The 576716-nt window shown below is 44.6% G+C and overlaps 6 protein-coding genes, 1 long non-coding RNA gene, 1 other non-coding gene and 3 pseudogenes across 25 annotated transcripts; 5 read left to right on the top strand and 6 right to left on the bottom strand.

Moving 5' to 3' along the window:
* Positions 1-15415: 15415 nt before the first annotated feature.
* On the bottom strand, positions 15416-33376 carry WSB1 (WD repeat and SOCS box containing 1). 2 transcript variants are annotated; one of them, XM_045773272.2, is made up of 9 exons: positions 33037-33376; positions 26901-27069; positions 24384-24652; positions 23096-23227; positions 21788-21888; positions 19366-19538; positions 18741-18854; positions 17069-17176; positions 15416-16622 (listed from the first exon to the last, which is right to left on the bottom strand). In XM_045773272.2, exons 1-9 carry the CDS (start codon positions 33074-33076, stop codon positions 16463-16465), a joined length of 1266 nt encoding a protein of 421 aa, XP_045629228.2. In that variant the 5' UTR covers positions 33077-33376; the 3' UTR covers positions 15416-16462. The 2 variants fall into 2 exon arrangements, with proteins under 2 accessions (XP_045629228.2, XP_087710756.1); XM_087854630.1 differs by lacking the exon at positions 33037-33376 and adding an exon at positions 27450-28141.
* A 90095-nt stretch (positions 33377-123471) lies between these two features.
* Positions 123472-125836, bottom strand: LOC123777138 (large ribosomal subunit protein uL11-like; annotated as a pseudogene).
* A 22898-nt stretch (positions 125837-148734) lies between these two features.
* Positions 148735-407827, top strand: NF1 (neurofibromin 1). Of its 5 annotated transcripts, none has more exons than XM_045773184.2 (58): positions 148735-149173; positions 203914-204057; positions 205712-205795; positions 209579-209769; positions 216741-216847; positions 223059-223126; positions 223376-223451; positions 224374-224531; positions 230040-230213; positions 230693-230815; positions 231059-231133; positions 236205-236336; positions 242736-242870; positions 246590-246703; positions 251540-251619; positions 253139-253262; positions 254584-254745; positions 256529-256778; positions 257303-257376; positions 257602-257685; positions 264107-264547; positions 264935-265074; positions 265335-265457; positions 265926-266009; positions 266688-266804; positions 267385-267566; positions 267685-267896; positions 271126-271287; positions 271428-271531; positions 276236-276371; positions 286630-286692; positions 291273-291431; positions 291954-292051; positions 293114-293260; positions 295271-295417; positions 299290-299400; positions 364516-364948; positions 365549-365889; positions 368210-368412; positions 372020-372213; positions 373264-373404; positions 373570-373849; positions 374545-374759; positions 375001-375062; positions 375207-375321; positions 375845-375946; positions 377724-377864; positions 380564-380690; positions 382846-382977; positions 383959-384094; positions 385772-385929; positions 388229-388351; positions 388743-388873; positions 389066-389166; positions 390699-390841; positions 391209-391255; positions 392510-392726; positions 404168-407827. In XM_045773184.2, the coding sequence occupies exons 1-58, from the start codon at positions 149114-149116 to the stop codon at positions 404308-404310; spliced, it is 8526 nt and encodes a 2841-aa protein (XP_045629140.1). In that variant the 5' UTR covers positions 148735-149113; the 3' UTR covers positions 404311-407827. The 5 variants fall into 5 exon arrangements, with proteins under 5 accessions (XP_045629140.1, XP_045629134.1, XP_045629135.1 ...); XM_045773178.2 differs by having other exon boundaries at positions 148740-149173; positions 254587-254745; XM_045773182.2 differs by lacking the exon at positions 148735-149173 and adding an exon at positions 149359-154914.
* LOC123776865 (large ribosomal subunit protein eL32 pseudogene) lies at positions 199178-199581 on the bottom strand (annotated as a pseudogene).
* Positions 257692-264098, top strand: LOC148107992 (small ribosomal subunit protein uS8 pseudogene; annotated as a pseudogene).
* On the bottom strand, positions 336014-354825 carry OMG (oligodendrocyte myelin glycoprotein). 2 transcript variants are annotated; one of them, XM_045773186.2, is made up of 2 exons: positions 338592-338986; positions 336014-337759 (listed from the first exon to the last, which is right to left on the bottom strand). In XM_045773186.2, the coding sequence occupies exons 1-2, from the start codon at positions 338592-338594 to the stop codon at positions 336431-336433; spliced, it is 1332 nt and encodes a 443-aa protein (XP_045629142.1). In that variant the 5' UTR covers positions 338595-338986; the 3' UTR covers positions 336014-336430. The 2 variants fall into 2 exon arrangements, with proteins under 2 accessions (XP_045629142.1, XP_045629143.1); XM_045773187.2 differs by lacking the exon at positions 338592-338986 and adding an exon at positions 354712-354825 and having other exon boundaries at positions 336074-337759.
* EVI2B (ecotropic viral integration site 2B) lies at positions 341204-354825 on the bottom strand. The gene is made up of 2 exons (XM_045773185.2): positions 354712-354825; positions 341204-347615 (listed from the first exon to the last, which is right to left on the bottom strand). Exon 2 carries the CDS (start codon positions 347598-347600, stop codon positions 346236-346238), a length of 1365 nt encoding a protein of 454 aa, XP_045629141.1. The 5' UTR covers positions 347601-347615; positions 354712-354825; the 3' UTR covers positions 341204-346235.
* EVI2A (ecotropic viral integration site 2A) lies at positions 357530-361555 on the bottom strand. Its single transcript, XM_045773189.2, has 2 exons — positions 361334-361555; positions 357530-358898 (listed from the first exon to the last, which is right to left on the bottom strand). Exon 2 carries the CDS (start codon positions 358875-358877, stop codon positions 358179-358181), a length of 699 nt encoding a protein of 232 aa, XP_045629145.2. The 5' UTR covers positions 358878-358898; positions 361334-361555; the 3' UTR covers positions 357530-358178.
* Positions 407828-418421: 10594 nt separating the features above from the next.
* Positions 418422-529094, top strand: RAB11FIP4 (RAB11 family interacting protein 4). 5 transcript variants are annotated; one of them, XM_087854629.1, is made up of 15 exons: positions 418422-418440; positions 455804-455891; positions 457216-457304; positions 517317-517537; positions 519132-519326; positions 519878-520012; positions 520351-520386; positions 521625-521724; positions 522009-522112; positions 523221-523361; positions 524846-524927; positions 525453-525590; positions 525671-525829; positions 526938-527081; positions 528188-529094. In XM_087854629.1, the coding sequence occupies exons 2-15, from the start codon at positions 455885-455887 to the stop codon at positions 528302-528304; spliced, it is 1668 nt and encodes a 555-aa protein (XP_087710755.1). In that variant the 5' UTR covers positions 418422-418440; positions 455804-455884; the 3' UTR covers positions 528305-529094. The 5 variants fall into 5 exon arrangements, with proteins under 5 accessions (XP_087710755.1, XP_045629657.1, XP_045629660.1 ...); XM_045773701.2 differs by lacking the exon at positions 418422-418440 and adding an exon at positions 419001-419177; XM_045773704.2 differs by lacking the exons at positions 418422-418440; positions 455804-455891; positions 457216-457304 and adding an exon at positions 477057-477251.
* Positions 529095-544047: 14953 nt separating this feature from the next.
* LOC123776960 (uncharacterized) lies at positions 544048-569553 on the top strand. 8 transcript variants are annotated; one of them, XR_015721358.1, is made up of 4 exons: positions 544048-544129; positions 565654-565825; positions 566935-567217; positions 568438-569553. It is a non-coding gene; the product is annotated as an uncharacterized LOC123776960 (long non-coding RNA). The 8 variants fall into 8 exon arrangements; XR_015721355.1 differs by lacking the exon at positions 565654-565825 and adding an exon at positions 565871-566086 and having other exon boundaries at positions 544069-544129; XR_015721354.1 differs by lacking the exons at positions 544048-544129; positions 565654-565825 and adding exons at positions 552357-552770; positions 565871-566086.
* Positions 544113-544184, top strand: TRNAT-CGU (transfer RNA threonine (anticodon CGU)). Its single transcript has one exon. It is a non-coding gene; the product is annotated as a tRNA-Thr (tRNA).
* Positions 569554-576716: the final 7163 nt, after the last annotated feature.

Below are 576716 nucleotides of genomic sequence, written 5' to 3'. Positions count from 1 at the left end.
ACCTTCCTAAGGTACTCTCAGCATTGACTCCAGGTGGCCCAGGGGACACAGGCACGGCAGCAGCCACTACCTGGAATTAGGCCCAACATACGAGGCTCGACAAATGCTCATTTTCTTCCTTACTCGCTACCAGTACTTTTTTTGTTGTGTGTGTTGCTGTTGTTTTACCCAGACATCCCTGGAAATTAAAAACATTGGTTTCATCAAGTGTCTATCAACATGGGATGTGCTTTTGCAACATCATGAAATTTCCATACTAAAAAAATTCACAGGTTAGAAAACTTGCTTTATCAGATCACTACCCAGTCATTCCTTCACAGGAATCAGAGTCTCTGTGACCGTTCATAGCCGCACTACTCATGAGAGCCAAAAGGTGGAAGCAACCCCAGTGTCCGTCAATGGATGAATGGGGTAAACATTGTGGTATATCCATACAGTGGAATATTAGCCAGTCATAAAAAAGGATTGAAGTGTTGCTACAGGCTGCAGCATGGATGAACCTCAAAACATTATGCTATTCTTTCTCTCATTTATTTATTTATTTGAGACAGAGAGAGAGTGATTGAGAGAGAAAGAGAGAGAGCACCAGTGGGGGCGGGGGCAGGCGCAGAGGAGAAGCAGATTCCACGAGCAGGTGAGCCCGATGCAGGACCCGATCCCAGGACCCTGGGATCATGACCTGTGCCAAAGGCAGACCCTTAACCTACTGAGCCACCCAGGCACCCCTAGGCTATTCTTTCAAAGCCAGACACAAAAGGCCACATAATATATGATGCCATTTCTATGCAATGCCCTGAACAGGTAAATCACAGAAAGCAGATCCGTGGTTGCCAGGCTCTGGGGAGAAAGGAATGGAGAGTGATTGCTTCGTGGGTATGGGGTCTCCTTTGGAGGTGATGAAAATGCTTTGAAACCAGACAGGTGATGGTAGCACCACATGGGAAGATCCTAAATACCAATAAATTTTTCACTTTAAATGGTTAATTGTATGTTATGTGAATTTCACTCGAATTGAAAAAAGATCTCATGGTCACATTGTCCATAAGGAGTAGAGAGAAGTGAAAGGCAGGTGTCAGGTGAGCTGCACAGGAAGCAGGAAAGTGACCTCCCCTGCCCAGGAAGTCCTGCCAAAGGGATCCCCAGGGTCAACCGCAAACTAAGAGAGAACAATGAAGTGGTATTTTTTGTCTTTCAAACTGGGACATGTTTTCACAAATAGTACTCCAATTTGGCATGAGTATAGTGAAAAGGGCATTCTCATACACTTGTGGTGGGATAAAAATTAGCCTAGCCATTCTGGACGTAGATTTGCCATTTTGTATTATAAGAGTTTAAATTGTTCAGGTCTTTTTAATTTTTTAAAGATTCTTTATTTATTTGACACAAAGAGCACACAAGCAGGGGGAGCAGCAGAGGGAGAGAAGCAGGCTCTCTGCTGAGCAGGGAATCCAATGTGGGGCTCGATCCCAGGACCCTGGGATCATGACCTGAGCCGAAGGCAGACCCTTAACCGACTGAGCCACCCAGGTACCTGCGAAGTCAGACGCTTAACTGACAGCCACTCAGGTGCCCCAAGTGTCTGACTCTTTTTTTTTTTTTTTAAGACTTTATGTATTTATTTGTCAGAGAGAGAGAGCACAAGCAGGGGGAGCAGCAGGCAGAGGGAGAGGCAGGCTCCCTGCTGAGCAAGGAGCCCCTTCAGAACTTAATCCCAGGACCCCTGCGCTGAAGGCAGATGCCTAAGGAACGGAGCCACACAGTGGTTTTTTTTTTTTTTTTTTTTTAAGAAAAGGTCTATATCCTTTGACTTCGTGTATAATGTCAGGGTCCTGGTCAGAAACAGGCCCAAGCATTTAGTCTATGATGGAGGTGGTATTTCAAATCAGTAAGGGAATATTCTCATAAAAAAGAAAGGCCAAATAATGGCATTTGGGCAGTTGGCTAACTATTTGGAAAAAAATAAGTTTAGATCTTTATCTCGTACCTTTTTTTTTTTTTTTTTTAGATTTTATTTATTTATTTCGGAGAGAGAGAGAGCACAAGTGGGTGAGAGGAGCAGAGGGACCAGCAGACTCCCCACCCGGGCGAGAAGCCAGACCAGGGGCTCCATACAAGGACCCTGGGATCATGACCTGGAGGCAGACCGCTTAATGGACTGAGCCAGCCAGGTACCCGTACCTCATACCTTACATCAAAATAAATACCATAGGGGATTAAAACAAGAAGATGTGGAGGACGGAGGAGGAGGGGGAGGAAGAAGAAGTGGGGGTGGAAGAAAATGAGGGAAATCTCTGTCTGGTACTCAGATGGGAACAGTCCTACAAGCAAAAAGCAAAGGGGAAAAGAATACAAGAAAACATCAAAAGGTCGGACCACATAAAAATATAAAGCATATGTGTTAAAAATCACCAAAACAGAACCAAGAGTAACTTCTAAGCTTGGAATAATACTTGCAACACATATGAGAGACTTGACATTTTGAAGTGCTTCTAAAAATCAACAAGAGGAAAAATAAATAAAAATAGGAAAATGGACAAAAGATAGGAATGGGGAACTCACAAAAGGGGAAAGGTAGATGTTTGCATCTATTTTTAAGATGCGGCAGCCCAGGCTTTGGGCAGAGAAGGCACTCTCTTTCCAGCCGGGTGGGGGAGCCGCCCTGGCCCGCTGGCCCCCCATCTGGGCCAGGCCTGGGGGAGCGGGCATCTGGGGTGCCCGAGCTCGTCCTTCCCCGGGGCGAGAGAAACAATTCCCTCCTTTGTGGAAGCTTCCCCCCGGGGCGAGGTGGTGAGTCCTCGCCCCGCTTTCCCGGAGGCGCACGGGCCGGGCCGCCCGCCAGCACTCGGGGGTCGGGCGCGGGCCCCCACCGCCGCCTCCCGCGCCCTCCACCGCGCTCCCGGCCGCCGGGGGGCAGTGCTGCCCCGGACACGGCGCGGCCCGCGCGGGGAGCCCACAAAGGCCCCGTTCTCCTCTGCGGGGAGATGAGTCACGGCCCAGGCAAATGTCAGAAGCGGCCTCGGATCCGGTGCGACGGCAGATCCCGGGCGCGGGCCGGCGGCGGGGGCGCCTTGGTCACGCTGCTCCCCGGGCTCGGCGCGCGGCGCCGCGAAACTGGGTCAGGCCCGTGGCCGAGTTTGAGTTTAGCAACAGCGGCCCCTGGCAGGACGTGAGTGGGCAGGGCATCTCCGTTTCCTCCCCGGCTCATGCATGGGACAGATAGCTGAAGAGTCCCTACTAAGTGCCAGGCGGGTCAGGAGCCGCTCCGACGGCCAGTTGCTGGTGAACTTCTGAGGCCGGGCCGTGTGAGTTCACGGCGTGTCCCTGCAGGACCCTGCAGGCTGGGCTTGCCTGGGCAGCTCCCCAGATCCCGGGGCTCCCTGTCACATAGCAAGTTCAGCTGCTCAAATTGGAATGTCACACCCTGGCATTGGATTCCCCTGGGACCTAACCGGGCCACCTCTCTGACCGGCTCCACCGGTCATCCACAGATGTCCTCACTCGTGTCCGAACTCGTCCCCCCACCCCTGCCCCCTGCTCTTTTGGGCCTGGGGCCTGTGCTTGTATTGCAGCCCTAGGTGGCCTTGGGCCTCCCAAGCCTACCGGAGCCCACCTCTGCTTCCGATCCTGCCCTGGGACTTCCCAGCACTGCATTTCTTTTTGTCTTGTTAAAAAACAAAATTCAGGGGCGCCTGGGTGGCTCAGGCAGTTAAACGCCTGCCTTCTGCTGAGGTCATGATCCCAGGGTTCTTGAGATCAGCCCGGCTTGAGGCTCCCTGCTCGGGGAGGAGTTGGGTTTGCCCTCTGCCCCTCCCCCCGCTCATGCTCCCTCTCTCTCAAATAAATAAAATCTTTAAGAAAGAAAAAGAAAGAAAGAAAGAAAGAAAGAAAGAAAGAAAGAAAGAAAGAAAGAAAGAAAGAAAGAAAGAAAGAAGAAAGAAAGTTATTAGCAAAAAAAAACAAAAAATTGTTCCAGGCAAGGTTTCCTTCCCTTAGGGGGAAGCGCAGGGGGTCTTATCACCAGCTGACCGCATCCTCCTTTAGAGGCTGGGGCCCCCCTGTGGCAGACTCCTTGGCTGGTAGGAAAATTCCTGACTGACTGGTTAGAACTGCATTTCTCAGGGAATTTGACACCACAATTAGATTCCATACTAAGCCCGTTTGGGGACTCAGCCCAAGTGACACCATTTTGGGCCTCTGGTTTTTTTGTATTTTTAACACTCTTCCAAAGAGGACACTTTTGTCACCTGGTCCTAAAATGCGAGCTGCTGGACTTCAATGAAGCTAGAAGCAACAGACCGGGTCTGTTCCGCCGGAGGCTGGGGGCGGGGGCGGGGGGAGGGGTGCCCCCGGAGATGGCTGGGGAGACCCAGAAAGGAAGGGCCTCTCTGGAGGAGGAGGAAGCGTCGGGGAAGGAAGAAGCCGAGGGCTGGAGAAGCACAAAGGCCTTCTGTGCCAGGAGGGAGGTCAGCAAGAGTCAAATGGAGGAGGGGCCGAGCCCAGAAGAAACTAGCTGTTCCTCTCCTTCTCTTTTTCCTTCCTCTTTCCTCCAGCCCCCAGCCCCCCACTTGAGGTCGGGTCTGACCCTGCTGCGGCTGGATCTCTCTGCTGACTGTGCCAGCTCAGCCCCCACCCGGCTTCCCGGCAGCTCCCCAGCACCCGAGACGGCTCTGCCTGCATCGTGGGTGGACACACTGGGGCTCAGAAGGGCTAAATGACTTGCCAGGAAACACTGCAGAGGGGCGGGGGGCGGGGGGGGGAGGACGGTTGCCTCCAGGCCCCCAGCTCCCCACTCCAGCCCGGCACAAGCGGGAAGTCGCTGCACTGTGCCTTTGCGGGATGACGTGGACATAGGTTGGAAGGGGTCCATTTGTCTCTAGCTTTTTAAAATTATTTTCTTAATGTTTGCTGTAGAATCTCCCAGCAATACAGAAGTGTCTAAAAATAGAATCCCAAGGAAAGTCTAGTTCTCCCCCAATACACATCTCACTGTGCCCATCTTGGTGTATAAATCCTTCCAAGCTTTTCCAACAATGAACAAACAGACAAAGAAATATAATTGAGCCTAGCAGTCGAGAACTTGCTCTGTTCTCTTCCTGTAGCTTTCTCTCTTATAAAGGCTCCTAATACCCGCCCTGGGGTTAAGCTGGCCCTCTCCGATGGACAGTTAGGTAGTTTCCTGGTTGTATCTTTACAGGCACATATCCTTGGTGCGCTGTGGGAACAGCTCTGGGGAATAACTTTCTAAAAGTGGACTTGCAGGACAAAGAACATTCATGTGTCTGTTAGTATCTTTAAAAGCTCGTGGTTGCAAGGGGCTGACAGGTGCGGGGCGGGCTGTGTGGAGCCGAGCAGTTCCAGATGTCAGCCTGCAGGGATCCCTCCCTTGCCACCTGCTTCCTGGCTCTCTGCAGGAAGCCGCTCAGTCTAAAGCTTCTGTCTTTGTGCACCAGTCCCTGGGGTCCTTCTGCCACGCCTGACCCCCACCCCACCGTTCAACCTCCTTATCTGCCATCAAACCCTAGGGCTGTCAGCACCCGCAACCGTCCCACCAGGGGTGCCAGCCATTCAGCCGCGGACCCCCAAAGCCGTCCCTTCGCAGCCTAGCAGCTCTGCCAGCTACCTTTGGTAACAAACCCCCTTCCCCTCCTTTTAAGGCAGTGACAAAGACAGTGAAACTGTTTGTCTCCAAAAGGAAATCAGGCCATCTCCACTGCCATGGAGCGGGGCCTACACCTGCTCGTAGTGTGTCTGCTTACTGTCTTGAGACCGGGTCTGGGGTCCACTCCGGGGGTGTTGGGTGAGTGGTGTGGGCCAGTCGAGCAGGAGCGTTTCTTGGAACGGTCTATACGCTCAGCATCCAGCCAGGCACTGGGGGTGCCCAGCCGACCTCCTTTCCTTCAAGGAAACATTTTTGTATTGGGCAGCAGAAAGACAGGAACCTTCACATTTACAGTGTAAAGGTAAAAAGCCCAGGACCCTGGCCTGCCTCACAGGCCTGCACAAGTCCTCTGTCCTGTCCATACCCTAATATGTCATCCAGCTTTCATGAGCTTTTCCTTCATTCCTGGACTAGGCTGAGGCTGCGAACCCTCAGAGAAGCAGCAGCTGTCTGTTTTACAAGCTGGGCGCCGAACTTCTTTGGTAAGATAATACCCGGTGCTGGTGAGGCTGTGGGGAAATCGTTACACCCGCCCGTGCTGCTGCCTGTGGTTTAGACGGCACTCAGGAAAGCAATCTGGCAGAGTGCACATACAAGCTGTAACTTTTGACCCACTAGCCCATCTTTGGCATTACAAAAGCTTCCTTCTTCAGGGAGCTATTTTTATTTATTTATTTAGGGTTTTTTAAAAGATTTTATTTACTTATTTGAGAGAGAGCGAGCCCGAGTGGGGGAAACGGCAGGCAGAGGGAGAGGGAGAAGCAGACTCCCCATGGAGCAGGAAGCCCAATGCAGGGCTCAATCCCGGGACCGTGGGATTATGCCCTGAGCCGAAGGCAGACACTTAACTCACTGAGGCACGCAGGCGCCCCTGGGGAGCTATTTTTAATAGGAGAAAAGTGGGAACAACCTTCAATGTCTAACCAGAGGCAGCTTGTAGATGGAAAGCTCCTTGGATCTGGGGCCTTTTTCCCGTGCGTGCGGGCTGCCAGAGGCTGGGGCAGCCAGGGCCGGCTGTCCGTCAATGATCACGAGGCAGGGCGCGCAGAGCTGCAGTGTGCTGTGGGGGTCAGAGGGGCAGCTCCGAGAGCCAGCCTGCCTGATTCGAGTCCCACCTCTGCCACTCAGTAGCTGTGCAGCCTAATAAGTTCTGTGCCCTCTCTGTGCCTCAGTTTCTTCTTCCATAGAACCAGGATGGTGATTAGAGCAGGCCCGATCTCATGGGATTACGCAGAAGTATATAAAAATATGAGCTCATCGTTATCACTGAACAAAGCAAAACATTCTGAACTATCATGTGGTGATTATAAATGGTAACTAGGAAAAAATAAAAATAAATAAATGGTAACTAGGGGCGCCTGGCTGGCTCAGTCAGAAGAGTGTGCGGCTCCTAATCTCTGAGGCCTTGCTCTGCCCAAGGGCAGGCACCACTGCTAGTTAAGGAATGAGCCTGGGGAGGCATGAGCTGCAGGGGGCGGGGGCATAAGTATGCTCTGAAAGGGCCCAGGCAGCCAGGTAGGGCGGCCACCGGAAGTGCCCCCAGGGTTCTCCCTGGTTTCTGGTGCTCTCGCCCACGGCCCCTCCCTTTGAAGGTCCCCTTGCTGTGGCGACTGGGGGCCACTGGTTCCAACAAGAAGAGTGAAAGGCAACAGCACCTCAGTTCCCCAGTCTGGGCTCTGCTGTGAATTTCACCTTGTCTGGAAATCCAGTTGACTTGACTTCAGGAAAATGAAGGAGTTTGAACCAGATCGGTGGTTTTCAACCTACTTCTGTGTGGCCTGGGTTGTGGTTCAGACTCAGAATCTCCAGGGACAGGGCCTGGCAGGTATGTTTTCAGAAATTCCACAGGTAACTCTTATGGTCAACACTGGCCTTAACTTACCCGTTCTCTGGTGAGGGCCATGGGGCACACTCACTGGGAGCTCTGGTGGGCTCGGGATAGAACCCCAGTGCTAGCTATCCCAAGAACTGGCAGCTTCATAAAGAAAAACTTAATCACCGATATTGTGCTGTAGGCCAGGCCCTACTCCAGTCTTCTAACTAGCAAGTCCTTTAACCCCGATAACAACCCTGTGAGGGTGGAACTATTATTACCCCCATTTTACAGCCAGGCAAACAGAGGCACAGAGAAGCTCCGTTCCTGCCTGATGTGCCACAGCTAGTTCGAACAGAGCCGGGTGCCCACCTGGCGGTTTGGCTGCGGACTCTGCCGTCGACCCGCTTTCTTGGCTGCTCCTGTGATAAGCCCAGCCAAAGGGGGGGTGAAGAGTGATCCTGCACAGAGCCCATAATAGAGACTAGGAGAGTGGCTTTCCCTTAGCTTTCCCATCTGCTTCCTAGACTGGGCTTCTCTGAGGGCAGGAACTGTGTCCTAGTGTCCCTGGCACCGGGTCTGGTCTGGTGAGAGGCAAGGGCTCAGATGCTGCTGAGTGGACGAATTGTAACAACACAAGGGGCTCCCTGCATGGGGTTCATTCAACTGGACACAACCCAAGAAGTGTTGAAAGCCAAGACTTTTTATTACTTGCTACGAGGAAGGAGACAGGGAGAGCTCACAGAGCGCTGGCTCCCCGTAGGGTTAGCGCGGGAAGCTTCGAGGCCGTGTATTAGGGGGCGGGGCAGGGAGCTTGCATATACATTAAGAGACTTACACATTCTCTATTACTTAGGCACTGTGGTGCCATTGCGCATGCCCAGCGTGTCAACAGGCCGGTGCATTCGCGGTATGTTCAAAAAATGGCAGCAAACCCATCCATGGGAGGTGATCTTAGTATTCACATGAGCTTAAGGTAACTTCAGGACAGCTCTGCGCAGGCCCTTAGCTCCAAACCGCCTGAAACTGGCTCCCATAAGGGGCTAAAAGGTGAACCGTCAACACAACCCCTCGCTGGGTGTTGTCTCGTTGGTGGGGGCTGCTGGTCCTGCCCTGGTGTGTCCCTTCCTCCTCCTCCCTTTTACTGACAGCTTTCAGCCCTCTGATGGGAGTAGCTGCCCCTTGCCTCCTGGCTAATAGGATGAATGCACAAAGGCAGGCAGGAATGAATGAATGACTGGGTGAGTGCATGAGTGACGGACAAGTGCTGGAATAGAGGGAGGGCCGGGATGCCAAGGAAGCCAGGGGACAGTCACTGCCTGGGCAGAGGCGGGGCAGGCCTGAGAGGGTGGTTGTGTGTCTGGATGGGTGTAGCTGAAGTGTCCCCCAACAGGCAGTCTGCACACAGCCCAGCTCAGGGAAGTGGCCCCGTACTGGTCCCAGCAGAAACGTCTGCCCGCCCCAGCTACAGCCTCCCCAGCACCCTGCAGGCTGTCTGCCTTCCCCTCCAGCAGCGGAAGGAGGCTCCTCCCTGGGCCGCAGGACTTGTGTCTTAGGGGCAGGAAGCTGTGCTCCATTCCACCCAGTTCTCCTCCTCCCCGTCCATCCCTCCCCATCATCTGCCTGCTCACGGGAGGCCCCCATTGGGGTGCGGCTGTTTCTAAGGCCTTTGGCATTTATTTCCGAAACAACAAAACAAAACACTTCAACAATGGCTGATATGCTTAAAAAAAAAGTCTCTGGTTTGCCTCAACTTTGTCTGGGGAAGGGGATAAGGATAAACACCCAAGGCCCCTGTTGCTCTGGAGATGTGCTCCCTTAGGCATCATCATAACGGGGCGGCTACTTTGGGCTAGGCGCTATGCTAAGTGCTTGTGGGGCTTGACCTCCTTTCTTCCTGATAACCTGGGGTTTAGGTGCTAGGATGATGTCTAATTTCACAGGTGAGGGAGAGACCGTTCTGGAAGTGAAGGGACTTGTTCAAGGTCACACAGCTACAATGTAGAGCAGAGATTTTAAACCAAGTGTTTCTTGACTCTGAAGCCAACGGAATTGTAAGTATATAACCAGACTGCCTTGGCCTCGTTGGCAGATGTCTTGATGGCCTCCCAGTATTTATGTAGTGCTGAGAAAACAGGCTGCAGTGACCCACTTTCCCCAGAAAAGGTCCAGCTAGGCACTCTACCTCTCTCTCCCATTCTCTTCCCCTCACCCCCCTTCCTCCCTCTCATTTGCGGAGGAAGATGCCAGAGATCCCCTACGTTGCTTCTGGGAAGAGGAACAGTACGCAGTTTTTTGTACTTCTCCATGTAGCTTGACTTTAAAAAGTCATCAGCATTTACCTTTAAAAACAATAAAATCATGAAGACAGTTACTTTAAACATCCATGTGGAGATTTGCATTTACTGAGCACATCTTTACGTTCCGATCCTACTTTGCTCTGCCTGCCAGGAAGCTCCAGGTGGAACTCTGTGCGCACGGCAGATCACACAACTGTTCTGTCTTCCTGGCTCCTCCCTCCACCCCTTGCTATGGGGGGCTCGGCTTTTTGGCAGGTTAGTTAAGGCTCTCGGCCTGTTTCCTCATGTATAAAATGGGGAACACAATACCTGCCTCATGGGGTTGCCGTGAGATTATATAGGGAAACGCTTAGGGCAGTGGTTCCATCACTGTGTTAGCCATTTTTCAGTTTTAATAGATTTTCATTGTCCAACCGTTTTTCAGGAAGGGCTCACAGATGTTCTCCCCTTTCACCTTCACTGCCTTACCTCACCCTTCATGCATCGTCTGTCCCCCATCTGTCCCCGGTGTCCTCTACTTTTGATGTTATCTATAACATCCCATTGACCTTTTAATTCTGTATAAATTCCACTTTGTCATTCATCAAATCCTAGATGCCACTGATTATAATCTGTACCATGAGGGTGTACCACTTAGAAAGAATAGGGATACCTGGGTGACTCAGTCAATTGAGCATCTGCCTTCAGCTCGGGTCACGATCCCAGGGTCCTGGGATCGAGTCCTGCATCGGGCTCCTTGCTCGGCGGGGAGCCTGCTTCTCCCTCTCCTTCTGCCTGTCATTCCCCCTGCTTGTGCTCGTTCTCTGACAAATAAAATCTGAAAGAGAAAAAAAGAAAAGAAAAGGAAAAAAAGAAGAGAAGGAAGGAAAGAAAGGAAGGAAGGAACTTAAAGACACCATCATTTCTAAAATGTATCCCAATTTGAGTTGTTCAAATGCGGAGGGATAAAAGTGTAGCTTTTAATCCATGAATGTGTTCAGGACGTTCTGATCCTTTATTTCAGACTTGGGCCTTTCCTGGCTGTGAACTGCCCCACTCCTTTGATGGCATCTGCAGCACTGACCAGGATAACCTCCCACCTGGCGCAGCGCCTTGCTAGTGGCTGGTGTTCCCGTTGGGTCAGCTCCAGGCCAGGGAGTCTAACCTCGCCGGCACAGCTGGCGCAAGGGGCTCGGGTTTCCCCTGGACCTGGCAGCTTGTCACCAGCCCTGGTGTAGATCTCTCAAGCCAGTGGCTGGGCGGCCAGCTGACTTTCTCATCTCTAGTGACTGCTCTGCTGCTTCCTGTTTCGGCCTGTGTTTGATTGTTCACATGGGTAATAAAAACGATTTGTTTGAGGTAAGTTCTTTTTCTTTTTTTCAAGATTTTATTTATTTGACAGAGAGAGAGACAGTGAGAGAGGGAACACAAGCAGGGGGAGTGGGAGAGGAAGAAGCAGGCTTCCCGCCAAGCAGAGAGCCTGATGTATGGCTCGATCCCAGAACCCTGGGAACATGACCTAAGCCGAAGGCAGATGCTTAACGACTGAGCCACCCAGGTGCCCCGAGATAAACTCCTGAGGGGAACAAGAAACTGACAGACATCCAGTGCGGTTTCCCCCAGACGGTGGGCAAAGGACAGAGCTCAACAGTCATTTTCTCGTCTGCGTGGGTTTCCATCTCCAAATTAAATTTGGAGTCGCTCCTTCTATGCTCATTTTTTCCGTGATTCAGGGAAAAGCAGGGTGTGTTGGGGAAAGGTTGAGCCTGACAGCATGCTGACCCCAAAGGGGTTGGCAGACACAGGCAGGGACACGCTTAGGCATCTGTGTTGACTGAATGCCTTACCTGAAGTATCGTGCCCATCCGTGGCCGTCATGGAGGGAAACGGGGCCCTGCAGACAGGAATTCAAATCCTGGATGTCATTGCTCAGTTGTATGACCTTGACGAGTAAGCTGGTCTCTCTGACCCGCCACAGCTACAAACGGGACTACTACTACTTGGGTTGTCAGAAAGCACCAGGCAGGAATGGCGATGAGCACTTGGCCAATGCTCAACAAACGGGAGTACCAACGTTGAATGCCCACCGCGTCCCTGACGTCGTGCAGACACAAAGGCTAACCGCTACTCATGTAGGGAGGCATTATTACAGCACTTCTGTATCTGGCTAGCTATCTCGAAGCTCCCAAGTTCCAAGCTGTGAAGCAGCCAAGGCTGCACCAACCTTGGGACGGCAGCCTCGGCCAGCACTTGGGCGAGGTCCTCTGGGCAGCACGCCCTGGGGTTGAGGAACTGGGCCAGCCTGCTGTATGAACACCCTCCTGAGGCCAAATGGGGCCCAGCCGAGAAGACTGCGTCTTTGCCAGGGGCTGAGCAGCAGGACCCAGACGTTGTGAGCCAGCTGCTCTCTCCACCTCGCACCAGCTGGGTGGGCTGGCTCGGGGCCTCTCATCCAAATTCCCCAACACAGGGTTACTTCCATGCCTGCTAAGCAGGCCTAGGCTTTCTCATCTTTCCGTGGCTCCAACAGTCAGTCACTGGGACCCAAAGGCCAGCCACGGGCCGAGCCCTTAGGAGGCTAGAGGTCCTGAGGGATGAGGCATTTACCTTCTCACTGAGGCACCAACACCTAAGGAGCAGTAACAAGTAACAGGGCAAATCTGAAAAGGCCAGGAAGTGGTGTAGAAATCAGGGCTGATGGATTCAAAGAAAAGGGCAAGAGCGCTTTGGGCCAGGGCGGCACTTCCGCCACCACCAAAAAGAGGGCATCTACGTAATGGGTCCAAACTCCAGTATCTGCAAGAACTGGAATGCCGTGAAATTCAGGAGAACGAGCTCATGTCACAGAACAGGGGATGGTGGACGCAACCCGACCTGGGGCTCCAGACCTGTCCCACAGGCCCATGGGAATGCTTGCGGCTTCTCTCCTAAACCCAACTGGTATCATTCAAGCTTGAAACCTGTCATTCCTGCCAGATGATCTCAGGCGCCTCAGAGGTGGGGAGACAGCCGGGGAATAGAGAGGGACACCTGTGCGCTCTAGCACAGCTGCCACCCGTGCAAGGGCTACGGAGGTGTTCCCGCCGGTCCCACAGAATGCTGGAATTGTGCCCTCCTCAACAGTTAAGGATCCAATGATGCAGGAGACAGACCAGTGAATCATGTGACTTACGGGCGGAGCTTCCCATTTTGCCTTAGGGCTGATTAGGCCGAGTGTAAACTTGGGTCCTTATGGTTTTTGTTTTTAAGATTTTATTCATTTATTTGGAGAGAGAGAGAGAGAGCGCAGAGGGGAGGGGCAGAAGCAGAGGGAGAAGCACTTCCCGATAAACAAGGAGCCCTATGAGGAACTTGATCCTGGGACCCGGGGATCATGACCTGAGCCGAAGGCAGACGCTTCACAGAATGAGCCACCCAGGCGCCCTGCTTTCCGTTTTCTATCAGCCTCATCCCAGGCTGTTTTATTTCTATTCTCACTAACCTTCTCGGCTTGCTTTTAGTATTCATCATCCTTATTTTCCTGCAAGAACATTTCGCTATTAAACAGCGACTGGGAAACATACACAAAGCCACTTATTTGTCACCACTTCATCTGTCTTCATTACAAGTCATTTTAACGCTATTTCCTGACCTATACTAGAGGTGCATTTCTATGGTTCACACTTTATTTTTGGAACAGATTATTTAAAGAGTCATTAGTTTTTCAGCCTCATTTAAAACAAAACAAATGATCACCGTCATCACTGTATTACACGTTTTCCTAAACAAAGTCAAAGTTAGGGTTTATTTTCAGACCAGAAGAGTGACTCCCTGCGGTATTACAGGTAGAGAAATTTCCTACATGTCTATCACCTCTGAAAGAGAAACCACAAGGGTAATCGTTGCTGTTGTCTCCAACAGGGAAATGCCAGTTAATAAAAACTGAATGAAATTGCTCTTCCTTTCCCGATCGGAGCCTCAATCTTTTTACCTGACTCAACTGTTAAATGTATATAGAATGCCAAATCACAGTCACACAAAGCTACCCAACTACCCGTACTATAAACAAATCAATTTACACCTTATTCAAACCAGGTATTTTGCTTTTGGCTAAAAGCAAGCTTTATGGAGCAAAGGGCAAGATGACATTGTCTACTAATCTTTATTCCTCCCAAACATCTCACCAAAAAGGTTATGATGACTATTTCTCCAGATTGCACTTTACTGCTCACGAACACCTTACTTCCAAGGGGATTTAAAAACAAAAAACCAGTATACTCCAAACTGATGCTTTGCCAGATTTTGAAAATGACCTACAATGACATGGTATTTAACTCTACTGTAGAAATTACTTGTGTTTTTATCATCTATAGTTTCTATAGTTAAAGTGCATTCTTAGGCCCAAACCTGGTCAGATTACTCAGAAAATGTCACTGGATTCACTTGACAGGTTGGATTCACTCGCTGGTTTCTGTCTTGTGAGGCGATCGATGTTGGCTTCTCATACTTGGGACTTTCTCAGTCAGCCACTGCCCCAACCCACAAGCACGCTATGAGCAGTCCAGGCTTTTCTGCCTTGACGGCAGTGCAAACCGGCTGAATCCAACTTGACTCTGTCACAAGTAGGCAAGGGACTTCAAGGATCATAAAGCTAAGTAAGATTTGCCAACCGAAGATCAAGTTACAGGTCTTAAAGTCATGTGATGTCATTAACATCACCTGAAATTGTGAAGGAAAGCTTGGCTGCGGCGTGTGAGGCACCCCGCACGGCACTAAAATGGGAAATCGGATCGGAACATAAATATCTCTTGCCAGTTCTCCAAATGGCATGCTTCTGGCAAATCGGAGAAGGCAGTATCGTTTTGATAAATCCTATAGCTAGAATCCGACCCAACCATATCTCTCCTACCTTCCCTTGGCCACTCAACTCTAGAGTATATCAGCCTGTTATCATCTCCTCCACAGACAACTGGGAAATTTAAGCCTGTTTCTCCTTGACTTATTCTGCAATCGTCCTTTCCCCTCGGCACTAGGATTTTCACATGAAACGGCAGCAAGCAATCCGGACTTCTCAGAGAATGCTTCTTCCAAAAATGCAATTTTTACCTGATCAGATATGTTGGTTGGAGAGTAATTTCATGGTGTGAAGAGTAAGTAATAGTACCTTATCATTTTCAAATTATAAAGTAAAATGGGATTCTCAAGAAATGGGCACATTTTCTACTGGCTTTCAAATTTATACCTTATACCCTTCACAGAGCCGAGTCTAAGAACTGCCAGATGATTTCAGTGGTAACAACCAAATCTTTAAGAGCACACGTGACTAATAAAGTTTTGCTTCTTTTGCCTCCTCAAAAGGCCCACATCACCACACTTTCCTCTGGCTACTCTAACCAGATAGACCTACTCTAAGCCTAAAAGATTATGTTTTTCTTTTGCTCAATAGTTATTTTCCCTTGTTCCAGAGCTTTTCTGTGCTTTTAAAGTAAGCATTAATTACGCCAACAGTTCTCCCAGAACAAATCGACGTAAAGGTGGCCGCATCCATGAGGCATTAACTCTAAAGTAGTGGTGCTTGTGCTATCCATTACCCTTCTGCCTTAATCAGCTGTGGTCCTGCATCGTCTTACGCTGCAGACACACAAAAGCACGAAACTTTCCAACACACTTAAACATTCACGATAGTGGTTTTTTACAAGTCTTTAATTAAAAAATTCAAAAATATATAATCAAGCATTTTACATAATGCATACATTCTTAATATCTGCAGGTAAGATAAATAACAGAAGGCAAAAGCAGATATACTGTATTGCTTCTCTTTGGCAAATCACCAATATTTACCCCCTGCAGAAACACAGGATACATGTAAAAAAAAAAAAAAAAAAAGGCATAAAAAAACAAGCAAAATCATGGTCTTAATAAACTGTCCCTTAGTACAAATAACAAAATATTTAGCAGTAATACAGTAGATTGATTTTTCAAATTGACTACAATTGGTAATACTTTATACCACGGGGTTAAAGTAGCGAGCTGCTTTCCAAAATTAAGGCCCGCAGCGGTAGTTATATAGTTATGGGGGGGGGGGGCGGGTGACAACACGGGACACACACACACACACCCTCACCTTAGTTATACCCTGGCTCCGTTTTTATTTAATAATGTCACATTCAAATTCTACCTCCTGGACGCCATTCCTAAAGAAAACAAACGCCTTCCCCCATGGGTTTTACTTGCAGGTCAGATGCCTGATCCCCCACCCCAACCAAAATTGCATTTTTTTAATCCAGAAACTCTGCTTTCTTCAGCCAGTACTCACCACCTCTCATTGGCCCAGAATAAAAAAAAAAAAAAAAAAAAAAAATCCTTCCATTTTACAGCAAAGCTAGATATTGCGGCTCTCCTGAAGCAATATATACACGCTGGGACTAAAAGTTAAAAAAGCAAAAGGGTCCATTCAACACATAGCAGCTTGTATCTAAATATATACATGTATGCATATGGTTTCACAGTTAAATTTTAGGAAAAATTTACATTTGATATGTCCGGAAATATTTCTTCTACAGTCTATAAATAATATCTTAATATGCTCGAATGCTCAAAATGCACTACAAGAATGTATCAAATTAAATAAATCTTCTAAACCTTGAAAAACAGGTACTTGAAGTCAGTCAAGCTTGAGGTCTGCGTCAAGTGTGCTCCGTTGGACCCTAGGACGGGGGAATACCAAGACCTCTAGATACGATAGGAGAGAAACTCCAAAACTTTGGAAGGAATCGGCAGCCCCTGGACCTCCTGGGTGGGCATCACTCTCCGAATTGACATCCGACACAAATGCTGAAGGCTAGGGACGTGCCTCGGAGTGGCCCAGAAATACACACTTCCATCATGTGTCCTAAACAGAAACAAAAAGAAAATCACAAGCTCAGTCACCTATGTACATGTATTTCAACATCCTCCCGCTCACACAACTAACACCCAAGGCTGTGTACAAGAGCCACAAACTACACATGAAAACCCAGTTAAGGAGGCCTAACCAATGATCTCCTCTATGACAAAGTAACAGTATTATAAAGAGCCCTTCTGGACGATTTAGTGACAATAAAATACTGGCTGCTTTGACTAAAAGCCACTTTAGGGCGCCTGGGTGGCTCAGTCAGTTAAGCATCTGCCTTCGGCTCAGGTCATGATCCCAGGGTCCTGGGACTGAGTCCCCCATCGAGCTCTCTTCTTTTCCCTCTGCCTGCCACTCCCCCTGCTTGTGCTCTCCCCCCCAACCCGTCAAATAAAAGCCACCTTAAATTAAACTGCCTCTTAAAGAAAATAGAAAAATCACTCTACCCAGCAGCTAAAACACTGCCATCAGTAGAAAAGGCACAGCAAAGACCATTGCTCAAAGGTGCAACTTGAACTGGATAATCCTCATCAATTCTCCAGAACCTCACCATCCTAGAAAGGAAATAAATTGTCCAGTGAGTATCTAACAGGATATTTAAGGTAAAAGCAACATCTATACTTCAGATAAAAAAATGCCACTCTGAGTCACAAAATACACACCACACATAGACACACACGTCACTACAGCAAGCAATTACTCTAACTTCATTTATATTTTCTAGCCTATCCGTATCAGTAATTTGGATCAACTCACACATAAGACACTATAATGCATGACTGCCTTCCCTTCCCAGTGTTCAAATCCACAATGGTCACAACCAGAATCTTTCTCCTTACACTCAATTAATATCTGACCTGAGAATCTTCATAGCCAAATGAAATTTCTTTCGCAAACAACAAGGATGTTAAACCACATTACAAAATGAAAAGACTGGGGTGGGGCGCCTGGGTGGCACAGCGGTTAAGCGTCTGCCTTCGGCTCAGGGCGTGATCCCGGCGTTGTGGGATCGAGCCCCATATCAGGCTCCTCCGCTATGAGCCTGCTTCTTCCTCTCCCACTCCCCCTGCTCCCCCTGCTTGTGTTCCCTCTCTCGCTGGCTGTCTCTATCTCTGTCAAATAAATAAATAAAATCTTAAAAAAAAAAAAGAAAAAGAAAAGAAAAGACTGGGGCGCCTGGGTGGCTCAGTCGTTGGGCGTCTGCCTTTGGCTCAGGGCGTGATCCCAGCATTCTGGGATTGAGCCCCGCATCGGGCTCCTCCACTGGGAGCCTGCTTCTTCCTCTCCCACTCCCCCTGCTTGTGTTCCCTCTCTCGCTGGCTGTCTAATAAATAAAATCTTAAAAAAAAAAATGAAAAGACTAATTTATGAAAATACTACAATTAACAAAGCTGTGAATTAAGATTTGCCAATCTTATTTTTCCCAAAAGACAAAAAGGTTTTACCCTCTTTTCAACACATTTAAAAAGCCCTTTCACACAGGGAGAATGTGTCTAGAAACAGCACAGACCTGATATTCAAAATCTGCACAAACAGAAAAACAGTGATTGCTGGCAAACAAAACAACCTTCTCTGTTCTGGAAAGACGACAGTGAATCACTTTCTGAATTAATGTGACCAAACTACTTAATACCGTATACCATGTGCATCATATGACAAAAGCATGAGCAAAAGGAATGGCGATGCCTAGGTTCCGCTTCGCACCAGTAAGCAGTACATCTCACTCGTGTGACAGTTCGTCTCGTAGCCTCAAATGCAGTGGACGCAAGTGACTCTGCTTTTACCATTTATTTCACTTTGGAAATGTCCTTCCAGTTCAGCCTTTACAAGAAATTACTGAAAAATAAATCTGTGAGCTAAAAGCTAATTAAAAATCTACCCCGTCTGCTACCCTAGTTAACACTCAAAAAACACGGGGAAAGGCGCAGATTATCTTTAGTGTACGTGGATATTCTTCTTCAGGCCAGTATTAAGACACACAACATCTCCCAAAGTCTTGATTAAAACCCACACTGCAGAAAGGCTTTTTTTTTAAGCCTTAAAAATGTTTCCAGTAAGTTGACAGCTGAAAGGAAATCTTTAAAAGACAATAGGTCCAACTATAATTCACACACTTACTTATCATCAGCAAGGCTTGCAACATGCAGTCCATCATGACTAAAAGACACAGACCGTACCCATCGGTCATTTGCTCCTCCAGCAAATATTGGAGTAGGCGGGGGAAACAGGTGCCTGAGGTCAAATACATGTTTTCAGTGAAAATGAGAGTCACTTCAAGAAGCAAAACTACCTAGTTACAAAGTACATATGTCTTTGAATAATGTTTAAAGCGGCCTTAATGACCACAACTCAGGAGACTGATAGAGCTGATCCAAATTAAATGAAAGGAACCTTAAGAGAATTACTATCTCCTTTTTACAATGTGGTTGAAGACACTAAGATTAACTCCAACGTCAGTTTCAACTGTTTTTCAAAACCTTGACATGAAACTAAATGAAATGACCACTTCTACAGAGTCGTACACAGTAACATGATCTGAACAAGAGAGCCAAATCTGTTTTTAGAATTTTTATCTGAAGCCCTGCATTATTCAAGGACTTAAATAATACTGAAATTTAAAACTATGATAGACCAATTTTAAGTCTCACATGTTAGTGATTCCAATCATTCATGTAGTTTCTTAAAAGCTATACTAATAGCCAGAGATGAACCACAAACTACAATTCATTCATGCTGTACCCACCCAAATTCCATCAGAATGTTTCCAGTATGTGGATCCCAGATATATACTCGAGTATCATAAGATGCAGTAGCCAGTAATGCTCCATCAGGAGAAAAGTCACAAGCTACAACATCATGGTGATGTCCTTCTAGTTTCCGTATCATGGTATATTTATCCATATCCCAAAGGAAAACCTGTAATAAAAAGGCAAATGTTATAGCTTCATTCAGACACACAGAGGACAAAATGGCACAACTTAATCTAAAACTGCTAAATTTAATTAACATTATATTAAACATTATAAATTATGAAGAATTAAATAAAAGAATATGTATGCTCAGTGTCATAGTCAGATTAAAATCAGTCTTTAAGTTAATTAAAGTAGACATGCAAATTCTATTTCAAATGTTTCTGTTAAATGTTAATTTAAAAATAAGCCTAAACATAAAAAAGGCAATGCAATTTAACCACAAAGTTATACTGAAATCCATTTATTCCAAAAACTAATTAACTAAAAATATATACAGAAATAAATAGGGTTAAGTACTACAAACCCCCTTCTCTTTTTTTCCAGAAACTACCAAATTTTTAAAAAATATACAGACAGAAAATGTAATGTTAACAAATTGTTACTCCATTGGCATCTCCCTTTGAGATAATCACTTGTTTACAATAGGCTTGGGTCACCAACGTGAGCCTAGGAAGAGAAACAGATACTGCAAGCAAAGAGAATTTTCACAGCCAAATGAAATTTCTTTGGCAAACAACAAGGACGTTAAACCACATTACAAAATGAAAAGACTAATTTATGAAAATATTACAGTTAACAACATGTCTGTGAATCAAGATTTGCCAATCTTATTTTTCCCAAACCAACCACAACCATTAGTCATTTTAAGTATAAAACATTTAAATTACTTTAGTACAAGTTTACACATAGTTTTCGATTCTATAAGATCAGTACTTAAGACTGTGCAGAATAGTTCTGAATAGGATTCAAATGTTTACTTCAGTCTAGTTATATTAAGTACAAGCTTAGAGGTTCATAACAATCCTAATAAGACAATCTCTCCTCTTGGAGTAAAGCAATCCTTTTTGCTACTTTTTCTTCTGCACAGACACAATATTATTACTTCCAAAGAAAAATAAATATGAATTTTAAGTTGGATCAAAGTCTTAAGGTATCTCCAACATCTCAAAGAATTCCAAAAAAATAGCACAGAGAAACCATTCGAAAGCCAATTACATTACATTAAATTGGTTTCACATGTCAGACTCCCAACTCCATGAGACTGGGAGAGAAATTACTTGGAGGAGTCAGTGGGTTCCACTGCGGGGGGAAATTATTTTAAAAAAGAAAAAAAGAAAGAAAGAAAAGCAGAAAGTGGACATCGACCAGCACCTGTGTACGTACAGTACACCTTGCAGCCGAATGCAAGGTTACTTCATCCTATGGTAAAGGTCGCCCCCAGCCCGGTAGCCAGAGATGCCACTCTTTCTGCCCAGCTAACACCATTGTGCGCCTGTGTGCGAGTGGTGCCAGCATAACCTCAATCACACCAATATTGCTGCCACCACCTGTGACAGGGAAAGCAAGAAGCATATGGAAAACACACAGCCTAAAATAGCAATGTCAATATCTAGCTTTGTTCTTCTTATGATTTTTAAAGAACTGAATACTTTTTTTCTAAACTTCCAACATTTGCAACTATCATTTTAACATACTTCTTGACTAAATAAAATGCATTTAAAACCAGCCTCCCACCCCCAGTAATTCAGAGTGTATTCTGAATATCCCATGTATTTGGACTTCAACATTTTTCATAAACATATGAAGCTACTAAGATCTCTTTAACTATACTAAGAGCTAGTAGACAACTAAAAGAGGTTCATGAATAAGCATAACCCTCCCAAGAGTCACTTTACACTTCATCTGTCCACAGGTATGCTATGCAAGACAGACCATGTCGATTTCATCTATCATTCACTCTAGACATACATGAGTGCTATTTTTATTATTAGATTTTTAAGTTACTTTTTTTCAGTTAAATGTCCAGGACCAGCTGGGAATCAAAACTTTTTAAACAGCAAACTGGACAAAAAAAATAGAACAACAGAGAAGAGAATAATTAGCGGAATGTCTTAACATTTGGACTAGATCTCTTCTACAGCACATAAACTTTCCTAGACCTTAGAAAAAGTATATTTGACATACCTCTTACTTTATACATTATCTCTGACTAAAAGCAATCCAGTTTCTCACTCCACAATCAATAACTATATTTAATTTCCCTCATGCAAATTCTCCCCCATCGTGAAATAAAATATTTAAGATATTCATGACACCGAGCACAGACTTAATAGGTTACATAGATTTAAAATGATTATGCACACGTTATTATAATCCAGTTCACAATGAATGTACAAGAACTTTGATACATACTGCTTTACTGGCTCCCACTGAACACAGCATAGAAGAGTCAGGAGAGAATGCACAGCTATACACCCAGTTCTGATGGCCCCTCAATACTTTCATCATGTTTCCTGAACAAAAAGAAATACCTGTATGAGCCCTGGAGGTCACTTCAAAAGAGCAGCATTTCAAAAATGTCAGAGAATGCTAAGATGCGGAGGAGGTCCATCATGGTTTGGGAGGACAAGAATATTATTTTCCAAGGCAATGGTTATTGCCCATCAACTAGAACAAGTCTCCAAACCTCAGAGTTTTGTTTCCTACTACATTCAGTTTAAGTCACAGTAATTCTAAGCAAGCCATCAACCTCGAGCCTGAGCCTGTTAGAGCACCAGTGGATCTTATTTAAATATAAGGTGTTAGCCAAACTGTAAACCTTCTCATTAGCGACTAAGAAGCGGAAAGAGATGCTCATCTCTGGTCCTCTCAAACGAGGGAGACTCTCCAAACTTTATATGCACTACAATTAACAAAATTTCAGAAAAACCTGAGTACTTAACACTAATATACCTTTTCTTTATTTATTTAAGATTTTTATTTATTTGTCAGAGAGAGTGCAAGGCAGAGGTAGCAGCAGGCAGAGGAAGAAGCAGGCTCCCTGCTGAGCAGGGAGCCTAATATGGGACTCGATCCCAGGACCCTGAGATTATGACCTGAGCAGTCGCCTAACCGACTGAGCCACCCAGGCATCCCTAAGGTATCTTTTATTATATTGGACAGCAAGTCTTTTGGTAATTTCTTACTTAACCTATCCAACTTATTATGATGCTTATCAGCATTTAGGAGTTATAAATCCTGGTATGTAAATGTTTTAATCTAAATTTTATTAGATTACTAAATTATGTAACTTCAAGATCTACTTAAATTTTTGCTAAGCAAATGAAGTTAACCTTCCTGAAGATCAAGGAAATAAACTAACACAGACCAGTTCATTTATAAAACCCTAAAACGGGGGGGGGGGGACACCTAAAACTGGGGCACCTGAGCGGCTCAGTCGCTAAGCATCTGCTTTTGGCTCAGGTCATGATCCCAGCGTTCTGGGATCGAGCAGGGAGCCTGCTTCTCCCTCTCCCACTCCCCCTGCCTGTGTTCCCTCTCTTGCTGCCTATCAAATAAATAGATAAAATCTTAAAAACAAAAAAACCCCTAAAATTGACAGATTTTGTCCTCATATAGTTGATACAGATCTGTATCCCCAGATGATCGACACTTCTTGACATCTCTCAGTAGTAATGTTAAGAAACTCATTCTGTTTCACAGCCTGGAAAAAAGACATACCATCATCTTTCAGGTCCCACACTCTCAGAGTTTTGTCTCTTGAAGCTGACACTAGGATCAAGCTCCCATCTGGAGCAAAAGTTAAATCTCTGACCACCTCAGTATGATCTACCAAGTTAAGGAGGAGTTTTCCTAAATGCGACAGAAGAGGGAAAAAAGACAATGTTAATTTTTTTCGGCTTCTTTCTTTAAAATAGGGTTCTTTACATAAAACATATATATATATACACACACATATATGTGTATGTAAAAGTACTTGTCAACCTCATTTCCCAAGTGCAAAGTGACTGAATAGTGCTTTTCTATCACCTTTAAAGATTCTCTATTTACACAGCTGTAAAATGGATTAGTTCCAGGATAGCAAAGCCTAAATTTATCAGATCAGCTTAAAGAGAATTTCTGAAGTGTAAACAAATTAATTTATCATCAGGAAAACCTACATTATCATTTTTTAATTTTTGTATAGTATGATTTTAAAAATAAAATCAAATTTTCCCTTTTCTTTTCCTTGGCCTTGGATTACTAACAGACTGTCAAACTCCCCAAAAGATTCATGTTATCTCACAACAACCTAAATTTTAAAAAATTATCAGTGAATAAGCATACTTTATTCATCTAATGTTGTGAGTTTTGTTTTCTATGAAAATCTATGTGCTTTCCTTAAATTTTTTTCAAGAATCCAAATTTACTGACTCATTAGCCTCATTCAATATTAGTATCACCTGCTGTGTTCTACTGTACATAGTTTTAATGCTCATTTAAAAAAACGCGTTCAAATTTTTGAGTATATACTATCAGCCAGAAACTGTTTTAGTCAGTGAAGAACACGTTCCCTTTTAATTGCCCAAAGAATTTCACTTCTCAACCTATCTAGGTAAACTTTAGATACAATGTTACTAAAACCTTCCAAAGGTTAGACAATGATTCTTGAAAACCAGTTTGCCTTGAAAGCCTCAAGCTATCACTGAAAAAGTATATAAGAAAACACCTTGCTTATTTGAGCCATAAACTAAATCACTAATTTATAAATGATAATTAACTACATTCCTTAGACATGTCCTTCTTGCTAAAATATTCTCTGAAGAATGACCAAGCAGTGAGAACCCTATTTTCTTAAAATAAAACCATGAGCTGAAGATGCTATGCAGGCCAATCATGAAGACACACCCACAGCCGCAATTCTTGCTTTCCGTTAGTTCAAATCCTCAAACGACATCTTCTAGTGCCTATGAGAGAGGCCCTGCATCATAAAATAATCAGGTCTGCTTTGAAAACGGTGGCTCCATACCTGTATAGACATCCCATATTTTGATACGCCCATTGTTTAAACCTGTGGCAAGGAGCAGCTGATCTTGTCCAAATCTGAATCGATGCCATTCTATATTGACACAGCGACTCTGTTTTTCTGGAACTGAAGATCCAAAAGCAAGACTCCAGACTATGTCGCCACAGTCTATAATATGTTCACGGGGCTTATTTTTCTGACCACCATCACTGTTTTGTCTTGACAATCTCAAACTGCTTGAATTGGTGATATTCTTGGTGCCATGCAAGAGACTGAAGGGAAAAAAGGTCAGATTGACATCTAGTTATTATTTACTCTGGACTCCTGCAGATACTAAATAATGATAAATGTTTATTAAAATAACCTCAGTATTATTATAGTGATACTGAATAACAACAGAATTCTATGGATGGGAAGGTGAAAATTTGCTATTAGCCATGAGGATATGACCAAATAAATTCAAATCAAAAGACATTTTTCAGCTGCTAAGAGATTAAGTTCAACAATAAAGCAATGTATAATTTCTTTGTGTCAAAAATTTCCTCAACAGCTACATGCAAAAGAATGAAACTTGACCAATCTCTCACACCATACACAAAAATAAACTCCAAATGGATGAAAGACCTCGATGTGAGACAGGAATCCATCAAAATTCTAGAGGAGAACATAGGCAGCAACCTCTACGACATCAGCCAAAGCAACCTTTTTCATGACACATCTCCAAAGGCAAGAGAAACAAAAGATAAAATGAACTTATGGGACTTCATCAAGATAAAAAGCTTCTCCACAGCCAAGGAAACAGTCAAAAAAACTAAGAGGCAGCCCACGGAATGGGAGAAGATATTTGCAAATTACACTACAGATAAAAGACTGGTATCCAAGATCTACAAAGAACTTCTCAAACTCAATACACGAGAAACAAATAAACAAATCATAAAATGGGCAGAAGATATGAACAGACACTTTTCCAATGAAGACATACAAATGGCTAACAGACACATAAAAAAATGTTCAACATCATTAACCATCAGGGAAATTCAAATCAATACCACACTGAGATACCACCTTACGCCAGTTAGGATGGCAAAAATAGACAAGGCAAGAAACGACGATTGTTGGAGAGGATGTGGAGAAAGGGGATCCCTCCTACATTGTTGGTGGGAATGCAAGTTGGTACAGCCACTCTGGAAAACAGTGTGGAGGTCCCTTAAAAAGTTGAAAATTGAGCTACCCTATGACCCAGCCATTGCACTACTGGGTATTTACCCCGAAGATACAGACGTAGTGAAGAGAAGGACCATATGCACCCCAATGTTCATAGCAGCATTGTCCACAATAGCTAAATCGTGGAAGGAGCCGAGATGCCCTTCAACAGATGACTGGATTAAGAAGTTGTGGTCCATATATACAATGGAATATTACTCAGCTATCAGAAAGAACGACTTCTCAACATTTGCTGCAACATGGACGGCACTGGAGGAGATAATGCTAAGTGAAATAAGTCAAGCAGAGAAAGACAACTATCATATGATTTCTCTCATCTATGGAACATAAGAACTAGGATGATCGGTAGGGGAAGAAAGGGATAAAGAAAGGGGGGGTAATCAGAAGGGGGAATGAAACATGAGAGACTATGGACTATGAGAAACAAACTGAGGGCCTCAGAGGGGAGGGGGTGGGGGAATGGGATAGACCGGTGATGGGTAGTAAGGAGGGCACGTATTGCATGGTGCACTGGGTGTTATACGCAACTAATGAATCATCGAACTTTACAGAGGAAATTGGGGATGTACTGTATGGTGACTAACATAATATAAGAAAAAATCATTAAAAAAAAATTTCCTCAAAACCACTATAATCATAATAATAATCACAATAAACTTTAGCTAACCTAAAGTAAGCATAAACAAGCAAAAAACAAAACAAAAAACCTGATAACTTAAGATATTAAAGTTGACACTAGAAATTACCTTAAAAATAACCCATAATAATCCGTAGTTTCCCATACTTTCTAGACCTAAGATAATATGTAATAAAGATATTAACTAAATAACCACGAAGGTCGACTGGACACACAAACGAGGGAGAGATTAAATTCAGTGTATGATATATTTTAGAAAAACTTTCAGCAAATAAACCCAAGCAGAGGAATTTTAAGTATATAAAAAATAAATACACGATCACCATTACCACTGTTATCTAATAAAATGTTGTGAAATCCAAAAAGTGTCACGTAACAAAGGTCACCTGCCCTGGCACAACGTAATATACACTACCAAGGAACCAGTAATCTGCTTTTTAATACAAAGACACAAAAGCATCGGAGAAAGTATTCTATAATGTACAAGGCCAAACGATTCTTCCCGCAAATTTTCCAATAAACATATTCAGCTTATGATTAAAATACATTTACAATGGCCTAAAAAGGAAAAACTTAAATATCAAAAATTTTATTACTCCACTGAGAAAACAGTAAATTCTACAAAGAGATACAAAATACAAAAAAGAAGAGAGTCTTACAAATTCTTAAGGCACTGGGACCACGGAACAAGCTTTACTGTACGATGTCCTTGTGACCAAGCAAAGTACGAACCATCTGGAGCAAAAGCAACAGTCCAATTTTCACGACCACATTTCTTGTCAAAAGGAGCGGCTGGAGCTAAAAGTTCACCTATAGTACGTGATCTCACTGAAAGAAAAAAATAAATACAGGCTGTCACATATAACCAATCAATGAACTTGACACTGCCTCCATATTAATTTGGGACTCTCAACTCCATTGAGCTTCCATGAAGACAAGGTATAAGGAGTTCTGATCTCTACCCTCTGAAGGCAGGTATATGGTGTGAAGACCCTTTAATGATAATAACTACTTTCGAGTTTTCATAAAGTGATTTGCCAACACCCCCCCACCTATGAGCTTGTTTAGAAAGCTTCAGTAAAAAAACTGATCAAGTGATAATAGCGTAATGATATATTACAGTTAGTAATCTGATGAAAACATAAGGCAATGCAAAAGTCAGGACTTCAGTAATTGCTAACATTTAAACTGCAACAGGCTAAACTTACTTTGTAAGAAAAGTATCTTCCAATAAGTTTATAGTTTTCAAAAACCACAAGCCACTATAAAATACAATATGATATCGTTATTCAAAGGAAAGCACTATTAAATGGTCTATTTAAACATGAATAGTCTTTTTTTTTAAAAAGATTTTATTTTTTAAGTTATCTCCACACCCAATTTCAGCCTTGAACTCATCACAACCCCGAGATCAAGAATCCCATGCTCCACTCACTGAGCCAGCTAGGCGCCCCAACATGAATATTTTTTCAGGCCCAGGTCACAAAAATCACAAAGCCCCCAGAACTAGGAGGGACTTAAAGGTTACTGAGTACAATCTCCCCAGCAGTGCTTTACAATGCATTACATTGTGATCCTCAATCATCTTAATAGTGGGCCGTAAACTGGCGCCCAAATGGAAGTAGTTCTTTTGGTTTTTAAGGACAGAGAATAAACAATCTCATACATTTCTAATTTAGTTAAAAGTACTTATATTTAGGGGCATCTGGGTGGTTCAGTTAAGCGGCTGCCTTCGGCTCAGGTTAGGATCTCAGAGTCCTGAGATCGGAGCCCCACATTGGGCTCCCTGCTCAGCGGGAAGTCTGTTTCTCCCTCTCCCTCTGCTGCTCCCTGTTTGTGCTCTCTCAAATAAACAAAATGTTGGGGAAAATGTACTTAAATTTATCATTCATAACAAAAACTGGCATATTACCGGAGTATACAGAGACTTTTAGTTCTGCAGTTCACAAGCAGCACGATCCACAAGCTCCTTCTGTACGTGGTGTTCCCACAACGCGGCCAGAGCTTCCTCAACATGGGGAAAGAACCTTTGTCAGTGTATCGCCACTGCTTTCTTGGGTTGGTCTTGATTTCAAATTTTGCTACTCTTCCTTTTTAGGTATAAAATAGTATCAATTTAGTTTCCCTGTTATCTATTTTGTGATTAGTTGTCTGGTCAACTCTTACAGTGTATTTTTAGGTTTTTGGCTTGAACTTCCCAACAACTATCCTGTATGTATTGCAGTTCAAGTAAGAACCACTTATACTCTTATTGCTACAGCAGGTATAGACATACACCCCCAGCCCCCCACCCCCGCACTCGTTCAGGTGACACTACAAGTCTCAACGTGTGCTCTGTCAACAGCCAGCGGAGCACCTGGCATATGATGCGTGATCAGTAAATATGAATTGAATGAATATAAAAGCACATATATAAGCTCCCATTCTTAAATGATTTCAACATTTCCTTGTCCAAGTTTTTGATACATTAACAAATGAGCTATGGTTTAAAAAGTAAAACGGGCGGCTGGCCGGCTCAGTCGGTAGAACAGACGACTGGTGATCTTGGGGTTGTAGGTTTGAACCCCGCATCAGGTGTAGAGATTAAAAATAAAATCTAAAAAAAAATTTTTTTAAATAAAAAGTAAAATAAAACTGAGACCCATTTTTCTATGATATTCATAAATAAGAATACCTAATAAGGCTTATTCACTTTTGTGCAGCTGACAGTATCAAAAATCTTCCTCCGTGCCACTCCACCCACCCAGTCAAATCTGACCTAAGAGAATAAGCATAATCCTGCTCTCACGTGATAGTCATACATTGAAGACAGCCGTGACATCAGCAACTGAATCTTTTCATCAGCCTAAACTCCACAGGCCTTTCAGTCATTCCTTAGGTTACATGGTTTCAAGTCCATTCCCACCTTCACTCCATCACTTTCCTGGAAAAGCTCCAGCTGGTAATGGTCTTCATAAAAGTGGCACCCAGAACTAAACACAATACCTCAAGCGTGGTTTGATCAAAGCAGCAGAACCCCCACCTACTCCCACCCAAACTTTTACCAGCCGTTACATGACTTTAATATCAAATCCACAAACCAGTGACCTTCATATGCCTGCAGAATTATTTTTTCTTTTTTCTTTTGAAATATACAAGTGATTTTTTTTTTTTTTTAAAGGGCTTGGGGCTCCTTACACTGCGTTTCCTTATATTCCTCCAAGGCCAGTCATACAGTCATCTCACCATCGGAGTTCATGTGCCTGGCCCCTGAATTTGCAACCTCTGCCTAATCTTTTTTTTTTTTATTAATAACTTGGGTTTCTGTTTAATCATATCTATCTTTTAAAAATCACAAATTTTGGGGCACCTGGGTGGCGCAGTCGTTAAGCGTCTGCCTTTGGCTCAGGGCGTGATCCTAGCGTTCTGGGATCGAGCCCCACATCAGGCTCCTCCACTGGGAGCCTGCTTCTTCCTCTCCCACTCCCCCTGCTTGTGTTCCCTCTCTCGCTGGCTGTCCCTATCTCTGTCAAATAAATAAAGTTTAAAAAAAAAATCATAAATTTTAGGAGAAAAAAAATGGAACTTCACACGTCAGGGAAATAAGTTTTTAAATCCAACTCGGAAAAAAAATTTTCAACCAAAAAATTCAAGCATTATCTTAAAGAGAAAGCCCCTAACTAAACTTGATGAGTATATTCATGTAACCTTTATTTCAAAAAACAAGGGCTGGCCCTTGCATTCGACTTCAAAAACATTGGTTAATTAGACGAACACACCACTCCTTTAGCAAGCAAGACTAACTTTCCCACAAAAGACAATTTTTAGTCCGTATTTTAGGATCACTGTATATTTTTCTTTTACTTTGCCCACAATCACAAAACTCCTCTGGTATAAACAGTGTAAATTAACAACCAAAAAACTGTTTCAAATAACAAAGACCATGAAATAATAAGCTAATCTATCCTTAAATATATAGAAAGTCAAGAAATGGGGTCATTATTTTAAAACTACCAAACAGATGCTATATTGTCACAAGTATTCATAATTAGCTTGGTGTTTCCTTGCTTGTCAACAGGCATATCAAATGATTTTTCTTTTCCAAATGATCTCCGCATCAAATGATTCAAGCACCCATTCAGATATTTACTGTACAATATTATCAATAGGGTAAGGTAATGAAGCGTTTTGAAAAAAAATTTTTTTAAGTTAAACCTTTATTACCTGCAGCTGTTTAATGTTAGTATCCTAAGAAATATAAGACTTGGGGTGCCTGGGTGGCTCAATCCATTAAGTGTCTGCCTTCAGCTCAGGTCATGATCCTGGAGCCTTGGGACCGAGCCACACTGGGCTCCCTGCTCCACAGAAAGTCTGCTTCTCCCTCTGCCCCTCCTCCCACTCAGTCTCTCAATCTCTATTAATAAATAAATAAATAAATAAATAAATAAACCCATATATATATGACTTAACAACCTTGCAGAGGGGAAAAGCTGCCTGCCAGGGGAACTCAATAAATACAATACTACATTATCTGTACAGTAGGAACACACGATCTTGAGTTACTGCTGAACCAAGAGAACCAGATTTAGCTCCTTCTCCACATTCCTCTCCGCAATTTCATAACCAGAAAGGGAGGATCTGTGGTAGCGCCTTGTGAAAGAGGGCAGTCGCTCCAGGCAGTACTCCCTGTCACACAGGACTCTCAGCAGTCAAGGAATCTTACCTCTCTTCTCTCAGTATTTGAGAAACCAAAGAGCTATAATTAATACCCAAGAAAAAAGGGGAAAAGTTAAGTCCTTACTGAAAGATACAAAACTACATAGAGATATTACTGTTTAACTCTGTATCCAAATGGTACTTTCAAAGAAACAAACAAAAACTGGGTTTGGGGGTTTTTTTTCTCCTTAAGCTTAGAAAAGGCCAAAGTTCTTTTAGATATTTGGGACTTGGCTAATAATTTTACACTATGGCCAGGAAATAACACTGAGACCTAACTAAACATGAAAAATTTTAACTGAGGGGAGCCTGGGTGGCTCAGTCGTTAAGCGTCTGCCTTCGGCTCAGGGCGTGATCCCAGAGTCCTGGGATCGATTCCAGAGTCCTGGGATCGAGCCCCGCTTCGGGCTCTTCCACTGGGAGCCTGCTTCTTCCTCTCACACTCCCTCTGCTTGTGTTCCCTCTCTCGCTGTCTCTCTCTCTCTCTCTCATAAATAAATAAACAAATAAACAAACAAACAAATAAATAAATCTTAAAAAAAATAAAGAAAAATTTTAACTGAAAAGGCTACTCAGGGGATGTACCTTATGCAGGTATGCTCAGAAGCTCTAGCCAGCCCTTAGAAGACAGGACTGGTTAAGTTTTCAAAAATAGTTCATCGAGATGAAGTAAAACAGATAAATGAAAAGCCCATCACTTACCTGTGATACTATTGTGTAGCAGAGGAGAAAAAAAGCCCACTGGACTAAGAATAAGAACTTTTGGGTTCCACGTTCCACTTTAAGACTTACTTAATTGTCTTAAAACACAGTTAAAATAAAAAATTAACCATGAATTTTGTTTTCTCTGTATATTTAAATTCGTTATTAGAACCAGGGTTAAAGTCCCCTCCCAACCTGCCATTCAACCTTACCCTTAAGAGAACAAAAGCCCAGAATTCTAAGAGAGCTGTCTCTAGATATAAAAACTGAACCCACATACAGGATAGAGGGCCTTTTGGCTACCTCGGCTTCTCCCTCCCTCTAGAAATACCTCCTCCATATATTTGAAGGCACACATAAAGAACGGGGAAATGCAAAGGGTCTTTGCTCAGTGGCCACCTCCAATTTTCATTTAATTAACACAGTAAGTTTAGTGTTGTTTTTTTTTGGGGGGGATGCTAAACTATTTTATTTTTTAAATGAAAACTGTACCTATTTAAGATAACACGACTTGGTAAGCTCAAGGTTTACTAAGCCTATCATCAACGCACAGCACCAACTTCCCCCAAAACTGTCTATTTTCCCGTAAGAGGGAATTTAAGTGTGAGGTGCAGTCAACGGAGCCACTGAGGCGGTCTTGACGCACAACCTCCAGGATCCACTGCCCTGACTTCGGTGTGGCAGGGCTAGCCTCCAGACCAGTTTGTAGACAGCCTTTTCAGCGTGCTCTTCCATACAACAGCTTTTCTTCTGTCACTCCACCCAACCATTCTGCTCCTCCCCGCTCCTATGCGCAGAAAAGATAATTGAGTCTCCTCCCCTGAACCGCTGCCTTCTTTAACGCCATGCCGTTTTTAAAAATACTTTTTCCAGGCTGATGGCACCTCTTCGATCACATTTCTCCTTTAAGAGTGGCTGATATACATGAGGACCCCTCCCCTTTCATTACACTCAGAACACACAAGTTTACTTTTCCCGTCGTAAAATTACGTCCCCGAGACCTGCCCAGCACTAGCCACAAGACGCCCCAGAGAATCCCAGGAGGATGGCCGTGCGCGGACCTCTTTAGAGGAAACTAGGGTCCCCCGGGGGTGGGTGTCCGCCCCCGACCACACGGTCAGGAGGGCCCTGGGCGCCCAGGTTCCCCCAGACCCGAAGATCCGCCCACTGCCTCCGCCGAGCCTGGCGCACAGTAGGCGCTGCATCAATGTTGACCCCCATCTACCCCTCGGCGACACGCACCGGCTGGGCCGCTTCCTTCCTCTTCGCTCCAGGGCTTGGCCCTGGCTCACCCTTCTCCGCTTAGACTCAGAGACGCTTCCTCCTCCGGGGACTCCCTGCCTCTCCGCAGCCCCGGCGCGCTCACCAGCACCCCTCACCCACCGTCCCATTCCTCACCGATCTCTTTCTCGTTGACCCTCGGGGGAAAGCTGGCCATCTATGGGGCACCGTCTGATTCCGGGGCCGCGATGCGGACGCAACGACAGAGAAGGGATCGGCGAGCGCTGAGGGGCGTGACGCGGGCTCGGTCCCTCCCGGACCGGGGGACCGAGGGGGAGGGGCGGGGGCGGTGGCGGCAGCCTCTGCCGACTGCCCCGGGAAAGTTCCGGAAGGCCTCGGACCAAACTACGGAGTCAAACACAGACAATAGACCCCGTTCCCTGCCACAAGCCTAGAGACCAAGACACTTCCTCCAACGCCGCCGACAGCAAACCAGACACTAGAGACAAAATGGCGGGCGGCGCGGGAGATAGCAGGGCGGTGCGGGCGGGGTCTCGTGACGCCACCGCCCGCGGCCCCGCCCCCCGACGCTCGGGACGTGACGGCCTGGGCTCGGCACCCCGCCCCCCACCGGGGCGCGCGGGCGTTTCTGCCAGGACTGGACCCGCTGCGGCAGGAAGAGCGCGGAGGCGGAGGCGGACCCGAGCTGCCTCCCCAGCTCAGCCGAGGCCGGAACGCTGAGTACGACCTGTGTTCCTAGTTCGGTCTTCCCCCCCCCCTTCCCCAGCCCCCGGGGCCGGAGCTGTATCCCTAAGCTGAGGTGCCTTCGAAAAGGCAAATGGAGAATTGTTTAATGCATATTAGCCCAGCGCTTAAAGATGGCGTGGAATTTAAACTGGCTGAACCAAAACGAACGAAAAAGACGTTTCAGATTTTACCCCTATTTGGCCACCTCCCCGGCCCTCACGTGCTTGATGCAAAAAATGAGATGAGACTGAACACCGATCGCTATGCCCCAGCCGGGCGGCGGTCATCCTGACCTGGGCGGCTGGTGTTTGCAAGGGTCGAGGAGACCAGGAGCGCGGGCGGCCCACCCCGCCGGGGGACCTCCCTGCGCTGCCTTTGTGCTGGCTGCTCCTGCACCCGGGCGGCCTCGCGAGGCGAGTGGTCGGCGCTGCCCCGGTCTCCGCCCAGGCAGACCCCGCGGTATCAGCTCAGACCGAGGCAGCTAGCTATTCACCAGGGCTGATGAAAGTGCCTGTCTTCCAGAACCACGTTGGTTCCCGATCACAGATGACATACTTGCATTTTAAGGGGCCCTTCTGTGGACTCTAATCCGTGTTCCAATGGAGGACATCTAAGGCTGGGAATTTCAAGTATGTGGCAGATACTGCTGGGAGAGGAGTTGCATTAGTCAAACTCTTCTGAGTTCTCAAATGACAACACGTAGAGCATGTTTGCTTTGCTTTGCATGTTAATTATTCCAATAGTGTAACGTTTAATAGCAGGTAAAAGAAATCAACCCCTGTTTATTTTCAGTCAACATATTTATTGACGGCTTACTCTGTGCAAGGCACAGGGGCTAATTGTTGAGTATTTAGAATAGAACAAAACAATTTTAATGCGGTCTTGTAGCTCAAATATCAGCATTTCTATCAGTCTATTTTCATTGTTTTAACCAATTGCTATTACTTCTGTTTACTTATACTATACCCTACAAATTCATGGAAAATACCAGTTCTTGAGTGCCTGAATTCCTTTGGTGGCTTTTGCACAATCGTTGAATTCCACTGTAGTTATTCCTGCTCTCCAACAAACTTCCTGACCATTTTCTCAACCGGAGTACAACAGTGGAATGAAAAACAATTTTATGATTTGTGTGCTCAGTGATAATATCTAATATTTATTGGAGCCGTGCTACATGCTAGGCAACTGTGCCTTAGAAGTGTTTTTGTGGATTAACTCATTTAATACCCACAACAGTATGAGTAGCATATTAAGCATTCACATTTTACATGTAGTAACTTGACAACAGTCACGGAGCTACTTAGAGGCCAAGAGCTACATTTGAACCGGGACTTGTCTGCGCTGCCCTACTTCCCCGCTACCTCATGAATGAAATCTAGCTTGAAAAGCAAATCTATATCTGGCATTTCATTGGTGTTTGTTATTTTAATGTCAAATCAAATGGTCCTTTTGTCCCCTACATGTCCTGCATAGTTGAAGGTTCTTAGAGTCCTGTCCTTGGCCCACAGCCTTTTTTTCCTCTTCCACACTCTCCCTGGGTTATGGCAACCTCTCTTTCGGGTTTAACTAGCAACTAAGTCCAGACCTACCTGACCTCTCTCTTGAGCTTAAAATGTGCATATTCAGATACTTACAATAAAGCTCAACATGTCAAAACTGAGCACATCATCTCCTCTCCCAGAGTTGCTCCGTCTTCTATATTCCCTATCCTAGTAAACGTGTTCGCGCAGTCACCCGACCGGTGGCGGAGGTATTCTTAGACTCCTTCACCTCTTCCTCAACCCCACCGGACTCAATCCACAAATTCTGCCCATATTTTCGCAAACTGATCTGGAATCTGTCCTCCCCGTTCCACCGCAGCTGTCTCTGTCTTAGCTCAAGATTTTATCTTGTCATTTCATCTCTCTTAACAATCCTTTATAAAACTATCCCCTGAGAAACCACCATCATCACCTTGCTGTATTTTCTTCTAGTCCTTTAAAAAATTTTACTAGCTCTGTGTCCTTGGGCAAATTTTATAGCTTTCCTATGCCTTAGTCTTCTCATCTATAAAATGGGGATAATAATAATACCCACTTCACAGTTTTGAGGATGAAGTGAATTTATCTGACACAGTGTCAGATGCTAAGTGTGAGATATGTGTTAGATACTGGTTTTGTATATCGTAATCCCAGCTAACTTCAAAATTGAAAGATCAAAATCTCATAAAAAATAAGGGATTGGCAAAGAGCCATTAAAATGGCATTAAATATATGCATAATCAAAAATGGAAGTTCTGGAAAGGATTCATTTCCAAAACAAAGCTGACCCAACCATTAAAAACCCATTCTCCTGAATCTCATTCTTGAGTTATTTAGAAAGCATTGCTGCTATGTGGTTATCTACTAAGGCTGATTGACTTGTAATTTTTGCTATGTGCATATTATTTCTTTTTGAAATTTTTGAACCAGCATTTAGTATCTTGACAGATAATAAAAAAAATTTTTTTTGTAGCCTCCCTTGTTCATTTTCTCACATCTCAGCAAAAAGTTGTATTAACAGTCTGGTATTTTCATGTAGTTATACATCTTTAAGGGTGTGTTTTTTCTCTACCACCTTCTTATAATGACAGGCAGATACATGAGTAGAGAGATGGGGAGCAATAATTATTATATTCTTTTGTTCAAAGAGAATAAATATGTATTTATTTTTTATGTGAATTTGTAAATAATTAGAATTGGGGAGTAGATCACAATATAAAATTTTGCCTTGCCTTTTTTCTTTCCTATTGTAAGATATTTTCCTGCATTAATAAAAAAACTTTTCCCCGGGGGCGCCTGTCTGGTTCATTCCATGGAGTGTGTGACTCTTGATCTCAGGGCTGTGAATTCGAATGCCACGTTTAGGTTTAGAGATTACTTAAAAATAAAATCTTTACAAAACAAAACAAAACTTTTCACACGTCATTGTAGGTAAACTTAACTTCACTGGGAGGTGAACTTTTTCCCTTCCTCTGCCAGAATATGTAACAGCACAGAAAGGTGGCCTTCTTCTGTAATTAACTTTTCTTTTCTTTTTTTTTAAAGATTTTATTTATTTATTTGACAGAGAGAGAGAGACAGCCAGTGAGAGAGGGAACACAAGCAAGGAAAGTGGGAAAGGAAGAAGCAGGCTCCCAGTGGAGGAGCCTGACGTGGGACTCGATCCCATAACGCCGGGATCACGCCCTGAGCCCAAGGCAGATGCTTAACTACTGCACCACCCAGGCGCCCCTGTAATTAACTTTTCATGACTCCTATAGATGTTGTAGGTGTATTTCCCTTGATGTCATGAATGTGTCCAGCTCACAATTGTGAAGTGCTTTTGGAGAACACATAGTCTTCCTGAGTTAGAGTAATTCAAATGCGTTGCTGTTAGGCAGCTACCCAGATCTCTGAAGTCACAGGCAAACCTCTTAAACAAATAAATAATAAACCTCTTAAATTGGGAGGGATTCCTGCAGGATCTTATTCCAGAACCTGTATCTTGGTGAGAGTAGAAGGTAAGTGCCCCCTTCCTATAACTAAAAGGAAGCAATATTTACTTAAAGCAGCAACCAAACATAAGATGTTAAAAAAAAAAAAAAAAAAGAACTAATAAATTGTATAACAGGGGCTTGAAGCTTACCATCTCCACGAGGAAAAAAATAAAATAAAACATCAAAATGCCAGATACTTATTGTTCCCTAGTGTGGTTAAATCTCAAAGATGAAAAAGATGACCATAGTTTTTTGACTCTGTAATGATCAAGACCAAACAAAAAAAGTTAATAGCAGTTTGGAAAGCCGGCATTGTTTAAGTAATAGGCGAGTTGCTCATTTGCTTGTTTTTCCTTTTTGGCCCTCTCTGCTGTTATGGTTAACTCTCCCAGGCTAAGCCTAAAAATTCATCCAGTTTACACAGTGCTTGGGTGCTAGGTTGGGGGTTTCAAATCACGGGATTTGTGCAGTTCAATCTGGGATTCTAGATTGCGTATGGACTTTGCTCCGGATTTAGCTAGACAAGCATACTTTATACACATAAATATGTACATTAACAAACAGTAATAGATACCTCTGTAACTGTAGAACATGCTGGAAAAATAATAGGATCCAGAGGAAAGTCCTGGAGGCAATTCCTTTTGGCTGTGGTCGTCTTGCTGGGGATGAAATGTCTCTTGGTGATCCCAGTTCTACCCTGCTCTCTTATTTTTCACTTTTCTTCCTGATGTCACTTTTTTTTGTGTGGGCTGTTTGACAGTGTGGTATGAGCAGAATATTAGCATCAGGTTTTCGAAGATGAATAATTTGATCTTAGTTTACAGCTCTACCCAGAATTGCTTAAAGGTGTGGAAAATGTACAGCCATCTCGATGTTTCTCCATGTGTGTCTGAGCCAGAATGTTCCCGGCAGCTTCTAGGAAATGACTGTATTATATGTAAGAGAACAGGCGGGAGGCCTCTGGCTCCAGTGTTCGGTAGGACTCCCTGCTCTTGCTGCTGAGCCAAGCCAGCTCCAGCCACTTCTGTCTCTCATCTCCAAACTCCCGGAGCTTACACGAGGCTGTGTCCTTTTAGCTCAGTCCCTGACCTTCAGGAGACATCTGTATAAAATGGAATATTCCATCCTAGGATGGAGATTTTCCCCATATTGGTCATTTTTCTCTTCCTCTGATAGAGCTTTGCGTTTTCGTTTTTCTGAATGTTTCTGCCGGTGACCATCCTATAAAGATTACGAGGGGGAAGAAAATTATCCTTCACCAACTGCACGAAATGCAAGGATTTCTCTTGCTTGTCCTCCTCCCTGTTCTTTTGTTTCTTATTTGGGAAATTCTTCCTGAGTCTTCCTATCTCCAGCGGCCTGGCTTTGGGGGCAGCCTAATTTTTAGTCAGCTGTTTCTCCCGGCATCGGCTGGAATGTATGCGTCTTTTTCCATGGACCCCAGAGAGTCCTGGGGACAGCTCACAGGCTATCTCCACTGGAGCTTTGGGCCCCTGCCTGCCAGTCTGGCCCTTGTGTGATGGACTTGAGTGACCTTCCTACTGAGGCCCTGACTTGCTGGTTAATAGGTCAGAGCGTTTTTTTACGCGGGAGAACTTCTGACTGATTTCCAACACACTGCCACATTGCTGCTTTTTTATCTGCCACATTGTTTTACTTTCTGAAGTTGTTTTTTCCTTTCTATGAAATGAATACTCTTGATATAATGGAAATGTTTCATTTTCTCTCCTCGCTTGTAGGTTCCTTTGGCATGACCTCTCTGTATCTCAGAATCGTTTTTAGGACTTGGCACAATAGTTGATATTCAATAAATGTTTGTCGAATGAGATCGAGCTGTATCTTCCATCTACCTTCCTCATAGATTATTTGAGATTGATTAATTAATTTTTAAAAATATTTCATTTCGGTGCACCCAAGCATCTGCCTTCGGCTCAGGTCATGATCCCAGGGTTCTGGGATCAAGCCCCGCATCGGGCTCCCTGCGCAGTGCGGTGTCTGCTTCTCCCTCTCCCACTCCCCCTGCTTGTGCACTCTCTCTCGCTGTCTCTCTCTGTCAAATAAATAAATAAAATCTTTTAAAATATATATATATATATTTTTTAAATTTATTCTTTGAATAATCTCCACACCCAAAGTGGGGTCCCAGGCCCACAACCCTGAGATCAAGATTCACATGTGCCACAGACTGAGCCAGCCAGGCTCCCCCTATTTGAGATTAATTTGGAAAGCAAATGTTCCTATTAGTGCCTTTACAAAAATAAAGAGAAATCAAATTAGAAAGTTTGCCAGTAGGCGAGTTGAAAGGTTGAAGCAGTTGTAGATGCAAACCAGTAAAAACCCTATTGTGTGACTTTGCTTATTAGTTTTACATGGAAAAACAAGTGTATTGAAGAGATCATCTCCACTATATAGTTAGGGGTCTTCAAGACTAAGCATTTAAACTAATTTTTCAGGGGAACCTGGCTGGCTCAGTCAGAAGAGCATGTGACTCTTGATCTCCGGGTTGTGAGTTTGAGCCCCATGCTGGGTATAGAGATCACTTAAATAAATAAAACTTAAAAAACAAACAAACAAACTGGGGCACCTGAGTGGCTCAATCCGTTGAACATCTGACTCTTGGTTTCGGCTCAGGTCGTGATCTCAGGGTTGTGAGATCGAGCCTGCTGTCAGGCTCCCCACTCAGCCCTGAATCGGCTTGTCTCTCTCCATTTGCCCCTCCCCTTGCTTGAGCGTTCGCGCTCCCTCCCTCGCTCTCTCCCTCTCTCTCAAATAAATAAGTCTTAAAAAAAAAAACAAACCTAAGTTTTCAGAGGCATAGAATAATTTTCAGGCTCTTAGCTGTCGGGGACCTTAGAGATCATATGGTGTAACTTTATTGTACTGGTGATGAGACTGATGTCCAATTGACTTTCTCACATTCAGACAACTAGGTAGTGGAAAAATGAGGATGAGACAGAGTTCTTCTGCCCATAGGAACCCAGCACTTTCTCTATTGCACATTAGCTCTTTTAGCAGAATGTAGTTATTTGTATAGATGCTATCCCCCCCTAAAAGGGTCCTAAGTTAATAGAAGACAGAGGTCATATCTTTTTCATCTTGCTCTTTATGGAAGATAAAAGGTATAATGCCTGGCAAATGTGGCTACCAAATGGTAGGTCCTCAGTTAACTCCCTTTGTTGTTGTTGTTTTTTAAGATTTTACTTATTTGAGAGAGAGGGAGAGCACAAGCAGCAGGGAGGGGCAGAGGGAAAGGGGGGAGCAGGCTCCCAGCTGAGCAAGGATCCCCATGCGGGGCTTGGGGCTCGATGCGGGGCTCGATCCCAGGACCCTGGGATCATGACCTGAGCTGAAGGTAGATGCTTAACTGCTTAACCAACTGAGCCACCCAGGTGCCCCTCAATTAACTTCCTTTGAATTAAATTCTTACGTGATGAAATGTGATTCTTCTTGGCCTCCTGTTCATGGAACACCACTCTCTATTTGTTCATTAAATATTTGTAGATTGCCTGCTATGTACCAAACACCATGCTAGTATCAAAATGAGAGTGAAAATGAAGATCTCCATTTAGCTTTGAGTCGCTATTAAAATATTACTGTGCGGTGTTAAATATCTCAGAAAGGAAAGGAAGTGAATTCTCAGCTGATCTGTTTCCTTTTTTTTTTCTTTTTTTAAAGATTTTATTTATTTATTTATTTGACAGAGAGAGACGGCCAGCGAGAGAGGGAACACAAGCAGGGGGAGTGGGAGAGGAAGAAGCAGGCTCATGGCGGAGGAGCCTGATGTGGGGCTCGATCCCAGAACGCCGGGATCATGCCCTGAGCCGAAGGCAGACGCTTAACGACTGTGCCACCCAGGCGCCCCTGATCTGTTTCCTTTTTATAGGCTCATTTGCATTCCATAGAATTTTAGTGCTAAAGAGAACTTAAGGTTACCTAAGATCACATTGTCAGGAAATGGCAAAGCAAGGACCAGAATGAATGTCATCTCCCTCAAAATCCAGTATTTTTTCTATTACAAAGAATTCCTTTCCTTCTTTTGCATTTGTAGAATAACACATGCATTAGTTAAATTTAACGTTAATCAAACGGAGATCCACATTCCTTCTGGATTAGATATCAAAATGCCTGAAAGGGGAATATGGAGTGCAAATAGGAGGAAGACGGAGCAATTGATTCTTAGCCAAAAGAACAGAAAATGCCCTAATTGTGTGCTTCAAATTATAGGCTATTAGAGCCACAAGGATCCTAAAAGCCCCCCTAAGCAAGCCCAGTTAGTTTCCAGATGAAGATGCCGAGGCTCAGAGAGGTTAAGGTGACTTCACCGAGGTCACACAGTAAATTGCTACGAGAGGTGGGATTAGAATCCCCGTATCCTAAGTCCCAACCCACGAGGCCAGTGTTTCCTACATTTCAGTCACTTCCAAACCACATTTTCAATTTGTTTGAATCCACATACCATCTGTATTAGTACTTAATATTTTTGTCAGTTCTTTTTAATTAAGAAATTTCTAATGTGTAATATATTTTCAAACCCCAATTTATTTTAAAAAGATATTTTCTTTGCCATTACCATAAATGGGAAATCAGTATGGTTTGCTATGGTTAGAAGATAAACATAAACATAGAAACTTCAGAAATATTTCTAAACTCCTCTTAATTACCCCTCTTGCAGAAGGCATGGAGCCTCAGCTTGATTCTCTCTCTTTTTTTAAATTCTTTTTCGAGAGGAATAAACAAGTGTTAAAGACCCAAAATGAGAATTACTTCTTGATGTAGTCGTGACAATTGGAAAGGGAATGAGTTTTTCTCTATTTTGTCATTTTGTGCTGCAGCTGACTCTCCCCTGAAATCATTGTGGGCCACCAGCATTTCACACCCCCCTTTGAGGAAACACCGCCTTATTCAATAGTAGCATTTACTGAAAAACGTGTTTTGATTCTGCACTTTCATCCCTGGGTAACACTGTATTTTACAAATGTTAACTGGCTCTTATCTAATCGGTGTCTTTAGGGCATAGATTGTTATTTCTTCATCCCACAGAAGAACATTCCGAGTTCCAAAGAGGTTTCGAGAATTGTCGCAGCACTGTGATAAGTATGACTGAGCCAGGGGCAAATAAATTAGGAGCTTAAATTCCTGATAGGATTTGGCCACCTTCCTCCGGGTGAAGTGATCTGGGAATCTAAGGGTTGTGAAACCCAGGTTTGCTCCAGCTGTCAAGCAAAGGGCTAAGAGAGTGGGGAGAAGGCTAACTTCATCAAACTTGGACCAGGGTAGCTCATTTAATCCTCCAGCGAATATATCCCTATGTCACAGATCCAGAAACAGTTTCGAAGACGCTAAATAGCCTTGGCAAATTCACAGGCTTATAGTAAAAGTCAGAGCCAGGATTCGAACTACTCTTCCTGTTTTGCTTGTTTTTAAGATTTTATTCATTTATTTTAAAGAGAGCGAGTGCGGGGAGGGGCAGAGGGAAAGGGAGAGAGAGAGGATCTCAAGCAGGATCTGCGCTGATCACCCGGGCTTGATCTCACGCCCCTGAGATCAGAACCTGAGCCAAATAAAGAGTCAGTCACTGGTCGCTCAACGGCTGAGCCACCCAGGCCCCCTCCTCTTCCTGATTTCTTAAGCTCTTATGCTTCATTGAGATCATGAGATTGTAAACTTCGAGACCTGGATTCTAGGCTGATCTTGCCACCAAATTAAAACATAATACCGAACGAAAGATCAAAGGATCCTGAGACATTATCATCACTACATCTTTTCGCCCAGTCACGGGCTTGCGTAATTCTCTTGTCCCCTCACACAGGGGCACGAGTGGACTCACGTAGTAAGCCTCTCCATCGCTCTTCCCTGCACAAGTGCCTGTGTAAGTACCATTTGGCCCTTATTTTATACTGTATCCTACGGTTACATTCTTTGAATAATGGCAAAATTTGAGAAATTGGTTTAAAAATTGAAATTCCAAAATTAATGCTGTTAAGAATCAGCCTAAACAAGACTGATTTTTTCATCTGTCGACATTATCCACGCAGAGAGAGAATTTATAAATCATGACACGTGACTATCTCTTGAATCCCATTAGGAAGGCTTTTGGCGAGCAGGTGAGGGGCTGCTGAGCAGGGAATGCTTGGAGGGAGGTCATTAAAAGGGAAACTAAGGGGCGCCTGGGTGGCACAGCGGTTAAGCATCTGCCTTCGGCTCAGGGCGTGATCCCGGCGTTATAGGATCGAGCCCCACGTCAGGCTCCTCCGCTAGGAGCCTGCTTCTTCCTCTCCCACTCCCCCTGCTTGTGTTCCCTCTCTCGCTAGCTGTCTCTATCTCTGTCAAATAAATAAATAAAATCTTTTAAAAAAATAAATAAATAAATAAATAAAAGGGAAACTAAAAGAGCCTAACCAAGGGGGCGGGGCTTTAATAACCAGGAATTCAGAGGGACTTGGGGATGAGGAGCAAAGAATGGAGAGAGTTATGGGGCGCCTGGGTGGCTCAGTTGTTAAGCTCTGCCTACAGCTCAGGGCGTGATCCGGGAGTTCTGGGATCGAGCCCCGCATCAGGCTCCTCTGCTGGGAGCCTGCTTCTTCCTCTCCCACTCCCCCTGCTTGTGTTCCCTCTCTCACTGGCTGTCTTTCTGTCAAATAAATAAATAAAAATCTTAAAAAAAAAAATAGAGAGAGTTAGGGATGGTGGAGAGGAGGGAGACAGGAGATGACAAAGGATGAAGGCAGAGACAGTTTTCTCCTTTCTTCAGCTCCTTAGCCTGGCTCTGCCCACAGCGGCCCTTGCATATTTCTTAGAGCCTTTTCACGTTTCTTGGGCTGCTCATGCCCTCAGCCAGGTAGAAGATACAGCCTCATTGCTCCTTTATGCTCCCCTGGGGCAGTAGCTCCTTCAGCAGCCTGATACCTTGGAGGACATCCTCATCTTCAATGCCCATTTCAGCCCATCATCCATAGAGTCTGCCTCATTCAACCTCCGTGGTTGCCCCCGCCCCGCGGTTCTCACACCGTCTCCATGGCCCACTGCGTTATGCTTTTTAATGCGTGTTTGGCAGAGCATCTGGAGAGTTCTTTATTTCTTTCTTTCTTTCTTTCTTTCTTTCTTTCTTTCTTTCTTTCTTTCTTTCTTTCTTTCGATTTTATTTATTTATTTGGCAGAGAGAGACAGACAGCCAGCAAGAGAGGGAACACAAGCAGGGGGAGTGGGAGAGGAAGAAGCAGGCTCCCAGCAGAGCATGGAGCCTGACATGGGGCTCGATTCCAGGACCCTGGGATCACGCCCTGAGCCGAAGGCAGACGCTTAACGACTGAGCCACCCAGGCGCTCCTGGGGAATACTTTCTAATGGGAAAAAAAAAGGTTCTGCCTTTCAATTTTATTTACTGAAATATAGTTAAAAGTTAATGGACCCATATCACATGAGGAGCCAGCAAGTGACATATCCCTTGTATTTCTCAATGGCTGTCTGATGCAATCATTGATTTTGGATAATTCGTCTACCATTCATTTCACCCCCAACATGACCTATTACACACACACACTCACACAGAATTCTAATCATTTTCTTTCTTTTTTCTTTCCTTTCCTTTCTTTTTCTTGGTCAATCAACATAAGGACTGTGGTAATAAATGCCATTTAAGAAGCTGGGGCTCCCTCATATCTATGTCTTATAATATTTTTAATCTGGTAATTTGTCTGCCCATGGGAGAGATTCTGGTTTTATTGACATGCAATTTGAAAGCACAAAAATTATTTTCAGAGTCACAGAGCAAGGAATAGTGGAAGTCCTTGAGTCAGCAACAAAGACAACAGCCAAAATAACTTGTTGCTGGCCAAGCTCTTGACTTGCTCTCTTGGAAAAAGTGATTTCAAACCAAGAGAGATTTCAAACAAGCATCTGTAAAAGGGACTTAAAGCTCAAGATACTCGGCTATAAAAAAAAGAATGAGATCTTGCCATTTGCAACACAGAAAGACCTAGAGAATATAATGCTAAATGAAATAAGTCAGAGAAAGACAAATACCATATGATTTCACTTCTATGTGGAATCTAAAAAGCAAAATAAATATATAAACAAACAAAGAGCAGAGACAGACCCATAAACAAAGAGAACAAAATGATGATTGCCAGAAGGGAAGGGGGCGGGAGGGACGGACACAACGGGTAAAGGGGAGTGAGAGATACAGACTTCCACTTACGAATGAAAAAGTCACAGGGAAGAAAGGTACAGCAGAGGGAATATAGTCAGTGATATTGTGATAGTAGTATTGTATGGGGACAGATGACAGCTACACTTGTGGTGAGCACAGCCTAACACATAGCTTTCGTGAATCAGTATATTGTACGCCCGAAGCTAATGTAACATTGTACATCAACTATAATTTTTTTATGTTTTTTTATTATATCATGTTAGTCACCATACAGTACATCCCTGGTTTCCGATGTAAAGTTCGATGATTCATTAGTTGCGTATAACACCCAGTGCACCATGCAATATGTGCCCTCCTTACTACCCATCACCGGTCTATCCCATTCCCCCACCCCCCTCCCCTCTGAGGCCCTCAGTTTGTTTCTCATAGTCCATAGTCTCTCATGTTTCATTCCCCCTTCTGATTACCCCCCCTTTCTTTATCCCTTTCTTCCCCTACCGATCATCCTAGTTCTTATGTTCCATAGATGAGAGAAATCATATGATAATTGTCTTTCTCTGCTTGACTTATTTCACTTAGCATTATCTCCTCCAGTGCCGTCCATGTTGCAGCAAATGTTGAGAAGTCGTTCTTTCTGATAGCTGAGTAATATTCCATTGTATATATGGACCACAACTTCTTAATCCAGTCATCTGCTGAAGGGCATCTTGACTCCTTCCACGATTTAGCTATTGTGGACAATGATGCTATGAACATTGGGGTGCATATGGCCCTTCTCTTCACTACGTCTGTATCTTTGGGGTAAACACCCAGTAGTGCAATGGCTGGGTCATAGGGTAGCTCAATTTTTAACTTTTTAAGGGACCTCCACACTGTTTTCCAGAGTGGCTGTACCAACTGGCATTCCCACCAACAATGTAGGAGGGATCCCCTTTCTCCACATCCTCTCCAGCAATTGTTGTTTCTTGCCTTGTCAATTTTTGCCATTCTAACTGGTGTAAGGTGGTATCTCAGTGTGGTTTTGATTTGAATTTCCCTGATGGCTAATTATTTTGAACATTATTTCATGTGTCTGTTAGCCATTTGTATGTCTTCATTGGAAAAGTGTCTGTTCATATCTTCTGCCCATTTTATGATTTGTTTATTTGTTTCTTGCATATTGAGTTTGAGAAGTTCCTTGTAGATCTTGGATACCAGTCCTTTATCTGTAGTGTCATTTGCAAATATCTTCTCCCATTCCGTGGGCTGCCTCTTAGTTTTTTTGACTGTTTCCTTGGCTGTGCAGAAGCTTTTTATCTTGATGAAGTCCCATAAGTTCATTTTATCTTTTGTTTCTCTTGCCTTTGGAGATGTGTCATGAAAAAGTTTGCTTTGGCCGATGTCGTAGAGGTTGCTGCCTATGTTCTCCTCCAGGATTTTGATGGATTCCTGTCTCACATCGAGGTCTTTCATCCATTTGGAGTTTATCTTTGTGTGTGGTGTGAGAGAGTGGTCAAGTTTCATTCTTTTGCATGTAGCTGTCTGATTTTCCCAGCACCATTTATTGAAGAGACTGTCTTTTTTTCCACCGGATGTTTTTTCCTGCTTTATCAAAGATTAGTTGCCCAAAGAGCCGAGGGTCCAGTTCTGGGTTCTCTATTCTGTTCCATTGGTCTATGTGTCTGTTTTTGTGCCAGTACCATGCTGTCTTTGTGATCACAGCTTTGTAGTACAGCTCAAAATCCGGCATTGTGATGCCCTCAGCTTTGTTTTTCCTTTTCAACAGTTCCTTGGCGATTCGGGGCCTTTTCTGGTTCCATACAAATTTAAGGGCTGTTTGTTCCAGTTCTTTGAAAAATGTCATCGGTATTTTGATCGGGATAGCATTGAAAGTGTAGATTGCTCTGGGTAGCATGGACATTTTAACTATGTTAATTCTTCTGATCCATGAGCATGGAATATTTTTCCATCTTTTTGTGTCTTCCTCAATGTCTTTCAAGAGTGATTTGTAGTTTATAGAATATAGGTCCTTTACGTCTCTGGTTAAGTTAATTCCAAGGTAACGTATGGTTTTTGGTGCTATTATAAATGGGATGGATTCCCTAATTTCTCCTTCTTCAGTTTCATTATTCATGTATAGAAATGCAACTGATTTCTGAGCATTGATTTTGTATCCCGCCACATTATTGAATTGCTCTATAACTTCTAATAGTTTGGGAGTGGATTCTTTTGGGTTTTCCATATAGAGTATCATGTCATCTGCGAAAAGAGACATTTTGACTACTTCTTTGCCGATTTGGATACCTTTTATCCCTTTTTGTTGTCTGATTGCTGTTGCAAGGACTTCTAGTACTGTGTTGAATAATAGTGGTGAGAGTGGGCATCCTTGTCGAGTTCCTCATCTTAAGGGAAAGGCTTCCAGCTTTTCCCCATTGAGAATGATATTTGCTGTAGGCTTTTCATAGATGGTTTTTATGAGAGTGAGGAGTGTACCCTCTATCCCTATACTCTGAAGGGTTTTAATCAGGAAAGGATGCTGTATTTTGTCAAATGCTTTTTCTGCATCTGTTGAGAGAATCATATGATTTTTGAATTTTTCTTTCTGGATAAAATCTAAGACACTGATAGATTTGCGAATGTTGAACCACCCTTGCATCCCAGGGATGAATCCCACTTGGTCATGATGGATAATCCTTTTAATGTACTGTTGGATTCTATTAGCCAGGATCTTGTTGAGGATTTTGGCATCCATGTTCATTAGGGAAATCGGTCTGTAATTCTCCTTTTTGATGGGGTCTTTGCCTGATTTGGGGGTCAAGGTAATATTGGCCTCATAGAATGAGTTTGGTTGCTTTCCTTCTGTTTCTATTTTTTGAAATAGCTTTAGGAGAATAGGTATTATTTCTTCTTTGAATGTTTGGTAGAATTCCCCAGGAAAACCATCCAGGCCTGGAGTTTTGTTATTTGGAAGGTTGTTTATCACTGACTCAATCTCTTCATAATTAATTGGCCTGTTTAAAAAATCAATTTCTTCCTGTTTCAGTCTTGGTAGTTTATAGGTTTCCAGGAAGGCCTCCATCTCTTCCGGATTGCTTAATTTATTGGCATAAAGCTGTTGATAAAAGTTTCTAATAATCCTTCCAATTTCATTGGTGTTGGTTGTGACCTCTCCTTTTTCATTCATAATTTTATTAATTTGGGTCCTTTCTCTATTCTTTTGGATAAGTCTTGCCAGTGGTCTGTCAATTTTATTGATTCTCTCAAAGAACCAGCTTCTAGTTCTGTTGATCTGCTCTACTGTACTCCTGGTTTCTAATTCATTGATTTCTGCTCTAATCTTGGTCAACTGCTTCCTTGTGCGTGTATTAGGCCTCTCCCTCTGTTGCTGTTCCAGCTTCTTGAGGTGAGAATATAAAAACTGCATTTTAGATTTTTCTATTCTTTTGAATGAGGCTTGGATGGCTATGTATTTCCCCCTTAGGACTGCCTTTGCAGTGTCCCATAGGTTTTGGACCGTTGTGTTTTCATTCTCGTTGGTCTCCATAAATTGTTTAATTTGATTTTTGATTTCCTGGTTTATCGAGTCATTCCTGAGCAGGATGGTTCTTAGTCTCCAAGTGTTTGAGTTTCTTCCAAATTTTTCCTTGTGGTTGAGTTCCAATTTCAAAGCGTTGTGGTCTGAGAATATGCAGGGAATAATTTCAGTCTTTTGGTATCAGTTGAGACCTGTTTTGTGTCCCAGAACATGGTCTATTCTTGAGAATGTTCCATGGGCATTAGAATAGAATGAGTGTTCTTTGGTTCTGGGGTGTAGTGTTCTATATATATCTATGAGGTCCAACTCGTCGAGTATGGCATTCAAAGCCCTTGTTTCTTTGTCGATTTTTTGCATGGGTGTTCTGTCTATTTCTGATAGTGGAGTGTTGAGGTCCCCTACTATTAGCGTATTTTTATCTATATGTCTCTTTATTCTGGTTAGGAGTTGGCTTGTGTATCTTGCTGCTCCCCTGTTAGGGGCATATATATTTATAATTGTCATATCCACTTGTTGGATACATCCTTTAAGAATAATATAGTGCCCTTCTGTGTCTCTAACTATAGTCTTTAGTATAAAATCCAATCTGTCTGATATGAGAATTGCTACCCCAGCTTTCTTCTGAGGTCCATTGGCATGAAAGATGGTACTCCATCCCTTTACTTTCAGTCTGAATGTATCTTTAGGTTCAAAATGAGTCTCTTGTAGACAGCAAATGGATGGGTCATGTCTTTTTTTTTTTTTTAAGATTTTTTTTTATTTAGTTGACAGACAAAGCCAGCGAGAGAGGGAACACAAGCAGGGGAGTGGGAGAGGAAGACGCAGGCTCATAGCAGAGGAGCCCGATGTGGGGCTCGATCCCATAACGCCGGGATCACGCCCTGAGCCAAAGGCAGACGCTTAACGACTGCGCCACCCAGGCTCCCCAGACGGGTCATGTCTTTTTATCCAATCTGCAACCCTGTGGTGTTTTATGGGAGCATTTAGGCCATTTACATTGAGACTGATTATTGAGAGATATGATTTTAATGATGCCATGTTGCCAGTAAAGTCTTTGTTTCTATAGATTGTGACTTTCTGTTTTGTATCACTCTTGGGGCATTTTTACCTTTATAGAACCCCTCTTAATATCTCCTGTAGGGCTGGTTTTGTGGTTATGAAATTGGTCAATGACTGGCAATTCTGGAAGGTCTTTATTTCTCCATCAATTCTGAATGACAGCCTTGCTGGATAAAGGATCCTTGGCTGCATGTTTTTCTCTGAAAGAGCTTTAAAAATGCCCCTCCCCCCCAACCCTTTCTCTCATTCCAGGTCTGTGTAGACAGGTCTGACGTAATTCTGATACCTTTGCCTTGGTACGTGAGAAATTTCTTTGCCCTGGCCGCTTTCAATACTGTATCCTTGGATCTAATATTTGTGAAATGCACTATGACGTGACGTGGCATAGGTTTGTCATGGTTGAGCCTGGGAGGGGTCCTCTCTGCCTCTTGGACATGGATGTTTGTTTCCCTTGCTAGATTAGGGAAGTTTTCAGCTACAATTTGTTCAAATATCTCTTCTAGACCTCTCTCTTTCTCCACCCCCTCGTGGATGCCGATGATTCTGACATTGGAACATTTCATTGAGTCAGTAATCTCCCGTAACCTACATTCATGTGTGTGGATTTTTTTAAGTCCAGAGTTTATTTTAACTTTTTCTTCTACTAACCCATCCTCCAATTCGCTGATACATTCTTCTGCTTCACTCACCTTGGCCATCAGATCCTCTAGTTTTGACTGCATTTGGCTCATAGAATTTTTAATTTCTGCCAGATTCACGCTCATTTCCGCCCTTAGAGATTCTATATTCTCATTAACATTTTCATTAATACTTTTTTCAAGTCTACACATCATCTTGACCATTGTTACTCTGAATTCCATTTCTGATAATTTGGTTATATCCATATCCATTAGTTCTGTGGCAGAGGCCACAGACTCATTGTCTTTTCTTTGCTGGGGGGTATTTCTCCTTCTCGTCATTCTGATGAGGAGAGGTGGCGGGATTGTCCAGAGCCCAAATTATTGACCGGGACCCAGGCCGTGCGCCCTTGTTGTATAGGGATCTTAGGGATGTGGGCTTCTTGATTTTTCAGGCTGCCTTCTGGGGGAGGGGCCTGCTGCACCGAAACTCAGGCAACCCTGTTTGGGTAGAGTCTCCGTGTCCCCTGCGAGGGGGGATGGGAATGGGCCCACTGTGAGTCGGTGTTTCCAGGCTTTTCTTCTCTAGCGGCTTTCCCTGGCGGTTTGCTGTGCCTCTTCTGAGTCAGAGCAGCAGTGGCCGAATCTCAGCCTCTGTCTCAGAACAGAGGGATCGCAGGCCGTTCTCCACTGATGTTCTGGCCACTTTAACTCTGTTACTGTTGGAGCTGCTCAACCCTGCAGCGTCCCGGGATGTGCGCCCCACACCCGGGGTCCCAGCCGTCACTTTCAGGGCCAGCGTGTCTCTGTGCTTTGTGTTTCTAACACCGCCAGCCACCAGCCACCAGCCGCCCCACGCGCTCCGGAGCTCCCGGTCTCAGTCTGGTTCCAGTGAGCACACTGGAGCTCCGTTTCAGTCTGGTGGCCCGCGTTCCCGGCTCATGGTCTCAGTCAGCTCTCTCACAGGTGCCAGTCCGCGAGTCCGCCCGCTCCCCCGTGCAGGTGGCTACCGCTTCCCGGCGCCCGAACGCGGCAGCTCCCTTCCCTTTCCGTTTATCTTCCGATATCTGTGCGCAGTTTCACGGCTCCCCGCTTCGTACCTCAATACTCAGGGCTGGAGATGTTCATTTGTAGAGATCCAGATGTATCTTCCTGTGTCTCAGGCTGATTCCGTGGATGTTCAGGCTGGTCTGGTACCTATCCAGCTCGACTCAGGGGATCGGCTGAAAAAGGGGTCCCCTACTCCTCTGCCATCTTAACTCTTACCTATACTTAATTTTTTTAAAAAAAAGACCAAGGTAAGTGAGAAGGAATTAAGAGAGCATGTAGTCCCATGATAAGCTTGTCTTCAGGCCCAGACAATTTCCGGCCCAGGTTTCTCAAAGAACCTACGAATGTGATCATAAAGCCAGAGTAGACATTCCTTGATGAGATGTCAAGAATAGCAGGTGTTAAGTGAAGTTGCTATTGGTTGAGAAATTGTACCCAAAGGGATGGTTAAATGGAATAAAACCAACCTAGAGAAAAGCCTCTCTGAGAGATCCCCAGGGGAATTAGAAATCAGGAAGACCAACAGTCATCAGTCAGAAGGGATTACAGTCTGGAAAGTACATCATTAGGTCTAGGGAATGGCAGAGTAAAACATCAGAACTTGGAATTATGGAATCTGTCTCTCTTCTTGACGATCTACACAGCTTAGGGTACACAGCCTTCTGTTTCAGTCTTAGAAATGCTTTGTGAAGGGTGCCTGGGTGGCTCAGTCAGTTAAATGTCTGCCTTCAGCTCAGGTCATGATCTCAGGGTCCTGGGATGGAGCCTCGCATGGGGCTCCCTGCTCAGCGGGGAGCCTGCTTCTCCCTCTCCCTCTGCTGCTCCCCCTGCTTGTGCCCCCCCTCTCTCTTTCTCTCTCTGTGTCAAATAAATAAGTAAAATCTTTAAAAATTTTTTAAATAAAAAAAAATGCTTTGTGAATAAAAGAGAAAGTATCTGTGAAATGCTTTATGTCTCTAGAAGGAGAAACTGTGTATGAAGGTAGGGTATTAAACTTTTCATTTAGCTCTCAGGCTTCATTGGATTCATTAGAAATTCGTGTACCTGGAATTACCAAATGATGTGAGGAATAAACTACAAATCATGGAGGAAGAGGCAGCTCTAAAATGGATTTAAGTGAACTAGTGAGATCACACCTATTTTATTGCTTTGAAATAGGACTAGCAACACTGCTGAATATACAATTTGTTTTTCCTCTGCCAAAGTAAAACCACTTCCCCAAAACTTTTCCTTGGGCCTTTCTTGTTGTTTTCCTCCAAACCTTGTCTTTTTTCTCTTTTTTGAAACCTCTCATCCATCTACTTCTTTGGGGCGGGGCATTGTTTAAGGACTAACTTACTCACCTCTTCTCACCATTGCCTTGACTTAAATTAGCAAAATGTTCTCACATCATGTTTCTGTGAAACAGAGCTCTGACGGGCGCTGTTTCGACGTGTTCTCTGGTTTCGTTACACTCTTGGGTTTGGAGTCACTTAGCACACTAACATAAAGATAAGAGAAGGCAGAGACAGGAGGAGGAGGGAGAAGTCGAAGAATGTGTTGCCAAGATTTTCTTTTTATTGCAAATGACTCTTCAAAAAGGAAGAGCTCATTCTCTTCTCCCTTTAAATCTTACTGTTTCATATTCCTCCCTCAATTTGACCTTCCTTTCAACTTGTATTGGAATCTCTCCAGAACTGAATTCTATTGTCTAACTCAAATGATAACCTTTCCTATCTCCTTTCTTCTTGTCTGCCCTATTACAAATAGGTGGCATGGATTTTGCTTTCTATTAAAACTTTCTTGTAACCAATATTTATTTTTATCAACACATTCCACGCAACTGGGTTAGGGAGACAAATAATGCTTAAAAAAAAAAAGGCTTATGCCAAAAGCAACAGACTGACTTCTGACATTTACGTCCATATTTCTAAGAAGTACGTGAATATTATCTCATTTCATTTGTCACATACCCAGCAATTTTTATAAGTTAGGCAATTATGGACAGCTTGGAGATGTGAACAAGCTGTTCATCTAATCAAGTTTATTATTCTTCAAAATTCAGGTATTGAGTTTGTTAGCCTTCAAAGTACGAAATTTACATAACTACGCTATAATATATCATCCTGAATCATAAAGTTTTTGGAAGAGCAAACCCAAAGAAGATAACGCATTTATCCAAGTATAAAATCGATGTAATACAGTCGGGATTCAGTCACAGAAGCAGAATCCACTAGGAGCTGTGTGTGTGTGCATGTATCCTACCCTATATGTCATATCTAATCTCACACAGTTGTGGGAACTGTTTAAACAGTCTCTGTAAAGCCATTGTCTTCATACCTAATCCTGGAGCTTAGAGACTTCAGAGAAGGCAGCCTGGAAGGGAAGCTATGTGTAAAGTAGGGAAAAGCAAATGTAAACTGGAACCTACAGGTGTGAGCTAGAACCCAGGAGGACAGACCGAAACCTTGTCACTTCTCACTGCCTCTGACCTTGATGGTATAGATCAACAGGGGAAGCTGTCCCCCTTCATCATGTATCGAGCTCAGGAGTTGGAAAAGCTGGAGAAGGATTCAGGGGACGGTGGAGCCGTTGTAGGTTTCTTGCCTTGCCAGTTGGCTGTCCCTTGTCAGTGAAGTAAGCCAGTTGATAAGCAATAATGATGTGATTTTGGAATATAGGTGAGGTTCAGTGGGGTAAGGTCCAGAGCCGACGACCAAGAAAGAATTCTTGAGAAGTCTTTGGCGCAAAATGGTGGTTTTATTAAAGCACAGGGACAGGACCTATGGGCAGAAAGAGCTGCCACACCGGGGGTCTTGAAGTGGTGATTATATACTCAGGAGTTGGGGGAAAGTGAGGAAAAGGGAGGTTTCAAAAGAACTTTCATATGCTAAAGAGAACCGAGCTACGAGATACCTACAAGATACCAGAGTCCTGGCCGTTGTCCAGTTAAGGCTGTTTTCCCCTCTAGCAAGCCATTAACATTAAGATACTTGGGAGATTCCTGGAAGAATGTCACACATGTTCCAGCCAGGAGTGGGGGCTGGCGGGAGGTTGCAGGGTGTCAGCTTATGCTTTGTCTTTAGCTAGCCTTCTGCTCCCTCGTCAATAACATGAGCTACAAAATGGCTGCTGCTTCACTGCAAGCCCCAGACCTGTGTAAGATTGTCTCTTGTGGTCCATCTTAGCCAGAAACACATAGGGAGGGAATTCTGGGAAATGTAGTTCCGTGTAGCTGAGTTGACACACACATTACAGAGTAACCACAGTCTGCTCCTCAATTCAGCATATGTATACATACATATATATTTTTTAACGGTTTTATTTATTTATTTGAGAGAGAGAGAGAGAACATGAGCTGGGGGAGGGGCAGAGGAAGAGAGGGAGGGAGCAGCAGACTCCCCACTGAGCACAGAGCCCCATGCAGGGCTTGATCTCAGGATCCTGAGATCATGACCTGAGCCGAAATCAGACGCTTAACCGACCGAGCCACCCAGACGCCCCAATATATATGTATTATTATTCTTCTTCAAATAAATAGTTAAGGATTCAAGTTGTCTATTCTGCCCCCTTACCAAGAGAACAATGGAAAAGTCACCTAACATTTCTGGGGCCATGTGTACTTTGGGAAGAATTATTTGTAAGAGAAAAAAGAGTAATGATGTTTAATCCCTGGAAATTACCTAGAAGTCCATCGCCAGGGATATTTGGCCAGCTCCTTTTGCTACTGCCCAAATATAACTGCTGGATAATCTAATCTTTCTGAAATTGTATTCCCTAGACCATAAAGCAATAGAATATAGCAGAGCTAGGCTTGTAATTCGGAGCCTTCTCATTTCTAATCAATATCTGATTTAAAAGAAAACACAGAAGGCTTCCCATGAATCATCTCTGTAGTCTACTTTATTTTCTTGCCTCTTGGCACTTACTTGAATTTTGTTTTTTCCCTTCTTTTTTTTTTTAAGCAGTTGACAGCAGTTGAAGCAGCAAGAGGATATTACTTTCCAACGTTGTCTGTGTGAGACGAGTGGGAAGAGAGTATCGGGGGATCTCTCGGTAGTTATTTCCGAATGAGGAAATCATTCTTTTTCTTCTTGTTTATTTCACGGCCCTAGTGAATCCTCAAGGGGCAGCCGCAAGGGTTAAAGGCAGATAGGGCTGAAAGGAGTGCTTCTTAAAGCTGTCCTCCAGGACGTTGTCCCAGCTAAGTCGCATTTTGGGGGGACACTTCCCCATGATCTCAATTAGAGTATCAGGAATCTCTTAGTCCAGTGGGATCTCATCTGGGTGTTCGATTGGCTCTTCCTCCACTTTGTGGTGTTAGTTTCAGCAGAATTCAAAATGTTGGGAAAACGAACAAACAAACTAAAAACCAAAAAGGCGGGGTGCCTGGGAGGTGCAGTCAGTTAAACTTCTGACTCCTGGTTTCAGCTCAGGTCACGATCTCAGGGTCTCGAGATCAAGCCCAACATCGGGCTTCCTGCTTAGCGGGGGAAGGGGGGGTCTTCTTGTCTCCCTCTCTCTCTGCCCCTCCCCTCTCACTCTTCTCTCTCTCTCAAATAAATAAGTCTTAAAAAAAAAAAAAAGAATTCAAAAGGGCTAATGGTAAAAGAGAGGAAGCCTCTAGAAGGGCCAACACAAAGGTGGATTCCTGTGGCAGAAAGTCGGCTAGTAGTTTCCAGTCTGTTATGCTCATGGGCATCTGAAACTCCCTAACGCCCAGCCCTGGATGTGTGGAAACAGGTGCTGCCAAGCCAGCCAGGAGTCGCTCAGCACAGAGACTTTGGAAGGGGCCAGAAACACATATCAAAGCACTTAGACCACAAAAATGTGCTGTACGTGGAGACTCAGGACTCTCATTCAGGCCACAGTTGCCAACGGTGGTGTCGCTTGACACAAATCTCTAACTAGGAAGAAGAACAACAGGAAACCTGTCCGAACTGTACTTAGATTTCTTGTTACCTCGTGGTCAAGATGGTTACTTTACTCCCATGTCTGGTGCCTGGGCTGGGACGGCTGGAACAGCTAGGGGCTGGGCAGTATCGCCATCTCTCTTTGCGGGCCTAGCTCGGGCTTCCTCACTGCATGGCTGTCTCAGGGGAGTTCAGTTACTTACAAGGTGGCTGCCTTTCCCCAGACGGAGCAAGCAGAAGACCTGTCCTTGCAAGTTTTCAGAATTTCACTTCTGCCAAATTCTATTGTTCCAGAAGTCTCTCGAAGGCCAGACCAGAATTAAGGGCAGGGGAATTTGACAACACCTCTTAAAGGGGGAGGGGCATGGTCACATTGTAGAAGGGTGTGGAAGGGGGGAGATATTGTGTGGCCATCTTTGAAAAACCCAATCTGCCATACCTCAGGAATCAAAATTTTGAACAACTTTCTAGTACTGGTATTTCCATAGGAAAAAAACCCTAATTTTTGTTCTTGGTAGTTTTATTTGGGAAGTTGGAAATGTATGAAGCTTTCCAACCAACAAAATTTCTGCATTTGAATTTTAACCATATTTCATGTTACTATGATTTCAAAGAAGCTATTGATTCCCAAGTAGTAGGCTTCAATTGAGTTGACTTTTATTTTTATTTTATTATTTATTTATTTATTTTTAAGATTTTATTTATTTATCTGACAGAGAGAGAGACAGCCAGTGAGAGGGGGAACACAAGCAGGGGGAGTGGGAGAGGAAGAAGCAGGCTCCTAGCAGAGAAGCCCGATGTGGGGCTCGATCCCAGAACACTGGGATCACGCCCTGAGCCGAAGGCAGACGCTTAACCGCTGTGCCACCCAGGCGCCCCCAATTGACTTGACTTTTAAAACAAAACAAACACTGTTTGGATTTTCAATGTGATATAGACTTTAGAGTCATAAATCATTGGTTTTCTTCTGATCGTTTCTGTTCTGGAGAATAAATTCAATGAATGTAATAGTCGAAATTTTACAAGAGATGAGGATAGGGTAAGTACAGATAAAGCAACACCCAGAAAATCCTCCTTTTCTCCCCGCCCCCCCCCCCAGTAAATCTTCTACGACTAATTAGAGACAACTTCAAGAGATTCAGTGAGACTTGATGAGTTCAACCTGCATTGTTGAACTTGGAGAAATAAGCCCAGAAGACGCGTAAGTCGTTATAGCCAGTCTCCTTCACACAATCTTTGGGGTTCCAGTCAGCAGAATGAGACTTGCTTCTCTAAATAAACCCAGTCACCAGCATAGAACAAAGTCCATGAATAGGGGTGAATGGGGTTGGGGAAGCGGGGGGAAGCTCTGTATATGAGCACCGATAAAGAAGGTTTAGTCTGGAGACAGTCAACGCAAAACAATAGGACCGTGGGATAGGCCATAACAGGGTAGACATTAAGGAGTCCCCAGATAGTGGGGACACCGTGAAGTCCCAAGATTCAGGGGCAGTGATCAGATTCCCAAGACAGACTACACCTGCAAAAACAAAGGAGGTGTAGTTATTTGAAACAAAATAAGGCTAATAGCAGCTAAATACCAGTTATGTTCTCTTGTGTCGAAGGCTATGGCTAGTCCTGGGGACAGAGGTGGAGCTGAGGTGGAGATCAGCTGATTAGATGTGGGGGTCCTGGGAGGGCAGGAGCTAAGCATATTTGGCCAGAAACAACAACACAATGTCTCTCCAAGATGAGTGCGTCCCAGAATCAACTAATTGGGTTGTTTAAAAGTCATATTCTGGGGGCACCTGCATGGCTCAGTCGTTAAGCGTCTGCCTTCGGCTCAGGGAGTGATCCCAGTGTCATGGGATCGAGCCTCGCATCAGGCTCCATGCTCTGCTGGGAGCCTGCTTCTTGCCTGCTTCTTCCTCTCCCACTCCCCCTGCTTGTGTTCCCTCTCTCGCTGGCTGTCTCTCTCTCTGTCAAGTAAATAAATAAAATCTTAAAAAAAAAAAAGTCATATTCTGGACTCCACCCCTAGAGACTCTGGGTCAGTATATCTGGGATGCAGTTCAGGACTCTGCATTTTTACAACCATCCCAAGTGATTCTGTTGGCCCACATTTTGAGAAGGACAGGCTGCCAAGTCCTTTCCACTTGGTTGGAGGCTCAAGGATGTCGAGGACAACTGGGTTAAGGTTTGAGCCCACAAATGGAACTGTTAGAATTTGACAGGTCTTAAGAGGGCCTCAGCATAACAGGGCTTAGTGAATAATTGGTCAGAAACGATCCTATCTCCCAAGTTTTGCTTTTATGCATCTGCAGCCGGCTCTAACTGCCACGTCAGAGGATTGAAATGTAACTGGGAACGTTTTCGCATCATGTAAAAATGTGGAGCATTCGAGAAGTTGCCCAGCCTGATTTTAAAAGCTGCACACTTGAAAATAAAAATACTTTTTTCCCCCCTTAAACTAACTCTTGTGGATGGTAGAAAACTAAAAATTTAGATAAGCAAAAATAATATTTTTAAACATCCGTAATCCCATTACCCAGAGATAACCACAATTAATCCCTTGGTGTGTATCTTTCCAGCCTTTGCCTAGCCAAATATACTCATATATGGACTTGTTTTTCTTCCCTTTGTTTTGATAAATGGGATGGTACTGTACATGCCTGGGTGGTGGTGGTTTTTAAAGATTTTGTTTTGGGACCAGGCTCTGATGTCACTCTCTGTGCCTGTTAGACCCTGTGGGCTTCCCAATGCCCTCACCATCTTGCCTTTGTCCTTTTGTATCTATTGACCGGCTCTTACTTTGTGACCAACACTGGGTGTTTTATGAATTATTGATAGATGCAACAACATGCATAAATCTTACTGGCATTGTGGCAACTGATAGAAGGAACACATGCAGGGTGCCTGGGTGGCTCTGTTGGTTAAGCGTCTGTCTTTGCCTCAGGTCCTGATCTCAGGATCCTGGGATTGAGCCCCATGTCCAGCTCCCCGTTCATCAGGGAATCTGCTTCAGTGCTCTCTCTCTCTCTTTTTAATATTTTTTAAATATTTTATTTATTTATTTGAGAGAGAGAGAGCACAAGCAGGGAGAAAGGGTAGAGGGAGAGAGAGAAGCAGATTCTCCACTAAGCAGGGAGCCCGATGTGGGACTCGATACCCTGGGATCAGGACCTGAGCCAAAGTCAGCTGCTTAACCGACTGAGCCACCCAGGTGCCCCCCCCCCCCCCGCCTTTCTCTCTCAAATAAATAAATAGGGGCGCCTGGGTGGCACGGCGGTTAGACGTCTGCCTTCAGCTCAGGGCGTGATCCCGGCGTTACGGGATCGAGCCCCACGTCAGGGTCCTCCGTTGTGAGCCTGCTTCTTCCTCTCCCACTCCCCCTGCTTGTGTTCCTTCTCTCGCTGGCTGTCTCTATCTCTGTCGAATAAATAAATAAAATCTTTAAAATAAATAAATAAATAAATAAATAAAATCTTAAAAAAAAAAGAAGGAATACATGCTGTATGATTCCACTTGTACAAAATTCTAGAAAAGGCCCAACTGCTCTATGGTGGCAGAAAATAGATGACTAGTTGCCTGAGTATGGGGTGAAGGAGTTGACTGCAAAGGGGCCTGAGACAACTTTTGGGGGTAATTAAAATACGTTGTATCTTGAATATGGTGGTAATTTCATGGGTGCACACATTTGTTAAAACTCATTGAACTAAGATGGGTGCATCTGGCACCCACTCGAAGTCCTAGCAGGCAAGGCTGGAGGGCCACTGTAAAAGAGAAGTTGGAGTAGATTCCCAGCTGACCACAAGCCTCTCTTCTTCAGAAACAGCCTTGACAGGGCACCTGGGTGGCTCAGTCGTTAAGCATCTGCCTTCAGCTCACGTCATGATCCCAGGGTCCTGTGATCGAGCCCCGCATCGGGCTCCCTGCTCAGCGGAAGCCTGCTTCTCCCTCTCCCACTCCGCCTGATTGTGTTTGTTCCCTCTCTCGCTGCCTCTCTCTCTGTCAAATAAATCAATAAAATCTTCTTTAAAAAAAAAGGAAGGAAGGAAGAAAGAAGAAAGAAAGAAAGAAAGAAAGAAAGAAAGAAAGAAAGAAAGAAAGAAAAGAAAGCCTTGAGCTTCAGGAGTGGACCCCAGGGATCGTGCCTGTGCTATGGGACTTAGCCCTCCTGCCGGAGCTAACATGTGACACCAGCCAGGGGAGTCCTCCCCTAGGAGGTTTCAAATGGGAACTTAGGAGAGGGTATCAGCATCTCTGTGGCGGCGGCCTCTGTGGACATGAGGCCCAGGTGCTGCCAGTAAGCAGGTCCGCCATCTTGGAAGACAGAGTCAATGCCCAGAGAGGAACAAGACAGAGCCAAGTGCTGGTAGAAAGGATTTCTCTGCAGAGTCAAGTGGGTGTGGGATAGGAAGCAATAATTTCAATCACCAAAAGTCTAAATGCACAGAATCAACCATCCATGAGCTTTCCTCTTGAGGGGTTAGAGAACATTCCAGGGATGGAATTCATCTGAGCAGTGAATCAGAATGGCCAGAAGCAAGTGTAAGTGAGGAGGGGACCTTCCACAGCCAGAGGGGCAAATGCAGGCAGTCTCAGCAGCCAGGGGGAAGTCAGACGTAAGAGGGAGCTCACGTATTCGTGCTTTCAATGCACACTTATTGAGCGCCTCCTGTGTCTCCGAAACTTGCTCTAGGTACGGGCAGTACGGCAGCAAAGGAGGCAGAGGAGGTCTGTGCTGTCATGAAGTTTTCATTGTACTGGACAGAAATAGGCAATAAACAAGTAAGAAACAGACACCTGGAAATTTTAGTGAGACATTCGGTGAGAAAATAAAACAGTGATGTGACAGAAAGTGGCTTCAGTACAGAGCAGGTCACTTCAGGCAGGTCACAAGGGGCTTAACAATAGAAAGTAGGATTGGAGTTGACAAAGGAAGAGCCCACGCAGCCAGACCAGCTTCCACAAAGGCTGTGAAGCAGGAGGGAGCTCAGGGTATTTGAGAGAGAGAAGGAAAGTCCCCGTGGATGGAGGGAAACCCTCAAGGAGAGCGAAGCAGGTGATATCAGAGAGCTCCGCAGGGGCCAGACCACCTGGGGCTCAGAAACCTGGGTGAGGGCTATGGTTCCCGCTAAGGACGACAGGAAGACACTGGAATATGAAGGAGAGGTTTTTTTCTTCTTCTTCTTTTTTAAGCAGACTCCTTGCTGGGCTTGAACTCACCACCCTGAGATCAAGACCCTGTATTGAGATCAAGAGTCAGGGGCTTAACCGACTGAGCCACCCAGTGCCTTAGAGATTTCAATTTTGAAAAGTTCCTGCGGGTTATTGTTCTGAAGACAGACAGTGTAGGAGGGCAGGAATGGCAGCAGGGGGGCGGATAAGAGATCATGGCAAGACACGGTGGGAGTCAAGTAGAGAAGTCACGCTTTGGGATATGTGTGACATCAGGAGTTGAAAAAAATAAAAAACAGGGGCACCTGAGTGACTCAGTCAGTTAAGCGTCTGCCTTCGGCTCAGGTCATGATCCCAGGGTCCTGGGATGGAGTCCCACATCGGGCTCCCTGCTCAGCAGAGAACCTGCTTCTCCCTCTCCCTCTGCTGCTCCCCTTGCTTGTTCTCCTTCTCTCTCTCTCTGTGTCAAATAAATAAATAAAATATTAAAAAAAAAAAAACCCACGTTGGACCAGAGTTGAGATGTGTAGACTGTGAACAAAGCAATGTCACGTGACACAGAGGCAGGTGAACCAGCTTAAAACAAAACCTGGACAGCCCACGAGCCCCCCTTGGGGCGCCCGAAGGATGCTGTTGCCCTCGGTGCCCAGAGGCCCACGTGGGGCTCTGCTGCTATAGCCTGGGGGGGGAACCCCTCCACCATTTGGGGGTCACAGTTCTCTGTCACCTGGGCATCCGAACAATGGGCCTATGCCCTGATGTTTCAGACTTCTTAGGGACAACAGCTCTTGGAGTATCTTTTGGAAGTCCCCCTCTCCCTAGCGCCTCAGATCAACACCGCCCTTCCCACACCCTGTCCTCTGGTGGGGGCAGATGTTTGGGCCTTCTCTGCAGCAACCGTCATGCTAATGGAGTCGCAGCAGCAGTCCCCTTGGGGGCATCCTAATAGCCCAGGGCTGGACGCAGGTTCAGGTCAAGATGGCCTCAGCAGGGTGATTGTAAACCTCCCTAATTAATCTTCTCTAACTTGTTAAAATATTAAGATCCTATTAGCAAAATTGATTTGGAAAATCTAAACGTGAAATAAGTCCGGGGCCAGCAATACCTCTAATCGGAGCTTTCTGGATTTTGAATGTTTTCCTCCAATTAAAAAACCAAAAAAAAAAAAACAAAAACAAAACAGGGAGGCAAACCAATGAATGAGGACTAAGACGCACGATGGTAATTCTAGACCAAATGCGAGTACTAAACCAAGTGCCCAGGTGGCAGATGTCAGTCCTCAGAGATGTATTCTCTCTTCCCCCCAGAATTCTCTCTTCCCAATTTCTGAGCCAATACGAACAGAAGATAGAAGAGTTATACATCATTAGTCTCGGATTATTCAGGAGTAGATGATGGGGCATTAACGTACGTGGTCTTCTAGTCAAGGGTCCACGGGTTGCCAGAATCAAAGGCTTATCCCTGGAGAAAGACTGAGCATTGGTTTGAGGAAGAACAGAGACGGAGGCTGCTCCCTCTCAGCCTTTTCTCTTCCTCAGCCCCACCCCCACCCGCCTTCCCGGGTGTGTGTGTGTGTGTGTGTGTGTGTGTGTGCCCGCGCACGCGCTTGCCCGTGTGTCTACTCCATCCCTCTCCTACTCTCTTTCCCCCAGCCCAGCTGGCTTCCTTTGCTTACTCATTGTCTTTATTCCCTCATCCCTCAGGCATGACCAGGGCCCCTTGGGGGCCTCCCAACCTTAACCCTTTAGAACTTGCCAGAGCCACACCTCCACCCGCCTTAACCATCCTCCATTCTTCGAAGAGCAATCTGACAGCCCAGCTCATATCTTCAAGCTGTATTTTCTTTTTTTTTTTTTTAAGATTTTATTTATTTATTGGACAGAGAGAGAGAGACAGCCAGTGAGAGAGGGAACACAGTCAGGGGGAGTGGGAGAGGAAGAAGCAGGCTCCCAGCAGAGGAGCCTGATGTGGGGCTCGACCCCAGGACTCTGGGATCACGCCCTGAGCCCAAGGCAGACGCTTAATGACTGAGCCACCCAGGCGCCCCCAAGCTGTATTTTCAAGCCACAAGTCACAGGTCACTGGCTGGGCCAGGAATTAGTCACCTTTGGGCCTGAGATCTATCTCTGACTCTGTGGGTCATGGTCAGGGGGCTCCGGGTCATGCGGTACACCCCGATTCCTCAGGAGCTGCTGCATCTAGGGACAGGAGTCCCCCAGAAGAGGGAGCAGGTGGGCTGACAGGCTAGAATATCTTTTAGCACATCCTCCCCATTCTGGGACCCAGGGGCGGCTCACAACTGCTAGGTTAATGTGTTGCTACCCAAGTCTCCTTGCTAGCAATAAAACCTGGGTCCCAGTGCTTCTGTGGGCATCCCTCCCGGACATCGAGCTGACCCCAAGTCACCACTGTCCCCCTCGGGGTCGGCACCTTTACTCCTCTAACTGCCTCAGTCCCGAGTTATAGAAGTGCTCCTCACGCTTTAACAGGCACACCTGGCACATGGAGGTTCTGTTAAAATGCATATTCGGGGGGCGCCTGGGTGGCTCAGTCGGTTGGGTGTCTGCCTTTGGCTCCCGTCATGATTCCGGGATTCTGGGATCAAGCTCAGAGGGGAGTCTGCTTCTCCCTCTGCCCTCTACCCCCGGCTCATGCTCTCTCTCTCTCTCTTAAAAATCAATCAATCAATCAATCAATCTTAAAAAAAAATGCATCTTCTTATTTAGTAGGCCCGGGCTGAGCCCTGAGCTTTTATATTCCTAACAAGCTCCCAGGCAGCCCCAGCGCTACTGCTCCAAGGACCTCACCTGGAGCAGCGCGACTTCGTAGGACTTGCCCTGTTTCCAGCTCTTCACTTCTACCTGGGTTTTGCTCTTAAGCGGTGGGTTGTTTCTAAGGCCCTAGTCCTGGCACACGAGGAGAGCAGCCAGCTGGAACCCGATGCCAAGAGACTTGAGATCAACTGTCCTTTACACGGAAGGAGCGGAGGGATGTGTATTTCTTTGCATTCCAGAAGAGCTCCTCCCAGGAGAGCAGCCATCAGTGCAGAAGACAGAACCACATCCCCCAGGGAGCTCCCTCCAGGGCCCCCCCAACAGTGGCAGGCCCCCCGACTCAAGGCTATCGGAGGCCCACAGACCGAGTGCCTAAACGTTTGAAAATCATAAACCAGGTACTAAATAAAATGTGCTCCACCCTCCTACCTGGCCAAGTATATCTTCAAAATGACAATACTTAAAAATACATGTAAAGTTTTGGTTTATCAGTAAATTATCAAAGATTGCTCACGTCTTGGTGCTCAGGTGACGGATCAAGGACCTCTGGAAGAGTAATAAAATAAAGCGAGCATCATTTGAATTTGTAAGTTATTACATATTTATTTCATTAAATATGTTTTGCATATCTTCTCGCTATTCATACCTCCATCTCAACAAAATTGCTAAACACTCTTAACAATCAATGTTTTTCATGTAATTGTGTTCTGTTAACAGTAATGGATCTAAAGGATTAAAAATATGGTTTGGTTATAGTCGGAGTGTAAAACCTTGAATAGAGTTTGTGTTTGTGTGGGGTTTTTTTTTAAGATTTTATTTTTAAATAATCTCTACCCTCAATGTGGGCCTCGAACTCCCAGTCCTGAGATTAAGAGTCACATGCCCCACCAACTAGTTGAGCCTGCCAGGTGCCCCCTGAATAGAGTTTATCAAAAAATGTAAATGTAAAATCAAAACAATTACTTTTCATATGTTTTCATATGTTTCATAGTTTTACTTCTAAAATACTTAACACTACCTATTACAGTTAAAGGGCAATACGATTTTTTTTAAGACTTTAAAGTAATCTCCACACCCAACGTGGGGCTTGAACTCACGACGCTGAGATCAAGAGTCGCACGTTCCACCGACTGAGCCCGCCAGGCGCCCAGACAGTGCATATCTAATAAATAAATATCAAAATTTTACATGGAAATTACTTAAGTAAAGCCAAAGTGTTCTTTCTGGAAATTTAACTAAATTTTGTTACCTATTTTTATTTTTTTAAAAAATCTATGCATTCTAGAATAATGCATGTAGTGCCTTCGTGAAGAAGCGATATCACACTTCACACATATCCTGTTCATAGGTGGAACTCAAGAGTGAATTGTTTCCTGTCGCAAAATGCTTCCCAGTCAGCAGGTACACCTGTTTCGAGTGCTGTGCTCTTTTGTTAATTCGTGGGTACCTCCAGGACCACAAGTTAGAAGACAAAGAAGCCGCAAGAAAATGGGGCTCAGCACTCCTGAGAAATACTAGCTCATGAGGCAGGACACTGCAGCGCTCACGCCATCTGGGAGGGAGGGCTCAACGAATGAATGAACGAGCTTGGCGTCTGTCTTACCTAAATCTACTCCCGCACTCCCGCACTCCCGCACTCTCGGAGGCGTCGGTCTTTCCCGCAGGCTCCTGCCCAGCTCACGCACTTCAAGGCATTGTTCTCAGTCACCTTCTGCATTGAGAACAAAGGACGAAAAGCCCAAGGGCTTAACCAGCATCGGTGGGTGTTGAGGATGCCAGATTGCTTCCCGCCACGCTGAGCGCCAGATCCTGGGTGATAGAGGCGCCAATTACGTTCTGCAGGTGACTCACATCGTCAGGGAAGTCTGGGGGAAACGATAAGAAAGGGCAACAATATTTAAGGGAGTTCTTACAACCCAGTTGCTCAACCAACTGGAATTTGCAAACCATTAATGGTTTTGCTGAAGAAATCATGATGAGGACCGTCGTCGCTTAATTTTTGTACGGACAGAATTGAATTCAGTTGTATTTTCAAGTTTCAGTTTTAGCTTTATGTTTTAGAAATATGCTTATTTACAAACAGGTTGGTATTATCAAACACGATGCTATTTAATGATTAATGTTCTAAAGTGTGGCAAAACAAAATATTCTTTTTTTTTTTAAATATTTTATTTATTTATGTGACAGAGAGACAGCCAGCGAGAGAGGGAACACAGCAGGGGAGTGGGAGAGGAAGAAACAGGCTCCCAGCAGAGAGGCCTGATGCGAGGCTCGATCCCATAACGCCGCCGGGATCACGCCCTGAGCCAAAGGCAGACGCCTAACGACTGCGCCACCCAGGCGCCCCAAAACAAAATATTCTTGTTTATGCATTGGGTTGGGGGAAACGTTACACTGGACCCATTTAGACTTTACTTTGGACCCATTTAGACCAGTTATGCCACATATCCCAGAGTGACACATTTCTCTTCTGATGGTTTTTTTGCAAGAGGTAGCTTGGATTTTTGTTATCTGATACACACACACACACACTCCCTCTCTCCCTCCCTCCCTCTACCCTGTTTTCCAAATTGTGCGATAACAGGAAGCAGAAATGACCAGAACCCACACTTCCAGCTTTTGCTTAGCAAATTTACAGACGGAAGCAAGAAAACAGGTGGGCCCAGTCCAGGAAAAGGTTAAGTGACAGTGCTAGAAAGGACCATCAAGGGAGAAACGGAGAAAGCTTCTTTCGATGAACCCCCAAACCACTCCGATGTCTGTGGCAGTGCAGAATTCTGGAACCCTTCTTGCGACTCACCCCATAGGCGCGGCCTCGGGAGCCCTCACGGACTCTGCCTGCTGTGGTACTCGGCTTACCAAACGAAGCCTCATCTTATCTCTATCTTTCGACCAATGCCCCCTAATTCAACTTTCCTGAGAGCAGTTTCTCCCCCGCCCCCCGGATTTTGGTTACTAAACATGGCACTTTTCAAGTCTCCAAACAGCAGCTCGGTGCAGAGCTGACCCGAGGTCAGCGTTCTGGTCACAGAGCGTCCTATCCACAAGGTGCCTGCTCTCTCTCCCCTTCCTTACACTATTTTGCTAATTAGAGTCTGGTGTTCCCAGGGGCACCGAGGGCTAGTGAGAACGAAATCAAACAAGATGCCCTTAAAAACATTCCCTGTTCTTTTGACCTTCGAGGGACCCACGAGGAAATGGAAAGCCTCGCTCTGCTTCCTGAGAAAACTGTAGCAAAAGGAATTTTCAGCCGGGTATTATTTTTGGGAAGCGTTCAGATTTCTCTGAGCTGATTTTTTTCCCCCTAACAGAACAGGAGTAAAGAAATCCCAAAGATTATCTTTTTTTTTTTCTTTTTTTTGAGAGAGAGAGAGGGAGCAAGCAAGCGTTCATGTAAGCAGGGGTGAGGGAGGCAGGGGCAGGGCGAGAGGGAGAGAGAGAATTTTGAGCCGACTTCAAGCCCGGCCTGGAGGCTCTATCTCATGACCCCGCAATCGCGACCTGAGCCGAAATCAAGACTTGGACGGCCACCCAACGGGGCCACCCAGGGGCCCCATGAAATCCTAAGATTATCTTAATGCAAACGCAGGCAATGCTACCGTCTCTCTGGGTGCCAAAGCAGTTGGGTTATGGGCGTATATTTGTGAGTAGGCCCTTCCCCCTGACACGTTGGAAACTCAGAATGTTATGAATATCTTTAGTGCTATGATTTAAACCTAAATAACTTTTCTATAAATTAGAAAAGAAAAAGAAGTAAGATATTATTAGTACTTTTGGATAAGATGGTGACTTTGCATGCTAACATCTAATGCCCCCCCCCGCACCCCCAGTTCCTGAAAGAAAGGAATAAAACACAATAAAAGAGCATCAGGGCTACATTTCAGAAACGGTGAGGAATTTCTACCGGATGACAGCAGGTAGTCCGCGTTGAGGAAAGAGCTCTAGGACATCCAGACCCTCTTTCCCCAGGAAGCAGAAGTGTTGAAGAATTAATGGAGACCCTGGATCCCGCTAACATCTCCTAATTTAGGAAGACCAGAAATGAAAGGTAAAAATAGGCCTGGGTAATCCCTCCACTTGCAATCTCTTTTACCTTTAAAAAACAGTCGTGTGAGGGGCACCTGGGTGGCTCAGGTCATGATCCCTGGGGTCCTGGCGGAGAAAGAAGGCCCCGAGCAGAGAAGAGAACAGCATGACCCAGAAGAAGCCAAGGAGCTCTAGAAGAGCTGGAACAGGAAACTGTAGCGAGCGAGCGGGGACCGCCAGGAACCCGTGAAAGTCTCCCGGGTAGCACCGGACCACCCACAGGCCCTCGGGAGCAAGCGTGACCCGAGTCTGCGTCTCCAGGGACGGGTGGATCTCGGCTGACCTCAGAGTTATAGTGGAAACCTGGTAAAGGGCAGGCGATACATGGCACCACGATCCCAACGAAATTGAAACATGGACTCCGGAGCTGAAACATGTTGGGCTGATGTGAAGAGATGACTAGGTGAGGGGCAGAGGCCAATACAATTCCTCCAAAGGGGGAATTGGACAAGACGGGCAAATAATAGAAATACACCACAACAATACAAATGGAATGAAAATACAGGAGAAGCGGTAAAGCGCTAGGCTCAACGAGATCGAAAACTGGATCTGTTAGAGGGAGGCCAGAAGTCCTCCGAAAATGCAGAGGAAGAGAAGGAAATTCCAAAGAAGGAGAGGAAGGATGGCAAATGTAGAAAACAGAAGGAAGATAATAATTAAGAATTAGAGATGTCGCTGAGGGACGCCTGGGCGGCTCAGTCGTTAAGCGTCCGCCTTCGGCTCAGGTCATGATACCGGGGTCCTGGGATCGAGCCCCGCATCGGGCTCCCTGCTCCGCGGGGACCCTGCCTCCCCCTCTCCCACTCCCTCTGCCTGTGTTCCCTCTCTCTCTCTGTCTCTCTGTCTCTCTTTCTCTCTCGTCAAATAAATAAAATCTTAAAAAAAAAGCTGTCGCCGAGGACAAAACAAGACCATTAAAACAGACCTAATGAGTGAGGATGTAATTAAAGAAATTCTTCTGAATTGCAAAGGCAGAGGAGGAGAGGAAGAGGAAGAGGAAGAAGGCCAACATGTATACATTTACAGGGCATTCCAGGCAAACTCAGTAGAATGATCTCAATATTTAAACACATCCTGACAGCTACTCCTTATTTTATTTTATTTTATTTTATTTTATTTTATTTTATTTTATTTTAGTAATCTCTACACCCAGCATGGGGCTCACACTTAACAACCCAGAGATCAAGAGTTGGACGCTCTACTGACTGAGCCAGCCAGGCACCCCAGCCATTCCTGGTTTTATTTATTTATTTATTTATTTATTTATTTATTTATTTATTTAGAGAGGGAGAGGAGGGAGGGGGAGAGGAAGAGAGAATCCTAAGTAGCCTCCATGCTCAGCGGGGACCCCGAGGCAGGGCTCCATCTCATGAGATCATGACCTGATCTGAAATCCCAAGTTGGATGTTAACCAACTGAGCCATCCAGGATCCCTGCCATTCCTGATTTAAAAAAAAACAAACGGGGGGGCCTTCTGGGGGGTGCAGTTGGAGCGTCTGCCTTTGGTTCAGGTCATGATCCCAGGATCCCAGGATCGAGTCCTGCTCAGTGGTCTCCATCTGTCCCTCTGCCCATCTCCCCCCCAACTTGTGCTCTCTCTCAAATAATGAAAATATAATCTTTAAAAAAAAAACTATCATATTAAGAATTAGAAGGCTCCTTTTTTTTTTTTTTAACTATCCCAAACTAATATCTTCCTTAATGGTTCATGCTTGGAGTATTCCCACTAATATTAGGTCAAAACCATTATCACTACTGATTAACGTTGGTCCCCAAATTCCAGTCATTGCAGAGCAAGAAAAAGAAGTAAACAAAGACTATTAGAAAGGTGTTGAATTTATTGTCATTTGCACATCACATGATCATTTACATTGTAAAACCAAGTAAAGGGGAGCCTGGCTGGCTCAGTCTGAAGAGCATGTGACTCTTGAATTTTGGGTTGTAAGTTCAAGCCCCACATCGGGTGTAGAGATTACATACATACCTACATACATGAAAAAACCTAAAAAAAAAACAAAAAAAAAAAAACTAAAGCAAAAAACAAGTAAAGAGGCCAGTTATAAGAATATAAAAATCAGGGGCGCCTGGGTGGCACAGCGGTTAAGCGTCTGCCTTCGGCTCAGGGCGTGATCCCGGCGTTCTGGGATCGAGCCCCACATCAGGCTCCTCCGCTATGAGCCTGCTTCTTCCTCTCCCACTCCCCCTGCCTGTGTTCCCTCTCTCGCTGGCTGTCTCTATCTCTGTCAAATAAATAAATAAAATCTTTAAAAAAAAAAAAAGAATATAAAAATCAATACCTTCAAGGCGCCTGAGTGGCGCAGTCGGTTAAGCGTCTGCTTTTGGCTCAAGTCACATCCAGCTTTCCGCTCAATGGGGAGCCTGCTTCTCCCTCTTCCTCTGCTGCTCCCCCCGTTTGTGCTCTCTCTCTCTGTGTCAAATAAATAAATAAAATCTTTTTAAAAAAATCAATAGCTTCAAAATGTTAGTAAAAAGACTCAGATTATAAAAAATGTGTATAATATATATATATAATATGTATTATATTAATAATAGCAACACAAATCTAAATAGAAAACCTCAAACTTTTAATGAAGGACATGAAAGAAAACGTATATGCAAAGATAAACCATGTTCCTTGAAGAGGGGACTGGATATTGTCAAGATGCTGTTCTCCTTAAATACATTTATAAATTTAATATAATTCCAATCAGAGTGACAGGATTTTTATTTTCGGAACATGACAAGATATCTGGAAAAATAACCAAACAAAAAAATGACAATCATCAAGAGCAGGACCTGCACAGCAGATTTTTTTTTTTTAAGATTTTTATTCATTTATTTGAAAGAGAGCGCACAAGCAGGGGGAGCGGCAGGCAGAGGGAGAAGTTGACTCCCCGCTGAGCAGGGACCCCCCCCCCAAGGCGGAACTCGATCCCAGGACTCTGGGATCATGACTTGAGCTGAAGGCAGATGTTTACTCAACTGAGCCACCCGGGCACCCCCAGAAATAGTTTTTAATGCAATATAAAACAGGATGCCATTTTTACCTATCTAACTGGAAAATAGGAAAGACTGTTGGTGAGGATTCAGGGAGATGAGCCTTCCCGGACACTGCTGGCGGAAGTGACAGTGCCCGCCTGGCATCCCTGCCCTCTTCTCTTGTTGATGGTACTCTCGTTTCTCCATAAGGGACCACCACTCCTCTCGTAGTCTGTGTGCCTCAAGTGAGGCTGATCTCACTCCCCCTACCTCCACCCCAGGGATAATAAGCCAAAGACTCCGGTCTGTACAAGGGCAGAACTTTTGCTTTAACCATTGGGAAGGAAAGTTCCCCTTCCATTGTGGTGACTAACGGGGTGGACTGTGGTCCGAGCTTACCTGGAGACAGCATAGCTCAGAGCCAGAGCAAGATGGTGTTCAGAGAGTGTTGTTTGAGCCCCTGGATCCAGCCACTCCTGAAACAGGATGTGCCTTGCTCTCCTCCCCCCTGCTCCAGCTCCCCAGGTCCTGGTTATGTGGGACGGTACATTCCTTTTGCTCTTGCTGCTGCTCCATCACTTTCCACTTAGCTTTCCTCACTTGCAACATTCTGACTAATACAACTATTGGTCCTGCACGACCCTTTCTGGGAAATGGGCTGAAGCAAATCATCAGATTTGTGCTCAGTGTCTGAAGGTGTTTATCATGGAGTTATTTATAAAAGTGAAAAATTGGAAACAAGGACATTGGTCAAATAAATGATAGTACATCCACAGGTGAAAGATGTAATAATTAAAAATAATGATTTAGAAAATGAATTGAGGAAAGTACTTTTATGATATTACAGCCAATAATTCTTTTCTTTGTCCTTATATGTTTATCTCAATTTTTTCATAACGAGTAAGTATTTCTATAATTAGAGGGGGAAAACAAAAGTATGTGTGTTTTTTAAAATCCATCGTTAGGGGTACCTGGGTGGCTCAGTGGGTTAGGCATCTGCCTTCGGCTCAGTCATGATCCCGGGGTTCTGGGATCGAGCCCCGCATCATGCTCCCTGCTCAGCAGTGAGTCGGCTTCTCCCTCTGCCCCTCAGCCCATCCTCCCCACTCCTGCTCTCTCTCTCTTAAGAAATAAATAAAACCCATCATTAGAGAAAATTATACATACCATTGGTTTATCCTTTTTTTTCCCCCATCATGATATCTTTTACCTCTTCAATCTCCCTTGTGATTTTTTTAGACCCACCTTACCATATAATACAGTTCTGAAGGATGGGGACTGGGATTTCTATGTTCAATGCAGTTACTAACCCACTGTGGACGTTCAACAAAAGGAGATGTAATGGGACCTGGCGAGGACTCCCTTTAATAATTTCGTTGTGATATTAGGGCCAAAGTGGCAAAGTGAAGCACATTTAGGACATCCAAGAAAGCTCAGACTCTCCGTCTCCCTCACCTCTGCTACTGAACCCCCCCCCCCCCGCCACCAAGGTGTTTATCTCAACCCGACCCTTGATTTTGCTTGTGTATATTCAGCCCCAGAGGAAGGGTGGACATGGGGTGATAATGGACGCAAAGCGTCCTCTATTCTTTTCATTTTATTTATTTTCATTTTTATGAAAATCTGAAGCTATACGATGCTGGTTTTTAGCAGCAACAATCCCAGTTGTGTCCAGAGGCTGCAATCACGGGCATCCATGCCCCGTGGAGCCCGGACATCCGTCTTAGCCAACGGACACTCTAAACTAGTCTCCCACAACCGTGCTGTGCAATATGATAGCCACCAGCCACACGTGGTATTTAAATTTAAATCAGGGCACCTCGGTGGCTCAATGGGTTAGGCATCTGCCTTTGGCAGAAATAAAATAAAAAATGGAAAATAAAAATAAAAATAAATTAAATTAAAAATAAAAAATGAAAAATAAAAAAATAAAAATGAAAATAATAAAAAAAAATTAAGTAAAAATTTCAACGCTTCCGTGACGCTAGCCAAGGGCTCCATCGCCACACCTGGCTAGGTGGTTCCACAGGAGATGGCTTAGACACAAACATTTTCAGCACCCCAGGAAAAGCCAGCCCTGGTGAGCTCTGGTCTAGAAAACCCCTCAGGCTCTTCCACCTAATGGAATTTAAGACAAAGAAAACTAGTTCTTTTTTCTTTTTTTTTTTTTTAAATAGGCTCCATGCCCAGGTGGGGCTTGAACTCACAACTTCATGATCAAGCCGCACGCTCTATCCACGGAGCCAACCAGCTACCCTGAAATGAGCTCTTGGGACAACTGTGTTAGCCATGAGCAGAGACTGTAAACATTCCTCTTTCCGGTAGGATAACAGGGAAGGTCCTTTGTGTTAAACTTTCTGTATTCGGTTGACTCTGGAGGCCTAGGGGTCTTTATCAGAATTTGCTTTAAGAAGGAAAACAAGAACTTGGGGAAGAAAAAAAAAAGAAAAAACCTTTCAAGTCAGAAAGGATTCTTTGCCAAGATTCTTTGCTATTTTCAATTTTAATCCAGCCTATTTGCAGATCCCAAAAGTTGATTTGATGGGTTTGTTTTCCAGGTCAGCAGGGGTCACAGTATTTTCTCAGGCCATCTGACTACTAGTTACTTCTCCAGAGCGTCAACAAACTTTTTTCTTGTTTATTTGATACTGTTTTTAACCCAACAGATCAACCAAGAGCAAAAATTTAATAGGACACTTTGTCCCTTATGTGTTCATGATGGAAGTATAGACTGTTACAACCTCTATGGAGAGCAGTATAGTCCTCTGTATCAAGATTGCAAAAGCACACGCCCTTTGATCCAGCAATTCTCCTCCTTGAATTTATCCTATGGATATACTCATGCAGCAAAAAATGGCATACGTGCCAGCTTATTCATTGCCGCACTGTTCAGAAGCTTGGGAACAACCTAAATGTCCACAAATAAGGGTCTGCTGGGGGGGCTTGGGTGGGTCAGTTGGTTAAGTGTCTGCCTTCAGCTCCGGCTGTGATCACAGGGTCAGGTGATGGAGAGCCTGCCTCTCCCTCTGTCCCTCCCCCTGCTTGTGCGCGTGCACGCGCGCGCGCTGGCGCGCTCTCTCTCTCTGTCTCTCATAAATAAATAAATAAATAAATAAATAAATAAATAAATAAATAAATAAATAAATTGAAATAAAATCTTTTTTAAAAATGTAAAATACCACCCAACCTAAAATAAAATTAAAAAAATAAAATAAAATAAAATAAAATAAAATACCACCCTTGCCTCCAGCAGTCTACGAAGAAAGTAGCCTGTTTTAAATCTTGGCACTGAGAACAGAGGGAACGCCTTCCCTACCTCCTCCCCCAAGAAATCTTAAACCCAGTATGGTTCTCAGGCAGGCTGCAGCCTGAACTTAAGAACCTCAAGTTGAGGCAGAGTGGTCCCTGGCAGAGAGTGTTCTCCAGTGCCTGATAGAAACAAGCACAGACCCTTTCTGGAAGAGCCCATTTTTATTTCTGGACTCAAAGAATTTCTGCGGAGAAGTTAGAAGAAAAATGAGAAAAACGCCACACATCAGAAAATGAGGCATCATTTCCAAACAGGAGCCCAAAGAACAAAAATGCAAAATCATCCGAGATTGAAAATACCAGAGCTGGAACATTCGAGAAATAAGAGAGACTTAAAACTCTGAGTAAATAGCAAAGTTGTTTTTTTTTTTAAAGAACCAAAGAGAACCCATAAAAGTAAAATATATTTATGTGTATATGAATTCCAATGGCAGAGTTTGTTCCCAGCCTATGAAGCACGCGAAACGCCCACCAGAGATGTGTGTGGCAAACACTGTAAGTTGCCTACTCAATAGAACCAAGCTTTAACTGGGCATCAGGTGGTCAGAGCCTCAGGAGAGGGGGGCCTCCTCACCAGCCCCAGGGACTGAATCCTGATTGGTCAAACTCTAAACCAATCATGGCAAGTGAATATGATTGATAGGCAAGCGTAGGTGAAACCATTATAGGCGTTAAGATGTGAGGGAGAACCTGCTGGGGGCTTTGGAAAAGACTTTTTTGCCTCTGGAAAGAGGTAAATGGAAGAAAACTGCACTTTTCTAACTCTAGTCCTCGCTGTCTGCAGTGCGAAGCACGGAGCGGCAGCAGCCATCTTGGGACCATGAAGAGAGCTGGCCTAGGAGGACAAGCCAGTACACTGAAGATGAGACAGCAAGACCTTGAGTCCTTAGTGACCCAAATGTGCGGGTAAGTTAACAAACTGGAATCGCATGACCTCCAGAATTCTTGCTATATGAGATGATACCTTTCGTTGTTATGTAAGCCATTTTGAGTCGGGCTCCGCATCAGGAGTCTTCTTGAGAGAGAGACCACACTGTCACGCTGCAACACACCCCCGGGCGCAGGTCAAACCCAAACAAGAGGAAGAGGGACTAAATTCACAGCCAGCTGGCAGCTTCCCTGGAGCTTCTAGGAAAACCGTGGTTGGCCTCCCCCCAGCTTCCAGAGGACAAGGGTCCAGGGGCAATGGGATGTGTTCTGGCACTTGGCAACTGAAGATTATCTGTTTTACACCAAGAGTTCAGCTTTAGACGTCATTCGTTTAGTTACTCATTACAAGTCTGCAGACACTGGGTAAGATGTGAGGACAAACACTGGTGTAGAACAGAGCGCATCTTCTGGGTCCCCTCCCTTCCACTCTCACCAATCCCTTTTTTGGTGCCATCCCCACCCCTCTCCACGGATACCGGTCCCTCCTGCTGCCTCTTTGACAGGAGGTGGAATTATGTACCATCGGAGAGTTCGTGTATGGGCTGGATCAGGCCCAGTGTGGACCTTGAGAATGAATAAATCAGACTGAACTCACACACAGCACCCTTCTGCTTTGGGGTGAACTCTATGCCCCAGCCTATTTCACACCCACTCGAAACCTAAAGATGGTCCTGAATGAGCCTGCCCTACAGAAATCCATTGATTCCCTCAGAAGCCATTTATAATAAAGTCACAGGGGGAGCTCAAAATGCCCTGTTTAAACCTCTATGATTTTTTAAAAAGTTTTTATTTAAATTCCAGTGAGTTAACATATAGTGTTATATTAGTTTCAGGTATAAAATACAGTGATTCATGGGGCACCTGGATGGCTCAGTCATTAAGCGTCTGCCTTCGGCTCAGGTCATGATCCCAGGGTCCTGGAATCAAGCCCCGCATCGGGCTCCCTGCTCAGCCAGAAGCCTGCTTCTCCCTCTTCCACTCCCCCTGCTTGTGTTCCCTCTCTCACTGTGTCTCTCTCTCTGTCAAATAAATAAAATCTTAAAAAAAAAAATACAGTGATTCAACAATTCCATACATGGCTCAGTGCTTATTACAAAACGTGCCCTCCTAAATCCCCATCACCTGTTTCCCCCATCCCCCCACCCACCTCCCCTCAGGTAACCATCAGTTTGTTCTCTAGAGTTAAGAGTCTGTTTCTTGGTTTCTCTCTCTCTCTCTCTCTATCCCTTTTTTGCCCCTTTGCTCATTTTAAACCTCCATGATTTTGGACATGCCATTTACTCTCCTTGTTCATCTGCCAAGCTCTTACTCAGTCTTCAAGGCCAGCTACCATCTCCTCCATAAAGCCACCATCAGTCCCAATCTCCCTTCACGCCATTACCCCTTCTTGACAAAAGATTGCCTCTTTCTCCACAACCCCAACATGCTTTGGACACATCTCTGTTCGCTTGGTATTGGAAATCATTCACTTGTGTGTCTGTTTGTCCCTCTATGACTTACACATTTGTCTTTGCACCTCTGTATATGACATATAAGAAATCCTCATTTAATGTTTATTGAAATGAAATGAGAAAAAATGAAATAATGAAACCCTTTCTGAGGTCCTGGTGTCCACTGCACCATGGAATGTTCTCTAGCCTCTACTCTGCTGTTGCCTACAGATTTACTTTTCCCAGGGGTGTGGACTTGAGGTAGACTAGTTCTGTTTCCTTCCATTTAAGAAAAGCACAGAAAAAAGTCAATGAGATATCTTTACTGAGCTTAAAATGATTTTTTTTTTAAGTTGCTAGTTGGATCTTCTGGATTCCAGGGGTCTCTTGGGTCCCCAATGTTGTATCAACTTTGCAAACATTTTTACCTCCTGATAAACCCATCTATTGTATTCTTCGGATTCAAACACATTGCTACTCTAATATGAGTATACATGTGACCGATAACAACAATAATTTCGAAAAGATTGAAACAAGCCCTTGCTGGAATATAAACTCTTACAATCAATAATAAAAATAACAGGGGCACCGGGTGGCTCAGTCGTTAAGCGTCTGCCTTCGGCTCGGGTCATGGTCAAGCTGATTGAGTCACGATCGACTCAGGGTCCTGGGATCGAGCCCCGCATTGGGATCCCTGCTTGGTGGGAAGCCTGCTTCTCCCTCTCCCACTCCCCCTGCTTGTGTTCCCTCTCTCACTGTCTCTTTCTCTCTGTCAAATAAATCAATAAAATCTTAAAAAAAAAACAACAATAAAAATAACAAATACCCAATGAAAAAGGTGCAAAGGACCTAAATAGGCATTTCTCCCAAAGAGATATACACATGGCCAATAGCACATGAAAAGATGCTCAAAGCATTAGTCATCAGCAAAACCGTAATGAGCTACCACTTCATAGTAGGATGGCTATGATGGAAAAGACTGACAATAACAGGTGTTGGTGAAGAGGCGGAGGAACTGGAACCCTCATAAGCTGCCAGTGGGATGTATAACGGTGCAGCCACTTGGAAAACAGTCCGGCATTCCTCCAAAGGTTAAACACACAGTTTCCACATGAACCAGCAATTCCGCTCCCGGTACATACCCAATTTAAGGAAATCATATGTTTACACAAAAACTTGCACGTGACTGTTCATAGCATCATTGCTCACAATAACCAAAACAGCCCCCATTTGTCTATCAGCTGATGAACGGATAAACAAAATGTAGTGTATACAATGGAATAGTATTTGGCAATCAAAAGGAATGAGGTGCTGATTCACGCTGCGCCGCGGATGAACCTTGAAAACATTACGCTTAAGTGAAAGTAGCGCATCCCGTGGACCCACCTATTATAGGATTCCATCTATATGAAATGTCCAGGAGAGGCAAAGTACATTAGCAGTTGCCTAGGACCGAAGAGATGGGGGTGGGAACAGGAGAGTGACTGCTAATGGGCATGGTCTTTCTATTTCGGGTGACGACATTGTTCTAAAACTGATTGTAACGATGATTGCACAACTCTTGAATACAGTAAAAAGCACTGGACTGTATACTAGAAATGGGTACATGGGCATATTTGCATGGTATATGAATTATAGATCCATAAAGCTGTTTATGTATTAAATAAATCAGTTAAAACCAAAGCAAAATGAAAAACCTCCAAACAGAGCCAGCATCCAGCCTTCTTCCTGTTTCCATGGCAGGGATTTCTCGCCTGTTTGCCTTTCATCCGTTCATCTTCCTATGGACCAGGATCCACCCAGCCAGCGAGCTCCTCTGTGTGCGGCGGTCACATCCCAAGGATGCCCCAGTCCCGGAGCCTGACATCGCTCCTCCGCGGAGCTTGCCAACTAGGTCCTGCAGCTATTTCAGAATATGACAACACAAGGGTGTGAGAGGCAGTCAGAGAGAGCCTCTCCACGGGCTCCCGGGGACAGGACGCAGGACGCCTTTCTTCGGGTGGAAACCTCCCACGGATGAGTCAGCAGGTGAAACTGGATGCCAGCGCGTGGGCCTGGAAATAGGAAAGCAGTTCCCGAGGGCAGGGACGGGCTCTGGGGAGTTGTTACAGCGAGAGGAAGGGCACCAACCTATCAAGCTCTGCCCCCTGAAGAATACTTGTTGGTTTACACACAGGTCACGTTGAATCTTCCCAATGACCCTGTGAAGGGTAAGGGAAGGACTCTCATTATTCATACCGTGGGAAGGTATGCAAATGCTAAAAAGAATTAGGCGTGCATTAAATACTGACATGGGACGGTCACCAAGATGTATTGTTAAGAGAAAAAAAAACAAGGTGCGTGCGGAAGGGTGGGTACAGCACGCTACCATTTGTCAAAAACAGGGAGGCCAAGAGTATGTATATTTGTGATTGCCTATGTCTGAATAAAATGTCTCTGAGAAGGACACGTAAAGAGACGAGTGGCATTGCTTGCTTCTGGGGTGGGTATGGCTGGCAGGCTCTAAGACATCCAGGAGTCTAGCCTCCTGTCGTCGCACCTGTGCGAGCCGCACTGGGCTGACCTGCCGGTTACACCAGGAGGGTATCCCCGACGTGAAGGTGTGTGACTGCCAAGGCCAGGGCGTTAAGGCAGCGTGGGCTATGCTTTTGGATCATTTACTGACATGTCGTGAGGGTGCGCAAGCAGCCCTACGGAGAGGTCTGGGGGGCAAGAGGCAGGCCTCCCACCAACAGCCCTGTGAGGGAGCCATCTTGGAAGTGGACCGTCCAGTCCCAGGTCAGGCTTGCAGATGACTGTAGCCCCGGCTGACGTGTCACTGCGGCTTTGTGACAGACCCGAAGACAGAAGCACAGAGTTAGGGCATGCCCAGGTTCCCCACCCTCTGGGAGTAAGGGAGCTAATAAATATTTTTTGTTTTCTTAAGCTGCTGAGTCTTGGGCTAATTTGTTGTGCAGCCATTGATGACTAATATAGATTTTGGGGGGGTACTACTGTTCACAGACATCTATTTTTCTTTTTAAGATTTTATGTATTTATTTAACAGAGAGAACGAGCACAAGCAGGGGGAGCAGCAGAGGGAGAGAGGGAGAAGCAGACTCCCCGCTGAGCAGGGAGCCCAATGAGGAACTTGATTCCAGGACCCCGGGATCATGACCCAAGCTGAAGGCAGACGCTTTACCGACTGAGCCCCCCAAGAGCCCCTGTTCACAAATATGTAAACACATGGGGGTGGCTTTGGGACACGGCAGTGGAAGCTGGAAAGGCTCTGAATGTTCATGAAAGCCTAAGGTGGCTTGAACAGAGTATTTGTATAAGCCTGATGGCATTTGGAAGGACTCTGGACTTATGGGAAAAAACGTTACTAGAAACTGTGGAGGGGCACCTGGGTGGCTCAGTTATTAAGAGTCTGCCTTCCGCTCAGGTCATGATCCCATGGTCCTGGGGTCCAGCTCTGTATCAGGCTCCTACCTCAGTGGGGAGCCTGCTTCTCTCTCTGGCTCTTCTGCTCACGCTCTCTCTCCCTCTCTATCAAATAAATAAATTAAATCTTAAAAAAAAAAGGATCAAGTGTTAACAGGATCGCTGGAGACTATGTACAGGGACAGGTCTTTCACTGAAAGTGTCTGCTTGGCCTGATGGGGAAGGAGCTGATTTTTCTTTTCAAGCTTCCGGCATCCACATATAAAGGGCATTTCTCTGGGGTTTTTTGGTTTCACAGACAAAAGCCCCTAACATACTACCTGGGATGTAATGACGTGGCTTTGGGCCTCGGGGGAGCAGACAGGAATGGGGACCACCTGATTCTCACCGGTGCCCCCCTTTGCAAGCACTTTAGTTCCTACCCTCTCCCGTCCTGCTAGATAGGTTATCACACCTCTGCCCTCCCCAAAACACCTTGAAATCTCTCATCTGACTGTCTTCTCCCCTGTTCTCTTTGTCCTAAGTTTTGTTTGTTTGTTTTCCTGTTAACATTTTAGTTGTGTCTCTGTAGTACGATAAGAAAATCTCTTGTAATCAATCTGCTCTGTTCGGCTGGAAACAGCTCCTATTTTCTTCAAACAGCACGGCCTCAACGGAGCACGCCCGTGGGCAAGAATCAGGCCATAGATCATCAGTTTAAACCGAGGGGCTGACGGTGTGGGCTCCCATAAGTTGGTCAAAGCTGGCCGCCAACCAGAAGGAGAGCATGCCTGGAGACGGGAGGCAGATCCCAGGGATTTGGGGAAACCTGAGGCGAACCAGTAACACCCTAAAAGGATCAACGATTGAACATTAAATTCAAATAAATTTATATGGCAACTGTAATCTTGTTAGGATTATCTGATATCTAGGACTGACCCGACTGTCTAGGTTTTTGTTAGTTTTTAATTTATTTATTTGAGAGAGAAAGAGAGCAGAGAGAGAGAGACAGAGCACACAAGAGAGGGGGAAGGCAGAGGGAGAAGTAGGCTCCCCGCTGAGCAGGGAGCCTGATGTGGGGCTGGATCCCAGGACCCTGGGACCATGACCTGAGCCGAAGGCAGACGCTTAACCAGCTGAACCACCCAGGTGCTCCTAGTTTGTTCGTTTGTTTGTTTAGCCTCTTGTCTAATTAGACAATTATTTGGGCATGCAAATGCCCTTTGTTTTATCATTAAGAATATTTCTTGGGGGGGGGGGCGCCTGGGTGGCTCAGTCATTTAAGCGTCTGCCTTCAGCTCAGGTCATGATCCCAGGGTCCTGGGATCGAGCCCCACATCAGACTCTCTGCTCAGCAGGGAACTTGCTTCTCCCTCTCCCTCTGCCTGCTGCTCACCCTGCTTGTGCTCTCTGTCAAATAAATAAATGAAATCTTAAAAAAAAAAAAAAAAAGAATATTTCTTGGGGCACCTGGCTGGCTCATTCAGAGGAGTGTGTGACTCTTGATCTCAGGGTCATGAGTTCGAGCCTCATGTTGGGTACAGAGATTACTAAAATAAATAAAACTAAAAAAAAAAAAAAAGACTTTTCTTGATTGAGAAGATATCTGGTAAACATAGTAATAAAATTTCCTTTAAATTAAGTACAAGTGGGTGGGAATGCCCAAGCATAGCACAGCATTCCCAAGGCATGGGTTTGGATGTTAGTTGAATTTACCTAGTCTCCAGGAAAGGCACAAAAAAGAGTTTTCAATGAAATGAATGATGTGGGGACCCACACATGGGACACTGAGTGCTCGAAATCATTCAAAGATGAGCTTTTTATGTTTCCTCTAGTTTCTGTAGAATTGTTCCCCCCAAAAGGTAACCATTTCTAAACGAAAATTTTAATAAAAGCAACAAAGTATATACATTGTCAACTGAAATGTGCAAGTATTTCCTGTAATTACTTTGCACAACACTGTCCCCTCTTGGGTGCTGTCCCCCTGGGAACCCACAGTCCAGTGACACAAAAGTGTCACCTACAGGGCTCTGAATGGGCCTGAGGAGCAGACGGAGGGAAGTGGTGAGTCAGGGCATATTCGGGGAGATTCCCCCCGGAGGAAGGGGTGAAATCAGGAACAGGGCTCAGAACTAAGAGATGGAGCCTCCCAGAGGGAGGCAGAGAAATAGTCCGCGGGTCACTGGCGGTGTAATCAGGAATCTTCCCACTACTTAGGAACAGGGGACGTCCTGGACGATGGAAAAGTCCTGTGCAACCAAGATACCCATACCAGGGGCTCTGAGGATGTGAGAGAGACCTAAGCCACTTCCATTTTTTCACAGTCCTACTACATTCAAAAATAAAGAAGGGCTGGGGGCACTTGGCTGGCTTAGCTGCGAGGAGCAAGTGACTCTTGGTCTCAGGGTCATAAGTTCGAGCCACATGTTGGGTGTAGAGATGACTTAAGTAAATAAATATTTAAAAAAATTTTTTAAATAAAGAAATGCCAAAATAGAGAGCATTGGGCAGAAATACTTGAGGCTGCAGATACCTTAAAACGTGACTTATCGATAAAGAAATGAATTTGTTTTCCCGGCATAACAAGAGATCTAGAGATAAGCAGATGCTGGTGTTGGTTCAACCTCTCGGCCAGGCCACCAAAACCCCAGACGGTTTCTATCTTTCTCCTTCATCATCTTTGACAAGATTTGGGACCTATGTACAGCCTTCCGCCTCCAAGACAGACTCCACGGCTGTAAGTATCGTGGCCACTTGCAGGGCAGGAAAGTAGGGTGAATGGGGGCAGTACCAGCAGCTTTTGTTCCTTTACCATGGAAGCTCCCAGAATTCTTCAGCTTCTGCTTCATCGGCCAAAACCGGGCCACCTGACAATCTTTGCTGCAAGAAAGTTTGGGAAAGTGAGTATCCCCCGCCCCTCCAAGATTCTATGGTGGAGAAGCCAAGAAGAAGGGAGCTGGGAACTGACGTTCGAGCTTACAGAAATTGTGGCAGATTTTTGATGTCCCCATTTACCAAATTATTGTCATGCTACTTATTGATACAGATACACCTAAAATGAGCTATAATTGTGCTGCTTGGAATGTAATTGAAAACTTACGGTTTAAAACATGAATTTGAGGGGCGCCTGGGTGGCAGAGCGGTTAAGCGTCTGCCTTTGGCTCAGGGTGTGATCCCGGTGTTATGGGATCGAGCCCCACATCAGGCTCCTCTGCTGAGAGCCTGCTTCTTCTTCTCCCATTCCCCCTGCTTGTGTTCCCTCTCTCGCTGGCTGTTTCTATCTCTGTCAAATAAATAAATAAAATCTTAAAAAAAAAAAACATGAATTTGAAGTGTCTGCTGCCAGTGCAGTCCTGTAATGAGAAACAAATTTAGGGGCGCCTGGGTGGCTCAGTCATTAAGCGTCTGCCTTCGGCTCAGGTCATGATCCCAGGGTCCTGGGATTGAGCCCCGCATTGGGGCTCCCTGCTCGGCGGGAAGCCTGCTTCTCCCTCTCCCACTCCCCCTGCTTGTGTTCCCTCTCTCGCGGTGTCTCTCTGTCAAATAAATAAAATCTTTAAAAAAAAAAAGGTCTTTCAATACTATCAGTGAGTCTCTGTGACTCTCTGTACAATTTCAATTCCATAAAACCAAGAAAACCTAAAATTGAGGTCTCTTTTGTTTGACTTTTTTTTTTTTTAAGATTTTATTTGTCAGAGCTAGAGAGAGCACAAGCGGGGGGAGCGGCACACCCCACTGACAAAGCCAGCCAGGCATCCCTGTGTCCCCTTTCTCTTGCTCAGAGTGAAGACTGATGAGAAAGTCGGGCTTAGAAAGCCAGGTCAGGGACTCGGTGACTGTGTAACTGTCATAGTTCCTTACTATACGCCATGGAAACGGAGTGACTGAATGAAGAGGAAATGTCTCCGAAAGTTAATGGGCAGCTCACAGAACCAACGGGAGACCCAAGAACTAGGTTCAGCGCTGCCAGGGACACAGCCCCAAATGGATCCTTTCTGTGTGCGCTTCAGGGAGCTCCCCCTGCCCCTGTTGCTCCAGGAATCCAGATCTGCTGTGCTCTTCAACCCCAAGAGTGGGCATGCTCTGGGTCCCTGCTGACCCAGCTAACGGCAGCTACCCACCAAAGTCTGGCGTAGGCCCCTCTGCTTGGCGACCCTAGACCACATGCCCTGGGCTTTGACGGGAGCATGAGAAAGGTAAATCCAGCATGTTCGATTTCTGCAGGGAGAGGTGGCCGCCTCCTTCTGATAAAACCATAACATCAAGAGCCCTTGAAACATAAGAAAGGGGTTCAAGTGCTGGGTGGCAGGAAAAAAAAAAAGAAAGGAGAGACATGTCCTCCACCTAGTGGAACTGGGGCCCCAGGAAGGCGGGATGGATCCCAGAGCTGGCTTAGGGCGAGAAGAGCTCTCGCCAGAGACGGGGGGCAGGTGAGTCCAGCCAATACATGCGATGTGACTTTGTGGAACACTGTCCCCACTGCCACGGGGTGAGAGCTGCCAAATGCAAGTCACATGCTTGGGGAAATTGCGAACACAGGAAGGGAAATTGAGCAATCTCAAGGAGACGTGAAGTCTAAATATGTTCCGGGAGGAAAGGGAAGGCTCATTTCTCCCTACCTTGGTTGCGAGATCATCTATGCGGGGAGGAGGAGGAAGGGAGGCGAATTCGTACTAAGTACCTACTATCTTTGAGGGCCAGGCAGGTACTGGACTGTTCCCTTTAGTATGACATGATCCCCTTCGGTATGGAGAAAGGAACCAACCTGGAGCAAGAAAGGGAAACAGACATTATCTCCAGAAGGGGGGGGGGGCGGGGAAAGACTCCGTTCCACTTGCCATGCTCCCTAGACCTCTCTCTCCCTCTTGAAAGCCTCTCTTGGGGGGAGCAGGTGGACGCGCGGGCAGAGGGTGCCTGGTTGGCTAGCTGGAGAGGACAGCCTAAGCCTAGCTCTGCCTCCCCTGCTCCCCTCAAGGTGGGCTCTCTGGCCCTGCAGCAAGGCCCAGGGCGGCACTGTTTATGACCAGCGAGGTGGGTCTAATTCTGGGTAGGGCATTAGGAAATGGGCTGTTGCCTCGTGCACCTAAATCCCAGCCCTGGATCCTGGCCTTCATCAGCAGTGAAGGGGTCGTTGCAATCCACACCTGCTTTACTCCTCTATGTCTCAGGAGTTGAGAACTCAGATGGAGAAAAGGGGTGCTCCTTATTACACACCCCCCAATCCCACCAGTAATTTCCGATAATACGAACACTGAATTTCTCAAATATTAAAGGATTCACTTTCGAATCATCCTAGGAAGCAGAGCTCTTTTTCACTTGAGGCCCAGGGTTGGACTGCGGAGCACCCATTGTTCATTTATTCATAGAGACAAAAGTGACAGTCCCTGCCTTTGCGGAGCTCATATTTTAGTGGGGGAAAGACCAAGGATACACAAATATACGTCAAGACAGAAGAGACCTCTGGATGCTTGGGTGGCTCAGTCAGTTAAGCGTCTGCCTTTGGCTCAGATCATGATCCCAGGGCCCTGGGATCAAGTCCTGCATAGGGCTCCTTGCTCAGTGGGGAGCCTGCTTCTTCCTCTGCCTGCCATTTCCCCTGCTTGTGCACTCTCTCTCTGACAAATAAATAAAGTCTTTATTTTTTAAAAAGATTTTATTTATTTATCCGATAGAGAGACAGCCAGCGAGAGAGGGAACACAAGCAGGGGGAGTGGGAGAGGAAGAAGCAGGCTCATAGCGGAGGAGCCTGATGTGGGGCTCGATCCCATAACACCGGGATCACGCCCTGAGCGAAGGCAGACGCTTAATGACTGCGCCACCCAGGAGCCCCATAGATAAAGTCTTAAAAAAAAAAAACGAAAAGAGAAACAGGAGAGATCAATTTTAGGTTTTGTTGGTTTTATGGAATTGAAATTGTACAAAGAGTCACAGAGACTCACTGATAGTATTGACAGACATCATTAAATTTTTCTTTTTTTAAAAGAATTTTTGTATGTATGTACGTATTTGAGAGAGAGCAAGCCGAGAGCGCAGGCAGGGGCAGCGGCGGGCAGCGGGAGCAGCTCACACTGGCCTCTCGCAGCTCCCCACCAGCTTTGTGTCGGGCAGGGCCGTGTCGTGGAAAGTACACTCGACTCAGAGCATAAACCGTGTGCTTTAGACTTCATTGTGTCAAAGCCGTCCCAGTGACCGAAGGTGAGTCACCTCACCTCTCTGGGGTTTTTTTATGTGCACGTGATGTGGTTTTGGAATGCACGTGAGGTTTGGTGGGGTGGGGTCCGGAGCCGACTGCCAGGAAAGAATTCCTGAGATGTCTTTGGTGCAAAACGACCGTTTAGGAAAGCACGGGGACAGGACCCGAGGGCAGAAAGAGCTTCGTCGACATTTGCTGCAACGTGGGCGGCACTGGAGGAGATTATGCTGAGTGAAATAAGTCAAGCAGAGAAAGACAATTATCATATGATTTCTCTCATCTATGGAACATAAGAACTAGGATGATCGGTAGGGGAAGAAAGGGATAAAGAAAGGGGGGTAATCAGAAGAGGGAATGAAGCATGAGAGACTATGGACTATGAGAAACAAACTGAGGGCTTCAGAGGGGAGGGGGGTGGGGGAATGGGATAGACCGGTGATGGGTAGTAAGGAGGGCACGTATTGCATGGTGCACTGGGTGTTATACGCAACTAATGAATCATCGAGCCTTACATCGGAAACCGGGGATGTACTGTATGGTGACTAACATAATATAATAAAAAATCATTATAAAAAAAAAAAAGAGCGAGCTGCGTCGGGTTTGCGAGGAGCAATTCATTCTATACTATGGGGTTGGGGGACTTTAGGATAAAGGGAGGTTTTTCGAAAGAACTTTCATATGCTAAAGAGGACCTACAGGGTACCCGAGGCCTTGCCATTGTCAGGTAAAGGTTGTTTTCCCCTCTAGCAAGGCATTAACATTAAGACAGCTGGGGGCTTCCTGGAAGAATATCACACGTATCCCTTCGAGGGGGGGGGTTCGGGGAGGAGTTGGAGGGTGTCAGCTTGTGCCTTATCCTTAGCTAGCCTTCTGCGTCCCCATCACACGAGTGGGGGGCTTTAATTCCCTTGGCCTTTCGCTCTAAGCGCCAAGACGGCAGTTCGAGCCTTTGCAGCCCTGTAGGAAGAAGAAAGGCGGCAGCCCCAGGGTGGAGAAAGCTCAGGCTCTCCAGAAATCCTTGTGGGCTGGGGCTTATCATTGGCCAGAACTATGCCCGTAACCCCAGCCGCGAGGGAGGTGAGAAGGCATGTTTTCGACAGAGGAGGGAACCAAGCGAAGACAAGGTTGGGAGGCTATTTGGTCCAACCTACGGTGTCTGCACAGATTCCGAGTGGGAAACACGCAGAGCTCTGTGCGAGCAGAGGAGGGCACGCCTAACTCCTTCTGGGCTGCTGGGGCCGGTGGGGCCGGTGGGCAAGGGCTTCCCAGGCCGAAGGCCCAGCTCGGCAGCGTGTCAGGCAGAGCCAACCACAGGAAGCGCAGGGCACGTGTCGGGAAATCCGGCCCCAGGGGCAGAAGGGGCCTGGTGCTCAGGAGCCGGTTTTCATCAGCTGTTTGGTGGATGATCTGGGGTGCTTTGGACATAGATTTCAGGGTGTCCCCAGATCTACCTAACTGAAACCTCCAGGGGATGCCTGCAAGTTTGGGACAGTTAGCTCCAGTCTGCACAGCAGGGGAAGGGATCCACGAAGTGCCCTAAGGGGCCCCACCCGCCCGCAGAAGCAGAATGCAAGGCCAGCCAGTAGGGCGCTGCCTGCTGAGGGGATGCTCCCCGGGGCACTGCTCACCCGTCAGCGTCCTCGGGTGAGGAATGAAGGAGGACCAGTTCTGTGTGGTAAAAAACAAACCTGGAGAAAGAGCCACAGAGGTTTCTAGATTCTTTCTGGGTGTGACAGAGGCTGCACTTTCTTAGACTTTTGGCCCTTCTTGAAGCCAGCCCAGCGAGGCCCCTGTCCTTCCCAGGGGGCCAGAGGGAACTGGAGGAAAGATGACTCATCAGAGGAAGTTCACCCTCTGGGGTCTGGGCTCCCCGAGGGGCTCACCCACCTGCTGCTCAGCCCGTCCCTCCGCAAACCCTAACTCCCCCCTCCCCCACCACCGAGTTAGTCTAGAAGGACAGGTGCAGCAACAAGCCCCTGGGTTTGAGCGAGGAGGGAGGGCGTGGATCCCTTGGTGCTGGAATCTCTCCTGGGCGCTGGTTCGGAACGACTGCGGGGCTGCCCAGCTACCAGCCCCACTGGGTACGCGGGGCAAGGCCGCATTTGTCCTGAGCCAGATGTATGTCCTACATAAAATGTAGTGACCTCTAGGACCCCGGGCTGGCCCTGGCATTGGAGAAGACACAGAAAGCACATAGTACTAATTTGTTCTCTGCAGCACGGGCCCTCAAAGTGTGAACTCGGTCACATTTGCCTTGGGTTGTTTTCCCACCTCCCCTTTCATTTTTTTTTTAAAGATTTTATTTATTTATTTGAGAGAGAGAGGGTGCACAAGCAGGGGGAGGGGCAGAGGTAGAGGGAGAAGCAGACTCCCCGCAGAGCAGGAACCCCAATGCAGGACATCATGACCCTGGAATCATGACCAGAGCCCAAAGAGACACTTCACCAGCTGAGCCACCCAGGAGCCCCACCCCTTTCTTTTTGTCAACAATAGTTTTTGAGGTTTATTTAAGGACCTGCCCTCTGCCAGAGGCTGTGCTAGCTGTCCCCCTTCTTCCCCTCCCCCCCCCAACGGAAACTTCCAGTCTGGAATAAAGGGAGCCAATGAAGATGTGATGAGCCTGGACAGGGCAGTGACTGTCTTGGGGCCCGCAAGCTGGGGCCCTGGACCTAGAATAGGGTGGCCGCGGGGGTGGGGGCGTAGGCAAGCTGGTTTGAGCTATATTTTGAAAAGCTCGAGCTGATTGGCAAAAGAAAGTTTATTCTTGCTAGAATAAACGAGTCAGAGGGGAGAGACCACAGTGGGATTTCAGGGGTCAAACAGGGAGTGTTTGTAGACATCCCCCCAACTGCACCCCAGATTCTTACACTTGCAGGCAACCTGTCCTGCTCGCACTCCCATCCCCACTTAGACTCGCCCTTAGTACCAGTGATCCTGACAACAGGCAGGAAAGGTCCAAAGGGGAGTGCTTAGGGGTGGAGGCTTGGGGGAGGAGTGAGCCAATCTTCTGATAAGGAGTGGAATGGGGAAGAGGGAGGGAAGGAGGGTGGTGTCATTCCTGGCTACTGAACCCTGCTTCTAGAACTGGGCCCAGCTGTAAGTTAAATCAGTGGTAAGGAGAATGAGGGCTTCCCTCGAATCTTGGCATCTAGACCACCGCTGCTCTGCCCATCGGTCATACTATCCCAGTAGCCATTCATTCATGGGAAAACAAGGACCTCTGACCTCAGGGAACTTCTGTCCTAGCGGGGGAGACAGACAAAGAACAGTCAGGGATGGAGAGGAATGAGGAAGAGGAAGCATACGGCTTCATTTTGGGGGGAAGGCCTTAATAATAAGGTGACAGATAGGCAGAGATCTGATGGAAGTGACCGAGGGGGACATCATGTAGACATCTGGGGGAATCACGTTCCAGGTGGAGAGAGCAGCACATGCAAAGGTCCTGAGGCAGGACTGCCGGAAGAACCTCAAGGCTGTCAGTGCCTCTGGAATAGGGTGAGCAAAGCAGGGAATTCTTTGTAAGAAAAGAGACTGAGGAGGAATTTAAGAGTACCAGCTTTGCAGTCTTCCAGGCCTGGGACCAACTAGCTCTCTGTATTTAGGCAACTTGCTTCATCTCACTACAGCTCATTCGCCTTGTCTATAAAGGGGGAAGGACGGTGTTATTGCACTTACGGTGCTCTATAGACTTTCTAAAGTAAGTGGCGACTATCCCTGGGGTTATTATAAATGCATGAATACCCGTTCAATATTTAGTATTACCCCTTTCCCGGAGAGGTTTTCCAACAACAGATGCTAGATTGTGTTCCTTTTTTCCATTTTTTTTTATTGTGCAAAAATATACATAACATACAATTTACCATCTTAACTGTGCTGAAGTGTACAGGTCAGTGGTATTAAGTACTTCGCACACTCTCCTGCACCCCACAGCTTCTTTCATCTAGTAAAACTGAAACTCTGTACCCATTACCACTCCACGGTTCTCCTTTCTGTCTCTATGCATTTGACTCTGAGAGTACCTCCCATTAATGGAAGCTTACATTATTTGCCTTTCTTTACTGAGCACGAGGTCCTCCAGTGCGTTCTCGTGGCGTGTGACAGACCGAATCCGATGCCATCGCAGGTGTCCAGGGCACGGTGTTTATCCATTTAACCGAAGAGGGACACCGGGATTGCTTCTACCTTTGGCCTCTTACGAACGGTGCTGCTCTGAACACCAGCGAACAAGTATCTCTTCGAGTTTCTGCTTTCTATTCTTTCAGGGACATACCCGGGTACAAGTGGCATTGCTGGATCACGGGGCAGTTCTATGTTTAATTTTGGGGGGACCTCCATACTCTTTTGCACCGTGGCTGCACCATTTTGCATTCCCGCCCACGGCCCGCGAAGGCTACAATTTCTCCACTTCCTCGCCCACACTTGCTACTTCCCTTCTTTTCTTTTCCTTCCTTCTTTTTCTTTCTCTTACTTTCCTCTTTCCTCCTCCTCCTCCTCCTTCTTCTTCTTCATTTTCTTTCTTTCTTTCTTTTTTTTTTTTGTGTGTGTGTGGTTGTAGCTGTCCTACCGGGCGTGAGGGATCTTTTTTTTGGTTGCATAAAAACATCTTAGGGGCACCTGGGTGGCTCAGTGGGTTAAGCATCTGCCTTCAGCTCAGGTCACGATCCCAGGGTCCTGGGTTCAAGCCCCGTGTCAACAGGCTCCCTGCTCAGCGGCGAGTCCGCTTCTCCTTCTACCCTTCCCCCTGCTTGTGATCTCTCTCTCAAATAAATTTTAAAAATTAAAAAAATAAATGAACACATCTCATATTACGTTGACGGCATCCAGTCTCCTGTGCTGTCTAGAGTATGTGTGCGGCAGATACCAGGAATCGCAAGTTATACTCACTGCTCCCCGCACCTCAAGGCGGGGGCTTGCCGCATTACTGCAGAGCTCCACGACAGGCGCCAGAGCCCAGGGCAGAGCCGCAAAGAGCTTGGCCGGGTGCAGGCAAGACCCTCGCCAGAGTCAGAATTAGAATCTAGTCCTTCTCAGACGGAAGCAGAAAGTTTCTCTTTGAATCAACACTTCCTTCCACTTTCTTTCCATTTGAGTAAGCAGAAACCCTAAGAGTTTAAACCCTTTCCGGGGAGTTCTGAGCTTTGGTCAGAGGGCAGGAATTAAGGAAACACAATCTAGCTTTCAATTTGTGTGTGTTTTTATGAGTTTATTTATTTACATGAGAGAGGGAGCATGAGCAGGGGGAGGGGCAGAGGGAGAAGCAGGCTCCCCACTGAGCAGGGAGCCTGATGCGGGGCTTGATCCCAGGACCCAGAGATCATGACCCGAGCTGAAGGCAGACGCTTAACCGACTGAGCCACCCAGGCACCCCTCAATTTTTGGTTTTGAACATGGGTCATTGGGAGGCCCCTCAGCGACTGGCCTGGGTCCGTGGAATGGTCTCTGGAATGTGGGCAGATGGTAGCAGGGTCCCACCCCTGCTCCACCTCCGTCCCTGTCCCTAGTGCAGGCGACATCCAATCTGGAGTGTTCTGTTCAATCGCGCCCCTCACAGCGCCCCCTCTGGCCTTCTGAGGAGCCCCAGCCCCTGGTCGGCCCCGCTTGCTGGTCGGCCCACACACTTACCATACAAGCAGAGTACGACACAGCTTTCTCCTGCAGGACAGACACAGGTCTCCCCTGGTCCTCATGGCCTTGGCTCTCCTCATAACACAGCCCATCCTCCCTGGCTGGGTGGTGGGTCTACCATCGGGAGACAGGGCCCCAGGCCTTTCCTAGAGGAGTTGATCAAAGTAGGGGAAAAAACAGTAATGATAATCAGCTAAAAGAGTGCTGTATAGAAGAAAAGTTAAGTGCTCTATTAGAGAAAAAACAAAGACCCAGAGGCCATGAGTGGGCCGCTGGGAGGGAGAGTTCGTCCCAGCCTTGCCTCTGAGAGTGAGGCTTGGGAGCGGGAGAAGGTCCTGCCCTCTAGAAGGCAAGGTCTCCAGCAGCGGCTGCCGGGTGGCAGGGCTGTAAAGGGCGTTGGGCATCCAGCGGCCTTGGCCGCACCTGTGAGGTGCCCACCGTGGGGACGGTGGTGCCTGTCACCCAGCCGGGCGCCAAGTCGGGGCCTCTCTGCTGTGACGGCTGAAGCAGGGAAGAGGGCCGTGGAACCTGGTCTGGGAGAGTCAAGAGGAAGGCGTTGGTGATTTTCATCTGGGTAAACACGGACTCCTCCCAAATGACTAGGACGACGGTTGCTCTCACCTACTGATCCTTTGTTACGTGGCTGGCGCTTGGCTACATGCTTCACGCGTATTATCTCATTTAATCCTCACGACATTCTTCTGTGGCTTTATCACTATCTTCATTTTATAGATAAAGGAAAGGAAGAGTTTATCTCTGGGGAGGTTAAGGAACGATAGCAAGGTCCGAATATAGGTCTGTCTTACCGAGAGCTCAAACCTTTAACCAGCAGCCTCTGTCTGTGTTACATTCTCTTTCAACGGCTGGGTTGGGTCTGACCTGGCTGCAGGCCTTTCTTTAATTCCCAGTTCCTTGACTCAATGTATACGTAAACCAGCCGTCTGGTTTCTGCCTAAAAAAACAATGCTTATCATATTTAAATACTTATTAGAGGCCTCTATCTCTGTGATGGTGTATTTCCCAAATAATTCTTCTGATGAAACCAGGAGAGAGAGAGAGAGAGAGAAATATTGGTTAAACCCCATGGTGACAAAAACTTCCCAGATTTTAACTCCGTGAGGTGATAGACGCGTTAACTAACCTCGTTGTGACAACCGTGTCCCATATACGTGTTCAGTAACTTATGTGTCGTCAACATTCACAGTGTTACATGTCGTCATATCTCAGTAAGGGGGTTAAAAACCAAAACCAGAAAAAAGAATTTTGCTGAGGTAAATATGTTTCAAAATAAATAGGTCATTAGATAGGATTCAGGAATCTTTTGTTATAAAGAAAGAGTTTTGATGACATGAAATTTTCTATTTTTTGTTGTAAAAGATTTTATTTATTTATTCGAGCGAAAGAGCATGAGCTGCGGAAGAGGCGGATGGAGAGAGAGAAGCAGACTGCCCGCCGAGCAGGGAGCCTGACCACACTGTGACCAGAGCCAAAGGCAGGCGCTCAACCCACTTAGCCACCCAGGTGCCCCTGACACGGAATTTTCTGTAGCAAGTTTACTGTTCACACTTACTCGAAGTATAAAACTGCCCCTAGTCCTTCATGTCACCTTCTGTCGGACAAGTTACCTTCACGCACCAGGCATTAACCAGCAGGGAAATGGTTTACATTTGACAAGGAAGCCTGAAGCAGACAATGCATCTCTACTTTACTCTTTCAGGAAAAACGCCTGCTTTTATGTCTGGCCTAACTGTAAAAATCAGGTACCTAAAATGGAAAATAGGGGCTACCATGAAACTATTTAAAAAAAAAAAAGGAAGAAAGAAAAAAAGAAAGAAAGAAGAAAGAAAGAAAGAAAGAAAGAGAAAGAAAGAAAAAGAAAGAGAGAAAGAAAAAAGAAAAATGAAATTTACAATGCTAAACCGGATTATTGACGACCTCAGAGCTTTTGGTGACATCTTCTGACCTCTGCTGGGCACACATGGGATTGCATGGCCCTAAAGTCCTTCAAAGCAACCAGCAAAATTAGAATTTTAGAGCTGAAGTTTACTGAGTGTCTCATCTAAATCCCTCACTTCACAGAAGGAGAACCTAAGGACCAATGGGTTTATGTAACTCACCCAAGGCCACTCAGTTACGTAGTGGCATATTCAGGACCAGCACCTAGAAATGCATTATCTCCTGATAAAACACGGATGTGCACACATGGATGAACTCCTTTGGGGCAAATACCCTTTGGATTACCTGTAGAGAACCATCATCATTAGAAATGGTAACAGCTGACACAGACAGCATGGTCCATAACCAAGTACAGAAATTAGGATTATTTGTGCCAGGTCATCATTATCTTCCTGTCTCATATCCCCTAATCCCATAATTATCTTCAGAGAATTCGTTTTCTCAAAAGGTCTTTCTTCGTTGCAAATTCCTCTTCCTGGCTACTGTTTTTAAAATCAGTTTGCTTTGGGGCGCCTGGGTGTCTCAGTCTGTTGAGCATCTGACTCTCGATTTCAGCTCAGGTCCTGATCTCAGTGTCGTGGGATCGAGTCCTGAGTCCGGACTCTGTGCTCAGCGGGGAGTCTGCTTGAGATTCTCTCTCTCCCTCTGCCTCTCTCTCTGTCTCTAAAATAAACAAGTAAGTAAGTAAGAAGCAAAATCTTTTAAAAAAATTAGTTTGCATTCCCAGAGGGAATTTCCGCAGACTATAGAAGAGAAGACTGCCCACTGCTAACAGGATTGCCCCTTTAAAGAACCACCTCTGCTAGAGTCCCAGCAAAGGCACTTGGGGGCCAGGAGAGGTGTCCAGAGGTCTCTGGTGCTTCTTCAGCCAGGAGTTATAGGTCTTCCCTTTGGGGTGTCCCTAGATCAGAAAGTCGAATGACCACCGAACTATATGGTCAACTTACTCCACATTTAAAAGATCCCCGTGCATGGGGTTACTTAAACAATAGAGTCATATGTGAAAGAACATAAGCTTTGGAGCCAGGCAGTCAGTGGCGATGTACTAGCTGTGTGAGCTCAGGTAAGTTGCTTAACCTCTCTGAGCCTCGTTGACCTCAGCTATAAAGCAGGAATCATAAAGAATACCCTTCCAGAGAGTCATTTGGAAATATCTGAGATAGCACAGTACTTGGACAAGGGGAGGGATAGTGTTTGCATACCTCACATGCTATTAAATACATCAGATCTTAATGGTGGAAGTTCTACTAGTTCTGTTTTACCACAAAACGTACTAAGGTATGTATTTATCGTGAAGGAAGTCCCAATTCTATCCCTCAAAGACCTAATAAAATAATCTAAAGTGCACGAGACATACATGCACAAATGCTTTAAAGAGAGCAGAAAAACATCCTCACTCTCATACTTTTTTGTTGTTTGCTTTTTGTGGTTTTCTTTCGCCCTCTCCACACTAAAAAGTGCTCTGAAACAAAACAAAGGAACAAAGGAAAAAAAGAGATAAACCAAAACACAGACTCTTAACTCTAGAGAGCAGACTGATGGTGACCAGAGGGGAGGTGGGTGGGGGGATGGGGAAGCAGGGGACGGGGATTAAGGAGGGCACGCGTTGTGAGGAGCACCAAGCAGAGAATTGTGCGGAATCACTATATTGCACACCTGAAATTAGTATAACACTGTATGTTAACTACACTGGAATTAAAATAAAGATTTTAAAATTTTTTCAGTGCTCTGAAAACGTGGCAGTCGCATTGATTCCGTGTGTGCGTGTGTGTGTGTGTGTGTGTGTGTTTAAACATTTCACAGACATTTGCTTAGCACGTTTCTTCAAGAAGAAACGAGTCTTTGTTAATGAGAAACTGCCGACCTGATGCCTCCCTGAGTTCGTGAAGTGGACCCAGGCTATCTTCTGCTGCGATGGGAGAGGGGAAGTGGAATCCTTTCCCATTACGTATCAGAGCAGAAGTCAGTGCTGCTACTATTGAGAAAGAGCTAAGACGACAGGATTCTGGAGCTTTGAAACCCTTTGGCCAGAGCAGTGCCGATCAGCTCTCGGATCAATTTGCTCCTATATGGAAGATTTTGTTTTTGCAAAGTTTTTTGTGGCTGAAGAAGATTTGCAGAACTCAAGTCTAGTCTCACTCCCTAATTTTACATAGGGGGACACTGAGGCTCTTGGAAGAACAACGACTTATCACGCAGTTAGAAGCTGAGTCAAAAACAGAACCTAGGGGGCGCCTGGGTGGCACAGCGGTTAGGCGTCTGCCTTCAGCTCAGGGCGTGATCCCGGCGTTCTGGAATCGAGCCCCACATCAGGCTCCTCTGCTATGAGCCTGCTTCTTCCTCTCCCACTCCCCCTGCTTGTGTTCCCTCTCTCGCTGGCTGTCTCTATCTCTGTCGAATAAATAAATAAAATCTTAAAAAAAAAAACCCAAAAACAAAAAACCCAGAACCTAGGCAGCTGTGATCGGTCAGGGGTCTGGGTCGCCAGTTACAGAAGTCAATTCTGGATAACTTGAGCAAAGGCTCACAGGGGCTGTCAGCATGGACGGGAACCCAGGAGTCAGACTTGAAAATAGCAGGAGTCAAGGGTGTCTGGAAGGCCAAGAAGCTCAGTGAGTTCACAGGAAGTCCAGAAATGGTCTCATAATGGGAGAAATCTGTTCGAAATACCAATCAATTCCTCTTCCACCTCATTTGCAACCGATAGGATCAACCTTCCCCTCTTCGTCTTACGTCACTTGTGCAAGATTCCAAGCCCCAGGACAGAGCACCTGGTTGGCTGAGCGGAGATCACACCCTGGCTGAACCGGAATCCGGAGAGTCAGGTCTGGCTCCTGGAGCTCCCACATGGGAACATCACAAGTACCCACCTCCGGTGGGGAAGGGATAATGCCCCAAGAGAAGAATGGGATACTGTTTGGGGGGAATGATATGGACAGCCCATGGGGTAACCACAGGGAGCTTGAAGGGAAATAGAGCAGATCCTGACCACGTGGATAAATTGCCCCAAACAGAAAAACACAGAGCAGGGAGAAAAGGATCCTTGTTGATGTTTGACGCCTGCCTTTGTTCTTAACGGGGCAACCCAGTTTTTGTTGTTACATTCTCAGTACGGTGGGGAAAATCCCTGACACAATTCTCTGTACACTCCACTAACTCATCCCTAACTTGAAACTAGTTATTTAATCATCCTATACTCGCTGTTTAACAATGGCTCTTTTAGAATAGTATTTCTGGGGCGCCTGGGTGGCTCAGTCGTTAAGCGTCTGCCTTCGGCTCAGGGCGTGGTCCCAGAGTCCTGGGATTGAGCCCCACATCAGGCTCCTCCGCTGGAAGCCTGCTTCTTCCTCTCCTGCTCCCCCTGCTTGTGTTCCCTCTCTCGCTGGCTGTCTCTCCTTCTGTCAAATAAATAAATAAAAATCTTAAAAAAAAAAAAGGAATACTATTCTTTTTTTTTTAAGATTTTTATTTATTTATTATTTAAGATAGAGAGAGAGGGAGAGATTGAAAGGATGAGTGGGAGGAGGGGCAGAGCGAGAAGCAGGCTCTCTGATGAGCAGGGAGCCGGACACAGGACTTGATCCCAGGGTCCTGGGATCACAACCTAAGTGAAGACAGACGCGTAACTGACTGAGCCACCCAGGTGGCTACAATAGTATCTCTTAAAGTGAAGCTCTGGGTCCCGAGTTAGGATAAAGAGTAGGCTGGATCTTTATTTATTTATTTATTTTTTAAGATTGTATTTTATCTTTTGACAGAGAGAGAGACAGCCAGCGAGAGAGGGAACACAGGCAGGGGGAGTGGGAGAGGAAGAAGCAGGCTCCCAGCGGAGGAGCCTGACGTGGGGCTCAATCCCATAACGCCGGGATCACACCCTGAGCGAAGGCAGACGCTTAATGACTGCGCCACCCAGGCACCCCTAAGCTGGATCTTTAGAGAACTTATCAATTAGGGTTCTCCAGAGAAATGGAAACAATAGGGTGTGCCTAGGCAGAGGGATTTATTATAAGGAATTGGCTCAATTGTGATTGTGGAGGTCGGTGAGTTCAAAATCTGCAGGGTAGGTGGCAGGCTGGAGACCCAGGGATGGGAGCTTCAACCCAACATGATGCCAAATTCTGATGGCAGAATTTCCTCTTCTCCTGGGGAAGTCAGTCATTTTTCTACTAAGACCTTCAACTGATTGGATGAGGCCCACCCACACCACAGAGGGTAATCTGACATACTCAAAGTCTAATAATTTAAATGTGAATCTCATTTAAAAAATACCTTCACAGAAACATCTAGAATAACGTTTGACCAAATATCTGGTACCATGACCTAGCCAAGTTGACATATGAAATTAACAGATGGGTCTCAGAAAAAGAACTGGGAAGGTTTAAATGACCTTGCAGCCCACTATGGCCACAGTGTGACCGTGGGCAGCTGCTTTCCTCTCTGAGCCTCAGTTTCCTTATCTGTAACGGCTTGAGTTGGGTGGGCTTTCAGAGTTTGGGGGTAAAAATAGCATGGTGATTATAAGCCTCGAATTTATACCCTCCCAGATTCTCATGAGAAGTTTCCAACAGAGTTTTTTGTGTTTTTTTTTTAATAAAGATTTATTTATTTATTTGATGGATAGAGCCAGAGAGCACAAGCAGAGGGAACAGCAGGGGAGAGGAAGACACAGGCTCCTCACTGAGGAGGGAGTCCAATGTGGGGCTCAATCCCAGGACGCTGGGATCATGACCTGAGCTGAAGGCAGATGCTTAACCTACTGAGCCACCCAGGTGCCCCTCCAACAGAGTTTAAAATGGTGAGGACTTTTATCAGGCTTGGAAACCAGGTATAGTGCTCTTCGTGGGTTTCCTACCCTGTACCTACTTCCTCCTTCCCAGCAGCACCCCAGCTTTCCCTCAGGTTCCCATCTTCCCTTACACAGCCCATGTGCTTCAGGAAGAACTGACTTCATGCACCCCCACCCCCACCCCACCCGGGTGTTGGCCTGCTGGGTCTAAGGGGATTTTTGTCCTCCCTGCTATTGGTTGGTTCAGGAATCCAGGGAATTAACACATATTTCCCTGACACAGAAATGGATTTACAAAAGTGTTAGTAACTAAGGGGAGCCAATACGATGTAAGGAGACGTTTGCTGGAAGCTTCTGGAAAAGTTACATCCTTCTGCTGCAGAGATACCTGCCAGAAGAGACCATCTGCCTTCCTCTGGATGTTCTCAGGTGAGGGTTAGAACTGTGTGGCCAACTGGCTACCAGTAGAAGATGAATCCCACTCAAGGGAAAGGGCAGCCCAGGGAATGCCAAGAACCAAAGCCGGAAGCCTGGCCCTGACCATCTCCCAGTGACGGACTTTTCTAGTTACAGGATCCAATAAATCCTCTTGATCTCTTAAGGCAGTGGAGTGGGGATGCGACTATTCATAACAAACAGAAACCTGACAGATGCTCTGTAAAAGCTGCCATTGAGATGCTTCTGGAATTGGTGCTAGGCAGACCCTGACCGAACCCTTCCCCTGCCCTATTGTGCAGCAAGCAGGAAGCTGCACAGCGGGGCTTTCTGAGCAGACAGCTGCACCGGGCGCGGCCGGCCAGCGGGCTTTCTCCCAAATGAGCAAACGCGGACACATCGCTGTGTCTATCAGAAGATGCTGCCAGTCGAAAGAGGAGGCCCGCCCTGGAGAATCGGGGGGATTCTCCATCGTGCAGTGCGTGTGGGCAACATTTTAGAAAATGTATGCCGTGGATATAATTGTTTGATCTGCTCAGCATCCCTCCCTCACATCCTTTGCTAACTGGCCTCATCCATGGACACAGTCTGGGAAGGACACCCAGGCTCCCCCAGTGAGTCCATCCCTGTAAAGATTCCCTGACGCCAGAAGAGAGACCTTCTATTGCCTCTTCGGTTATGGAGCTGAAAGGATATGGACTTGGTGTTGCTGGTGTTCATGTTTTTAACCAGAGGGCAAAAATCCAACTGCATTAGGAGAAAATGAAGCCAGTGAGGTTAAACAGGGAGAGAGAGAGAGAGAGAGAATGACGTGGCCGTATGAAACCCTGGTTCTCGTCTCTCTCGGAGGTCCCTGGAGACATCCTCACTCCCGAGACGTCCTTCAGCCTGTCAGCTTCCCCACGGTTCCTTTGCAAAGCCTCCTCTTCGCTCAGGCTGCTTCCAGCTGCATTTCTGTTTGTCGCATGTGCACAACGCTGGGGGTCTCGTCCAGCCCCACGGAAGGACACGTACGGAGCAAGAAGTCACAAGGGAGGATCCCTCGAGATCAGAGACTATTTTCCTGGAGAAGCAAAGTACACATGCCAAACGAAACACTACACGGAGGCAGAGCTGCCGGACACTCAGGGAAGAGGACAAACCTCGGAGGTTCCTCTAGAACTCAGAGGATCAATCTGAAAACTACGGAAGCACGAATGGTGGGGCGGGGGACTTGTTCAGGGATCTGAGGTAGACACGCAGGCCAACAGCCCCTTCCTCGAAAGGCTGGTGCTTTTAGGATGAGCTTTAGGATTTAGCGTGCGGGGCGTTCTAGCGACCATGTGGTGTATGAACTGGTAAGACATCCCCCCCCCCCCCAAGTGGGGTCTGTGTCAGCGCTTTCTGATCAAAAATACTATGTTTCTTCTGCAACACAGCCAGGGAACTAAAGAAAGACGATAAATAGTTTCACATCATGTTGGGTCAGGGTTTACTGCCAAGTAAGTGTTGTTTTTCAAAGATCTTAGGATTTTGGAATTGTGACTCAAGGGACCTGTAATAGGAATCCCGGAAGGGGAACACAGAACCCATAAAATAGGAGAAATCAGCAAAGAATCAAGGGAAGCGGGAAATATTCAAGAGCTAAAGATAGATTTTGAAGCTCAAATGTCATAGAGTGTCAGGTGAAATTACATCTTTTTAAAAGATTTTTTTTATTCATTTGACAGAGAGCGAGAGAGAGAGAGAGAGAGAGAGAGAGCACAAGCAGGGGGAGCGGCAGGCAGAGGGAGAAGTAGGCTCCCCTCTGAGTAAAGAGCCCAATGCGCGACTCAATACTAGGACCCTGGGACCATGACCTGAGACGAAGGCAGATGCTTAACTGACTGAGCCACCCACCCACCCCTGGGCAAAATGAATTTAAACAAGACCTAAATGCAGTCTAGTCACATTTTTAATTTGGAAGAAAAAGAAAAATGTCTGTAAGAATACAGAAAATTCTTTTTTTTTTTAAAGATTTTATTTTTTTATTTGACAGAGATAGAGACAGCCAGCGAGAGAGGGAACACAAGCAGGGGGAGCGGGAGAGGAAGAAGCAGGCTCATAGCGGAGGAGCCTGACGTGGGGCTCGATCCCATAACGCTGGGATCACGCCCTGAGCCGAAGGCAGACGATTAACGACTGCACCACCCAGGTGCCCCCAAGAATACAGAAAATTCTAATAAATAATTCACTACGCTGATGTCATAAGCCTTCTTACCAAACTTTTCTGTGCTACACCCAATAAACGTAATTTTCTTCAAACGTATATGTTATATTTATACACACCCATCACACACGAGGGCACAAAGAAAAGCTCAATTATTTCTGAAAGATCATCGGACCAAGGTCACCCCACCGGAAGGTCATGGAGTGGGGGGGAATTCAAGCCGGAGCTGCATCTCTTTACTTCTCCCAATATCTTAATAATGCTCTGAGGACAACAAGTGGATAGTAATTCACTTCCAAGTACTGATCACAGATGAGTATTGCGATCTGGTGACAAAGACTACAACTGGCTAAATGCCTAGAACAGTGTAAATATTCGATAAATATTAGTTCCATGAATAAAGGAGCTAATGAAAACATGAAGCAAGGCTCACTGAGGAATGTTGTACTGTACACGAGATATACTCAGAAGCCCTACGCTTTCTAGAGCACGGCTGAGACGCGGTTGGGGAAGGCAGCTGTTTTATTATAGTGCAAGGGATGTAGCCAAGCTGCCATTAGGTACCATTAGAGGAACATTAAGACCAGGATGTATGTGGGACCGAACTGCAGTAAGACTTCCCCAGGGTGACAGGGATCAATGGGAGACGGGGCCTAGAGAGCTTTAATGGTCTTCACTTACTCTTCCTCCAAACTTCTTAAGCTTCCCTCATGGTGACCAACCCCAGAGTAATGCACATTTAATTCAACTTCTAATGCAGGGAAATCAATAGCGTTGTACCACAGACGGTTTATTACACGTAATCTGAAGTTTAACACATAAATAAGTAATACACACAAACCATGGCACTGAAGAGTACTATTTGGGGGCTCCTCTTTTCCCACAAATCAAAATACTTCTTACATCTTTTTAAATATTTTACATTAAAAAATAATCATATAGGGGCGCCTGGGTGGCACAGCGGTTAAGCGTCTGCCTTCGGCTCAGGGCGTGATCCCGGCGTTATGGGATCAAGTCCCATATCAGGCTCCTCCGCTAGGAGCCTGCTTCTTCCTCTCCCACTCCCCCTGCTTGTGTTCCCTCTCTCACTGGCTGTCTCTATCTCTGTCAAATAAATAAATAAAATCTTAAAAAAAAAAATCATATAACTTAAAGATTTTTAAAAAATCTAGCTGGAATCACTCGGAAATTTTTCCTTTAAAATAATAGTTATGATGGTCTTATTATTTTTTTAAAGATTTTCTTTTTTTCTTTTATTTTTATTTTTTTTTATTTTTTGTTTTTTTTAAAGATTTTATTTATTTATTTGACAGATAGAGACAGCCAGCGAGAGAGGGAATACAAGCAGGGGGAGTGGGAGAGGAAGAAGCAGGCTCATAGTGGAGGAGCCTGATGTGGGGCTCGATCCCAGAACACCGGGATCACGCCCTGAGCCGAAGGCAGACGCTTAACCGCTGTGCCACCCAGGCGCCCCTCTTTTCTTTTTAAAGATTTTATTTATTTGAGAGAAAGAGAGAGAGAGCACAGTAGGGGTAGTGGCAGAGGCAGAGGGACAAGCAGACTCCCCACTGAGCAGGGAGCCCGATGTGGGGCTCAATCCCAGGACCCTGAGATCACGACCCGAGCTGAAGTCAGATGCTCAACCGACTGAGCCCCTCAGGCGCCCCAAGATTTTATTTTTTTTAAGGTAGTCTCTACACTCAGTGCGGGGCTGGAGCTCACAACCTCGAGATCAAGATTCGCTGGCTCCCCTGACTGAGCCCGCCAGGTGCCCCTTGACGGCTTTAATTTTAATAATCCTTTGTAAGTTGTTTTAACATACCTTACTCCGTTTTGACATTCCTCCTCAAATCCTCGTGAGTTCGATAGGACAAGTCAACCCTTTAGCGGATGAGCAACCCGGGTCACGAGAAGAGCCCTGCCATAAGAAATGGGAGTCCAACACCCAGCTGAGGGTATTTTTAGTCCCCAAAGGGACTTGGTTCTATTTGGAGCTGGGGCGGGGGGAGGGAGATGGAAATAGTTTGACCCTGGAATTGGGTCTACCACTGGAATTCAGACATGTCTAGACCTGGTAAGCTAGATTCACCGGAAGTCTTTATGTTTCCTGTTGGTGTGTTTTGTAGGTGTTTGGAGACTTCAGGTGGAACGAGGAAGTTAATCTTACCCCTTAATTCACGGCACATCAAAATCGCCATCAAGGAGCTACTCTTATTTCTTCGGTTATATGTTTTCCTTTTATACCCTATCCCTACTCCGTATACATAAAATTTGAAACAGACAAAGCTATTCTTTAGTTAGCAGGGTGACGGGGGGGACGAGCAGTGTTTCTGAGGTACTGGTAATGCTTTGATCTTTTATCGGCATCATGGTTATATAGAATTACTCACTTTGCAAAAACTCATTGTGTTAGATATTTATGATTGGTATGGTTTTCTGTATGAATGTTACACTTCAATACAATTTTACTTTTAAAAAATCCTGCTGGCAGTTGTAATGGAATTGCCTATTTTATAGATGAATTTGGGAGAGGACTGCCATTTTGGAATTGCCAAGTCATCTTATCTATGAACATTTTGCTAAAATTTTGTTAAGAGGGATATTTGTCACGAGGGATGTAGGTCTGTAGTTGTTGCTGTTGTTGTTTTCCTTGCATATGTCTGGATTTAGCGTCAGGGTAACGCTGGCCTCATGGAATGGGGTGGAGAGTACTCCTTTTCAATTTTCTGGAAGAGTTTGTACAGAATTGGTGTTAGATCTTCCTTAAGCACGGGAGAATTCACCAGTGAAGCTACCTTGGCCTGGAAGTTTTCTCTGTGGGACAATTTTTAACTTCAGGTTGTATTTCTTTGGTAGACGTAGAGGCATTCAGCTTGTCTATTGCTTCTTAAGAGAACTGGGCAGTTTGCGTCTTCCAAGAAATTTGTCCATTTCATCTAAGTTATCAAATTTATTGGGATAAAGTTGTTCAAATAACTCCCTTACGATCCCCTTAGTATCTGTAGAATCTGTAGGGATGTCAACTCTCACCCCCGATACTGCTAATTTCCATCTCTTTTTTGTCGATCGGTGCCGCTGGATCTTCTCAAAGAACCAGATTTTGGTTTCATTGATTTTTTTCTATTAGCTGTCTTTCTTTCTTTCTTTCTTTCTTTCTTTCTTTCTTTCTTTCTTTCTTTCTTTCTTTCTTTCTTTCTTTCTTTCTTCCTTCCTTCCTTCCTTCCTTCCTTCCTTCCTTCCTTCCTTCCTTCCTTCTTTCTTTCTTTCTTTCTTTCTTTCTTTCTTTCTTTCTTTCAAGATTTTATTTATTTATTCGACAGAGATAGAGACAGCCAGCGAGAGAGGGAACACAAGCAGGGGGAGTGGGAGAGGAAGAAGCAGGCTCATAGCAGAGGAGCCTGATGTGGGGCTTGATCCCATAACGCCGGGATCACGCCCTGAGCCAAAGGCAGACGCTTAACCGCTGTGCCACCCAGGCGCCCCGGTGAACTCTCTTAATAGTAAATTTTTCTCTTCCTTGACAATCCTTATACCTCTGATTCATTTTTCTTGCCTTGCTATGATGGCAAAGACCTCCTATACTATGATTAAACGTATCTTTGACAGTGGGCATCCTTGGTTTTTTTCCCCATCTTAAAGCAAATGAGTCTGAAATTTCCCTACTAAATATGCTGTCTTTCTGTAGGTTTTCAGTAGATGCCAAGTTAAGGATATTCTACTCCTAATTTTCTGACAGGTTTTTTTTTTTTTTTAAGTCATAAATAGTTGTTGAACTTTACCAAATACTTTTTCTGCGTCTACTAATTGTATGTTTTTCTTTATATTGATTAATTTTCTGATGTCAAACTGTCCTAATTACTTTAATAGAACTTACTTTTTGTCCTCTTTTGTATTTCTTTACAAATGTTCTGTTTGAATTTTCCCATCTTTGTTCATAAGTAAAATGAGCCTATAATTTTATTTTATTTTATTAACAGTAAAATTCTAGAATTAAGTTTTTATCCATTTCACAAAATGATTAGGATAACTTTCTATTTCTATTTTCTGGAACAACTTGCATAAGACAGGGTTTATATTCCTTGAGAGTCTGGTAAAACTTTCTGTGGAATTATCAAGGCCAGAGAATTTGAGGGGTGGACAAGGATATCTTGATTACCAATTTATTTTCTTTCATTTTATTGGTATGTTCAACTTTTCTGTTGATTCTTATGCCAACTTTGTCATTTTAAACTAGAAATTTGTCATTACCTAGATTTTAAGGTTTACTGGGATATAGACGCTTAACTGCTGTGCCACCCAGGCGCCCCTCCACCTTGCTCCTTTAGGCTTAACCTATTATTTCACTTTGTTTTGTTTCTAAATTTTCAGCTAAACACAGCTCATTGAATAAACCATTCCAGGTTTTTGTTTTGTTTTTAAGATTTAATTAATTAATAAATTAATTAATTTTAAAGATTTTATTTATTTATTTGACAGAGAGAGAGAGAGAGACAGCCAGCGAGAGAGGGAACACAAGCAGGGGGAGTGGGAGAGGAAGAAGCAGGCTCCCGGCAGAGCAGGGAGCCCGATGCGGGGCTCGATCCCAGGACTCCGGGATCACGCCCTGAGCCGAAGACAGATGCTTAACGACTGAGCCACCCAGGCGCCTCTAAGATTTTATTTTTAAGTAATCTCTACACTCAACGTGGGGCTCATACCCACATCCCCAAGAATCACACGCTCTACCAACTGAGCCCGTCGGGCCTCTCATCCGGTTTTCTTATTAATATATTTATATCTGTAAATTCCCCTCTAATTATAGCCTTAGATACCGCTAAGATTTTTGTGTTTTTATTTTTAAGTAATCTCTACACCCCATGTGGAACATGAGCTCACAGCCCTGAGATCAAGAATCACACGCTCTACCAACCGAGCCGGCTGGACGCCCCTAGCTGTAGACACCTTCAGACACAAACGGAGTTCCCTTAGTTTTAAGTACTTAAGAATTCCCCGTATGACTTTTCTTTTTATCTGAAGAGTTATTCAGACACGTTATAGTGTACAATCCTATGGGACTTTTTACACTACCTTTTGGAATTGATTTTTAATTTTTTTACATGGTAGTCAGAGCAAGTCTGCAGGATTGTAGTTCTTGGAACGTCAAGGTTTCCTTTGTCATCTAGTTCAGGGCCAATTCTGGCAACTGTTTTACGTGCACTTTAAAAAATATATGTAGATTCTGATACGGGAGCAGTTCTATCTCTATTTATCAGATCAGGCTTATTATTCATATCATCTTTATTTTTCCTTAGTTTTTTTGCTTGTTTGGGATATAGTTTCTGAAAGGCGTGTTTTAATGCTTAGAAACGTTCGTGTATCTTTTTCTTCCTGTAATTCTGTCAGCTGTTCATTTTTCTAGTGTGCCACTGTATTTGGGTGCACGGTCATGTTCCTGTGACATTCATGTTTATTCTCCCTTTCCTGCTTCTTTTCATCTCTTGGGATGCTTTCTTCTCTTTTGTTAGCTACCAGACTTGCTTCCTTGGCTTCCTCTTGGTCCCTGCTTGTCTACTCTACTTTTCTCATCTCTATTTCAATTTTTAAGATCCTTTTGCTCTAAATATCTCTCTTACAGTAAGCTTAGTGTGAGATTCTTTTTCATTAATTAATTAAGAGAGCAAGCGTGTGTGGGGGAGGGGCAAAGGGAGAGGGAGAGTTTTTTTCTTTGTCTTTTTTTTTTTTTAAAGATTTTATTTATCTACATGACAAAGAGAAACAGCAAGAGAGGGAACACGGGCAGGGGGAGCTGAAGAGGGAGAAGCAGTTTCCCCGCTGAGCCAGGAAGCCTGATGCCGGGCTCGATCCCATGATGCTGGGATCATGACCCGAGCCGAAGGCAGACGCCCAACAACTAAGCCACCCAGGCGCCCCAGAGGGAGAGTCTTTTTTTTTTTTAAGATTTTATTTATTTATTTGACAGAGAGAGACAGCCAGCGAGAGAGGGAACACAAGCAGGGGGAGTGGAAGAGGAAGAAGCAGGCTCCTAGCAGAGGAGCCTGACGTGGGGCTTGATCCCAGAACGCCAGGATCACGCCCTGAGCCGAAGGCAGACGCTTAACGACTGTGCCACCCAGGCGCCCCAGAGGGAGAGTCTTAAGCAGACTCCCCGCTGAACATGGAGCTCAACACAGGGCTTGATCTCAAGACCCCGAGATCATGACCTGAGCAGAAACCAAGAGTCAGACGATCAACTGACTGAGCCACCCAGGTGCCCCTAATTTCATATTTTCTATTTCATACTTTCATCTTGTTTTGTTTTTTACTTTTCCACTTTTCGTTGGCTAGAATAGATTTCCTTCTGCTGTTTGGAAAAGACATACATTCTATTTTTGGTTTTTTTCTGGGGTTTATTCCTCATACATATTATGTATACTCATCTCCATTTAACTTCTTAGAGTTATCAATATCTATTTTTCTCCTAAAGAGATACATCCCAGATATGTTTCACTAGCTCTGGTCTTTTCATTTCTGCTATTGGTAGTACCTAGAATTTGGGTTGTGGCTTTTTATGTTCTTTTTCTTTTTTTGTCATCCTTTCTTTACATAGCAAAGCTCTTGGCTAACTTATTTCCACGCCATATATCTCAAATCATTCTCTGGCTTTATTTTTCTCCTTGCTGGAGAACTTCCTCCAACACTGTCTTCAAACCAGCTCTTTGTGTGGGAAATCTTCTGAGGGCCTCCTACTGTACCTGACATTATCTTCAGTTCCCTCCCTCAATTAAAAGATAGCTTAGCTGGATATAAAATTCCAGGGTCAAAATTGTTCCTTTCAACACCTGGAGAACATCTCTCCAGGGTTTCCTTGAGGAGCCTCTTGAGGCTTCTGCCATCAGCCGTGTCCCCTGAGAGAGGCTCCGCTTTGCCCTCTGGAAAGCTCCATGAAAAGAGGCTCTTTGCTTGGTTCACGGCTTCACCTTTAATGTCCCGATCAGTGCCCACCCCAGCCCTCGGTCAGCATTTTCTGATGAATGAACCTCATACCGTTCTGCCTCCAGGATTCGTGCTAATAGCAGCTGTGTGCTTGCACTGCGAGCAGGGTAAGCAAGCGCAGTGTGACTTCACAGAAAAGCCACAGACGAGCCTCAACCAGTCTTCCTATGCTTAGAATGACCCATTGACAGCATGGCCCCATGGTTCAATTTAAGGGCAATGTCATGTTCAAGAAGCAGGGGACAACAAGCAAGAATTAATTTAACAGGAACTCTCTCTCTCCCTCCCTCCTCCACAGGGAGACCTCTAGTTCCAGCAAATCTTTGGCCTGGGGCGCTTTCCTGCTTATTCTTTGTATCTGCGTCAAGAAACGTGTCTCTGACCGAAGTGGACAGTGAGTAGGGGCTGGGAATGTGGACGAGGGAGGGGGGGAAACAGTCCGGCAGTTAGAGAAGCTGAGAGAGGACCTCCATAAAGAGCCTCTTGTTAATAATTTATATTCCTGAAATTCTATCCTGGCATTAAGCGTCTCCTGAGTCTTTTCTTCTAGCTGGGCTACACCTCTCTTCCCAGCCTATTCAACGTCTCCTTGCCTTTCAGGATAAGCTCACACCTCCACAGGGCCCAAGATAACAATCGGGAACTCATGTACATATTATATTTTGAGTCCCCAATTGCGTGGTAATGGGAGTATGTTCCATTGAGCCCAGGTGATAATGTAATATTTGGAAGGGAGGCATGATCTGACTCCCAACCAGTGCTGGCAGTGTTTCAACCCTGCATAACAGAAGCAAACTCCAGACCAATTAGATCAGATTCCCCGGAGTTTGGGCTCAGGCTTCAGGAATCTGTGAAAGCTTCCCCGCTGAGGTTTACGTGCAGCCAGGGTTGAGCGTGACTGCTCCAGCCTCCCGGGCCATTGGAGACCCGAGAGGCAGCACATGCAGTGGAATCTGGCACAAAAAGTAATGACTGGGTTTTGAGGTTTAAACCAAACTCAGAGACTTTCCAGGTAGGTGACCATGGTCAAGTTCATTAACGTCTATGTGCTTTGGTTTCCTTATCTAAATAATGGGAATCTGAGCCTACACCATCAGCTCTAACTGCAGAGGACAGTGAGGGGTACATGACATTCAGGTTTCCAACAAATAAACCCTAAAATGCTTAGGAAATTGCTTATACGATTTACAATCCATACGCTAATACATGTATTGTTTCTGCAATGAAAATTAATGTTTTCTTTCCTTTCTTTTTTTCTCTTTTCTTTTCTTTTCTTTTCTTTTCTTTTCTTTTCTTTTCTTTTCTTAAGTAACCTCCATGCCCAATGTGGGGCTCAAACTCTGGACCCAGAGATCAAAAGTCACATGCTCTACTGACTGAGCCAGGCACCTTTTCAGTGATAAAAATTAAAGTAATTTGAAAACCAAAATAAATACCTAAAATAAGATGGAGATAATAAAATGCCACCCTTCCGTGGTGGCAGTGCTGGTTTCAGGAGAGAGCCGCCCTGGACAGCCAGCAGGGTGCCTGGTACTTGGCTACAGCTCGGTGCTCTAGGCCACGCGTGAGGGGACCACAGTGATTCTCACCACCTACTATCTGTGCCTGTGTGTAGTCTTTTCCCCCATAGTTTTTCGTTTTTTTTTTTTTTTTTAAGAATTTATTTTTAGGGGGGGGCGCCTGGGTGGTGCAGTCATTAAGCGTCTGCCTTCGGCTCAGGGCGTGATCCTGGCATTCTGGGATCGAGCCCCATGTCAGGCTTCTCCACTGGGAGCCTGCTTCTTCCTCTCCCACTCCCCCTGCTTGTGTTCCCTCTCTCGCTGGCTGTCTCTCTCTGTCAAATAAATAAATAAAATCTTTAAAAAAAAAAGAATTTATTTTTAAGTAATCTCTACACCCATCATGGGGCTCGAACTCACAACCCTGGGATCAAGAGTCACACACCCCACTGACCGAGCCAGCCCAGCACCCTCCACGCAGAATATTACAGAACTGACAGACTGTGGCTTCCGAGGTTGGTTCATAAAAGATGTTGCAGCCTCCTCTGTGTTCTCTTTCTCAGGTCACTTACTCTGGCGGAAGCCAGCTACCATGTTGTGAGGTCATTCAAATATTCTACATATTTGAAATCCCACGTTGGGGAACCGAGGCCTCCCGCCAGCAGCCATGTGAGTGCGCCATCTTGAAGCAGATCCTCCAGCCCCAGTTAAGCCTTCAGATGACTGCAGCCCCAGCTGGGATCTAGGCCACCAGTGCATGAGAGACCCCCAGCCAGAACCACTCTTCTAAGCCACTCTTGAATTCCTGACCCACACCAGCTCCATGAGATAATAATGTTTCTTCTTGTTTCAGGCTGCTAAGCTTTGGAGTAACTTGCTATACAGCAACACGGAACTAAAAGGCTCAGCAAAGCTCTCGTCATCGTTTTTTATAAAGTACTTCCTAATTTTGAGGTGAAATCCGCCTGCTTGTCGTTCTCCGCCCTCTTTTCCAGTTCCGTCTTTTCGAGCCACACAGAAAGACGACAATCTCTCTTCCTCGTGGTCAGAATGTTCGGTGACAGTTTTCACGCCAACGGTTTCATCAATCGGACGTTAGCTGAAGGACAGTCACTTTGCCAAGCACTAGGGTGGCAAAGAGAAATAGAACGGGGACGCTGCTTAATGAATGTCATTCCTTGCGAGTGGTGCCGGAATAAAAGGACCTGACCCCTGGATGCAGAGGAAGGGGGTCTCCGTGGAGGAATGGTTGGTTCTACTTAGAGAGGTGAGGGAAGGCGTCGAGGAAGAGGTGACAGCTGAGGCCTAAGCGATGAATAGGAGTTCATGAGGCAGGCAGGAAGAGTAGGCCTTCCAGGCCGAAGTTACAGGCAGCCCACCTCCCTCCTCACCCTCCACCTAAGCCCTTTCCTCCCCACTCACCTCTTCCTCTTGTCCAGCTTCAGACACGGCTCTGAGTCCCTCCACGGCCCCAACCCCACCCCCAAGCTTAGTCACTGCACTCAGGACACACCCTTTCCCCTCACAACGGGGCATCCAGACAGAGCCAAGCCTCCTCCGGGGTGGTCTGACCAGCGTGGAGCAGAGTTAGCCATCCCCTTTCTTTTTCTGGAAGCTCCCCGGGGTCCAGGCCTGCCTGAGGTTTTGCGGCACCCACATCCTTCGGCTGACTCATGCGGAGCCTGCAGGCGTCCGGGCCGCTGCACCATGTGTCACACGTGCTCCTGTGAAACCGCATGTCCCCCAGCTTCGTCCGGCCGCTGCTGCTCGGTTTTGACCATTTCTCACGGGTGTTTTGAAGTTCAACAATTCGATCGACACAAGCTGCTCGTCTCAGCTCCCGGTTGGCAGGGGCCACGTGGAAACAAAGTGTGCCACACACAAAACCCACTTTAGAACACACCCTGGAAACAGAAAGCCTCTGTCATTCTCAGGCCGCTGTGGTTAGGGGTGATTCAGGCTCGCGGCAGCCCGGCCAGCCTTCACAGATCTCCGCGCCCGGCTTCCCAGCCGCCCTCTATGAAGGAAAGGCCCTGGGGGAGCTGCGCTCGGACGGAAGGAAACTGGAAGGGGATGTTTGTCTGGTTCCCCACGGTTCCCACCATCCCCGGTCAGGGAGAATCGGGCCATTGTCTCCGTGGAGCCCTTGGCTTGTTTATCTTCTTGGGCCCCGCTTGGTACAAGGTTTCACTTAGGGTTTCTTCCACCCAAAAAATGACCACAGGAAGGAGCTGACCTGCTGTTGGCAGGTGTCCCGTCCCTGCTCTCCTTCCCCATTTCTCTGCCTCTTTCTCCTATCACGGCCTTCCACCAGAAAATAAGAAGAGCACCCTTTGCCCTTGGGCCTCGCGCAAGGCAGGATTGAGGCATTCATTTCTTCAACTAGCATTCAGTGAGTGCCGACTGTGTGCCAGGCGTTGTTCTAGGTGCCGGCAATCCTAATGTGAAAGGCAGTCCCCGACATGAAAGGCAGTCCTGGGAGGCAGCTCCGCGGTATGAGAGGCAGCACAGGGGGAGACGGGAGCACAGAGGAGGGGTATGTGACCCATCTTGGGGGGGACTTAGAAAAGTCCTCAGGAGAGGAGACACAGAAGCTGATCTTAAAGGTATACTAAGAACTAGCCATGGAGAATAATAAATATTACTAAAGCTTTTATTAGGCATGTTCTTGGGGCGCCTGGGTGGCTCGGTTGGTTAAGCATCGCCCTTTGGCTCAGGTCATGATCCCAGGGTACTGGGATCGAGCCCCGTGTGGTCGGGTTCCCTGCTGAGAGAGGAGTCTGCTTCTTCTCTGCCCCTCCCCCCCAAGGAACTCATGCTCATGCTCTCTCTCTCTCTCTCTCTCTAATAAATAAATAAAATCTTTTTAAAAAGCATGTACTATGTGCCAGGCATTGTGTCAAAATCTTTACATATATTTTATTTTATTTTAATCCTCATAACACCTCCAAGAGGTAGCCACTGTCTGTAATCAATCCAACTTCATAAATGAGGAAAGTGAGATTTAGAAAGGTCAATTTACTCATGGTTTTACTGAGACTAAATGGCAGAAATGAAATTTAGACTCAGATTTCTCTGACTCTTGGAACCCTTTTTTTTTAACCTAGGGCTGCTGTGTACGGTTGTGCAGGTTGTACACTGCACAACTCCAGTGATGTCCCTCCTCTGAGTGCTGCCTTATGCATGCGAAGGATATCTAGGGAGAATAAGCCTCCTTTACAGAAATATGAGAAAACAACTTATATTCGGAGAACTGGCTCTATAATGCAGCTGTGTTAGGGGCTAAGGAATTCCCTGAAGATGGGGAGCTCCATTGCACCTCCTGTGATCACTGATGGAACTGTCTGCTAGTGTCTCTGGAGAGCTCCAGGGTTTTGTATTTGGTGTAGAGACCCAGTTCTTCCTTCTCATCGAGCTGCGGAACTCTCAGGGGGATGTGACGTGAATATGCTTAGTTCTCTTTGAGCTGTTGGCCACACAAACATTCAAGCACTTAAGATGCAAGTGGTCCCAGGTCTCCAAACTGCTCAGTGTCCTACAAATAGTCAACCAGCTTCTGAGGCTTGGGCACCAAATGTAACCCGATAAATAAATCAGCTCCAAAGCCAAGCCACCTCAGCTCCTTTGTCAAAGTAATTCCAGTAGCAACAAGCTGTCCAAGGAACCGGGTAATCCAAGGTGGATGTCCACAGTGTGCTGGGCCCTCTGAAAGCTTGATTCCCCCAAGGCTCACAAATTTGTGAAGCGGAATGGTCATCGCCCTCCACTTTGCTGATAAGGAACCTTGCGCTCAGAGATGCTGAGTGATTTAGCTGAGGTTTTATGTAGAGGAAGCCCCCACAGGTCTCACCAAATCTCACGGGCGCCACAGCCCATAGGCACCCATCCTAATGTTAGCCCACGACAGGTATCCCGAAAGGGCAGGAAACACCTTGGTTCCAAAAGCACCTGAGGGCATTTATTTGGTGGGGTCTCTCTCTCTTTTTTTTCCCCACATATTTTTCTAGAACTGGGGGCATCCCTCTCAAAGCTTAGGAACCTCTTTCAGGTGGAGAGGCTCTTTTTCAGACATGATTACACCAGGGCCTTTTTTAAAAAAAAATTATGCAAAAAAATTTTTAATTTGAGTATAGTGGACACACAAGGGCCTTTTCTTTCTATGCAACAGGCTGGTGCCGAGGGAGAGTAGAAGGGTTTTTTTTTCCTGGGGTTGACATGTCCCCCAGAGTCTTTAAGTTAAAATAATTTGCTGTATCAAATAGGGTTCTCTGTTGTCCTTCACTACTAAGGGGCAGGGAGGGAAGCGGAACTCAAAGGAAAGATGTGAGGCCAATAAGAGACTATAAAAGATGCTATGGTAACGGGGACAAGAACCAGAGCGGCTCTGGGGAAGGAAGTGGCAAGAGCTAAAGATTAGTACGTCAGGACATGGCTACCAGCAGAAGTCAGCTCCTGCTCCTTTCTGCCCTTGTTCCTGTGCCCAAAGGAGAGAGGATGGCAGGCCCAGCGCGAGTTACCTGCTACCCCTGGGTACAGGGAGAGAAAGTCATCATGCCTGACCATCCCACCAAGCCTCCAGGCAAAGACCCAGATCGAGGTGATGCTACCTGGAAAAGGGATAGAAACTGGTCAGGCGGACGCCTGAGTGGCTTAGTCAGTTAAGCGTGATCCCAGCATCCTGGGATCGAGTCCCGAGTGGAGGTTTGGGCTCCCTGTTCAGTGGGGAGCCTGCTTCTCCCTCCCCTACTGCCCCTCCCTCTGCTTGTGCTTGCTCTCTCTCTTTCTCTCTGACAAAGAAAGAAAGAAAGAAAGAAAGAAAGAAAGAAAGAAAGAAAGCAAGCAAAGGAAAGAGAAATGTATTACCTACTAGGAATCCCGCAGTCGGGTCCTGCCCTCATCGGAGTCTCTAGTTCCCTCTGCATCAGTTAGTTCTGCAGTCAATAGAACGGTCCCTCTCTGAATCCAGTCTGCATATTAACTCAGAATCCAGGAATTAGAGATCCCTAAACACGGAGCAGTCAGGCATCACGTGCCTCCTGAGATGTGCCCATATGCGTACCTCGCTCACATTGGACGCCCTCTGGCCCAGAATGGGTAGCCCGAATCTAGGGAAGCTTTCATGTCCCATTTGGGGGGAGTGCAGGAGATAGGGGAACAAGTGCTTCGACACCGTGAGGAAGGACCAATCCAGAGAACCGAAGGCACCCCAGAGACACAGGTGTGGTCTCTTGGAAAGGCCCAAGTCGTATTCTTTTGAGAATTTGACTGTGAAGGGGAGCAGAAAAAGGAGGAAGTAGGTGCTAAAAGGAGTCACACAAGGGCTTTTTTTCGGATCCTAATTTCCAGGAAGGTCCTCAGCTGGCTGTGGGTGAGGGAGATGTCCTCCGCCTTTCCCTGTCCTGGTTCTGGGTCATGTCGTTGCTTCTTCTGTATAACACATTGTCACGTTCAATATCAGAATGCTTCTTCCTTCTGTCAGGGGTTTTAATTTTATCTGCAGAGAGTTTTGTCTGGCTGGCTAGCTGTGTGTTCCATAAATGTTCAATGAAAGAATAAAAAGAGTCAAAGTCAGGAGGAAGAAGTAAGGGAGGGCTGTCCTGGGCTACACCGAGAGTTAAGAGCAGAGCCAGGATCAGGGTGGGGTGAGTGAGGCACTCGCCTTGACTGCCAAATTGAAGAGGGTGCCAAAAGTCTCTGTAATCAAGGAAATATTTGCAGGCAATATTTTTTAAAAATCAAAATTAATGTAAAAAAATTCCAGGAGGAACAAAATCTCAAAAGTTTAAATGAAGGTCCTGCATTGACACAGCCCTACAGTGCATGCCCTAATCCCAGCCTGAGAAAACTTCTTTTATAAAAGCAGGCAGTGGGCCTGTGGGCTATAGCTTGCCACCTTGATTTTTTTTTTTTTTAATATTGCATTAAGACAGTATGTCGCTTGAATACTGAGTTTTCCGGTGTTTCTTTAACTCACCTGATCCCAGCCCCAGCCCTGCTTAGGAGCATATGGCCCTTGATTGGATCCTGGTTCAGAAAAACCAGCATCTGTAAGTGACTTTTTGAGGATTAAGCTGAAAAAAATCGCATAAAATGGTACTGGGGAACAGTGGTGATGGCACTGTGTTCATTGGCATCACAGAACATGTCCTTATTTTTTGGAGGCAGCTCCAGCGAAGAATGTATCATAGATATGAAACGAGTGGAATGTGAACAATGGTTGAATTCTGGTGGTGGGTGTATGGGTGTTCGTTGTCCCATTTTTGCAACTTCATGCTTGAAAATGTTCACAGTAAGGAGTTTTTTTTTAAAAAAATTCCTATACAAGCCAAACTTTTGTTACAACAGAATAGATTGAAGACCATCTAGAAGAAGCTGACTGCCATAAAGAGAGGAGGGGGCGACGGAGCACCTCCCGTGCCCTGAAACTAACCCTACCCCGCTTGGAGGAGCCGCTCTGACGGCCGGTGGATCCAGGGTGCTGGGGTCAAGTCTGTGGTGTCTTCTGACCTTGAGTGTCTTTGTCAGCTTGGTTACATGTGTCACGGTGACCCGGCATAGCTGTAATGCAGGTGTCTTATTTCAGCCGTTTTCGAGTTTTTCCGAGGCCTCGGAAGATTTTGTATTTTAGGGGCGCCTGGGTGGCTCAGTGGGTTAAGCAGCTGCCTTCGGCTCAGGTCATGATCCCAGGGTCCTGGGATCGAGCCCCGTGTTGGGCTCTCTGATCAGCGGGGAGCCTGCTTCTCCCTCTGCCCCTCCCCCCCCTGCTCACGCTCTCTCACTCACTCTCTCTGCCTCAAGTAAATAAAATCTTTCTTTAAAAAAGAGAGGTTTTATATTTTAAAAAAAGGAAGAAACAACGAAGAGTCCAGTGGGGATGTTGGAAGCAGGCGTTGAGGGTGGGCTGCTGTACTTTTCATCAAATGCGGCTGCTAGTTGGCCCCCATTTCTACTTCTAGATCTTCACAGGGAGGCCCCCAGTGGCCAAAGGGTTCCCTCTCTCTCCCCACCACCCCTGATCACTACAGCTTCAATTCGGACTCAAAACATGGAGCTCCTGCTGCCCCCAGTCACAGCCGGCCCCACCGCACTCACATGGCCCCTTCTGGCTTTCACACAAAGGTAATCACAGACCTGGAAGGTGAGCGTCAGAAAAGCCAGGTGTGCTGAAATTCCACAGAGGCAGGAAGTGGCCATGCAGCTATGCTACAATGATAGTTTACCTACCAACAATCAAAAGGCAACCCTTGGGACGCCGGGGGGGGGGGGGCTCAGTCAGTTAAGCATCCGACTCTTGATTTAGGCTCAGGTCGTGATCTCAGGGTTGTGAGATTGAGCCCCCCCATCAGGAGTCTGCTTGAGGTTCTCTCTCCCTCTCCCCCTGCCCTTCCCACCCCTGCTCTCTCTCTAAAATAAACAAATAAATCTTTTTTTTTTTTTTTAAGATTTTATTTATTTATTTGACAGAGAGAGAGACAGCCAGTGAGAGAGGGAACACAAGCAGGGGGAGTGGGAGAGGAAGAAGCAGGCTTCCGGTGGAGCATGGAGCCCGATACGGGGCTCGATCCCAGGGACCTGGGATCACGCCCTGAGCCGAAGGCAGACACTTAACGACTGAGCCACCCAGGCGCCCCTAAACAAATAAACTTAAAAAAAAAAAAAAAAAAAAGATTCTCTCCCTCTCCGTCTGCCCTTCCCCCACTCCTCGCAAATGTGCACTCTCTCCAAAAGGGGGGTAAAAAAAGGCAACTCTTTCCAACTGGATCTGGACCCTTCTCTCAGGGGGAGAGTTCTCTGCAACTTGGAGCTGGAGTGGTTACATGGACGGGGTCCTTTAATTAGGGGCATGAGGCTGCAGGCATGTCAGAAAATGTCACCTAAAACCAACGTGAAATTGGATCATGTGTAGAAACTCTGCTAAATGTAACTTGTTCCTGGGGTTTCTCTGATAGCAGCAAGGGGACTAAAATATAACATCAATTGTGATTCAGTCCTTGTAACAGGCCTGCACTACTCCCACCCACGGTACAGAGGACAAGCAATGTTTGTGACTGCCTAGCATCCAAAGCTCTAGTTAGGGGAACTTCCCACCGTGTGAGTCAAAGCCAGTCTCCCCTCCCTCTAGGGAGATAGAAAGGTCTAGAGAAAAACCTCTTCCCAAATACACCATTAGTTAGGACACGGGCAAATGACTTCGGCTGGTCAATCAAGACACTCTCATCCTGTATTTTAAGTTGTGAATAAATGAGGTAAGGATGAATGAAAAGTCAGGATCCAGGTGCGTTGGAAGGATTTGGCTGAGGCAACTTGGTTGGATTTTTCCTGCTAAAAAAATGATCATCTGGTATTCTGCTCCTCAGACCCCTCTCCCCATCTTGATTTTTTTTTTAAGATTTTATTTATTTTAGGCGGGGAGGGGCAGAGCAAGAGGGAGAAGGAGTCCTAAGCAGACTCCATGCTGAACGTGGAGCCAGACTCAGGGCTCCATCTCACAGCCCTGAGACCACGACCTGAGCCAAAATCAAGAGTTGGATTGTTAACCAACTGAGCCACCCAGGCAACCCATCTTAATTTTCGTCTGGTTCTCCAGCTTCTTACAAGTGTTTGGTAGCATTGTTAATCTCTTTCCTGTTTAAAATAACTGGAGTTTTCTGCTGCTCATGACCAAGAATGGACTATGCACACATGTTTGAGGGCACCTGGGTGGCTCAGTCGGTTAAGCGGTTGACTCTTGATTTCAGCTCAGGTCATGGTCTCAGGGTCCTCCCCCGGCTCGTGCATGCTTTCCCTCTCAAATAAATAAATCTTAAAAAAAAAAAAAAGGTAATCATGTACAAGGGCTCTAGAAAATAAGCAGCCAAAGCGTAAGTACATTTGTCGGTCATTTACCCCACAAGATTCACAGAAATTTATTCAGGTGTCTGTTGAGCTCCTTTTCTGTTTCATGATTTTCACTAAGCATGGCTTTGATGGGATCTAATGGAAGAAAAAAAGCTCTAGCTGGAAAAAAAAAAAAAAAAAAAACGCAGACGAACGAACAAACAGAAAAACCCCACCCATTAAGACAGTAAGATCTAGCAAGGAGACTAGAAGAAATCCATTCCTCTCAAAACCATCCTCTTTCTTTCTTCCTCAGATGGGTTTCTGAATACTAACTAGTTTACTTTTCCAGGGGCTTTAAGGCCAGGAAGTAGATACCCTGTAAATGTGGTTATTCTGAATCATTTCCCAGACTCTGGGCTTCCATGAAAAATTAAGTTTCTAAACTTGCAAAGATGAAGACCAGACTCAACCTTTGATATTTGACCCCACTAAGAAGCAGACAGCCTGTGAGACCCGCCATGTGCAAACACATGGACAAGCCAAATATTTTTTGAGCGTATCCTGTGTGCCAGGCGCTAGGCTAGGGAGAGGGAACGCAACCATGAACCAGATAGGATGGTGCTTGCTCTCTGGTGGGAAGAGAGACATTCACCATAAATGACATAAATAGTCATGCAATGACAAATTGTGATAAGTACCCTGTAGGAAAAATTTCAGCATCTAGGAGATCATGTGATGCAGGCACTGACTGAGTCGAGGGAGTCAGGGAAGGTTTGTGTGAGTAAGACCACACTTGAGTTGTGATCTTAAGGATGAGTAGCGGTTGACTGTGTGAAGAAGGGAGGAAGGAGCGGGTCAGGCAGAGAGAAGAATGTAGATAAAGGCCCCGAGGAGGGAGAGTGCGAGGTCTGGGTCCCTGCCTCCTAAGACGTTGTGAGAAATATATGAGCTAATACCCGTAATATTCAGTAACTATTAGCTGATTGGCTAAGTAATCAAAACTAGCATTTAGTAAGCCCTTATTATGTCCTAGGAAGTTTTAAAATGTGTTAATAAGGTTAACAAACACTAGCAGCTATAACACAACACAGATTAATTTCTCCCTCACCTCTCAGTAGGTTGGGCAGCTGTCCCGGGCGGTCTCCTCCAAGCGGTGACTCAGGGATCCAGGCTCCTTCTAGCTTGTGGCTCCATAACTCCCGCACGGCCTCCTCAAAATTCTCCCTTAGATCTTTTCTATACAAGTGCCCAACGAGGGGGGTGCCTGGGTGGCTCAGCCAGTTAAGGGTCTGCCTTCAGCTCAGGTCATGATCTTGGGGTCCTGGGATCCAGCCCTGCATTGGGCTCTGTGCTCAGCAGGGAATCTCCTTTTCCTTCTGCCCCTCCCCCTGCTCATGCTCTCTCCCTCTCAAATAAATAAATAAATAAATAAATAAATAAATAAATAAAATCTTTAAAAAAAAAAAAGCCAAGTGCCCAACAAGGAAGGAAAGAGAGTGTGAATGTTTGTGTAAAGCATTTTGGGGCTTGTAAGGGCTGTACACCACATCCACCCTCACTCACCTGGCCAGATTCCTGTCCGGGTTGTTCCGTTTATGTTGAAATGTTGAATAAACTATGGGTGGGCGGTGGAAGGAGATACTTGGATTATTCAAAGGGAGTTAAAAGAAGGTTGAGAAACTGCATAAGGGTACAGAGCAATTTACAAGGACCTGAATTTACAAGGGAAAAAAAGATAAAGGAACAGGCACGATCCCTTCCCCACCTTCTTCCCCCAAGCTGACCACATACCGTGTTTTCTAAACGTGATGGAAATTTCCTCTCCAGTCTAGACTTTGGCCTAGATGGGGAACGAGAAGACCACGAATGAGGAATTGGAGGCAAAGAGAGGGTGCTCTCAAATAATAGAAAGTTGCTTTGAATATAGGGGAGAAATCCTCAAAAGCCAAACAGAGTGCTTCCAGCAATGCCCAGACTTTTTTCTTTTTTTTTTTTTTTTAGATTTTATTTATTTATTTGACAGAGAGTGACACAGCCAGCAAGAGAGGGAACACAAGCAGGGGGAGTGGGAGAGGAAGAAGCAGGCTCCCAGCGGAGCATGGAGCCTGATGCGAGGCTCGATCCCAGAACCCCAGGATCACGCCCTGAGCCAAAGGCAGACGCTTAATGACTGAGCCACCCAGGCGCCCCAGCAATGCCCAGACTTATGTTCAGATGTTAGACAGTGTTACTGGGAGGTTGGAGAGCCCAAATCAGCACCTGCAAGATTCCAGAACTGAGTTTCAACGTAGGGAGAGACAGCTGGGTGGTTTGAGGAGTGGGACATGACCTGGGACACGGCTTGGAAGTTCCCAGTGGCGCGAGTGGATAATGAATAATGAAAGTTGACGGGGTTATTAAGAGCTCACACAGACTGCATACACATTTTGCCTGCTTTTAATCATCACAGGATTGCTATGGAACACGCACCTCTGTTGGTCCCATCTGCCAAAGGTCACACTGATTGTAAGTGGCCAGGCTGTGATTTGAATGGTCCTTCTGGCCCCAGAATCCAAGCTGGAGTCCGTGCGCCTAAGCTCCATGAAGGCTTAATTAAACGCTGGTGTTTATGCAGTGGAAACGTACACACAGCATAATTACTTCTCTTCACAGTCTGGTCATTAAGTACTTTTTCCTTTACCTCTGCTGGGCTCCCACTCGGAGAGAGAACCTTGACGTCTTTAAGGACAATCTGCTTGTCTCACTTGGACAGCTTGGCGAGGAGGGTGCTAAGTCCTGGAAAGCTCCTCCTTACAGCCCAGGTGAGCCAAGTGAAAAGCTGGTTCCGTTTCCCCCCCGAGAGTGACAGTTCGTTTAATTCCAGCAGTAAACCAGCTTCCAGGGAGAAAGGACTGTTTAAAGGTCCGTGTCAATTACACAGTGATTATGAAATTCATGATATGACTAATCCAGTGGCTGAACCTATCATTATCTGACATAATCCAAGAACATACAGTTTAACAGGCTCTTCACCTCCCATTAAAGAAAAGTCGGTTTGTGTCTGTGCACACTGCAGACGACTTCTCTCATTTCTTAGATCTCCTCTCTCTATGAAAGGGAGTAAACATTTATCAGACATGAATGAATTAAACTCAGTGTCCTGGAAGCTACATGGTCTATTTTTCACGGCTGGCTCGAGGCTTGGCAATTCCAGTGTGTTGCTTGATACAATTTGAAGTGTCACAAAGGCCTTTGACCTTGAAGACTTCCCTTCAGTGATTTGCATATCCTTTCCTGTACTTAGTGTCTATGATTAGATTACAGGCCATCACAACAAGCCCGTAACTTCCTGAAGCGTTCCTCCTTTATTTATTTTTGGACGTTTTATCATTTCTTTTCCCTTAAGAGTGCTCTGTAAGTGGTAACTAAAACCTATTGGTCACAAGCACCTATGAACATACCAGTTTTTAAAATCAGAAAGCAAAAAATCATTTCCCCAGTTCTGCCGCTGACCTTGTTTTTGGAGAGAAGTCTGAAAAATCTCTGAGAGCTCTCAGCCCTTTTCAGAGAAAAAGGTTTGTGGTTCCAAAGCATTGTGAGCCATGTTTGGGGTCCTCATCCGTGCTTCCCCCCCAAAGCTGATTGGACTGTCACCCACTTCGAAAGCTGCCCTCGACAGGTTAGACAGCCGCCAATTAAACGTCCCGCTACAACAGCTTGCCAGAAAAGGAGTGTCTTCTGCAGGGTGGCACCTGGCGGACTCAGTTTTCCCGCTAGAGATACTAAGGTAATCAGAAAAAAGAAGTAGAGGCAGTGATGATAAAGGTAGAAACCTAGAGTCTGGAGCAAAGGCACCTGCTGTTGAGAGGCCAGCGAGATAACCAGGCGTCTGCCTTGTATCCCAAATGCCGGTAGGTTTTCTCGATTTCCTAGTCTCCCTTCTTCATGGAACCTGGTTGTAAGCCCGCATGCTCTGAGGAAGCTCACCACAGCTCAGCCTCACCATCTGTGGTAGGCTGAATAGGCTCCCCCCAACCCTGCCCGAATATGTCCACATCCAAGTCCCCAAAACTGTGAATGCTCCTTTATATGGCAAAAGGGACTGTGAAGAGGTGATGAAAGATTGGAGATGGAGAAACGATCCTGGATTAGCCAGGTGGGCGCCATGTAATCCCGAGTCCTTCTAAGAAGCAGGAGGAACAGAGGCAGGAGTTAGGAAGTGTGGCCGTGGAAACCATAGGTCGAAGCGGTGAGGAGAAGGGGCCAGGAGGCAAGGAATGCAGGCAGCCTGGAACAGCCGACAAGCCAAGGAAATGGATTCTCCCCGGAAGCCTCCAGAAGGAACCAGCCCCTCTAACGCTTGGCTATATACCAATGAACTACAAGATAATAAATTAGTGCTGTTTTAAGTCACTAGATTTGTGGCAATTTGTTACAGCGGTAATAAAAGACTTAGACACCACTTGACTGACCAGGCCAGGGGTCCAGCGTTTGTGTGCTCTATTCTTCTTTTTTGGGGGGGGGGTTTCAAATGATCCCATATTGAAATATTTTCCTTTGTAGTTCTTAATTAGTGGGGCATCGCACAGTGCCACTATTGACGTCGTCTGTGATGTCAGGAGGGCGGGGGCATCAACGTTGCGGCCCACAGACTGGGCAGTCCTCCGGGTCTCTTCAATGGTTCCAGAGAGTTCTCTGGCTAAAGATTGATGCCACATCTGTCGGCCAATATTGACAATCTCGTCAAAAGTGATTTTTCCACTGGGCTTCATGTTTTTCTGCTTCTTTCTGTCTCTTGGCGGTTCCCTGAGGGCTTCGATAATCAGGGCGGAGGCAGAAGGTCCTACTTCAGTCCGGGCCTGTCTGTTCTTTTTTTTTTTTTTTTTATAAAGATTTTATTTATTTATTCGACAGAGAGAGACAGCCAGCGAGAGAGGGAACATGAGCAGGGGGAGTGGGAGAGGAAGAAGCAGGCTCACAGCGGAAGAGCCTGACGTGGGGCTCGATCCCATAACGCCGGGATCACGCCCTGAGCCGAAGGCAGACGCTTAACCGCTGTGCCACCCAGGCGCCCCCGGGCCTGTCTGTTCTTGATGGCCAGTTTCACTGTCATCCTCAGACCCTTCCAGTCACCGGTTGCCTTGGCCAGGTCATCGCCAGCCTTTTTTGGAGACAGCCCTAGGGGACCGATCTTCGGGACCAGGGTAGAGGTGGCACCAATTTCGCCGCCAGTGCACCTTGGGTACGCGACTTTGATCTCGTTGGGGTCAAACTTAGGCAGCCTGGTGGAGGCGGCTGGTGTCGGATGAACCTGGATTAGGGACCACCGAAGACAGTCTGTGTGCTCTATTCTTGAGCACGACTGGAAGTAAGTTACACACTTGACGGTTGCCTGTTAGCTGAGTATTGAGGCAAGTTCCCCGAGCTGTTCCGAAGAGGTCAGTTCATTTTGCCAGGAGAACAGAAGAGGAAATAGAAAAATTTAGGTAATTAAATAAAAATGGTAAGAAAATTGGCATTGGGGCCACGGTCACCCAGAGAACATACCATGAGAGCAGTATGTGTAGGGAGAAAGAATTTGACGTTATGATGAAAAACCAACAAGAACAAAGACGGATGAGAACCAGGTACCACGGAAGCCCAGCTTCAGCCGGGCCGCACCTTCACACAGTCATTTCTCATTTTTTTTTAAAGATTTTTTTTTTTTAAAGATTTTATTTATTTATGTGACAGAGAGACAGCCAGCGAGAGAGGGAACACAGCAGGGGGAGTGGGAGAGGAAGAAGCAGGCTCACAGCGGAGGAGCCCGATGTGGGACTCGATCCCGGCAGGCCAGGATAACGCCCTGAGCCGAAGGCAGATGCTTTAATGACTGCGCTACCCAGGCGCCCCTTTTTTAAAGATTTTATTTATTTATTCGACAGAGATAGAGACAGCCAGCGAGAGAGGGAACACAAGCAGGGGGAGTGGGAGAGGAAGAAGCAGGCTCATAGCAGAGGAGCCTGACGTGGGGCTCGATCCCATAACGCCGGGATCACGCCCTGAGCCGAAGGCAGACGCTTAACCGCTGTGCCACCCAGGCGCCCCCACACAGTCATTTCTCATTAATTCCAAATCCATCCGGAGCTAGATCTCGATGCTCGTGTTAATTACTTCTTTCAAGGTGTGTTCATCATTGTAATTGAGCACACCCCCGGGTGCCATCCCAGAAGCGAGTGTGTTAATGACCACATACAGCACACTGAGCCGAGCGCTTACCTACACTAACCGGCTTTCCCAAACACCTTTAATTTAGAGAGACCACTGCCAGGTAGGCTCACCTGTCATCCTTCATAAAGACCCAAAGGAGAATTCTCTTCTGTGAAACTTCACGTTTGATCAGCTCCTTCTGTCTGTTTCTCGCAAAAGTCCTTTTGCCGCCAAAAAAGAAAATTAAGCCTTTAGGGGAAAAACAGAACACAACCCCCCCCCAAACAAAACAAAACCAAACCAGGTTTCCATTCATGTGGTATCTTTTAGGATGATTGCATTTTGAAGGCAAGGACAAGGTTTTCATACATGCTGTTCTTTTTCCCTTCGTGGCCTGATGATACTTAAGAAAGAACCTCTTTGACTGAGGTGTTTAGGATCATTCTGATGGTGCCTGTATTGATCATTTTAATAATTACTGTGTTCTCAGTTGCAGATAACAGGATCCACTCCGGCCGGTTCTCCCAGAACAGGCTTAAAGTGGAGTCTTAGGTAGTTTAGAGGATTTCTGGCAGCGCCAGGGAAGCAGGCTCCGATACCGTGCAGCTGGAAGAGTCCCAGGAAAAATACCTGATCAGAAGCAGGCGGGCTCCCATGGAAACCCCATTGCTGCTACTCACCGCTCAACACCTACGATGCTAGAGGCAGGACAGTGGAACTTCTCCCAAAGCTTCTTGACCATCATACTTGCAAAACGAAGGACCCGCCCACAGGCAGCCGCCACTCCATTTGAATCCCTTTCACACGGTTGGGGCACGTGGGCATCGGTTTGCCAGGAGCTGGGTCCTATGCACAGCTCTCGCTCCAAGACTCCGGGCAGTGGAGTGGGTGTTGTGTGGGCGCATCTGTGGAAGACATCGCAGTGACCGTATCTACTTCGGGTAATTTGTGTGACAGAATGGTGGTCATCAGGAGGGTCACAGTGAGAGTAACAGCTAGCATTTTTGGAGTGCTTTCTGTGTCCAGCACCGTGCTAAATATTTTACGTGCTTTGATATGCATAATCCTCAAAGCAACTCTATGGAGGACGTACTATTTATATTCTCGCATGGTGGTAATTGAAGGCTCTGAAGCACAGAGAGTTCATTAACTTGCCCCGAGTCTCAGGGTAAGTTGAGTCAGGATTCAAACTCAGGTCTGTCTACAATCAAAGTCTGCATTTTCAGTTAGTGTGTCGATGATACTTAATTTATTATGATCTTTTTAGTCCGTCTGTGAAGGCCAGCTTGACAAGCGAATCTGCATTTCCCAAGTTTCTAGAAGGCTTTTGCAAACACTGGGATGCTGGTACTGGTGTCACTGGAAAAGGAAATTGAAATTCTGAATGTGGAATGCAAACGGAGGGGGAACATCTGACCTGTCCTGGGTTCTATTACCTTTGTGTCAGATGTAAGGTAAGCAGACAATGATAGGAGATGCCCCAAATGGAAAAAGTCAGCTAAAAGAATTTACCTCCGAAGAGAATGGAAAAAGCATTAAATTCCTTGATCAGGTACAGCCTATGCAGGTTACTTTTTCCGAAGCAGGGAGGTGGGAGGGGAGCTTAAAAAGACTAATCTTAACTCTAGGCAAAACTTACATGATTTTCTTCTCTTCCTTATTTTCTAATCCAGGCAGACAGGACAGGACACGTAGTTGCACAAAGATCCTGCTGCGTTGGGAGCCTTGAGGCCCGGGAGCAAGTGCAATTAACATGCCAAGGTGTGAATTACTTCCCCGCCACGTGAGCCCCGCAGCATCGGACCATGATTACAGAGGCTGAGCTACGGCTTCCTTAATGTAAGGTGTACACCTTAGATACGGAAGACTTTTTTAAAGTTACGAATCCAAACATGGTGTGGTGCGTGGAACCACGGAATTGTAGAACGGGGGATAGTTTCCAGAGCACGGAATTCAGAGTGTTCCTCCTGTTCCTAAGTTAAAACACCCCCCCCTTAAAACTAAGACTCAAGCCAACTCCACTGTAGTCATACTTTAATCTCGCTTTACTCATGTGTCATCCTATTGAATTGAGGCCCACAGGGAATTGGGCCCCCCAAATCCCTGGGCCTTCTTGTATCTGGGGTATCCCCAGTTGCTGCCCTGAGCTGGCCTCCTTCAAGCGAAGGTATTTTCCCTTTTGCACACAGAACAGTGTTTTCCATAGTGTAGAATGGAAGTCACTAGTGGGAGGGGTGGGCATAAATGGACTTTGAATGGCGTATGAACACATTGCTTTTCATTTTTATACTTGTGAGTTTAAGTATGTACTAAGAAAAATGTGGACTATCACATGTGAGATTCCTGGATACTGCTTATAACAAGGCTTGTGTCAGAGGAGGGAACCACTGCAAGGAACTGTACTAACCAGGTAGTAAATAATAAATAAACCTAATGGTGCTCTGGTTGGCAAAACTGCAGATGGTTCAGGCTGTCCTACAGTGAGGGCACGCGGGAAACTGGCAAAGGGGACAATGGCCAGATTCAGGTCCCTACTCTGTTACTGCAGACCTTGAACAAGTCGCTTCTCTTCGGCGAACTTCACACTATAAATAAGAGCAGATATTAGGGGGGATGTTGGACAGTGGGGAGTATCCTTATTCCAGGAGCCAGGGCTCCCCATGGTGTATCAGGGGCTGGCTCAGGAAGGAGGCTGAGGCCAGCAGTCCAGGCTCCTAGCCTCCCCGGCCCCTTACCCCAGCTTCAGCCTGAGCAGCTTTCATTGGTTTTCTGTATTAGACTTTTCATAGAGAAATAGAAGGCACTGAGGAAAAAATCAAGGCAGATTATAAAACTTCTTTGGGCAGCTTTTTAAACACAACTGGCCTGTTCAACCATCCTAAAGTTTTTCTAAAGTCTAAGGGGGAGGGCGCCTGGGCGGCTCAGTCGGTTAAGCGTCTGCCTTCAGCTCAGGTCATCATCTCGGGGGCCTGAGATGGAGCCCCAAGTTGGGCTCCCTGCTCAGCAGGGAGTCGGCCTCTCCCTCTGCCCCTCCCCCTGCTCGTGCTCCCTCTCCCTCTCCCCCCACTCAAATAAATAAATAAAATCTTAAAAAGAAAATCTAAGGGGGAATACAACATTACTTTTAGTTACCTATTTCTTGTAGGCTTTATATTAACATCAGGTCACATTTATAATAAGGTTTTGAATAGAGCTATATTTACTACTACACGGTGGGCACATTTTTAAATGCTTTGAAGCCCCTTGACCGTATATTGGTGTTGCGGAGCATAACGTTACATTTTACAACTATTTTAAAAGGTAGAGAAGTTTATAGTTGCTGTGTCCGTTTATCTGATGCATTGCTGATCACGTCAAAAATGTATTGGCTTCCTAGTCCTAGTCAAGAACATGATTTCCAATTACTGCATTATTTATGTGAGAAAATATTATCTTTCTTTATGACGTTTTGGCACAATAGTTAAATGCACAGGCTTTATGATCAGAGAGCTTGGGTTCAAATCTTGGTTCTCACTACTGTGACCCTTTCTCTCGCTAAGTCTCACTCTCCGAACCTATAAGATAGAGGAAATAATAATTAACTGACAGGGTTGTTGCCATGCTGCCTGTAAACTATTCAGCACGGGGCCCGGCGGCACATACTAAACGGGATGATATTGACAGGGATGAAAATATCTTGCTTCCTATTAACCCCTCTCTTTTTTAACTCTCCTTCATGTGACTCACACCTTTCCTCCTTTCACTCTGATCATCTATTTCAATACTCACCTTTTAAGAATTTTTAAAAATATATATTTTTGAAGATTTTATTTATTTGTCCAATAGAGAGAGAGAGCACACACACAGAGGGAGCTGCAGGCAGAGGGAGAAGCAGGCTCCCTGTTGATCAGGGAGCCCGATGTGGGGCTCGATCCCAGGACCCCGAGGTCATGACCTGAGCTGAACACAGACGCTTAACTAACTGAGCCACCCAGGTGTCCCTTAAGAATATTTTTATATTATGCTATGAGACTTTGAATCTTATTTATTTATTTATTTATGGGGGGGAGCACTAGTGTGTGAGCGGAGGGGGTGGGGGCAGGTAGGGCAGAGGGAGAGGGAGAAAAAGAATCTTAAGCAGACCCCCACCGAACGGGGAGCCCAAAATGGGGCTCGATCTCACAACCTTGAGATCATGACCTGAGCCGAAATGAAGAGTAGGACGCTTAACTGACTGAACTACCCAGCTGCCTCACTGGTTTAGAATTTGATCATAAGGGGCGCCTGGGTGGCACAGTTGTTAAGCGTCTGCCTTTGGCTCAGGGCGTGATCCCGGCATTCTGGGATCGAGCCCCACATCAGGCTTCTCTGCTAGGAGCCTGCTTCTTTCTCTCCCACTCCCCCTGCTTGTGTTCCCTCTCTCGCTGGCTGTCTCTCTCTGTCAAATAAATAAATAAAATCTTTAAAAAAAAAAGAATTTGATCATAATCACTTTATGGAATGATGGGGTGTTTGAGAATTTAGATAACTAGCTAATGATACAAAGTTTCGTGTCCTCTGGACTTCGACAGCACATGTGAGTGCGACAGACAAGTAGAATGAGAGGAGTATAATAAATACTGAGACTGTCCTAAGAAATTCACCTCAGTCCAATGGTTGAAGCCCTCCTGTGTGTCTAGTGCTGTGCTGGAGAATCACACGTCCTGAATTTAATAAGCTACCACAACTTTAAATGAGTCCCACTTTTTAGTTCTAAAACACAGTTACCATACCTATGGGTACTTTGCTTTGCTTAGAAATACATGGGAATCATGAACTTGTTCTTACCACTTGGGACTCGACGGCATAGCCGTGAAGCCTTGCTCTATGGGGACCAAAGATAAGCCATTTACCTCGGAATGGGTACCTCGGCGTTTAGCAAAGTGTGTTATTAGTGTTTCATGATGAAGGGTTTTGTTCCTTAATGCCCTTTTAGAGCAATATTGTCACACTGGTTCTTTTTCTTCTTTTTGGTGTTGGGTGGTTGTAACACTTCCCAGAGCCTCCGATAAGCTTGATGCACTGTGATTTCCTAAAAGGAAGATACAGTCATGTTTGCCAAACTTGTTTGATCCTAGCACCCTTTCCTGAGAGCATCTCCCGAATGAGAGTAGAGTGGAACATACTCTGGGAAATGCTGACCTGCTTTTATCCTCGGACCAGTCTGCAGGCAGGGATCTGGTCTGTTTGGTTATGTGGGCACTAGCATTTTCCAGAAGAGTCACTTAGTACTGTCAAGATGGTTTTTAAAAACCTAAAGGTTCTCGTCACAAGGAAAAACAGTTTTTTTGGGTAACTGTGTAAGAGATGAATGGTAACTAAGCTTATTGTGCTCGTTATTTTGCAATATATATATATGTCAAGTCATGATGCAGTGTATCTGAAACTTACACAGAGCTGTATGTCAATTATATCTCAATAAAACTGGAGGAAAGGTGACTTGAAAAAAATTTTGGGGGGCACCTGCGTGGCTCAGTCGTTAAGCGTCTGCCTTCGGCTCAGGGCGTGATCCCAGAGTCCTGGGATCGAGCCCCACATCAGGCTCCTCCGCTGGGAGCCTGCTTCTTCCTCTCCTTCTACCCCTGCTTGTGTTTCCTCTCTCACGTCTCTCTCTCTGTCAAATAAATAAATAAAATCTTAAAAAAAAAAAAAAGAAAGAAAGAAATTTTGGTAGAAGCCCAGAGAATCCCTGTCAGAAGACTTAAGCATCGGGGCGCCTGGGTAGCGCAGTCGTTAAGCGTCTGCCTTCGGCTCAGGGCGTGATCCCGGCGTTCCGGGATCGAGTCCCACATCGGACTCCTCCGCTGGGAGCCTGCTTCTTCCTCTCCCACTCCCCTGCTGTGTTCCCTCTCTCGCTGGCTGTCTCTCTGTCACATAAATAAATAAAATCTTAAAAAAAAAAAAAAAAGAAGAAGACTTAAGCATCAAAGCGACAAACTTACATGTGGTGAGGATTACAGGGAGAAGTAACTCTTCTTGGGAGGTATTACTTCTCTCCTAGCCCATGAGGACCAAGAAGCAATAATGAGGATTCTTCACTTCCCAGGCACTGTGCTACGCACCTTCCCTAAGTTAACTCAATTACTTCTCACAGCATTGCTATGTGTAGGTATCGTCGCTCCCACTTGTAAAAAAAACAACAGAGGGTTAGAGAAAGTTAAGTAACTCATTTGAGGTGAGTTCTGGATTCAAACTGAAATCTCCAGGACCAAATTCCATGGCTTTAGACAATAAAAAGAGGGGGAAACACAAGTATATAAAAATGAACATTTGGATACTCATCTAGCCTCGGGTGGCTCCAGCTGCCAGGAATTTAAGTCAGGTCAGAGCCCCCCAAGGTGTGTGGCCCAAAGTGACTGTATTAATTTCTCATAGCTTAGGACACGTCGCTCAGTGATAATAGCTGATACTTAGGGAGTATTTCCTGGGTGCCAGACACTGGTAAGATCTTCATAAGCATTATCTCACTTAAATTTCGAAGTCCAAAGCTATGAGGCATGTACTATAATGACCCCATTTTACAGATGAACATAGGCTCAGAGGGGCTAATGCTTGCCCATGGCCACACAGCTAGGAAACGGCAGACTTGGTCTTCAAACCCAGGTTTAGTCTGAGTTCAAGACATGTCCTTGACCCACTTTCCTATACTGCCCCTCAAAGTACTATATATGACAAATGGAATCGTCTCAGTGACATGTCCTTTAAAATCTACCATGTCTCTGAATTAAAACGGGAAGCCCATAGAAAAATTAGTCCTCTTTTCAGATATTCCTAAGCTATGAACATCTGCTTTGTTTTTCTCCCATGCAGCACCTCAATCTCATTCCTATGTAGTAGAAATTCCACTTTTGGAAGATCTTGATAGGAACCCCCCAGCCTGTGGAAGCTAAAAAGGGCGAGACTTTTTCTTTCCTGACTCCTGGCTCTGCCACTGGGATGTTCCATCTGGGAGCGGTGATCACGGAGGGAGTGATGATATAAAGACATGAAACCTTTAGGGAGCGCTCACCACAGTGCCTGTGGAGCGGACCGGCCAGTGGCCGTGGCCGTGAGTAATGTTCCTGTGTCATGTCTTTGGCTGGGTTTCCTGCTGACTCACATCCATTGGTTCTTTCCTGTTTTCTGGGGCCAGTCACCCAGTTTACCCTCCTATGCTGTGACCCACCAATATCCTGCTAGTGCACTTCCTTTCCGTGTAGGTGAAGTGTCTGCGGCTCTAGTTGTGTGCAGCCAAGAGCCTGACATGCACAGCATTATGCACGCATCTGGAATGGCACAGATGGAGCCCAAGATGAACTTTTGTCTCAGACTTCCACAGCCGATAAAAAAGTGTCTTCTTTTCTGAGAACCTAGGTTAAGGACATAACTGTGGCTTTGTACGTGGGTAACAACACCTTTTGTACTTTGGGGCTATGAGCAAAGTCTCAGCCAGGCCTCTAGGGCTTTGACCAGAATGGCCCCATGCATGGCTCTATTTTCTACGACTCTCCTAGACTAGACCATACTCCAGCCAACTTGGCCTTCTGGCTGCTCTGTAGCCTTGTTTTGCATTTCCTGACCCAAATAGTCACCTGCTTTCCAGGGGTCAGCCCTTTTTAACCTGTAGGGATAAATGGAAAGCTTAGAAATCTGCATCTTGAGTTGCCCACGTATGAGCATTTCTTACGGTCACAAACTTGTTTCCCACCTTGGCCATGAGCTCCGCTGAGGACCACAGTTTGCTTCGTGGTCTGCTAACTCCAATTCCTGATTTAGTCCCCTTGGTAGAAGATTCTAGTCCTTTCTTTACAGGCCTCACTGGGGAGCCGGGGAGGGGGCATGTCTCTTTCTTTTTTACCACAACCACTGCAGACTGTACGGATAGAAAGTTTGCTTTCCTGAAGTTTTGGGACAACTGGAAAAGGAATTGAAAATTTTTTTTAAAGATTTTATTTATTTATTTGACAGAGAGAGAAGGGAGAGAGAGCACAAGCAGGAAGAACAGCAGAGGGAGAGGGAGAAGCAGGCTCCCGCCGAGCAGGGATCCCAGGATCCTGGGATCATGACCTGAGCTAAAGGCAGACATTTAACCATCTGAGCCACCCAGGCACCCCGAAAATTTTTCCTTCTTTCTTTTTTTTTTTTCCCGAAAGAGAGAGAGCGCGTGCGCGCGCGCGCACACACACACACACACACACACACACACACACACACGGCCAGGTGGGGGGTGGGGAGGGGCAGAGGGAGAGGGAGAGAGAGAACTGACTTAGCCTCCCAGGCACCCCATGAATTGGAATTCCTTAGAGAAAAGGTTAAAGCTCTGGGGGGATTTGATTCTCCCAGAATCATGAGGCAAAGTAGCATAGGGTTAGGATTTCAAAGGGTGAGGTGGAAGGTTCTCCCGAGCTCTGTCCCTGAGGACCCCACTCTCTCAGGCATCTTCTGTAAGACTCTTGGTTACTTCACTGGAAACCACTGGGAAGGATCTCCTCCATCCCCTTTCTCTCTCCAGACAATTCCTCAGTCCCACCGGGGAACTCCACAGGACTCTCAGCCTTGTATGGACAACTACATCTTACAGACCTGGCAGAGGCAGGAGAAGATGGGGGTGGGGCTGGGGGAGGTGGCTCTGTTTCACCAGAGCCCGCTGCTGAGGACGGGTGTGGGTCATCTGAGGCACAACACGTTTTTGCTATTCCCTTCGAAGTGAGCTGCAGCAGACGTGGCTGTGTGTCAGGAACTCTGGAACTTGTTAGATCAGATGTAAGAACGTCCCCAAGGTAATCCTAATAATTAAGGAGAAACTTCCTTCATTATCAAAATGCTTCCCTTTTCCCTGGAAGTCCCTAAATCCCATTATAATGTACAGTAAGGTCTATCCCTTTCTCATTTTGCCTATCAGAACAATGGAGAGTTACTTAGGAAAAAACAGTTTTTTTTTAAAATGAAGTATAATTAACATAGTGTTATATTAGTTTCAGGTGTGCAATATAGTGATTCAACCATTCTATACATTTCTCAGGGTCCATCAAGATAAGTGTACTCTTGGGGCACCTGGGTGGCTCGGTCGGTTGGGCGTCTGCCTTCAGCTTAGGTCATGATCCCACTGTCCTGGGTTCAAGCCCTACGCCGGGCTCTCCGCTCAGCCTGGAGCCTGTTTCTCCCTCTCCCTCTGCCTGCCGCTCCCCCTGCTTGTGCTCTCTCTCTCTCTTTCTCTGTCAAATAAATCAATAAAGTCTTTTTTTAAAATGTTAAAAAAAAAAAAGATAAGTGTACTCTTAATCCCCTTCATCTATTTCCCCCATCCCCTCACCCACCTCCCCCTCTGGCTACCACCAGTTTGTTCTCTGTATTTAAGAGTCTGGGTTTTTGTTTGTTTCTTTTTTTCTTTGTTTGTTCATCTGTTTCTGAAATTCTACATATGAATGAAATCATATGGTGTTTGTCTTTCTCTGACTTATTTCACTTAGCATTACACCCTCCATCTCCCTCCAGGATGTTGCAAATGGCAAGACTTCATTCTCTTTTATGGCTGAATAATATTCCATTGTATATACACACCACATCTTCTTTATCCATTCATCTGTCAATGGATAGTTTGGCTATTGTAAATAATGCTGCAATAAACACAGGGGCACATATACCTTTTTGAATCGGTGTTTTTGTATTCTTTGGGTAAATACCTGGTAGTGGGATTACTGGATCATATGGTAATTCTATTTTTAATTTTTTTGAGGGACCTCCATATGGTTTTCCACAGCGACTACGCTAGTTTGCGTTCCCACCAACAGTGCGTGAGGGTTCTTTTTCTCCACATCCTCACCAACACTTGTTATTTCTTGTCTTTTGTATTTTAGCCATTCTGCCAGGTGTCAAGTGATAGCCCGTGGTGGGTTTGATGCGCATGTCCCTGATGATGAGTGATGGTGGGCATCTTTCCATGTGTCTGTTGGCCATCTGGATGGCTTCTTTGGGGAAATGTCTAATCCGGCCCTCTGCCCATTTTCTAATTGGATTCTTTGGTTTTTTGTTGTCATGTATGTTCTTTATATATTTTGGATACTGACCCCTTATAGGATATATCATTTGCAAATATTTTCTCCCATTCAGTAGGTTGCCTTTTTGTTTAGTTGAAGATTTCCTTCACTGTGCAGAAGTTTTTATTGTGGCATAGTCCCAATAATCTAATTTTACTTTTGCTTCCATTGCCTGAAGAGACATATCTAGAAAAATGTTTGTACGGCTGATGTCAGAGAAATTACAGCCTATGTTTTCTTGTAGGAGTTTTATGGCTTCAGGTCTCACATTTAGGTCTTTGATCCATTTGGAGTTTATTTTTGCATATAAGAAAGTGGTCCAGTTTTCCCAACACCATTGGTTGAATAAACTCTCTTTTCCCCATTGTATATTCTTGCCTCCTTTGTAGACAATTGACAATATAAGTGTGGATTTCTAGACTCTCTATTTTGTTCTATTGGTCTATGTGTCTGTTTTTGTGTCAGTACAGCTTTGTAGTATATCTTGAAATTTGGGATTGTGATTATCTCCTGCTTTGTTCTTCTTTTTTCAAGATTTGCTTTGGCTATCCAGGGTCTTTCGTCTTTAGGATTACTTGTTCTAGTTCTGTGAAAAATGTTGTTGGTATTTTGACAGGGATTGCATTAAATCTGTAGATTACTTCAGTTAGTATGGCCATTTTAACAATATTGGTCTTCCAATCCATGAGCATGGAATATCTTTCCATGTGCGTCATCTTCAATTTTTTTTTTTTAAAGATTTTATTTATTTGACAGAGATAGAGACAGCCAGTGAGAGAGGGAACACAAGCAGGGGGAGTGGGAGAGGAAGAAGCAGGCTCATAGCAGAAGAGCCTGATGTGGGGCTCGATCCCAGATCGCTGGGATCACGCCCTGAGCCGAAGGCAGACGCTTAACCGCTGTGCCACCCAGGCGCCCCATCTTCAATTTCTTTCATTAGTGTTTTATAGTGTTTGGAGTACAGGTCTTTTACTTCCTTGGTTAAGTTTATTCCTAGGTATTTTATTCTTTCCGGGGCAATTATAAATGGGATTGTTTTCTCTTTCTACTACTTCAATATTAGTGTAAGGAAATACAACAGATTTATATATATTAATTTTATATCCGGTGACTTTACTGAACTTATTTATCAGTTCTGGAGGTTTTTTTTGGCAGAGCCTTTAGGGTGTTCTATATATTATTACAAAATAACAGTTTTATTGAAATATAATTTATGTATGATATAATTCGCCCATACAAAGTATCTAATTCAATGGTTTTGAGTATATTTAGAACTGTTACAGTACCTTTTAGAACACTTTCATTCCCTCAGAATGGAACCCCACACCCATTAGCAGTCATTCTTCATTTCTCCCAACCCCCACTCCCCCAGCCCTAAGCAACGACCAATTTACCTCATATCTCTATGGATCTGCCATTTATGGACATTTGATAGATAAGTGGAATCACAATATGTGGTATTTTGTGACTGACTTCTTTTGCTTAGCAACATGTTTCCAAGGTTCAGCCATGTTGTGACAGGTATCAGAGCTTCATTCCTTTTTATGGCTGAATAATATTTTGTTGGGTAGCTACACCACATCTTGTCTATCCGTTCATCAATTTATGGATCTTTGAGTTATGCATAATGTTGCTGTAAGTGTTCGTGTATAAATCTTGTGTGCACAATTTTTTCAATTTCTCTTGGGTATATACCTAGGTGTGGAATGGCTGGGTCATATGATATCTCTCTGTTTAATCTTTTGAAAAACTGCCAAAATGTTTCCCACAGTGGCTGCACTATTTTATATTCCCACCAGCAGTGTAGAAGAGTTTCCGTTTCTCTACATCCTTGCCGACGTTTTTATTGTATTGTACAAAAGTGTCTTTTGTATTACACCTTTCCCAATAGGTATGAAGTAATACTTCATTGTGGGTTTGATTTGCATTTCTTTGATGGCTTAAAAGATGGGGAACAGCTTTTCTAGTGCCTGCTAGACATTTGTGTATCTTCTTTGAGAAATGTCTATTCAGATTCTTTGCCCATTTTTTAAAAAATTTTTTGCTCATTTATTTATAAGTAAGTAATTTCTGCACCCAATGCGGGACTTGAACGCATGACCTCAAGATCAAGAGTTGCATGCTTTTCCAACTGAGCCAGCCAGGTGTCTTTGCCCATTTTTAAGTTAGGTAGTTTTGGGGTGCCTGGGTGGCTCAGTCATTAAGCGTCTGCCTTTGGCTCAGGGTGTGATCCCAGGGTCCTGGGATTGAGCCCCACATCAGGCTCCCAGCTCCACCGGGAGCCTGCTTCTTCCTCTCCCACTCCCCCTGCTTGTGTTCCCTCTCTCGCTGGCCGTCTCTGTGTGTGTCAAATAAATAAATAAAATCTTTTTAAAAAAATAAATAAATGAAAAACAAATTAGGTAGTTTCTTTTGTTGTTGTTGAGTTGTAAGAGTTCTTTGTATATTCTAGATACAAATCCCTTATCAGATATGTGATTTGCAGATATTTTCTCCCATTCTGTAAGTGTCTTTTCACTTTTTTGCTGGAATTCTCTCTCTCTCTTTTTTTTAAAGATTTTATTTTATTTTTTATTTTTTTATTTTTTTTTTTAAGATTTTATTTATTTGACAGAGATAGAGACAGCCAGCGAGAGAGGGAACACAAGTAGTGGGAGTGGGAGAGGAAGAAGCAGGCTCCTAGCGGAGGAGCCTGATGTGGGGCTCGATCCCATAATGCCGGGATCACGCCCTGAGCCGAAGGCAGGCGCTTAACTGCTGTGCCACCCAGGCGCCCCTAAAGATTTTATTTTTAAGTAATCTCTACATCCGATGTGGGCTCTAACTCACAACCCTGAGATCAAGAGTCACACACTCCACCGACTGAGCCAGCCATGTGCCCCTTGATAGAATCCTTTGAAGTACAAAAGTTTTTTGTTTTCTTTTTGATGAAGTCCAATTTATCTATTTTTTTCCCTTACATTTCTTTGCTTTAGTGTCATATCTAAGAAACCACGGCCTAGTCCAAGTTCACAGAAATTTACTCCTTTGTTCTATTTTAGGACTTTCAGAGTTTTAGCTCTTACATTTAGCTCTTTTATCCATTTTGAGTTAATTTTTGTATATGGTGTGAGGTAGGCATCCAACTCCGCTCATTTACATGTGGCTATCCAGTTGTCCCAGCACCATTTGTTGAAAGGAATGTTCTTTATCCATTGAACTGTCTTGGTGTCCCTGTTAACAATCAAATTGACTGACTGTATTTGTGATGGTTTATTTTTTGGACTCTCAGTTCTATTGCATTGCTCTTATGTCTGTCCTTATGCCAGTACCATGAGTTACCTTTCAACCATGGCTGCTGTCTTTCTTATATCAAGAGTAGCTCCTGGTTGATGGTTCTCTTGTTAACAGCTCAGTCTCAGAGGGAGGATGTGGTCAGTGAAAGAAGAGGAGGTAGCCAATTCTCTGTTATGTCTGTCTTCTTGCGCTGCTCTCACTCTCCAAGAGTGGAGCCCATAGCATGGAGGTATTGTCCGCGACACCCTTGTTGATTTATCCACTTTCAGTGCATTGTGAATGTACTTGTGCCTAATTAAGTGGACCTATGGATTATATTATCTAGATTCAAATAAAATAAACATGCCAAACATGACATCAGAGGCTGTCAACAGTATTCTAAATATTAAAAAAACAAATGCACACACACACACACACACAAACAAGATAAAGGTGTTATCTGACAATGATTGAGGGAGTGACGAACTCCTTTTGTAGAGAAACTTGCTATGGAAAGGGCATTTTGAAAAAAAAAAAGATCTTTAAATATTTCGTGGTTATGTGGTTTGTTGCTAAAAAACATAAGGGTTCACCTATTAAAAACTCTCCTCACTGCACTTAAAAAACTTAGAAATAAAAACTTCGAACCCATTAAAGTTACAAGGAAATGTTTCAGTGGACTTTGAACCCATATGTTAGTTTGAAAGAAACAACTGATTGACCTCAGGGAAATTAGAAATACACTTATTGCATTATAAGAGCAGCAGTGGCCTTGCAGAATTATTGAAAGGACTGAAAAACTAATAGTGTTACATAGTAAGCACAGCCAATAACAACTTCATCCATTTGTGTGCATTTATGAGTATATATATATATATATGTATGTTTTAGAGGGAACTTTTCAGTTTTGGTAGCCATTAGAGAAGAACAAAATAAACTCAACTTTAGAACCAGAATTTTAGAAAGATCAATAAGTCAAGATGCTGGAAAAAAATAAAACAAATTCAATCACAATGCACTTAGTAAAAATATTATTATAAACAATATTAATATTTTATGTTTTTTGGAATAAATATCATTAATAATATTGCAAAGATGAGACATTTTAGCAAGAACAAAAGTAATATATTATTAAAGAAAATTAAGAATAGCTTAGAATATGCCTAGAATTTTGAAGTAAATAAATAAACCTGTACCGGGCATGGGTGCTTAAAGTTTTTTACTGAAAGAAATGTTTCTCCAAAAAGGTTTGGGTACCACTGGTCTGAACTATTGCATTATAATGCAAAATCACACTGTGGCTTGCCAATAAGGAGCTACCGTGCACAGCATTTCGCAAACTCATCTGGGTATGAAACATTCGGAGAGATGAGTGTCCCAGGAAACCTTCTTTGGACAATGCTCGATGCTGGTTAAGAGGGTGGGGTGGACCACAGACAGACCTGAATTTAACTATCAGCCTCAGCACATACTAGCTGGGTGACCTGAACATATTACTAAATCTTTTTGAGCCTCTGTTCTATGTAATCTGTATTATGGGGCTAGTAATATCTACCTCCTATGTTTGCATGAACTTTAAAAATGATATTACGTCTAAGTGCATAGCATAGTGTCTGACAGCTTGCAAGAAATTCTTGAAAAGAAGCTTTCATTGTTTTGTCACCTATGATAGTTATTTAGAGACCCGTTTTATCTTTCATAACTACACTTCTTCAGCGCAAAGACTGAATCTTCTTTTACAAGTCCTGTGTAACACTTAGCTGCAAGAGACATTCATGAATGAATGAAGAATAATAGAAGCAGAATCCTCCGAAACCAAAGCTTGGGCGACTACCTGTATCACCGAAGACTGAAGGAAAAACACTTCTTTCTCAGCTGCTTATAACTCACCTTTTAATGACTAAACCAGAACACTCATGTAGGGTAAGTCCTCATTGTAAGTAGCGTTTGTTACCTTGGGAGTTGATAACAATTAGCCAGTAATTAATTGTTTCCAGCTGCTCCCCTTTGATTAATCATGCAAACAAATTTATTACAGTTCCCCAGTGGCTTGGTATTGCTAGGAGCTAGAAGCCTAGCACACCTGAGATGAAGACAAGATGACCATGAGTGCTTTTTAAAAAAAAGTTGATTTATTTTTTTAGTAATCTTTGCACCCAATGTAGGGCTCGAACTCATGACCCCGAGATCAAGAGTTGCATGTTCTTCCGAATGAGCCAGCCAGGTGCCCCACCATGAATGCTGACCTTTCAAAGGTCAGGGGCACAAGGACTGGTGTGGCCAGGGCAAGATCAGCCATGGGAGGATAGGGTAGGCTTCCTCCACCCCAACTTTATTCAGGTATAATTGACAAACGAAACGGTAATATATTTTAAGTATACAGTGTGACGATTTGATAGACATATATATTGTGGAATGATTACTGCCTTCAAGGTGATTAACACATCCATCGCCTTACGGTTCCTTTTTTTTTTTTTTCTGGAGAGAATGCTTAAGAGCTACTCTACCAGCAAATTGCGAGTACACGATACAGTATTATTAACTACAGTTACCGCGCTGTACATTAGAACCCCAGAACTCATTCATCCTAAAACTGAGAGTTTATACCCTTTGACCAACATCTCCCCGCATGCTCCATCCCTCAACCTCTGGCAATCACCATCTATTCTCTATTTCTGAGTTTGAGTTTTTTGGGTTTGGGTTTTTTGTTTGTTTGTTCATTTGTTTTCTTTTTTTTTTTTTTTAAGATTTTATTTATTTATTCGACAGAGATAGAGACAGCCAGCGAGAGAGGGAACACAAGCAGGGGGAGTGGGAGAGGAAGAAGCAGGCTCATAGCGGAGGAGCCTGATGTGGGGCTCGATCCCGGAACGCCGGGATCACGCCCTGAGCCGAAGGCAGATGCTTAACTGCTGTGCCACCCAGGCACCCCTGTTTGTTTGTTTTCATATATAAGTGATACCATCCATTATTTGTCTTTTTCTATCTGGCTAAATGTGGGCTTTAAAGGATAGACAAACTATTACAGATAAAAAGAGTGAGGGCATTCTCCTCCCCCCACCTATTACATGTGTTCCTATTTCAGTATCTCATTATAATAGTTCTAATGATACTACTACCTAAATGACAGACATTTTTTAAAAGATTTTATTTATTTGAGAGAGAGAGAAAGAGAGCACAAGCAGGGGGACCGGCAGAGGGAGAGGCAGGCTCTCTGCTGAGCAGAAAGCCTGATTGGGGGCTCCATCCCAGGACCCCGGGATCATGACCTGAGCCAAAGGCAGATGCTTAACCCACTGAGCCACCCAGGTGCCCCTCACTGATTTTTTTTAAAGTGGTCACATTGTTCCCTCAGAACAAAACTAGGGGAGAAAGGAAAGAAAGATGGTGGCTTATGCAGTATCTCTGTCCACCAAAAGTGCTCCCTGAACCTTCTCAAACTGCCCTCGCTTTCCATTGCTGTTCTTTTTTTTCCTTTCAGGAGTCACATTGAATCTTTTCTATTTCAGTTTTTTGGCTGTTCCTCTCCCCAGCTGGGAAACACCTACCGGCTGCCAGGTACTTCTCCAAGACCCTTGCAAGCATTATTTTGTTCAAGCCTCGTGACAGCTGGGTATTTCCATTATCATCCCACTTAATAGATGTGGAAAGTGAGGCTTACAGTGGGGAATTAACTTGCTAAGGTCAATAGCTAGGAAGAGGTGGTGCTGTCATTTGAACCCGGATGTCCTAGGTGAAAACTGACTCCGAGATGGAGAGTTGTGCCCACGGAGTTTATTGTGAAGTGCTTTCAGGATTGACCCCTGGGGCAGGGAACAAGAACTCAGGTTCGACTAGAGGGTTCAACAAAAGGCTTCAGACAATCCCACAAAGAGCTTCAGAGCTGGAAAGGCCCTTCAGAGCAGTCCCTTCTTGAGGCAAAATGGCCAAGCCTTTAGAGACCTACAGAAGGGGGGGGGTCTCCTAGGCTAGAAGTGGGCTATCTTGGGGAGCAGGTATGACTTTGGATGAGGTGGGTCCCTTCAAACTGATGGCAATTTCTACAGAGGGTCTCAGACCGCCTCAGCTATTAACGCTTCCAGCAGCAGGGGGAGGATGGGAAATGAGGACTTGAGTCCCGAAGTGGACTCCATGGTGGCCACTATTGTCCTGCTGTTGGACTGCTCAGATCCACTTTCTTCCTACAAGAAGTTCTGGGAACTGTTCTTATAAGATTCTGGTTGTCCCTTAATCTGGGGAGATGTACACTAGTAAGATTAGTAGGATTATAGCCCTCCGTGGGTCATCTTCCTTCTCTATCCTTTGTAGTGTCCCCTGACCCTAAGTTGGCATCTCTGCTACTCTCAGCGGCTATTGTATAGGGTGACCCACACCTACATCCCCGAGAGGGTCTGAGCCCCTCATCACCATGCCCTTTCGATGTGGCTGTTGCACTTGTCCATCCCAAACATACTCTTCTCTGCTTCCCATTGCATAATAGCTCTTCCTCTTCCTAATGATCTGGGTCAATTATCCCTGATGAAATGGTGACCCCTTTGCTTGCCAGCTGGTGTCTTAGTATGAGTAGCCCAAAGTGACTGGGAGGCAGCCATATTTTAAAGTTTAGTGGGATTATTGCTCTGTCCCCTGTTGGTAGTGTTCCCCCTTTGGGAACCAGGACCTCTAGACCTGCAGAGCCCAGAGTTGCGGGGATGGGAAGCACAAATTCCCCTAGGGGGTCATTGGGGATAATGTTAACCAGGGCCACTCCTTCCAACTCTCCACTCCCAGATCCATGAGTTCTACCTATTGGCGATACAGGTACCAAATAATTGTTACTGATTAGGGTGCATTCTTGGTCCTGGAGGATGGTTATCCATCCTCTCTAAGCTGGGCCTCGGTTGTGCTTTCAAATGGCCATTCCATCAGCCTAGTGGGCCAGCAGTTCCTGGCTAGCGTGGTGTATTATAGGACCAATAGATTTCATGGTCATGTGCCCGATGCTCACTTTAAGAAGCTTTCTTTGGTCCAATGCTATGTTACATAGGATCCTGTGTCAGTAGGTCAAACATTCTGTAGGTCCTTAGGCAGTGGTGCTGGCTAAAGACACCAAAATTCTGTGGGCAGGAAGAGCAAACCCATATCCAGAATGTGTCTATTCCAGTCCAGACAAATTACTGTTCTTTCTAGGGTAGAAGAAGTCATTTTGGCATCAAGAGACTGGTTGGTTTCCTGAGGGATGGTGTCCTATTAGGGACTCAGTTTTGGTCTCTGTTGCTGGCAGGTTGGGCACTTGGTGGCATCAGTGGCTGGATCAGCCTTGCTAAGTAGGGGCGCACGCCGTTAGGCTCACGCATAATCTCCACCCTTGCCACTGTGGCACTCTGGACATGCTCTCTTATCTCTGCATTCTCCTACGGTTACAAATTTTGAAAAATTTAGGCTTGGCTAGGTTGGGGGGGCAGTTTCAGAAGGTTTCACTTGGCCTTCTGCACTATGACAGCGCTTATCCCACAGGCCAAGGGACAAATGTGAGGCTTTTGCCAACTACCAAGTACGTCTTTTCTAATTATACATTCAGGGAGGACCAGAGGTCTCATTTTTCTATATTCTTGCTGGGAACACAGTCTTCTTTAGTCATCAGGTTCTGGGTCTGAAAACTGGCTAAGGTCCAGAAACCAGGCAAGGGACTGTGGCTTTTCATTGGGGCAGGTTCCCTCAGCCTCCTCTTCACCCATCTTTGAGTTTTAAAAGGTGTACACATTGAACCCTGCTGGCCGCCCATGTCCCTTTCCTCTTGGTACGCGGTGTTCTATTGACTATCTCCGTAGCTCTCTGCGGGTCACGTCCCCTAGGCTGCCACTGTAATCGTGCCACTCACGACAATGCTGCTTGATCTTGCTTCTGTTGGTTAAGCGTTGCCACCTGGGCTCTATTTCTTCAAGATCCTATCAAGCCTGCTATCATGGAGCCTAGCTCTGTAACAGTATCGCCTGCCATCAGCCCTGGTCTGGAGGGGAGCCGCCACGGAGCTTCTCAGTGATGCTCATGTCTCTTCCACTAGCACACTCCTTATTGCTTGTGCTAAAGGGCACAACGTGATCATCTGGTGGGGTGTGCATGGTATGTCCACTCTAGCGTGCCTACTTCTCTGAGTCTTTCGCTCCCTTCTTCTAGCCCCTGCTCTGATGGCTCTGGCCTTTCTGTTTTACCTAGTGTGGGCCGTTGCTTTCTTTAAGCTTCCTGGAAACCTCCTGGAGACTCGTTAGCATTAGCTCCCGGGGCCTGCTAGGATGTGCATACTGTAGTACAGGTGCATGCTCATACCAATAAACTCCGCTTTCTCCAGCATCATGTTCTCACCCTCCATCCTCCCTCCCCATTTAGTACCCGGGGACCCAAGCCCATACCTAGGCTCCTGGCTTCTGCAGGCAGATACATGTTGGCTCGCTCTTTTTGCTCCTTCAGGATAGTCCCTCTACTTTAGCAGGTCCTCTGCACGGTGAAGTTATATTGTGACGTGATTTTGGTTATTGGTCTGCTGGACAGGAGGAAAGGGCTGGGTAGATCCTATGGAGGATGTATGTTGCCTCGTAAGGTAGATACTTTTACATTTTCAAGCAGGGGGGAGTGGGGCACTTCTACAAACCCAGAGTGTTCAGGGTGATGTGGGGTTTTAAGGTTTTTCAGTGTACCAACCAGATGCCCCAAAGTGTCAGGATCCCACTTCTTTCTAACCATGGCACTGACCTTGACATGGAAGACTTGCCTGGGCTGAGATTTCAACCTATTTGGAGTTTTACTATTCTTTTTTTTTTTTTTTAGATTATTTATTTATTTATTTGACAGAGAGAGAGGCAGCCAGCGAGAGAGGGAACACAAGCAGGGGGAGTGGGAGAGGAAGAAGCAGGCTCCCAGCAGAGAAGCCTGATGCGGGGCTCGATCCCAGAACGCCGGGATCACGCTCTGCCCTCCGCCCATTTATATATTCCCGGGAGGCCCTCTAGCCTTAGCCTTTCACTGATTAACCACCCTCCACTTTTCATTGTCTTACTCCATCTACAGCTGTCCAAATCTTATAGTTCGTAAATTTCTGTTTTTCCCACATATAAAAAAGTGCCTGATAGATTGCATCGACCCGTGCATTCTTGCACTGGTATTATATCCCGCCCATCCCATCCCATTCCCGCCCCACTGCTGACAGTTTTCGCAGTTGTATAGGTACAGCGTGCCAGGGCCTAGCAAGGGCTTCACCTGGGGCCTTACTGCCAGCTGGCCAGTGGATGATTCAGCTCCCCTGGATCAGACCACACTCATGGGACTAATTGGCTTAGTTCAGATTCTCTGGAAAACCAACTCAGAAATGGAGATGTGCAAGCAGGAAATTTATTAGGTAATACCCTTGGGATCAACACTGTGAAGAACTAAGGGGGTAGGACAGAACAGAAAGAGAAGTTGAACTAAATGCAGTCGCAGCAAACCCTCTTCCTGACCCCCTGGGAGCTCCCTTTTGAGGGCTCTGGAGTGCTTCAGGATGGTCCCACCCTGAGGCCTGCATCTTCCAGCCACCTGTGCAGTCTCTCTTGAGGCTGGTGTGACCGGCATGAGGTAGCTCTCTTGCTCAGGGCAATTTCTGGAAAGGGACTCAGAGGAGAGCTGTTGGCCACTAATGCTCTCGCGGCAGCTTCCCCAGTTCTGAGGTGCCTGGCCCTCCTTGGGATCCTGGAGGTGTGGGGCGTGGGTAGAGTGGAGGGAATACTCCTGGAACAAGACACTTGGAGACGAAATTGGCAGAGACTGCTGGGTGACCGAGAAACAGAGGACAACTGAGAGCGATGCACTTATTTTATTTTAATTAATTTTACTATTTTTTATTTAATATACTTGACAAGCGCAATACATTTAAAACTATAGCGAACACTAGTAATTCCCTTGAACGCTCTTGTGTTGGACAGTGCAGAACTGGGAAGTTAGGACACGATCTAATTCTGTTCTACTCTGAAGCCATATCTTTCCACTGGACGAGAGCTAGTCAAACTGGTGCTTCGTGGGCTGAATTCAGATAGCAAACGTATTTTGTTTGGCTGCGCAAGGTTTTAAAAAATGTGAATTGGCTGCCACTATGTAAAAATTGGAAGAGTTTATATGTAAGTTCAGATTTCCAGCTTCTATTGAGTAACCGGAAGATCTAGCAACACTGTGTCAATATTCCGGCATGGCCGTAATTGACTCAAGCTGAGTGACAGCTGCCCCTTTAACTGGGTGGGGCAAGGGGGATGTGCTCCTTAGTTCACCAGTCTCTATGCATTACCCTCTTTGGCATTTTTGTTTAGAATTCCTGCTGTACTATGCACTGTCTGACACAGTGTGTGGTATATATAATAGGTGCTTGGGTGCTCAATATTAGTTCAGCAGAATCCAATGAATTTAATTGGAGAGGAAGTTGGAGTGAAGTCTAATGTTAACACTCCAAGTGTTACGGAGGCTTGGCAGTCAGTGGGGGCAACAGGACAGGAAGTGTAGATTAGGATGAATTAGTGAATTAATGCTGGCTGGAGCCTGAGTAAAGCAAGAAGAGCAGAGGGCCAAGGCTTGAAGTTTGAGTGTTCTTACCCTCGAGTTAGAGATGAATGGGGAGTGGGGAACCAGAGGAGAGGAAAGAAAAGCACAAAAGGACCTCAGGAATGGAATGCCCCTGGAGCCAAGGGAGCTGAGGGTTTAGACATTTGCATCCAGGCTAACTAAGAGGAGGGGAATAGACAAAGAGCCATGGCAACAAGAAAGTAATTAGGAACTTTCAAAGGAAGCAAGAGAAAAGGAAAGGAAGACTGTAGGTCTGGAGGTTTAGCAGTGAAGTAGAGGCATTGGGATACTCTCTGGAGGTATGAGTGAGAGCTTTTTCAGGGGTCTTAGTTGGGAAAGGCATAGGGGGACGTTCATTCAATATTTATCCTTTTCTTCAACACTGTCACCAAAATTTCTGACCTCATCTAAAAGAAATTAGTTGGTATTCATGTTACATCCTTGGACTACAGAACGACCTAGACCCTATCCTCTTGTTCTAGTGGAATGAAATATTAATTTAATATGTATTTTGGACAATCACCAGCCAGCAAAGATCGGAAACTTCTCTCATGGATATCTCTCTCTGTGCATGGGATACTGGCTTAGAGGATTTTTTTGTGGTGAGTGTAAAATACTAGTTTTGCTCTGCCTTGTCACCCAATTAGTATCATTCCATGTGGCCTAACTGGCTAATTAGTGTGTGCTCAGAATGTGTTAACTCATTTTAAGATTATCCTAAGTAAAGTGTATTTGAGGAAGATAAACTTAAAAATAGCTCGTTCCAAAGTTCATGTCCAATATAGATAGATCATTGTTTTGGATGTAATCCTCTTCCTGGAAACCCAATGTCGTGACCTATTTCACTTGAAATCATTTCAACTGTGGTTTTAGGGGCATAGGGAACGCCTTTGTTTCTGGAGAGCCACAGCCTATCTCTATTGTCTTTAGAGTCAAACCACCTGGGTTTGCATCCTGACTACCTACCAACTCTGCGGCTTCAGGCAAATCTCAGAACCTCGAGTGACCCAGCCTCATCAGTTAGATGAGGGTAATACATTGGAAAGGCACAAAGATTTAAATGAGATGATGAATGTTGAATCAAAGATGTATGGGAAGCCCTTAGGGGATTATTGAGGATGGTGCAAATTGAATCTCTTATCAACTGTGCAAAAGTTTTATTAACTTGGGTGCCTATCAGTTCAGAAGAGGAAGTCCGGATGCATTCGGGAGTCTGAGCACTTCGACTGCCATAGGGTCTAGCACTTGGATTTAAGAGCCTGTTTAAAAAAAACCAAACAAACCATTGAATCTCTCTTGGCCTTACTTTTTCCCTTTCCCCGTTTCTCCCCAGTCTTTACTAGCTACGAAGGACCTGGAAACCTGAGGTTGTGTGCTTTATTTTTTGTGAGAGCTTAAGGCAGAGAGAGACTGTGCACAGCCTTACCAGATCAGCGGCAGAGATCTGCGCGCTGGGAGAAATGCTAGCCCTAGGGCGCCCTAACTTCCAACCGGGGGAGCAATCCAAACCCGGAGGCCGGCGGGGGAGGGGAAGCCTTTTGTGGCGGTGGGGATGCGAGCGGATGCTCCCGGGTCAGCTCGGACTCTCGCCGGCTGAACCCAGAACCAGAGTGTAGGTGAGCCCGCGGCGAAGAGGGACGCACGCCTCCGGGCCCGGAGGAGTTAGGTGACGTCACCTCCAGGAGGACTCGCTTTTTCATTAATGAAACCGGCCGGCGCGGGCGCATGCGCGGCAGGCCCCCTTCCCTCTCGCTTCCCCCTCCCCTTTCCCAGCCGCGCTCTCAATCTCTAGCTCGCTCGCTCTCCCTCTCCCCGGGCCGTGGAAAGGATCCCACTTCCGGTGGGGTGTCATGGCGGCGTCTCGGACTGTGATGGCTGTGGGGAGACGGCGCTAGTGGGGAGAGCGACCAAGAGGCCCCCTCCCCTCCCCGGGTCCCCCTCCCCCGCCCCCCCTTCCCCCTGTCTCCTCGCCAACGCCCCCTTCCCCTGTCCCCCTCCCGGCTCGGCGCAGGCCCCCCATCCCCACCCCCGTGGGAACGTTCGGAGCCTGCACTCCTCAGACCCTCTCCTCGCCTCTGCCCTCACCTCGGCCCCCGCTCCCCGCCCTCTTCCCGGCCCTGGGCGCCGGCCGGGCTGTCCCTCCGCCGCCCCCCGGCCGCGGGGAGGACATGGCCGCGCACAGGCCGGTGGAATGGGTCCAGGCCGTGGTCAGCCGTTTCGACGAGCAGGTAACGGGGCCCGTGCCGGGCGGGAGGTGGGAGCGAAGTGGGGGTGGGGGCGGAGTGGGTGAGGGGAGGAAGGAGCAGCCGCCTCCCCCGCGGCTGCCTCGGGCTCTGGAGGAAAGGAAGGGGGGAACCAGAGGGGGTGGCCTAGGGGGGAGGTGCGGGGAAGGAGGGGACGGCTGGTAGCTCGGGCTCCCCTTCCCTCCTAAGTCGGGGGGTGGGGCCTTTTCCCTGACCACCCCTCGGACCCTCCATCCCCTTTATCCCAGCCCTTCCGCTTGCTAATGAGGATGAGTGACCTGGGGGCGCTTTCAGGGGCTCTCCATCTGGATTTAATCATCCCTCTCTACTTTTTTTTTTGAACAGAGGTGGGTAACGTTTAGGGGTTTCCCCTTACCTCAGTGGACCTCCGAACTGGAGGTAACTGGAGGAACCCCCAGGCTTGTCTTGTGTACCCCCAATAGGAGAACGATAACATCCCGCCCCTCCCCCAGTTTCTTTAGCTTCCTCTCTTGGACGGGGAGAGTAGAAGAAAGCAGGGAAACACAGGTTTTCTTACTTTCTGCTGCCTTGTCTCTGCCTGCCCCGAGAGCTCAAAGTGCACACACACTGCACATCTTTTTGGTACCCCACATGGGCGTCCCCCCATATCCTGATGAGACAAGACTGGCATTTACAACGCCGTTGTAGTGGAAACCATGGTTCTTGTTCCTTCTGCTTCTGAAATATCCCTTTTTTCTTCCTTGGTAATTGCAGTTTCGCCCTTTATTTTGCCGGCAGTCTGAGAATGTGAATTTGGCTTTCTTGAGTGGGAATCTTGGGGAGTTAGGGGAGAAGGGTGAAAGGAAAAGTGGGAAACTGCATCTGAGTCCCTGACAACAGAGAGCAAGGACAGCTGGGATGTGGTCTTGGAGCCCATAATTCTGCTAGTGTTTTGTTGTTGTTTTTAACTCTCACCTCTTGGTTGACAAGAGAACTTTCATTGAGAATATTTGGGGTGGAAAAAAAAAGTTTCATAGCTTGGGGAGGTGCCTTTTTATTCCCTGAGCTTCACACACTGAATCCTGGGGCTGATCAGAATGAATGCACACGAAGCCTTTTGTCAGTGGGAATTAGTTTAACTTTGTGTTGCTGTAGGTAGTTGGGGATGGTTTAAAGGGATGCTTTTTGCAGCTGTAGTTCTACCCTGGGCTTCCTGTGATGAGGGAACTGTTTAAGATTGAATCGATCTATTTTGTTTACTGGATACAATCATAAAAGTGATCATGGGAGCTGAATGGAGCCGGGAGGAGGGCTCCACTTTTATTGGATCCACAGACATCTCCTTACAGGACTCATGGCGTTTTTGACCTGCCTGAAAGATATTTGGGAATAGGGAGCAGGATTGAGAAGAAATTGGAGAAGAAACTACAGAGATAAAATAGAATTACAAAGCTGTCAGGGGCTTGCAGGAGTTGTCTCACCCATCCTTCTCCTTCCAGACCAAAAAGCATCTAAACCAAGTGTACTACTCACCTATGTGAGGAAGTAAAATGTTACTGCATATATTGGGTTGTGTTATTGATAGAGCATTAGATTAAAAACTTGAGAGAAAAGACTTTCTCTGTGTAATCTTGAAGAAGGATTTTAAAAACACGTGGAAGAACCCCAAAGCTGAACCTTGTGAACAGCATAATCTGGATGCAGGAATTTGAAGGATTCACGCCATCCTTGTTGTTCTCCAATTTTTTTATTAAATAATTTTTTCCCAATTTTTAAACTTTATTCTTACCTGTTGATCTCCAGGCTTATCTGCCACATACAAAAAAGATAGTTTTCTAAATTTTAAAAGAAGAATGATTTTGATTATATGCCCAGTAACACAAGTAAATATTTCCTTCTTTTTGTGTCCAGTGTTAAAGGACTTTAGGCTTTGTTGTTTGCCTTGTTATGAGTATTGTGGGATCAAACTCACCACCATCTGTTAAAAATTAAGCATGTAAGAGTTTTAAACGGAAGCATTTTTTAAAAATATATTCCTTATGTTGTAATTAAGAAAAAGATACATAGGGTAAATTATTCCTCACGTTTTTCTCTAACAAGGATAAAGCCCACTGACTGCGATAACAAAGTATAAGGGTTCTCAGTGTTTAATGTAAGGTACTTCTTTGTATACCTTAGCTTACTATAGAAGTAATAAATGTTTAATTCAGATTAGAGTTTACCTTGAGGTTAGAAAGTGAGAAAACTGAGGCACAGATATAGTAAATGACTTTCCAAGGTCACATAGCAGACCTAATAACAAGAGCCTCAGTATGAAAAGTATCGAATGCTGCACAATCAGGAGTACTTTTTCTGAAAAGTATCTCATAGGATTTGTTTTAATAACCCGTTAAGTATAGTTAAGAGAGAAGAGTTTACATTTTTATTGAGGGAAAAGAAAATTCTACATGTAGTGAGAGGTATTTGTGTAAGAGTCTTAAATGTTTCAGCTATTTCTAAAAGTTTTAAGTTTTAGATATATTGTCTGTATTTTGTTTCACTGGGTCCAGAGGGATTCTGGCTAAGACATGTGTATGTTGAGCCAGAGAGCATGTGCAAGTCTAAAGGTAACAACTCTATTTATGATTGAATTGATGTTTTGGTTGGCCTTCTAATATTTATGGTGATTATGTATTGCTAGCCACTGCTGATAACGTTTTGTACTCTGATGGCTATTGCTTGGCAACCTGATTTGGTAGACCTAGTTAAAAGAAGTGGTAGTGTTCCATCTTGACGTTTTGAGCTTAGATCCTTGTTTCCAAGGGGGTAAAATGAAATTGCGGTAACCTGTTAGTATTGCACCTAAACGTAGTATTTATGGCCTAACTTGAATGATTCTTACCAATTTTAAATGTAATGACCTCCTTGATTAGGAAAATGGCAGTTACAAGGGTGGAAGGCCAGGAAGTTGAATGAATGTATCAGTTATATCTTCTGTTTCTCCCTGACCTGCCTTTATGGTGCTGAATAGTAAGTTTCTAAATGGAAATTGGCAAATTTTAGGTGTGTAGCTCTAAATTGTGGCTTATTAGTCTTAGTCAGGTTACTTAACAAATTAGAGAAAACCTTGTTACATGCCCCACCTAGCTCAGTGTGCCCCACCGGTTCTGTAGGACTTTGTTTCTCTCTCTCTCTCTTTTTTTTTTCCTTAAGATTTATTTATTTTTTGAGAGAGGAAGCGAGAGCCGGGGGAGGGGCAGAGAGAGGGGGAGAGAATCTCAAGCAGACTGCCTGCTGAGTGTGGAGCCTGATGCAGGGCTTGATCTTATGACCCTGAGATCATGACCTGAGCCAAAATCAAGAGTCAGATGCTCAACCAATGAGCCACCCAGGCACCCCAGTAGGACTTTGTTTCTGAAAGGGCGTATAAGAAAACTGTGGTTATTTGAAGATTTTTTTTCTTTTTTTAAGAAATTGGAAAAAAGGTATCCCCACATGATTTGTTTTAAATATATTCATTTAAGCACTTATATTTTCCATATCTGGTCAGGTAAAACAGTATATAACACCCCCTCCCATTTTTAAGAGCTTGTTAGAGAATAAACTCTGATTTTTTATTTGAAATAATAGCATATTAGTTATTATAAATTAAATGCTAATTGGAATGCCCTTTGAATATGTGGTATAAAACGCACATAGTATAAAATGATTGGCAAGGGTTGCCTGGGCGGCTTAGTTGGTTAAGCTCTGACTCTTGATTTTGGCTTAGGTCATGATCTCAGGGTCCTGGGATCGAGCCCACGTCCGTCCAGCTCCACACTCAGTGGGGAGTCTGCTTGAGGATTGTCTCTCTCCCTCTGCCCCTCCCCCTGCCCCACTCATGTGCATGTACACACACTCTCTCTCTCTCACATAAATAAATAGATCTTAAAAAAAAAAGATTGGCAAGTGTCTTTGAGGTTATAAACCACATGTTAATTGGCCAAATAGATTTGTAAAACTTTGAAGCTGTTTTAGATTAAAAAAAAAATCTCGTAGCCTAGCCTTGTTCTTAAAGCCTTGCCTGTCATTTTTATAAGACCTTAAAAATAGTTGAAAATGAATACTCTTTTGGTGAGGGGTATTTTATGGTGAGGGAAAAAATGCTTGTTCTTTATTCTGGAACTCATTTTTAGTTTTTGTTGTTGTTGTTGTTGTTTTAGATTTTATTTGAGAGCAAGCGAGAGAGCATGAGCAGTCGGGGGATGGGCAGAGAGAGAGGGAGAAGCAGGCTCCCTGCTGACCAGGACCCCAGGATCATGACCTGAGCCAAAGGCAGATGCTTAACCAACTGAGCCACCCAGGCACCCCTGGAACTCATATTTAAAAAAAAATTTCTTCCCACTGGTCCTCAGTTCTCTATGCTCCCCTCACTGCCCTCACCTTATCTAGCATCTAATTTAACTTTTCTTTATGTGAGTGCCTTCCTTTTCACCTTCAAACTTACGAAGATTTCTTTTCTCAAACATTTACTTGGTCTTGTAGCTTTCTCTCAGTGGAGCATTTTTTTCTTCTTCTTTTTGTTACCAGATACCTGCTGCCTCTACTGTTTATCCACCCGTTTCCTTATAGCGGAAAACTAGCTTCTGCCTTTGCTTTCCTTCTGGATTGCTGCTTTCTTGAAAGTGATTCCTTCTGGCAAAACACAGTGGTTTTTCTCAACGATAGTGCTGCTGTGGTATTCTGTTACCTCTGGAAACCAGTCTACTGGAATTCCTAAGACAGGACTGTCTTGTATGTATGCTTGCAGATCCTTATATATTGATGTGCTCATCAGTCCTTGGATAGATTTGCTTTCTCTGTCGTACCGTGCTGCCTGTCACTGAACTGCGGTTCCTAAACGGGGTCTGAGTTTTGTTCTGCTGTTTACTACCTCTGTCCTTATCCTAGCCATTAAATCTCTGTGGATCCTTGATTTTCCTCATCTGTCAGAAAAGAATCAACTAGAAAATCTCCAAGGTTCTCTAGTTTAAATATTTGATGATTTTAATATTTTAACAGCATCTTCCCGTGCCATAACAGTCCATTGGGAGCTGACTCCACTTAATTTACCAAACTATTTCTCATTATGCCTCAGCATGCACCTATGTCCCAGACAGGTTGGCTCAGTCTCTTCTGTATATATCATGCTTATTCTGCCCCTCTGCCTTTGTTGATGCCAGCCCCTGCCTGAATGCTCTCGTTCCTCCTTCGTGCTTTTAAAATTCCTATCCATCCTTCAATGTGCAGCTCAAGCTTCATTTTCCCCATGAAGTCTTTTCAGATTAAACTCACTGCAGTCTCACTTCTTGGTGTGCTTGTCACCTGGCGTTTCTCCCCTCAGGAGGGTTGGTTGAACACAGCTTAGTATTTGCTCTTCTCGTTTTGTCAAATAGAGTGTAAACTTTCTAAAAAGCAAGAAGCCTCTGTTAGTATTCTCATATAGTCACCCCAGGGCCCTGCATAGTTATGAGCATATAGTGTGTCATTGATGGAATGTTTTGTATATGATTCCTGGTTCAGAGGTTGATTGGCTAAAAGGAGTGGTGATTTGGCTTTTAAATGGAAATAACTGAATTTTAATGTAGTGTTTGTAATAGGCTAGGTCTTATAAGTTAAATGATATTTTAACCACAAATTGTTTGTTTGTTTGTTTTAAAGAGATAGCTTTGAGGAACTTGCACATATTTATATTTCTTCCCACAGAGCTAAGTTTCATATCTGATTAACTACCTTTGTGGTCTTGGATTTGTCACTTACTTTTAGTGGTAAGTCTCTCCATAAGGAATTTTTTTGCGGTAGTGTGATAGGATAATGAATGCAAAGTGCTTTAAAAAATCTGAAAGTATTTAAATATAAGATTTACACATTTTCTTTACAGCTTATTGACTGTTGGTGTTTTCAGTAGAGGAGGGAGATTGACTGGTCTCTGGATATTCCCCTGAAATGTACCCTGGCTGGTATACATGCCTTACTGTAGCATTCATTGACAAATACTTAGGGTATGGAGTGCATCCTTATGTAAGATATCGCGGATGTCTGTAATTGATTTTTCTTGTTTTATCATCTAATTTATAGGAAATGTATTATGTGGCTCCTCAAGTTTGGGACGTTTAATATAAAAGTGTCATAAGGTATTGTGTGAATTCGGCCAGCAATATTGTTACATTTTATTTTATTTTTTTTAAGAGTTTTTTTTTTTTTTTTTTTTTTAAGATTTGAGAGAGGGAGCATGCACATGAGCACGAGTGGGGGCAGAGACAGAGGGAGAGGGAGAGGCAGAAGGAGAGAGAGAGCAAGAAACAGACTTCCAGGACCTTGGGGTCATGAGCTGAGCTGAAGGCAGACGCTTAACCAGCTGAGCCACCCAGGCACCCCGGATTTTAACTATTCCATATGTGACATTTTGAGCAATAGGAAATTAGGTTCTTAAATCTGCTTCCTCTTCTTCTTTTATTTTATTATTATTATTTTTTTGATGTGTTTAGCGTAGAGAATTTTGTGCTTAAAGGAAAGGTTAGTGATCTATCACAATATGGTAGTGTCTTATTTTTACATCTTTTTTCTTTGGGTTACTCAGACTGCTATGGGGCATTTTGTTTTAGTCTTCAAATTTGGTGTTTTGAGGCTCTCTCTATATGGACTCCGTGTTGTTGCATTTTAACAACATGCTTTTAAGGGTGAGCAGTGTAAGAATTAAGAACATGTATTTTGCAGATGTGTTCCTTCCGTTTCAGTCTCTTCTTCGTTGGGAGTTATGTGTGTGTATCCGACAAGGGACAGGAGGTATAAGAAGGCTCGTTTATTTTATTTTTTTATTTTTATTTTTTTTTTTTAAAGGAAGTTTAAGGAGGAGAATATTCCATAGACGTAGAGGAGGAGGTTTGTGGGGAGGTTAGCTCAAACCGTTAAAAGGCTTAGAATCAATACTGAAGTAGAATTTGGGCATCTTAAGCTCTTTCTTTGCGGAGGATTGACGTGTATTTATAAAAGCATTGGCTTATTTTATCAGAGATCTTTTAGAATATCCCATTTTCTTGTGGGTAGAGAGGGAAAGATGAGACAAAGTTTGTTTTGACCTTGACGAATAAAAAGGTTAAGGTGTTTTACATTGTCGTGACTGTAAATTTAAAGTTTCAGTAATTTGTAAAATTCTGTATCATACTAGGTGCCAGAGCCTTCAGTAAACAGAGCACTCTGAGAGGTTGTGCTGAAGAAAATTTTAACAGTGTAGAATATGAATAACTGGAATTGGTAGTGCCCTCATTAAAGTCTCTTAAGGTGTGTGCAGTAAGTAGGCTGCCTGTCTGACCACCTCGTTCACTTACATTCTTTAGTTCTCTGGGAGTGGCTTTAGAGCCATTGACTTTATCATCAAAAGAGCTTCTGTGGAGACAAGAAAGCCCCAAGCTGATATGGAATCCCATCCTATTATGATGAAGAATTGGAATTATTCTCTAAACCTTTACATACATACGTATATATGTGTGTGTGTGTGTGTATATGTGTGTGTATATATATATATATATATATACACACATACATTTTTTTTTTTTTTACTGTAACTGGCACTAATTACTTTGCAGTAGCAATAACTTGGGGTGCAAACTTCCAGATTGCATATTTTCTTTAAACCACAGGTTGGCTCTCTTTTGGTTTGGCTTAAGGTGGCCTCTACAGTCTACAAGCTGTTGCCTGTCCCTATTCATATTTTGTAGCTTTGAGTATCTTATCCTATTCAGTTTCAGAGAACTTAACTTTTCCTGGTGAAATCCTTTGCCCCTTCACTTCACATCCCCCAGGCAGGGTGGTATATCTAGTGTAAGAGGCATGAAGTTAATTGAGTAAATAGCCCAACTTTTAGGAATATGAAAATATATATATATATATATATATATATATATATATATATATATATATATATATGATTTTATTTATTTATTTAACACAGATAGAGACAGCCAGCGAGAGAGGGAACACAAGCAGGGGGAGTGGGAGAGGAAGAAGCAGGCTCCTAGCAGAGGAGCCTGATGTGGGGCTCGATCCCGTAACGCTGGGATCACGCCCTGAGCCGAAGGCAGATGCTTAACCGCTGTGCCACCCAGGCGCCCCTTTAGGAATATATTTTAAAGGTTTTTTACCTAACTTGTGTTATTTTTTTTTTAAGATTTTATTTATTTATTTGACAGACAGCCAGCGAGAGAGGGAACACAGCAGGGGAGTGGGAGAGGAAGAAGCAGGCTCCCAGCGGAGGAGCCCGATGTGGGACTCATCCCAGAACGCGGAGATCACGCCCTGAGCCAAAGGCAGACGCTTAACGACTGTGCTACCCAGGCGCCCGCCTAACTTATTTTAAATCATAGTTTTATACTATGTATAAAGGTAGTGACCTTGTGGGTAATATACCAGTCATAACAATTGCAAGTGACCCTTTTCACTTTCATTTTTGACAGCTTTTCTTGGGTAGTCTTCATAGTAATTTGGACATGAGAAAACAACCACCTCAAATTTGTGATGATAGTAAACTAGGTAGTTAAAAAAAAAAAAATTTTATTTTATAGCTTTCGGGGTAGCCTTGGACCAGTCACTTCTCTGAACTTCCGTTTTTTATGTTTTCATCTGTAAAATGGGGATAATACCTGCCTACTCATATCATGGGCTTGTTTAGTGTCTTAGGTATGAATCTTTTACATGAAAGGAAGCTGTAAATAGTCATAAAAATGTATTATTGTGATTATCATCCTGTGCAGTATTTTTTTCTATCCCTTCTTTATAGTTTGATTATTATTTTATAGTTTGGTGTTATTATTACTTTGCATGAGGAAAAATAAAACTAGAGATGGAGAGCAACTTGTCCACAATCATATGACATGTAATTAATTGAGTTTAAACTAGAGTGTGGGTGTTAATTCTTAGAGCAGTAACTTTTCTTTTATTTTCTTAAATTTATTTTTTAAAGATTTTGTTTATTTGTCAGAGAGAGTAGGCAAGTGTGCACGCTGCGCAGGGAGCCCACTGTGGGACTCGATCCCAGGACCCTGGGATCATGACCTGAGCTGAAGGCAGACGCTTAACTGACTGAGCCACCTAGGCATCCCAGAGCAGTAACTTTTCAATAAACTTTACAAAAAAGGTCAAAATTTTTTGAAAATAGCACAAATATGTAAAGTGAGGAATGTATTATTGCTTCTTCACTCTAAGATGAGTTGTTAACATTTTACCTTTTATATTCTTATGAGAGTATCTGGAAATCTTTTAACACATCTGGTCATGTGTTAGAAATAGACATAAGTAGACATACATTTTAAACATATCTTTGATTGCAGTATTTATCATTCTTTTCACCTAATCAGAGCTTCTTTGGCTGTTAGGAGAAGTTGTAAAATTGTCCCCCCCCTCCTTTTTTTAGATTTTATTTATTTGCTAGAGAGAGAGGGAGAGGGAGGGAAAGGGAGGGAGAGGGAGGGAGAGGGAGGGAGGGAGGAAGGGAGGAATAGCGTGCATGAGTGCACAAGAGATCATGGGGGGAGGAGGAGCAGAGGGAGAGGGGCAAGCTGACTGTGCCCTGAGTGCTGGGCCTGGCTGATTGGGGCTCCATCTCACAACCCTGAGATCATGACCTGTGCTAAGATCCAGAGTCAAATACTTAACCAACTGAGTCACTCAGGCACCCCAAAACTGTTCCCCTTTTATTTAATTTTATAACATTGCATTATACTCACTGCAGATTTTTAGGTGAGGAGAGTTGAATTCTGAAGGTGAGAGAATAGAATTTGTTAGAATACCAACAGGAATGTACAATTATAAATATGAGACTGTATTTATTTTATTTTTTGTCTTGGCATTTTACTGTCCAGTTTTATAAAATTGGTTTTCATACTCTAAGAACATTCCGGTTAGGATTTGATTCAATTTGAGGCAACTCTTTAAACTTTGGTAATAGTATTTGAGTGCTTTATCCTATTGGATTCTTGGGTATTTCTGGGTTTTTTGTTTTTTTTTTTTAGTTGTTATATATATGTTTTCAGCCCCCACCCCACCCTTCTCAAACCATTCATCCTGACTTTTGGAATATCTTTTCAACCTCTGTCTCAGCTCAGGGCTAGGAAAATGTTTTCCTTTTATACTCCAGGCAGGTCTTCCTTTTGGGTAATGGACTGAAGTGGGGGGGGGGGAGCATTGTATTTCCTGTTATGTTTCAATTTTTGGCCTCTGATAACTGAATTTGCAAGTAGAGAATGGAAGAAGTAGGAGGTTTTGTTTTGGTCAAATGTGGCAACAAAGGTCAAAGAAGACCCTGCTTAGGTTTCTGCCCTGACTCAACTGCCTTGTGATATGTAAATTTAAATTCTGAGTTGTCTTGCTATCTGTGAAACAGGAGAAATAGGATCTGACAGTCTAAAACTTTTATAATTCTTAAAATGGATCTTTGTTTTATTTTTTTAGAGCCAGTCCTCTGAAAAAAATCATTCCGGTCACTAATTGATTAGTCACAGATCCTTAGTTAGAAGGAATCTGAGATTATTTAAATCCACTTCTGCATTAGCCTTGGCAGATGATTGTCCAATCTCTATTTGGACATTTATTTAAAAAAAATACAGTAGTTTCATGTTCATTGTAGAAATTCAGTAAATCACACACAGGCAAAATGAATAAAAGTCATTTATAATACCACGCTGCAGAGAGAATCATAATTAAAATTTTGGTATATAATGAAGTGTGCTGATTCTGAAATCAGACTGTCTGGGTTTGAATTCATGGGCTCTGCTTTGCCACTGCTTCCTAGCCCTTGGCCAATTTACTTAACTTTTTCAAGCTTCAGTTTCTTCACTTATAAAATAGAGTCAATAAAAGTATCGAATTCTCAGAGATGGTTGTGAGGTTTAAATTAGGAAATATGTGTAAAGCATGTGGCACAGTTTCTTGCACATGGAAGGAGCTCAATAAACGTTAGCTACTGTTGTTAGGTTGTTGGATTTGAATGAGCTACATTGTTTTATCATCTCTCTCTTTTTTTTTTAAGACTTTATTTGTTCGAGAGAGAGAGTGAGAGAGAGATCACGAGCAGGGATGGGGTGGGGTGTAGAGAGAGAAGCAGACGCCCCACTAAGCAGGGAGCTGATGTGGGACTTGATCCCAGGACCGTGGGATCATGACCTGAGCTGAAGGCAGATGCTTCACTGACTGAGCCACCCAGGTGCTCTATAATCTGCTTTTTTTAACATACCAACATAATGTGAACATTTGACCATTTGATTAGTCTTTTACAGTATTTAAAAATTTTAAGTAATTTAAATTTTTTCTTAATATTTTAGAAATTTTGAATTTTCTACATGAAACATGTTTATAATCAGAAAAACAACCAGTAACGAAGTAAATATTACTTTATATAATATGACTAGACTATATTAGCGTACAAAATTATAATCTCAATTTCCAGCAGTGTAAGGTTAACATAAAAGTAGGATCTGAATGAGATGAATATAATATTAAAGGACAGGGGCTTGTTACAGTGTCTTCAGCTGTCTAGGTAAAAGGGGACCATGACCTGCCTACAAGCACAGTCTTCTTGGTGGGTCTATTGATTTTAGAGTTTTCAAGGATGGTTATGTGGTTGTACTAAACAAAGTTTAATCAGTGCTATTAAATATATCAGGTTAAATCCTTTATCTTTTCTTTTTTTTTTAAAGATTTTATTTATTTATTTGACAGAGAGACAGCCAGCGAAAGAGGGAACACAAGCAGGGGGAGTGGGAGAGGAAGAAGCAGGTTCCCAGCGGAGCAGGGAGCCCGATGTGGGGGTCGATTCCATGACCCTGGGATCAGGACCTGAGCTGAAGGGAGACGCTTAACAACTGAGCCACCCAGGCGCCCCAAAATCCTTTATCTTTTCTTACCTGTTATAAATAATACTATGATATGCAATCTTATTTTGCCCTTACATCTCAAGGTAATCCATTACATAAGTTAAAATTGTAATTGTTAGAAACTCAAATTGAGCCTCATCTGTCGTATTTGATCAGTAAACATTTAAGTGTCTGTGATACATGCTGAGCATTGTGATAAATGCTGGGGTAGTAGAGACAAGATATGGCTCTTGGTCTCAAGGTACCTAAAGTCTGATAAGGAAGAAAGACAATAAGAAAATTATGGTAAATATTATGATATATGCATAGAGTACAATGGGTACATGTAAGAAGAGCACTTAATTTTACTATTTATTTAGTTAGTTATTTGGTTAGTTAGTAGGTTCCATGCCCCAATGTGGGGCCTGAATGCACAACCCTGAGATCAAGAGATGTCCACAATGGCCAAACTATGGAAAGAGCCCAGATGTCCATTGACAGATGAATGGATAAGAAAGATGTGGTTTATATATACACAATGGAATATTATGCAGCCATCAAAAAATGAAATCTTGCCATTTGCAGAGATGTGGATGGAACTAGAGGGTATTATGCTAAGCGAAATGAGTCAATCAGAAAAACAATTATGATCTCACTGATATGTGGGATTTGAGAAACAAGGCAGAGGATCATAGGGGAAGAGAGGAAAAAATGAAACAAGACAAAACCAGAGAGGGAGACAAACCATAAGAGACTCTTAATGTCAGGAAACAAACTGAGGGTTGCTGGAGTGGAGGGGGTGGGTGATGGATGTTGGGGAGGGTATGTGTCATAGGGAGCACTGTGTATTGTGTAAGATGGATGAATCACAGACCTGTACCCCTGAAACAAATAATACATTTTATGTTAATTTAAAAAAAAAAAAAAAGTTCAGATGTTCTACCCACTGAGCCAGCCAGGCACCCCTGAGGAGCAAATTTAGTCTGGGCAGTCAGGGAGAGCTTGTCAGGGAAAGTGAAGCCTGGACTGGATTATGAATCTTGTAGGGTCTTGTATGCCATACAAAAATGTTTAAACTCTCTTTTGAAAGCTTTGAGCAAATGTTTCATCTAAAGGATTATCCTTAGAGAGGTTGAAGAATATGCTAAAGGGAAATGATGGTATGAGGTACCATAGGAGGTAGAAGAAAATAGGGATCTTACATTTAGGTAGTGGAATTAGAGACTGAGATGGTAGAGAAAGAAAGAATGGGTTTGTTGGAGTAAATGAGAATGGGTGCAGTTTTAGGACACTGAGCCATTCAGGACAATATTAAGGACTCATCTGAATTTGGAGACCATATCTTTGTTATGGTTATAGTCACTAGAATTAAGATCAAGGAAGGTTGAAGACCAGATGTTGGATAGATAGTCCACCTTGATATTGAAGTCACCTAGATTAGAGTTGCCAGATTTAGCAAATAGGATGTCCAGTTAAATGTGAATTTCAGGGACGCCTGGGTGGCTCAGTCAGTTAAGTGTCTAACTTTGGTTTTGGCTCAGGTCATGATCTCAGGGTGGTGAGATCCCGCCCCATGTTTGCTTCATGCTCAGCGCGGAGCCTGCTTAAGAATCTCTGCCTCGCTCTCTCCCTCTGCCCCTCCCCCTGCTCCCATTTGCACACACACTCTGTCTTTCTTTTTAGAAAGAGAGGGAGAAGGAGAGGGAGAGAGAGAATCCCAAGCAGGCTCCACACTCGGTGCAGAGCCTGATGTGGGGCTCGATCTCACAACCCTGAGATCATGACCTGAGCTGAAATCAAGAGTCGGTTGCTTAACCAACTGAGCCACCCAGGTGCCCCCGCCCCCTGCTCCCCCCCGCCCCTCTCTAAAATAAATAAATAAATAAATAAATAAATAAATAAATCTTTTTAAAAAGAAATGTGAATTTCAAATAAATAATGGATGTTTAGTATAAGTATTTCCCAAATATTGATTGGATATACTTATACTAAAAAGAATTACTCATGTTTATTTGAAATTCAAATTTAATTAGAAGTCCTATGTTTTATCAGATAACACTAATCTAGATGATACTGGATGGTGATAGATTTGAGGTAGAGGAGTAATTGAGCCGGGAGCCAAATTGTTTTGATGATGGAGGAAAATATCTAGAAAGTTGGTAGGTGACTGTGACAAGGTTATTTTTTTAATTGAAGTGTAGTTGACATACAATATTGTATTAGTTTTAGACGTATAACGTTTATTTGACATTTACGTACATTATGAAATACTCATAAGTCTTGTTATCATCTGTCATCATACATAGTTATTACAGTATTATTGACTATATTCTCTATGCTGTACTTTATATCCCCGTGACTTATTTATTTTGTAACTGGAAGTATGTACCTCTCAATTACCTGCACCTATTTTGTCCATCCCCCTACTCTGCTCCCCTCTGACAATCACCAGTTTGTTTTCTGTTTGTGTTTTGTTTGTTAATTTGTTTTGTTTTTTAGATTCCACATATTAGTGGAATCATACAGTCTTTCTCAGTCTGACATATTTCACTTTCGCTTAATACCCTTTTAGGTCCATCCATGTTGTCACTAATGGTGCAATGGTCGTCAGTACTCAGGCATACTGTTTTTCATCCTTTTTTTCAGTATTCTTGTATATGAGGGTGTTTTGTGAGATTTAAACAAATAATAAATGGCTTAAAAAGGGCTGAGCATCAGGCACACTGTATTTTTGGTATTCATTTGATTACCAGTATAGTAAACCCATCAGAGAATATTAATTGGCATATGTGTGCATGTGTGCTTTATTTTATTTTTTTAAGATTTTGTTTATTTGAGAGAGAGAGGGTGCACATGCATGAGGAGTGGGAAGGGGGCAGAGGGAGAGGGAGAAGCAGACTCCCCGCTGAGCCCAATGCCTGACTTGATCCCAGGACCCTGGGATCATGACCTGAGCTAAAGGCAGACGGTTAACTGACTGAGCCACCCAGGCGCCCATTTGTGGTTTTTTTTTTTTTTTTTTAAGTTTTATTATGAAAAGTTTCAAACATACACAACAGTGGAGAGGTGATTGTAAATGAGTCCCATGTACCCATTTCCCAGCTTCTATTCAGTTTTTTTTCCGTACTCCTACTCATTTCTTGCTCAGCACCTCTCCATTTTCAAGCAATCCTAGTTATTATTTCAGCCTGACTTATTCTTATGCTGACTTTAAGAGCTTGTGATATAAAAACAGTACTTAATTAGGAATCAGAAGACTTGAATTTGAGTTCTGACTTTCTGAGAAATGAGTTAAGCTGGCTAAGTCAAGCTGTCTGAACCCTAGATTTTTAATATTCTGAAGGGAGCCTGGATTGTGGAGGGGTCATAAGACTATTTCCCCTATTTCACAGGGCTCTGTGTGAATCAAAAGTATGAGATAAGATAATATATGTGAAGGTACTTTGTAAATTTACTTAATACAAGTAAAATTTGATTCTTGTTAGTAAATGATGTTTCTTTCTATAAGTCTTAAGAGTCATCTGCATAATAATCAGTTTTAGAATTACCTGGTTGTTGACATAACATTCAGTCCATAGTCCCGAAATCACATTTTCACCTTTACCCACCTCTGTGTTTTGACAATTGAGGCAGCATTTTCTCATTCCCAGTCTGGCACCTTTCTATTTATCATGAGTTCTCAGAGTTCACTGACAGTGTTTCCCTTATCACGTTTCTAAATTTTCATGTGTACTCTTGGATTAGTTGAGGTAGACTTGAATTCAGATAAAACAGGTGGGTGGGGTCTTTATGTTTTAAGAGTTCTGATGGCTCTTAACAATGCTCTTTTTCAAATGTGGAGATCATTTTGTTTTCTGGTAGAACAATTAGAAGTAAAATTGAATCGAATAGTTGTGCTTTTATTTATCTCCTCTTATTATTATACTGTGTATTCTAACCAGTGGTTCTTGTCCTTCCTTCTCTTAATTTTAATATATTTTCAAAAGCTGTTAAGTGTTTTAACATTTTTTTCTTTAAAATAGTTACTCTGCTTTTAACTGTTTTTATACTCCTCTGTCAATTTGTCTATTAGATATAGTATATGTTCATTCTTTAATGTCCTTATCAATATTGAACTCTAGGAGTGGGGAGAGGAGGGACAGCTGGTGTAGGCACACTAATTTATGTAGAAATGCCAGCTTTATCAGATGACCTAAGACTCATGTTAAAAGTATAGATTTCCTGGCCCCACTGAACATCTGTGTGCTAGAGGTATGGACAATGGATTGCAGTTTAAAAAAATCTCCTTTGGTCATTTTGATGTAAAGCTGGGTTTATGAATCCCTGCAGTATGATATGCAGCTTATGGGCAGTACTTAGGAGGTCGTAGTATAGTCATCTGTGGCATCACAACAAGTAGAAAGAAACTGGGTGAACGTTGAAAATCATATTATAAAAAATATTGGAGGGGTGTAAAAATAATGAGGACTAGTTGATTAAAATTCCAGAGGTGGAAGAGCCCTTTGTAGGTGAGAAGATGATTGCTGACATTTGCTGATTCTAGACACAGACTGGAGAAAAAGGATGAACCAGAGGTGAACTGAGTCTTACTAAAATTGCAACCTAGCATTGACAGTTCAATTCCTGAATGGATTAAGATGATCAGCCTCTCTCATCCCTTTTGGCTAATAGAGTAAATGGTGAACTCCCCCTGGGAAGATATGTTGTAGAGTTTCTGAGATTCTTTCATTTACAATATACAGCATACAGTGAACAATTTCTAAAAAATTCAAAAGGTGGAAAACTGTGATTCATAGTCAAGAAGAAAAATGTAGAAGTAGACCCATGGCAATTCAAATGAGCAGACAAGGACTTTAAAATAACTATAATATGCTAAAGAAAATGTAGGAAAAGAGGGACAAATGGATGAAAAGTTGGAGAATATTTATAGAGAATTGGAATCCTAGAAAGGAATTAAATGGATATTCTAGGAATCAAAAACATAACATTGGTTGCTTAAGGTCTTTCATTTATATGTTAATTAGAAAACTTTGGTGCAGGACTCTAGGACCTTGCTCCACCCCTTGCCCTACTCTTCATTTTTCTAAAAAAAAATGGGGAAACAGGCCAATTTAATACATATTACTTATGTTTGTGAGTAGACTATGTCTTATTCACTGCTGTATTCCTAGGGCTTAGACAGTGTCTGATACATTAAAAACAAAGCAAAACCCCACAAAAACAAAAGCCCACATATGTAAACTTAAGTTATTCACTGGATAGATTTAATAGGCTGTATGTAACCAAAGACGAAATTAAAGACCTTTTAGACATGTCAATAGAAAATTCCCAGTTTGAAGCACAGGACGGAAGAATGGAAAAAGTAGAACAGAACCCAAGAGATATGTGGAACACTAGTAAAAAGTTGGATAATGTGTAACTGGAGACCCAAACTAGAGAGAAGAGATTAGTTGGGACCAGATATTGGAAGAGATAATGGTAAGACATTTTCCAAAATTGATGAAAAGACATAACCCATAGATTCAAGTAGTTTAGCAAACCTCAAGCAGGATAAATACAAAGAAGTACCCTTAAGTGTATCTTAACAGAAGTGTATCTTAATGGAACAATTGAATAGTAGAGACAAAGAGAAATTCTTAAAAGCAACCAGGAAGGAAAAAAAGACCCACTACTTTCGAAGGAATGATAATATAAGTGATAGCTGACTTTGAACACAACTGTGGAAACTGGGAAATAATGGAAAGACATTTTTAGTGTCAAAAGAAAAAACTGCCAAGTTAGAATTCTGTTCCCAGCAGAGATATCCCTCAGAAATGAAGGTGAAATAAATATGTTTTTAGATAAACAGAAGCTGAGAGAATTAATCACCAGCAAATCTGCTCTGTAGGAATTACTAAAGGAAGTTCTTTAGGCAGAAGAGAAATGGCTCAAGTGGAAGGGTAAAACTGTAGGAAATAATGAAGAATACCTAATTGGGTGTTAGTATGAGTTAAATATACAACCAGTATGAATAAATATCATATTTCCTCTTTTTCCCCACCCCTTAGAAACTTTATTAGAACTTTTTAGGAATTATATTTTGTATTATTCTAGAATAATAGTATTTTTACAGCTTAATTATGGTAAGTTGTCACATAATAAATGAACTGCACGTATTTAAAGTGTACCATTTGATGAGCTTTGGTATACTTATACGTCTGTGACATCATCACCACAGTCAAGATAATGTACATCTATATAGCCTACAACGGTTTCTCCACCCCCCATAGTCCATTCATATATCCCACCCCTAGGCAACCACTGAGCTGTTTTGCCCAATGGATATATCACAAATTGTTTATTCATCCATCTCTTGATAGATATTTGGGTTGCTCCAGTTTTTAGCTGTTACAGGTAAAGCTGTCTTGAAGGTTCATGTGCACAACTTTATGTGGATGTATTACTTTCATTTCTCTTGAGTAAATGTGAAGGAATAGAATGATTGGATCATATGGTGGGTGTGTGTTTAACTTCTTTAGAAGCTGCCAATCTTTATTTTCCAAAGTGCTTATACCATTTTACAGCGATATAGGAGAATTCCAGTTGCTCCATATCCTTGCCAACACTTATTTTCCTTAAAAAATTTTTTAATTATAGCTATCCCAGTAGGTGTGAAATGGTATATCATTATGGTTTTGATTTGCATTTCCCTAATGACTAATGATAGTGAGCATCTTTTCTTACGCTTATTTACTGTCTGAATATTTTCTTTGATGAAGTGTATATTCAAATCTTTTGCCCATTTTTAAAAAAAATTGGGGTTTTTATTACTGAGTTTTGAGACCTTATAGTATATGCTGAATACAAGTCCTTTATGAGCTGTGTGATTTGCAGATATTTTCTCCTGGTTTCTGGCTTTTTTGTTTTCAAAGTCTTTTGAGAACAGATATCCTTATTTTGCTGAAGTCCAAATTAATCAATTTTTCTAAAAAAGAAAAGTATCATGTTTTTGATGGTATATCCAAGAAACTTTTGTCTAACTCAAGGTCACAAAGAGTTTTCTCTAATGTTGGCTTCTAGAAATTTTATTATTTTAGGTTTTACACTTAGGTCTATGACTCACTTTTAGTTAATTTTTATACTTGGTGTGATTCTGTATGGCTGTTGTTTTGTCAGTCCACATGGTGTTGATTAATGAATCCTTATAGTAAAATTTGAAATCAGGCATTGTAAATCCTTCAGCTTTGTTTTGGTTTCTCAAGAATGTTTTAGCTAGGCTGTCTGAGTGGCTCAGTCATTAAGCACCTGCCTTCGGCTCAGGTCATGATCCCAGGATCCTGAGATCGAGCCCTGCATCGGGCTCCCTGCTCAGCCAGGAGCCTGCATCTCCCTCTCTCTCTGCCTGCTGCTCCCCCTATTTGTGCTTGCTGTCAAATAAATAATTAAAATCTTAAAAAAAAAAAGTGTTAGCTAGTGTAGATCCTTTGCATATCCATGTACAATTTAGGATCAGTTTGTCAATTTCTATTTTAAAAAGCCTATTTTGATAAGGCTGTGGTGAATCTGTATATCAGTTTTGGGAAGATTGCCATTTTAACAGGTATTAGTTTTGATTTCAATTTCTGATTATTGCCAGTATATAGAAATACACTGATTCTTGTTTGTTGATCTTTGTTTTTAGTGAGGTTATAGCTTTTTTTATTTTTTTAAGGCCACTTTTGATTGTACCTCACAAAAGCCAACGTATTTGATACTCTAGTTCTCTGTTTGACCTGTAGAAACTGTGATAAATGTAAGGGTTCTTTCTGTTGTTAGATTGCAAAGAAGAATGCAGCTGGGGTGATGCTGACAGGAGCAAGAAGCAAACAGGAAGAATAAAGTCCTTTGTCCTCCTCCAGTCGTACAGTATCTCTTTAGTGTCCCCTTGGCAGAGCCTTAATGAGGAGCCAGCTGGCAAAGGAGAAATGTAGTTTGCATAGTAACCCCACCATCAGAAAACACAGCACAGAGGAGTAGATGTGAAGATGAGAGACAGCCCTTCAGCAGTGGGCACAGTCCACCCCTTTGGCTATGCAGTAGCCATACCTGCCTTCATTGGATATTTGTAGACGACACTCTATGCTTTTGACTAAGAAGGTGAAGTTTTCTTTGTAAAAAACAAATACATCCTTACCCTTTTCCCAATATAAGGAACAAAGTCCATATATATGTGTGTGTGTGTATATATATATATATATATATATATTTAAAATTTTATTTATTTACTTGACAGAGTGCGCGCACAAGCAGGCAGAACAGCAGCCTGAGGGAGAGGGAGAGAAGCAGGCTCCCCACTGAGCAGGGAGCCCAACGTGGAGCTTGATCCCAGGACCCTGGGATCATGACCTGAGCTGAAGGCAGATGCTTAACTGACTGAGCCACCCACGCGCCCCACAAAGCCCCAATATTTACTGTATCCATTCCTGTGTGACATTCACACTACCCATTTTTAGGCTGTTTTTAATTATTTCTCAAATTCATAGTCCGATCTGAATGTCCTGCTCCTAAAGACTAAATTGTAAAGTTACCCTTGCTAATAAAATTTGTGTAACATTGAGAAGAGAGAAGAAACTCATTTATACACTCATGCACAATCCTGTATAGTGAGCAGAGAAGAACATACGTATAAATGCTGTAGACCTTGCTTTTGTGAACTAGTTGAGAGATTGTTGTTCATCTTTGTAATTACTTTGTTCTACTGCCCGTCCATGTTTCCTTTGCCCTCATTCAGGACCTCAGCTGGTGGGGAAACCCAAACCTTCATTAGGGAAGAATGTAAGTCCTCAGTACTTCCGCTTTGTGTCTATTTCCATTAACTTTTACTATTACACATGTATTAAGATCTATTTCAGAGAATCCTGTGAGTTCCAGACAGCCTTCCCTGTCTCCCTTATGTAGCTGGAGTTCGCTATCTCTGAAGTAATCCAGATGAATTACAGCACCTAGTAGAATGACCCCTTTCTTTGCCTGTTGATTTAGTGCAGTGGTTCTCAGCTGAGGGCAGTTTTGCCTCCCAGGGAACATTGGGAATGTCTAGAGATATTTCAGTTCACATGACTTAGGAGAGTGATGTTACTCGCATCTGGTTGGTAGAGGTCAGGGGTGCTGCCAGGCATCCTCCAATGCACAGAATAGCCCCCAACAGCAAAGAATTATGTAGTCCAAAATGTCAATAGTGCTGAGATTGAGAAATCTTGATTTAATGGCCCAGAAGAGCCTGTGTGATCATGAAGCAGTTTCAACTTCCAACTTTGTTGGAACCTAGTGGGATCATTCTTTCCTTGGGAACCCAGGCCTCGAAACCAGCAGACATCAAAGTTGTAGGCACTGGAAGCAAAAATTCTGTTAATGGGGTTTTTAGGGAAAATAGGGAGAGAAACCACTTCTACTTACACCTCTAGACTATTAGACACATGTATTCTGACCATGGGAAAACAGTGATGTATATTGGCTATTAATTCAAAGCATATGCTTGAGGATTTTTTTTTTTTAATTATCCATTTGAGAGTGAGTAAGCACGAGTGGGGGGGGGCAGAGGGAGAGGGATAAGCAGACACCCTGCTGACGTGGGGCTCAATCTCAGGACCCTGAGATCAGAGCCGAGGCCAAAGTCAGACGCTTAACCAGCTAAAGCCACCCATGTCCCCGAGGATTTGGTCTTAAACCAGCACTGTAACTGAGTATTCAGCAGGCCATTTTATTAGTCTGTTAGATCAGCTGTGTCCAAGTGATAGGGTATGTGGTAAGACCAATGAATTCCAAGGTTCACAAGTCCATTCCTGTACTATTTTTGCTGTGAAATGAGTTCCTTGTTTTATTTTGCTTGAAGAGGAACTGTTGGCTAAAGTATCTAATTTCAGTCTTGTGCTCCTAAATTGTTGTCTCTTTATGGACCAAAAGAGCATTCCCACCTCTATAAATTCACTTGCATTTTGGTTTTTAGTTAAATTGAAGATTAGTGTATTATGTAAAGTAAATGTTTTGTAATATCAATGGATTTTTTTTTTCTCTGACCATAATGAAATCATTTTGGCATGGGGAGGAAATGGTTAAAAGTAGACTAGTGGGTCATTTCCATGTGAAGTCAATAGGACTTAAGCCTGGAAGGTAAATTTCTATTGGCTTTTTCCTCTTCATGATGATTCCAAGTTTATTTTGATCTGTATATTTTTTTATGAATGAAATTTTCTTTCATTCAGCCTGATAGTAAAAGGCCATTGGTACATGACTAATTAGCTTAGGCTTCTGTCTTGAACTAAGCTGTAAACTAAGCACAGTGGCAGGTGCTTGAACTCTGTTACTTGAAAAGCCTCTTCCTTCCCTGGGATGAGTTTAGGATTGTTTTAAATGTCATGTTACAACTAGCACATAGAATCTTTGCCATTCAGAAATTGTTTTCTCCTGGTGCCTGGGTGGCTTAGTCAGTTAAGCGTATGCCTTTGGCTCAGGTCATGATCCCAGGGTCCTGGGATCGAGCCCCACATCGGGCTCCCTGCTTCTCCTTCTCTGCCTGCCACTTCCCTGCTTGTGCTCCCTCTCTCTCTCCTAAATAAATAAATAAAATCTTTTAAAAAATAAGAAATTGTTTTCTCAGCTTCAGGAAGGAGGTGAAGCCTGGATTGGAATTTTCACTGACTGCTGACTTTTCTTCTGTAATTTTTAATGATTAAAATTTACGATTTGTGCATTGTGCTAGATTATTTTGTTAATATGTTTCTTAAAAGTTGAATACCAGAGGTGAACATTATATACATTTGGCTGTGCCTCTTTGGATTTTACTATTTGGATGTCCATTTTCATTTTTATTTTTTATTATTTTATTTTATTTTTTTCCAAAGACTTTATCCATCCGTTTGACAGAGAGAGACAGCCAGCGAAAGAGGGAACACAAGCAGGGGGAGTGGGAGAGGAAGAAGCAGGTTTCCAGCGGAGGAGCCTGATGTGGGGCTCGATCCCAGAACGCCGGGATCACGCCCTGAGCTGAAGGCAGACGCCCAACGACTGAGCCACCCAGGCGCCCCCATTTTCATTTTTAACATCAATTGCCTTATTTCCTCACATAATTATAAAAGGGATGATTCAGAAATATGGTTGATAAGAATTGTATTGGAAAATAATTTTTATAGTTGAATATAATTTAAATATTAGCTAAAATGATGACCTGGAGGCAGACTATTTTGGTAGGCAAACACCAAAATATGTTTTATTATTCCTTTTCTCTTTTTTCTCTCTCTCTTTTTAAGATTTTATTTATTTATTTGACAGAGAGCACAAGCGGGGGAGGAGGGTGGGCAGCAGGCAGAGGGAGAGGGAGAAGGAGGCTTCCTGTTGAGCCCGACTTGATCCTACAACCCCGGGATCATGACCAGAATCGAAGGTAGATGCTTAACCAACCGAGCCACCCTTCTTTCCCTTTTTGTGCCCGTGTGTGGCACATGTGTGTGTAAAGGCATTTAACAATAAGTTAGTTGTAGGCATTGTGTTCTTTTATTCTTGAATACTTCAGTGTGTCTCAAGAATGAAGAAGGGCTTCTTTCAACTACAGTACAGTTATAGATGTCAGGAAATTTAACATTGATAATAGTACTGTTCTCTTTAATATATGGTCCATATTCAAAGTTTGTCAGTAGCAATTTCCCAAATAATTTACATACTTTGAAAATCTATTTTGTTTTTACCAACTTCCTGTGTTTTGTTTTAATAGTGATTTTTGATTTTTTTCTTCTTTTTCCTTTGGGTTTCAAACATGGGAATTAATATTTATATGGTAAATTCTACATAAACTGCATGCCATGTTTCTCATGCTTAGGCAGGTGTCACCTGAGTCTGAGTTCGTGTGCTAGGCACCAGCACTTAAGCATACTTTGGGCAGTCTTTTGGAACATTTTACTTAAATTGTTTTTGGGAAGGGATTTTATTTTATTTTGTTTTAAGGTTTTTAAATTTATTTGAGAGACAGAGGGAGAGTGAGAAAGAGAGTGAGCAGGGGGCGGGGGTGGGGGGGGGGGCGGGCAGAGGGAGAAGCAGGCTCCCTGCTCAGCAGGGAGCCTGATGAGGGTCTTGATCCCAGGACTCTGAGATCATGACCTGAGCAGAAGGCAGACGCTTAACTGACTGAACCACCCAGGTGCCCTGGAAAAGGATTTTAAAATTTATTTAGTTATTTAGAAGATTATTTATTTATTATATATTTATATGTATCATGAGAGGGAGGAGGGGTGGAAGGAGAAGGAGAGAGTATCTCCAGCAGACTGTGCACTGAGTGCAGAGCCCAGTGCAGGGCTGGATCTCACAATCCCGACATCATGACCTGAGCTGAAACCAAGAGTTGGATGCTTAACCAACTGAGCCACCCAGGCGCCCCAAAGATTTTAAAATTTAAACAATACGGCTATATTATGGAACAGAATACAAAATTTGCATTTCCTTTTAAGATAGAGCATGAGACTTCAAAGGAGTCATTTACCTCCTGGTAATTGAGGGTCAGAATCAGGCCAAATTGGCCTGAGGTAGGGGAAGTATCCCCCCTTCAAGATTAGGTTGGTGAAGCCTAGGCATTTGGCTTTTTAAGAAATATTTAATATTTGAAGTCCTTGGATCAGTAGTTTCAGTGAAACTCATCACAATTTTAAAATAAAGATAGTCATTATATTAGAGGAATGGTACTGTATGTAATATTTTATCAAAGTATCTCTGTCCAGCTCAGTAATAGATACTTTGATTAGTGTAGATCAACCGCTGTAGCCAGTTTTTTTTCTTTTGTTCCATTAAATTGGAAAATTATAATTTGTGATTATTGGTTGTAATAGCAAGCGTGTGACTATTTAATAGCTCTAGATATTTGTATTGAATATGAACTGAAAAATTATGAAGAGATTTTTCACTGACAGCCGCTTTTAATTCTTTGTCAGATGCTAAGTTGATGTACATTGTTAAGCAAGAGCTGGAAGATTGAATGTTCCATCCTAGGAGATAGGGGCAAGTAGCTTCCTATTTTACTGTTGGGTTGTGCTTGTTCCAGAAAGTATTTTTGTTTTATTTTGTGAGGTGTGTGTGTGTGTGTGTGGGGGGGGGTGAGATAGAGAGAGAAGGAGAAATACTATTAGGAATACTATTTTCATATTTTTCTTTTGGGGGATATATATATATATATTTTTAATTATAAATCTTCCTAATTGCAAAAGATTACAAATAAAGTTGAAGCTCTCCTCCCTGATCCAGTTCTCCCCTCTCTAGTGTTTACTACTATTCTGAAGTTGATTTATACTCTTTCTGTATATGTGTATGTACTCTTTCTCTAATATTTGCGTGTGTCTGTATAACCGCATGCATAATATTTCATTGTATGAAGGTCAGTTTATCTGTTTCTGCCACAGAAGAACACTTTGTTCCCAAATTTTGTTTGTTCTGTTACAAACTGCTTCGAGAAGCATGTTTTTGCATGAGTTCTCTAGTTTTTATCTCTGACTTAAAATATATTGTGAAACATATATGCAAGAATATATGAAACATGTTTGTAAAGTTTATAGTTTAAAAAGTAATACTATGACCATTTGTCAATCTAAGTTCGGATTAAAGAAGTACAACATTACCGGGGCACCTGGAAGGCGTCTTGGTTGAGCAGTTGGTTGAGCAGCTGGCTCTTGGTTTCCACGCAGGTCGTGATCTCAGGGTGGCGAGATCGAGCCCCAGGTCTGGCTCCGTGCTCAGCAGGGCATCTGCTTGAAGGATTCTCTCTCTCCCTCTTCTTCTGTCCCACCCCGCTCTTGTGTGCTCTCTCTCTAAAATAAACAAATCTTTTTTTTTTTTTTTTAAAGTATGATATTACCAATACCTTGGAAACCCCTGTATGGTCCAAATCAAACTCCTTTTCTTACCATTCCTTTCCCACTCTCCTGAATTATGTGAAAAATTATCCTTTGCTTTTCTTTATGTCTCCTTACAATGTCATTTTGTTTGCCTGTTTTTGATCTTTATATAATAGTGGAAAAATACTGCAAGTATTTTTCTGATTTCTTTTGTAAGCATGTTTTTTTTTTCATGTTTTTTATCCGTGGTGTTGTATGCAGTTCATTCACTTTTACTGCTATAAGGTATTTTATTATTTGAATATACCACAGTTTATCCATGCTGTCAGTGACAACATTTGGGTTGTTTCTGTTTTTTTGCTGTTACTAACAGTGCGCCTTCTGACCATTCATGTATATGTCTCTTGTACATGTGCAGGACTTTAGAGTATATATCTGAGAGAAGAATGAGGATATGGGCTCCTTGTTTTACTAGATAATGCCAAGTTAGTTTTTAAAGTGATCAAACCTGGGGTGCCTGGGTGGCTCAGTTGTTAAGCATCTGCCTTAGGCTTGGGTCATGGTCTCAGGGTCCTGTGCTCTAGCCCCTGCATCAAGCTCCCTGCTAGGCGGAGAGCCTGCTTCTCCCTCTCCAATTCCCCTGTGCTTGTGTTCCCTCTCTCACTATCTCTCTTTGTTGAATAAATAAATAAAATCTTAAAAAAAAAAAAAGAATCTTATGGTCTTTTCTGAAAGAAAGAAAGAAAGAAAGAAAGAAAGAAAGAAAGAAAGAAAGAAAGATCCAACCAGTTGATGCTCCTACCAGACCAACAGTGTGTAGTGCGCCTACTGCTCTGCGTCCCTGCCATTGCTTGGTATTGTCTGTCTTTTTAATTTTTATCTCTCTGGTGGGTAGGAAATGGCATGGTATTATAATTTGAGTCTGTATTTCCTTGTTACCAGTGAGGTTCAGCTTCTTTTCACGTATCCATGGACTGTTTCTTATTCTGTGAGATATGTTTGTATATATTTTTGCTCTTTTTTCTTTTTGGGTTGTTTGACTTTTCCTGATGGATTCAAGTAATTTTTATATGGTTTATATGTAATTCTTTATATTTACATGTTGTAAATGTCTTTTCCAATTTATGATTGGATTTTTTATCCTCTTCGTGTGTCTTTTAATGATTGATGTTCTTAATTTTAATATTGCTGAATTTATCAGTCTTTTATGATTGTAGTTTATTTTTGGTGTATATCATTCCTTGCCTTTCCTGGTGTCATTAAGATAGTCCCCTATATTATTTTGTAAAAGTTGTTGGTGTGTGTGCGTGTGTGTGTGTGTGTGTGTGTGTGTGTGTTTTGGGGGGATTGTTTTAGTTTTCACTTTCACACTGAAGTCCACATGGATTTACTTTTGTGTAAGGATCCACTTTAATTTTTTCCGTATGATAACGAATAACTGATTGTTCCAGCTTATTTATTGAATAGTTGATTCTTTCATCTGTGATCTGCAGTGCTTGCTTAGATGAAAAATAAGTTTCCTTATATGCCTGAGCTTAGTTTCTGGGCTTAATTTCTTTGTTCTGCTATCTGTCCTGCTCTCAGTAAATCCATTTGGTTATTTATCCCAATTACTATAGCTTTTAGTAAGTCTTTAAAAATTAGAATGGTAAAACCCCCAGACTTTTTCTTTAAGAAAAGTTGTGGCAGCCCTTTCTCATATTGCTTTTAGAATCAGCTTACTGATTTTCATAAAAAATGGTAGTGGGCTTTTGAATGGTATTCCATTGAGTCTTTGGATCAAGTTGGGGAGAATTGACTGACATCATGATATTGAGGCTTCCTTTTAAAAATATATATCTTTCTATTTTACCTTTTAAAAATTTCATTTACATTTTATAGTTTTATCTTTATAGAAGGTACTTGTGGAGGGGCACCTGGGTGGCTCAGTTGTTAAGCGTCTGCCTTCGGCTCAGGGCGTGATCCTGGCGTTCTGGGATCGAGCCCCACATCAGGCTCCTCCTCTGGGAGCCTGCTTCTTCCTCTCCCACTCCCCCTGCCTGTGTTCCCTCTCTCGCTGGCTGTCTCTCTCTGTCAAATAAATAAATAAAATCTTAAAAAAAAAAAAAAAAGAAGGTACTTGTGCATCAAATGTCAGATTTTCCCTAGAATTTTTTTGTTGCTCTTTGTATATGGCGTTTTTTAAAAATAGCATTTTCTGATTGTGTATAGAAACGTAACTAACTTTGTGTTCTGGTTTAGTATCCAGTAACTCTTCGCTTTTGTTGATTTATCTCTAGATTGTTTTTTCTGATTTTTTTTTTAAGATTATGAATCATCTGTAAATAGTTGCAATTTTATTTCTTCCATTTCAATCTTTATGACTTTGTTCTTTTTCTCTGTGAACCCATTGAGGTTTTTCAGTGTTGAATGGGAGTGGTGGTAGTGGGCATCTGTGTCTTGTTTTTGATTTTTTTTATTTTTAAAAAGATTTTATTTATTTGTTTATTTGAGAGAGAGAGAGAGAGAGCATGCACACAGTGGGGGAGGAGCAGAGGGAGAGGGACAAGCAGACTTTGTGCTGAGCACAGAGCCTGACGTGGGGCCAGTCCCATGATCCTGAGATCATGACCTGAGCAGAAATCAAGAGTCAGACACTTAACTGACTGAGCCACCCAGGTGCCCCTTGGTTTTGATCTTAAAAAGAAAACTTTTATTATTTCACTGTTAAATATGATATTTGTAACATTTTTAAAAAAAATACTCCTGGGGCACCTGGGTGGCAAAGTCGTTGAGCATCAGACTCAGTTTCAGCTCAGGTCATGACTGAGCTCTGCACTGGGTTCTGGGCTCCGCTGGAGTCTACTTGGGATTTTCTCCCTCTCCCTTTGCCCCTTCCCCCAACTCATCTGTGTGCGTTCTTGCTGTCTCGCTTGCTTTATAGAATAAAGAAAATAAAATCTTAAAAAAATAAATGCTTTTATTAAATTATAATGAAGTTCTAGATTGCTAAGTAAAAAAATTCTTGAATAGATATTGAGTATTATCAAATGCTTGTTCAGTCTTCATTGAAGTAATTGTATAACTTTTCTTTAGTCTGTTTATACTGTTTATCATTATTTTATCATTTTCTGATTTCTAATCATCACATTAACCGTGGGTTCCTGGGGCAGTTCTTTTTTTTTTTTTTTTTTTTTTAAAGATTTTATTTATTTATTTGACAGAGAGAGTCAGCCAGCGAGAGAGGGAACACAAGCAGGGGGAGTGGGAGAGGAAGAAGCAGGCTCCTAGCGGAGAAGCCTCATGTGGGACTTGATCCCAGAACGCTGGGATCACGCCCTGAGCGGAAGGCAGACACTTAACGACTGCGCCACTCAGGCACCCCTCCTGGGGCAGTTCTTGGTGGAAATGTATAATTTTTTAAAAAATTGCTCAATTAAATTTGCCGATATTTTGTTTAGGATGTTTGCATCTATATTTATGAATGAGTTATAGTTTTCCTTTCTTGTATAATCCTTGTCTGGTTTCCATATCAAGGTTATTCTAGTTGTATAAAATCAATTGGGAAACTTACCTTTTTATGTTCTTTGCATGTTTATATAGTATTGGAATTCTGTGTTAGTTCACAGTTTGGCAGAATTCCCTAATAAAACCATCTGGACTTAGTACTTTCTTTGAGGGAAAATTTTAAACCACCGATTTCAGTTCTTGAATTGTTGTCTCTTCTGATTCTTTTTTCTTAAATTCGTTTTGATAAATTGTATTTTCTAAGAATGTCCATTTCAATTCAGAAGCTGTTCATGATACCTCTTTATTATCTGTTTAATCTGTGGGAACCGCAATTATATTGTTTTTTGCTCCTAATGTTTATTTGTTCCTTTATTTTATCTTGATTGATTTTTTTTTCTGTTTTTGTATTTCATTTGTATTTTCAAAGACACCGTTCTTAGCTTTGTTAGTTTTATTGCTTGTTTTCTGCTTTGTTAATTTTGCTCATCCTTTTTTCTTCCTTAGGTTTGTTCTGCTGTTCTTTTTTCCTGACTTTTAAGTTTTAATTGTGGTAAGATATACATAATATAAGATTTACCATCTTACCTATTTTTAAGTGAATAGTTCAGTAGTGTTAAGTACATTCACATTGTGCATCCAGTCTCCAGAACTCTTTTCATCTTGCAAAAGTCAAACTTTATACCCACCAAATGACTTTTTCCTTATTTCTTCCCCACCCTAGCCATTGGCAATCAACATTTTACTTTCTGTGTTTCTAAATTTGGTTATTCTGGGTACCTCATGTAAGTGGAGTCATACAGTGTTTGTCTTTATTGACTTATTTCACTTAGCATGATGTCTTCAAGGTTCATCCATGTTGTAACGTGTGCGAATTTCCTGTTTTAAGGCTGAATAATATTCCATTGAATGCATATCCCACATTTTGCTTATCCATTCATCTGTTGATGGACACTTGGGTTGCTTTCACCTTTTGGCTATTGTGAATAATGCTACTGTGAACATGGGTGTACAGATATCTTTTTGAGACCCTGCTTTCAGTTCTTTTGGGTGTGTATCCATAGGTGGGATTGCTGGGTCACATGTAATTCTATTTTGTTGTTGTTGATCACCGTTGTCAATTTTATTTTTAAGATGAGATTTAAAAGGAAATAACACTGCATTGACCTCTGCTCATGGTAATTATATTTTTAATTTTTTGAGGAATCACCATACGGTTTTCCATAGCAGCTGTACCATTTTACATTCCCATGAATAGTGCTCAAGAGTTTCAGTTTCTCCACAGTCTCCACATCCACAACATGTTTTCTGTTTGTGTGGGTTTTTGTTGTTGTTGTTTTGATAATTGCTATACTAATGGTTGTAAGGTGGTTTTCTGACTTTCTAAGTTGTATATAAGCTCATTAATTTTGAATATTTCTTTATGGATGTAAGCATACAAAACCATAAATTTATTAAATGCTGCTTTAGTTATATCCATAAGTTTTTGTAATTAGCTTTTCAATATTTCTTAATTCTAGATATTTTCTGCTTTCCATTATTCTTTCAGCCAGAGTTTCTTGATTTTCAGAAGTTTTCCTAGTTTTCTTTTGGTTATTAATTTCTATCTTTATTGTGGCCAGTGAATATCGGTTTTATAATGTTAGTACTTTCAAATTTAAAGTTAGTTTTACGGGCTAAAGTTGACATGTTACAATGATAACATTGTATTATTGCTACTCTGTTTATTGCTATGTAACAAATTCCCCCAAATGTAGTAGTTTTGGACAACAAACATTATCTCATAAAATGTCTGAGTGTCAGAAATCCAGTAGCAGTTTAGTTAGGTGTTTCTGGCTCAGAGGCTTTCATGAGGTTCCAGTCAAGCTCTTGGCTGGGGCTGCAGTAATCTGAAAGCTTGACAGAGGTTGGAAGATTGCTTCCAAGCTAATCATTTACACAGATGTTGCAGGAGGCCTCAGTTCTTTGCTAGCTGTTTGTAAAAAGGTCTCTGTTCCTTTCTATATGGGCCTCTCCCATAGGGCTGCTTGTGACATGGCAGCTAGCATCCCCCAGACTTAGTGATCTGAGAGAAGCAGAAGCCACAGTCTTTTTATGACCCTTGGAAGTGACATACCTTCACTTTTGCCATATTCATCATGCAGAATAACCCTCTTACACAGGATGGGAGAGGATTACACAGGGCATGGACAGCAGAAATCAGGGATCATTAGGGATCACTTTGGAGTCTGACTATCCAAGCATATATCCCTATTTTTATAGAGATTCCATGTGTTCTTGAAGGTAGTGTGTAGTCACTAGGTCTTGGGTATGATTTTTGCATATGCCATTTGATCAAGTTTATTAATTAAGCAGTTCAACTCTTCTGAATTCTGATTGATTTTTCTTTTGTCTGCTAGATCATATTACTGAGAGATTTATATTAAAAAATCTTTAACTGTAAACTTGTAACTTTTTCTTGTAGATGTGTCAGTTTTGGTGTGTGTGTGTTATTAGGTGCACAGAGGTTTAAAATAATATCTTCCAGGTGATTTGAATTTTATATCCTTTTGTAGTGCTTTTATTTCTAATGCTTTTTTGTAAGTTTGTTTCATTTTCTTTTATATTTGCTTGTTAGATCATTTTTTAATTCTTTGATCATCAATCTTTCTGTGCTTTTATGTTACTATTATAAACAGTACGTACATAACCAAAGTTGTTTTCTTTCTAAGCAAAGGGTTTAGCCCATTTATATTCATTGTGATTGCTGATAGATTTGAATTCACTTCTGCCATTTTATTATGTGCCCTTTACATGTCCAACTTTTTTAAGATTTTCCCGTTGAATCTCAGACTTTCTGGGTTCATTTCTATTGTGGCTTGAAGCACATTTTTAAGAATTCCCTTTGATGAAGTTCTGTTGTGGTAATTGCTCTTACTTTCCTTTCTTTGAAAGTGTCTTTATTTTGCCTTTATTCTTGAATGACAGTTTTGCTGGATTTTATAGAATTCTAGGCATTGTTTTTCTTTTGGTATGTTAACTGTTGTTGTTGTTGTTAACTATCTTTTTGAGCTCTACCATTGTTGAGAATTTAGTTGCCATTAATTGTCATTACTTTAGAGATGATATTTCTTCTATTATTTCTTTGGTAATTTCTTCCTTTCATCTTCATTTCTTTATTTTTCCCCATTTGTTTTTCACATGTTTGAGTTGACTGATCATGTAATTTTTTTAAAGATTTATTTATTTATTCATTCCAGGGAGAGAGAGAGAGAGTGCGAGAGCACATGAGTGGGAGGGGTGGAGAAGAGGGAGAGAGAATCTTAAGCAGACTCTGCACTGAGCACGGAGCCTGATGTGGGGCTCTGTCTCACAACCCTGAGATCATGACCTGAGCTGAAACGAAGAGTGGGATCATGAAACCAAGAGTTGGACACTTGGGGGCGCCTGGGTGGCACAGCGGTTAAGCGTCTGCCTTCTGCTCAAGGCGTGATCCCGGCGTTGTGGGATCGAGCCCCACATCAGGCTCCTCCACTATGAGCCTGCTTCTTCCTCTCCCACTCCCCCTGCTGTGTTCCCTCTCTCGCTGGCTGTCTCTATCTCTGTTAAATAAATAAATAAAATCTTAAAAAAAAAAAAAAAGAGTTGGACACTTGAACCAACTGTGCCACCCAGGCGCCCTGATCATGTAATTTTTTTTTAAAAGATTTTATTTATTTATTTGACAGAGCGAGAGACAGCCAGCGAGAGAGGGAACACAAGCAGGGGGAGTGGGAGAGGAAGAAGCAGGCTCCCAGCGGAGGAGCCTGATGTGGGGCTCGATCCCAGAACGCCGGGATCACGCCCTGAGCCAAAGGCAGACGCTTAATGACTGAGCCAGCCAGGCGCCCCTGATCATGTAATTTTTAAAGCATTTTTCCTCTCATAGTGTTTTCATTTGTTCTTTTTCTTGGAGAGGGTCTAAACTCTATCTTCCAACTCTTTAATGTTTTATCAGTCTGTGCAGGGTTAACGTAGCAGGCCTGAGAATGTTATCCTTAAAAAGGTTTACTAGCAAGGGTGACCTTTGGCTGGTGTCTAGAAACATGGAGTTTGGAAGAGTTCCCACCATTTCTTGATTAGAATGGCTCCTTGTGCTATTCTGTGTGCCTAAACTATGCAGAGGTGATTTATGCTGAATATCTGCTTTCCATCTGGGTGTCTGGAACGTTGGTTTATGTTAGGCAGGCGTGCCCCCAATATAAGGCTTGATCATCGAGTTTCTAGTGAACTTACCTGGTAGACAGTATTTCACATTTGCTGTTACACGTCATTGCTGGAGGAATTTAGTATGGCCTGTCTGACACCATTGGGAGAGGATTCTTGAAAGCTGGTGTCTGGTTTTCTCTGACCTTGTGCCTTTTCCTTTCACTGATTTTGCTTTTTATCCTTTTACTCTAATAAGTCATAGCTGTGAATGTGGCTATATGTTGAGCCCCATGGGTATCTCTAGCAAACCATTGAACTTGGGGGTAGTGTTGGGGACTTGTGATTCAGTCAGCTTTGTAAATGTTCTTTATTCGCACTTGTTGTCTATTCCTTTCTAAAATAGCATCCTTTAAAATCTTTCCTAATGTCTTTTAAGATGTTAATAATTAACTTGTGAGTGTGTGTGTGTGTGTGTGTGTGTGTGTGTGACGTTTCTTCTCATTCCTGCATTGTCTTTTTTCTCAAAATTAATTTGTGTATGTTTACTTGTTTCCTTTTATGTCAGCAGGCCTTCTGTCTGGTGAATCTAGGCTGTTTTCATTTTAAACATTTACTCTTAAATGTGAGAAAGTTGAAAGCTCATGAGCATGGGCTTTACTGTAAGGGTGAGCTGGTGTTGAGTTAGCTTTATTGCTGGAAACCCTCCAAATGCAGGTCCTTTCTTGGAGCATTCAGTTTCTCCAGGAAATACTGCCCAGTTGCTTACATGGAATGATGTATGTCTGGTTGCAGGTTTCTGAGAGCTAGAGGGAGGGAAGAGACTGGTGATTTATAGTATGGAGATTTTCACTCATTTCATTTAGGAAGTAATAGAATTATTGTGGAAGTAGTATTTTATGGTTCAAGTTTGTAAAATATAGATAAAGGAAATTTTTCTCCCTTCTGAACATCACCAAACTATAGCAAGGACCACCTGTTGTTCTTGGGCCATAGTTTGAGGCACACTGCCATTAGATAATAAAGAGGTTGCTGTTAAGGGAAATGGGAGAGTCAGTGTGACACACTAGTTCACTCTTTTATTTAGCAAGCTTTTATTTTATTTTATTTTTTTAAAGATTTTATTTATTTATTTGACAGTGAGACAGCGCGCGCGAGAGAGGGAACACAAGCAAGGGGAGTGGGAGAGGGAGAAGCAGGCTTCCCGCCAAGCAGGGAGCCCTATGCGGGGCTCAATCCCAGGACCTAGAATCATGACCTGAGCCGAAGGCGGACGCTTAACGGCTGAGCCACCCAGGTGCCCCAGCAAGCATTTATTAATTGCCTTTAAAACTCCTAACCCTGAGGGATAAAACAGCTTACAAGAAAGATTCCTTCTCTACTCCCATTGAACTTGCATTCTTGCATGAGGGTGGATATTAAGGTCGTCTGGTTATTTAATTACAGTTGCTTTAAGAACCATATAGGAGAGGTCAAGGAGGCTCACAGAGCATGTATGGGAGACCTGCTCTGGGGTTCAGGGATGGCATCTCTGAAAGTATAAATGAGGAAAGGGGTAGGAGAATGAGAAGAGAGTGGCAGAAAATAAGACTAAGAGATTAATCAGAATACCAGTAACTGCGAGATTAAATGAGGTGTATAGAGTGTGCTTGGTGCCTGGTATTCGTGCTCAGTAAGTGTTTACTATTTTTTTATAGGAATATTATTGTATTGGATGATCAAATAGAAGATCTCTAGCATTTAATTTATAAAGATAAAAGTTTTGTGTCAACAGTATAGTAAAACAACATATCCATAGAATCATTTATTACTAAAAAAAATTCTCATAAAACAGAAATTTTGGTGTTTGAAAAGTATTGCTGGGCCAGAGATCATCTTACCTTCCTCAGTTATATCTCTAGCACGCCACATAGTGCTTGACACATAGAAAGTACTCAGTCTCTTTCAAAGAATATCTGAAATGTGTTCTAGAAATTCTGGGTAGCCTAGAGGCTGGGAAGGATATATGATTTCAGGTACAAGAAACATTCTCCTTTTTTTCCTTACTAAGGAGTTTGTTTGGTGGAATTATAAGTGGCCTTTTGATTAGAATGTAAATATTATCCTTGTCATATGCCTTTTATGTAGCCAGCAAGGATCTGTTAGGATGAAGTCTTATTTGTTCTTCTCTTGGGGGGGGAGGGGTCTGTGATTGGTTCTCTCTAGCCCTCCAGCACTTAGACCCACAGTGCATTAGTTATCTATTGCTGTGAAACAAATTACCTCAAAACTTAGCAGCTTCAAACCACAGATATTTATTATCACACAGTTCTGTGGGTCCGGAATGGGAGAGTGGCTTAGCTGTGTGCTTCTGGTTCGTGGTCTCTCTTGAGGTTGCAGTCAGGCTGTTGCCTGGGGTTGCAAGCAACCAAAAGCTTGACTGGGGGGAGGATGTACTTCAAAAGAGTTCACTTGCTTGCCTGTTGGCTAGAGGCCTTAATTCCTTGCACGAGGGCCTCTCCATAGGTGGCCTGAGTGTCCTCACAACATTCTCTCCTGGCTTCCTCTAGGGCAAGTGGTGTGTGTGTGTATGTGTGTGAGAGAGAAAGAGAGAAAGACTGAGACAGAGAGACAGAGAGAATGAGAACACAAACAAGTCCAAGATGAAATCCTTTGTCTTTGATAACCTAATTTCGGAAGAGCCACATTATTATTTCTGCCATGTTCTAGTAGTTAGGATGACCAGTCCTTGTACAGTGTGGGGAGCCGTGAATATCAGGAGGTACGGCTCAGTGGGAGCCATCTAGGAGACTGAGTGCTCCACACTTCATCAGTAGCATCAACTTCTTCCAGTTTAAAATAGTACTTGATTAATATTTATGTGTTGTTTCTGTTGGAAATTCAGTTATCCCGCATTTCTGATCTTGTTCGTTTGGCATTTTGGTACTCTGTTCTCCCTGCCTTATCTACTTTCCCTTCCTTGTCCTTCTTCTATTTCCCAGATTTATTCAGAAAATAATAGCTCAGTGTTTTCATGAGATAGTGCTTTCAACCTAACAGAAAGTAGGGTTAGATACTTACATATTGTAGGTCCTGTTAGATTATAAATCTCAGTCTTTTATAATATGTTATATTGTTATATTGTTGATACCACCATGGTTTTAAGTCTTCAAGGAAAAGTGAATAAAGTAAATAGAAGTGTTACTTGTAGGTATATTTGATTTTACTTGTATGTGGTTGTCATTAGTTATATGTTGTATTAAAGAATAAATGATTGCTCGTTTTTAGCATTTAAGGGTAGAGAACATAGACCTCCATAAACTAAAAACCGGGAGATTTTTGTTCGAATTTAGGAACAAAATTATTTTGTAGTTTTTGGAGATGCTTTTCCTTCCTGAACCCTGAGTTTGAGCATCACATTTTGGAAAGCTGAATTATCACTAAAGGTAGTACAACCCCCAACCTCTGAATGGGTTATATGCTGATACCTACCTCACTTTGTAAATTTGTGTAGAACTTAGGTAATTTTTCCTTATAGAAATGCTGTTGTAAATAGTACTAGGTTTTCCTCCTGCCTTCTAAACTCATATCTGTACAAAACCTGTTTAACAAATGTTGATTGAATTAGAACTCAACCAAAATTTTTGAATCTTTTAAAAAAAATCTTGAAGCAATCATAAATTTTCAGAAAAGCTGCAGTAAAGCACGAAGAATGTTTTTCCTGATCCGTTTGAATGTAAGTTCCTGATGTGAGGCCTCGTCACCCCTGAATACTTCACTGTCTTTCCTACCAATTAAAATGTGTTTTACATTACCTACAATACACCTATCAAAATCAGGAAATTAACATCGATGTGTTACTACTACCGTCTCATTTTCAGGCCCCATTCAAGTTTTACAAGTTGTCCCAGGTGTATCCTTTGTATCAAAAGGATCCAGTCCAGAATCACATTATGTTTGTCATGTCTCTTGTTGCTTTTATTATGGAACAGTATGTATTTCCTTGACTTTAATAACCCGGGCACTTAATTTTTTTTTTTTTTTTTTTTTTAAGTAATCTCCGTGCTCAACGTGGGGCTCAAACTCAAAATCCCAAGGTCAAGAGTTGTATACTCAGTCAGGAGAATGAGCCAGCCAGGTGCCCCAGTAACCCTAACACTTTTGAAGGCTGTATCATCCGTTTTGTAGACTTGTAGATTATTCCTCAGTTTGGGTTTGCTTAACTTTTCCTCCTGGTTACATTTATGTTATGTATATTTGATAGGAATATTTCAGATGCAATGCTGTGTTCTTATTATACCCTATAAGATGGCACAATTTAGATTGTTTCATTACCAATGATGCTAATTTTAATCCTTGATTAAGATGATGAACCAAGCTTCTCCATTGTTAGGTTACTCTTTTCCCCTCATAAACACACGCGTTGTATGGGGGTGCTTAGAGACTGTGTAAGTATCCCATTCTGCATCAAGCTTTCAGTTTATTCAAGTATTCCTTTGAGTACAGACTAGTTGTTTCTCTGATTCAATGGATGATAATCTGCTTTATCATTATTTGTTTTCGTGCTCAAGTTGTTCCGTATTTGGCCAGCGAGAACTTCAGTCTAGCCTCTATGTCCATTTGGACATAGCTTCATTATTCTTTGAGCATTTCCTTTCTTTCTGGCATAACAGAATGTTCCAGGCTTCTCAGAACTTTCCTTGTGTTTCAAGACTAGAATCAGCTGTTTCTCTGAGGAGCCCTGGTTCCTTTTAAAGGAGAGTGGTGTTTAGAAACCAAGATCTGAGGGCTGGGTGCATTCATTACTACTGAGTTGTCGTTTCTAAGTTTTCTTAATGAAGTGAACTGGGGAAGGGAATAAATGTGTTTATCTCCATCTCTCTTTATGTGTACATATTTGATTAATATTTATTTCTGTATCTCTGTATTGAAAATTGTGTTCACACAACCTCCAGTTTTTGTTTAATACCAGAGGGTTGTTTATACTTTTCTCCCTTTCTTTATTTGTAACTTCTTTGACAGAAAGAAACCTGGCTCTCATTATTCTTAATATGTTTACTTATTTGATCAGTCCCCTTTTACGTAATTGATCTTGCATCACTGTCATTTGCCGTTACCACTTGCTCCTAAGCACAACAGGTGCCCTCCTCATTCTGCTTGAGCTCTGACACCCTTTGTTATCCCTGAAATACCACTCCCACCCACCTGTTTGGATGCCCTTCTTACCTTGCACAGGCTCATATTCTCTACCCTCTGCTGCTTCCTGGTGTGGACATCCTCCTCACCCTGCCCAGACTCTGTGCTAGAACATCCCCCCTTCCCATCATGCAGAAGCCCAATATAGCCCAACACCCCTTACTGGGCCCCACTCTCTTGTCTCTTTATTTCACTCTGGCTTTGACATCCAATTCTGGACTATTCTCATTATGGACACCCTCTTTATCCCATTTCGACTCTGACATCCTATGTGGCTTGTGCTCCTGTATACCCTTCTCACCATGCTTGGATTCTAATATCCTGTGCCTGGATACCTTCTCCATGGGAGTCTTTCTTTACCTTATTCTGGCTCTGACACCCTTAGCTAGGCTGCTTTTCACATCTGTACAGCCTTTTCACCCTGCTCATGCTACACTTCCTCCACACGAGTGCCTTACTCACCCTTCTCTGACTCCTATGTCCCCTTCTGCCCCAACACACACAGATGCCTACCTTGCTCTGCTCCTTCTGATGCCTTTCCACTAAGTTGTTATACTGAAGGGAAGAGAAGAGGAGAAAGCAAAGACCCAACGTTTTTTATGGTAACAATGTGAACCAAGTTTATGTTTGACAGAAACAAATCTTCCCTTGATGTGGTAGTAGATATCTGGAGAATCTGGAAGGGGCCTTTGAGAATCTTTTGAAGCTTCATGAGTGGTTGGGACTATTGGTATAAATAAATATTTGTGAATCAGGGACTTCTGTGTATGGAAAAACTTGGGTAATCTGTAAGTTCAGAATAGTAGGAAGGGAAGAAATGAAAAGAAGTGTTTAGGGGAGGATGGTGTTGGAATTTACTTCTTGGGAAAACTGGTTTGGCTCCATGCTAATCTCCTTGCCTCCAAGTCTTTATAGCATCCATATTAAAAACAATTGCAACGGTTGATTATTTATTCATCTGCTTCATGAGCTTGGTTTTACGTGTCAGAATGTTATCACAGTATTTCCCTAGCTTTAATGCTCATGTACTGTCATTGTAGCCACATACAGTATCATTTACCTTGCTTCACAACTTCAAGTTGGCTTACCTTTGTCACTTAGCCTTGTCAAAGGTATAATATCTTTGTAATCATAAGTTTGATGTGATAATTATATTTTTAAATCGTGTGTTAAAATGAATGTAAAACTTAACATTCTTAAAGTTCATTAGGTGCCATATGAAGTCCTATTACATACTGATGGTGTGCCGTCTACTTCAGGAAATATGGAAATATGTCAGTATAACCAGTATTTATACTGGTTTCTTGATTTATGTTTGTTACTTGGTATCTAGAGCTTATGGATCTTTTTTCCCTAACATAATTTTTTCTTGCTCCTTCTTTGCACAGTGTGATTTTTTCCTTTGTTTTTTTCTCTCATTTAGATGAAAACTTACATTAAGTGAATTTTAACATCATCCCTACCCCATCATCGTGTGCGGGGCCTTTTAGAAACTGGTTTAAATGTACACAGAGGCAAAAATTCCAGCCTGTGACCTTTTGAAGAATTTTCTGAGTGCAGCTAGAAACAAATTATCCATTGTTCGAAGTGCTTTGCTTAATGTTATGCCTTTTCTTGCTAAATCCTCTTACTTGTTGAAATCTTGTATCTTAAGTTACTAACAGTTTGTTAATACGGATCATTATTAAAAGGTGATTATTTTTCATGTAGTTTAGACCCTTTACGTTTCTGTCATAATATCCAAAGATTTATTTAAGGTAGCATAAAATGTTTAAAAAATAGTTTTACTTTTTCCCAATTGGGAAAGTAATACATTCCAATTGAAAATAAGAGAAACGAATAAATTGAAAAAAAAAAAGGAAAAAAATCATCTCATTCTTACCTCTCAAGTATAATTACTTTATCTCTTTTTTAAATTACTGTGTTCAAATTTTTATTTGTTTTTGTTTTTATTTAAATACACACCCCAGGCATAGTCATTTTCTTATTATGTGTTCTAATAGTACTTGACTTTATTTTGGAAAAATGTAGAGAGTCACCAAAATGGTCTAATTTTATTTTACACTTTTAAAATTATTAGTGAAAATAACATATTTTCATATATGTATTGACCACTCATCTTCTGTAAATGACTTCATATTTCTTCAACAGTTTCTCCATTGAATAGTCTTACTAGTATATTAACCTTATATGTTAGTTATGTGAATCTTTTGGGCCCTAATTATTGCACATTCTTTTACTTTCTGTTTGTTACTTGTGTTTTTCTTTGTCCTTAGTGTCTTCTTTTTAATGCAGAATTTAAACATTTTTATGTAGGCAAATATATTAGTACTTTTTCTTTATGGCTTTTGGATTTTGTCTTGCTTAGAAAAATTTACCCTACCCCAGTATTATGCAATTATTCTTCAGTATTTTTTGTAATAGTTTTATGGCTTTATTTTCTTTACCATAGGTTCTTAATCATATGTGTACATACACACACTTCTATTTTATTTATTAATTTAATTTATTTATTTAAAAGATTGATTTATTTGAGAGAGAGAGAGAGCAAGAGAGAGCACGAGCAGGGAGAGGGGCAGAGTGGAGAGAGAATCTTAAGCAGGCTCCCCACCTAGCACAAAGCCCAATGCTGGGCTCGATCCCAGGACCCTGGGATCATGACCTGAGCCAAAGGCAGACATTTAAACGACTGAGCCACCCAGGCGCCCCTAAGCTCGCCATTTTAAATAAGCACCCCATCTTCCAAATCTATTCTAACATCATCTCACTATTTCTCCTCTACCTTACTAGCCTAATTTAAACTACCATCTTCTCTTGCCTAGACGGTCTTCTAACATACAGCATAAGAAGGCTCTTTTTAAAAAAACATAAATCTGATCATGTTACTCCCTTGTTTACATCCTTTCAGTATCTTCTTCCCCTCTCTTTTTGTTACCTATTGCTGCATAACAAGCTACTCCAAAGCTTTGTCACTTAAAACAGTCTGTTTATTTTGCTCACAATTTGCTAGTCGGGAATTCATGACAGGTTCAGCTCTGTTCCACATGGTGTTGGCTGGGGTGGCTGGAGCTGGAGCCTCCCTTCCAATATGACCTCTTCAGTCACATGGCTGGCACCCCAGTGCTTCTTGGCTTCTCTCTCCACATGGCATCTCATTCTTCAGAATCTCTCCATGTGGCCTGTGTTTCTCACAGCATGGTGGTCTCAGAGTAATTACTTTTTACATGGCAGCTGCCTTCCAGGAGGAGGGAAAGAAATATTGTCAGACCAATTAAGGGCTGTGCCTGGAGCTGGCACAGTGTCCTTTCTGCCATATTTTATTGGTCAGAATAGTTATAAGACCTGCCTAGATGCAAGGAAATGGAAAAATAGACTCAACTTCTTGATGTGGGAGTGGCAAAGTCTTATTGCATTTGGGATGAGAGATACTGTGACCATATTTGGAAAATGTCATATGCCACATTATCAAACTCAAATTCAAAGCTCTTGAAATGGCCCATAAGGCTTTCCATGATCTTAACCACTCCTGCTTCTCTCTCTGATCTCATCCCCTACATTTTCACCTTTTATTTTCTTTGGTTTATCCACAATGGACTCTTCGCTAGACTTTGAACTTGACATGTTTATTCCAATTATCAGATCCTGCCACTACTGCTTTGAATGCTCTTCTTCAGATCTTTGCATGGGTCTTCCTGTTCTTCCTTTATTTAGGGCTCTTCTTAGATTGTTACATCTCCAGAGAGCTTTCCCTGAGCACTTTATCTGCTAAAATCTTGGTCCTTTATTTCCCCCTAATCTTGCTTTTCCTTCTACATAGATTTTAGTGCGGTTTTTGGGAGGTTGGGGGCCTGAATATACTTTCTGGCTGCCTGCCTTGCTTCTGAGCACATTGAGAAATAAAAGCGTAAAGATGGAGGCCGAAATATATATGAAATATATAAATACTAAAATATGTAAATAGAAATATTCATAAATAAATTTATAATATAGAAGTATATATTGACAGAATGACGCGTAAACATTATACATATGTATATATGTATACACACACACATTTATTTATTTATTTTTATTTTTATTATTTTGTTTTTTCCCTGATCACTGTGAAGTTGGAGATCCAAATGGGCTTAGTAACTAAATCTAAATCTCAGATTGGGTACCTACCCACCCAGTCCAAGGTAGTATTGGCTACTCCCTTCTGCAGGGCTAGGTTCCTGATCAACTCTTGGCATGTTGACTGACAGAAGAAAACTCTATACTCTGTGGCATGCCTGTTCCCATGTAAAGAAGAGTAGAGCTGAGTTGTGCATGCCCAGTTATTTTCATTTTTATCAATCTGACTAAAGGGGGATGAAAGGAAGAGAATAAAGGAAGTGTCAGAGATGACTGTCAGATCTCAGATAGGAGAAACTGGGTGTATTGTGGTGCTGTTAAGATAGGAAACATGATAGGAAGATTATAAATTAAATTTTAGAAACAGAGTTTGAAGTGCCTACAAGATACCTGTGTGGAGATACCAAATAGGCATGTGGATAACACATTTGAAGATACAGATTTCATTTGAAGATACAGATTTGGTAATTGTATTAGTCTTCTATTTTCTGTAACAGACTACCACAAGCATAGTGGCTTAAAACAACACCAGGTTATTATCTCACAGTTTCTGTGGGTCAGGAATCTGGGCATTGGTTAGCTGAGTTCTCTGCTCACTTCTCACCAAGCTGAAATGAAGATGTTGGTCAGGGGTGCAATCTCATGTGAGGCTTGGGGTCCTCTTCCAAGCTCACTGGTTGTTGGTAGAATTTAGATCCTTATAGTTGGGGGACCTGAGGCCCTCAGCTGCTAGAGGCTGCTTGCTATTCCTTGCCACTTGGCCATTCCCACACATCATGATAGTTTGCTTCTTCAAAGACAACAGAAAACATTTTTGCTGCTTCAGATCTCTTTTATGCTCACCTGGTTAGCACCAGCTCATCCAAGATAATCTGCCTTTTGATTACCTCGGAGTCAACTGATTAGGAATCCTAATCGCATATGCAAAGTCCCTTTTGCCATAAAATGTAACAATCATGAAAGGGACATCGCATTATATTTGAAAGTCCTTCTCTGTCAAAGGAGAGGATTCTACAGGGTGCATATAGTCTGGGGCTATTTTAGCCATTAGCACTCATCATAGTAGTCATCACCAGGATAGTCAGTGAATATATGACACTGCCCGAAGAAGAGCTAACTTTATTCAGGGAGAAGAGAAGAGAGATTGGAGGAGATTTTCAGAATTAGTAATACCTGGAATGTACATTTATTCATCTTTATGTTCACAGCACGTACATTGCTATCTGGCACATGGTCAATATTCAGTAAGTGTTCTGGTAGAATCCTCTGATCTCAGATTTTAAGATATTAATGTATAATGTATACGGTAATATTCATCCTTTTAAGAGTACAGTTTTTTTTTATTGTGGTAAAATACACATAACATAAAATTTATCATCTTAACTATTTAAAATTTTTTAAGATTTTTGTTTGAGAGAGAGGTAGCAAGTGAGCTCACGAGCAGGGGCAGAGGGAGAAGCAGGCTCTGCTGAGCAAGGAGCCCAATGTGGGGCTCGATCCCAGGACCCTGGGATCATGACCTGAGCCGAAGGCAACGCTTAACCGACTGAGCCATCCAGGCACCCTTATTGCGTTAACCATTTTTAAGCATATAGTTCAGTGGTATTAAATGCGTTAACATTGCTGTGTAACCATTATTCCATCCATCCCCATAACTCTTCATCTTGTAAAACTGATACTCTATACATATTAAAAAAGAATTCCCCATTCTCCCCCTTTTCTAGCTCTGGCAAGCACCATTATACTTTCTTTTGATTTTGAGTACTCTAATTCATGTAAGTGGCATCATACAGTATTTGTCTTTTTGTAACTGGCTTATTTAACTCAGCATAATGTCCTCAGGGTATATCTATGTTGTGGCCTCTTGCAGAATAATCCCCCCCTCCACCTTAAGGCTGAATAATATTCCATCCTAGGTATATACCACATTTTACTTATTCATTTATCTGTCGATGGACACTGGGTTGCTTCTGTGTTTTAGTTATGAATAATGCTGCTATGAACGTGGTTATACAAATATCCCTTTGAACCTTGCTTTCAGTTTTTTTGGATATATACCTAGAAGTGAAATTGCTGGATCATGTGGTAATTGTATTTTAAATGTTTTAGAGGTACTTTCATACTGCTGGCTGTCCCATTTTTACATTCTTTTAAAAAAATTAATTAATTTGTGGGAGAGAGAAAAAAAGAGCACACACATGTATGAGCAGGGGGAGGGGCAGAGGGAGAAGCAGACTCCCCACTGAGCAGGGAGCCTGATGCATGGCTTGATTGCAGGACCCTGGGATCATGACCTGAGTCGAAGGCAGCCACTTAACCGACTGAGCCACCCAGCACCCCATTTTTATATTCTTACCAGAAGTGCACAAGGGTTCCATTTCTCTACATCCTCACCAAGACTTCTTGGTTTTCTGTTTTTTTGATAATAGCCATACAAATGGATGTGAGTTGGTGGTATCTCATTGTAGTTTTGATTTGCATTTCCCTAATGTTTAGTGATGTTGAACATCTTTTCATGTGCTTCTTAGCCATTAATATATCTTCTTTGGAGAAATGTCTATTCAAATTCTATGCCCATTTTTGAAATGGGTTTTTTGTTTGTTTGTTTGTTTGTTTTAGTTTTAGGAGTTCTCTGTATATTCTAGATGTTAATCTCTTACCAGATGTATGATTTGCAAATATTTTTTCCCATTCTGTGGGTTGCCTTTTTACTCTGTGGATAGTGTCTTTTGATGCACAGAATTTTTAAATTTTCTTATAGTCCAGTTTGTTTATTTTTTTTTGTTATCTGTACCTTTGGTGTCATATCCAATAAATCATTGGCAAATGCAATGTGATGAAACTTTTGCCCTGTGTTCTCTTTGAAGGATTTTTTTTTTTTAAAAGTACGCTCTACACCCAGTGTGGTGCCCAATGCAGGGCCTGAACGTACGACCCTGGGATCTAGACCTGAGCTGAGATCAAGAGTTGGATGTTCAATTGAGTGAGCCATCCAGGTGCTCCCCTTTGAAGGGTTTCATTTTTTTTTTTAGGCCTTACATGTAGTCCTTGATCCATTTTGAGTTAGTTTTTGTATATGGTGTTAGGTCAGGGTCCAACTTCATTCCTTTGCATTTGGATACCCAGTTTTCTCAGTGCCATTTGTTGAAAAGACTGTCCTTTCCACATTGAATGGTCTTGGCACCCTTGTCAAAAATTATTTGACTATGTATGTGAGGGCATTAAGACAGAGCAATGGAGTAGAATAGACCAATTCCATTGGTCTGTATGCCTGTCTTTTTTTTTTTTTTTAAAGATTTTATTTATTTATTCGACAGAGATAGAGACAGCCAGCGAGAGAGGGAACACAAGCAGGGGGAGTGGGAGAGGAAGAAGCAGGCTCATAGCGGAGGAGCCTGATGTGGGGCTCGATCCCATAACGCCGGGATAATGCCCTGAGCCGAAGGCAGACACTTAACCGCTGTGCCACCCAGGCGCCCCTGTATGCCTGTCTTAATGCCAATACCACCCTGTTTTGTTACTGTAACTTTGTAGTAACTTTTGAAATCAGGAAGTGTGAGTCTTCCAACTTTGTTTGTCTTTTTCAGGATTCTTTTGGCTAGTCACAGTCCTTTGAGATTCCATATGAATTTTAGTGTGGGTTCTTTTATTTCTCCAAATATGTCATTGGGATTTGGATAGGGACTGTGTTGAATCCGTAGATCACTTTGGGGTAGTATTGACATTTTAAGAATATTAAGTCTTCTAATCCATGAACATAGGATGTATTTCCATTTATTTATATTGTCTTTAGTTTCTTTGAGCAGTGTTTTGTAGTTTTCAATATACAAGTTTCATGTCCTTGGTTAAATTAATTTCTAAGTGTTTTATTCTTTCTGATGTTATCATAAGTGGAATTGTTTTCCTACTTTCCTTTTTAGATTGTTTGTTCATTGCTAGTGTCTAAAATACAACTGATTTTTTGTGTGTTGACTTTTTTTATCCTGCTACTATGATGATTTCCTTTATCAGTTCTCACAGCTTTTTTTTTTTTTTTTTTGTAGAATCTTTAGAGTTCTCTACATGTCATTTGAGAACAGATAATTTTACTTTACAGTTTGGATGCCTTTATTTCTTTTTTTGCCTGTTGCGCTGGCTAGAACTTCCAGTACTAAGTTGAATACAAGTGGTGAAAATGGGCATCCTGCCTTGTTCCTGTTCTTAGGGAAAAAAGCTTTCAGTCTTTCCCCATTGAGCATGACGTTTGCTCTGGGTTTTTCATATATGGATTTTACTATGCTGAGGTAGTTTCCTTCTATTCCTTTTCTTTGTTGAGTGTTTTTGTCATGAGATGGTTTTTTTTCATTTTGTCACATGCTTTTTCTGCATCAGTTGAGATGAACCTGTGTTTTTTTCCCTTCATTTTGTTGATGTAGCATATTACATTGATTTTCATATGTTGAACCATTCTTGCATTTTAAGAATAAGTACTATTTAGTCTTGGTGTGTGATTCTTTTAATATGCTGCAGAATTTTGTTATATTTTGTTGAGGATTTTTGCATCAATATTTATAAGGGATATCAGTTTGTAATATTCTTGTGTCTTTGGCTTTGGTGTCAGGGCTATGCTGGCCTCATAAAATAAGTTAGGAAGTATTTTCTTCTCTTCAGTTTTTTGGAAAAGTTTAAGAAGGATTAGTATCAGTTCTTCATTAACTGGTAGAATTCACTAGTGAAATGATCAGGTTCAGGGCTTTGTCAAGAAATTTTTGATTACTGGTTCAGTTTTCCTCCAAGTCTACTCAGATTTTCTATTTCTTTGTGATTTAGCCTTGGTAGGTTTTGTATTTCTAGGAATTTATCTATTTCATTTAGGTTTATTCAGTTTTTTTTTTGGCATACAGTTGTTCATAGCATTCTTTTTAAAATCGTTTTTTTGTTCTATAGAACTAATAATGTACCCACTTTTCCTTCTGATTTTAGTAATTTGAGGTTTTTTAAAAGATTTATTCATTTTTAGAGAGTGAGCGAGAGCACAAGCAGAGAGAGGGGCAGAGGGAGAGAAGCAGACTCCCCACTGTGTGCAGAGCCCAACACGGGGCTCATTCTCACAACCTTGAGATCATGACCTGAGCCGAAATCAAGAGTTAGGTGCTCAACCAACTGAGCCACCCAGGTGCCCCTGACATGAGTCTTCTTCCTTTTTTTTTTAGTCCATTTAGCCAAAGATTTGTCAATTTTGTTGACGTTTTTGAAAGACCAACTTTTGGTTTCACTGATTTTTCCCTATTTTTCTATTCTTATTTTGCTTATCTCTGCTCTCATATTTATTATTACCTTTCTTCCAGATTTGGACTTCACTTGTTCTTTTTCTAGTTCCTTATGTTAAGTTAGGTTGTTGATCTGGAATCTTACTAGTTTTTTAATGTAAGAGTTTATAGCTATAAATTTTCCCCTTAGCATTGTTTTCACTGCATCCCATGAGTTTTGGCATGTTGTGTTTACTTTCATTTGTTGGTATTTTCTGATTTCTCTTGTGATTTCTTCTTGAAACATTGGTTGTTTAAAGGTATACTGTTTAAAATAATCAAATTAAAAATGGGCAGAAGACACGAACAGACATTTCTCTAAAGAAGACATATAGATGGCCTACAGACACATGAAAAGATGCTCAATGTTACTCACCATCAGGGAAATGCAAATTAAAGCCACAATGAGATATCACCTCACACCTGTCAAAATGGCTAAAATCAACAACACAAGAAACAATAAGTGTTGGTGAGGATGTGAAGAAAAAGGAACTCTGGTGCACTGTTGGTGGGAGTACAAACTGGTGCAGTCACTGTGGAAAACAGTATGGCGGTTTCTCAAAAAGTTGAAAATAGAATTTCCACGTGATCCAGTAATTCCACTCCTTGATATTTACACAAAGAAAACAAAAACACTAATTCGGAAAGATATATGCACCCTATGTTTATTGCAGCGTTACTTACAATAGTCAAGATACGGAAACAACCCAAGTGTTCATTGATAGATGAATGGATAAAGAAGTGCCATACACACACACACACACACACACACACACACACACACACACACTGGAATATACTCATCCATGAAAAAGAATGAAATCTTGCCATCTGCAACAACATGGTGGGTGTAGCTGGAGGGTATAATTATTGAGTGAAATAAGTTGGTCAGAGAAAGACAAATACCATATGATTTCACTCATGTGGAATTTAAGAAACAAAATAAATGAGCAAAGAAAAAAAGAGACAAACCAGAAAACAGACTTTATACAGAGAACAAACCAGAGGGGAGGTGGGGGGGATGGGTGAAATAGGTGAAGGTTAAGAGTACACTTATCATGATGAGCACTGAATAATGTATAGAATTGTTAAATCACTATATGGTACACCTTAAACTAATATAACACTGTATGTTAATTATACTGGAATTAAAAAAAAAGTATATTGTTTAATTTCCACAATTTTGTGAATTTTCCAGTTTTAGTTTTGTTATTAATTTCCAACTTCATTGTGGTCAGAGAAGATATGTTGTATGATATCTATCTTTTAAAATCTATTTGTATGTAATTTTTTGGTCTATTTGTGGTCATCCTGGAAAATGTTCCATGTGTACTTGAGAAGAATGTGTACCCTAGTCTGCCAACTAGACCCAACATACATCACAGAACATTCTAAAGTTGACATGTTACAATGATAACATTGTATTATTGCTACTCTGTTTATTGCTATGTAACAAATTCCCCCAAATGTAGTAGTTTTGGACAACAAACATTATCTCATAAAATGTCTGAGTGTCAGAAATCCAGTAGCAGTTTAGTTAGGTGTTTCTGGCTCAGAGGCTTTCATGAGGTTCCAGTCAAGCTCTTGGCTTTGTAGAATGTTCTGTGATGTATGTTGGGTCTAGTTGGCTTATTGTATTGTTTAAGTCGTCTATTTTTTCCTTTTTTTTAAAAAAAGATTCTGTTTATTTGAGAGACAGAAAGAGCACAAGCAGTGGGGAGGGGTAGAGGGAGAGAGAGAAGCAGACTCCCTTCTGAGCAGGGAGCCTGGCATGGGACATGATCCCAGGACCCTGGGACCATGACCTGAGCCAAAGGCAGACGCCCAACTGACTGAGCCACCCAGGCACCCCTAAGTCATCTGTTTTCTTATCTTCTGTCTGTTTTCTCCATTATTTTGAGTGGGGTATTAAAGTCTTCAACTATTATTGTAGAAGTAATTTACCCTTTAATTCTGTTAGTTTTTGCTGCTTATATTTTGATGGTCTGTCATTAGGTGTATAAATGTTTATAAATACTATATCTCCTTGCTGTACTGAACCTTTTATTAATATATAATGTCCTTCTTTGTCTCATAACTTTTTTTTGGTAGCTTTATGGTTTTATTAGTAAATACTGCATACACATACGTTGTCTATTCATTTTCTGGGCTGTGCAGCCTGGCATTGGGATTGGTGACTCTGATGGCCAGCTTGGGTGCTTTTTCCACCATGGCCCTGCAGTTCTTGGAGGAGACATTGTGAGCAGTCTCTGCATAGTAAAATCTGTTGCATATCAGCAGCACTTCAGGCTCTTGGACATTGTGAACTAGGAAACTCCAAAGCTATTGGGCAGCATGTGTTTTGTTTTCTTATTGCTCCCATAACCAATGTTGGGCATCAAGATCTGGCCCTTGAATCTTCTGTGCACCCTATTGTCAATGCCTGGTTTCAGCCAGTTGTGCTTAATTTTGACATATCGGTCTGATGGCTGCTGGATGAACTTCTTGGTACTCTTTTTAATGATCTTGGGCTTCACCAGTGGTCCGAGGGCAGCCATGATGCCTAGAAGGAGACAGCTGCCACCTCTGCAGGCAGTGTAGAGGAAGAGAGGGAAAGGTACTCATAACTTGTTTTGACTTAGAGTCTGTTTTATCTGATAATTTGTATAGCTACCCATAGCTATAGGTCTCTTTGGTTACCATTTGCATGGAATATCTTTTCCACCCTTTCACCTTCAACCTGTTTGTGTCTTTAGATCTCAAGTGGGTCTCTTATAGGCAGTGTATAGTTGGGTCATGTATTTTTATTTATTCTGCCAATCTCTGTCTTCTGATTGGAGAGTTTAATCCATTTACATTTAAAGTAATAACTAATAAGAAGGGATTTACTACTGTCATTGTGTTATTCGTTCCCCTATGCCCTGTAGCTTTGTCTCTCATTTTCTGCATTACTGTCTTCATTTGTGTTTATTTTTTGCAATGTTTAAATTCCTTTCTCATGTCCTTTTTGTGTATTCTACAGCTATTTTGTTTGTGGTTACCATGGGGATTACATTTAACATCCTAATGTTACAACACTCTCATTTGAATTTATACCAGCTTAATTCTGAGTTTTGACATTTAAATGACATATATTCACATAACCATCAACATGGTCAAGATATAAGAAGTTTCAACACTCAGAAAATTCTCTCATACCCCTTTAGCCAGCAGAGGAGGTGGTGGCAAATCCTGAGGGGAACATCTATTGTCTTGCAAGGGAGAAGCCTTTGAATTGTCTTCAAACAAGTTTGGGAGGAGTGCCTCCTCTTAGTAAGCAGTGATAGGCCATACTGTAGACTGAGAGGATTCAGGGGAACGTTGGAAATAGGAGATTTTTGGGCCCACACTCCACTTGTTTCCAATACGTATGTCAGAGTCTTATTCTTTCCCCTCAGGGCTCTGGTCTTGGCATAGCAGAACTGCCTTGTAGGGAATTTAACCTTTGAAGCCCAGCAACTCTAATAGTTGTTGGTTCTGGTCCTTAGGTTTCTCTGTCCTCCTGTTGTAAGAGAGGAGACCATCTTTATATGCTTCCAGAGAGACCTTTTGGCTTTCATACTTAGCTTCTGATTTTCAGTGTTATCTTTTTTCCCAGAGAGCAAAGATTTTAGTAATACTCTTTCAGTTTCATTGCTTTTGTAGTTACTATTTTTCCTCCGTTGCCAGCTTTAAAATTCTGTCTTAGCATCTGCAGCCAACTGCCCTGGAAGCCTAGTGCAGGATGTTCATTAAGGTGTTCCTTTGGGATCAGCACTGGGAGGTGGGAGGACTGGGCAGATGCAGAATTCATGGTGCAACGTAGGTCCAGTGTTAGCTTTGGCCAGCCCCTTTTGGGAGCTCAGGTGCTAGAATTGGCCCCTTTGAGTTGCCCAGAATTGGGCTTAGGTGCTTAGGCCTTTATATTGCCATATCAGTTGGTCATTGGATGTGGGTTGCCCAGGAAGGGTTTGACGTTGAATAGGGTCATTCTTTGCAGGTGAGGCAATCCTTGAAGGACTGGCTGAGCACTTCTGCAGTTAAGGCAACAAGTCCTTCCCTGAGGAGGAGCTGGGCAGTGCCTCCATGTGTACTACAATTCCTCTGTATCCACTAAGAGTGATTATCTTTATTAGTACCTTGCTTCTCCTAGATTTGGGTTTAATTTGTTCCAAAATTCATTTTATTTTTTATTTTTATTTTTATTTTTTTTTAAGGATTTTATTTTTATTTGACAGAGAGACAGCCAGCAAGAGAGGAAACACAAGCAGGGGGAGTGGGAGAGGAAGAAGCAGGCTCCCAGCAGAGCAGGGAGCCCGATGTGGGGCTCAATCCCAGGACGCTGGGATCACGCCCTGAGCTGAAGGCAGACACTTAACGACTGAGCCACCCTGAACTCTAATCTTTTGTCTTTCTGAGGCTGTGAGACTTTGAAATTCTGCTTTGCTTTTCAGAAGTTTGTGGCTTAGTTATTAAACCTTTTCCACCAGTTATGCATTTGAGGCCCCCTCATGTCTTCAGTTTTGTTACTTCAGCCCTCAGTGTCAACCCATATCTGATGGTTTCTCTTTCCCTTAGCAGAGGTGCCTTGCTTGAAACATGACTTTTGGGCCCACTCTGATTTTCTGTTGCAATGTTATTCTGTCTCTCTCTCTCTTTTTTTTTTTCCTCATAGTAACTTCACATATGATTTGACCACATTCTTTGCTGTTCATTTTTTTTAGTGGGGAGAGGGGCAGAGGGAAAGGGAGAGAGAATCTTAAGCAGGCTTCAAGCCCAGCGTGGAGCCCAATGTGTCAGGCTCAATCCCACAGCCCTGAGATCATGACCTTAGCTGAAATCAAGAGTCAGAGACTTAATTGACTGACCCACCAAGGTGCCCCTGCTGCTGCTCATTTTTATGTGAAATTAGTTTTCCTGAATTGGTGGAAGGGAAATGTGAGCCAGGATAGCTTTTTATCTTTATGGCTCTAGAGCTCTTCTGTTTCGTGAAATTAAACAAATACATCATCTCATCCTTTTTGAACTCCTTTAACTCTCTTCCTCTTTACCACCTTTATCTGGACCTTTTTCCTTTGCCCCTGTTGTCCCTGTTGTCAATTTGGAGTGAATCTCATCAATTTCTTCTCAGTGTGGACTTCATCCTAAAAGGGGGTCCTTTTTCAGCTGGTTAGTTTAGAACTGTGCTGCCCAGTGGTGTCCAATAGCTACTTAAAGTTAAATTTCAGTGAGTTAAATAGAAGTTAACGTTTGATTCCTCATCTGCATTAGCATGTAACAGGTTCTTAATAGCCATATGTGGCTATGGCTACTGTATTGGGCACTGTCAGGATAGTATAATATCACTGCAGAAAGAAAGTTCTGTTAGACAGTGGTGGGTTGAAGTGTGCTTTCTTCCCTTCAGGCATTATTGTAGACCTTTTGTACTCATGTGCAAATTGCAATATACAACCGCCCCCCTCCCGTGTTTCAGCTAATGTTCTTTATTTCTTTGGTCAGCTAATGTTCTTAAGATGGCCTGTTGTACTTTTCATTGAGAATGGAATAGAATTTTGGGATTTTCCTCTTGTCAGATCTATCAAACATTCTGCTTCCCTCTGCTTTCTTTTGCAGAGATGCTCCTACCACACCAGTTTTGTAGCTGGAAGTGGTGTGTTCCTATTTGCTTGTATTTTGGGCTTTGTGGGGTGCCTTGTCCCCTTTTTTACTGAATCCACCTATTCAAATGCTAATTGCATCTGGAAGCACCCCCAGAAACACACCCAGAAATAATGTTTAGCCCAATATCTGTACATCCTATGATCCAGTCAAGTTAACATATGAAGTTCACCAGTATAGAGGGAGCTGGGGAGATTTTCCAGCTACAGTGCAGCCGCTGCCTTCTTCTAAAATTCTCCTTTCTTAGGTCTCTCAGATTTTCCCCCCTCTATAATCTTTAAAATTAACATTAGGTAATTCTGGAACTCCTGTTAAACCCTAAAAATGCTTCCCCTCTTTTCTTTAGTATTTATTATCAAATCAGTCACCTATTATTAACTGACTAGGCAAACTTGGGCATTCTACTTGATCTCTTTTCTCTTTTAGTTGCACCATTTAAAAAATGAAAACGCTGGACTTTGTTTTTTCACAGAGGAACTCACAAGTCTTCTCTTACCATTAGCAGGATCTAATATTTAAACAATAGATATATTCATGATGCGTTCAATACAAAATGCTACTTTTGAACAGAGTAGAGATGAACTTCTTGGCAGTTTGACGTAACTCATTCTCAGATAAGTGTAAATCTGGTCCCCTTAAAAGATTTTTTTTTTCCCCATGAAACTTCCCTGTCTTGTTCTGTTACTCCCTCAAATGTGTACCTGAGGGTGGTCATCTTACCTGAGTTAGTCTTACTGTGTTTATTCCAGGTTATACAGCTTATTCTCATTTCTGAAAAATCTACAGTTATTTGCCATTATTTTGATTGGAGGTTTGGGGCATTGATGGTCTTGGTCTGTTCTTTTAGTGCTGGGGTTCAGTGTATGAGGGAGAGGATTGTATACATTTTATTGCAGGCATTCTCTGAAATAATTTTTAGCTACAAGGAAATAGCTCTATTTCTGTGAGTCATCATCTCTCTTATGTAATACTGGGTTAAGTTTTAATTTTGTAGGTAGAGGTTTACGACTTCCAGAAAGAAAGCTGCAAAAATTGAAATTTTAAGAGTTTCAGACTTGCTGTAAATGCTGATCTGTATTGAAAGTTGGAGCTTGAGATAGAAACATAGGTCATTGTGGCTGATAAAAATTTTCCCCAAATCTCATGAGTTTCAATGAGAAATAGTTCTTTTTAGTCATTTTCATGTATAAGCTAACATTTTCTTTTTCCCTTAGCTTCCAATAAAAACAGGACAGCAGAACACGCATACCAAAGTCAGTACCGAACACAACAAGGAATGTCTTATTAATATTTCCAAATACAAGTTTTCTTTGGTTATCAGCGGCCTCACCACTATCTTAAAGAATGTTAACAATATGGTGAGTATCTGGGTCATTGTTTTGTGGGGGAATATGCTTTGGTTTGTTTCTGATTTAAAGACTACAGCAGCATATTTTGAGTATGGAAAGTCCTTTTCTGTGGACTCTGGATATAAACACTCATCATATTTTGTGGATGAGCACAGGTAACCTTGAACTTTCATTTTAGTTTTTGATTTTTTCTCTTAGATACTTCTTTTATTTGTGACCCAATCTTTTTATTTTTTTGGAATTAGGATTTCATACAGACTTTAGGTCATATGTAAATTGATTACAAAGTAATCTGTTAAAGTCTTTTCCTTATAGATTGTCCTAGTCCTAAGTAGACAGTAAATAAAATACGCCCTTGTAGTGTGAAAACGTGAAATTGCTTTTACGAAGGTATTGTTTTATTTTCTTCCTCCTGTAACCTGTGACAGATTCTGTAGTAGAGATCCCATTGTTGAAGTGATTTTCCTCAAATAGCAATTTCAACAAGTAATTACACTGTTAAAAGCTCGCAGTTGCCTTTTTCCTGTTTTATAAAACCTATTTACACTCCCTAGACTTCAGGTTACTCCAACTGTTCTGTCTCTGTACTTTTGAACATATCGTTTGTCCTGACTCAGGTGATTCCTCCCTCTGCCAATTCCTATCTAAAATCTCCTTTATATTCACTTCAAAACAACTGATCTGGATATTTCTTGATTAATTCCGAACTGCTTTTTCTGTCTTCAGCCCTTCTAACCACAATTTATATTGTTTGTATTGAGCTATGAGACTGACTTCTGGTTGTAGATTGTGAGATTGTGTGCCATTTTTATAGTCACATCTTTGGTGTGTTTTCTTTTTAAAAACTAGGTTAGACAATGCCCCAAACTTAGAAAATTGATAAACTGGAGGTGTGGGCAATCATTTGCCAGACAAAGAAATTTTTTCTTTATAGAAAAAAAACAAAGATTTTTCTGAAGAAAGCAGGACCTCTTATGAATATGTAAAATGCTTTACAGAAATACAGTTAAGATTTTGTGGTGCTCTTCTGTTGCCCAGTATGTGGGGCAGGGTGATAGGATTTTGCTTATATAAATATGTGGCTGTGTTCCCAGTTAGATGAAAATATTTTAATAATGGATCCTTTTCAAAACAAAAACAAAAGCGGTATTGTGATATTGGCATTCATTTAGTGCTTATTGAGTAAACTTAATTGTGGAAACCATAGTTCCTTGGTAAATAGCGTAGTATTAAATTTAAGGATAGCAAATGCCTTAAATTCATTGTAATTGATGTTATAGTATTTTGTTGCTGTAAGAATTGAGACTTTGAGTAATTTGTGGCATTGAAGTGTGGTTAAATGTTCAATTCAAGATTCTGGTGAAGATCTATATGTATATCCAAATCCTATATATTTTTAAAGTATAAACCAAAGTTATTTTCTTTTACTTTATAAGGCTATGGTAGACTATAATAAATGCCAGCATTTTCGTTTGGGAATTTATTTCATGTGAGGATTAAGATAAAATCATAAATAATAGATGTAAATATAGTATCTGGGAGATAAGTGGAAGACTTGATTTTTTTTTTTTCTTAATCCTTAGCCCTCACTTTTCAGATGTGGGCTGATTTGTAGTAGAGAGTAATAGCCAACTTTTAGTGTTCTGAATATCTTTTCTTTTAGAGAATATTTGGAGAAGCTGCTGAAAAAAATTTATATCTCTCTCAGTTGATTATATTGGATACACTGGAAAAATGTCTTGCTGGGGTAAGTAAATCTAAAAGAGGCAGATTTTGTGAATTCAGTTTTGAGAATGATCTGATGTACCAAAGTATAGATGGAGACAAGAAAAGTCCTATGGATTTTTTGGGTCTAAAACATATGAATGTAAATTTTGTTAATAGAGCTAACAGTGTAGACAAGTTTTCACAAGAAAATTATTTTCTCATCTTTTATAAATTAAATAAATACTAAGTTTACTTAGAAAGTGTTAAACTTGAGCCACGTATCTCTGTCTCAGATTGTTTGGAAAAGGTTTTCTGAAAAAGACCACTATTTGATTTAATTTCTCCAGATATTGTTAGGCCTGTGGCATTGCTTAGCTGTGAAAAAATGTGATGCGAAAAAAATGTGACTGGGAGTAATCTTGTTCCCCCGCACTGCCCCATTTCAGTATTTTACCGATTTTAATATTTTACTTTTCACATCTATATAAAAGGGGGCTTTAAAAAATTACAAATATTACTGAGAGATCCTACCTTAAGAACACATGTTATGCATAAATTATTAATATACAAAATAGTTATGTGGAGGGGTAGTTGAGTACAAAACAGTTTTTTCTTAGGTTTCCTCTAAATAGTTATCTCAGTATGTTTCAAATATGACTTAATGAGAATTTTTTCAAGAATTTGTTGTATAAAGCAAGGTGTTTCTGTACTTCGATAGCCTTAACTCTTACTGGAATGTGGTAGTTGTTTATGTAAATATATTTTTATACCTTCATTTTAAAGATCTGTCTATTAGAGTTATTATATTCTGTCTTCCTTTGGCACATCTTTTGCTTTTATTCAGAATTGCTTCTGTCATCAACATGTTATGGTTGTTTTCTATAGTAAACCTAGATGGGTGGGACTTGGATGTGAGGACTGTTTGTGTGGTTGAGAAGAGAGGGAATGGTCGGTAGTGTTTGAGGAAGGGGAAAAATAATTACATTCACTCAATTAGGTATCCTGGGGGAAGAGACACGTTTAAGACTATAGGCCACAAAACCTAAGCATAATGTTTTAAACTCTTGTATTGACCCTTGACCATATTCCAAAATTGTTAGTGTTTATAAGTTTTCTACTTAAATTGAGGGTGAGCTAGTTCTGTTTTTAGCTTGGTGCTTTCTATTAATTTGTGATATGCTGTTGTTCATTTGTAAAATGGAGAGGAAGAGCAAAAGTGCTCTTAAATAAGATGACGTAATTGTGAAGGTGGACAGTTTTTAAACATCCTGAATGCGTTCTCTGTAGTGGTCTTGTTGCTTTGATTGTAAATACCAGTATATCAGCCATATCCATGTTTGAATGGGGGTAGGGTGGTTTATTGCTTCTGTCAGTCCTGTAGCTTTTCTCTATTAACATTTCTAATTGAGAGGTAATGGTAAATGTATTTTGGAGAATGATTACTGGTACTATTGGCCCCTGTTTAATTGATACTCGTTGGAGATAGCCTAATTAAAACTCTAATAAGTGGGCATGGCATAACTTACATAATGCATAAAGTACATGTTATCTGGCCCTGTTCTATTTAAAATGTATGATTTTCTTTCATTGAATTTACAATGAAAAATAATGCTATTCATATTATCAAATAATTGTGTTTTCTTAGATCACTTTCAATGATATTATGGTTGTCTGTTGATTTTCATTTTTAGATTGAAATAAGATGAGGTAGTTTAAGAAGAGGTGAGTGTTTGTCATATAAGTAATTGAAATAGCTAAATGAAAACGATAAAATATTTACCAATATCATATTATGAGTAAAATTTTGTAGAATTTGAGCAATCTTTGTTCCTGCATATATGACCATTATTCAAAAGATTGAATACTTCCGTAATTTTTACTTGGTTATTAATTGGAGTTTCAGCATTTCTGTTGTTTGATTGGCCTGTAAGATTATAGGCATTGCCACTTGAATTTTGGAGGTTTTCGTGATACCTGTTTATTTGCTGTCTGTGTGTTTCAGTGTATTTACATCTGAAAGCACTTGGATTGCAATTACAGAATCAAGCATAGCACATAATTATACAAAATTTTATTCTTTGGTATTCCTTGGTATTACCAAAATCGTCATTCATACATGAATATTATTAGCTGTTAGGTGACATATTGATGTGGAACAGTGAATCTGCAGGATAGCTTATCCATTTGTTATTTTGTTAATTGTAGGGAAAAGATTTACTTTACAAAGTGGAGATCTTAATGTGAACAGCACGGTTGTCAAGCTTGGTGTGTCAACAACATTGGGATCACCTGGCATTATGTATTCCTGATGTGATATGAAATGAATTTTACTGAATTACCTGAAGTGTTTAACCTGAATTTAATCAGACCATTAGATTTAGGATCCAGCTACAGAAAATACAGTAACTACAAGAACACACTAGTTAGAAATAAGTCACACTACTTAGTTAAGTCACGCTACTAAGAAATAATCGAATCAACAACACGGAACATTTTGTAAGGCCCATTTTCTTCAAGTCAATAGTATAGAAAATAAAAATGATGTCTATGGGGTGTTGAGGGGTGGTCATTTTAGAATAAAGAGACTAAAGGAATCATGTTGCAATTATCTGAACCTTTTTTGAATCTTGATTGAATTAAAGGGAAGTTATGAGGGTGCCAGGGTGGCTAGTTGATTAAGCATCTGCCTTCGGCTCAGGTCATGGTCCCAGAGTCCTGGGATTGAGCCCCATGTTGTGGGGCTCCCTGTTCAGCAGGGAGCCTGCTTCTCCCTCTCCTCCCTGCTCATGCTCTCTGTGATTAGCTCTGTCTCTCTCTCTCAAATAAATAAATAAAATCTTAAAAAAAAAAGTTATGAAAGACATTTTGGGGGCAGTTGGGGAAATTTGAATATATATTGGGTATTAGCTGATGTAAGGGGAATTGCTTTTTGTGTTGTTCTTTGATGTGATTGTATCGAAGTTATATTGGAGAATGCTCTTGTTTTTATTTTCTAAAGATTTTATTTATTTTAAAGACACAGTATATGCACTCTAGAGAGGAGAGGAAGGACAGAGGGGGAGGGAGAGGGAGAAGCAGACTATGTGCTGAGCACAGAGCCTTTGGGCTCCATCTCATGACGCTGAGATCGTGACCTGAGCCGAAATCAAGAGTCAGTGGCCAGCCATCCAGGCGCCGCAAGAATGTCCTTATTTATTTATTTATTTATTTATTTATTTATTTATTGAATGTCCTTATTTTTAAGAGATGCTAAAGTACCTTTGGATGAAGTATTGTGATGTTTGTAACTTACTTTGAAGTGGCTCAACCAAAACAAAATTATTCATAATAAGTAAATATCTGTTTTTGGTCAGTCTGCCCAAAGGCAGGTGTGATTGTGCACCCAGGAATTTATTTGGATTTGAGACAGATGACACAGTGCACTCACAAATGAATATGGGTAATGTTTATTTGGAACTCACAACAAACTTGGGACTCTTAGGAGTGGAAAGACTTCTGTAGGGATTTGATGAACAGGGAAGAAGCAGGAGTGGTGGTGATGGTAGTGGTGGGGGATGCGAGAGAGGACGGATGGGGGGCTGGACTTTCATTGTGAAAAAAAGGTGAAAGAGGTGAAAGATGGAACCATCCTGTCTATTAGACTGACTATAGATAGAAACAGCAAACACAGTGAAATATTAACAGTTGTTGAGTGTAGGTGATGAATATATGGGTGTTCATTATTCTATTTCAATTCTTATGTCTGTTTGAAAATTTTCATACAGCAGATCTTTACATGTAAATTTAACAAAGTTTTAGAATTATGTGATTATTTCTATTGTAGCAACCAAAGGACACAATGAGATTAGATGAAACAATGCTGGTCAAACAGTTGCTGCCCGAAATCTGCCATTTTCTTCATACCTGTCGTGAAGGAAACCAACATGCCGCTGAGCTTCGGAATTCCGCATCTGGGGTTTTATTTTCTCTCAGCTGCAACAACTTCAATGCAGTGTTTAGTCGCATTTCTACCAGGTTAGTGTGTTAATCTGTGTAGAATTGTTGTTAAGTAACATAATTTTAAAAGTCTTTCTTTTGTCTGAATAAAAATAAAAAGTTGACAGAAATGAATTTGACTTGGGCTTTTGTATAAATTTTATACATTGATTTGACATTTTTATTACACAATATTGTGATATTGGTGTATATAATTAAATGTGAGTACTGTTATGAAGTTGAAAATCCAAATTTTAGGAAAATGTATCACTCATGATCAGGTTTTTTTTTTTTTTTTTTTAAAGATTTTATTTATTTATTCGACAGAGATAGAGACAGCCAGCGAGAGAGGGAACACAAGCAGGGGGAGGGGGAGAGGAAGAAGCAGGCTCCTAGCGGAGGAGCCTGATGTGGGGCTCGATCCCATGACGCCGGGATCACGCCCTGAGCCGAAGGCAGACGCTTAACCGCTGTGCCACCCAGGCGCCCCAGGTTTTTGTTTTTAACACTAGTTATGAGTTTTGGGTTGGGCTTTTTAGTATTATTCCTTTAAATGGAATTAGCTAATCAGAATAATTGAGAAGAGTAGTCGGATTCCTAATGATCTCACAGCTCTGTTCTTTATCGCAAGATCCTAAGTAACCAAGCAAAAACAAAACCTAACAATATGGTAGCACAAGGAAGTGAGTAATTGCAAAGTAGACGTCTCCAGAAATTAGTCTGTGTTTTAAGTGTATGAATTCCAAAAGCTCCCATTTTTTGAGTATTTACAGTATATGTTGTGCTGTTTTATACTCATAGTGTCTTTGAAATGTAGGTGATACTTCCCCCAGTTCACAGGTAAGCAAACTAATACCCAAAGAATTTATTAAGGCCCTTTGCCAAATAATGGAGGATCTCAAATTTTAAAGTCAGACTGGTTTCAGTATTAAGTTCATTATATCAGGCTCCTACTCTATACTTCCATTTTAACCGTATTTTTATGAAATCTTTTTAATGATATTTTTACTGTTGTACTTCAAGATTATACGATAAATATGATTTAAGCTTTTATTGATGATTAAAAATCATCATGTGATCGTCAGTTGTGATATACTACAAATGGGAAGAAATTGGTATATAGATGGTGCTATGAAATAGGATAGAGTATGACCTATATAAATATAGAAATATTAATATATAATATATAAATCTATTAATAAATATATAATTTCTATATAGATAGAATTATGACCGATGGTAGCAAATGACTCTGGAACTTGCCTTCATGCAAATGATTTGCTTATCTTGTGCAAGTAGAGTCAAATGGGTCCTTAATTATGACCAAATAGGAAGTATAACATGAATCACTTAGCAATTTAGTGAATCTAAGACTAACATAGAATACGGAAAAACAGCCCTCTTGGTTTATTGATACAGCCTTCCTATTTTGACTTGTCTGTGTTGTGTGATCAGTGGACTTCAATTAGTCAGCTTTGTTCATTCTTCTGTTGTTTTCCAACAGGTGTGAATAGAATATGCATCATAACTTGAGAGTTTATTTTATAGTGTTTTGGGGAACTTGGCTAACTTCAAAATCCTGCCGTCTTTTTAGTAAAAAAAAATGGCATTTCTGTAATCATGCTAGGCAACCGTATTCTTCAATCCCTCATTAGAACTGGTGCAAAGAAAATTAAATTTTGTTTAATGGTATAATATGATTGATATTGTTAGGTAATATTTATACAATAGAACAATGTTTTCATGAAATCTTTTGAGTGATAACATTTTATATTCTGAGTAATATTAAACCAGTTGAAGTAGCAAGGTAACCGACACCTAGGGAGTAGGAGGTGTGAAAATTATAAAAGAAAAAAAACCCCTTTGTTTAAGGGACTACTATACCAGCTTACTATTTGAAATAATCTTACATTGAAGGTGAAAATTATCAAAATAATAAAATGTTTTTTAGTCTATCCAAACATAAGTTGCTTTATAAAATACAGCAAATGTGCCACCTTTTAAAAACTCTAGAAATTTTCCAGTCACCAAAGGTTTCATTTTATAGGATCTTGCAGCATCAACGCGTGTAAATATAGACAACTTTTGTGTATTTCCTGAACCTTACTGCTTCTAGAAGAGAAGTTAAATGTCTCCAGAATAAGCTAGTTTCTGTAGCTTGCAGGGGACAGACTGCTCAGAAATGGGATCTCTGCAATACATGTTTTAGACAACTGCATATTATGTAGCTTGTGCCAGAAATAGGAGCTGATCCTGTTAGAGGACCACTCACCTAAAAGACCATTATGATGGTTTAATTTAGATGTAGATATCTTATTGACATTGCTGTCATAGCATTAGGTGATTTAAAATATGCAAGTGGCTAGAATGGAGTTCTATCTTTTTTTATATTAAAGATTTTATTTTAGAGCGAGAGTGTGAGAGAGTAATTGGGCACGAGTGGGGGAGGGGGAAGGGGCAGAAGCATGAGTGGGGTGGCGGGGGGCAAGGGGCAAAGGCAGAGGGAGAGGGAGAAGCAGAATCCCTGCTCAGGAGGGAACCTGACCCAGGGCTGGATCCCAGGACCCTGGGATCATGATCTGAGCCAAAGGCAGTCGCTTAACTGACTGAGCCACCCAGGTACCCCCTAGAATGGCAGTTCTTTCTGAAGATTGATTTTGTATCTCATATATAATAGATGAATCAGTATCGTGAAAATTTACTCTGTTTGACGATTCTACTTGTCCACAGATGTTTCTCTTTTAGGATTAACTTTAGCTTTTGATATTCCTGGCCTTTGATTTTTTTTAAGGGAATATGGGCTACAGATCTTAAATATACTTCTGAAGTATACCGTGTTCTCCGGCTCACAGTACTCTTTTACGTAGAAGATGAGCGGCTGTCTCCACAGAATTACTGTACGGTTGCACTAGATCTGATTGTTTTGTAGTGGGAGGGCCCTGCAAAATATCTGATTTGATATAATACCGGAAGCAGAAGACTCAGTGATTTTAAAAGTTCTATTTGATTCTTTTTTTTTTTTTTAAACCTTTTTGAAGAAGTGGGGGCAGAGGGAGAGAGAATCTTAAGCAGGCTCCATTCCCAGCGTGGAGCCTGATGCGGGGCTTGATTTCAGAACCCTGAGATCATGACCTGAGCCGAAATCAAGAGTCAGATGTTTAGCTGACTGGGCCATCCAGGTGCCCCAAAAGTTCTATTTGGTTCTTTTATAGATCTGCTGGTTTTGTTTCTTTTTTAATGGTTTCTTATTTTTCTTAATATGTTAAATTTTTTATATGGCTGTAATCATTTAAAACATATTTTATATTCCCTTCAGATTGTTAAATCTCATATACCTGTATGTGCCAATTCTCATTCATAGTGAATGGTTTTCTGTCTTTTCTGTAAACTTGGATTGCACATTCATCTTTAGTGCATATGCCTGTATTTTCTTTAGGAATCTCTTGTAGTTGTGGGAGTGTCCCAGTGATGGTTTTTGCATTTGCTTTTGCTAAGTGCCCAGCTCTGGACTTTTTTTTTTCTTTTTTTTTTTCCTTTTTGGTTAATTTCTCATTCCCAGACTGTATGGATAGTATAATGTGGACCTCAGACCCTTATAAGGTAACAGCTCTGGGTGATTTTTTCCCCTACTCAAAACAGCCAGAGCAGACAGACATCTTATGTTGGTAGATTTTTTATCTCCTTCCACTCTTCCTTCATTCCATCTCTCTCTGTGGACTCTCGTTTAAGGAATTGCATAATTCTTGCTAGTCATGTTTTCTGCAGGGCCCCAGTTCTACTCCGTACATTATTAGAGTGTAAAGCTTTGTATCCAGGCCCATGTAGATGTTAGCCACAAACCCCTAGGTTAAGAAGAGGAAAAAAACCTAGCTCCTGTGCTTCCTTTGTTGCAAGGTCAGACCATGTCTTCAAAACCATCTCTGGTTTTCAGGTTCCTCTTCATTTCTGCACCCAGATGGATGGGTGGTGTTTGTCTTATTTTCTTTCTTTTTCTTTCCTTTCCTTTTCCTTTTTTTGAGAGAGGGAGAGAGTGAGAAAGGTGGGGAGGAGCAGAGGGAGAGGGAGAGAAAGAATCTCAAGGAGATTCCTCTCTGAGTACAGGACCCAGTGTGGGGCTCGAGCTCACAACTCTGAGATTATGACCTAAGCTGAAATCAAGAGTCGGACGCTTAACCAACTGAGCCACCTACACGCCTTTATTTTATTTCTATACTTTTAAATATCTTTTTGTTGTTCAGTTTACCTGGTCTTTCTAGATGTTTTAGTAAGTTTTCCACTTTACTTCTTTTGCTCCAACTACCCTTTGATTTCTGTCCTTCAGAAATGATGTTTAAGCCTCCCAAAATACCCCTTCCCTGTGGAAATACTGGGCTGTAAAAAGTATTAAACTTTTCTTCCATTTTTCACAAATAACCAGAAGACTCAGCTTTTCAGAAGTTGGTGTTGCTGATTTATTAAGTTGTGTTTCCTAAGGAATCATATTCCCTATTTCCTAGGCTTTTTGCAGCAGCTCTGGAATTTTTAGCATTGTAAATCAGTATTGAGGACCTTGTCATTCCCAGTGTGAACTGCTAAGCTTTTCTCACCCTGATGATATGAAGAGCTTTAGTGTAAGTGCTTAGAATAATTTTAATGTTAGCTATACATCTGTAGGCTAAAGTTAGTGAAAAAGGAATTTGAGAAGGAAGAAATCGGATTGATATCACTTTTAACATCTGAAGGTTTAGTATGATGATTAATGTCAGTTTTAGACTCCATTAAATGGCTACAATTTGAGTTAATATTATGAGTAAGATTTTGTAGTATTTGTGCTTTTTCACTGTATCTGTCTCTCTCTGCATTTATGAACATTAGTAATTCCATTCATCTGCTTACATATTTGATATCTTAATTGAAATAATGAGTATGCCTCATTAGGAAGCACAGTTCAATAGATTAACAGTGTCAACTTTTGAAAAGCTGACTTCTCCCAGCAAAGGAAACAGATGACAAAACCAAAAGACAACTGACAGAATCTGGGAGAAGATATTTGTAAATGACATATCAGATAAAGGGCTAGTATCCAAAATCTGTAAAGAACTTATCAAACTCAACACCTAAAGAACAAATAATCCAATCAAGAAATGGACAGAAGACATGAGCAGACATTTCTCCAAAGAAGACATACAAATGGCCAACAGACACATGAAAGATGCTCAACACTTGGCATCAGGGAAATGCAGATCGAAACCACAAGGAGATACCACCTCACACCTGCCAGAATGGCTAGAATTAACAAGTCAGGAAATGACAGATGTTGGTGAGGATGCGAAGAAAGGGGCACCCTCTTACACTGTTGGTGGGAATGCAAGCTGGTACAGCTACTCTGGAAAACAGTATGGAGGTTCCTCAAAAAGTTGAAAATAGAGCTACCCTGCCACACAGCAATTATAGTACTGGGTATTTACCCCACAGATAACAATGTAGTGATCTGAAGGGGCACCTGCACCCCAATGTTTATAGTAGTCAGACTATGGGGAGAGCCCAAATGTCCATCGACAGATGAATGGATAAAGAAGATGTGGTGTACACACACACACACACACACACACACACACACACACACACTGGGGTATTATTCTGCCATCAAAAAAGGTGATACCTTGCCATTTGCAATGATGTTGGTTGGAACCAAAGGTTATTATGCTAAGCAAAATAAGTCAGTCAGAGAAAGACAGTTATCATATGATCTCACTGATATGTGGAATTTAAGAAACAGGAGAGGATCATAGGGGAAGAGAGGAAAAAATAGAACAAGTTGAAACCAGAGAGGGAGACAAACCATAAGAGACTTTTTTTTTTTTTTAAGATTTTATTTATTTATTTGTCAGAGGGAGAGAGAGAGCGCGTGTGTGCAAAAGCAGGGGGAGCAGCAGGCAGAGAGAGAAGCAGGCTCCCTGCTGAGCAAGGAGACCGATGTGGGACTCATTCCCAGGACTCTGGGATCATGACCTGAGCCGAAGGTTGGCACTTAATGGACTGAGCCACCCAGGTGTCCCCTATAAGAGACTTTTAACCATAGGAAACAAGCTCAGGGTTGCTGGATTGGGGGGAGGTGGGGGGATGGGGTAACTCAGTGACGGACATTAAGGAGGGCATGTGATGTAACGAGCACTGGGTGTTCTATAACACTGATGAATCACTGACCTCTACCTCTGAAACCAATACTGCATGAAATGTTAATTGAATTGACTATAAATAAATAAATATATAAATAAATAAAGGAAATAAGTAAAAATAAAATAAAAGCTGACTTCTGTGGTTGTTAGTGAAAAATGGAGGAAAAATTTTATTCAGACTTAAATGAATTTTTTTTATCAGTTAAAAAATCTATTTTTGTTAAGTGTTAAATTTTTCTACATTTGTAATAACTTCATATTTAATAAAAGGGAAATTTGGGGTTTGGAAAGATTCTTGTCTTTACAAGAATAAGGTTTGGTGAGGGAGGGAAATTAATCAATCACATCAGTACACGTACAGATTGTGAAAAGTACAAGGAATAAATGCTTACTCATTTTTTTCAATACAAAGTAAATGTCTCCTATAAATGTAGATAAAATACCATTTATGTTTCTGAAGTCTAGTTGATGTAATCAGAAGTTAATAAGTATTTTTATTACAGAAAAATTTCAAAAATACACATGGCACAGAGACTAGGATTTCAAATACTTATGCATGTCTGTGCTTCAGCAGTTCTCTGCATGCTGTGATTTTTTTGTTTGGATAAAAATTGTATAAATCTGAGGTGTACAACATTATGATTTATGTATACCAGTCAAGTCCACTGGATTATCTTGGTTTCTTTTATCATATCCCCTGAATTAGTTATGTATCTTTACATTTTATAAGAAATATTTACTGTCTTTTATGTGTATTTTTTCTTATAAACTCATCATTGGGGTGAGAAGAATCTGTTCAGTTCAGAATTTTGAACTTAAGATAATAAATTATTTTTGGTTTTTACTTTTCAGATTACAGGAATTGACTGTTTGCTCAGAAGACAATGTTGATGTTCATGATATAGAATTGTTACAGTATATCAATGTGGATTGTGCAAAATTAAAACGACTCCTAAAGGGTAAGTTTAAATGTATGATATATCTGAACTAATCACCGTGAGTGAAAAACCAGTGTTTGAATGTATGAATGGTCCTAATTGTGTGGAACTAGAGCATCAAAGTGGATTTTATAATGTAAATGTGAAATGGACAATAATGCTTAATGGTTCAATAATTTTTAAGCCTTTGAAAACCAAAAAAAAATGAGTATCTTAAATCTTGGCAAGGGAAAGTTCAACTACAAGTTTTGCTTTAACAAAGGGAACATACAGGTGCTATTACTTAATTTTTCTAGAATTTCATTTCTTACGGATAGCTATAGGTTGTAGAAGTTATCTGTTTAGCTGTTGTAGTGCTAAAAGCAGATAGTTTAGAAGGATATCAAAGTTCCATTGCAGAATGGAAGTAGAAGATTGTGATTTCATGACAAGAGGAGGAATTGAGATGGGCATCTTCTGATATTTGTGTTTTCAGGTCTGTTACTGACTTTCTGACTGTGCAGAATTACAAAGCCTCTTACCTTTTCAGTGCTTTTTGCTTCCTTGTAGAACATTTCAGTTATAATCCCATCTGGTGACATTATAATGCTTAATATGTGATTTTATTTCTAAAAAAATTTTTAAAGATTTATTTCAGAGAGCGAGACAGTGGGCGGGGGAGGGGCAAAGGGAGAGGGAGAGAAACCCAAGCAGACTCTGCGCTGAGCACGGAACCCGAAGTGGGCTTGCTCCCATGACCCGAGATCACGGCCCCAGCCAAAACCAAGAGTCGGACACCTAACTGACTGTGCCACCCAGGAGCCCCTTAATATTTGATTTTAAAGCTTTGGAAAATGCTTTCCGTGATTATGTTGATTAAAATAAACAGTCACAAGGAATTGAGAGAATTTCTGTGGTAAGCATGAAAGAGTTAATATACATCAAATATCAGTGAACGTTATTAATAAACTGACTATAAGTACCTAATTTCATTTCACAAAAATCCTTTTTTAGTTTTGTGTAGTATTGGATCCTGGCTAATTTATGTGAACCCTTATAGTGTATGATTCACACTTTATAATTTTACTTTGTATATTGATTAAGGAATTATGAAAAATGTTTTTAGTGTTTAACCTAAAAGAAGATTTAGTTATATTAACTTTGAAAACTTCAACAGTTCTGCAGTGTAATTGTCAAAATACCTTATTTATTGTTTTCTTAACATTTGCTTTAAACTCACTGTTAAAGGGTTTCACCAGAGATGTAAAAAGGCTAGCTATATCTAGGGGCGCCTGGGTGGCTCAGTCAGTTAAGCATCTGCCTTCAGCTCGGGTTATGATCTCAGGGCCCTGGGATTGAGCCCCATGTCGGGCTCCCTGCTCAGCTGGGAATCTGCTTCTCCCTCTGCCCCCCCCCCGGGGCTCATGCTTGGGTGCTCTGTCTCTCAAAAAGGCTATATCTATGTAGATCAATACTATAAAGCAGTGTTCTATCTCTATTACCAATTTTAGGTCATTACCATTATAAGACCAAGCAACAATTAAATCACTTTTAGTAATCTTAATAAAGAAATAAAATGGATCATTTTAGCTATTATGTTAAGTGGACAGCAATTGTTTTAAACTATAATAAACCACAACTCAGTTCACAGTTGAAATTTTAAGATCCTAGTATCTATCGTTAAATATTAAGGATGATAATATTTAGAGATTTTCTCTGTGTATAAAATTTAAGAAGTATAAGTGGGGTTTTGTGATGTTTTATAACTGTTTAGTGACGTTTCAGAAGTAAATCTAGTCTTGGTTGCCCATGAGTAGGTACATGTTTAAAACATCAGTTTTCAGGGCGCCTGGGTGGTGCAGTCGTTAAGCGTCTGCCTTCGGTTCAGGGCGTGATCCTGGCGTTCTGGGATCGAGCCCCACATCAGGCTCCTCCACTGGGAGCCTGCTTCTTCCTCTCCCACTCCCCCTGATTGTGTTCCCTCTCTCACTGGCTGTCTCTTTCTCTGTCAAATAAATAAATAAAATCCTAAATAAAAATTAAAAAATAAAACAGTTTTCTTAGAAATGTTTACTGGGTGTTCTACACAACTAATGAATCGTTGAACACTACAACAAAAGCTAATGATGTACTATATGTTGGCTAAACGAACATAATAAAAAAAATAAAATGCACAGCATTTGTTAAGAAACTGTGTTCAAGAAACCATGCTAAGTGCTAGGATTACAAAGATTAATAAAGTATTGAATCTTTCTCTATGGAGCTCATGGCCTGGTTTATGAGACACATTTATTACTACCAAAGTATTTGCAAAGTAATGTGGCAAACTCATTGGTAGGGTTAGCATATAGTGAGGGAGGAGGTATGTATTTGTTTGGGGGTACGAGTAGTGAAGAGGAAAAGAGCAAGATCTGGAGGTACAAGAGCAGGCCGGATTGTGGTAATAAAAGCAGAGTGACGTTTGTTGGGTTTTCAGCCCGTGCCACACATTCTCCTGTGCAGTTCCATGCCTTTTCTCACCCATCCTCCCAGGAACCCTGTGAAGCAGATAGTAGTAATATCATCCCCTATGTAGATGAGGGAATTGAGGTGTAAGTGACATTTCCAAGGTCAGACAGTGAGATTCAAATCACATCTGCCCATCTCTAGTGCCAAATGTTACACACTGTGCTTATAGGTTATATAATTTTTAAAAAATGGCCATGGGAAGTGATGGAAAGGCTTTAAGGTGGGGTCAGTATTTTATTTTAGACATACCACTTTGCTTGAAATTTGCAGGATGGCAAAAGGTTACATGAAGTTCTGGGACTTGGTTGTATAGTAACGTGAGTGAAAAATGAGGGTAGAGCAGGTCTGGATGGAATTGGGGTAGGGTAGAGACCAATTTGGTAATGGTATTTAGGAAGTAGAGTACACAAAATACATAAAATACATCACCTAACATTTGGTGATTAATTTAGATACGTGAGGTTAAAGAGAAGTATCACCAAGTATTACAGAGCAAGCAGATTAAGCAGGAAAGGAAAGGAAGGGTTGATAGCAGTAAAGAGCATAGCCAAGAAAATGATAAATTTAGTTTTACATCTATTGCCTTTAAGGTATGGGTTGGCTGTCCAGTCAGAAACTTACAGAACTGGAGTAATAAGAGGCATATACATTGGAATTGAGAATAGACTACTGTGTATAACATATTTAAGGTATCATAAAGGTAAGTTAAAGAACGTGGGAAGGCAAAAAGGCTCAAGAGTGCTTCGAAGTATAATGTCATTACTTGGAAATCAAAGGAGAGCAAGAGCTAGGAAAGTTGGAGGGATACATTTTATTTTATTTTATTTTATTTTTTTTTAAGATTTTATTTATTTATTTGACAGAGATAGACAGCCAGCGAGAGAGGGAACACAAGTAGGGGGAGTGGGAGAGGAAGAAGCAGGCTCATAGCAGAGGAGCCTGATGTGGGGCTCGATCCCATAACGCCGAGATCACGCCCTGAGCCGAAGGCAGACGCTTAACCGCTGTGCCACCCAGGCGCCCCTGGAGGGATACATTTTAAAACGGACTTAGCAAATAACTTATTTCCAAGTCCAGAAAAAAGTGACATTTAAGTTGTTTAGACAGTTTTATTACTCGACTCAAATCTATCTAAGAAAGATATTTATATAAATATAATAAGTACCTGATTCCCTTCATTAAAAGTCCGTAGGGGTCAATAAAAACAAAAATAAACGAGTGGGACTATACCAGATTAAAAGGTTCTGCACAGCAAAGGGAGCGTCAACAAAATGAGAAGGCAGCTTAATGAACGGGAGGAAATATTTGCAAATCATGTATCTGCTATGAGGTTAATACACAAAATATGTGAAGAACTCATTCAACTCAATAGCAAAAAAACCCTTCACATTGTGATTAAAAAATGGGCAGAGGATGTGAATAGATATGTCTTCTTCCAAAGAAGACATCCAGGTGGCCAACGGGAACATGAAAAGATGTTCAACGTTAGTCATCATCAAGAGAGTGCAAATCAGAACCACGATGAGCTATCTCCTCACATTTCTTAGAATGGCTATTATCAAAGCAACAAGAAATATAAGTGTTGGTGAGAATGTGCACTGTTGGTGGGAATGTAAATTGGCACAGCTGCTAAGCAAAGCAGTATGGAGGTTGCTCAAAAAATTAAAGGTAGAACTACTGTATGATCCAGCAGTTCCACTTCTGGGTACTTATCCAAAGAAAATGAAAACATTAACTTGAGAAGATCATATACCTGCTGTTCATTGCAGCATTATTTTACAATAGCCAAGGCATGGAAGCAGCTTCAATATCCATTGACATATGAATGGATAGAGAAGATGTGAGATATATATGTATTTAAAGTGTACATATATGTTTATACATATGTTTAAAATATAAACATATATGTTATATAAATATATAACATATATGTTATATATAAAATATATAAAATGGAATATATGTATTCTATATTAAAATGGAATATTATTCCACCATAAAAAGGAAGGAAATCTTACAATTTGTGACAACACGGATGGACTTTGAGGGAATTATGCTAAGTGAAATATGTCAGACAGAAAAAATACTGTATGTCTCACTTACATGTGGAATCTTTTTTTAAAAAAGGAAGGCAACCAAGCTCATAGATATGGAGAACAGAGTGGTGTTTGCCAGACGTGGGGCAAGGGACGGGAGAGTGAGCAAAATGGGGGAAGGGAGTCAAAAGGTACAAACTCCAGTTGTAAAAAGTCATGGGGATGTAGTGTACAGCATGGCAACTATAGTTAATAGTACTGGATTGCGTATTTGAAAGTTGCTAAGAGAGTAGATCTTAAAAGTTCTCATCACAAGAAAAAAATTTGTAACTACATATGGTGATGGATGTTAACTAAACTTACTGTGATTATTCCACAATATATACAAATACTGAATCATTATGTTGTATATCTGAAACTAATATAATTTTGTATGTCAGTTATACCTCAGTTAAAACAAGTGAAGTCCATAGGTGGAGTTTTCTTCCAAGGGACTGTTACCAGTAAAATAGTTTATAAAAGGATCATCTTTTCCAGGTATAAGTCTTTGTAGATGGGGACAACACATTGACGGAAGAGGAAATGAAAATATCTAATATATTCATATGGAGAAATGTTTAGTCTTGTTTTTAAAATGCAGTCCACTATTTTGAACAATCAAATTAGCAAAAGGAAAACATGTTTAATGATGACAAGAATGTGGTAAGGCTACTTTCATATGCCGCTTGGTGTGAGTGGCATTTGGCCCAACCCTTCCGAAGATCAGCTTGGCAATATTTATCAAGAGCCTTAAAAAATATTCATCTCTTTGACTAGATAATTCTACGTCTGGATCTTATCCTAAAGAAATGAACAGTAATATGGAAAATATTTGGATATAAAAGTGTGTATTAGTGTTATTTATAATAATGGTATATTAGAAATATCTTAAACATACAATTGGAAAATGTTTAAATAACCAGTGACTTAATATTGACTTAAATATTCTGAAAGACCCCAGAGTGTGGCTTTGAAACCCAATTCAGTAGTTTGTTAGATCTGTAACCTCGGAAACACAATTTGCTCATTTGTAGTATCTGAAAATATTAAGATTTTGAAAGAAATATATTAGATTGAAAATACCTGGCTTGTTCTAACTGTTAAGTTAGTTACTGTCATATTCAGAGTCATCAAATAAATGAGGAATTTTTAATGATATGGAAAAAATTTAGGATACTGTGTAAAATGAAAAGAACAGGTTTGATTTAGCATTTATGATCTCAGTTGTGGTAAATATATTTGTCTTATACTGGCATATGAAAAGGGATGGAAGAAAGTTCATCAGACTGCTACCTGTGATTCTGAATGATAGAATCGTGGATGATGTTTTAAATTCCCCTTAGATTGTTGTGTATTTTTTTAATTTTCTACAACGACCATGTGTTTTATACTTTAACAATAAATTATTATTAAAAACTAAAGAATAAAACTAGAACCTTTGAGATTCAAGGCATATTTGCTTTTCACTGAATTTTGTCGTTAGTGGACATAACCAGTGAGTTTTTGGTTTATATTAATTGTCTTTACCTTCACATTGCTTACAAATAACCTAGGACAAAAGTTTGTATGTAAAAGGAAAGTTTTGTTGGTTTGTTTGTTTTTACAAGTAGCTCTGAATTTGTGTTAACTAAGTAATTTTAGAGTTATTAAAAAAATTTTTTTTTTTCCAGAAACTGCATTTAAATTTAAAGCCCTAAAGAAGGTTGCACAGTTAGCGGTTATAAATAGCCTGGAAAAAGTAAGTTATAACCTCTTTGATATCAAAATTTTGTTAAATTTTGCTTTTAAATGTTGCTGTCTTTACTATTTTGAATCAAAAGTCATGACTGGGTGATAATTTCACATTAATATTTAGGAGAAATAAATTGTAATACTCTTATGAAGGAAATTAGAAGTTTGTAATATAATTGGGGTTGTGTGACATTTTATTTACTATATTATGAAAATATCCCTGCTTTCGTATAAAAACATGTTTTGTTATTTGTAGGCATTTTGGAACTGGGTAGAAAATTATCCAGATGAATTTACAAAGCTATACCAGATTCCACAGACTGATATGGCTGGTAAGAATAAGATTATTCATCTTTTAAACTCTTACTTATGAGGTAAAAGCCTATCACCTTCCAGATTATTTATGTTATTAAGGTGCTTTTCATCTTGTCAGCTAATGTCAAGTAGGAAATATTATTTTTCTCTTGTATTTCAAAATTTCCTTCAATCCTTTTCCTTTCCTTTGAGCAAATAGTAAAAGAAGTTTGGAATGAAGCTCTAATCTTTAATTAGAGTTGTGGATTGGATATTTGATGGCTCTTCTTTGTAGAGAGGTACTCTTTTGTGCTCTGAGGCTTCATTTTGTATTTAGGGAGATGTGTATAAAGTGGTAATATCCTTTCCTAGAATTCTTGAGACACCACTGTGATGCAGAGAAAACAGACTCCTGCAGAGCTCTGATGATCCCCTTTGGGAAGCCGTCCAGTCTGTTTCTCATGTACATCACACTTTGCATAAGGCCCTGCACATTGAGACTAAACATAAGTTTGTTCTGAAATGTGACCTTTCCTAGGATGGATCAAGATAGCTCCTTTGTTCTTTTTATTTATTTTTGAAAGATTTATTTATTTATTTGAGAGAGAATGAGAGTGAGAGAGAGTGCGGGGGAAGAGGGAGACAATATCCAAGCAGACTCCCGCTGAGCGTAGAGCCTGATGTGGGGCTCAGTCTCATAACCCATGAGATCATGACCTGGGCCGAAACCAAGAGTCGGATGCTTAACTGAGCCACCCAGGTGCCCCAAAATAGCTCTTTTAATACATAGACAATATAGTACTGCTTGTCTGCTTACCTGAAATTTAATTGTTTAATGAACTTCCCAGTTGATCTTTTAAAAATGTGACCTTTGGGTTTTTGGATAGTGACAACTTTTAGTTTAATGCCAGAGATATTCTTCTCATTTAGTAATATAATTTAATTGTATTTTTCACATAGAGTGTGCAGAAAAACTGTTTGACTTGGTGGATGGTTTTGCTGAAAGCACCAAACGTAAAGCAGCAGTTTGGCCATTACAAATCATTCTCCTTATCTTGTGTCCAGAAATAATCCAGGATATATCCAAGGATGTGGTTGATGAAAACAACATGAATAAGGTGAGGAGGGCAGAATTATTAGAATCCATCACTTTTGTGTTGTGTTATTTGCGTGTAGTTAGGGGTGATTCTGCTCTGTGCTAATGAAATTGTCTAGTAAGTCATTTTAGATATTTTAGAACAGTTTTCATAGCATTTTATTAGGAAGGTAGGATACCATATATGCTGTCTGTAGTGAAATTGGTACTATAACAACTGCTAATTCTAAGGGACTCTTAAAATTTTTAAAAGATAGAGCAGGGTAGGGTTAATCTTATTGTTTTATTTGAATTTCTGTATTCAGTTTGTTTTGGTAATGCATTCTTTATTTATTTACTAATTTGTGCCACTTTGGGAGAAATGCTCTTAGCTGAGTGAACAGGAAGTGGGCTCCTGCATGACTTGCCTGTGGATGGGGATGTTCAGAATCAGCAGAATGATTCAGTACTTTGCAGAAATATTGGACAGGGAGTTTATGCACTGAATGGCTAACTAAGTGAACGTAGGTAATCCTTTAGAGTCTGTGATGCTGTGGTCCTCCACTTAGGTCTGTACCATTGTGAGGACACCGTTTTTCATGTTAGATTGCTTTTGGAGCCTGTCAAAAGAGTAATTTTTGGGAGGGTTTCTGTTTCTTGGGAAAATAAACAGAGGTAAAAAGCTATTATAAATTCAGTACTACTCTTAAGTGAACTTCTATTTGAATAATCACAGCTACATCTTCCTAAATGTTTATTGATCATTTGTATGTCTTACATGAATTTCCCATTTCCCATTGAATTGGGTTTTTTTTTTTTTAATATTTTATTTATTTGAGAGAGAGAGCACAAGCGGGCGGAGGGGCAGAGGGAGAGGGAGAAGCAGGCTCCCCATTGAGCAGGGAGGCTGACGCGGGGCTCGATCCCAGGACCCTGGGATCATGACCTGAGCTGAAGGCAGATGCTTAATCACTGAGCCCTCCAGGCGCTCAAATTGTCTGTTCTTTATTGATTTGTAGGGTATGCGTTGTGTGTACACTTTTTACCTAGTTTCTCTTTTTAAACTTTATGGATTTTTTTGTTTTGGTTTTTGCTGTTTAGATATTTAAAATTTGTAGTAGTCTACTTTTTCTTTTTGTCTCTTTTTTGGTCATACTGCTCCTACCCATGACTTTATGTATTCATTTTATTGAGATACAATTCATATACCATAAAATTCACTCTTTTAAAGTGTACAATTCAGTGGTTTTTAGCATATACAAAAAGTTGTGCCATCATCACCATTATCTAATTCAAGAACATTTTTGTCCCTGAAACAGAAACCTCGTACCTGTTAGCAGTCACTCCTTACTCCTTTCTCACTCTAGACTCTGGCAACTACCAATCTGCTTTCTGTCTCTGTGGATTTGCCTATTCTGGATATTTCATATAAATGGAATCATAATAGTATCATTTGATACACAAAGGTTTTTCATTTTGATGTAGTCCAGTTTATCCATTTTTTTTGTTGCTAGTGCCTTTTTGGTATTATATCCAAAAAAATCATTGCCACATCCAATGTTGAAAGATTTTCTTTTATGTTCTCTTCTAGGAGTTTTATAGTTTTAGCTGTTTAGATCTTTGAGCTATTTTGAGTTAATTTTTGTGTATAAGGTAAGGGGAAAGGGTCTAGCTTCATTCTTTTGCATATGGATATCCAGTTTTCCCAGCACCTTTTGTTCAAAAAACTGCCCTTTCTCCATTGAATGGTGTTAGCACACTTGTTGAAAATAATTTGATCATTTATGCAAGGATTTCTTTCTGGACTTCCTATTCTGTTTCATTGGTGTATAGGTCTGTTCTGATGGCAGTACCACATTGTTTTGATTACTGTAGCTTTGTAGTAAGTTTTGAAATCAGGAAGTATAAGTCTTCCAACTTTGTTCTTTCTCAAGATTGTTTTGGCAATTTCTCTTTACTTGATACCATATGAATTTCTGGATGGGTTTTTCTATTTCTACAAAAAGTGCTGTTGGGGTTTTGATAGGGATTGCATTGAATCTGCAGATTGTTTTGGGTACTATGGACATTTTAACAATGTCTTAAGTCTTCCAGTCAATGAACATGGGTTGTGTTTCCATTTATTTATGTCTTTAATTTCTTCTAACAGAGTTTTCATTGCATAAGCTTTCACCACCTTTGTTAATTCCCAACTATTCTATTCTTTTTAATGCTATCATAAGTAGAATTGTTTTCCTACTTTCCTTTTTAGATGGTTCATTGCTAGTGTCTAGAAATGCAACTGATTTTTATATGTTGATTTTGTATCCTAGAACTTTGCTGAATTTTTTAGCTCTAACAGGTGTGTGTGTGTGTGTGTGTGTTTAAGGTGTTTGGAAATAAGATTGTATCATCGGAGAACAGAGGCCATTTTATTTCTCCCTTTTCAATTTGAATGACTTTTAATTTTTTAAATTTTCTTTTTCTCTTCCTTAATGTTCTGCCTAGAACTTCCCCTAATAATGTTGAAAAGAAGTGGCAAAACTAAGCATCCTTATCTTGTTCCTATTAGGAGAAAAGCTTTCAGTCTTTCACTGTTGTGAGCGTGATGTTAGCTATCGTTTTTTATATATAGCTGTTATTGTGTTGAGGAAATTTTCTTCTATTCCTAGCTTATCCAGTGCTGTTATCATGAGAGGGTGTTGAATTTTGTCAAATGTTTTTTCTGCATCAATTGTAAGGATAATGTGAGTTTTTTTCCTTCATTCTACTAACTTGGTATATTGATTAATTTTTGTTGTTGAACCTTTTTTGCGCTCTACAAATAAAACCCATTTGGTTATGCCACACTGAGATACCACCTTACGCCAGTTAGAATGGCAAAAATAGACAAGGCAAGAAACAACAATTGTTGAAGAGGATGTGGAGAAAGGGGATCCCTCCTACATTGCTGGTGGGAATGCAAGTTGGTACAGCCACTCTGGAAAACAGTGTGGAGGTCCCTTAAAAAGTTAAAAATTGAGCTACCCTATGATCCAGCCATTGCACTACTGGGTGTTTACCCCAAAGATACAGACGTAGTAAAGAGAAGGGCCATATGCACCCCAATGTTCATAGCAGCAATGTCCACAATAGCTAAATCGTGGAAGGAGCCGAGATGCCCTTCAACAGATGACTGGATTAAGAAGATGTGGTCCATATATACAATGGAATATTACTCAGCTATCAGAAAGAACGACTTCTCAACATTTGCTCCAACATGGACGGCACTGGAGGAGATAATGCTAAGTGAAATAAGTCAAGCAGAGAAAGACAACTATCATATGATTTCTCTCATCTATGGAACATAAGAACTAGGATGATCGGTAGGGGAAGAAAGGGATAAAGAAAGGGGGTGTAATCAGAAGGGGGAATGAAACATGAGAGACTATGGACTCTGAGAAACAAACCGAGGGCTTCAGAGGGGAGGAGGGTGGGGGAATGGGATAGACCGGTGATGGGTAGTAAGGAGGGCACGTATTGCATGGTGCACTGGGTGTTATACACAACTAATGAATCATCGAGCCTTACATCGGAAACCGGGGATGTACTGTATGGTGACTAACATAATATAATAAAAAATCATTAAAAAAAAAAACCCATTTGGTTATGGTGTATAATCCTTTTAATAAACTGCTGAATTTGGTTTGCTAGTTCTTCTTGAGGATTTTTTCGTCAGTATTTTTAGGGATATTGGTCTCTAGTTTCCTTGTCATGTTTTTGTTTGGCCTTAGCATTAAGGTAATGCTGGCCTAGTGAGATGAGTTAGGAAGTGTTCCCTCTCCTTTAAATTTTTCGAAGTGTTTGAGAAAGATTGGCGGTATTATTCTTATTTAAATGTGTGGTAAAATTCACCAGTGAAAACACCTGTCCTGGGCTTTTCTTCGTTGGGAGGTTTTTTGATTACTGATTTAATCTCCCTATTAGTTCTAGGTCAATTCAGCTTTTCTCTTTCTTAATGAATCAGTTTTGGTAGATTGTATATTTCTTGGAATGTGCCCATTTTGTCTAAATTATCCAATGTTGGCATATAATTTTTCATAGTGCTATTTTATAATCTTTTATTTCTTTAGAAATAGTAATGTTCTCACTTTCAGCTCTGATTTATGGTAATGTGGGTCTTCTGTCTGTCTTTCTTAATCTAGCAAAAGGTCTCACATTTCTTGGCCCATTCAAAGAACCAGCTTTTGATTTTGATTTTTTCCTGTTGTTTTTCTCTTCTCTGTCTTTGCTCTAATCTTTATTATTTCCTTCCTTCTGCTAGCTTTGGATTTAGTTTGTTCTTCTTTTTCTAGTTCCTTAAGGTACACAGTTAGGTTATTGAATTGAGAGCTTTCTTTTTAATGTGAGTGTTTCCAGCTACAAATTCTCCTCTTAGCATTGCTTCCACTGCATGCCATTTTTGTTGTTGTGTTTTCACTTTGATTTATTTTGATATCTTTTCTAACTTTCTTTATGATTTTTTTCTTTGATCATTGGTGTTCATGTGTCTGTGAACTTTCCAGTTTTCTTTCTGCTGTTGATTTCTAGTTTCATTGTGATCAAGAGAAATATTTCTCCTTTCTTTCTTTCTTTCTTTCTTTCTTTCTTTCTTTCTTTCTTTCTTTCTTTCTTTCTTTCTTTCTTTTTTAAGATTTTATTTATTTATTTGACAGAAAGAGAGAGAGAGAGAGCGAGCACAAGCAGGGGTAGCTACAGAAGGAGAGGGAGAAGCAGGTTCCCTACTGAGTAGGGAGGTAGATGCGGGGCTCGATCCCAGCACCCTGGGATCATGACCTGAGCTGAAGGCCAACTCTTAATCAACTGAGCCACCCAGGTGCCCCAGGAAAAATATTTCGTATGATTTCAGTCTCTTTAAATTTATTAAGATGTGTTTTATAGCCTAACATATTGTCTGTCCTCGATATTGTTCTTGTGTACTGGAGAAGAATATATATTCTGCTGTTGTTCGATCAGTTTAGCTTTTGACACATTATATTTGAGAATACATATAAATGGAGATGTGAGATTTTCATTTAGGAGAAAAGCAGAAGGAGAAATTTGTTACTGTGCTGCAAAGAGGGCTTGAGATCACAGGAATGGATAACTTTTTGTGAGGAACAGAATTTATTTAGAGCAGTAGAACAGCCTTGGGTATGTCCTTAATTGGAAGGCTAAAGGTTGAATATAGCCTGGAGTTTTAGAAAAGGATCAATGGTTTGATATAGACCACAACCAAGACAGTGTAATATTTAGAAATATTTAGGAAGAGAATATAATCAGCTGAATTCAGGGTTGAGAAGTCAGCTACCTTGTTTGGGAAGCACTGTGTCTTAAGTTCCTTTAATAATTCAACACAGAAAGTGAAGAACGGATTCTAGCTTTTTGGATTTGAGAAACATGTAAATTGTGCAATTAAAAATCAGAAATATCAATTATGTAGTTTGAGAATATAATTTTTAGAGGCTGATCATCTGCTATTTTGTTAGATCTGAAGTGTTAGAAATTGCTCATTTATTAACTAGAAACTCCTTTCCATATTTGAATTCTGTAGAAGTTGTTTCTGGACAGTCTACGAAAAGCACTTGCTGGCCACGGAGGAAGCAGGCAGCTGACGGAAAGTGCTGCAATTGCTTGTGTCAAACTGTGTAAAGCAAGTACTTACATCAATTGGGAAGATAACTCTGTCATTTTCCTACTAGTTCAGTCCATGGTGGTTGATCTTAAGGTAATATGCTTGTTATTTCTTTACTACAAACTTCAAGAAAACTTAAAGGAAAAATAAACTCCTAGTCAAGTATTACAATGCTTAGATCATTGTCAGAGATCATTGCTAACCCTAAAGTTCTGAATTGTCTTGGATGGTAAGTTCATAAGACCTGCTTTTGTTGTTTCTGTGTTACTCAGACTAAATTGGCTTAGAATATGATGAAAACACAGAATTAACTGGTTTACTTAAGTGATCATAAATATTCAGGCTTGGTTTTAAAATGATGTAGTAGAATTTAGGGCCTGAAAGGAACCATATCTGGTATAGTAAGAATTTTGTCAGACTGATGAACCACAGCGTTAGTGCTTTGTGCTGCTTCTCGCAACAGAATGTTATTTCCCTGTATGTGGATGCTGTGTTGATATTATTAAATACTAGTTTAAAAAAATACTGCATGATTGTTTAAAGGCTTTTGTTTTCTTTTGGGATTTTCACAGAACCTGCTTTTTAATCCAAGTAAACCATTCTCAAGAGGCAGTCAGCCTGCAGACGTGGATCTAATGATTGACTGCCTCGTTTCTTGCTTTCGTATAAGCCCTCACAACAACCAACATTTTAAGGTGAGAGCATTGGTGTTTATCCAGTTAATGTTTACTGATGCTGTTGATCCTTTCTTTATGAATGTGAAAGGACTAGAAAGATGACTTGGTATTTCTCAATATTATATATTAATGTTAATTTTAAGACCTGAAGAATTTTTTCTGTTTTTTAAAAACTTTTTTTTTCTGTTTCTTTTTATTCTCGTTTGTGTTGAATATTTTTCTCACAGAAATAATACCCAATTTTTTCCTTTTCCCTTGTAGATCTGCCTGGCTCAGAATTCCCCTTCTACATTTCACTATGTGCTGGTAAATTCACTCCATCGAATCATCACCAATGTAAGTCCAAAAGGTATTGCTAAATTACTTAAAATTTTTTTCTTCCTTTCTTTACTTTTTAATTTCTTTTTAAGAAAGACATTTTTGGTTTTTAAAAGGTTTTGAACTTAGATGTATGGTATAGGGAGATTTCTCACAGGTGATTATATCTAGTAACTGATATACAATTGTATTTTTCATTTTCAATTTGACCTGAGGGACTTTATTGAGAAAAGTGGAGTTAAGAGGATCCTTTGGAAAGATTAAACCTAAAATATTTTATTTGCATCAAAAGCCCTTATGAACAGTGCCACTGAGGATATGATTGAATATTTTCATCCAGACTCTTTAAACATAATTTAATACTCCTAGCCTTTTCCCAGCATTTGATACATTCTGACTTGCCACTTTACCATTTAAGTTAAAAGTAGTAACTGTTTATGTTGTAGGCCAGTATGGTACATTTTAAAAATGGTGAGATTTGATTGTACTTTTTAGTCTTCCTTAAATAAATATTAACACACTTAAATAGAGGTATTGACATGATACAAAAGCATATCAGATAAAAATACGCGAGCTCATTAAAAGGTACTTGTGAAACCTTCGACTCTGATGTGAATACATTGGTAGAATGATAATGAAACCTTATCAGATTTGGACCATGAAGTTTTATGACCATTACAGAGTCTCACTGAAGACAGTTTTGGAAATACTTTGTCTTGAAATCACATGAAGTTTTTCTTAGATATTTGGACTCCTGATCTTAAAAATTCTGCCAAATTCTGTTCTTCTGGTTACGAACAATAATATTTTAAAGGTTCTCGAGCTCTACTTTTATCTATTTATGTAAAAATTGGTCAGCCTTTTCTTTTTCTCCCTTCAAAAGGGCTTTATTTATTAATTTATTGGTGGGCAGCAAAGCAAAGTTTATTGAGTGATAGTACAAAGCTCCCAAAGAGGGAGGAGGCCTGAGACGGTTGCCTTAGAAAGGGCCTTAATCATGGCTTACTTAGGTATTCTTTGTCCTCTTTATAGTCAAATTCCAGTTTTAAGAGTGTATCTCTAATGAGTTAAAAATTCCTCCGCACACTCATTTGCCTTGGATGTGTAAAATTCTGCCTTTTTTCTTCTCCTCTTCTTTTCTTTACTTTTTTAGAGAGGGAGGGGCAGAGGCAGAGGGAAAGAGAGAATCTTAAACAGGCTGTGTACCCAGCACAAAGCCTAACACGGGGCTCCATCTCATGACCCTGAGATCATGACCCTAGCCGAGATCAAGAGTCGGGCGCCGAACCGACTGAGCCACCCAGCCACCCCTATTTTCTCTTCTTTTATCCATTCCTGCAGGGGAAGAGTAACTCTAAATCTGTTTAGTGACACATTTAGCTTTTCTCAGTGGGGTGCTAGTAGCATTTGGGGGAGGGCAGTTCTTTGTTGTGCAGGACTACCTTGTATATCGAGAGACGCCTAGCGTATCCCTGACCCTCATTTCATTAAATGCCGTTTGGGCCACTTCCCTCCTCCCACCCCCAGACATTATGAACAATTAAAATGCCTTGAGGGAATGATATGTTGTTCAGTTGAGTATCCATGGGTTAAATTTTAGGTTAAATGTTATTTATCCCAAAAGGGAAAGCTTAATGAATCCGATTGCAGATAAGGTATGTTTGTATTAAAAACTTACTTTACTTTTGTCAGGGTAGTGAGCCAAGACATTGTGTCCTCAATGTTTACTTTCAAGGCCATTTTAAGAAAAAAAAAAAAAAAGAGAGATGATTTCCCCCCTCAGGTTTATGTGTAATTCAGAATTGAAATATTATTTTTGTCCTTTGACTTATAACACTAAAAGCATTCCATTTAGTAGAGTGGATGGTTTTACATAAATGCTTAAAACTTGTATTTAATAAACCCAAGTATATACTTTTTTGATACTTTGTGGCTAGTTACTTTAATTGTGAAATATTTTTGTCTACAATTGAATATATAGAGCACTTTCAAGCATGGACTTGGCACTGCTGTAAGTGGCTGAGCTGCTCCTTTGTGGGTTTAAAGCATGCCTGGAGTGGTACTTCATGCATGCCTCAGTGTATATGGTGAAGTGGTCGTGCATCCTTCTGTACTCCGATGAGTACTGCATGTGTGAAGGTGGAGTGTGTCTGTATCAGAGGTCACGTCAATATGGAGTCTATTTTTTATAAAAAAAAACTTATATTGGCTAAGTTTTAAAATACTCAGCATCAGTAACCTTTAATGAATAGCTTGACAAAAAGCATACATTTGAGTCTATAACATATCTTTTAAAGGTATACTTTAGATGATGATACTTTATCATATTATAGAATGTTTGAGAAGTTGTTTCTTGTTAGGGTTGGTTTTTTTCTTTCCTATGGTTTGAGGCTAATAGAGATTGAATCTGAAGTACTTTCTGACTGAAAAGGACCATTCATAAAATAACTGTGCAGATTTATGGAATTGACCATTACAGAGTCTCACTGAAGACAGTTACGGAAATACTTTGTCTTGAAATCCCATGAAGTTTTTCTTAGATATTTGGACTCCTAAACTTAAATTTATTCTTAGTGTAAGATTTCCTTTTCATTGATTCTTGGTTCAATACACCTCATAAGTTCTTTTCTTCCGTGGTTCTTCAGCCAAATTCACAGATTTTGTTTCTTACTGTCACATTGTCAAATAAGATAAAAGTTTTACTGATATGTTTTTGAGGGGTTATGTAGAATTGATAGTGGTTTGCAGTTTTGTTTTCTTTCTGGGAAACATACTCTGTTCATAAGTATGCTGTTTAGATCTAAAATATTCTGTTTCTTCCTAAGAAATCTGAAAATCTGTTCACTCTTTGAATTTTATTATACTATAGACTTTTGTCAGCTTTGAAAGTGGTATTCATGGTACTGTCACTTTTTTTATTACGGCATGCTCTAAGAGATGAATTATAATTATAAGATCTGTGTTATGTTCTTAATCTTCATTGGCTTCCTTTATGTTAAATTAGGTATGTTGTTATAATTGGGAAATTAAAGAAATAGTAATACACATAGGTGACCCAGAAAAATTAGTGATCAGCGGAACATGCTGTAGCTGTTCAGTACTTAGTGTTCTGGTTTTTTCCTTATGCCGTTTGTTGTGGTTTTCTTATAGATAGCTCACATACTGAGAATGACATCTCTTCCTACTGAGAGGTTGGTTAAGTTCTCGCCAAGGCACTTGAAAATTTATTTAAGTAATCTCTTGAAGAATTGCCATAGTTTGCTCATACTATGTACTTGTAAAAGTATTGCCATTTGTTTGGCAATAAACTTCAAGGAGAAAAAAAAGGGAACGTCTACTTTAGTTGACTAGTTTCAGAAGGGACACATTTAGTAACTGCTTAAAACACTATAATTTTTGCCAACTACATGATGCCTAGTTTTTAGTGCATATTTTATTTGAAAGTGTATCTTTAACTTTTACATTAAAATGAATAAATTTTTATATTTTGAAAAATGGCAGTTATGAAAATCACTAAATCTTAAGTTAAAATCATGTTATTTTATAGGATGCATCTGGTACCATGATATGATTCCAGTAACTATTGATGTAGCATAATAGTTTGGATAGGTGTTATTTGAAATGCATCTTTCTTTAGTTATTAGTTTGTGACAAGATATGGGGTCAGGAGAATGAGTTGGACCCTTATCTCAGTGCATTTTGTGATCATTCAGCCTTTGTTTCTTTAGGCTGATTAATACAAGCTGTATAAATTAGTAAATGTATGGAAATCAAGCTGTGTTGATTGCTTGGGCAAATCAGATGACTAAATTGACCAAAGTTTAAAGAGTCCATTATGTAACCAAACTAAGATTTGTTAATTTGTTAGGAATTAGCTTAAATAAAGTAAGAGTTGGGGGAATAGCAGAAACAACCATACTGTCAAAAGAGAATTATTTCTTCCCTCACAGCTTTGCGGTCCCTTCCTATAAATAGAGTTTACTATTCAAATTGTGTATTATAGGTTGATTGCATAATTTACTATCTGGTAATTTGAGTTTGTAATCTAATTTTAGATTAAGGTAACTTGATGCTACCTAGAATATTCTGAGAATTATGAGTGAAGAAATTAGAGGTTGAGAACTTAGCTTCATTTTGGAGAGAAGGAACCTGGGAATAGGGTGTGATGCTCTTAAGTCCTCTTCTTGTGCTAGTTCAGTCATTCTTTCAGGTGCTTCCTGTGGAGCGGAGTGTCTAAGCTGGAAGCCTACGTCTGGAGTTGTCCCATACCTTGTATGCTCTCCATATGGAGTGAAAATGCATCCGTTTTTGTGTTAACCGATAGACAGACTTTATAGCTTTAGTGATTTTCATAACATAGTAATTAAAGTTAAATTAGGCACCATTCAAATAAAATAGGCACTAGAAACTAGAACCAAAGCTTAAACAGGTGAAACTGAAATAGATAAATATTTACATAAAATTATTACCTTTAAATCTATTTAGTTATGATCAGTTTGTCTTTGTGGTGATCATTAGTCCTTTCGTGTATTGTACCATCATTGCATATCAATTTAAGATTATAGGTTTACTAATAGCTTTATCTCATTTACTAATTTTGTGTTGTACTTACCATTGTTGTTTGTAGGCATATAAGTGATGGTTTGCCACATATTCCTTCAACATTGTGTTGAACCACTAATCTTTTTTAAAGCTTTGATAGTAGCATTCTTACATGGGAAAATATATACTATCTATATATGCCTATGTTTCTGAAATGTATAAAATGTTAGACTTAAAAAAAAAGATTGGCTACAGAATTAGCTCTCTAAAGACTGTTTTTCAGATTCATTAGCTTATCAGTTAGCTTATGCTCATACACATGAAGTGGCAATTTGTCTCATGTTCATTATTATATTTTAAAATAAGTGTATGGGTTAGTATTTGAATTAAAGAGATTATTTGAAGACTTTGGAAATCATGGTGTGTGTTTGCATGGTCTTAGAAGTTTTTCACAGAAGGATAAAATATAAGGCAACAGTGTTAACCAGAGTGTATAACTCCTGCAAATTTGTACTTTTCCTCTCTTATGGTCCCTGTTTTTCTCCAGTCTGCGTTGGACTGGTGGCCCAAGATTGATGCTGTATATTGTCACTCAGTTGAGCTTCGAAACATGTTTGGCGAAACCCTTCATAAAGCCGTGCAGGGTTGTGGAGCACACCCAGCCATACGAATGGCACCGGTAAGATTCGTCACGAATTTGCATCCCACCTTCTTCCTACTGCTTTCCAGTGTCCTTATCCTATTCCTGCTTTTTTATCTTAGAAAATCAAATGAGTCCCTCCTTTCTGTAAGTGTGGTATGTTGTGTACTGCAGTGTTGTTGCAATGCTAGTTAATGGTATTTGTTTTTCACTATGTCAGTGGGTTGAACTTATTTTTCTCAGAGAAATTTTCTCACAAAATGCTGTTAAAATCTTTAATTTCTCTCTCTCTTTCTCTCTCTCTTTCTTTCTTGTCTTTTTTACTTTCTTTTTCCTGTAACTTTTCCTAATGAATCAAAATATTTTGGTTTGTTCCTCATCGTTGGGGATGAGTAAGGGAAGCCTAAATCCTGGGTTAGAGTGAATGTTTCTACTAATGCACGGTTTTTGCCCATTGGATCCTGAACATTGCACATAGGAAATTAGAAATAAAATTAAACATTTTTATTTAAAATAAAAATATTTCATGTTTCAGCAAATATGCTTTTTGTGTTTAAAAATGATAGACACTTTGATATTGAAGTTTGTTTAAACTTAGTAAAAGGAGTGTTTTTAAATGAGGTATTCTAACATAAATATTCTTAAATGGAATTTTAAAACTCATACGGAACCAGTTTAAACAGACAGAGATCGTAGAAGTCATTTCTGGGTATTTATGTATAGCAAGAGTATTACACATGGCAGCTCTTGACATTGACTGGTGGTGCTTTGTCTTCTGCTTCTTATTTTCTGTTCTTATTGGCTGCTGTCGCTCACATGGTCAGATGCCAACCAGTCACTGTTTTGCATGGCAGTGGGCTTCTGTGGCTGTAAGTATGACCCATTGTAACTACCTCAGAAAAGTCCTTGGTTTCTTTGACTTTTCTGTGTATAGTTACTGTAATAGTCACATCCTGTCATTTCAGATGAAAATGTAGCATGTTTTTACCTATTGGTTTTATCTAGTAAATGAGCCACTCCACACTTAGAATTTAAATAGCTTCCTCCCTAGCATGCTTCTCTTTTCCCAAGTTCCCTTAGTCAATAAAATATTTCGGTTTAATACAGGTGTAGTTCACTCTTATCCAGTCATCAGTAATTGTTCCTGAGGATTATTTCTCTCAGATGTTCAAATAGAGAAGTTTGCTATGCCATATATTTTGGGATTACTTAGTCTAAAAAGTTAGAGCCAAAGAGCATGGCAATTATGTTTTCTTAAGTAAAATAAATAAAATGCGGAGTTATTTTTAGTTGACTTTTTGTGATACCAAGTACTTAATTTTTTAGAAAATTGAAAATTTCAATCTAAGTTAATTGGAGGTAAACATAAGTAATAGTTACTTAAATGTCATTTAACTAGACATTTCAAAAGTTGTTTTGGAAAATGACAAAATAGATTGTTTAAAAATTATTCATTTTAAATATCTTCTAGGGAATTAGAACTTTATTTGACTTTTTAAGTTTTCTACTTCTTCTGGTAGAAAATGAATGGCCTCCAATAATAAAAATTGGTAGGAAGTCAATATTTACTTTAATTTCAATATCCAGTTTACCAGCCGTCTGCAATTTAATTTTCTGTGCATGAGAACCGAAAGAAAATAAAACTAAATTATTCTTTTGAATAGAGACAAATTTGATTGGTAGTCTGAAAATGTTCCCTACATTTAGAAGTTATTGTACTTCTTAGCTCTACGTATTAACCACTTCTAGAAGCAACATATTGTATTACTGAAAGTTATTTCATAAAAGCCATAACTAGACTTCTTTTGGTCCAAGGACACCCATGATAAGAATTTAGTTTTTATTTGCTATTATTCTCTGAAAGCCTCAGTATATATTTGATTTGCAAAATCATTCTTAAGCTGTTTATATTTATGTATGTATATATGTGTGAAATTTTGTATGTATATGTATACATATATATACGCACACATACACACACATATGTATATAATTGTACATAGTGGCTGAAGGAGAGCTTTCTGGCTGATCTTCTTACCAGAAAAATTAATTAACAGATTTAATATGAAATAATTTTTTAGAATAATAAAATGTTATCCGTCCATCCAGTTAGATGGTCCTTAAGGTGAATCTTACCCCTCTTAAACCTGGTGAGTGAACAGTCAGACAACAAATGTGGAAATATTGAGCTCTCCCACAAGCTGCCAGGCGTAATGTTAACACCAGGGAAGCATGACGAACTAAGCAGACAGGAACTTTCTCACAAAGATGTCAGTCTTGCAGCTTTTGCTTGAAAACTTCTAATAAAGAGGTCACTACAGGTGGCCGTCAAGTCTGGAAACACAGAAATTCATAATACATGGTTTAAATATGTGACATCAGGGTTTCTCAACCTTGGCACTATTGATATTTTGGAATGTTATAGGGGACTGTTGTAGGGGACTATCTTATATGTTGTAGGATGCTTTACAGCATTTCTAGCCTCTACCCACTACATGCCAGTAGTACCAGTCCTGCCAGTCCAGAAACGTCTCCAGGTGTTTCCACTTTGCCCTGGGAGCCAACTGCCCCCAATTGAGAACCACTGTATTACATGACATGTTCAGCGGGTTGTCCTCATTTGCATTGACTCAAATGGTTCGTGTCTCTGATAAACTGGAGCCTTTGTCTTACTGCAGAAGTAGCGGTCACGGAGTTCAATCTGTAAGAAGGCTTTATAATATGGGGTGGATGTATTTCTTGTAGGAAAGCAATTTGAAGGTTTTTCTTTAACCAAGATGGACTCATCTCCCTATCACTCCCATTCATCATTGATCCTCTCTTTTTCTTAAGCTCCGTAGAACACTTCTGATTCTTCCATTAAGACAGCACTGCAGATATTTCAATGAAGTTACCCTGTAGTCCTGAGGTTTCTTTTTATTTTTATATGATTTTAGCCTTGGGAGGGATTTTATTATTTCAGCTTCTTTAAAAGCTTGTGGGGTATGTGTGTGTACTGTTTGATCTGCACAAATAATGCTTAATGAGTGACAAATAGTCACATGATTAGTGAATAGTTGACATTCATTTCAGTGTCTGTCCAGTTCTTCAGCTGTCTTCCCTCACTAGTGCATTAGCTTGATCAAAGCAGGAGCTCTGTCTGGCTTGTCACCCACGGGGTTCCTGGCCCCTAAAATAGTATCTGGCGCGTAGTAGGCATTTAGTACATATTTGTTGAATGAGTGAATCAATTTTTTTCTTGATTTGCTTTTAAAACCCTCCTCTGATTTGCTTCTCTTTTGGAAAGAATTCAACCTAACACTTTTTATTTTTCAATTAAAATGACGTATTAGGATCTGATTTTAGTGTTCCAGATGTGGTGTAACTGAAAAACGCCATTAACCTGCTGTGCCTGCATACGTGTTTCTACTAATAGAGTTTAAGATTACGTTATTATCTTGGATTGAGCTCTTTGGCATTTAAACATTTTAGTCTTTCCATATGAACATTGAGCCATAGCTTCTCCATTTTGTACTTTTGCAGTATTTTTAAAAATTTGAAATACTTTTTTAGCACCTTTACTGTTTTAAAACTAAGGTAGCTGATTAATAATAGAGGTATGCATTTTCACAAATACGTGTAATTTTTGCTTCTTAAGGAGATCCTGGCTCAGCAAATGCTCTTACATGCCTGTAATTCAGTCTTAGTCTTAAACAAGTTAACAAATGGTTTAGGCCCTTAATAGGCAGCTTAAATATTCTGATTAATGAATTTATTCCTGGGCATGACGCTTCTCTTCTTTGGCCAAAGAGCATATACCAGCTTGGATTCTTACTAATATCTGTAGTATGGAAGGCCAATCAGTAAATTAATGAATGGATTACTTTTCTTGCATTTCTAGTTAAGAAATATATTTCTTCTTTAGTGTGTTGTTCCTGATTTTATATAACCCCCTAATGGTCATTAATTAAAAGATATTTGAAATGAAAACTTTATTTAACCTTTCAAGTCCTTACTCTGTATTAGGCAGCAGTGCTGGAATAAAATTTATATGCTGATACCTGAGATTAAGAGATGACATAATTGAACTATTAACTTTTTGGAAATGCTTACTGAGTAAGAGATAACCGTTGTGTCTGTTGGTTGTCCTCTAACCTGTGTTCCTGTGCAGTGGTTGCATCAGGGAGGAGCAGTCACACTAAGCTACGACTTAGTAAATAGATTTGTTTAGTGAGAGTTGATCACTTTGATCTAAGGTGTTACCATGATCGGGAATGAAAAAAGTACAGAATTTAATGGGAGCAAACAGTAAAAGCAGAATTTATTACATACATTTGGTAAGATATTTGCAACGGGATTATAAATATAAAAGCAAACAGTATTTGTAAGTTTTGTGTTTCTTTTCTGTAGTTCCGTTCTTGAGCATTAACGCGTATGTTAGATAGCTGTTTTCCCCTTTGAGGACCAAAACCCTTCATCGTTCTTGGGCATACTAACATACGCACTTACTACTCTTAAACATTGAGGATGTGGCTGTGTGTTACAGATAGGCATCTCCACTTTTTACCTTTGAAGGAGCCCATTTACTTGGACATTTTTGTTATGGGTACATAGATGCTGGAGAGCCTTTATCTGTATATATACAATTTCTCCAAGGAAGCCGTGCAGATACCCAACAGGCACATGCTCGACATCACTAAACATCAAGGAAGTACAAACAAAACCATAGTGATAGATCACCTCACACTAATTGGAATGATTAGAACAAAAACAAGAAATAACAGGTGTTGGCAGATGTGGAGAAAAGGGAACCCTCGTGCATTGTTGGTCAGAATGTAAATTGGTGCAGACACTACAGAAAACAGTATGGAGGTTTTTCAAAAAATTAAAAATAGAGATACTATCCAGTCCAGCAACTCCACTCCTAGATATTTATCTGAAGAAAACAACACTAATTTGAAAAGACAAGCACCCCTATGTTCATTGCAACATTATTTACAATAGCAAGATATGGAAGCAATCTAAGTGTCCATCAGACGAAAGAACAAGAAGTTGTGGTTTATATACATACTGGAATATTACTTAGCCATAAAAAAGAATGGAATCTGGCCATTTGCAACAACATGGATGGACCTCAGGGTTATTATGCTAAGTGAAATAAGTCAGGCAGAGAAAGACAAATACCATATGATTTCACTTATGTGGAATCTAAAAAACAAAACAGAAACAGACTGATAGATACAGAGAACAAACTGATGGTTGCCAGAAGGGAAGGCAGTCGGGGGTTGGGAGATCAATGAAACAGGTGAAGGGGATTAAGAGGTGCTACTTTCTTCCAGTTATACAATAAGACTTTGGGATGTAATGCATAGCATAGGAAATATAATCAATAATGTTATAACCACTTTGTGTGGTGATAAATGGTAACTAGACTTATGGTGGTGACCATTTTGGAATGTATATAAATATTAAATCACTATGTTGTACACCTAAAACTGAAAACATTAATAAAGGCATATGTGTCAGAACTTGATAATTTTATGCCCTTTTAAAGGGAGGGGGAAAATGATTTATAACAATAGAAAGAGGTGGTTTTGTGTCCAGAAGGTAATTATTGCATTTTTGGTTGAATAACATTCGTAATTATGGTATCAGCACAGCATCTACCATAGCATCTCTGTAACTGAAGCACATTTTTCATGACTGGTCTTTGTCGAAGAGTTCTTTCTCCGTTTTACTAATGTGCTTCAGGCAAAATACATGCATTCTATAACTTGAGAGAGGTGGAATGCCATTGAAGGAAAAAGCAAAACTTACAATTAAATTATTGAATTACAGAGATTGCCATTATAACATATTTCATCAAGTCTAAGAAACACTTTTTAGTTTTTAACATCTCTGAAATTGGGACTGCATCTTATTTGCCTCGTGTCTTAAGAGTTGATGGTGGTTTTTCATTTCTTGTGGTACATTAACAATGCATCTTATTAAAATTAATGTAGATCCTATGACATATTTGTGTATATTTGTGTGGGATAAATGTTTGTTAAATGAGTAGTTTAGTGTATGTATTGTGAGAGCTACAGACTAAATATTTTATCCCTAATGGTTTCCACGTTTGGAAAATTGTTCTTTTACTTTGGAGTCAACTTGATATTAAAGTGTTTCGTACTTTTAATAGATTGTCACTTAAACTTTATTAGATACATTATATATAAGAATAATATAAATGTTGCAAAAATAGTTTGTGTTTGTTTTTTAAGCTTAGTAATATTAACCTTATACTTACCTTTGGATGCTTCTACTCATACCACACATATGGTGGTATAAAATATCTTGTTTTTTCAAAGCTTTTTTGTAATGGATTCATTTTTAAAAGTTAGATAGCTATTGTCTTGAATTTGATGTTTGATTTTTTACAAGGTGATGACATGTTTTTGTTTTTGTTTTTATTTTTAGAGTCTTACATTTAAAGAAAAAGTAACAAGCCTTAAATTTAAAGAAAAACCTACAGACCTGGAGACAAGGAGCTATAAGTATCTTCTCTTGTCCATGGTGAAACTAATTCATGCAGATCCAAAGCTCTTGCTTTGTGTAAGTATTTTTTATAAAAGGCCTTGAAATTACTGCACTAACTTAATTTGGTTTAAGTGAAATGCCAAGATCTTGGAGATGATTATTAGCTAAAGAACACTCCTGATCCTTTCTGATGGTGCTTGAAACCTAAGACATCTTTAAGAAAACTAACTTACAGAGAAGTTGCATTTCTCTAATACTACTATAATTAGATTTCTTACCTTTCTTCTAAACTTTCCCTATCATAAACTAACATATTTTTGTAAGATCGTCTTTCTTTGCTTTGTTACCAGGTTGATATTATTTAGACATTATCCTGGGGTGGGGGTGGAGGTAATGAAGCAAACGTAAATCCAAGTCCTTTCTCATGTTCACAGTTGGTTTTTAAATCTCCGGTTGCACTTGCCAGACCATTTGGCTTTTTTATTTCCCTTTCTTCTGTCATCACCCTATTATCACTGACTTTGCCTGCAGATACTGTATTGGAAGGAGAAGGGGGTGCAGATGGGTGTGGTTAGCACTTATTGTCATACCTCGGCCTTTGTAGCTTCAGAGAGTATTTGATTCCCGAGAGTAACACTGTGGCACACAAAGTAGTTAGGGACTACCCGATGTAAATGAGTGCTGGTTATACGGAGTGATTAAAAGCATGGGCTCTGGAGACAGATCAGCGATATGATTTGGGTGACTTAACCTCTCTGTGTCTTCCTTTTCTCTTAGTGATGAGAGGAGTACCTGTCTCAGAGAGATTGCTAAAAAGCTTGAGATAGTACACATTCGTGCTTTTAGGAACAATGTTTAATAAACGCATAATAAGCACCAAATAAATGTTAACTGTTCTTACTATTAATAAGAGACAGTTGACATTAATTTATTATGTCATTAATACCCCATTGTAATGTTATTAACACCCTAAATATGACAGTTTTGTGTTGTGAAGGTCATAGGGTTGTTTAACCTTTGTTGAAATTTCTTCAGTCCCTGGAGAGCAGCGTCCAAAAAAATTTCTTACCGCTTTGTTTAGCAATAGGTTTTGTAAGTGCTGATAATGTGCTTTCAGATTACTATATATAGGGGTTCATAACTTGATGTCCATGTTTTCAAGAGTTCTGTGAACCCCTTGAATTTTAAAAAACGTGTACATGAGTATTTTTTCTGTAAGAGAGGAGAGAGAGGACACACACAAGTCCTATAGGGATTAGTAATGCCAAAGGAAGGCCTGTGATATTGTGAATTCTTTAAAGAAGCCCATCCAAATGTGGGAGTTTCATACAATAAGTCGTTCGAATCTGGCACGGAAGATTCCATAAAGTCTTCTCAGTGAGACTATGAAAGTAACCAAATCCCCTTTCTCCTCACGTCTTTGTTTGTAGCACAAGTTATTTTCAGTGGGATTTCATCATGCATTTCATGTAATATATTCACAGCGCTCTGCAGGGCTATACGTCAGGGTAAAGAATGCGCCAGAGCCACTGGTGCCTTCAGTGTTAAGGATTTCATTAGTCAAAGAACAAGAATTTAAACAAAACTTGCTATTTTCCAAGGTTGAAATTTAGCCAGAAGTCATTTAATATTGAAATTATTTTCTTTGCTGCCATCTAGTGGTGAAGCAACTTTTCTCAGCATAGCCAAAGGTAAGTTAGAATAGTGATTCACTGTAAATAATTATTTCCTATTTACGTGAAGAATTGTAAATCGTAGTAAGTAGGAGAAATGTAGGAATAGCTATGAAATGATGTCAGTCATGGTATTTTTAAGGTCATGTGGTTTTATTGTCTACCATCCCTACCATCTCTGCCCTAATGCGTACTCCTCTCATTCCGTCAGGCCTCCCCACGGCCCAGCTTGTACCCTCTTCTACCTCCCTGTAAACACTTCTTTACACTGAAGCTAAAGTTATGGTGATGTCTTTAAAAAGCAAATCTTATCATGCCTCTTGCCCAGCTTAGAATCTTTTAGTTGAAATTGCTCTTGGAATAAAGACCTAACTCCAAATAGACCTACAGGGGCATGTGAAGTCTGACTCCCACCTCCCACTTCTGCCACATCTAGCATCCTATTTTTCTCTCTCTTTTTTACTGTAGTCATGATGATCTGTCTTCATTCCATCTTACTTCTCCCATTCCTTCATACCTTCTCTTGCAGTTCCTTTGGCTTATGATATGCTTCCCTTTCCTCTTTCTGTACATAATTCTGGCTCATTTGGAGCTGCTCTCACTACCCTGAGGGAGCCTCCCTGACTTTGCCACATTTCTCTAATGAGGGGCTCCTAGGAGCACCTACCTTTGCAATTCTGCTCTCATTTGCAGTTTTACAGTTGTTGGTCTGGTGATTTTATTGATGTCTGTGTTTCCCACCAGACTACATGTTCCAAGAGGGTAGGAAACACACTTTTTTTTTTTTTTTTTAAGATTTTATTTATTTATTTGACAGAGAGAGAGACAGCCAGAGAGAGAGGGAACACAAGCAGGGGGAGTGGGAGAGGAAGAAACAGGCTTCCAGCGGAGGAGCCTGATGTGGGGCTCGAACCCAGAACGCCGGGATCACGCCCTGAGCCAAAGGCAGACTCTTAACGACTGAGCCACTCAGGCGCCCCTAGGAAACACACTTTTTAACTTGCCATGTCTTTGGTATCCAGTAAATATTATTGAGTTATTTGTGAATGAATCTAAATTTTATGAAGTAGACTAATAGTTTGGAATTATGGATATCTTGGGATGAGGGTTTACCTTAATCATTGTAATGGAAAAGAATCCACAGCAAAATAAAATAGGGGCACAAGTTGCATTGGGCTCACTTAAGTGAACCATATAGGGGTGCCTGGGTGTCTTAGTTGGTTGAGTGTCTGACTCTTGATTTTGGCTCAGGTCGTGATCTTGGGGTCGTGAGATCGAACCCTGGCCCGCATCAGGCTCTGCGCTCAGCAGCAGGGAGTCTGCTTGAGATTCTCTCTCTCCCTGCCCCTTTGCCGCCCCCCCCCCAATAAATAAATAAATCTTAAAAAAAAAAAAACCGTACACATATTCTTGAAATGTAAATAGATGCTTCCAAGCTACAGGAAGCATTTTAGTCTCTTTAGGTGACATTTGCATTTATATACGCCGCTGATTCGCTTTGCTTAGTACACAGAGTTTTTCCACAATGAAAAAGACTGAAGTACAGGCATGTGGCAGTGTGGATTCCAGCCTGGGATGGCTTGGGGCAGGTGCTTCGTGCTAGACGAGAGGGCTGCACAGGGTGATTGTGCAGTGCATGGTCTTTGCCTTTGATCAGTTCCAAACCAGAGGTGTATTATTTAGCCAGCATAGTGTTAGTGGGAAAAAAATTACCTACTCCTTATATTGATATAATTTTCTAATTAAGAAATTAATCCCTAGCTTTTGTTTAATTTTCACTAGGATTTCTTCTGGACATCATTCACATGAAGGAACACTATAGATGTAGATTCTTTAACAAAAGCAGTTTTGACTTTTAAAAACATTCCACAATTATTGTATTTTATTGAGTTATGATTTACATACCATACCATTCACTGTTCTAAAGTGTACTATGCACTGGTCTTCAGTATATTCACAAGATTGTGCAGTGTCACCATTATCTAATTCTAGAATATTTTCATCACCCTAAAAAGAAGCCTAATGTGCCCATCAGCAGGCATTCTCCATTCTCTTTTCTCTCTAGCTCCTGTCAGGTGATAGATACAGTTTTTTAAATTGAACTTGCTTTTTTCTTTGCAGAATCCAAGAAAACAGGGGCCTGAAACCCAAGGCAGTACAGCGGAGTTAATAACAGGGCTCGTCCAGCTGGTCCCTCAGTCACACATGCCAGAGATTGCTCAGGAAGCAATGGAGGTGAGGGGAGATGAATTCTAGGCTCTGGAAGGAAAGGTTGTAACTATGTACATTCTTCATGCTTCTTTTGTGTGTGCTTTCTATGAGTGATAGATGTCATTTCTGGACATCTGTCAGAGGTGGCATTTCTAGAAATGGTATGTTTGTGTCTGTATGCTGTTTTATGAACTCAATGGAGAAAGAAGGGGTTTACTTGCTTTATATCTCATGTAGCAGAAAAACATTGTGCAAATTTTTATATTTAATACAAAACCTCAAAATTTTCTGATTGCAGTTGACTTTTTGGAGTTTTAAAAATATATGTTGAATTTTAAATGGGGATCTAATTCACCTACCATGAAGTTTACTCTTTTAAACGCACAGTTCAGGGTTTTTTCAGTATATTCACAAGGTCGTGCAGCCTCATCACTGTCTAACCCTGAGACATTTTGTCACCCCAGAATGAGACCCTGCCATTCTGCATTCCCGGTCACCCCAGCCACTGGCGACCACTGATCTGTTTTCTGTCTTTATAGACGGGCTTATTCTAGCCATTTCACAGAAATAGAATCATAAAATATGTGGCTTTTTGTTTCTGGCTTCTTTCATTTAACATAATGTTTTCAAAGTTCATCCGTATTGTAGCACATAACAATACTTCATTGTTTTTTATTGCCGAATAATATTCTAGTGCATGCATATATGACATTTTGTTTATTCATCTGTTGATGGACATTTAGTATTGTTTCTATTTTTTGCCTATTATGAATAATACTGCTATGAAAATTTGTATAAATTTTTTGTGTGAATCTGAATTGGTGGGTCTTACGGTAACTGTTTAACTTTTTGAATGACCAAACTATTTTCCAAAGTGACTGTATCCTTTTTTTTTCCCGCCAGCAGCGTATACGGGTTCTGTTCCTCCCTTCTTGCCACACTTGTTATTGTCTGTCTGTTGGATTACAGCCGTCCTAGTGCGTGTGAATACAGTTGACTTAAAAAAATTCTTTATATTGATTGCTAAATATAGTTTTATGAAGTTTTATAAATATAGTGTTATAAAATTCAAGTCAATTTTATTGAGGTATAATTTACATATAATAGAAATCATAGAAGATTTAGAATATTTCTAGTTACCTTGGGAAGTTCTCCTGTGTCTTATGCCCCCACTCCCTGTCCCAAATACCACTGGTCTGATTTCTATTATAGATTAGTTTTGCCAGTTCTGGAAGTTCCTATGAATGAAATCTTAGACTGTGTATTTCTTTTTGTCTGACTTCTTTCACTCACAAGGTTTTGAGATTCATCCACGATGTTAATGTGTTAGCTCCTTTTTTTTTTTTATTGTTGATAAGTATTCTGTTTGATGATTAAAGCACAGTTTATTCACCTGTTAGTGGCCAGTTGGGTGAACATGTCCATCACTGTCGACAGTCGTCTCCTGCTCCTTTGTGTTCCCTTCCTTCCTGTCTTCCTGCTGCCCTGTCTGCTCCCCTGCTTCCCTTGCAGCCATTGATCTGCTTTCTGTTATTGCAGGTGAACTTGCATTTTATATAAGTGGAGTCATAAAGTATACTTTTTTTTTCTGTCTTCTTTAACTCCGCATACTTACCAGTAACTCATCTACATTACTGCATGTGTGACGCTGTATAGTGTTCCATCTTGTGGCCATAGCACAATTTGTTTATCCATTTTCTTGTTGATGGGTGTTTGTGTTGTTTCTAGTTTTTGGCTCTTACAGATAAAACTTCTAGGAGCATGTATGTACAAAGTTGTACATATGTCCACACATACGCTTTCATTTCTCCTAGCTGAACACCGAAGAGTGCAAAAGTCTTACTATGTGGTCTTTATAAGAGACACGGCTTAAATATAAAGACACCGTGGGGTCGATATTTCAGGGATAGGAAAATATGCCACACAAACATGAACTCAAGAAAGCTGGGGTAATACACAAATACAGAGTTTAGAGCAGGAAGCATTACGGGAGAGAAAACGGGACATCTCATTATCACAAAGGTGTCCAGTCTACTGAGAAAATAAAACTCTATATGAACTTAAAAAACAAAGCTTCAAAATAGATAAAAACATATGAAGTAAAAGTAGAGAGAGACAATTCCAGTTTTAGTGGCATACTTGAGCATACTTTTCTCAAAGTCTGATAGAAATAAACAAGCCAAAAAAAAGTAAGGATAGAAGATTCGAACAACATAGTTATCAGATATGAGCTATTTGACATACATAGAACATTGCACTCAATAAATACACTCTTTTCAAGTACACATGGAACATTCAGTGTATCCTGAGCATGAAGTAAGTCTCAACAAATCCTAAAGGATTGAAAGCATTCAGAATTTTTTTGTGACTACAGTGTAATTAAGCTGGAAATCAGTAATAAAAAGTTTTATGAAATATCGAATGATTACATCATGTTTTCATTCATACTCTGCTAGTAAGAATGTAAATTAGTACAACCGCTGTTAAAAATTGCTTTGCAGTATCTACAAAGTAAACGTATGACCTAGCAATTCTATTCTTAGGTATGTGTCCAATAGAAATGCATATACATGTTTACAGTAATATACCATTACTGTATATTAATAGCAGTATAATTTTAATAGCACTCATCCCTCCCTCCCCCCCAAAAAAGACTGAAAACAACTCAAGTGTATCAACAGTAATAGGTAATTTTGGTTATATTCATTCCATTGATTACAACAGTGAAAAAAGAATGAGCTACTACTGCTAAATGCAGAGCGTGGATGGATCAGTATCACAAACGTAATGTTCAGTGAGAACAGCCAAACAAAAGAGAGCATACTGTATGATTCCCTTTATGTAAATAACAAATGGGCACTACTGATCTATGGCAGTAGAAGTCAGTTCAGTGGCCACCTTTGTCAAGCACTAATGATTAAAGGGAATATGAAAAGGGCTTCTAGGCACGACAGTGTTGATCTGGGTAATGGTTACCTGGAGTATGTACATTTGTAAATATTCTTTGAGCTATATACCTAGAAGATATGCTACTTTATTGTTTGTACTATATGTTTCATTTTACCAAAAACGTTTTAGCATTCATTGTTTCACTCATTACTTATATTTGTGTACATTACTGTTGGACCTATAAATTGGTATACTCCTCGCATTCTTTTTGGAAGGCTCTTTGACAGTATTTGGCAGAAGTTGGGCAACTACTCATTTTTTTTGTTCAAATAATTCCATTTCTGTAACTTTTTTTCATCCTGTGAATACAGTTCAAAAGGGAAAGGTACACACACACACACACACACACACACACACACGTATATATGCTTATTGCTCTGATTTATAATGAGAGACTATTAGAGAATTTAAAATATTCACTAGTAAGAGAACAGGTTACTATTCAATGACAGAATGATGTTTCAACTTGGTGAATTATTAAACATCCATTAAAACATGCAGATCACATGGCAATATGGAAAAATGTTAATGAAATGTCAAATGAATGTATTATGTTTACAGCTTTGTTAAATTATATGTGGAAAATAAAATGAAAGGCAACATAACAAGGAAAGCAATCATTTTAAGGCAGGGAAAAGGCTAATACATTGTCTTTCATTATGTTAAAAAAGAGTTTCTTCAAACAAAACTATAAAGAGAGAATTTGCCACTTAAAAGTGTCAGTAAATTGTACGGTTTGTACACAATAGTGACAATTGAATATAAATTTGTCTTGTTTTCTCCTTGGTATGAGAGCTACAAACTATATAATTTTTGAAGATTCTCATGGTGAATTTAAGTTTTCATTATGTATCTAAAATTAATTACAATAAAAGTGAAATAAGATAATATAGGTCTGGTGTTTATATCATTTATAAGTTTTAGAATTATAAAGAGGTCTAAGGTTAGACATTTATATATCTTTTCCTAATATAAGGCAGATTATCAACACAAATATTAGCAGCTTATACATTTGATTTACTTTTAAGAGAAGAAGAAATTAGTTCTCATTATTTGTTCCAAACAGCATTTTACTGGCGTTTTAATAAAAGGCTTTAAAGGGGAGTAAAGACTCACCAAATATACTGAGCAGGGACTGAGAAGAATATGCACAGCTCATTGGTGTCCCTCTGGGGACAGCTTTGTGGAATTGGACGTAGGAGGGGGCAGGTCTCAAGGAAGAGTCTAGTTTTGCATTTTATACTTTGGTGGTTTAAATTTATTTAATAATAGTGTTTTTGTATGTTAGTTGTATATTTTAAGTAAATTATTTAATTCCTGTTAATGTTCTGTAAACCAAATTCCAATTTCAATTCTCTTGTCAATTGGAATATTTTAGAATGAATAATCTGCTATGAAATGCAAAGCCTGTTTTGCTCCCTTCTCTCTCTTGTTTTTGGAAATAATTGATCTTTTCTGTTACAAAAGAATTTGTGGTGAACAAGATAACTTCTACTTTGTCTTTTGGCTTTGAAGTAAAGTACTGCTGTGTGTATTAATTTTGGCGAGCTCTCCTTACTTAGGGATTAATTTTTTGTTCCATTGAGTTCTTTGACACTTATTGAAATTCCTTAGTTTGTGTCTTAAAGCAATTTTTACATGTTTATATTGCTCCTCCGAATTCATCAGTCATTTAACTGTATCCCTGTATGCCATTTAAAGTAGGAATGATAGGAATTAAAATGATTTGATTCTGTAGTTATTATTCCCCGAGACTTCAGTTCTTCAGAGTTTTTCTCTTTTGCTTCATACTGTGTGTTAGGGGTGCAGTTAAATAACTTGATTCGTTAGCATTTGTGAGATAAATACTCCAGTGTTATATTTACCAAAAAACTTCTGAGTAACTCTTCTCTCTCTTTTTTTAAAATTCAGGCTCTGCTGGTTCTTCATCAGTTAGATAGCATCGATTTGTGGAATCCTGATGCTCCTGTAGAAACATTTTGGGAAATTAGGTATATGTACTTTTATTTTTTTAATTCAATTTAAAATTTTATTTAGTTTTTTTTTTTTGTGTTTAGGTATTAACTGTAGTACTTGGTTTATTGTAAAAGTTTATTTACAGAGGTTTTATGATTTTGTATTTTATTTGACTTGAAATTATTAATTAGATTACTCCTTGTTTTAACTGTGAGCATTGCAATCACAGCAATTTAGAAAGTAAATTTTAAAAAATTGTGCTAAATTTTATTACCCAACTGTAGAGTACTGTCACTTGGAGTATTCTATTGTTTCAGATTTCTCTGTAGTTACAACTGTGTTTTAAATTGTTAATTACAATTATAAGCTTAGAGTGTTAAAACTTTGTAATATTAAGTTTGTTTTTAAAACTATGGTCATTCATTAATTTCACATGACACCAGTGATTTTGGTAGGTGAATTAATAGTGAACATCTGCCTTAGAAGGTAAAAATATATAGAGAATTTTATAATTTATTTCCTGCTTATATAAATTATTATCTTTTAAAGAGCACAAAGGCAACATATTGAGAAAAATGGGAATGTGTAAGCCTCAGGTTTTGTCATTATCTCCTCATAGAGGTGGGCGCACTAAGTCACCTGGCAGCTGAGTTAAATCCTACACACACAGCAGTGTTCTTTGATAGTAATATAATGTGAATCACGTATGTAATTTAAACTTTTCTAGTTGCCACATTACAGAGAGTAAACAGGTAGTATTAATTGTAATAATATTTTTAAACCCAGTACATATATCTAGAAAGTATTTCAAAGTGTAATCAATATAAAAGTTATTGAGATATTTTACATTGTTTTTTTTCATCAAGTCTTCAAAATTTCATTGTTTCACACTTACAGCACATCTCAATTTGGGAAAGCCATATTTCATATGCTCAGTAGCTACATGTGGCTGGCTAGTGGCTACCGTGTTGGACAGTGTGGCTGTAGAGTAGGGATCAGCAAATGTTTCTCTAAAAGGTTGGGTAGTAAATATTGTATGGTTGGTGGGCCAGCTAGTCTCTGTCAGAACTATTCACTTCCACTGTTGGAGCGTGAAAGCAGCCAGAGACGATATGTAAATGAACGGGTATGGCCATGTTCCACTAACACTTTATTTACAAAAGCAAATAAGGACTGGATTGGCCTACAGACAGTTGTTTGCAGATCCCTGCTCTAGACCGGTAAACTGGGTTTACATACAGTCTCTGCTGTGCACGTGATCTGTCATTTCTTCTTGAGTCTCCTGCAAAGATGGGATGCGTGGATGAAACAATTGGGAATTTGGGGGTTTAGAGGATTTAGAATTACTTGCTTTTTTTTTTTTTAATGTAGTTTGTAGACTTATTTCCTTTGATTATCATGCTGTTAACATTTTGATAACCATTTCTCTAAAACAAATCCTAGCTTCTCTAAACTTGTATCCGTTATGAGAGAATGTCATTCTTATGTACTGAATAGCTCTTGTGAGGTTATTTATTGACGATACTGATAACAATGAACTTTATATTATTGCAGCTCTCAAATGCTTTTTTACATCTGCAAGAAATTAACTAGCCATCAAATGCTTAGTAGCACAGAAATTCTCAAATGGTTGCGGGAAATTTTGATCTGCAGGAATAAATTTCTTCTTAAAAATAAGGTAGGCAAAATGACATCTTTAAAATGGAAGAATATTTGGGGGTAATGGGATAGATTTAGGAAGTGCATATTAGCCAAATTAAGTCCTATTTTAGCTCTTTCTGTCTACAAAGTCTTCCAGGGAAATATATGTGCCAGAGGATGATGACTGACAAGTTAACATTTTAAAAATTATTCTGAGCCTTTGTCCTTAAAGCTACAATCCTGATAAATTCTAGCTGAGTTAAGCAGGACTCTGTGGGGTCTAGGTGTAGGAGGAGTCGGGCTGCTATAACCAAATTAAGTTGAGAAACATATTCCATCTTAAGTTTGTGCATAAGGCTTGAATTTTATGGCTTAGGCTAGTCCAGAGAATGTTATCTATCAATTATCTGAAGGGAAGAGGTTGAGGGTGTTTAATCTAAGTTTATTTATATTCCTGTCATAACAGTTTCACCTCTTCGAATATCTGAGTATTCTTCCCTAGGGTTGAGTGAGAAGTTTTGATTCCTGTTAAAACATGGGGCAGGGTTTTACGGGGTTAGAGAAGAGCCTTAAATTTCTTTTAACATAAAGTTTCTGAAGTCAGTTAAATTTTTTTCTATTGTGTCGTAATTTCAGGAGTATTTGATCCAATGAATTTTTATCCGTTTCTAGAATCATAGCTACAAAAAAATCTTAAACGTATTAAATTCATGCTTTTCAGTGTACCATGCAGCTTGTTAAATTTTTTGTTTACAGATAGTCTAATGGTGAGTTGGCATCTGGGTAGACTTCAGGGTTTCATACCCTTGTCTGGGTTATAATTCTCCAGGGTATAAGCATTAGTAATCCAGTAATCAATCTGTAGTAGTCTGGTCAGTAAAGTTACCCCTGCAACATACGTGCCTTATAAACCAGAGTTAATTACTGGTCCAGAGGAACTTAATCTCAGAAGAGCCAGCTTCCAATTATCCTGACATATCACAGGATAAAATCCTGTGGGAGAAAATCTTTGTCATTTATAATTGACTGAGAAGTACATTATATTTTCCACATGGTAGATTTATGTGTTGCTGTTTTACTTCTGTCCATGTTAGATCTAGAAATGTTAATTTTGCATTTCTAGAATCTGTTGTTCCTGATGCTTTGAAGGGTGAAAAGCTAAGAGGAGTTTCAAAGACATTGAACAAACATTATTTGTACTACTGGGTTTCTAGTGCCTATTCTTCAAGGTAAGGGGTGGGAGTTGGGATGAGAGGTTTTCCAGGATAGTCTCAAACAGGAAGACAGCTTGTATTATGTAATTATTTTTCTTGGTTATCAGTGCTTCAGAGAAGGCTTACTTATTTTTTTCTTTTTAGCAGGCAGATAGAAGTTCCTGTCACTTTCTCTTCCTTTATGGGGTAGGATGTGATGTTCCTTCGAGTGGAACTACTGGTCAGATGTCCATGAATCATGAAGAACTACTACCTTCTTGTACTCCTGGAGCCTCTCTTCGGAAGGGGAAAGGAAACTCATCCATGGTAAGCAGCCCCTTTCGTAGTTTTCTTGTGTCATTGTCATCTGTGCTGTATATTTTTTCCTGAATGAACTTTGGTAAATTTCAACTAGATAATATAGCGTGATAAAGAACTGCTTAGACTGTGGTTCCATTACTGCTCTTTGTGGAACCTCAGGCAAGTTCCTAACATCTCTGTGACCTAGTTCATCAACTTTAAAATGGAGATAATAAAAATTTATGCCCCAGAATTGTTGTGAGGATTAAATGAGATTCGTGTAAATAGCAACTTGATTATTTGACACTTAACAAGCTATAACTGATAGCTATAATTATTATAAACCTCTACTGCATAAAGGAAGACCATTCATATCCCAGAAGTTTAGAAGTTGTACCGACTACCAAAAATACAAAGTTACTGGGAGGTAAAGCATTTTGCTTGATGTTACAGATAAGCATTTGTGGTTTTTATTTGTGTGCATAATTCTTTTTAAAAATCACAGTAAAGGTCAATCAGAGAAAGAATTCTCATACAATCTCACTGATATGTGGAATTTAAGAAACAAAACAGAGGATCATAGGGGAAGAGAGGAAAAAATAAAACAAGACAAAATCAGAGAGGGAGACAAACCATAAGAGACTCTTAATCATAGGAAACAAACTGAGGGTTGCTGGAGGGGAGGGGGGTGGGGGGGAGTGGGTGGTGGACATTAAGGAGAGCATGTGATGTAATGAGCACTGGGTGTTATGTAAGACTGATGAACCACAGATCTGTACCTCTGAAACCAATAATACACTATATGTTAATTAAAATAAAATAAATAAAAAATAAAAACCATAATATAAGTGAAAATATTAAATCATTACAAAAGAACTGCTTTTATAGACCAAATCTTTTTTTTTTTTTTTAATGGTATCTTTACTGTTAAAAACATTGCTGGCATTTAGTATGCAGCTCCCATTCTAGAGAGTACATTCTTTAATCCTTATCAGTGGAGATGAATATCAGTTCTTTTTTCATGGGAAGGTCCGCAGTATGCATTCACAGCCTTGTTGCAGGGTGGTTAGGTTAACTTTCTGAATCTTTGCCATTCTATAGCCTGTGGGAATCTTGGTTGTGTTGATATTCCACAGAAGATCTTGCGGGTCCACTTTACCACTGGCATTCTGTTGTTAGGCTTGAAGATCAAGAAGTACAGACCAAAGCTTTTTTATCCCTAATTTTCAGTATAATCTTCTGTTAAGGACAAAACAACAAATAACCAGTTCAGGGTTTACTGTTGTCTGTGTTAACTGTGGAATTTATATTCATTTTATAAATGAAGATTTCTTTTGGGAGTATGTAATCCAGAATCAAGTGTATCTTCTACAGCAGTATTTACTTTTTGTTTGTGCCCTCATTTTAGTGCACTTTATTTCTTCCCCCAGTAGGTAGATAGAATTTCTTATACTTCCTTTGTCGTTTATAGTTGAGTTGGAAGTGCATTGCATTTTTCATTCAGATTTATGCTGTGGGTGCTTTACTTCTGTTTGTGTTGGCTTAATCTGCATTTCTAGAATCTGGAATAAGATAATACCTGTTTGACTTGAAATTGGGCAAATAGTAGCATGATGTTGGTCTAGATAATCTCATTTCTCACGCAGACGAGATATTTCGAGGTTTGAAAATTGCTGTCATGATTGCAGGGGAAAGCTTTTGTGGGTTATTGTATGCAGACATATATGGTACACAGCATGTTGCATTGTTGGATTTTGTAAATAAAATTACCTAAGTTGCCAACATAATGCCTCCCATCCCTGACTCCCAGGATAGTGCAGCAGGGTGCAGCGGCACCCCGCCGATCTGCCGACAAGCTCAGACTAAACTAGAAGTGGCCCTGTACATGTTTCTGTGGAGCCCTGACACTGAAGCTGTCCTGGTGGCCATGTCCTGTTTCCGCCACCTCTGCGAGGAAGCAGATATCCGGTGTGGGGTGGATGAGGTGTCGGTGCACAACTTCTTGCCCAACTATAACACGTTTATGGAATTTGCCTCTGTCAGCAATATGATGTCAACAGGTAAATGTGGATAGTGTTCCCCACATCCCACTCAGTTTGCCTTAAATCACACGACATCTGATGGTGCTAACTGCTTTCTAAGCTTATAGGGTTCATTCAGATAGCTTACCTGAAATCCTTTTCTATACAAGATAGGGTGAAAGTAAATAGCATTTGAAATAAATTGTTAACTTCTCACTGAGCTTTTAATATTTAGTACATTTGTTTAAAAACTGGCAGTATAACTTGCTGTCAGTTACAAATTTTATAATTTACTGTGGCTGAGCTAAATATAGTGAAGTTTTAAACACTGGCACATGTTTTGAGTAAATATAGGTGGGAATAGTTATTTTATGCTGCGGACATTGTAGAGTCCAAGTTAAATACCTTTCCGGTGAAGCTGGCAAAAGGAAGTGTTCACCTTTGTCATTTGAAGCGTTCATTCCCCTCCTCCTACTCTGCCTTATGGGTTGGGCTCGCCAGGGCTTCCCTTGGCAAGCAGGGCTCCAAGTGCAATAAGTTGATTTGCTGTTGTCTTTGCTTAGGAAGAGCAGCACTTCAGAAGAGAGTGATGGCACTTCTAAGGCGCATTGAGCATCCCACTGCAGGAAACACTGAGGTATGCCCTTAGCAACAGAAACAGCCCTCCCAGGCCCGCACCCGCAAATGTAGAAGCCTCGTGTCATGTGTGTGTGACGGAATAGCTTTTGAAGCAAATCTAAGATCTGCATGTATTACGAGTAGGATATTATAATGTGTACCAAGTTTGAGACCTGTCTCCTGCTGATTGATTTTTAGTTCTAGGTTTAAAGTTGCTTTCAAGTGGTAATTGCCTTCATTTTAGGCTTGGGAAGATACGCATGCAAAGTGGGAACAAGCTACAAAACTAATCCTCAACTACCCAAAAGCTAAAATGGAAGATGGCCAGGTGAGTTTGTAAAGTTGATTTTTTGTCTTTTAATTGATCTGCTAGGCACATGTATTTCACTTCGATACTCTTTTGAGTCACTGTTAGTATAGTATGTGTATAGTTGTCGTAAGACTGTTATTTAGTTGTGGCTCGTCTAGAACTGCACTGTTATGGTGGTCACTAGTCACATGTGGCTACTTAAGTTTAAATGAAAATTTAAATTAATTAAAATTAAATACAGTTACAATTCAGTTTCTCAGTCATCCAGTAACCACATTTCAAGGACTCATTAGCCACATGTGGCAATTTTCTACTGTATTAGACAGCACAGATATCAGACGTTGCCATTTTTGCAGAAATATTGGCCAGCACCAGCTAGAGATGATTTATGGTAGAGACCACTCCTTTACCCTCTTTCCTTCTATTTCTCCATCGGAGTATTTCACGGACTTTCCAGGAAAGGGACGACAAAGTTAGAGAAAATAAATTAAAATAGAAACAATACATTTTACTATTTAGTTAGGCATTCTAATTAAGGGATCTGGTGGGCAGAAGATTGAACCCATAGGTTAAAGGAAATTTAAACATTTGGACATTTCATTCAACTATTTTCATCTGTTACCCCAGAAATTAATAATTAATTGGTATTTGTGTATAATTGATTTGTAATGGCCATATATTGCTCTCGTTAGGTGTTTTAGAAAAACTGGTTAGCCTCCCATTGCTTTTTTCTTGTCATGCTTAATTAGGGCAAGGAAAAAAAGTTCTGTTTTTGTAAAGCAAAAGTATGTACCTAATGTCATTTGGAGAGGACATGTAGCCTTCGGATGAAAGCTTTTTTGGGTGGATAACTGTTATGTTGAGATATAATTTACATACCATACAGTTCACTCATTTAAAATGTACTGTTACTTTCTTCCACCTTTCTGTGTCACCATAATGGTATGCATGAACATCCTGGCAGATGCTTTCAAGAGCATCAGTGGTGCCAAAAAGAGAGGCAAACTCAGGTTCTCATTAGGCCATGTTCCAAAGTCATCGCCCAGTTTCTGACTATAATGATGAAGCATGGTTACATTGATGAATTTGAAATCATTGATTATCAGAGAGTTGGGAAAATTGTTGTGAACTTCACAGGGAGGTGTTAAACAAGTGTGGAGTGATCACATTTGATTTACAACTCAAAGGTCTAGAAGAATAACAGAATACTCTGCTCCCGTCCTGCCAGTTTGGTTGCATTGTACTGATACCGACAACCTCAGCTGGCATCATGGACCATGAAGAAAGACAAAACCAAAGTATATTTACAAAGTTGCACAACCATCACCCCAGTTTAAAAAAAACCCATATACTTGCGCTGTCATTCCCTAATCTCCTTCTTACCCGCGACCCTAGGGAACCACCAGTCTGCTTTCTGTAGATTTGCCTGTTCTGCACATTTCACACAATATGACTGTTGTTGTTTTCCACTTGGCATAATATTTGCAAGGTTCGTTCATGTGAGTCAAAGCTTTTTAAAAGAAGTTTGATATTCTGGGTTAGTGTATTAGTCTATGACAAAAAATATTAGTGGCTCTTAAAAAAATGTATATGGTAATCTTAGGTTTGGACTTTGTTTTTTTATTGGAATATAACATACATACAAAAAGATGTATAAATCTAAGCGACAGTTCAAAATAGTAGGAGGTGAACATAACCTGTGCAACCAACACCCACATCAAGAAATAAATCATTACCGGGGTGCTTGGGTGGCTCAGCTGGTTAAGCATTTGCCTTCATCTCAGGTCATGATCCCAAGGTCCTGGGATCGAGCCCCACATTGGGCATCCTGCTCAGTGGGGATTCTGCTTCTCCCTCTCCCTCTGCCCCTCCCCCTGTTTATGCTCTCTCTCTATCAAATAAATACATCTTTAAAAAAAAATAAAAAGAAACCATTACCAGCACATCGAAGCCTTCATTGTGCCCCTCTTCTACTCACTAACAACCCAAGAGTAACCATTATGCTAACTCCTAAATACAGTAGTTTTCCTGTTTGTAAACTTGATATAAATTGAGTGCTAGAGATATAGTCTCTTATGTCTGGCTTCTTTCACTCAGACTCATCCACACTATTCCATACCATTGTCGTTCATTCACTGTTATTGCTCTAACTATTTCATTCAACACACAGCCCACAATTTAATTTTCCTTTCTACTCTCTTTGGGCATTGGATTGCTATACAAAGAATTTTAGTTACTTTGAATATTTCTGCTATGAACATTCTTCAGTGTGTCTTTTGATGACCATCTAGATATATTTCTGTAAAGTACATACTTAACAGTGGCATTGCTTGGTCATAGGGTATGCAGATACATGTATGGGGAATATAAACTGATACAACAACTGCTTGAAAAACTGGTGGTTTCACAAAGATTTTTAAAAGACAATTAATGTTTTAAAATTAATTGCTATAGCACCTCTGTAACTGATGAAATATCATCCAGCCATTAAAAGCATTCATTTTACTGAAACTAATATTACACCTTATGTTAACTAACTGGGATTTAAATAAAAACTTGAAAGAAAAAAAATAAAAGCATTCCTTTTAAAGAGTATGTGCCAAATGGACTCACTAACAGAGGTCTACTAGTGGTTTCTTATTCCTACGCGAACAGTTTCTCTATTGTGATTATCAAATTCGAGCCCTTTAAAGACCAAAAGCAGAAAGTAAAATATTGCATATACCTTTTCTAATTCAATTAGGTAAAAAAAAGTTTTGAAGTATTTAAATATTCATTAGTATTAGATATTTATATCAGGCCTGTGCAGAGGTAAGCTGAAAACATTGTATTACTATAATATAATGTATGCAGCTAATAACTGAATTCACTATGCCAGAGAATGGAACATTATCAAGGGAAATGTAAAATTATACCAGTGGTACAGACCTGAAAAGCAAGAAATTTGTAGTATTCATTTGAACCCCATTAAGAAGTATATAAATAAACAATTCGAACTAGAGAAAAACACTAACCTAACTCTTTATGTACTGCAGAAATCAAGACACAAAAGATCCACTCAGATGGAAGAAGAATGCCATTATCAAAATGTTTCTATTTCAGCTTAAGTTTAACTTATTTAGCCTTTTTAAAATATATATAACATGACACAGTTCAAGAACATTTAACTGTAATTTGAAAACACTACTATGTTCCTAGAAGCAAGAAGAGAATAAGTATTATTGCTTCTGTTGGCGATCTAATCAAGAGTGCCAAAAAGTACTGAATTAACCGAGGCTGAGTGATAAAATATGAACCCTTGAGAGAAAAGTCTTTAAACCTATTGTGAAAACTACAATTACTAAAACACCTGTTGATAATAGTACATTAAATGCTGCGAATTCATCACACCTAGTCAAATAAGAATATACGAAATGAATTTTGACTACCATGTAAAAAATTCCTCTTTACCTGTTGTTGCCTACATTTTCAAGGCAGCCTTCAGTGAATCTCACTTGAATCTGTCTGTAAATCAACATACTAAGGGACAGAGAAGTTTTTCTGCTTCATTTTTTAATCCTTCAGAAAGATTGAGTCATATCTTGAACTGTATCCTACAATAAAGTGTTTCCTTTCTTGCAGACATTATCCAGATTAATGTCTGTTAGAGCATTACTGTTGAATTGATGTTTATGAACTGCAGGTCCTTGACTAAGACATAAATGGGATGCTAAATTGGGAAGATGTCGTTGGAGGAAAGATGTTAGTTCTGCATGTGAATTAATCTGAACTAGCTGCTCTTCACACCCAGATTCTTCATCAACATCAGCCATGTTTTTTCTGATTTTGCACTGATCTGGGAGCTATTGCAACTGACGTCAGCTGCACTTAGCATATCATCAGCAACATGCCCATCATGGTGGTAGTGATGGTGGTGGTGGTGATGCTAGGGACCAATACATTGTAGACAGTTAAATGAGTCATTCCCCAAGAAAGTCGCCAGTGTGTTTAATACGAGATTCTTGAGATGCTTGTGCTATATGAGCGGTGTTTATTTCCCCTGAAATATCATGCTTTGGGTCTGGAGAGTACAAACAGGCATCTAGCCTTTGTATTTGATTATTTACTGATGGCATTGATTCAGTGTTAAAAACCAGGTCCTTTCCTATTCTGTCGCTTGTCCTATTTTTTTTCTGACAGGCCTTGGGAATCCCCTAAGCAAATGCCTGCTTGATTTTCTAACTTGCTGTTCTGAAGATCTGTACCACAACTGACTTTAGGAGGATTATGACCATCATTGTCATCTCCATCTTTCTTAAGGGCTTGAATATTTGCAGTGTTGTCATTGTCATCGTTGTCGTCTTTTTTTGAGTGCTAGTAAAGCAAAGTTTAATAAGCGATAATACAAAGCTCCCAAAGAGGAAGGGGACCTGAGAGGGTTGCCCTTTGCAATGTCTTCTGACTGTAGCTCCCTGCTAGGGCTCGCAGCTGACTGGTTTGCATGGCTAGAATTCACCTCATTGCTAGATCCATCATTGTGCCTACTACTGCTACCAGGAGCACTGCTTCATCTTTGCCACTGTTGGCAGTTTCATCAGAACTGCCCTGCATGGATTCCTCTGTATCTGAAAGTCACTGTTGCACGTTTGTGTCTGTTAGTAAGTTGTTCATCCATTTCATTGTCAAACTGCTTCCACTTTGATGGGTATCGCTATTATCAATATTTTAAGGACCAGCTGCAGGTGACTAAGGTGATGGATCTGCTCTTCTGAGCTCTTCTTCCTCTTACTTAGTTTAGTATTTAATAAAGATGCAAAAGAACTCTGTTTAGATAGCTCACCCTTAGCTGCTATTGCATTATTCCATAAGGCTTTTTTTTTTTAAATAATGCTTTAATTAACATTAATGCCAAGTACAGTGTTTGTTCAGCTTGAACACTTGGCTCAAGAGTTGCGACTGGATTAAAGAGATGTCTAAGTGGTACTGGATCCAAATTCTTAATAAATAAAGGAAGTAGGTCATGGCTATACTGATTACAGTGTTTCAGCACTGCTGCAGCTCTCATGCAGTCAGTATGCCGAGTACTCGGTTGCCCTTCTGCTGCTAAAAAAATTCAGAATCACTTGGCACCGTTTAATAATCTCAGTATGTAAATTTGGTCCAAATAGATGCTCTACCATACTGTTGCTTATAAGCCAGCCTGCAAGTTCTTTTGCAGTGGACGTATCTGTGTCTGATACCAGTGATTCCTTATTGCACAAATCATTGAAGGTGTGAAGTTGATCTGCTGTCTGACTCAGTCCAGCCAACCTCACAAAGTAGATGACAGAAAATATAAAATTAAAATGCAGGATCTAGACTTTCTTCGTCAAAGTGGAGCATTGTATCCAGTAGTTCTTTCACTGTGCTCCACGTCAAGTCACCATGTTGCAAGCTGCATTCTGTCTTTACTCTTGTTCAGAGAACTTGCATAAATACGTATAACCCAGGTCCTAAAAGGGGTAATGCGCTGCACGACAGGAGGGAGAGTAGCCATGTTCTAATATTAGTGACAACTGGAATAAATGCATGTGCCATAAGAAATGGTAGTCTCAGGAGTTCTGCATTCAAAGCAGCCCTTCATGGGAGAAAGGCTAGTTTTTCCCACAAAACAAACATACAAGGAAGCAAATGCAGTGGTACTTCTCCATCGTTTATATCACAGACTGCCCCTAATATGTTGCTTTCTTGGGTTGATATGTCCTCAGTAACAAGATGAGTATTAGCTTGTAAGCACTGTGTAAGGAAAAGTGAATTGGAAAACAATCTTTGCCACACATAGTAAGAGTTTTTCTTTCTCATCTGTACTCCATAAAGTAACAGCATTGGAATTCTTTGAAGATTCCTTCTCAGTCAGATTCTTAAAGAGTTTGATTTTTTTTTGTATTGTTTCTTGTCTTTCTGCACTTCCTTCATTACAGCCTCTTTCTGCTCAGTGGTTCTTTTGCTTGATTACTCTTACCTTGCCACGCGGAGTCTTTGTTAATAGTAGTACAGTGTTTGCAAAGTGTCCCAGAGCACCTGAATTTGGGCCATCACTAATAAGTGCACACAGTACTTGGTTGAAAATTTCCAAATGCTTATGTTTCTTGAAGCAGCATAGACATTGCCTCTCTGTCCAGGAATTGATATAAGCAAATAATTGGAACGTATGTTTCTTTCTGAGCTGTACTCTGTAGCCACCTTCTGTATCTGATAGTGCGTGTGTGTCCATCGCTACCTCCGTTCCGTAAGGCTCATCTGGCCTCGGGCAGTAAGATAGCTTGATGTGACTAGAAATGGTAGAGTGAAGATTTGGATTTTTTAAATGGAAAAAAATGTTCTTTTGTCATGGAAGAAATGTTGGATAAAAAGTAATTTTGTCAAGTCTCTCAACCAATTGAGGTTGAATTCATGCTTTCCATAAAAATTTTGTGTTTAGGCTGCTGAAAGCCTTCACAAGACCATTGTTAAGAGGCGAATGTCTCATGTGAGTGGAGGAGGATCCATAGATTTGTCTGACACGGACTCCCTACAGGAATGGATCAACATGACTGGCTTCCTTTGTGCCCTTGGGGGAGTGTGCCTGCAGCAGAGAAGCAATTCTGGCCTGGCAACCTATAGCCCACCCATGGGCCCAGTCAGTGAACGTAAGGGTTCCATGATTTCAGTGATGTCTTCAGAGGGAAATGCAGATACACCTGTCAGCAAATTTATGGATCGGCTGTTATCCTTAATGGTGTGTAACCATGAGAAAGTGGGACTTCAAATACGGACCAATGTTAAGGACCTGGTGGGTCTTGAATTGAGTCCTGCTCTTTATCCAATGCTGTTTAACAAATTGAAGAATACCATCAGCAAGTTTTTTGACTCCCAAGGACAGGTAAAGTGTTCTCTGCTTTATTTCTTACCCTTTCCTATGAATAGAGTGACTTGTTTGATAATGAACCTTTTTTTTTAAATTATTTAATTTGATACTGGCATGAACATCACTCACAGTTTTTTAAAAATAGGCAAAAATTTGCAGAAAAAAGAATCATCTAATGTAGGGATCAGTTTTGGTTTTTGGAAACTGTAGTGTGTGAGTGGGCCAGGAGTTATGCATGTCTTGGGTGTGGGTATGAGTGTCTCGGTATGTCTGTGTGCCTATTTGGATATATGCCTGTGGGCGCATTTCTGCATGTGTATGACATTTAGGTCAGGCAGTTTCATCTCCGTATGGTCTGTCTGCTGTGCCTTGATGCCAAAATGTATTTTGTTCTTTATATAGGTTTTATTGACTGACACCAATACGCAATTTGTGGAGCAAACCATAGCTATAATGAAGAATTTACTAGATAATCATACTGAAGGCAGCTCAGAACATCTGGGGCAAGCTAGCATTGAAACAATGATGTTAAATCTAGTCAGGTAAGGATTCTACTGACATGGAGCAGAAACACATCAGTATTGACAGTTATTAGGGAAATAATTTGCCATTCTTTATTGCACCCAAATTGGGATGTGACAATAAGGTAACCAGAAGTAATATATGTACTCCTATAAATAAAAATACTACAGTTTTTGTAGTTACATTTAATCATTTTTCTTAGAGATTAAAGATTTAGAAAAATCTTCTCTTTTGTTATTTCTGATATTTTTTCCCCCTGAATGTTTCTGTCTCTAAATAGATATGTTCGTGTGCTTGGGAATATGGTCCATGCAATTCAAATAAAAACGAAACTGTGTCAGTTAGTTGAGGTAATGATGGCAAGGAGAGATGACCTCTCATTTTGTCAAGAGATGAAATTTAGGTGAGTCCTCAAAAGAGCAAAGTGGGGTCTTATAAATCCTATGTGAAATGAAGTACAGAAAAATAGTAGGTACTTGATTGATTATCATGGGAAAGGTGGGGATGGAAAAAGCAGCATTTTATGTTTTTATTTTTCTTGTCCTGTATTTTCAAGTTTCCCAAAGTTTTGTACCCATGGCAGTGCTCCTTTTTTCTAAATTATACTTGAGCTAAGAATTTGATTCTGTTTCCAGACTGCTACCCTGGCTAAGGGAATCCGTGTCAGGTGGAGGGTCAGTACCCAAGTTGCCTGTTAGTGCCCTTCTGCCCATTAGGGTTGGAGTAGCCATCTCTCTTTATGAAACTGTCATATCACATGAGTGATTTGGCAAATTATTTGCACTATTAAAAAATATTTATATGACTAGAAGTGTATGTGTGACTTAAAAAAAAAATTGTTGCTATTTTCCTTTTCCCTGCCATTCTATAGGAATAAGATGGTAGAATACCTGACAGACTGGGTAATGGGAACATCAAACCAAGCAGCAGATGATGACGTAAAGTGTCTTACAAGGTAAAAAAAAAAGAAAAGAAAATGCAAGAAAGAGAATGACTTTTAATTAAGTATTAGCAGGTTTACTTGGGGTGTTGATAACTACTTCATCATAGCTATTATAATATGTGTTTTTTGGATATCAGGCTTTTGTATTTGAATTATATATATTAATTTTTATCTTCTATTTTTAACTGAAAGACTTTCAGTAAAATCAAATGTGAGAAAGTTTTATTTGGAAAGTTAGTGTTGTCTATTTAGGAAGGATAGTCTGTAGTTGGAAAATAAAATGTATAAAGCCTTAGATTGTATTTATTTTATAATTTGATAAAGGTAATATTTAAGGAACTTGATTAGGTTGAGTCTTTCTAAAAAGTAATTCCCTGCATTTGCTCTAATGGTAAATACTTATTGCCACATATCAGAAAATAATTAAACATCAAACTACATAATCATTCACATAGATTTCTTTCATGAGGCTTGGTTTTATGAAAGTTATTAGCACCTTCTCCCTCACTTGAAATATTTTTGCATTCTGAGTATGCATGTTAACTCAAATTATTTAGGTTGTCCTAATAGTTGAATGAGATAGATTGTTCCTGAATTCCTAAAGTTCACTTAGCAAGGTGTTTATTTGAGGGGAAGGTGAAGTGGAAGAACCTGAAAGATTTATATGGTCCTTAAATTTTCTTTCTTCAGAGACTTGGACCAGGCGAGCATGGAAGCAGTAGTTTCACTCCTGGCTGGTCTTCCGCTGCAGCCGGAGGAAGGAGATGGTGTGGAATTGATGGAAGCCAAATCACAGTTATTTCTTAAGTAAATTTCAGTCCCCAAAAAGGCAAAGCAAAAAACAAAGCCCACACACAACAAAACAACATCTAACCAAAGTGGCAGATGATTATATTTAGAAAATGGACCTCATTACTTTGGTATTGTGGCCATTAGCAGCTGCCTATAAAATATAACCCATGCATGAAGCAATATTCCCCATGACAGGACTGGGTTAAGAAAACAACTGGGTTTTGTGTTTTTAAAGATAATCCAAGCGGTGAATTATTGGCAATAGAGCCCAGATCACCTCATTAAGTCACTTAAGATAGCATTCTCTAAACTATTTGGACCACTTGTTTTATATGGTAGAAGTGATGCATTGACCAGGAAGGATTGCATCTGTTTCATGCCTATGTTATGAAATACATACTGGCTTTGTCGGGATAAAATCATATTCAGCACAGCACACTTCATAATGAGCCACGCTGGCTGATTACCCCAGGACTAGAGAGAAACAGATACCCAAGACCACTCGTGATGCACATATCATGATTCCAGAATATCTGATTAGCCTTCTGGTTGATGTGGCCTTCACTGTGTAAGAGTCACTCTTTTTATTTCTCAGGTATTTCACATTGTTCATGAACCTCTTGAATGACTGTAGTGAAGTTGAAGATGAAAATGCACAAACAGGTGGCAGGAAACGTGGCATGTCTCGGAGGCTGGCATCACTGAGGCACTGTACAGTCCTTGCAATGTCAAACTTACTCAATGCTAATGTGGACAGTGGCCTCATGCACTCCATAGGTGAGATAAAATGAAAGCTTCATATAGAAATTGAAAACCTAGAGAACTGGCGTGAAAGACAAGCAAAATTACTTTAACAGGCCATGTTACTAAATTTGCATCTATCTGTCCATACCAGGTTTAGGTTATCACAAAGATCTTCAGACAAGAGCTACATTTATGGAAGTTCTGACAAAAATCCTCCAGCAAGGCACAGAATTTGACACACTTGCAGAAACGGTGCTGGCCGACCGGTTTGAGAGGCTGGTGGAGTTGGTCACAATGATGGGAGACCAGGGAGAGCTCCCGATAGCCATGGCGCTGGCCAATGTGGTCCCGTGTTCTCAGTGGGTGAGTTCATTGAGAAAGTGCGGAACCAGGACCTGGCACATAGCAGATGCTTCCAAATTTATTCATTCCAGGGATGTTTATTGCATGAATTGCTAAAACTTTAGAGCCGAAAGAAACTTCAGATATTATTCGAATGGTTTTCAGCTGTGGGAAAGTAGCTGGAGCCTCAGTAGTGATCTTACCTGAACTATGTAAGGATCTTATTCCTCATACTTACAGCAAAACTCAGATTTCTTCCCTGTTCCACTGAAAAATGCCATTTAAACACTGATCAAAAAAAATATGTTCTATGTTTTTAAGAGATCGAGCGTGTGTGCACAGGTTGGGGGAAGGGCAGAGGGAAAGGGAGAAGCAGACTCCCTGCTGAGCAGGGAGCCCGGCGGGTCTCAATCCCAGGACCCTGAGGTCGTCACCTGAGTCGAAGGCAGACGCTTGCTTAACCGACTGAGCCACCCAGGTGCCCCACCAAAATAGATGATTGATAGATAGATAGATAGATAGATAGATAGATAGATAGATAGATAATATGTGTATATATGTATAATATGTGTATATATGTATAATATGTGTATATATACATATATATACCCTGATCAAAAGAAAATTAAAACCCCTGACATGGGTTCAGGTCAAGATCCTGGGGTCCGGGGACCGAGCCCCACATCAGGCTCCTTGCTCAGTGGGGAGTCTGCTTCTCCCTCTGCCTGACACTTCACCTGCTTGTGTGCACACGCACTCTCCCTCTCTCTGTCAAATAAATAAATAAAATCTTAAAAAAAAAAAAAAAAACAAAAACCTGACGTGGTCTGGTGCTTTCATGTATTAAGTGAAATGATTAGGGTTAAATGTTGTATTTAGTTGTCATTAATGCTAGAGCTAGAATTAAAGGCTTGTGTGTCCAGGTCACAACTCTTTTTTCTATAATGCACTGTACGATTTTTAAAAAAATGTAAGCACTATATTTGCATTTGAAATTATGTTGCTTGTTTTAAACACTGAAGATATAATATGCCTATTTGGCCTCTCAATAAAAAATTGTCTTAAAACCATACTATTTTTTAATAATATATGCTAAAAATTTAAGAAGAGTCCTCCTTTTCCATGTTAAAAAGCTATCCAGTTTATATTGTACCAAAAATGATTTCAGTTTAGTAAATTTTAAGTAATAAGGTAATCTGTCACTCCCTGTAGATTTGTTTCCGTTTAAAAGCTGTAGGATCTTATTCCTCATACTTCTCCGTACTCTGGCCTACAAGGCTCTACCCAACCTGGGCTCGGCCTCATTGCTGACATTGCCTCGTGCCACTTTCCTTCTTGTTCACCAAACTTAGACCATGCTGGCCATCAAACACGGTAGGCTTATTTCCACCTTAGGAAGCACCCTTGCTGCCACTGCGGCTACCCCCCCACCACCTGGAATGCTTCTTCCCTGATCTCTTCTTTGGCCAGCTTCTTGTTACTCAAGTTTCAGTGCAGGTGTCTCTATTTTAATGAGGTCTTTTTGGCCATCCAGCAAGAACCACAATTATAGTCATTCTATCACATTACCTTGTACAGTTTTCTTTGTAGCATTTATTGACTTTGTGTAATTATCTTGTTTATCATTCCACCATAATGTGAGCCCTGTCTTGTTCAGTGCTGTAGTTTCAGAGTAGAGCTTGGCACATAACAAGGACACAGTAAATAATAGTTTAATGAACAAAGGTAGTATCCCACTTGGAGCTCTAGGGAGTTAGAACAAGGAATTTATTGAAATTCTCTTGAAATCTAACATTGCAGAAATATTCATATGTTTTGAAAGTGGATATTCTGAATTACCTTTTTAGGACCCTACCTGTAATTAGCACTAAAAATTATCAGTAATTCTCTTAATAAAAAAGAATCAGTTAAATCCAAGAAGCTTTAATTCATTCTGTTTTCTTTCAGAAATCATTTCTAATGAGTTTTATGTGACTTTTTTTTTTTGAGAAAGACTTTTGTATTAGGCCAGATCTATTAGAGCTGTATCTAAAGGGGAACAAAATACAAGATAACTTTTTAAAAACATTTAATTCTCTTGTAAATTTAAAATTCTGTTGCTTAATGTTTTCAGAATTTTGCAGAGGAAGGATCAGAATGGCAAAAACTTAGCACAGTACTCTAGGAACATATTTTGTAACTGAATTATCTCTCATAATTACACTTGATTTTAAAATGGAGAAAAGAATTTTTATATCTAGTCAAATAGGTGTAACGTAACTGTAGGGCATAGAGCAGAATATTTGGGTCTTCTTTCGCTTCTGGATTCTGTGGTTAGGATTGTGAAATTTTTTCCTTGACTCAGATATCAGAATTGATCAGGTAAGAATTAGAAGAGCTATGGGCCATAATCCTGGACTTTGTTGTCACTGCTTGAAGGGTGCCCCTATTGTCTGTAAATCTCTTTGCAGCATGTGTGGTTAAACAGTGATTTACTATCACATCATTTATCTTGAGTGTACCAAAAAATACTATGGGGAATTATGAGGGTTACCAGTTAGGAAGTAGGTGGGAATTAGCTGCCGACCCTGGCTTTATATATAAATCTTGCTAATCTCTTGTTTCTGAATGCACAGCCCAAATCTCTTTCCTGACTTAAGGCAAATCCTGTAGTCTTTCCATTTTTGTTGTTTCTCTGCTGAACCCATGTTCACTGTGCACTGAATTTCCCTGACTAGAGGAGCAAGAGTGGAGGTCTTGCGGTCACCAAAGTCTGATTTCCGGAGAAAATGATCTCGGCATATCAAACCGAACTCCTTGCCATCGTGTTCTATTTCTAATCTCTTTGATTTTGTCATAATTTGAACTGAATCCTGGATTTTTTTCTTCTCCTGGTAAAGCCTAGGCCTCTTTTACTTTTCATCAGTTAATCCTTAGAATTAACTGCTGCTGGGGCACCTGGCTGGCCCAGTCGGGAGGATGCAACTCTTGATCTTGGGATTGTGAGTTCGAGCCCCACGCTGGGTGTAGAGATTGCTTAAATAAACAAACAAATTGCTTAAAAAAAAAAAAAGAATTAACGGCTGCTGTAGTCATGAAGAAATAGTCCTCTATCATAGACAAATGTACACAGATAAATACCAGGGGAAAAATTAATTAGTCACCATTGAACTGGCTTTAGTAGGTGGTTGACAGCTTTGGATTTATCTTTCAGTTTCCTACTGAAGAAAAAATGGAATTATTCACACTAACAATTTTATTTTGTTCTTAGGATGAACTAGCTCGAGTTCTAGTGACTCTGTTTGATTCTCGGCATTTACTCTACCAACTGCTCTGGAACATGTTTTCTAAGGAAGTAGAATTGGCAGACTCCATGCAGACTCTTTTCCGAGGAAACAGCTTAGCCAGTAAAATAATGACCTTCTGTTTCAAGGTTTGTATCCATTTTTCTTTTTTTTTTGTGTGCGCCAAGGTATGGCAAACTGATTATGTGCAGAACATACAGAACGGAATGTCTTTAATACAAGGCATTTGGAGAAGGCATAATAAATTCCTACTTTTAAATTTCTTTAGGTATATGGTGCTACCTATCTACAAAAACTCCTGGATCCGTTATTACGAATTGTGATCACATCCTCTGATTGGCAGCATGTTAGCTTTGAAGTGGATCCTACCAGGTTTGTCATCCTCTCATCTACAGCCTGACTCCACTTTTCCACTACCTTGCATGAGAATAGGCCCTCACAATTTCTCCCTTTGATTCTTAAAATTAGCCTTTAATTATAAGAATTATACACAAATACATTTTAAAAAAAATTTACAGGTATCTTTGACAACCACCTCTAGAGACATAGCACTGTTAGTAGTTTAGTCTGTTCTTTGCCCTTTTTCAGTGCATTTGCATATACATATACATAAATCTAGTTGTAGAAACTGTAAGTACAGTGCGAGTGCTTGATATAAATGGAAACATTATATACTTGGTTTTGCAACTTAATTTTATTTTTTATTTCAATTCAGTTTAATTAACATATAGTGTATTATTAGTTTCAGAGGTAGAATTTAATGATTCATCAGTTGCATACAACACCCAGTGCTCATTACATCAAGTGCCTTCCTTAAGGCCCATCACCCAGTTACCCAGTCTGCCTCCCCCCTCTGCCCTCCCCCCTCCAGCAACCCTCAGTTTGTTTCCTATAGTTAAGAGTCTCTTACGGTTTGCCTCCCTCTCTGTTTTCATCTTATTTTACTTTTCCTTCCCTTCCCCTCTGTTCATCTGTTTTGTTTCTTAATTCCACATGAGTGAAATCATATAGTATTTGTCTTTCTCTGACTGACTTATTTTGCTTAGCACAGTACACTCTAGTTCCATCCATGTCGCTGCAAATGGCAAGATTTCATTCTTTTTGGTGGCTGAGTTATATTCCATTGTATGTATGTGTGTGTGTGTATATATATATACACACACACACACACACATATGTATGTATATACACCACATCTTTATCCATTCATCTGTGGATGACATCTGGGCTCTTTCCATATTTTGGCAGTTGTGGACTTTGCTGCTATAAACATTGGTGTACATGTGCCCCTTTGAATCACGGTGTTTGTATCCTTTCAATGAATACCTGGTTTTGCAACGTAATTTTTTTAACTTAGCTCTATATCGTAGATCTTTCTATGTCAGTATAGCAAGATTAATCTCATTCTTCTTACTTGCTATGTAATGTTTCATAGTTTGGCTGTACCATTATATATTTAGTCAATTCTATATTGATCTAACTGACTTTGTTTTTTCAGTCAGGTTTTTAAAAATTATTGAAGTATAATTGACACACAGTGTTATATTAGTTTCAGGTATACAGTTTTTTGGTTTGATATTCTGTATATTACTACTCAGTGGTCTTCATGATAAGTGCAGTCACCATCTGTCACCGTGCAACATTGTTACAACATTATCAGCTAATATCCCCTGTGCTGTACTTTTCATTTTCATCTCCATGACTTATTTTAAAAGTGGAAGTTTGTACCACTTAATCCCCTTCACCTCTGTCACCCATCCCCTTACCACCTCTCCCCTGGCAACCACCAGTTTGTTTTCTGTATTTAAAAGTGTGTTTTTTTGTTTGTTCATTTGTTTTGTTTTTTAAGATTTCTTTGAGAAAGCACACGAACAGGAGGGGCAGAGGGAGAGGGAGAGAGAATCTGAAGCAGACTCTGTGTGCTGAGCACAAGCCTGACATGTGGCTCGATCTCACAACCCTGAGATCACAACCTGAGACGAAACCAAGAGTCAGTCGCTTAACTGACTGCACTGTCCAGGCGCCCCCGTTTTGTTTTTTAGATTCCACATATAAATGAAGTCATACAGTATTTGCCTTTCTCTGACTTATTTCACTTAGCATAACTTCTAGGTCCATCCATGTTGTTGCAAATGGCAAGATTTCATTCTTTTTTAATGGCTGAGTAACATTCCTGTGCACACGTGTGGGTGTGTAACACATCTGCTTTATCTGTTCATCTGTCGATGGACACTTGAGTTGCTCTGTTGAGTTGGCTGTTGTAAACAGTACTGCAGTAGACATAGGGGTGCATGTATCTTTTCAATTAGTGTTTTCATTTTCTTTGGGTAAATACCAAGTAATGGAATTACTGGATCATATGGTATTTCTATTTTTAGTTTTTTGAGGAACCACTATACTGTTTTCCACTATGATTCCACCTATTTAAATTCCCATCAACAGTGCACAAATGTTCTCTCTTCTCCACATCCTCATCAGTACTTGCTATTTCTTATTTTTTTTTTTTATCTTAACCATTCTGACTGGTTTGAGGTGATACCTCATTGTGGTTTTGATTTGCATTTTCCTGATGATGAGTGCTGTTGAACATTTTTTCATGTGTCTGTGGGCCACCTCTATGTCTTCTTTGGAAAAATGTCTTTTCAGGTTCTCTGTCCATTTTTAATTTTTTTGTTTTTGTTTTTTAAAGATTTATTTATGTTAAACAGAGAGCAGAGAGAGAGAGAGAGTGCACAAGTGAGGCGGGGGGTAGGAACAGTGGAATAGGGAGAAGCAGACTCCCCACAGAGCAGGGAGCCCAATGCAGGGATCAGTCCCAGGATCCCGGGATCATACGTGAGCCAAAGGCAGACGCTTAACTGACTGAACCACCCAGGCACTCCCCGCCCCCCTTTTTTTCCCTGTGTCCATTTTTTAATCAGATTATTTGGGTATTTTGTTGTTGAGTTGTGTGAGTTCCTTATATATTTTGGATATTGACCCCTTATCAGTTATATCATTTGCAAGTATCTTCTCCCATTCAATAGGTTGCTATTTCATTTTATTGATGGTTTCCTTGCTGTGCAAAAGCTTTTTATTTTGGTGTAGTCCGATAGTTTATTTTTGCTTTTGTTTCCCTTGCCTGAGGATACATATCCATAAATTCGTTGTTAAGGCTGATGTCCAGGAGATCACTGCCTGTGTTTTCTTTTAGGAGCTTTATGGTTTCAGGTCGCATATTTAGGTGTTTAATCTATTTGGAGTTTGTTTTCGCATATGCTATAAGAAAGTGCTCCAGTTTCATTCTTTTGCACATAGCTGTCCAGTTTCTCAATACCGTTTATTGAAAAGACAGTCTTTTCCTCATTGTGTATTCTTGCCTACTTTGTCATAGATTAATTGAGAGTATAGGCATAGTTTTATTTTTGGGCTCTTTTTTCTGTTCCATTGATCTATGTGAGTGTTATTGTGCCAGTACCATACTATTTTGATGACTGTAGTTTTGTAATATGTCTTGACATCTGGGATTGTGATACCTCTAGCTATTTCTTCTTTCTCAAGATTGCTTTGTCTCTTTAAAGTCTTTTGTGCTCTCTACAAATATTAGAATTATTTATTCCAGTTTGGTAAAAAACACTTTGTGTTTTGACAGGAATTGCATTGAATCTGTAGATTGCTTTGGGTAGTATACACATTTTAATATTATTAATTCTTCCAATCTGTGAGCATGGTGTATCTTTCCTCTAGTTTGTGTTGTCTTCAGTTTCTTTCATCAGTGTCTTATAATTTTAGGAGTGTAGAGGTCTTTCACCACTTTGGTCAAGTATTTTCCTAGGTATTTTATTCTTTTTGGTGCAGCTGTATGTGGTGATCCCATTGACTTTTGCTGTAATTTCCCCCATTATTGCCCCAATATTGTCTTTTTCATTTTTCAGGTCATTTGCTGTAGGATTTTTTTTTTTAAGATTTTACTTATTTATTTGACAGCGAGAGAGGGAACACAAGCAGGGGGAGTGGGAGAGGAAGAAGCAGGCTCCCATCCGAGGAGCCTGATGTGGAGCTCGATCCCAGAACTCTGGGATCACACCCTGAGCCGAAGGCAGACACTTAACGACTGAGCCACTCAGGCGCCCCTGCTGTAGGAATTATTATGAAACCTAAATTTTTTTGTTACTTTCTTTCTTAGAACATCTATTGTTCCCTGTTGACTACAAGCTAAAGTACAATTTTCTAACTGTAATTCATTATCACCTGTCATTCTTTCATGTGTTCTCTATACATTAACTCCAATAAAATACGCACATGTTGTGTGTTTCTAAAGTGGCTTTACACATGGGTTTGTTGGGGTTGGAGATGCCTAATAAATACTATTCCTCTTCCCTGCGCTAGTTCAACACCAAGAGTGGAAGGAGGAAGGGTAGGAGGGAAGCACTCAGGAATCAGCTGTCACCTACCTTCCTTCCTTCCAAGATTTTATTTGTTTATTTGAGATAGAGAGAACACGAGCAGGGGTGGTGGGGGCAGAGGGAGAGAGACAGAAGAGAGAAGCAGGCTCTCCGTTGAGCAGGGATTCTGACTCGGGACTCAATACCACGACTCTGGGATCATGACCTGAGCTGAAGGCAGATGCTTAACCAACTGAGCCACCCAGGTGTCCCTCACCTTTATTTCTGATAACAGTTTTTAGAGTATGTGGCTTTTGATCCTGTGGGCAAATAGGCTTGTTTATACTTCACCTTGAATTAGACTCATTTACCCCATCCCTTGCCCAGCTGGATAACTACAGACTTGCCTCACAGAGAAGGTTTTTACCATAGAAGTGGAGAGCAAACCAGAACACATCTTTTCTGCAGGCAGACATACCCAGAATGGAGAAGATGGCACTAAGCTGAGTAAATACTAAATTTGTGAGAATATAAAGGGATAAGAATTCTTACAGTTCTCAGTATTGCCTTTTTGCATTTTTTTAAAATTCAAACCTAGATCCCAGCAAAGTTCAAACATTGCATTTGACTGAAAGTCTCTTTTAAAGAGTACTTTTATTTGTTTACTGTAAATGGATTTTACCTTCTCTCTCTCTCTCTCCTTCTTTTGCAGGTTAGAGCAGTCAGAGAGCCTTGAGGAAAACCAACGGAACCTTCTTCAGATGACTGAAAAGTTCTTCCATGCCATCATCAGTTCCTCCTCAGAATTCCCCCCTCAGCTTCGAAGTGTGTGCCACTGTTTATACCAGGTATGCTTAAGGTTAGAGAGTACTATTATTAATCCAAAGCTGAAGTAAAAAGAATGCTTTCTGAAGAGGGATTTAGCTGCTGATAGTGGGTGGTTGAAAATACTGAGTCAGTGTGGATGACTAATACATTAAGAATTGTTGGAATTAGCTTTGAAAAAACTTAAATATTGCTTAGGAGACAGTTTGAAGTATTTTAAGGGGGTACTAAAAATAATAAATTTTCCTTGCATTGGGAGCAAGTTTAAAATGCACAGAATCTATTGGGTATAAATAGACATGGTTGAAATGAGATATATTATGAAATTTTTTTGGTTATCTTTTGCTTAAATTACTCACAGGGTTTTTCACAGGTGAGGCAGGTCTACTCGTTGCTTTTTATACTGTTGAAATGCTTGATCTATAATTTTGATGTCTTCTTAAAAGATATAATGTGTTGTTGTTAGGTTTTCCTAGGACAAACTAATCTGTTTATTTTATATAGAATGCTACTATAAAATATATTGCATCATCATTCAGATCAATTTATTTTAGACTTTCTAGCACTAGCACTACAAATAATACTTCTGAGTTCAGATGTCCACAGTCATCCCCTACATATTGAGGAAATTATGTCTGTGTTCTTTTTATGGCTTTCACTGTGTTTTTGAATTGCATATGTAGTTTAGGGATGGTTTAATCATTCCAGGGGAGATTAGTGCAGATCCATATTAGCCTGTTTAAACTGTAATTCTGGAAGAAACATTAGCGGGTCTGGAGTTTGGGACAGGGGTGGGTACAGGGGAAAGAATTTATGCATTTACCAAAACCCTTGCCTTTGTGTCTTTTTCTTTGCAGAGTCATCCCCAGCCATTTGTTTTTTAGCGCAGGGCTTCAGTTGTTTAGAGACATTAGCAAGATCAGTGAAGTCACCATTTTAAAAAGCTGTTTCAGGCTGCTCTGTGTGAATTATTCCCTCATTGCTATTTATAAAGATGTTTCTGCTGTATCTTTAAAAAACAAAACAAAACAAAACAAATCTCAACCAGAAAACAGTTAACAAAATGGCAGTAGTAAGTCCTTTCCTATCAATAGTTACTTTAAATGTAAGTGGATTAAGTTTTCCCAATTGAAAGACATAGGGTGGCTGAATGGATTAAAAAAACAAGATTCAACAATATGCTGCCTACAAGAGATTTATCTTAGCCCTAAAGACACGCATAGACTGGGAGTGAAGGGATGGAAAAAGTCATTTCAAGCAAATGGTAACAAAAAAAAAAACCAAAAAACAACAACAAAAAAAACAGGGGTAGCTATACTTACTTCAGACCAAATAGACTTTAAACTAAAAATGGTAAAAAGAGACAAAGACAGTCATTGTATGATGATAAAAAGGGGTTAACGCATCCAGAAGATGTAATAGTTTTAAGTATTTATGTGCACAGCATTGGAGCACCTAAGTATATAAAGCAGAAACTAACAGACCTAAAAGGAGAATGAGTAGTAAGTATTGTGGTATTCACTGGGGACTTTAATATCCCACTCTTAACAATGGATAGATCATCCAGACAGACAATAAGAAAACAGCAGATTTGACCAACGCTTACAGACCAAATGGACCTAACAGACATATATCGAACATTCTAACAACAGCAGAATATACATTCTTCTCAAGCATACCTGGAACGTTTTCTAGGCCACACAACAAGTCTTAGCAGATTCAAGAAGATTGAAATCATACCAAGTATCTTCTCTGACCATAGTGGCATGAAGCTAGAAATCAATTACATGAGGAAAACTGGAACATATGGAAATTAAATAGTACACTGAACAATTAATGGATCAAAGAAGAAATTAAAGGGGAAATAAAAAAGTTTCTTGAGATAAATGAAAATGGGAACACAATATACCAGAACATGTGGGATGCAGCACGAAGCAGTCTAAGAGGGAAGTTCATACCAATAAACACCTCTGTTAAGAAACAGGAAAAATCCCAAATAAGCAACCTAACTCTCTGCCTTAGGGAATTAGGAAAAGAACAAACTGAGCTCAAAGTTAGCAGAAGAAAGGAAATAATAAAGATTAGAGTAGAAATAAATGAAATAGAAATAACTACAGAACAACAGTAGAAAAGATTAACCAAACTGAGAGTTGGTTCTTTGAAAAGATAAAGTTGACAAACCTTTAGCTAGACTAACCAAGGAAAAGAGAGGAAGGACCGAAATCAACAAAATTAGAAATGAAAAAGGAGATACCACAACTGATACCACAGAAATTGAGAGGATTATAAGAGGCTACTGTGAACAGCTATATGTCAACGAACTGGACAACCTAGGAGAAATGGAAAAATTCTTAGAAACATACAGCTTACCAAGATTGAGGAAGAAGTAGAAACTCTGAATAGACCAATTATTACAAAATTCTCCCAACAAAGAAAAGCCCAGGACCAGCTGGTTTCACTGGTGAATTTTATCAGACATTTACAGAAGAATGAACATTGATCCTTCTCAAACTCTTACAAGAAGCTGAAGAGGAGTGAGCACTCTAAACTCATTTTATGAAGCCAGCATTACCCTGATACCAAAACCAGAAAAGGACACTGCTAGAAAAGAAACTACAGTCCACTCAATATCACTGATGAGTATCGCTGCAGAAATTCTCTATAAATTACTAGCAAACTGCATTCAGCAGCATTTTAAAATGTTCATACACTGTGGTCAAGTGGAATTTATCCTTGGGTGCAAGGATGGTTGAACATATGAAAATCAATCAGTGTGATACATCACATTAATACAATGAAAGAAAAAAATCATAAGGTCATCTCAATAAATGCAGAAAAAGCATTTGACAAAATTTAACATCCATTCATGATAAAAACTCTTAGTAAGTTAGACATAGAAGGAACATATGTCAACATAATAAAGGCCGTAAATGACAGCCACACAACTAATGTATTCAATAGTGAAAGACTGAAGGCATTTCCTCTAAGATCAGGAACAAAACAAGAGTGTCTACTCTTATTGCTCCTATTCAATGTAATACTACAAGTGCTACCTAGAGCAATCAAGTAAGAAAAATAAAAAGTATCAGAATTGGAAAGGAAAAAGTAAACTTGTCTCTACTTGCAGATGACAATTTTATATATAGGAAACCCCAAAGACAACCAAAAAACAACTAGTCAATGAACTCAGTAAAGTTGCAGTATACATAATTAACATACAAGAACCAGGAGCATTTCTGTACAGTAACAATGAAATTTATGAAAAAAATCCTGTTTACCATAGCATCAAAACAATAAAATGCTTAGGAATAAATTTAAGGAGGTGAAAGATCTCTATGCTGGAGACTATGACATTGATGAAAAAAATTGAAGAAGACACAGATAAATGGGAAGGGTATCCTGTGTTCATGGATTGGAAGAATTAATCACTTAAATATGAATGCTACCAAAACCATCTATAGATTCAGTGCAATCTCTATCAAGTTTCCAATGGCATTTTTTACAGAAGTAGAAATACTTCTAAATACTCCTAAAATTTGTATGGAACCACAAAAGATTCAACACAGTCCTGAGAAAGAAGAATGAAAGAGGCACCACACTTCCCGATTTAAAGCTATAATCATCAGAACAGTATGTATCGGGGCGCCTGGGTGGCGCAGTCGTTAAGCGTCTGCCTTCGTCTCAGGGCGTGATCCCGGCGTTCCGGGATTGAGTCCCACATCAGGCTCCTCCGCTCGGAGCCTGCTTCTTCCTCTCCCACTCCCCCTGCTTATGTTCCCTTTCTCGCTGGCTGTCTCTCTCTGTCAAATTAATAAATAAAATCCTAAAAAAAAAAAAAAAAGAACAGTATGTATCGACATAAAAACGGACAGGTGGACGAGTGGAACAGAATCAAGAGCCCAGAAATAGAGCCAAGCATATATAGTCAACTAATATTTGACAAGTGAGCCAAGACTACTCATTGGAGAAAAGACAGTCTTTTCAATAAATGGTGCTGGGATCACTGAATATTCATATGTAAATGAATGAAACGGAAACCATCTTACACCCTCACACAGATTAACTCAAAATGGATTAAAGATTCAAACGTAAGACTTGAAACCATGAAACTATGGAGAAGAAAACATAGCAGTAAAGCTTCTTGCTGTGAGTCTTGGTAATGTGTGTTTGGAGGTGACACCTAAAGCACAACAGACTCAAACACGTGGGACTACATTAGACTGGAAAGCTGCTTCATAGCAAGCGCACCATCAGTAAAGTGAAAAGACAGCCTGTGGAGTAGGAAAAGAATATTTGCAAACCATGTATCTAGTAAGGAGTTAATATTAAAAATATATTAAAAACTTAAACGTTTTCAATACCAGACTACCCCAAGTTTAAAAAATGGGCAGTGGACACTTGTGAATAGACATTTTTCCAAAGAAGTTACATGAAAGGCCAAAAGGTACATGGAAATATGCTCAACATCACCAGTCATTAGGGAAATGCAGATTAAAACCACAGTGAGCTAGCACCTCACACCTGTTAGAATGGCCATCATCAAAAAAACTAGACATAAATGCTGACACAGAGAGAGACAAATGGGAACCCTACTGCACTGTTGGTGCACTGTAAGTTGGTATAGCTAATATGGAAAACAGTGTGGAAGATCCTCAAAAAATTAAAAACAGAATTACCATATCAATCAGCAATTTCAGTTCTGGGGATATATTGAAATGAAAATACTAACCCAAAAAGATATCTGCACCCCATGTTCATAGTAGCATTACTTAGAATAGCCAAGACATGGAAACAACCCAAGTGTCCATCAGCAGACGCATGGAGTAAAAGAACTGTGTGGGTATATGCACATTGGAATATTAATCAGCCATACAAAATGAGGAAATCTTGCCATTTGTGACAATGTACATGGCCTTTGAAGGTATTATGCTAAGCGAAATAAGTCAAATACTGTATGATTTCACTTGTATGTGGAATCTTACAAACAAAAACAAACAAACAAACAAAAGAAACCTCATGGAAAAAGAGATCAGACTTGTGGTTATCAGAGGTGAAGGTTGGAGGTAGAGGAAATTGGAGGAAGGTGGTCAAGTGGATTTCTGAAGTGGCGGTGGCTTTGACTTGACTTAAAAGTGAATGGTTACTGACTGCCTGATTGCATGACTTACTAGATTTTAGTAGAAATTCTTCATGTGGTTGTCATCCTAAAGGAAAAAAAAAATTTGTGTCATCAGCAAATTTGGAGTCCAATTTGAGACCATGATTCTGAAAAGGTAAAAGGAACAGGGCTTGGCACTTTGAAAGTACTTAGGAAAGTATTTAACGAAGGAATAAAACTTTCCCGTTCATTCCACCCAAGTAAATAAGATTCTTGCCAGCTTTTATAGGAGGAGAGGGAGGTAGTGAAAATAAATCAGAAAACAGAGTAAGGTGATCATTTGTGGCTTATTAAACACTATGTGTTGTACTTTTTAAAGCACTCTATAATAAAGTATCCTGTTTTATAACAGACCTGAATTATCATATTAAATATTTCACATAAAATTATCCTTTTTAAGAATATTGTTTAAAAATTGTGTATTTTTTTGAAGTATTGGGGAAAATTTGTTGGGAGTACTATAGAGCAAAAGTGCTATATTATTTATAAACAAGGTTTTGTTTTTTAATAAGTGATAACAGGGAATTTTACATTTAATTAAAAGAAAAAAAAAGCTTTGATCTCAAGTTATTCTTTCATTGAGTCTCCTACCAAAAGTAGTTTTCCCCTTAGTTTGCTCTTTTATTCATCTTTCTTCTTCTGGCTTTCTCTTGCCCTTTGACTTTGGCGATAACATAATGGTACCTTTGTATTTCTGTGTTCTGCTGGGAGGGATAGTAGTTGATTGTTTCCTCAAGTAAATATGGCTCCTGCTTTGGGACTTAGTTGGAAAATTTTGAAAGCTAAGTGAGGATATTGCTAGCTAATAAATTCTCTGAGCGTTAGTTCCCTTTTCTTGAGTTCATATTTTTGATTGTTAAGCCTTTTTTGAATCATTCTTTAACCAGGTCTCGTATTTTGTATGCCCCCTTACTTAGTGGACTGGGTTAAAATTATGTAGGGATAGCCAGCTGTGAACATGTGTTAGATTTATAATTAAGGCATTTTCTCATGTATTTATTTCTACTTTTCCTCCTCATAGTTTTGGAAGACAGGTTTTCCCTGCTATCCCAAAGTAGAGTGTTCTTGTGAAACCTTTTATAAGCCCAAGTGGCAGAAAGGGAAGAAACAATTACCATTAATTTATATGGAAAATTTTTTAGTGTTCCCAGACCGCCAAAATCACCAACCAAATTGTGCCAAATAACACATAAAACCTAAAATAACATTAACATATAGTAAAAACAGGAATAATATGATAAATACAGAGCCTTGTATAAAGTACAAATAATTTATGTACAGTGTAGTTTCACTTACCAGAATTGGGACGACAGTAAGCATACCAGAGGGCTGATAGGTGGTGGTGGTGTGTTAGGCTGGGGTGTTAGAGGTTAGGGTGGTGGGAGGTAGAGGAGTATAGAGTATAGAAGAGAGAGGAAGAGTGTCATCTATTAACATCTCATCATTGTCTAAATCCATCAGTGCAAGTAGGGTCACTAACGTCTATACCTTCTTCTATGTCTGTCTACCTCGATGTCAAAGGTCGAGGTTCATCATCTGATGTAGCTGACGTGGAAAGCTTGAAATACGACGGTATGCTCAACAGCTTAGCCTCTCGCGTTTTTTCTATACTACGGTTATTTGTAGGCATTCAAAACATTCTGTAGCCTGCCCCTAAACCTATGTGCTCTTTCAAAATTAAAGCCATACTTTTCTGCAGTCACTGCAGCACTGTCCATCGTAGCAAAAATCTCACGTGCTTCACCTTCAGTTCCTGGATAACTTCACTTTTAGGCCATTCACTGTTGTGTTCAGTGTCGATTGGTGTTCTTTCCTCTTGCGATTGCATCAGCTCTTCATCTGTCAATTCCTGATCATGGGATGCCAAAACCTTCAATATCATCTTCATCAATTTCCACAAACCAAGCCTCCTTAGCCAAAGTCAGTATTGTCATATTTATTGTTGGTTTGAAGCCTTTAAAATTGTTCCCTGCTTCAGGAGACCATCCTCTAAGTACCATTTCACATCCAGATTGTTACCCCATCAAGAGAATCTCCAAAGTTGGTGACTGCCAGTTTTATATTGTAGTCTTTCCAGATCCGTTGCAAAGGTGCTTTGGAGTTGGCTTCTCTGTCAATGGCACTTACAATAAGAAGCATCACATTTTGCACATAGTAAGCCTTAATTATGGCTGTTAGGCCTAGGAGACATGGTTGTATCAACAACGTCGTATTTGGCAGGAAGAACACAACAGGAATGTTGTTGCCATACTCAGTAATTCCAGGTGGACGTGCAGCACAATTTTCAACAATCAGAAGACACCTGTTATCAAGATTATTTTCTCTACTGTATTTTCAACAAAAGGACTGATGTACTCATGTGCTCAGAAAAAAAATCACTTGGACATTCCAACTGCTTGGATGCAAGTGAAACACAAGAAGTATATTCTGACCAATGCCTTTAAGTGCCCTTGGATTTTCTGAGTGGTACACTAGTAGAGGCCTAAGGATAGCATCACCAGTGGTGTTAACAGTGGGCATCCAACATGCCCTTTGATGCCTTGTGTCCCTCAGCCTGCTTTTCTTCTATTGAAATAAATGTCTTGCTCAGCAATTTTTCCAATAATAAATTGAGGTTAAATACTTGCTTATATGACTAACCACCTGCTATAAATTTGTCAGTTCTTCTGGGAACTTTTCAGCAGCTACAGTATCAGCCGAAGCACTCTCTCCAGTAACCTTCGAGCTATGAAGCTGCGCTTGCCACAAAACCGACCAAACCACCCGTGACTACCTTTAAATTATACTTTTGCAGCACTTTGATCATGATTGTCCAGTACTTTGTTTCAGCTTACTAAAAAAATCGATTTCTCCTGAAGTGTAAGATAACCTAATGGAACACCATGCTTTGTTCACCCATCGACCCACTCAAGCAATAGACTCTCCATTGCATCCGTTACTGGATGTTGACTCAAAGAGACCACTTTCCTACTGGCAGAACCAATTAATAATTTCAGCAACTTTCAAGATTCCTTCTGTCTGAGTAAACGGTGTGTACGGTGGATGCCGGCAAGTTCAGTGCACGCACAGCGTCTTTATGCCATCCACCACAATTGAGTTTTAATTACCTCCAGTTTTATGCCAAGTGTAACATCCTTACAAACTCTTAGGCTTTTTGGATACCTTAGGACACATCTTGCTAACGGATGCACAAAATACATTGAGATAAAGCACAGATGCTCATAGACAAGTTCAAAGCTGTGGCAACTTGATGCTGAGACGCTGCGTGTAGCTCCTAGAGAAAGGCGCTTGGCAGCCACTTGCTGCTTAGGGTGTGCGCTGCCTCTGTAATGGCTCGCTGCAAAACACACACTGATTGTCATATTTGCTGTTCGCTATTTTCCCTGTAAAAGCAAAAGCCTCTTTGGATTCCTTTTAGTTAGCAGAAATAGGTACTAATGTAGGTCTTTTGTGAAAGCGAACTTTTGAAAAGCAGGAGATACCTATAATGAGAAAATAATTCCCAGAATGGATATTCTCTGAAGTGATGGTTGAGAGAATTCTGAGAAAGAGCTAAATATTATGATTCTAAGTAAATGTCATCTTTTCCCAGTAAATCTGCTTCTCCAAACAGAAGTAGTTTACACCAATTTTTTAAGGCTATAAATGATAATTATATACCATAATTGAAAAAAGTTGCATGAAACTGCATTTTAGTGATCTGTTTGGTTACTAGTACTTTTGTATATAGTCTAAAACTTGAACCAAAGCCCCATGAGGAAAGGACTGTGCCGTCTTGTTTTACTGCTGTTTTCTGATGCCTAGGATGGTGTCTAGCATGTTAGATGCACAATAACTCCTTGGATGGTTGGATGGATGGATGGATGGATGGATGGATGGATGGATGACGGACAAATGCCGAAGTAACTTTAAGGTTACGGTGTTGAATGCACTGAATTCCTAGAATAAAATGCCATGTATGGTGGATTTAACTTGGTTTTAATGATGTTAAAAAAAATTGTGCTTAGTCTAGTCCAACCAGAAGTCTTAATTTTAAAAGAACTCTGGCCTAGGGGCATCTGTATGGCTTACTCGGTTAAGCATCTGACTCTTGGTCTCAGTGCAAGTCTTGATCTCAGTATCATGAGTTCGTGCCCCACATTGAGCTCGTGCCCCACATTGAGCTCCATGTTGGGTATAGAGCCTAATTAAAAAAATAATAATAAAAAAATATATATATATACACACACACACACATATATATTTATATTTATATAGAAGGAACTCTCAGAGATGAAGCCAATATTTCTGTGGTTTTTTTTGTTCTTTTTTTCCCTTTTTGGTGTTTTGTTTTTTGCTACATTCTGGTAGTCAAATATGTGAAAAATTTTAAGTGGGCTTTAGTTTTATTCTACAATTTTCTCTGCAGTTTCTTCACTTTAATATGAATTAATGCTTATTTCTAGTTGAGCTGGTAACATTCTTCTTCCAGATGTTGCAGAACTTTTAACTCCTCTGATTAGAAATTTTCCAGGAAGTAGCCTGCAAACGGAAAAATATGTGAAGTTTTAAGGGACTCTTTCTTAGAGATTTTTAATTCAGAATCTCTAAAGTGAATTTTACCATTATATTTAGCCATTTAACGTTTCTTTTTTAAATCGATAGGTCTAAATTAAATGCCAGCAATTGAAAAAAGAACTTTAAGTCAATTGAAGGATACACAGAGAAGTATTTATCAAGAAAAAATTTACGTAGACACATAGAAGTGTTTCAGTGTGTGATCTACTGGAAATGAACATCTATCTTATATGAAATTTATCAAAAGCTAGAAATTAACTGAAATGTAGATCTTAAATATCCTCCAATTTACTTGGGGAGAACTTTTCTGTGATTTATAGCCAGAAATAGTAGATATGATTGTCTCAACATTTCTTGCTGTTTATTTAGTGCTTTGGCTTAAAAATGTAATAAAAATTAAAATCCAGAAATAAATTTCATCCCTCAAAATTCAGTTGATTTCTAATTTTTTGTTGATTCCATTTGTGTTACATTTGATCATGTAATTTTATGTACAAGCCAACATTGTTTTTGTTGCTGTATGTAGTTGGTGCTGTGACTTGTTTGTGCTCATCTCTGTTCTGTAGGCAACTTGCCACTCCCTACTGAATAAAGCTACAGTAAAAGAAAAAAAGGAAAACAAAAAATCAGTAAGTTTGGAGAACTTTTTTTTAGCTGTTTCTTTCAAAGCAAAACAAAAATCTTTTGCTGTTTGTTAAGAACATCTTCACTTCAGCCTATTTGACCTTCACTGTAAAATCATTCTACTAATTCTGGCACAAAATAGCTTTTCATTTCAATTAACCCTGGAATTAAGTTACATCAAAACATTCTCTGTGTTCCTTTGGTTTGATTTATCCCAAAGGCATTTTGGGGGCATTTGTTGTATTGGATATCCCTGGTCTAATTTTATTATTGTTATGTTTAAAATTATAAATGAATGCAAAAGAAACTTAATTTCAAGGCCTTAGGAAATGCTGACTCTCTTCATTCTTGCTTCTTGTTGCAGGTAATGTGAGTGGTTTCTTTTCCTAGAGATGAAAGTTTTTCTTCATTGTTAGAAGTATATGGAGGGGGAAAAAAAGTATATGGAGGGAAAGTGTCACTTTCTAAATCTTACCTAAAAGTTTCATTTTTTGCTCCTTATATTTTTATCTAAACAGTCTCAGCCAGAATCTAGATATTTGTGCTTAGATTATAAAAATCCTAATGGTAAACCTTTACCTTAGAGAAAGTCATTATTAAACTATTGGGACTGAGAATATAGTACTTTTGAAATAAAGGAAAACTCAGTGAGTCCATATTTGTAGAGAAACAACTCATTTTGCAAACATAATAAGAATATACTGCCTGTTTTTATGAACTTGCCCTAATTAAAAGGAAGAAAATTACGGTAGTCATAATTATTTTCTTCCCCACGAGTGGAATTTGGTCCAAATATGCATTCATTTTGAATTTGTCATCACTATGACGTATGAGGCTGAGTATTAATCTTTGTTCATATAATCCAAATGGTTTTAGAGAAAGATGTAAAAAAACAAACAAAAAACCTTTAGGAGTCATGTAGGTAGTCTACGTACCAAGGTAGAATTTAGAATATACATTTGGTTTCTTCTTTCATTCATTGTCTAAGCTTTACACATAATAAGTTCCTGTTTTAAATTCAGAGCTAAATTAAAATTTAGACACCTATGTTTTTATGTACATTCAAAATTTTGAGTATGTTAAGTAAGTTTGGTCAGCTGTGAGCAGATGGATTGGATTGGATTGGATTGAATGGCTGTCTTGCTTAAAAACATTTCTTTCTAATGCTTCTAATTCTCAGCGTATGTGGGTTTAACATATATACACCATCACTGCTGAAATTTACTTTCTAACACTCTTGTTCAGTGTTTTACTAATGGCATTGTGTAGTGTATCACATAAATTAAAATTCCAGCTCTCTGTGTTTCTCTAAGAGCATGTTTTCTAGCCTCCTAACACTGCTTTTTTTTTAATTAAAATTTTGTCTAAAATTGTTCTTTGAAATGTTATTTTCTACTAGTGTTATTTTCAGATTTTTTTTTTCAAGTTTCTGGGTAACACTGAGTTTTGGAGTGTATTTCTCAGCACAGATGATATGAGGTCCTCATGGAAACAAAGGGAAACTAATTGGTAATTTGAGTTATTTTAGAACACATTCCGAAGTATGAAGACAACATAGTCATCATAAATTTAAAACATTGGTTTATGGAGTTGTTGGCTTAAGAATCTAATGATCTGTTCTTTAAAAAGCAAGCTCTTTTTGGGGGTGTATGGGTAATGGATTGGAAAATGTAAAACATAGAAGGTCCTGGCTTCTCGTTTATTAGCTGTGTAGTCATATTACAGATAATTCCATTTATTATATTCAAACATACAATGTATAATTAGACCTCCTTTTAGAAGTTTATTGTCTGCCTCACTCACTCAGGTAATCAAGCATGTATGGGTAGTGGTCTTCTTGCTAATGTAAAGTTTATGACTCTATTTATTTGTACCGTGTTGTTCAGATTTTACTAAGGGAAGTAAGGAGGACATTTGACTGATAACTGGTTTTAGCATACAGACTAGCCCAACTTTGACCTTTTACGCAGAATGTGTTTGGGATCTAAATTAGATTTTTATAGATTAAAAAAAACCCACTTGAGTATGTATACTATGAGGTATAATTACATCGATGTTCATTACTGGAGAAAGAAAAAGAACTATTTTTATAAATTGTCTCATGAAACTTGTTAATACAGCCTTTTTATTGATATTCATTCACTACACGTATCAGGTTTTAGTTCCAAAAATACACTACTGTTGGTAAGATACATAATTGCATGATACCAGAAACAGTGTGTGTTTCTGAGGTGTGGGCCCTTTGAGCTTTGACAACTAATTTCGAAGATGTGGAGGATAGTAAAGGTGTAGTACTTTCCAGAAGTTTGACGATATTCTCCCTTTGGGAAATAATTCACCCAGATTTTCATTAAATTCTGAGATTGAATAGTATTAAGTATAAATCAGGTATAAATGTGGGTCACACTCGTAGAACTTTTTTGTTCTAGACAAAACTAGTAAGTAGCATCTTTCAAAAATGTGCATGTAAGTTACTGGTTTTTATGAGATACTTTCACAGCAGGTTAGTATTTTATAAATGGTTCTTTGGAAACCAAATTATGTCTTTTAGTTTTTTAAAAACCATTTCAGGGTTTTAATGGATTAAACTGAATATATGCTTATTCTTTTAAAAAAAACCTATTTGAAATTAAATATAAAGCAGTTTTTAGTCCTCTCCTTGCTAACTCCTTAAAAGCTTAAAATTTTTGTGGGTTTGTTGATAAGTTTCTTCTGTTTTAAGATTAAAATTTGGGAGTCCTAAAAGAACCACTCAGTAGCAGTGGTGGTCCCTGAACATTCTGAAATTGTATGAAGAATTTTGTCTGCATAAATATATACATTCATTTTTTTCTGTTCTTACTCCCCAAAAGGTTAAATACTAGAGTGGGAAAAACAGTTGAATTTTCTTCTTAATTCTATTTCTAAAACTGTGTTTCAGCCAAAAATAATTCTCAAACAGTATTTGCGTTTTAAAGCTATTCTAGTAAGGCTGCTATATTTAGCCGTCTGCACCAGCTTCCTCTTCAGTGTGAGGCTGTCCTTCATGCACTAGCCCTCAGAGGACTTGAAGACAAAGCTTCCTGAGCTGCGTAGTATAAATGACTGTGAGAATATATTAGTTACAACTGCTGTCTGTTATCGCCACTTACAAGGATATTCTTCAGCTTAAAAAATTATTCTCTGAAATCTTAGCATTTACTAATTCTCGATCAGATATGGTAGAAAACTACTTAGATATTTTAGGCAGTGAATAAGAAGACATTTAAAATGTATACCACATGAAACACTAAAGGGCATAGAAAGAAATGAAATAATCCTTTATTCTTCCCAGAGTTAATCTGGAGTCAGTGAGCCATGTGAATTCGTGACAATAAGTATTACTTTATTAAAGCATCGTAAAGTAAACTAGAGTTATGTGAGATCCTGCACATAAGTCCCTTTTTCTCGTTTCCCCCCAGTGTCCTCTGAAATGGGCGTCTGTCCCTAGAATCTTCGAATATTGCATGGAGTGCTGCGGCTTTGCTGCCGTAGCCACCGCTGCTTAGAGCAGCAGTTAAGCTGCGCTAAGCAAGAGCAATTGCAGAGACTAAAATGTTACAGAAGTGTTCTTGAAAAATGCGTATACGTGTGTATTATCTGTAAAAAGATGTAAGTGTTAGAATAATCTAATTTTCATATGTTAACTTCAAACAGGAGTCACCGAAAAGGGATGGGAGCTGAGCCGGTTTCATAACACTTGCCCCAATCTAATGTGCCTATTACTTTACCTTCAAGGTAGAAAGTTTTATAAAAAGAAAGAGAAAAAAATCATCTTAAATATTGGTCTCACGTTATTTTTCAGTGTGGGCGACCATTTCTTGTTTCCTTAACTTTTATTTGACAGAATTATGCCCTGAGGTACACAAAAGCCTTCTCTTTTCTGCTGGTGGGATCCTTTTTTCTTTTAGGTCTCCAAGAATTCCTGTTCCTCCATGATTTAAATAATAAATAATAGGTCCTTATCTTATAAAGCATTCTGAGGAAGAAAAGGAACTGCAATAATGTTACTTGTAAGTAAGTTTTTTCTCTTGATAGGAATCTAAAAAACTAACTTTTGTCTATGGCAAGCATTTTGCTCAAGATACCCAGTTGTACCAGGTACACAACAGAACGTAAGTATTTACTATTAGATATTTGATGTCTTGGGGTATGCTGTTGAAAACTTAGCCTCGTCTTGTAAGAGCTGACCACACTCTCATGTCTATTAATCTTAGTAAAATATGATAATCTTTGTGTAAAAATTTGGTCTGCTTTTGTTACTTACCAATCTTGCAGTATAAACAATGACAAATGTAGGATCTTTTTTCAGGTCTCGTACACCACTTATTCATGACATTTTTCTTTTTTCTTAGATATCTTTGTTGTGCTTTTAAAGGATGGAGGGCAAGAATTGAGAATAAACTTTATTTACTGATGTTTTTGGAGTAGGAAAAAATAGAAATGTGTTGTTTACAGTGGTTGATCTATTCAGAGTTTTTGTGCGAAAGTTTGACCCTCAAGCTTTTTCTTCCCATTTCCTTTTTCAATTCAAACCATGTAGTCAATTCTCAACTCTTGTTTTTAGGTGGTTAGCCAGCGTTTCCCTCAGAACAGCATCGGTGCAGTGGGAAGTGCCATGTTCCTCAGATTTATCAATCCTGCCATCGTCTCACCATATGAAGCAGGGATTTTAGATAAAAAGCCACCACCTAGAATCGAAAGGGGCTTGAAGTTAATGTCAAAGGTGAAGAATTATGTTGATAATCTCTTTCAAATTTCTCTTCCAACTATTTTTCCATTTTTCATATTTGTACTTACACTTGAATTGATTTTTAGAAAACTTATGGTTCTCTCTTATATGCTTTTGTTTTCTTTTTATTAAATTACAAAGGAATTTATTAGACTGATACCTGATAGGCCTTATTATCATGGGAAAATAATCTTAGCAGATGTCTTCTGAAGATAATTTTCTATGTATTTATTCTGGAAATTCTGAAATGGAGACTGTATGATTTTTTTATTAAGAAAGACATTTAAAAATTTTAATATGTATTTTTGTGAATGTAAATACAGGTAGGTATGTAGTAATTATATTTATATTTGGGAAAGAACAGAACACCTAGTATTTATAGAATGAGTAATAATTTACTTTAATCATCAGTAAAAATTATATCAATGAGACAATTAGTACTTTTTAAAGAATATATAGAATGTGTACGCTTCATACAATGAATGATCTGATTTATAACCCTGTTCCATTGTTTAGATACTTCAGAGTATTGCCAATCATGTTCTCTTCACAAAAGAAGAGCATATGCGGCCTTTTAATGATTTTGTGAAAAGCAACTTTGATGCAGCACGGAGGTAGGGTTGCTCTGTTTGACTTAAATATTGTCAGTTTCCTTTAAGTCTGTGCGAGGTCTACATGAAGCTCCTGTGTAGGTTTGTTCCTCTTCCCTCTCTAGGTCAAGAGCAGAGTTAATCTTATTTTATTTTATGTAAGAGACAGTGCTGAGGTAAATCCATGTTCTTTATAATTTGGTAGTGATTTCCATATTTGAAAACCAGCAGGGAGTTTTGACACATCTACTAAAATAAAGGATTTGAGGTTGCTGCAATATGAAGGAGAGGAAGAAGAAAAAGATTCCTTCTAATAAAAACTAAAAATGGTACACATAATGCATAATAGTGTATAATGACAATTTTTTTGATGTTGGGTTTGAGTTGTTTATCTGTAAACAGGACAATACTGTTTGCCTGTCTGAGTTGACTTTAAAGAAACGAGTGAGATAGTGTATGAGAAAGTGCTTTGTAAATGTAAGTTAAGGTCCAGAATTCTGCTTTTTATGTCATGTGAAACTAATTGATCTGACTCATAGTCTAAGCTAGACTTGTACAACTCTTTCAGTTTTTCATTATGGTTCATATCAACTTATTTCTAGTTGGAGTTTAAAAGGTATATTGTTGGGCTGCAAACTGTATTGGAGAAAAAAGCGAATGTCAGCATAGGATTCATGTTCTAGCAGATTGACTACCCATTGAAAGTTAAGAGAACAAAAGTTCTAATCCTGACTCTGACCTCATAGGCTGTATAACTTTGGGGAGGTCTTTCTTTTGTCTTGTCTTGGTCTCCGTTTCCTTATCTGTAAAGTACTGGCTTCGATCCAAAGTCTCATCCATCTAAATTTTGCTGTTGTCTGACTTCAAAACCTATTCTGAAGCTAAAGCCAGGTATCAGAGATGGAAAACCAACTTTCTCATTATCTCTTCCTGTTTTGTTTAAGGACAGTCACGTGTGAATAATACCATAATCCTCCATACTTGTAATCCTCGTTATTTTACAAAGTTACTTCATATAAATTTGATTCACACATAGATATGAGTGTATCTGGTTTTAAAAATTCTAATGATTTTGTATCTTTTAAGGTTTTTCCTTGATATAGCATCTGACTGTCCTACAAGTGATGCAGTAAATCATAGTCTTTCCTTCATCAGTGACGGCAACGTGCTTGCTTTACATCGTCTGCTCTGGAACAATCAAGAGAAAATTGGCCAGTATCTTTCTAGCAACAGGTAGGATTTCACAGTCATGGAGATTCTGAAAACTCTTAGTTTTAATTTATAAAACTGTGGGTCCTGAATAATGCTTTCTATTTTGCGTCTTATCAGAATAAGAATTGTGGTTTGGAAAGAGAAGCGTAGAACATCTAGACTCTTTTAAAAAATAAACAGGCGAAGGTTTGGTTCATATTAAATGATCAACAAGCCCACCTAAGTGCTACAGACTTTTTTTTTTTTTTTTTTTTTTTTTAAGGTTAAGCTGAAAAATCACAAATGAGCCCTTTGGGGTTTTTTTCTGGTTTGCAGAACATCAAACATGTGCAACACAATGTAGAGAAGTTTAAATTTACTAGAAGCTCAAATGAGTATTGGCATCTGAATTTGAAGAGTAGCTCATTCTCAGGAATTTAATAATTAGAACGTTGCCAGTGTTCCGATTCTATTTGTGATACTCTCAAGTATATGCAAATAAAGCTTTATGCAGAAAACACTCAGTAATTAAAAAGTATTAACATGGGTATTATTTTATTAGCTGTTTTTAGTTAAAGTCTATTGTAGCCTAAATCACTTGCTGTCCTTTCTAGTTGTATGTGTTTATAAAGGATCCAAATTCCTATGTGTGAGGAGTTCTCTTACAAATGTAATATGTGTCAAGAAAATCTTAAATGCTAATAAAAATGGTTTGCTCATTCATGGGAGTGGTAGAAGACCATGAAGCTAAAGCTAACTAATTAGGAGATAGTGGTTTAAAATAGCATTTTACTCCTTCATGAATTGTTAATGGATTAAAGTGATATGGGCATGACCTGATGTGTGCCCTGATAGAGGAAGATTGAAGATGCTTTATCTGTGTCGCACTAAACTGTGGCACCTTTAAGTGTAAACATTCATTTCTCTTATATAATTCACGCACATATTTGTGTAGTTTGATGCTGCAGTTGTTGTTTTTTTAAATTTGGTTGTTTTTAAAAAGCACACATTCCAAACATATAGAAGAGTATAGGCTATAACATAACAGAGACCCATGTCTACCATCTAGCTTTGACATTAGTTTGCTGTTCACTTCAGATCTTTATACCATTTTATTTCTTGGGGGAAAAGATTTAACTTCCCTCTATGTAACTGACAAAATAAGGAAATTATAGGTATATATGACATAGTTTTGTGTGTTTTAAAGTTTTGCAGAAATTATATACTGAATATAGTCTCTTCACACAGTATTCTGAGGTTTATTATTTAATTAACTTCTGTTTGTGTTTTATCGGATGACTGTATCAAAATTTATTTTCACATTCCCTAGTTGATATTTAGGTTTGTTTTTTGTTTTTCACTGTTTTAAACAGTAATGTAATAAATATTCTTCAGATTTGTCTCCTGTGTGTTACCTAAATGTGTAATTGCTGGGTTCTGGGCTGCACACAGCCGCGACGTGACTAGATACTGTGACATTACCTTTCCCAGCGTACATGGCAGTTTACATTTTGATCAGCACTGTGTGAGAGTACCTCCGTGTACACATCCTCACCGAAGTTAGCATTAGTAAACTTCATAAGTTTTGCCAGTTTGACGTTTGTGAAATAGTATTTTGTTATTCTTGTATAATTTTAAATGTTTAATAGTTATTGAAAATCCATATTTATCCTGGCTAAGCAGAGATCTGATATGAGGGACAAATCCCAATTTGTAAAGTGTAGTTTCTCAAGAAAGATTCTTTTCATCTTGTGAAAAAGCGGATCACAACGTTATTTTTACTTAACTGATTGCCTATTTAATGGTAATGGATTAAGAATACTAGAAAACAAAAGAATTTTTATGTACATGTTGTAGTTTGGGGAGTGGTCGTATTTCTAAGATGTCTTTGTGTATACTTACAACCCTTGTGAGGTCTTTTTGGTGCTATTGACAAATCAGCAAGAACCACCAGCTGACAGTAAGAAGAAAAGCAACCAGTGATAATCTAAAGCCATGTGTACTGCTAAATGTGAACTGCTACTTTTTTTCTAAGTAGTTTGCTATATCTAGGGATCACAAAGCTGTTGGAAGACGACCTTTCGATAAGATGGCGACACTTCTTGCATACCTGGGTCCTCCAGAGCACAAACCTGTGGCAGATACACACTGGTCCAGCCTTAACCTTACCAGTTCAAAGTTTGAGGAATTTATGACTAGGTAAGGTACCACGTTGAAGTAACAATTGCTTTCTTTTTTTTTTTTTTTTTAAGATTTTATTTATTTATTTGACAGAGAGAGACAGCCAGCAAGAGAGGGAACACAAGCAGGGGGAGTGGGAGAGGAAGAAGCAGGCTCATGGCGGAGGAGCCTGATGTGGGGCTCGATCCCAGAACGCCGGGATCATGCCCTGAGCCGAAGGCAGACGCTTAACGACTGAGCCACCCAGGCGCCCCTACAATTGCTTTCTTTTGATCGAGGTGCAAGGTTTATTACCAGGGCACTTGTGATATACTTGTTTTTCTGATAGAGGATTATCAGGAAGGATGTGCCTAATGACCACATCGCCATATTTTGGGATCCCACTTTTTTCTTACCTTATGCATTGTTGACATGTGCTTTGTTTTATATTTGATTTTCTTATAAAAATAATAGTATATTATTGAATGGCACTTTGTCATGTTGCTTTGAGGTGTTTTTGCATTTAATACTTAGAAGGGAAGGTAGATAATCATATGATAGTTAAGGGAGATGCTGCAGCTCGAAGTGAGTGACTGATTTGCCCAGGATTCCGCACCTAATTCATAGATCCTATGGCTTTAAGTTCTGAACTCTTTCTGCCACACTGTAACATTTTCCAGAACCCTGCCAAAAGTTAATGCTATTAACTTCATTCAGATTGAGTCTCAGAAAATTCAGTGTATTTCAGTATTGCTATAAAATTTCTGTGGACATTTGTTTTGAATCTCATTTGGAAGGATTGAGTTTGTGAAGTAAAAGATCCTCATTGTTCGACGTTCACTTTTATGATGTTACAGCAAAAGTAGAGTGCTGAATTCTTTAGTCTTTAAAGTACCTTTCATGGTACTTTACACTTAATCACTCGGTAAGTACTTTATTAGTGACTGTGGGTGAAGGTTTTGTTCATAATATGTTCTAGAAACAAATAAAAAAGCAGAATGTGACATTCAGAAATTAACTCACATTACAGATTTGCATATAATGTGCCTTGCACTGTAAGTGCCTGTGATTGATCATATTACATATAGGCCACAGTTGTGTGCACATGCCTCCAATTCTTCGATACCATTAAAAGAATGTGTGAATACATGGGGTACCTGGGTAGCTCAGTTGGTTAAGCGTCTGACTCTTAGTTTCAACTCCGGTCGTGATCTCGGGATCCTGAGATCAGGGCCGTGAAGATCACAACTGGGCATCGGGCTCCACTCAGCACAGCTCTCCCACTTGTGCTCTCATGTGTTCTCTCTCTCTCTATCTCTCTCTCAAAAACAAAAAGTGTGTGAATACATAACAATCTCCTTTCCAGCTTAATTTTTATCTTTAGCTCTGTTATACTCATTTCAGTGTAACAGGTGTTTATTCCTACACTTTTAAAGAAATATTTTCCACACAAAATTTTCATATTACCAAATTGAACATTGCATAGTACAAGAATATAAAACTATTTTTTATTCAACATTACCGAGGACATCCTAGCCATTTTTTCCACTTTTCTAAGAAAACCTATTTATTGCTCCTTACCTAAGACCCTTACTTCCCTTATAAAACAACCTTCTATGGTTTTGAAGACTAAATGACCTAATGTGTGTGAAACACCTAGAACAGTGTCTGGTATACATAGTGTTTAATAAATGTTAAGTGTTAATTTTGTTTTCAGCTCCCATTGATGCTCTTTGAGACCCATTTTCATTTTAAAGAAATGAAGGTAGCTTTGTAATTTTTTTCAGCTGTAAGAATAAAAATTGTTGAATTATTCAAAACTTAGAAATCTAAAGAAGAAAGTAAAAAATTCTCAGTTACTCCTCGTAGAGATATTTATTTACCTCTTAGAAATAATTCAGTTGACATCGGGCAGATAGCTGCATAGTCACTTATCTATACACGTGTACCTCTTTCTCTTATCAAATGATATGTAGGTTGTTTCCATTAATATTAAACAAATGCTGACCTCGTACCAGCAACATGGTGGACTGAGATAATACAACCTCTCTCCCCATCCCCCTTCAAGACACAAGACACATGACACATAGATTCCTATGTGGTAGGTAAAAGGAACTACATTTTTAAAATACTTTATTTTTAAAATACATAACTGGAAGATAATTCTGAGCACATTACCAACATATAGTCAGTACAGAGAGATAAAGAAGTGGAAAATAGGAAAGAAGTTATGAAATGCAGATGACAGAATAAGAAGGTCCAATGTGCATAATAGGTGTTTCAGAAATGGAACTTAGAGTGAATGGTGAAGAGGTAATATTTGAAGAGAGAACAGATGAAAATGTCCCAGGGTTATTGAATGACATGAATCTTCAAATTAATTATACACACTGAGTGTTCAGCAGAATACATAAAAATCAAATCATGCTTTTTCAGAAATATTTTAAAATACATATGGGAATTTAATATATGATTAAAAATGGTATTCAGAATCAGGGAGACTAGAATGGACTTTTTTTTTAAGTTTTGGGATTTGCGTTTATTCATTCATTCATTCTAGTATAATTAGCATACATTGTTATACCAGTTTCAGGTATACAATGTAGTGATTCAACAAATCTGTACATTACTCAGTGTTTATCATGATAAGTATACTCTTTTTTTTTTTTAAGATTTTATTTATTTGTCAGAGAGAGAAAGAGTGAGCAAGCAGGGAGAGTGGCAGGCAGAGGGAGAAGCAGGCTCCCCACTGAGCAAGGAGCTCGATGTGGGACTCGATCCCAGGACTCTGGAATTATGACCTGGGCCGAAGGCAAGATGCTTAACCGACTGAGTCACCCAGGCGTCCTGATAAGTGTACTCTTAACTCTCTTCACCTATTTTCCCCATTCCTCCACCTACCTCTCCTCCAGCAACCAGTTTACTTTCTGTATTTTTTTTTGTTTTTTATTTGTTCATTTGTTTTGTTTCTTAAATTCCACATATGAGTGAAATCATATGATATTTGTCTTTCTCTAACTTATTTCACTCAGAACTATACCCTGTAGTTCTATCCATGTTGTAGCAAATGGCAAGATTTTGTTCTTTTTTATGGCCAAGTAATATCCCATTCTATATATACACCAGTTCTTTTTTATCCATTCATCTGTCAGTGGACACTTGGGTTGCTTCCATGTCTTGGCTATTGTAAATAATGCTGCAGTAAACATAGGGGTGCATATATCTTTTCAAATTTGTGTTTTTGTTTTCTTTGGGTAAATACCCAGAAGTAGAATTATTGTATAATATGGTAATTCTGTCTTTAACTTTTTGAGGAACCTCCGTGCTGTTTTCCACAGTGGCTGTACCAGTTTGCATTCCCAGCAAGTGTACCAAGGCTCCTTTCGCTCCACATCCATGCCAACACTTGTTGCTTCTTGTGTTGTTGAATTTAGCCATTGAACGAACTTTTAATAAATGGTGTTGGTACAACTGAGTGACCATCTGGAAAAAGGTGTTCATACCTCATGAGGGTAAACTTCAGTGAAGAAGAAAAGATGTGCAAAGGAAGGCCTTTTTAATCATTCAAAATCATAAATCAATAAAGAAAAGGTTGATAAACTGAACTCTTGAAAAAAATAAAAACTCAATGGCTTCTAGAAAAAAATGCTATGATAAAAAACAATCCTATGGTTAATATTCCTGCCCAGTACTTTGCTTAGGATAGTCCTAGGAACTACTCACTGTGTTTCAAAGAGTAACACCTTGAAATTTTTGGTATGTGTTATAAAATTGCTCTTCAGCAAGTGTTTTGCTTTTTAAATATTTTGTCATTTTATGTATTTTATCATTGCTCTAATCATGGGTTTTTAGAAATACTCCATGGACAATGTAAAGCCTATGAGTTAGTCTGTTTTTGTTTTTTCTCTCAGGCATCAAGTACATGAAAAAGAAGAGTTCAAGGCCTTGAAGACGTTAAGTATTTTCTACCAAGCTGGGACTTCCAAAGCTGGGAACCCTATATTTTATTATGTTGCACGGAGGTGAGAAATACTATGTTTTAGTTTCTCTTAACAGAGTTTTAAAAATAATAACAAATGTAGAGAGACAGCAAGTTTGGTTTTTCCCATTTGACTTGACTGGAATTGAAGACAAGTTTACTCGTAAGAATATAGCTGGATAAATAGCCATCTTGTCCCAAAATGGTACGTGGTATATCAGAAATTCCTTTTCAGGAGACCTATTTTCTATTGGCTCTCTTCCTTACATTAGTTTTTTTATACTCCCTACAATGGATTAATTACCAAGAATAAGAAATTGCAAAGTATCTTTTGTTTTTTAGCTGTATTCTGATTAAATACTATCTGCAACATGACAATCAGGAACATTTATTTTTAAGCAGAAATAAAATTTTTAAGAGTCTGTTTCTAAGAACTTTCAGTAATATGCTGTGTGTGACAACATCGGGGTGATTTAACAAATAATTCAGAGAAGCTGTTGGAAATTTCTATAAGGATGGCACAGGTGACAGCCTGGAAAAATGATTGCATTGTTTCTTGTTTTTTGTTTTTTTTTTCATGCTGTCTTCAGTCCAGGCTAGTTCCTAGAAAGCCTTTCTGGAAATGCTGTGAGCTCCTTCTTAACAATAGGTGTGAGGCTTGCCTTGCTGTCCCTGCCATTGTCTTTTCTTTCCATTCTACCTTCCTTTTGAGAGCTTATCTGTGATATTAGTTGTGATTTTTACTTCTTCCTATTGATGACATAAACTCATGGTAGTCGAACTTTAGAGACAATGTGGTGTAACAGAGAGACCATTGGTTTGGAATTTTAGGACTATTTGTAATCTTTGTTTTGCTATTCAGTATCTATAGGAATTAATCTTCCCGAGTTTCCTGATTTTAACATAAATTGAAGAATTAACGTCAGTAGACCGAATGGTCATGGGTGGCAAAAGCTTATCAGTGTGTAGGGAATAGATGGAGGCTGAGAAATAGTGGGAGAGGATTGAAGAAAGGAATGTGGAAGGTGGGAAATGCATTTAATCAAATAATCCAGATAGCGTTAAGACCCAGGAGTCCCAAGCACTGGGTGTTACAGAATCAAGAGTATAAAAACATGCATTTACTAGAGCTGTCCTCTTGAACAACTCTTGAGTAACATCTCTTCATTTCCCTTGAAAGTCTTCTCTTCAACTTTTATACCAGTACCCATTTCTAAATTGCCTAAGATAATTTTAATTTTCTTTCGCGATAGAGGTGAACCATATTTGTATTTCAACCGTAACTTTCACTTATTTTTTTTTAATTTTATTTATTTGACAGAGGGAGAGATCACAAGCAGGGGGAATGGCGGGCAGAGGGACAGGGGAGAAGCAGGCTTCCCACTGAGCAGGGAGCCCGATTTGGGACTTGATCCCAGGACCCTGGGATCATTACCTGTGCTGAAGGCAGACACTTAACTGACTAAGCCACCCAGGCGCCCCTGAATCCCAACTTTTAATGCAACCAGTATATTTTGACCCTCCCTATTTTATCAAAGTACTTAAAAGTGAAACATTGGTGAGAGAGGCAGATAGATGTGTGTCCTCCTCCCCCTTTAAATTCTTGTTAGTTTACAAGTAGCAAAGATTTCTGGAAATGCTAGGTTTTTTCTTCAGTTTCAGAAACTGTAAGATTGTGTTGGTTCTCTGCAGGTTCTAGAAAAGGCCAAGGAAAGCAGGATGGGCCTGATGCAGACACCCTTTGTTGGATTAAGTCAGTGAGATTTCCAGGAAACCTATAGAACATGGTGACTTAAGATGATTCTCAACTCTTGCTTTATTAGCTGTGTAATCTTAAGACTAGTTATTTATTTTATTTTTTCTTTTCTTTTTTTTTTCTCTTTATAAATTTAGTTTTTAAAATAATAGTTATTTTGTTATATTAGTCACCATACAGTATATCCCCAGTTCTTGATGCAATGTTCCATGATTCATTACTTGCATATAACACCCAGTGCACCATGCAATATGTGCCCTCCTTAATACCCATCGTCGGCCTATCCCAATCCCCTACCCTCCTCCCGTCTGAAGCCCTCAGTTTATTTCCCAGAGTCCACAGTCTCTCGTGGTTCATTCCCCCTTCTGTTTACCCCCCCTTCATTCTTCCCTTCCTTCTCCTACCAATCATCCTATTTCTTATGTTCCATAAATGAGTGAAACCATATGATAATTGTCTTTCTCTGCTTGACTTATTTCACTTAGCATAATCTCCTCCAGTCCCCTCCATGTTGCTGCAAATGTGGGGTAATTATTCTTTCTGATGGCTGAGTAATATTCCATTGTATATATGGACCACATCTTCTTAATCCAGTCATTTGTTGAAGGGCATCTCGGTTCCTTCCACGATTTAGCTATCCACACTGTTTTCCAAAGTGGCTGTACCAACTTGCATTCCCACCAACAGTGTCAGAGGGATCCCCTTTCATCACATCCTCTCCAACATTTGTTGTTTCCTGCCTTGTCCATTTTTGCCATTGTAACTGGTGTAAGGTGGTATCTCAAGGTGGTTTTGATTTGAATTTCCCTGATAGCTAATGATTTTGAACATTTTTTCATGTGTCTATTAGCCATTTGTGTCTTCATTGGAAAAGTGTCTGTTCATATCTTCTGCCCATTTATTGATTTGATTATTTGTTTCACGTGTATTGAGTTTGAGAAGTTCTTTGTGTATCTTGGATACCAGTCTTTTATCTGTAGTGTCATTTGCAAATATCTCCCATTCTGTGGGCTGCCTCTTAGTTTTTTTGACTGTTTCCTTGGCTGTGCAGAAGCTTTTTATCTTGATGAAGTCCCACAAGTTCATTTTTTCTTTTGTTTCATTTGCCTTCGGAGATGTGTCATGAAAAAAGTTGCTGTGGCCGATGTCAAAGAGGTAGCAGCCTATGTTCTCTAGGATTTTGATGGATTCCTGTCTCACATCGAGGTCTTTCAACCATTTGGAGTTTATCTTTGTGTATGGTGTGAGAGAGTGGTCAAATTTCATTCTTTTGCATATAGCTGTCCAATTTTCCCAGCAACATTTATTGAAGAGACTGTCTTTTTTCCACCGGATGTTTTTTCCTGCTTTGTCAAGGATTAATTGCCCAAAGAGCCGAGGGTCCATTTCTGGGTTCTCTATTCTGTTCCATTGGTCTATGTGTCTGTTTTTGTGCCAGTACCATGCTGTCTTTGTGATCACAGCTTTGTAGTATAGCTTGAAATCCGGCATTGTGATGCCCCCAGCTTTGTTTTTCCTTTTCAACAATTCCTTGGAGATTCAGGGTCTTTTCTGGTTCCACAGAACTTTAAGGGCTGTTTGTTCCAGTTCTTTTAAAAATGTCATTGGTATTTTGATTGGGATGGTATTGAAAGTGTAGATTGCTCTGGGTAGCATGGACATTTTATTTATTTATTTATTCATTTATTTATTTTAAATGATTTTTTATTATATTACGTTAGTCACCATACAATACATCCCCGGTTTCCGATGTAAAGTTCGATGATTCATTAGTTGCCTATAACACCCAGTGCACCATGCAATACGTGCCCTCCTTACTACCCATCACCAGTCTATCCCATTCCCCCACCTCCCTCCCCTCTGAGGCCCTCAGTTTATTTCTCATAGTCCATAGTCTCTCATGTTTCATTCCCCCTTCTGATTACCCCCCTTTCTTTATCCCTTTCTTCCCCTACCGATCATCCTAGTTCTTATGTTCCATAGATGAGAGAAATCATATGATATTTGTCTTTCTCTGCTTGACTTATTTCACTTAGCATTATCTCCTCCAGTGCCGTCCATGTTGCAGCAAAAGTTGAGAATTCATTCTTTCTGATAGCTGAGTAATATTCCATTGTATATATGGACTACAACTTCTTAATCCAGTCATCTGTTGAAGGGCATCTCGGCCTTCCACGATTTAGCTATTGTGGACAATGCTGCTATGAACATTGGGGTGCATATGGCCCTTCTCTTCACTACGTCTGTATCTTTGGGGTAAACACCCAGTAGTGCAATGGCTGGGTCATAGGGTAGACATTTTAACTATGTTTATTGTTCTGATCCATGAGCATGGAATATTTTTCCATCTTTTTGTGTCTTCTTCAATGTCTTTCAAGAGTGATTTGTAGTTTCTAGAATATAGATCCTTTACGTCTCTGGTTAAGTTAATTCCTAGATAATGTATGATTTTTGGTGCTATTGTAAATGGAATGGATTCTCTAATTTCTCTTTCTTCAGTCTCATTGTTCGTGTATAGAAATCCAACTGATTTCTGAGCATTGATTTTGTATCCCGCCACATTACTGAATTGTTCTATAAGGTCTAGTAGTTTGGGGGTGGATGCTTTGGGTTTTCTATATAGAGTATCATGTCATCTGCGAAGAGAGACAGTTTGACTTCTTTGCCGATTTGAATACCTTTTATCCCTTTTGGTTGTCTGATTGCTGTTGCAAGGACTTCTAGTGCTGTGTTGAATAATAATGGCGAGAGTGGGCATCCTTGTCATGTTCCTGATCTTAAGGGAAAGGCTTTCAGCTTTTCCCCATTGAGAATGATATTCGCTGTAGGCTTTTCATAGATGGTTTTTATGAAATTGAGGAATGTACCCTCTATCCCTACACTCTGAAGGGTTTTATTTATTTATTTGTCTTTTTTTTTTTTTTTTGAAGATTTTATTTATTTGACAGCGATAGAGACAGCCAGCGAGAGAGGGAACACAGGCAGGGGGAGTGGGAGAGGAAGAAGCAGGCTCATAGCGGAAGAGCCTGATGTGGGGCTTGATCCCACAACACCGGGATCACGCCCTGAGCTGAAGGCAGACGCTTAACCGCTGTGCCACCCAGGCGCCCCCTCTGAAGGGTTTTTTTTTTTTTTTTTTTTTTTAAAGATTTTTTATTTATTTATTCGACAGAGATAGAGACAGCCAGCGAGAGAGGGAACACAAGCAGGGGGAGTGGGAGAGGAAGAAGCAGGCTCATAGAGGAGGAGCCTGACGTGGGGCTCGAACCCGGAACGCCGGGATCACGCCCTGAGCCGAAGGCAGACGCTTTAACCGCTGTGCCACCCAGGCGCCCCCCCTCTGAAGGGTTTTAATCAGGAAAGGATGTTGTATTTTGTCAAATGCTTTTTCTGCATCAATTGAGAGGATCATATGGTTCTTGACTCTTCTTGTTGATATGATCTATCACACTGATCCATTTGCGAACGTTGAACCACCCTTGCATCCCAGGGATGAATCCCACTTGGTCTTGATGGATAATCCTCTTAATGTACTGTTGGATCCTATTAGCTAGGATCTTGTTGAGAATCTTGGCATCCATATTCATCAGGGAAATCGGTCTGTAATTCTCCTTTTTGATGGGGTCTTTGCCTGGTTTGGGGATCAAGGTAATACTGGCCTCATAGAATGAGTTTGGTAGCTTTCCTTCTGTTTCTATTTTTTGAAATAGCTTCAGGAGAATAGTATTATTTCTTCTTTGAATGTTTGGTAGAATTCCCCTGGGAATCCGTCAGGCCCTGGACTCTTGTTTTTGGGGAGGTTTTTGATCACTGCTTTAATCTCTTCATAGTTATTCGGTCTGTTTAAGGCATCAATTTCTTCCTGTTTCAGTCTCGGTAGTTTATAGGTTTCCAGGAAGGCATCGATTTCTTCCAGGTTGTTTAATTTATTGGCATAAAGCTGTTGATAAAAGTTTCTAATGATCCTTCCTATTTCATTAGTGTTGGTTGTGATCTCTCCCCTTTCATTCACAATTTTATTAATTTGGGTCCTTTCTCTATTCTTTTGAATAAGTCTGGCCAGTGGCTTATCAATCTTATTTATTCCTTCAAAGAACCAGCTTCTAGTTCTGTTGCTCTGCTCTACTGTGCTCCTGGTTTCTAATTCACTGATCTCTGCTCTAATCTTGATCACCTGCCTTCTCGTGTGTGGGTTAGGCCTATTCTTCTTTTCCAGCTCCAGCTTCTTGAGGTGAGAATATAAAAACTGCATTTTAGATTTTTCTGTTCCTTTTTTTTTTTTTTTTTTTTAAGATTTTATTTGTTGGACAGAGATAGAGATAGCCAGCGAGAGAGGGAACACAAGCAGGGGGAATGGGAGAGGAAGAAGCAGGCTCATAGCGGAGGAGCCCGATGTGGGGCTCGATCCCATAACACCGGGATCACGCCCTGAGCCGAAGGCAGACGCTTAACCGCTGTGCCACCCAGGCGCCCCTAGACTTTTCTATTGAGTGAGGCTTGGATGGCTATGTATTTTCCCCTTAGGACCACCTTTGCAGTGTCCCACAGGTTTTGGACTGATGTGTTTTCATTCTCATTGGTCTCCAGAAATTGTTTAAACTGATTTTTAATTTCCTGGTTTACCCAATCATTTTTGAGCAGATGGTTCTTAGTTTCCAAGTGTTTGAGTTTCTTCCACATTTTTCCTTGTGATTGAGTTCCAGTTTCAAAGCACTGTGGCCTGAGAATATGCAGGGAATAATATCAGTCTTTTGGTATCGGTTAAGACCTGTTTTGTGACCCAGTATATGGTCTATTCTGGAGAAAGTTCCTTGTGCATTTGAAAAGAATGAGTATTCTGTTGTTCTGGGGTGTAGTGTTCTGTATATATCTATGAGGTCCATCTGTTCCAGTATGTCATTCAAAGCTCTTGTTTCTTTGTTGATTTTCTGCTTAGGTGATCTGTCTATTGCTGAGAGCGGAGTGTTGAGGTTCCCTACTATTAATTTATCTATATGTCTCTTTATTCTGTTTAATAGTTGGCTTATGTATCTAGCTGCTCCCCTGTTGGGGGCATAGATATTTGTAATTGTCATATCCACTTGTTGGATACATCCTTTAAGAATAATATAGTGTCCTTCTGTATCTCTAACTACAGTCTTTAGTTTAAAATCTTATCTGTCTGATATGAGAATTGCTACCCCAGCTTTCTTTTGAGGTCCATTGGCATGAAAAATGGTTTTCCATCCCTTCACTTTAGGTTCAAAATGAGTCTCTTGCAGACAGCAAATGGATGGGTCATGTCTTTTTATCTAATCTGCAACCCTGTGGCATTTATGGGAGCATTTAGGCCATTCACATTGAGAGTGATTATTGAGAGAGATGATTTTAATGATGTCATGTTTCCTGTGAAGTCTTTGTTTCTATAGATTGTAAATTTCTGTTCTGTATCACTCTTGGGGCCTTTTTACTTTTATAGAACCCCCCCCCCCTTAATATCTCCTGTAGGGCTGGTTTGGTGGTTACGAATTCCTTGAGTTTCTGCTGATCCTGGAAGGTCCTTACCTCTCCATCTATTCGGAATGGCAGCCTTGCTGGATAAAGGATCCTTGGCTGCATGTTCTTCTCAGATAAAGCTTTGAAAATACCCTGCCAGCTCTTCCTAGCCTGCCAGGTCTCTGTAGACAGGTCTGATGTTATTCTGATATTTTTCCGTCTGTATGTAAGGATTTTCTTCCCCCTGGCTGCTTTCAATACTGTATCCTTGGATCTAATATTTGTGAATTGCACTATGACATGACGTGGTGTAGGTCTGGTCTCATTGACCTTGGGAGGGGTCCTCTCTGCCTCTTGGACACGAATGCTTGTTTCCTTTGCCAGATTAGGGAAGGTCTCAGCTACAATTTGTTCAAATATCTCTTCTAGACCTCTCTCTTTCTCCACCCCCTCGGGAATGCTGATGATTCTGACATTGGAACGTTTCATTGAGTCAGTAATCTCCCGTAATCTACATTCTTGAGATTGGATTTTTTTGAGGCAAGTTTCTGTTTTAACTTTCTCTTCTACCATCCCATCCTCCAATTCACTAATTCGTTCTTCTGCCACATTTACCCTGGCTGTCAGAGCGTCTAGTTTAGACTGCATTTGATTCATAGCATTTTGAATTTCTGCCAGGCTCGCTCTCATTTCTGCCCTTAGAGATTCTATATTCTCGTTAATATTTTCATTAATAGTTTTTCAAGCCTTCACATCATCTTGACCATTGTTACTCTGAACGCCATTTCTGACAATTTGGTTATATCCATATCCATCAGTTTTGTGGCAGAAGCCACAGACTCTTTATCTTTTCTTTGCTGGGGGGGATTTCTCCTTCTCGTCATTCTGATGAGGGGAGGTTGTGGGGATGCCCAGAGCCCCAGTTATTGACCAGGACATAGGCAGTGTGCACTTGTTTTATAAGGACCTTAGGGATGTCGGCTTCCTGATTTTTCAGCCTGCCTTCTGGGTGAGGGGCCTGCCGTGCTGATACTCAGCTAACCCTGTTTGGGTAGAGTTGCCCCGTCCCCTGTGAGGGGGGATGGGGATGGGCACAATGTGAGCCGGTATTTCTGGCCTTTTGTTCTCTGGCGGCTTTCCCTGGCGGTTTGCTGTGCCTCTTCTGAGAGTCAGAGCAGCAGTGGCCGTATTCTTGCCTCTGTCTCAGAACAGAGAGATCGTAGTTCACTCTCCATTGAGCTCTGTTGGCCACTTTAACTCTGTTACTATCGGTGCTGCTAAAAACCCTGCAGCGACCCGGGATGTGCACCCTACAGCCTGTGTCCCAGCCCTCACTTCCAGGGCCGGCTTGTCTCTGTCCTTTGTGCTTCTAACACCGGCAGCCGCCCCCGGTTCCCACACATGCTCCCGAGTTCCTGAGCTCCCTGTTTCAGTATGGTTCGCGTGCGCTCTGGAGCACCGGTTCTCAGTCTGGTTGTGCGTACTCCTGAGCTCTTGGTTTCAGTCTAGTTCGAGTGTGCAGTCCAGAGCTCCTGTTTTCAGTTTGGACACGCACATGCTCCCGAGCTCCCGGATTTAATCAGGTTCCAGTGAGCATTCTGGAGCTCCGGTTTTCAGTCTGGGCTCATGGCCTCAGTCTGCTCTCTCGCGTGTGCCGGTCCAGGAGTCCGGCCCGCTCCCCAGCACATGTGGCTACTGCTTCCCTACGCCCAAGCGCGGAGGCTCCCTCCCCCTTCCGTTTATCTTCCTATATCTGTGCATGGATTCACGGCTCCCCGTTTCGTACCTCAATACTCAGCGCTGGAGATGTTCGTTTGTAGAGATCCAGGTGTATCTTCCTGCGTCTCAGGCTGATTCCGTGGGTTTTCAGGATGGTCTGGTAGATATCCAGTTCGACTCAGGACCAGCTGAGAAAGGGTCTACTCCTCCATCTTTTCTTCTCCTTGCAGAAAATGGTCGCTTTTCTGTTCATAGAGTTTCTGCTACTCTTTTCTTCGTTTTCCAGTTGCGTTCATAGGTATTCAGAATGGTTTGGTAGCTCTCTCGCTGAATTCCTGGGACCAGACGAACTTTAGGTCTCCTGCTTCTCCGCCATCTTGGAACGCTGGGCTGGAGCTCAACTCCTGTTTTAAACTGGGTTCCTTGCCTATTTTATTTTTTTCTGAATCTGTTTCTTTTTATGTTGGAAAAAAGTGAGGGGTGGCATTTATAAAAGCTAGCCTGTCTACCTCTCCCTTAAAGTATTTTGTGACTTTAAAGTTCTGTACAGAGTGTGTTTGAGGTTTTCTTTGATTTTTGGTTTTTGTTTTTGGATAGGGCTCTTCCAGTTTCAGATTTTCAATACTTTGAGCTTTTCATTTAGACCTCCTGGAACTCCTCTCAGCCTTCATTTTCACCTGGTATGAAGTCTTAGCTCCAAGACAGTTGAGCACATAGTAGCTCAGAGCAGAGAGAGGCCCACTTCCTCCACTGGGCAAGTCCAAAAGAAGATAGTAAAGGCTTTATCTCCTAGCCAACGTTGTCAAAGAGCACTCGGGTTTAACTTTTCTTGATATTCCCGTGTTTCTGTGGTTTAAACTACTATGTCTTAGTTAATATTTTTTGACCTGTAGGTTCCATTCTCCTTACCGATAGTCCACGGACATTTCAGACTTGAAATATGGAAAACTTCATTCAGTATATATTCAAATCGGCTTCTGTACACTGTGTTTTCTTTGTCAGTTACATCATTATTCTTTCCCATGCTAGAAACCCTAATCATTTAAAATTCTTAGCTTTTTCTTTTATCCTCCTCATTATAGTCACCTAGTCTTGATTTTAGCTATGGGATCCTGACAAATCAGTTACATTGTTTCAGTTAGGCCTATGTTATTGCAAAGAAGACATTCTTATTTTCTCAGAAAGGTGGGCCTCAGGAAAAACATGGATTATACAGCAGCGCCTGCCCAGGTGTAGACAGAACTAGGTGGCTTATCAGTTCTGGAACTAGTTTACAATCTTTGACTTTCTCATGGCTTCATATTCAACTCTGCTTCCTGTTTTTTCTCTTTCTGTATCCTTTCAGTTTTAGCCACACCTACTAACTCTTTTAATACCTCAGCACTGCATACTTCAAGTTCCAAAGAGAATGTGGTTCAGCTAAAATAGACCTGTTTGATAAAACTTTTCGTGCTAGGTGCTGGTCAGCCAGTACGTTTCTGGCTGCTCCTGAAGTCAAGTACATGTTCCTGTCTGGCAATCATGTGATTAAAAATAACCACCTAGTGCTCTTCTTTTATCGGGGGCTGTCTTTTTTTGTTTTAATTTTTGTTTTTTTAATATTGGATCTTAATGGTTTAATATTTCTTTTAGGCATCTTGAAAATGCCTTTGAAACCATTTTTCTCCCGCTGCCATTCCTGAGAGTCCCTTATTAGCTCTTGCCTGTACTAATGCTGCATTATCCTCCCATTTCCTAATCCCCAGATAACTTCTTCCAGGTCATCTTAACATTGCTTCCAGAGGCAGTTTCCAGTACATATCTTGTCTTGTCTCTCTCAGTGTGTTAAATAGCACCATTGATTCCTCATATGAAGTTCAGGTTCTGTAGTCAGGCATGCAGGATGCTCCATAATTTTGACCTAATTTAGTTTCTAATCTTTCCCTGCTATTCCCTCCCATATATTTATGCTCCTACTCTATAGTAAAGTACCATAAATAGGGGCACCTGGGTGGCTCACTCAGTTAAGTGTCTGCCTTCGGCTCAGGTCATGATCTCAGGGTCCTGGGATTGAGCCTCATGTCAGGCTCCTTGCTCAGAGGGGAGCCTGCTTCTCCCTCTCCCTCTGCCTGCAGCTCCTCCTGCTTGTGCTCTCACTCTTTCTCTGTCAAATAAATAAATAAATAAATAAATAAATAAATAAATAAATAAAATCTTAAATAAATAAATAAAATCTTAAAAAAAAAAGTACCATAAATACAAGAACAGTTGCAGCCTTGTTTATGGTGGCAAAAAAAATTGAAAACAATGTAACTTGCTGAGTATATAACAATACCCCTATATTATGGAATAATATGCAACGTGTTAAGTTTATTTTGCTTGTTACAGTGACAGAAATGAAATTCAAACTTGTGCAAACCAAAAGGGCATCATTTGGCACATGTACCTAAGTAGATCAAGAGATGGTGTGGCTTCTTGCACGACCATGTGCAGAGCTTTGAACAGCGTCATCTGGAAAACATTGTCTTCTCTGTCTCTAGACTCTACTTCCTTTGGGTTGATTTTATTCCCAGGAGACTCTTGCTGTGGCCAGCAGTGTTTTGAGTTCTCAGCTTACCAGCTGAGGGAAAATGACTTCTTTCCCAGTAGGTACAGCAGAAGTGCTGGTTTTACTGCCTGGCTTGAGTCACTTGCCAATTCCTGAGGCAATCATTGTGGCAAAGGGATGGAATGTCTTGGTTGTCTAGGCCTGAGTCATGCACACATCCCTGGAGCTCCATGGTGAAGCCAGCCCGACTTGAATTGCATGAACTGAAAGAGAGGGCACCAGGGGCAGAGTTTCCCAAAGGAAATTTGGGTGGCAGATATCAGGATGAGGAAAAATGGGTGCTGAGCAGGCGAAAGTAACAGAAGTCCTCCATTACAGCTTTAAAAAGACTGACACTTGTCATATAAGTATGTGTGCACAAGCATATATAGACCTGGAAATGTGTGAAAATAGATTAAGCTGTTCATGTTGCTTATTGCAGGGGAGTATGATTGGAGAAGGTAGAGGACCAGTTACAATATTTGTTATGTATCTCTGTATTATTTGATTTGTTGCCAGAAATACAGGTTATTTTTGGAGAATAATTAAAAATATAAAACCTGGAAGTCATAATGAAGAGTTTTCCTCTTAGGAATATTGTGATACCTGGCAATTGCTTTTGGGGTAGTAGTTAGTAGTAATAATAATGGTAACAGCCAACGTTTCCTGAGTGCTTTGTCTGCATCAGGCAAATTGTGTACATGTTAGAATTTTTCATTTAACTCTAACAGTAACCTTCTGAAGCATTGTTATTAACAGTGATTGACATGTGTATAAACTGAAACTTAAGAGAAGTTGTTAGTCGTTCCCAGACCCAGCTGTTAGAATGACCTGGAGAATTAAAACAAGCAAACATATCCCCAGGCCCTACCATGAGCTACCAAATCAGAATCTCTTGGGGAGAGCCTAATCTGTATATTCAGCAGTCATCCAAAGTGACTCATTTGGAGTCAGTTTATTACTGAAGTTTGGGAATCACACAGGGTCATGTATTTAACTCATGGTGGCATAATTCTTAAGAATCAGAGCTGGAGTTGTTAAGGTTTCAAACCTTAACAATTGCACTATTAATGACATGGTTATTATCGGTGTTAAAAGTTAGGTATGAAGTTTTGGGGCTAAGTAAACCTTTGTAGATCAGCATGAAACTTTCCAATAGTTATGAGATATATTTCTATAGGGAAGAGTTTTGAATCTAGGCAAATTTACAAATGACCTTTTCAAATACCAGACAAAGGTTTACTCAGAGCAAGGTAATCTTGTCATTGGACCAGCTGTATTATGCGTTACAGCAGTTAGCAGGCTGGCTTATTTGGAAGATCATGTGACTCTTGATCTTGGGGCCATGAGTTCAAGCCTCAGTGCTGGGTGTAGCGATTACTTAAATAAATAAGAAAAACTTAAAAATTTTTTCAAAAAAAACCCCACCAGAATTGGCACCTTTTTTTACTGTGACAACATACTGCTATTCCATATTCATGAAGTATGATGACATAGGTAGGTGTATTGTTTTGCGTAGTACTGTAGTATTTCCTTTAAGATTCTCACTTGTTGGGGCGCCTGGGTGGTGCAGTCGGTTGAGTGTCCGACTCTTGGTTTTGGCTCAGGTCATGATCTCAGTGTGGTGGGATCAAGCTCAGTGTGGAGTCAGCTTGAGATTCTCTCTCCCTCCCCTTCTGCCCCTCCCGCCTGTGCGCGCACGCTCTCTCTCTCTCTCTCTCTCGCTCTAAGATAAATCTTAAAAAAAAAATTAGCATTTGTCTATTTAGTAAAAAATAAAACAATAGAAAAATAGCACACACCAGTCTTTATTCCCCATCCCCTATTCCCCTCTGTCACACACACAGGTGTACTTTGGTTAAACATCACCAATATAATTTCTTCTCTTACACTTTAATGAAAAAAATGGGCATTTCTGTTCAATTTTTCAAACATTTAAAAGGCAAATGTGTGGTATTTTGCTTGTTTTATCATTTATAAGGAAGGAAAGCATTATATTAAGGTAATAATTAAACTTACACAATTAAAATCTACAACCTAATTAAGCTAGAATAATGATAATTTCCTAAGAAATAAATTGAAATAAATTTGATTTTCTTAGTGTGCTTGTTGTAATTCAGCAGATAGTAATGAACTGAGGAAGGAATGCAGACCACTCAAGTCCATTTCAGTCTGAGTACACACAGAACAGCAAGCTTAGTGTATAGAGAAGAAAGTGAATGTTGACCATTGGATTCAGTGTTGTGCTGCCACTTTTCATAGTCTTCACATTTCGGGTCATGGCTATCGTTGGGCTCACTGCTGTTTTCTGAGTTGTTTTGGTATTTGAGATCATCTTCATGTTCGAGATCGTTTGGATATTTGAAGTTGTCTTGGATTTTGAGGTTGTCTTGGATTTTGAGGTTGTCTTGGATTTTGAGGTTGTATGGAGATTTAAAGTCTTGAAATTCAAGATTGTGTTGGCATTCAGAGTTGTCTTGGAATTTGCGGTTGTCATAGAATTCAGGCTCATCTTGGGACTCGAGTCTGTCATAGACCCTGGGGTCATCAGTGTTTTAGCTATCCCTGAAGTGTTAGTGACAGACAGGAGGAACAGGCTGATGAATGATAGCTTGAACATCATTTTCCTGTTTCAAAATAATTACAGAAATTTACTGACACTTTGAACACAAATCTAAGAACTAGCTTTTTTTAAAGGGGGGAAAACTGAAGGAAACTTCATTCCAGCCCAGGGGAAATGCCAGTCTTTAGTTTAACAGTTTCATAGTTTGGGGGGCTCCTGGGTGGCTCAGGCCATGATCCCAGGGTCCTAGGATTGAGCACCATGTCAGACTCCCTGCTAACGGGGGAACCTGTTTCTCCCTTCTCTCTGCTGCTTCCCCTGCTTGTGCTCTCTGTCAAATAATAAATAAAAATAAAATCTTATAAAATATGTAAATAAAATCCTAAAAAAAACCAAAACAGTTTCATAGATTTTAAGATAGAGGAAGATTTAGAGGGATCAGTATCAATTCTTTCATTTTACAGATGGGCTCAGACAAAGGGCATAAGTTGCCTGAGGGATGCATATCTGAAAATGACCAGAACTAGAACTTGAACTCCTAGTCCAGAATTCGTTAGTAGATGTGGAGTATGAAAGCATAGTATAGACAAAGACCAAAAGTTTAAGAGTAAACCGTTTTTAAAGTAAGACTAATTTTCTTTTATCTTACATTCACATCTAATGGGTTGTCACATTTGAGATAATACAGTTAGCTCATGTTGGTCATGATTAAATATTCTTTTTTTTTTTAACTTAAAGCGCAAACTTTAATTTTTAGAAATCTAGTACTTACATTTCTAATATGTAATTCAGAAAATTTCAAATTAATATTACCTTTTGATGTTTTTTTTCTTTGAGGATTATGAATTCAGGCTTTCTTCAGTGTCCTGTGGGGAATCTAACTTCTTACTGTATGTTATTTAAATATAATTAGTGAGGAAGTCACGTGTTCTGAACTTGACCTGTGATTTGCTCTTTGAAAATCTCCTTTTGGGTGTTTTCCAAACAACCGGTGTGAACAGACAGACCTTGGCAGACATCAAGGAATTCAAATAAAGTCTTTCTAAAATCGACTTGCTTATTTTTTTTTAAAGATTTTATTTATTTGTCAGAGAGAGCACGCACAGGGGGAGCGGGAGGGAGGAGAAGCAGGCTACCCACTTAGCAAGGAGCCCAGTGCGGGACTAGATCCCAGGACCCTGGGATCATGACCTGAGTGGAAGGCAGACTCTTAACCACCTGAGCCACCCAGGCGTCCCTCTACTTGCTTAAAGAACCCGGTGAATATATCTTTGTTATTCCTCTTATCTATGTATTCATTAGTTGGTTTCTTCACTGGATTGACTAACTAGAGGAATATGTTATTTTGCCTGCTCTGATTATCATGACTTAAAATCAAGTAAGTATATTAGAGATAGATGTCTTTATTTTTCTTAAAGATCTTGTATATATGTTTATTGGCAGTGTCTGACCATGGTTATTTTAAAGTATTAAAAATAACTTGGGAATATAGCATTCCAGGCATTTAACAATACATAATTAATCTATTAGAAAAGAAGTTAAATTTTATGAATATAAAACTAAATAAGAAAAGATTGCATATGAAAGTGATACTATCATACTGCGTTAACAAAGTTGTTTTTTATTAATAATTTTTTTTTCTTAAGTAGACTCCACTCCCAACGTGGGGCTTTTAACTTAAAACCTTGAGATCAAGAGTCACATGCTTTGTGACAGGGCCAGGCAGGTGCCCCAACGAAGTTTTTTTTTGTTTTGTTTTGTTTTTGTTGTTGTTGTTTGGTTTTGGTTCATTTTGGTTAAAGATTTATTTATTTATTTCAGTGAGAGAGAGCCAAGTAGACTCCCTGCTGATTGCATAGTCTGATGTGGGGCTCAGTCCCACCACCCTGAGATCACAACCCGAGCCAAAATCAAGAGTCGGTTGCCCAACCAACTGAGCCACCCAGGGACCCCTCCCAACAAAGTTTTTTAAATACATTAAACTACCCACATTGAAGCACGTTAAGTATATTCTTTAAAGGTCTCTTGTCTTTTGATTACTTCTTTTCCTTGTAACTAGCATACAGGGAAGTTTGGTTGTATTGTGTTAATGTTTTCATCATATTGGCCAGCACTCTTTAAAAATTGCAGGGCTGTGAACGGTGGTGTTGACATACAAGGAAATTGCTACATAAATGGCAGAGTACAAGTCAGTACATGTTCCTCACTTATTTTACTTTGCAGTAAAGGTTTGTTTTTCTCCTGAATGAATAGAACCAGTGCTTGCTACATCTTTTTTATATGGTACATATAATAGAGAACCTCACTTAATTGGAGGTTAGCATGATTGATTAGACCTAGAAGTCAACATAAAAAGCCTCTTAGCAACCAGAGTAGAAATTTATAAATCAGAGTACTCAGGTAATGCACAGGTAACTCCTTAGTGATGCTTCAAACACTTCAATCTCAACTTGTTTAAAATTCAAAATTCAAAATTTTTCCTTTTCCTACTTTTGAACCCAGATAGGTTCTTCTTGTGATCTCTTTCTCACTTAATTGCATCATCACCTAGCCAAATGGCTCTCCAACCTTGGACTCCTCATTATTTTCTTTTTCTTTTTTTCTTTTTTTTTTTTAAGATTTTATTTATTTATTTGACAGAGATAGAGACAGCCAGCGAGAGAGGGAACACAAGCAGGGGGAGTGGGAGAGGAAGAAGCAGGCTCACAGCGGAGGAGCCTGATGTGGGGCTCGATCCCATAACGCCGGGATCACGCCCTGAGCCGAAGGCAGACGCTTAACCGCTGTGCCACCCAGGCGCCCCATTATTTTCTTTTTTTTTAAAGATTTTATTTATTTATTTGACAGAGATAGAGACAGCCAGCGAGAGAGGGAACACAAGCAGGGGGAGTGGGAGAGGAAGAAGCAGGCTCATAGCGGAGGAGCCTGATGTGGGGCTCGATCCCGTAACGCCGGGATCACGCCCTGAGCCAAAGGCAGACGCTTAACCGCTGTGCCACCCAGGCGCCCCATTATTTTCTTTTTCTTACTAATTTTAAGCTGCCCAGGCCTCGTGATGAGAATTAAGTAGCATTTGAAATTCTGAACTCTCCCACACTCAGATGCTCCTAAGCTAAAATCATTTGCTATCCATTATTTAGGCCTTTAAATACCTCCTGCCTCTGTACATTTGTGCAGCCTTCCCTGTCTGCCCAAAGTACTTCTTCCTTGTTCAAAATTTTGTGCTTCCTTCCAGGTCTAATGCTGATGGCAGTGCCTTTTATGTGAGCCTTCCCTAATTTTACACTTCAGAATCAGTCATTTTAAGACTTCATACTTTTAGAGCACTGATCAGGGTCTACTTTTGGCTATAGATGTATTCTCAGTCTTTCTTGCACCATATTGTGGCGTTTCATGGTCAGGCGTTACCTCTTACTGTCTGTACCCCTCTACCTGTGAGCACAGTGAGTGCTGAGCCAGAATAGGACACAGTGAACATTGGCATTTATGGCAGTATCTCCTTTGTTTCTTCATGTCCAAAGGCTGGTATCGTTAATAATGTCGAAAATAGTAAGAGCCACTTGGTCATTTGCTGTTTTCCCAAGTGTAAGTGCGCCGGTCACAGGTCTCAGATGAGGTCTGAGTCTCTGTTTTCTGACTGCTGTTTGAGAGGGTTTTTCATTTGTGTAACGTGGATCATAATGCACATTCATAATCGCTTACCTGCAATTCTGAGATCCAAAATCGTCTGAAAATGTAAAGTTTTGCCAAAAAAAAGTTTGGCAGAAACACTAACCTGCATTGGCGTGAGGCTTACATTATTGTCAGTAGTACTGTCTATTTCTGTCCCACTTAGCGTGGATGTTACGTAATACACAATACGGCTGTACTTAATTTGTGTTCCTTCTGTTCCTCCCGCGCATATTACGATACCAGTCCAAGCGTCTTTATGTTCAGGTGGTACTGTGTGACTGCGTCCTCGTCAGCAGAATGTAGATTCCCCTGATGTGTGTCCCTTCCAGGCCTTCTCACCACTCTTCATCTTGTTCTCTTCTGTCGGTACCCACTAGAAACAGAAGGCTCAGAATGGGGTCTTAGACGTGATTGAACTACTGGATGACATGATACACTTGTAACATGTCTTTTGTTGAGGGTTATTTTGGTGTTGTGACAGAAGTTCGTTTATGCTGACTGATGCAGCTGTGTGCTGGATAACTTGCCTTTGCCTCTCCAGATCCACTCCCTCTACTTCTCGCTCTGTTGTTCCCTGAGAGGCTGCCGTGTGTGGAAGATAGCACTGAGCTTCTTTCCTCATTCATTTCCATTTGGGCTGTGGGGAATAATGTATTCTTTGGGCTCGCTTCCTGCAAGGTCAGTGTGGGTTGACTGCATTCCTCCGTGAAGGTAACAGTTTTTGTTGGGCAACCCTCTCTGTGTGTGGTTTCTGGTAACTGCTCCCTGCCCTGCTCCTTCAGGTCTACTCTCTCATTATCCTTTATAGTTTTCCTATATTCTTATACTAAACCCTTCCCTCTCCTTTATGCATGTTCTCTAATATCCCAAGTTGAGTGTGCCGCCTGTTTCCTGCCAGAATCCAAACTGCTGCAAACAATATGTGCACTGTATTGTCTTCCTCAAAATCTGAACAACTCTAAATTCGGAACTATATCTGGTCCCAGGGGTTTCAGATGAGGAATTATGGGATCTGTGCCAAGTTTATAGGTTTATTGTGAGTATTAATTGTGATAATATTTGAATGGCATTCAGTATAGTGCCCAGCATATAGTAAGCTTTAGGTAAATAGTAGCCAGGATTGATATCAGAATAGAACTGTGTTGTTAATTTTTATCTGGGAAATCTAACTTTCTCATATTTAAGGCTGGAGCTTTGGAACTAGCAAGCAATTATAAGAGCAGTATCTTCCTTGGGGCGCCTGGGTGGCACAGCAGTTAAGCGCCTGCCTTTGGCTCAGGGCGTGATCCCGGCGTTATGGGATCGAGCCCCACATCAGGCTCTTCAGCTATGAGCCTGCTTCTTCCTCTCCCGCTCCCCCTGCTTGTGTTCCCTCTCTCGCTGGCTGTCTCTATCTCTGTCGAATAAATAAATAAAATCTTAAAAAAAAAAAAAAAGAGGAGTATCTTCCTTTACATACTTATATTACTTTGAATTGGCCTACTTTTTTTTCTTTTGGTGTTTCTAGAACTTTCTACCTTCACATATTCTTTCAGAACTCTTAAAAAATGGGGAAAAGTGGTCTTATTTATAAAAGCATCTCAATGCTCATAAATTTTATGTATCAATTTCTTGAGAATTTCAAGTTGCAATATTAGTATGTTATTCTAGAAACAATTAGGCCCTATCTTTCCTTCCATAACTTTTCTCTTTGGTCTTTGGATTTTTGTCTCATGACTAGGACACTTGAATGTTTTCTTGGGTGGCAGTTACGCACACACTCTTAGCAGTGGAAGCACTTTTTGTTTTTTAAAGATAACTCTCTAGATGGGGCACCTGGGTGGCTCAGCCATTAAGCGTCTGCCTTTGGCTTAGGTCATGATCCCAGGATCCTGGGATCGAGCCCCATGTCGGGCTCCCTGCTCCACGGGAGCCTGCTTCTCCCTCTCCCACTCCCCCTGCTTGTGTTCCCTCACTCACTGTCTCTCTCTGTCAAATAAATAAATAAATAAAATCTTTAAAAATAAATAAATAACGACAACCCTCTTTAGTACTATTGCTCCTATGTCTCATGTTCCTGAAACTTTTAAAGTTTTGAAAGTTATATATGTTTGGTTAGTTCTGAAAGCAGTTAGGGTTTTCAGGATTGACATTTTTTTTTTTTAAAGATTTTATTTATTTATTCGACAGAGATAGAGACAGCCAGAGAGAGAGGGAACACAAGCAGGGGGAGTGGGAGGAGTGGGAGAGGAAGAAGCAGGCTCATAGCAGAGGAGCCTGATGTGGGGCTCGATCCCAGAACGCTGGGATCACGCCCTGAGCCGAAGGCAGACGCTTAACCGCTGTGCCACCCAGGCGCCCCAGGATTGACATTTTTATCATGCTACTAGTGGGCTTTTACCTGTATTTAAACGTTTAAAACATTTCAGGAGTGTGTAGCACAAGTGGCTTTCATTGTGGACAATTACTTGTAAAGAAACTATTTGTAAACTTCCCGAGAAAGTGGATGTGCAAATATGCATAAGCAGGTTATGTTAGACTTAAATGTAATACCTTTTAGAATTGTAGTTAAGCACTTTTCTCTTCTATGGTAAAATACTAGCCTTTTCGTTTTAGAAATGTAACATAGGAAAAATAACACATTTCCCCTTAGTTGCAAAATACATGTTCCAAGGGCAAATGTCTGTCTTTGAGCAAGTTTGTTTCCTAATTTTATAATACTGTAAGTCTGTTAATCTAATTTTGGCTTGTTACCATTTATTCTTATTTTTTGTTACCAATGGAAAAAAAAAGTGATTTAGTTTTTAAGAGAGACTCTGCTTCTTTCTGTTTCCTTCCCTTGGATAATGATATCTCCATCTGCCTTGAGCTTTCAGTGGAAGCCTTAACATCAGTCTTGACTTCTACCTGCTCTTAACCATGTACAACTGATTAGTCATTAAGTCTTAATGATTTTGCTTCAGAAATTTTTTTATGCTTTATCCTCATATTACAGACTCAGTTTACACTTTAATCAGTTGTCGAAGCTGGAGTTAGCAAACATTTTCAGTGAAGGACCAAGTAGTAAATATTTTAGGCTTTACAAATCAAAAAGATTTTCTTGCTCTTTTTTTCTTTTTCTTGGGGGTTGCTTTGTTTTGAACAGCTCTTTAAAAATGTAAGAACCATTCTTAGTTTTCAGGCCCTACAAAAACAGGCCACAAGTGGCACGTAGGCAGTATATTGCCAGTGGACCATAATTTGCTCATCTCTGGTCTAGGCTATTACAACAACTTCCTAATTGGATTCTTTGTCACCAGGATATTACCCCATCCCCTCCATTTTCCACATTACTGCCAGAATGATCTCTCTAAAATATGACATGTTACTTCTGGATAAAACCTCTTATGTGCCCCTGTTAGCTCAGTTTTCATATGTAAGGCATTCGTATACCACCTTTGGGATTTTGCCGTTTCTTCAAAACTCCCGTTATTGCCTCAGTATTTTTTATTGGTTTTTTTTTTTTTTGGACTTTTTTTTCTTAAGGGAAAATTTATATTATACTGTAAATAGAAAATGAGTATTGATTGCTATAACTAGAAAACCAGTAAACAAAAGATAATTATAGTAAAAAGAAATGCAGAACTATTAAATGCCTATTTCTTATACCACCGCATCATATGGGTACCACACTTCAACAAAAACCACTGACTTACAAGATAGAGCCTTTGTTCCTTAGCATGTCGTACAAGTTTCTTTGTAATCTTTTAGACTGCTCCTATAAGTTGCAGGGTTGCTGAACTAAAGCAGAAGGTTGAAAGTCATTCTGGTAAAAAGCTAGGTGCTGGCCTTATTTTGGAAATCGGATGATTCTACAGTCATTGATGGGGTTCCAAGTAAGCCTCATGTGCTTCTGGGCTGTTCTCAGAAAAATGTATTCATGATATATTGCTGAGGGTATCATCAGAGCAGTTGTCAAGAAGATTATAAGAGCAGGCAAAGACGCAAAGTCTGCCCAGAAAGCTCAGAATGCCAAATGAGCATTCTGTACATTACTTCTACAGTGGTCAAAAAAGCCCTAAAACCATTTGTCTCGATTGGTCATTTAAGTTTAATAATAGAAGACTAGCCATCACAGTGAGTAGTAATATCTGTGGAAGGATAGTCTAAACTTCATGTTACAGGCCTTGTGCTTCAGCAACACTGACCATCTTACCCTTGACCTTGGATGCCCTTCCTTTAACATAGGGCAAACTCCAGCTTCTGATTCGAGACCCATCTCAGTAACCTGACCGTTATCCCTCTAGGCAAGTTAAAAACAAACCAAAACAAAAAACAAACAACAAAAAAAACAGCTTTAGTGAGATAGAATTCATGTATTTTAAAATTTAATTTTTTAACATATCCAATTCATTGGTTTTAGTATATTTACAGAGTTGTGCAGTTATGTCTAAATTAGATGTTTAATCACCCCAAAAAGAAACCCCATACCCATTAGTTATTCCCTATTCTGAACCCACTCACACCCCCTAGTCCCTGGCATTCATCTCTCATGGATTTGCCTCTTCTAGACGTTTCATGTAAGGGGACTCATACAGTATATGCTCTTTTGTGACTGGCTGCTTTTACTGTACACAGTTTTTTCAGGGTTCTTGGAGGTTGTAGCATGTATCCGTACTCCATTCCTTTTTATAGCTGAATAATATTCCATTGCATGCACATACCACATTTTGTTTAGCCATTTGTCTGGTAATGGATATTGTTTCCATTTTTTGCTATTATGAATAATGCTGCCATGGATATTCATGTATAAGTTTTTGTCTGGATATATGTTTTTTACTTTCTTAGATGTATGCCTTAGGAGTAGAATTGTAACTTGATGTTTAACCTTTTGAGGAATTGCCAAATTGTTTTCCAAAGCAGCTTTATCATTTTACATTTCCACCAGCAGTGTACAAAAAATTTAAATTTCTCCACAGCCTCATCCAACATTTGTTCTCCTCTGCCTTTTTAGGCAAATTTTGGTAAAATACCTTGTTACTAAATTATTGCATATTCTAAACTGTTTAACAATGACCATGTTAGAATATAATTTTTCCTTTTTTTAATTGAGATATAATTGATGTACAACCTTGTATTAGTTTCAGGTATACAACAAAATGAGTCAGTATTTGTATATATAGTGCAAAATGATTACCACAATAAGTCCAGTTAACATCCATCACCATGCATAGTTAAAATTTTTTTCTTGTGATGAGAATTTTTAAGATTACTCTCTTAGCAACTTTCAAATATTTAATACAGTATTATTAATTATGGTCACCATGCTGTACATTATATCCCCAGGAATTACTGATTTTATAACTGGAAGTTTGTACTTTCTGATCACCTTCACCCATTTCACCCACCCCACAACCCCTGCCTCTGGCAACCCCCAGTCTCTTCTCTGTGTTTGTGAGTTCACTCTTTTTGTTTTTGTAGATTCCACATGTAAATGAAATCATACGGTATTTGGCTTTCTATGATTTATTTCTCCTATTGTAATGCCATCAAGGTCCATCTATGTTATAAATGGCAAGATTTACTTCTTTTTTTTTTTTTTAAGATTTTATTTATTTATTTGACAGAGAGAGAGGCAGCAAGAGAGGGAATACAAGCAGGGGGAGGGGAGAGGGAGAAGCAGGCTTCCCACTGAGCAGGGAGCCCAATGTGGGGCTCGATCCCAGAACGCCGGGATCACGACCTGAGCTGAAGGCAGACACTTAACGACTGAGCCACCCAGGCGCCCTGCAAGATTTACATCTTTTTTATGGCTGAATAATATTCCATGTGTGTGTGTGCATGTGACATTTTCTTAGTCCATTTGTCCATCAGTGGACACTTAGATTACTTCCATGTCTTGGCTATTTAATTTTTTTTTTTTTTTAAGATTTATTCATTTGAGAGAGAGAGAGTGCGCACACATGCACAGGGGGAGAGACAAAGGGAGAGGGAGAGAGAGAATCCTAAGTAGACTCCCCACTGAGCATGGATCCCAGTGCGGGGCTTGATCCCACAACCCTGAGAGCAGGACCTGAGCCAAAATCTATGAGTCAAACGCTTAATTGACTGAGTCACTGAGGTGCCCCTTGGCTATTTTAAGTAATGCTGCAGTGAAGCTAAGAGTGCATGGAATATAAATTTTCTGTTCACCTCTTGGATTTTTAGCTCCTCAGTCTAGATGTCTTTATCTAGATACAGAGAATCTAGCAGCACGTGTGACAATTCAAAGAACACTTAATAAATGAACCTAGCTTTTAATTGTTCTATATATTTAATCATCAGTTTAAATTATAGACACATGTGACCGTAATTTGAAGGAAGAAGACTTGATTTAATAATAGCGGTTAGAATTGGAGTTCTGAATTGAGCCAAAAAATTTCTCTAGTGGTTTTGTTTTCGGTAATCCTTGATTTGTAGAAGTGTAGTGACCTTGGGTGTTAGTGAAATGAGGCTTTGGTTTACTCACCAAAGATGATTTAGTGATTGATTCTGAATAATCTGGTAGTTGTGACTTGACATGTACTACAAAATAATATGGTTAGTGGCTACAGTCCATGTATTGCTATGAAAAACAGGTTTGTTTTTTTAAAGATTTTATTTATTTTAGAAAGTGGGCATGAGTGGGGGCAGGGAGGAGGGAGATGGAGTGGGAATCTCCAGCAGATTCCATAGGGGAGCACGGAGCCTGATGCGGGGCTTGCTCTCATGACCCTGAGATCATGACGTGAGCCAAAATCAAGAGGCTGACGCTTAACCGGCTGAGCCACCCAGCTGCCACACCAGTGGTTGTTGTTTTTTTTTTTTAATGAATAGTGGTTCACCTCTTTTAGTATATGATCCTTGAAAGGAAATAATCCCAAGATGTTCTGAAGAGGTTTGAGTGTAATATAAAACAACATGGCAAAACTCTGAAACCAGCATCTAAGAATAAATACATCCAAGTGACTGTTGTTTCTTTCAGAAGAGTCACTTTTGGAAGTGACGTACTTACTTTAAATCCTGCTGCCTTTGAGCACAACATTTAAGGGAAACAATTTTTGGAAGGACTGTCAAAGTCTGAAGTCTATTTAGATAGGGCAAGAAAATCTTCATACTTGAAATTTTTTTGATAAGACAAAATGTCAAGTTTAATAATACTTTTTTTGTTTAAAATGAGTTTTTTCTTATGTGGCTTACAAACTGGCTCTTAGTAATACTTGTATCATGTATGACATTTATGTTAAAAATTAAAATCAGCTTATAGTCAACTCATAGTTAATATGCGAAGATGTTTTACTAGTTTCAGGTGACGCCTTGGTGCTTCGATTAATTTAAATGTGCTTTAAAGAAACTTTACAGTGTCTCTAAGTTCATACTTCATGTCCTGCAGCTTTTATTGTTTGTTTTTAACTTAGAGTCAGGGCAAGAGACTTCTAGCACTTCATCCAAGTATATACTTTGCTAAAGCAAGAAAGATTTCATGTAATCATTGTAGCAAAGCTATACCATGAGGAAGTATTAGAACTTATCAATAGATGACATTGTTACACATTTCTTTGCTTATTTGTCATCAATATGAGGAACTGCGCTGAATACCTGCTGTCTAAGTAATAGAACTGGTAAATGGATATGGCTGTGTGCCAGTTACTCTTACATTACACGATGTCTTACATGCAGCAGCGGTTGCTGAGGCTTTGTTTGGCAAACGAGGGCCTTCCTGGTGGTTATTGTGGTGATGACATCTTTGTTTTCCCTTACTGATGCTTTGGTTTTTTTCTTTCTCAAGAAAAACCATTCAATCTTGGTTTATTTTCTGTTGAGGCAAGGATTTGACAGGCATTTCAATCCCTTCAGCCTCCCAGAGGTGTTCGGTTTGTTTGTTTGAATGGTGACTATGGGCAGCAAGTCACAAAGTGAAAAACGTTTCCTGGTATTGAATATTTCATCAGATTTGTGTGATACTTGGCTTTGAGATACCTATGTGAATTATTCAGATATCTGATTTTTAATGCTAAATTGTATTTCCTATGCGACAAATAAATAACAAACCTTGTAAACTTGTTATTTGAAGTGTGACTTCCATACATGGGGAATTAGGTACCATTATGGGTTCAGTCGTTTCCATTTCTGATCTTGGTGATTGCCCAAGAATCTCTTGAACACGGGACAACAGTACTCCTTAAATTGTAGCTTTAATAAACACGATTTAGTGTATTCTTTAAAATACCTATATGGAATACATGTTCTTGACTAGATTTTTACCAGAAGACACATTGAATCACTTGCCCAAGATAATAACACAGACTGTAGGTGAGAAAACCTCTCCTGCTCTATTAAACCACCATGTGCTTTAAATACATTTGGAACACCGTTTTGATCAGAAGAGAACTATATGGTTTGCTCTTGTTACTGTGTGTGTGTGTGTGTGTGTGTGTGCATGCACGTGTGTGTATGTGTTTAGTTTTTGTGCTTTGATCTCATCAATAACTTCCAATAAATTAATAATATCGGGCCAGAATTTATAGAAAGGCTAAATAGGTGTATTGAGCCTATGTCTCCACCAGTTCCTAAACATGTTTAGTGGAATTGGGGCTTTGAGCCAAAATGACTTTTTTTTTTTTCTAAGTTAAGCTTCTTTAAAGCCTCACTTTGTACAACACTTTCCAAAGCGTGAAGCAAACTAATCTGCTTAACACATTAACAATTGAGGTGGCGTTTGTTTCTGTTTCCATGACTGGTTTCCCTCAAGCAATCTGCTGGTACTAAGTTGTTCACAGGTATCGGAATTAACCTTTCTCTGGAATTGTTCCATTGGTAACTCTCGTTTGTCCAGAGCTAATTTCTTATAGGTAGCCGCCTAGCCAAATCTTCCTTCGTTCTCTTTTTTTTTTTTTTTTTAAGATTTTACTTATTTAACTTTAGAAAGAGAGAGAGTGGGCAGGGGAGAGGGAGGGAGAGAATCTCAGGCAGACTCTCCTCTGAGCATGGAGTGCAACATGGGGCCCGATCCCACGACCCTGAGATCGTGACCTGACCCACAACCAAGAGTCGGAGGCTTAAACCAACTGAGCCACCCAGGTGCCCCTTCCTTCATTCATAACTTTTTTTTAGATCTCTCCTTTTCCTGGGCTCTGAAGCTATTACTTTGACCTAATGGAAGAAACTTAGACTATAGAGTAAGGCTTTTAGAGGTTTGACTTGGTCTGTCCTAGGTAGGTTAGCACACCAGTTACATATCTTTGATCTGTATTTATAAATTCAGATCAAGTGTTCAAAAAAACTCCTAGGAGGAAGTGATATCTAAACTGAAAAGGATGAATAAGAGTTTGCCAGGGGAAGAAGAGGAAAAGTAGTACACCGCAGAGGACATGCAGTATTTCTGAACGCTGGGTGGCAAGAGAGAGCACGGTGAACTAGAGGGACTGAAAGGCATTTTGCTTGAACTATACAGTGATGGAACTGGAAAATTTGAAGATGCTACTTACTGTAAAGGGAGGCAAGGGCCTGACCATAAGTAAACCATATTGATAGTTTAGATGGTATTCTGAGACTTGGAAATTATGAATGTTGGGGGGTTTTGTTTGTTTAAAGGTGAGAAAGGAGCTTGTCTGGTTAGATTGTTGGGGGAACAATCCTGGCAACAACTGGCTGTGTGGCACTGGCGTTAGCTAATATGGTGTGTTGGCCGACCTTGGAGATGCCGCAGGTTCCGTTCGGACCACAGCAACGAAGCCAATATCACAGTAAAATGAATCCAGTGATTTTTTGGTTTCCCAGTGAATGTAAAAGTTATGTTTACCCCATACTGTAGTCCGTTGAGTGTGCAATAGCATATCTAAAATAACAATGCACGTACCTTTACTGAAGATACTTTACGCTAAAAATGCTAATCATCTGAGCTTTCGGCAAGTTGTTTTCTTTCTGCTTGTGAAAGCTCTTGCCTTGGTGTTGATGGCTGCTGACCGATCAGAGTGCTGGTTGCTGAAGCTGAGGTGGCCTTGGCAGTTTCTTAAAACAAGACAATAATGAAGTTTCATGCATCGGTTGACTCCCTTTCAGGAGTGATTTCTCTGTAGCACGTGACGCTGTTCAATAACATTTTACCCAAAGTAGAACTTCTTTCAAAATTGAAGTCAGTCCTCTGAACCTGCTTTTGCTTTATCAACTAAGTGTATTCATATCCTAAAACCATTGTTATTTCAACAGTTTTCACAACATCTTTATCAGGAATAGATTCCAACTCAAGAAACCACTTTCTTTGTTCACCCACCAGAGCAACTCCTCATCTGTTCTGATTCTACATGAGATTTTAGCAATTCAGTCACATCTTCAAGCTTCACTTCTAATCTAATCCTAATTTTCTTGTTATTTTACCACATCTGAAGTTACTTCTTCCACTGAAGTCTTAAAACCCCTAAAGTCATCCATGAAGGTTGAAATCAGTTTCTTCCAGGGGCGCCTGGGTGGCTCAGTGAGTTAAGCGTCTGCCTTTGGCTCAGATTATGATCCCTGGGTCCTGGGATGGAGCCCCACATCAGGCTCCTTGCTCAGTGGGGAGTCTGCTTCTCCCTCTGCCTGCCACTCCCCCTGCTTGTACACGTGCTCTCTCTTTCTGTCAGATAAATAAGTAAAATCTTAAAAAAAGAAAAAAAGAAAAAAGAAATCAACTTCTTCCAAAACCCCTGTTCATCTTGATATTTTGACCTCTTTCATGAATCACAAATGTTTTTAATGGCTTCTAGAATCGTATCTCCTTTCCAGAAAAATTTTAATTTACTTTGTCCAGTTCCATCAGAGGGATCAGTATCTATAGCAGCTGTAGCCTTATGAAATGTATTTGTTAAGTAAGACTCGAAGGTCACAATTGCTTCGTGGTCCACGGGCTGCAGAACGGATGTTGTGTTAGCAGACATGAAAACAACATTACTGTCCTCGTCCATCTCCATGTTGGGTGACCAGGTGCATTGTCAGCAAGCCGTCATATTTTGAAAGGAGTCTTTTTTTTCTGAGTAGCAGGTCTCAACAGTAGGCTTAAAATGTTCAGTAAAACCATGTTGTAAACAGATGTGCTGATATTCAGGCTGTGTGGTTCCATTCGTAGAGCACAGGCAGAGGAGATTCAGCATAATTCGTAAGTGCTCTAGGATTTTCGGATTTATAAGTGAGCATTGGCTTCAATTTAAAGTTACCAGCTGCATTAGCCCCTAACAGGAGGGTCAGCCTGTCCTTTGAAGCTTTGAAGCTATGCATCGATTTCTCTCTACCTATGAAAGTCCTAGGTGGCGTCTTCTTCCGACAGACGGCCGTTTCGTCTACACAGAGCATCTGCTGCTTGGTGTGGCCACCTTCACGAATGATCTGAGCTGGATCTCCTGGAGAACTTGCCGCAGCTCCTGCCTCAGCACTTGCTGCTTCACCTTGTACTTTTCTCTTATGGAAAATGCTTCTCTTCTTAAACCTCATGAACTAACCTCTGCCAGCTTCAGACTTGCTGCTTCCTCGCCTCTCAACCTTCATAGAACTGAAGAGAGTTCGGGCCTTGCTGTAGATGAGGCTTTGACTTAAGGGAATGTTGTGGCTGTTTTTGATCTAATCAGACCCCAAAAACTTTCTCCATGTCGGCAATAAGGCTGTTTTGCTTTCTTATTGTTTGTGTGTTCACTGGAGTAGCTTCAAGAACTTTTCCTTTACATTCACAATTTGGCTAGCTGTTTGGCACAAAAGGCCTAGCTTTCAACCTACCTTGCCTTTTGACATGCCTTACTCACTAAGCTTGGTCATTGCTAGCTTTTGATTTATTTTTTTTTTAAGTTTATTTATGTATTTTAGAGAGAGAGAGTGAGAGAGCATGAGCGGGGGGATGGGGTAGAAAGAAAGTATCTCAAGCAGACCCCTCACTGAGCAGAGAGTCCAGTGCAGGGCTCCATCTCACAACCTTGAGATCTGACCTGAGCTGAAATCAAGAGTCGGTCACTTGGGACGCCTGGGTGGCACAGCGGTTAATCGTCTGCCTTCGGCTCAGGGCGTGATTCCGGTGTTACGGGATTGAGTCCCACATCAGGCTCTTCCGCTATGAGCCTGCTTCTTCCTCTCCCACTCCCCCTGCTTGCGTTCCCTCTCTCGCTGGCTGTCTCTCTCTGTCGAATAAATAAATAAAATCTTAAAAAAAAAAAAAAAAAAAGAGTCGGTCACTTAACTGACTGACCCCCCCCCGAGGTGCCCCTAGCTTTTGATTTACAGTGAGAGACGTGCGACTCTTCCTTTCACTCGAACACTTCAGGGAATAGGGAGGCTGGAGGGCAGGAAGAGAGACATGAAGTGGGGTGGGGGGCAGCTGGTTGGTGGAGCAGTCAGAACATACATATTTACTTACCATCTTTTATGGGTTCTGTTCTTGGCACCCCAGAGCATTTATAGTAGTAACATCAAACATCACTGATCACAGATCACCTTTGAAGTATTGTTTGAAATATTGGGGAATTACCAAAATATGAGAGACACAAAGAGGGCAAATGTTATCGAAAAAAGTGGCATAAATAGACTTGCAGGGTGGCAACAAACCTTCAATTTGTAGGAAAACGCATTATCTACAAAGTGCAGTAAAGTGTGAAGCCTGATAAAATGAGTTATGCCTGTATAGGTGCTTCCAAGAATTCTGATTATGCCTCTCCATCGCTGATCTTTACTTCACGATACCCTCTAGTTTGTTGACCGCCCCTACCTATGTACAGTTCATGTCTCGTCTCATTTTCTTGTTTTCCTGCTCAACCTAGATCTCTGGACAGCTGTTTCAATCATTCTTTTTTGTATCTCTTGCATTTTTCAAGGACAAAGTAGGTAATAAAACATACTTGGTATACAGTATCAGCATTTTGATGTATTTCTCTTTTTTGTTGTTTTTAATACATAGTTCTGTATTATGTTTATATCCAATATTTTTTGCTTATCTTTCTAGTTTTTGCATTTTCCACCTTTCAAACTTTAAAAAACTCTTCATAAATATTTTTACTATACACATAATATTTCTGGTCAGTGGATCATGATTTCCTTACCTCATGTCCTAATGATAGATATTTAGCATTGTTCCCATTTTTTTGCTGTTAGAAAGAATTTACCTAGAATATACTAGGTTACAGGTTAAAATATTTTAGGTTTTTTTTTTTTTTAAGATTTTATTTATTTATTTGACAGAGACAGCCAGCGAGAGAGGGAACACAAGCAGGGGGAGTGGGAGAGGAAGAAGCAAGCTTCCAGCGGAGGAACCTGATGTGGGGCTCGATCCCATAACGCTGGGATCACGCCCTGAGCCGAAGGCAGACGCTTAACGACTGCACTACCCAGGCGCCCCATATTTTAGGTTTTTGATCACTGCTGTGTTGGGAGACCTGTAGCAGGTGTATTAAATTAAGAATATGCAGGGGCGCCTGGGTGGCGCAGTCGTTAAGCGTCTGCCTTCGGCTCAGGGCGTGATCCCGGCGTTATGGGATGGAGCCCCACATCAGGCTCCTCTGCTATGAGCCTGCTTCTTCCTCTCCCACTCCCCCTGCTTGTGTTCCCTCTCTCGCTGGCTGTCTCTGTCAACTAAATAAATAAAATCTTTAAAAAAAAAAAAAGAATATGCAGATTGTACTATAATGGGTATTTACCCAAAGAAAACAAAAATACTAATTTGAAAAGATACATGCACCCATATGTTTATTGAAGCATTATTTACAAAGTCAATGTGGAAGCAACCCAAGTGTCCATTGATAGATGAATGGATAAAGACAATGTGGTGTGGATATATTATACAATGGAATATTACTCAGCCATAAAAAAGAATGAAGTCTTGCTATTTCTGACACCCTGGATGGACCTAGAGGGTATTATGCTAAATGAAATAAGTCAGACAGAGAAAGACAGATACCATATGATTTCATGATGTGGAATCTAAAAAACACAACAAACAGACTAACAAGCTCAAATATAGAGAAACTGGTGGTTGCCAGAGGGTAGGTGAGTGGGGGAATAGGTAAAATAGGTGAGGGAGATTAAGAGGTATACACTTCCAGTTATGAAATAAATAAGTCATAGAGATATAAAGTACAGCAGAGGAAGTATAGTTAATAATATTGTAATAACCTTGTATGGTGACTACACTTATGGGGAGCATTGGAGTAATGTATAGAATTGTTGAATCACTATGTTGATTACCTGAAACTAATATAACATTGTATCTCAACTGTATTTCATTTAAAAAGGGAGGAGAGTAGATTATAAGAAAAAAAAAAAAGTATGCAGATTATGATCTGCTGAATGAGGAGGCACACACCACCCACACAGGTTTGGCAGGGAGTCCCTCAGCGTCTGAGCTTCTGCTTTGGGGAAGTGAAAACCTTGGGGTTGTTTTGATTTGATTTGTTTCAGTATACTCACTCAGGGGAAGTAAAAGTGCTAAGATTTATTACTTATGGATCCCAGAAATGTTGGGGGAGGGGGAGGATGCACAGTGAGCCGGAGGAAGGGCAGTCTTCCATCCCAGGTTACCAGCAAGCAGAGAGTGGAGCACGGAGCACGGGGTAGCAAGCACCTATTACTTATAAGGTTGTTGGGGTGATGGTCACTAACTTTTCTCGGGCTCAACTCTAAGCAGTTATTTAAAAATGTGCCCCAGGAAAAGCAAAGCAGGAACTTGTGGTGGAAATCCTAAGCCCAGGTCTTTATCTAAATGTCCAGACTCTGGGTTTGTGCAGGGTTGTCATACTGCAAGATGCCTGGCAGCAACTCAAAATAGCGGTTTTCTCATCACAATTGCCAGTTGCTGTCCAGAGGAGTTGTACCAATATGTGAATGGAGCTATTTCGTGATGTCTTCCCCAGCCTTAATTTTTATTTCTTAAAAATTGCTTGCTGAATTACTAATGAGAATGGTATCATACTTTATTTTTATTTCTCGATTATTGTGTGTAGACGGTATTCCCAGATACTTACCAGTCACCATGCTTCCTGTCTTTTAAATGTTCTGTTTATGTCCTTTGCCCACTTACCACTGGGAATCTAAATATTTTTCTTACCAATTTTGTGAGCTTTTGGTTAACAATCTCCTTTATGGTATTCTTTGAATATTTTTATTAGGCGCATTGTTTAAGCATAAAGCAGTTCGGGAGTTTTGTATAGACAAACCTGTTGATGATTTCTTTGTGATTTTTTTTTTCTAATTAAAAAAAAAGTCACCCAGAGATTCATAAATATGTGTAAATTCTGCTGATGGTTTTAAGACTTCCTTTCTCTTAATGTTGTCTTTTTGGTGCACTATATAGGAGTACCACATGAAGTGAGTGTTAAATTGGGCTGTGTTCCAATTTCCCCAGCATTCTTTATTGAGCCTTACCCTTGCCATTTGATTTGTGATTTTTTTTCCTTCTCAAGTTAACAATGTTAACAAAATTCCTAACAATGTTTAGGAATTTACTATGTGGTATGCACTGTTCCGAGCACGTTGCGTGAATTATCTCATTTTGCTCTCACTCCTCACAACCACCCTGTGAGGAGATGGAATTCTGTGCACCGTGCTCTGGTTGCACTTGCATTTCTATACAATGTCTATCTTCCTTTCTAATTTTATGACCTACCATTCTGTCTTCATTATTAGAGCTGAGATGTGTTTTCCTCTAGAGAAAGTGTAAGATACCTCTACTATTTATTTATTTATTTATTTATCCATCCAGATGAATTTCAGGGTTTCATGTCATGTTCCAAAAAGAATTTCATTGGAATGTTTGTCAGGGTTGGTTTAATCCATGAATTATACTGGAAGTAATCTCATCTTTGTAGTATCAGTCAAGGTGTGTCTCCTGTACTTAGCCTTGATGCTTGGTACATTCCAAGTGCTGAATAAATGTGTATTGAGTGAAAGAATAGGTGAATGGAGAAATCTTTATCGTCTCCATCAAGTCTTGGTTAATACCTCTCATTAATGTTTTTTTTAGCTTTTCCCCATTTGGTCCTGCACATTTCATGTGAATGTTATTTCTTGGCATTGTAGATTTGATTTGTTGTTGCTGCCATGAGCAGTATCTTCTTCCTGGAATTTTCTAATTATTTGTTGCCGGGATATGAGAAAATCATTTGTGGTTCCGTATTTTTTTCATTGCTTATTTAAAGTTATTCTTTTGAAGGCATTCCTGAAGAATCCTTTGGCTAGGCGGTTATTTCAGTCTATTAATAATATTTTGTTTCTTATTTCCATATAATTGTATCTGTTGTTCCTGTTCTGGAATTTCCTAAATACTGTTGAAGAGATTGATGATAATGGGCATTATTGTTTTGATTCTAATTTTAATTGAAATCTAACTTTTCATTTTTAATCAGCCACAATGTTGGCTGGTGGTTTGCAATGCATGGTGTCATTGTTTATCTGGTTCTTAAAATGTATTTCACAAGGAATAATCTTACGAAAGACTTGGGGTTGACTTTCATCTGGCATTTTTGGTGTCTATTGAAGGAACTTGCCGCTGCTCCAGAGCATTGTTATGGAAGAATTGAATAGCACATACCTGTGATCCTTTAACTGAGAAGACATCTTCTCATTCTGCTCTGATAATGAATGTTTCTCTGGCTTTTTTCTGGCTCCCTATTCCATTAATATGAACCTGAATTCTGGGGGGGTGGAAGAGCAGAGACTGAAGCACACACCCCCTTTCATTCTATTGCTGATAGGGTGTAGAGCTTGGGTATTTCTACATGCATGCATTTCTCAAAGCAGTGGGCTTGGACATATACACGTGATAACACTCTGAACATTAGCAGCAGCGCTGCCTCATGTAGAGTGGGGGGGGGGCATGACACTGCGTTAATAAGGCTCTCTGTGAATTACACCATTTGGTCCTCAAGAAAAACGCTATGAGTAAGTTGTGCTGGCCAATTTTAGGCATGAGGAAACTGTGACCTAGAGAAATGGTAGCTTGTCCAGAATTGTACAGCTGCGAAGCGACAGAGGCAGGATTTAGGCCTAGAACCTTAGACACCAGAGTACACACTCTTCACTGATACTTTATCCCTTATTGCATTTGCTTTGTAATTTGTGCTCTTATTTGGATCCTCTTGACTGGTAGGAAAAAGTTACTTGTAAAATAGAACCAGGCCTTAGGGGTGGTTGGATGGTTACATATCTTAGGAGCTTGAGAGGACTGATGTGTTTTGACATGTTTATGGAGCCCAGTAATACAGTAGTTCTTGTGTTAGTGGCAAATAATGAGCCCTCCTCCATTAATAATGATAAGAAAACAATTTCCTTAGAAGGAAGTTTATCTAATTATTTTAAGGCTAGGTAATAACTTTTTTCTAAGGACTTGTAGTTGACATGCTTTGTACTTATAGATTTACTGAGGTTTTCCTCTACATTTTGCAGACAGATTAGTCAGATTGGCATAATCCATAGGTACTGCTAATGCTGTAATCCATAATTGCATCTTCTTGTCACTTTTCCCCATAATATTTCTAACACAGCATTGTATATCTGGCACTCTCAGTGAAGATACCTACTTGTTGTGAAACTCAGGATATGTGTTTTTTGAAATAAGACACGAGTTTGTGGTAGAGTAGGAACTATCTGGGAATTAGCCTTTATATCTCTGGTGAAGATAATAGATCAGTGATTGGGAGGGAGTGGGAACAGCTTGCGCATTTGGAAAGGTAGTGAATTTTAAAGTCATTTAGGGGACTTTTTCAAATAACCCCCTTTCTTCGTGGTGAAATTCCCTGACATAGTGAGTTAGGTTTGCTGGGGCAAAGAAATGTTCAGGAGCCACTGTACTAGTCAGCACAGGAAAGGAATTGCTTTATTGAAGTTTAACAGTTATTTTCCCATAAGCCTGGTCCTTTAAAAAAAAAAAAAAAAGAGCACATTAGAGGGTTATTACTTTTCTCTCTCTCTGAATAGAAATGTTCCCAGGCCTGGAAAGAAGACTTATCTTATTTTAAAATGTCTCAGGAAGGAGCATAAAAGTTTCTTTCTGGACTCTTTCCCAACTCTGGGAATTGCTTGAAATAGATTCTTCCTTGGGTCTCACAAATTACATACCTCATTTTTGTGGCCCACCTGTTTCGGTTTTGCTCTCTTGCATTTTAATCTAGTCTTGTTTCAGGGCTTCTTTTTTTGGACTCTTGGCCTTTACTTACGTTCGTCTCTAATTCATAAGGTGGCTTACTTTTGTATTTGTGGGAAGGTCTCCATTTTCTTCTAGTTATGTCCCAGTGCAGTTTGATGTGGAATGGTAAGATCCGTCCTATGCCCAATTTAGTCCTGTTGTGTGTTGTATTGGGCTCATTGCCTGGTTGTAGAGATGAATCCCTTCCTTCCCCCCCCCCCTTGCCTTTTCCTGTCTCTTCCTTAGTAGTGCCCATGTTTCTTAGACCCCCAGGATTTTATCCTGGCACTAATCCTGTTTTTAATTTACGTAAGTCAGCTTCTGACATCTGACGTGCAAAAGATAAATTTCCCTCTCTTGCATGTAGAAGACTTTTAATTGTGTAAATATTTAAATTTTCCATTAATAAATGGTCTATTAAAAATGCACTAAAACGGTTCCTTTGCATATCTTTAAAGCCAAACTTTTTATTGTGTTTCCAATACTTTTCTTAAATGCAAAAAAACAAGGCCATTAAGCTTTCCTTATTAAAATGCAAAGCCTAGTGTCTTCTAGCTTTTTGAAGAGCTTTTGTCCATTATATAATCTGTAAAGTAGCCAAGAGTTCCTCAGAAGCAGGACATCATTTAGATTTAAAACAATTATGGCTTGTGTGTAAAAGAATGATGTGACATAACCATTCATGGGATGGCAACCATAGTTATACTTTAATGGCAAAATCCTTGGATGCCTCCAACATTTCATTTACCATAAAGATCTTTACCAAGGTACCCAGAACAGAAATGGTTAGGTCATTTTGATTCTACTGAATAGATTAAGTTGGTTTGACTAGAAAGCCAAATGACACAGTTATGAGCATAGACCTTTTATTTTTTTTCCCAGATGTTTGACAGTGTAAACATACATAAAATACATATTAAAGTTTAGATGCTTTATATTTTGTGCAATAAATTGAAGCCTTAAAAAGAAAAACATTTCTTTAAAAAGAAAGATACTCATTAGTTTTACTTAATTAAGACAGTGAAATAGCAGCAAGTACCAAGACATTGTGCACTTCTTTTATTTAAGACAAGTTACTTCATTTACATCAGTCAGAAATGTAAGACTGGCTTTCTTGAATACTTAGATAGCTTGAATCACTGGTTAGATAGGGGCATATTTTCCCAACTGTACATCAGGGAAGAGTTCTGTCGTTAGTTTCAAAAAATGCAGACCCTCAAACAGCCAGCATGACCACAGCATTGAGCATTAAGAGAAATGAAGCATTTACTTTCCAAGCACTTGCCACAGAAGGTAAGCGAGTCTTTACATTTGTGGTTGTCTCTTCCCTCCGTAAGTTAAGGGTTGTGCTTTGTTGAGGCATTTCAGAGAAATTATTTGGCATGCCACTAGTAATACTTAGGGTCATGGGTGTTGGGGATGATTTTGTTGAGCTAGTGAGGCTTGTGTTTGTAACCATTCCATCTTGGAGATGAATAGTTAGAGTTGCAGCTGCTGCTTCATGTGAATTGATGGTTTCTATGGATGTCTCTTCTGGGTAGGGCACAAAAGCCTTGTCAGTGCTAGCAAAGGTGGTGTCTTTGCTTAGGGTGGCACCAAACGTTGTTTCCTTTGTTCGATATTGTTTGGGTGTTTTGGTCACTTTGGGTTGAGTTACCATACTCAGAGAGTTAATGGTGTCCACTGTCTGCATCCCACTTACAGTGAACAAGCTTGAGGTAAATCCAGGAGGTGTGGGATATATGTTATGTTCCTTCAAAGATGATATTTGGCTAGAACAGGGAGTCCCTATCACATGGGCTTTTGTTTCCATCATCCACTTCAATAAGTAAGTAATGTTTTGTTTGTGGTCACATGACCACCTGTTATTGTAAAGGGTTATCTCTTGCAACTGAAAGAGTTGGTCAAAAGCTTGATCTGGAATGAATGTGAACTTATTATTGTGCAGGTAAAGATGTGTGAGATTGGTCAGGTTTATTAATGTTCCTGGAAGGATTTGTGTCAAGGAATTGTTAGACAGGTCCACGATATGTAGTTTGGAGGGCATATTGGTTGGAACTGTCCAAAGTTTGTTACTACTGAGGTTGAGAACCTCAAGACTTCTTAGTGTATTTTTAATGAGGACAACTTTTTCCAGCATATTCTTAGAAACATCCAGAAATTTAAGGTTCCACTGATAAGCAGTATCAGATTTGTCAAGCAGTTTAATGTTGTTGTTAGCAGCAGACATATTCCAGAGGGACCGAGGTAACTGAGCAGGCAGGCTTTCGAGCCTGTTGTTTGAAATGTCCAGGGTCCTCAGATTGGTGTATTGGGTTAACTGGTTATGAAGATCAGTAAAATGGTTATAAGACAGATTTAAATGGATAATATTCTCTTGCAGTCCAGATGGTAATGTAGTCAAGTTTCTGCCTGAACAGTCCACATGCCTGTGCCTCTCTGTGCATATACATTGGAGAGGACAAATGCATAAAATACCAGGTGTGAGAAACAGAAGGATGAACAAGCTGGGAGACATTTTCAATATCTGATATTCCATCAAAGCCTGGAAACAAACAGATATACCCTTCTTTTAATATGCAAACACAATTAGGCATCTGCATGGGTCAGTTAGCATTAGGCAAAATTTTCAATAAACCTCCTTGTTGTTGAGTCCTTTTATAATTGTTCCAGTGATTAAACTAACAAAGCTCCCCTTCATTTATAGTCCAAATGCTTAATCCTTCAACTGGGGCTATGTGGTAGAGAGGGACTCTCTCCCCCTACTTGCTTCTGCATTTTCTCCCTTCTCTTCTCCCTTCTTTCACCATAGTCTTTCTTATTTATCTTCCTAGAGCCTTTACATTACAAAATGGCATTCTCTGCAAATAAAGAGTCAGAATCTTAAGCTATTACTATTTTTGATAATATCCTTTCTTACTCAGATAGGAAAAAATGGCTGTCGAGTCTGTTTTGTTTTTTGTTTTTTTTTTTAAATCTCTGCAGTAATGTAATAGTCAATGTGTGTGTAGAGTAAGATTTTATTTAGATATTAAAACAATTCTTTGAAATTTATCTTTGTCTTTTTAGGAAAAATATATCCTGGTAAAACATTTTAAGGCACTTGAAAAATTCAGACCAACACCATACCCTTAAACCTCGCATTTTATAGTGATTTTTTTCTGTATATTTCAGTGCCGATGCTAAAAGAAAGCAATGTGGACATTCACAAAGTGAATGAATATTAAAAAAGAAACCCCTCTACTGACACTGCAGCAAATTTCTGGTGCATGCACTTGCTTCTGAATATATATTCAGTCCTCACATTGACTTTTTCTTTAAAAAAGGGGGGGAAAAATCCCAAAGTCAATCTTTTACTGATCTAAATAACAGCTTACCATAGGGTCGTCTTCAGCAGCAGCATCTCATTTTCTCCCGGAAACTTAAGCTTAAAGGTCGCCTTGTTCTGGAGAGTGGGAACCGCTTCTGGCTGTGGGCTGTGCTCGCCTGCTCAGCTGCATTGTGTTGCTGTGAGCCGAAGCTCTGCAACCACCTGATCAGCACCACATAGGAGGACTGCAGAGCTGTCATTGGTGCTGACTCAAATTTATTGCAAGAGGTGCACACGCAACAAAATGGACCCCAAAAATATTTTTTTAAATTTACAGCACTGAGCATACCTTTATATCTCCGATTTGCTGTAGGATGTCGTGCCTCGTGCACGTTAGACTGGCCCTTCCTCATTTTTGTGTATTTGTCGGAGCTTATGTTCTACATTCGAACATTGCCTCACGAAGAATTTGTGGTTCTTTTTAAAGCCTCTACTCCTTATTCTTTTTACACATTGAAAAATGTTGAAAATGAATTTGACCTTCCCTGTGGATGGTTTTCTAAGATGTTAATTTAACTATTTTTAACTCCTGCCTTTTCATGTTCTTCTAAAATGGTTCAATTGTCATGTCACTTTTTAAAATAGCATAATACTGTCTGTTTCATTTTCATGTGCTCCCCCAACATAGTGATTATTACATATAATGAGCTTTTCAAATTTATCAACCACTTAAATCTTCATCTTTCTTTTTCAGAAGTACTGAAGTACTTCCATATGGTTATTTTGTCTTTATCTTTCTGAAACAAAGGATCGTTTAGCCAGACTACACACAAGCAAGACTTCATTTTTAAATGAGCATCATATGCTTTTAATTAAATTTATCTGCTCAGATGTGTTTTATTTTATGTCTTTTAGGTGAAGGATTTTCTTTCTCCATGCAACTTACTTGTTCAGTGAGTGGGTATACAAATTGTTTTCTCCAGAGACATCTTTGATGCTGTAGGAGTGGCCATTTATTTGATTCTGTGTTTTAAAAATAATAGCATCAATTTTAGGTGATTTCTTCAGAATGTTTCACATTTGGTCTTACTGAGAAACCAATTGACAGTTTTTAAATTGCATGAAGCATTAATTTCAAAGGCAGAACTTTGGTCATGAGTTTTATAAAATGTGACCAGATTTATAGTAACTTTTGCCTCACTTTTTAGTGGATTGATTGTGTAAATAATCTGTTAAAACTCAAATCTAATTTCCAGAATAACCAGTTTACCTTCGAAAAGAAGGCAGATAAAATCATGGCATTTTCATTACCAAATTTTTACTGTTTAAAAAACCAGCAATTATTAACACATCCCATGTAAAGAAAATCTCCTTATGCCTTGTTGTTAATCCTTTGTTTTTCTCTAAATTATATTTGCCATTATTTTGCTCCAGATTTTACCCCAAATAGAATTTATTGTATTAAAATTTGAAATTTATTTTCTTAGAAAAGAAACTATACTCTAGGAGTCACCTTTTGTATAAAATTAATGTTCCTCGAAAAGTATCCGCATTTTAAAAGTCTGCAGTGTTAGAAATTTATTATTGATTAGGTGCTTTATTCCCACTTTACTTTGAGAATTCAGCCTTGGACTCTTAATAAGTCTTTCTATGGATTTCAGAAACCAGTCATCAGTCTTAGTGCTTAAAAGCAATGTGTTAAAAATACTACATTCAGCAATATTGTTGTGGAAATAGGGAATGATTGTTTTGACATTTAGATTTCTTATATTTTAGCTCCTGTTTATACTATTATACATCAAGGGATGTGATTGAAGGTCAGTTTACCAACACTTAAACCTCTGTTGTAATTTTAGGATGTCTCATTACATCAATGTGGAAGTGGAGTTACCCAGTTCCATTATACTTACCAGTACTTTTTTTTTTTGAAACCAAGAACTAATTTCATTAACTTACAGATTCAGATGAATTTGGGGTTAGGCTTTATTGAGATTAGGTTCTGTGGTTTATAATAGAAAATTCCGATACAGTCGTAGTGACAGCATTTCTCATTTCAAGTTTGGGGACGTACTAATTGCTTCCTGTTATTCAAAGATCATCATAAAATTCTCAGAAAGAGGGGAAACATTTTATTGTATTGGAATTGTAACAATTTGTCCTTATGCTTTTAGAAATTCTCATGAAATAGGGGCACCTGCGTGCCTCAGTGGATTAAACATCTGCCTTTGGCTCAGGTCATGATCCCAGGGTCCTGCTCGGTGGGGAGCCTGCTTCTCCCTCTCCCCACTCTCAGCTCGTGCTCTCTGTCGCTATCTCTCTCTCTCTCTCTCAAATAAATAAATAAAACCTTAAAAAAAAAAGAAATTCTCATGAAATAAAATAATAGTATGTCATTATTACTCAAAAAATAATTTTGTATAGGCTTAAGTGTTTGTTACAACTTATTTTCGGTATTAGATATTATTTCAGACACATTGCATTTTAGATAAGCCTGTCAAGTCAGGAATTACAGCTGTTTAGGCAATTATTATATTCTAGACTAACAGTACATTCATTTACATATTCTTTTGTGAAACACACTGTCCTAGGATATATTACCCCAACATTGTGAAAGGTATAACAGATTGCCTGCCAGGGACAACTGTCCCATGGTAATCAACAGTTTGGAAACCTAATCAGTTTGTCTTTTTTTTTTTTTTTTCTTAAAATGATTCCCGTTTTATTTTATTTTTTCATTAAGCTTTTTAATTTTAATTCCAGTATAGTTAACATACAGTGTTCTATTAGTTTCAGGTCTACAAAATAGTGGTTCTACAATTCTGTACACTACTCAGTGCTTGTCATGACAAGTGTATAGTTTGTCTTTATTTCTTAAGTTCATAACATTTGTCATGCTTGAGAGAAAAAGTATTATATTTTCTGTTTTTAGTAATATAGTTGGCTATTCAGATTGAAATTCCTACTGAAAATGATTAAGAATACTGAACAAAGTATTTAATACCATGGACGAACTGACAAGATAGAAATTATTGGGTCAAAGCCCAGGTGGATTAGTTTCTTGTCTCACCTCCCATTCCTTTTTTTCCCCCATATTGGCTTGTTGCCAAAATTCAGTTATTTGTTCATCTGGATTTATCTTTTTGCTTCCTTGTAAACATTTAATTTGTTCCTCTATTCCCCATATTTCCTATAAATGGTTCCTAACAGCATTAACGTAATTGTTTATTTGTAACATCGTGCAATAGTTTAAGAATAATGCCAGTATTGCTGCAATTAGATTACAGACTACTGAATAAAATTTAAGATTTCTTTGCAGCTCTATTTGTTCTTAGAATATATTTCACTAAGGGATGTGTAGTCAATTCTGTGCTCAAATGCAACTTGAAGTAAGGTATTTTCTATATGTTTATATCACCAACTTTACATGAAGCTAGTTTCATTAGTTTCAGTTATCAGTTTTTAGAGACTGCTTCAGTCAAAAATATGTAACAAGGTATATTCAGAGAAATCTTGCTTCTCTATCCCCTTCACCCTATTCCACTCTTCCTCTTATTGGTGACTATTTGTATTAGCATTTGGTGTATTTTAACAGTATTTCTTTTCTTTCTTTTTTCTTTTTTTTTGCAAACATACAAAAATATGTATGTATTACACGTTCTTATTCCCTTTTCTTATATTAAGGGCTGCATACTAAATATACTGTTACACATCCTTAAAAAAAAAAGATTTTATTAATTTGAAAGAGAGAGCGCAGATAGCAGAGAGGGAGGGAGAGGGACAAGCGGACTCCATGCTGAGCACAGAACCTGATGCGGGCTTAACACAGGGTTCAATCCCAGGACCCTGAGATCACAGGCCAAGCCGAAACCAAGAGTCCGACACTTAACTGACTGAACCACCCAGTCGCCCCTACTGTTTACACATCTTGTTCTTTTTTTTCCTAAATATATCTTGAAGATCATTCTACATCAGCATATAGGGATGTTTCACATTCATTTCACAATGCATAGGACTCCATTTGGGATTGTACCATGGTTTATTCAACCAGTCCCTATTGATGGACATCTGGGTTGTTTCCAGACTTTTGCTATTACAAATAATGCCAGTGAATACCCTTGCACCTAAGTAATTTCATATTTTGTCCAATGAATCTTTGAAAAAGTTTCCTAAAAATAGGATTGCTGAGTAAAAGGGTAGATTCATTTGGAACTTTTCTGGATATTACCAAATTCTTCTGTGTGTAGTCCACACCAGCCGCAGTGTATCAGGAAGTCAATTGTGTATCACCTCACCATACACTTTGTTGTGGAACTTTTGGATTTATATCAATCTGATAGGAAAGAGTATCTCAATGTAATTTTAAATACATCTCTTTTATTAGGTTGTACATCTTTATGTTTTTAGGAACCATTTAAATTCTTTCTTCTTTCACTGTCTTATGTTTTGCACATTTTTTCTATTCTGCTGTGGGTCTTACCATCCCCCTAAATAGGATTTTTTAAAATTTAGAGATATTAGCCCTTTGCCTTAGAGTTGCAGTTTTTTTCCATTTTCCCTTTATTTCCGGTTTACCTCTGACTTTATTGTGGTAGAGTTTGTTTTGTTTTGTTTGACATTTAAAAGCTTTTTAATATAGTTTGGATTTTCCTTTTTATTCCTTCTAGATTTTAAGTCTCAGGAAGGTTTTTCCTCGCTTCCAGATTATAAAGGAATTCTGATATTTTCTTCTGTTACTTGTGTAATTTTATGTTTTATATTTAGATCTCTGGTCTCTTTGGTGTTTATTCTAATGTAGTGTGAAGTATGGATCCAATTTTATCTTTTTCCAGATGTCTGTCCAATTGTCCCCATAGTTTTTTCTACTGGTTGGAAATTTGAGTCTATTTCTGGACTTTCCATTCGATTCAACTCATCATGTATCAGTATCACAGTACGTGATTATTATAATGCTTTAATACTAGGTACTGAGATATTTTGTACTTTACTTTTTTGATTAGAACTAGGTAATAACAATTACAGGTCAGGTCATTGTGTCCCCCATTACCAACCCCAAACAGAATACACGTATGATCTCTATGTCTATGTCTATGTCTGTTGCAGTGCATGAAGTAGGTGCTCTTTGGGCCTATATAAGTGAAAAGTATGCCGCACCAGGAGTCGGGGAAGAAACTCAGCTTTTAGTACCACTACTAAGAAAGTCGCTGCTCTCTTCCGGCCTATTTTCTCAGCAGTTAACAAATAAAAGGAATTGAACTAGATGGTCTTCAGGGTTGTTTCTGAATCTGGTTAATGCTGATCTGCTAAGAGCACCACTGCTGTGCGGTAATTCAGTCTACTTTGTATTCCCTTGTGCCTTGTCCTTTTGCCATAATTATGAAGGAAACTTTCTCTGATACTCTGGATCCCGGTTCTTTCATCTTTTTTGTAGGCTTTTCTTTGTTCTAGCATTTTCTTCTCTCCTGTATTTCTTTTATTAGCTTGCATTTCTTTCTGCTGATTAAGCAAGGGTTGCCACTGTTTGGCCGCTCAGCTTCCACTGACCTCAGTGAGGAAAAATTGCATGCAGTAAATGGGAATTCTTTTCTCCCCCTGGCAGAGAATTAACACACACACACACACAACCCAAAGACTAGCTGCTGACACTAAGTCTGTTCTTCGGTTGTACAAAGAACAGAAGGAAAAAAGCTGTGTGTAGGTTTTGCAGAAATCAGACTATAACCAGGTCATCAACTCCTGATTTATCTCTAAGAGTTGGTACTTCCCCTATATTTCCCAGCACCCATCCTTCAAGAGATCAGAAAAGAAGGTGATGAGAAAGAAGAGCAAAAGTGTGGAAAAGAGCCTCTTTAGGGAACCATCTTACACGTAAAATGAGGGTTACTATGGCTTAAAGTGCAGCAAAGTCTTAAACGTACCTTACGTAAGCGAACTAGAATACTTAGAGTTCAGAAGATGACTAGGAAATTCTTACACTCCTGATGGCTGCTGGGTAAATAAACCTTAACAGTGCTACGTTTGAGAAACAACATGAAAGAAACATTTTAATGTAGAAGACAGAGAACCAATATAACAGGACAAGAAACATGCTTCAGGAAAAAACATCAGGAAAAATAAGTTCAAGGAAGTGTTTCTACAGATAAGAAGGGTTAATCATCAGTAAGGGATGGTTTAAAAGATTTAAAGGGAAACATTGTAGATAAAATTTCAGTGTCCAAAAGCTTGTTCGTTTTTTATTAAAGATGGAGCTTTGTTAGTTTCTTGAACTGCAGTGCTGCAAATAAATACTATATTTTGTTCTGAAAAACCCCAGAACTATGAGGGGTTCTTCAAGGTTAAACTACCAACAAGACCACCACATTTCATTATGAGCGAGATTTCCCTTGGGAGTTAGTGTAGGGTAAGGAGAAAGACTGCATGCTTGTTGGGCAAAGAAGTGCTTTTGCAGGCACAGGCTGGCACCCCTACAAGCATAGCCAAGGATCGCTGGCCATATGGACTCTGACAAAGATTGGGCCCACCCCTACTCTGATAACTCAGACTCATCACTTATCAGGTAATGAAGGAAAGATGAAATTCTGCATAGGAATGGAAGTTTAAGAATTTAAATGTTCAGTGTCAGAAAGTAGTGAAAGTTGAGAACCATCTGTATTTGATAAGTCTGTTTTTCTTGGAAAAATCATTCAAATTTGGAATGAAGCCATAGAGGTGTGGCTTAGTGTATGTGGTTTTGTTTTGTTTTGTTTTGTTTTGTTTTCCTTTATAAGATTTCTTTTGTTAGGGTGCTTGAGCCATAGAAAGAAGAAATTCTTTAAAGAGGCTAGGTTTAAAAATTGTGCTCTCCCGGGGTGCCTGGGTGGCACAGTGGTTAAGCGTCTGCCTTCGGCTCAGGGCGTGATCCCGGCGTTCTGGGATTGAGCCCCACATCGGGCTCCTCTGCTAGGAGCCTGCTTCTTCCTCTCCCACTCCCCCTGCTTGTGTTCCCTCTCTCGCTGGCTGTCTCTATCTCTGTCGAATAAAGAAATAAAATCTTAAAAAAAAAAAAATTGTGCTCTCCCAACAAGATAGGAAAATGTCTACAGTTTATGGTGCGTGCTCCTGTTTTTTCAGAGTAGATATCCCCAATCCAGCACCCCACCCTTTGATGTTTTAGCAGATTTGCTTTACTGTTTCCAGTGAGAGCTAAAAGGAAATTTTTGTATTCTCAAACATACATTTTAGTTTCTCATCCCCACAAACCTGGAATATTTATTTAATACTTGAGGTATTAATTTAAAATTAATTTAAAAGTTTGGTTTAAAATTTGGAGCATGTATTAATTTCTCATTCTCCCCCCCCCCACCTCCAACTTTGGAATGGAAGAAACAAAATGTTATTTATTCAAGGTAACTTTATACACAGCTTTTTAGGGGAAAAAATATCTATTAGGTTGTATTAAATGTATGTAGATTGCTTGCTTCCAAAATGGTTATTTACATACATATGTAAAATGTACTATACATTAAAGTTAGGTACAATAGCCAGTGAGTAGATCACTGTTGTATCATTTTTTAAAAATAAGTTCCACTTATGCACATGGGCTTTGAGCAGATTTCAGGTAGTTCCTGAATAAAAATCAAAATTGGCTATGAGTTGCCATCATCACATAAAGAAAAACAAATGATGGAGTTCCATAAGAAAGATGGAAAGTCAGCTAAAAAGCAAGTTAGAATATTTATAACAGTTCCTCGGGTGGGGGTGGCAAGTATTCACTGTGATCTTGATCAGAATCAGGAGGAATAGAGAACTCCTGACACTGGATCTCATTGTTGGACTCTTCCTGGTTTTTCATGAAATCTTCTGGTGCCAGGGGTAAGTTAAGTGAGTCAGGTGGGGGTGGAAATGTTTGTTGTAACTCAGAATTATGATCTTCACAGACTTGATTGAGACAGTCCAGAGGCGGGGGGAGATTGGTGGAATCATTTGGAAGAGGAGATAGAATTGTCATTGTGGGTTCGTCACATTGGTTACTCTCCTGTACTTCCAAATCGAGAAGTGGGGGAGGTGGTGGAAGCAGATCTGCATCATCTGAAGAAGAAACAGCAGTGCCAACCGTTGATCCACCAGGACTCTCCTCTGATGTACCATTTACTTGATCTTTTATTTTCTCTGTTTTGGGGTTGTTGGAATCTTCAATGTGTTCATTTGAGTCAAACAACTTAATTTCCAAGTCATCTGCTAAGAGTGTGCTTCTGCTTGGTTTCCAAGGCATAAGTGAAACAATTGATGTACGTTTTGTGGGTGCTTCATTTTCTCTAATGTTATCCATATATATGTCAGGGGTTTCACCATCAGCAAAGGGAGACCTGCCTGCCCAATTCTGATCATTTAAAACTGGTTTTCTCAAGCATTTCCATAGTACAATTATGATTATAGATACCAACATAGAAGTCAGAATTACGCCAATTAATATGGCCGCTATTGAATTAGAATTGGTTGCGTGTGAGATATTTTTGCTACTGGTAGTTTCTAGGATGAATCCTGGAGTCATCCTAGGTGAGCTTTTGACACTTGGTGTTGGTTGTATAGATGGATTATGAACAGGTGGTATTGGTTTTCTAGAAGAGGATGATGATGATGGTTGTTGAGTGGAAGCATAGACAAATGGTGGCAGTTGTTTGGTAGAAGTATGGGCAGTTGGTGGTAGTTGTCCAGCAGAAGTAAACACGGGTACTGCTGTTTGTTGGGAGGAGGTACTGGCCGTTGGTACTGGTTGGCTGGTGACGTTATATGCAAATGGTTGCCCAGCAGAAGTGTGTGCTGCTGGTTTTTCAGAAGAAGCATAGGCAACTGGTGGTGTTTGCCCAGCAGCCACGTTGGCAGTTGGTATTGGTTGTGCAGGAGAAACATGGTTGAGTTGTGTTGGTTGCCTTATAGGATTCCCTGTTGTGTTTTGAGAATTAGCTGAATTATGTGGCCTTGATGATCTGAATAAAGTAGACTGTGGTTGCTTCTCTGTTGTAATTGCTTCTGTGTCTGAGGAAAATGTATCACTGATGTGTCCACAAAACAAAACTAAGATGAAATATTTGGGATCCATTTCAGAATGTTTCCTCTTTACCAGTGGTTTTATAATGAAAGAAAGAAAGACCAGTTATTATTTGGTGTCTGGCACAAAGTAGGTAGGTACTTAATAAGTACTTATTGTTTCTAATTTAGACTTGATACACGGTAGTGTAAATAACTCTTGAATATATCCTAACTTAACCATACAACGTTTGGACCTCATAGGCAGGAGTCTCTCTTAATTCCTTCATAAGATCTGTACTTGGCCCTGCTGCCCCCCTGCTTCATTACATTACAGTCCTTCATTTTACAGTCATACTTCTGAAATACATAGGCTCTGGGTGCTGGTTCCATGTGCTCTCTATTCTTTTCTTCCTTACTACTAGAAATACACCGATCCTATTGCTTTGAAAGACACCAGTAATCATCTATTACCTGATCCAGCAGTGTTGTCTTTATCCTTTTTTTCCCTCCCTCTCTTGATGACATTCGATGCTATTGACTGTGCCTTTACTACTACTCAGATAGCTCTTTGTGATAGTCTTCCTTCATGTTAGTCACTAGCTCCTGTTTTTCTCTTAAATATGGGTACTTGATATTCAGTCCTGACTTTTAGCTACTTTTCTCTGATCCTGGTTCTATACAATTTCAGCTCTCACTTGTATGCCTTAACTCCCAAACCTGCACATCCAGCCTAAATCTCCTTAATTCCATTCCATTTACATGATGTCGTGGTGGACATTTCCGTGTATATGTCCTACTGTCTGCAAATTTAACATATTCATTTTTAAAATTTTTATTTATGACAGAGAGAGAGAGAGCCAGTGAGAGAAGGAATACAAGCAGGGGGAGTGGGAGAGGGAGAAGCAGGCTCCCAGAGGAGCAGGAGCCCAATGCGGGGCTCGATCCCAAGATCCTGGGATCACGCCCTGAGCCAAAGGCAGACGCTTAATGACTGAGCCACCCAGGTGCCCCTAACATATTTAAAACAGAATTCATCTTCATGTCAAAACGGACTCCTCTTTATTTTCATATGGCGCTACCTTTGTTAAAGAGTTTCCTGCAGAGGGTCTCTTGTGTTAGTGGTCTCTACAGCATCATCAGTATAGCACTGTGTCTTTATGGTAGGATCTCGTACTCTCTCTTATTTTTTTTTTTAAGAGTTTACATAGTTTGAGCCATGAGTAGGGGGAAGGACAGAAGCAGACGGAGAGAATCTCAAGCAGACTAGGTGCTGAGCACAGAGCCAGATGTGGAGCTCAACGTGGGGCCTGACCTCCTGACCCTGAGATCACGACCTGAGGCTATATCAAGAGTCTGACACTTAGCCAACTGAGCTGCCCAGGCACCCCTAGGATCTCATACTCTTAAAGTAGTCAGTTCAATTCAGAATCCTAAGTGATCTTTGAACTTGGTTGAGTCAGTTCTGTCCAGTTGGTAAAGTTGTCCCACTGCCTCTTTCATTCATTAATCGATGTACACTGTCTTTGTGTCAGGCCTGTTCTAGGTTTAAGAGATACACCCCCCCCCAAAAAAAAGTTTCTAGTGGTGGAAACAAGCAGTAAGTAATTATAATAGTTTAGTAAGTTTTCTCCTAAAGGTATGCAAGAGATGCACAGAGGAACCATCGCAGCCTGTGAGGCTTTCAGGAAAGGTTTCTCAGAGAAGTAAAACTTGAACTGAGTCTGGAAAGATCTGTAAGAAGGAATTAAGCAAACGAAGTATTGCAATCAGGGGAGCAACATATGGACATGGGAAGAGAAGGCACGTGTGTAAGTTCGGCAGGCAGGGCTTTGTGTGGGATGTGATAGATGCTAAAACGTGAGGAACAAGTGCCAGTTCTTCCAGCGCGTAGCTCTGCATCTGAGCGTGAGAACTGGTCGTTTCATCTCTCCTCTTCTCAGCTGCCTTCTCTCTAAGGTGCGGAGTTACACCAGACAGTTTTCAGCAATAAGTGTGCTACACTGTTTTGTATATTGTTAAACACAATGATGACTGTTTAGTTATTTCTTAACGTTAGGTTGGCTATTTCTTAACATTAAGGAAAGGACCATCTCAGGGTATTAGATCTTGGTAAATATGATTAGAAACTATACTTGTTCTAGGATTCCTAGTCCAATGTGAGAGAGATTTGATGTTCTATGCAAAGGGCAATAACAGAAGAGGAGTGCCCTCAAGTTTTACCAATAAATAGACTTTTCAGCATATTTGAGTAGTTTATTGCTTATTCCTCTACCACTTTGTACACAGTGATGGTAAATTACCCCATTTCAGGAGAGGGCGTGTGATTTATTCCCCCTGTATGGTCTCTTTATTTTCTTTCCAATACTTCAGGCCTAGATTTAAAAATGTTCTCATTTAAACTTTCCTGCACATTGCTGATGAATTAATCTTCTGAAAAGCATTATAATCAGGTTACTGCTCCCTTATTTATGGGTTCCCTCTTGTGTCAAGACAAAAATTCTAAACTGAGTTTTCTTCCTTCTGGATTGAGTTTACCAGTCCTGACTCATGTCTCAAGACTGAAACTTCTCATTCAGCCAAATGCACCTCTTCCCATCTTAAGTACTTTCTAGACACATGCTTTTTTTCCCTAAATAGACACTTTTAGTTACACTGTTTCTCACCCTCTGGGTGTGTTCCCCACCCCCAAACTCATCCTCTTTTCTTGTCTGAACCAGTCCTCGTTGGTCAGACCTCAGTTTAAATTCTTCTTAAACCAAGTTCTCTGTGATTGACCACAGCCCAGAGAGATCAGCCATTCCCTGAACCCGCCTAGTTCTTGTTGTCTTTATGGTTCCTTAGATAATTATTCATGGTTCTACCATACTCACACCGTTATTCTCTTAAATGTGTCATTTTTTAATTACTTTTAACTTTGCACATTTTATTATCCCCACCCATTCAAATGAGAACCTTGAAGAAGGCAGAAAAGAAACAAAAAGTTAATCTAGACCATATTCTGTACCGTACAGTCCCTGGTGTTTTATGTAACTTTACTTCATTTAACCTTTAAAGGACTATGAGAGAGATGAAGGAATCCTTGACTTACAGATAAAGAGACAAAGTCACATGCATTAAGAGTTTGCCATGGGTGCCTGGCTGGCACTGCCGGTTAAGTGTCTGCTCAGGTCATGATCCCAGGGTCCTGGGATTGAGTCCTGCATCAGGCTCCCCGCTCAGCCAGGAACCTGCTTCTCCCTCTCCGTCTGCCTGCCACTCTTCCTGCTTGTGCTCTCTTTCACTGTCTGTCAAATAAATAAATCTTCCAAAAAAAAAAAAAAAGACTTTGCCTAGTGTTCTATCACTTTTATATGTATTATATCACAGATTAGGAATTTGTACCCAGGACCATGTGATTAACAAGCATGTGCTGTTTCTGCTCCCTAAACCACCTCAGGGGTTTTGATTCCTTTATAGCTAAGTGCCATATATGTTAGGAGCTCAGGAAACACCTAATCTGTATTGGCTTATGGTTCCTTTCCATTTCACTTTTTCACTATTTATTAATACCTCTGCCAGAATGTAAGCAGAGAAGATGAAATCTAAGTTATTATATTATGATCGTTATCCATTTTGTAAAACGTTTCATAGGGAAAAAAATCTAAACTTCTGGCATAAATGTGGGGATTTGAATCATCTCTAGATGGTTATCTGTGTGCAGTTCCCACTTGCTATTCTTACAGATTTCCACCACCCCCAAAAGTTATTCTTTAGAGTTTCACTTTAGTTTTTTAAAAATGTCATCCAAAGCAACAGAAAATATAGGCCATGAATTGTCTTCAGCCAAGAATGTTTCCTCTTTTGTGACTTCGCTTAAAATTTTTTAAAAAACCCACATAGTTCCTCTTTTCAATTCGCTAAAAAAGGCACTAGAGAAGGAAAGACCCTGAACAGGGACATAGTTATAAACCATTTTAGTTTGTAGGATCAGTTTTGGTAGGTTCATAAACTCTTTTGTCAATAGGAAGATAATAAAACCCTCAGTATATGAGATTTTTCTACTTGTCATTTAAGGGTTACAATAATATAAAAACCTATCCATTTTTTTTTTTAACCTGTCCTCTCACTTCTTCCCCACTCTTCAGTTAGCTGTCTACCCTCCTGGGGTCTGCAAATCACAATACTAGAATCTGTTAGATTTCTACTACAGCAGATCAGAACAGTCCAGAAAAGAAAGAGCAGGATTTTAAAGAAGAATAAATAGGGAGCATAATAGTGAAGAAACTGACTTTTTCTAACTCAGAGAAATGAGGCCAGCGTTATTAGCAGTGGAGAAAGTTAGTTAACGTATATATATTTTTTAACACATATATTTTTAAATATATACACCATGTGAACCTGAAGTACCAACCTTGCTTCTTCGGGAAGAGAAGGTAGAAAGAAAGAACCATATGGGGCAAGTAAAAAGGAGAAAATGCCAGATAAGATGAAATGAAAAGGGAGTGCAAAGAAGTAAAAAATAACACCAAAGAGAAAAATAAAGCAGAAATTAGAGTAAGCAGCAAATAAATGGAAAAGGGGAAGGTCAGTGGCCTAGAGAAGGTATTGAAAGTTAGTGAAAAGCTGAAGAAAAAATGGTAGTTATGTGATTAGCAAGAAATTAAGGTAGATTATTTCAAGTGGGCAAAATTAGAAGTTGGGGGAGAAGATTGAAGGGGGTGGAAGAAAGCACCACAAAGTACTGCTCTCTGTCGCTGGACTGGATTTGTGGGCACAGGGAAGCAGCAAGGAAGAGCTGTCTTCCCACGATGGAGGACTCGACTCACCCGTCTTCTCATGCTCACTAGGCTTTCATTTGAGGTTCTCCTATCTGTTCTAAGTATTCTTAAGATTCTCTTTTTTTTATTTTTTCCTGGCACTATTCAGAACATAACTGCTAATTATTCTAAAGAACCCATGCACGTTCTATATAGCATTTTTCTAGAAATCCCTTAGTCTGCTGTTCAGGCAAATCCCACATTTGTTCACCTTCGTATGGCATTATTTTGCTCATTATTATAGGTTGGCACTTTGAGGTCTAAATCTGTGATTTTGGTCCTTCGGCTTTTCTTGACTATTTAAAAATGTTTTAAAAGAGGAAGGAAAACATCAGCTGTGTTTTAACTAAGCATCTTACAGTGAAGGTAAGAGTCCTCATGTATTAGACAGGTTCTCATAAATATGATGCATAAGTATTAAAGAGTACAGTTAAAATTGATTCTGTTAAGTTGGATATGATAAGACATGTCATTTAAAGAGAATCAAGGAGATTTGGAGAGCATATCCTAAATAAAAAGGCAAGTATAGGTAGCAGTATAAAAAATAATACCTGAATTATTAGGACTTTGATATTATTACTATTTTCATTTAATAAGTTACAATATAGATATAATAGATTAAAATGTAGTCATGATTTATCTCCAACTGGTTAAGTTAGTAAATCATAAAAAGAAGAAAACAGCAATTCTGTAAGTTGAGGAGGAGTAGAAAGGGAGACTAACCTTGAACTCTAATTGGAAGTATTTGGTGACTTTTATCAATAATAATAGTTACCATTTACCAAGTACCCACTAAATGTTAGGTAGTGTCCTATTTTAACAAACATGGTGGTGGTACCTTCATCTTACAGATAAAGAGACTGAGACACAGAGATGTGGAGTAACTTGCCAGTGTCAGAGTTGTAAATAGAGGCAGTGATAAAGAAATCATGTCAAGCGTGCACCAGACCCCTTTCCTTCTGTTACATGACACTAAACATGCTGCACTGCCTTTCGTAGTAAAATTATGAAGCAGGAATGCTCTGTGAAGGAGGGAGATGTGAGCTCTCTGGGAACAGATATGTAAATAACTTTTGGAGGCAGTCTTGAGTAAGGGGTAGGAGAAAAACTACCAGAAAACCAGGTTATGCCTCTGATTCTATGAAAATAGTTGTGGGAGTTTTAAATGGTTAGCCTATAAGCTATCATATTTGAGATGACTTTTAAAGATCAGACATTGAAAGGCATCAGATACGTATTTAACAAATTTGAACTTATTCAGAATTCATAATTTCCTAAGTAGAGTTATATAGGAATTAGTTGAAAAACGCAGCTACTACTACACTCTAAATTTTGAACTGATCCTTTAAAAATACATAGAGACGCTGTCTTATCTAAAAAAGAGATAAAAATATTTATTTTCTCACTTATGTAATAGTTACTTAGAAAAAATCCGAAGTGGACTTCTATAAAGGAAAGTTATAAATATTTATGAAATGTTGAAATAGAATATCACCCACTATGAATTTATATTCTGTGATATTACGAGTCTATGTAAACTAAACTCTTTGCAGTTTTTATTTGGAGGATATTTGCTTTGTAACTGCCCAGTTTACTTACAGAGTGGGCATGGTGTATGCATATTAGCAATTTTCTATTATTTATCCTGTGAGTGTTTTTTCCCGTATCTATTTTATACTGTTTACCAACAGCTAAGATAATAAGGTATTGCACAAATATGTAGATGATATGAATATATGTACGCACATTTTGTCATAACAGTTTTGTCTTAGCTTTAAAAATAAGCCATACTATTTTCCTATAACCATTATTACTTAAATATAAAATTCTATTTGTGTAAAAAACAAAACATAGGTAATAATGATAATTGAGTACCTCATCTAATCTCCTTTGGTTTCTTTTTTTAATTAAGTGAAGGTGACCATTTTTACCATAGAAACTAAAGGGGATTTAAAAATAATTTAAATCTGTGGATTATGTTATGTATAGGAAAATTTTATAGAAAGCAAGTTAGAATTTTTAACAGTTGGTATTTGGGGATTGTAAATTCAGTTATATCCCATGGATTCTAGTTTTACTTGTAACCTTTAGCTTTATCCTCCAGGGTTATAGTTTATTTCTTTTAATTACAGAACTAAGACTAACCATTGTGATTGAATAAACTGAAAAGGGCTACATTATACAAACCTAGCTGAAAATTTTTCTTCAAGGCAAGCTCAACATTGAATATTTTTTAATTCCATGCAACGAAATTACAAAACTTGTTATAGACATCTTTAGACTAGCAGAGTTTAAGTTTAAAACACTAACAACATTTTAGTTTTAAAAATAAATTTTATATAAAATAAAGATCAAACCAGATTGCCTGTGTGAAAATTTTCTTACCTCAGCTGTTAACTTGTTTTTGCAGAATGCTGAGTTCTTGTTCTATCTGGACATTTTGGTGATTTGGCTAAGAAAGCAAAAGGGGTGGTTCAGTTCAGATTAAAAATGGTCCTGTAGCGAACTGAAAGGCTTTCTGTAGAAAAAAAAGGAAGTTTATCGATAGTTGGTTCCGGAAGTGCAATAAGCCACAAAATGACTAAGAAATGCACTACTTTAACAGAGCTTATTTGGAAACACCGTTTATGGCTTTATGATTTAAATGCTTTTAATTAATGTCAGTAAGTGAACAGTTGAGACTCTCTAGTAATGTGATTATATAATTTAAGTACTTAGAATAGAACTTTAGAGGGGAACTTACATATTCTAAGGAAAAACTGCTGGTTGGGTTATTACCCAAAGTGAGATTTCTTTTTGTAAGAACCGAGTGATGTGTTCTGTTTACTCGATCACCTTAGGCAAGTTGCGGTACGTTTGAGTCATCATTTCCTCCTCTGGAGGAATATTTCTCTTACTGAATTACTGCGAAGATTAAATAAGATGATGCCTCACACACAGTAGGAAGCCAGTGTATGTTAACATTATTCCTCGTACATAATTTAGACAAAGCCCAGGTAAAAGTATAATTAGAATATTTGGACCGAGTACTTTACTAAATGGTTTTGGAGTTCCAGTGCACAGCTCTTTGATGACCCACAGAGTAGGTACTTCTCAGTGGAAGGTAAGATAAATTGGGAGTTGTGAGTTAAATAAGTTAAAGTATAGCGAAAAGAGAATGAGTCAGTCTGAATAAAAAATTTCTTTGGGCAAGTCACCTTCTAGCCTTTTTCCTCATCTGAGAAATGGAGGTCATAATTCCTAATTTATAAATTTGTTATGGGATTAAATAAATGTAAAGTGCCTAGCAAGCATAGCACCTGTTAGAGTAGATACGGGGAGTATTAAGCCATGCCCTGCTTGCTTTTCCCTGATCCCTGCAGAGGATCGTAGACTATTGAGACCTAGTTCTTAACATCAAGGTACTTATAACTTGGTACAAAAAGAATAGTTTTTGTTTTAAAGGGGTCCTACTATAAAGCAGAACTTTTGTTCTGTTACTCTGTGAACTTTTGATTCACTATTTTAAAATCCCTGAATTGAGTATGTGGACCATAACACCCAGGGTAGAAAACAAAAAGTGTTCTTTTTCAAAAATAAAATTTGGACTCAAAATGTATCTTATCTATCATGTTTAAATACTGTCAGGTTTGAAAAGGAACCACTTCTGCTTGTTCATGAACTGTCATTGGATAGCATCATTCTGAGGGTATTAATTAGTGAGTGGTGAATTTTAAATATTCCTGCAGTAGAAGCTTTTTTTTTTTTTTTTTGGTCAGAAAATGGTTGACCTGTATGTTGAATATGAAAGTACTTCCGTAGTTAATGTCTTACTTTTTATTTTATTTTATTTTTTTTAAAGATTTTATTTATTTATTCAACAGAGATAGCCAGCGAGAGAGGGAACACAAGCAGGGGGAGTGGGAGAGGAAGAAGCAGGCTCCCAGCAGAGGAGCCTGATGTGGGGCTCGATCCCACAACGCCGGGATCACGCCCTGAGCCGAAGGCAGGCGCTTAACCGCTGTGCCACCCAGGCGCCCCAGTGTCTTACTTTTTAAAGGACACTAATTTGTTTTAATTTCCTCGATCAAGTATACATGACACTTGACTCAATGAGTGCTTTGCGTTATCACTATTTGTTCTAGCACACAATCTCAAATTTTTGATTTGTACAAGATGGGAGCTCTGCCCAGTTTCCTTGCCAGTCTGGTCCTTTTTACCCCTCAAAAGATAACATGATGTCACCATGACTAGCATGAGTTCTCTTGCTTCCCTTTTTACTTTTTTGATGCTTAGCTTTATCTGGAATAATATGGTTATAATTTATTTTTTTAACAAATTGGTAATAAATTGATCATAAAATTGATGCTTTGTTTTTTTCCCTCCCGTTTTAAGATATAACCTAAATCTTTGAAGTCATGGTACCCGTAAGAAGTGATGTTGATGACCACGAGCAGTATCACTTAGGGAATGAATGCAGAAATTACTAGTGCTTGCAGGTTACCCCATTACAGCTGAATCAGAAAGAGAGGATGGGAATTAGGTATTGACTACTTTCAAAAACTCTTCAGATGATTCCGATCCACAATTAGGATGAGAATCACAAACCTAGAAGGGAGGGTAAGATTGTGATCATATTTGGAAAAAATATATATAAAATATTTTCTTAAATGGCTAACATATTGCCCAAAAGAAATGCTCAATAAAAGGGATGAGAATTTTTAAATGTAGCTTGGTCTTTAATCAGTATGCCCTGGATCAATTTTAGTAGATAGTTGGAAAGTCTCTCAAACCAACTTTTGTAATATATTTAACTGAAGGTAGAAGTCTTATTTAAGTGTAAGTCATTATTTTACTTGAACCCAATTTCTTGAAAGGTTAAACAATTACCTGGAGTATACTGTTTTCCAGATGAGAGCAAACATGCACACATCTTTCCTTTGCTCATGTCACATAAGATAGTAAAAAAAAGTAAAACTGATCATTTATTAGGCCACTTGGCACTCTTGAAGTCAGAAAATTAGTCACCCTTTGGATATTTGCTATAAATATTCCAGTAAGCAGTATTTATAGAAGAGAGGTACATTGCATTTAAACGGTAAAATGTGCTTTACGTTTACACTTGGCCTTCTGTTGCGGCTGCAATCTCATCTGTTTCAGTTAAGCTCTATTTCTTATTGATCTTTACAGTGTGTTCCCTAAGATAATAAAAGGAATACAAATATATGTAGTCAGTTTTATTCTAATGAGTCTTAATTCATTATACAAAATTAAAAGTTTTAATTAAATATTTATAGTAGAAAAACACTATCTTCTGTGTGCCATACGTAGAGATGAAAACATCTGGCATAAAATTATAGCTGTGCTGATATATGAGCTGGTACAGATTGTGTCACGTTCGGCAAAGGTACCGTTAAACTGCTGTTCAACTCTGCTCATTAGGAATTTGGCTTCTGTTAGATGTTGAAGCATGCACTTGCCTCTAAGGACACACTAAAACTCTTCAAAGTTTAATTACATTCAGACGAAGATCATCTAACTACTGTTGCTGAACAGGAAGTATTGTCCCTTTCTGCCTCTATCAGTCAGTTCCTTCAGCCTGTCTTTAAAACCTTCCCCACATTCTCGGGTGTTTGGTTATTTGCTTTTTAAAATATTCAGTGTCAGGACAAAAGTACACAGTTTAAGTAATTGAGAAGGTGGGCAGACGTCTCCCCTTCTCCCCTGCTTGGTTCTAAATTGCAAGGCTGCAATGTCAACAAATTTTTTAGACCACCAGACCAACACGTGGGCACTAAATATCAAACTGATCTCATTTTTCCTTCATAAACTTTCTCATTGCTACTTTGCGTTTTTCTTTACTAAAGCGCCTGTTAGTTAGTGAGTTTTTCAGTTGCTCCTTCTTCTTTTCTTTCCCTTGTAGCTATGAGTGTTCCAGGAGATTGCATCATTAGGTTGGGCCCTGTGAGCTGCTGTGCTCTTTTCCAAGTGTCTGATTCAGCAGGCCAGAGACCACTGCTTGCCAGAAAATCACCGTTGCTTCTAGGCTGACGCTTGCCCACTTGTTTTGATCGTCTGAGAGATGAGACTTTGTTTGCCAGAACTACAGTTGAGAGAAATAGAAGGGTGCAGATAAGAAAAAGCACTGCAATTATAACGAAGCAAATTAGCATAGCCATTTTGTTGTTGTTTTCCTCACAGACCTCTTTCTTGAAAATTTCACGGTGACCTTTGGTTGTGTTTTCCGTGCTCTGTACTGTTGGAGAACTATTCCTGACGACAGAAGGTATATAAAGCTCCAGTTCCGATACAGGAGTTAAAGATGTGACCTGAGAGGATGTTGCTGTTTCAGTCCTGTTTATAGAGTTACCTCCTTTATCTACTGCAGAAGTTGTAGGGTTTGTGTTAATGTTTTCATTTTGGTTTCTGCCCGGCTTATTTGGAATATCTGGATCCCAGACAGTGGTACTGTTAGCCCACAGATGGGTATAGTTTGCGTTTATTCCAGGAGAGCAAGAAAAAACTGTTGTCATCAGAAGGGCAAGATGCAGGTGAAGTCCTGTGTGCTCCATGTCCGTGAATATGCTGGAGATCTGTTGGGATAGCAGTATAATTTGTTAATTTGGGAAAGAATAATTGTTCCTGGTTGTGATTGTAGGTAAAAGACGGACAGCTGATATATTACAAGTGAGCTACAAACTTGTGCCCAATACTCGTTATCCTGTTTGAATTCCTTCTCAACTGACTTTTTTCCTGTTAGGCTGTGTATAAAGAAACAATTTAATTTCTGTTATTCTTTTAAACGCTAGAAGTTAGCATTATAAATAACTGTGAATCATTTTAAACTGAATCCTTTGGTTTTATATAGTTGTCTCCCTCCCAAGCATACTAAACTTCAGCTTTGAGTCAGATACTTCTGCTTTGCTTTTTTGATTCCTTCCCCCCCCACAACCATTTAAGGATCTTTCTCGCAGAAACTCCCCACCATCTAGCAAATGTGTCACCATTCTTTGTAGTAAAGGAGAAATGTGGCCCTGAGCATTTTGCTTCCTGTATGAAAAGAAAATGCAAATGGCTTTCTTGGTTTTTGTTTTGGGGTGGAGAAAGGGGAAGTGTAGCAACCAAAGGAAAATGGATTTCAAATAGGAATTCAAGATGTTCTTTTCTCTTCTTGGGTGTTTATCTTGAAGCTTAGAATAAAGCTGGTACTTAGAAATATACTCCCGGTGTTTGTGAAAGCAATCATATGTAGTGGTTCTCTCTTTTCACTTATATATCCCCTGACTTATTGTGGCTTTCTACAAGCAAAGGGATGCCAGATTTCTTCTGAATAATCTCAAAAGTTAAACAAAAGTTACTGACTTTTTTCGTCATCATTTATGCCTAGCATTTTTTTGTATGACTATTTCGACACAATTTTTTAAAAATAAATTATACAGTAAAATAGAGAACATCAGGATTGGGGGGATTTAGACTATGGGAAGTGGGAAGTCAAGGCAGATCGTAAGTCTCAACATATAAATAAAAAAGGTGAATTTTAGTTTTGGCTTCAAGCTCTTTGGAAGCCAGTACAAAAAGGGGACAAGTCTGTTCCTAATTCTCATTATCCACCCTGTGATTGAAGATTTAAATAGAACTGGCCTGTCTGTTGGAGGTACTGATAAACCAGCAGAAAAGGTTTATCACCATTATCGAGTTATCTCTTTTATAGTAATATTCTATTCATCTGAGCTACTTTTGTAAGAATATTTTATTGTTAGCATTAGATAGAAGCAAAAACTTCATTATTCCCCTGAGATTTACATAGTGAAATTACCTGTTTAAGAACTTTATTTTAGAGAAGTTCTTCTCAAACTTGAGTGTGCATGGGAGTCTTTTGGTGGTGGTTGTTGTTTGTTTTTTTTAATTCTGATTCTGTAGGTCTAGGAAGGGACCTGAGAGCCTGAATTTCTAACCTCTTCCCAAGTAAGACCGATGTGGCTGCTAGTCATGCTTTTTTTGAGTTTCGAGGTTTTATTAGAAATAGTTGCTATATGTCATTGGATAAAATCTGTATGCTGTTGATATACAGAAATTGAAAATAACAAATGTGATATGTTGTTATACAAACAAAAGTAGCTTATAATAAACAATGCTAAATGGAAACTAGCCACCGAAGTGATATTTTGTAAAGGAAAAAACCTTTATTATGTGTTCTAGAATTAAGATGACTTTTTGAATTATGATCCTTAATAGACAGTTAAAGATATTGCACACTGACTTCTATATAATAGTGTTCAGCTTCAGTTTTTAAGTTGAATAACATACATCTTTGTATACTTTATGATTCTTTCACAAAGAGAAATACTTTAAATTGGGTTAGCAAGTAATTTCCATCCTTTCATACTAGACTAGATTTCTTCATTCAATGCTAAAATGATTTAAAGTGGGTTATTCTTATCACATTAGTTCATTAACAATGTAGTATACGTCATGGTATCCGTACACATTTTAGCAGTGCTTACCACGGGGTAGATAATAGGCCCGCTGTTGTCTTCAGCCAGATGTACTGTCATCCCCAAGTAAACAAACTGTTAACAAAATGAGACTTTCTCTTGCCCTTATAAATGGCTGAGAGTAGAGGACTGTCTCTGCGTTCCTAATTTATGCCATGGAGACCAGGTTATGTTATCAAAAGTTTTATTTATCTCTGGTCATTTTCAGTAAAATTTATAATGCATAAGAATTAGTAATGAGAACTTTATTTTTTCAACTTTTTAAATACTAAATAAAACTTTTCAATTCACTGTGGAGTCTAAACTCAGATCCTTCCTAATCGTGATAAAAACTATGTTGATGATGAATCTTTCCATTTCTAACTTAAATGTTACTTGATAGGACAGAAAAAACAGCATACATTTTCAATCACTTACGATTCTACTTTGTTAGTAAGATTCTTAGGTCCTCTTTGAAATCACTTCCTTGAACACTAGTCTGTACAAAGTTATAAGTGAAAAGGCGTAAGAAAAGCCAAATATATATGACCTACCTTACAAATTCTTGGTCAAAATCTGATTATAACCTGATTTTAATAAGCCACTTCTTTTCTTGTCTTGAAGCACAGCTTCCAAGTAATTTAAAGCAGAATAGACTTGGAGAATATGAACCTTAAAGTAAATCTGCAGTTTAAAAAAAAAAAAAAAAAGGATATGTACGGCTAGCTTTCCACTTTTAAAACCAAACCACAGATGACACATTTCCTTTCTGCTGCAACTAAAGCACATGTCACAGGGAAAAAAAAGAAAAGAAAAAAAAAAAAAAAACCACCACCACCAAAAAGCCCAACTTGTCCAGTTGGCCACTGGCATGACAGGAGGCTTTGTACAACAAATCCCCGCCTTCAGGGCAGGGAGGGTTTTCTGCTCGGTGCCTTTTGACCTTATGCTCATTATATAGGCCTGCGATGTGCTTCTGAATGATAATATCCCTCAAAAGAAGAGGGAATGGTATTTTTCCTGCAGCGTTAAAATCTCTAAAAATTTAATTTGATGACATGATTTTGGAGACCTGGGGTATTGGTCAGATCATAGAAACAGTGAAATATGTAACCAGCATCTCAAACTGTGGAACTACAACAACGACTTGAGAAAATATCTAGTCAACTTAGATCATAGGGGACAGAATAAGTTTTATGTGGTTTACTCTTTCCCCTCGAATGTCCTGTCATCACTTCATATCCAGTATATCTAAAATGGACTTCATTTTCTCTCCAAAAGTGCTGTCCCTCATGATCTCATTGTTTTTGTTCATGATAGCGGCATGTGTGATCTCAGAGGCGTGGTATATAGCAAGTGCTTTTAATTCAAGTCCTTTCTTTCAGCCCTGATCAGACCTTGGATCATGTTGGTCCTTCCTTCATATTCTTGAACTGGTTTCTTTTTTTACTGTCACCATAGTATTTAGACCCTTATTAGGCTGTACCTAGAGTACAGTATATTTTTTACTAGCCGCAACTCCTTCATAGAGGTTCTATATATCACTTCCTTTGGTCATATCACCTCTTTCTTTAAAAAAATAAAGTTGAATAATTCCCTGACACCTACAGCAGTGATTCAGAAATATTTGTGCATATAAATATCAGATGAGAAGGTTGTTTAAAAACAATGAAAATTTAGATTCATTTGTAGTAGAAACAGACGCATTTGTGTCAAGTACCACAGTGGATTCTGATGCTGGTGCTTCACAGAACATATTTTGAGAAATACTGGGCCTCTGGGAGAAATCCTGAACCTCTTCGTTTTGATCTTTTCACAGTTTAACTATTATGTATTTTTCCAGCTTTATCTTTTTTTTTTAAGTTAAACTTTCAATTAAATTTATTTTATTTTTTAGTTTTTAAATTCCAGTTAACAGACAGTGTCATATTAGTTTCAGGTGTACAGCTTAGTGATTCAACACTTACAAGGCCCGGTGCTCATCACAACAAGTGCCCATCTTAATCCCCATCACCTGTTTAACCCATCCCCCAAAACCTCCCCTCTGGTAACCATCAGTTTGTTCTCTGTAGTTAAGAGTCTGTGTTCCGGTTTGCCTCTCTTCCCCTATGATCATTTGTTTTGTTTCTTAAATTCCACGTATGAGTGAAGTCATATGGTATTTGTCTTTCTTTGACTTATTTCACTTAGCATAATACTCTCTAGCTCCATCCATGTCATTGCAAATGGCAAGATATCAGCCTTCTTTATGGCTGAGTAATGTTCCATTGTATATATACACCACTTTATCCATTCATCAATCAGTGGACACTTGGGCTCTTTCCACAATTTGGCTGCTGTAGATAATGCTGCAGTAAACATTAGAGTGCATGTATTCCTTCCAATTAAATTTGTGTAACCTTTGGGTAAATACCCAGTAGTGCAATTGTCCAGTTTTATTTCTTAAAACTTCTCTACGTGATCCTTCATTCCAGCTGAACTAGCTGACTATTGCTTCAGCACATCTAGTTATCTGGTTTTTTGTTTTTTTTTTTACCTCTCTCTTTTAAGTCTGCTAATCCCTCCTCTTGTTAAATTCAAAATTTCACCTACCCACTTTAGCCACATCTTCTGTATAGTTTTTAGTGACTACCCAGTTTGTGTTCATCTTTCCGTCTTCTGGACTATTTTTCTCTGCAATTCATTTGATAAGTGATTACATACTACCTCATCCCTTTTCTTTGATCTTGAAATATTTTATTTTAAAATCATTTAACTTGATTTTTATCTTCTTCCAACAAGATTAAAAATTTTGAGATAAGGATATTTATCTGAGCCTATTTTGTAGTACTTACCAGAGTCATCAAGTGTAGAACATTGGGCCAAATTAATATAAGTTGTTCTGATTTGCAGTTCTAGTACTGTGTTCTTCAGGACTTTCTGATGGTCCTTACTTTGGCAACTCACACCGATCAGCATTCTTTTGAGTGTAAGCAACTTATGACCTAATGTGGCTTAATCAAAAAAATGGAATTCATTGTCTCATCAGCTCAGTAGTCCAGGGATAAATTTGATCCCGGGAGAGGCTTTATCTAGAGTTCAAATGAAATGGCTGGGGCCCCAGTTTCTCTCTTCATTTCTCTGCTCCATTTCTTCAGTTTTTAGGCAGGTTTTCCCTTCGTATCATAAGGTATGAGCTAACAGTTCACAGGGCGGTGTGTTCCCTTGTTTACAAACACCAGGAAAGAAAAAGTCTCAATTCTGAACCAAAGCTAAATTTTCTGAATTGGGCCTCCTTGGCCCTGGTTGTCCTGATTTGAGTCATACGGTCATTGCTGAACCTCTCTGGTCAAGGTGGGGTAAACAAATTGACTAAAGCCATTCAGATCACTCCCAGGGCTCCAGGTGAGTCATTCCCACCCACATTGTTGCCCCCGGGATATTCGGCGGGTCTGGAGGCAACCAGTCAATGTTCGCTGCCTTCCTCTGCTTGTCTGGGGTGTACAAGTTTGTTGTTGTTCAAAAGTTTTTGAATTGGAGACTTGTCTCTTTCATTTTACTTCAGCCTTATTTCTCAATATCTACAGAATAACTCATTTTTAAAAAATGGATTTAGATTTTATGTAATTTTTTGTTATTACAGTTTTTTCTAGAAAGCTCATCAGAAAATTAAAGGTATAAAATAGATTAGTAGCCTCTGTATATTTATTCAGAACTCTGTTAACAATCTGTGTCCTTTTTTTGTCATCTTCCTTAGGTTTAAAACTGGTCAAATCAATGGCGATTTGCTGATCTACCATGTCTTGCTGACTTTAAAGCCATATTATGCAAAGCCATATGAAATTGTAGTGGACCTTACCCATACTGGGCCTAGCAATCGCTTTAAAACGGACTTTCTCTCCAAGTGGTTTGTTGTTTTTCCTGGCTTTGCTTATGACAATGTCTCTGCAGTGTATATCTATAACTGTAACTCCTGGGTCAGGGAGTACACCAAGTATCACGAGCGGCTGCTGACTGGCCTCAAAGGCAGCAAAAGGCTCATCTTCATAGACTGTCCTGGGAAACTGGCTGAGCACATAGAGCATGAACAGCAGAAACTGCCTGCTGCCACGTTGGCTTTAGAAGAGGACCTGAAGGTATTCCACAATGCTCTCAAGCTAGCTCACAAAGACACCAAGGTTTCTATTAAAGTAAGTTTCCCTCCATGTTGGGTCAGTGATTTGTTACCCTTCTTGGCCAACCAGATAGCACTGGCCTCCCTAGGTGTTCCCATAGTAGTGGATCAAATGTAAAGTAAGTCCAGCTGGAGGAAAACTAAGCCTTCTGTCTTCGTGGAGGTCCTGTGGAAGATAGGAGAGGCGTACACTTAATTATATTCTAGGTTGGATTGGAGGCAGGGGAGTGTTGTAGAGAGGGCGGTTTGCCATCTGTCAGTCAAATGGCAGGAATGTGCGGAGGGTGGAAATTACCAATTGAGAATTCTTCTGCTTATTATGTGCTTTTTGTAGAATGGGAAACATGAACCAGGATAAAACCAGTAATTGCCTATGGCATTCTTGAACTTTTTTTTAAAAAATTAATATTTTAAAAAATGTTTTCAGTCTCTTTTGAGAGCATTTATCACAATAACTATTGAACCCATTTGAACACATAGCGGTGTTAACTCTTCCTTAAATGGCAAACATGGTATTGGTTTGGTTGGCGGGTTGGTTGGTTTTTGGAGCCTCTTACAGTTCTATATAGTGGAATTTAACTCTTCCTCACTCCACCGTCTCACCATCACTTTCCAGGTTGGTTCTACTGCTGTCCAAGTAACCTCAGCAGAGCGAACAAAAGTCCTGGGGCAATCAGTCTTTCTAAATGATATCTATTATGCTTCGGAAATTGAAGAGATCTGCCTGGTGGATGAGAACCAGTTTACCTTAACCATTGCAAACCAGGGCACACCGCTCACCTTCATGCACCAGGAGTGTGAAGCCATTGTCCAGTCTATCATTCATATCCGGACACGCTGGGAGCTGTCGCAGCCCGACTCCATCCCCCAGCACACCAAGATTCGGCCAAAAGATGTCCCTGGGACGCTGCTCAATATTGCATTACTTAATTTAGGCAGTTCAGACCCTAGTTTACGGTAGGTTTTTTAAAAACTCACTTCAACCTTTTTCAGGGTCTGTTGCTTAAAAGAATGAGACCACTTAATAAGCTTTTAATACAGCCTCTACCTTAACACTCTAAATAGGAAGGTATGCTATGTTGGTTAACCAGTGTGACCTCATCAGTTTGTGGGGTATTCACATGAACTGTGGAATTCTGAAAAGGGTGATTCACACTAAACCAATATATGTTCTTTCTCCAGGAAACTTTCATCTGAAACAGACTACATAGCAGTTTTGTTGTTTTGTTTTTGTCTGCCCCCCACCCACCAAAAAAGCCTTTTTTTTTTTAAGTCTGTTCCTAAGTTTCTCCTTCTGAGTTCTTTAATTATGTTTTCCCGTGTTCAGAAGTGTATCACTATTAAGTTTCCTCACAGTCAAATTAGATTATCCTTATTTGACAAAGGAGGGTTTAATGTGCAATAACTCAAACAGTAACATTGCATACTTTCCACCTATGTGACTTGAACAAAGTTCTTGAAAGAAGTCTTAAGACAAATGTAGATGTTATCTGACAGAGTATAATTGGTTCTGTTTAGATTTAATAATCTGAACATGAATGAGGAAAGAGCCTGTGGGGTCAGTAGATTTGGTTTAAATCTAGATCGGCTACTATGTATGACTTTGGGCAAGGTACTAAGTTCTCTGAGCTCTCGTTTCCTCATTTGCAAAGTAAGGGTAACAGTGCCTTTCTTGTATACCTACAAAGGTTTCATAAATAGGAAGTGTAGCAGTATATTTTAGCACCTAGCAAACAGTTTGTGCTCAGGAAATACTACTGCCTCCCAACTCCCCCTCCCACCCCTCCCCTCTCTGCCAATGTCTCTTCGCACTTCTTCCTTCCGTTCTCCCCTCTGCTTTTCATGTTGGGATAATTCTTTGTCCCAGGTTCCTTGGGACTGTCAAGATTTTTACAGATACAAATTCTTAGCTCCAAAAAATCTTCACTAAGGTGTAATGTAGCCCAAGTTTTATAAGTGGGCCTTCTAGGATTCCCAATTCTTAAATAAAGGGTGGGGGGTGTCAAGACTTCTTTACCTGGATGGGCCTCCCAGAAATTATGTATAAAATTTTGTGTATGCTTAGCTTTCATTATCTCCAAGGAACCTGAGATACCTACCCCCAGTTTGAGCAGGCCCGGTTCTTGAGAGCTATTGAAATGTACAAAATAAAAGTCAATGTCAAAATAGCATAACTCCAAATTCCTAGGAGTTAGTAAGAGATACACAAACTTAGAAACAATAATACTAATATTCTCATTTTAGGAAAATAGAGCTATAAAGCCTGCCTTTAATTTCTAATTCAGAATTCCTCATAGAAGAATGCTAACAATCTTCTAACAGTTATTAGCTTGAATGAACCTGTATTCTCTTGTGAAATAAAGTGAACTGACAGCTTCTGCTTTTTTGCTGAAGCATGTCATTCCAGAGAAAAAGCCTTTAGGCTGACTTAAATTTCAGTGGCTTTTTGCCCCCATATGGTTGTTGCTAAAATACAGTAGCATGATGAAGGTTCGGTGGTCAGAAAAATCTGAAATTTGCTGAGCAATCAAACTATTTCGTTTGCTGGATAGGGGAGAAAAATGAGAATTTGACAATCAAGTGCGAGTTGTTTGATTTGTGTCCTAAATGGCTTAAGTGTATTTTCAGACATTTCTAAGGGAAGTTTTGGTTCTACTGGAGCCTGGATGTATGTCATTGGTTTTGTTTTCAGTGGTTATGTATAATGGAAGGAAAAACAGGGGGACTTAATTATGTTATATTTGTTTTTGACCTCCAGTTTGTAGTATGTCTTGTAGGACACTGAGAAAGAAATTCAGTGGGGTGATGAAGGATTTTCACATTTTAATTTGATGAGGGGCCATCTCATTTCTCTTCTTATGATCCCCATTATAAATGGATCTGATGAGGGGGGGAACCACAATTTGAGTTTCTGGCTTCCTTGAAAATATGATGAACCTCATTCTAACTTTATTGATCCACCTTAGGACCATAAACCTCTCCTATTTTATATCCCAGTAAAATATCTTTTAGGAAGGTCTTATACTTATCTGTCTTAGGAGTAATGTCAAGAACCTCCCTTGACTCCCTAAGTGATGAAAAAAATCCCTAAAGGATCAAGGGGTATTTTGTTTTTACCATAGAATCGAATCATAACATCTTATCTCTAATTGATCATAAAATTTAAAAATAGTTGATTATGCTTCGTAATAGAATCATTAAGTTGTACATTATGAAAAAATTTGAAATTATGAGAAAAAATAAGTTTTAAAACAACTTCATTTGTGTTTTCTCCTAGGTCAGCTGCCTATAATCTTCTGTGTGCCTTAACTTGTACCTTTAATTTAAAAATCGAGGGCCAGTTACTAGAGACATCAGGTTTATGCATCCCTGCCAACAACACCCTCTTTATTGTCTCTATTAGTAAGACACTGGCAGCCAATGAGCCACATCTCACCTTAGAATTTTTGGAAGAGTGTATTTCTGGATTTAGCAAATCTAGTAAGTAATAATAATTTTCTTTAATACTAACAATGATTCTAAGAAGATTCAAAGAAAATCCTTTCATTTCAGAATTTGCCAATGAAATCATAATTGATTATATTCTCAGTTCTTTATCTCTTCTAATTTTTCATCTGCTGTACTCTGCAACTGAAGAAACTCTGAAGGAACTTCCTGGTAGACAACATTGAGAAATCCACCAAATTCTGGCCATAGAAGCGAGGTGGCAAGATTTTTGATATGTTACGTCTCTGAGCCACTTACAAAGTATTTTTCGCACTATTTCAGTTTAATTAGCTTCAGGATTTCTCTTCTTAGCAGATTATTCTAAATGAGTGAAGTATCCATGTTGTCTCCTTGATTTTAAGGAAATAGTCATTTTCTCTTTCCGTCAGGTTGACTTTGAACTGTGATTTCATTGGTCATGTACAGTTCCTGGAGAACACAGTCGACACATAATACGGGGCCCACAGTCAACTCCTGACTTGGCTTTTAATAAGTCTTATAAATTTAACATCCACTCTTCCCAATTATTCATCTTAATACCCTATTGTAGTATAAATGTTGCTCTTCCTCCAGCTTATTTCCTGACATTTTCTTCCCTCCCCTTTCTCCATAATACATAAAACTTTTTTTCTGCATTCAAACATATTTCTTTTTTTTTAAGATTTATTTATTTATTTGAGAACAGTAAGATATCATAAAAAAGAGCATGTGTGCATGCATGAGTTGGGGGAGGGGCAGAGGAAGAGAGTCTTCGGGTTGACTCCCCACTGAGTACAGAGCCCAACTTTGGGCTCAGTCCCAGTGACTTATGAAATCATGACCTGAGCTGAAACCAAGAGTTGAATGCTTAACCAGCTGAGCCACCCAGGTGCCCCTCAAACATATTTCTTGATTTTTCAGCTAATTGAAAGCTTTGACAATTCATCAAGTCCGGATGACTCTAGATATTTACTTATAATAGGAGATGTAGGAATAAAACACTAAAAAGAAAATGTGTTAAGACTGACAAAATAAGAAAAGCATAAAGCTTTATTGAGAAATATTAAAAAGGATTTGAGTGAATGAACAGGCATATTGTGTTCCTGGATGAAGAGTTCTTCCCACTTCCCAGATTATTATAAATTCAGTGCAATCCCATCAAAATAGCTACAGGATTTGAGGACTAAGAATGAGGTAGAACTGGGCTGCCTGCGTGGCTCAGTTGGTTAAGTGTCCCACTCTTGATCTCAGCTCAGGTCATGATCTCAGGGTCCTGAGTTCCAGCCCCACATTGGGCTCCATGCTGGATATGGAGTCTACTTAAATTTAAAAAAAAAAAAAAAAAAAGAATGTGGTAGAACTTCAAGTGGCTGTAAATTTCACTTGGAACAACAAGAAGAGTTAAGAAAATATTGAAAGAACAGAAAACTGAGAGACACTTGTTGCAGACATTTGAACACATAACAGTACAATAATTAAAACAGAGGTGTTCAAGAATGAGTCGTCAGATCAGTTTAAGAGAAACAGATTGATAAAGAAGTGTCACAAATTGATGGGGGAAAGATTAAATCATTTAAACAATGAGGCTGGGAAATAATTGAATTAAGTTGGGTCTTCATCTTCACCCCAAACCACGAGGTAACAAAGTAAGTTCTAGCTATATTTAAGAATTGAATATAAAAACTGGAACCATTAAAAGAAAGAAGAGGAAGCAGAATATTCGGTTGCTTTCTGGATTATTAAAGGCTTATGAAGTAAAAAGGTGGTAGATGGAAACACAGGAAATGGTAAGTGTAAATGACTACATAAAACTTCAAAACATCTCTATTTCAGAAACAAAGAAAAGTAAAAGATAAAAACTAGGAAATATACTTGCAGCAAATATGAGAAAAGATTAATATCTTTAATCGTGAAGAGTTCTTATAGATGAATAATGGATCAACAACAGTAGCATGCAGGTCATGCTGAGCAAGAATATTATTTTAAGAAGTTCACTAATAAAATCAAAGAAATAAAAACAAAGAATAGTAAAATAACATTCAATTATCAAAGTGGCAGGGGCGCCTGGGTGGCACAGCGGTTAAGCGTCTGCCTTCGGCTCAGGGCGTGATCCCGGTGTTGTGGGATCGAGCCCCATATCAGGCTCCTCCACTATGAGCCTGCTTCTTCCTCTCCCACTCCCCCTGCTTGTGTTCCCTCTCTCGCTGGCTGTCTCTATCTCTGTCGAATAAATAAATAAAATCTTTAAAAAAAAAAAAATTATCAAAGTGGCAAAGGATTTTTTTGTTTGTTTTTAATTCAGTGTTGATGGTCTGAGGGATTGTGAACAGGGATAATTTTTTGAGAAAACACTTTGGGCATGGGAATCAAGACCCTTAAGAATGTTCATACCTTTTGGCCTCATGATTCCACCTTTTAGAATTTATCCTAAGGAATTAACATTCAGATGTTTATTATTGCATTACTTTTTATTTAGATTTTTAAAATTCAGGTATATCCTGTCAGTAAAGTGCCCAAATCTTAAGTGAACAGCTTGGTGAATTTTTATGTGTGAGTACATCACAGAACCCTTTCCCAGATCAAAGTAACAGAACATTTCCAGCATCCAGAAGGCTCCTTTTAGTCAATACCATAGTAACCACTCTTGTGACCTTTATTGCCATAGATTTATTTTGCCTGCTTTTGAACTTCACATAACATTATTTATAATAGCAAAAAATTGGAACAGTCTAAAGGTCAGACAATAAAGAACTAATTAAATTGTCAGATTTCTGTATGATGGAATAATATGAAGCCATTAAAAATGGCTTTGGTACAGAATTTCAGTTTGAGAAGGTGAAAAAGTTGTGGAGATGGGTGGTGGTGATAGTTGCATAATGATGTGAACGTACTTAGGGTCACTGAACTGTACACTTAAAAATGGCAACGTTTATGTTGTGTGTGTTTTACCACAATAAAAAAAATGTTTTGGGGACTCTAGTTAAAGTTATAGACAGGAATCTTTGTATCTTTTTCTAAGTCTGAACTAATTTCAAAATAAAAAGAGCATGTTTTTGGAGAATTTTTAATGATGAGTAAATAATCTTAGTATAATGTGTGGTGAAGAAAATATTCAAAACATACGCAGAGACAGCATAGCCCTCATTTTTGTGGAGGACTTGGGCTGGGTTTTATGTGTATACACACGCATAAATGTACATGATCTCTACGCAGCTTTGAAAGCCTGGGGAGAGAGGAGGTGATAGACCAGCGTATTAATATCAGTTTCATTTTTATGGTGATGCTTTCCTTTCACTTAACATTCTATGATTGCCACATATTCCTTTTACAATTAGAATAAAACTTAACAAAATTTTTAACTAGAAGAGAAATGATTAAGAGGGAGAAAAATAAGATAAAACTTCTCAAAAATTGGCCAACTGGCTTTTAAGATTACTTTCTTCACGGCTTACTCTCTTCATTTTTATCTTTAATATATTGGCCAAATCTCTTTTCTCCAGACCTGATTCTAGGTAGTGATCTTTACCTTTTACCTTCTTTTCCCCAGTCCTCTATATTTTTAGATGACTGTTGATGTAATTTTCATTGACCATCTATGCTAATAGTGTATTTTTTTTTTCAGGTATTGAATTGAAACACCTTTGTTTGGAATACATGACTCCATGGCTGTCAAATCTCGTCCGTTTTTGTAAGCACAATGATGATGCCAAGCGTCAAAGAGTTACTGCTATTCTTGATAAGCTGATAACAATGACCATAAATGAGAAGCAGATGTACCCATCTATCCAAGCCAAAATATGGGGGAGCCTTGGGCAGGTATTGAGTTTGCTCAGATATTTGTCTAGTACCTCTGTGATGCAGATATTAGTCTAGTACCGCCTTTGTGCGAAACATTGTGCTGGGCACTAGGGATACAGCTGTAGAAAAGACAGTCCCCTCTTTCAGAAAGCATGCAGTCAGTCATATGATTCTTGATTTGGTTCAGAATTGTAGATGTCTAATGCATGTTTCAGAGCCAGAAAAAAACTAATTATTTTAGTACTCTTTTCCATGGCATAATTGTATAGAATTTAACTGTAAAAATCTGGTGTTGTTTTTAGTAAATAATGGTTTATTTTATTTATTTATTTTGGGGGAGGGGGCCAAGTGGCAGGAGGAGCATGACGTGAGCCAAAATCAGTAGCTGGACACTTAACCAACTGAGCCACCGTGACACCCCTAAATAGTGCTTGATAACATATTCCAGTACTTACTTACCACAGATGTCAGCAGATGTTCGTTAACAGTTTTATTTCGGACACCTTTCATTTATAGTTCTAGTACAAGAATGTCAGTATTAAACTATAGAATACAATGTAATATTTTTTATCTGACAAGAGTTGTGCACATCATTTCTTCAAAGTAATCACTTAAGGCAGCCATACCCTTACCCAAACAATGCTGCGAATCTTCCAAATAATTTGAAATGACCATGGAGCCGGTTTCATAGCTCTACAAAGCATCTCCGTACTTGATGTCATTTCCTATATTTTAAAATAATTGTATTTTATATTAATCATACATTATTGTCTTAGGAGAGAACAGAGGTACTTTGCTAAGTGGATGAAAATAATACATGTGGGGTTTTTAAATTTTTGAATATTGGTCCCTTGATCTCTGAAGCAATATCTTCATCCTCTTCTGGATATTTAATGATAAATTAAATTTACTGACAGGTCTCTAAATAAAACTTAGTATTTTGGAGGCTTCAGGTAAAATAGAATTTTCATGTTGATCGGGCTACTGTTTTTGTAGTATTTTTAAAGTAAAAATTAAGTGGGCAGAGTAAATGGCTAAAACATCCGTTATTTTTCCATCTTCCACTAGATTACAGATCTCCTTGACGTTGTACTAGACAGTTTCATCAAAACCAGTGCAACAGGTGGCCTGGGATCAATAAAAGCTGAGGTGATGGCAGATACTGCTGTAGCTTTGGCTTCTGGAAATGTGAAATTGGTTTCAAGCAAGGTAATCAACTTTTTCTTTACATTCTGGACTGTGGCATGATGTGTCTGTTTTTATTACCAGGAGGTTGTTTGTATTGTAACTAGTCATTTTAAAGTTAAACTGAAATTCTTTGTGATTAAACTTTGTTTTAGCCCCTGGGTTTTTAAAAATTCTGTTTCTTTACAGGTTATTGGAAGGATGTGCAAAATAATTGACAAGACATGCTTATCTCCAACTCCTACCTTAGAACAACATCTTATGTGGGACGATATTGCTATTTTAGCACGCTACATGCTGATGCTGTCCTTCAACAATTCCCTTGACGTGGCAGCTCATCTCCCCTACCTCTTCCACGTTGTTACTTTCTTAGTAGCCACAGGGCCGCTCTCCCTTAGAGCTTCCACACATGGATTGGTCATTAATATCATTCACTCTCTGTGTACTTGTTCACAGCTTCATTTTAGTGGTAAGTGCCCAGAAAGTACTTCGTGTTTTGCGGTTCGTTTCTCCATTTTATGTGACCTGGTTGGCATGACTTATCTTACTCATTATTATTATGGTCCCTTTAACACTAGCTGTTTATTAAAGCCTGGGATGATGACATGGAATATTATCAGAAAGAAAAAAAAAAGAATAAATTAATTCCATTCTGTTTCAAGCTATAGCAGAGATTTTCTTTTAAGATTTATTTATTTGAGAGAGAGAGTGAGTGGGGGGGCAGAAGGAGAGGGAGAGAGAGAATACTCAAGCAGACTTCCTGCTAAGCATGGAGCCTGATGCGGGGCTCGATCCCACGACCCTGAGATCACGACCTGAGCTGAAATCAAGAGTCGAACACAACTGACCGAGGCACCCAGGGTGGCTACAGCAAAGATTTTCTATGTGCATTTGTCAGGTAGACTCTTTGCAGTTACCACAGAAGCTAAAGACTCCGTGACAGTTGACGGTGTTGGGTGTTGCACTACTGGCATGAACTTGTAGATAATGGAGCTAAAGCCATGGACATTGAGCAGAATGTATCTAGAGGGTTGGTATAGGGAGCATGATTATGTAGTTTTGGTGTGATATTCAAATTTTCTAAAAGCAAAATGAAATTGGGCACTTTCGAATTAAAAAGCTAATATCTTTAAAGTCTTTCCTTGTTCCTTTTTTCTTTTACAGAAGAGACCAAGCAAGTTTTGAGACTCAGTTTGACAGAGTTCTCATTACCCAAGTTTTACCTGCTGTTTGGCATTAGCAAAGTCAAGTCAGCTGCCGTCATTGCCTTCCGCTCCAGTTACCGGGACAGGTCATTCTCTCCCGGCTCCTATGAAAGGGAGACTTTTGCTTTGACATCCCTGGAAACAGTCACAGAAGCTTTGTTGGAGATCATGGAGGTACATTAGGCAAAATGATAAGAAACTGAGATCTTTTTTTTTCATCCACTAGTACTGTAAAGAAGAAATAATAGTTTATTCTGCTGTTTTATGCTTAATGCTTAAATAAAAACACTCCCATGGACCGTGTTTATTGGTAATATATATGTCATTTATTTAACGACATTATAATACACGTTATTTAAATGTTTCTAAAAACATTTATGTACATAACTATATTTAAGAGTATCCTTTTTTTAAGGCATGTATGAGAGATATTCCAACATGCAAGTGGCTGGACCAGTGGACAGAACTGGCTCAAAGGTAGGTCCCAAATAAATTTAAGCTGTAAAAGTATGTGTATTGTTGAAAAGATAAATACTACCACATAATCAGTATTTTAATTAATTATTTAGTATATATAAACACAAAGGTTTTTCATTAACTCTTTGGATTTTTTAATTGCAGATTTGCATTCCAATATAATCCGTCCTTGCAACCAAGAGCTCTTGTTGTCTTCGGCTGTATTAGCAAACGAGTGTCTCATGGGCAGATAAAGCAGATTATCCGTATTCTTAGCAAGGTACGTTTCCCTCCCTCCTTCCCTCCCAAATATTTGTGGTTCTCAAGTTGTAAAGCATACGTTGCGTTTTTCTAAGGGACATTTAAATTTGAATTTAATAAAATGTCTTGTATGTTCCTTGTTAAACCTTTAAACAACAGATTGAATTATTTTCTTTATTGTAATTTTTGAAGTGAAGAAACCTCTAAAGAAGATATCTTAAAATATGTTTTGTCTGTTTTGCTAAGAAGGTACTCTTAGTATTTTATCAGTTTTTAAAGCATTTAACTATATGGTAAAACTGGCCTTATATAAAATTATGTAATTAATATAATAATGCATAATGTAATGTATTAAAATGTAATATAGAAATATTTAAAAATGAAAACCCAACTGACCTGTTTCCCAAGAACACCATAATATTGGAAATGATTCTAGCACTTACTAAATAAGGAATTGTTCCTGAACTGATTGTGAGATTCATTTTGGGAGTTAATGTTTTATTTCAATGAAAGTAAAATAAAAAACTCTGTTTCCCTAAAAGGCACTTGAGAGTTGCTTGAAAGGACCTGATACTTACAACAGTCAAGTTCTGATAGAAGCTACAGTAATAGCACTAACCAAGTTACAGCCACTTCTTAATAAGGTAATTACTATACAGAAACTGAGTGCATTCGTTGTGGGTATCAGTGTTAAATGTTATTTTGTTTCAAGAGTTCAGAAAGTAAGCTGGACTAAGAAGAATTTATAAAGAAAAAGCTGTAAAGTAGAACTTGCTTGTCTTTAAATTTAGTTGTTTGAAGAATTTACATTAGAGGAAGCGTAAGTGTGGAGAGTATGTTCTCAAGAGCTTGTGAGTTTTTGTCTCATCAGTGCTGAAGGAAAAATAGTATACAGTCTTAATTCTTTAATCCGGTAAGTATTCACTGAGTCCCCGCTACGTGCCAAGTACCATTTTAGGTTCCGGAGATGTAGTATCTGAACAAAAGTAATAAAACTCCCTTCCCTCATGGGAGCAGCTTGTGTTCTTGGGGTGAGATTGGGCGTTGGGAAGTGAATAGGTAACGAGCAAAGTAAGTAAATGCATAGTATTCTAGTTCATGGTCATTACTGTGGGGAAATAAATGCAGAGCCGGGGGAGGTGTATCTGCTCTTCCAGAGACTTGGGGCACTAAATGAAGATGATCTTTAAAAGGAACAACATGATGCGGCCGCTGTTCTGGGATGGTCTGAGCTCATCGCAGCTTTGTGACCTGCAGCAGGTCATTTAACATGTCGGACACCGTCTTTCCACATTTCCATAAAATGAGTAGACCAGACTGGATGGTGGCAGAGTATTATTTTCCAACTCTGAAGTCGTAGAATTATGTGAATTGAATACAAAGATATGCAGGATTTGAGGGAGATTACAGAGAAATAAATACCTGTATGCTCCTCGTATTGAGTTCTGCGTTCTACAGACATGTCTTCTAATCCAGAATTGCACAAAATGGTTCTCTCATCGTCATCTTAGAAGTTAAAATGAGGCTCAGAAGGGCTAAGTGACTTGCCCAAGGTCACATACCTGATAAGACAGAGCCATGATTCTCTTCCAAGGCTGTCTGACCATGAATTCTGTGTATTTTCCCACATACCACACTGCTAAATAAGCTCCCAAAATACATATCTTTAATTGAGAACATCAAGAGATACTATATTGGTTAAGGGTGACAAGAAAGTTAAAAGGGTAGAGTCTAAAGTTAAAGAGATAGGTGGGATTTCGTGTAGAGAAAGGGAGAAATCCTTGCACAGCAAACGTACAGCAGGGGGATCGTACAGGAATGTGGGGCAATGAAGGGGTGGTGGGTGGACCATTCTAGTAGTATGGAGAAACTTTGCAGGAGAATAGTGAGACAGGAGATTGTAAAGATTGGATAGAACTAATCTAACATTCAAGATTCTTCAGAAAGGAGTTTGGAAATGTACCTATGTGTTTTCAAGCAGATGAGTAGTATGACAAAGGAAGACTTAGAAGGGTCCTTCTGTCAGTAGTGTGCACAGCAGATTAGAGTAGGGGGAGACCGGAGGCAGAAAGAATCCACATTTAAAAATAAGGAAGGTTGGCGTACAGTAGTATCATTAGCAATAAGCAAATACAAAAGAGACTGCTTTGGAAGAATTAACAAGACTTGGTGACTGGGGTTTGGAATCAAAGAACAGGGAGAAATCAAAGGAGATGTTAAGCTAAGGTTCTCAGCCTGGCTAACAGTGTCTTTAGTTACACACATGGAACAGATGAAGAACTTACCCATGTATTTACTTTCTCCAAAAGAGAAAGCGTGCATAATTTGGGGGATAATGTGCTTTGTTTTATACTGTGATGTGTTTCAAACGAGACTGTTTGTAGTTCGTCTCACTAACCTGGAATGCGTGGCCTTTGCCAGGACTCCCCTCTGCACAAAGCCCTCTTCTGGGTCGCTGTGGCTGTGCTTCAGCTCGACGAGGTCAACCTGTACTCAGCAGGCACCGCACTTCTGGAACAGAACCTGCACACCTTAGACAGCCTGCGGATATTCAACGACAAGGTCAGCGAGCTTTCCGTTGGCATTCCCAAAGTCTGCGCATGTAGAATTCCTCCCTCTCGTATTGTTGTTGGCCTTTTAAAATCAGAAGAGGTCCATAACTTCAATATGCACTTCTGTAATGCGACTTATTGCGAGGACAGTTCCTTAACAGCTCATGAAAAACTATTTAAACTTTTCTATGTAAAAATAGCAGGAAACAGTACTTGCCCAATACTGGGGAACAGAACAGGGATGAAAAATATTGAGTAGTAATAGTAGCTACTGTGCTAGGCCCTGTGCTGCGCTGTGCCGGACTAGGCACTGTACAGTCGTTATCTGTGACTTCATAACCCAAAGGTAAAGGTTAGCATTCTCTACCCTCCATGTCACATATGAAGAAAGAATCTAAAAATAAGCTTATTTTTATTGAATAATGGAACTTAATGAAAAAATAAGAGAGTCTAAAGGGAACTTTTGGGTACTTAATCGTACTAGGTTTTGGTTTTGCCTAAGCCCACTTTGAAACACACCCTTAGCACCCTTCTTAACATTTATCAACCTTGACTGAGGTTGGATTTTGGTTTATAGAGTATAGAGAAGGGGACATAACAGTATCAAGTGATGTTCTTTTTGTTTTTGGAGAAAAATGGGAAGAGAGGAATTTTTTTTTAAGATAGATAGGTGTTTATAACAAGAGATTTACTTGAAGTGAGCTTGATCAAAGCTGTGGGTAGAAAAAAACCAGAGAACAGGAGCGTGGTTTTAAGTGTGAAGATACCTGGGCTAAACACTGTTTGATTAGTCTGCCAAATGTGGTGTAGCCTTGAAATAGCTACCTTGAAGTTTATCCGTCGGGGGCCTCCAGTTTACAAAATAGAGAAGAACAAAGAAGTTAAATAACTGTCCATATTTGTACATCTGATTTGGGACTTGAGCCCCTCTTTCCTAATTTCTGTTGCTTTTCTCTGGGGTTGTCTTGGGCCAGTGGTGGTCAGAGAGATAGCTAGATTTTGGCTATTTGTATGGATATAAAAATATTTGTAAATGAAATGTTTGTCCAGAAGTGTCTGCCTTGGTATTTTCACTGCCAGAACAGCCTCATAGCAGGAACTAATACTGCCTTCAGTGCCCCCAGGATACTAGGATTCAGAGTTAAGAAAGCCTATTAAAAGTCTCCAGCACGTAAGTTGAATAAGGTCTGAGGATCTGATGTCTAACGTGGTCACTGTGGTGGGTAACATTGTAGCGTAGAATTGAAATTTGCTAAGAGAGTAGAACTTTTAAGTTCTATATTTAATGACGTAATGTTCTCAGGAAAAGCAGGGGTGGGGGTGGCTGAAAATATGTGAGGTGATGGATGCGTTCATTACCTGGTGGATATGTGTATACTTTCACAGCGTGTGTATATATCAACTCATCATGTTGTACACTTTGAATGTCTTAGGATTTTGTCAGTTATTATACCTCATTAAAGCTGGAAAAAATAAATTGTACATATAGCAGGTTTATAGGTAATCATACTTTATATAGAATTCTGCAATTTGCATTTTTATTTAACAATCGAAGTGAACATGTTTCTGAGCATATATACTCATACATATACATATGTACACACATACACACGTGTGCGTGGGCACGTAATTCTTTCTCATGGCTGCAGAGTATTTTACATTATGCACAAGCGACAATTTTTCAACCATTTGCCCATTAATGAACAATTGATTTGTTCCTGTCTTTTCTTCTTTTCTGTTTTAAACAGTGCTGTTCTAAACATCTCTCTACGTTTATTTTTAAATGCTCATGTTTTTCTTTCTTTGAGATAGAAATCTAGATAACCTGAGCTCAGGCTATAAGCACCTTCAGTTGTTTGCTTTTAAAAATCTCTGTTCATGAGGGAATCACTGGGCTTTTAAAAAAAAAAAAAAAACAAATTCCTAGGCTTTACCCAGTGACCTTAAAGGAGGTATTCCTCTTCAGTGACTTGAAAGCAGGTATTCCTAGAGCCACCCTTTAGGAAACACTGTTAAAATCTTAATTATGCTAGGCAAGTTGCGTGGCATTTTTAAGTTTCGATTTCCTTGTTTTCCCACACTAGAATGTAAAATCCACCAGGGTGAATAGTTTTTAAAAGACTGTTTAGTTCACTGATTTATGTGCAGAGCCTGGAACCATGCCTGGCACATCAAAAACATATAATAAGTACTTGATAAGTAAAAGAATGACTAAATCTGTAAAATGGAGCTAATATTGACTACAGAGGATTGCTTTAAGGTTTCAATACAATAATGCTTCTAACATTATTGTATACTGCAGGCACTCTGTAAATATGAGCTCTCCTTGTTTTCTTGAATTTTCAGTCATAGTATACAAAATGCCCCCTAACAATTCAATGGATGGTCTTATTTAAAACAACAATAATTATAATTTTTAAGAAGTCACCAGGATATAAATTGATAGTCATTTATTTTATAGCATAAATCAAAGCTATTTCATCTTCTGTCATCTTATTATTTATATATGCTTGATTGTCTCACACTAATTTATTTGTAGTATCTTAAATATTCTATAGTTTTCTGTAGTCATCTGCAAATAATTTCTCTCCATTTGCAAGGGTTACTTAACTTGTCGTAATTATGAACACAATCAGAAACCAGTAAGTGCTCCTTTAAGGTAAGTTCCTGTGTGAACCCCATCAACCGTATTCTGATTATCTTTAATAGAGTCCAGAGGAGGTATTTATGGCAATCCGGAATCCTCTGGAATGGCACTGCAAGCAAATGGATCATTTTGTTGGACTCAATTTCAACTCTAACTTTAACTTCGCACTGGTTGGACACCTCTTAAAAGGTAGAGGCCTTGTGTCAGAATATTTTTATGAAATGATATCAGGACCCAGAATAATTTGTTATTTGAAATATGTTGAAATAATTTGGCTCATATGTCTTACTTTTTTTTTTTTTTTTTTAAGATTATTTGAGAGAGAGTGAGCTCGAGGGGAGAGGGTGGATGGGGAGGGGCAGAGAGAGAGGGAATCTCAGACTCCCTGATGAGCATGGAGCCCGATGCAGGGCTCAATCCCACAACCCTGAGATCATGACCTGAGTTGAAACCAAGAGTCAGACTCTCAACCAACTCAGCCACACAGGTGCCCCTCATATGTCGTACTTTAAATGCAGATATATCTGTCTTATTGAGCTATGTTTTATTCAGTATGTATTTTAATAGAGCCTAATTGGTGCATCAAATATCATATTTCCTTTAAAATGCAAAAGAGTTAATTCTTAATAATCCTAGGGGCGCCTGGGTGGCTCAGTCGTTAAGCGTCTGCCTTCAGCTCAGGTCATGATCCCAGCGTTCTGGGTTCAAGCCCCGCATCAGGCTCCCTGCTTAGCAGGTAGCCTGCTTCTTCCTCTCCCGCTCCCCCTGCTTGTGTTCCCTCTCTCGCTGCCTCTCTCTCTGTCAAATAAATAAATAAAATCTTTAAAAAATAATAATCCTAAATACTGAACTTTCTAATAGCTATGTTATTAGTTAACCCTAAGTATCTTTCTGATTATTTAAAATAAGACTGCAAATCAATAAGTGATGTTACTTGAGTAACTTATGTTGAGTATGATATCTTAGAGATTTGATCACAAGTTGTATTGTTACATACCGTAGCACCTCACCTTTCTCGTACCCCACCCTCACCCCTCCAAATTTCCGAATTGCTGATAGCAGTGGTCTCCTAGTCCTCAGAGCCAGCTTGTTCACTGCCTCGCCTGGCTTTACTCCCCACTGCTGACCGTGCTGTATGTTAGCTTTGGTTTACTAACATGGAACAGTCATGGCCAGAGATTACGGTTCACAGGAACAGCACATAGTGGTAAGTCAGAGAGGCAAAGGCAGTGTAAAGTAAGGCTTGGGATGAGCAGCTGCCATGAACCAGTGGTCTTGAGCAGCAAGGGCTTTGGCCACAATTAGAGACTCAAGCTCTTGCTTGAGTCTGCAGTTGTGTAAATCAGTGTAAATGATTCTCAGGCTCGAGGAATCATAGTGGTTCCCCCAGTTTTTACCTGACAGATGTACATACACCCACTACTATGAATTTAAACATTTGATTTCTTTACCTTATGAAATTTCTGCAAAAATATTAATAGTTTTAATCTCTAAAGTGAGTAGGGATTGCTCAAAAGATACTACACTTACTAGAGGATACCAAAAAGAAGGATTGCATAAGGCTGATAAAGTGTTTGCTGATTTTGTATTTCTAAGAGTACCAAATATTTTCAGTGTACAAATCCCATACTTGAAAGTGGAGTATCACTGGGGCGCCAGGGTGCCTCGGTCCTCTAGGCGTCTGCCTTCAGCTCAGGTCATGACCCCGGAGTCCTGGGATCGAGCCCCGCATCGGGCTCTCTGCTCAGCAAGAGTCTGCTTCGCCCTCTCCCTCTGCCCCTACTCCCGACTTGTGCTCTAGCTGGCTCGCTCTCATTCTCAAAGAATAAATTTTTTAAAAATCTTTAAAATGGAGTAGCACTAATGATTAAAGCCTGTCCAAAGATCAAGCTTACTCTCTGATCAAACCTATTCTTTTGGTTCTGAGAGTATATACATCCTACAGCATTAGGTTTTTTTCCCTTAATTAAAAAAAAGAAAGAATTTTTAAGCAATAAAACCCTATTTTCAAAAGATATCTTAAGGTGACCTCAAATATCTAGATTTTTTTTTTTAATCCCCGCACTACTTTTTAGGGAATGGAATATCGGAAACCGCATCCATCTTTCCTTATTTTCCTTCCTTAGAGTTCCAGAGAATGGTATCCTCTCGTACACATGTTTGGTACTTAATCTTTTATATAGTTAACTATTCACATACGTATATTTTACCTTCCAAATGGCTGTTCTTAGAAGGCAGGAGTTATCCCTGTGTTTCCTTTCCTTGCAGAGTTGCTAGTCAGTAAGAACTCTAAATACTTGTTGAAAGAATGGATTAACTTCTTGTTTGTTTTTATTTTTTGTAGGGTACAGACATCCTTCACCTGCCATTGTTGCAAGAACAGTCAGAATTTTGCATACACTACTAACTCTGGTTAACAAACACAGAAACTGTGACAAATTTGAGGTGAACACACAGAGCGTGGCTTACTTAGCAGGTAAAGACACAAAATAGACAAAATTACTCTTACCGCATCTCTCTCTAAGGACTGCCAGAATGACACAGACACCTGTCGGTCCCTCAGCTGGCTTCTTGGCAGGGTATAGAGCTCACAGTCTGGGCCTGTGGTGGTGGTTACAATTTTGAAAGTTTTGCAAAAACATTTTTCCTTATAAAAGAATTTGCATTAGAGTCTGAATGTGTTCCCTTTGTCATCTTTCTCCCTTTGGCACTGCATGGTTCCCTGTTGTCCATCATAAAATCCAAAAGCCTCAGCCTAGCATCCTGGGCCCTTCAGCAGCTCTCTTGGTTTTGCTGTCTTTCCATGAATTTCATAAGCCCCATTTTTTATTACCTCTCAAGCTCATCTACTTGCCATGTCCTGGAATTACCCTTCTGCCTCTTTCATATACGTTCCTGATGCTGTTTGCTTTAGCTAGAATGTCTGCCCGTCCCCACCATCCCATTAAACCTTCCAGTTTGCTCGTACTTGGTTTGTGTTTCTTCACTCAGCCACATTTAGCACTTATGTATAATACGGTTCTTGAATGTAGTTGTTCAGTGGAAAGTGCTGATTCCCAGTTTAGCAGACTAGTTTGTGGCAACTTTTTTACAAGTTGGTCAGATCATCTAACGTCTCAGAGTATTTTTCCTAATCTAAAAAATGGACCTTGTAGTACCTGTCATGCCGACTTTCTGTGTTTGTTGAGATCAAATGTACATTAAAGCACTTGAGAAATACAAGGCTCCTTTTAAATCTCCATATATTTCATGTTTACATAGTCTTCCGAAACACACCAGAAACCCTTTAAGGTAAGAAAGTCTGTCCTAAGTGGTCGATACCCTTCACACTCTCTAGGGCTCTTTATCTGCATGTCTAATAGCTATCATCCTCTCCAGGAGGTTGGAAGAAATGTATCCTGTTTTAAAACACTTGGAATTTGTTAAATTTTCTAACCTTCATTCTTTTTCCTTTTAGCCTTACTCACAGTGTCTGAGGAGGTCCGAAGTCGCTGTAGCCTAAAACATAGAAAGTCTCTTCTTCTTACTGATATTTCAATGGAAAATGTTCCTATGGATACATATCCCATCCATCATGGCGACCCTAGCTATAGGTCAGTGACCTTCTTCTCCTGTGACTACATAATTATAATCAGGTTTCAGTTTTCCGTGTTAGCAGAGGCAAGCAGCAAGAGTAATCCAGAAGGTAGTATATAGGGGAAAAGATAATCTAGGAAGAGTATATAAATCAAAACCCTTTTTATAAATGTACAGTGTTCTATGTGGATTAGTAGTAGGACAGTTCGTGTAAGCTAATTGTCCTGTTAACATTAGTTTGCCTCTTTTAAGCACAAACCAGTTGAGTAATGAAAAGAGGTGATCTTGAAATCACTGGGTTGCAAGAAAGGGCCTAGGAAAAACTCCCGTGGAATATGAACAACCTCACATGCTTAATGATGGAAAGCTAAGCTGTACAGATCTGTGCCAAGGTACATGCCACCACATCTGTTGCATTTACTCTTACCACACTAAAGTTATTTAAGAGTTTTCTAGAATACAGATTTAGGTAAGATAGTCACATTATGTCCACTGCTGTATGTGGTCTTGGGTAGCATATTTTTCACTACAACGTGGAGAAGTTACATGAAAATGGCATTATTTTGGAGACTTTCTATATTTTCAGTTAAACAAGAGTAAGTTTTAGGTACAGTGTTGAACATAGGGAAATAATCTTGGATCCGTAAGGCTCATCTCATTCGATTTATCAACATCCCGCTTTTTGATTAAAAAGCCCTCCACAACTTTCCACTAAGATTTTAACAAAGTTTGCAGAATGCCCTTTTCAGGTATACTTGGTTTTCAGTAGTCTTATTCTTCGACCATTCCTTTGATTATATTTCTTTGAGTTATGCCCCTTCTTGTTACAAAAAGGAGAAAATGAGTTCGCTTGTGTTCCTTGTCAAAGTATAGTTGATTTTCTTGGTTTTTAAACCAAGAATATAGTTGCTTGTTTAGACTTGATTTCCCAGCTTAATAATCAGTGCAGTACAATTCTGCCGTGCCTTGGTGAGCGCCTACTGTGTACAAGACATCGTGGCAAGAAAGTAGGTGCTACGGATGAAAATGCTAGAAGAGCGTAATCCTAATTTTTTTTTTTTTTTTTTTAAAGATTTTTTTATTTATTTATTCGACAGAGATAGAGACGCCAGCGAGAGAGGGAACACAAGCAGGGGGAGTGGGAGAGGAAGAAGCAGGCTCCCAGCGGAGGAGCCCGATGTGGGGCTCGATCCCAGAACGCCGGGATCACGCCCTGAGCCGAAGGCAGACGCTTAACCACTGTGCCACCCAGGCGCCCCTATTTTTTATTTTTTTTTTAAGATTTTATTTATTCGACAGAGATAGAGACAGCCAGCAAGAGAAGGAACACAAGCAGGGGGAGTGGGAGAGGAAGAAGCAGGCTCCCAGCGGAGGAGCCTGATGTGGGGCTCGATCCCATAACGCCGGGATCACACCCTGAGCCGGAGGCAGACGCTTAACCGCGGTGCCACCCAGGCGCCCCCGTAATCCTAATTTTTAAGAAAATTTCCCAAATAAATGAAAGAAAGAAAGAAGGAAGGAAGATATTTCTTAGGCATACACTAAGAGTTTGTACCCTAGAGCCCTTTAAAGTGCAGTTTTAAAATTAAGTGATTGCTGTCATTGGGAAATAGGACAGCCAGTTAAGAGGGGCAAACAGTGGTTGTCTTTGTCACCATGTCACTTAATCATTCTCAATTGTTTAAATCTCTCAGGACACTAAAGGAGAACCAGCCGTGGTCATCTCCCAAAGGTTCTGAAGGGTACCTTGCAGCCACCTATCCAACCGTGGGCCAGACCAGTCCCCGAGCCAGGAAATCCATGAGTTTGGACATGGGGCAGCCTTCTCAGGCCAATACGAAGAAGTTGCTGGGTTAGTTTATCTAAATGATACAGAGTTTTTTGTACTTATTTTTTTAATGGTCAGATACTTTCAGTCTTGGAAAATTATTTGAAGCTGTTCAAAATTATCAAAATTTCCCATTTTGATATAGCAAAGCTCTTGATGCCACTTATAAGAGAGTTTGATAGGTCAGTTAAGCCATATCAGTTAAGACAGGGGAATGAGAATGGGATCTTGAAACGGTTTTTTTCTGATTCTTAGACTAAATACTGTGGCTGTCCTTGTTTTGTTTTGCCTTGGCCTAGCAGCAGGGAAATGGGAATAGAGAGACGTTAGCTACTGATGAGAAAGGAGGCATCTTGCTGCACTCAGATGCAGGGCTTTACCCTATATTTTCTCAAAAGTACCATCTGAGAGCAGACTACATCAATAGGCTATGAAGCTGTAATAATACTTTTTGCCATCCTTTTCTTTTAAAGGACAGTAATTTTGATTAGTGTATTTTTTTATTTCCATAAGAAGATATGATTCTTGAAAGTTAAGATTGCTCAGTTACTTCAGCATTTGTCAATAAGAAATACACCTAAAATTCTGTGAGACCCTTTCCCTTTACAAGAACTGGAAGCACATGACCAAAGAGCTCACCGATCCCGCCTCACCACAGAGGAAGTGCAGAGGTGCTCTTGAGCAACTTTGGCTAAAGTTCTCATGGTTGCTCGAGTACTTCAGGATCCGTATGTCAGTGAGCAACACTGTGAATGGCTCAGTGGATTTCGGTTATCCATACGAGCATATTTTTACATATCTGTTAGGTATTGGGGAAATGTTTCTGTTCATAAAGCAGTGAACAATGAAGTGTGAAATAAATAACCTGCCAGTAAGCCATGAAAGAAACTGAAACCATGAATGTTAATCACTGTTACTAGTCACATAGGGTCGTTGCCTTTAGTTTGAGTTTCTTTCTGTTTATGCTTTGTCACAAAATAGTCTTCCAGGAGTTTCCTGCTTACTTTGTGTTTCGTAGTTCTGGATTTTCATGCTAAGGGAGTTGTAAATGAAAAACGGACTTTAGAGAAAACGTTCTGTTGAATTCGTTCAGCCCATGTGCTAGATGAAAAAGTTATGGTCTCTTTCCTGAAGAGCTTGTAGTTCGGTGGCTAAGACTTAGAATCAGCTAATTGCAACAGCATCCAAAATGCCATTAAAGTAGCATGTCTTGCAGAGGGGAAACTCAGGATCTGGGGAAATCAGGAAAAGCTGCAGAGAGGCGGTAACATTTGAACTGGGTCTTGAACATGTAATACATGCTTGCCTGACAGACACAGGATAAGGAAGGTGGGCACGAATAAAGAAAAGTCAGGCAAAGAACCTGTAGGTAGCTAGGCGAGCAGAGGATTGGAAGCAGACCACGGGAGACTTTGTATGCCGCATTCAGAAACTTAGCCACGTACCCAGCAGGGATCGTTAAGTAGGGAAGGAACATTACCAAATTTTGTTCTTAGGCAAGTTTTCCTGGCTCCAGCATGGAGAAATAGGAAGAGATGTTTGGCAAGGGGACCGTGTAAGAGATAGAGCATCCAAACAGGAGATGGTGTGGACCTCCACTAGGGCAAGAGCAAAGGGAGAATGGAGAAGAGGAATCAGGTTTGGGGCGATGTGTGAAGTCGAGCAGATGAGACTTAGTGCAAGTCCCAATAATCCATTTTCGGCACTTTAAATAGAGAAAGGGATTTCACGTGGAGTGATACATGCTAGGAGAGACTCAAAGCCAAGTGGAGGTGCTACTGTACTACTTGCCGTTTTTGAAGCATCTCCCAGTAGATCTATTACTTAGTACTTTCAAGCATGCAAATATTGTTTTCAGAGATTAAAGAATTAAAATCAAACCGTGATCTTGCCTACGTTTGGAAGGTTTTCTTATGTTAATGACTAATTCTTGCCCTGAGCAGAATTTCTTAAATTGAAAAAAAGCTGTTCAGGCATAGCTGATCTTTGCTGCTGAACAGTGCGCACCCCTGTATTCATCATCAACAAATATCGTACTTGATGGCGGAGCTTGGTTTACCTGCCGTGTAGTGAATGTGATCTCAGTCTAATTGGGACCAGTAAGGTACATCCTGTCCTCAGATGCAAAGCCATGGGGCCAAAATTCCTTGACAAGATGGAGAACAAAGGAGAGAAACTCTGCCCCAGGGAGATATTTGAGCTTTCTTTGGGTCCTTAAGTGAAAACTTAAACACTTGATGTCCAGACATTTTCTTTTTAGTATAATCCTATTCACAGACACTGTGGTTAATGAACTGCCATATTCTGTAACTTTTGTTTATAGGAACAAGGAAAAGTTTTGATCACTTGATATCAGACACAAAGGCTCCTAAAAGGCAAGAAATGGAATCAGGGATCACAACACCCCCCAAAATGAGGAGAGTAGCAGAAACTGATTATGAAATGGGTGAGAAACAGAGTTAATAATTGATCTAGATCATTGAAAATAAGGTGGGAGAGCCATATTTGCTTTCCAGCCATTTCTTAGAATCTTTAGGATGAAATGTAGACGCATTTGCGCTTTTTCAGAAGATAAGCTGTGCAGTCCTTAAAATGAAAGTTATCCTGAAACCTGTATAAAAAGTAATCATATATGTGATATACAGCATTGTAAACAGCCGGCTAGAACTTTGTATAGGTGACTGTTAATTCTGTATGATGTTTGTGTTGCTGTTTTAAGTGCCTACTAGAAAGCTATTGAATTTTAGAAGTAACATTAAAATACGTTAGGTGAAGTGGTGTCTAGTGTGTATGTTCGGTTACTACAGCTGATCGTCTTAATCCGTATCTTACTGCAGAAACTCAGAGGATTGCCTCGTCACAACAGCACCCACATTTACGCAAAGTTTCAGTGTCCGAATCAAATGTTCTCTTGGATGAAGAAGTACTTACTGATCCGAAGATCCAAGCACTTCTTCTAACTGTTCTGGTAAGGTTTTTGCCTTTTGGTGGTGGTGTGGGGGAGGGGGGCTGCCCTCAAGTTTTTATTCCAGTCTATTCTTAGGAGGCCCTTAAATATTAAAAACATGAAACGAAGGTCGTCTTCTGCTTCTCATCAGAACATAGAACAACTCAGCCACAAGATAAAATGTATTCTGTTGACTTTTTTGCCCTTCGGCAGGCGACGCTGGTAAAATACACCACAGATGAGTTTGATCAGCGAATTCTTTATGAATACTTAGCAGAAGCCAGTGTTGTTTTCCCCAAGGTTTTTCCTGTCGTGTAAGTATCTCCTGTTTGTGTTTAACTTCTGTATCTGTCTTGAAGTCGTATGTTTTATAAAAGCTTAGGAAAAATATCATCCAATAATGTTCACTGGTTATGGAGAGGGGAATGAGACAGTATGAGACAGGTTCCAACTTAGAGACAGTGGGTTTAGTGGGGCCTAGACCAGTTTTGGCCTGTTAGGGAAAAAACATCTTTATATTTTGTTGATTTTCTTTTCTTTTCTTTTCTTTTTTCTTTCTTTCTTTCCTTTTTTTTTTTTTTTTTTTTTTAGATTTTTATTTATTTATTTGAGAGAGGGGGAGAGAGCACGAGCAGGGGGAGGGGGAGGGGCAGAGGGAGAAGCTGGCTCCCCGCTGAGCAGGAAGCCCCTTGCAGGGCTCGATCCCAGGACCCTGGGTTCATGACCTGAGCTGAAGACAGTCACTTAGCCACCTGAGCCACCCAGGTGCCTCCTCTTGCTGATTTTCTTAAGTGCTTCATGGTGATGAGCATTGTTCATTTCCTTACTTAGGAGCAAACCATTAGACACTGTATGTACCTGTTTTGGTTTCTTTTTTGGTAGAGCTTTTGTATTTATCCACAGCTGAGCGAAAACAAAAAATCTTCTATATCAGAGATGAATTTTATTCTCTCTTAAGAGCTAAGATCATACTAGCCTCAAATTATTGAAATCTCAGTAACCCAAAGAAACCTGAGAAATCCTATTCCTGATCTGGGCCTTCTATGTGGTATCATTATTTCCTTATTTTTGTTTAATCTCATTTTAGAATTCTGGAATTTTATATAGTTGGCTCTGGGTTATTTCTATTAATGCAGCACGGCCAGGTTAGACATAGTTAATTTCCTCTTAATTTTAAATTAGATCAAATATTCCACCCCTCCACACCAATTTTGCTTTCCTTAATCGATCTGATTCAGCACTTATTAAGCATTGATTGATATTAATTTTAGTTTTAACTCCCTGGGTACATACCAACAGTCAGCAGAAAAAAATGGTCCTAAAACATACCAAGTGACAGAAGCCAACCTTATCTTGAGCAAAGAGTCACCATATATAATAAAAATGGGTATGTGACAGTACTAGTTGGTTGTTTTTACCATATTTTTCTTGATGATTAAAAATAACAAAAAAGGGGTACCTAGGTGGCTCAGTCTATTAAGTGCTAGACTCTTGATTTCAGCTCAGGGTCATGAGACCAAGCCCTGTGTCAATCAGGCTCTGTGCTTGTCCCTCTCTCTCTGCTCCTCCCCTGCTCTCTCGCTCGCTCGCTCTCAAATAAATAAATAAATATTTTTAAAAAATAAGAATTAAAGAATAAGAACAACAAAAAAAGGACAGACCAAAAAAATAAATTCATACGTTTATTTATACAAAATTTGAAAAAGCACCAGAAAGTAAAAAACATTCCTGTCCCTTCATTTTTATCACATTGTTCGGGGAATATGTGACATTTTCCGGTGTATATTTTCCATTTAATTTTCCTTTAAAATGTTCTTGTGTTTACTGTTTGTTTGTTTTTGTTTAGGCACAATTTATTGGACTCAAAGATCAGCACCCTGTTGTCGTTGTGCCAAGATCCACATTTGTTAAATCCAGTTCACGGAATCGTGCAGAGTGTGGTGTACCATGAAGAGTCCCCACCGCAGTACCAAACAGCTTACCTACAAAGTAAATCAGGGTCTCGGGAGGGGGCTGCTTGATGAACTTGCTAGTGTGTCACTGTTACAGAATGCACCCACCAAAGGATTTTTTGTAAGGGATAGGCTTGTTCATACTTCTCTCTCCATGTGCCATTTTTTACTCTTTTCATTATATGTTCAGTTAGTAACGGGTTTACAACTTCTTCAGATTAAAATATGGTTTTATACCGAGTATGTTTTAAGTGAGTTTTAGTCTACTCTGACATTCATTCTGAAAAAATGTTTTCAATGTGTGTGTAAGTCTTAAATGTCATCAGCCATATAACTTATTTAATTTCTGTTAAGATTAAAAGAGTGTCGTGCTTATTGTAAGAATAACATTTGATTTGTTGCAGGTTTTGGTTTTAATGGCTTGTGGCGGTTTGCAGGACCCTTTTCAAAGGTAAGAAAATCTGTTTTTCTCTATTGACAAAATGGAAGTTTTTATTCATATTAGTGTGCGTGCTTTAAGAACACGCAGTATGCTGAAAACCAGAATGATGATTCACGATAAACACATAATGTTATTTTTACAAAATGTTTTCCACCACAAGATTCTTTCTAAGAGGCAGCACCTTTAATAGGTTCATATATCAGTTTTTACAAAAAACAACTCCATTCAGTTTATGCTTGACTCTTCAGAAGGGTGTGATAAAGCTCTGTAAAGTTTTTTGCTCTCAGTCACTTGTGTGTTCGAGGGTCATAATGCATACACTTAAGTATCCTGTAATTAGGAAGGAGCAGGACCCATGGTTACAATCTACCTCATGACCCAAAACTAATGTAATGTTATATGTCACATCTCAGTTTTTTAAAGAAACTACATAATGAAAAGAAATTTCCTCATGAAAACATTTTTCCTTCCAGCCTATTGGATTAGATTCGGTTTTATCCAGAATATATCCTTATTTGTTCCTGTGCATTTTTTTCTTTGATTGGCATTAGCTGATACAGTGCTACATAAATGTGTTTTTAATTATTCTCTCTATATATGGTCCCTCCAGATGGATTGAGATTCCTTGAAGGCAGGACTTCTGTTTCTTCCCCCCCGAGTTCCCAGTGCAGTGTTCTAGATACAGGGGTGCTAATCCAAGGTGAATTAATCTAAATCTTATTCTAGTTTTAAGAGTTAGGTATTTCGTTTTTTATTTTGTTCAGTTATCACCGAATATCTCTTGGTATACAAAGGCTGTCATTTAAGAAATGGGCCTGAATTCCTAGAAATGACGTATATCTTGCAGGAAGGTGAGTAGTTTGATTGCCAGTGACCCTCTGCCCCCGCAGTGGTCGGTTGAGTCTCTAAATGGTAGCCGGCATGATGATCCTCTGTTCATTTTCTCCGTTTTGGAAAATCGACTAGATGTCATTGCTGATGGTTTTATTGTCTCAGGATTAATTCAGCCTTTGCCTCTGCGTGGCTTTTAGTAATTGCAGGTTCATCTGGAAGCTGTAGGTGTAAGCTGAAGAGTTCCTGGTTCTAAGTCCCATGGTAGTCTAGAAATACTACGCCACCCCCTTTTTTAATGCTCTCTAGTACAAAAGAAGAAAAATAGTGCATTAAGCCCAAAACAAAAATTGAGTTAATCTTTTTTGGCTTCAAAGGGGATTTACAGAAAAAAAGAATGGAGCTAAAATAATTTCCTATTTTCCATTACAGCAAACACAAATCCCAGACTATGCTGAGCTTATTGTTAAGTTTCTTGATGCCTTGATTGACACGTATTTGCCTGGAATTGATGAAGAAACCAGTGAGGAGTCCCTCCTGACACCCACTTCTCCTTATCCTCCTGCAGTGCAGAGCCAGCTTAGTATTACTGCTAACCTTAACCTTTCTAATTCCATGACCTCACTTGCAACTTCCCAGCATTCCCCAGGTTAGTAAATGTCATCTTTATATAAATTTGAGCAATAATATTCATATACCAACATCAGGAATTCCCTTGTTATCAGGTTATAGTAGATTTTGCTCCTTTTTATCATGAGGTTCATCTTACATTTCTTCTTTACCTTATAGCTGACTTGAATTTTGTTATTCTATAAAGCTTTCTACCTTCAAACAGTTATTCATAAGATAGTGAAATGTTTAGAGTGTTCACGTAGTGTTCTAAGGTTGATAAGTATTTAGAGCTTGGGCAGGAAGAGCAGTGTCTAAGGTACCTTTCCCTGTAGGTGAAGAGAATTAGAATTCCCTGACTAGATATACTAGCCTTGCCCTAAGGGCTTCTATGTCTCTGATACAGCATACTGTATCCAAAAGGTACACAAAGTACGGTAGTGCCCCATGTCCCTCTTGCCAGCAACAATTCAACCATCCAGAGACCAACCTGAAAATCTAGGAAAATCAACAACCAGAGAAACGTCATCTCAAGAAAATAACATCTTAAAGCACATAAGCATATGCCACAGAGTCAGTCTTAGCTCCACATGGGAGAAGTATGCCAGCGCCACATGGAGCTGAGAGGTGGATACACTGAGAACTAATAGCGAATAGCCTGAGCAGGCCTGAGATGCACAAGATGGCAGAAATGGCAAACCTGGAGACTTCTGGGCTCATTCAGTGTCACAGTGAATGGTTTCCTACAACTCTGGTCAACCCTAGAGGTGTGTTACTCATTGAAGAACTGACGCCATTTTGTGTGATGATGACAGCGGGTAGTGAGGGAAAGCTTCCATGTGGTCATGTTTTCCATTCAGAATGATACCCTTCTAAAATGGTGAAAATTTAAAAAATTTTAAAAAGGTTTTGTGTTTAAAGTTCCATTATCTGAAAATTTTACTTATGAAGCACCGACATATAATTACTGTACATCATTCCTTTTTAGGTGTTAGCATGGATTTTTTTTTAAAAGCCTGATGATGTATTACAACTGTTTTGTGGTGTTCAAGACACGTGAATAGAATCCCTGTTTTATAATCCCAGTTTTGCTTGAATATTTAAACATACTTAGTTTTGAAGGCCTAAAGAACTTGGCAAATATAATATCCAATTCATATTACAAACCATTGTATTAAATTAACTATATTCATCTATTAAGCTTTGGTCATCAGAGGAAACAAATTGTTTGGTTCAGCATTTATTTATCAATCCTCTTACCACACCTAGTCAGATTCTTTTTTTTCTCCAAGAAATAAGAGAAATCTGGCCAATGTCTCTTCCACATAGAACCATGTCCGTTTGCCTCTGTCACTTATTCCCTAGGACAGTGTTTCTCCAACTATGACCCCAGACCAGCATCGGCATCATTTGGGAGCTCACTCGAATGCACATACTAGAGCCCCACCCCAGACCTCTTGCATAAGAAACTCCAAGAGTGGGGCCAGCCAGCAGTCTGTTTTAATAAACACCCCAGGTGATTCTTACACACGCTAGAGTGTGAGAAGCACTGCCTGAGGGTATGCCTGTGGTCTTGCCCCATTATCAGCATTTCAACCATTAAAGCCAGGGAAAAACTTAAAATGTACTTTCTTCTAGATATTGCAGCTACTGAACTCTCCCCCACCACTGCACGACACCCCCCCTCCACCTCCAAATCTTAGCATTTGAGAGCTAAGGAGGACTGTAGAGATCATTTAGTTCTAGGCTTACCATGTCAAGTGTGATGGGGAAACTGGGGTTTAGAAGAGCTAAGGTAATTGCTTTATCACACAGTCTTCATCCAGAACCGGGGCCAGTGCTCTTCGTACAGCATTCATCGTCTCGCACATCTATGATCTGTCCATCAGCTTTCTTCCCTCCCTTTGTGTCCCTGTTTCTTTCATTTATTTGTTTATGTATTGCTGTCTCATTACTTCCATCTGCCTTACCCTAAGTCCACCACTCCTTTTTTCCATATAGCTCTCTGTTTTCTGAATTACTTATTCTTTATAATGTTAATGACAATTAGAAAATTCATAGACTCTGTCTGTATTTCCCCTCTGATTTTTAAAGTTTGGTTCATTTTGATCGAACTTTTGCCTCTTGGGCTACTGAAGTGGTGTTAAACCTGTCAAAATGATTATTTGTTTCTATATTAACTTTTTTTTTTTTTTAACACCCAGACTGATTGTTAGAGAGATTTCTGCCCATCTTTGCCCACTAACGGAGACCATAAAATAACTAGGTTAAAAACACAAGTAGCAGTACAGGTCCCCCTACTAGTTCATTAATTGCTTATATCCTGTGTTGGTTGTTTAAAAAAAGAGTCCTATCCTGTAACCTCTTATTTAGAATTGTTTCTAAAAATCAGAAAATTGTGTATGTGGTTTTGGTTACAGTTTTAAACCAATAGTGTCACTTTTAGTAGTTCTTCAGATGGCTGCTTGAATAGACGACCACAGCCTGGAAGCCTTTGACTTTTCTCAGAGCAAACTGAAGCTTTAAAAGCAGTAGAATTAATTAAGTAGAATCATGGTGTTCTGCATTTTCCGGCTTTGAATTGAAAATTGTGTGTCCTTGGTTTGCCAGATTTTTTTACTACATGTTTTTGGAAAAAGGGTTTATCTTTTCAATAGGGACTTCACTCTCCTATGAGACAAACCCATTTGTATCTCTAAATTGTGGGCTCATCTCCATGAAAGGATCCTGATTTATCTATGTATCTAATTACTGTGCTTTTGCCATTTGCTGTTACAGAATACCTCTTTAAGAGTTAATTCTTCATTCATAATTAGGTATTCTGCTTTGTAGCTTTAGCTGCATGTAATCTTATATTCCTGCCTCCTCAATTCTTTATGGAGCTGAATTTGCTGATATCAAAGGGCTGAAAGAAATGATGAATCTTATTCAGATTCTCAACTCAGCCTAGCATTTCAACTTTGCTGTTTGGCTGTATAAAAATCAAAATAGGTTCCTGTCTCCACTCCCATCAGCCAAGTCCCAAGCAGAAGTATTTATTTATTTACTTGCTTGCTTATTTATTTTTAAGGATTTTATTTATTTAGAAACCACGCAAGCAGGGGAAGGGGCAGATGGAGAGGGAGGGAGAAAGCAGACCCCCAGCTGAGTGCGGAGCCCGTCGCAGGGCCTCCATTCTGTGACCTCAAGACCACGACCTGAGCCGAAACCAGGAGTAAGATACCCAACCAACTGAGCCACCCAGGCACTCCCCAAGCAGAAGTATTTAAAGAAATTTTATGTCACTCCCTGAAATGGAGCACAAATGTGGCTTGCCGTCAAATTACCAACATTAATCTGGGCCCAGTCTCTCGAGCTTTAAGCAGCTGAAAACTCTGTTGCCCTGTGTTGAAAAGCAGAAGTCACTGATCTGCATAGAGCTCAGCTCTTTGCTGCAGACTTTCCTTGTCAGTGCAAGACTCTGCTTTCTAGATCTTTGGTACTTAGCAAGATCAGCCACTAAGCTGTATTTTCTTTTTGGTCACCAACCAGCATTCTCTGCTATCAAATCAGCTAGATAAGAGATTCATGAACCCCCTCCCACTCCCAAGCATTAAACCTTAATTAAATAAAGTATTACTTTATTTTTGGGGGGTAATTCATTAGCCACCAGCTTTTGAGGAAGTAGTGGTCACTTACATAAAGCAATTGTCTCTGAAAATGCATTCTTCTTGACAGATTATCATAGCTCACTTGTTGATCCCCTTAGCACAAGGAGGATTATTTTCTAAATCTGTATCTTAAAATATGTAAATGATGGTCTTCTGACTCCCTCCCTAGTTGAAATTGAACTTGGCATCAGTGGAGCTGTCAGTGGAGTTCAGTACATGTAAAATTGTATTAACCTTTTAGCCAAATGAACATAAAACTCTGCCTCTTCAGATTTTCCCAAATGTCACTAAGAGAACCCTGAAGAGAATCCATAAAATTTACTCTCTGACATATAAGACTATTCCAAATTGGTTTTGTAGTCCCCTGTTAGGTCCAGGATAGCTGAACTGGACATGAATGGAAGAACCAGAATTAGAGCTAGAAAAACCAAGCTATCCACTTAAAAATGCTGTGTGTATGGGGCGCCTGGGTGGCTCAGTCGTTAAAGCGTCTGCCTTCGGCTCAGGGCATGATCCCAGAGTCCTGCGATTGAGCCCCACATCAGGCTCCTCCCCTGGGAGCCTGCTTCTTCCTCTCCCACTCCCCCTGCTTGTGTTCCCTCTCTCACTGGCTGTCTCTCTCTCTGTTAAATGAATAAATAAAATCTTAAAAAAAAAAAAAAATGCTGTGTGTAGGGGGCTCTCGCTTGCTTAAGCCCAAGCCATGAGTGGTCCTCTTAGGTAATGAGCAGAGAAGCCTTTTTAAAACCATAGTTCTGAATGCTGGATCACGTTCTCAGGTGCAGTCTCCCTGCATCCTCTTTACGTCTTGAAGAGCAAGTACACTAGAAATAAAAATCCAGACAGAAATACATGGACTTAGTACTCATTAGGAAATTCAGTAGATCCACTTCCAGTGTATTAAATTTTAATACTCTGCCAAGGTGTCCTGGTGATCTTCGTGCTGTAATTTTATTCAGTAAACAATGGCACGCCCATTTTGTAGGTGTACACGAGGTAATCCGGGACACTTAAAGATGAGAGAGACCCTGGTCACCAAAGACTTGACAGTTTTTGCCTGTGGATCTCAGGACTGGGTTTTGAGCTAAAGTTTTACTTCCTTCTGACAAATTCTACGTGTACACAAGTTCTTTGATTTTAAGTGCAAGATCAATAGGACAGTGCTCTGTAGAAAATAACCAGAATTCCAGATATTTATCCTGTAGAGATTCATTGTTTACTATATGCAAGGAGCTCTTTTAGACCGAGGGAAGCGGAGGAGCTAGTAGCACACGATACCTGCCCTCAGATGGATTTCGGGGTAAGAGGGCAAGGTGTACACAGAGAACGATTTTGACCTCCTTCGTGCGGCTTGTTATGTTGGACTGTGTACTATAGAGTGTTCTGATCAAAGGGACATAAGTTTGGAAGACTCCGGTAATAGGACAAAACTTTTATAACATTTTTGACCTCAAAAAATGTGAGGTGTGTATAATAATTTTTTGAACAAAATAACCATGTGATCTATTTTACATGTTTTTTACTAGGAAAAAAAAAAATCTTTCCCCCCTTTGATCATTTATTTTACTGTTAGTATTGGAAGATGAATTTTTTTAGAGCAAAAACCTGTTCAGTTGAGCTTTTCTTGTTTTGTTTTTTTAAATTCATCTCTTCCACTTTATTTGGGACTGTGTCCAAGCCCGTCAGTTATTCACTCCCTCTGCTTCTTAGAGGTAGCCCCTCCCCGCGCTGGGAGGCTGGGTGGATCAGCTAGGAGTGCTGACGGCTGTGCGCACCGTGGTGGTGCGTCAGAACCGTTTCTGTACGTGTAGACTCAGTTCTGAGTAACCCTCCTGATGCGCTCCTCAGGTCTCACCTGTCTCCCTCTTAGAAGAAACCTGCAGGCCTCTCTTTCAAGACTACTTAAAATCTCTGAAACAAATTAATGTTTTGGGGACCGCACACGGTGTCCCCAGACCTTCGTTTGGTACTTTCTTAATATTTTTCCATCTTTTTCTGTGTTATTATTACCCTGTATTTAAGGGAGAAAAAGTATTTTAAACTGAGCAATTGCTTGGGGTCATTTCTGCGAATTTTTCACTTAATTTTTTTAGTTTAATTCTTGACTTAAAATTCTTAATTCTGAAGAAGGTGGTAAAAACACATTTATCTGTAAAATTATAAGTTCTAACATTTATTCACGGAGTGTAATATTTAGGAAGTTAATGGTCAGAGTTCAAGAATTCAAAACAGATTTCTTCTGAAAACCAGGGAACGTAATAACTGTCCAATATCTACTCGTATTGCACCCTTTTGAAAAACCACGTGGACATCACTTCCTTTTGTTTTTCCTTCCGCCCCGTGTCCGCGAAGCTTCTCTGCCTTGCTCTAAGTCAGCAGTTTTCATGCAGCTGCTCCCTCATCAAGGTACTCTCTCCTTCCGCCATCCCCGCACGGAATGCCGCTTCCCCCGCGCTCATCCCGAGCACGTGGCGTGAGACTTCGCTCACGGAGCCCTGTTGGCACAGTTTGGCTTAGCACCGGCGGCACTTGTAAACCCGCCGCTTTAAGGTCTGGTGCTCCCTGGCCCTGCGCGGCCGCGCATCCTGTGGCCGTGAGCGAGCTGCTTCCACTCCTCCGCGAGAACATGCGGTCCCAGCCCCGGGCGAGCAAGGCCGGTGAACAGGAAACCCGAGGGAGAGTTAATAGGGAAAGGAGGGGATGTGGTTTGGGGAAGAGTTTTTAGCTTAGGAAATTTTCCGCCAGCATAAATCCGATCCCAGTATTCCTTTAGAATTTAAAGCTGGCTGTGTACTCTATCACCTGTGTGTAAAAAAAGGAATATGGTCTCGAGTAAGCTCTAAGGACTAAGAAGAAAAAACTGCAGTACACTTATACCTGATTTATAAAAGCTGCTTTGTATTCTTTTACTCTTCCGTAACTATTATACGAAAAGATTCGACCAAATACAAAACGAAGTATTGGCCACTGATGAAAGTACATTAAAAGTTTTGTGAATTCTTATAGTTACAGTTTTGTGTTTCTAGCTTAAAATACAAATACTTCCAAACACATATTTAACATGTCTCCGTGGAGGTATTTGCTGTAGCATTAGAATAAGCGATGGTTACCTTTTCTTCTAAAAGATTTATTATATTCTGTGCTTGTTTACATTAGCTTAGGTACACATTCTAGTGTGAAATTCAAGTACCGAGCATTTGTTCTAATACTCCTTTCAGTACGTCACTCGATCTTTTTTTACTTCAGGTGTCAGGAGCATCTTGATTTGGGTAGTAATTGTTTTATCTGTGTGCAGAAAGTCTTCACAGGGATTATCTTATCTGAGTGTTGTAACAATCCTTTGAAATAGGCGCATCTACTCTTCTCCTTAATGGACAGATTAAGAACTAGAACCAAATTAGGGTCTGATCCCACCAAGACTCAAACCTGGGTCTTCTGCCCTGTTTGCATCGTTGTATGTAAAATGAGCCCTCCGACGGGTTTGCCTTCTCGTGTACGTCGTAAGACTTTTCGGACGGGTTTGCCATAGTCTAGATGTAATCAACGGAGCAACGTGGAGTCGGGTAACCCACCGGATTTGAGTCATTCGTCTTTTTTGTGGAGTTGACGTTTGTTTGTTGTGTGACTTCGCACAAATCACCTAATCCATTTTTCTTCAGCTTCTCAAGAACTGAAAGGGATTCTATCCTTCTATTATTTCATGAAAGCATCAGGTTCTGGTTTGGGAAAGCCATTTTGGTGCTTAAAAATTAGGTGAAATTTTAAAATGAAGTGTTTTATTTTTCGTCAGGCTGGATCTATCCCTAGTTGTCAAAATAAATAAGCCCTGATACCTGCCTTCAAGGAACTCATGTTCGAGCAGAGGAGATAGACATACAACTTCAATTAACTATCATGCACTCTAATCATTTTTCCCACTTGATTTACTAAATACGGGCCAATAACATCTTTTATTTAGGATTTCATCTTTATCTGGAACCACCAGAGTTCACTAAAGCATAGTGCTTAGTAAGGCACTGCTGTAGAGAGTTCCAGCTTCTTCTGTCCTGCATGTTTGTAACTGGCTTAAAATACAAATACTTCTAAACACGTTTGACCACAGCCTCTGTGGGAGAATTTAAACTAGGAATTCTGGACCACAAAAGTTTTTACCTTTGTTTCATTCAGATGGTGGCTTCAGGGTTTCCTTTCCATCACCTCATGGGTTGGGTTTTTTTGTTTTTTTGTTTTTTTTGTTTTTTTTGTTTTTTTTTGTTTTTTGTTTTTTTTTTGCTTTTGTGCCCACTGAGCCAGTGCTGAGGGGCCTAAGAGAGACCAGAGTGCAAAGCCTCGGAGAGGCAACACCAGGGTCTGCTCCCTAATTCAAAATATAGCCCATGCCAGTGCAGGGTGAATTCTGTCTGCATTTGAGCAGTCTGGCTGACCGTCGGAGAGTTCTTCCTATGGAATGCTAAGACCAGCTCCTTCACTAGCATCTTAGAGAGGTTTCTAGATTTCACTGTGGAGGGCAAAATGAAGGACTGCTGCCAGAATTCTCAAACGTGCTAATTATGCTTGGAAACAGAAATGGCAGAACCTGATACCGTGATCACTGCTTCTTACTAACTTGGCTTCTCCAAGATCCTGTACCTTGGTATAAATACAATGCATTTTTAATTGATTTTTTTTTCTTAAAAATGACCCTCCACGATGTTTATGTCAGCTTCCCCTTTGATCTTTAAAGTAAAACAGCTTTTCTCTGAAGTTGGGAATCAGTTATGCCCCCTTTACCTGAGATGAAAATTAATTTGAGAGTGGAAGTAGGACATCAGCCTCTCACATAGCATGGAAGCTTTTGGCCATGAGTAATGGGACTAAGTCGGTGACACTTTAACGTTTTTTACCAAAAGGAACACATGCTCATGAGGAAAACAATTAGAAAATTCAGAAGAATGGAAGAAAAAAATCACCCATGATCCCACTGCTCTAAGATAATCGCTGTTTATTAACATTTTAGTACATCATCTTCTGGTGTCTTTTCTTTACATAGTAGAGGTCCTCGTATGTGTAAAACTTTATACCTTGCTTTCTGTCCTTAACATTTAACTGGAAATAAGGCTTTTAAATTTTTATTTAGAGGTCTGAAGGTTACTTGCTTAACAGAAAGTAGAATATCCTTCGTATTTCTTTGAAGAAATCTTCACCTAGTGACTTAATCTATGTGACCCCAACTTCTGTAACTTTAATTCTTAAGAATATCAGTGGGCAGCAGGCCCTTGTCCTCAAACAAAAGCATGGCCGCCTTGCAGTGTAATGACTGCTTTCTCTCCAGAGCAAGTGGAGTGTCTTGCGGTGGCAAGGCCGTGTCCCAGGTGGGCACACTAGAACAAGCCCAAGGTGGCAGATTGCGGGCAGAGAGCCACAGGCCCTCCTCGTGGTGGTCCACACTGGGCTCCTCCTGATGGCTGTCTCCTAGTTGTTTACGGCCCTTATTTTTTTTAAATCCTAGCTTTGCCTCAATCTTATTTCCTATCAAAGATAAGAACCTACATAAGGAACTGTGGACTCGAACTCGTAGGCCACGTGCAGATTTAAGGAAATGGAAAGTCAGGTGCACTTAAGTTCATGATAATTTCAGATGGAGGAAGCTAAAAAAAATATTTCGGGGGGTCTTTTCCACTCAAAATACAGCACCACATCCTGGAGATCAGGGGTTGCATGCTTTTGGGCTCTGAATTACAATGATCACATTTAAAAATGGAAGCATTCAGTTCAACCAATATTTACTGAAAAAGATACCAACTAGATCTTACCAGAAAATGAAAATGAATAATAAATGATCTTTGCTTTTCTAGGTGCTTTTTACTCTTGTAGAGGAAATAAGATGCATACGCATGTTGTGGTAGCAGAGTCAGAACGTAAGAAATGTAAATGCCACGTAGAAGCAGGGAGAAGAGAGAGGCAGCAGAATGCATGGTGAAGGAAGTGGAAATGAGGCACAAATGGGTCGAATTTATCTTGTGGAGCCAGGCAAGATAGCGGAGAGAGCCTGCGCAAACACCCCCGAGGAGTTCAGGGCACGCTGGAGGGCGTGGGCAGCCTCCTTTCAGTTTTGTTATTTTTCTTTAAAAAAATCACTCCGGAGAGGATGCAGATACATAGGTAGAAGAGAATAAAAGTCATCCAGAATTCTGTTAGCCAGAGAAAAGTTCTGTGATCACTGTGGTGCCCTTTCTTGCATTCATCTTCCCGCACATACGACTGGAACAGGGCAGATTGGAGATGCCGGTCCACCGTGCTCGGCTCCGAGAGCTGCGGCGGACGTGCTTCAGCTGCATCCAGACCCCTAGCGTGGCGCACTTTGTCACAAAGGAGCGCTCACAGATGCCCAGTGTTGCTTTGATAAGTTCCAGACAGCAAACCTTTATTGAGCCTGTGGAAATCTGGCAGCGTGCCTCCAGATGCCTGACACTCTGAGTTGAGTGCAAGGCTGAATGTCAATGATGTGGGGCTCCTAGAAGATCGTCCCAAATCCATTTCCTGCTCAGGAGCCAATAAGTAGATGTGTGGATATGTGTCCATTTTCTATAATACAGAAATGGTGCTTTGTCCAAAAATGAGTATTTTCCTTTCTCAGATTTCATGTTGATTTTAAAATCCTAGTGGTATGATAAGAATAAGGTAAAAATTACCTGAATTAACACCATCCAGAAGTAACAAATTTGGCAGATGTTTTCCCAGCCTTTTTTTTTTTTTTCCTGGATAGAGAGTTTTTTTCCTTCAAAATTATGGTCATCTTTCTGTATCAGTAAATATCAAGCAGTACTTTATGTTTTGTATAAATTGCTAAAGTGCTCTCCAGCTTTCTGCTCTCCCACCAAGTTATGCCAGAGGTGGGTATAATCACTAATTATTTTGGTAAATTTTATTGAAGTAAAACTGAAAAGTACACAGATCAAGTTTACAACCTAGTGAACTTTTAAGAAGGAGACACTTAAGAATCCAACATCTGCATCAAGAAACAGACACTACCAGCACCCCAAGAAACCACCCACCTGTCCCCTTCCAATCAGTGCGTCCCCGGAGGTAACCACTCTTCTGTGACCTATCTAATTTGCAATCCTTACTAATCGAATGGGCAAAAAGTATCTTGTTGTTTTGCTTCTGGTTACTTTTATGAAGTCACTGCTTGGACTATTTCTAAAATTCCCGGTAGGGCCCAGTTTTTGGAGGTTAAGTCTCCTCCATGAAAGAAATGCATGGCATCTATTTTAGGTGCAGAACATGAAGGGATTTGCCATAGTTGAAAACATTAAAGCAAAGATTCTACAGTAAGACCTTTGTCATATGTTATTTTCTCAGTAAATATTGGAGCTTCTTGGGGACAGGCACTATGAATTAAAAAAATATATATCTTCCTTTGTTTGAAATGACAAATTTCAGTACCTTGTGCAACTGGAGAGTGTATTTGTATAGGAACACCAGCAAGGATATGTGGCTAGAAGCTGACCTCTGCTGGAAGCTTCTGGTATGATGTGGAGGGAAGGAGCCCTAGTCTTCCTGGTGGCTGCTAGCCTTCGTTCAGCTCCAGCCTGCCTGCCTCTAGCTTTCTCTTGCAACTTCTCAGGTTTTTTTTTCTTACGCTGTTTTTTTGCTGTGATAGCAAATTGTGCTTAACAAAACGTGACGTTTACTGTGTGGCAAGGTTGTTATAAACATCCTAGCAGTTGACTGTTGAAATATGCGAAAACAGTTCGCCAGGTTTGTGTATCTCGTATACGCATCATGAGATTCAGGCCAGGAGCTTAAATGCAGAGGACGGGGAGTGACTGGCTGCTCTGCTTCTCTCCAGGAATCGACAAGGAGCACGTTGAACTCTCCCCCACCACTGGGCACTGTAACAGTGGACGAACTCGCCACGGATCCGCAAGCCAAGTGCAGAAGCAAAGAAGCGCTGGCAGTTTCAAACGTAATAGCATTAAGAAGATCGTGTGAAGCTTTCTTCCTTTCCTTTTTCAAGCAGACTTAGCTCACACGGGCTCGTCACTAGTGACCCCTCACCACCGTGCTGTGATGCTGCACTTCGTGTTTATAATGAGCCCACCCACGTCTGCCATGTTGCCAGATGACCAACTCTCGGAAGCATTGCCTAAATTTAATGCTGCTTTTTCTTTAACTTTTTTTTTTCTTCTACTTTTGGTGTGTCTGGTATAGCAGGTGTTCAGAACAACTGCAAAGAAAGTGGGAGGTCAGGACACTCGAACTGAGAACATCCCAATTGTGAGAGAGGATGAATTCTCGAATACTGCTACCACTGGCCAGCTATGAAAGCCATTTGCACAGAGCTCTCTGCCTTCTCTGTTTTCCCCTTCTTCATCATACAAAGTAAAGTGTTAGTCTTATTTACACACTTTTCGAGATAGAAGTTTATGGGAGAAATAATACTATAACCCCAGTATGTTTAATCTGACTTTTAGCTGTGGACTTTTTTTTACCTTACGAAACGGAAGGAACCATAGAGGTCAAGCCTCAGTGACTTCACACCATAAAGCCACAGGCAAGGTACTTTGGGGGGTGGAGGGATTTAGTATTTTGTAATGAGTTCTTAAGAAGTACTAACACTTGAGTATTAGCAATAATTACAGGAAAAATAAGCATAACCACGTATATCTTAACGTTACCGAATTAAAGCAATGGGTTCTGAGGCCTTATCCAAACTCAGTCATCCAAACTAGTTTATTTTTTTTCCTCCAGTTGATTATCTTTTAATCTTTAAATATACTAAAAGTTGTTGTTTTTTGTTTTTATAAGCCAAGACTATACTAAGTATAGTAATTATGTGTTTTCCCCCTCCCTCTCTTCTTTCCTGAATAATTCTAAGCAGGGTAATAATCAGTGAACAAAGTGCTGAAAATTGTTCCTTGAAGGTAATTTTCATAGATGTTTGCATTAGCTCCATAGCAAAATGGAATGGTACGTGACTTTTAGAGTAGCTGATGCTTTTATTTTGTTTAATAATTTTCCCAGAAACACAGAGTATGGTGTATATTATCAAAAGTTTCTTCGATAACATGTATTTTAAGTGTCTTGTAATCTTCCCCCTCCCCCCCCCAAAAAAAATCAGGAATCTCTTTAGTAGAACATTTGGGTTCTATATGATAGAATTGCATTTAATCACTGTGAAAGGACTGGTCAGCCTGCATTAGGATGACAATAGGGGACCTTAAGAGTTGCTGCTATACTGAACGGTATGGATTGTCATGGTGTTGGAATTTCCATAGCAATGCAGATCCAGTTTTTTTGTGGTACCTGCAGTATGCAAAATGATTTGACTTCAGTGAACATAGTAGTAGTGTCTGGATGTTCCAATTTAGATCTAAACCATATTTATTACAAAAAGATATCCCCCTGCTCCCAGGTTCCCTTTATATGTTACGATGTAATGGCTTTGGGAGGGGAAAAGAAACCTAGGGGAGGGGGAGCTTCCTGCAGTGCTGTTTCATGAGTGGATTTCAGTAAATTAAATTCCACAGCTAAGTCAATAAATAATGGTACATTGAAGTGTTCTGATTTTAATAATATAACACATTTCACATTTATCCACACAGTAACAATGTAATATGTTAATGTAAATAAAATTGCTTTTGATATTCAGAAATAACAAGAATTTAGTTTTTTTAATTTGTTTACAGTCTGGGAAAAGTAAGAACTATTTGCCAAAATAAAAGGAAAAAACTTTAGTATTAATTGTTATTTTGACGTAGAATTGTTGGAAAATATTGAAGACAGGTGCACTTAACTAAACTTTTGTTTTTAACTATTGTAGAGGCTGCATTAGAGTAGGGAGTTCATAGTAGCAGCTGGGAGTGTAGAGACGCTGAGACGAGAACTGAGTTTAGAAGGAGACCCTTAACGTCCCCATGCCACGCTGCCGTTAGGGCTCGGTTCCCCCTGACCCAGTGCTTCTGGGGAGGTATCGCAACTTCTCGGATCCTGGAATAAAAGGCCAATGTGAGCCTTTAATCATTGTGGTTCCATGTTTTTCCTCTTTGTTGGTTGGTTTGGTGCATGCTGGTGGGTGTTGTTACGCTCTTTTGCTACTCCCGTCAAAATAGAGAAACTGCCAAAGGTTTTCTGTTAAAAAATAGTGATGTTTCCATAACAAGTTCTCCAAGGTATGCTATTTCTTAAATTTATTCATTATTTCCCTCTAGTGTAATGAATGGAATGAATTCACTTGAAGTACCTCATGAAATGATCAGCGTTGCACAAATCAAAATTGAGCCTTCTTTGAACTGCAAAAACAGTACATCCTGGAAATTTGAAAACCTACTAAGGTTTAAAATTTACCTTGTTTAGAGAACTTCCAACTTTTGAGGAAAATCTAGCTTTCCAAGTAACTAAAGTGAACATGAGCTAAGTCTCACCACTATGCTTCCCCTGAGAAATGAAACACTCTTTTAGGCCTCATACCATGATCTGCGCGAGAGATCTGACGTTCAGAGCAGGTTTCCCGTTTTGCGTAACCCAACGTGAGTTCTGTACGTTAGAAGTCATTTGTTTGGGGTTTGTGGATGTTTCCCCCTGATTTTTTTTTTTAAAGAGGCAAACATTAATTCACGTTTTCGTTGTGCATAACCCACCTGTTTTATCACTGGTGCAGTCCCAGGGGTGGGCCCTTGTTTGCCAACATTGAGAACACGGTTCACTGGCTTTGGGGGAAAGCGGCGAGGCTGTGCCCTTCATCCGCTCGACCAACATGTTCATTACTGAGTGCCAGCCCTGTGCCGTCCTGAGCCCGGCGCTGAGGACGCCACGGTGAGCGGTCAGCTGCCACCCACCCCACAGGACGGAAGCTGGCAGCCCTCCCTCCCTGCTTAGTGGGCTTTAGGGTTTTTCAGTTGGGCCTGTTGGTTTTCTCATTTTGTTTTACGCCCGTCCCAACCGTCTGGGCATAATGAGGCATGTCTTATTCAATGTTATGCAATGGACTTATACACAAAGTCACTCTTCGTGTCAGCCACACAATTTTTTTTTTAAAAAAGCAGTATATTCACCTGTAAATAGTTTGTGTAAAATTTGACAGAAAAGTATATTTACTACACTGTAAATACCTGTGATGATATATTGTATTATTTTGCTTTTTTGTAAAGCAGTTAGTTGCTGTACATGGATAACAAAACTTTGATTATTCTCGTGTTAGTATTGTTAAATTCTTCCTGCGACTGCGTCACATCATTTAAAGAAAATGCTGTGTATTGTAAACTTACATTGTATATGGTAACTTCCTCTCCTTTCCATCTGGGCCTAGATTCTGGCAGTTCCCTCGTCTACGACCTTGTTAATACTGTACGCCAGCAGGAGAGATACTGCCCAACAGTCAGAACCGATCATTGTAGGGGAAGATTGTAGAGCTCCATCTCAGACCACTGTTGTTCCCCACCCTTGTCCTCCCTGTGTATGTACTCCACCCCCCCTTTTTTAAGTAAAATGTAAATTCAATCTGCTCTAAGATGTGGGGAGTTGTTTAATTTCTTCACATGCCTCAGCTCTGTTTTCTCACTCCCCCCCCCCCAACTTCTCCCTGACCTTTTGAAACCTCAAAGCCATTTCCTTTCTTTTAAGGATGCCTTGGGTTCTCCTCCTTCCCCCAACCCCTCCGTGGGAAAGACCTATTTCCAGAACCTCTCCAAACCAAAAGTAAAATAATTTTGGTGAAATGTGTAGGGGAGGAAAGAGTTGTCTTCAAGCGTCTTCAGGTCCCTGGCTGGGCCTGAAAATCAAACTGACAAGGACAGCCCGACAGAAGAGAAGCACACAGCCCAGATGCGTGCAGCTCACGTTTACGTGACCCAGGAGCCTTCCTAAGAAAATGAAGACCCGGAGAAACCGTTAACCCTGAGCGTTTCTATGCCAGGTCTGACGACGAGTCGGCAGTCGTGGAGGAACCTGATAAGTCTGGGAGGACAAGGTAAGTGTAGCCACCCCGGGGACACTTAGCAAGGCCTGCATGTTGCCGTTGTCTTATCTTTGGAGATAAGGACGCTCTTTTCTGGGCAGGGGGTGGACGCCCCTCACAGGAGGGTTTTCTGTCCTGTTTTCAGGGCAGAAGGGCAGGAGCAAGGTCAGAGTGTGTGCCTCCACCATTTTCTCAGACTCCTTCAGCTTAAAATCTTCACTATGCCAAGGTGCTGTATTTTCGGGTTGTATGTCCTGAACCCCATCAAATGCTTTTTCAGGACCTGCCAAGCTGAGAGGTGACTCTGTTCTCTGGGATTGGCTGTCTTGACTTCTTTTAACATGAGCACTTAGGCAGAAATGCCAGGACACCCCGAGATTGCACAGAGGGCCTGTGTTAGGATCCCACAGTTCTCCCAACTTTTCAGCTCTCCTTTGACGGACTCTGTCATGACACGACATGTGTAAACACCGGAAAACACTTTTTCTGGCTCAGCTGCTATGAGCTTTACTATTTTATTTACCCCGTTATGTGGGCTGCTCCCAGATGGAGAAAGAATCCAGCCTAAACCCTCAGCCGGGACAGAGCTGAGCCTTAGGAGGATAACGGTGTCCGACATTAAATAAAAGACTAAAACACCATGAAACTGATTCGTGCAGGTCTGAGGCAAGTGCTTGTCTGTTTATGGGAAGACTAAGAAAGCAGGTGTACCTCACCTGAAGGGCTTGCTGATCCTCGCTGGGCCCATCCCAAACCTTGGAGGCAAAGGCTCACTCCAGCGTTGGAGGTCCTGGGAAGGACAGAGTTTAAAGCTTCTGAGGTGATTGCCCTGGGGCCTAATGCATGATAGCCAAAACTGGGGATTCCTTTGGGGGGTGGTAACCCCTTGGACCGCACACCTCCATCCTTTGACAATAAGCTCCTTGAGGACATGAACCATATTATTTCTCTTTTGTGGGGCCCCATGCCCATTTGTTGCCTGCACAAACTTTTGCTTTCTGGGATACCCTCAGGGACTTGAGAAATGACCCAGAAGTGTGTCCGGGTGGGTTACGTCCAGTGAGCAGTTGAAAATCAGGTGATAGAGAAGGCAGCTGAGGCTGGGCGTGAGCTGGCCCGGGGGGCACAGGCCGCGGGGCAGCATCCAGGCAGGAACAGCACACCAGAAAAGAGAGCCACTCATTCTGTTCTTTATTTCCCTCCATTCTTTTTGTCCCACTTCGGGGAATGCACCCTAATTTTCTACATTTTAACTCAATAAAAACATGTCTTAGCCCCAGCACAGCAAAAATAGGGGCACTCTGTATCTTTGAGTCTGGCCCAAAGTCAAAGTACAATGAGAAGTTGCTGGCAAGGGATGCTCTCTTACCGACTCAGTAACCTGTGGATGGAAGGCAGGAAAGAATTAGGTGACCTCTGCTTCACACAAAAGCCCCACTACACCCCCCATACTTCTATCTAGGATTCTACGGGAGACCAAAAAAAAAAAAGTTTCCTTTTTCATTAACCAAATAGTCCATGTTTTAGTTTGCCGCATTCATTCATTCATGGAGGAAAATTTGTTGGACCCCTTGTTTTCACAAATGAACCCCAGCAGCAGCACCTCCTGGAAATAGCTCCGTTCAGGCCCTTCTTTCTTTTGGTTCTGTAACAGGTTCTCATGAGCAGTGTTGAGATCAGCCGTTCCTCTGCCCCCGGCTGGACTCTGAGCCTCCAGTGACAGCGGTCACGCTTGTTCCAGGTCCTCAGCACACGGTTGCGGAATAACACCTAAGCCTCTACGTTATCAGGGAACTATCGAAATAGATTCATCGAAAAAAGACCCCATTCACAGGAGCAATCCCAATGCAAAATCCCTACCCAAACGGAGATGACCTCCGTCTATGTAATAAAGGCCTACTGAAAACTGTAATCCAGGTTTTCAGATTTCACGTATCAGTGAAATTTCCAAAACGTATTTTGTCAACTCATGCATTTAGAAAAAAGCAAAAAAAAAAAAAAAATTAAAGTCTTTTTATAATGGAGAAGCAATTTCAATCCCAGAGGGTAGGGAGAGGGGAATTCTTTAAGAGGAATTAATTTTGCTTTAGAAAAAAGTCACTGTGTTGTCCTTATTTTCTTCCCACTGCTGCTGACTCAGTCTGCCGCATCTCTGCTCAAAAGGCGGACGTGTGAGGGGCCGGTCTGAAGAGCTGAGGGAATGGAAAGACAAACCACAGTCCTGGGTGGGAAAACTGAATATTATAGAGTGCCAAGTCTTCCCAAATGCAATGCACTTCCAATTAAGATCCAAACAAATGATCCTAGGGTACATCTTGGAGAGTAAATAAGAAAGCATGGCTAAGAAAAAAAAAAAAAAGCATAGTTGGAAACTTCCCCTACTAGGTAATATAGGAATTTTTAAGTACTTCAGACTGATCATACAATTAAACTAAATAGACTGGAACAAGCAAAAAGGTCCTACTTATACTATAGTTTAAAAAAAAAAGCCAGGGGGGCGCCTGGGTGGCACAGCGGTTAAGCGTCTGCCTTCGGCTCAGGGCGTGATCCCAGCATTGTGGGATCGAGCCCCACATCAGGCTCCTCCACTATGAGCCTGCTTCTTCCTCTCCCACTCCCCCTGCTTGTGTTCCCTCTCTCGCTGGCTATCTCTATCTCTGTCGAATAAATAAATAAAATCTTTTAAAAAAATAAATAAATAAATAAAAAATAAAAAAATAAAAAAAAAACCAGGAAACCCCAAATCTCACAGACATAAAAGCCACAAAAGCTTATTTCCCACCCTGCTACATGTCCACCACTGGTCGTTAGGGGGCGCTGCTCGCCCAATTTCTAGGGCTCCAGGGTGCCTAGCCGCCCCAGCAAAGGGCTGGTCAGACAGCAGAGGGAGAGCTCAGGCAGCCCGGCCCAGTCTCTCCCTGGGATGAGGGAGATGTTCCATACGCACGCTGTCAAACACGGTGGCCACAGCCACACGCGGCTGTCGAACTCATGAAATGTGGCTATTTGAGGAACTCACTTTATTAAATGTAAATAGTTCCATGTGGCTACCGGCTCAGATAGCCCAGCATCTGAAGGGTCCCTCATTAGCAAGTACAGGCCCAAGGACAGATGCGCCATCCCTTCTCATTGTCACTTCCAGAACTTGGCACACCGCCCCACAAGGTAAATCACAAGGGTCCGAAAAAGCTATTCTCCACTGTCCAGAAGGACAGCTAGAAGTGTTAGCCAAGAACACCAATAACTCTCACAATAGGGAAGGACTTCGTAAGCCTGAAAGCAGTGGAAGAAATCCTAAAGGTTATGCTTAAAATGTCCTCCTCATGTCCAAAGAACTCACACCCAAAATTGAAAGGCCAACAAACGAAGAAATTGCTCTCATTAGAAAGAGTTCATTAAAATCAACTTCAAGAAAAGGCCCACACAGGGAGGAAAAAAACGGGCAAAGGACATGAATGGGTGATCCACAGAAAGGAAATACTGTACCAATTGCTAATTACAATGAACAGTTCATGGCAAAAAAAAAATGCCAATTGAAACAGCAAAATATCATTTTCATCTGTCAAATTAGCAAAGACATCTAACTAATAACTTGGTGCTGGTCAGGAGAGAAGCATGATGGACTCACTTCTGTACCTGACCTCACCTTTCTGTACCACTCGTCTTAAAAACGTCCACACTGCTTGCCCCAGTAACACGGTATCTGGGAACCTAGCCTGGAGAAACAAGTGAGCAGAGCGCTAAGACTTCCATCAAAGTATTATTTATAATATCAAAACACCTGGAGACAACCAAAATGTTGCCTAAATTACCTATGTTCATCCAGCATTTTCTGGAAGCTGACAGGACCTCCTTATGCAGCCTTTTAAAATGGGTTTAAAGGGGGCCCTTGGGCGGCTCAGTTGGCTGAGCCTCCAAATCTTGCTTTTGGCTCCAGTCATGATCTTGGGGTCCTGGGATCAAGTCCCCTCCATGCTCAGCTGGGAGTCTGCTTGAGTATTCTTTCCCTCTGCCCCTCTCCCTGCTGAAGCTCTCTCTCTCAAATAAGTCTTTTTTTAAATGGGTTTAAAGAATATTTAAATTTGGGGACGCCTCAGTCAGTTAAGCATCTGCCTTTGGCTCAGGTCATGATCCCAGGGTCCTGGGATCTAGCCCCACATTGGTCTCCTTGCTCAGCGGGGAGCCTGCTTCTCCCTCTGCCTGCCAGTCCCCCTGTTTGTGCGCCCTTGCTCTCTCTGACCAAAAAAAAAAAAAAAAAATCTTGAAGATTTAAATTTGAAGGAAAACTTCCAATAGAATCAAGTTTTTTTTATATTTTATTTATTTGAGAGGGAGAGAGAGAGAGCGAGTGCATGCAAGCAGAGTGTATGAGGGCTGATCCCAAATTACGTTTATATATGTGTACATACATATTGATACACATAGTTTATACGTAGATGTCTAGAAAAGAAATGCTGCTTCTAAGGAGTGCTCTTACCGCCCTTGAACAGCAGGGGGCGCAGGAGAACCGGGCCTCTCCGCAGAGAGGCAAATTGATGGAGCTGCGGAGTCCCCTCTGCTGCTTTGCTGTTTGCTTCTTGGGCCGCCCTTGCTGGAGGTCAGGCTCCTGGCTGGAGCCCCCTTTAAACATGGCCTGGCGGGCTAAGTCGGTAGAGCATATGACTCTTGATCTCACGGTCGTGAGTTTTCGCTGCGTGAAGACAGACTCCGGTGCTCTCAGGAGGTGAAAGCAGAGGGGGAATCCAGGCCTCACAGAGAGAGGGCACCTGGAGCCAGACGGCTTAGAGTCAAGCCCCGGCTCCCAGGTACCAGCTCTGTGGCCTTGAGCAAATTACATCACCCCCCTGTGCATTTCCCTTACCTGAAGACAGAGTTAATCACGGAGCTGTTGGAGACAACAGAGCTGGTTCACCTAAAGCCCTGGGCACAGCGCCTGGCATGGAGTAAGCTTCAGGAAGGGCTAGCTCGTGCTGTTACAGAGGCTGGAGGAAGGATCTTCCCGAGGAAGAAGAGAGTAGGGCCAAAGGTACCCCATCAGCGAGGTCACCAGGAAGATAGGTTTTAAGGATAAAATCCGTGTATCTGTATTTTAATTGTACATACATGTGTGTGTGCGCACACACGCACATTAGACACCTGAGTGGACGTGCACACAATCATACCAGAGTCAGAGGATGAAAGCATGGCCCTGACATTGACGGCAGCTCTCTCTTCTTGGTCTTGGAATGATACCTTCGGCCTTGAGGTCCCGAAGAGCAGAGACGCAGAGGGCCCGGTGTCCTGGCCAGGGGAAGGGTCGGTAGGGAGCATCACGAAAACACTCTAGGAGAGTCTGCATGGAGTTCTGTACGAACAGAACGCTGAGGACAACTCACTCAGGGAAGACTTCTTGGAGGAGGTGGCATCTGAGGGATGGCTGTGGAGACAAGAGGAAGGATGCTCCAGGCAGAGGGAACAGCATGTGTAAGAAAAACCAGGCATGTCATTGATCAACTGTATGTTGAGTCAGTGTCTTGGAGTCAAGGCCCATGCTCAAGGAATGGAGAGCGTGGTAGAGGGCATGACTGTCCTGCCATCTTCCAGAACAGAGGGCCCTGGCTGGGGTCAGACTGTCAAGGCCTGTTTGCCGCTCCCGCGGAGGACTTGGAGTTCTTCTCTCCTGCAGAAGGGGGCAGCAGAGAGCGCTGGAAGAGGCGGAATGTGCGGATCCTCGGGGAGTGGACTTCCGGTAGGTGAGACCTGCTGCTGGAGGCCGCCTCCGAGCCTAGAGGAATTCGGCGCTGCTGCCCCGGCCCAAAGCCTCTGGGGACAGGATCTGGAACTCACTTAAGAAGAATAAGTAAGGTTTGGGCGCTCTTCTTAGAGTCTTGGAAGGAAGGTTAGCAATCGATCGGGCCTGCTCCCTTCTGAGGGTTGGGAAGGTTCTGCGTGGGCTCCCCACAGTGAGGGAAAGCACCAGTTTCCTGGGCACCCCTTCCGACAAGGAAGGACAAGGTCTGTAGGTGCCCTGGTCACCCGGACGCCCTCGGGCCTTGGCACCTCCAGGCAGCGCGGGCTGCTTGCGCAGACGTCTCTGCTAACCAAGCATATTTTAGGACAGGTGAAGAAAGCAAGTGAGTTCACACCACCTTCCTCCGCTCCGGAGTGATAATTATTCATGGTTAAAAAAGAACACACAAAAAAACAAAACAGGTTGTGAGCGAGAAGAAACTGGATCCTGCCCCATTTCCACACAACATGGACGAAGAAGTCAAGGGCCCTACCTGAAAATCAGAAATGCCTCCCCCTTTCAGACTGATTCTAGACCTCTCCTCGCTGGGTACTGGGTGGGGGGGGGGGGGGCACGCCACGTGCATTTTCTCATTACAAACCTGCGGGACCTGCGCGAGGTAGGAACTCCTGTCCCCACTCTACAGGCAGGAACACTGAGGCTCAGAGAAGTGAGGTTGTGCAGAATCACAGGGCCAACCGAGCAGAACTTGGTGTCCAGCCCCACTGTGTGGGATCCGCAGCAGCTCTTCGTAGCTGTTAATAGCTGCCACGTGATATGTACACACATGTGAGTTTCCTATGACTACTGTGACACACTGCCACACGTGGGGGGGAGGGGCTTAAAACATTAGGAATGTATTCTGTGACAATTCTCGAGGCCAGAAGCCTGAAAATCAAGGGCCGCATTCGCTCCGGAGGCTCTAAGGAAGATTCTTTGCCTTCCCTCTTCAGTGTCTGGTGGCTGCCAGATTTCTTGGCTTATGGCTGCGTCACTGATCTCTGCCCGTCTCGTCATGTTGCCTTCTCTTCTGTTTGTGTCACATCTCCCTCTGCCTCTTTTATTTTTTTTTAATATTTTTTAAAATTTATACACTTAGCACACAACCCGAGCCAAAACCAAGAGTCGGATGCCCAAGCGACTGAGCCACCAGGTGCCCCTGCCTCTTTCTTATAGGATATGTGTGACTGTATTTAGAACCCACCTGGATAACCCAGGATAATCTCCCTGTCGCCAGATCCTTAACTTAATCATGTCTGCAAAGTCTCTTGCTCCAGTAGGGGAACATTTACAGGTCCCAGGGATGAGGACGTGACTATCCGCAGGGGCATTTTCCAACCACCACCACCCTTGCCCATTCCTTCCTTAATTTATTCCTTCGCAGACCTTGATTATGTGTGTCGGGCATGGCACTAGGAGCTGGAAGCTAGAAAATCAAGAAATGACACAGTTCCTGCCCTCAGGGACCTTTCATAGCCATTCCCAAGTGCTCTCATGATAAATAACAGGAGAAAGAGGCCCAGGACCGTCACAATAGCGACACCAACTACCTGGTCACTGACATTTACATCTACTAACCCACCTGACCCTCCTGAGGCCTTACCCCTGGCTGTAGGGTGGCTCCGCAGTCTGTATTTGTCACCTATCTGTACAGAATGCTCCAGGAGCAGAGGGGAGAGGCAGTCAAGGTGAGGGAGGGTGTAGTCTGGGAAGGCTTCCTGCAGGAGGTACTATGTCACTTCCAGGGAACCTGGAAGGACAGGAGTTGGCCAGAGGAAGTGGCCTGGGGGAGGAGGTAGGAGTGAGGAGGTGCCTTAGCAGAGGGAGCTGGGATGCTCCAGGATAGGGGTGAGGAGAGACAGGAGGCAGGAACAGCTGAAGCCTGTTGAGGCTTCTCCCTAGAGAATGGGCTGGAATCCCCACTGCTCCGTCTATGTGTATTTCTGAGATCGACCTGCCGAGGCAGCTGTTGGAAATCACCTGGGGAATCTCACCCGGAGGAAGAGGAGGAGAGGAGAGAGGCCTTGGGTCTTCTTGCTCACCACTCTCGCAAAGGGGCGTCTTGCTTCCCTGGGGCAAGACCCTCCACCCCAAGGTTCCAGCTCTGGTGTGGCTACTCTCTTGCCGTAGCTGCTGGGGCTGCACTTTGAGCTCTTTGACAAAGACTTGGGAGCCTCTGGGGCTCTGGTCCCAGTCCGCCGCTAACAACCTGGGCCCTCGGTGCAGGTCACGTGTTGCGACTGCCCAGTTATCAGTTCAGCAAGGACAAGAGACTGGCTGCTCCTTTTTCTCCATCCCCCAGCATGCCCATACAACAGAGGCACTCGACAGAAAGAATGTGACAACACAGAGAGTGCGCCTGCAATGTCTTGCTGGCCCCGGTGACACTATGCTGAGCGACAGCCCCAGTCCCCAGGTCACATCTTGGGAGGGGAGGCAGGCACCCATCAAACTATCACCCAACAGAGCCAAAACTGCAGCCACGGACCTGGTTGAGGAGAGTCAGGGGTCAGGGAGGGCTCCCCTGAGGAAGGAACTTTGGAATCTGATGTGACCCTGTCTTTGGGAGAAGAACCACAGATCTGATTGTGGGCTTTGGGCTTGGTTCACCTGGGATGTGTTCATGCTCAGATCTGAGCCCCCCGCCCCCGGCCTCAGCCAGCTGAGCTGGGTGAGGTGTCCCAGCTCCCTGGTCCCCCAGTGAGGGGACGTGATGCCAGAGAGCGCTGACAGCCATTTCTGCAGCTCTTGCTTATTTCCTTTCTGTGTGAGCCTCTTGGGTGAGAGAGAACTGGCAGGACCTGACTTGGAAGGATTCATAAGAAGGTTCCAGGGGAAGGCAGCAGCCCCAGCCTCCACGGCCTACCTCCCTGCCACACTGGACCTCCAGCAGCCAGCCTCCCCCATCCCCAAACCCCTAGACCTCCCTGATTCTCTTCCTCTACTTCTTTTTCCACTTCATAGGGCAAGTGGCGGGGGAAGCGATATGCACACGTTAGCTCTCATCTTCGGCCAGCCTCTATGGGAGTTACTGTCATCCTCCCCATTGTACAGATGTGGAAACCGAGACTCAAAGTATCTTGCTGCGGAACATCCCACTAGCAGAGAAGCCCACACTCTTCCCAGAGCCCACCCCCTCCCCCAACCTCCAGCCCTACCCCATGACCTCCCCTCTCCTGCTTTCCCACATCTTGGACTCTCCAATCCTCAAACTCACAAGCCTCTCTTCTCAGGAGGTGCTTCTGGAGGAATCCGAGTATCCAGGGGGGAAAGGGCAGATAAAGGCCACATTCATCCCTAGAACTGGGGCTGGACAGAAGGGAGAGTGTGGGCCACTATCAGAGAAGCCACATGGCGGGCCCACTCAGAGCTGAGCAGGAAGACCAGAGGCCGGGGAGGAGCGGCCACACAGCCCGTGCCCTAAACCAGGTCGCAGCCTGCCTCACACTCCCTGCCTGGGTCCCCACACTGCTCTTGGCTCCTGCAGGTAATGGGGCTGGGGCTTCTTCGGGACCCACCCTTGGCTGGAGTTCAGGGACAAGAAGGTGAGGAAGACACATGCTGTGCTGGAGGGTTTCCCAGCATGGTGGGGGAGATGCACCCCCCACCAGAAAATGATAAAACTAAGTCGGCATCTGGAGGAAGGTACCAGAACTCAGACTAACAGGAAAGATGGAGTGCCATCAGGGAGGGTTTCCTGGAGGAGGAGACCTCTGAACTGAGCTGGGCAGCATAAGTGGGAGAGGACCCAGCCAAGGCCTGCATTTGGGTTGGAGGCTACTGGTGCCCTGGGGGCTTGGCCTGCTGACAAGGAGGCAGAGGGGGGAGAGGAGGCCCGACCCTGTGGGGGCCCCCAGGTAGGGCTGGGGCCAGTATGAGCACCACCACCCCCCCCGGCCCTCCCGTGGAGGTTCAGCTGAGCAGCACTGCAGGGAGGAGGCTAAGGTCCAGGCCTGCAGGCTGCTGCCCGCCCCAGGGATGAGATTCTGGCCTGGCCTCTGAGCTTGGGGGGCCAGGGGGCCAGGGCTGCCAGAGAGGAGTGAGAGTGGGGAAGGGAGGGAAGCTTCCTAAGGTCTTCGGTGTCCCTGGGCCCTGCAAGCAGCCAACCTAGCTGCCTTGTTTTCCCTTCCTCCTGCCTGCCCCGGTCCTCTCTTTACCTCCCCTGTCCCTGGGGGCCTGTTCGGGCCAGAGCTCTGTTTCCTGCTCCTCCTCTCCGTGCCCTTCCCCAGCATTGACCTGGCCTGAGAAGTGCTGCTGGGGACGACTGTGCGGCCCAAAGCCTGGAGTCTGTTCTCTGCGAGGCAGCTCAGAGGTTAGGAGCAGGGAGTCTAGGTGCATCCAGATCTGGACTGGACAGCAATCCTAGCCCTGCCTCCCACAAGCTGTGTGGCCTAGGGTAAGCAGTTCAACCTCTCTGGGTCTCCGCTTCCTCCCGGATGAATGTAACAATCGAACGCTCACGTAGGAAACGCCTAGCACCTCCAGAGCGCTCGGGCCCGCTGGGCAGCCAGCCGGGGCGCGGGGCGCGGGGATGGGCGGGTGGGGGCGCGGAGGGCGGAGGAGAAGCCGCGGGACCCGGGCTTCACCTCTGCATTCTCCCGGGAGGGCGGGGCCTTCGGGCGGCGGGGAGTTTCCGGGCACCGGCCGCGCGCCCCCGTCCGGTTTTCGGGGGACAGAGGGAAACCGAGTCGGCGGGGGCGGCCCGACCCGGGGGAGCGCGGCTCCTTTTGTCTGCAGCCTCCGCGCCGCCGCCGCCCCTCCCCGCCCGCCCGCCCGGAGCGCGGGGCTGCGGCGCCGCCACTGACACGGCTCGGCCGCCGGCGGGCGGAGGCTGCGCGTCGCAGAGGCGCGCGGGCGGCCGGGCGGGCGGGCGGCCCGGAGGGCGCGCGGCGGCGATGGCGGTGGCGGCGCGGGGCGGACTGCGGCGGCAGCGGCGGGCGGCGCGGGGCTCGGGCTAGCCGCGGGGCCGGCCGGATGGCGGGCGGCGCGGGCTGGGCGGGCGCCCCCGCGGCTCTGCTGCGCTCCGTGCGCCGCCTGCGCGAGGTGTTCGAGGTGTGCGGCCGCGACCCCGACGGCTTCCTGCGCGTGGAGCGCGTCGCGGCGCTGGGGCTGCGCTTCGGCCAGGGCGAGGAGGTAAGGGCGCCGCGTCCCCGGGCCCCGCCAGCGTCCCTGCCCTCCACCCGCCCGGCAGGGGCCCCGCCGGCGCCAGCCCCCCTAACCCCTGGCCCGAGCGGGCGCCCCTACCCCCCGGACCCCCTCCCCCCACCCCGGGCTCCGCGGCCCGGTCGGACCCCCGCTTTCCCCCACAGCGGCCGCGGCGGCGAGCGTCACGCGGCACGCCCAGGGTGGCTTCCCTGCCCACCTTCCCTCCCCCGCAGTGCGGGTCCCTCGGATGGGGGTGAGAACCCACCCGATGTTTGGGGGGCAGGAGCTGTCAGAACCCGGCCTCGGGACGCCCGACCGCCCTCCCTCCCCTGCGGAGACCAGGCCGCCCGGGTCTGTAGGAACGGAATTCCAGGACTGGGGGGGGGGGGGCGTGCGCCCCATTGGGCCTCAAACAGGGGGTGGAGGGGCCAACAAGGGGCGCTCTGTAGCCTGACTGCACCCACCCTGCACACAGAAGGAGGATGACAACTGGTGACCCCTCATTCGGGCTCCGGTGGGCAGGCCCGGCTGGCAGCTGGCTGTGTTAGCTGAGGCAGGCCCGCCGGAGCCAAGCTTGCAGAGGGCAGCGGAGCAGAGTGTCTCCTGGGGTAGGCCCGCGTCTATTTGGGGAAAGCAGGAGTTCTGTTGGTTGTTAGCAGGGCAAGAATCAGAGGGTGGGTGTTGCCAGCGGCGTGGGCAGAGAAATATCAATAAATGCCCCCTCGACCAGTGTCCTCTCATGCCATGGGTACAGGGACTGGTGACTGTGTCTGGGAGGGAGGGCAGGGCACCCAACCTCCTGTCACTGCCCACTCTGACATGCTTAGGGTTTTCTCCTAGAAACAGAAGCCCTGCCTAGTGAGTTTCCAAGGTCACTTAAGGCGTCAGGCTCTGCATGGGGAGCATGGGGGCCGAGGGCCTCAGGTGGGCCACTGGCTGGCATTCTGTTCTTGGGGCACCTCAGGCCTAGTCTATGGGAGAAGCCAGGACGTGGTTAGGTTGGACCCATGCGTCTCTGTCACCTGGCAAAGGGGAGATGATGGATAATCATCTCTCCACAGCACCGGGCATGGCCAGGATTTGGGGGCAGAAGGTGGAAGAGGATGAGGCAGGTATCAAGTTTGAGAACCCAGGTACCCCATCCCTGCAAGTTCAGTGCTGTGGTTCCTGTTGGAGCCCACATTTCCTGCAGCCATCATGACCCTTCTCCTTCCCCAAAAGCCAGCCAAGCTCCTCACCCTCAGAAGTGGCTCCCTCTGAGGCCAGCATGGGGGGAGCCCCAGCACCCCTCTCAGGACACAGCACATGGGGCGAAGCATCTGCCTGGCTCTGCTGGAACCTGGAGTTCCAGTACAGCAAAGCAGTCCTCCTGGCGATCTGCACAGGAGGCCACCTGAGCCCCCAGCAGGCATCACCACCTTACCCCCCGAGCTGGACAGCTGCTATTGTCGGAACCTTCTCCCTCCTGCACTCATAGAGCCAAACCCACTTGTCACATAGTCATTGCGGTTCTGCACAGGGACTCACGTGGGTCTCTCTTCTCCGTGGCAGCCTTTAAATATTTGAAAAGAGCTCTCCTGCCCTCTTCACTCCCTCCCATCCACTCCTTCCCACCTCTACTCCTCCAGGTCGAATACCCCCTGTTCCTGAAGCACCAGCCATTTCCATATGACCCTGCAGGGGCTAAATCTGTAGCTTATGGCCCTGGAGCTGCCATCGACACATGCGTGACTCAGTTTTCAAGGTAATAACACGGAGGCCCTTGGGTCAGGAGACCCCCAGGACTGCTCCGACCCCAGCATCAGACACAAATGCAGGTGGTTCAGGGTGAGGCTGCCTTCTGCTTGGTGGACCACACTGTCCATTCATATTGACTTCCTGGCCCCCCCAAGCCCCCAGGGATCTTTCTTAGAAATCTCTGCCAAACCAGGATTCCCCTCAATCCTGGAGAAGGGTCAGCGATTTCCTTCTTTTTCAGAATAATCTTATATTATTACAGAAGCAGTTTATATGCACTGTAGGAAATTAGAAATATGGGCAAGCAAGCATAAAAGTATTGCGTTCCCATCTCCCAGGCAGCTTGGCTGTGACACCTTGGTCACATCTTTCCAGCCCTGTTTCTATGCGTATATGCAGATTTCCCTCATAAAATGAGATCATGCTGTGCATACTGTTTTGTAACCTGATTTTTTTTCCAGTAAATGATCAGCACTTTCTGCTTCAGTAAATTTTCATCTCATTTAATATGCATGCCTTATTCACATTTCCTTGTCTGGCCCCAAAATGTCGATTTTTACTGGTCTGTTTAAACCAGTTTCCTCTCTAGAACTGTATGATGGATCAGTTGTTGTGACCCTTAGGTCTCTCTACTCTAATGCAATTCCTTTTTTAAAAATTTTTTAGAAATAATCTTGACTTGTTGAAAAGATCAGGCCTCTTGTCTGTCAGTGATTTCTTGAATCAAAACCTGTTACTTGGCCCTTATTCCTATTAAATTTCATCTTGTTCATTTCATCCCATCGTAATAGACAGTAGAGAGACCTTAAAATCCTACCTCTGACACTCTCAAATGCTGTGCTGTCTGCAGGTTGGAGAAGCAGGTGCCTTATGTCTGAATCTCAGGCTAATTGTAAACACAGGGCAGGACCACGGACAGGGCCTAGTAGGGGCCTTTCTACTCACACTGTGTTGTCAATTGGGACCCACAAACATTTTGCTCCCCTACTCACTACAATGGAGGAAAGTCATTTCTCCCCAGGTAGGCATCCCTTCAAAGTTCTATGTGCTTGGACAGTTTCTGTTTCATTTGTTCAAAAATCAGGTGGAGACCCTGATTCCCCAACCCACTGGTGCTGGAGGGTGGATAACTGTTGTTCGTTAGATATGGGCTTCAGGGAACCTCTCAGAGCTGGTTACCCACATTTTACCAACTACCCCCCAGAACACCAGGGGTCCCAGAATCCTTTGCGCACATCAAAATATACTAGGTTGCAAAGAATAAAATAAATAACCATGAGGCCATACTAATATAAGTAAATGGTTGAATGAATGAATGAAGGAATAGATAAATACTAGGGGAATTTCCATGCAGAAGAAATCATTATGTAGATAATTCCCCATCAAGGAGGTCGAGCATAACTCCCCACCCCATAAGTGAAGTGTCAAATGTGCATAGTGACTGCCGTCTAAAGAGCACAGTATGGAAAGGGGGGGAGGAGTGACTTTCCAGCAGAGAAGCCTGAGAAGCACTGTCTCAGCCACATGATCAAAGTCGACATCAACAGTGATAAGTCAGGAAGACAGTGTGTACCCTTGATGGGATGTCATAAGTGGCACTTTAGCTCTGTGGTCTCCCTCCCCAAACCCATAACCCCAGTCTAGTCACGAGGAAAGTATCAGACAAACCCCAGCTGAGGGATATTCTGTAAAACACCTGATTAGTATTCCTCGAATTTGTCAAGGTCAAATTTGTCAAGGAAAGTCTGAGAAACTGTCACAGCCGCAGAGCCTAAGGAGACGGAACTAAATGTAATGTAGATGGGATCCTGGAACAAGGATAGGACATTAGGTAGAAACTAAGGAAGTCAGAATAAAGTATGCACTTGAATTAGTAATGACATTATGTATATATAAGGTTGGTCTCTGACATGTATCCCCCTGATTTATCAGCTTAGGAATCATAGTAGAAAAGAGAAGACAAGAAAATGTGATAAAATCTTGAGTACCTGAAATCGAGACACAAAGACTGACCTCTTAAAGAATGCAAAGGTGAAGGGAAACACCACTGTCCAAATCCCGAAAGTCCCTAACATGTGGGAGCAGACAGACCATGAGAAGTACACGGAACCATGGTCTGAAGCCATGTTGGCTTCTTATGTCTTGCTTTTCTTTTGTTTCTAACCTTTCTCAGCCTCTGTTTACTCATCCATAAAGTGGGGATGATAATAGTCCCCATTCCCCTGGGTTATCGTGGGGCTTGAACGAGCTCCTATATGGGACGCGCTTAGTCTGGGGTCTGTTGCGGGCACACCGTCAGGGCTGCGGCTGCTCTTGTTAGGGTTGTCTTCGAAACACCCGCGAGCGCCTTCGCGAGGTTGTTCTGGGCCTGGGGTTCTCTGCGGTTGGTGTCGAGTCTGGGACTAGTCTGCGGTGCTGCTCTCAGCCCACCCTCCTCGTCCGGCTCAGATGGGCCGGTACCTCTTGCAAACCTTTCAGCCGTCTGAGTACGGAAGACCTTGAAAGCAGCCAGAGCTGGGCCACGTTCCCTGTCATACATTCTTGTCCTTTTTCCAGTTTGAAGACCATCCTTCTTGCTAGAAAGATTGGAAACAAGCTAGTTGAGCGGCATCTCTGCTGTCTGTTGACACAGCACCGGCTCCTCTGAGCCGTGGGCCTGTCCTTCCCGCGGGGAACGGAGGGCCACTCCGACATCCAAAAGGGCGTTGTTCAGTGTTTGGGGGGGGGGGTAACTCAGCTTTAGCCAACTAGGACTAGTCTATAATTGTCCCTTCTTTGCAGCTGCCCCGATTATGGCCAGAGGCCACCAGCACAGTGCCTCCTTGTTCGTATTGGGCAGGAGATGAAGTAAGGGTCCTGACGGGGCTCCCTCAGTCCCCAGGTCTCCCCTACACTCACGACTGCCACGAGAGAGAAGCTGGTGCTGCCTGGTTCTCTGAACTGGTGGAGGGGTTGGAGGGCTGGGGCAGGACGAGACTCCCCAGGAGCCAGCCCTGGGTGGGAGTCGGGGGTCCACCGCAGATTTGTGGGCTGTCAAGGGTAGGGAAATGCTGAACTAAAACTGCAGGCTGCCCAGGAGAGGGGATTGGCTGCTGGGGAAGAAGCAACCATGTCCCCCATATTTGCGGCTGGAGCTTGGGAAGTAGGGAAGGGACAGGAAGAGAGGAGCCAGATTGGGAAAGCCTCAGCCATTCTCTGTGGGACGGTGAGAAAAGCCGGGCAGCACGACTGGACGTGTGTCTGAGGACAGAGGCTGGCTCTAGCAGGAGATTGTGACATGCGGTCAGAGAGGAAGAGGGTCTGGACTTGGGCAGGGGTGGCGGGCAGAATTGGCAGGGGCCCAGAAGGCCTGTGAAGCCCCAGCAAGTCACTCCTGGGTGGTGTGATCAAGACTTTATTGGTGAACAGGCCCCCTCTATGTGCCCCCACCCTAACGGGGACACTCTCCAGATGACAGAGCTAACAGAACAGAAGGAAGGCCTCGGTCTTCTGAGCTTCAAAGAAAAGGTGGGGGTGCCTGTGGCCCGTGAGCAGGGAGTGGGACAGGAGTGGGCCAGAGAGACCTTCTCTTTCCTGTGCTTCTGCTCCTGCTGGGTGCTCCCTAGAGACTGTGGTCCCTCAGGCATAAGGGGTGAGTGCGAGGAACCGAGCTCTGGGGATGGGGGGAGGGGGGCAAGCCCTAGCTGGGGTGCACACCCTCTGGCCTCTGACCTGCCCACACCACAGTTTGGCTGTGCTGGGAGGAGGGGGCAGGTGAAGACAGCCCACAGGGACTGGTCCATCTTGGGAGACGTTCTTGAAGTGGCCTGCATCCGTAGGGTGCACGTCTCTGGGTTATAGCTTCCTTCCCCAGATGCTGGGTTCTAGAGAAAAAGAAAGCTCCAGGTAGTGGAGGACTTGGTTGCGGGCAGATGTGGTCAGGTGCCGAACGGGGGAATAGAATCAGGCCTTCCAAACAGCAAGACGTGCCCTCGGAGTAGTTCAGTGGCTGGAGAATCTGAGGTCTCCGTGGGTGCTGGGCCTCCACCCTGTGGAGTGGGACTCACCCCCTTTCACAGGGGGTTGCCATGGGGCTCCGATTGACCAGCCTGGGCAGGATGGCTGTCAGACCTCGCCCCAACTCTGAGCCCCAGGAACGTTCCCCAGCTCCAGGGAGAGAACCAAAGAGGCAAAGAAGGAGAAAGGAGGTGGGGTGGTGGAAGCTGGGCCAGGGGAGCAGCACTTTGCTTGTGGCCAAGGGTCCCTGCACGCCTCCCCGGGATGGGGGGCTGAGAGGCGAGCCCAGGGAACCTGGTGGGTGGGGGGGCGGATGGTTGAGAAAGGACGACTCCTCCTCTGGCCCGGAGGGCTCCACGGCCATCTGCACTGGTCAGCAGCCCTGCCTTGGAGGACAGTGCAGATTCGGGGCTGGTGACCCACCCCGTGCAACTTGCAGCTGGCCGGAGCACCCATGTTCCGGGGCCATCTCACAGACTAGGCGGGCGAGGTGCCTGCCGGACCCTGGAGTACATGTGTAAAGGAGGGGGACTCCTCTGCCTCCTGCTGCAATAGGTCCTGTGGCACCCCAGCCGGCAGTGAGCTCCGCCCCAGGCCCCGAGCAGTCCCACCGGTGCAGAAGGGGAGGCTGAGGCACGGCCTGGAATGACGGTTAGAGCTGGGCCAGCCGGGCAGGGAGGGATGGGGGGAAATGCCTGCTGACCTGGAAACAGAATGCCTGTCACGAGTGTGTTAACTGCTGTCTCCTTGCGCGCACAGATTGGGTGAAGGCCCTGAAAGTTCTATAGCGTCGTCTTAATGGAAATACCTTGTGCGGGTAGGGGGTTGTCTTAATATATGTTTCCAGGATTAAAAATTTGTTTTTCTCTCCAGTAACATCTTGCATGCCTACTGTATGCCAGAACTCTTCCAGGCACTGGGAAACCGGGGTGGCCTGGAGCTGGAAAAGAGACAGGCAAAGGCATAAAAACGGCTCTCAGATGTGAAGTACGAGAAAGAAACAAAAGTACTGAGACGAAACCAAAGGGAGATTTTTTTTTAAAAAAGATTTTATTTATTTATTTGAGAGAGAGTGAGTGAGCGCGAGAGAGAGTACAGGGTAGGGGGGCAGAGGGAGAGGGAGAAGCAGACTTCCCGCCGAGCAGGGGGCCTGACACAGGGACTCAATCCCAGGACCCCGCGATCATGACCTGAGCCAAAGGCAGACACTTAAACCACTGAGCCACCCAGGCCAGGCATCCCCCAAAGGAAGATTTTTACCCCTAGAATGACCGGGGGAGGCCTCTTCTATCACAGGGGGACATGGAGGTGGAGCGTGGAATGACGTGGGAACCGGCTGCTCCCGCAGGTGTCTGCAGATGGCTGACCCGGGCAGAGGCAAGAGCAGGCCTGGGGGTTAGAGACGCCGCAGGCGGCCTGAGGAGCAAGAGGACTGAAGGGAGATGGACGGGGAGAGAGAGCTGTCCAGGCGAGGAATGCTGGAGGCACAGAGCGCAGAAGAGGCTGGGTTTGGACACGAGAGCCCACAGGAAGTAGGGTGTGAGAGCAGGAGAGAATTTGGAGAATTTGCTGGCTGGGGCAGACAGGCGGGAGCAGGGCTGGGCGAGGAGTCGGGAGATGCGCCTGGCGTCCACACGGTGACGTGTGCCAGCACTGGGCAGACGAGTCCAAGGAATGCGCCTCAGGCCTGCTCCTGCTGGTGGACCCTTGACTGCCTCCCTCCTCTTCTCCCCCGGCCCTTCTGTCTCGCTGCCCTCAGCAGAGAAGTTTTCTGAGGGAGAAGCCGAGAACCTGGTTCAGGTGTGATTCAGCCCCTTTAAAAGCCAGGCCCGGACTGGGCCCCAGGGCCGCCGCTGGGCTGGCGTGGCGCATCTCCTCTTCTCGCCTCACCGGCTCCGTCTGGGACGCCGACTGCTCCTCTGCCGGCCTGTCAGGCTGAGGCTCCTGCTCGCCTCCTCCCTGCACAGAGCAGGAGCTGGCCGGTGCCACGGTCCGTACTTGAACGTGCTGTGGACCCGGCTGCTCCCTCTCCAGTGGACCCTGAGTGGAGCTGTCCCCCGGTGAGACTTGGGGCTCTTTGTACCCTTCTGCTCTATGCTGTTCCCCCACTCCCAGCATCTTCTGATCCGTGGAGGCCCCCACCCCCGGAGACATACCTTAGGACCACCAACCCACCGCCCCTGGGGTCCCTGCTGAGGGGCCCGCTGTTCAGAGTTGCCTGCTCTCGGGGACCGCGAGCAAAGCCGCTCAGAATCCAGACGCGTGTATACCAGGGACGCGAGAGGAGAGTAAGCCTCCTGGCAGCCGTAGCCCAAAGGATAGCTGTGGGAACCTCTGGGCTCCCTGTAGACCTAAGACCTTGAGTCTCACCCATGTCTCACCTGCTGTGGCACGAAACTCAGAGAAGATGGCCAGCTTCCTCCAGAAGCCGGTGTTGATTGCCCAGCGGCCTCGGGTGGCCACTGTCCCCAGGAAGATCCCCATCTAAGACCGGTAACACACCTGGACAGGGTAGGCAGGTTAATTAGAGGGCCGATTCATAGAACACAAGAACCAAGAGGGGGGAGGAGGGGCGCATTTAGTGCTTGTGTGACTAGAGCCGCCCCACCGAGCGCTGGGCCCCCACTGCCCCCTAGGCGAACCCACTCTGGCCCAACAAGGCGCTGGCTGAGTTCTCTCTCCCACGGTGAGCTAAGGTCTGTCTCCGGGAGCTCCATCTTTGGCTCATCCTTCCCTCTCCCGATCCACGCAGCCACCCACCTGCACATTTGACTGCACACCCATCTAAAGCCCCGCTCAGCCCACCGGCCAGCCGTGTATTGCTCAGCCAGCCCTCCGAACATCTGGCTCCCCCTCGACCCACCTGCGCACCCATCCGATACACATGCGTCCGCTTGTCCATCCATCTGTTCACCCACCTTTCCTCCACCCCCCTGCCTATCCATTCACCGTGCAACCGGCATTTACGAGTATCTGCCCAGCCTGAGGCCTAAGCGCAGACCGAGGGATGGGGACGGGCGTTTTTCAGGGGGTGACATGTGGCTGTGTGGGGAGAAGGCACAGCAAGGGCAGGGTGGGTGAGGGTGAGGGCTGGCCCGGGGCCAGATGGTGACCCTATGGACGGCTCGGCCGCTGAGACCGGCTGGCTGGCCCAGACGAGTCGTGGATGGGCAGAGACACCCTCCCCTCCTTGCAGTTAGCTGGTTTTGATTTCTCACTCCCCGCATCGGCCATGGGGTCTGGAAAGGGCTGAGGCCTTACTGTAAGCAATGAAAGCCTAGGTTATTTCAAAAGTGCTTATTACGATGGATGGACCCGTCTCCTTTTCTGTTAAATGGGGATCGTGACTCCTATGTGTGGGGCTGTTTTGAGAACTGGAGCTAATGCGGAAAGACCAGCATGGTGCCTCTTGGCATCCTTCTTCAGGCCACCTGCTCCGTGACCCTTGTTGGCATCCCCGCGGCTCTCCCGCCTAGGAATGCACCTCTGACCCCTCTCCTCTGCCTGGTACTTTTCCAAGCATGGGTCCCCCTGCTGCCGTGGCCAGACTTTCTCCCGCAGCCACTAGTGACTTTTCTGTGGACGGAGGGGATGGAGAAGTGATCGGTGCGGTCTGCCTTCGTGGTTCGCGTTCTCTTTCATCCTGGAAACAGCCTTGAGAGCCGGAGAGGTGAAGGGAGTTGTCCAGGGTCCCACAGAGAGTGGAGGAGCTGGGACATGAACCCAGGTCCGTCTGGCTCTAAAGTGGCCTTAGTGCCTCCGGGTTCTTCCAGGGTCTGGGTCAGGGGTGGATGATCAGATTGGAGTTTCAGAAATTTGACTTTGGAGAGACCTCAAATCCGAGGCTGTGTCCGGCTGTCTAAATCTGGGGTGGCCCCGGTTCAGGGACTGGCGCAGTGCCTGGCCGGAGCATAATTAGAAGTAGGTTTGTAATCTGCAGGGCGGTGGGGGGCACCGCTGGGAGCCCCAGGTGGGCCCCACAGGCCAGCTGCCCTGGCTGTGACGGAAGGGCAGATGGTAGCAGGAGCTGAGGTTTTAGGGCCGAGAGAGGCTGCCAGCAACCATGCCGCAAATCGCGCATCTCCATGGCTTCACGTGGGTTTCCTGCCAGGCACCCCTCCGCCATCCTCCGCGGCCCCCAGGTGGGTAGGGCAGGGGCAGGGGGCCGAGCTCGCAAACGGGACACCCCACCAGTACCCTGTCCCCATCCCTGGCTCCTTCGTCTTGTTGGCCCACGCTGCAGGCCCTTCCCGGCCACAAAGGCCCTGTGGCTCCAGCCAGCCCTGACCTCCTTTGGCCCCCCGTGTGTCCACCTCCCCCCAGCATCTCAGTTCAGGCCAGGCCGCTGTCACATTCCGTCAGGGTGCGGGCTTTGGGCACTGGTCTACCTTCCAGCCGTGTGAATCTAAGCTACTTAACCTCTCGCGGGCTCAGCCTCACCCGTAAGGCAGGGATAATATTAGCGAGCTGTTAACACTGTGCGACACGGAGTAGATGTCATCGGTATTTGTTAATACCACTGTTACCGTGCAGTCCCGGTTTTCTGGGTGGGCTGTCCATTTTCATTCTTTTAGGGATCCTTTTGAGCCTCTGCCCTATGTCAGGGCTGGGGCTAGAGGACATACGGTGATTAGGAGAGGCTTCCTTCCCTGAGGGGCTCCCCCCTGGGCGTGGGTGTCAGGGGGTGTTCTAAGAGGGAAGTCAGGGCTCCCCTCTGTGCCCTGGGCAGCGCTGGAGACTTGGTCCAGCTGTGTTTGCGTGTGAAGACAGGAGAGTCACTCTGCCCGGAGATGGGAAAGCTTCCCAGGGGTGACGGTGGGGTGAGTCTTGAACAGGGTCGACCAGGGCAGACGGAAAGGATGGCTGTGCCGGGAGAGACACCTGCAGGGCAGGCGGGATGGCAGGTGGGATGGCAGGTGGGGTGGCAGGTGGGAGAGGGACCGAACTGCCAGGCAGTGGAGGCCGGATGGGGAGGTGGCTGGAGGAAATGTCGAAGACATGGAAGCAGAGCGGTAACGTGGCTCTGTTGTGTTTTAGACAGCCCTGTCTGCAGCAGCGGGAGGCCGAGGGAAAGGAGGCCAGCGTGGAGGCCACTGCCCCAGTGCAGGGGCAGGAAGGAAGTGGGCGAGGAGATGGAGAGAAGGGGAGGGTCAGAGGGTGGCTTCCAGGCTGTCCCCTGGACTTCACAGAGCTGCGCTTGACGAACAGGAGAGAGTGTCCTCTCGGGCGTGTCCCGTGCCCCCCACTTAGGTGGCTGGGTGATGGGCCCTGAGCCCAGCTCGAGGATGTTCACCCACCGGCACAGCTCACGGGGCTCATGAGGCCTGCCCTCACCCTCAGGAGTCCTTGCCAGGACAGCTGCTTTTTCTTTAAAAACAAAAAAGCTCCGAACACACTTGTCGGTGTGTAACGACTTCATAGGACGAGAAAGCTAGCCAGCACCAAACTGTAGTTGTGTACCCTAGTACCCACATTGTGTCCTTGACGGTGACCCGCGTGTGGCTGTGACCAGTGTAGGAGCTCTTTGGCCCTTTTCCACCTAACGCTATTTCCAGGGCCTGAGTCCCCGAGGGAACCATGTCACCTGTCTGCTTAAGACCTCCTGCCAGCCACTCTTAATGTTTCCACAGACTTCCGTCTGCTCTGCACAGCTCACTGAGCCTGGCCCACCTGCAGAGGTACCAGGGCTGGCTGGTCAACCCCTGGCCCCTGAGCTGGTAGGGGGAGGGTGGAGCCCAAATGGAGCTTTGCTCGCAGATGATGCCCCAAGAGAGTGGACGGGGGCGCTTGAGGGAAGAGTCCTGGGCCTCCCCCTAAGCCTTCCACCTGCACCCCACACTGGGCTGGCCTCCCTCTGTAACACTGACTGTCCCCAGGGTCCCAGCCTGCCTGGGCTCTATTCCTAGCCTGGTGCCTAGCTGCCAGCCAGAGTACTGGCCTCTGCCGTGGGCTTCTCGAAACCCTGACCCTGAGTGGGTAGGGCCAGGAGACATGTGCCGCGTGTCCTTGACACTGAGCGAGTGGGTGGAGTCAAGGGCCTGTTTGCCCACTCATCTGGACAGAGGCATTTGGGCTCTGGTCACCCTTTCTGGGGCCGTCCGACGGTCTGGTCATCAGTTTCTCCCTATCTGTCCCCCGCCCTGCCCTCCCCTGCCTCTGATACGATTTGCATGAGGGTGCCCGTTTCTCCACATCGACAACAGTGCCGAGTATTATTTTAAATTGGTTTCCACCAGTTTGATGGATACGTCATACGTAATGGTATTTCAAACTCGTTTACATGTTCATTCTCGATAGCTAACGAGAGTTTTCATTCTTCCCATGTTGCTAGTTGCTCTTGGTATTTCCTTCTGCGTAAACTGTTGTGTCCATCTCTTCTGAGCGCGAATCAAGACGAGCTTTTGTTTTGATCTTTGTATTTTTTAAATTGGTTCTTTATATTTTTTCAGAACCGTTTGTTATTTTTTTTCTTACTGTTGCTTTCCTTTTGTAATTTGTTGATCACATTTTATTACTGGAAAATTTTCCTACATTTGAATATTTCTTTTTTCAATTCTATCATATTTGCTTTATTTCTAATTATATTGATCATTTTCTTAGTAGTGTAGGGGCCACGGGCAAGCCGCCCCAGGATGGGCCACTTTGGCATGAAGATTATTTTGGGTTAAAAAACAATCAAAACCCAGAAGATTCAGGAAGAGCTCTTTACCTCCCCCTGACTGCCTAAAAAGGATCTGGATAGAGGACCTCTTCTATCTGTCACCATAGTTAACTACATTATGATATGAACCGGGTTTGGTAGACGGGGAGGAGCCTGGCAGGGCCTGTTTGATCAAAGTCCTCTCAGTCTCATGGTTTCTGAGTGGCCCAAACATTTGTTTACCAAACACGTACTCTTTTTCATCTTCCTGTGAATTTCATTCCTTCCCTCTGAAGCCCCAGACCCCTGCCCCCCTCTCAGTTCAGGATGACTACATACCCTCATTTTGCCTGACTGTCTGGAATTTCCATGTCTGTGTGGGTTCCCCCTAAATATGAAATGAAACTTGATTTTCTTCTGTTAATCTGTCTCGTGTCAATTTGATTCTTAGTCCAGTCAGAAGGACCTTGAAGGGCAGAAGAAATGCTTCCTCCCCAACAGCATTAGGAACTTACTTCCCATTTCTAGCAAGAATAAATAAGCTGCTTTCTTTCCAAACCTCCTAATTTGTAAAAATATTTAACTTTAACCCGCTTGGAAATTTTTTATAAAAAGATTTTGTTTATTTGAGAGAGAGAGAGAGCACGAGCAGGGGAAGGGGCAGAGGGAGAAGCAGACTCCTCACTGAGCAGGGAGCCTGATGCGGGGCTCGATCCCAGGACCCTGAGATCATGACCTGAGCCAAAGGCAGACGCTTAACCAACTGAGCCACCCAGGCGCCCCCCCCCAACTTGGAATTTTTATGATCCAACATTCAGTTCTATTAATATTTTTAATTTATCTCTAAACTAGAACTGAATTCCATTAGTTTATCCTTTCCTGTTTTTTTCTCACCCTTTATGTTCAAAAGGAAAAGATAAGCACATGATGAACACCCAGATATACCCTCCTAGATTCACCAGCTGTTAACATTTTGCCACATATGCTTTCTCTTTGACTCTTTTGGTGATTATCTGTCTATCTGTAAGTTCTTCAGTGTTATTTGGTTTCACAGAAGCATTTTAAGTAAGCGACAACGTCTTGACAGTTCCCCTGTAAACACTTGGAGTGTAAGAACAAGGACAGTCTCCTACCTAAACAAGTGTCACCATCACACTCAGACTTATTACCAGTTCATCAGCATCATCTAGGATTCAGTCTGTATTCAAATCTCCCTGTTGGTTCTCAAACCGTAGCTGCTTTCTCTTCTGATCCAGGATCCAATCAGGGATCACGTATCACATCTGGTTTGTCATACTGCTTTCATCTCCTTGAAATTAGAACTAGCTTTGACTTTTTTTTTTTTTTTTTTTTTTTTTTTTTTTGCTTTCATAGCATCAACATCTTCTTTCAAGTCCAAGCCAGTTTTCTATAGGCTGTCCCCTAATCTGGGTATGTCTGATTGTTTCCTTGCATTTTTTTGTCAAGGAGAGGTGACAGCGTGCACTTCTCAGAGCATCACATAAGAAGACACATGATACCAGTTTGTCCCTTTATTGCATTGAATCACTCGGTTAAGGCCCTGCCTGCCCGATCCCCTTAATATAATGTACCTTTCCCCTTTTACAATTAATGAACAATCTGGGGGGGGCGGTGCTTTGAGACAATGTACATATTTGGTTCCCCACCAGCTTTTCACACGATGGCTTTAGCACCCACTGATGGGCCTTGCCTGCATAAATTACGTTGGTAGTTGCAAAACGGTGATTTTTCCCAATCCTGTCATTTCTTCTAGAGACGGAGCGTTGTTCAGTAAAGATCTTTCCTTCACCCCCTTTTCTGAGTATCCCTGTGGACTCATGGATTCTTTTCTTTCTAGTGTGTTATAATCCATTACCACCATTCTTACTTTCGATGCCCAGAGAGATCTTTGTTTTGTTTTTAATACAACATAAAATTTTGATCATTAGTTGGCGTAAAATATTTTTTGGGTGTAAAGCATTTTAAAATTGAGACATCAATCATCATTACCTTTAAAAGTCCTCTCTGATATTCTTCACCATTTATGGATTTTTAAAGTATATGACACATTTTCAAGGTCTTTATTTGGTATTGCTTTAAATTTATTAAATTAGCCATCTTTACTATATGTTTAATTCTCCCAATAGGAGCAGAAAATTAACATTAAAAATAAATGTCCTACAATTAGTCTAAATTAATGTTTAATATTTAATGTGTCTTGTTACTACTGAGGATGAAATACGTTTTTCCCATGGATTTTTTTTTCCTAGCTGCATGTCACTAGCACATAGAATGGGACTAATTTTTGTAAATTCCTCTCATAACTCACCACTCATCTATTACTTCTAGTAATTTTCTGGTTGATGTCTTTGGATTTGCTAGGTAAGCAATCACGTCCTCTTCAGAAAGCAATTGTTTTATTATGTCTTCCTTTCCTATATTTATGACTCCAGTTACTTTTGCTTCTTAGATGGGAGTCACCAGCATTTCTAGAACTAGTTGGAACACGGGTGGGCATGGGACGTTGCTCTAACTCAGGAGGGCCTGGGAGTGAGGTAGGCTGGGATGCTGACCGCGTGGCCCAGGCACAAGGTAAGGAAAACAGGTTGGTGGGTGCCTGGGCTGCCGTTGCCGTGGTCTCAGAGACAGTGACCCAGAGGCCGTGTTGCCCAGGCTGCTGTTGCTGCGGGAGGGGGTCTCACTTAGAGGAAAGGGGCTGGTAGTCAGGTGCCTTGTCTGTGGATAGGTGGGGACTCCAGCCTTGAGAGGCAGGGTAAGTGCGGGCAGAAGCAGGGGGCAGGACAGGCTGGAAGTAACAGGCTGTCCTCAGAGCACCGCAGAGCTGGTCTTGGGCAGCCGGGAGCAGCGGGTGGGGCTGGATTGTTCCCTGCATCCGTCCTGCTCAGGCCTGGGACGAGTTGGTAGAACAGTGCGCGTAAGGGTTGCTGGGCCTGGCAGAGGCAAGACCCCACTATCCTTTTCCTGCTGCTCTTTTATCTGGACTGATTGTCCATTACTGCCATTCAGTACGATGTTAGCCCCTGGGTTTAGGTTTATAACGCTCAGCACGCTAATGCAGACCACCCTCTCCCTGTCCCATTATCCTTTCTCTGTTAAATGCATTCGTGATGTTTGCTATTTTCCCAGTTGTTGCAAATATGCCTGGAAGGGGGACTCTGGCCAGACCTGTTCAGGAGCCCTTCCCCCGGAGGCTGGCCCCAAGCCGCCTGGAATGGGAGGGTGTAGTTCCCCAAAGGAAAGTCAAGGCACGCCTACCAGGTCAGGGGCAGGCGACATTGGGCAGCGAGAGACGACAGACTGCAGGGCAACCCAGCCTCTTAGCCCAGCCAGCGTCCTCCTTCCCCAGCCTGCCCCGTGGGGGCGGGGGGCGGGGGGAGCAGGACAGGCGTTTGCTTCTGTGCTTCCTGGGGAAACAGACTGTAAGGACAGCAGCTGGGTTCATGCACTGCTCTGCCCCCGGCACCCAGCCTGGCTGGGGCATAGTAAGGGCGCAGTAAGTGTCACTTAAACATCTGATTGAGTGAATTAATGAAGTGCAAAGGGACCGGCCCAGACCCAGGCACTGGCTCCTACTGAGCTCTGCCCTGAAGTTGACGATTGGTGAGCAAATCCCTCTACCTCTGGGGGCTGCCTGATGAAGGTTTGGGGACTGAGGGCTTTGTGGTCGAGGACTCAGGCTCTGGGGCTGGATAGGTCAGAGGTCAAGTCCCAGGGACTTGCTGGCTCCATGACCGGGGCTGAGCCTCTGTACATCTTTGAGCCTTACCTGTGAAATGAGGCTGTAATGATGCTGTTCTCCTTGACAGTGGATTGAGAGAATGAGGCGAAGCCATTAGCGCAGTGCCTGGGGCACCCTAAGCCCTTTATATGGGGGAGTTATTTCTATGAACCCTCTGTAGCTGAAGGGACATTTAGAAGAGGAAGTACGGCCTGGTTATAGCCCGGTGCCGGTGCACCTGCTGCCTACCCACCTCGTGTGTGCGCGCGCGCGTGTGTGTGTGTGTGCGCGTGCGTGTGCGTGGCCCCAGGGTGTCGATGACCATGACGATGGAGAAACACGTGAGTGCAGCTCTGTGACGGGCCCTGTGCCGGCCACCAGAGGTACAAGAGGGCACTGGAAACGGGGGTACCGCACAGCAGGAAGGAGAACGAGCTCTTGGAGTTTGAATTCTCGCTCCATCCCTTCCCAGCAAGCCCTTACTACTCTCTGTGCCTCAGTGGCCTCATCTGTAAAATGGGGCTGGTAATAGAGACTCCTTCATCGGCTTGCGACGTGTAGATGGGTTACTGCACGGCTCACAGTAACTGCTCGTAAGTGTCATTGTCACATTGTCACATTGTCAGATTGTAGCGTCGTCATCACTGGTATTGCTGTTGCTCGGTGAGCGCTCAGCCCGGCCAGGGAGCCAGCCGGGACCCATCACAGCCCTGGAGAGGTTGTGACCACGGTGATCGATAGCTTTGCTGTCAGCCCCGCTTTCACTGCTGCTGGAATATTCCCCCCACGGCCCCCAAAGCACCCTTAGGTATGCTGTCCGTGGCCGCGTGAAGTCACCGGCCACTGGATCACGATTCCCCTCCCGGGAGTCGTCATCCGACCTTCTGGGGAGGCCTTTGAAAATGCAGATGCCAGGGGCCACGCTGGCCCCCAGACTCAGCAGGCCCGTGTCGGCAGTGTCCCCCATGCTTCTGTGCGGTTAGGCCGTGCAGTCCCTGATGCTCCTGAGCCTGTCCCTGGTCTAGTAAAAGAGGCCAGGAACTCTCCCTTCAAGGGCCTGGCTGAGGGCAAATGAGGTGCCTCCAGTGCTTCCAGAATGGTACCAGGACCCCTCTGAGATTGGCCCTCCTCCTTCCAGCCCAGGGCTCCAATCCACTTAGTTTGGGGTGAGGTAGACATTATTTCTTTTTTAAAGATTTATTTATTTGAGAGAGAGCATGCGCAAGCAGGGGGAGGGGCAGAGGGAGAGAATCTTCCAAGCTGACTCCCCACTGAGCCGGAGCCCCACACAGGGCTCGATCCCACGACCCATGAGATCATGACCTGGGCCGAAACCAGGAGTCCGACGCTTCACTGGCTGAGCCCCCCCCCCGGCACCCCCAGAAGTACACATTATGAACAAGGGTGCAAACCATGTATGAGCCCTCCTGCCTCTGCTTTCTTCCTGCTCTGATGCCCGGAAAAGAAACGTGCCTCTGCAGAGAGCTCCCTCAAAGCAAAGGATCCAACCTGCCGGCCCTAAGGAACTTCCCCGGTGCTCTGCAGGGGGCCAGCCCCTGGGGATGGGGGGGCCTCCTCAGACGAGAAGGGATGGTTGCAGCAGAGAAGACGTGGAGGCCAGAAAGTCCAGACATGGCACCTGGGGTACCCAAGATGCCCCCCTGCCCACCAGCGCTCAGGGTCTGGGCCCCAGCACTTCTCCTCTACCCAGGAAAAGCTGCTTGGTTCCCGCAGGACCCACAGAGATCCCACCAGCTATCTCCCCTCCCCAGGTGGGTGCAGGCAGCGCTGGGAGCTGCCTGGCCATGGGGAACAGGGCAAGTGGACTGACATCTCCTCCTTCTCTGGCAGAGACCGCACGCGTCACCCACCCGCCTCTCTTCCAGGTTCCATTTTGCTGGGAAAATGGCCCATTGCCCATCCTGTGCAAAAAACAAGAAGCTGTGGGTGGCAGTGCCTAGAGCAGGGGTCCCCCCCTGAGTTTGACGAATCCTGGTCCTGCAAAGACCAGGGTAGGAGGTCAAGCAAGTTTGGAAAGGTGCCTACATAGCCCTCACCGCAGTCCAGCGGATGCTCTAGTTAAACGTTTTCACCTGGGCCCAGCGTGCCTCCAGCTTCCTGACCTTGGAATCCCCTTTCATGGGACACCGTGGTGCTCTCTAAGAAGTGACTTCCTGGGACCTTGGGCAGAGGCTCAGCCTCTCAAAGGCCTGTCTGCTTCCTTCGTGAGCCGGGGACCCCAGCACCCATCCTGCCTACCTCACAGGGACAAGGGACGGGAAGGGCTGGGCCACATTAGTCCCTGCTGTCCCCACTGGCACAGCGACCAGACCACAGTTGGTCCTCTTGGGGAGTGACAGGGGGTCTCAGGCTCATAGTCTCATGGCTGTGAGGTCACGGAGTCTGGCTATGGACCCGAGCTTGACCCCAGCTGTCTTAACTGTCACCTCTGAGATCCTTGTGGGGTTTCTGGGAGGGGACCTACTAGGAGGCAGGACATCAGCCTTCCTCTGCAGCCACCACAAGTGTCTGCCTGACCTCTCCCAGCAACAGGAAGGGAGCCTGAGTCACACAGGGGAGTGGGGCTGGCGTGGTGTCATTTCTAAAGGCCTGCTTGGCCTGGCGCTCTCAGATCCATCATCTTCTCTGGTCCCCATAGGATCGGTATGAGGTGGGTAGGTTGCCTGCCCCATTTCACAGATGGAAACACTGAGGCTTAGAGAGTTTGGGGTTCGCCCAAGGTCTCATGGCAGGTTTACAGTGAGGCTTTCATCTCTCCTTCATATAGAAATTCCCTAACGAGGTTTCCAGAACTAGTGATCTCTCTCATGAGCCACGTACTGTTGTGTCGACAACAACAACGTTGGACTTCCTGGCTGGCGCCGCCATGTTTTGCTTTCTTTCAAGGAGCTAAACCTCAGCTCAGGGGAAGGCCGTGAGATGCTCTGGGTAACTGCACTTTCTGGGTCATGGAGGCTGGCGGGACGGCATTTCTGTTCGAGTCTAGTTGAAGTGTCAGTGTCTGGGGGAGGGCAGCCGGGGTCTGAGGCCTGGCACAGTGGTCGGGCGGTTCGAACCAGGAGCTGGATCAGTTGGGAAGGGCAGCGAGGTGGGATGGATGGGAGAGGCGGGGTGCAGAGACCACAGCCTGGGAGGCAGGACTGGTGAGGGCGGCGTTCCCAACTCCAGCAGGCCCGCACTCCCCTTCAGTGAGCAAATATTCCCATCTGATGTGAAATAACGGGCCCCAAACCGACCAGAGCCCTTAGAGGGAGCAGCACCTCTCAGCCTACCTGAGGATCAAAGACGCCAAAAGGTCACCTGGAACATCACTACTCCAGACGGTCCAGGGACCATGCAGGCCCCAGCCCAGCCCCCACGAATCAGAATGTGCATCTCAGCAAGATGCCCGGGTGTTACATAGGCCCGCTGAGGCGGGAGGCGCTGGGGTCAGGCCCGGGGGGGGGCCTTCCCGCCGAGTAAACGGGTGTGTTTCTTCCTTCTTTTCTTCACAGCATGGCTGGTCCCTGGGCCTGGCCATGCGGGCGGGCACTTGGGCCCTGCACTGGCTGGGCGACTGAGAGAGGGAGCCCCTGGGGGACTTGGTCCAGACCTGCGGCCTTCTCGAGGTCCTGGTCGCTGAAGCCCTTGGGCCACCACCTTCTTCCCCCATGCCAGAGGAACTCCCTGCCGCCTCTACCGAGCTCCATCCTTGGAGACAAGTTGATGTCATGAGTTAAGACAGACGGAAGGGAACCTTTCTTCGCAGCCACCAGGCCTGGCCGGGGCGGTGGGGGGGTGGGGAGGTACCTGTGTCTGAGGGTCCCGGGGACCTGGATGTGTGGTCAGGAGAAGACCCCGGGGTCTCATCCCATCCAACCCAAATCCTCCCATGTCCCTCAGGCTCCTTACCCTCAGCTCACTCCCTGACCGACTCCCTCACCCTGCACTGCCCCTCCTCCTGGGTGTCTGCCCGGGACGGTCCCGGTTGCCCACCCACTCAGCTTCACCTCCCTCCCTGCACCTCATCCCCACCTCAAATCAAGCCAGCCCTCCACAGGCCTTTAAGATCTTCCCTGGCCCTGCTTTTCCTCCCTTGAAGCCCTGGGTCCCCACAGCCTCCTCCTCTGGGCTGTCTCCCATCTCCCTCCACCATGCCCTCCGGGCTCAGGCCATTCCCAGACCTGCTTCATGGGCCCCTCCTAAAACCCCCACCCACCAGAGGGGAAAGTCCACCGGGTCCCCCCCCACCCATTGGTTCCCTACATTTAGCGTCCCCCTGGCCTCCAGCCACACGGAGCAGCTGGCGGTTCCCAAGCCCTTCAGGCTCCCCCAGGGCCCAGCCTCGGCTGCTCTGTCCCTCCCTCTGCCTTTGCTCTTGCTACCCCCCAGCCCTGTGCCCCCGTTGCTGTGTTGGGTCCTATGGGCCTGTAGAGGCCTGCACGACCACCACCCCTTTCAAGGGCCCCATGGCAGCCCCCACACCCCCTGGGCTCTCCGTCTTCTCAGGGCTCCCTCCCTCTGTGGGTTAGGGGAGCACCATCTAGGAGGGTTGCATTATGGTAGATTCTGTCGTAGCTACCCCCACAGTCCTGGGAGTAATTTTTTTTAAAGGATACGAAGTTGTACTGTTTTTTTTTTCCCCACTGATTTAAAAATGATCCAACCCATTTTTTAAAATTTACCCAATTAGAAAATGTAAAAAGCGGAGGTGAAAGGACCAGCCGTGCGGGCACACAGAGCGCACTGGCTTCCGGCGCAGTCTGCCTACAAAAGCGCTCGCTTCTCTAGAGTTTGCTCCGGGCCGGGTTCCAGGCATCCCCAGGCCTTTCCCTTTAAATTCTCACCCTCCACGAGCCAGAGGCCATTGATCAGAGAAGTTAAGTCCCGTTATCCTTGGTCACACAGCTGGTAAATGGAGGTAGCGGGACACGAGCCCAGCTCTGTCCACTCGCAGCGTCTGGGAGGGACATTAGACTGCCGCCCGGGCATGTGGCCGCGTTGACAGTCATCTCCACCCTTTTATGCTGTTCCCTAGGCTATTTTTACTTCACTCAAAAATACAGCAAGACATCTGTCCCCTCCCTACGAGCTTCCTGGGAACTTGCCCGTCTCCCCACAGGGCAGAGTCTGGCTGCGGAGCTGAGCTTGCTGCAGGAATGGACAGATGGAGAAATGGATGGATAGGCCAGTCTACCTCACAGACCACCCAGGCTTCTGTCCCTTTCATCCCTATTCAGACGTCGCACAAAGCCCTCTTGGGTGGCCTAAGGGATTCTGGTCAGCAGCAGTGCAGGCTGTGAAGGAGGGGCCTGCATGGTGATACTGGGACATGCTGGGGGTCTCTCATTAAGGAAGGCATTGCCAGCCGAGGAGGCGGTGACCTGGGTACCGTGTGGCTGGCCCTTCCTGATGCCTGGCCACCCCGGCCAGAGATTCCCCGATGGGTACAGCCTCTCCCTGGTGTGCACTGAGCACCTTCGCTCTCAAAGCCCCCCTCCAACTACCACCTTTTACCCCTGCAGCCCCTCGAGGAGGCTTTGAGACCAGGAACCAATGCAAAATGGCTTAAATGTATTCTTTCTCCTAACGTGCCAGCCCAAGGTAGGCCAGCTCCTGGGCTGTTTCCTTCTGGGGTTCAGAGGCGTCCTCCAGGACCCAGCGCCCTTCCATTCAGGGGCCCACATCAACCCAAGATGGCATCTGCTCTCCAGGAGGGCAAGAAGAGCCGGGAGCACATCCTGAGGATGGTGTCCCCACCCCTACCCTATCATCAGGGAAACCCTGTCCCAGAAGCCTCTTGCAGATGTTTCCTCCTGTCTCGTTGGCCAGAAATATGTAACGTGCTTTCGCCTAAACCAATCACTGGCAAGGGGGATGTGTCACCTGACTGGCTTGGTCCAATCAGGGCTCATGCTCTGGGGTTGTGGCATTGCGGGGGGCAACGGGTCAAGCAGGAGGTGGGCATCTCAGTGACCGCAGGGCTGCCCCACACAGAAGGAGGAGAGGGGAAGGGCAGCAGAGCAGCGACCTACGCGATCTGCTTTGGTCCTTGTCATTTTCCCTTGACTTTATAGAAGAGAGCAAGTAAAGGCTCAGAGAGGTTGAGTCATTCGCCAGGGCCACCCTCCAGGGTCCCCAAGCCATGTATGTACCTGGTCCTTGGTGAAGCCGGGTTGGATGGGCACACTTGCCTCCCAGCCTCTACTCGCATCCGTTGCTCTGTCTGGTTTTCTTCTCTCCCTCCCCTCAACTCCAGGCCCACCCAGACGTCCTTGGGGAAACATTACAATCATACGGGTTCCAGAGCTGGAAGAGACCCTCAATATTAATGTCATTTCATGCCTTTGTTTCCCGTTGTAGAAACTGAGGCCCAGAGAGGCAGCATGACCTGCCCAAGGTCACACCGTGAGTGGGGCCAAAGCCCAGGCAGGGCCGACCTCGTTGGCGTGCCATGCCGTCACACAGCGTTTGATGCTCTGTGGTCACTGTCTTGAAATTGGGAATAATTTTTGAACAAGGGGTCCAGCATTTCCATTTTGCACTGCTGACCCTGAGCCCCGGCTCCTGACTCTGCAGGGTGTTTTCTAGAACACGCTCCTTCCTGTGCACCTGTGGCTAGTCTCGCTGATGCCATGGGACTGCTCCTCAGAGGCCACAGGGGGCCCGGGGTGCAGGGACAGGCAGGACCCACTTTGGAACCCCTCCCTCAGACTCGTCTCCAGCTGGTTCTGCAGAAGCCCCAGGCTGCTTCCCGCCTCTCTCCTCTCGAGAATTAAGGGAGACAGCCAGTGGCTGCCTTCCCCTCCACTCTGTGCCCTTTGTCCCTCGGGGCTGGGGGCAGGGGCTCCAGAACACAGGCTTGCATTGTGCGCCCTGACGTCAGGCAGCTGGGCTGCCTGGGAAAGTGGATAAACAAGCAGCTTGAGCACGTTGCCCTGAGACCCCAGGGGTGGGCAGGAGCCCCCTGGGGAGGCAGAGGAGGGGCTGGGAGCCAGGGGGGCGTTGGATTCCACCCTCACCTGCAGCGGCCTCTGGATCTTCTGCTGCCGGATGGAATGGGCCAGCTCTTTCCCAGCGCTCCTGGGAGGATGTGGAGGAGTGAGCCGGGCGTGCTCAGCATAGCACCTGCCGCCTAGTCCGGCTCGGCCGTGAGCTCTCCTTGCTGGGGCTACTGCTCCCTTTGCGGCCCTCGCATCTGCTATCCCAGCCTCAGGATCGAGCGCAGCCACCTCAGCTTGTTGAAACAATTCTCCATACAGTAAAATTAACTTTTTAAAGCATTTGCCCAGACCCCTGGAAGCACCACCGCTTCGGGGGACAGAAGAGCGTAGCCCCCGGATTCCCTCAGGTCGCCTCTGGACGCACACTCTTCCCCTCCTTCCCCTCGGCGACCGCCAGTCTGTACCCCGTGTTACAGCTTCGCCTTTTCCACGTCAGGGGAACCATAGCTTGTCACCTTTGGAGACTGGCTTCATTCTCACGCAGCGTCGTGCGTCTGAGACCCACCCAGGTGGGCAGACCAGCAGTTCTTCTTGTCATAGAACGGCTTGCTTATGCCTTCACCGGCCGGAGGGCATCTGGGATGTTCCCGGGTTTTGGCAATTCTGTATCATGCTGTCCCAGTCATTTGTCTACAGTTTCTTTGTGTGAATATGCTTTTATTTCTCTAGGATAAGAGAGGATAAGGAAGTTCTCTTCCATTTCGGTTTGCTGGGCGTTTTTATCATGAATGGATGTTGAATTTTGTCAGTTGCTTTGTATCTCTTAAAATGATTATGTGGGGGTTTTTTCCTTTTTTTTTTTCTTGAAATATAGTTGGTGCACGGTGTAACATTAGTTTCAGGTGGACAGCATCGTGATTCCACGAGTCTAGACACGATGCTGTGCCCGCCGAGCGTAGCTGCCGCCTGTCACCGTACAACACTATACGCTACCACCGACTGTCTTCCCTGTGCTGCGCCTTTCATCCCGTGACTTATTCAGCCCAGAACTGGAAGCCCGTGCCTCGCACTCCCCTTTACCCATTTTGCTCACACCCCATCCCCGTGCCCTCTGGAAGCTACTAGTTTATTCTCTGTATTTATGGGTCTCTTTCTGCTTTTTGTGTGTTTGTTTTGTGTTTGGGATTCAACATATAAGCGAAATCATACAGTCGTTGTCATTCTCTGTCTGACTGATTTCACTGAGCGTAATACGTCCTGGGTCTACCTGTGTTGTCACAAATGGCGAGCTCTCGTTCTCTCTGCTGGCTGCGTAACATTCCGTCGTGTGTAGACAGCACGTCTTTGTCCTTTCGTCTGTCGGTGGACACAGGTTGCTTCTGTATCTTGGCTTCTGTAAATGACACTGCAGCACACACAGGGTACATGTATCTTCTCAGATTCGTGGTTTTGTGTTCTTTGGGTAAACACCCAGCTGTGGAATGACTGGATCATGTCACAATTCTATTTTTTAATTTTTTGAGGAACCCCCCCTACTGTTGTCCACAGTGGCTGCACCAGTTTGCATTCCTGCAGCGCACAAGGGCTCCTTTTTCTCCACATCCTCGCCAACACTTGTTATTTCCTGTCTTTCTTATTTTAGCCCGAATGGCTCACACCTGTCAAGGTGTGAGGGGACATCTCATTGTGGTTCTGATTTGCATTTTCCCGGTGATGAGTGATGCTGAGCGTCTTTTCAAGTGTCTGTTGGCCACCTGTCTCTTTGGGGAAAACGTCTATTCAGGTCCTCTGCCCATTTTAATTGGATTATTTGGTTTTGGGGTGTTGCCCTGTATAAGTTCTTTAGATATTTTGGATATTAACCCCTTATCAGATATATCATTTGTGAATACCTTCTCCCATTCAGTAGGTTGCTTTCCATTTTGTTGATGGTTTCCTTTGCTGTACAGAAGCTTTTTATTTTGATGTAGCCCCAAGAGTTTATTTTTGCTTTTGTTTCCTTTGCCTCGGGAAATACATCTACAAAAACATTGCAAAGGCTGACGTCAGAGAGCTTACTGCGTGCATTTTCTCCTAGGCGTTTTATGGTTTCAGATCTCACATTTAGGTCTTTAATCCATTTGGAGTTTATTTTTGTGTATGGTGTAAGAAGGTGGTCCAGTTTCATGACTTTGCATGTGGCTGTCCAGGTTTCCCAACGTTTATTGAAGAGGCTGTCTTTTCCTCATTGCATATTCTTGCCTCCTTTGTCAGCTTAATTGACCATATAAAAATGGGTTTATTCCTGGGCTTTCTATTCTGTTCTATTGATCTATGGGTCTTTTTGTGCCAGTACCATACTGTCTTGAGTTCTACAGTCTTGGGGGGCACCTAAGTGGCTTAGTTGTTTAAGCGTCTGCCTTCGGCTCAGGTCATGATCCCGGGGTCCTGGGATCGAGTCTCACATCAGGCTCCCTGCTCAGCGGGGAGTGTGCTGCTCTCAATCTCTCTCTCTCTCTGTGTCAAATAAATAAAATAAATAAATAAAATCTTTTTTTAAAAAATGAATACTCCAGTTTTGTAATACATCTTGAAATTTGGGGTCGTGATACCTCCAGCTTCGTTCTTCTTTCTCAAAACTGCTTTGGCTATTTGGCGTCTTTTGTGGTTTCATAGTGTTATTTTTTTCTAGTTCTGTGAAAATGCTGTTGGTATTTTGATAGGGGTTGCACTGAATCTGTAGATTGGCTAGTATGGACATTTTAACAATATCACTTCTTCTAATCCATGAGCATGGATTGTCTTTCCATTTGTTTGTGTCGTCTTTAATATCTTTCATCGTGTTTTATAGTTTTCAGAGTATAGTTCTTTCACCTGCTTGGTGAAGTTTATTCCTACGTACTTTATTCTTTTTGGTGTAATTGTAAGTGGAATTGTTTTCTTAATTTCCTGCTACTTTGTTTTTTTTGTTTGTTCATTTTTATTTGTTTTTTAAGATTTTATTTATTTGAGAAAGAGTGAGCACAAGTGGGAAGGAGCAGAGCAAGAGGGAGAAGCAGGCTCCTCACTGAGCAGGAAACCTGGTTTGGGGCTCAATCCCAGGACCCCAAGACCGTGACCTGAGCTGAAGGCAGATGCTTAACCAACTGAGCCACCCAGGCGCCTCTGTTACTTTGTTATTAGTGTATAGAAATGCTACTGATTTCTAGCTATTAGTTTTGTATCCCGCAACTATACTGAATTCATTTATTAGTTCTCATAGTTTTTTTGGTGGAGTCTTTAGGGTTTTTAACGTATAATATCATGTCATGTGCAAATCATGGCAGTTGAACTTCTTTGCCAATATGGATGCTTTTTATTTCTTTTTCTTGGCTGATTGCTGTGGCTACGATTTCCAGTACTGTGTTGAATAAGACTGGTGAGAGTGCATCCTTGTCTTGGTCCTGATCTTAGAGGAAAACTCTCACGTTTTACCATCGAGTGTGATATTAGCTGTGGGTTTTTTCAATATATGCCCTTTATCATGTTGAAGTATGTTCCCTCTAAACTGTGGGGGGCAGTTTCTTTGGTCATCTTCAGCTTACATCAGTTGGTTTTTCAGTGTTGAATGAAGCTTGGTGGCTACACTCCACGTGGTGATGGCTGTGTTGCATTATTCATGAATGTACAGACACATATACATACATATACATATACATATACATATACATATACATGTATTTGTTTCCTAATATGTTGTTTAGGATCATTGCTTCTATGTTCATGCGGGATATTGGTCTGTAGTGTTCTTTTCTTATGCAGGTAACCCCCACTATTTGAAACTGCACATACAACACTTCACTTCCACAAAAACCTACGTCAGTACCCATTTTTGCTAACTGAAAGAAATCCAAAGAGGATTTCCATTTTTTAAGAGAAAAGGCAAGGGGAGCCTGGGTGGCTCAGTCAGTTGGGTGTCCGACTCTTGGTTTCAGCTCAGGTCATGATCTCAGGGTCCTGGGATCAAGCCCCGTGGCAGGCTTCACGGTCAACAGGGAGTCTGCTTGAGATTCTCTCTCCCTCTCCTCCACCCCTCCCCCTGCTCACATGTGTGTGCTCTCTCTCTCTCTCTTTCTCTCAAATAAATAAATCTTTAAAAAAGAGAGAGAAAAGGCAAAAAGTGAAAATCCCGTTCAGTTTGTTTTGCAGCGAACTGTCACCAAGGCAGTGCGTGCCCCCGGCTGCAAGAGCGGCCCCACCGAGCTCCATCCCTGGGAACCGTACTCAGCATCTCGGCACCAGCTCCCAGGGCTTTGAACTGTGTCCCTGAGCACTAATTCTTTATCTTGATTTATTCTGTGCATTCGTTAGCAAGATGCGTCCCAAGGTATCAGAAAAGCCTAAGAGAGATTTTTTAGGTCTGGGAATGCTCAAAAAAATTTTCGGTATAAATGAATGATCATTGCTGCTTCTTTACAGCATTTCAGCTTATCACAGGAATGCTCTACTTTTGGAAGGTGGGGGGAAACCTGTCCTGCTTTTGTCCGCCTTTAGTATCAGGGTGACACTGGCCTCATTAAAGGAGTTGAGAAGTGCTCCCTCCTCTTCTGTTTTCTGGAAGAGATGGTGTAGAATGTATGTATATTGTTCGTACGCGTTTGGTGAAATTATTTGGGCCTGAAGTTTCCTTTTTTGGAACTGTTTACACTATGAAATTAATTTCTTTAAGAGCGATGGCATTGTTCAGATCATCTCATTCGTCTTAGGTGAATTTTGATAGTTGGTGTCTTTCAAAGCATTGAGCCGTTTCATTGGAGTTGTAGAAATTATGGGTACAGCAATGTTCGTACTCTTCCCTTATGAACCCTTTTTGAAAAGACCGTCTTTTAAAGCAGTTTTAAGTTGACAGCAAAATTGTGAGGGAGGTACAGGATTTCTCAGATACTCCCAGCCCCCCCCGCCACGTGTAGCCTCCCCCGTCATCGAGTTCACTCACTAGAATGACACTTCCCTTTCTTTTTTAACCAACGATGAACCTAATTGGATACATCATAATCACCCCACGTCCAGGTTTACATCAGGCTTCACTCTTGGTGTTGGACATTCTGTGGGTTTGCACAAATAAATAAGGACATATGTCCCTCATTATAATACCATACAGAGTATTTTCACTGCCCTAAAAATCCTCCATACATATTAACCTTTTACGTCTGTGAGGCTAGTGATATCTGCTTTCATTTCTGATATTTGTGATTTGTATCTTCTCTCCCCCCCCCCTTTTTTTTCGGTCAGTTTGGCTAAAGCTACAACAATTTAATCTTTCCAAAGAACCAGGTTTTGGTTTCATTGATTTTCTCTGCTGTTTTTCTGTTTTCAATTTTTAAATTTCTGCCCTTCATAATTTCTTTCCTTCTCCTTGCTTTGGGTTTCAATTTCATGTTGTATTTCTATTTCATTTGGTTTCAAATATTTGTAATTTCCTTTGAGACTTCCTCTTTGACTCGTGGATTATTTAGACGTGTCGTCGAATTTCCAAGGATTTGGGAAGTTTTCAGATGTCTTTCTGTTATTGATTTTTTGTTTAATTTCATTACGGTCAGAGTACATACTTTGTATGATTCCAGTTCTTTTAAATTTGTGAAGTTTCGTTTGATGGATATCGTCTATCCTAGGATATAATCCATCTTGGCGAATGTTCTGTGCACACATGGAAGAATGCATGTTCTTCTATTACTGAGCGTGAATTCTATAAACGTCAGTTTATAGGTTAAGCTGATTAATGCTGTTGTCCAGGTCTTTTATATCCTTGTTGTTTTCCCATCTAACTAGCTTTATCGATCACTGAAGAAAAGTGTTAAGGTCTCCAATGATAAATGTCAATTTGTCTGTTTCCCCTTCCTGTTCTGTTAGCTTTTGCTTTGTGTGTTTTTAAGTCTGTTGTTGGGTGTGTGCATATTTAAGATAGTTTTATCTTAGGGAGCCGACTCTTTTATGCAATGTTTCTCTTAATCTTTGGTCACTTCCCTTGTTCAGATTAGATCATTTCTATCATTCCATCTTCAAGGTCACTAACCATTTTTTTGTCATCTCCATTCTGCTATCGATCCCATCCCGCCCATTTGTAATACTTCGGTTATCATACTTTTCCATTCAGTTCTACCGTTCTGCTGAGAATTTATTTCCATTTGTTCAAGAGTGCTCACCTTTCCTTCATGGAACATGGTTAACTGCTTTAAAGTCTTTGTCTTCTGGGGCGCCTGGGGGGCTCAGTCGGTTGAGCCTCCAACTCTTGATTTCGGCTCAGGTCATGATCCGGGGGTTGTGGGATCGGGCCTGGGTAAGGCTCTGCCCTCAGAGGGGAGTCTGCTTGGGATTCGAGATTCTCTCTCTTCCTCTGCCCCTCCCCCCACCTTGCCCTCTCTCTCTCTCTAAAATAAATAAGTAAATATTTTTAAAAAATAGTCTTTGTCCTCTAATGATAGCGTCTGGGTCATCTCGGGGTTGATATTTATTTATTTATTTATTTATTTATTTATTTATTTATTTTTAAAGATTTTATTTATTTATTTGACAGAGACAGCCAGTGAGAGAGGGAACACAAGCAGGGGGAGTGGGAGAGGAAGAAGCAGGGGGAGTGGGAGAGGAAGCAGGCTCCTAGCAGAGGAGCCTGATGTGGGGCTTGATCCCACAACGCTGGGATCACGCCCTGAGCCGAAGGCAGACGCTTAACCGCTGTGCCACCCAGGTGCCCCCGGGGTTGATATTTATTGACTGTCTCCCCCCTTGTGTATTATAGGGCTTTTCGTAGGTTGTTTTTTTTGTTTTTTGGTTTTTTTTTGCATGTCAAGTAATTTTACCTTGTGTTCCTGGATGTTTTGAATATTATATGATGAGACTCTGAGTCCTGTTAAAATACTTCAAAGCACATCAGTTTGGGGGCTTTTGTTTGTTGAAGTCAGGAAACCAACCCAGTTAGGTTGAAATCTCTGAGCACAACCTGCCTTCTGTTCCAATGGCAGTTCAGTTTTCAAAGCCTTTGAAATACTATTTGGATGCACTTCAAGTGTGTCCTCTCCTGGGGCCGGTCTGTTCACTGTCTACACTGGAGTTCAGTTCTCCAAGCCTTTGGTGTGCTGTTAGTCAGTTCCATGTACGTGCAGCCCAGGAATGGGGCCAGGACTTCAAACACGACTTTATGGGATCCAATTCCTGAGCTCTTTCCTTTCTGTGACTGCACCCTCTCCTCTCGGGGTCCCTTTTCTGGCCTTTTGGTTAGAAATCTGGGGCTTTGGCCTCCAAGGTTTCACCCCTCCCATGCCTGGTCTACGTCCAGGATGAAATGGTGAGAAGAACAAGAGAGAAATTTCCCCCCGGAAATTCCTAGATTCACATTCCACAGAGAAAGATTTTTCTTCCCTTGGGCTTTTAGGTGCCTGCCCGGCTGCTGGTACTGCTGCGACCCCCAACTTTGAGACTGGGGCTTGCCTCGGGGTAGGGCTGGGAGAGGGATTTTTTTTTTTTAAACCATGGCATTTCTTCTACTCTGTCCCCAAAGGGCCCCTTTCCCTGGCCTGTCATCATCATTCAGAGAGTTTCTTCTGAAGCTTTTTCTGTTCACACCTGCTATGCAGTTCTGGGCTTTGGGCTTCCCGAGTCTAGGCTGGAAAAATAAACCAGGTAACTTCTTGCCATATTCGTCTTCAAGCCGTTTGTTTGTTTGTTTGTTTGTTTGTTTGTTTGTTTGGTTTTTGCTGTCATTTTTACTTCAAGTCTTAATTTCCCTCCCAATTTGCCTGCTAGAATTTCCTCTTCAGAGAAAATTCCTCTTCAGTAGCTTCATGCAATCTGTCCAGCGTCTTTAGTTCCAATGAGCGGAAGTGGTAGAGTGTAGGGAACTGACTCCATCTTAACAGAAACCAGAAGCCTTCCTGGGTTTTTAATCTTGGCCTTGAATTTTAAAACTTCAAGTCTGTCTCCAAGCTGCATCTGGGATACTAGTTGGAGACGTGCTGTCGCAACACAACATTTAAAATGATGCTTTTCCCTTTAAATATTCAAATTTTTCAGTAAAGGTTTCCCGCACCCCTGCCAGTTTTTCTAGGTGAAAAGAGAGCCGAAGACAAATTTATTCATTCTCTGGTCAGAGCAAGCCCCCAAACTTGTGATGATGATGATAATAATAATAATAGCAATTAGATTACCAGAAATAATAATAATTATTGGTAAAGATCATGAACGTTGGAGCCAAGCTGCCTGTGTTCAAACCCCAGCTCGGCCTCTCACTAGCTGTGGGACCATCACCCTGAGTGACTCTGTTTTCTCACCTGTGCAATGGGAATAATAACAGCATCTGCTTCAGAGCTGGTCGTGAGGATTCATGTGACTAGCGGGCTCTGAGCGGGCCTGGCACAAAGGCAGGGTCACCAAGCGTTTGCCTGACTGGTCACAGTAACCGTCACACTTTACTAGACGCCTCACCTGCCCCCTGTGCCGGTTTTCCTTGTTGGGATGAGGCCACCGAGGCCTCCGAGAGGCAAATGGCTCGCTAGAGGCCGCGTGGCTGGCAGAGCTCGAAATGAGGGGGCGTGGGCGGCTGTCACCGGCTCCGGAGCATCTGGCTGGTGACCCATCAGGCAGCAGCGGCGGGGAGGCTCTGAACACAGGCTGGTGTGCTGGGAGAGATGCGCGGGCTGGGGGAGAGCCAGCCCAGAGAGAAAGCACACAGAAATAGAAGGGGAAGCCTGGTCATTGAGTGGCCCCAGAACGGAAAGATCAATATTTTACTGCCAGGGACACGGCCCGGCTGTGTGGGTTTCAGTGACCGCGCGGCTCCTGCAGGGTTCTGACAGGCCCGGATGCCCTTCTCCTCCGGCCCAGAGTCCAGCGGAGCGCCCCCCTTCCCCGGGCAGCCCAGCCGCGGGTGGTGGGTGCAGTGTATGGGGCGGGGGGGGGGGGGTGGTATGGCCTGCGGCCTCGCTTCACCACGAAGACCACACATGGGGGGGTTATTTGCGGTACTTGCCGTGGGACCTTCAGCAAGTCCTCCCCCTGCCTGGGACCCGGCTTCCCTGTCTACAGAATGAAGGGCGGGGTCCACGGAATGCACCAAACGCTTGGTGACCCTTCCTTTGTGCTAGGCCCGCTCAGAGCCCGCTAGTCACGTGAATCCTCACAACCAGCTCAGAAAGGTTCTCTCGTGTTGAGAAGGTTGAGATGCCTGGTGATCAAGGCGAGGGGTCCCCAGCCACGGCCGGTAAAGACGCTCTGATGGGCAGAGGATGGGGCCTGAGAGCACAGCTCAGCGGGAAGTGCAGGGAGAGCAGTAGACCCCCCGAGCGGACCCTCTGGGGGCAGAGGGACCTGGGTTCAAGGAACAGTCATTACTGCGGCGACTGTCTAAACGTGCAGCCTCCATGAGCCTCAGTCTCCTCGGCTGTAGAATGGGAGGCTATGATTGTAGCTACCGTTACGGTTGTCGGGAGGACTAGGGATGAGATTGAGTGGGGCCAGAGTTTGGCGCCCTGCTGTCGTTTCTGCCAAGCCCTCCACGAACCCAGCAGGAATTATGAGTACCTCTCCACAGAAGCTCTGCTGTTGTTTATTTAGAGAGTTCTTGAGCCTACGGTGATGGTGTTTATTCCTATAATTGGTATTTTTGTTATGATAACGTTACCGTGGTCCCGTGCACCTTCTCAAGGGCTGCGCGGCTGTTCACGTGGCCTTCCCTGCACACTCTGAGCCCTATGGGACTAAGCCTTAGCTCCGGGGTGTTCAGGGACTTCGCAGTGGCACTCAGGACCTCATCTATCCGCCTGTCATCAAACACCCCTGCACCTCGGCTCCAGGCCGGCCTTCCCTGGAGGCGGGGGGCTGGATGGCCTGACCCCCAGGGTCTCCCGCCCCAGGGGGTGACAGACGCCCTGGATTACAGAATCCAAGTGCACAGCCGGCTGCCTCTTAGGTGGACCTGAGGCTGGGGCTCCACCCCGGCCACTCAACGGTCGGTGACGACTCCCCCCTTGACTGTATCAGAGATAATTAAGGCAGCGCCCCCGACCTTGGAGAGGATTGTAGGGGGGAGTGCCGGGAGGCTGGGAGGTACCATCCATGTGTTCACGGAGTCCCCATGGTGCCAGTGGCAAGAGGGCAGGGGGAGAGGAGGTGGGACTCCGGCTGGGGTGGTGGGCGGGCTCCCTGCAGCCCTGCAGGTGGCACCTGGGCATTGCTATTCTGAGAAGCCACGTCATCGCCTGGTGCTATCAGGCTGTCTTGGCTGTGGGGGAGGGGGCAGCTGCAGGGCCGAGGAGGCCCTGGCCGCAGTGGGAGCTGGCAGAAGGCCACCTTCTTCCTCCCCTGGCATTCCGAGGTCCCGGTGGGTACCGGGCTCAGAGGGTCACAGAGAGTGGGCATATAAGCTCTGCCCCCCCATCATCCCCAGACTCACACCCGCGTGGAAGAGGCAGGGTCAGCTGGAATAGAGGTCTGAGTGTAGGGCCGCCAAGCTCGGCGAGGGAGGAGAGATGCTTGTGTGGGGTCTCTTTCTGGTCACTGCTCATCCTCCAGAGCCAGCAGGGCCAGTGCCCATAACCCCAGGCCACTGGTGGTGACCAGGGCTTCAGACCCCGGCTGCAGCTGCCGCCCCCAGAGACCTGTCCTGTGGGAACGCAGGAGACACGGTCCCTAACCAGTAGATGAATCCCCAGCACGGCCCAGGCTTTGGAGCGTGTGGTGGGTGGGATGGGCGAGAGGGCGTCTGCCGGGCCGTGTTAACAACACCCACAGGAAGAGTGGCCTGTGGACCGCGCCCCACCATTTCCCTGGTGCCCCAGCACCCACCGCCTGCAACCCAGCCCCAAAGGAGTCCAAGAAGGAGCTCGTCTTTGCTCCGCGATGCTTTAGACCTTGCTGGGGATTACTGGGAGGCGAGGGAAGGTGCCTGACGACAAGCGCATGACAGCGCGTGTGCATGGGCACGTGTGCGTCTCTGTGGCCACGCGTGTGGTCAGCCATCGGCCCCCAGCAGAGTGCCCCGCATACAGGAGGCGCCCACTGAGGGAACGAATGTTTGCTTGTGTGCTGGGGTTGGAGGGGCTGCCACAGTTACAGGTGGATTCAGAAGCAGGCTTCTGGAAGAAATATTGAGAAGCTGACTTTCAGGCGCTGGAACTATGGGTGGTGGGGGCGGGGAGGGGAAGGGCACCAATTCCTTAGAAAAGACAGTTCTTACAAAATTGGCCATTGCCAAAAACTAGGAAAATATACCCAGAGCTCGCGAGTTTGAAGTCAGTGGCTCTGGATGAAGACTAAATTAAGACATCTTTAGAGAGAACAATTTGGCAACTGTTATCAAAAGCCTTTAAAACTTAGAGGATTTGTAGAACCATTCTTATTCAGTTATTCAACAAATATCTGTGAAGCTTCTATGTGCCCGTCATGGTGGGCGCTACCGTGTATACGGTGGTGATCAAAACAGACGTAATCCTTGGGGCGCCTGGGTGGCTGTCGGTTACGTGTCTTCCTTCGGCTCAGGTCATGATCTCTGGGTCCTGGGATCGAGCTCTGCGGGAGGCTCCCTGCTCAGTGGGGAGCCTGCTTCTCCCTCTGCCTCTGCCCCTCCCCACTGCTCGGGCTCTCTCTCACTTGCTCTCTCTCTCTGAAATAAATACATAATATCTTTTTTAAAAAACAGACATAATCCTTGCCCTCAGGGAGCTTACTTTCTAGAGGGGAAGATACAAATTAATACAATTATCACACCAATATAATTACAAATTGCAGCAAATGGTTGGAAGGAAAAGTATAGGGTGCTGCAAGACAGGGTAATAGCAGGGTGGACCCTAATTACATGGGAGTGGTGAGGACAAGCTTCTCTCAGGGAGAAATGTCTAATACAGGTACAAACAGCGAGCTGAAGGATGAATCAAAGTCAGGTGATGAACAGGGGTGGGGGGAGGACGAGTGTTCGAGATCAAGGACAGTGTGTGCAAGGGCCCTGAGGCAGAACAGAGATTCTTTTGCTTGAGGAGTTGACTGAAGGCCGATGTGGCTGGAATGCAGTGAGGAATGGAAAGAGAAGGAGATGGGGCCGGAAGGGCCAAATCATACAGGGCCTTGTAGGCCACATTACTGAGTTTTGATTTTATCCTAACGGTAGTGGACAGTCACTGGAAGGTTTTAAACAGGGGAGGTGGTGACATGATCCAGTTGGAGAATGAGTTGGAAGGGCTGAAAGTGGGAGAGGATAGATGAATTGGGAGACCTCAGCAGCCAGGAAAGGAGATGATGATGTCTGTGACCGGCGGGATCCCAAGGGCGATGTGGGAAAGAGGCGCTTGAGGCTGTGGTATTTGGGTACGGGCTGGATGGGTGTGAGAGGGAGCGGTCCGGGTGATGCTGAAGAACTTCACGGTGGCGGACAGGCGGGGAGGAAGGGAGGATGCGGCCAGCGAGTGGGCCATTTGAGTGAGTGGTCCTGGCGGAGGGGTGAGTCCTCGGGGCGACTGGGTGGGTGGGGGAGAAAGCAATGAGAAAGTCAAGGATCTGAGAGGCCAGGGGGGTGACAGGTCATCCACGTGGCTGCAAAACCCCCCCAAAATCAATTGTAATGACAAGAAGTGGGGAAAAACCAAAATTACCCAACTGTTTGGGGTGGTTAGGTAAATGAGGGTGTACCCACCGGGCTGCGGGTCTTATAACCGCTAAAAATACGGGTGGGACCGCTGGGCAGTGTGGATAGATTTCTGATAAACAGTTAAGCGGGAGAGAACATTCCAAACATCAAGACTGGCTGACTCCTTTGGGCTGAAAAACCTTTATTAAACGAACTCTATTTTTTTTACCGTTTTAAATGGAGGTAAAGTACACATAGAACAGAGAAGTGCCCCGGCCGCGAGCAGACAGCTCCGTGGGCTTCTCTGCACAGCCAGCACCCAGATGGAGCGCTAGAAACGCCCCTGGTGCCCCCCGCCCCCTACAAACTTCTGCCAGTGTCACCTCTGTCTTGACCATCATTGGTTTTGCCTTAAATCTTACTTGATTTGTCATGTTAAATTTTTACAGAATGTATACAGATGTGACATAATTATTTCCTCCTTATAGACAGGGGAATGTGACTAAGGGTCTCTAAGAACTACCGGAAAAAAAAAAAAGTGGTTAAAACTATGTGTTTTAAAGCAAAGGAAAATGGGAAACAGCGGGGTTTGATTCATTCTCTTTTCTGGAATTTCCACAGGAGCCTGTACTATTTTCGTAGGAAAGAAACCACTAAGTGGGAAACAGCGGGGTTTGGTTCCCTTTTCTGTAGTCTCTGCGATGAGCGTGAATTATTTTTGTAGGAAAGAAACCACTAGGTTAAAAAATCAGAGCACTGACTTTCCACGAGCCCGTCTTTGTCGGAAGGCTCCCCGTGCTGTCTGTGGGCCTCAGCAGAACGGAGTGACCCCACCGCTGTCTGGGGCTTGGTGCTGGCCCCAGGGTGCGGGGTGGGGGCCGAGGAGGGGGCCGCTGGTTGTCCCTCCCTCCCAGCCTCCCCAGCCAGCCTCACCCCAGCTCCATGAGTGTCTCTGGGGACCTCACACCTGTCCCTCCTTCCTTCTCACAGGTGGAAAAACTTGTGAAATATCTGGATCCCAACGACCTTGGGAGAATCAACTTCAAGGACTTTTGCCGAGGGGTGTTCGCCATGAAAGGTGAGAGCGTCGTGGGAACGGGTCTGCCAGAATCCTGTCCAGCTGAGGAGGCTGGCCTGACTTGGGTTTCAGCTGGGGCTCCTCCCAGCAGGGCTGAGAAGGAGCGGGGCTCCCACAGCTGCCCCAGCCGTGCAGGGGCCGTGGGATGGTCTCTGATCTTCTGCCATGGAGTCCCCACATCAGTGGGACGGTCGTTTCCACCCTTCCCATCATCCGTGCCGCTTAGGAAGGTTCCCGATGGCTTTCCTTTCCTCCCACGTCCTCCTCCAGGTCACCTTCCTCCAGGATGACCCAGCTCCCGAGCAGTTTCCCAAGACCCGGGACTCACAGTTTTAAAGCCAGCACAGCTGTGGGCAAGCCGTGGGCAGGGCTGGACACCCATCTTCCTCCTTCTCTTCCATTCTCTTTGTTTCCTCCCCTCTCTCTTCCCCGGGACTCCCCAGTCCCTTCCAGTCTCCCCAGCTCTCCCCCTTGAAGGGACATTATACGGTCCCTCTCTTACCCCAATTCAGAGGCAGTTGTGAGAGACCCCTAGGCATCAGAGGCCACTCAGGGCCACTCTTACTCCTAAACTGCTTGTCTGGAAAAAGTGGCTTAGGTCGCCAGCCAGGTGGCCATGCCAGGGCCTCCCTGTGGGCTCCAAAGAGGACACAGTCCAGCGAGGCTTTGCTGCCATCTGCGAAAGAAGCCATGTTTTCCTGTCGGGGTGAACCGTTCTCTGTGGGATACCTAGGGTTCTGGGAGGGTGGAAAGGACCAGGAATGACTTCCTTGGAAGCGAGGGGTGATGGGAAGCGAGCTGAGAGTTTGGGAGGGGCTGCGCACAGCCCCCGTAAAGCCTTCCGAATAGAGTTGGCTGTAGGACCACCGCCAACTGCACCTGTCGCGTGCCTATGCCAGGCGCTTTGCAGGTGTGACCTCCTTTGTCTGAAAAGATATGGGGGCATTTGCTCAGAAACTGTGGAAGGAGGCCACCTGTGTCCCCGAGTCAGCAGGAAGTAGAGCCATTCTGAGGGCGACCCTCTCCTAGATGTCCTGGAGTTTGCAGGGCTGTTGAGGGCCTCAGGCTCAAAGGAATGTGTGCATTTGGACTCTCTGTGAACCAGGCAGGGAGTATTGTCTTATATCCTTTCCTCCAGGAAGGCCTCCTTGATTCTCTTTGCCCCCTGACCTGCCCTCTGCATTTGGGAGTCTCTCTTTTGTGCATTTTCTGTTGGGGTTAGAGCCATGGAAGAAAGCCTGGGAGGAAGGACCTGTCTCAATGTAATCTGCAGAGTCCTGGCCCAGCCCGAGGCTCTGAGCCTGTGCTGTCTGTCTGTCCGCAGGGTGTGAAGAGCTGCTGAAGGATGTGTTGTCCATGGAGAGCGCAGGGACGCTGCCCTGCACGCCAGAGATCCCAGACTGTTTGGAGCAGGTAAGAGGGCGGAGGCCCACGGCCGCTCCTCGAGGAGAAGGGGTGGAGGACCCCCGGAGGGCCTGCCTTGCCCTTTCTGATCTTCCTGCCTCGTTGGTGTCTGGGAGGCCCCAGAGCCTCCCCTTTTGAAGACCCTTTGGCTTCCAAGTCAAGAAATAATTTTTGGAACCTGAGCAACGAAGCACCTTGGGAAGCCAGAGCAGAGAGGGTAGGGACCAGGGGGTCCTCACAGAGCTCCTTTACTCCCCACCCTCTGGTTCCAAGGAGAAACCGAGTCCCAGACAGGGAAAGTGACAGATTTGAGGTCAAGGACAGGCAGGACTGCAATTGTTCTCTTTTCTCCTGTGCCACAACCCACGGAGCCAGCAGACCCCTGGGTGGTTTTTCCCGAACAACAACCCCCACCAGCTCCTCAGTCTCCCAATTCTCCAACAGCAGCCGGGTGCCTAACAATTCCTTCAGTTTAGTTCCAGAGTTAGCACAGACCCCAGGGTCAAGGACTCAGCCACACAAGACCGCCCCACTCAGGGGCAGCCGCAGATGGGGGGGGGGGGCAGGCTGCCTGCACTGATGCCGGCTGAACACAAATGTGGGGTTTCCCACAACGCCCCTCAGGTTCAAAAATTCACTGGAACAACTCGCAGAACTCAGGAACACGCTGCGTTTGCGATAAGTTGATGACAAAGCACATGACTCAGGAACAGCCACCTGGGAAAGATGCGAAGGGCAAAGCATGGGGGTGAGGGGTGCAGAGATCCCACGCCCTCTCCAGACCCACCACCCTCCCAGCACATCAGCTTGCTCACCAACCGGGAGCTCTGCACACTTCGATTACCCCGTATGCAGCCCCTCTAGCCTCCCCGAGGTTTGGTTGTGGGCGAGCTGGACATTCCCACCTTCTAATTACGCTTGGGTCTTTCCAGTAGCCAGACCCAACCTGAGGCTCTCCAGGGGCCCCACCAGTGTCACCCCCTCAGCAGGAACTCAAGTGTGTTGGGCAAGGGCTCCTTACTCGGGACAAAGGACATGCCCATCACTCAGGAAGTTTCGAGGGCTTTAGGAGCTCTGTGCCAGCAAGTGTGACGAACTGTCCCCATGGCTGTTTGCCTTTATCCTCACCTAATGGTTTGTTTATTGCAAGACTTTGAACTCTTGTTCCAAACATACGTGGCTACACCCTACAGACAGACACAGTGGGAGACGTGCGTGTTGACAATCACCAAGGAGCCTTCTGGTTGAGACACCAGGAGCCGGAGGATTATCTTGGCTTCTCATCCAGGCCGGCTCAAAAAAACCTTTTCTCCACCTCCAGTTGGTGCCTCTTCTGGACCCTCCAAACATAGGTATTTTCTACAGCTGAAGGAGGTCCAGGGCCGCCGAGGTCACTTTGGCTGGGCGGTGGGGTCAGAGTTGGCACTGGAGACGCAGGAGTCCTCACAGAGGGCCTGAGTGCTGAGGGGGGCCAGCAGAGTGGTGATGGAGAAGCCAAGGCTCAAACCCAGAGCCAGGGCCTCCACCACAGAGCCCAGGAAGCTGGCCCCCAGGGTGCTGTGCCCAAAACAAGGGCCCCCAGGGATGAGTGAAGAGAGCTAGGCTCCAGGCCTGCCTCGACAGGCCCAATGGATGTGGGGTGAATAGGCATTTGGGCCCAACTAATGGGATGGGAGCCAGGATCAGGGCAGACTCCCTGTGTGGGACAAGCACGGAGCGTCCCCAGGTTTTTGGAGTCGGCGCCTTGTGGATTGCTGAGCAGGAAGGCTGTGGGGTCACTCAGGCACCCCACGGGAGCCACTGACTAGGTATGCAAACCAGATAAGCTGCCGTCAACTCCTCTGGGCCTCAGTTTCCTCAGCTGTAGAACGGGGCTTGCCATGCCTATCTAGGGGACCTGTGGAAATCAGTGAGAAGATACTAATTTTCTCATCGGCTGGTACATGAGACCTCCCTTCCTCGCCGTGCTGTCCTAGCGGTTAGGCCGAGAACGCGTTCTCATCCTGCTTTACCCTCGGATACTGGTGTTTCACACGTCTGTCAAAACGAAGGGCTGCGCGTGACGAGCTGGAGAGCAGAGGGGAGCCGGGGCCAGCCTCCCCCGCAGCGTTGCCATGCCAGGTCCTGTTCCTGCAGCCACAGGCTGCTCCCTTGGCCCCCACGCATGGCCATCCACGCTTCTGGAAGGAAAGGTAAAAAATAGACCCAGAACCTTGGGCTCCGGGAGGATGCTTTGCTTTCAGAGCAATGCTGTTTTCCAGAACACAAAACCTGGAGGTTTGAGAAAAGCAGGAAGAAGGTGCCAGTCGAACCTCAGTCACCCCCGTGCCCCTCATTGTCTCTGTCTCAGGACCTTGCCTGCATGTGTGTTTTCGTTTCCCTTTGTTTAAGCTCCTCCGGGGTGAGCTCTTCACGCCGTCCGTGTAGGTCTGGCTCTTTCAGGTGGCTCAGCGGGCCAGGGCCCCGGGAGGTGGCGACTGACCGCTGGGTGTCCCAGGCAGCCTCATTCTGGGGCATCCAACAGGACAGCTCGGCTGACCAGGGCTCTGTTCCTTACGATGGGATCCCGAGTGCTGGGGTGGGGGTGGGGGGACAGGTCAACAGCCAGCCGGCGGGGCTCGTGGGCTCCTGCAGGGCCCCAGGCCTCGGCGATGGGAACGAATCCCCTTCCTGGCTCAGCCTCCTGGAACGTGCAGCTCTGGGCTCCGTTTAGCTAAAGGCCCGCAGCTCCTCAGGTTGGGGGAGCCGAGAGGGCCAGCCTGGGCAGGTCTGAATCCTAAAGACGGGGCCCTCAGCACCCTGCCGTGTCCCAGCTGTCCCCTAGGGGTCAGCTTGAGACCGACAAGAACCTGGATCACTCGGGCTTCCAAGCGCTGCCCAGACAAAAACGCCAAGAGTGGTGTGGGGACCCTGTAGGGAGGACACACTGATGGGACAGCAGGAGCTCCCCCTCCTCCCCTCAGCCGGGGTGGCGACCTCTGCCCTCACCACCTGATGAGGGTCCTAGTTAAAATGCTGAAGGGCTTTGGGGCGGCGCCTCCCGGCCTGCTGTTTGGACCTGGGGGCCCATGCGAGTCCCTCCTGGGTGCGTGTCACCTGTGCTATATCATTTCTAGAACTTACTGGCTGTCACCCTGCATGTGTCCTCAGAGCCTGCGACACTGTGGCACCAGAAAGTGTCACTGAGGACTTGGTAAACCTAACTGCCGAGCAAGGTTCCTGGTGCGGGGGGGGTTCGAGTGTGGTCAGAGGGATCCCTCTGTCCTTCCTTCCTTGCAGCCCTCAGTCTGTGTAGTGTAGGGACAGGGGAGAGGGCGTAGGCAGGTGAGAGCACCCCCCCACCTCTGGCCCAAGAGGCAAGGGGGCGGTGAAACGAAAGCTGAGCCCACAAATGCTGTGAGAGCCCAGGCCCTTGGTCATTCTCCCTCGTGGGCTGATTAATAGGGAACCCCATAAAATGAAGAGGGCGTCAGGCCGCCTGCTCCTCCTGTGAAACTGCCATGTCAGCGAATGAGGTCACCAGCCACATGGCCCCCAAGCAAAGAAGTCATTCTTGACGCCCGCGCAGCCAGCCAGCCTCCAGTCCCCTGATCCCCACTCAGCCCCTTGTCCTTCTCCCCCTGCTGCCTACAGCTGCCCTCAATGCCCCCAGCCTTCCCCTCTCTAGACCCTTATCCCAGTGCCTCAGCATCTTCCTAAGGAGCTGCTCTGTTACTCCATCATCAGCAATGGGATAAAATCATCTCCCACCTGCTTCTCCAGCCTCACCTCTCACCACCCCGAGACTGGTGACACCCCGCTATTCCTCATTTTATGAAAAGGCCAAATTCTGTCTTGCCTCCCAGACTTGGCACACATTTTGTCTTTCTCCTGGGATGTCCTCCCGCCCACTGTCCCTGGGCTAACTTCTGCTCATCACTAAGACTCACACCTCCTCTAAGAAGCCTCCCCTGGTTTTCCCTCTGCCCCAGCCTGTCTTCCCCCCAACTCCCCCAGCCTGGAGGAGGACCTGCACTGAGCTTCCTTGAGGCCCTGGGCCTTAATCTCAGCCTCCACGATGTCTACAAGTTCCCTCCCCAGTAGCACCATTGTCACCCCGCGGTGGCAGGGCTCGCTCAAGGTGACCTCGTCTTCTCATCTAGCACAGCCTTGTTCATGCTGCCTAGAGTGTTTTTCTAAGTATTTCTAGGATTAGAAATCTAAAAATGCTGTTATCAAAGGGTATGCAGACTTTATTTTTTTAAATAGATGTGTCCAGTTTTTCTTCTCGAAAGGCAGTCCCGATATATCGTCTAACAGTACGCGAGAGTGCCCATTTCCCGACCCCTTTGCCAACCCTGGAGGGTCTCCACCAACCTGCCGCCCCCCCCTCCTGCGCTCGCTGGCCTGATGGAAGGAAACTCACCCTCCCTTTCGTGACATTGCCACTTACTAGCGAAGTGGGCCGCGTTCTTTATGTTCACGGGCCTCTGGATCTCTTCTTCGGCGAGTTACCTGTTCATAGTCTTTGCTCATTTTCCTTTGGGTTGTCTTTTCCTTATTGATTTATAGGACATCTCTATAAATTTGGTCAATCTTTACATCTTTTGCTTGTATTTTAGTCCTGGTTTTGGTGTCTTTTATCGTATAGAATTTTACTATTCTTAAGTAATCATTACCCATCCTTTTATGCCGTTGGCATTTTGTGCTTCTTTATCTCAAGGCTATAAACAAAACCCCCTGTGTATTTTTTTCCCAATACTTTTAGACAAACATGTTACGCTTCGTTCTTTGATAACCTGCAGCTTGTTTCTGGTTTTGGTAAGGATATATTCTCCTGGCATTATTGTTTTCCGAATGTTGCCAACTGTGGAGGCCCCTCCTGTCAGATAATCCCTCTTCCCCACTCATTTGGAATTTCACCCCTTCTCTTACACTAAGTTTCCTTATAAACACGGTTTCTTTCTGGACTCTGGTCTGTTATATTGATCTATTTGTCTATTTATTTCTGAGCCAAAACCAGTCTCAGCTACCTCACTTTGTAGTTTGATATCTGCTAGAGACAATCTCCTTCATCCTTCTTTATTTCAAACCGGTTTTTGTTATGCTTCCATATTGTCTCTCCCAGAATACTCGTTTTTGTCAGAATCTGTGAGAAACCCAGCTAGAGATTTTGTTTGAAATGTGTACATCAATTGGAGGGAATTGGCTTCTTTACAACATGGAATTCTCTCCTCCAGGGACTTAGTATAACCCTGCATTTTATTCTGGCTTTCTTTTATGCCCTTCAGAAAAATTGTATGATCTTCTCAAACAGGTGACTATATTTTAGAGTCTCTATTGCTCTTATGCGTAGAATCTTTGTGCCATGATATTTCCCGATTGGTTATGGCTAGTGTGTAGGACAGCTTTTGATTTTTGGTGTTGATCTTGTCATGCTGACCTTACTAAACCCACTTATTAGTTCTAATAGTTCATTTACATACTATTTCCCAACATTTGCTATATGTATACATTTGCTATATAGTAATGAAGCTATATTACCTTTCTGCATAAATTTAAATAGCATAAATTAAATAAAATTAAATAGCTATGTGATATTTCATCACACAAAGACAACCAAATTTATTTGCCAGTTCCTTATTGTTATATATATATATATATAAATCTAATATGGGGGATTGTTGTGCATATATATATATATATAAATATATTAATCTAATATGGGAGATTAACAAAAGCAGTGTAATCACCATTCTTGTAGCTAAATCGTTCCCTACAGCAGCAATCACTGTTTTAGAGTAAGTCTGAGGTTGGCAGACTACAGTTCCTATGGCCCAAATCTAGCAGGCTGTTTTTGTAAATAAAGTTTTATTAGAACACATTCATCCCCATTTGCTCACCTCTTGTCTGTGGTTTTCACGTTGCAATGGCAGAGCTGAGCGGCTGCCACAGAACCGTATGGCCCACAAAGCCTAAAATATTTACTATCTGCCCTTTACAGAAAAAGTCTGCCAACCTTTGGGATAAAATCTGATAAGTGGAAACTTTTTTTTTTTTTTTTTAGATTTATTTGTTCATTTGGGAGAGAGAGTGCGCGAGGGTGCTCGCGCATGCGTGCCGTGCATGCACCAGTGGGGAGAGAGGCAGAGGGAGAAAGAGAGAATCTCCAGCAGACTCCCCCTGAGCACAGAGCCCGACTGCGACTGCGGGGATCCCACAACCCTGAGGTCATGACCTGAGCCGAAACTGAGAGTCGGACACTTAACAGACTGAGCCACCCAGGCGCCCCGGAGTGGAAACTATTTTATCAAAAGGGAGCTAAACTTAAAATTTCCAATACAACTGCCAAATTCCTTTCCAGAAGAGTTGTTTCATTTACTCTCCCATCAGGATTGTGTCAGAGTCCAACTACCCTTTTGATATTGGGTGTTAACTGATTTCTCAAATCTTTCTAATTTGAGAGGCTAAAAAGATTAGGATTGCTCTTTTGAATTAAAATACACTCAAACGTGGGGGACCTGGCTGGCTCCGTCCGTACAGCGTGTGACTCTTGATCTCAGGGTTGTGAGTTCAAGCCCCACACTGGGTGTAGAGATGACTTAAAAATAATACATACATACATACATACAACTGAACTTCTTCAATTACATTTATTGGAATTCTTTGTTCATTAATTGCCTGCCCACATTTTTCACCGTAGTCTCTATGTATGTATTAATTTTCATTGATTTATAAAAACCAGAAATGTTACATTTTTGGACATACATTATAAATATTTTTTCAGCTTGTCATTTGTTTTTAACTTTACGACAACGGATTTACATTTCCTTTACTAACTCATCCTTCTTTTCCATTATGGCTTTGGCTTTTGGTGTGATGCTTAGAAAGGCTTTCCGACCCAAGACTGTGGAACTATTCTATTTTTAAATGCTTTATTTATTTATTTATTTATTTATTTATTTATTTATTTATTTATTGAGAGAGAGAGAAAGTGCGCGCGCACACACGTGAGGTGGGGAGGGCGGAGGGGAAGAGGGAGAGAGAGAATCTCAAGTACACTCTTCACTCAGCGAGGAGACTGACTTGGGGCTCGATCTCATGACCCTGAGATCACAACCTGAGCTGAAATCAAGAGTTGGACGCCTAACTGACTGAGCCACCCAGGTGCCCCTATTCTATTTTATTTTTATTTCATGAATTCGGTTTTTATATTTAAAGTTTTGATCCATGGAATTAATTCTGGTGTCTGGAGTGAGGTAGGGATCCAGCTTTCCCTGTTTCCCGTCAGCCCCTTACCCTCCCTCCCGCCCACCTCACCTCAGGGGAACCACAAGCTCTTTGCGAGGTTAGGCTGCCGTGGTCCCGGGCCCAGACTGGCTCTTCTGTTCATACTCGGAAGGACCCTTACCAAGCCTCCGTCTTGCCAGGACAGCTGTTCAAACTCTGCCCCGTGCTTCTCTCTAGAACCGGCCCCCGGGAGCTTAAGGCCTGAAGGTCCCAGTGTATCCTTGCTTAACTTCATCCGTCCTGAAGCAAGCGTTTCTAAAACCTCTTGTGACAATGGCACTTTTAAATTCTAAAAATATTTGTTCTGAGAAACAGCATCTGATTCAGCGGTGCCGGTGGAGGTGTGGGTGGTGGCGTCAGGCCCGTCAGGCTCACGCTGATGTGCTGAGGCGGGAGGGCGTTCAACGGCTCAGGGCGGGGGCCCTATGGGATCCTTTCTGCTTAATACGGCCACAGTGTTTTTCTATGTTCCAGTACCTCCCTCCTCTTAAAGGAAAGGATAATCTGCTTATCCCAAGCCCCACAGTTTCTATAAGAATAAAAGATCCTTGAGTCGCATCTTGGGGAAATAACTGAGCTCCGCTTCGAGCAGAAGAGGCTGGGACAGAAGCAGAGGAGATGCTGAAGGCCCTCTGTTTGTCCCCTCACCCTGGTCTCCCCTCAGCACCCATCCCTGACCTTCGGCCCCCAGCCCTCCCTGCCCCTCCCAGGAGCACAGGCCTGCCAGGGTACCCGAGGGTTCCGCCTCTTGCCTCACTCGGCCTTGCTGTTCAAGTTCACATTTGCCTTTAGAACCTGGACTCGCTGAGTTAGCTCCTGAGCAAACTTGGGAGAGTGGCCATTACTTCCCGTCTTGAGAGGGTTTGGTCGGATTATTCCCCTGGAGGAGATGAGCCCCATCTGACTTTGTGATTTTATTTCAGCGGTATTTCTTTCATTGACTAGACACCCTCGGCTCTCTCCCATTCTCCTTTGAAGCAGCTGTCCCAGCCTGCTGGTTCCCTCGTTGATGAGTGTTAAGTAGGTTTTTGACACAGGTGACTGTGGGAACACACACACACACTCGCATAACACGGAGGTTAGTGCTCAGAAGCAGCCCAGGGTACACTCGTGGTTCTCAACCCCGGCTGCACACTGAATTCGCGTAGGGGGCTTTCAAAAGACACTGAGGCCGACCTCACCTCCCAGGGGTCGTGATTTAATCAGTCCAGGGAGGGGCCCACTCGTCTATGTTTAAAAGCCCCCAAGTAATTCTAATGCACACCCAAATTTGAAAACCGAGTGTCTAAGCCAGGAGTTCTCGAACTTTGCTGCATATTATAATTGCCTGGGAGCTTTTAAGCTTCTGGATGCTCAGGCTGTCCCTCAGACCCGGCAACACAGAACCTCGAGGGTGTTGCCTTTTTAAAATCTCCTCAGGCGATTCCGTGAAGCCCGCATCCTACAAGTCCTGGACCCTGGTCAGTTCGTGTCCACACTTCTCTCCCCAAGGACGGAATGCAGAGGTGAAGTTGGGGGCGGGGGGGAGTCTTTAGACTGTGACGGCGGATGGTGGGGCAGCACGTGTCGGCTGCCCTTTTCCAGGTGGCCCCCTCTGGGGAGCCTGTTTGGGATTGCGGGGCCCTGCTCCGAGGTGTCTGTCTGTCCTCCACGGAACCGGGCTGCCTGGGTGCTCAGGCACGGAGAGGGAGCATTCTTGGGGTCCAGTGAGCCATGACTTTGCTTTTCCAGAGAGAGGCCCTACGAGGGCCTGCGGGGGTGTCCGGGTCAGCGGGGCGGGAGCCCGCCGTGGGTCCGAGCCTAACCAGGAATCTCATTAGAGACTTCCTCATCTGCCGCCCCACGGAGAAACCTGAGCGCTCAGGCCCCTGCTGCAGAAAGTACCAGAACGGAGACTAGATTTACTCAACAAAGACCTAGCAAATTTACTTTTCCTCCAACTTTTTATCTCAGAAGTTTTTCACTTCAGGAAAAGAAGTGAAGAGTAGTGCCGTCGAATACCCACCTCGCCAGCTCCCTAGATTGGCCAGTTGTTACCATGCTGCGAACGTTGGCGTTCCCTGCTCACGGGTGCCCGTATGTACTGTATTCGTGTATTGCTGGGCCGTTTGAAGGTCAGTTGTGGGGCACCTGGGTGGCTCAGTCGGTTAAGTGTCTGCCTGCAGCTCAGGTCATGATCTCAGGGTCGTGGGATCGAGCCCCACATCGGGCTCACTGCTCAATGGGGAGTCTGCCTCTCCCTCTCCCTCTGCCACCCCCCCGCCCCGCTTGTGCTCTCTCTCTCTCACTCTGCCAAATAAATAAATGAATAAATAAAATCTTAAAAAAAAAAGGTTAGTTGCAGACATTGTGACACTTCATCCTTACTTGACCGTTCCTAGGAGCAAGGATGCCCGCGACATAACCACAGCACTGGCTATCCCTTGTGGGGAATTTCACATGGGTGCAATATATTATCTCATATAAACTCCATATTCAAGTTTTCCCAGTATTTTTGTAGCTTCTCTCTTTGATCTCAGGTTCAGTCCAGGATCACATGTTCCATATAGTTGTCCTGTCTCTCCAGTCTCTGTTAATCTAGAATAGTTTACCAGCCTTTTTTTTTTTTTTTTTGCACCCTTAATGACTGACATTTTTGATGAAACCAAGCCAGTTGTTCCAGAGAATGCACTCAATTTGCATTTGCCCGTATTGGTTATCTAGCCCTGTGGGGTAGTGCAATTTAAATCCTGATTAAAATGGGGTGGAGGGAGGGGAGTTCTATTGGGTTTTTTCCTCTGCTCCGTATGCATTTAAAGTGCTTATCCTTGGTGTCCACTCAACGGGCCTCAGGTTTCCCAGTTGTGAAGCAGCCAGCCAGTGGGGTGTAGGGAAGATGGGGGAGCCCCATGGGGGGCAGAAGGGCTTGTCTTCGGAGCAGAGGGTCCGCCCCTTGGCACCTGTCCCCAGAATCGGGAGGAGGCAGCAGGCCTGGCTGCCGTGGGAGCGTGCTGTGGGCCGCGTAGCTGTCTCCGCAGTGCACCGTGAGCCCTGGCCCCTGGGTACAGTATGAGGGGACGGGGTCCTTGCTCCGTGCTGGCGGCCACATCTCCATCCTCCCTGGGCTGCTTTCTTCCACGGTGAGATGAGGCCATCAGGGTAGGCATTGTTTTCTCCTGGAGAGCCGATCTCAAGAGAAGGTTGTAAAACGGGCTGATGAGAGAAGCTTATGGGTCCTTCTGGGATTATCTGAGCTAACATGGGAAGGAGGTGTAAGCCCCTAGGATCCTGTGCCTGGCGTTTCCCCAGGCACCCATGCCTCCCCCATCTCAGCCATGCTCCCGGCCCTGACGGGCATCTTCCCAGGACGCCATCCGCACCGCCAGAATCAGGGAAAACCTTGTCAAACATCAAAACAGGCTCGATACATTGTTCATATACATTTTCAAGATAAGAAGGAAGACTTTTGAAATAGTTTTACTTTACAAGTTGCTCTTTTGCGTCCTGCTCCTGCAAGAGGCTCATTCGTGTCCTTTACTCTGCAGTGTGGCCACTTCATGTAAGCGATTACTATTACTGACGGTTGTTGGTTTTTTTAAAGATTTTATTTATTTATTTATTTATTTATTTATTTGAGAGAGAGAGCATGAGAGAAAGAATGGGTTGGAGGGGGGGATGTAGGCAGGGAGAAGTGGGCTCCTTGCTGTCACGGGGCTCGATCCCAGGACCCTGGGATCATGACCTGAGATGAAGGCAGACGCTTAACCGACTGAGCCACCCAGGCATCCCCGTAAGTGGTAGTTTTGATTGTCTTCTCAGCTGGCTCAGCTCCCTGAGGGGAATCCTTGAGAACACAGGTAACAGGGAGAACTTCCTTTCCTTCTAGTCCCTCTCCCAAAGCCACCAACTGCCCCCAGCTGCTCCCCCCACCGTGCCCTCTGCGGATGGCGGATGACGTGACCCTGTGCTGACAAAGGCCACTCCTGAGCCTGAGCCCTGGGGCCCAGGCCCTCTTGCCTGCTCCAGGACAAGCCCCCGCCCCGCAGCACCAGGGCTGCGCCCCTCCCGGTCTGTGTCCACTCGAATGCAGCTGATGTAATATAAGAATGCCCGTGGGGGGCGGGGGGGGGCAGAGCCCCACCTGACTCCATGTCCCCTTTCCTCAGAGTTCCTCTGCACCCACTTTTTCATCTCGCTTTTTCTGCTACCCCTCCCAGTCCTGCCCGGCCCCTCTTTTCACGGTCACCAGGGACTTCTGTCGGTCTGAATCCAAGAGTCGGTGCTCATGCTCATTTTATGGGACTCTCAGCCGACCGACCCCCCCTTCTCAAGACCTGTCCTTCCCTCGGTTCCACGGGCTTGCTCCTATCTCTCAAGCTGCTCCATGTTGGTCACCCTGGCTGGCCTCATGTCCCTGCACCTCCACTTAAGAGGTGGTGGGTTCCCGGTCTGGGTCCTCGGCCCTCTGCACCTACTCACCTACGCCCACGCCTGGTCCCGTTACCCACGGGCTTCCCACAGTGTCTCCCCATCGACTTCGCCTTTGGCTCCAGGCTCCTGGATGCAGCCGAGTCTGACCCTGAACCCTCCTGTCTGCCCCATCCCCTCAGCCCCCGGAAAGTGCCCCTCCTTCGTCAGTGACTGGCCCTGCCGTCCACCTGCCTGCTCCGACCAAGGACTGGGTAATTTCTTACCGCTTGTCATCTTAGAATAAAATCCCAAACCCTGACGGTCCCTGTGGCCTACCAGCTTTCACTGCCGCCCGAGTCTTTGGCTTCGCCCCTCCCACCTTTCCCATGATCCTTGCTGTTCCAGCCACACTGGCTGTTTCTGTTCCTCAGACGCCCTAAGCCCCTTTATTTCTACCTTTGCCTTGCTGTTCCTTGTACCCAGGATCTTCGACCCTCAAGTCTTGGTACAGCTGCCCTTGCATCCTGTAAGTTTCAGCAAAAACATCACCTCCCCAGAGAAGCCTTCCCTGACCGGTCATCTCAGGGAAGCACCTCCCCACCCGTCCCCATCACTGGCCTCACGTCCCGTCCGTTTCCTTCAGAGCATGCACCTCTGTTTGCCACAGCCCCCATTGTCTGCGTGTGTCTTGTCCGTGTCCCCCAGCCGGCTGTGTCTCCACTGCGGCACCCTCCAGCCAAGCACAGTGCCTGGCACGGAGAAGCCGGCGTGCATGTGGCCCGGGAGGCCTGACGCATCTCCGCTGTGCCAGCGAGGAACGGGCCAGGTGTCCCCCTGCCGTGGAGTGGTTGGGGGATGTCCCCTCCAGCTCCAAGGCTCACACCCCGCCTCAGTGCCTCCAGGGGCTTAGACGGGACTTGCTCCCTCTACACCTGAACTGTACTGTGAGTGGGAATCGCTTGGGGGCTTCACACAAGGCAGCCTCTGATGCAGGAGGTCTGGGCTCGACCTGATTCTGCACTTCCTACCAGCAACCAGGTGGTGGTGACGCTGCTGGTCCCCGATCACACCAGCAGTGCCTTTGGTAACTGGTGGGTCCTTCCCCCCCGACCCCCCAGCCTTCCCCTTCAAGGCCCGGGAAGATGCGGAAAGAGACAGGAGCGTCCCTCCATTGCCTCCTCTCCCCTCCCCGCACCCTCTGCCAGCAGCTGTTCTTGCTAGCCGGCACTGTCACCTGTCACCTCCACATGTGCTGAGGCCCCCTGGCTTTCTGTCTCTGCATTTCTGCTACGGTGACAGACAAGACAGATTCTCTGCCAGGAACTGTGCCGTCGCTGGGTTCTGTCACGGCTCTGTTTTCTCTCCGCATCTTCTCCTTAAGGCAGACGCCCTGGGGATGCTGCGTCTGCCAGAGGTCCCCAGGGCAGGACGGGACAGCCGACGTGGCTGGGATTAGGGAGGCATGGCCAAGTGGTTTCTGAGCTCTGGTGTGGGGAACGGGCAGGTAGCGGCATATGTGACCGGCCCTGGAGGTCAACGTTAGTTTAAAGTTGGGGTGAACGTGGGCTTCGGGGTCTGAGGTCCTGGATTTGCATCCTGACCCTGTCACTTCCACCTCCACCACTGGTACTGGTGTCTTCTTCATAGGATTATTGTTAAAACGAGAAACGAGAATCCTTGGAAAACGGTTTGGTGTCTAGAAATGGCTGGAATCTCTCAATTCACAGTGCATAGATTATGAGGCATGTCTCATCGATTTTGCCCCAGGGTTGCTGAGAGGGCAGTGACAAGCGAGGTAATGTCCCAGGCCTCCTTCACACCTGCATCCCCTAACCAGGCTTCTGCACAACTAAGCGATTCAGCCCCTGAGGGCATCCCCAAGAATGGGGCCCACCCCCAAGACCCTTGGGCCAAGGAAGGGAGGGCCTGATGCCATGAAAACCACGCCTGCTGAGCCTGAGGGTAAATGCTCGAACATTATATAAGAGAGAGAAATCACTGTTCCCATCCTGAGCGCTGCTGCACTCCGTTTCCTGACCAGGACAAGGAAAATGACCAAAATTAATATGACACAGCATCAAGTGTGATTCTTGAGATGGAAAGTCTCTGTGGACGCATTGGGAGTCTCAGGCTAGTTGACAGTTCTCCCCAAGCCTCTTTGAAGATCAGCACAGGGCGGATGGGTAGGAGGAGTACTGAACAAGCAATACCCTGCTTTGTACACACTCACTGTATCTTGTTGGCCAGAGGCGGCTCCTTTGACCACAGGGGCTGGAAGTTAAGCATCTTCTCAAGTCCGATGCTGGGACTTTACAGCCAGCACCCATTTCGGAGCAGCTGCCTTCTCCACAGCCAGCCTGGTCTTCTTCCTGGGCCGTGACGGAATATTCTTGCTCTCCTCAAGGGAATTTTTAATCCAGGCTGAAAGGATCCCTGGAGATGGGTGGGAGGGCTGACGCCCAGGCCAGGCATGTAAGGACCTTTTTCTGCGGCAGCAAACATCAGCTGATGTCCAGCAGGTGACCGTCCAGGCTCAGCCTCAGTGATACGGGCGAAAGGCATCCTGAGGACACACCAATCCGCATTCCTTTAGCTGTTCCATCCCTGGCATGGAGTTCCCCGTCAGAAAGCTCTGTTGCATGTTTCCTTCTTGGAAAAACCTCTTCATGGACATAAAGTTTGTCCTTATTCCCTTGGCTCAGCATAAGGCAACCCTAAAAGGAATATTTCTTCAACTTCGTTCCAGTTGCTATTAGGAACGTTATCCAATTTGCCATCTCCTTGTACCCTTAATCCAAAACCTGCTTTTTAGGGGGCGCCTGGGTGGCACAGCGGTTAAGTGTCTGCCTTTGGCTCAGGGCGTGATCCCGGCGTTATGGGATCGAACCCCACATCAGGCTCCTCCGCTGATAGCCTGCTTCTTCCTCTCCCACTCCCCCTGCTTGTGTTCCCTCTCTCGCTGGCTGTCTCTATCTCTGTTAAATAAATAAATAAAATCTTTAAAAAAAAACAAAAAACAAAACCTGCTTTTTAGGATTTTGCACCAGGAAACAGTCTTCCCTGATGAAATGATTTTACTTGTCTCATCAGACGATAAGAATTGTGGTGTGATTCCTGGCTTTCCCTTTTTTGTCTTGGTAGTTAGAAAATTTAGAACTAATGGTGAATCGATAACTTTCAATGTAATGACTTGCCTCCTTTTTCTGTATGATTTTATTTTATTAGTTCGAGTGAAATTGTCTTTTTTTATAAATAATTCACAGATGTTAACAAAAACAAGAAATAAGTTCAGATTTAGTAAGGAGTGACTTTGCTGTCCTGCCCCACTGCTCCCTTGCAATGTAGTCAATAAACTTTTATCTCTTAAAAAAAAAAAGTTTTGGGGGGCACTTTGGCTCAGTCGGTTAAACGTCCAACTCTTGATTTCTGCTCAGGTCAGGATCTCAGGGTCATGAGATCAAGCCCGTATCTGGCTCTGCCCTGGGCGTGAAGCCTGCTTAAGATTCTCTCTCCCCCTCTGCCCCTCACCCCTGCTAGTACTGTCTCTCTCTCTCTTAAAAAAAAAAAAAAAAAAGTAAGGAGCAACTATTTGAAACAATTATTCCAAGGAGAGGGAAAGAACTATTGAAACAGAAGGAGGGGCCCCTGCACTGGGGAGAAATCTGCAAGCGTCTCAAGGGTGAGGCAGAAGGGGTTTTCTTTACAGGGGTTAGTAAACCAAGCCAGAAAGAACTGGCGTGCAGCAGTGTGACCCTGGGGCCAGGACGTCCTCAGAGTAGGTCCAGGAATGTTTTAGCCTGAGGCCAGCTATGCTAGGGAGGGCTGTTAAGAAGGGGCTGTATGTGGGCTCAGGCAAGGGCGGGCCAAAATGTCACAGACCCGGGGGGAAGAAGAGAAGCCTAGTCTAGATTTGGTGAACGAGCATTTTGCTCTGGTTGGTGGTAGAAAGGAGCCTTTCACCGCAAACAATGGGACATGCTGGTTCCCAGGTTTCCCTAAGTCTAGCCCACACAGTCCCCAGGGGCAGGGACCCGCCACCGTGATTGCTCTGCCCTGACCCAGTTACTTGATTGCATTTGTTGACTGGCTGAATGAAGGCCTTCCTGGAATCAGGAGCTCATCTCTCTGGGAGGTGCAAGACGAGCAGGCCATGCTCCCACCGCTCCTGGAGGGGTCCCCAGCTCTGAGCCACAAGCCTCACCGCCTCCCTGAGGAGCTCCTAGCTTCCCCCTCTCCTGCCTGTCCTGCCCCCACCCCAGTCCCCTTGCTGGCAGGGTAAGGCGGAGGAGGGACCATCCTGCAGTCCTACGGGCAGACCACAGACCCAGAGGGAATGTGAGGTCAGTAACCCTGGGGCGGGAGGTGGGCAGGGCCTGGCCTCCCACAGGTGACCACACTCCACCTGCTGCCTGGACCCTGTAGACTTGCCTTTTTCTATTTCTATGCCTGTGCCCTCCCTGCTCTCTCTGCTTCTCTATATGTGTGTCTCTTCCCGACTCTGTCCCTCTGTCTCCCTTTGTCTCTGTTTCTGACTCCATCTCTGCCCCTTTCTATTCAACCTCCCTCTCCCCCTCTCCCTGTCCCCCTGACTCTCGTCCCTCTCTGTCCCCGCTCTCCTGGCCTTCTGCTGTCTCCAGTCCAGCCCAGGAGGCCTTCCAGTTGGACCCGGGTCCCAGCAGGAGCCGGACACAAGGCCTGGGTGGGGGAGGGACAGATGGAGATTTGACCCATCTCATCTCTAATCACAACCGTACCCCGCTTTGCCCACTCAGACTACCCCTTGCCAGGTAGGTACTCATACCCATTTTACCGATGAGGAAGCTGAGGCTCAGACAACAGTGAAGCCGCTTGTCCAGGGTCTCAGACCACCAGTGTGCAGAGCCAGGGCTTTAATCTGCACCCGGCAGACCTCAGATAGCCAGCTCTGTGTCCGCTTTTCCAGAGGCTTGAGGTCTCCCAGGTCTCTCCCCTCTGCCCCTCCCCCAGCCTGGGAGAAAGGACCAGAACTCATTTGCTATGAGGGGTTTTCGTAGTTTCAGAGGCAACTCACTGGGAGCACCTGCATTGCTGGAGGACCATCTTTTATCCAAAAGAATAAAACTCAGTATTCCTGGAGCAGGAGTGAGGCCAGGTCCCGAGAGAGGAGGTGGAAGAATTACCCAGCCCGTTCCTTCTTGCTGTTGGAGCCTGAGCATGGCCTCTGGACTGGGTGCAGAGGGGGGGTGCAGGAGGCGGGTGTCCCAGAGCCCCCCAGTGTGGGGCTGGGCCTGGGGGCATTCCAAGGGATTCCTCAGAAAGGGGCTTCTCTGCAAGGGAGTCTGGGAAATGCTTCCAGGAGGATGAACCGGCTTCTTGGCTGCAGGGCTTCTGGAAGCCTTTAAAATGCTCCTGTGTGCCTCCAAGACCCCCAGCAGGGAGGTGTGGGCAGTTTGCCAAATATCTTTGCTCTTGGAACCCTTTGTGCACCAACATCTTTGTTACAGAAATGTGGGAGTGACTGGCTCTGTGGGTAGCCCAGGGTGTGGTGAGAAACATCTTAGTGAGGTAGCTGCCACTTCTTCTCCAGAGGAAGCAGAATGTGGCTGTGTGATAACAGTGTAGGGTTTGGTCAGCAACTATTACACAGGGACTGAAAAGCTTGTGGCCACATACACAGTCATGTGTGAGTCTGGTCCCTCTATCTACCAGCTTGGGTCATTGGCTACACAATTTCAAGGGGCACTATTACCATAGTCCATGGGAATGGCTATCTGGGAGTTGTGCAGTGTACAACCTGTGCAGCTGAACGTGACAGTCCTAACACTATCTTTTAACGTGATTGTCTGACGGTTGCAACAACCTCTTTGTTGACTTCCTGTCTCCTATCTGCCACCTCTGGTATCTTCTGCATCCTTCCTCTGTGTCACCTCTCCAGTTCTGCCCTCCTCCAAGTCCCTTTTCCCCTCAGCCAGCTGCCAGCAGTAGTACCCTCCAGCTGTGCAGGGGTCCTAGAAGTGGGGCCCTGCCTCTGAGGTGCATGAGCCGTATCATCCTTGGCAAATCACTTAACCTCTCTGGGCCAGAATCCCTGTTTGTAAAATGAGAATAAAATACTTCCCCGTGAGTTATTATTTTCTTTATCACTAGATTCTGAGGAGCTATGTCTCACTCACCTCGGACCCCTGTGTCTGGCACGTACTAGTCCTGTGAATGTTTGCTGACTCAGTGAACCAAGACCTTTCTGCAGCTGCTCTTCCCATGTTTGATTGGCTTACCCAGGATTTCCTGAACACTGCCTGTCCTCCCTCGTTCTAGGCCTCCGCCCATGCTGCTCTCTCCCCTAGAGCCCGTCTGTTCCAGCTGTAACACTAACCATTTTGCGGACAGCTCAGCTGCCACCCCAGCCCTACCCCCCCGAAGCAGCCACCCCTTCCGCATCAGCCCCTCCCCCATGGCCCTGAGAGACACCTCTGCCTGCCAGGGGGCTTATGTATGTCCCAGTGCGCCTCCTCTCTTGTCCTAGGCAGAGGAGAGGTTGGCACTTCGTTGGACCCTCTTGGGGTACAGGCACTGGGTACAGGGCAGGGCCCAGGACCGAAGGGCACAGAATGGACTGGAAATTGGTGGCGGCCATGATGCTCTTTCTTGCTTCCCAGTGTCTCCCAGCCCTCTCTCGTTCTCTTCGTGAAGGGAAGAAATCCTGGGAAAGATGGTGGACCCCGGTGTCTGGGCAGGATGTGGACCCCGCTGTCTCTCCAGGCATAGGCAGGGCTGGGCTGGGACAGACTGGTTTGCTAATGCCTGACTTGTGGTGTCGGGCTAGGGCCCTTCAAGTTCAGGTTTGGGGTCTATTGGAAAAGATCAGCTTTTGGGTCTGGTGGACAAGCAAGCACATTGGAGACATTTCAGATGGAGCCCATTGGAAACATCAGGGCCCAGCTGGCGGTGAGTGGTCCGCGGCCGCTGTCCCAGCCAAACTTCACACTGAGAGCATGACGTCAGGGTCAGAAAGACCTCACACTGAGTCACAGCTCCACTCTTTGCTAGCAAGACTTTGGGCAAGTCATAGACCTCTCAGAGCCTCAGTCTCCTTGTCTGTGCAATGGGCAGGATCCGGGTGCCCTCCGCAGGCTCGTTGTGAGGGTTCCGGGAGATTAAGTAGAAGCCGTTGGCATTAGTTAGGATGTGTTGGAGCCTGACAGCGAGACAGAGCACTAGAAACGTTGGTGCCTATAAATATTACCACTTCACTTCTATTTTCTGGCAAAGAATCATTAATTTCTTGGAACTCTTCATTTCCTCTTGCCTTCAATGACTGGCAGTGGCAGGTGGCTTTCTCCCTGGGACTGTTTTTTCACAGAAACAAAATGGCGTGTGTGTTTTTGTCACTTCTCAGGAGTTATCACACACGACTAGTAAAGAACAACACTGCTGCGAACGCTGGCTGGGTCACACGCTAAGCCCCCAGCCCCTCACCCACCACCACTCACACACAGAGCCCCCTGAACCCATGGCCCCATCATCCACGGACCCCCACTTCCCGAGGACCTTACCCACTGCCCCCCATCGCATACAGATCCCCACCAAGTTCACAGCCGCCACTACCCACAGCCCCACAGCCCCCCTCCCCCCCCATCTGATCATTACTTTTAAGACAGAGGGGCAGGTGCACAGGGGAAGCAGAAAAACCCCTTCCCCACACAAAGGCCTGGCCTTTGACTCACATCATCCCCTACGCACACCTCCATCTTCCCCACAGACCCCTCAGCCGGTCCCTCAAGTGCACGGAAAGAGAAGGACCACCACCAGCGGGCCAAGCACTGCCGTACGCCAGATGGTCAAACACACGTAAACGGGTGCAGGACTCCTCAGGGTTTAATATGCGAACATCCCTGAGGACTGTCCTAGGGGGTGTAGGACTTGGCCAGGGAACCCTTTCTTCCCCTCGGGAGTATACTATGGGAACTGCTGCTACCAACATTCTAGATCCTTCTTATTCAAAGTGCGGTCTGTGGATATCACCTGGGAGCTTATTAGAGCTACGGAATCAGGAGCTGGACCAGGACCTGCATTGCACGGAGATCCCAGCTGACTCGTTGACGTGCTCGGGAGAGTCTGAGGCACACTCCAGCTCACTGGGTCCTGACCGAGGCTGCACATTGGACTCAGCTGGGAAACGTTAAAAAAACACTGAAGCCTGGACCCAGATTTCACGGGTCTGAGGTTTGGCCTGGACGTGGGGAGTTTGAAAAGCTCGGCTGGTGATCTTAACGGCAGAGAAGTTTGGGAATCGCGGCTCCCGGTCTTACTGCTGGGCCCGTAAGCTATTTTCTCGCTTGTGTTTGTGAGCAAGGCTTGGTGAGAGGAAGGGGTAAGGTTAGGGGGGCTGCTGGCCAGTGCATGGATGCCTGAAGGTCAGAGAGGGTGAGGAGTGTCTGCTTGGAATGTGCAGGGAAGCATTTGAGCCTTGGAACAGGCCCAGCGAGGCACAGGGAGAACCAGGCCCTTTCCCAAGGTCCAGGAGCCGGCTGGTTGCAAAGCCCGACCCAGGACTCCGCTTCCTGACACCGACTGCCAGCCGGTGTCTGGGCTCTTAGAGTCCCCACCTCCACACTATCTCCTGGGAAACTCCGCTTCCTAAACCTGCCCGTCAGCCTCGGTCCTCACACCAAAACCGCAGCCGGGTCCCATCAGGAGGCCGCCTCTGCTCTGCTCTTACTTTGCTGGCAGCTGGCCCAGGACTCCAGCAAACTGTCCCCGGAGCCAGTAAAGCTCAATCCACCAAAGTCAGGAGGCATTAACACATTGTAACCAGCCGAGCTCCAGTCCGCGCTGTAATCAACACCGGCTGAGAGGCAGCTCCGCTGAACGCTGGACGGAGGGCGAGCGAGGGACGGATCCGGGGCAGGCTGGGTGTGAGCCCCAGCCCCGCTGCTCGTCCGCTGTGCTGCCTCACACGGAGCCTTCGGCCTCTCTGGCCTCGGTTGCCCGATCTGTAAAGTGGGCACTATAGCCCTCCCCTGCCTTGGGCCGGCGAGCGGACTGAGTATGTGAAGAAGGTGACGGAGCGCAGGGCAGCCCCTGGCATGTGGTGGGCGTGAGGTCAGAGTGCACTGGGGTTGCAGAGGACTCGCAGCTTTGTGCGACAGGGACACAGGAGGCCCGGGTTCCCAGCCGGCCCTGGCATGGGACATGCCCTGCGGCAGGAACACCCAGATCCCCTCCCCAGAGGGGCCAGAGGGGCCAGAGGGGCCAGGGGCAGCAGAGGCGTACCTTTCCCCTCGTCTGCCAGATGCGCGGGCTTGGTTGTCGTCCAGGCGTGTTTGGTGGCCGCGAGGAGACCTGCTCTGTCCCTATGGGGATTCCCAGCCTCCCTGAGTCGCTCAAGCAGCAGAAGTTGGCTCCGCTGGCCACCGTGTGGGCCCACTCATGACAGAGCTGTTATTGTCATGGTTATTTTATTTTTATTTCTCCCTCTGGGAGCCCAGATTCAAAGGGAAACATCACCGCCGCTGCCTCGTTACAGAGAGCAGAGAAACGGGGTGTGTGGGTGAGTGGGATCTTCTCAGCGCCCCCCCCCCCCCGCCCCCAGACTCAGAGCTGCAGTGTGACAGAGGCCAGAGCCCACGGAGACTGTCTGGGGAACACTGTCATCTTATAGATCAGGACACGGAGGCCACAGAGTGTCAAGGGCTTGCCCAAGGGTGAGTCAGGGCCAGGCTGGAACCTGCTTCCCCTGCCCGCTGTGACCTCTGTCGCCAGGAAGGCGTGGAGGGCGGTGCGTAGAGTCCTCACCCTCAGCCACTGTTTCCTGTTTCCGTGTGAGATGCGGATCCGGGCCCCTCGGACCAACTCCGTACCCGGGGCAGACCCCGGGATCTGCATCCTGAGCAAGCTCATCTAACCAGAGTTCTCGAATCAGAGCTGTGGACTCTCCGTATGGGTCCCGAAGCCCCAGACCTGTGCTCAGGGCCTCTCTTCTCCTCCCCTGCATTAAAATCCACCACCAGAGAATCTCAGCCCCTGACAGATCTACTTTCATTAAAAGCATTGCTTACCCGGCATACTTAACAACAGTGGGTCCCCAGTGAAGGGGACTAGGGTGGTGTCCTGTCATGGGTAAACACCTGCACCCTGGGTACTGGAGCCTGGGATCGAATCCTACGTCTGCCACTTCTGGTTGCGTGCCCCCGCCTATTACTTCCCGTGTGGGATGAGGGCGGTGATGTCTCCCTCCCGAGTGCTGCGAGGATTAATAAAGCATTTAGGTTAGTAGCCAGCACACGGTAAGGTCTATATAAATGCTCACTATTATTATGTCCATTTTACAGGCTGAGAAAATTATGTTTAGAGAAGCTGATTTTCCAGGGGTCACGCCACCACTAGGTAGCAAGGTTGGCTGGGGCTTTACCCTTGTCCCATGCAGTCCCTGCCTGGGTGACTGTGGCCTTGCCACTCCTGCAGCCAGCACCAGCCACCCACAGCTCTGCTGGTGGCTTAGGGATGGGCAGGAAAGCCCCTCCCCACCCCCACCCCCAGTCACTCAGGGGGCACCCGTGCACTCTGGGGTTAGGAGAAAGTCCCAATCCCATAGCCAAGAAGGCAGGAAACCAGTGGGAGCCCAGCAGCTTAACTTCCTTTTGCCCCAGAAGTCCCTAATGGGGACAGCGGCTGCTGGGGACGCTGCCACCCTCAAACTAGAAAGTTCCATTTTTGTTATGCCAACGTCTCTTTATTTGAATGAAAATGAGATGAAAGCTCATTTTCATTTTCTGGAAGAAATTACACTTACAATCTCTGCATTTGGGTCTAAGAGGATGTTTTCAGACATCAGCTCTCCCAGTCCTTGTGCCCACAAGGTCACTTCCTTGTCTGCTGAAGAGAGTTCAGGCCAGGTGTCCTTAAACCGGCTGTCGGCTGTCAGGAAGCTGTTTCTTCCTGAATTCCCCTTCTCCAGCCCACTGCCTTGCTCTCTCTCTCTCTCTCTCTCTCTGATTTGTTACCCTTCTCTGATGGAGGGTCTGTGGAGGAATTGGGGCGTCTTCCCAGCAGGGGCTGATATGCACCCTCAGAATGGGCTCTGTACTACCTCTCTTCGCTTGCTCGTCGCCCTGAAGACTCAAGAACTGAGAGCAGCCATCCAGCCAGGGAGGGCCTGGCAGGCCCCTGGCTCCCCTCTTCCTGCCACTACCCACCCCTCCCCCTCTCCGTGACCTGGGGAGAGGCGGCTGCATTACCGACCTTTTCTCTTCTCCGATCCCTGCTGTGATAGAATCTGCCCTGAGCGGTCAGAGCCCGGCCAGCTCTCGGGGCCCATTCTAATGAAGGTAACTGAATGCCAGGCAGCTGAAACCGGCCCTTTGAAAAACAGCAAGGGGAGGGCTGCCCTTAGGGCAGAGTGTGCCAGCTCTTGTTTGCCCTAGCCTGGTATTAAAGACGGGCTGGGCCCTGGCAGCCCCCGGATGGAGGGGCCCAGGAAGGGGAAGGGGACAGAAAGTAGGTTTATTTGGGGTGAGCTGGGCTGGCTCACTGCAGTTTGCACTCAGTGCTTTCAGGAGTTGGAAAGGCAAACAGTGTAGATTTGGGTCACGAGGGGGTGGGTGGAGGGAGATGGTCAGATTAACCAGGATACTGATGTCAAGTAGCTGGGGCTCAGGGCTCAGGGCTCTGGGCTCCGGACTCTGGACTTGAGACCCTTCGGATCAGAGCTTCTCTTTCCCCCCTCCCCTCCTCCCTCTCCACTCTGCCCAGAACCCGCAGGGGCAAAGCTGCCTTTGGGCACACACCTGTCTCCCCTGACCAGGGCCCCTTTCCCTAGACTTGGGAGGCCTGCGGCCGAGTTGGAATGCAGGCCTGCATCCACATCCTGGCTCAGAATGTCCTTGGGCAGGTTTCATCTTTTTGAGCCTCAGCTTTCTCATCTGTGAAATGGGAAGAGTAGTACATACTTGGTGGCCGCCGATTCTGTGGGGCCTGAAGCTTTTACAGTGTGTAAAGTCATCTTCAAGGTAAAAGATCTCCAACGTATCTTATTTTTGTAAATTTTACAAGACACATGACCCTGTGAACACTGCAGGGCCCCTCTGGAGCACGTAAGTGTCCTAGAAGTTTAAGCTTCACGGAAAATGCAGACGCGTACATATCCACCTGATAGGTCTGTGAAGGGCTCAAGGAGCTGAGATTTGTAGCGGTCCCAGAACAGTGCCTGGCACAGAGTCAACCCCTCGGAAGTGGTGACTTTCACTCCGCTTCCCCGCCAGGGCCGTCATGAGCATTAGGTGAAGGCAGGGCTACGCTGGTAGCACCAAGCGCCATGTCAGCTCCTGACACCTTCATCCGTTCCCTCGCTCGGGGGCTGTGCTGAGGTCTGGGGTCAGATGGTCCCTCCTAGAGCTTTCAATCTGGGAAGGGTAACCAGGCCATCGGTTCCTCACACAAAGAGGTACTTCCAAAGGGAATGGTGCTGGTGTGAGAGATGGGAAATCATTTTGACTTGGGATATGAGGACAGACCTCTCCTGAGGCACTGAAGAAAAGGAAAGGATGCTTGTTATTCTACTTTCTGCATGTCTGTCTATGAAGCAATCTGGCAGAGCAGCGTTGATCAACTACCAGGTCCAACGAGACGCTAAACATACGTTGTCTCATTGGGTCCTCTGGACAGCTCAGAGAGGAGGCAATGGAGACTGGGTGGGGATGTGCTTTTACCTGAGCTGACGTGAGTGCTAAGTGGTAGAGCTGGGATTCAAACCTCACCGGACTGCCTTCAAGCTCTTTCAACTACACCACGTGGCTGATACAGGCAGAGATGCCCTTGTAGGCTCGTGTGACCTGTGACCTTCTCAGAGGTCACACTACCGCTACTATCAAAATCGTTGTGACCTCCCTGGGGCATCAGAGTCCAAGAGCAGTCAGCCTCCCAGACTTGGAAAGCCCTCTTGGCGTCCTTATGCACATGTATTGTTGTTTGCAGCCACACACACCCAGCCCCCACAGCCATAGACACCAGTCTTTGCCCGGCTATCTGGTCTACCCACTTGACTCACTTATTCCTGGAAGGGCGAAATGCTCTGTGGCTTAATACCTTGGGGGCCTGGAGGAACTCCCAATGAGAGGTACAAGATGCACTCAAACCATTAAGGCAAAGGTCAGAGTTGAAAAAACAAGTAGGGAAGCAGGAGGACCCAAGTAGGGGACCCAGAAAACCACAGTGGGGATATAAGCTTATCCCAGGCTTGGCAGAAGGGGGAATGGTGATACATAGCTCTTCTAATCTGATGGAGGGAAGGAGTTACATAGCAGGTGGGCTGGTGCGGGGTAGGATGGGAGCTTCCGCTTCTTAAGCACCTACTATGTGCCACTCACTTTGCTAGGTGCTTGGAACCTGTTTATTGTGTGGTCCTCGTAACACTCTTGTGTGGTAGACAACTTTTATCTGCATTTCAGAGATGTGAACCTGCAGGCTCAGAGAAGCACGTTAACTAATGAGGACTCATCCCGAAACGGACAGGAGTTTGTGGGGAAGGTCAATATAGAGGAGACAATGGACCACATAGTAGATGGAGTTTTCTGTAGAAGTTTTATTTTTTAAAATCAATTTTATTGTTTTCTTTTAAAGATTTTATTTATTTTTGCGAGAGAGCACACACGCTTGAGAGAGCACAGTGAGGGGGGAGGGGCAGAGGGAGAGGGAGAAGCAGACTCCCCGCTGAGCAGGGAGCCTGACGCAGGACTCGATTCCAGGACCCTGGGATCATGACCTGAGCTGAACGCAGACACTTAACCAACTGAGCCACCCAGGTGCCGAATTTTATTGTTTTTAAATACAGAAAGTTTTCATATTTCTATTAGCCCTTGTTAAAAGTTGAAGCAAATGTGTTGAGAGTATGTCTGTGGGAAAGGGGAGATTTTGAAAAGTGTCCAGGATTTAATATTCTGCCGGAATATAATAACAGCGTACATGTATGGAGATCATGGGAACCAAGCACGTGAGAGACCTTACCCCACTCAAGCCCCCCAACCAGAGATACTCGTGAGAGAGCTCCTCTTACCTCCCCACTTTACAGCTAACGGAACTGAGGCTCAGCTCTTCAACAGGCTGCCCAAGGTCACCCAGGGGGCGAGTGGTGCAGCCCAGACTCAAAGTCAGAGAGGAGAGAGAGGGCCGCGCCCTCGGCCCTCAGCAGGTTCTGACAGGAGCTGCTGAGCCAGGCTGGAGGCGCTGGGTGACAGTCTGGTGTTGACATTAGCAGCTGGCCGAGGTCTCGGTGTCAGGTGTGATGATGAAAGTCGCCGCTGTTCCCATCCAGCTGACGAGCCCCTCACCCAGTGCCAAAGCTGACAGCAGGCCCAGCGGGTGGGGCCGGGACTTGTGTCCCAAAGCAGGTAGGCCTGCCAGGTGGTGGGGTGCCTTGCCTGGAGCCCTGGAACTCCAAGTCATGAAGCAGGGAAGACTTTGTTTACCTGAGGTCAGTTCCCCAGACCTTGGCTCCCCGCCGCATTGGGCCAGGGCAGGGCCAGGGCGAGCGGAGATAGGACGTGGTGCTTCTGGAGGCGCTCAGCCTTCGGAGACAGGCAGACACCACAAAGAACCGCCGTGCGGTGCCACGTGGTGAATGTTCCAGCCGTCCGCGGAGCCCGCTGATGCTGCCCTGGGGGGCCGGGCAAGGGCAGGGAGCTCTCCGATGCCCACTGGGCCTTAAAAGCTGAGCTGTGGTCATCACCGTGAAAGCGCCTGACGCCCTCCACCTCCAGTGCCCACGCCCACCCCAGCGCGAACCCCAGTTTACTGACGCAGCTCAGCCACGCACTCATTCCACAACTAGGTGTGGGGTACCAGGGATCCAGCTGCCAACAGAAAGACAAAGTCCTTTCCCCTGAAGAACTTCTGTCCTAAGGGGGAAAAGTCAGTAACGCATGCGAAGATGGAAGTGCCCCGAAGGGAATGAAGCAGAGTGCCGCAGAGGGATGGGGAGCTCTCAGGAGGGGCCGGGAGCCAGCCTGTCGGAAGTGAGGGACAGGGGCACGTGCACGGGGGCATGGAGCTTGGCCGTGTGGGGGCTGGCAAGCCAGCAGGTGCAGGTGACTAGTGATGCAGAGGCCAGGCTGGAGGGAGGCTGGAGGGAGGGTGTGGCCCAGGGGCCTGAGAGCACAGGGGAGAAGTTTGGAGCTTATCCTGACCTGAGGCCAGGGCAAGGTTGTCCGCTGGGATGTGACAAGACCTGGAATTGGGCCCATCACTTAGGTGGCTGTGCATTCGTCCAGGGAAGAAGTGGTGGCAGCTTGGTTGGGGATGGTGACAGGCAGATGGTGAGACGGTGGACCAGGCTGGAGCTGCCAGGTACTTGCTAACGTGGGGTGGAGGGAAGAGGATCATCAAGGACTAGCCTGGGGTTCTCTTCGTGGCCACCAGAGCTCCCGGGTGACTGTTGGTGCCCTTCAATGGGGGGGGGGGCGTGGAGGTGGAGGAGACAATCCTGAGGGAGGCAGCCGGTATGGAGGGAAACTCAGCAGTCCAGTTGCAGACACTTCACTTGAGATGCTACTGGAAGGTTCAGCTGAAGCCATGCACCCAACGTGGGGTGTGTCCAGACCCCTCCTGGGTTGGCAGATCTCGCCCATCTGCCCAGGTGCTGCCTGCAGCTGACCTTCCCCAGGGGCCAGGGGGCTGCCTGGCCTGAGGTCACACACTTTTCTCGGAGGCAGCCTGCATCCCACGACCGGTCGCTGTGGGGACACAGGGGTTTTGCCGTCTTGCTTTCTTTTAGGGGCCATTCTGGCTCCAGAGTGCCTGTGGGATTGGCTGAGGCCTCGTCACAGGGCATCCCAGCCCCTCTCTCCCTCTGTCCCTTCCTGCTTCCCTCACACCCTCGAGCGGCTGGTCCCTAAAACATTCCCAACAAACCCCGTCCACAGGCAATTGGATACAGTGGCTTGGAGGTCAGGGGAGTGGGCCAGGCTGGACGTGGACATTTGGGGGTCACCAGCTTTTGACGGGATTTGAAGCCACGAGTTAGGGCCACAAGGAGAGAGGGCTGAAGCACAGAAGGTGCAACATTTAGGGCCGAGGAAGGGTACGGGAGCCAGCAACGCCAACTGAGTCACGACCGGGAGGCTTGGAGGAAGCCAGGAGGCAGCGCGTGCTGGAGGCTGTACTAGGAAACCGCTTCAAGGGGAGACCCGCTGGGTTCAGGGCCACATGAGAGTTCAGGTGAGACGAGGAGCCGTGCAGTGCTGGTGTATTCGTTTGCACCTGTGGTGTTTAGCGAGGGATTTTCAAGGCCAGGGCATCGTCGGGAAAGGAGCTGAACTAGTAGAGAAGGAGCCACTGATGATGCAGAAAGTGGCCTGGGTGTGGCTAGGAGCAAAGAACCTGTGAGGAGAGGGTCCCGGACCGAGTAGAAGGGTCCATCTGTGAGCCAAGCATCGGGGCGGAAGGAAGGCCACCCAGGCACCTGGCGAGTGTGCAGAGCTGGTGGAGGGGACCGGACGCAGCTCTCTTCTGGTCGCATCTATCTCACACAGTGAGAAGGAGGGTGGGGGTGGGGAGAAGGGAGTACCAGCCTGGCCTGAGGGCTTCCAGCTGGCAAATGGCAGCGGTGTGGTTCACCCAGCCCTGAGGTGAACTGAAACCCTGGGCTCTGGGCTTCACTAGATGGGGAAAGTGCAAGGAAAGACATTCGGAGCAGAGGGAACAGTAAGGGCGTCAAGACTTGGTACGTACGTCCCGCGTCATCGGAGTAGCAACTGTGCCAACGTGTACTGAGCTCTTGCTGTGCTAACCTTCCTCGTGCAGTGTTCCGGTTAGCGCCCCCTCCAAGACGCTCTAAGGCAGACACAGCGGACTCTGCAAAGTTGCCTCCTTGCTACAGTTACCTGTAGTCCCCCGTCAGTACGCAGCGTCTCCCTGACCATGTGCACACACGCTCGGAGTGTTGAAAATGTGGGTTGGCCGCTCAGGTCGAAGACATCCCTCTGCCTTGTCGTTTTAGCTCAGACTGAAACAAGCTTCCTTTAAGCAGTCTTTTTAGTGTCATGTTTCGTATTTGGGTTTTTTTGGGGGTGGTGGTGGTGATGTCATCATTTAAAATGACCCCCAATGTGGTGAAGGGCTGTCTATTGTTCCTGAGGGCAAGAAAGTGGTGATGTGCCTTTTGGAGAAAATACATGTTGGATAAGCTTTATTCAGGCATGAATGACAAAACTGTCCGCTGTAAGTTCATTGTTAATCAACAGCGTATTTTAAATAACGGGCGTTTAAGGGTGCCTGAGTGGCTCAGTCGATTAAGCAGCTGCCTTGGGCTCAGGTCGGGATCCCAGGGTCCTGGGATCAAGCTCTTAGGGTTCCTTGCTCAGCAAGGGGTCTGCTTCTCCTTCTGCCCCTCCCCCCACTCATGCTTTCTCTCACTCTCTCTCAAATAAATAAAATCTTAAAAAAAATAATAATATGCCTTTAAATAAACCTGCTTGTGTATTGCTTGGTTGACGGAACTGTTGTAATCAGAGGTTCCCGATGTTGTAATCAGAGGGCCTTGAACTTAACCCTTAGGAGGAGCAGTGGGTCAGCATTTGCGGACTCAGTGTTCCTGTGGTACCTGGGAATAGCGAGAGCACTGTCTGTGAGCTAGGGGACACGCGGAGCGGAGCTGGGGCTGGAACCTGGGCTGGCTAGGCACCAGAGCACTTCGCTCCTATGAATGTGGCCTTGTGGTCTAGTGGGGACGGCAGGGGGCCTGGCCTGGAAGAAAGGTTTCTTTTTTAGGGCCCCCTGGGAGCAGCCTCTCTCCCTCCCTCCAGGGGCCTCCTCTGGGCTCAGGCTTCTCCAGGGTCTACCTGAATACAGCAGCTCCTTCAGCTGCCCATCCCCGCGGCCACAGAGCTCTGCAGGGCTGTGGTTTTCCTCTGAGTGGGAGGAACACCCTGGCTCAGTGTCATGGGGCCAGGCGCCTTCGGTTTCCCTCTACCCAGCCCAGCCCTGAAAGGGGGGCCACAAAGGAGGCATGTGTGCCTGAGACCAGCTCCCGCCGGTCGGTCTGTCTGCTGCTGTGGCTGCCTGTTTATGCAGGCACGGTGGGGCCCACCCTGGGCAGGTCCCAGCGAGCTGCTGGCCCCGGGCCCTCCAGGAACCACCCCCGGGACCGGGCTGCCCACTCCCTGCCTTCTCATAGTGGAGAACCCACAGCTCTGCTTCTGTCATTTACGGGGCGGCTGGTTTTTTGTGGGTTTTGGGTGGCTTTCATTCCAGCATCACCGAGATAATTTAGGAGATAATTGGGGGGGACTGTGTTTGCTTTTAAAGTGGAATTACAAGGCCTTCTGTGTGTGCCACCCTGACTGAAGAAAGAGGGGAAGCTGTCTTCACCCCCCACCATCCTTGCCTAAAAGTTACTCTCCTCCCAGGAGCAGGCTAACGTCCGGAGATGAATTACCGCCATCCTGAAGGGTCCCTTGTGCGGGGCCCGACGGCAGTCTGGGAGCAGGGAGGCAGGGCGCCCACAGGACTGGGAGGAGGGGCGGTGACCGTGGCGAGGCGGCTCCGAGGGCCTCGGCTGGAGAGCTGCTGAAGGCAGGAGGTGGGCAGGCTGCCGGCGGGGCATGTGGGGTGACCCGGTAGGGGAGGCAGTCGAGTGCCAGGCTGTGGGGCCGAGGAAGGAGCCTGGACTGGGCGCGGGACCGGGCGTCCCCTGACCCACCGTCTGTGGGCTGTCAGGATAGCCGAGGCAGCCTCTGCACCCCACATCTCGAGTGCAGGGCCTCTCCGGCGGGCTCTACACCAGCAAGCACGTGGGTGTGCACGGGCACGTGACCAGAAGGGCAGCCGGCTTGGCGCCCAGGCCTAGGTGTCCGTCTCGGTGGAGAAGAGAGCAGCAGCCCCGGGGCAGAGAGGCCGGGACAGGTGGCCACAGCTCCAGGCAGGACTGCGCCTTGTTCTATCTCCGGGGGGCTGGCCCGGTGCCTGGGCCTGCAGTGTCTGCTTAGTAAATGTTTGAGCAAATGAATACACCCGTGAATGAACAAATGGTTTCGGTCCCACTCTGGTTACTTTGGGGAAGTGAGTGTAGAGACCTGAGCCTTGCTTCCTTCATAGCGTCATGGTGAGGTGAACAGTCTCTGGAGCCAGCTGCCTGGGTTGGAATCCTGGCTCTCCACTTACTAGGTGTATGTCCTTGAGTAACCTCTCTGAGCCTCAGTTTCCCTGTCTGTGAAATGGGGATAATCCTTGCCTCCTAGAGTTGCTGTGAGGACTGAATGAGTTAATATCGTGTGAAGCACATGGAACAGAGCCTGGTACATAGTAAGCGCTATGTAGGCGTTTGCTATTAATAAAATGAAGTAACATTTAGTTATTCTGTGCGGCTGTGTGCTGGGAACCCGGTACGTTGTTTTCCCAAGTGTATGCCTTACAGTACTGAGTCCCTGGTGTTGGGAGACGTTCAGTGACAAGGGGTCCTGTCCAGAGCTGGAGCGCCTGAAGAAACCGGGGGTTACCACAGAGCTAGACAGGTTTCTCTCATGCCAACGTGCTCTGAGACATCCTGGGGAGGAGTGAAGAATTTCACCAGTTGATTTGGCCACAAAGCCCTTTCTTGCTATCAGAGTAGGGTAGGGACTCCACCAAACACATTTTTGGAAGCAACAAACTCTTCTTCCCTCCGTCTCCCCAGGAGCCCGGGCCCATCCATCCCGCTCCTGTCAGCTGGTGGCCCCCAGGGACAGGCCAGGGTGTCTCTCCCTGGTTTCGAGCTGGGGCCGGAGACAGTGGCCAAGTGAGCAGCAGAGGGGTGCCCAGCCCTCCACCCTAACACACTCCGTGGGGCAGGCAGGCTGCATCCGCCCTCAGAGGCAAGCCTCTCCCCGGCGGGTATCTCAGAAGTACGTGCGGGGAACAGCAGAGGCCTGGCGTGGGCTGCAACCGATGAAAATACTGTCGAGCTGGACAGCACGTGCCTCCCCGAGGACGACGGAGGGAGGGGTGAGGCCCTTACTTGCTCACAGACTTTCATCATCCTTATTAATTAGTTTCTGCTGCCTTCCAGACGAGTCTAGTTGCTGTCAGTAAGCTGGTTGCCCAGTAAGAGAGGCCCAGCAGGGAGGCCTGGACATGGGCCAGCAGATCTGAGTGCAAATCCTGGCTTGGCCACCCTGGCCACGCCACTTAACTCTCCTGAGCCTTGGGCTTCCTCCTTTGTAATACGGGGGCAGTAACCTCTATCCACAGACGGTCGGACTGGAATAAAGGAGAAGAAATGAAGTGACTGGTGCACAGTAGATCTTCAGTAACTGGTCGTTGTTCTAATCATAAGCGGAAGGGAAATGATCTCTCTTTGGTTTCGGGGCTTGCGTTAGGTAGAGGGGTGTCTCTTCAGAGCCTGGATCTGGTACATTCTGGGAAGAGGGCAACTGGATCTTCATTAAGGCCTTTCTTGCTTCCTTTTTTTTTCTCCTTGTAAATGTCCGTCTCAGGAGCTTCAGAAAATATTCCTGCGAATTCGTGACTAATCTGGCCCTCAGCTCTCTATCATTTATGTGTCAGGGACCCTCAGTCCCATCGAGGGCCTCAGACATCCCTCAAGTGCCTACTATGTGCCAGACTTGTTAGCAGCTGGAGTCCAAAGACTCTAGGGACGTGGACCCTTTTCTCAGGAATTTGGGAGGTGTAGGGGGCCTGAGAGGAGGCCAATCCCAACAACACAGTGTGTTCCCCACAGTAGCAGAGCTTGTGTTTGAAGGATGGAGATGATGAAGCCAAGGAGTAATTAATTCTCACTGGAAGAGACAGAGAAGGCTTCACTTGACAGGTCTCACCTGAGTGGGGTTTTGAAGGATGAATAGGAGTTTGTCAAGGGAAGATACTAAAACATCATCCCCAGTCTCCTCCCAACCACCCCCCCTTTCTGGGGTCAGTGTGGATTCTCTGCCATTAACAAGCCTTGTAACTGTGGGCAAGTCATTTTGTCTCTCTCGGCCTGTTTCCCGGATCCCTTCCAGCTTTAATGCACTGTGATTTCATGTCTATACAGGCCTAGATGATGAGAATTTCTAAAAAGTCCTCATATTTGCAAAACACTTTCCAAAAGTCTTTGACATTTTCTTTTCTTTCCAAGTTCTGCAAAAACTCTTCATGAAATTCATATATTAGAGAAGCCATGATCACGTCTTAATTTCCCAAATATTTACATGAATAAGTTTTATATATTGTGATACTTCTTTTCTTGTTTGTTTGACCCTTTTTTAAAAAAGATTTTATTTATATATTTGACAGAGAGAGAGAGAACAAGCAGGGGGAATGAAAAACAGAGGGAGAGGGAGAAGCAGGCTCCTCTCTGAGCAAAGAGCCCAATGTGGGGCTGGATCCCAGGACCCTGAGATCATGTCCTGAGCCAAAGGCAGATGCTTAACTGACTGAGCCACCCAGGGGCCCTGCCCCTTGACCTTTCTTAATGCAGATCCCAGTCTTACAACGTTGGTCACACTTTCCCCACTTGACCGAAGAGGAAATCAGGGCTTGGCAAGATGAAATGACTTGCCCTTTGCCAGGAAGCAGCAGGACCAGGCCTCTAATCCAGGTCTACTGACCCTGAGTTTAGGGTTCTCTCCACTGTTCCACGGGACCTCTCACACACCCACAAGCCTCAAATCCCTCCGTCACTTGTTCATAAACAATGCCTGATGGATCCCTGGCCTGGTGCTGCCCTGGGTCAGGTGTTGTTGCTGGCACAGAGTCGGAGGAGTCAGGAGCCCTGGGTGCAGAGGATGCCAGGCCCCGCCCTGAAGACACTGCTTCAGGGAAAGAGCCAGGCAGGAGGCCCTGCGAGGGGCAGGAGGCAGGACCTCGAGGATTGTCAAGGGAGAGCTCTTTTAGCCAGACAGCGGGAGGAAATCCGGGACGGGGAGCAGGGCTGCAGCTCTGCAGCACCGCAAATCTGGTGCCTAAATCCAGGATGAAAACGGACCCCTGTCCCCAACGTCTGTCTGATCTCTTACCCTGCTTTGGTTTTTCTTCGGAGCCTGTGTCATATGTATCCTTGATTCATTTATTGGTTTCTGGGCTGACTGCCCCAGGAGAATGTGAGCTCCACAAGAACCGTGACTTGATTATTCACAGCTGTGTCTCCAAGACCTAGAACAGGGTCCACACAGAGAGATCTTCACTGAATACTTGTGGATGGATGGATGGATGGACGGCCAGACGGACAAGTGATGCCTCCACCTGTGGCGGCCCTGGCTCCCATGGTGGTCCGCCCACCTTTAGCAAAGTAGTTCCCAAACTTGCTTGCCTTGGAAACACCTGCGATTTTTAAAAACTGTTAACCCCTGGCTCCCACCGTAGGCATTTGGATTCGGTTACAACCCAGGCATTGACCTTTTTTTAAATCCCCCAAATGAGTCTAGGGTGCACTTTGGGAACCACTGCTTTACCACCAACGTGTAAAAGTCACCGCCACGGCTGCCTGGGCCTGGAGGAGGTGGGGAGGGCGGGGGAGGCGTGTGTCGGAGAGGAGCGGTGTTCGTGCTCTCTGGAGTTTGCGGCCACCTGATGTTACCGAGGGTGAAGGAAGGGGAAATTGTTCCTCCTTGCCGTCACCCAATCCAAGTCAAAGAGGACCTGGTCTGATTTCCTCCTCCCCTGCCATCTCCTCCCCTCAGATGGCCAAATGAGTCAGAGGAAACTTGGGTTTTCTCACCATTTTCCCCTCCTATTGGGTTTGCATGAGTAAGAAAACCCATTGTTCACATGTGCACAGGTTGACAAAAATAGAGCTTGGCCTCTCTGAACACTGAACACTGAACACTGAGCTGGGGCGAGTCAGTAAGACCCAGTCCCACCCCATCTGCATAGCATCCAGCCAGACATTATAAGGAAAAACAGGCCTGGGGCAGAGTGCTGCAGGCGTCCTGGCCAAAGGACAGTCACCCACCCTGAGCTGTTTGCCAGTGCAAAGGGGCTCCTGTGTCCAAGGCATGCACCTGGGTCCAAGATCTGCTCCTGGGCTAGCCCAGAGTTGTAGGATGGGAAAGGACCTTAGCCACATGCTGTCTGAATTCCATCTTCCCAGAGGAAGGAAAGGTCCGTGATGCCCTCCTCTTCCCAGGCACAATGCAGGCCCCCTGGCCAGTCCCCTGCCAGAGTGACAGGGCTCCGGGACTCAGGGGTTGCTCCTGTTGTTTCTAGATGGCAGATGGGGAACATCTTCCTTGGGGATCAAGAGCCCTCTGCAATCCCAGGGTTCTGCCTGCTTCCTTAGTACCTGCTTCTCTTTCCAAAGCCACTGCTTAGGTCATCGTCGTCGTCAAAGGTTGAATTTGTCCCCTGGAGGGGCAAGCTGAGACTTAAGGGTTGGGGCTGACGCTTTCCCATCAGACCAAGGGCCATCTAAAGAGGAGGGGAGGGAAGACAGGTATTTGGGGCGGAGTCTGAGCTGGCTACGCGGAGGGCTTGTCCAAGCCAAGAACAGTAGCTGGTGCAACTGTTTGGGCAGAAGTCACGTCCAGTGTGTGTGACCAGGTCGTGGTGGGTGACTAATGTCCATCTTAGCACCAGTCCGAGAGTCATGAGAGCCAGCTCGACTCCCGGTTCTGCGGATGGCTGTGCCATGGTGAAGAGAGAAGCCATCTTCTGCCTCAGGGGCTTGTTGCCCTGTTTGGGGAATGACTGGTTATATTAGGCTAGTGACTTGAAACAACATTAAAGCCACGGGACTCTTTGTCTATCTGAAATCTTATGTGGAAGTCCACATGGAAAGTGGCTGCAAGTGGAGCTATTCTGGCTCACCTGGAGAACCCCCTCCTTTTGCAGGATCTCCAGAGAAACCTGCAGGTTCCAAGGAACCAAGTTTGAGAACCACTGGACCCGCCGCGCGAATGCTTTTTTCCAGCCCTGCTATTATTTGTGTAGCTGTTTTCTTGTTGTTCATTTGGCTAATGTCGGTTGGCCTCGGTTGCTAGGCTAACGTCAACACTGGGTAATGTTCGGAGAGCTCTTTTCCTATCATAATTATGTCATATATGTTCAGCCGGTCCTTCCATATGGCCCCAAACACGTACAGAATGCTGCCTCTTTACACCATCTGATGTCGCGCTAGCTCCCGCCTGATGACAGCAGAAGTACACAAGGCGGATAGATAGCTGTGGTACAGAGAGAACTTACTAGATTCTCTTCCCTCACCTGGCTCACCCCCATCAGTTTCTGCAGGCTAGCAGCTCCGGCTTGTCAGCATTCTATCCGCTTCTCTCTGGCTTTGGCACTTGACATCACGGGAGTACTCTCACATCAACTATGGCAGAAGTTTCAGGACATAAACAGAATGAGTCAGAGCGACTTGTCCCCTGAACGTGATCCTCGGATACATTCCCTGGGAGAGGGTTTCTGTTTTTAACAACAGCGTTCTCCTGACCCCTTAGGAGACTCCCAGCACCGGCTGAGGGTAGCAACTGTCCATCACTCCCCATGCCCTGCCGGTCATCGCCCCGTCAGTAAGGCACCCCTGCCAGAGCAGAGGCAGGAAGTCGAGGGCCCTACACAGGCAGCCAGGAGCCCGAGTTTCAGTCCCTGCTCATCTGATACCTCTGTGTGTGGTTTGGACAAATTCCTAGCCTTCTCTGAGCCTCCCTCTTCCCATCCATAAAATGGGGGCAGAGCACATTGGATGTTTCTCCAGAGAGCCTTCCTAGCTTAAAACGGTCTGATTCTGTAACATCTAAAACATAGCTGTGGTAAGGAACCAGGGTAGCTAACGTGAGACCCTCCTAGCTCCCAGCCCTATAGGTGGGGCTATGCTCAGAAGGCAGGACTGTATTTCCCTCATGATTCTCTCCCAGCCCAGCCCCCATCTGAATGAAAAACACTGAGTCCTCTGGGAGCCCTAGCCTGGGCTGGAACCCTCAGTTCCCACATCCCATTTCAGAAGACTAGTCAGCCTTCCTCCCTGAACCCTGTGGAAGATGTCAGGGCCTCTCCCAAAAGTCAGGGTTCTTAGGGCACCTGGGGTGGCTCAGTCAGTTGGGTGCCTGACTCCTGATTTCGGCTCAGGTCATGATCGCAGGGTCGTGAGATCGAGTCCCGAGACAGGCTCCGCGCTGGGCATGGAGCCTGCTTGGGATTCTCTCTCTCTCCCTCTCCCCTCCCTCCAAAAAAATGTCAGCGTTCTAAATCATCCTGCAAGCTGCTTCAGGTTCTAATCCTCACCTCAGTCCTTCCCCGCCTCTTGTCATATGGTCATTGGAAATGGCTACGGTTTATGGAGCACCTGCTATGTGCCGGGACTGTTCTGAGTATTGTGTGTATGGGTCCTGGTTATTTTGGTCCTCACGATAATCCTGAAATACATACTATTATTATCTCCAATTTGCAGGTGAGGAAACAGACCGGAAATTAAACTTGCCTAGGCTTATCCAGCTGATCTTTTACAAGGTGGTAAAGCCAAGATATGACCCTTGGCTCCTGAATCCCTGAATCAGACTGGGGCTCATTCATGCTCCTGGTAATAACGAGAAGCTACTATTTACTGAGTGCCTATAGCACAGGACACATTGAACTAAACACTTATTTTATCATTTCATTCAAACCTCACAACTGGAAGAGGAAAGGTCGTGTTTCCATTCCGTAGAGGTGCCAGCTGGTGCTCAGAAACAGTGAATGACTTGGCCATGGTCAGCTGCAGAATGAGGCAGGCTTCAGACTCAGAAGCGTTCAGTGCTAGCATCCTGTGACCCTCCTCTCGGTCACACTGCTCTTTGGGACAAATACCTGGAAATGCTGCCCCCTCCACCACACCTTTGCGAAGAATAAATTGGGACCACGGGCACCGCGCCCTCCACAGAGCCCTTGAAAATGGCGATCGCGCTACCCCTAACGAGGGCGGGGTGGAGGGTGCTTGACAAGGTCTGCTTTTCTTCACGACTTTTGCCAGAAGAAAGCTAGGACCTAGAAAAGCGCCGATCATCTGAGGTTTCTGCTTCCCTTCCCCAGTTCTGGGTGGTCCTCTTACATGACCTGCTTTCTGGTTCCCCATAGCCGTAGGGTCACCATGAGACTCAGAAGGGAAGAGGGGAAACTGAGACAGAACCCCCTGGATTCAGCTACACCCTAAAACCTCACAGGAAGCCACTGAGCCCGGGTCTCCGGGTGGAGCTGCGGCGGCAGAGGAGGCCCAGGGCGCCCACGCGCGCGTGGGCTCATTCAGGCACCACCCCTTTGATGAGTGACTAAAATTAAGTGTACCCGCTGCCGGGGTGCACAACAGCTCACGAGGAAGATTGTGCCATTCCCATTTTACAGATAAGGACACCGAGCCTTGGAAGGGTTGCATAACCCGTCCTAGGACTCACAGCCGGCAAATAGGATTGAAACCCAAGTCTGTGTGATTCCAAAAGCAGTGCTCTTTATGACACACTGCAGCACTTCTGCGTGTTAGGGACTGTGGGAGTGGACACCAGCAAGGGCAAGAACTAGTCTGTGGCACCCGCAGAGATCTCTGGACTGCAAGGCATAAGCACGGAGGAGAGGGCCAGTGGTAGAGTTTCCACCTCACCCCCACTGCTCTAGCCTCCCCTGGCACAAAGCCTTTGCCAGGAGGCCCTCCTCGAGCTAATGCTGTCCCTTTTGAAGAGTCCCCTGTAGGTCTCAGAGCCTCCGTGGAATGCTTTGCCTCAGAGACAGGCCCCTGGTAGACAGAGAGGCAGCTGGCAATTTATTTGCAGGAGAGATATGGGGGAGAAGGAAGTTGAGAGCAAAGAGCCAGAGAGAAGGAGGCAGAAAAGCTGAATATCTGTGTGTGTGTGTGTGTGTGTGTGTGTGTGTGTGTGTGTGTTGTTGATAGAGCTGGACCAATGCACCCAGCTGCCGACAGGCCCTGCAATGTTCAAACGCCACCTTGTTGGGCAGTGAGGACTCAGGGAAGGCAAAGGGGCCTTCATGTTGGCCTGAGACAATTGGGAAGATCCATCCCCCAACCCTTAAGCTCAGTTGCACAACGCAACATGGAATCAAAGGGAAACATCCGCATTATTTGTTGCTTTACATTTTTGCCTTCTTTCATCCAGAGCATAGTGAAGAGTTAAGGGGGAGGGGCGCATTTTTTACTTAAATTATATTTATTAGGATTCAACACAGGGGTACTTTCTTTTTTATGTTTTTAGTTCTTGTTGCCGCTTGGTTCTTCGTATTCCCGGGCTGGTTATAAATACAACTTTCTCCTTTTATGACGAAAAGATTGGGAAAGTTGTGAGTGGGATTCGGGATGAGAACCAATTTGGGAGCCACCAGACGCAGACTGGTGGTGGTGGTGGGCGAGGGGTCTGGGGGTCTGGCAGGTCTTTCTTCGGGTCCGCAATTGTGAGCGCGGAAGCGCCGGGCGGAATTCGCAGTACGGTGACCGCAAACAGTGAGAGTAGCCTGGACCCGGCAGCTGCAGCGGCAGCGCCCGCCCGGCAGGCTCGCGAGCTCACAGACTCGGTCTCCTGGAATCCCAGGGCCCGGGCCGCGCAAACCCGGGCTACAGTAACCTCGCGGCGCGGGCTCGGGCGGGCCCAGGCGAGCCCCACCTCCAGAGGCGCCCGCTCGGGTGGGTAGTGCCCCGCGGCCGCGCCGCCATTGGTCGGCGCCGCCCCGGCCACCTGCCCCTACCTTAGGGGGCGGGGTTACCTGGGCCCCGCCCCCCGCGGCTCGGGTTCCCAGACCCGGCTTCCTCCTCCGGCCCCGCCCCCGGCGCGAGGCCCCGCCCCTTCGATCCCCTAGCCCGGGCGCCTCGTGATGTCACGGCAGCTTTGATACAAAGAGCCCTTCGGCCCACGCGGGTCTCCCGGCAACGGGCGCGGGTGGGGGCGGGGCCGGCGCCTTCAACTGATGCGGAAAGCTAACGAGCGGCCGCGGCGCGGCGGGGATCGTCTCTGCGCTCTCCGCGCTGCCCGGCGCGTCCCTGCCCAGCCCGCCAGCCCGCTCCCCCCCGCTCCTCGCCCCTCCGCAGCGCACCGACTCGTCGCCGGACGGGGGATGCGCACCCCGCCTGCCTCCGGGGGCCAGGTAAGCGGCGGCCGAGGGGCTCGGGCTCGCGGGGCACCGGCGACGCGCACCTGGCCGGGCCCGCCGTCCCGGAGTCAGGGAAGTTGCCGGAGCGCGGAACTTTGCCCGCAGCCCGGGCGCCCTGCTCCCGCCCCGGGAGTGTCCGCCCTCTCCGCCCTGGTCGGGGAGGTCGGGTTACCTGCGTCCCCGCGCACTGGGCCACAGAAGAGAAGCCTCGGTCCGCGCTGCCCCCTTCGGGCCCTCTGCCGGCTCCCAGGTGCGGGGTGGGCAGGGCTAGCCCCGGGGCGCCGGGAGAAGGGGCCGCTTCTTCCGCGCAGTTTCCGAAAGTGTTTTTAGAGGGATCTCATGGGCTGGGCAGGGGGCTGGTTTGCCTGGATGCCTTCCTCGGGACCCCCCGCCTCCGCGTCCCACCTCCGCTCCCAGCGCGCCTGCCCCTCCGGCGCCGGTGTTGTCCCAGCTCCCGGCCCTTGGCTCCGGCGAGTCCCGGAGGGGGCTCTGCGCGGGCGAAGTTTTTCCGTATCTCTTGGCGGCTGCACCGAGCCTGTTCCCGGGTTCCCTCGCCTCTCCGAGAGGGATCTGCCGGGCAAAAGGGAGAGCCAGCCTCGTTCGGGGCTTGGGGACGGGGCCCTGGCCCTTTCCCGCCGAGACGTCGCCGAGGCCGGAGGTGTGTGCGGAGTCCCAGCTCTTTGCCCTCCGGCCCCGAGAGCCTGCACGTAGTAGTTGCGGTTGTCACGGCCGCTTCTCTGCGGGCGACTAGCATCTCTGAGGTCTTGGCGGAGCAGGCTCTGGAGAACCAGCCGTGTCTGTGCTATGGAAACCCGGTCGGGACTCAGCCCGGTGGTCCTTCTCATCCGTGCACACCCTCCAGTGTACCTCTTTCTCCATGTATCTTTCTCCCCAGCCCTGCGCTCCCACAGATGCCTCTAGGTGACACATCTCTCGCCCTGAGAGACAAGCCAGTGTTCCTCGTCTTATTTACAGGCCGCCTCCTCAAAGGATTGTGAGGGGGCCAGATTCCTGCGCTCAGCCTGCACTTTTTGCCTTGGCAAACCCCTGGGTTGGTTTCTGATGGTCCACCAAACCCCTCTCTTCTCTTGGTGGAGGCGGGTGCTAATAGTCTGGGTTCCAGAGAAAGGGGTGGGGCATCCCCAGGTCCTTCCCCTGGTGAAATGTGGCTGCCAGGTTAGGGAAAAGGGAATCTCAAAGGGGGGGAGGTGACCTGTTATGCGTATATCAGATCTTTGCTGTAGGGATCTCTGTCTCCCTGTGACTATCCAACTCAGCCTTGGTGGAGCCCTTGGGTCACTGCCATTGACTGGGGTCTTGCCTTAAGCCAGGCACCAGCTTACCCAGATAGACTGGCCCAAACCTGACCCTGCTCAGCTGGCATCCATGAAATGCCGCTTCTGTGCCCAGGAGCTAGTATACAGCAACACTTCCCTGCCCCTAAGGTGTTTGCAGGCTGTAGGGAGACTGAAAACCTGGGCCGAATTGTTCCCGCCCAACTGCCCTGAGCCCTTAGGCACTGTGATCTGGGTTGTCTCTGAGGTCCCTGTGACTTCACTGGAGGGGTGCGTGGCCTGGAGGAATGGGGGAAGCCAGGGAAGAACTTAGGACTTGCAGCAGGCATCATGGCTTGGGGAATGCCTCTTGGGGAACAGCTTTGTTATTTGGGGGACCCGGGCTTTGGTGGAGGGGGTGGGGTGCCCGACTAAGGCCAGCAGAGATAAGACTGTGCCTAGGGAGGGACCTGAGTAGCCAGGCCAGGTGAGCCAGCGGGAGATACGACCTTTGCCCCAAGGAAGACCAGCAGGAGAGACTACCTTTAAAAGGACCTTTTGTCAAGTAAGGGAAGAAAAGAAGAAATCGCCCGAAGCAGCTTGCCTTGGGGAGGCTCTGGGCTGCAGCCCGAGAAGTTCCTAGTGGATATTCCCCTGGCCCCCACACTCGCCCATCCTTCCCTCTCTTTAGAGCGCTCTTCCCCTCCCTCAGCACACTGGCCCCTTTGTGACCTGCTACCCCCTGCCCTACCGGTGGGACAAGCGTCCCCCAGGTCTAGGACTTTCTCTTCAGCCCTTCTGGAGTCCTCCTGTCTCTCCACCCTCCTGCACCCCCCCCCGCCCCCGTTCCCCTCCAGGTGACTAGAAACTTCCTTCCCTAGGGCTGGCAGTCCCTCTTCTGAGCTGGCCTTTTATGCTAAGGGATGTTTCACAGCTGATCTGGCTTACAATTTTACTTCAGTTTATACATTTTAGCTGTGGGTAGGGTGGAGGTAGAGGTGGAGGGGGTGGAGGTGGAGGGGGTGGGAAAGGCTCCCAATAAAATATCAGGTGAGTGATTCCTGGAAGGCAGACATCTCAGGACCTTGGATGGGGGAGGGACAGTCTGGGCACAGGGTGCCCACTCTCTGGCCCTGCTCTCTGTCTCTTGGCATAGGGCTCAGTGCATTTTGAAAAGAAAGCATCTTTATCTGGTCTGCCTGCTGCCTGGTGTTGGCAGTGGGGCTCCGTCAGTGCCTTGGCTTTGCCAGCCGTGGAGAACCCCTGGGGGTGGGCTCTGTTTTCCTCTGGGTCTGCTGTGTTCGCTCTTGACTCAGGAACGGGGCATCGAAGGTGTCACATCACTGGCCTTTCCAAGGAGGAAGACTGCTTGGGTCTTCCCGCTGCCGGGTCTGCCCCCGCCCAGCACGTTGTCCAGCACGTGCACTGCCTCCATCAGACTCGGTGCTGGGTGCTCAGGTCCAGCAGCAAACAGCAGCAGCAGTCCGTGCCTTCGTGCAGAGCGTGGCGGCTGGCGGGGGGAGGGGGGGGACGGTGGCGGCCGGGCTGCAAGCAGGGCAGTGGGTGCTGTGGATTTAGAGTGGGCAGGAAGCCCTCGATGAGAAGGTGGCCTCTTGACTAAAGAGGTTCAGGCTGAGGGAGCCGCCCCTGCAAAAGCCCTGAGGTGGTACCACGGCTGATGAGGGAGGCTGCTTCGATGGGGGAGGGATCAAGGCAGGGGCAGGGGCACTGGCTCACAGGGATCGGGGGGCCTCTCATGCCACCAAGGGAGTGCCTGGACCCCAGGAGAATGGGAGGAGACGAACAGCACACAGTCGAGATCAGAAATCCATGGGCACAAAACGCACTCCCTTGCTCTGCCCTCTGCAGACCCTTGCTTTTGAGCGATTTGGGCACTGAGGCTTTTTTTTTTTTTTTTTTAAGATTTTACTTATTTATTTGACACAGAGAGAGCGCACAAGCAGGGGGACCGGGAGAGCGAGAAGCAGGTTCCCCGGCTGAGCAGGGAGTCCGAGGCAGGACTCGATCCCAGGACCCTGGGATCACTATCTGAGCTGAAGGCAGCCGCTAAACTGACTGAGCCACCCCGCATCCCGCACTGAGGCATTTCTGGAGAAATGTGTGCCTGTGGCCATTGCTGCTGTGGACTTTCCTGCTCGCAGCCTGGCTCAGGTCGGAGAAGCCTGTCCCTGTGAGCGTGGAACCCGTTCTTGCCGGGTGTTATTTCCACCACACAGATCCTGCCTGGTGATGGATGCACGATGGTGTGTCAGCAGGAGGGCGCCGCTAGGGCCACCTCCCTGTTCCCACGGCTGCCCCCGCTCCCCTGTCTCCTTCTTGGGCTCCCGGCCTCCCCAAGCCCCAAGGTGCTCCAGCCTTCGTTTCGCTTCCACAGGCAGCGCACGTCTGGGCCCTGGTCTTCTGAACAGCCTACTCGCCTACCTGGTCAGGAGCTTTGGGTCTGATCTCTGTCCAGCCTAGGCCCCCAGAGAGAGAGAGAGAGAGAGTGTGTGTGTTCACACAGGGAAAAAGGGGGCAACCAGAAATGTGTACATCTTGGAGCTTTGCGTGGAGGTCCAGAGCTGTGGGGTCTGCGTGACCTCTGGCCCGGGCCCCCTCTGGCAGGCTGGTACTAGTAACACCAATGTTTCCAACCCCGCTTCTCGACTTCCTTCAAGAAATGGGAAGTTTTCCGACTGTTGGCCATATTCTTAATTGATTCAACCTGTTTCATCTTCCCAGACAAGTGGGTTCTTTCCCAGCAATGTAAACACGATTCACATGAAAACAAAGCTCCGTGGCAGTTATTACTAATAGTGGTGGCCCTGCTTCTGGGAGCCTTTCTCTTTTAAGGGACCAGAAAGAGGAAGGCCCGCACGGCACTCGAGTGTGGGAGAGTGGGTGGGAGCTCTCGCTGTCTTGAGTCATCTGCCGTCACCCCCACCGTCCTCTGCGCTCTGCAAGTCTCGCAGTGTGAAAAGGGAACCTGTGCTTGCGGGAGCCCGTGTGGTCTGCAGCGGACTTGGGGTGGAGGGCGGGGGTGGGGGCAGGGTCTACTCTCTGCCCGACTTCAGTCTCCCTCTTCAGATTGGAGAGATAGTAGGAGCTGCTGTCTCCTGCCCGCTCACTGCTTTTCCTGGGAGAGACACCCACCTCCAAACACGGGTGCCTCCCTCCAGGGCTCAGCCACCCAGTGCCTGTTTTCTTCAAGTAGAAAAAAATGTTCTGGAGCCAGGAAACACATGTGTGTAGGCCCTGGCTCTGTGGCTTGCTCAGTCTGGGACGTCAGGCAAGCCGCCTCACCTTCCTGGGCCTCTGTGGGCTGCTGGCGAAGGTAAAATGAGCCCCTGCCACCTGACAAGCCCAGAGTGGGTTCTGACTCGGGCTCAGTGGCGCCTGGTGCGTGTGGTTAGACAGCCAGAGGGCAGGATAGCCTGGTGCCCAGGGAGTCAGGCAGCCTGTGTTCAAGTCCTGCCTCGGCCAGTGGCTGCTTGCAGAATCTCCGACTATTTACCCTTTCTGTGCCTCGCGGTCCTCCTAGGTAAAAGGAGTATGATGCTAGTCCCTCCCTCGGAAGGTGCTTCTGTGGATCCCCATGTAAATGTACGAGACGCACTTCGAACCCTGCCTGGCATCTGAGGGAGCTAAGCTTCCCTGCAAGCTTCTGGTGGTTTGATTCTCGCGACTGATAACCTTCGCGCCTAACAGAATTTCTAACAGAATTTCTTGCAGGGGGGACGTCCGAGCAGAGGCAGGAAAGTGGTGGAGGAGAAACTCCAGGATATGAGGGCCTTTACAGGAGGAGGGCAACGCCACTTCCTCCGCCGCTGTGTTTTTTAGATAAACCAGGTCCGCCTCTGCAGATGCAGACTCCGGCTGGCGCCCAGCGCGGCGATCTGGGAGTGAGCTGCCAGGCACGTCCCCAGGTGACAGGCAGCTCCCTGGGGCTTGGTATGGGGCCGCGCACCTGATCCTTCCTTCCTACCCTGCCAAGGGGAGGGGGATGCCCCTCTGCCCACCCTGCCTTCGCCGGCAGCTAGGGCCTGTCCGTCTGTCTGCCTGTGCCGGCTAGAAAGCCAGCCTGGAGCAGTGTGCCCGGCTGCCACTGCCGGCCCCCAGCGTCTTATTAAAACATTGAGACTCTGGCCGCCCTCAGGTCCCTGGAGATCGGGCGAGGGGCCAGACAGAGGTGCGGACTGTCAGCCTCCGGGCCCTGTTGCGTGACTGCCCTTGGCCGTGTTGCAAGGAGCAAAACTACCTGTTGGTCTAGCTCGGCTGCTCCGCGGTCTGCAGCTCCCCGGAGGCGGAGCAGGCCGGGCGGCAGGCAGGTGAGTGGTGACCGGGCCCTGCTCGCTGCTAATGTTAAGTAACCTCGAATGAAAGCCTCCTGGTCAAATGAGGGTTCTCGTTGACAGGCAGGTCTGGCCCGCACATTTTTGTGTGATTATCTGCGAGATTGCATCGGTTATTAGCAAAGAAGGATCTCGCAGCAGCCAGGCGGGCGTGTGTGTGTGCACGTGTGTGTGCACGTGCACGCGAGGAGTTGTCCTCCATCCCCCAAGTCCCGCACACAGTCTAGGGAACTGGGCCTGACTCCCCACTCCCCACTTATAGTCACGCTGTATTTCATAGATTCTAAGACACTTTCCCCCCCACGTTTTAGCATCTCGAGCTGGTATGTGTTGTCCATTCGCTGGTGTGCTGTCGTTTCATCGGCAGCGCTGTTTCTTTCTCAGTGTACGTGGAATAACAGTGCATCTTAAAATCAAAGGCATCTTGGATTTAATGAAACACAGAAACTAGGTAACCTCTAGAGAGCTTATGTAACCTGCCCGCTTTCTTCAAGGAAGGGAGTACAGCCACTTGTAGTGTTGGGAGGGTCATGTGAGGGGACGCTCACTATGATGTGGTTCAGGGGAATGAGGTTGGACCCCAGGCCGACCTGGGCTCCGATTCCCGCTTTACTGCGCACCAGCTGTGTGACCTTGGGGGAGAAGAGCAACCTCTCTGAGCCTCACGTGCTTCCTCTGTCAGATGTGGATCCTGGCTCCACAGTTGTCATGATGGTGTGTAAGCCGTCTTTCCCTGTCTCTCTCTTGCTGGGTCTCATCTGAGGTCTCACTGCCCTGTTCCAACTGGACCAGGAGGGAAAGTGAGGGCAGAGAGCGGGTTACTGGCCTTCCCGGGGTAGCAGAGGGAGCGGGGTATTATCAGGGCTTCTTGACTCAGTTTCTCATCCCTGAACATCATCTTTTATGATGTTTCCTTCCTTTCCTTCCTTTCTCTCCTCTTCCCACTTTGCCCGAGTTTTCGTTTTCACATGTGTTTCCTTTTAGCCATTCCCCTTCCAGTCTCTCTCCTCTCCCTTTCTGTAAAATCGCCCCACATGCAGCCTCTTTGACGCTCCCCATGGAGGGGGGGAGCTCTGCCTCGTGGCTAGGGTGGCACAGGCCCCAGGAGCCTCCGCCAGCGGTCATCCGTGGTCTCGTGTGCTGTGGTCCCTGCAGCCTTCCACTCAAGCCCACGTTCGGTGCCACCTGCCTTGCTGCCTCCTGTGCCTGTGACCTCCATGGCCCAACCCGAGAGGCTGTTCCAGCACTCCAGGTTGGATACTGCCATCACCGAGAGTAGTCAGTCTTTTCTGTACCCTTTGTGATGCATTAAAATCAGACCTTTTCACATCCCATCCCTGTTGGCTGTGTGACCTTTTGCAGGTTACTTAACCTCTCTGAGCCTGCGTTTTCCCATCTGAATGGTGGTCGATGCACAAAAGTACCCGGTACATACTGAGTGCTTAATACATGTATTCTGTCCTGGTCCTCCTCAAATGAGTAAGACCACTTTATGTTTCTTTAGGGCTCTGGGACACAGACGGAGGAGTTCGGGGCAGGGAACTTCAGGGGTGGAGGCACAGGGACCACTGTGAGCGGGATGCATCGGGCAGCCCGGCTAGCCTGGGGGAGGGAATGGGGTGAGCGGCCAGGACCTCCGCACCTTTGGGGAGTGAGGTTGACAAGGCGGGCTGCTCGCCGAGAGAGCAGTGGGCTGAGTGTGAGGCGCTGGATGACAGCCACGTGGGGATACCCGGCTGAAAGTGGGCCACCCCAACGAGGGCCTCAGCGAGAGAGGCTGGCTGGAGGGAAACTCTCAGAGCAGGCGGTGGTTTCAAACCTCGTTCTCATCACAGGTCCCTCTGTCTCTCCCTCTCTCGAGATCCTGATGAAAGCCGGCAGCCAACCTCCCTCAGTTTTGTGTACGGTGGCGGGGTTCCCAGCCCCCTCCCTGATGAGGTGCTATTTGGGCTCTGGCACAAGGGTGGACCCCTGTCCTTTGTGTGTGACAGGGGGTATGATGAATTCAGCAGCCCTGAGAGAAACAGGGCTGGGGTTGGGGCACAACTTTGTTACAGAGTGCCCGTCCCAGCTGGTGTGGTGGCCCCATTGGGATCCCCCCCCAGGAAGCAAGGCTACCACACAGCTCCTTACTGGGGACAGGGGGAACCAGTGGGTCAGTCGTGCCAATGCTGGGAGGGGAAAATTTCCCCCTTGGGTAATCCCTCTCTCCCTGAAGTGGTAGGTAGGGGCTGGGGAGGTGAAGATAAGGCCGCCTTGCGCAGTGTCCCGGGGAGAGAGTCATGGGAGCAGAGAAGTGCTCGTGGGCTTGTGCCTAGGATGGCTATAGGGCTCTGGTTGCTCGGTTCTGGGCTGGGGGAGGTGTGCAGGGAGGGGAAGGACTGGCCTCCCGGACACAGTGACTTTCTGACTCAGGCTTGTTTAGGGACAGCCCTTCGTGGCATGGGGAAGAGTTGGGTCAGGCATAAGGAGCCAAAGCGTGGAGGTGGTGATCACGTGAGACCAGAGCTTGGGGTACAAGGGGAGGGGATTGGCATGATCATGTCCTGAGGATGAGATGAGCTGGCCGGGGCTGTGTGTGCTGGGCTCAGACAGGGCCTGGTTTTGTGGCCACTGGGGAGCTCATGAGTTCTTTGATGGACGGTCCATAGCCTTGTACTCTGGGCACCTCCTGCCCTCTGAGCCCCATGGTCAGACCCAGAGCTCTCACCTGTTCCTACTGTGGGACAGCCTGGGAAGGGACCCGAGCTGGCTCCGCCTCCCCGGGCTGTGGCTGCACTCTGGCCAGCAAGGCTCTGGTGAGCCTGGGTGTGAGCGAGCAGCCCTGAGGACACCCGGCCTGAGGAGCTGGACCTGGCAGAGGCAGGACAGGAGGGAGCACCTGAACGGAGCCTGCTGGGAGCACTGCTGGGGCTCTGGGCTGATGGGAGGTGCCTGAAGGTTATAAAAGTCAAGGCAGGGGGGCTGTGGGAGGGGGCGGGGGAGTTGCCTGGTCCATGGCCTGCCTGATCCCAGTCTGTCTGCCCTGAAAGCTCTGGCTGTTGGCTGTGGGTGAACGCAGGCACACTCTGCTTGGCCTTCCCAACCTGAGGGTTTCTGTGCAAAGAAGGGGGTGAGGTGGGTCCCTGGCCCAGCTCTAGATGGTCGGGTAGCTCTGTTCAGGTGTGCTGTCCTTGAGGCAGACCATGGCCTCTCCCTGGAAAGTTCACGTCCCCTCGTTTGAGGGTGCCCCCTGAAGGAATACTGCTCCCCCTACCCAGCAGAGCTGGCCCGGGCCACTGCCGGCCCATCCCAGGCTCCTCTCTATGCCCTCCTTGGCATGATGGTAAAACATGGAGCCCCCAAAGCGAGCCCCACAAACTCTTGACTGTGTGAGTAATTAAGCCCTCACTTCAAACAGCCACATCTTTAAAAGCTATAATTTGTAGCCCAAAATAGCTGCCCGTTCAAAGAGCCAGGAGAGCCCTTGATGTGTGCCCCTTTCAACTTGCAGCCTGTTACTCGCCTTTGACATTTGAGTTGCCCGACCCCTGGCTGTGGTTTTCTGAGCAGCAGGTCCAGTGGCCGGGTGGGAACTGCTGCTTCCCAGCGTGCACTTGGGAAATCTTTTTTGGGAATTTAGGTGGGGTGATTGATGTCCGGGGGTTCCTGGGTCAGGCTCACGTGGCTCTACCTTTTTGTGTGACAATAGGGCCGTAGAGAAAAATCGCAGCATAACCTCAGGGAGAGGTGGATTCAACTCCATGGACACCGGGTCCTTACCTGTAAGGAGGAGACCGTATTTTCGTGCAGGCACTTTGGGGGAAGGAGGTGAGACCACCTCGGTAAAGCACAGAGCAGACACTGGCCGCGTGGTGGGTGCTCCCGGGGGTCCCCTTCCCCCAGCCGGCCTCTTGGTGTAGACTGGTCTTGTGGATTCGGGTAGGTGCTTGTGGGGGGGACTCGCCTCACAGGAAACACCTCCATGGACCTGCAGCTTCTCCATCAGCTGACATGCCTGGAATTCTTGGGGCTGGCTGCTGGGCTTGGTTTCCAGATGTGGAAGCAATTTAAGTTCTGTTTTCCTAATCCCCAACAGTTTGCCTCTTAAGTCCACGCTCTCACTTGAAAACCAAGACTGTTGGCTCTGTTCGGGGGCAGGGGTTAGGCCAGATGGCCTCTTGGGATCCTTTCTGCTCAGGAGGTAGGTTTCCTGAGGCACTCAGATCTGGGACGCAGGGCTTTGTTAGGACCGCCCTACCCCGTCAAGGGCTTGGTCCCTACGGGAACAGAAGTTCACCCTGGGGCCACCTCCCCGGTGGTTTTTTCCTTGGAGATGGGTCACTTCGCCAGATGCAGCTGCAGGACCCGCCTGACCCTGCACAGCCGGCCTTGGAGGGGGAGGCGGGCTCCAGTTCTGGCCGTGTCGGAGGGAGGCTGGGGTCCCGGCCGAGCAAGGTGCCCACGTGTCCCAGGAGTGGTGAGGGCCCTCCTTCCCAAACTGACCACAGTGGAGGGAAGAAGTCTGCTCTGGATTTCAAGTCACCCAAAATACCGTCTGGCATGGAGAAACTGGTAATATCTTGCTCAATTACGGAGAGCTCCTGGCCACAGAGGTGGCCTGCCCCGGGTGAGACTGTTTCCGGGGCTGTGCCTGGGCACGGGCCTGTGGTTCCAGGCCTAACTGCTGGTCTCTTCTCTTGTAAACCAGTCACTGTTTAGGTAAAATCACTTCTACATTTGTATCCTAACTACACTAAATACAGTTCTGGGCAAACAGAAATCGCCTTTGCAGTTTTAAAGGTCTCTGGCTGAACTCCATGTACGCTTTCCTTTAAAATTAAAATGTGATACCTGTAGGATTGGGAGAACACTAGAGAGAACTTAGATTTATCTGTGGCGTGTTTATGAAACATCATCCTGGTCATTACAGATCACCAAACTTAGCTTCGGCAGAATACGGCTTTAGAAATGGCAGTCTCTCAAAGTGAGCACGAGAGAGAAGGCAACGTTTCTTTTGAGGGGAGACAGATGAAGCCCCAGTCTCTTGACGAGGTTCTAGAGATCCAGCAGTTCTCTTTGGAGGTTGAACTGAATTGACCTGGAAGGAATTCGCCTTTATGATCAGGGTGGGAAGGTGGGGGACAAATCCCGGTGGGGCCGAGGGTCTCCATACAGGCTTCCGAGTGGGGGAAGGAAAAGGTGGGGGCCGGCGAACAACTGAGTACCACAGACCGACTGCCTTGAACAACGGAGATGAATTTTTTCACAATTCTGGAGGCCAGCCCTCAGGATCCAGACGTCAGCAGGGTTGGTTTCTCCTGAGGCCTCTCCCCTTGGCCTGCAGATGGCTGTCTTCTCCCTGTGTCTTCATACGGTTTGTGTGTGTGTGTGTGTGTGTGTCCTAATCTCCTACGCTTCATAAGGATGTCAGGCGATTGAATTAGGGCCCACCACGATGCCCTCATTTTAATACAATTGCCTCTCTACAGATGCTATGTCCAAATACAGTCACACTCTAAGGTACTGGGGTTGGGACTTTAACATGTGAATTTGGGGGGTGACGGGACACAGTTCATCCCACAACAGAAAGTTCTCTGGAGCCGTCCTCCAAGGGGAGGAGAACGCGGGTTGTGAGCAGAGCCCAGCATCTAGGGAGGGCCCTGAGTGGAGGGGATGGGAGGCAGCTTGGCCCGCAGGCACAGGCCCACTCTTGATGATGGGCCCACTGGGGCGGCTCTTGGCCAAGTGCTATCTTCGGAAGGTTCCAGTGTCTGACTCACGGTTTGCTTTCTAGAGCCTGAGCCACCATTGCCACCTGATCTGATCATTCGGAACCTCCTCATTCAGCTCGTGGGGTTTTTGACCCTTGGGGTTGTGTCGGCCCAGCAGGCTCCCTGTTCCTGTGACTCTGTCTCTGGGGTGTTGGCCGCCTTTAAGAATGGCTTCACTTCCGCATATTCCTTTTAAATGGAGCTAAACTTGTCAGAGATTTTGCACTTTTCCTTAACCAGTTCAGCAAGTTTGGGGCAACTCTCTTTCATGTTTTATGTATGTATGTTTCTGCTACCATACTGAAAAAACAAAAGTAAGACCTGTGAGAACCAATTATGGGAAGCCGTTGAGGGTGGGGCCGCCAAATGTGTGTAACTCCCCAAGGTTTTGCCTGAAGCACCCCCTCCCAGCCCCCATGGTTCCAGAGCCCACCTTCCAGCCCCTCCATGGCCAGGTCTCCCTCAGCCACACAAGAGGACCCCCACAGTGTTTCACGTGGAGCCCAAACTGGCCCCTGCAACCCCAGCAGACCAGGATGGAGCTGGTTGTGGGGGAAGACAGCCCCAGCAAGGATTTACACACCCCAGTTGCCCTCCAGTGCTGCGGCTATATTGGCTTTATCTCTCCATGTAACTTTTTTTCCCTAAACCATTTGAAAGAAAATTAGGCAAGGTGTTACCAAAACTAAGGATATTTCTCCTTCATAATTATTGGCAAATATATACAATGGAATATTACTCAGCCATCAGAAAGAACGAGTTCTCAACATTTGCTGCAATGTGGACGGCACTGGAGGAGATAATGCTAAGTGAAATAAGTCAAGCAGAGAAAGCCAACTATCATATGATTTCTCTCATCTATGGAACATAAGAACTAGGATGATCGGTAGGGGAAGAAAGGGATAAAGAAAGGGGGGGTAATCAGAAGGGGGAATGAAACATGAGAGACTATGGACTATGAGAAACAAACTGAGGGCCTCAGAGGGGAGGGGGGTGGGGGAATGGGATAGACCGGTGATGGGTAGTAAGGAGGGCACGTATTGCATGGTGCACTGGGTGTTATACGCAACTGATGAATCATCGAACTTTACATCGGAAACTGGGGATGTACTGTATGGTGACTAACATAATAAAAAATCATTAAAAAAATAATTATTGGCAAGCACAATTAGCAAGCATCATTCTCTAATATCACCCAATATCTAGTCCGTACTCTAGCTTCCATTTTGACCCCAGTAGGTCTTGCTAGCAAGGTGGCGGTTTGCTTACTTGTTTGAGCTGGGATCTAATCAAAGTTAACGTTTAGCTATTCTGTCTCTTGATTAATCTAAAACAACAGTTCTCACAGTGTGGTCCTGGGACCATCAGCATCACCCAAGAATTTGTTAGAAATGCACCTTTTAAAGATTTTATTTATTTGAGTGACAGAGCCAGAGAGCGAGCACAAGTAGAGGGGAGGAGCAGAGGCAGAAGCAGACTCCCCACTAAGGGAGCCCGAGGACGTGGGGCTCGGTCCCAAGACCCTGGGATCATGACCTGAGCTGAAGGCAGGTGCAGAACTAACTGAGCCTCCCAGGTGCCCCTAGTAGGGGTTAGATCTTAAGGCCTGATTCGAATTGAGTAGGGGAGGCCCTGTCCTTCATCTTGTGTCCCATCAGGAGGCCACGTCTCAGTGTTCCCAATTAGTGATGCTAGGTTTGACCACTGTATTAAAGGTACAATAGCCTATTTTCTCCACGGTCGAGGTATTGGGGGGGATAGAGGGTGTTTGGAGGGCGTCGGGTGGTTCTTTGGTACTGTGCCAGCCTCCAGTTCCTCAGTCTGCCCTCCAATGGTTTATTCTACAGCTGGGGACAGTGTGCGATGTGCATCGGGTCTCGTTTGCGTGGTTCACACCTTCCGTCTCCCTTCTAATTCTTTTGTTTGCCTGCTCCATCAGTTACGAGAGAGATGAATTAAAATCTCCACCTTTATTCGTTCTTGTATTTGAAAGTAATCTCTGTGCCCCGCGTGGGGCTTGAACTCCTGACCCTGAGATCAAGAGTCACATGCTCTACCCACTGAGCCAGCCAGGCGCCCCGTCACCCGTCATCCTTTTACTTCTACTTTTGGCCTGTGCGCTAACGTTTGCATTGTGTCGTCGGTGTTTTTATCTAGTCTGACGGGGTGTGTATTAGTGTGGTGTATTCTGTTTTCATTTACTGGTTGAGTTACGATCTTCGGTCTTTTCCTCCTTTTTTCTGTAGCCTTTTGGCTGACCGAAGCATTGTTTATTCCATTTTTTTTCTCCATTAGAGTTTTAGTAATACATTTTTAATTTTTAACTGCTGACATTTGAAATGCTTCAACATATTCTTGGAATGGAAGTGAGGTGGTGGGGAAAGAGGGCTTGGGGGTCTCCCAGTGGCACGCATGACCCCACTGTGACGGGCGTTTCCAGTGGGGTCCAGGGTCTGGCCCAAAGCCTCACAGGCTTGAAAACCAGATCTTGTTGGCCCTTCCCTCATGTCTTTGGGACTTGAGGGCCACCCATGCCCACAGATTGTCTGTAGATGGACAGGCAGAGCCAGAGTGCCCGCTGGCTGACTTACAGTGAGAAGTGAGCTCTGGCAGCGAGCTTGGGCAGCCCGCCTCTCCCCGTCGGCCTCGGGCTCCTGGAAGGTTGCTGTGATCAGAAGAGTGGTGGGTGACCTTGGACACGGGGGAGCTGGTTAGAAGGTCCCAGTGGACATTGAATGATCTCAGGCTCCAGTGGCAGCTACGTCGGACCCCACAGCCTTGGGGCAGGCTGGCCACGCGGGGCAGACCAGACCCGACCCCTCCGGCCAGTGCCTGGGTGGACGCTGCCAGGGTCTGCTGTAGACTCCCCCTCCCAGCCCCTTCCTGGGGAAATAGCAGATCCCTTACTGCTCAGCCCCTCTGCTCTGCCCCCTGTAATTTGCTTACCCCTTAGGGTCTTAGGTTAGCTGCCACGGGGCTGTCGGACACCCTCATTTCTGAGTTTTTCTGGGAGCTACATCATACCCTCTCTTTCTGTGTCACTCCTGTGACCCTCCCTTAGCAGCAGCCGCGTCTGTTGGGGGAGGGGAAGTGTGAGACTGGGGGGAGAGACAGTGCAAGAGTTGCGATTAAGAACAGGGAAAAGAAGGCCCTGCGGGCTTCCACACCCCTTCCACTGTGGGGGTGCGTACGGTAGCAGCCACTCCTTATCTGCGTGCTTTTGCTCTATGCAAATGGCCTGGGAGCTCTTGAGAAAGTCGAGCGGTAGTTTCTCTTTCTCTTCTCTTCAATATCAGCCTGAGGTTCCACGGCCAGTGCAGGCCAGACCCGGGACCGAACCACGACTTCCTGAGAGCCTCACTTCTCCCATCCATAAAACTGGCTGACTTAGGAGGCCCGTCCAGGGGCCAGGGAAGGAAGTGCATGACAGAGGTCTGGTTCCTGGCCACTGTCTGATCTGGTCCCTCGGGACAGGAACGTGGCAGTCTGTCCTGTCTTCTTGACGTTGGCCTCCTCCACCAGAGTGGGACGCTTGGGCTTTCATCTTACAGTATGCGGTCAGTCTCCAGGGCTGGCCAAGACGGGCGATAAATGAACTCTAATGGCTCGTGACCTGGTGCTCCCTTGTTTGTCCTTGACCTTGTTGGGGACCAGCCGGGCCTTGCATCCAAGCCAAGGTTACTTCTGTTCCGAAGTCGAGGCTTAGGCATCAGCCTCCCTGTGTGGAGACTTACCTCCCCCTTTATCCCACCCTCGCCCCTTGACTGGCATGGGAGCCAGAACCTTATCAGCCGCTGTGGAGCACCGACCCGCCCTGCAGAGCAGGGCCTCCTTCCGTGCAGGGCTTGGCAGCCACCCACAGGCGGCGGGTGCAGCCCGGATCGCGTACTCACTCCGCCGCTGCCGTGCCTGGACGGGTGGCTGAGCCGCTGCGGCTCGGGGATCCCAGCCCGGGTAAGCCCGTCCCCTCTCTCTGGACCTGGGGGCCTTGGCAGCCACGAGTTAGCTCCTTCATCTTCTGCTTCCTGTGGGGAAGAGCCAGCGGGACCGTGAGCAGGCCTATCACTCTTCCTGGGCAGTGGACTGGCTGGGATTGTGACAAGGGAGTTCGTCCCCTGCCCGCCCCCCCCCCCCCCCCCCCGCACTCCCCCAGAGACCAGCTCAGCCTCACCCAGACAGCATCCTGGCTTCTCTCCTGCACCAGGCTCGGTTTGTGTCCACCGCCTCCCCGCTCCCTGCCCAGTACCTTCCCTGCAGCGGGGTTCCACGTGTGCCCGCTGGTGCCTGGCTGCGAGGGAAGCTGGGATGTGCCCAACGGAGCTATTTTTACCCAGCCCTGTCCCCACAGAGCTGTTCTTTGGCTCTGAGTTCCCGCCTGGGAAGCAGAGCCACTGCCAGGGCTGGGGGTGGGTGAGCTGGAGCCTCTGGGCCTCCTGGACTCCCTTGCCCAGGCGGTATCTCATCCTGACACTTACTAAAGTGTGTAATTCACGTGCAGAGAGACCTTCCAAGAGAGTCTGTAGAAGACGGACCTGGGGGGAGAAGAGAGGCACCTGCACCTCTGTAACTTGCAAACTTCAGGCTTCCAGAAGCTCGAACCCAGCCGACTTCCACCTGGCGTGTCACTGGGGGTCAACGGGATAGCATCCCAGAGGGCTGGACAGAGGCCATTGGGCCTGGAGACACCCCTGCTTGTCTTATTTCAACACAGTGAAGACCATAGTAGCTCAGATTTATTGATCCTTTTCCGTGTGTGCTTAGCATGCGTGCTACTTGTTTCCTGATGACTGTTAACTGCCTTCTGCGGATGGGGAAACAGGCCCCGGGAAGTTCGGGCCAGGTTGCAGAGCTGAGGGGTGGAGCTGGGGTTTGAACCCAGTCAGTCCTCCTCCCCAGCTCGCTCCCAGCAGCACTCTGCGCCCTCTCCTCTCTGCCATGTTCCCAGCATCCGTGAGGGATGACCACTGTTCGACGTAGGTTCTCTCTGGCAATCTGGCCAGCTGGTTATCCAGCCCTGTTTTTAGATGAGGCTCAGAGACTGAACAACTCATCCGGGGTGGCACGGCGGCCGGTGAGCAAGCCGGGCGGGCACCCAGGCCTCGGGGTTGCCGCAGTTAGGCTCTTCGCAGCTTCCCGTTCTGCCGCGCAGTGTGCTGCCACAGCTACTCGCCGCTCACCTGCCACGTGCCCCCTGTGGGGCTGACTGCTGGGGGCTCAGACGCAGATATCCCCATGGTTACTCCCTTGAGGGCCTTCCTTCTCGCAGGGAATGTGCAAGTGGGGTCCTTTGGAGTCCGTGCCCCAGCTGCCACAAAAATGGAGTAGTGGTGTCTGTGACTTGGAGGTGGCGTCCCACTAAGGTCAGGTGGGGAACGGGGGAGGACCAGATGAAGTCCTCGTGTCTGGGCCCTGCCGCACCCCCCTCTGGGAGTGTGGACGGCGGGGCGTTGTTGGCCCGTCTGAGGCTGGGATGCCCTATCCCACCATGGGTATGTTTTTTTACCAGCCGTTGAATTCAGCCTGTGCCAACTTCCTACAGAGGAAGGGGTGACTTTGGGGCCCGCTGGTGGGTAAGTGCTGCTCTCACTGGAGGGGGGCTTCCCCAGGTGCCTCTGGGTTCCCACTTCTAGCCAGGACCAGCTGCATCCAGTCCCAGGTGGAGACGGGCTGGGGATGTGGAGGGGTACACTGGTGATGCAGACTGGCCCCACCAGAGCAGCTGGATAGGGCCTGTTTTCCCAGCTGCAGGCCTCTGATCTCTCTAGAAACCCTTGTTTCCAGTAATTCCCCAGGCCTAGCCTCTTGAGGAAGGCATACTTCTAGTCTCCAAGCCAATAAGTAGTGGCCTTCTAGCACCTTCCAGCAACTGCCCGTGCTTTGCCTCCCTTCCTGAGGTGTTTGGGATCAGAGCAGGCTGTGCCCAGTTCTAGCAGCTTTGCTCCCAGGCCCGGTGCTACACCAAGCCCTTCCCCAGAGGGCCCAGAGGAATGGGAGGCCGGGTGAGGACATTCCCGAGGAAGGAGCAGGGGTGACAGGGCCACTTTTGTCCAGGACAAATGCCAAACCAGTACTGTCTGTCTGGACCAACCAGGGTATCTAGTTACTTTTCTTAGAGCTGTCTTTATATTATTTGAATTTAGGGGGAAACTAGTAGAAATAGTTTTGAAGTCCTAAAAATTATAACTTGCCTTGGGCAAGCAACAGTGGGTTGAATGAAAAGGTGTCATGTGGGGAGGCGGCTGATTTTAAGAGAAAAGGCTGGCATGTTGAGAGTGTGTGTGCGTGTGTGCGTGCGTGTGTGTGTGTCTATGTGACGAGGGGGCACTGAGGGGCCCTGACTTGGCATGTCAAGAGCCTGGCTTCCGTAGCTGGCACGTTCCGGGGCAGCCCCCACCCACTCTGAGCCTCATCTTCCCCACGTGTCAGACTAAGACTACGAGTCCTTCACCCCGTCCCAGAACTCTCCGGGGCTGCTGTCACAGCTGGACCGCATGCTTTCAGCTGCGGAGGGCCGGACAGATGGGCACCTTGTGTGGGCAGAGGGTAAGATTATGCCTGAGGAAGTGGTGGTCTCGTTGGCAGGGAGTGACCCCCGTGGGGGCACCTGACCCTTCCTGCCCCACCTACGACTGAGACAGGCCACTCTTTTCTCTCGGCCCCGCTGTCGGGAGTGGGTATCTGGGACATCTGGTGAGGGGGGGCCACGGTCCCCACGCCCGTCTGGTGAGTTGGGTGTCTCTGGGCAGAGTGCCTGGCAAAAACCGGGCCTCTATATCTCCATGTCCAAGGAGACAGACACGAATTAGCCACCCACAGGCCAGGCCGGACACCTGAGGAGCTCAGCCCCTGGTCTCCACTTGGTGCCCTGCCTGCCTCCTGGGAGTGTGGTGGGCAGTGGCCTCCTTGGGACCCCTGCTGACCGTGCTTTGAGGAGAGGATAGGCACTGGTGGCTCACAGTCCCGTGCTGCCCTGCCACCAACTCCCATGGGGCCCCAGGCCAGTCACCACCCCCCCCCACAAGGGGGGCAAGGAGACCCTGAAATTCGTGGGGCTGTGAAGACTGAAAGTGGCCAAGGACTCTTTTGTAAGCCCCAAGGCAGGCCGTCCTGGCAAGCGCTGACCTCCCTCCGCCTTTGTGGCTCGGAAGTCAGGCGAAGGACCGGGGCACAGGCACCGCCCCTCTGGGAGGCCTGCTCTCCTCCTGGGTGGTCTCCCCCCTGCCTGGCTTCTCTTCCAGTGTCTGCACAGCCCGGCGAGCTTCCTGCCGCGGGCGGGCAGCGGGCGGCATGGGCCGGAATGCTTGGGCTTCACACTTACTAATACGCTCCTGTGATGCGCGCTCTTCTCACTGTCACCGTGAGATGGAAAAATGCGTGAAGCGTGGGTTGCCTCCCTGATAAACGGAACCAAGCCGGCGGTGGCCAGGGGTAGGTGGCCCTCCGCCTCCTGGCCAGAAGACTTCTGGCAGGCTCCTCTCTGAGCTCGTGAACACCCTTGCTCATGAACGGGGCCAAGAGTCACCTTTCTGAAGTGTTGTCGTAAGCCCACAGAAGATTCTGTGTCAGTTCTCACCTCTGTCTCCAGACCTTGCTGACTGCTCGGTAAATGTTGGTTTCTCCTGGGACGCAGCGTCGGGCTTGCCGATGAGGGGACCTCGCTTAGGGTCCGCAGCCCAGCAGTGTGAGGTTGGGGGAGTGACATCGAGGTGGAGAGGGCCGTGTGAGCACTAGGGGTGGTTGTGACACAGCCCCTTGGCCTCCGCAGTCGGGGCCCTGGCTGCCTGATACCGACCTGATTAGTCTGTGCGATGCTTAGCCCGAGTCAGGCACAGGCAGGAGCCAAGCTCAGTACTCGCTGTCTATACTTAGGCCAGGAAGTCTTGGTGGGGAGAGACCACCAGCCGCAGCCGGTGCCGGCGCCCTCCTAGGTGGGCCCAGCCAGGCCTGTCACTGACCACCTTCCTTGCGTGTGCCTGGGCCTGTTCTTGTCTGAGGTGCCCGGAGGCCCTTCCCAGCCTTTGTTCCGTGACACCTCTTGCAGTCGTGGGGCTGCAGGGAGCGCCTCTCACGCAGGGCTCTGCCGGCCCTCGCCGGGGAGCACACCCAAGAACCCCAGGAGTAGCTTGACATCTCGGAGGGGAGCAGGTGGAAGCCGGGCCTCCCTTGGAGGTGGCAGCCCCAGGAAAGGGTTTGTAGAGGGCCGCCTCTCAGACTAGGTGCATTCCGAATAAAGCCAGAGCTCTTAACTCTGTAACATGATTTTAGCAAAAGGCTCAAGCAGATATTTGTCTCGCACTGACATGGCGCTGGGCCGTGTGCTGGGCACTGGGGGCCAACCCCAAGCTCAGGTTCAAAGGGCCCCGTGTCCTCGCTCCCCAGCATGGCTGGGGTGGGCCACGGCAGACTGTCCCTCCCAGGCTGGAGCCACGTCTTGTGGCCGGGATTTATTCACTGAGGTCCTCCCAAGTGACACAGTGATCCTGTAAGATTCCATTGTCATTCTCAATTTACTGAGCAGAGAAGTGCGGTTCACAGAGGTCGCCTGACATGCCCGGAGTCATGGAGGGCAGATTCCTTGCTGCATCCAGCTCTGCTCGGCGGGGGTCGTCATTCCTGGGGGCCATTCATGAGGGCTCGGCCCTTAACTCCATCACAGAGGCATTGGGCTGCTTATGCAGACTGTGATGGCGACCCTGATGAGCTATCCAGGCATCCTGAGCAGTGCAGCCGGCCCCTCCTCCATGGGTGGCTGTCCCTGGGGTTGTCGCTCCTCACTGGGCTCTCATGAGGCAGCCATTGTGAGAGGTCCAAGACCGATCACCTGCCAGGTATTCCTGTTCTCAAGGTCCTGGGATCTGGGCCTCCGTGTTGCCCAGCCTCTGCTGTTCCTGGCCCTGCTGATGTCCTTGCAGTCTGATGAGGTCTGCTGAGCCCCAGGGAGCCAGCCTCACTCATACCGTCCCCCTCTGTCTTTCCCAGGGCAGCGAGGTGCCAGGCCCAACCTTTGCTGATGGCGAGCTCCTCCCCAGGGACCCCGGCTTCTTTCCCGAGGACGAGGAGGAGGCTATGACACTGGCCCCACCCGAGGGCCCCCCAGAGTCAGACATGGACAGCCCCATGGAGAGCACCCAGGGCCTGGAGGGCTCGGTCACCGAGGAGAAGGACGGAGGGCTCGGGGGCCTGTTCCTGCCAGAGGACAAGTGAGTTTACACTGCCGGGAGCTCCACGCATCAGAAAGCGGTGGGGTCATGTACAACCCAGAGATTTGGGGAGGGAGGGGGTTCCAGGATCAGTAGAACCGTGTGAAATTGTCAATTCTTCATCATTTTTGACCTTCAAAAAAAAAAGAAAAGAAGACAATTTCATATACATTTTCTCAGTGCAGGGCTTCTCAGACCCAAGCGGCTCTGGGAGTCAGGCTGTTCTCGGTGGGGTCTTTGGAGTTGTTTGTCCATTTTGCGTTCCGGGAGCAGTCCGTCAGCGGTACTGGGACCAACCGCCAAGGACAAGTGGTCAGGAACCACAGACCTGTTGACCTTCTGGCTAACCATTTGCCACTTGGTCATTCACCTTTTTTGGGACCAGTCACCGGGAGGCCGCCCGCAGGGAGGGTCCGAGAGTTTTAGTACGATGTCTAGGAGAGAGAGCTGAGAGGGATGAGGAATTCCACCCAAGGCGCTGAGGAACCTCAGGGCAGAGAAGTGAGTTTTGAAAAAACAGGGTGGAGGTTCTCAGAGACCGGGATCGCTTTAGGGCACGGGTGGAGAATTACTGCCTTAACCGGTTCCCTGCTTCTCGTCACCCGGTCAGGGGGCTGAGTCTGGAGCGTGGAGTCCCTAGTAGGTCAGAAAAATTGTCCCTTACGGGTGACGATACGTGGACACGACCTCACAACAACTAAAGGGAGGTCTGTTCGGCAGAGGACAAGCTGCGCCTCCTTCTCAGGTTGCGTGCAGGGCTCCGCCAGCCCCTGACGCGGTCACAGGCCACACCAGGGGGGTCACCGCTGAGAGACCTAGAGTCTCTGACCCACGTTCTTTGCAGTGAGGCTTCTTTGGGCCAGAAGTCCCCTCTGGAAACCAGGAGGAGCGCCTCACCTGCTAGCTCGCGGTTATTTATTTTAAAACCTCATTTCTTATTAGAGTCCAAGCCAATTAACCAGAACTTGAAAAAGGGAGGAAAGGGAGAATGGAGGGGAATGGCTGTGCTACTCCTTGTCCCGCCACCCAGACCCCAGCCCTGCGACCAAGGAAATAGTTTCATGCCCTGTTTTTCCTTATTCTATAGACACCTTTTACTTTCTCCAGCTTAAGTTTTTATATGTAACTTTTATTTCATAGTAATTTTTCCATATTATTGCTAGTATTGTTTACAAACCTTACAACAATTGGATAAGCTGTAATTTGATCATTAGTTTCCTAATCCATATTATAATTTTGCAACTGTAACTTAATCATTTAATTTGCTCATATTAGTGATATAGAATATATAATTTTATATATGTGTTATTATAATTTATTGTGACTTCCTGTAGGGAAACCATTGGGCGGGAAGCAGTGTTTTGCTGCTCTGGAGAAGCATTGGTTTGCACATCTCTTGTGCAGAAACCATTTCTGTGATGAGATGTTTTCCTTAGGACGAGGTCCCCAGAGTGTATTACCAGGTTGAAAAGCACAAACTCAGTGAGGCTTCAGATCTCTGGGGCACGGACTGACCACCAGGAAGGCTGGGCGGTTTCCCCAGCACGGGCTGCGGACGGGGCTGCGTTAACGGCCAGCCTTCTCTGACACCCAGGTCCCTGGGCCACACTCTGTCCGTGACCACGTCAGACCTCTCCACACACTCCACCACCTCGCTCATCAGCAACGAGGAGCAGTTTGAAGACTATGGGGAGGGGGACGACGTAGACTGTACCCCCAGCAGTCCCTGCCCCGACGACGAGACCAGGACCAACGTCTACTCGGACCTGGGATCTTCAGTGTCTTCCAGGTGGCCCCGGGGGCTGGAATGGCATTTGGGGTACAAGGAGAAGTGGCAGGACCAACCCAACCTCATCCCAGGAGGGTTCAGAAGGCAGAGTCCTAAGCTCCATGGGTTCTGCCCCTGGGGTTTGGGGGTGCTGCCTCTGCACTCTGGTTGGGGGTCCCTCCTGTCTCGAAGAAGAAACAGAATGAACCCACCTGGGAGGCTGCAGACTCGGGGGTCTTCATTGTCTTGCTTCCTAGTAGAACCTCGGTGTTGAAGGGTCCTTCTAGGTGACGTCTACACCTTCTGGGTGACCCACACACCTAGTGGTTGCTTTCTCTGACATTAGGTCTCAGTTGCCATTTCTGTGAAATGGGTACCGTTCATCGGCTTCTTCTCTGAGAGTATTGAGGGAGGGAAGATCTGTTGCTGTATTTCTCCTTCCTCTGCCCCTAAACGCACACACACAAGGGTCACCACCGGTATTGCGGAATCCAGCAAAGTAAGCTCAGCAGGATGAGGTAGGGTAGCAGACTGGCGAGCGGGAGGTGATTTCTTTCTCTCTCCTGAATCAGTGCGGGGCAGACTCCTAGGAAAATGCGGCACACCTACAACAGTGAATTGCTGGATGTTTACTGCTCTCAGTGTTGCAAGAAAATCAACCTGCTGAATGACTTGGAAGCCCGACTGAAAAACTTGAAGGCCAACAGGTGAGGCCCCAGGACCCGACAGAGGGATGGGAGGCTGGGGCTAAGCGGGGCAGGGCGAGGGGACCGAGTCGGGGAAGCCGCAGGCCAGGTGGCCCCACTCTGTCTTGGCAACGAGAGCACTGTCAGAGTGGGATTGATTCTGGGGAGCTTGCGTGTTTCTGCAACAAGAAAGTCAAGGTGCTTCTACCCAGGACCAAGCTGATTAGTGAATTCCCTGCAGGGGGTGGGACAGAGCCCCCTGCTGCGCTTCCGTGTCTTGCAGCCAAGGCAGAGTAAGGAGTGGATTGGAGCCCCCTCTGTTCAATGACTGCCCTCTCTCTCTCTCTCTCTCTCTCTAGCCCTAACCGGAAGATCTCTAGCACAGCCTTTGGAAGGTAAGCCCCCCCCCCTTGGGAGGCAGAGTTGAACACTGTCTCCCGTAACTGTGCTCCTACTGCCAAGGCGGCTAGCTCAGTGCCAACAGCGCAGACCCAGCCAGTGTCGGCCTGTGGCTGAACGCACAGCGGGGGTGAAGAGCCCCAGAAGTGCAGGCAGAGCCCGCAGAAGAGGTCTACTTCTGAAAGAGAAGGGCCATACTCCTCCCGGCCCCGCACCTTGCCCTTCCTGGCGGTGGCACGGTTGGCCTCACCCCAACCCCCAGCTGTTGCAGCTTCAGGTGGGCCCAGCGGGGATGCCCCAAGAGACCCAGCCCATCTCACGGCCCTTGGTGGCCCTCCCTGCACTGTGGGGCCAGCAGCCGGACCAGCAGCTCCTGGGTTTCCCACTCACAGAGACTGGGGAGGAAGGAGGGTGCCCCGTTGGAACTGGTCCCTTTGCTCCAGGTTATATCCTGCACAGCTGACTTCCCGGGACTTCCAGAATCCCGCCCTGGATCTCAGAATCCAGGTTCTCCTGCAGACTGGCCCGGGGCTCTGGGAGCTGCCGGCAAGCGCCCAGGCTCTGGCTCGGGAGCAGGGCTGGGGCAGGAGAGCCCGTTGGCAGGGACACTGGCTGCTGCCTAGCAGGGAGTGGGAAGCGGGAGCCTCTGGAGAATGGTAACTGGGTTTTGCCTCTGGCAAGAGTTCCCCAGGCAAGTGCTTGCTGTTTGCAGACCCACCCGGCCCACTGCCCCGCCCCGTCTGGGCGGGCCTCCTTCCCTCTGCAGAGGTGCAGCCAGAGCGGGTTTGGTGGGCGGGGGTTGAGTCTTGCCGGGAGGCCTCAGGAGGATCCTGTGCCAGCACCAAGGAGCCAGTCTACCTCCGGCGCGGTTATGCAGCTGCGGGGAGGTGGGGGCTCATGTGCCCACTCTGGTCCCTGGGTAGTTGCTGGCTGGAAGGCTGGCCTGAAGAGGGAGGTGAGGCAGCAGGGCAGAGCCGTGGGGGACTGGCCGTATCTGCTAGAGCCTCTGGAGGGGTGGAGCGCGCATCTGCTGTCCTCTGAGCTGGGTGATGTCTTGAGTTCAGAGGTCAGGCAATCCTCCCCTGACTGGATGCGGACTGCCTCCTGGGATGGGTTCCTGGCCCCCTCCCCAGTGTAGTGGGTGGGGTGCCCCCTCTCAGCCCATAGGCTGCTCTGGACCCCGGTCCCCAGGGGGCTGGCCTCTGCAGCCCCCCGCTCCCCCACCCCCGTGCAGGCAGCTCATGCATAGCAGTAACTTCAGTAGCAGTGACGGCAGCACCGAGGACCTGTTCCGCGACAGCATCGACTCCTGTGACAACGACATCACTGAGAAGGTGGGGCCTGGGAGGCCGGAGGATGGGCTTCATGTGTGCGTGCCCCCTGGGGGTCGTGGGAAGCGCCAGTAGCTATCTGGGGGCCTGGGAGGCGGAGACCCTATCCTTGCTGCTGATGAGGTGGGGGTAGGCGGCCCCGATGACGTGGGCACACACACCCCCGCCCTCACCACCCTTCATGCACAGTCACTTGGGGGGCCTGGCCATCCATCCCATGGTTTCTGCTTCTCCTCCCTGTGGACTCAGAGGTTTCCTCCACCCCCACCTCTGCCTCCCTCTTGCAGGTGAGCTTCCTGGAAAAAAAGGTGACCGAACTGGAGAATGACAGCCTGACCAACGGGGACCTGAAAAGCAAGCTGAAGCAGGAGAACACGCAGCTGGTGCACAGGTTGGGGCTGGCTTGGAGGGCCCCAGCTGTGGCTCGGGAACAGCTGGTGGTCTCTGTTGGGAGGGCCCCTGAGAAAAGCTGGGGGAGGTCATCCGCACGTCTTGTCCCTCCCCTCTAGAGGCTCTGATACATCAGCCCCTTGCTGCGTGGCCCTGCCCCTGCATGACACCCAGAACTGGTCTCTGGAGACTCAGAAATGGGTTGGAGCTTGACCTTGACCTACAGGTCTGCAGCCCTAAGGGGGGTGGGTCTAAGGCAGGAGGTGGGATCCACTCTCCTATTTCTCTCACCAACAAGGGTGAGAGTCTGACACCCCCCCACACACACTGCCTCCGCTTTCTGGGGACAAGGTCTGCAGAGGGAGAGGCTGGTGGAAGGGTCTAGGCGGAGGCCTGCTGAACGTGACTGTGGCGACGTAGCGGACGTAGAGTGTAGTGGTCCTTATGGGACGGCATAACGCTTGCTAAACTGATCCCCAGCCGGGGTCTGGTCCTCAGCCTCGTAGGGCCCAAACATGGGTTCTCTTGGACACCCCCAGAAGGTCAGCCTCCTGGAGGGACTATTACCAGTGAAGCGTGCCCACACTGCTCTGCCAGCTAGGCTGTCAGTGGGACCTCGCTCTTTCCTGGGTCTGGCATGCTCAGGGCTATTATCTAAGCACTTGCCTGTTTTTGGAATCAAGGTGGCCAGTCGCTGAATTGCTGGCCAGAGGGTAGTGGCCAGGGAAGAGGAGAGCAGAAAGCGAAGCAGAGGCCCGAGGGCTGCTTCATGCGGCCACGGTGAGGCCTGCCATCCTTCCCCGTGCCTGGCCTGGGAATGCCACCTTCTCGGGGCAGCCTTGCTCCCTTCTGGACCAACCTCCAGGTCCTCCCCTGGGTGGTAAGCTTGGCTGGTCCACCTCCCTTTACATACCATGGTGCCCCGAAGTCACATCATCGGAGCTGCTGACCCCCAGGCCTGGCAAACAGGCTGCCACTTCCCCCAGCGGGGCTGTTACTGAGCCGGGGTCTTGGGGCCAGGGGCTCCCGTAGTCACAGCCAAGGTTGGGGTGGGCAGACAGCAGCCACGAGAGCCGGCCCTGGACCAGAACGCATACCCCTCTCCGCAGGGTGCATGAGCTGGAGGAGATGGTGAAAGATCAGGAGACCGTGGCCGAGCAGGCCCTGGAGGAGGAGGCGCGGCGGCACCGTGAGGCCTACAGCAAGCTGGAGAGAGAGAAGAGCACGGAGATCGAGCTGCTCAACGCCAGGTGGGCCCCTGCCAGGGACGGCCGGGCGGCGGGACAGGGCCTCTGCCCAGAGCCATCTGCCCTGGGACACACCCTCCACTCCTTGTCCAGGCCTGCGGCACTATCCCCACTGTACAGATGGAACACGGAGCCTGAAGGAAAGCCCCCTGTTCTGACAGTTCTCCACTTGGTACCTGAGCACCTGGACTTGTGTGCCAGGAAGGACGTAACAGAACCTTGGTAGCATTGTTCATACTAGGTGCAACTGGAAACAACACACATGTCTGTCCACAAGGGAACAGGTGGAAAAACTGGTCTTGCCCCTGTTCCTGGGCTGGGCCTACTGTCCGAGCTCAGAGCTCCCCCTGCTGTCAGATGTTCCCTGACCCTGAACACCTGGGTGCACTGACCCTGGGCCCCAGGGGCCAAGGTAAATGGAAAAGCGGAGCCTGGTTTTCTTCAGGCTTCTGGGCCGCAGGGACAGCTGTTGGAAGCTGAGGCCGGCAGAGAGAGGAGCATTGACCTGGGAATCTGGGTTTGTTACCCTTTAGCTCCATGACTTTGGACCTACTGTGTCCCTTCCTGGATCTCCGTTTCCTCATCTGTCGTCCCTCCCTTCCTGCCCCCGAGTGACCTACCGTGAAGGCAGGTAAAGACCGCGATGACGTCCTAGGCCTGCCCTCACTAATGACCCAGGCCAGCGAGGCCCCCTGGAGGCCACCTGGGTCCCTGGCAGAGAGGACCGCTGCCCAGTGGAGGCCAGGAGGCCATTGCTCCAGGAAGAAAGTAACAAGTGCGAAGGAGAGGGAATGTGCTGTAGGCATCAGTGGCAGAAATGGCCCTGTGCTGTTCTCGTGCCACTGACAGCCCGGCTCCCCTGCCCTCTTCTCAGGTCATTTATGATGACCGGGGCACCTGGGCTTTGTCTGCTCGTGGAATCCTGTTGGTATAGCCCCCTGTGAACACTAACACAGAGGATTGGGACCGTCAGAACCAGAGCCTACAGATGTGTCTGAGGCGGCTGCCAGGCAAGCCGAGCGAAGAGCCTGGAGGAGATGCCGAGGGGAGAAAGACAAGCAAATATTGTCATCGCTTTCTGAGTATGAGTTCTAACAGGAGGGCCCGGCCACAGCCAGCCACAGCCAGCCGCAGCCAGCCGCAGCCAGCCACAGGAGGACTTCCTCTCTGTTTAGCAGAAAAACATCCCCCGTGTTGTTTCAGACTCGAAGGATGTGTGCAAAAAGAATCCTATGTTCTTGCTCACAGATGAGTGTTTTCTTTTATCAAAAACATAAGGATGATCGTTCAGCGTCTTTACCATTTCGCCTGGGATGACAGGAAGCTCAAAGCTGTACTATCATCTGAAATAACTATTCATATTCTCTCGCTCTCTCTCTGTTGCTTTCTCCCTTCCCTCCTCCAGGCAGCAGGGAATCGCTGCAAATTGTCCGTCTATCGTAAGATCACCTCTGTTGCTGACATTTTTGTCTTTCTCCTTTCCCCAGGGTGCAGCAGCTAGAGGAGGAAAATGCCGAGCTCAGAACAACAGTGGCCCGGCTCAAGGCGCAGACGGAGAAGCTGGATGAGGTGAGCAGCAGGTCTGGGCGTCTCTCAGACTCGGATCTTGAGCTGAATCCACAGAGAGGCCATGTTGGCCACAAAGGCCTTTAGCTGCTAGTTTCTGGAATTCTAATAGAATTGCCCTCACAGCAGCAACAACCACAGGCACTAAAGTATGAATAGTAATTTGTCTTCCTATATTTCTGATTTTCCAAAATTTTTTAGAGTGAATGTATTTTCTTATATAATGGGGGAAAACAATACTAAAAAAGAGAGAAGGAGGTTGGCTTCCGTTCGGCTGCACCTGATTCAGGTTTCATCCAGCACCACTGAAGGACCTCAGAGGCCGGCCATTTTTCAGCTGTGTTTCTTTCTAGAATCCTAAGGGACCTGGCTGTTTCTTTAAGCCGTGACTCAGGGGGCTTTGTCCAGGGGGCTGGCCGGATTGCCCCTTGGTCGAGGCGGCTAATGCAGACCCCCTCCGAGTCCCCAGGGCGTAGCGAGCCTCTCTGGGAGCTCTCTGCCCTGACCGGTCCCTCCCCCACCCCCCAGGAGCGGCAGCGCATGTCCGACCGGCTGGAGGACACAAGCCTGCGGCTCAAGGATGAGACAGACCTGTACAAGCGCATGATGGATAAGCTGCGGCAGAACCGCCTGGAGTTCCAGAAGGAACGGGAGGCGACGCAGGAGGTGGGTCCCGGCCAGAGACGGGGGCACCAGGGCTCCCTCCCGCAGCCCCGCCGCCACCAGCCCGCCTCTCTCCCACGCAGCTCATCGAGGACTTGCGGAAGGAGCTGGAACACCTGCAGATGTACAAGCTGGACTGCGAGCGGCCCGGCAGGGGTCGCAGCTCGTCCTCTAGCCTGGGCGAGTTCAGCGCCAGGGCCCGCGAGGTGGAGCTGGAGCACGAGGTCAAGCGGCTCAAGCAGGTGGGCCCCCGGAGCCTCCGTCCCCACGGGGTGGGTCTCCTCTGGGGACCAAGAGCTGCGGCGCCACCTTCGCTGACTGGCGGGGCTGCTCGGCCCCCACCTCGCCGCTCAGCAAGGCGGCTTCCTCTGGGCTGCGTCCGATGCAGACCCCAGGGCCTTTCCTTGGAGTCCTTACAAAGACAGACCCCGCTCTGCTCTCCTTGGTGATCGGGTGGAGAGCAAGACCCTACCCCGTTGCAAATTGGTGTCTTGCTGTGTTGGGTTCTCCCAGAAGCAGACCCTGAGCCCAAGGTTCCATTTCAAATGGTTTCCGGGAGCACCCCCATGATCGGAGACCAGTTGGGGGAAATGAGGTCAGGCGGGGCAGAGACTGAGCGAGGGAGTGCTGGGGAGGGAAGCCCCCATGCAGCCTGGCCTGGCCCCGGGGGCGGGAAACTGCTACATAAGTTAGAGCCCTGAGTCGGCTTCATCAGCATCCCACAGCAGTCCCCAAAGCCCAGCCCTTCCTCATGCATGACGGGGTGCCCAAAGTCCCAGGTGTGAGCAGTTAGTTAGACTCGAGGCAAGCACTAACACATGGTGCTGGCCTGTGGGGTCTGGGCAGGCCACCGGGGGGCCACCTGTACTCAGGAGCAAAGACGCCTCTGGAAAGAGTTTTCCTGGAGCAGGATTCCTGAACGTAGCTCTGGGAGGAGCCTGGATCCTACCTGCCAGCCCAGAGACCCCAGAGCATCACTCTGCATGGAGGGCTGGTGTTGGAAAAGGAGCCACCCGATGGGCCGTGTCCCCACATGGGGCCTCAGGAGCTCCTTTTGGGCTCACCCACCCCTGGGGAGGAAGGGTAGCCAGGAGAACTGCACCTGTCTGGAAACTCACTTCCCCTGAGCAGGCCCGTAACTCCTTCTCAGGACCCCATGACCTCCCTAGACCCAGGCCTTCCCCCTAAGCCTGGCAGAGGCCACGTCATCTATGGGCATCTTGAGTTGGCCATGGCACACACGAGGGGAGGGTACTGGTGGGAGTCAGGAGACAGTGAATGCCAAGAAGTGGGTTCTGGTGGGTTCTGGACGCTTCTGGGAGCTGAGGTTGCCTTTGTCCTGCTCTACAGGAGAATCACAAACTGCGGGACCAGAATGATGACTTGAATGGACAGATCCTGAGCCTCAGCCTTTATGAAGCAAAGAACCTCTTTGCCACCCAGACCAAAGCCCAGTCTCTGGCTGCAGAAATAGACACAGCCTCGCGCGATGAGGTAACGTGCCCGGTCCTTCTTGCTTTGGAGCCTCGGCCCCTCGTCTGTGAGTCCTGTCCCACTCCCATGTGCGGTGATGACAAGCCCCAGGCCACCCCGAGCGGGAAGAGCAGACCAGAGCCGTGAGGGACTCTGGCTGTGGGTGGACTTCCATCCGTTCTGATTTCCTGCATGTGCCGGGGGAAGCCTGGCTTTGGGAACGGAGTGGAGTTTGAGTCTTCACTCTGCCAGAAACATGCCAGTGTTTCTGCCGTGCTGCCATCAGTAGGTAGGCAGGAGAGGCTAGAGCTCCTCTCCCTCAAGCCGAGAGGGGAAGGACCCCAGCCTTTCTTGAGCACCTGGTTGGAGTGTATCTTCTGACAGATGGAAGGCTTCCTGGACGCTTCCATTACAGATTGGGAAACTAGGACACAAGATCACCCAACTTGTGGGGAGCGAAGCACCCAGGTCTCCAGAACCAAAGTCCATTCTTTCTGCCCCATCAGGGTATGGTTATGAAAGACCAGGCCTCCAAGATGCCCTGGCAACATTTTAACATGAATCATAACGAGTCCCTGAACCCCTTTTCCTGTGCTTGGGACACAGAGCTAAGAGCTGGCCCCTAGTCTCAAAGGGCTCCAGCCTGGGGGCAGGGCCAGCATTTCATCCTAAAGGACACGTCAGGAATGGACCCGCACAGGGGGAGTGGCAGGGCCAGGGGCGGGGGCGGAGAGGGGGCCATTTCAGGTAAAGGAAACTGCTAGAAGCCTTAGGAGTCTTAGGGCCGGGGGAGTTTCGGTGTCATCTTGATCATAAACGTCTTTGGCCAGTGTTCACAGCCTGTACCAAGTAATTGCTCCTGCATGGGTCCCTCCACAGACCAGTTGAATCCACATGCCTGGGGGTGAGGCCCAGGTGTGTGCACGGCTCACACTCCTTAGGTGTGAGCTGTCGCTGCTTTGGCTTGTTTCTGGCAGCCGAGTGCTGAGGTTGGTCCTGGGGCCTGCCTTGCCTATTGTCTCCTGAGCCCCTTGGTTGTCGGGCACCAGCTCACAGCTGGGAGTCTGGGCTCCCTCTGCACCGGAGCCTGGGCCCGGCCTCTGACCTGCCTCTCCTATTCTCTCCAGCTCATGGAAGCCCTGAAGGAGCAGGAGGAGATCAACTTCCGGCTGAGGCAGTACATGGACAAGATAATCCTTGCCATCCTGGACCACAACCCCTCCATCCTCGAGATCAAACACTGAGACCAGGGCTGGCTACAGAGCGGCCTCGGGGACCCTCAGACCCCCAGACCCTGGGACCAAGGGGCAGACCCTACTTAAGGATGCCGCCCAAGCCGGGCCACACACACACACATACACACACACACACACACACACACACACACACACACACACTGTAAATGTATCCCTGGCCACCATGTTGTGTGTACTGGTGTGTATGTGGGGGAAGCCGTGCACGCAGCAAGGGGTGAGCGTGGGGCTGTGGGGGTGGATGACATCTGTCCCGTTCCTGTCCACGCTCTGGGTGGCCCTCGTGCAAGGGCGGGTGGTCCTGGAGGTGGGAGGGGCAAGGTTCCTGTAATAACAAGAACTGGAAGATTGTGTTTCAGAGACTGGATAAAACTGATTCTACCTCTGGGGAGAAGGATGAAAACACGCTCTAGGGAGATGGGCTCTTTCACCCCACCCCGTTCCCTCTGGGAGTGGGAGCCAATTTCTGATCTTGCCCAGGAGCTCGAATGCGCGGCAGCTGCATCCTCCCCAACCTCTCTGGCCACCTTGGAAGCCTAGGTGCTCAGGCTCTGAAAGGACGAAGGGGCCGTCCCGGAGCCCCTCCCCGGCTGGCAGCGCTCCCCCCGCCCCGCGGTCCTCGTGCACTGTGTGTCCAAAGGACTCGGGCTCACAGAGGAGCTGGCATGGAGCACCTTTATTCTAAGAGTTCTTGGTATTTTTAGCGTTCTCTGTACACTTCCCCATCCCCGCTTACCTACCTCTTTCTGTTTTAAGACCGTGAAAAATAAGCAGCATTTAACTTGGGTGTACAATGAAAGAATTCAAAGGAAGGAGACGGGGGGCCAGGGGTGTCTAAAGTACATGTTGGCATTGGGCCTCCAGAGACCTGCTCTGAGAGAGGAGCGCGCTCCCATCCCGGTTCGTTTCCTTCCCTCTGGCTACATTTTACAAGAAGAGAAGCACGGAGGGACTGTTTCCATGGCATCAGCCGGCAGGGAGTGGGCATCAAGGCCCATTCTCTGCACGGCCTGGGGAGTCTGAGCTCTGGGCTTGGCTCGGGGCGGGGGGGGGGGGGCGAGGCCTCCGGGTTCCAACTTTTAAAAACACTCTTGCATTCCGTTCTCGGGCCCAGGCCCAGCGATGTGTGCTGGTGAGAGACCGAGCTGGGGACGTTGTCGGGAAACCGTAGTCCCCATCCTCAGTGGCACGTGGCGGAAATGCATATTTTGGATTTTTAATGTGATCCTTTGTTCTCGGCAGCTGGGAGTAGATAGGGTACTTTGAGTTTTCCAGTTTCTCTCAGTGGTACATGGCTTACAACTCATTTCTTCAATCCAAATATATATAAACATGTATGGTCTTATTTTTCCCCCTGCAGTTTCTCTTGCCTTGAGCAATTCTGGTGTAAAAAGGAAAGTTTGGGCATGTTGGGGAGGGGCCTGGAGGGGCGTTCGCAGAGAAGAGAGGACAGTAGGAGGTGAGGAGGGGCTTGGGGGCTTGGGATGCATGTTGCCTGTTCACCAAGGCAGGGCTGTGGCCCGGACCAGGCTTCACTCCAGGCCAGTTAACTTCTGCTGTTGTTGGATCGCGTGATTTCTCTCTCAGCCTATGTGGTGGGACTTGTGTCGTGCTGCAGATAATGGGGCTGTGTTGGTCCAACCCAGGGCTTTGGGGTCACCCACCCAGGGAGACGAGGGCCAAGGGGTCGGTCTTCTGAGAGTGTCCCAAGCCCCTAAAATGCTGGTGTCCTTGGGCTCCTCTGGCGTCTGAGAAGCAGCAGCAGTAGAAAGAAGGCAGGAGGAGTGGGTCTCTTGAAGATTTGCTAATAGGCAGGAATGGCCCCGAATTAAAGGAAGAGAAAGAAGACATATCATGACTTGGCCTTGGTCTGGATTTTACATTGGAAGGAGTCCTGCGGAGGCCAGCCAGATCAAGGTCCTGGTCCGTGGGGGACTCGCCCCAGGAGTGCGCATTTTATATGTAAAACTTTCTGTGCTCTCTGGCTGCATTGATACGGAATTCCAGAGAAGGCCCCAGAGGCCTGGGTTACACAGTCACTGTGGGAAGGAATTTCTGCTTTTGTTGAAAAGGGGTGGAAAAACGGGTCAGCTTGCCATATTTTGCTGCCCCCTTCCTGAAGGGGGCGCCACGGGAGCGGCCTCCCCCAGGAAGCCTGAGTCTGAGCCTGAGTCCCCCCTAGGGACCTGGTGCTGTCCCAGGGGACTCTGGGAGAGGGCTGACTTTAAAATGACACTAAACTCCATGTCACGCAGGGCTCAAGGGAAATCCAACCTTCTTTGGCCAAAATCGTCTTCTAAAACCTAGGCGTTCATTCTAGTTGGCTTTTAAAGATCATGCGTTTTTAACTGCTCTTCCACGCGTGAAAGCTAGCCTGCGGGAGGTCCCTGCAGCCAGGGTCCCAGCCCCATGGCCCCAGTGAAGGTTCCAGAGCGGTCCAAACGGGAGCAGGTGGGGCAGACCCCGCGCCCTTCCTGGGCTTCCCCCTCCTTTGTCTGTTGTCTGGTCTACCTGCCGCTGTCAGGTGGGTACACAGGATGCCGAGCACGGTGTGCATGTCAGGGAGACAAAACATTAACTCCTAGTAGAAGTTATGTTCCATGCAGTACTCACGACACATTCAAAATGGAGAGATTTTAAAAGTTCTGATACCTGGGCGGAATCCCCAGAGGTTCCGATTTTGTTGGTGCGGGGTCTGGCCCGGCTACTGGAATGTTTGAAGAACTCCCCAGGTGATTGTAATAGAACTGGGTGTGTTTGGTTTTGTGTTTGTTGTGGCTAAACCTGGCGACTCTACCCAGTGGGGATTGGTATTAACTCTTCCAAAGCCGAGAGGTGTTTTGGGGGCACGCGGAGGGGTTTCTACAATAGACCCACATTTTATGCAGCACTTGGCTATCCTTACATTCAACGGGGAGCCAAACAAAATTGCCGAATCAGTGAGTGAGCTTTATAAAGTTCTAGTAAAAAAAAAAAGGCATGTATTTTAAACTTCGAATTGGCCCAGTTAGACAAATTATTTTAAGTTTGTAGATTCTGAGAATTGTCAGGGGAAATTCCTTTATTTTGCCTTTTATTTCTCCCTTACTACACACACAGCTCGAGAACCCTCCCAAGGCACGTGGATCCGAAACAGTGGTTTTCCACTTGGGCTGTGCATTGGAATAACCTGGGGAGATTTTTGAAATTCTGCTGACTGGGCTGAGCCGCGCCGCCCCACCCCAAGATTCCAGTTTAATTGGTGTGGGTGTGGCCCAGGCATCCAGATGTTTAAAGAGCTCCCCAGGCCATGCTGATGTGGAGCCCAAGGTGGAGACTAGAAGGTTCCTAGTCAGGAATGGAAGAAAGCAGGGGTGGAAATGGCTGTTGGTTGGTTAAGCCAGGTGCTACCTTTTAAGTGGGGGTGCTGGTGGCTTTGATGGATGGTGAGAAGTGAGCAGATCCCTCACCCCAGGATGGGAGGCCAGATGCCTTCAGGAACTGGTATATCCACCTGTTCCCCCCCCCCCCAGCCCTGAGTGGGCACATCTCCACCTGGTGCCCATGGCGTCGCACACAGGCCCATTCTGGAGTGAGAGTAGGACGGAGTCAAGGGTTGGGGAAGGGCCATCCCCCTGAGGCAGCCCCAGAAATAGTCTTCTACTTGCACAGCTGAGCAGGGGGGACTTGGGCTTTGTGGGTTTTGCCTCTGAGCTGTTTTCATGCTGGTCGGAGGAGCGTCACCCCAGCTCCTCCACTGTTAGTAGGCAAACCAGCATCCCGGCCCAGGTCCCGGAGGCTCCGGGCACTAGTCTGCTGGCAGGTCTGGGTCCGGTGGTCAGGAGGGCACCGTTTTGGTGCTTTTGTTCCCGTGAGGGGCTTCATAACCAGCAGAAACCCGCAGGGGCCAGTGGGGCCTGGAGGCTTAGGGAGAAATTAAGCCCACTTTTCGTGCTCTGTGGCTGTGTGTGTGCAATGCATTAGCAAATTCGAACCTGAAAGCAGGGGAGGTTTGGGGAGGGTCTCCATGCCAAGGAAATGACTGTTTGCCTGGCAGGTCCACAGCGACTCTCCGAAAGCACTAAGGAGGGTTTTAGGTTGAGGACTCAGTGTTGGCATCCTCCCTGGCTGTTCCTCCTTTGGGACTAGGGCCGCCCCTGTAGGGCGATGCTTCAGGCTGGTGGAGACGGAGACATGCCTGCTGAGGGGCCGTAAGCCAGAGGGGCCATGTTCCCCCAGGTGACTTCAAGCCAGTTCCTTCCCTTGACCCACTGACCTTAGGGACCTTCTGGGCCTGCCCTAGCCTCGTGGCAGAACAGCTCTAAGGCCCTTCTGCCGCACTCTGCTGCCTACCTGAGAAAATGAGCCACCTTCTGGAAAGGTTTCTAAAAGCATAGACCCTGAAGTGGGATGCCGTTCAGCACTCCGGTCTTGTAGGCTCCTCCTCTCTCCCTGGGGCTGTGGGGGAGGGCTGTCTGCCCTGAGCCCCCAGCAGGAGGGGGGCTGAGAATGGCACGCCACTGCCGGCCGCCCTCACAGGACCTGAGTGCTGCGGCCTGGGGGAGATGGCGCCTCCTGCCGGGCCCCTGGGGGTGAGGAGGAGACTGTACCTGTTGCTGGCCCCTGGGGGGGGCGCTATGTCTCCCACTGGGGCCCTGGGTGCGTGGGAGGGAGACTGCGCCTCCTGCCGGGCCCCTGGGGGGGGGGGGTCGCATCTCCTGCCTGGTGGGGGCGCCCTCTGCTTTGCTGTGCTGCACAGGCCGTGTTTTGTCTGCATGGTTTGGGGTCCTTGTCCTTGTGCCTTTTTTCTTCCCTGTCACCATTGTACAGGAGTTTCCATGTCCCCACGGCCCCATTTCTACATCCTCTCGTCTCCCCTGGTCCTTCCCGAGCCCTGTAAATGTGTACATAGTGTCCCTCTTGGTGTCTGCGTGCCTCCACCGCCACGCCCAGTGTGCTCCCAGGCCAGGCCTCCCGCACGTTGATCCACTGGGAGAGGCTCTGCCTCCCCTCTGCTCGCTCAGCCTTGCAGATTTGGTGACTTTGTACAGAACTGTCTGCATTATGGTCTTAGGCTTGGGGGGCTCGGACCCACTTGGCCCCTCGTGCAGCCTGCAGCTAGTTTAGAAGCCTCGCACACCAGGAAAGTAAAGCACCTTCTCCCACCAACCTCTTCCCGTGTTGGTGTCAATATTTCTGGAAAGCTGGGCTCGCCTTCCTCGCTGTGGGCCCGGCCCGGGCAGGGACGCATGGGTCTGCAGCAGCGCCCTGGCCCCGGGACAAGCTCCAGCAGTGGGGCTTCCGAGCGCTTGGCAGTGGGCTGCCTTCAGGACCACCGCTGCCTGGTGTCTCGAACGAAAAGCCTTGGTCTCCAACTGGGCAGAAAGAAGAGGCTTCGGTGCTGCCCCAGCACGTCATGAACAACTGCCGAGCTCTTCCTCCTCCACCCAAGGTGCTCAGGCCCGAGTGCCGTTAATTCCCCGACTGCGGCCTGGGCCTCCGCGGGACCCTGCCGGCTCCCTTCATTCCAGCTCTTCCTGCTTGCCGGGCTGGGTCCCCTGGGGCCCTGATTGGCTAAGCCACACCTGTGGCCTCATGCCCAAGGGTGGGTTAGACGGCTTTGACTCTGTGGGAGTCTCCTTGAGTCTCACCCCAGGGGCTTCGGGGCTGGGGTGAGACCGCCACCCACCTCCAGGCCCCAGGGGAGGGAGAGGGGGGAGGCCCAAGGCTGCGTCCCAGGGCCTCGAGCTCTCTGCCTCCTCCCTGCTTCTAGCCAAGGAGCAGGCTGTCCGAGGCAGGCTCCTTCAGGAGCTCTCATGTACAGACCGAGGTGTAAATAAACCGTTTGCTTTTCTTGCCTGACTTGATGGTGAGTTTCTGTGGTTGGGGGAGGGAGGGTGGAAGAGGGGGAGACCGTCGTCTTCGGGAAGAGCAGGGGTCACCCTGCAGACCCTCGTTTTGGCCTGCGGTCCCTGGGGAGGAGATGCCGATCCCCGAAGCCCCTGTAGCACAACCATTTCCACCCCAGGGCTACGATGTTCAAAATCTTTGTGTTCTTCGCCGTGACCATGTTCCCTTTCCCAGCAAGGGCCTCCCGGGGCGGCCTCAGCTTGCTCTGGTCACTCTAATGCGGCCCCAGGGCCATCTTCCTCCATGTCTGCCACGGTGACTCCCCTGGGTCACAGGCCTAAGTCCTCCCCTCAAGCTTGGTTTCGGACCAACCTGACAGCATGAGTCCTGCTAAGCCTGGGAGCATCAAGGGGGCTCCAGGTTGAGTGGCCCAGCCCCCCAACTTTCTGCCCTCTCTTTGTCTGCCCCTTCCTCTGACTATGGGATTCCAGGGGCGGGGAAGGGATTCACAGGTTGCCCAGGTCCAGCACCTGGAGAGGAGCCTGCTGTCCCTGTTGGCCATCAGGACAGGCAGGACCAGGTCCCTTCACGTCCCCACACAGCCCCTTGTGTGATGGGTCTGCCTGGGCGGCAGGCAGCTCCCCACTCAGTGGATTTACGTGGCCTCCTGGGCCCACAGGGAAGTCCCTTCCCAACACTGGGAATTTGTTGTCCTGGATCTCTGTTCCCTCCGTCTTCCTAATGTGCCTTTTTCCTTCCCAATTTAGTTGCCAGATTCTGTGAATAAAAATACAGGATGCCCGATTAAATTTGAATTTCAGATAATTTTTCAGCTTAAATATGTCCCACACAATAAAAACGTATTCATTCCATATCTGAAGTTCACATTTAACTGGGCATCTTGCCTTTTATCTGGCGACCCTATTCTCAACCCTTTCCAGGACCCTTCTGCTGCCAGGCAGGTGTCTTCAATTCCCGAGTGCTTGCCTTGCACCCCAGTTTCGGAAATAGATTCCTTCTTATTTGCCATTACTTTTTTTTTTTTTTGAGACTGGTTCTGCCTTTCCCACCCAGCCATCCAGAAGCAACCACTGGCCTTTCCAGAAGCTGGTAGCCCCCTTGAGCGTCTGTCCATCTTGCCTCTGTGTATCTCTGTCCAAATTTCACCAGACAGAAGGACACCAGACATTGGGTTAGGCTCCACCCTAACCCAGGATGACCTCATCTTAACATGCGCGTATCTGTAAACAGCCTATTTCCTAATAAAGCTACATTCACAGGTACCAGGGCTTAGGACTGCTGCATCTTTTAGGGGGACACAATTCCACTCCGTTTGCTCTTCTGGAGAGAGGTGGAAGCAAGCACTGCTGTGTGTACTGGTCATGCCCTCCTCACGGGTCCCTGCTCAGCTGTCCTGGAGAACCATTCCTGACAGTCTTCGCTATTTCAGACAACATCAGCCCTACGCCCCCTAGAGGTCACACAGTTCCTGCAAAGGGCTTGTTGTCCAATCCCAAACTCACTAGGCCCTCACATTTAGAGTTTTTAAAAAAATTTTTTTTAAAGATTTTATTTATTCATTTGAGAGAGAGCGAGAGAGAGAGCATGAGCAGGGGGCAGGGGCAGAGGGAGAAGCAGACTCCCCGATGAGCAGGGAGCCTGACATGGGGGTCGATCCCAGGACCCCTGGATCATGACCTGAGCCGAAGGCACACACCCAACCATCTGAGTCACCCAGGCGCCCTCATTTAGAACCTTTTAGAGTGGTCTGGGCCCAGACCAAAGTCTCCTGAAGAGGTAAAAAATATCTGGGTCTGAAATCACTCAACCAACCAATTTAGGCACTAGGGGTTGGTATAGAAAAGACAGCAGAGGCCTACGTCCTCATGGGGAAGGGCAGCCATAGCTGACTCCCAGGCGATGAGCTGCACCTGGGAAAGGTCTGGGGGCGCTGCAGGATCAGGGGCAAGGGAATTGTGGGCAGTTGGGGATCAGGGCCGGCTTCCCTGAGGAAGGGGTATTTTAGAGGAGCCCTGGAGGATTGCAGGACCCAGGAACCACATGTGGGGGAGGCGGGTAGAAAGCACAGCCCTTGCAGGGTACTCCGGCTGGGAGGTGGGACTGGTGAGGCAGTGCAGAGCCTGGGGGGTCAAGGGTGGATCTCGTCGATCCGTGAACCAATGGTTTCATTAGCACCTGACAGATACACAGTGTAGGCCCAGGGGCAGCACTTGGACACTGAGCAAAACAGATCTGCTCTCTTCACCCTCAGGGCACAGGAGCCTCCAGCATGTGAGAATGGGAGGTTCTCAATCCTGGCTGCATATTGGAATAACCTGGGGGAGTTGAAAACCCCACAGATAGAGGCCCCAGCCCAACAGTTTGGATTCAGGGGGTAAGGCGTGGGCTGGACACCAGCGTTTTTCCAAAGCCCCCACCAGGTGATTCTAGCATGCAGGCAGGTGTGAGGGTCACTGGTATGTAATCCCCCCCCCCCCAGAGATCATTTGAGGAGTCAATTGAGGCCAGGAGGAGGAAGTGGAGGCCAGATGAGGGAGACTGGGGGGAACACGGGGAGGGAACAGCAGGTGAAGAGACCTAGCGAGCAGAGCGCAGGGCCGCCTCGACTACAGAAGGATCTTAAGCCGGGGAGTGGGCTGCTCAGAGCCCAGTTTCAGAGGATAGCGGCGGGACTAGGCAGCAGCCTGAGAGAGGAAGAGCGAGATGAAGGCAGCCAGGACTCAGGTAAGACCTGGGTTGTTATTTGCTGAGTGGGATGACGAGGTGGAATTGCCAGATGTCCGTGGTCGTTTGGGCAAGGGAGCCAGGCTCCTCACGGCCGGGAGGGTCTACTCCAGCCAACCTCTCTCCAGAAAATGACTAAGCTACGCGCAAAGGTGGGCAAAGCTAGTCCCGCTGCTCCTCACTTTCACGCCGCCGGCCCGGGGCCCTCCGGCGGCAGGTGCAAGGCCAGCCACTGCCGGCAGCCCGGAGACCTGCGGCCAGCAGGGGGCGCTCGCTGCAGGATGAGGCGGGCTCCCGTTGGGTCGGGCCGGCTAGCCAGCGGCGGCGGTCGTCTGTTTTTCCAGCCCTGGGGAAGCGGGATTTGGCATCATCTCTCCCCGTCGCTGTGCCTAATGCAGTGCGCGGCCCGCAGGAGGCAACGGCGACGTAGTGCCTGCCGGCTTCCGTGCGCTTGGGGCTTACCGTGTGCCAGGCAGCGTGCCAAGTGATTGGTGCTCTCTGGGGCATGGAATCCTCCCCGCCACCGCGAGGGGGGTGGTAGTGTGAGCCCCATTTTACAGATGAGGAAATTGAGCCACCATAGGTGACCTAACTCGCCACAAGTCACCCAGGGTTTACACCCAGGCAGCTGGTAAGGGGAAGAGTCTTCCCAGAGCGGGACTCCACGACTAGCCCGAGGAGCGGGTTGCTCAGAGCAGGGAGGCGTCGCTTCAGGCTGGAAGGGCTTCGGGAAGAAAGGATAGGTGCGGAGCCCTGGAGCCGGCGCCAGCTCTTCGGAGCAGAGGGGCTGTGAAGGGCGCCGTGGGAGCAGGTGCACGGAGGTGGGAGCTTGTATACGGAAGGATGCCCGTCTCCCTGCGGCTCGGCCGGGCTAGCCGAGCCCTACCTTACAGTGGGCTGACGGTCACTGATGCCTCAAGCCCCGTAGGGCACGGTTATGGCCTCGAGGGCCAGGAAGTCGGCTTCAAACCAGTCCTTCCAGGAACTAACCAGATGGCTGGGCTGGGGCTGCAGGAAGTTCCCCTCACTCCCCTGCCATCCCTGGTGTGGCCCTCACTTTCTCTCCCAGCTCCTTGATAATGGGCTCTGACTTGGGCTCCATGATACTGGTGTGGTCTCTGGGTTAAAAAAAAAAAAAAATGCTACAGCCTCTCAAAGGCCCAAACCCAGAGGGCAAAGGCGCTGAAGTCTGAGCACACTTTCTCCAGCCTGTGTGATGGCACTAAGCCCCGGGGAGCCTGTGAGATCCTCATCCCTGCATTCTAGCCCCACTGGCCCCTCTGCCTGCGCCCGGCTTTCCCAGCTTATCCAGCCCAGCGGGCTACCCCTGGACTGAGAGCTGGCATCTGCTGGCCCCTGGCACAGTCTGGGCCAGACCTCAGTACCCCGGCCTGCAAAGTTGTGGGTGGGAGTGTGTTTCGGCGGAGTGAGGGGAGAGGCATGTTGTGAATGTCCACTCCGGAGGCAGTCAGGCTGGAAGGAGATGGGGAGAGCATCGAGTCCAATCTGTCCCAGCAGAGACCCCTCAAGATGAGTCTGATTTTTGAGGCTGGGGTGGAGGCAAAGGATATCCACCTCCTATCTCTCTGCGTCTCGGCAGGATCCAGCCCCAGGGCTGAGCACCCATCAGTGTTTATACTCAGAGTCACAGTCAGTGAATGACAGGGGTGGTCAAGGCTCCAAAGACAGCCACCATGGATTTACTTCCTCCCTGCGTGCAGGCCTCTCCCCTATTGAGAGGTGGAGTTGATTTCCCCTCCCCCCAACTTTGGGCTGCCCCTATGACTACTTTGATCAATCGGTGTAAAAATGCATCATTTGTGGCAGAAGTGGTATCCTGGGGCTTCTCAGCGCTAGCCCTGCGAGGCTGCATGGAAACTTCGGTCTCCTTCTTCTCCGATGCACCCTCTTGGGCGCCTCCCCACCCCACCCCCCACTGCCATGCTATAAGGAAGCCCAAGAAGCCACATGGTGGATAGAGGTCCAACCCAGCAGCTCCGGCTAAGTGCTTGTCATGGGAGGGAGCCACGGTGGGCCTTCCTGCCATCCCAGCACCCGATCTAACCACAGAGACACAGGACTGCCCGGCCAGCCCCCAGAACCCGAAAAGGGTCTTATTTGCAGCCTCCTGGGTTGAGGTAGGGGAGTACACAGCGGGTCTTTGGGAGGTTGCGCTCTCTCAGGCCCCTTCTCACAGGATCCATCTTCCCCGAAAGGCATCCACACAAGCATCTTGGGGAATGACTCGGTCCACCAGTCCTCTGACCTCCCCCAGGCAGATCTCTAATGTGCAGGAGTCCCACGGAGGAGCCGGGGTGTCCCTGACAGCAGGCTCACCTTCAGGGAAAGAACGGGTCCCAGGGGCCGGAGCTGCCTGGCCGGTGGTACTCACTACAGCTCCTGCCTCATTTTAGGGCTTCTGAGGGGGCCTGCGTTTTGTTTTCAGCCCATGACCCACCTGTGAGCCCTCCTGGCTCCTTTAAAGTCCACAGGCCCCTTGAAACCTCTTGTTGAGCGAATGTTCCACTAACACGTGGAGGAGTCGGGGAAAGGGAATTGAACTAACCCCCAAGAAGGTGAAGAGAGAGAGAGGAAAAGACCCAACCGCACTAACCCTAAGTATGAAAAGCAGCCTTAATTTAAATGTCTACACATGTGGCCTTATTCTCTCTAAAAAGGTTTCAAGTCGTGTTGACTTTCTCTATCAACGGCAGCCTTAAATTTAGAGCTTTCGTGCTGGCAAAGGGAGCAGGAAACCTGACCCAGGGGAAGTGTCAGGTTGCTGTGAAGAAAGAAGATGAAGTGGCATCTCACCCCCCTGCTAACTTCAGCAGTGAATAATGAAGAAGGTGTTCAAGTTTTAATTAACGCGGGCCTCTGAACTCTTCCATTTTGTAACTAAGGAAACAGGTTAACTACCCACTGAGGGGACCCTGGGCATGGCCCCTCCCACATTCATCCAGCATCTTACAAGTTGTAATTCCTCCATGCAAATAAGCACCAGCCCACACACCGAGAACCCACAACCCTACTTGTACGTAACCTGTTGCATCAATGAACTGTCACTGCTAGGTAACAAGGCCCCCTCAGAACGTGGTGGCTTGCAGCAGGAGCCAGTCATCATTTTCACCACTCTGGCTCGGGTGGCAGTTTCTCTGCTGGGTGTGCACGGAGCTGCATTCAGCTGAAGGGTCGGCTGGGCTGGAAGGTCCCAGATGGCCACACTGATGTTGTAGCAGGGGGTGCTGGCTTTCAGCGGGGAGACCTGTCATGGCCTCTCCTCCTCCATCAGCTAGACTGCCTTCCTTCCCCGGTGGGCTCTAAGATATCACAGGAGGAAGCTGCAAGGTCTCTTGAGACCCAGGCTTGGGTATTTACTCAACATCACTTTTGCCATGTTCTACAAGTCAAGGCAAGCCAGACGGCCTGCGCATGTCCAAAGGGGGTGGGGCATAGACTCTGCCTCTGGAAAGGGAAAGCAGCAAAGCATGGGAGACTTCATTTAATCTATCATGCCCGTCTATTTAAAATTACAACCCTCCCTCCCACCTCCAGAACATTCTATCCCTCTTCCCTGCTGATTTTTCTCCCTAGTACTTATCCCCGTCTGATAGAGTATATGGTTTGCTTATTTAGGAATAGAAGCTCCAGGAGGGCAGAGGGCTGTGCTGCTGAGTTCCCGCAATAGCTCCAGCACCGAGAACAGGGTCTAGCACATAGTAGGTGCTCAGTGAGGATTTGTTAAAGGAATGAATGACGGGATGCCTTTACTGTTGTGCTATATGGAGGTGGGGATGACCTGATCTTTGCCGCTAAGGAGCTCTGTGTTTCTGGAACCAGCTCTCAACCTTTTGGTTAAGTTTCACAGCATCTCTGCCAATGCAAGAGCTCAGTCTTAAAAATGGTACATAAGTTTAGAAAACAGAAGTTAGACCATGTCCTTACGGATGCTCGCTCCTGGAAGGAGACAGAACCAGGCTCCTAGGCCTGCCGGCTAAGAAGTGGATCCGGACAGACCCACAGTGACCCCACCAAGGAGCAACCCCAGGGCAGCCCAGGGTTGGCTGTGACTCAGAGTAGGGGGTGAGAGAGGGGGTTAGGTTTTTTTGTTTTTAAGGTACTTTTATAAACCAGACTTTACTTTTTAGAGCAGTTTTAGATCCACGGCAAAAGTGAGTGAGAGTTCCCGTATTACCCCCTCCCCCATGCACAGGTTCCCTCACGATCAACATCTCGCACCAGAGTTGATAAAGTGATCCACTTCTAAGGACATGAGAAACGCTCATCCTACAGCGGTAAGTGAGAAAAACCAGGACACCATGAAATCTACAAATGTGAAAACAGGAGTCTGACTCTTCTGGGTTCTATATACTTGATTGCATCCAATTCACCACTTAAAAAGCTATTTTATGTGCCATTAAAAAGGGAAAAAATACTACCAATTAATTATAAGACTCTATCAACTAATCAGTTGTCATCCTAATTTCTAATTTGTTAAAATGTGAGAAAAAAACCTGCATCCGAGAATAAGTAAATTCCGGTGTGTACTATACACACAAGAATGTGGGCCCTGTGCTTCTCTCTGGTGGTGACTACGGATCCTTTATATTCTCCTCTTGATGCTTTTAAACACTTTCCTGCTTCTTCAACAAATGGTGTTGGGAACGCTGGATGCTTCCTTATGCCACATACAAAAATTAACTCAAAATGGATTAAAGACCTAAACACATGACCTGAATTGATCTAGCTCTTGGGGGAAAAAAAAAACAGGGGAAAAGCTTCATGACATCGGAGCTGGCAATGACTTCTCGGATATGATATCAAAGCACAGGCAATGAAAACAAAAATGGACCAATGGGAATGACTATACCAAACTTAAAACTTCTGCACCATAAAGGAAACAATCAACAGAGTGAAAAATCAACCTACAGAATGGGAGAAAATATTAGTCAACCATGTATCTGATAAGAGGTTAATATCTAGGATATACAAAGAACTCCTACAACCCATCAATTAAAAAAAAATAACCAGAATAAAAAAATTGGCAAAGGACTTGAATAGACATTTCTTCAAAGAAGATACACAAATATGCAACCAGCATATGAAAATATGCTCAACATCACGATCAGGAAAATGCAAATCCGACCACAATGAGATACTACGTACGACATACCCAACAGGATGACCAGTGTTAAAAAATAGTACTGGCACAGATGTGAAGAAATTTGAACCCTCGTGCACTCCTGGTGGGAATGTAACACCGTGCAGCAACTATGGAAAACAGTATGGAGTTTCCTTGGAAAAATTAAAAATAGAATTAACATAGGATCCAGCAATCCCACTTCTAGGTTATATATCAAAAGAATTGAAGACCTATTTGCAAACCCGTGTCCACTGCAGCACAATTCACAAAAGCAAAGAGGTCAAAGTAAATTACATGTTCATTGAGGGATGAACGGATTAAAAAAATACAACGAAATATCGAGCTTAAAAAAAAAAAAGGAAATCATATCATGTGACAACATGGCTAAAACTTGAGCGCATTATGCTAAGTGAAATAAGCCAGGAACAAAAAGACAAATACTGTAGGACTGCACCTGGGCGAGCTACCCGGAGCAGCTTCTCTCTGAAACACAGTACCTAGAATGGTGGTTGCCAGGGGCTGGGCAGAGGCTGGGGAAGGGGAGTTCAGTGAGTGGGTAGGGTTTCCGTGAAACTTCCATTTGTTGCACAACGACGTCCAGAGAGTAGACACTACATTTTTAAATGGTCAAGATGGTAAACTATGTTTTTTAGCACACACAAAAACAGCTTTCCTAGGTTTCCCCAAATCGCCACAATCTATACTTTTTTAAAAGTTCTATAAATAAGCAAGAATGACTTTGGCAATGGCGGTGGTGGGGTGAGCAATGGGAATGACTACACCAAACTTAAAACTTGCCATTAGCCTGATTTGTGTCCCCCCCCCCCCCCCCCCCCGGAGCTGGCAGTTGGCCCCGTCCTGCCCTGGGAAAAGGGCTCTTCTCCCACCCACCTCTCCCAAACAGACGCTGTGGCCACAGGCCAAACAAGGACAAAGGGGCCTAATTTCCTTTTTTTCTTTTAATTTAAACAAAACGCAAGATCTACAAAAAAGTATACAGTATCATAATAAGCACCCATATTCCCACCATTTCAGCTTCTTGGCTTTTCATAGAACAGAAACCAAACATCACCAACAAAGTTCCTTTTGTCCCCTATCCCCAGCCAGTCTCCTTTATATTTTACTCTTACCTACTTTGTACGTCTTTCCCTTTAATAAATGGTTAGTATTGTCCTATATCCTGCTTTTTTAAAAATCGTATGTGCTTCTGCGCACTACCTACGCTGACCATCATTCCTTTGAATCTAGGTCATTCCTTTTAATAAGTGACCCACTGTTCCATGGCACAATCAGCTTCCTCCGTCCAGGTGGCCTCCCGTTCACTCCCATGAGCACTGTCGCCACGAATATCCCTGGGGGCATCTCCTGGTGCGCCCCCGTCGGTTCCTCCGGGGCAAGGCCATCTCGTCTAAACAGATACTTACGCGGAGTCTCCCGTGCCAGGGGTGGAAGGGCAAGGGCGGAGCGTGAACAGGCCGAGGAGGTTTTCCTCGCGCAGGCCGCCGCTCCTGCGGAGTCAGCGAGGGAAGGTCCTCTCCCCTCGCCCCGGGAGCCTGGCCCTCCTCCCTCCCGGCTCCCTGCACGTTTCTCCAAGGCCAGTCCCGTCCATGCCTGCACCGCCCTTCTTGCCCCCTCGACTCCCGGTGGGCTCGGCCCGAACCCCCGCCGCTGCCCGCGTAACCTGCAGACCGCACGGAAAAGACCCGGCCAAGGTCACACGGCGGCGCGCGGCCGTGTGGCAGGCGCCGGTCGTGGTTCTTCTCCGTCTGGGCTCCCGGCCCCGCCGTCGCAGCCGCCCTTAGCGAATCCCCGGCGGGCCTCTGCCCCGTTCTCCCGGGGACCCGGGAGGAGGGCGGGGCCGGGCCGGCGTGCCGCGAGTTCGGGTCCAGCCTCCGGCAGGAAGCGGGCGCCTAGCCTCGGCCCTGGGCCCGCCCTGAACCCGCCCGGGCGTCGGGCAGAGCGGGTCTCGGAAGGCGGGTCTGGAGGGGCGGGCGGGGGCGGGGCCGGAGGCGGGGCGCCGCCCTTCCCGCGCCTGCGCCGCCTACCCTCCACTGAGAGCTTCCACTGCTCGCTCGGCTGTCAGGCGCGGTGGCCAAGTGGTAAGGCGTCGGTCTCGTAAACCGAAGATCGCGGGTTCGAACCCCGTCCGTGCCTGGGGCTTGAGGTTGGGGCTTGGCTGTGGGGCTCCGTGGTCCTCACGTGCGCCGTCCCTTAACTGCGAGGCATTTTTTACTTTTCCAGCTTCAGTTCGGCCGTCCTCGGGCCTTCCCCTCCCCCAGGCTGCGCAGTCAGGAGCGCAGGCCGGGCCAGAGCGCGGTGGCTCGCCGCAGCGCTCGGTCCCCTCCACGCCGCGCTTCGCTGTCAGGACCCGCGTTTCGTGCCCCCGCCCCGCGCAGCCCTCTTGCCCCGCCGCACGACGCCGGCCGAGACGCTTCTGGGATCCCTGTGATAGCGGTGGGGACACCGAGGCCCCAGGGGAGGGCCCACGCTAGGCAGTGATGTCGCCAGCGGGGGAGGGGCGCTCCGGTGTCTCTGGGTTTGCGTGTCTTAAGGGTGGGAGAACTTTCCAGAAAGGACGTTGGAATTTCTGGAGCAGTGTTTTCTGGCTTCTGTGTGTTCCATGAAAGGTGAGGTATCCACCGGTGCTTACCTCCTGCTTTCTTGTTTAGGAAGCGAACACATCGCTCAACGGGTGGGCGCTTAGTCCTTTCCCAGCCCTTGTGAACTGACCGTTTGAGTCTGGTGCCTGCCCGTGTGATCCTCTCAACCTGGCCCCTAGCCGGTTATGACATTCCCCTAGTCATCTCTAGGATAAACAGCCCAATTTAATATGACGTGATGTTGAGACCTCTCATTCCCGAATCACTCTACTCCGTCTGAACCCTTCTTTAATTGTGATCCTCAGCACTGAAAATACTACTCCAGAGATAGTTTCATGACTGGAACTTCGCCTCCCTCATTCTGCATCCCATACTTCTATGAATGTGACCCCAAATCACATTACCTTTTCAGAGGCCCCACAACACAGTTGACCATGGGGAGGTTCAGGTGGATTGAATGTCAGCAGAGCCTCTGAGGTAATGTCTAGAGTTATCAGAAGACGGGATGCAGGGCTCAGGGAGCAGGGAAATATAGTGATCTTTTCCCTAAGATGCCAATAAGTGGAAGAAATGCTCTTGGCTTTTGAAAGGAATGCTGAGCTAGGGACTCAGTGTTATCATGGAATTGTTAGTAAATGCAAATTGAGACAGATCCCAGATATTCAGAAATAGGAAGAGGAAAGGTCCCAAATTACTGGATATTGCCTTGAATCTTATCCCTTAAATTGGATTTGTAATGAGAAGAAACTCCAAGATTAGACATTGGGTTTTCTGTAGTCACTGGAGTGGAGAATTTCACCCTTGCAGGTGCGGGCGATGAACCAAGCCGAAATCAATAAAAGAGGGTCAAGGTTCAGAAGAAATCAACATACAGATGTTGGAAGAAACATGGGCCCCTAAAGGTAAAGGGACAGAGGCAAGAGTCAAGTACGGATCCCAGGTTAAGGTGGGTGAGGGGAGATGGAAGTGAAGGAGGGGCCGATCCAAGTACCAGGGTGAGCATGGGAGCAGAGGTCTTGTGGTTACCTTGAAGGCCCACGGGTATCTACACCCACCTCTGTGGGCTGCGGGTAAGTCATTGGCTTAAAGCGTGAGGGCCGAGGCAGAAAGAGATACCTATGTTGAGTTTATGGCATGACCTCTATTAAATCACTGATATACCCTATACTTCAACTTCCTTTGTTGCAAAATTGGAAATTTGAAAGAGATGTTTCCGAAATACCTCGTGGCCTGAAATACGGTTTCTGCCTCAGAGCCCAGACCTTGCAGAAGCAAGGGGACCTCAAGGCTGTCCCACCCATCTTTCTCATGGCTGCCAACGTGGTGGGAAATAGTAGTCCCTTTCCCAGTGGGGCTGGTCATCATGACCTCATGAGGAGATCTAGCTGACTCTGGCTCCCCCATCCAGAGAGTTACAGTCAGTCCCCCCCGATGGGCAGGACGAGAGCCACAAAGGCCTCCGTTCTTGACACACTTTAGTCTGTCTGTCCCCTTCTTTAATTGTGACAAGCAGCACAGAAGAGACTAGTCCAGAGACAGTTTCATTGCCTGCCAGTTTCCCCTTGCTCAGACCTCCTCCTATATCCTCCCCCCAGGGTCTAGAACAGAACACAGGGCCTCTGGCTCTCTCCACGTTGAGAGGCATGCAGGCAGACGGCCATTTGTGGGCAGTTAAAACCTCCAGGATATTTTTAAAAATATACACTACTTTAGGTCAGGCCTCTTCCTCCCTGTACGTGAATATTATTTAACTTAACAGCAGAATTTGGCAAGTGTATCTATTTTGCCTTCTGCTGTCAGTTTGAATCCAATATTCTAGCCTAGAGAGAGATATTTTTACATCTTTTGCTGCACAATAAAGCACAGATTCGAAAGCCACACACGTCAGGTCAATGTCTTAATGAATTATAAGAAGAATACCGCTCAGGTCAGAGAATGTTGCCAGGCACCCCAGAAACCTCTTTTTTGTGCCCTCCCTCAATCACAGCCCCCACAGCCAGAAGTCACCATACTCCCCGCTTGTATAGAATTCACTTCCTTGCATTTTTACCTATCACCTAGTTGTGCCTCTTTATACCCTATAGTTTAACTTTGTTCATCTTTAAAATTGATGTATCTCTTAAGCTCTTTTTGCTTTTCAATCACTAGTATTATCTTCCCTTTCGTTTCCTTAAAATGTATCAGAGGAGGAAGCTGGCCTGTTTGACTTGAAGGGTTTCCCATAGTCTGGACTTTGCTAACTGCAAACTTTTGGTGCCGTTAAACACGCCCCTCCGTCCTTGGTGTGTCCTGCAAATGAGCAGCGACATCCAGACACTGGATCAGAGTCAGGTTCCAGCTCTTTGGCGAGACTCAGGTATCACCTCTTCTGAGACCCCTCTGATTCTCCCAGGTAATAAGTGACTCAGCTGCTTGTCTGGGACCTCTCTGTATATCTCGCACCATGGCTGGGAGGCCCCTTAGGGCTGGTCCAGTGCCTCACTCCTATCTTGGTTTTTAGCACCTGGGACAGAGATGGAGCCCGGCATAAGAGAGGTCCCTATTTGGAGAGTTGGGGAAGTCTTCCCTGAAGGGTGCTGTTGTGGCTGGGCTCTGGAGGATGAATAGGAGTTTGCCAGAGCACTGCAAGATCGTGGGGATTTCTGTCCTCGTTCAGTCACCTTTGACACTCCCATACCATGATTTAGGCTGAAGCTAACCAGGCAGGGGTAGGTACTTTTCTTTCCCTTGTGGCCCCTCCAACCTTGCACATAAAATGAAATTGCAAATTAAGAAACAAAACCGGAGTATTTATAAGCAAACACTTGTCCAGCCCCACTCTTGGAGACAGAGGTTACCGATGTGGAATCACAGACTGCTAGGAATGAAAATGACATCCACTCCTCTAATTTCATAGCCACAGAAGCAGGTAGAGAGAGGGCAGTGATCTGTTCGAGGTCATCCAGAAAGCTCTACCTTTATAAGACAGATTAGGCTCTTCGACAGAATGAGCACAAATCCGTTTGGAAACGTCATCTCCGTTATTACCTGACCTGTACCCAGGAGATGGCCTGTCTCTTTGCCAGCCTGTGAGCCAAGCCGGTACTGCACTAATATTCACCCCCATCAATAGGAAAAGCACATAGGGACAAAATCAGAGGCTTGACCGGACTACTCAGGCTGTAGAGGCAGAAGAAGGACACCAACCCACCCTGCCAATGGCTGGAATCCCCGGGAGACCGACTACTAGCTCTTCCGGACCAAGGGCTCTAACATTGTCTAGGCACTTAGCTTTGAAAGCCTTTCAGAGAGCCCGGGGCGGGGGGCGGGGGGATGGCTGGGACTCTGGGCCAGTAGGGCTCCTTGCATAACCCGACTTCCCACCCTCTCCGCTTCACTCCTCGGGTCACGTTCAGAAGGTATAACCCAAGCAGAGGGTCCGACCACCTGCCTCTGCCCTACCCGGTCACGTGGGAAAACCGAATCCAGCTTGAAGCACTGCTTTGGCGTTGCTGCCCTATTATTACACCTGGAAAGAATTGACTCCTTTCTGGGGAATCTCCCCTTCTGCTGCTGTTCGTGGGCAAGCGTTGTGTCTTCTCAAGTGACCTAGATAAAGGGGCTCTTTATATGTTGGCTGAATGAATGAAAGTCAACAACATTAAAAAAAAAAGAAAAAAGTTAAGGAATAGGCAAGCTGGGAGAAACCCCAGAAAAAATCCCACTCCAGTTCTGTTAGCGATGACACAGAGGCCCAGGGGCAGAGAATAACTGATCGAGGGTGGCACAGGCACAAGGAACTGAAACAGACCCCAGATGTTGACAGGCCCAGTGATCCCCAGGGTGGCTTCTCAGCAGTAAGGATTTGATGCCCAGCCTGTCTTTCTCCTGAGCTCTGGGTCTCTCCCCTCTGGCCGAGCCCTCTGGGCTGGAAAACAAAATGCGTGGAGATTGCCACCTGAACGAAATAGGCCGTGCCTTGTGTCGGAGCTCTTTCTGACTGATGGCAGGAAGCCGGAAAGAAGCCAGCGCTGTCCGGACTGTGGACGTCGCATCTGATAGGCTGGATGGTCCAGAGGAGGACGCTGAGCGGAAAGAACGCAGCACAGAGTGACCTTGGGTAAATCATTTCCTCTCTGCTAGCCCAGTTTCTGTATCAGTAAATTGGGGTTTTTCCCCCGGTCCTGCCACGTCACAGTGCTTTATGTGTTGCTGGGGACCCGGCCAGTGTTCATGTGTTCGTGTTCTCAGCAGAGAATCAGTACTGCAACATGAGGTGGATAGTAAATACCTTGCCTGGTTTGGGCATTGGAGGCCTCGGTCAATGTTGGCCCTCCTGCCCCTGGGGGATGTCGTCACCCTTTGAGAGGAAACTGGGGAAATCAGTAAGTGTTGGGTGGAGTGACTCTGTGTGGCTCGGCCCTAGGGGGCCCCTGGGGAGGGTTTGGGGCAGTCAAGCCCATCCAATAATAGCAAAGCCGGGTTCTCAGGGCAGTGTAGGCAGGACTGAAAGGCATTCGGCAAATATTTACTGAGTGTGCATAACGTGCCCGGCACTGGGACACAGTAATGTATGAAAGAGACAGAAATTCCTAGCCCTGTGGAGCTTACATTCTGGAAGTTGGAGGCAAAGATCAGCAGGGAGACAGAATATATACTCAAATGAGCAAAATATGTGGCACATTAGAGGGAAAAGGGCTATGGGAAGGGAAAAAAGCTAGGTTGGGGGATAACATGTGATGGGGAAGGGGCCTGCGGTTTAAAATAGGGCAGCTAAGGAAGACCTTGGGAAGAATCTAGAATGGGGAAGGAGGGAGAGAACAAGGGCTGTGTCTCCAGCTCTACAGGATTTTGCCCGCAAGGCAGTTTAATCCCGCCCAGCCACAGAGATCGAGCGCAGGAGTCTGTCAGAGTCCGGGACCTTAAGATTGTCCACGTCACATCACGCCCTCCCCTCCCCACGCCCCTCAAGGGCTCTGAGGCTGGCTTGCTAAAGAGCCTGACTCCTAGGAGTCGTTTGGGGGGGGGGGTGCAAAAAGGGCGGAAACACCGAACAGACTTGGAGAGGCTGACTACACTGGGAGAAGAGCAAAGGTGGTGTGAATGGCCTCCGATGCTGGACTTTTCTGAGCTGTTTCCCCAGAGCAGCTGATGGAAAGTGCGCCAGACCAGGCAGGAATTGGGCGGAGAGGGGCTGGTCTCAGGCCTGTACTTACTGTAGTGACCCTGACAAGTAATCTCACCTGCAAAATATGGGCAATAATAATACCCATCTGAGTGTCAGTGTGAGAACGTAAGGAGGAGCACAGGGTCTCGGCACCTAGAAATTTCTCACTGAGAGCTCTCTCATCTTGGCACATTCTCGAAGGCAGTATTTTTCAAATTGCAGGAGGTAACCATGAGTGGATTGTGAAAGAAATTTTAACAGCTTGCGAGCAGAATTTTTTTAAGTGGAACAGAAAAGGATAACAAAATTGTTTCAAGTGCGTAAGAATTGTTTCATGAGACATTTTATATACATACGTAGGTATAGATATTTCCTACCACGGGGCATGACTGGAAGTTTGAAAGGCGCTGCCTATAGACAGTGTTTCTGTAAAGATGGCTGGAAGCGATGTTTTTCTAACTTACTAACTTGCATGCCGCTGTCCCTGTTTGGGCCGTATCAGATACCACTTGTAAGAGTCTAGACTGAATACTTGGCTGTGAGCTGGTTCACTTTAACCATCTTCTGCTTTGTTGTGACAACAATATTCATGACACTGACATTGAAAAATACACATCACATTTTTTTTTTTTCAACCTGAAACCGTCTCACACACACGAGCGCCGGGCTTGGGGCCACCGGTGCGTTGCGGTGAAAGCCCTTGCTCCAAGTACAGCTTGGAGGAACTGTGAGATGCAGACCAGCCCCAGCCCACCGCCCAGCTTCCCCAGTCCTTGGGTTGACCCTCCCACCGTGGCCCCCTCAAGGACAGCCCCTGTCTGCTTGTGGACTGGCTCGGGATCTTTTTGGGGGATGTCACCCCCAGTGGACGAGGCCAGGGCCCAGCATCTAACTTGGTCTTGTGAGCTGCGCCAACTCCCAGCTCTGCAGAATCTCCTTTCTAGTCCAGCTTTGATTCCATTGATGGGATTAGGTGCCCCCCACGGCCATGCGCTTTGATGTGGTCAGGGGGTAGCAGGGAGATTTCAAGCTCAGGGAGCAAATCTTAATCTTCTGCAGGCTTCTCTGGGATCAGCGCTGGGGTAAACCCATTACATCTGTGCCCTTTCATCCCCCCAGGGCACCGGCTCCTCCAGGCTCCGAGATCCAAGGGGTTTGTTAGATTTAGAGAGAGCAATAAAAGGGGAAGAAAAAGCAGAGCGTGAACCCCAGGCCCCCTCTAGCACGAGCAGCATCACCAGCAATGTCAGGGCATCTTCCTCTTTCTTCCCTTCTAATCCTAGGCTCCCACAAAATGGGGATTACAGATGCTTGGGGCCAGCGGCTCACCCTACCCCAGCACTGGGCGCCTCTGCCTGGGCCTGGCCGCCATCTGCCCTCCACCCCTCCTGGCAGCACCTGCTCCCGCACATCTGTCCGTCCAGCCCTGGAATCTCCCGTGTTGGGGGAGCTGGCCAGTTGAGCAGGTAAAGCACTCAACTTCCACCGCAGTGAGGTTTTAAGGCAGGTTTTGGGTTGGTGAGGCCAGGAAAGAGAAGACAGACACATGGCCAATATCTATATCAGGCCGCAGACAGGTATGTCTCATGATTTTCTTTAAATCAGACTCCAAGGCTCCATCTGAAGAGAAGCAGGGGGGACTCAATCTCAGTGGTGATTTGGGCTTCTCCAGCACTCCCTCTGACTCCTTCTCCATGTTCCCTGGAATCCTGGCCATCTTGAGGATGGGCATCTTGGCAGAGGCCCATGGATGCCCCAGACGGCTCTCAATGAGACACGCAATTACTCCTCGACGTCCTGGCGTCTCCAGAGTGGGTCAGCAGGTCCCCACGAAGGGGATTCCACTGACTTCTGACCCCTCTCCAATCTTGGGAAAGCTCTCTCTGGGCCTCTCAGCTTTTCTCCACCACCCTTCCTCTCCACGGTCTCTGTTAAGAGCTCAGGTTTTCAGAAAGCACAGCCAGTAAAAAAGGTGGTCTGCAGGCAACTGGGGCTGGGGCGGGCGGAGGGGGGGGACGGGCAGAAAACACAAAATTAACATCTCCACAAAGCACGCTGCTGGTTACCGTGCTTGGCGCTTTCATTTATTTTCTCGTTGGTTGGCCACCAAAGGCCGCAAGAAGCCCCTGGCCGGCTCCAGGTTCCAAACGGGGAGGTTGAGGCCGGCCGCAGGAGAGCTCCACCCGGGCGGGGACACGGCCTAGGAACAGAGTGGCCGGCAGGGGGCTCTCCGCGCCGGCCTTCGCGGGAGGACGCGCCGGCAGCAGCTCGGACCGGTCAGAGGAGGAAAAGGGAAAATTACTGGAGCTCGGGGGCGGGAAGGGCTGCGTGACTGGGAGGAAGGCACTCGAAACTGTCGAGTCGGGCCGTTCGCGTCCGGCCTCGACCCCCGGGGCGGCTCGGGCAGGCCGGGAGAGGGGCGCCCGGCCACTCCCCGCCCCCCTCCATGGCCCGGGTGTCTTCCCGCGGTGCCGCAGCCTGGAGCGGGCGCCGCGGCCGGGGGCGGTGCCGCCGGGGGGCGGGCGGAGGGCGGGCCGGGGCGGGGCGCCGTCCGCTCGGCTCCGGGAGGCGGTGCGGGCGGGCGCTGGCCGCGTCCGCCCGCCGGGAGCCGCGGGGCGCGCAGCCTTCCTGATGTGTCACCAGCACGTGGAGCTAGCTAGGGCCGCGCGAGCGAGCGGAACTCCCCCAACTTTCGAGGGGTCTCGCCGCCGCGCTCCTCTCCCCGCAGCGCCGGGCTCGCGCTCCTTGGGGAGGGGGCGGTGGCGGCCCCCAGGTCCGGGCAGGTTGAGCGAGGCCCCCGGCCCCCGGCCTGGCGCGCGCCGGGCACCCGGGACGTCGGGGCGCAGGGCCCGGCTCGCAGCTACTTGCCCGACCTCCGGCGGCGGCGACGCGGGCTCGGCGGTGCGGGAGGGCGCGGCCTGCGGTGGGAGGCGCCCCGCCCGCGGCTCGGCTAGGGCCGAGCCCCGGCCCTGCGCCCCGCGGATCTGAGCGCAGGTAACCGAGGCGGCGCGGAGCTGGGCCTCGCGGGCGCGGCGTGGGATCGTGGCGAAGTTTCTCGGCGTGTAACTCTAGCGCTGTCGGCTGGGGCTGCGAGGCCGGGGGAGGCTGGGTCCCCGCACCTCCCCCACGCGCTGCACTGTCCCTCGGCCTGCGCCGCGGTGGCCTGGAAGCCGCGGCACCGAACGTCGTGTAACCCTTCGGGGGCTGGTTTCGGAGCCCGCGGGCCTAGGTCGGGCGGGGCGGGTGCCTTCTTTGGCGGACGCCGCTTGGGGGAAACCCAGAGCCTCGGCCGAGCAGAGCGCCTTGGAAAGCGGGCGGCGGGATCCAGCCCAAGGAAGCCCGTCGGGGACGCGCCCGCACCCCGAACTCGGTGACGCGGGGGAGCTGAGGGCTGGGTCTTTGCGGGCGAGATGAGGGTGTCGATTCAACTGGCCTACAAAGTCCCAGTCCTCGGCCCCCAGGACCGGCGGCTTCTCCCAAGCTCCAGGCCGGCACGGCAGGAGCTCAGCGCCCAGGCGGGAGCGTACCGGGACCGCACTGGAGAGGGGGTGGCAAGGGGCGCTCGGCGCGGACTCTGGGCAGATTCGAGGGATCCCTGTGTTTCGCAGGAACAGTGGGAACGTGCTCAGAACTTTAAGTCGGTCACTGTGTGCAGTCGGTGTCAGGTCCGCGTTCTCCGGGTGGAGCCGATTCCCGCCAGGGCAGACGTGGAGCTGGGGGGAGAGAGCCTCCCGCTCCCCAGCTGCCCACGCCCAGTAACCCACCAGGGCTTGCCCTGGTGCGCTTTCCAGAGCGGCTACCTTGGGCTTGGAAGTGGGGAAGATCACCCGATTTCGGGAGTTATTCCTGGGGAGATGGGACGGGATGTGGAGGTTTAGCCTCCGTGGAGGGGGAAGCCCCTGCCCCTCCCTTCCACCACCGTTTCTTCAAAGATGCGTCTTTGTGGGAGTGTCTTTTGTTCCCTGATCTATGCAACGTAATGTTGACCGCCCGAGTCCTCAAGTTTTACGCTGAGGTTCCCTTCCTAAACCCTCTGCGCACTTAGTCTACCCCCCCAAAAGAAGAAAGTCCACCAGCCCCGGAAACCTTGAGTTTGCTGGGTGTCGGAACTTTTTGTTTATTTCTGTTTATATTGTGTTTTGGCTATCTTGGCCGCCCGGGCCTTGGGAAAACATTTGGGAACACGCGGTGAGGTGACCTGAACTGTGTGAAGGGCAAGCTGACAAAACAGGGCACCTTGGGCCCCCTTCCACCCGGCTTTGGAAAACTGGAGAGTTTTCTAGAAGCAGGAGGAGGGTGAGGGAGAAAGCAGTCCAGCCAGGTTTGCCCACCTTTCTGCACGTTGTGCAAAGACCCCATCTGGAAGGTTTTTCCACAGGCTTCTGTGGGCTTAGTATAGAGTCGGCTTTGCAGGGACCCAGGGTAGCCTCTGCCCCTGTTTTGGTGGCCATGTGGGGGCCCGAGCAGAGGGGGTCAGGTATGTGGAGGGAGCCCCCTGGGGTGTGGGGTCACTGAGGCGAGGTTGGGCCTCTGAGTCCAGGAGTGGGCACAGCCTCCCACTACATTTGGCCTGCGTGTTTTCAAGTGTGGGCTTTGTCCTGCATGGCGTAGTGAGTGTAAGCGCAAACGCCACAGTGAGGGAAAAAGTTTGGTCATGTACCGAAATGCACAAGTATCTTAACAAATTCTCAGTTTTGAGGCAAAACAGTCTAGGAGCAGGTTGGTGGGAGCTTCAACGGGAGGCCTTGCCCTATTTAAGAAAAACGGTCTCTTTTTCAGAGTACTGAACCAAGTTGGGAAAACAAAGTTCTACGTTTGAACCCATGCCTTTCCCGGCCCTGGGGATGAGTATCTGAAACTAAATGAAGTAGAAATCTCCAGAATGTTATGTGGTCGCAGAACTGGGCTGGAGTGATGGGATGTGGAAAAGCAGACCCGAGTTGGCTGATTTGCACCCACCCTGGAGGGGACAGACACGGGGATCAGGATCTAAATCCTGGGCATAAAGCATAAGGAGCCGGCAGTGTCCCCGGCCTCCCTGGCCTGGTTCAGGTGGCTGGCAGTTTTCTCTCCGGCATAGCTGGGGCTGACCTGGGTTTTAGGGATTTTTAGGAAATGCTTTAGTGCTTCATTGCTTTGGGGGAAGTGAGTGATTACGTTTTTCCTTCTTGGGACTTTTCCTTTGCAAAGCGTGACTGAATCAGCTCCACAGTGGGCTGGCCTGGCCTCCAGCAGCTGATTTGTGCTTTGCTTTAAGCCGTTGTATTTAGGAATTGGGCTTTGGTTGAGAGCCTTTTGATTTTTCTGTCCCTTTTGAATTCTCATAGTTTCCTGAAACAGCTGCCACCCCCCCCCCCCCCAAGTCCATCCCTGTTAGCCGGGTACCTCTTGGCTCCATAGGGAAAGTGGCTGATACGGACAGACTTGTGTGCCCCGGAGTGGTCTTCTGGAAGCAGCTAAATGCAACGTGGAAAGCTGGTGGGAGGGAAGGGTTTCAGCCAGACCCCCAGGGAGACCCACGGAAGACTTAAAATCCAGCTGGACTCCTGGTCCTGCCTCCTGGGAGGAAACTTGTATTCCCTCAACTCTTAAGTAGATTGTAGCCTGGTGAATAATTAACCTCGCCCTTGTAGCTCCTCTCTCTCTTTTTTTTTTTTTAAAGGAAAATCAAATCCCAACCTATGAAAGATTAAAGATACATTTTTGTGCAGCAGGGTCGGATCGGCAAAGGAAGTGTTGGGCGAAGCCAGCCCTCTCATCTCTGCAGTGTCCCAGCAGCTCTGGAAGTTCTGATACTTAGAAATACCTCTAGGGTTTCCCTGGTGGCCGTCCCTGTGAATGGCCTCTGAGCTGTTTCCCCAGGTCTCCTTTGGGCGGCTTTGCCCAAAAGCTGAGCTTTCTGAACCCCCGGCGAAGAGCAGGGTTCTGTCCCCTGCTTTGTGCTTTGTGTGGCCCTCACTCCCGCACCAGGTGGATTTTGCTGCCAGGCTAATCCGGGGCTTTCTGAGCACGACAGTAACTGGCCTGGTTCAGTTCTTCCGCACGAAAGAACAGCGCTCCTAATCCGTGACACGTTGGTGAAAAAGTTGTCTCAGAAGCAAGGGGTCAGCTTGGGTTCCATGAATGGTTTTTCTGGAAGCAGCCTGGTGTGAGGGCCATGAAGACAGACCTTGGGTCCAGACAGGCTTGAGTTGGTAGTCCTAACTGCCACTTGCCAGCGGAGTGGCCTTGGACTGGTAACTTCTCCGTGACCATTCCTTCCCTTGTGAATGAAAGTTTGATACCTACATCATCATGTTGTGGTGAGGCTTATAGGAAAATTGGAGGTTCAGTGCCTGGCACGCACCAGCGGACCTTTAACTGGTGCTGGTCTCCTCGGCTCTCTTATTTGGAATCTGCGTGTGTATACGTGTCAGTTGAGAAGGGTGCAGAGTGATTGAGACCTCAGGCTGGTGGGTCTGGTGGGTTGGCAGGTTGTCTCTCTTGCTGTCTCATGTATAGCCTTGGGCAAGTTACTTAACCCTCCGGGCGCTTTGCAATCCTCTAAGGTGGGGATCAGGCCTGGGAACCTACCCCCCCCCCCCCCCCGCCTCAGGCTTTCTTGTCTACCAACCACGTGTAGGGGAGATGGGGCCGGGCTGGGGTTACAGCTGCAAGACAGGCATGGTCGCTGGCTGCCCGCTGGGATTTGTCCTCCAGCTCTGAGAGCTGCTGAAGGGTATCCTCTTGCGGCTGAGGCTGAGGCTCAGACTGGGGGGAGGCTTCCCCAGCATCTCACGGCTGGGTGCAGTAGGACTTCCCAGGTTCGGGGCCAGCAGGCATGAGCAGGAGGTGGGTGGGGCTCGATTAGCCAGCACAGCGTCTCAAAGTACCCTGGATGCGCCTATGTGGCCACCTCGAACACCTGCCCTGCAGTTCCTCTAGCCTGAAAGGCCCAAAGACTCTGGTTCTGACACTGAGCACATTTCGCGAAGGAGCCCCAGGAAGGGTGAATTGCCACAGCTGCTTTTGGCTTGCTCGCTCATTGACCCACTGGGCACGCGAAATGGACTCTAGTGGGACCAGTGAAGCAGGGTACAGAATCAAAGTGGGGGTGGTGGGGGTGGACGGAAATAAGTTGATATTGCAAAATACACTGCAGGGTAATCAACACGGGAAATAAAAATCAGAATTTCGTTGGACTTCCTTACACTTGATTTTTTTTTGTGGCTCGGTGATGTTTTGATTTTGAATTTCAAACCAGTGATTGAGAGAGACCAGAATCTTTTCAGTGCTTCAGAGTCTTCCCTGCCGTGGGCTCGGCTCACAGACGGCCCCAGAGCAGGTGACCTCTCACCCACTGGCAGCTCCCTCCCTCCCTCCCTCCCTTTGGCACGGTCTGGGGAATTTTGAAATCTGGGGAATTTTGAAATCGCCCTGTAGCCAGACCCCTTGTGTTTGCTGTCCAGGAGAACTGGGGAGGGAGGTGCTATGTGGAAACCATCTCCTGATCTTAATCTCTGCTCTGCCACTCTGGGCCTGAGAGCCCCCTTCTCTGTCCAGTGGGGGAATTGGACTGAATACAGCGTACTCCCCTGGTAGCCTTAACTTGCTTCCGCGATTCCGGGCCAGGAGGCACAGAGGAGGGCACCAGGTTGGAACCTGGGGCTGTGGTTGGGACGGGTGGGGAAGGGACTCAGGGATGTGCAGCTGGGAAATTTGGATCAGTCTGTGAAGACTTTGTGGTTCATTCTCATGAAACTCATTTCCTCTCACTGGATTTCTGCCCTGGGCGGGGGGGTGTGGGGTTCAAGGGAAAAACTAGCTTCTCCTTCTTGGTGACTGAGGCTTTCATTCTGGTCTTCAGTTCTCTCTCTCCGTGTCCTTTGCAAGGTAGACGTCCCCCACTCTTCCTAAACGCAAGGAAGTGGCATTGCTGATGATCTGCTGATGGCACCTGGCTTTCTGGGAGATTGGTGGAAGACAAAATCCTTTCCTGCTGATGGCAGGCGTTGGTGAAAGGGCATAGGCTTTGCAGTTGGAAACTAGGCTCTCCCGTGAACTAGCTGAGTGACCTTGGACCAGTGACATGCCTTCTTGGGACTCAGTTCTCCTGTCTGTGATGATGCACGCCTGTTCTGATCAGAGGATCAAATGAGAATACGTGTGTAAAAGGCTGGGGGGTGCACGGTGGGAGAGGAGTACATGTTGCTGTTCTCAAGTGACGCCATAGTTCCTCCCAGGGCCTGTGGGGCCAGTGAAGAAACCCCAGTGAGGTCAAGGAAAGACGACCTAAGCCTGGCAAGCTGTTTGCTGGCTTAATATCTGGGGAGAAAATATTGGGAGAAAAGCAAGTCCTTGCTAGGGGGTGGGGAGCAGAAAAGCGAGTTGTTCCTTCTTCAGGGAGACATGCTAGGTATACCCTGGCTGGGGGGGTGGATGTCACTGACTCCACCAGGGGTGGGGTCATGCAATCCCTGTGTTCCAGCCTATGTGAAGGGACAGGTTAGGAGCAGAGTTGAGATAACATTCTCTTGAATCTTTTCCCGCAGAGCTTGCTCTGGTGAGCTTAAAAACGTGAAAAAAGAAAATGTGTCTCTGCTCTTGGAAATTGGAGGGCGATTAAACAGATACTTGGAAGCAGGACCGGCATATGAGCAAAATATTAGTCTCCAACTTGCCTGGCCAGACCACTGTATATGTGAAAAAAGTCAACCAGACCACTTGCTCCCGGCCAGTCCATGTGGGGAGGATTCACTCTCCCCTGGCCTGAGTCTCCCTCTCCCCCTGCCTCTGCCTTTCCTTCTGTGTCTGGTGATAGCAAGTGTTCATTGTCACTCAGGTCTGGACGCACACTAACCTTGTCCAAATCACTGAATGTTAAACCATCTGGCTAAAATATCCCATTTCGACAATGGGCCTTTTCTGTGTAGCTGAGGATAGAGAGGGGCAGCACTGGATGCTGGAAAACCACTTAAGCAGTGACAGTGGAAAGGGGCAGGGTCCAGGATCCTGACTTGAATGTGAGGGGTCGGGATGGAGCAGGGGGGCTGCTCCTTATAATAGAAGTAGGTTGGAGAAGCAGCTCCCCCTGCCTCCAGCGCCTGAGTGGGGGAAGGGGCTGCTGCCAACCTACCTTGGCCTCCTCCCTTTCGTCCTTTCGGTGGATTTTGTTGTAATTAGACAAGTCGTGACAAATAACCCGTTGCCCTTTGGGCTGGGGAGTTGTGAGGACTCCTGCCTGGAAACCCAGCCTAGTTCACTGGGGAGCCATAATTAGGCAAGAGAACAGTTCTCGGGCCCTTGATTCAATAAAGACCCTTTTATGATGTTGGTTTTTCCCAGAAAAATAATACCACTTTGCCCCGTTTATTGCATTTAGATGTGTAATCATATTAGAGCTGAACAGCCCCGGGGACCGAAGTTACGCAGTTGGGGTTTTCACCAAAGCCTGTTACCGGGTCTTCAGAGGAAAACCGTGTCCTCAGAAAAAAAGGAAAATGACAAGGAACATTCTTGAGGATTTTTCTCTCGGCATTCAAAGGATATTTTCTTGCATCAGGGTGAGAGGTGGCCCAGGATGAAAACCAGAAAGTGAAACTAACTTGAGTGGCCCGTGTCAGTGCCGGCCCCTGGTGCTCTCGGCAGCCCCGCCTGTGCCCAGGCCATGCGTGCCCGGCATGGTCCCTCCTTGTCGGGCAAACGTTATTTGTCAGATGGACAGCACGTGCCCTGCTGAGGGCTGGAGGAAATGCCAGAGAGGATGCCTGTGTCCTCTCCACCAGGAGTCGTGGTGTCCCAGCACGTCTGCACCGCGGTGGCCGGGCTGCGGACGCGGGTGCACACAGGTGGCAGTGCGCGGCCTCTCCAAGCCCCTCCCCTGAAGGGCAGTGAGCCCTGACTAAATATAGTCCTGGAGGTCGCGGGCAGCTGTGGTTGGTTGGGAGGATTGGCCTGGCCCCGCCCGCGGGCGCTGGCCACGCCCCTCCAGGCGTCGGGCTTAGGGAGCGATGCCCTGCCCAAGGCGCGCTCTAGCGTGCAGACCCTCTTGCGCGCCAGCATCCCCTCTCACCTTCTTACCCCAGATGTTTTGTCAGGCGAAACATGTTTCCCAACCGCGGAGTAAAATCCCTCCTAGAAATCTGCCCAGAGCTGGGTTAGGCAGAGCTCATGAGTGGAGCCCAGAACCTCTTTCCCAACTGGGGGTTTAGAAATCTCAGGCGATGAGGAAATTTCTGGGAGTCATTTGTAGGAGTGCTCTGTTAAGAAACAGAGGGGATGACATTTCAGAATGCTGAAACCCTGTTGCGTGAAAAGGGGGGAAATCCATTTAATTCCAGGACAGCTGATGGGAGTTATTGCTGAAATATTGTTCAGTTATCACCCTTTACTGCAGAAACACTGCGTTTTGTAGATGATTCCACTGTTTATAGATAATGCGTATTAAAATATTCTTCCGGTATGACTATTGTAAGGTTTGAGGTTTTTGGTTTTTCAAACTTATAATTTAGACTTTCTGGATGTTTTAGTCTCTTTGGAAGAAGCGCTATTAAATTATATATACATAAAAATAATACGTAGTGGGTTTGGGGGGGTTTGTTTGTTATTTTGCTTTTTGCTTCTCCAAAGGAATATAATTAGAACATCTGAAACCAAATTACCTAATTAGTACATTTTTCTAATTAGGTGTTAGGAACCTGTGATGAGATAAATTATTGTAGATTTCCAAATGGAACTTCAGCCACAAGGAGGTTTGGAGCAAGTACCCAAAGGGGGGGGGGAAATCATGTGTTTTCATTTTTGGCTACCACCCCCTCACCTGCTCCCTGCAAAACACCTCGTGTGCCTGCCCCTCCGGCAGCAGCAGTGTCCAGACAAGAGTTTCATTTTCCTTATCTCAAGTAAATGGAGTTGGAAAAATTACTCCTCTCTGTCAGCTTCTCTGCTTCCGACGGCGGAGTGATGAAGGTGGGGTTTAAATACTACTTTTTGACATCTGTCAGCAGTAATGTTAGTGGCTGTTCTTTGAGGGGAGAAAGTTCTGGTGATTGTTGATTCAGTGCGTGTTTTCGGCACGCCTGGTGTGTGCTCGCTGGTGGCCCTGGGGGCAGTCTGCAGGGGTGGGGACCTCCAGCCAAGAGCAGGGAATGAAGCTGGGACCCAGCTTTCGTCCTTTTTAGCTGTTCACGGGGGCAGGCTCACGGGCCTTACCTGAAATTCTGAACTCCAAAAAACTGCAAACCAAAAGTTTGTTGTTATAACTAATTCCGTGGGAAAACCTGACCCACACTGACTTGAGACCGCGAGAGTCTCTCTTTTTCTCTCGGGGAGTGTATCTGTGGGTTTCACTGCAGAGAGATGAATGTGTTTAATTAGGGGTGCTGCCCTGCTGGGCTGTGACAAAACAGGTGGTATGTGCATCTCATGACCTTTTTACACCCTGGAAAGTTCTGAAATACATATGGTCCGAGGGCTCCAGGGAGAGATTGCCCCTCTAAGCCCCAGGCCGGTGGTGGGGGTGGGTAGAGCCCCAGCTTTTCTGGGGCGTGTTTCTCCTTCAGCACACTCAAGCAGCAGGCCTCATGGTCCTCCGAGCCCTTCCCTCAACCAGGCCTTAAACCCCACAAAGGCCCAGAGGTTTTGCTCACTGTTGTACTCTGTCTGGAGCACACCAGGTACTGAGTGACTTACTCGTGAGAAGCTGGCGGTGAAGTTTCCCTGTGAGGGGACCAAATAGGGTTACTGTCTGTGGCAACTCTTCTCTTCTGTTCCGGCGTGAAAGCAGTCTGAGATGGTCCCTGAACGAGTACACCTGTGTTGTAATAAAACTTGAGGCATAAAAGCAAGAGGTGGTCTGGGTTTGGCCCATGGGCCCACAGTTGGCCAACTCCTGTGAGAAGGATCCACGTAGACTCTTCTGTCCCACACTTTGTTAGCTGAGCTGTCTGCTTGTTTCCCTCCCCCAAGTTGTGGCTCTGATGGCAGAACCCACGCCCGGCTCTGGCTCCTCCAGATGGTCTGGAGCCATGGATGAGAGGAGGGCACTGCCTCCCCGGCCCAGCCTCGTTAGCAGCAGTGGGCATTTGTGTGGACAGATGTATTCAGGCCCCGGGCCAGCCTTGCCCAGGGGCCCTTGGACGTCCACTCACTGATAATGAGTTTTTCGGGGGGGGGGGGGGGCTGAGCCAACCCCAAGGCACGCTGGCCAATCTGGCATCGGGCCAGGCAGGGCTGGAGAGTTTGGGGGGCAGGGAGGGGCAGCTGAAGGGGTGAGTGTAAGCATTTAGGAGCTGAGGTGTTCTAGCAAAAGAATTTCTGGCTGAGAGAGATTGGTCATCGTAAACCCAGGGACTCAGATGGACGAGTTTCAGGCCTCCTGGCTTTGTCATCCCGGCCTGTGAGCAGCCAGCAAGGGCGGATGGGCCAGCGAGTGTAAGAAGGCTTTCTGCTGCCGCCGAGGCTCCGGTCCAGCGGAGCCCTCGGGCTCCCACCTCCAGAGCAGCTGTCGTGGGGCTGACTGGGTAGCTGCTGGAACGAGGGCCTGCAGAGCCCACCCCCCCACGTGGGAGCACCAGCATCCCTCCACCTGGCCCAGCCCAGCTCACTCTGCCAGGGAACTTTGGCCCCTGACTCAAAGCGTGCGTGGCGTCTCCTGGCCCCAAGGCCAGACTGTCCCCGCCAGCCCCTGCCGCAGGCCCCACCATCGCTGTCTGTGCTCAGTAGCTTCTCTGGAGGAGGGGTTCCCCCAAGACATTTCGGGACTGTTGCCCTCTGCCTGACCACTTCCTTCCCTCGTCAGGGTGGGACTGGCACATACTTTTCTTTCTAAAGCAAATTCCAAACAAGGGCTGATAACTCTGGTTGGCTTTTCTTTTCCTTCCACTGTGGTTTTGTGGGTTGCTGGCTATTTTAGGGATACCACATTCAGAGTGGAGCCTCCTCGCTCTGCAGCCCCTTTGGAAGCCCGATGGCCTTTCACCCCGCAGCAGGGGGAGGGGGGTGCAGGTCCCCGGTCAGCGATGTGTGATCAGCACAGGCCAGGCTCAGGGAAGGCCCGAGGACCGGGAATGGGTGAGCACCACTGTCAGCCATGCCCAAGTGGGTCACTTTCACACGCCTAGCACGGCTGGGGGGCCTCCTCTGGCCATGACCCCGGGCCAGCGCCCCACTCCCACCCACTGCATTCTTGAACACCTGGGTTCCAATACTGCCTGCCCCATGGTGAGTGGCGGCCTAGAGAGGTGGCTCTTAAGCTGCGTGTCCCCGTCACACAAGGAGCCTGTTCGCAATGCAGACTGGGGCCCTGGAGCCAGCATGGTGATCCCTACATGTGATTGGGATATATGTGGTTCAGGACTGCACAGCGCGGGGTGGGGGTGGGGGGCGCAGGTAAAGCAGCTTCACAAGCGTGGGCTGGGTAGAGGGGGGAGCAGGGAGAAAGAAGGGGCCGGGGTCAAGAAAGGTCACCCAGATGAGGGAAGCTGAGTCTAGAAGAACACAGCAGGGGGTGGGTCAGGATAGCTCACCCCGATGGATTGCTCTGGGCCAGGCAGAGTGCTAAGCCTTGAGAGGAATGAACTTTAATCCTCCCAGCTGCCCCCGAAACAGGTCGTGCCCCGGTCTCAGTCTCGCAGAGGAGCCGGCTGAGGCACAGTGGGGTCGGATAGCCCAGCAGAGGTCCTGTGGCCACGAAGCCGCGAGCTGGGTCTCACGCTCTCGCTCCCTCCCACCCTACCGGAGCCAGGGCACCCCAGGTGGCAGGACCGGCTCCCACGGAAGTTGTGCAGACTGCGGCTGGGGCTTCTGAGCGGGCCGATGCGGTCGTGGTGTCGAATGGTTCAGATGGCTTTGGTCCTCGTGTCTGGGGGACAGCTCGCGTGTTGCTGGAGGAGCGTATGGCCGTGATCCTGGTCAGGGCAGAAGGCTGTGGGCGAGAGGACAGTTCACCATCCCCTCCCGTTTCTCCTTGGCCACTTTCCGACTATCCCCTCCGCCCACCCCCAGTTTCTGCCCACTGCGTCCCAGCAGAGCCTGTCACCGGGTTGATTCGAACCTGAAAACCATCTGGGAGATACCAGCCGTCTTTGCGCATTGTAGGCTGTTTTTGTAGGGGTCTGGGACCTGCGTTCCGACTCAGGCCCACCTGACGCTGTTGCCTCTTCCAGAGCTCCCTCCGAGGAAGCCGGCAGTAAGTGCTAGAGCAGGGGGAAGACTGGACGGACCCCCAGGGTGTGCGGTTTCTCACACGCTGCTGCCTCTTGTCTCCCGCCAGGGACACAGGGCCTGTGACTGTCGGCTTTTCAAGAGCTGATCCTTTGGTTCCTACAACAGAGCTGAAATTCTCTTACTGCCTCTGAAAGGGCAGAGATGGTGGGAGCTTAGTTGCTACTGGGCGCATTTTAGAGACAGGCTCTCCGAGCCCAAAGCTGGAGGGAAGTGGAAGCAGAGCTCAGGTCCCCTCTGACTCTTAGAGTCTTCTGTCTCTCAGTCCTTCAAGAGGGCTTTAGGAGTCAAGCGCCCCCGCCCCATCTTCTCCTCTCCACCCAGACCCAGCCTGGCCTCCCAGGAAGTCTGGAGCGGACTGTCCTGCAAGCCCATTGCCACGTCAGGCCTGAGACTTTCACTTGGCTTCTCAGGAGCTCGGTCTCTACAAGATGGGTCCACGCCCCACAGGGGAAGACAAGGGCCAGATGACCCTTCTCCCAGGTCTTACCGCATTCCTTGGTGCTTGGGACTGCCCTCGGCCACTTGGGATTCCTGTGCATTCCAGTCCACCGCACTTTGTGGGCAGAAAGCACTGGCTTTAGAGTTGGCTCGGGGTGGAGCAAAGGCTGGTCATTCCTGGGCGTGCTATGGGGGCAGTGAGGCCGGCCACCCGCCAGGCCCAACACCGGAGGGAGTTGTGCCGCCGTGGAGACCCGGCAGCCACCCTACCCACCACAGAGCCTTCAGGGGCCGTTGGGTGAGGGGACGCCATCTCCACCTCGGCTCCCGTGGGCCAGCCGGTTGACTGCTTACTTACCTGGAGAGTGTTCAAGGACAGCAAGAAAAATGAGGGACTTTCAGGGGCAGCTGTGTTTTCTGACTCAGTCATAATGCCCCTAAAAATCCTTATTGTTCTTGCAGTGTGCATCGGGCAGCGGCCGCCAAGCCAGCCCTCCTCGCCCGCCTGGCCTCTCTGGGACACGAAGGGCTTCTTGGGGTCCAGTCGGGATGTCCTCCCCCATCCTCTTGAAACGAGAGTGGATTATTAAAACAGTTCTGTTGGGCCAGTGAACTGATTTGCATATATTTTTTACAATTTCTTTCCTTTTTGTCTTTTCTTTTTTTGGTGGAGGATTAATTGAGGTAGTCCTGGAACTCAGAATACAGGGTCTCCCAAATTTGTGTGCGGTGAAGGTTCTGGGAGCCCAGCTGCACTTGTGGAGCCCAAGGATGGGCGCCTTTGGGCCCAGGTATGCCCAGAGCAGCAGTGTTGGGCTTGCCGGCATGCTCTGCTCTCCTGAGAAGCTGGAACTCGTTAGCGGCAGGAGGGCCGAAGACACCCGGGCAGGAACTTGTACTGTGTGTGAAAATAGAGGGAGCCCAGCCCACTCCCTGAGAGCCAGTTACCTGGCCATTTTGAAAAACACATCTCCGCTCCCCAGTGAATTCAGAGGGCTTCTCCCCACCATGCCCCTGCTGTGCCCCTGGAGCTCGCATTTTCTGGATGTTCTCTATCCCCGTTTCACCTCCTGGAGCTCCTCACTTCTCAGCAGGTGCCCCCACCCCCACCTTTTCCGGCCCACCCCACAGATACGTTGGCTGAACCAAGGTCTTATCTTGAGTGGATTTAGGGTTGCTTGCTGGGGGATTGCCAAGAAATACCAAAAATTGTTATTTGTCCCCCTCAACCCAGGAATGCCAGTTCACAAGACTGTCCCCAGATCCCAAAGCAACAGAATCCACCCCCCACCCTGCCCCGGCTGAGGCTGAGCAGGGGGCCTGCCCGTGCATGGACATACGCGGTGAGCAGGCAGCAAGCAGGACTCAGCTCCTGGGCTCCACCCCAGGGCTCGTCGACCTCACAGGTCAGCAAAGGAAATGAATCCTCTAGATATTTCTTGGGTTTCCAGGTGCAGACTCGGCGGGCTCTGGTCACCGGAGAAGATGGCTGTTTGCAGGCCCCTGACCACATAATCGTGCTTCCGGCCAGCCTGGCCCCTTGCTCCTTAGGCTCTGGTCACCCCAGCCGGGCCTCCACACCAGCTCTCCCGGAGGCCGTTTTTAAAGGACTGGGTTTGCTCAGAAGCGTCAGCATTCTTCCCCCTGGGAAAAGGGACAGCGTCAAGGTAAAGGTTAACTTGAGGTTGGGTGTGGGGTGATGTTTATCCCTCCTTGGTAAGAGGTGGATAGGGCTTTCCCGAAATGAGATTCTCCCCACCTACAATGGTCATGGGGTGCTTGGTCATAGCTAAGCGTTTGCTAACTTTAAATCCGCTGTTCAGCTGTCCCTCCCTGAGGCCCCTTTGCCCAGCCCTTCCATCCCCCCCTAGACCTCCTTATTCCTGAGTGTGTTCCTCATTCTTTACACCAAAACACTTGCAAAAAAAAAAAAAATATTTTTTTTAAGAAAGGTAATACATGCAAAATAGAGTACTGTTCTCCCCCAGCTGTAAACGAACCGCCTTCCACTGTAGAGCATTTCAAAATACAGGATGGAAAGGCTTATAAAAATGCCCATGCCTCAAGATAACATCAGCTAATGAAATAGATCCTTCCAGCACTTTTCCCCTATGCGCATACACACCCCCACCCAGTTATCAGGATTGGGGCTTTGAAAAGGCGTGAGGCTTATAACCCATTTGAGCAATGGCCCTCTGCCCTTGGGAGCCAGAGTCTCTCTTTTCTTTTTGCCAAGTGGGACGGGCCGATCGCCTGCAGCCAGGAAGCTCTGAGCTCTCAGTGGCGGGTACCAGAGCCACACTAGGTCTCTCTTCTAAACCGAGATTGATGAGGAGGCTGGAGCTGCAGGCTTTGTCCTGATTGATCTCCAAGTGGGGCTGCTGCACTGCTTCTAGACTCCTGTGGCACGCAGAATCTGGGGAGCCTTACACAAATGTCAGTGCCTGTCCCTCTTCCCCAGCAAGGCCGGGGGGGTGGGGAACGTAGGGACTGGTATCTGTCTTCCGTTTCTCAGGTGATTCTGTGAAGCAGCCAGAGAACTATCCGGCTCCATGGCCACACGTTAGATCTGGAAGATTCTCGCGGCTCTACCTTCAGAATCAGATGGAAGAGATGTGACCACTGGCAGCTGGCAGAATTTCACGTGCAATGCTCTCTCTGTTGCTCAGGGTCCTCTTTTGATCCTCGTTGTATAGGAGAGGCTGAGGCACAAGTGATCCGGAGAACCCACCAGAAGACGCAGCGAGGATGCGGGCAGGGCTGGGCTTTGGAGCCGAAGCCTCTGATTGCCGAGGCCGGTGTGTTCAGTAATAATTACGTATAATGAGCATGTGGTCCTAACCTGCATATCATGGTGCTTACTAATACTTAAGCATTGGGTCATCTAGTATCCGGAGGTGAGTGGGTGGGCGCTACTGTCTCATGGAGAAGGTACCTGCACTCCAGGGAGGCTGGGTCCCTGTCCCTGGGTCTTGCTGATGTGTGCCCCGGCCAGCCTGCACCGACAGCTGCCTCCGGATCCCAGTTCTGGGCAGGGCGAGATTTAACCCCATTTTCACAGCACAACAGAGGTGTGGCCTAGGTGGCGCAGCTGGGGGGTGGCAGAGGCCCCCCGTTCCCTGCTCCTTGCCTGGACAGTGGTGTCTAGGAAGGAGCCCAGCCTGCGTGGGGCTTGCTCATCAGGGCCCGGCTCTGAGCTGGCAGCGCTCAGGGTAAGGACCCCTGCTGGGGGTGCCTCGGTCTCCAGAAGGCTGTCCCTGCCCCTCCCTCCTTCCTACAGAGCAAGCCTCCAGGAGCCTGGCCGGAGGGCCACCTGGGCAGGCTGCCAGTGCGGGGAACTCATGGGCAGGCGCATTGGGAGCTCCAGGAAGCGGTTGGCTGTTCCTGGACCAGTCTGCAGAGCGGGAGGGCCAGCCTGCCTCACACGTGATGGGTGGAGCCAGGAGCTGAGAACACTACTTTCCCAGAGCCCAGCAGCTCTGGGCCAGGCCCACGGGCTTTCTTGGGCAGTGAGGGCCCGAGCCTTGGCCACACCTTCCCTTGTTGGCCTTGGCTCGCTCTTCCTCAGTCTGGCTCTCTCCCGGCCCCCCACCAGCTAGTTTGCAGCAGACTGCACACGTTTGGCAATGACACCCATTTAACCTGCTTCCCAGAAAACAGGATGGTTAGGCAGGCAGACTCAGCCAGCACCTTGGTGGGAAGCAGGCTGGTGGACCTCAGCTCGGGCTTTTCTTGCCCATGCTCCTTGGGGGACTGGGTTGGGAGATGGCCCTAAGCTGCCTTGGCTTACCTGGGTCAGAAATAACCTCAGCTCAACTCACCGCCTAGAGCGATCAGACTGAGGCCAGAGCTTTGAGCTCCTGGAGCTGGGGAGTGGAGGGGGGGGTAAAGCCCCCCACTACTGAGTCTGTTGCCTCATTTGGTCGATGGGCATAACAGTGCCCTGTAGAAACGTGTCTGAATATAAGGCTTCTGAATAAAAATATGAAGTCGTTGTTCCCGTTCTCGCCCCTTCCAGGAGGACACTTCAACAGAGAACCCTGGGCGGTGTCTGGCATGGAGAAGATGCCCCCTTCATGTAGTTGCCCTGCTCAGGAAGTGAGGTTTCGGTCTCTGTGTTGGATGGTGCCTTCCGTCCTTATCTCTACGAAGATGACCTTTCCTTCCGCTTCCTCTCTGGCCCTCCGGCCCTGGCCAGACCCTGTAGGGATGGTGGCTCTGGTTTGAGATGCAGCATTCCTCTTGGGTCGGGCCCGCCGAGACCCAGAGCCCACGGAGGCCTCCTTCCCCTCCTTGACGTTCGTCCTGCAAGTCCGGACGCCAACTCCAAGGCGTTCCCTCTGGGCCTGGGCCAGAGTAGTTGTGGCAGAGCTCCTCCCTCCCCCGCCAGCCTCCTTGGGTGCAGACAGCCCGGCACAGGCAGGAAGGGCCTTATGTTTGCCTTGGCTGGTGGGGAAGAGATTAGTGCTTGCTTTCTGTTTTGACTCTTGTATCTAACAGGCAGGCCTGTGACGTCGCAGAAAAGCACGCTTGAGTCTTGAATGAGTTTGGGGGCCATTCCTAATGCCTGGCCCCTATAGCGGTGGCTGGAGGTAGGAATGGGTGATACCATCACCCCCCTGGGATGTGGAGAAATGCAAAGGCCATCTGTCAGCCTTTCCTACCCAGCGTTCATGGCCCTTTCTCCTGATGATGCCTCTTCTCCTTCAGAGGATCACTTCTCCCCCATCCCGGCTTTAGAGGCAGGCATGAATCCCAGGATGGACATGGAGACTCCCCCTTGGGGATTCTGCAGCAACTACAGGGAAAGAAGCATTTGTTTTTCAGGGGATTTGCCAGGTTGATGGAGCTGCTGGTGGCCATCCTGTTCTCTACTTGAGGTCGAAGCCAACAAAGAGGAAAAAGCTCAGAGATGGAGAAAATATGCTGTCTGGATCCAGCCATGCCTGAAGCTAATTACACCGCTGGATTAACCCAATGTATGAGCCAATGCATTTCTTTTTTGCTAAAATCATCCTGAGTTGGGTTTCTGTCATAAAATGGGTCTTATTAAGCAATATTATCCTTTGGTCTCATTAAAAACCAGTTCTGAGGTATACTTTACATGCAATAAAACCTACCCATTTTAAGTGCCCGAGTCATACGTTTTATCATGTGTGTACTCCTGTCACTACCACTGCCATCGAGATATAGACTATTTCAAGCTCCGGGATAACACTGACCTGCCTTGGTTGTAGAGACTGATTTTGCCTTTTTCAGAATTTCATACAAATATTACCATGTAGTGTGTACTCTTTGTGTCTGGCTTGATTCTGCGTGTCTTTGAGATCCATGCCACGTGCCTCCGCAGTTCTGTGCCTCACTACTGAGAAGCCTTCCACGTAGGGAGGTACCAGTTTGCTCAGCCATCTGTCAGATGGTGGACATTTAGGCTGTTTCCAGATTGTGACTATCACAAATAAAGCTGTTTTGAACATTGAACACAAGTCTTTGTGTAGGGATACGTTTCCATTGTTGTGCCTAGACCCCAGTCTCGTTTTACAGTTGAGGAGACCAAGGGTCAGGGAGGTAAAATGACTTGTCCAAGGTCACAAGGCTGAGGGATCCTGCAGCTTGCACTGGGAACGCGAGTAGGGCGGTACCAGGCAGTGATGTACCGCGGACTGCTTGGGGAGGGAGCTGATGGAGTTCTGGTGCTCAAGAATGCCATTGCTGGGAGGGGCGGTCAGGATGAGTTGTAGCCGTGTTCATCTTTTCGTGTCATTTGTTTCCCCTGTGAATTCTGCTGTGTGAGATTGATATCTACTAAACAGACTGCGTTCGTGAAGCCAGAATCGACTTCCCCAAACACATGAAGATGCATCCAGAATTCTCTGAGCTGATAATCACTGAACCAGCTTGTATGAAATTTTGGAGTTGAAATCACTCCAGCCCAAACTGGAGACCTGCTTTTGCTGCTTCTGGCTTGGGACTGACAAATCATGGCCCCATCCCCATAGTTGGAGGAGGTCAAGTTGGTAAAGCCCTGATTCAGTCCAGCCTCCTCTCACGGGTGCTTCGGCCAGATCTCTCCCTCCTGGGCTTCTCTCTGCTGAGGTCAGCCCTTGGAGGTCAAGTGTGCATGTTGCGAACTCAACAGGGGTCAACTCCCTTGGGACTCCAAGTCATCCCTGGGTCCAGCTGTGCCAGAGCCAGATGCGCCTGTGGGGCGAATGCAGCTTAGCCAGGACCGCAGCCTTCAGTGAAGTCTTCCCCAAATTCTCCGGGCAAAGTCAGCGCATGGCCGGTCCGGTTCACCTCCTGGGGCGGGGCGGGGCGGTGGTGGTGGTGGTGCGGACCCTGCTAAGTGCTTGACATGCCTTATCTCAGATCCTCTCCACAACCCTAGGGGAGGTACTGTTCTCCCCATTTTACTGCGTGGGAAACTGAGGCACGGAGACGTAGGTGTATTGTACGCGGAATGCAGGAGCTTCGCATGCAGCTCGTGGGCCTCTGCGGATTCTCTCTGCTCCCCATCCGCCAGGCTCCTGGCTGCTCACTCTGCCTCCGCTGTGGCTGTTCCGCAGCCGAAGCTGGCCAGCGGCCTCCCCGCAGGCTGACCCTCTCCAGGGTCTGGCTCCCGCGTGGCCGCCATAGGGGCTGGAGAACACACCCCTGAAGCATGGAGGCAGTTCATTCTCAGGGACGAACTCTGAGCAGTAGGAGACAGGTGGGAGGACAGATCCCGCTCCTCCCTCCTTGGACCATTTGAGGCACGTTTCCCATGTGTGGTCTGTCGTAGAGCAGTGACCAGCACTGACCGTGTGGTTCTCCATCACCTCGTGTCGCTTCCCATCCTCCCCTCCGTCCCCTCTCTTTTCCCTCCCTCTTGCTGCCCTGCAGTTCCCCCTCTAAGTCAGCAGCACTCAATCCCTAGCCAAAGGCTCCATTTTCTGGGGGGGGCACAGGCAGTGTGGTCCCTGGGTCTGCACTGCACTGCCGCAGAGAACGTGGGACAACACAAAGACGCGTTACAGCATTGCCCTGGGGACGGGGAATAAGTAGGGGACGGGCAGTGCCAAATTCATCAGATCCTTCCCCTTTACCTCTCCCCCCGCCCCCCCGCAACCTATTCACTAGGTTTCATGAGTCAGATCCTCTCTGATCTCCCCCTGTAGTTCCAGAGCCCCACTAACCTCCAACCAGTCGAGAAGAGTCCATGCTCCTTGATGCCCCACTTGCTGGTAGGTGAGCTGCAAGGTACTCCGCCTCTCCGAGCACTTTCCCCATCTGTAAAGTGGGCACGAGAATGGTCTTACCATAGGACTGTCGAGAGGCTTAACTGACACTTGGTTTTGCGCCTGGAACATAGTAGGTGTAGATGCCATTGTTGATGTCTCTGTTCACTGTCACCTCTTCCAAGTACAGCCCTGCTCTCTTGAAAATCCCCCTCCCCCAGTTTCAGTCCCTATTGAGTATATAGGGCTGCCCCCACCCCCACCCCCACCCCATCCCCATGCCTGTCGCCAGACCCAGGCTAATCAGCACATCCCAATATTGACCTCAAGTATTGGCTCAGGCCTGGGCATGAGAGCCAAGTCAGAGTGGTCCTTGTCACAGTGTCCTGAAGGTTCTGGAACAGTACGGAGAGAGATGCTTGCTCTTTGCTGAGATCATTAGCTTGGAGCTATCCGAGGCCATTTTTACTATTTGGCCATTGGAAAATGATGTCAGAAGACAGCAGAGCCAAGAGGCGGCACAGGACACAGAATGCTGATGATGTCTTTGGAGCTCCTGGATCCAGTCATGCCAGAAGTTAGTTAACCCCTGGAATTTGTAGGAATTAACACACAAACCAAGTTTCTCTTTTTTACTTGCTTAAGCAGTTTGGGTTGAGTTTCTATGCCTTAAAATTGAAGTGGTCTTGCCTAATCCAGTAGGGTTCTCTAAATAATTGCGCTGTTACTGCAATCGATAGTTTATTATAAACACATCACCAGAAAGGTGCAGCCACAGGGATGCCTAGGCCAGGTTCCCCCAGGGGCTACTGCTGCTCTCCACACATTATACCCTGGATATCAGCTGCCTGAGCGTGGGCGGGATTCATGTTTGCTGCTGACATATCCCAGGTAACAGGGATATCCACCACAGGGTAGGTGGGCTAATAGATGCCTGTTGCATGAACAAGTGGGCCCATCGCCCACTGCCTCCTCCATTGGGCCCTGCCTTCCAACCCCCACGCCAGGTACACATTTTGCCCTCTCTGCTTGTTCTCGGCCACAGAACCCACTGTGGTGTTTGCCAGGAGCCCATCTTGGCAAACTGAGCTGTGGTTTTCAGCGTCCTTTTAAGGGCCTCATTCCTCCCTTTACCTGTTCAGATAGTGGTGTTTTAAAAAAAATCTTTGTCAGAAATGCCCATTATAGACTCCTCTTACACGGCTCACAAAAATTGACTCAAAATGATTTAAGGACATGTAAGCCCAGAAGCCATAAAACACCCAAAAGAAAATAGGAAAAAAGCTCCTTGACATGGGTCTTCACCATGATTTCTTGGATGTAACACCTAGAGCACAAGCAACAAATAAAAAATAAACAAGCAAGACTACATCGAAGCAAAAAGCTTCTGCACAGCAAAAGAAATCATCTGCAAAGTGGAAAGACAACCTATAGAATGGGAAAAAAAATATTCGCAAATCATATCCGATAAGGGGTTAATATCCAAAATATATAAAGAATGCATGCAGCTTGAGTGAAAAACACAAGGAGTTTAATTTAAAAATAGGCAAAGGACCCAAGGAGACATTTTTCCAGAGAAGAGGTACAGATGGTCAACAGGTACACGAGAAGGTGCTCAGTATTACTCCTCACCAGGGAAATGCAAGTCAAAACCACAATGAGATACCACCTCACCCCTGTCAGATGGGCCAGTATCAAGAAGACAAGAGATAACAGATGTTGATGAGGATGTGGGAAAAGGGGGTCATAACCTGGCGCAGCCACTATGGAGGACAGGATGGAGGCTCTTCAAAAGATTACAAAGAGAAACACCATAGGGTCCATAATTTCATTAGTGGGCGTTTACCCAAAGAAAACAAAAACTCTAGTTCAAAAAGATACATGCACCCCTATGTTTATTGCAGCATAATTTGCAGTAGCCAAGATACGGGAGCAACCTAAGTGTCCGTCAACAGATGAAGGGATAAAGAACGTAGTGGTACGTCTACACAATGGAATATTACTCAGCCGTCAAAAGAATGAAACCTTGCCATTCGTGACAACATGGATGGACCTAGAGGATATTATGCAAAATGAAGTAAGTCAGACGGAGACAAATACCCTATGATTTCACTTATAGGTCAAATCTAAAAACAAAACGAACAAACAAACAAAAAAACAGACTCTTAAAAACAGACTCTTAGACCCACCAGAAAACAAGCTGGTGGGTGCCGAAGGGTAACCGATGGGCAAAAGAGGTGAATGGGATTAGAGGTAAAAACTTTTGTTATAAAATAGATCACGGAGCTAAGGAGTATAGTCGATAATATTGTAACAACGTCTTATGGTGACTGATGGCGACTGCGCTTATCATGGTGAGCTGTGAGTAATGTGTAGAAATGTTGAATCGCTATGTGGTACACCTGAAACTAATACAACATTGTATGTCAACTACACTTCAATAATAATAACACATTTTTAAAAATTTTAAATAGAATGACCCTATGATCCAGCAATTCCATTTTTAGGAATATATCAGAAGGAAATGAAAACACTATGTCAAAGACATATCTATACCCCCACGTTCGTAGTAGCATTATTTAAAACAGCCAAGACGTGGACATAACCTAAGTGTCCATTGACTGGTAAATGAATAAAGAAAATGTTATACACACACACACACACACACACACACACACACACACAATGGATTGTCATTCAGCCATAAAAAGAAGGAAATCCTGCCATCTGTGACGAAGTGGATGGACCTTGAGGGTATTATGCTAAGTGAAATAAGTCAGAGAGAAAAAGACAAATACCGTATGATTTGACTTATACATAGAACCTAAAACGCAAAACTTGTAGAAAAAGAGATCAGATTTGTGGTTACCAGAGACACAGGAAGGGATGGGGGATTGGATGAGGTGTTCAAAAGGTACAAACTCCCGGTGATACGATAGGTAAGTTTTAGGGATGTAATGTACAACATGACAGTAGTTCACGCCGCTGTATAGTGTATCTGGAAGTTAAGAGCATAGGTCCTAAGAGTTCTTGTCATCACAGGGAAAATAACATGTTTTTCTCTTTTTCTTTTTGTATCTATAGAGAGGATGCATGTAAACTAAACTTCTTACAGTAATCATTTCACAATGTATGTGAGTTAAGTCAGTCTGTTGGACACTTTCAACTTTCACAGTGCTAATTATCTCTTGATGAGACTGGGGTGTGGGGGGAAGAGTCCATTAGGCTGGGTACCCGAGAGAGAGATACCCCCACTGGGGGGTATACGTTGACAATTTGGGTACAATTATCTAATATTTGGCATTTGGTTAATTACCTGGTATTCTTCTATAGGCCAGACAGTGAAACAACTCTAAAGAGCATCTTTTGATTTTAAGCTATGCTGGAACTAATCAGGTTATCTAAGAAAAGTTGGCAAAGCAGGCAGGGGTGGCCCTGGGACTCTGGGAGGGGAGAGAAGTGCCTCCTATGTGCCAAGCTCCGTACTCAGCCTCCCACCCCACTCTAAGAGCTAAACTGGAATCACTGTCCCATTCTACTGATGGAGAAACAGGCTCAGAGAGGTGAAAAGAAGTCCCTGAGCAGAAATGGGATCTGGACCCAAGTCACTATGCTATAGCTGGGAGTCCTGGGGGGCTCGGAATTGATAAGAGTTCTGGATGCCCAGCTGACAGTACAGGTTGTCCACCAGCTCCCATAGAACCCTGTGTGAATAACACGATTGCTCTTCCACATTCTCGCTCGGGTAACAGCGATTGGTGTCCCTGTCTCGTCTCTCATCCCAACTCCCGGTAGGAGTCGTATGTTGCAGTCATCCCCGTATCTTCCACACCCTGGACCCTCTATTGGCTTCTGGCCCATGGCAGTCTCAGCATCCTGGGAGTCTGTTGGTTTCGTCCCCGGCATCCCTTCGCCCTTTCTTCTGATAACAGCTCCGCCCTTCCCTTGGAGAACTCCTCCTCTACCGCTTCCCGGGGTCCTGGCAATCAGAGGGTCACATGACTCCGGTGAGGCCAATCAGAGTTCATCATGCCCTGGATTGGCCCAAGGCGTGGACATGTGAGCCAATCAGAGTCTGTCCCTGGAACAGTCTGCATTTTCCCCTTGGACCACAAACTCTTAAGTATCCGACTCCAGAGTAACCAGTGGCCGAGTAGGGGGAGCCTGGGAGAATGAGGTCCTGATGGAGTCCGTGGCGATCAGCCCCTCTGCCTTTCCATGTCTGGCTATCGAGTCCCACCCCCTCTGTAACTTTTAGTTACTATCAAAATAGCATAGGAACATGGTAACAAGTCGAACAGTACAAGAGAGCTCGTAAAGGAAAGCTGCAGGCTCCGCCCTGTTCTTCCCGCTTCATTCCAGAGGAAAACTATTTGACACATTTCCTTTTGTATTTTTTCTGATGTTTACCTTCATAACTCTAGATAACATGCTTCTACGCCCATTTCTTGATTTTTATAACTTTAGACTGAATCCATTGATTTCTCCGAAAGGTCTGTGAGAACGGAGTTCAGTTACACTCCTACCTCCTTCTTCTCAGCTGAGATTGACAGCACAATAGTCGCAGCTACTAATTACCTATATCTAAATGCCTATTTCTTTTGTTCAACTTTAGGCGGTTTATCATGTCTTGCCAGCCCTTTTTAGAATAAGAATAAATAGGAATATCCCTACCACTTCTGCCCATTCGAATGCCATCTTGGTCAGCAATAAGGTGGGGTTTTTTTACATTGTCTGTTGCATACCTATTTTCTTCTGCCCCACAAGCAGGTTTTTACTGCTTTGTTCACATGTTGACTCAAAGGATTAAAAGCCTGAAACCGCATTTATATGACTGTAATTGTTAAATACTGTTTACTGTAAAGAACTCCTCTTTTTTTTTTTTTAAAGATTTTATTTATTTATTCAACAGAGATAGAGACAGCCAGCGAGAGAGGGAACACAAGCAGGGGGAGTGGGAGAAGCAGGCTTATAGCGGAGGAGCCTGATGTGGGACTTGATCCCAGAACAACGGGATCACGCCCTGAGCCGAAGGCAGACGCCCAACCGCTGTGCCACCCAGGCGCCCCTGTAAATAACT

The sequence above is a fragment of the Ursus americanus genome, chromosome 23 (genome assembly GCF_024610735.1).
Source record: "Ursus americanus isolate L20-20 chromosome 23, mUrsAme1.1.p, whole genome shotgun sequence".
NCBI classification, from domain to species: domain Eukaryota; kingdom Metazoa; phylum Chordata; class Mammalia; order Carnivora; family Ursidae; genus Ursus; species Ursus americanus.
This window is presented reverse-complemented; position numbering and strand designations above follow the sequence as displayed.

What these genes read in the sequence shown, in the direction of transcription:
- WSB1 (XM_045773272.2), bottom strand. Translation starts at nt 33,076, where the DNA reads ATGGCCAGCTTTCCCCCGAGGGTCAACGAGAAAGAGATCG. An exon ending in AATATGGGATGTCTATACAG is followed by an intron (nt 23,228 to 24,383) that starts GTATGGAGCCAC and finishes TGTCGCATTTAG; the next exon opens with GAAAACTCCTCCTTAACTTG. An exon ending in GTGGGACCTGAAAGATGATG is followed by an intron (nt 21,889 to 23,095) that starts GTATGTCTTTTT and finishes CTTTTTGTTCAG; the next exon opens with GAAACATGATGAAAGTATTG.
- RAB11FIP4 (XM_045773701.2), top strand. Translation starts at nt 419,019, where the DNA reads ATGGCGGGCGGCGCGGGCTGGGCGGGCGCCCCCGCGGCTCTGCTGCGC. An exon ending in GGATCTTCAGTGTCTTCCAG is followed by an intron (nt 519,327 to 519,877) that starts GTGGCCCCGGGG and finishes CTCCTGAATCAG; the next exon opens with TGCGGGGCAGACTCCTAGGA. An exon ending in ACAACGACATCACTGAGAAG is followed by an intron (nt 521,725 to 522,008) that starts GTGGGGCCTGGG and finishes TCCCTCTTGCAG; the next exon opens with GTGAGCTTCCTGGAAAAAAA.
- EVI2A (XM_045773189.2), bottom strand. Translation starts at nt 358,877, where the DNA reads ATGGAGCACACAGGACTTCACCTGCATCTTGCCCTTCTGATGACAACA.
- EVI2B (XM_045773185.2), bottom strand. Translation starts at nt 347,600, where the DNA reads ATGGATCCCAAATATTTCATCTTAGTTTTGTTTTGTGGACACATCAGT.
- NF1 (XM_045773184.2), top strand. Translation starts at nt 149,114, where the DNA reads ATGGCCGCGCACAGGCCGGTGGAATGGGTCCAGGCCGTGGTCAGCCGT. An exon ending in CAGTATCTTTCTAGCAACAG is followed by an intron (nt 293,261 to 295,270) that starts GTAGGATTTCAC and finishes TGCTATATCTAG; the next exon opens with GGATCACAAAGCTGTTGGAA. An exon ending in TGCGGATATTCAACGACAAG is followed by an intron (nt 377,865 to 380,563) that starts GTCAGCGAGCTT and finishes TATCTTTAATAG; the next exon opens with AGTCCAGAGGAGGTATTTAT.